Source organism: Pieris rapae, chromosome 22 (assembly GCF_905147795.1).
Source record: "Pieris rapae chromosome 22, ilPieRapa1.1, whole genome shotgun sequence".
NCBI classification, from domain to species: Eukaryota; Metazoa; Arthropoda; class Insecta; order Lepidoptera; family Pieridae; genus Pieris; species Pieris rapae.
In genome coordinates this window covers 625,642-1,173,483 of record NC_059530.1, presented here as the reverse complement: position 1 = coordinate 1,173,483, position 547,842 = coordinate 625,642, and the positions used below count along the sequence as shown (strand labels likewise).

Here is a 547,842-nt window from a genome sequence, read left to right as displayed (position 1 = left end):
ACCATTAAACTCTGAGTCCGAGTTTGTTACTTATGGTCAATTATTCTTTACGGCTGTGAATCTTGGACAATTAAAAAAGATACCCGCCGGCGCTTAGAAGCATTTGAGATGTGGTGTTATACTCGCATTATATTCGCATGCTGCGTATAAGCTGGATCCAGTACGTCTCTAACGAGAATGTTCAAAAACGTCATCGCATTTGCGAGCGCACTGGCATTGAAAATGTCCATGTGCGGCGGTTTCACTAAACATTACGTGAGCCTCGGTTTGTCCCTGTTCTATATAAAAAATATATTAACATTTTTGTATGGCTAACAAATACATAAATAAACAGATTTCGTATTAACTATCCTTGGCGAAAATACACATACAAACACTTGTTGAGCTACCATACAGAAAAAAAAGACAGAAAAAGCGATACGATTAACGCGGTCATACAATTTTTTGATTCCATTTTTATATTACGATTTTTCAGTTTCGGCCATTACCTCTTCATCAGGGCAAAATTCTGTTTAGCGAGCATTCTCTTGAGGTTTGTGAAAATCAATCAATTTGAACAGTCTTAGAAGTGAAATCCAATATCATTTATTCATATTGGTAATATAGTGTACACTTATGAACGTCAAGAAAAAAATATATACGAAATACTTCTAATTTTATATTTACTGCCAGTCCTCAAATCAAGGGCATAGAACGAAGGAGAAGAACTGGCAATCTCCGCCACTCCTTAAATCGCCAAGTTTTTTTTGTTTTACACAACAGCTGCAACAATTACACCATGTTCCACATGACATTTCAAGTAATTTATAATAATAAAATAAATTATAAACAAATAATTGTCCTTTATCAGCAGGAGGCAATGCGTTGTAGGAGTACGCACTTAGGTACATTCTCGTGGGAACAATAAGCAAGTACATAGTCGAAATAACTAACATCACCGCATACACAAATTCAAGTATCGTGTTGTAAGTAGTAGAGCTTTCGCATATACAAATATTCGGTTAAGAAATATCCAACTTATTCCCTTTGATATCTTCACTCTTCGGTTATCCAAAATTATTTTGTCGACTAACTAAAAATCATATTAATTCAATAGCGCCATCTATGTGTATGGCAATAACGAACGCTATCAGTCGAGTTTCGATAGTAGTGTTGATGATACAGTAACTAGTGCAGTAGGGAACGTTGAAGGGCCGTAATACGTAAACTTCTCATAAAACTAGGCTCTACACGAGATGAAAAGAATAACAGAATCTCCTTTACTACTAAATAGATCGATATACAGCCATTTTATGAAAACCTTTACTATTTGTTGGCAGCGGGAGGTAGATAATTCTATAGTATTGTAGTGTATTTATTACAGAAATAAATACATCATCCTTACAGACTATGCTGATACGATAATTTATTCGTAATATGTATATGCACACTAGCAGATTAAAAACCTGATGCGCGCGTATTTGGGGTTTTAGAGAAACTTTCTTTCAAAAAAGAGTTCAAAGACGGAGCACTAATTACACTTTCCGGAAGCCTATTCCAGTCGTCCACTACTCGGTTTTGGAGAATTTGGAGAAGAATTTTTCTTGTTGTGTCTACTGATAGTTCTTTGAAAATGAAGACGTATAATATAATATACTACATACGATAATGTGTATTTTCTCTTAAAATAAAGAGTTTCTCATTTCCTGGAACATTATGATAGCCAGTGAGGATTTTATAGGTTTCAATGAGATTTCCTCTGAACCGCCTACTTAAATCAATAAGATCAGTGTTTAGAGATGCTCATTATAAGATTTGTTCCTGAAGGCTCTGCCTATTTTCGTCGCTTTTCTTTGAACCCTTTGAAGCAAACTAATCATTTATGAAATAAGGATCCCAAATGCTGTAGACATATTCTAATAGTTGTCTAATGTAACATTTAATTAATTTTCTTCCTAATTAGAGCATGGAATTAGTCTTTTTTACAATATTAATGATCTGACATTCTCATTTCAAGTCATAACTTACCTATAGTAACACCCAAGTCGTTCGGCGTGCATGATATCGAGAAAAATAAAATATAAATCCAAGATACATATTATATTATTAACCGAGATTTAAAAATGAAGAGCATGCTCGTAAATTTCAACGTAATAGTTATACACACTATTACAACCTTAGAAAGTTAATTGTCTTAAAAATAAATTCGATCTGATTAGAAAATCACTAATTCATAACTACATCGGATATTAATTGATTTTTTTTTAAGTTTTTTCAATAATAACTCAAGTATCACTTTGGGTAGCTACCATCATATTAATTTTTTTAGATTTCCTTTAAAATTCAACTAACAAAAATATGTCATGACAGGCTAAAGTTCTGGCATATTATATAGGTCGTGGATCAAACGCAACTAGGGGATAGATGGAGCCATCAACTGCAAAAAATATTCTACGGTTTATTTTGCGATTTTATAAGAAAATTTACTTTTTTTTACAATTTCTTATTAAAATTCGAAAAAATCTCCATCATGTATCTTGTTTAGAATATCCACTAGATTAATATTGATGACAGCTTGCGTTAGACATGCTATTTGAGCGCGAGAAATGACGGCCCGTGGAAAATCTTTTACAATTTCTGCGAGGCGGTCATGAATAATAATAATAATAATAATCTTTATTTCTTCTCTCACATATACATACAAGGTTATAATGATTAAAACTAAGATGATAACATATGAAAGTGTATGTGAGAGACTGGTCTCTGTAACAGGAGACCTGAGTGACAGATAGCCAGCCTCTCCACTACCGGACCGGAACACGTACAATAGGTCATTGTATATACATTGTATATATACAATAGAAGAAAAAAGTAAACGCTAAAAGAAAAACACTGCAAACAGAGATGTAAAATTAAATTTGGTGTGTGTGTGCGCATGCGTTTGTGTGTGACTCTATGTGTATGTGTGTGCGTGTGTGTGTGTATGTGTGGGTGATTTGGTGTTTTACAGAGTAACAGTTAATAAATCTTCTGTTTCATCATAACTCTCTCGTAAAACGTTACGATGCGTTACACGGGCGGGAGGGGGTCCTTCTTACAACACGTTACGTAACATTATTTCTTTTTTTATATAAAAAATGGGTGCATGGTGGAGTCCTCCCCGCGGGGCACCCTGGAAACTCCCCTTGATATGACAGGTACGAGGCTAACATCCACCACAACGGCATAAGCCGTTTTTGCGATTACGGCCGGCACACGCCGATGAACTAGTTGAGGAAGTGCCGGTGTCAAGATGTCCACCCAGACATAATAATGGGTACTACGGGAGGGTCCACAAGCCCTCACTTGCTCCGATGGTAAGTGACTGACCCTATTGGTGTTGGACTCGTGGGGGCAGAGGTTTAGACCGCCGGGTGTTAAAACGGGTGCGCAAACCGCCTTTTTCAAGGCGTCAAGGGTCGTGGCAGAGCGGCACAAACTTATTCCTTCTGTATACGCCGGCGTCAACGTAGAACCTAACAATTTCGGTAGGGAAGAAGCTGTTGGGTACAGCGGGCCGACACACATATCCATAAGGAGCGGGAAACACTCATCCTCCACAGCGAACACCCACGCTTATGATTTCGAATCACTTTTATCAATACCTTCATTCAAATCCTTAATGATGACAGAATCGAACACCGTGAAGCCAGTAATCATCATCTTTGTAGATGGTGTACCGGACGAAACCCCGCGTTATCGCAAAGTCAAGAACTTTGCGATTGAACACTTAAAAAAAAACAACCTGGACGCCCTGTTTATAGCGACTAATGCTCCTGGGCGGAGCGCATATAACCGAGTTGAGCGTCGCATGGCTCCCCTCAGCAAACGACTGGCAGGCGTCATTTTGCCTCATGAACATTTTGGTTCTCATCTCGACGACAAAGGAATGACTACGGATGATGATTTGGAAAAACGCATTTTTCAGCACGCTGGAGAAACACTTGCAGAAGTGTGGAGAGAAATGAAAATTGATAAATATGACGTTTCGGCGGAGTATAGACAGCCCGAAGATAGCATGCAGGATCCAGCAGAACCAAATCTGGCGTGGTATAGCGTTCACGTCCGTGAATCGCAATATTTCTTACAGGTTATAAAATGCGCAGATGAATCCTGCTGTTCACCACCGAAAAGTGCATTGAAATCTGTGTTTACGGATACTTTCATGCCGCCACCTTGCCCAATACTTCAAACCCCAAGCAAGCTCGTAGTACCCAGTTTGTTAGACAAAGGAAAATCCAAGTTTTCGCCACTTCTTGTAAGGTTGTCCGTTAATCTGTCACCTCCTCTAGAAGGGTTTAAGCAGATGCCTTACGATTTCTTTTGTCCATCTGTACAATCCGACCTAAAGAAAAAAGTATGTCCAACCTGTGGGATCTATTTCACATCTCACAGGAGTGTTCAAATGCACTGTCGTTACGTGCATGGCAAGACTGTCCAAGACCATTGTGAAACTAGAGTACGGCCACAGCGCCTTGCTGCCAGAAGGGCAAATGAGCTTCTCTGCATTGTGCGTCGTTATGAAACATCGTCTGAGGATGCTGACTGGCTCGACGAAGACGAAGTTGATGCAAGTGGCTTAACAATTCCAGAACCGTCTTCGTCTGCACTCCAGGTGCCAGTGATGAAAGAATCTGAGTGGCTAGCAAACCCGTGGACAGAGGAGCAGTAATTTCAATCGAATTGTTTTTATAGACCTACTTAGATACTTGGTTAATAGTTGATTATTTTTTAATTTTGTTAAGAATACGATTTTATTTCGAGTAAAATGTTTAATTTCAGTTGGGTTTCTGTTTATAATTGCATTGCCAAAGGTTAAAATAAATATGTTATTTTATTTGAAGAATTTATTGGTAAAAAAGCTAAAATACTTAGGAGAATGAAGGAGAAAAACAATTGTGTTTTGTAAAGCCAAAAATTTATAAAAAAATAAACAAAATACGCAGGTTTTGCGAATTAAAAATCTCTTGTTTTATTATAAGGCAATTAAAACTATACGAAGGATAAAAACTATAACAACTTTTTGCGACTTCAGGGTAAAAATGATGACTTGAGTGTTACGTAACCTTTAGAGAGGGGGGTGGGGGGGTACAGAAAAACGTTACGGAGCGTTACAGTGGGGGGAGGGGGGGTCAAAAATCTTCAAAAATTGCGTTACGTAATACTTGAACGCTCCCTTATATACGTTTATAAAATTGTTTAAGTTGTAGGATGTTTGTAGTCGCTTTATGGTCGCAATACATTTTGAACTTGTAAAAACAAAAAAAATAATTAAATTAATAAATGTATAAATTAACTTTTATTAATTTTACTTTAAGTTTTTACCTCTAAACTTCACTACAGTTAGTTTACAGGAAATCAATATCAGGTAAGTATGGGGTCTACCCAACACGGAAAAATGGCAAGGGGTCTACGACACAAAAAAGTTTGGGGAACTCTGCAGTATAGCGTCGAAAGATTGATGTCCAGTACAGAGCACCATTTAGAGAGGTTTGGAGGATTTTATCTTAATAATGCAAGACATAAATAAAATACAAAATTTTGACAAAAAATAATTTATTTTTGTACAACAGATCACATCAATATTTACAATACTTAAAAAACTTAGTATTAATATTTACATATTATTTTACATTCACGACTGTAATTAAGAAAAAAGTTCATTATATTTGATATCAATTGGTTCTAGAACTTTCTATAACTCAAAATTCAATTCCAGTCTTAATATAACAAATTTAATATATCGTGACAAAGTTTTTAGCTAAAATCCATCGAATTCTGTTCAGCCATTTTTAGTAGTCAGCAGCAGTGTTAGCCAAATAGTCTCGTCTTCCGATATTTGATGCTTGCTTGTTCTGCACGGCTTCCAACTTTGGACATTCTGAAAACAATTATTCAATTAATTCAGCCCAGTTGATGATCTACCCTCATTTTAGCAAAAATTAAAAAGAAGACGTAAAAAATATCTTCATAAATTATTCGTATGTATTTCTAAATCAGGTACGCGCGTATTTAGTTATCTTAGCTCAATATTTACTTCACAGTACATCTACCCTCACTTTTACAATATTTCAAAATGCTTTACAAAATATCTGCATTAAATATTTGCTTGAGGTCTTTTAACGCTTGTGTATAACAAGTAGTGGGGGGGTGGATAATTTTTTACAGCAACGCTTTATTTTGTCAAACTGCGGGTAGGACGGCAAAACACCGTTTTTAAGAATATAAACTTGAGAAAACAATCATCTAAATCCCATGTAAATAATTATAAGACAGTCTTGTTTGTATGTTCGCAATCAACTCTTACTCCTACTAAGTTTACACAGATTTAACTAAAGACAAGTTTTAGGTATAACAATATAACAATCAACAACCATTGCAATAAAATTACCTGTAATCCTGTGTCCCAATCCTCCACAGTAGGAACATCCCTGCCCATCCACTGCCGGTTCATCACCACCTATCATGTCCATCAGGAACGAAGGTACCTGGAGGAAATTATCTCACAATGTAGAATAATTTATGGTATTTTAAACATATCAAGAGCAAGTATCAGGTGAGGTGATCAGCCTCCTGTGCCTGACACGCCTTATTGGCCTCAGACTAGCCGGTTTTATCACGATGTCTTCTATCACCGTTTAAATGAAAGCTAAATGTACACATATATTGCCATAAGTGCACGAGAATCGAACCTAAGACATCAAGAAGGAGTCGCACGCTGACCCTAGTCCAAAATAAGGGGTACAAATATTTATAAAAAAATATAATTAATAATAAAAACGTTGTGTAAAAGAAAAAAAAAACTTGGCGATTAAAAAGAGTGGCGGAGAGTTTATTGCCAGTTCTTCTCTTCCGTTCTACGCCCTTGATTTGAGAACTGGCAGTCAATGTAAAATTAGAGGCATTCAATTAGTACATTATGTAACGTATATAAATGTTTTTTGATTTGATTTGAATAAAAAGAAAATTAAAAATAATCCCATTCTTTGTATCTTCTCTAACCTTCTGTCCAGCTTCCCTCAGCAAATGCGCGAGGTCTCTTAATACGCTGTCGTCTTGCTGCCGAGACAGAAGTGTGGAGGCCACGCCCGCCTGACCGGCTCGCCCACAACGCCCGATGCGATGGACGTAGTTCTCTATATCTTCTGGCATATCATAGTTTATCACGTGCTGAATGTTCTGGAAGTCTAGACCTGGAATGATATTACAATTAGATAAATCTAACGGCAAGAACCACATGGATGAGGAAAGCAAGAGATAGATCTTTGTGGAGAACACTTGGGGAGGCCTATGCTGAAAAGCAAGACAATCAAGAAACCGGTGTCTAATCTTATATATTTAAACCAGCAATTCTTGTATATATATATATATATATATATATATATATATATAATTGGAATCTCGGGATCGGCTCCAACGATTTTCATGAAATTTAGTATACGGGGGGTTTCGGGGGCGATAAATCGATCTAGCTAGGAATAAATGATAGAAAATAACAAAAAGGTGGTGTTTGAGTAGTCCCAATTTAAACTGAAAAATGAATCTTCCTGACATCTATCGGCGAATACTATTTTTTTAAATTGTTTTAACGAGACAACAACACTAAAGCTATTCCAGCATAGGATATATTCTATATTGTTCATATTTCATCATTTTATTAGTATGTAATTCGTACTTAAATATAATTTCCAAAAAACACAATTAAAAAAAAAAGAAATACCGAGCTAAGCTCGGCCATCCAGGTACGAGGAAATAATATGATGATGATGATATTTACATTTACCTTAGCTAAATTTCGTTAATAAGTATAAGTATTATATAAAGCAGAAAATGTAACTTATAAGATTGTTAATAAAGGCTATATTTATTTATTTATTTAACGGCAAGTACTGCTAGAGGTGAGAGCAAATTATTAACCATTTTCGATATCTTCCTTTTGTAACAGATAAGATAACGCAAAATCGCAATGGAAATTAGAATTGACATGGTAACCCTGCTTGGTCCCGCTACCCTAGCCTTTGAGAGAAAAGTAAGTTTTCCAAAAACTGTAGAACACCTAATACTACCATCGGACCCGACAGACATTTTGTGTCTTAATAAAATACTTATGACTTAAACTCTGAGATTCAAACCTAAAGAAAAAAAATCACAGAAAATCCTAAAAAGTTTTCATTGCAGAAAACTGAACAGTCTCCGGGACTGACTACTGAAATACTAACCCTTGCTAGCGACATCAGTAGCGACTAACACATCTTTCTCCCCTCTCCTGAAAGCCTCCACAGCACGTGACCTCTCTTCTTGGTCTTTCCCACCATGGATAGCTACCGCTTCAACACCTGAAAACCGTTGAATCTATTAACAATCTCCCCCAATATGAGCAGTATTAGCCTAGTCGTTCAGGGATTACCCCCCCCCCTGTGTAATACACCCAATACTTTTCTGCCCCCCCCTCGCCCTTAAAAAAAACCTTTGCAATCAAAACAAATCCTTTATCAAAAAATCCTGATATAGAAGATCTGGGTGTGAATGCTCATAAATTGTCTTTAAGTTTTCCAATTGTTTGATAAAAAATATAAATAAATCAGTGGCGCTGCTACCTTTTTAGGTCTAGGCCTCAGATTATATTTGTTTAATTCGAATCTAAAAGGCAAATACGTGATCAGCCTCCAATTCATGAGACCTGCCGTCGACTCTCTCTTTCTTAGGCAAGCCGATCACACGATGTTTTTTGTGTGTTATGTTATGTGTTCGAGCGAATGTCAGATGCGCTTTGATTTTCTTATTTGTTATATTCATCAAATTAAAAATATGTATATATAAAGTAAATAAGTCAGTTATAATTTCTTTAATACATTTGTATGTTGTCTATGAGTATTCGAGGATTCCCCTAAAAATTACATTTATGAACTATTCTCGAGGGCTTTTTTTACTGACAAGACAAAGACGAAGGGGGGGATTCCCCCCATCGTCTGTTTAAATTATTAACGGCTTCATATTCATCCGTTCTCCATGGCGAAATACCTAAGCATTCCCTTTTATCTTCAAAGACTAATAATACCTTTCAATAACAAATATTCGTGTATGGCATCCACATGCTGCTTCCTCTCCGCGAAGACCAGCACCGGTGGTGGCGTCTTCTGCAGACATTGGAGCAAGTGTACCGTACGAGCCTCAGCCTTCACCAGCTCCAGTTCCTGACGCACGTTGAGTGATGCCGCACCAGCTCGACCCACGTTTACCGTGACGGGTTTCACCAATGCTGATCTGATATATTCAAATTCAATGTAATGAAAGGAATCTAAATTCCGCGGGCAGGTGGAGTTCGACCTAGGCGTGACCTTCAACTTCTATACACAATTCTTTTCAACCCCAAAACTCTCTCTTATCTTCAAAATAAATTTAAATTCGGAGATCTAATATATATAAAATTCTTGTGTCACGGGGTTAGTAACTCCTCCGAAACGGCTCGACCGATTCTCATGAAATTTTGTGTGCGTATTGGGTAGGTGTGAGAATCGAACAACATCACGTGGTCCACCCCTAAATTTTTTATTTATATTTTAGACAAAATTTTTCGTTTTTATTTTTTTACGATACACCGTACAAAATACATGCAACCCTAAATTTTCACCCCTCTACAATCATCCCTTAAGTTTTTTTGTTAATTATAAAAATTTTTGGCACAAAAACATGGCAAAACAACGTTTGCCGGGTCAGCTAGTATATATATATAGCTAGTATTATATAGTATAGTTATTTTATAAGATTTGAAGACTTGTCGCACTTAATCGATATATATTAAGTTATTTGTTTTTCTATAAATGTAACGAATTGTAAATAAAATCATTTCTATGTTAAAGTTTAAAAACCAAGCAAGTGATCAGATTTCTAACACAAGATTACCTTGCAAAATTCTGAATTTTCCTCGGCATAGTCGCGCTGAACAATAAAGTTTGCCTCTGACCAGCGAAGTATGAGAATATCGTTCTTACGTCTTCTTCAAAACCCATATCGATCATTCGATCGGCTTCATCCATACAAAGGTACCGGCATACGTTGAGACGGACCTACAAGGACGCATAATACTTAATAACGGCGGACAAAGAGATACCTACGAATTGCGAAATATAATAATAATAAATAAATCAGTGGCGGTACCTCTTTTAGGTCCTGGCCTCAGATTTCTGAATCTGTTTCATGATCATTATTAAATCTAATAGGCAAGTAGGTGATCAGCTTCCAGTGCCTGACACACGTCGTCGACTTTTTGGGTCTAAGACATGTCGGTTTCCTCACGATGTTTTCTTTCACCGTTCGAGCAAATGTTAAATGCGCACATAAGAAAGTCCATTTGTGCACAGCCGGGATCGAACCTGCGACCTCAGGTATAAGAGTCGCACGCTGAAGCCACTAGGCCAACACTGCTCCACGATATATAATAGCTATGACAATAACAGCTGACAAAGTGTTGAAGCACGAAGTATTTATTTACGAAATACAATTTAATTTCAATTAACAAAAAAAATATACAGAGGATGCAAGTTATTAAATACAAATAATTTAAGTCGATAGTCTTCAATACATCAATATTACATTAGTAGATTTTACAGTAGTTACCTCATACAATAGGTAAAAAGCTACTTAACAATTCTACTACTCACCATTTTCTTATCTAACATATCCATAAGTCTTCCTGGAGTAGCCACCATGATGTGAACACCCCGCTGTACTGTCTCCATACATTCTGATACCGCCACACCTAAAATAGTGAAAACCTTGCAATATGTTTTATTGTCTTCTGTTATGGTGTATTTTACTAATTATAATAATCGTCCCAGATTATTAAAAAAAAATTCTAAAAATAATAATCAAATGAAATCACTAACATCCGCCATCTTGTGATTAAGATTCAAAGGTATTTTTAGTAATTCCTTCTATTAAACAAAATCAATTTACCTTTTACCCAATACAAAATAAACTAAAAATAAAAGTCTTATAAAAAATAATAAATATAAACTTGTTATATCAGACTATGCCATCAATGCCACATCTAGTAAAAAATCCAATCCGAACATGTTTTGCTTGGTTGACCGATCGAATTTATGTCTACCTACAAAACTAAAAATATCAATTATCAAACCATTACATAAAAAAGGAGCAAAAACACAAATGACTAATTATAGACCAATAACTTTAATTCCCATATTATCTAAAAATTTCGAAAAAGTAATGTATAATAAAATAGAGAATTTCTTTTTATTATACGATATTCTAAAAAAAGAACAATTTGGCTTCAGGAAAAATCGTTCCACTACCCTTGCGTGCTTTACCCTAGTTAAACAAATTACTGAATGCTTAAATCATAAAATGCTTATAGGTTGCATCTTTTTAGACATGACAAAGGCTTTTGACTTTGTATGCCATGAAAGACTTTTAAAAAAATTAGAATGCTACGGAATCAGAGGTAATGCCTATAACTGGGTGAAAAGTTACCTTGAAAATAGAATGCAATATGTGGAAATAACAAAGATTTGTAAACTAAAACAAAAAACCTATAGATCCAACTATAATAAAAATGAGTACGGAACACCTCAGGGCCGTATTTTGGCCCCACTACTTTTCTAACATACATAAATGACCTCCCAGATGCTATACACCAGAACTGTATACTATTTGCTGATGACACTACACTTATAATAAAAGGCAAAAACGACCAAGATTTAAAAAACAACTTAATTAAATCTCTAGACGACGCCATCAACTGGATGAATTCAAATAACCTACAAATAAACATGACCAAAACTAACATAATTCATTTTCAGACATACAACTCTAAAACACTAATAGACGTACAATATAAACACAATAAACTGGACATAATGAACGAGTGTGTATTTTTAGGTATAACGATAGATAAATTTTGTAATTGGAAATCACATATTGGAAAATTACAGAACAAAATAGACCGTTTTGTTTTTGTGTTAAAACGACTAAGGGAAACTGTTAACCATGCTGCGGAATTAGCTGCTTATCATGCATATATTGCATCTATAATTAGATATGGAATTATAATTTGGGGAAATTCAGTCGAAGTGAATAGGGTATTTAAGGCCCAAAAAAAATGTATTAGAGCAATTTGTGGAGCAAATTGCATTGATAGTTGCGTGCCTCTATTTAAGAGACTCAAAGTGTTATCTCTTCCATGTATTTATATATTAGAAATGTCCCTGTTCGTACACAGAAATATACATATTTTTAAATCGAATGTAGTAAGTAGTAGACATGGGGAGAAATTGGCTGTGCCAAAAATAAATTTAGAATTATTTCGGAAAAACGCCTTCTGTATGGCAATTAAAATTTACAATAGATTACCGAAAGAACTTAAAGATCTTCCGACAAGAATCTTTAAAAAGCGACTTAGTGCATTACTTTTAGAAAAAACGTACTACTCAATAAACGATTATTTGTGTGAGACATGGTAATTTATATAAATTTAATTATGTATGATAATTGACTTAATTGATATGAATCTGACTAATAATGTAAAATCTAAACTAAGATAAATTTGCGCGCCACTGTGTGGCAGAATATGCGAACGACTGACAATTGTACCACCTTGACATTTTGTACCATATTCGTGCAATGAATAAATTATTATTATTATTATTATTATTACATTTTTGTTGCTGTTTTGTTTTGTAATTTTATATACATACCTGTATTATTATTATTATATATATATATTATTATATTGCACATTTGTGCAATATAATAATAGGTGTAAAATACAGTAGGTGAATTATGTACGCAATTCCTATGAGAAATAAAGTTATTTTTAACCTTAATTTTTAAACAAACATTTTGAACATTTATTTGAACAAATGTTACATATAGTGATTTTAATATACCTAATAACTAACCTTAAAATTTAATAATTAAAATATATTATTAAAAGGAGTCTAAACAAAACAACGTGGGGATGCATTTTGATATTTTCCTCATGTATTAGTATATGTCGATACAATGTCTGGTACACATACCAAGGAATGTTCACATGAAACCCTTTTTCAAATTGCCCATAGAGCGCTGATGGAAATTCTATCCAAAGATTTACCTTTCTATTACGTTAGCTATTCAGCTTAGAATATTGTTTAGCGAAAATTCGTTAAAAAACCGAAAAAAAATTTAACTTACCACCAATAGCGAGACAACTCCGTATCTCCGGATGTCCGGCCATTTTTAAATGTTTGATAAAATGCAGTATAATATCGTGCGTCTGTTTCGCTAGTTCTCTAGACGGACAAATTATTAAGCCGTATGGCCCCTCATTTCTGAAACAATAATTCATAATTTATGTTATCTAATAAACTAAATGGTTGCAGCTCCTTAAAAACGTTGTGTAAACAAAAAAAACTTATCAATTAGACAGAGTGTTCTTCCGTTCTACGCCCTTGATTTGAGAACTGGCAGTAAGTGTAAAATTAGGAAAAATTGAGGAAAACCAAAATAAAAGTAAACTTAATAAGAAAAAGCGACCAGATAGATTGTGTAACTAAACCAGAAAGATTGTAAGAGACGAGAACAAGGAGATGAAGAAGACAAGGCTGATGAGCCTGGGCCTCCAGTGATCATTAATGAAGCTCTGGTAGCAGCTAAATTATTGGAAAAATACTTCCTTTATCACCAAGATGCATCAACATCGCAAGATATTAATTAAAATTTAAAATTAGCATTAAAAAAACAATGTTTTATGAACATAACTATGTACTAGTCTAATACTAGTCTAAAATAAACTTTTTCTTTTTCTAATTACGAGTTTTTTTTGTCTATTTAAGTAGAACTCTCTATAACCAATATATTAAATAAATTATTGTAGAAATAGCACAGTCCCTTCAGTGTCGTTACATAGAGTTTTTAACTGTAACCTCATATTGTATTAATGTAATGTAACTAACATTTTTAAAGAAAGATCTTTTTCCAAGATTCATTCTCAACAACAAGTTTTTGCCGCGCACCACCACTTTGTGGAACCAGCTGCCCACTAAAGTATTTCCGAACCAATTCGACTTAGGGTCCTTCAAGAAAAGAGCGTACCAATTATTAAAGGGCCGCCAACGCAGTCGCGAGCCCTCTGAAATTGAGTGTCCATGGGCGGCGGTGTCACTTAACATCAGATGAGCCTCTTGCCCGTTTGCCTATAAAATTAATTTGATCTATAAAAAAAAGACGGCCTTACAATATTAAATTTGTAAGCCTCGCGCTCTTAACACCATTTGTTATCCCGAATTTAGTATTTGTAATACTAACACACAAATGTCTTAATACTTTCATAGTATAGGGTACCAACTTAATTTAAATTAGAAAATTCTAAATCAGATTTCAAGAAACATCAAAATGGGCAGAATCAGATTTTTTGAAAAATTAAAATAGAAAAGTCCTATTTAGTCTGTATAGGCTTTATTTAACTAACCGTATGAAAGGCATCTGAACCTCTTGTTCTAAGCACATCGCGATCAAGGGTAGTGTGAAGACCAGAGTTTTTCCCGAACCAGTAAACGCAATACCAATCATATCCCGACCTTGCAGTACTGCTGGTATACCTTGCACTTGAATTGGTGTAGGATTCTTAATACCTTTGGCTTCCAAGCCTCGAATGATACCTGATAACACACGACAGAAATATAAGTTACATATTTCAGTAATTTAATATATTTTCTTTGGTTCAAGTAAAATATTTGACAACCAATATATGTTGATCATTTACATTACTGATTTACATTTTTAAATATGTACTAAAATACATTAATATCTGAACATAGTGGATATATTTTGTCGATTCAAAACCTTTATTTAAATACATTTACTCCAATATTTATGATGAAATGATTGTTTAATTGTTGTTGAATTAAATGTTTAACTGTTGCGAAATAACATTTTTCATAAATACAGTAAAAATTGCCCCAGTTGTTCTCGAGATATTTGTTAAATTGATACTACTCTCAACTTTGTTTTTATATTAAGATGGTTCAACGTATTTAACTGGTATATATGCGATTTGATTAAAATCCAATAAAAATACCTTTAGGAAACTTCATATGTTGAAACGTGCGTATGGGAGGCGGTACATCTTCACCTTCTACCAGGATACGGAGCTGTTGCCTCACCCTCTCGTGTCTGGATTCCGGTAAATTCAGGATACATCGTGGAGGCTTCCAGGATGTTTTGATTGGCTCCGAATATTGTATACCTGAATCATTTTTATTAGTTACACTTAGATAAAACGACTCATTTAAATGCTCTAAGTCTAATGGGTACTGCAGCATTAATCTGGTCCAGTCAATACATGGTTTTGGTGATAAAACCAACAGTTTTCCAGAATAATACCTTAAATTTTTACTTTTGACCCCCAATAATGGGGATTTTTAAAACTTTATTATTTTTTTTATTTGTAAAGGGGTTTCCAGGAATTTTTGTTATTTGACTAAAAAATTATAGTTAAATTGTTTATTCAGTAATATAAATAATATGGGTAAGATATGTTATTTATTTTGTTACAATGTCAGTGTCACAGCATGCTTTTGTCTCAGCCAATGGTTTCTCTTATAAAAAGAAAATCACACACAGTAAAATAGTGATATGAACCAACAACAACAGTGGGTACAAGATGCGAACAGAGCTGACATACCAGGATTATGGCAACTGGCAGAAACTATACAAGAGAGTATGTTAACTAAAAATATTTAATGCTTGTTTTCTGTTTTTTATACATAATTTGTTAATCTGTGTAATCTGTTTTGGCTTTGTGTATTGTATACGTATTTAGTATAATAAATATGTATTAAGTAAGCTGTTAGATTACTTATAATTAAATAAATAAATAAATAAAAAGACAACACAAAAATGAACCTAGTATTATTCTCAAAGACTGTTGGTAAAATGAGCCAACTATGTGAACCACAACCAGGATTACAAGCCTTTACTAACTTAACTCTGATTATACAAATTTTTATATGCATTATATAAATGAAGCTAAACCTACCTTTAGCTAATTCAGCAACACCCATCAAAGCTTTACTTTGAGCTACACTTTCTAATATATGAGCCTCCTCTTTGGCTTGCCTTTCTGCTGCAGACAAAGCACGGGCTTCCGCTAGTCTTTTCAATTCACTATGCTGGTCCAATAATGATACATTGTAGCGTCTTCCCCATTCTTCTTGGGAACCTTCAAATATAATAAATGTATTTAATATTGCCTTAATTAATGATGATAAATTATTTCCCTAGAAAACACCACTAATTCCCATTTCTTTTATTTGACTCTGAACACTCAAGTTGCAGTTTAGATTTAAGTTCTGATAGCATTTATGGTCGTTTTAGGTTTAGGATCCTGTAATAGAATAATTGCTAAAACGTTTATAATATTACCTTCATCGTCAGGATCATTATCACTCGAACTTTTGGTTTCTGCAGCGACCTCATTGGCGACTTGGCCAAGACGTCCCATTTTTAATAACTTTTGCTTCATTCTTTCCTTTACAGGAACATAGGGTTCGTAATTATCGACATCGTCTTCAGATCCTGATGAATTGTCATCGCGTCTATAGCGTTTAATAGGTGGTTTATCAGACATTTTTATGTATTAGAATAGTTATTTTAAGATAACCTTACGTTAATATAGCTAATATGCAGCAAGATAATTCGCTAAAGATGCAAATAACACTGTCACTCTATAATACCTACACTCTATATATATTAATTTTAAAGTAAATAAAAACCATATTTAATTTAACGTCTGAAACGTAGAGTATATATATTAAATCTTACAAAATACAATCGTCAATCACAAAACATTCATAAACAAGACCACAGAACAGTGTTGCCGTTCTACGAAATTAAAAGTCCCTAGTAAATAGTAATATGAAAAAATCCGCTAGGTATTGGTAAATATATTTTTAAAAATCCGCTAGAAGTCGCTAAATCGTATCGCACACGCTCAAGTCTATTCTTGAAGTCCGCGCCTCATAACTTGGGGTTTTAGAGGGGCCGATCATCCAACTTTGGCAAATATTTTCATTTTTCGCAAAAAAAAAACCAAAAACAAATTCAAAATATTTATTCAAAAAATCGCAACAAATGTTCTGGATAATAACATCTGAAACTTACGTATACTAACAATTACATAATTTATTACCTATATTTCAAAATCGAAACATATGTCAACCGGATATTCAGTATCACTGGAAGTGGAGGCTTCTCCAATGCCTACACCAGATTCTTTGGGCATTGGTTTTCCGACTTGATTAATTACTTCATCTGGCAGATCGTAACTCGAGCAATCTTTATTTTTTAGTTGGTTTCTAATGAGTAGAATGGAGTTTAGAGTTTGTTCTGAAATTCTATTTCTGAGTTTGATCTTCACAACATTCATGGTGCTAAAAACTCTTTCCATTTCTGCATTTGAGTGCGGAAGTGACGTGAGTATTATGATAGCTAAATCACATAAATCCTGAAATTAATTTATTCCTATAGCATTTTTGTATGCAGATACTTTTGCCCAAAACTAACAGGATCACCGTTTAAAGGAGACCAATCCACAAAGTGAATGGTCTGCCATTGCTAAAGTCTGGCTGACGAAAGTAGATACTGGATTTTTTTGCAAACTTTTTATATGACAACACTAAAGTGTTCCTACCATCGGATATTTACCCTACAAATTGGGGTATTTTAAGCAGAAAGTACTTAGGAACAATTAATTCCAAAAAGGCATTTTCAAAACAAACTTATTTTAAACATTTTATAAATTGAGTTTTTATAATTCGTACGTGTGCTAAACTTGTATTCATCGAAAATAAGTATCGTATGTACGTGTTGGGGATCATTTCAAGAGCAACACTAAGCCTTAAGTTGGTCTAATAAATAGCTTAATTAATTAGGTACACTATTTACTAGAGAAAAACTTGGCAAGATTATTTTAAAGAAATTAATTTTCGGCTGTTTTCCAAAAGATTTGGTAAAATCAGAATCAGTGTATGGTATCCCTATCTCAGACGCAACAAGATGGCGTGTTGTTGATGTTTCGTTGTGGTTGACTTGCGTATAGTTTTGTTGTGATATATCCGTGTTAATGCTATAAAAATGAATAAAACTAAAAAGAGTGAAGTGCGAAAACGATTGTTTTGTATGATTTCGAAATATGAAGAGAAAAAGCTTGTGAAACAAGCCGTATTGCGAGAAAAACAGGTTTGTTTACGTACAGGCCGCGTCACGTAAAACGAGCGCTGGAAGAAAGTGGATCGGGTAACTTTGCGCACGGGTATACTCGCGCACGCAAGTACTATACTGGGCCTATTGTTTTATTTTTTAACGATCTTTTTGCTCGCCGTTTTGTATATTGATTAATGCTAGGTACATTGATAAATATATGGAATAGAAAATAGAACTAAAACATGTTGAATTCAGTTTAAAATGTTTAATCTAGAATCTTTAAAAAAAATTAAAGTAAAGGTGAAACTCCTTCCATTAAATCGTCATGGGTGACGTGAAATCCAGATGAGGACATAGAACAATATACATCATAAATCATTTTTCTCACTTTTCTGTGAAAAACCATTTCGTAATTAAAATCTTTTGTGTGCGGTAGTACTTTGAGAACAAATGTAACGTGAACACAGCGCGGGAAGCAAAGGTTAACTGACGAACCAATAGCGCACCGGCAAGCAAGCGGCGCGTCACTCGCCCGCCGCGCGCCGCACCTCATGCCACCAAATAGATCGATAAATCATCTACTGCGCAGCTTGACCGCCAGCGCTCTTCTTACATGATGCCACCTATACTGTGACCTTAGAATAATAAGACATAGAAACCAAGTCCGCGCGTCAATTTTGAAGCACCTTAATTGGAGCCATAAATGGCTCCAAACGCCGGGCCGCTCCGTAGTGTTCAATGTCAACGCACGGCGAACGTGTCTCGCGAAAAAAAAATTATTATGACGATTTGTGCAGTTAAATTGTGTCACAACACATCTGAAAAACAAAAGAAATGTGATAACATCACTTTTCACAGGTAAGCTTTCAGTATTTCATAGTATCTTGTAGTTAATTAAGTCAAAATAGAACAAAACAGAAAAGTTTTAATTCAATGCACAGTGTTGCCCGATTGTTAAAATATTTTCCCATTTTAACTGACTTCATTGCTCCGACAAATTAATTTTAAAACAGTTGCTACTGTTACTTACTGTTGTTGTTGTTTAATGTAGGTGTTTGTGTGATTTAGCGATATCGTATACCTGAAATTGTATTACTTGAAAGTTGAGAAGTAAACGAACTTTATTTCCACACTTGTTAAAATTACAACTTATAGGAGTATTGCGTGTTGTTGTTCAAAGGATTCCCATCGACCCTGTTATTGCTGACAAGTGGGTGAAAAATATAAGGCTTAGTCGTGGAGAAGTATATTGGAAGCCAACCAAAAATACACGAATATGTTCAAAACATTTTAAGAATGAAGATAAGTACATAACACAGGGTGGATCGTGTAGGTTGCGTCGAAATGCTGTCCCTGTTAAGGTATAATTATCAAAGCATTATTTAGTACTTATTATGTGTATTTTGGGATTTTGTGACACAATGTTGATAAAAATAAATGAAGCAAATGATAATAAAATTACTTTTTTCAGGATTTACATATTTCATGCACAGGCACAGATGATCAATTGGATGAAGAAGATAATGTGGATGAGATTTCACCTGTTCATGGGCTATCGGTGAGTGTAATGGTTAATATAAACAACTTGACTGTCAAATGAGTCACATGTGACTCTTAGGAAAATAAATGTTTTTCCCCACGCCCATTAGCCACGCCAATTTTTGAGTCATAAAATAAAATATAAACAACTATTTTTATGAAATATATTTATTTAATACAGTGCTAGTGTGAATGCTATTTTACCTTACAGAAACGAAAAAGACGTTTGGTAGTTTTTTAGACAGTGAAGTTGTTAATAACTATTTAATTTTAGTAAACTGTCTATGTAGTAAACTTACTTACCTGACTTTTTTTAGGGTTTAAATGCTGCTGAAGACAAAACGGAAGGTGTTCGTGGAGCTTCAAATAGAAATTTAGTTACTGAAAGTTCATCGCAGCCTGTAAGTAATCGTTAATAATTCCAATCAAAAGTGTTGAATTTGGGTATTTAAAATTTAACTGTAGATTTTTAAATTGGTCATTTCCTTGTTGCACCCAGAATTTGTAAATATTGTGGCATGAACTTATAAGAACTTTTATTTTACAGAGTACGTCACGCGGGAATGTGAGGCGCCCATCAGACGACGAATTCGACTATATATTCGACACTCCTCGTAAGGCCCTCCTTCGAAAAAAGTTAAAGAAAAGCACATTACTTAATCTCAAACATAGAAAAGTTATAAAAACTTTAAAACAAAAGACCCGGCGTCTCCAAAAGAGGAATAAATCGCTCAAAGGAATTTTAAGTGAACTACAAAAAAAGAGATTCATTAGTAATGATGTGTCTAATTTATTGTCTGAAAATGTTTTTGCAGCCGATTTATTCAATAACATGGTAAAAAAAATTAAAAAAGATAAAAAGCGTCCTATGCCAAAATACACACCTGAGTTCAGAAAATTCTGTCTTACATTGCACTACCATAGTCCTCGAGCATATACATACGTTCGTAATACTTTTGATACGTGTCTTCCACACCCAAAAACGTTGTATAATTGGTATTGCAGCATCGATGGATCACCGGGTTTTACAAATGAATCCTTTAAACTTTTAAAATCAAAGTCCCAAAGCTCGGACAAAACGTTAATATGTGGACTGATTGCCGATGAAATGGCGATAAGACCTCAAAATATTAAAGGAGGTCTGGGAAATGTAGATGTTGGCACAGGCACAACAAGTGGTATAAAAGCCTCACAGGCTTATGTTTTTATGCTTGTTTGCCTGAATGAGCGTTGGAAAATCCCTTTGGGATATTTCCTAATTCACAGTTTGGAGGGAAAACATAAAAAAAATTTAATAAACATATGTTTAGCTAAATGCCATGATGCTGGAATTAAAGTTGTATCTCTTACCTTTGATGGTCACCCCACCAATATTTCAGCGATGGAATTGTTAGGTTGTCGGGTGAAAGATCCAAAAAATATGAAAACCACCTTTAAGCACCCTTCATCAGATCACGAAGTGGCGGTATTTCTAGATCCATGCCACATGATTAAGCTTATCCGTAATCACTGGGAAGACAAAAGCCAATTCCTCGATGAGCAAAAAAATGTTGTGGATTGGAACTACTTGGTACTTTTAAATGATTTGCAGGATACAGAAGGACTGAACATTGCGAACAAGCTAACACGAAGACATTTAGAATTTAGAAATACAATTATGAAAGTTAAACTGGCCATGCAACTTCTTAGCAGAAGTGTTTCTATCAGTCTAAAATTTTGCCGCGAAACCCTAAAACTGGACAAATTTGAAAAATCTGCGGGCACAGAAAATTTTATTATGCTTTTGAATGACCTATTTGATGTTTTTAATTCAAGAAGATTAACACAATACGGATTTTGTCGGCCATTGTCAAAAGATAATAAAGTAAATATATTCGATCTTCTTGAAAAAGCCAAAAAATATATCTTAAATTTAAGTATAAAAACTACTAGGAAGCGTACGTACCATGAAAATGAGGCTGCTATAAGAATAAAAGTTAAAAGTTTTGAGTCAGTCTTAAGTGTTCAAAGTAATAAAGGTTTTAAAGGAATGTTGATATGCATAGAAAGCCTAAAACACTTGTATAAAACTCTTGTTGAGGATACAAAAGAAATGGTCTATATTTCTACGTACCGTTTGAGCCAAGATCATTTGGAACTGTTCTTCGGCATGATAAGAATGAATGGAGGGCATAATGATAATCCAAATGTCCTTCAGTTCAAAGGTGCATACAGAAAACTATTATGCCACATGGAACTACAAGCAGTGGTAACAGGCAACTGTGTGCCATTAGAAGATATTTCTGTCCTGACTTGTTCTTCTGCAATAAAATGTATCAATCAAACCACTTTTTCTGAACGTTTTGACGATGACGAAGAACAGCCGTACCAAGAATCAGAAAGACACGCACCTGATGTAGACATTGCTTCTCTGATAGCTTCGACTGATGACCCAAACTACAAAAATTATGTCGTAGGCTACATTGCAGGGAATGTTGCGAGATACTTAATGAAAAAAATTAAGTGTAATTTTTGTATCGATAGCATGCTCACAAAAGAAAAATTGTGGTTTCACAAATTGGTCACTCTAAGGGACAACGGCGGTTTAATTTATGTATCAGAAGCTGTTTACTTAATCTGCGGCATAGCCGAAAATTATTTCCGGAAGTATATGGCGGAGACAAATAATTTAGATAAAACATCAGAGACAAAACTTGCTTTGACAATTATGGAAAAACTTGTTGGTAGGTCTGTTTTCCCTGATGCAGAGGAACATGTAAATGAGAAAAATCATGTTAACAATTTGTCAAGGCTCATTATTGAAAGATATTTGCGCATTCGTCTTTTTTACGAGTCGAAAAAAGACAATGTAATGAAAACAGCACTATCAAAGCGGCAATTACTCAGGAAACAAATACAGTTCACAGGTTTCTAAACTGATTATTTTTTTAATAATTATTTTTTTCTTTTTCTTAATATGAAGACTATTCGATTAGAAATAATTGTTGATTTGATTGGTTTACTTTAGTTACACAGTATACAAATTCATAATTGTATACAATAATTAAAATATATATATTTTTACGTGTTGTTGTTTTCTTTAATTCGTTTCTTAAAAATAAACATTCCCGTATTATAACAATATTACACATCCACACTTTACCACACATAGCTATTTATGCATTATTGCCAAAAACAAATGGTTATCAGTGGCCGAATCATTACCCCACTTTCGGGAAAACTGGACCTTCACTGGCAACATTACACAAGTGTATGTGTGCGTGTCGCCGAGCGTAAGCACGTAATCGGCCCGCCTGTGTGAACCGGTTTAGTGCGTCACTTTTGACAGAGCGCTTGTATGAAGACTATCTTTCTATGTCTAATTATTCTAAGACTGTGACTGATTTTTTTTGTTAGTACGGTCAAAATGTCTTGATATTTTTTTATTTTAAATAAGTACTTTACTAGTACGTTTAGTTACTTTATAAAATGTTATTGTTCTTTTACAGATAGTCTTGAGGATAATGCACGAACTGCTGAAGTAAAACAAGCAATTGAAAAAATCATAGATTTAGATCAAAAAGATATGATGAAATCGCAGAACCAGTACTTAGAAGAACTATCTTCACTCACCGGTAAGTTTTCACTCAACGTTAATCTTAGACTAGTTTTATAATACTTGTGTATTTTCTATTATTTCTTAGTTATGAGACTCACGATAATTGACATTTTATTTTATTCTTTTTACAGATGTAAGTGTTATTACATAGAAGAGAATTAAAAAAGAAGGTGCGGTGAACGAAGGGGTCTGGAGGACTCCAGGTAAAAAACGACCTCACCCTTTAAAAGTGTCGAACTTAGAATACTTACCGTAATTAGAATTATCAGAGCACCCCACTTTCCACGTGGTCTAGTCTTGTCTGTTGGCTTTTGAACGGCTCCGGCGCGAAGGAAGAGCAGCCCCCACCCGCTGTACCAAAGAACCTTCGCGCCGGAGCCGTTCAAAAGCCGAATTATTTTCTAGTTCGGTTAGGTTAGGTTGGTATATTAATATTTAATTTAAATAACTGTTCAAAAAACCAATTATTATATAGTACAATTAGGTTAAGTTAGTATATTAATATTTAATTTAAATAACTGTTCAAAAAATGAATTATTATCTAGTTCAGTTAGGTAAAGTTAGTATATTAATATTTAATTTAAATAATAATGGAAAGTGGAAGATTTTCATCGAATATTTAAATCGCGCTCTAAATTTGACTTTTTAAAAATCGATATTTTTTACATCCCTATTCATTTTTTAAACGCAATCGGCCATTTCGAATTTGGATTTTGCCAGAAGAGTGTGTTAGGTTAGTTGTGTTACAGTACGGATTAGCCGTTAAAAATCCGCTACTTTTTACATTTCTTTTGTTTTTGTGAATGTGCGTTATTTTATTTGCATTTTTTGAAACTTGGTGAACTATGCTTGGTAAACGACCGGCTTATGTGGATGACTTTGAGGACGATGGGTCCGGTTAATGTTAGGTATATATGTTTTGGTTTTTTTATTTTTTTATTGAAATAACTGTTTCTGGTGCTTGAAATTGGTTGGGGGTGATAAGTAGACCCTCCCCCCTCCCCCTCTGACCTCAAAATCGAGGTACTGAATTGTAAACTTTACCCCGGTAGGGTATGATATAGCTGCATGGAGAAATCGCTTTTTGCGTACCATTGCATCGAAACGTGCAGAAGGCAAGCCAATAATCTACTTAGATGAAATTTATGTTCACAATACCTATAAGCCTAAAAAATGTTGGCAAGGTCCATCAACAAGTGGAATAATTGAAAATATATCGTCAGGAAAACGATATATTATTGTGCATGCAGGATCAGAGAAAGGCCCTGTTCCAAACTCATTGTTGGTATTTAGCACCAAATCGAAAATGACCGACTACCACCATGACATGAATTCCACAAACTTCAACAAATGGCTTCAAGAAACGCTTATGCCCAATTTGAATGAACCAAGTGTAATTGTAATGGACAATGCATCATACCATTCTGTCATAATAAATAAAGCGCCCACATCTCAAAATCGAAAGTTAGAGATACAGAATTGGCTTACATTGAATGGTATTTCATTTGAAACATACAATTCAAAAGCAGAGTTGCTCTGCTTAGTAAAACCGAACACACCAGAACCTATTTATGAAGCTGATGAACTTTTAAGCCAAAACGGACATGAAGTGCTAAGACTTCCTCCATATCATTGTGACTTAAATGCTATAGAACTCATATGGAGTCTAGCAAAAAGAAATGTGGGAAGCAAAAATGTAAGCCAAACTCCAAAAGAGTTCGAGGATCTTATAAAACAATCTTTTGAGTGTATTACAGCAGATGATTGGAAAAAAATGACAGACCATGTCATTCATGTGGAAGACAAGTACAAAAGAAGAGACCATATAACTGAAAATAATCTGGAAAGCTTCATCATCAATTTAAGAGACAGCAGCGACTCCAGTGATTGTGACGATTCACTCCATGTTGAATTTTTAGATTCAGATTTTGATTATAGTGATTAAAAAACAGTATAAAAATATATGGTGTTGTTTTCTTTGATATATACTCACATAGATTTACAAATATTTAAAACTCATGATAATATTGATACTCATGATAGTGTTTGATAGCCTGTTTGTCCCTCTATATTCGCCACAATGGAGTGACGTGTGATAATAAAGAGTTAAAAAGTGATATAAGCTACTTTTAATCTCGTCATAACGCGGACAAAATTTTGCAATTTTGTCCACTAGTAAAATAAAAATAAAAAGTATCAAAGTGAGTTGTTCCAACTTTCCTTTTTACTTTAGGGCTGCCATACTGATATTTTTTAAATTTGCCGCGCTTTTTCAGTATCAACTTTCATTAGCCAGACTTTATAAGATATAATCAATTTTTTCTTCAGACATGCCTACTTCCTTCGCAAGGACTGTTATGGAAGTGTCTTTTGTTTGTTTTAAAGTTTCTTCTTCGCTCAAGAGTGTCATTTTTTGTAGGGCTTCATAGTTGGTTGGAAGTCGTTTTTGTAGTTCTTCTCTTAATTTCACATTAAAAGCAATACAGCGCGATCTTATCACAGCAATGTTCACAGTATGGGATTCTGGATGTTTTTGAACTTCCGACTCAAAAAGATATCCGAGGTAAGGCATAGGATTGAGGTGATCTTTTATTTTAAGGTTGATAAAATCTTTGTCTGTTGTTGCCGCTATTGGCAATATTATTCTTTGGCATACGGAACGCAGCAATGTCATTAAAGAACTTAACAGCTTTACGGGGTTGGCCTTTTTCGCTTTCAAATATTTTTATAGTTTGTTGTACTTCACCCAAAATGCTTTTTAAAAAGACCATGTAGAGACGATTTTGATCGTCAGAATACATAGAATATAGCATTTCTGCTGTATAACAACGGTCCTTGGTTGTAAAAAAAAATGTAATTTTAGCTCGTCCCATTGCGATAAAATTCTAACAATTGCCGGTTCAATCGAAAGCCACCGCGTGTCACAGGCCCTCAAAACTTTCAGAGGTGTTTCACCACAATTGATTAATTCAAAAACCTTCTTATACTCAAGTTGGCGCTTTGTTGAGTGTGAAAACCAGTTGTATGTTTCTCGAATCAAAAACTCTATGTTCCGTGGCAAAGTATTTTCTGAAGCGTGAGTTACAGCCGATTGTAAAGAATGGCAGACGCATGGTATCAATATGAGATGTGGAAGATTATACTGCGTTTTGAGAATAGTATAAACGCTGTTTCTCGAAGCCAATCAAATTTTGTAAGTCAAGGTCATGGTCGTCTAGACATTTTACCAGAGCCGCAACTATTCCAACAGCATCAGAACTTTCCAATGGTTGCAGGGCTAAAAACGCAGATACGACTTTGTTTTTATCTGAACTAAAATACCTTATGACAACTCCAAGGTATTTTGTGACACTCACGTCGGTTGACTCATCTAATAGCAAACTATATTTTTGACCACCTGTTCCTTTTTGAAATGAGGTGCCAAAATATCATTTATTATTTGTGTGCATTTAGTTCTATGCAATTTCACTTGTTGATTTCGAATCTTTGAAACATTTTTTACACACCTCAGTTAAATGGTCAATATGTCTTATTGAACTATGTTCAGCAATGTATAAAGCTAACGTACATTTAGCCCTTGCACAATGTTTAAAGTTTTTTACTGCTACCGGAGCAAAGGACAGTTGTTTATTTTGAGAAATTAATTCGCATTATTTTTTGTGTTTTTTTACAACCCACCACCCATACAACCCAAAACACATAGTAGAGAAACCATAAGACCAAACATACTAAACTAAGTAGAAAGAACAAGCTATGATTCGCAAATAAATCTCTCAAAGAACTAAATGTGCCCCCGGACCACCGGAATCAAATGATAAATACACCAACAATGAATTATATACACAAACAATCAACAAAATGTCTTCCAACACGGCTGGTCCCTGCGGAAGATCTAGACCATCACCCTCTAACAAGAATAAAAAACAAAAGAAATGAAAACAAGTTATACATAGCAACACTAAATACCTTACGAACCTTACGAACGCCAGAATCTTTATTAGAACTTGAAGAAGCATTAAAGGAACTAAAATGGGATTGTTAGAGGAGGCCTTTGCCAAGAGGCACACTGAATTAAAGCAGTTCAGGATAAGAGGCATTTATATTTTATTATAAGCAGAAACTGAACAGAGGGCAGTAGGTGGTTTCGATCCCCACTCGCTACTATAAAAGAAAGGCCTCAGTGTGCCACGCTAGCATTCGCTGCCCGGTCGTTGACTAGAAAGGTGGTTGGTTTCGAAGGCGCGTACCTTAAGTTCTGCATATAATGATCATCACTGACCTGATCTTACATTTTAATAAAAATCAAGAACACAGTGAAAGTTGACGAGCAGTGGCGTCAAATCCAAAATGGATTGTCACCATTGTAATCGGTAAGTTTTGTAATATTTGTAAATATTGTATGAACAAGCTCCCCGATCTAGGTCGGGTCGGATGATAGCCATGTCAGCCTAAATCTCCCTGTGGGATCTAATGTCTCTGTTTATTCGCAAGATGAATTTGATAAAATTGATACGGATTGTTCGTTATCATCTCAGACAAGTGAAGGAAGTCGTAAACGAACACGTTAGTTGCGTACAAAAATTAAGAAAAAGAAAGGTGGTGGTTTAAGCGGTGATTACTGTCAGTGTGAAAGATTGTGCAATGTGGAAGATGAGTCAATATTAAAAAAAAGGTTACTCCTAAACCTATAGCTCAATCCACGTTAATCTCTACACTCGCAAAATAATAATATTTCACATAATTCATCCTCCCCACCATCAACATCATCAACAACTTACAAGGAAAATTCAAATAACACCAAAGCTACAGTAATCAATACAAACTCCAATATAATTGGCCGTACTGAATATGTTCCTACTGATGTTTCCCCTTATTTAATACATGTTCAACGTATACAAAGTTCACCTGACGACAGGACCGTTCTCCATCCTATAACTTTTGGGATTTTTTTTAAATTGAATAAATTTGATAATATTATTCCGGGAAGTGTAAAGCGTATGGGAAGAAACAAGTGCGTAGTAGGCTTTTTCGATTATAAAGATTTAATTAACCAATAATTTTCTTAGCTGTAATCTTTTGGAAGCAAAAAAGATATAAGCCTTCATTTCAACTTTCAGCGTAACAAGAATGGCGCTAGTTAGCGGGGTCCCTGTTGGAAGTTCAACAAAATATATTCGTACCTATAGGCTGCGGTAAAATACTGAAAATAAGACGTTTGAATCGTAAGGCGAAAACTAATGACCCAGTTTCTTAGAAATCATCTGAAACAGTGGTAATAACATTTGACAGTCAAGTTCTACGAAAAAGGGTTTTTATGTGGTATAATGCGCTTCCAGTAGAATAATAAATATATCTAACCATCTAATGTTATAAATGTTGCCGTTATGATCATACCCAAATTCAATGTCGATCTAAGATTCCAATATGTTACAAGTGTGGAGGCCAATATGTTACAGGTGTGGAGGTCAACATGCCGGTACGGAATGTGACAGGCCTCATGAAGATCCTACGGTGTAATGTGTGAATTCGAAGGGTCACATTCAGCAATAGATAGAGTTTGTGAGAAATCAAAGTAAAAATGCTCAGAGCTGCATATCTTATGCCGAAGCCACTAAGTATTTTCCTTCTATTAAACCTTCATACGCAGATGCATTAAGTTCAACAATTACAAAAGTACCAAAACCCGCATATTCTTCCGCAGTTAAGTCTCGTTATAGTTCTACTAATCCCTCATATTAAAACATTAGTTGTAATAATTACTTTTTGACAAAGGAAAGATATAATCTACCTACATATTCGAAAAGACAGATAGCTGATTCGCTATCATATATATTGTTTATAACAGCCAAGAATTTGGCTAGAAAACCTGCTTTTAATAACCAGGTTTTAGTTAGTAAGACTTGACGATTGAGCAAGTATTAGATTCTAAGACTTTGGAAGGAATTCCAAATAATATTTATTTAAATTAGATAATAAGATAACAGAGCAACTCTTGCAATAATAAGGTTAGTATTAGTGGTAAAAGCCAGGCCCAAAAAAATTTGGATTGCATCAATATATACAAGGAATTAAAAATAAAGAGTTAGAAATCGAACTATTCTTGAATAGCCAAAAAAGAGACTAAATGGCCTAACAGAGCACTGGCTGAAAAAATGTGAAGTTTTGTTTAATTTTTGTTACCACAGGGTTGGTAGTGTGTTCTGCAGAAAATACAATTCATGGTGGCTCCTTAATATTAATTAATAAAAAACTCTAATGCTAAGATAGAAAGGATATTATCAGGCTCTCAGTAGAGCTAACAATTTGAATTTCCTGTGTGGAACTGGAGCAATTCATTGTTGTATTTCTGATATTGTCCTCCATCAGCTGTCTATAGTAATGTTGAAAATGTATTAGTGTGCGAATTCTGATGGGTAGGAATAGTTACGATTGCTAGTGATTGGTAACGCGAAAAATCCGCGTTATTTCAAAAAATGTAAGATCGCTTCCCGTAACATATGATGCAAATCTCGGGCTTGGATGACCGGCATTCGGTTCATTGACTGCACTAGTATTGAAAGCAACAACCAGGCAAGCAGGGTGAAATCATGCCTTTCCAGAGAGCCCCATCAATCGATCGGTTGCCTTAGAAAACCTGACAACTCATTTACAAAAACAGATATAGAAACTTGTGAACTACTACTGGCAACACACTTTCCGGGTTGTATGATTGCCAATGACCAAGCATGGCAACCATATTCAGAGAGAGCCATTGCCAACTCAGACTGGCATGTAGCTCACAATATAATCACTAAAGAAAAAGTAACGTGGGCAATCATCAACTCTTTCTTACCATTCAAAGCCGGCATCTTCCCAGGTCTACTAAGATAGAGTGGGAACGTAATAGTAGACTATCTTGTACCCTTGAAATGGAGGGAAGTAAATATCATATTCATTCCAACAACAAGTAGGGAGGACTATACCCAAGCGAAATCCTTCAGGCCAATATGTCTCACTTCCTTCTTCTTAAAAACGATGGAGAGGCTGGGAGACCTGGAGATACGCAGCCAGGTATCGCTATCCAAATTCCTACATCCGAATCAACATGCCTACAGCTCAGGCAAATCAACAGATTCATCGTCCACAACGTCGTGTCTCGCATTGGCAACTCTCTAAAGTTAATGCAGTCAACCCTTGGTGCATTTACATGCACAGTCTTCTAGGCCGAACTGGTCGCCCTTAAGGGAGCTAGCGACTGGGCTACTGCACATTCACGAAAACAGACAGATACACACACATACATCTTAAATTTCGAATCAATGGCCGCGCTTCAAGCGATCGGCCAAACAAACAACACACACAACATTGTGACAGACATACACAAAAACATCTCAAACAACAAACACATATACTTTAAGTTCAACTGGGTCAAAGGTTATCACGGTATTGCTGGCAATGAGGCGGCCAAATCAGCAGCAAACTCACATTTAAAATTCTTTTACACACAATGCCCTATGGCATATATTAAACAAAGAGCAAAACAAAAAACATATAGACTGTGGGAAGAACGATTCAACGATGAACCCACTGCTCAACATACTAAAAACCTTCTACATAACATACATAATATCAACACTTTCACAAAACAATACCCTATTACATTCCAAATCACACAGTTACTCACAGGGTATTCCTTCGCTAAAGACCATTTAAAACGTTTCCACATTACAGACAATGATACATGTCCATGCGACACAAACACCACACAAACATTACAACACCTTTTAGAGGAATGCCCTAAATTTCAAAATCTCAGACACACACACCTACAGAAAAACAGAAAATCCAAAGGCCCATACTCCCTCCTAAACAACAACCATAAGACAATAATCTCACTATTGGATATGGCAACAAAAATAATAAACGAATTGAAAGACTTTAACAACGATGCACCTTAAATAAGAAATTGTAAATATTTAATTCTCTATTTGTATTTTTATCTTTATTTTTTGTTATCCTCATTCTATTCTCAATATGTAAAGCAGCAATGCTATTAGTTTTAATATTTTTTTAAGAAGGCAACTGATGCACCTTGCATACCTTACTGTCAAACGTTATAATTAAGTTAAATGTAACTAGTTTTTAAGACGCAGACTCTGTGAAGTGGTTGAGGGAAAGAACTGTATCAAATAGCACAACCTACCCTCAACCACCAAACCTACAATTAATGTATAATTTATAAACTTCTTTAAATGAATAAACGGTACTACACTTAATCTTAAGATAGCTTAGCTTCCTCGGCCCCGGGGCGTAAGTCACCGGGGAGGTAGGCACACTAGCAATTAAAAAAAAAAACCCTTGGTGCATTTATTGACATCGAAGGCCTTTGACAAAACTACCTTCTCGAGTATAACCAGAGAACTAGGTAAATGTGGAGTACCATCAACTTTTATAGTATGAATAAACAACATGTTAAAACAACGAGCTATACAGTTCAAGATAATAATAAATGCATTTGCTGTGAATGTGATGGGGCAGACTTGTCACTTGACCCATATCGTTATGAGATGTCCCAAATTTAACACGCAGAGATCCAAAATGAACTTCCAATCAAACCATGGTATCATAACCATAAGGATGCCAATGAGCGAAAATACATAACCATAATAAATCGCCTGAGATTTGGACACTGCCAAACACCTGCCCATTTACATCGTATGAAGATAATAACAAATGCACTTACTGTGAAGCTAATGGGGCAACTTGACCCATATCGTTATGAGATGTCCCAAATTTAACATGCTGCTTTGGATACAGAGGAGGAGAATGAGTAGATCTCGAACACTTCGGATTCTTGACGTCAATGCCTGCACAGATAATGACATCCTTGGAATTCTGTACCCCGCCGCGTTCAAGATTTTTTAACAAACCAAAAACTATATAAGTGTTTTTTTAATTTTATAACCACTACTGTGGAACAAATTTAATGCAGTTGTGTTTTTATCTGTAAAATTATTTTTGTTTAATTTCTGTTTTTATTGTATGTTTGTATGCCTATGGACTTGTTTCCGGCGAATTAAAATGATTTAAAAAAAAATCATTTGGTTTACTACCAACTGAAGTCCGAAAAGTTATGACGAACCACCAAACTATTCAAATAAAAATAAATAACAGTACATTACACTATGTTCCAAGCTGTTTACCTGGGTCAACAAGTATCTTTCTCAAAGACAAGACACGAAGATAAGCTTAAAAGACGAGTCAACATAACCTGGAATAAATTATGGAGTAATAAAGAAACCCTAAAATCAAAATTATCTTTATAACTTAAGAAAAAAGTAATGGACTCGTGTTCACTACCTGGTCTTACACTTATTTTAAAATCTGTCACCAGGGGCAAGGATTATATTTCTGCCAGAACCCCTAAAAGGGGTTTAATAAGTTATGCATGATCCCAAATGTGGAGAAAATCTTAAAGTTTGTTTGACAATGAGTGTTAGCAACTGCAGTGACGAAATGTCTTTTTTAGTACTTAAAAGAGTTAAAAGTTACTTGCTCCCCACACTCCGTCAGCAAAAACTTGCAGCGCTTCTCGGTTCTTAACAAAGACTAATCGTTGTTCCATTTTATTTTATTTAAAGGTATTATTTCCAATTTCAGTAAAAATGCATCAGACAAATTATTTCACGCAAGTCATATAAGAAACCAGGGTAATTTACTTCTAAAATACCGCTGGAGTAAATTAAAAAAGAAATAGAATTAAAGACCTGACCATAAAATATTCAAACCAATTTCAGTAAAATAGCATCAGAAAAATTATTTCACGCAAGTCATGAAAAACCAGGGTAATTTACTTCTAAAAGACCGCTGGAGTAAATTAAAAAAAGAAATAGAATTAAAGACCTGACCATAAAATATTCAAACCAATTTCAGTAAAATAGCATCAGAAAAATTATTTCACGCAAGTCATGAAAAACCAGGGTGATTTACTTCTAAAAGAACGCTGAAGTAAATTAAAAAAAGAAATAGAATCAAAGACCTGACCATAAAATATTCAAACCAATTTCAATAAAAAAGCAACAGAAAAATTACTTCAGTCATATAAAAAACCAGGGTAATTTACTTCTAAAAGACCGTTTGAGTAAATTAAAAAAAGAAATAGAATCAAAGACCTGACCATAACATATTCAAACCAAAATCAATAAAAAAGTATCAGAAAAATTACTTCACACAAGTCATATTAAAAACCGGGGTAATTTACTTCTAAAATACCCCTGGAGTAAATTAAAAAAAGAAATAGAATTAAAGACCTGACCATAAAATATTTAAACCAAACAGAGTTGGATAGGAATTTTGAACACAATCCTAGCAAAGTGGACGACTGCTTATATACATCTGTTTCCCAGAAACAAAAGACTAAGAGAACAACACTTATAAAGATAGTTGGATTATTTACCAAAAAGATGGAGAAGCTACAAGACGAGAACTTACTCGAAGAGGCCTATGTCACATGACAACTTGATTACTGTTTTTTTAGATTATAATAACAATATAATTATTTTAAATTATCAAAGGATAAACACGTAGCTAATCTCATTATTCTTAATCGGCACATTTATTGCTAGTTTCATTTTATATAAATATAGATGAGAGTAACTAATTGTGGGCTAGTGCTTTAATATGGGCTACAAACAATTCTCGAAATCCTACAATCGAAAGACGACGATGTTCTATTTAATTCAACCTTCGTCTTCCAGAATTGATCGTAGCAGTCTAGGTCTTGTATCTCCTTATGACATAAGTCCTGTGCCAAAAATGTAAGAAACACATCTAATAGAGGTAAAAGCTTCGGTGGCCTCAGTTATAACTTCGGTTCCATATAAAAATGACCTTATTGAAACAAAAAACATGACAATTGAAAAAGAAAATATAAAAAAAATGGTGAAAGTTTTGCGGCTACGGTTCGCAAATTGCGATCAATTTGGGGTCACAATAATGCTCCAAAAGAGTCGACTGTAAAAAGATTAATGGATAAATTTACCGAAACTGGATCTGTTAGTGATGTAAAGACGCGCCTTCGACCAAGTCAATCGACCGAAAATGTCGCAACTGTACGTGATGATGTCGCTCAAACTCCATCCACCTCAATCCGACACCGAGCTCGAGCTTCGGGCAAATTGGTGTCTCCAAATCCAGTATGCAGCGAATTGACGAATGCTGATTTTTCCGATAAAATCATCTTCAGTGACGAGGCCCATTTCCATCTTGATGGCTTCGCCAATAGGCACAATTGTCGTATTTCACTTCACTTCATGTCCTATAACCCCTAGGTGGGGCAGAGGGCGTCCACAGCGACTCTCCATCCCGTTCGGTCAATTGTCGCATTTGGGGTAAGGAAAATCCTCGAATCCTCCATAGAAATGGAAATACATCCCTATATCAAAATAGAAACTTCAATAAGACTTACGTTGCAACGCTAAACGTTAGAACGTTAATGTCGGACAACAGACTACAAGAATTGGATGAAGCGATAACACCTATAAAATGGGATGTCATAGGAAAAACATATAGTATTTCCTGACATTGAAGTACTTAATAAGTTAAATTTTAACACAGATCATAGAATGGTAAGAGGAGTTATTCAAGACAGAAACAACAAATCAAGGAAACATATATAAACATATACACTTAACTATAAACAGAACAATAACATCCCCAATACCACAAAATATATTGAATGATCTAGAGACAACATTAAATGTATTAAAGATTCTCAAAGATTGCAAGAGAAGTATAATGTTTTAGATAACTCATAAATACAAGGACTGAAAGTTTATAAGAACAGTTTGACTGAAACATTGGCGAAAAAAGCGTTTTCATCTGCCTTTTTCGCCAACCTTTCAGTTCGACTACTCTTTATCCTCTTGTGTTCGAAGATTGATTGCCGAAGTGTTCACATTGCAGATTAACTTTCAGGACACTGCAAAAATTACGATAATGACAAGGAAGTTTTATTTATTTTACAATCGATTTTCATATTGTATTGTTATTGAGTCAACTATTTTATTCACCGATAAGAATTAAGAGTCTAATTGCGGAAACGGAGTCCCCACACATAATTCACCGATAAGAGTGATTTTTTTCTGTAAGTACCAAAAATTTCTGGTAATTTTATTTTATTTTTTAAATATCTGTTTTATTTAAAAATTGCGTTCTAGTTAGGGCACCCATCAATAGACCTATATATATATGGCAATGCAGGTTTTATGATAGATCTTTTTAAGATATGCAATTTTCAATGATAAAGCCTTAACAATGTGTACAGAAAAACTTCCTCAACAGAAACTTTATTTATGCAACACTTGGAAACATTTATATGATCTTCAAAAGAAATCGTCAAAGTGTACCATATGGCAATTGAAAGCTAACTATTTAACACCTGAGATAAACTCTTCCATGACTCACCTAAAACACCAGACCTTGACAAATACACAAGCAAACTTGCATATTGCCCACATGGAATACAAAGAAGCATGATAATTTAACTCTAAAAGACTGCTTCAGCATCACAAATATTAGATAAAGAACCAACAATGGGATGTTTTCAAAACGATCAAAAAAACCAAGATCAAAGTCGATTAAGAAGTAGCTGTCATCGTTTGCAGAAAAATCTGTATGCAAATGATTCATTGCATATAAATGCCGATGATTTGTATGAAGAAATTGTGTTGTGTCTGTTGAATGGAGACTCCATTCCAAAAATTAAATAAGGATGTGCTGAAAATTCTCGAATTTGTATTTTAAACAATTTGACAGCTGTTTGCCTCAACATCACAATATCATAACTATGCCAGTTAACGTGGCAAGCTGGGAAAGTTTCTAAATTAAGTTTTTATAAAAAATTACCTCAAAAATGAGCCAAGAAAGATTAACAAATTTATCAACCATATAAATAGAGGAGGCCTTATTAGACCATATAGACAGCTGTTTTGTTGTAATACACTAGACTATTTGATTGATGATGAGGATTTGCTGTTACCAAATAAGTTCTATTTTTTTAAGTGGTTACATTTCTTAATTTTGCTGTATCTTTCCTTATACCATTACTGAATCAATACAGTTGCATTTAAGAAAATAATCATACACTGAAAAATACAAAAAGGAATAAGAGGACAATCCTCAGTTCAAGGGATGGCTAGCATCTGTTTATGGCAATGACACTAAAGAATGTTAACATAAGCAACATCAGAATACATTTTGAATACACACACAAAACCAAGAAACATAAATCTGCACATAAGCCCTTGCCAATACAATAATATAAGGCCTTCTACCAAGGCAGAAGAATCACTTGCACTTTTCACCGTTCGGTTAGATAAATCCACTGACAAGTATTTTAAATCATCTTGGTATAGCAAGTTTTTTATTTTCATTTTGTAATAATAAACAAAGGTCCTAACAAAGTAGATAAAAAAATATGTTGTTAATTATGCTGAAGAACTGCATCTTTTTTCAGATGATAGGTTCAATTTAATTTGTGAAAGACATATCATATTTTTTTAACATAGTTTTTCCATCCAATAGTGAAGTTGAAGATCGAATTTTGGGCAAAAGTATAAAAACTATAAATCATTCTGTAAAAAGAGACTAATGCTTAAAATCAACAACAATCTAGGGAAATTGTACTTGAAGTATTTAAGTACAATTATTTTACTACCAAACCCAGTAACACCAAATGGATTGAAAAAGAAGCATAGTTTGTGAATTATTATGAGTTACCTACAGCCAGGAACAAAGAAGTTGGTTCTGTTGTTAGAACTCAACTATTTTATTTAAAAGGCGCCATCGGAATAATTTAGATCCTCAAGTCTTAGAAGAAACAATGCTTTTAAAAAACTAAAGTAGATAGAAGTATACAGCCATTACTGTAGACGATTTGTTAAGAACCATGGCAAAAAAGTATGCCCGTTTTTAAATACACTCGCATACTCCATAGGTTCAAGAAATACTATATTGAATGTTGAATTATATTATGTTTAAAAAACGTAGAGAAATATAAATGCAACTTATAAAAGTTAATAAGACCACACCTACACAAATAATTGTGATGAATAGAAATAATTCTAATTTCAATTTCTGATAGTCACAGGCCACAGACTAGTCCACATACACAGATTACAGTACTTGTACTAGTTACAACTTACAATATAACTCATTACTCTTGAAATCTCTCTAGTGTCTACAGACTTCTCACAGATAATATTTCATACGGGAATTATTATAATATAAGAAGAACTTGGAAGTCGCCCAAAGTAAAAATTTTATGCATTCAAAAATGTTGGAAATTTTATTAATGCATTATTTTTTGTGTAATTAAAACTGTCCTATTGGTAATGGTTGGATATGGTGTTTTATGTTAGTAATGTTTAACAGTAATCAAAAATAGTAGGTATTCTATAAAAACCCTAAACCCGACCAAAGCAAACTATTTTTTTATGAGCATGTCGCAGAAAAATTAAAAGTTTTTTTTTACTAAAGTTGAAACTCAGCTTGTTACTTGCACACGGCACCCGTGGAGGCACGAGGAGCATGGTCAGCAGAACGTCAATCGCCCCGCCAAAAGATGGGATTTCAGTTTTATAACATTATTATTAAATCTGACATCGATCAAGTGCTAAATGATGAATGAATGAATTGTAATTTCTTTATAAATATAGTTTTAAAAACAAATTTGCATTTTTTTGCATCCTTTGGCTGCATCCTACGTAATTAGCTTAGATACTTCAAACATTTATATATATTTATATAAATCTATATATATTCTGTTTGGTCAGAAGTATATAATTACAAACAATTAGTTATATACTTATGACCAAACAACACAATTGTGTGTTGCTCAGCATGTTTGGACGTCCTTAGACATCCTTAAATTTAATGTCCCTGTAGAATTAATAATTCTATTACAATTAATGAAATTCTAATACAAATAAATAATATATTTCAGAATTTATATTTAGTTTTTTATTTAATTTAGAAATTCTCTAACTAAACTAATTTAACTTTTTTAACCAATTTCTGTAAAGTTGCATATTATAGTTATCGTAGATCACTGTTCGGAAAATAAGGTAGTCTGAAAACTCAGTCTGTTAATGTGTAATCTTTTACTTTCATTCAAATTTCTAAACTTGGTCTGTGGCCCTTACCGGCTAGGAGTAAAAAAATGTTTGATCCAAATTTAGACAATTGACCAACGTCAAATCAAAATATAAATTTGTGACACGTAATTTCACATAATTAAATTTGTTTTTTGTGACCTCCAAATGTGAAAATTCGTGTAAAAGTTTTTATGTACCCATTAATAAAACCACGATAATATGTCTGAAAAAGGTTTTGGTGATCATATAAACAGGAGTGTTGTGAAAAACCCATTGTTATCGACGGCTGTTGTTGGGCTTTCGATTGAGGATTTGACGCACAATGCTGTGTTGTTGCCCGCTGTTCCAAGCCAGGAACTGATCACAAGACTAGGTATGTGCTATTTTTGTATCTAAAAATTGTTCAAACACAATTTCGATGACCTTTGCCAGCTTATGATCTCACACCATGATTGCGAATGTAGGCGTCATCCACTGACAGTCATCGTGAAAATTTGCTGCAGACGTGCAGCAATATTTGTTTTTCGTAGTTTTTTCTAGATCACAAACTTTTGTTATCTTTATTATAGTTCTTTTATGGTTCTGTAAATCGTTAATCAAGGTATAGTGAAGTTGGTGGCGCTTTTCTCTTATAAAATGCCTTCATTTTTGTATGGCAGTAATAAAATTCCATTCCGATGTGAAATGTTACCAGTCTTAAGTCAATATTATCAACATGAGTGTACCATTAGTACACTGAAGAAAGTAAGTTGTGAGACTGTATACTTAATGGCATATTATACCGAAGGTTTAAATTCAGTATAAGTAGTTTTCTTGTTTATTTATCTACTTTATAGTTTATATGGTATATTATCTTGTTGCATCTGAAATCTAACAAATGAAACTAATCTGTGAAATATATAAAATTTAGAGATGAGACTCTCTAATACATGTTTGAAGCTAACATTAGGAATTCAAACATAAAATAAATCACAACAAATTTATTTCAAAATAATTTATTTAAAACTTAAAAGCTAAATATGGCTGCATTTACACTAGCAATATAAAATTTTACCCGTATTAATAGAAACCCAGAACAATTATAATGTTTACAAATATAAATGTGTTTAGTTAAATAATTAATTTTGATGTTACTGTTTAACAATAATGATGATCAGATATTATAATTTTTAGCCATCTGTTATGCTTGTCTTGCTATATAATTGAGATAGCTTAATTCATGTTTAGTATATAAAGTTAAAATTATAAATGATAAAATAACTTACAGTTACAGGTAACTTAGACATATTAAATTTTGTACAATGAATTTGCACACTCGATATAAAATATACAGTAAGTTGTGATATAAGAGTCTCAACTATGCTGACATCCTCACTTCATCAGGGCTTATAGTATGTTTATAATTGAGCCTAAAGTGTCTAACGTACTTAATCTGTTTACATAAATTTTTAATACTAATACTATGTTTTATACAGAAGCAGTTAACAACTTCTACTTCTTGTTAGAAGCTGACATAATTTAATTTACGCTACTAATATAATTTTTCAGTTTATTGATAAATATGATGGATTTGACAGAAAAGTTGTACCACCCTTGTAACAATGGCTTACACTGGCTCCAACTCCACAAAATCAGTTTTTAGGAATATCTTGCATATATATTTAAAATAATGTATTTTATTCATATAATCAATATGCATATATCTGAAATCTTTTATACATCTTAACTAACATTTCTTGATGTGTAAGTAGGCAGATCCCTGATATCCTTTCTCCGTCTTACACACCAGTAAATAAGGAATATTGTGAGAGCTATAATTGCAATCAATAGAAATACACCTAGTACAATGGCTGCTATGGCAGCAGGTGGAAGGTAATCTGTAAACAGAAATTAATGTGTATTAGACCTATATGCTCGGTTCTTTATTTATTTAGCTTAGTCTTCGTCTAGGACAAATTAAATGTTCAAGATGTAGGTTAAGAAGCCTAAATTTGTAAATAACAGCTAATCTAAAATATTTGATATGTTGATAGCACTTTCACATTGCTGCAAAAAACAGAAAGAATCTTTTTATTCTCCATATTATGCATAAAAAAGGCTGTTCGAAATAGTTCCTTTTTCAACTTCTTAATTTAATACTGGGACAAAGTCAATTTACTCATTTCTTATTAACCAAAAAAATACAATTTATACTTTTTCTTTTTGAACTCTCATATCTAACTGTAAATATATATTCAGACTAAGCTGTTACTTAGTTCTATTTTTACTTACAAGAAATATCTATGGTATAGCTGCTAGTGTTGCCCAATGCATCAACCGCATTTATAATCACACGTGGTGAACAACAAGTTGCTCTGTATGTTGCTTGCAATTGCTCCCTAGAGCCAGCTATGAAGTTGCTGTCATAAAACACACCCACTGGGGATGATGTAACACGAAGCAGGCCTGAAAAGGTTTGAGAGTAATATGTAAACTATCATGATTTCTTTGGATGACGGGTACACCTTAAAATAAAACTTGAACAGTTATTAACCCAAATGTATTACATCTGATTGTTCATGTGATAGGCATATATTAACAGCAGATTCAAAGAATGATTTACATGCAAAGTTTTAATATTTATTGTGAGACATTGTGAGCCCTGTTGAGCGAGTCCCTAAGGGACTCTCAAACGACACTCAAATTTAAATCAAGTTTTAAGTCGTGCCATTTTTCCTGTATAAAGATATCATACTTCGAGTTAAATTTGCCAGTTCTGAACTTATAGTTCTACATTATTTCACATTTAAATATCATATATTATATTGTTCCTTGATAAGGAAAGATTTACTCTTGGGGATTCATATATAATCCTATAAGCCTGAATAACAAAAACACATACCAGCAGCAGGGTCTCTGGCAAGTACATTTGTAGTCCAGGTATAATCAGCACAGTCACTCCCTTGCCGGAGTATGCAGGAGCCTTGGAAATTGTGACTAACTTCTGGAGCATTTATATCATTGATAGTTTGACCCGAAGCCAGTATGTATACATACACTGATGAAGAAAGTTGCTCAGTGCCCGCTGTGAAAATATTTTGAAAGCTTACACATTCTATTGAACTGAATTATATTTTTCTTATTATTCTTGAATAAAATTGAGTTTTTATGAAATTTATATTTTAAAGAGAAAAGATAAATAACAAACTAACTAACTCACTACTGCAATGATTTCATAAATTCATTAGATATGTAATAGATGTTTGGTATTAGAATTATTGAAAAGAATTTAAGACTACTTTAGTTCTACGAAACTGATAAATAGATCCTTAAATATACAAATATTACACTGTTCTGACATCCCACTAAGTATATTGTTCGCCAGACTGACTCGGCGACGTAGACTTGCTATGTATACAGGCGATATTAAAGTCACTATTCCATTGCATTCATATATACAAAATTAATAAGTAGTCAATGAAAATAAAGCACAAATTTACGAATCACATAATATAAATGATTAGTTATGTTTAAATTTAAAACGCAAATCGTGATGTCTGGTCCATACCACTAGGGCAGCCTCCAGGATTTCCTTTCTGTTTTATTAAAAAAATGCTTACCATACGCCGTGAAGGTAATAAGATCCCGACCTGGTTGTGTATTGGCTGATATTAGCAAGTTGACTATCACCGTGAATGTTTCGCCCGCATTTATATCACGTCTGCAAAAGTAAGATTCGTAAGTCAAAGTGAGTGGTCCTGGCTGGTATGCGTCTAGGTTCCCGTCGGCAGGGGTTCGTAGAAAGCAGAGGTTCAGAGTGGAGTTTCAGCGCTAAGGTGTCAAAAACGTGTAGGATTTTCGCATATTTTCGGAATATGCTCAAAGTCTTGACTCCTTCTTCTCATCATCTTTCCTCTTATATTGCTTATAATAAAGAATAAATAACCAGTAGCGCGATAACCATTTCAGACTGTGCCTTAGAGTTCTGGGTCTGTTGTATAAGCATTTGTCAAAGTAGGTGATTAGCTTCTTGTGCTTAAAACACTACAAAACTGTCGCAGTATAGTAGTTTAAAAAATTTAGTTAAAAATCAGAGAGTTAATCAATTCTCTAGACAGTGAATTAAAGATCGATATTCAATCAAGTCACTAGCGTTTTGATTGAAATAAAGCAACGTCGAAAACGTTTAGGTTTCTGTCTGATCGAAAGTGTGTTGATTAATATAAAACAAGATGGCGGTTGCAACAGCTGATTAGATTGGATTGGATAAGATATTATAGAGTATTTACATCACAATTAAAGAGAAGATTCCTGCTTAAAACCAGAACTAATAAGTCAGCGCTAAGTATGACTTCGGTACTTAAGAAACAGCTCAAACTGACTCCCGTGAGTAATCAGTCAGTTCAGGCTGAACTAACTCTGAATCTCACTCTTGATGTTCCCATTAGGGACTGGGAGTACTTACGATGTCGGCTCAATCCCATTAAGCAGGAAAAGTTCTCCTTTAGCTTCGAAATTAAATCGGATCCTTTGCTCTCTGTAATTTGTAACTTCGAAGTAAAGCTGAAATTAAAAATTGTAATGCTGTTACAAAAGTCAAAAATCATTTATTCATGTAATAATGTGAACGTCAAAAAAGAAATGTTCTCAAATCACGGGCGTAGAACGGAAGAGAAAGAACTGGCAATAAACAATCCAAGTTTTTTGTTTTACACAATGTTTTCATGAATTCTATGTAAAATGATGCGTAATTTTCTCAACAGATGGCACTAAATACTGTTTGCATTCGTAAAATTAATTTTTGTTATTTGATAACTTATCCGATATTTTATTACTTATTTTGCTATTTGGAAGAAAAACCACCAATATTGGGCCAGCCGATCATGAGTTATAAGTGGTGTAACTAACGCCCGAACCCAATAATTACTTCACAATCTAAGATTTAAACCATTCTGAGATCAGACCGTGTCAATCGATCGATGTTCTATCAGCATCCCAATAACCAAACCCTACGAAGATAATCCATTTTTGGCGACGGATAGACTGCGATGTCGGAGCCTAGACCCCTGTATTTGCAGGCTTTAGCTTTTTCAGCCGTACCAGCCGGTTCGGTGTCGGTTCCATGTAGATGGGAAGGTGCCAGTGTGTCCAAACAGGTTGGTACCCAGCACCCGGCCCATCTTCTATATATGTACAGGGTGTCCCAAAAGTCGACGTCAAGTCAAAATTTTCTCATAGGTAATGCCACACCAGTTATCAGAAAAATTAAAAAAAAAAAAATTAAGTCATGTATTTTTGAAGTTATGGAAATTTAGATTATGTGGTAACCTTTAATAAATTTAAATTACCTGCAGTCTATCTCCAGGTGATCCGTAGAGTTTTGAACTTAGTCCAACTTGTACCGTTGTTAAGACCACGCCACTTTGATTTAATAACTGTAAAAATGGTTTACTTATAATTGTATTCTATAGTTTGGTAGTTTATGACCCGCTTGATGGTACTTATACGGTCTAATGGCGATCACACATATTCAGGATGTCTGTGTGTATGTTTAAACAAGTTAACTAAGGTATGTATATAGAAAACACTCAAACACACATTAAATAAAGATTAAAGAAGGGTAAAAAAGTTATAATGATTCAACCATATACATATTACATTTTTATCTTTAAATGCAAAGGATAAAGGGGGAGAAGGAGAAGAGGAAATAGAAGATATAGAAAGTGTTTTTTTGTTTAAAGAACAGGGAGCATGCAGATAGCAGGCTCACCTGATCGTGGACTCGTGAGTGCGTTGCCTTTTTAGAATTGCTGCGATCTATTCTTTTTGGAAGGAAGGAAGTGTTATCAGGGGTGAATGGTGAAATTTGGAAATATCTGGAGGAGGCTTTACCCGTGAACGGGTTTCCACCCTTGGTACTGATGGATGTTAAGATGTAAACGTGTAACAAGAAAACATGTTAATTATATATTAGTTACATTTGTAAAGTTTGGAAATAAACGGGCTTTATTATTATTTACATGTAATATCTATATATATGGAGCCCGAGAGAGTTACCCAAGAATTACCTTTATACAAAACGGCTTTATAAAAGTTAAATTTTTATTTATTTATTCATAAAAACATTGCTGCTATAAAGGTGACCCTAATTTGACAAGAGTGCGCAATAAGTGAATAAAATATACAGACGAAACAATAAAACACTGCGTCCTAATTCCAGTTTACTAATAAACCTTTAAAAAAAATGTTATCTTTACTTGTGCGTTTTTACTGTTTGTGATAAACAGGGGAGTCATCAGCCGTTAAACCACTTTTAATGTGAAGTACCGCACTTAATAACATTGATACATTAACTAAGAAATAAAATGTGTGTATAGACCTCAGACTCGTATTGAAATTGAAAAATGTGGCCGGACAAAAAGGTTTGCCATCTCTGACATGTCAAAAAATCATAGCTGTCAGAAATTCTACAGAATAAAAAGTCTGAGTATGTATGTGCACTTTACCGTGGACTTTTGTTGGGTTAAAAGAAAGAAGGATGGGTTGGATTCACTGATTTGATTTGATGACCTGATTAAGTGATATCGCAGTCGGTAAATAAAAGGTTTTTAAATTGGTAATTGTTTTTTGGTAATTGGTAATTGGTATGATTACCTGTGACATAGATCTGGCAATCGGTCTGTTCTGATAGATGACAGAATCAAGTTCCTCGGCTAGTTCTAAATCGTTTGGCGTCTCCGGAAAGACGATGGACGCTGATCTTCCCAGTCGAACCTCTGTCTGCTTGTGGATGGGCCCCGATAGTCTTGTGAACGGTTCTCCTGGAAATTACATAATGTTATTAATCTGTCAATAAGTCATAAATCATTTATTTCAATAAGGACTATTAAAAAGGCACTTTTGGAAGAAAATATACTTGGAACTGGAGCTTGGAGGAGCAGCTGCAAGGTTCAAACTACTTACCTTTTATGTCCCTTCCAAAGATTCTGACGTAGATATTAGAGCTGGATACGCTAGGTATACCTAATTCACCATATATATCTGTTTGTTTGTCCGTCTCCGCTATTGGTTGATAGCTGGAATCATTTTTAGAACAATATGACTAAATTAGAAAAACAATGCATAGAAATCGATATAGTAGTTTCGTTATTTGATAGAAAGAATACATACACAAGCAGCAACTGAGTATAATGGGGTTTTGGGCCAATTTTTATTGAAAGGACTTTTGTCAGGCATTGAAGGCTGATAGAAAAATGATCACGAATCAGATATAGAAAAGACTGAGGGTTGTAGATGCCCTTGTATAAATGTGGCTATTGTTCATGGATGGCGTATATTTAGTATGTTGCTTTTTCTGATCATCAGATCCAGGGGCTTAACACGTCATTACTCCACGAAAGGTATTGCCTTTTCAATACAAATAAATTGGACACTTTTAACGAATATGCCACGGGTTTAACCACGCCTTCATAACAGTTTGTGCCATGCCACATCTTAGCCTTTCCTAAATTCGTATAATTAAATGTTAGGTTTAGGAAATAACTGTTAATGAAAGAGTACCTTTCGAATCATATACATACACTACTTTATTTTAAGTGAAAATACACAATAAGGGTAGTTCTTTAAAACTAAGAGCACTTAACATAACACAAATTCCCTAAAGAACTTTCTCCCTAACCGGGTAGTGGCCGACTGGAATAGGCTTCCGGAAAGTGTAATCAGTACACCATCATTGAACTATTTTAAAAATAGATTAGATATTTTCCCCAAATCTCAAAATACGTGCGCATCAGCTTATTAAGCTGCTAGTGTGTTTAAATACATAATAATAATAATGCCAAATGATTTTAATAAATTTTTCGAATCCCAATCTTTCCTGCGTTTGGAAACAGTATCGAGATATATACTTACCTAAACGGCAGTTTTGCGAGTTCAGTTCCGTATTCGTCTATTACTAACGTGTCGCGGATGCTTGCTACTGGTCCAGTTATTTTGAGTTTTAGCATGTCTGTAATACAAAAATTTACAATCACACAATACACATATAGTCAGAGTCTCTTATGTATACGCGTTAGAAGTTATACTTTGTCTTAACAAGATGAAAATCTTTTCAACAAATTTTTTTACGTAGGAAAAACGGCAAACAATAGAAACAAATAAAAATGTTGACTATAGCTTCAGGGTGTTGGTATTTTGTGCCGGGTTGCGCGCGCATCGTAAAAATTTACTCTTTTAATTTGGTCGCGTTATGGAAATGAAGAAATGAATGAAATGAATTTTATTCTAAAATTATGGGACACATGACACGATATTAGTAGTACGATGAGAACAGTAGATATTTAAAGGAAGATAGAGGTGGAAGCTAAGCGGATAGAGACGTGTCTACATCTATCCTTAAACTATTTATCAAGAATGAAAAAGTAATGAAAGAAAGAAAGAACTTTATTAGACACAATATACAGGAATGTTTCGATAAAGTAGAGTGCACTGGCCCCCACACTAGGATTCCCTGTGTTGTGGGCAGCCAGACTCTTCCTTTTCACATCTAAACAGTATTGCTTAATTAATTCTACATAAAACATTTATATAGCTATACTATTTTATGTATTAGTATAGGACAGCTTAACAAGATATTGTTTGAGTTTTTTAGTAAGAGTATGTAATGTGATTTTTGTAATGTAAGTGATAATTTTGTAATAATTGATAATGAGATGGAAATTCAACGCTAAACCTGCATTATAAATGTATTGTCCCGGAAATAACGTTTTGTTAGTGTGCTGAGATAACCTTAGCCAGAGGTTAATGTTATAATAACGCATCGTATTTGTATATGTAAATATATGCCTGTCTATGAAATACGTAATGTACGTATATCGAGTGCTATTCTATTTGACATATCGTCACTGTAGAATGATAACCTCGTATGTCAAAAAACATTTACATAGTTTTTTAGTCTTGGGTCTGTTTCACAATGTCCCTATAAGTTCCAAATAAGCTATTTATTACTAATTGGTAGAATAAACAGTATTTTTGCGTTTCACGACTGTCAGATAGCCCTATTCATCATGAAACGAAAAGTATCTTATTCAGAACTTTTATATTTCGAATAATTTATGTGTTGCATAGCTATTTGGTGCGCTTTGTGAAACAGACCCTTAGACTCATATGTAAACTTGTATTATCAAGAAGTAAGGACTTACTTATGTTATTAAATTTCTTTTTACCATCCAAATCTTTGGACAGAAGCACACAACATTTTTACGAACATTGATTAAATAAAAAAAATTGTTTCCTGCAATGTTTGGTTCTATGGACATACGGGGTTATTATTTAGCAGCGGCGATATGGGAGTCAGTTCACATGTCTTTGAGTGACTCCTAGTACTGTTTTTATTAAGTTTATATTTAATCTCTGGAAACTCGAGTTGTGTTGACTGCCCTGACTTGTTGTCGCTTTTGCTATTTAAGATCACACAATACAAGGCAAACCCAATTATTCCAAATTCCTCTCCTCCTAAGACCAAGGGTATTTACGAAACCCGGTTATGTATCGTATACCTACAGATTACAACATAAATTACCAGCAAATCGATATATTTGTATTATTTTCATTTATATCCCAAACTTTTTGAGTAAATTCTTTAGGGATAAGGGTTAACGATTTTATTAAATCAGTCCAGAATCTTTGTTCTATATATATTAGTGTTTTTAATAAATATCCGTTAAATAATGATTTGACTATCAATTTGATTCATGAGTCTTATCAGTCATGACATTAGGTTCAAATGATACTCAGTTTTCTAATCGCGTTAACACGGAACACACGAGTGTTATAGTGCATCGCTTTCATGTAATTTAATAAATTATTGTATGTATAGGTAGTGTGGAGAGACTATGATTATGAAAGAAATCCAAGACAGAAGTCTAACGACCAGGTACTGAACCAAGTGCTAACTGCCGCCCATGGACGCCTTGAAAGCCGGAAATACTGAGCGATAAATCTCGACTCTGAATGTTGTATGATTTTGAATCTTCAATTTTAAGCTACGCATTAAGACTTGTCTCTGAATGTAAGCCTTTATTCTTGGCAAGACACTTTGAAAGCTATATTTTATATAATTTTTTGTAAACACACACGTTAAATGAAGAGATAGTATGCAATTGATCAATATAGAGATGTATTCTTAACTATGTAATTTAGACTTTTATAAACATAATAATCACGCTTGTATTGGAGTCTTTAATGTTATCATTGGGTATATAATGTGGCTTGGATAGGCGATTGTTTTTTCGAAGCACTGTTGTATTGCGTCAAAAGGAATAATAAAATTTGAGGGATGTGTCATCGTATTTTTTTGTGTGTTCGTAATGTTTCTACTGCTGCATCAGAACCGCTGTAAAGTTGTGTAAATAACCTTGTAATTCCGATTACATAATTAAATGACCCAGTTGAAGTGCGTCGCCATTTTGGGATGAAGTCGGCGTGAGATTAAAGGTTAATATTTTCTTTATTTAGCATGTTTGTGTTGTGTAATTGATATTGCATTTGGCGAGTAAGGGAGTGTTCAAGTATTATGTAAGGGGGCCGGGGGGTGGAGGGGGGGTTTCTCTTGTAAAAAGTTAAGATGCGGGGCGGGGGATTGAATTACGCGTTATTGTTAATGCACACAAAAGCGTTAAACGCGTTAAATGGGTCAAGAATCTCGAAGAGTTTCGTGACAATACTTGAACATTCCCTAACCCAGTGATTTTGACTCAATAGTTTCACTGTCTGGAATGGGATAACATTTCTAATGGTCACGCGTCAAAAAATTGACAGATGACAACGTTTAATGCCTTTTCAAATGGTTGAACCACAGATTAACTGTTTAACCCTATTACCATTAAGCATCACTAGATGGCGTTAAATGTATTATTGCATTTTGTAAATTACTTTTTTTCATAGAACATGGGGCAAACGGGCAGGAGGCTCACCTGATGTTAAGTGATACCGCCGCCGCCCATGGTCACTCTCGATGCTAGCTGGGCTCGCGAGTGCGTTGCCGGCCTTTTAAGAACTTGTACGCTGTTTTCTTGAAGGACCTTTTGGAGGACCTTTTTAGGCGTTAGCCATAGATCTCCAATTGCACCTCATGACACCTCTCTCGCTTCATCCACTTACATGTCTTTCATATTTTATTTACATGGAAATTTAATTTCGATTTTTCTTTTGCGACATCTGAGGCAAGGTTATATAAATCGAGGTCCCGGTGGAATGCGACAGCGACCCCGGAGCCTTAGTACCGCGGCTTTTTTTATTGATAAAGTTTGCCAACGCTCGGCACACTGGTACATTGGTAAAAACAAACACAAAATACAATTTTTCATGTGACAAGCACTTAGACATTCATTTAGAGCACATACAAATATCAATCGAAACAATTATTAAACAAAACAAACATTACAAAAAAGAAACAATTTCAAAAAACTAAACAAAAATCGATTTTAAAGTGTGATAAAGCAACTATGGATATCCAGACCTAGCTTGTTTATCAGAATGCTTAATCTGGATATCGGAGAGCTTTGACGAAAACGCGTTCCACGGAAAGGAGGGACAAATGGAATAATGGGATGCCTGGGGTATCGAGAGGGTGGGTACATGAATCTTAAATTTAGAAAGAAGGTTCGGACAATCAAACTTAATATGAATATCTTAGCTGCAAACGATATATCAATAAATTTTCTGCGATTCTCCAATGACAACATATTAAAGTGTGCCAGCCTGGTTTCGTACGTTGGCAACTTTTTTTTCGAGATGCCACTGGAAAAAAGCAGATGCCACAGTAACCTCTTTTGTAATCTCGCGAGACGTTGCATGTGCGTCGCATGTGTGAATTTGGTGAATGTGGGAATTTGTCTATGTGTTTTTAGTGGGTGTTGTTCACCCAGTCTCTGAATAGCAGAGATTTTGGTGTGGGTCGAGTCCCATATACCTCTGCAACTTTTTAGGGCAGGAGATGCGCAAATGCGAAATCCTCGAATATGAAAAAAAGGTTACATAAATCGTATCAAACATTTATAAACCCGAAGAGGCACTTGTCGCGTTTTTTACGATTGTTTTTTGCATTTGTTTTTATGTAATACCGGTTTAATTTGATACCTACAATATTGGTGTTGATTTAATGTGAAAATATTACGTCAAAGATTTTGAAAAGTTTTTCAAAATATTTAAATTTTTGATTGAATTGCCTTGATAATAACTTTCTGTCACATGCTGATTACACTGTGGCGAAAAGAGACAGCAACTTAACTGATACACAGAGTAATGAGAAGGCTTAAAACTTGAAGATCATTTCTATTGTATACTGATTTATATAATTAATATTAAATCTCAAAAGAGGTCATGTGATGTAGTGAAATAAATAAATAAATAAAATAAATAAATGTTCTATAATGAGGCAATAGTACGGCTTTATATATATTTCTTTATTTAATTTAAATCTGACAGCTAATATAATGTATATATCACAAAAAACTAACTAAAGATATAGCCAAAGATTATATATCACATAATATTTAAAAACAGGTTCAAATATTATCGAAAGGAAAAAAAATTATTGAATATCTTTAACTGAGTAATACATAATTCGGCTGTGTTAAGTGGTGTGAAATTGACGGTGTGTGTGGGGTGTGCTCATGATGCAGGTGATTAAGCGCTATGGATATTCTTAATACAAGGAGTATTAGAATACAAGCATATTCCGCAATACGTAGTATACGCGTCTTATATGTCGTGGATTTGTTATTATTGTCTGTTTGATTATCTTGACTTAATAATAAGCCAGTTCGCTACGAAGTTAAACACGTAATTATGATAATAAAGGTCAGTGAACCTATGTTCCGTTTTGTAAGCATCAATCACTGTCTTATGTTTAAAGTTGGTGGTACGCCATTTTGTATAGTCTGGCCTGGGTAAACAGTTTCTTTATATTTAAAGAGACATTTTTATATATAATTTTGGTTAACATTGCGGCAAAAGGCAGTTGTAATATGTGTATCCGACACATATTCTGTGTCTTATTATTTTATCTTATCTCATATCTTATCCAGAGCTTGATGTATCCAGTAGAGGGCTGATCAATTTAAAAAAAAATGTTTGATGCCTATCTGATCTGATAATAAGTTTAAAAAAAAATCTAGTAAAATCTAAAATTGGAAGTTAAACTTTCCTGTAACATTCATGTATACCATTATTGTCATGTATATTAAAAATGTAGATATCGCGTTATATGATGTGGTGAACCTTAATAAATTAATATACACATACAATTTGTTTTAAAAACCAAGTTAAATTTTGTATTATAGTGTAAATACCAAAGAACAGTGATCGATGGCTCAGTTAACACACAAATTAATACAAGATGATCTATCGCTGGTTATGAAAAAATCTTGACTTACCCTCAACAACGTCGACGTTAAAGTGCAATTGAGATTTTGCAGCTACCCGCAATCTGTAATCGCAGAGGTCACATTTGACACTTAGGTGCCAGAGGCCGACCATTGATTGGTCCTCTGATGGGTACACTGGTAGGACTGATAGCCTGGAATAGAAGACATAATTTTATGAAGACATGATTAGAGTGTATGAAATATCTTAATTATATAATAACTGGTTCGGCAAAGCTTGCTCTATACTGAATGTATTTAAGCTTGGCATTGACGTGGCAAAAAAATAGTCATATTATATTTATTAACATTATACATTCTTCCGTCGTTTAACTCGCAAAAAATAATTCTCATAATACTTACATGCTCTCGTCTGGCGCCAGCCTCGGAAAGACCAAGAAAACCTCTCTTGGTGATAATCCTTCTGATCTGGAGGCAGCTGAGAAGGCACGGATAGATGATGCGTTGTACAGGTCGATCTGTGGACCTGGAATTTTAAAACCGAATGAAGTGATGGCTGACAGCTGAAAGGCCATTTTTCTGTGAGACTGTAATGTAGAAGAAGGAAACGGCTTAACGGACTAGAAACTCCAGGTCATACAGGATCATTCAAATTTTGTCGGAGATACCCCATCAAGTTTAACTGACGAAGAGAGGAACTTAAATCAATATGCAAGTGTTACAGAGAGTAGGGCGCCCCCCTTTGACTCTGCGAGTCCTCTGAGCGTAGGATCAGCCTCCCCCCCCCTACCGATATTTATAGGCTACGTGAACAATTTCATGTTGAGTTTTGATTTGAAATTGTAGTATCTTTTATAAAAAAGGAGGGTCAGAGCAAACGTGTTGGCGAGTCTTTTAGAATGAAGCTGCACGTGGATACCTGCAACAAGAGAAGCTACAAGACCCTAAGATTATGTTAACAAAATAAATAATGTTGATTCTTTCATCAGCAAACGACACCAGAGCTAAAGCGACACCTGTGCCATGACATTCAAACAAATGGATAAAATGCAATGGTCCATTTATGGACATAATCACCGGCTTTTATGACTTGCCATATATGGCTTGGCCGTAACCCTGATATTTAACCTTCATACGTGTTTTGAGGTTATTAGAATCTAGATAGTTTAAAAGTAGTGTAAAAGGCAAGGATATTTGATATTGACTTTTGATTTATCTAATAAAATATCTAATTAATAAAAGATTTGCTGTTTTGAATAGAAATTAGATGTTATCAAATTGTAAACCAATTTTGAAAGTAATATTAATTTCTTTCCCCATCTAATGTTTACAAATAATATATACTTTATTTATAATACTTTGTTGAAATTAAAATAATTGTACAAATCTCATTCGAGCTACCACAACTAGACCATAGATTGTATGAACGTTTATTTATTTATTATTAAGTATTAAATAACGTGAGCGCAAGAACTGACACACTACATATTATATACTGATAATTATTTTACAGTAGAGATTTAAAGGAAGATAGAGAAGGAACTAAGTGGATTGGGACAGGAAGGGAATTCTGTAGCTTCACTGTAGATATTTCAAACACTAAGGATTCGCTAAAGAAAGAGTTATGACATTTACAATATACATATAATTACAATATATTATTATTATTATACATAGATCTAAATGGAACCCTCTCCCCCCCTTATTTTTATAGAACAGGGTGCAAACGCGCTACAGCCTCTCGAGTGCCGGCCTTTTAAGAATTGGTACCCTCTTTTCTTCAAGGACCTTTAATCGAATTAATAATGATTTATAGTTTTTATGAATGACGCAGAAAAATATAGGACCAGTCCCTAATTAAGAATTTCATGATATACCATACCGTCATTAGGTGGATAGAGTACTGCGTGCTCGATGGCACCTTCTAAGTATATCTTCAGTGATGTGACTCCATTTTCCACTGGTATGCCTAAAGATATAGATTCGCCCCCTCTTTTTCTCATCACAAGAGTCTGAAAAATTATTTGTTACGATATTACTCGTGTTTGATGCCGCGTTTATTTACAACAGCCTATGTTAGTATGTCTTCCATATGTTAAAATCTTTTTGACAGATATATGTCGTATTGACTTGATCATAGTTATTAATCAAGGAAATATTTATATTTGAATGGAAATAACTTAGATTTTTTATGAATCAAATCAAATCAATAATCATTTATTTATGTAGGTAACGCAATGTACACTTATGAACGTCAATAAAGAAATGTACATTGAATGCTTGTAATTTTACATTTACTGCCAGTTCTCAAATCAAAAGCGTAGAATGGATGAGAAGAACTGGCAATGAACCTTAGTATTACACACTTTTGTTTGACAAGTGGTTTTGGGAGTTTCTTTCAACTCGGTTTCTATGACAACAAGACTGGAATAAGTTATATTAGTAACTACTGTAGGTTGGGCAAACGGGTAGCAGGCTCATCTGAGTTAAGTGGTACCCTCCATGGACAATTCTAGAAGGATCACAATTGTAAATAGTCCAAGAATTGCTACGCTCTTGATGGACCCTACGTCCAATTGGTTCGGAAATACTTCACTAGGCAGCTGATGCATAATTGTGGAGTGCGAAGAAAACTGATTTAATAAAGGCTCCGTTGTGGAAGGAAGAGGACAGGTGGACTTTCGTATTCCTCGTCTGGTGATGAAACTACTAAAGAACTTACATCGAAATCGTCAAAGCTTGGGTATTTCTTGACTCTTCCCCTTCTAGGCTGTTCTTCTAGTGGATTCCACTGTTGGAGTTCTGCCAGCAGCGATGTATCTATGTCCTGGAATAAGTGGGGAAATTAATGTACAAATTGCAGTGTTGTTGGTGAATTGTTTCTGTGTTATTTATTGAGGTTAGGCTGAATCGGCCTTTTCCTGTTGGACCTGTTAGCCTTCTTATATACATTTTAATAAATAAAAATATATTTAATAATATAAGGAACTCAAAATATAGCAAAAATTTATAAATATAATAATATTTTGTTATTTATAAGTTCCTATGCTAAATTGGAAATTTTCACAGTACATACATAGGTGCTGTAATGTATAGACAAAAATACAGTAATGATAATTTAACAGGGTAGTGGTGGGCCAGTGGTTTCAGCGTGCTAGTCTCAATCCTGAGGTCTTTGGTTCGAACCCCGGCTGTGCAATGGACTGAAAAAGGTCTTGAAAAAGTCGTACCAGGCTCAAAAGGCTGCTTACCTACTTTATTAATTTGCGCCTTTAAAAACAAAACAGATAGACTAAAACCACTCACAGGTTTTGTATGTATTTTTTTTATTACCTAAATAAGGCTCTTTCTACAGGTAAAAGTATAGATACGAAAAGTAAAGATGGACAGACGTAATAGAATTAGCTGGTAAAAACTGCACAAATGTTGCTCAAAGAGAGAAAAAATTTAATTGAGGCTTTTACCCTAAATGGGAACAGGCAAATACGGGAACACGACCTGTGGATACGACCTCCAACTATCACTCTCTCAAAGGCCGGCAACGGACCCACTAAAAATGAGTATCTATAGGCCAAATAAATTCAGACACTTTCTTGCTGACGGCGACGATATGAGCTGCCGATTAAAGCGAGAATATTATGAAAAATAAATTGTTTATTTATAGATCATTAATTGACAATTCAAAACACGTGACCTTAAAAATCCGGTTTGTTGGGGTGATATCTTGAATGTATTTTTAAAGGAAGCACTACCCGTTGAACCACTTTGCGATAAAGCAACGACTTATAATATCCGAGAAAGGGACACGGATGTTAAGAATAAAAATATTTGTTAATAATTTATAAAATCTTTGAATAATCCATTATGGATACAAACGTAAAATGCTGTCTGCTACTACTATTGTAGTAAATTTTCTGCACCGTCATGTGTACTTTAATTAATTAATTATTTAATTAAGTAATTAATTATTTAATAACTTAATTAATTACTTTAATGTACTATTACTTGAAGCCTGCGAAGGGCTCAGGCGAATTCTGAGCTGGACGAGGCTAGCCTGGCTTAATAAGCCAATTAGTCTGGCCCAAATGGGGCACTAACACCAACAATTTAAGAGTTTCACAGCTAGAGATATGGCAATTTAAATAAGTGTGCACACTTACGGTAATAGGCAACGAATATGGCAGAAATTCTCCCTCGGTATGTGAAGATATGTTCTTCAGGTCTTGCAGGGCGGCTTCTGACTCTGGTGTTGGATAGTTTGGATCTGTCCATATAGTGTACACCTGTAGAAAAATTGGTACCTTAGATTTAAAAATATTGGAACAACCTTGGTACAAATACTTGGTGCTCAATGTATTTAAGGGAAAAACTGGCAATATCCGCCACTCTTTTTTACATACACAATTATTACTTTAAGTAAGTATGCCCCGAGTAACTAACTCGTTTTTATGATGGTTTTTTATGCATATTCAGTAAGTCTAAGAATCGGCTCCTATCTTTCTTTCAAACTTCTAAGTGATAAGAAGGATAATACCCCAAAAATGTTTGTTTTATTTTTTATTTATTTTTTGTTTTTATTTTTTATGGAAAAATACATACCACCATTAATTTTCATTTACTTTTAATTTAATTCTCTACGATCAACCCTTAGTTTTTGTTCTTAGACAAGAATTTATGGCTTGAACTCTGAAGTTTATATAGAGTAAACTCACATATATAAACAATAAGAGGTTATTATTATAAAATTGGGGCGTAACTAATAAATAAATCTGGCAAAAATATTCACATTCAAAATAACTTAAATAACCCAAGCGAAACAAAAAAGTCAGTGAATCAATGTGACGATCACCCTCATTAAAATGTATAAAATAATCTGGCTTGTATGTGTATCTATCAAATCAGTTTTTTTTAATGGAGGAAAACGGACAGGAGGCTTATCAGATGTTATGTTATACGCCCATGGGCACTCTCAAGTCCATTGTCTACAATTGGTACGCTCTTTTCTACATAATAATTGCATTCGCGTTGGAAGCTTAGTATTTATTTATATAAGCGTCTAAGTTGTAAGACGCAGATGTTCTTTATTGAACTCGGGAACTATAAGAAATGTTGATAATCGTACCTTTAGCCTTTTTTCAACTAAAGCCCTCAGAGCTAAGGGCAGACGTTGTGGGTCCCCTGGTGCCTTGTCAGTGACCAGGAATAATGCGCTATCATAGGGCACCAGTTTGGTAGCTGAGGCCAATGCTCTCATCGTGCCATCAATGGTTGAGTCAGTGTATACACCCTGGAATTATCAAAATTTTTTTTTTTTATGCAGCCAAGTTCACATTTCAAGGATCGTCATGCTCGTTTAAATGTCATTGCTTGTGGGCGGCGTCCATGCGTTGTCTCTCTCACTAAAATATGGCGAGGGGGCCGATGGCTGGCCATGCGTCATACTCGTGAACGGGTGCTATTTGTGGTGACTGGTCGTACTTAAATTCGTGAATGCGGTGATGTTAATTATTTCGACTATGTATTTGCATTGTTCCCACGAGAATGTTAGTGAGTGCTCCTATTTCACCATGCCTACCGATGATAGAGGACAAATATTCGTTTTTAATTTATTTTTTATTAACTATTTGTCAATTAACATACTATTGGTTGTTGTATTCGTTTAGTAGTTACATGTGAGTACTTTAGATTGAAATTCTGTCGCATAACTTCTTGTGCAGAAAAGGCAGATTTTTTTATTTATCTATATTTTCATTAGCACGTATACAGTGTGTAAATAGTGTGAATATACATAAACATGGAGTGATCATATACTGGTACATGGTCATCTATTTGGGCTTTTACTTTTGTAATAATTAATTTAGAAAAAAGTTTAATATTCTGACATGTGCACTTTGTACGCACGCATTTTTTTCTATATTTTAGTTTAGTCCACCACAATAACTTGTCTGACAGTCTCATTTTCCGGGGTTTGTGTGTGACCAATGGAGCAGAGTCGTTTATACCATTGACCTTCTGTTTTCACAAATATGTATAATATCAAAAGCGTCAGACGATACGCGAATTAGTCGAAATTAACACAATAAATAATTCATGAATTGTCAACGTTTTTGAATAAATTATAACCTTTTATTGTGTGTACAGGTTTTGGTATAAAATAGCGAATTTATAGCTCGATGACTTGTGGGTAAATAGTGGAAAATTTAACATATATATATAATGCTATTAATTTACGTTTCTATTAATAAGAACGATGAAGAACTTGTAAGATAATTAGAACATAACAAGTGTTTTGTTTTTATTATTACTATTATCATTATGTATTATCTAATATGAACAAATGACTAAAGTATATTTTTGAAGTTATACTTCTTTAGGCGTGTTAGAGAAAAATTATGAGAGTAATTTATTTACGATGCGCGCGCGCACCGCCACAAAAAGCGACAGCTAGAAGTTGGCTATATTCAATATTTTAGGTTTTTATGGTATTTACATAAGCTTTATTTACTTATCTAAATAATGCGTTATAGTAAAACTTTCTATGTTTTAAATTACTTTTTTCAACTGTTAGTGAAACTAAATTAAATGTTATCTTTAATTGAAATGAAATAGAGACGGGAGGAAATTTGGATTATCCTACCAAATCATTTTATGTGTATAATAATCATAAATCTATATGAAAGGAACAACTTATTTAAAAGCGTTTCCCAAAGCCTTTGCGAAGTTCTAGATATATACTTACTTGATACTTGCGCAGGAGTTTAGATAACGCATTACCGACGGCTTTGACCCCTGAAGTGGTGACTGATGGCTGAAGATTATGTCTGGAGCGCCAGTTGACACCTGTTGAAAGTTTTATTTTATGAAACGTATAATTTTCGAAGATACATAATGTCTCGAGCTCTATCATCAGAATAGCAAATTGGTACCAGATGAGTGTCCCAAATGTTAGGTCAAACATATGTTTGAAAATAAAATATAATACCAGTATGCGTGAAAAGAGAAGCTTTGAATTTTTTTTTTATAAACCAGATGTTAAGTGATATGCCCATGGGCACTCTCAATGCCAGAGGGCTCGTAAGTACGTTGTTGGCCTTTAAAACATTTTATGGCATATAAAACAAACATCATCAACAACATCTTATTAATGATTATTTATTGAGCAGCAACAATGCTTTAACTTATAAGTCGACAAGATAAGTTTTGTTAGAGGAAAAGAATTAAACGCGCGCGTCGCTTTGGCAGAGTAGTTAGCTGGATTTAGGTGTTGTATTGTTTAATGTCTTACTGTAATGCATACAGTGTAAATAATAAATGAGTATAACTGAAAAGCAAGTGATTTAATTATTTTTTTGATATAATAGATTTTAACTGTCCATATATGTTGTAGTTCGTAGTGTTTATCGGAATGTTTAATTTAATACAAAACACTGAGTTTTTACTAATTTAAACTATACCAAAGTATAAATTTTTAGTCTTAGCATAGTGGCCTCACGGGTGCACCAATGGTCTTTTGTCTATGTGCGCATTTAACATTCGCTCGAACGGTGAACGAAAGCATAGTGAGGCAACCGGCTTGCCTTTATAAAGAGAATAGGAGGCACAACTAGGATAAGAGAAGTCAAGAAAAGAATGGAAGCAGCTGGAAGAGGTGTCACAGGATATGCTGATCACCATAACTGGCACATCTTATGTATATTAGATTGAGTTAGGTTATATCAACGACGAGTGTTTATATTTATGGGTGTCAGCAAAAAAGGCTTAATAATAATAATAATAATTTAGGCAAATATCTCGCAAAACAAATGTATAGTAAAAGTGGTTGCCTGAAAGAAATCGCTCAAAAGCGATAAGGCCGACAGTTGCCCTCCTTTTCATTTAATAATGTTCAATATTTATATCGTATTGTTACGAAGTGTTAATAAATAAATAATAAATATATTAAGATCCTGTTTATATATTTAAAATGTATATAAATATTATCACTCGCTTTATAGACCAGTGTCGATAATTTTTGAAACCAAAAAAAATTACAGTAGGATGAAACCCATTAGAAATGCAGGGGAATATGATCAAAATGAAAGGAAAAATAAATTACGGTCGATCCGAGTTCGGGAAGTGGGAGGGGGGTGACTTTTAAGGGGGAAAAATTGTTTATCTTGATTTCCGGCGAAACTACCAGTCCTATGGAAAAAAGTTAAATGGCAAAGTTGTAGGTCATAAAAAGATCTACAACTTTGGTATTTACAATTTTTTCACATAACCTCAAAATTTAGGTGAAAAATTCAAAAAACCAAGTTTTTGGTTTTTTATTTATATCTTTTTTAAAAAGTTTTTTTTTTTACGAAATTTGGTGAAAACTTACCTTATTATGTCCCAAATATACTGTAATTTATTTGATTAAAAATATTTATTTTTTCGCCTCATTTTAACTTAATATCAAAAAAGCACCCTAATTTTCAATTGAAAATTCTGACGTCAAAATTTCAGCTTTTTTCAAAAAGTTTGGGGGCTTTTTGTTCGTTGAAATATCTACTTTCTGATGGTGTAAAAAAAATATACATTACTATAGGAAATATTATTAGAAAATGCAAAAAATTGAAAAAACCTCAAATTCGAAAATTTTCTTTTAATTATGTACAATTTTGAGGTATTTATTAAAATTTACACTTTAATTACTCAAAAAACGTAAGATTTCATGCTTCATTGATAAACGAAAAAATTGCAAATTAAAATATACTTCTTTAATTAACAAACAAATAAGTTAATAAAGTTAATATTTAATAAGACTTCTACAATATTTTGAAAAAGTTGTAGAATCTTCTGTAAATAATATTTGTAGATGCCTATTTATTGCTGTTTTAAGATAATTTATATACCTGAGTGACCTTCGGTGAATTTTAGCCCAGTGTAAGTTATTTCATTGAGAAGTGGGGATGGACCTAGGAGGGTCTGGGCCTTACTGCTACCTGCTATTTCGTAGCAGCTGTAAAAACCGTTAGCCAGTATTCGAGATACAGAGTAGTGTACAACATCGTTTTTAAAAATACACCTGCAGGCTGAGTTACTCTAAGTGATTTGTGAGAAATTTACTTTATTCAAAGAAAAATTCAAAATTCACCGAAGGTCACTCAGGTATATAAATTATCTTAAAACAGCAATAAATAGGCATCTACAAATATTATTTACAGAAGATTCTACAACTTTTTCAAAATATTGTAGAAGTCTTATTAAATATTAACTTTATTAACTTATTTGTTTGTTAATTAAAGAAGTATATTTTAATTTGCAATTTTTTCGTTTATCAATGAAGCATGAAATCTTACGTTTTTTGAGTAATTAAAGTGTAAATTTTAATAAATACCTCAAAATTGTACATAATTAAAAGAAAATTTTCGAATTTGAGGTTTTTTCATTTTTTTGCATTTTCTAATAATATTTCCTATAGTAATGTATATTTTTTTTACACCATCAGAAAGTAGATATTTCAACGAACAAAAAGCCCCCAAACTTTTTGAAAAAAGCTGAAATTTTGACGTCAGAATTTTCAATTGAAAATTAGGGTGCTTTTTTGATATTAAGTTAAAATGAGGCGAAAAAATAAATATTTTTAATCAAATAAATTACAGTATATTTGGGACATAATAAGGTAAGTTTTCACCAAATTTCGTAGAAAAAAAAAACTTTTTAAAAAAGATATAAATAAAAAACCAAAAACTTGGTTTTTTGAATTTTTCACCTAAATTTTGAGGTTATGTGAAAAAATTGTAAATACCAAAGTTGTAGATCTTTTTATGACCTACAACTTTGCCATTTAACTTTTTTCCATAGGACTGGTAGTTTCGCCGGAAATCAAGATAAACAATTTTTCCCCCTTAAAAGTCACCCCCCTCCCACTTCCCGAACTCGGATCGACCGTAATTTATTTTTCCTTTCATTTTGATCATATTCCCCTGCATTTCTAATGGGTTTCATCCTACTGTAATTTTTTTTCGTTTTTTACTATTTTTGAAGGCTTCGGCACTGGTCTATTAATATTAAATGTTCTACTATGAAACAGTATAAAGAAATATAATACCATTTCTTTTAGAACAATGATTTGTCGTGATGTAACAGTTTAAGAATTTCACGATTCCATTCTTTGTTCAATGTGAAGGTGAGCTGTGAAAAGTTTACTGAGGACATGTCTTAATATAAATATCTACTAACATTTGCGCGTAATAAATAAAAATAATATAAAATATGTTTATTATGGTGTATAAGATACAGGTATCACTTATTCCACGTCATTAAATTTGAATCTGTAGGCATCCCTACTCATCGGTAAAGACAGAGGGTGGAGGCCAAGATAAAAAGCCGGCATAAAAAAACTACTCTTAAAATAACAAATCATAAAACAACACTTATTTTAAACCAAAAATTGCAAATTAATTAAAAGTCGCCTGTATAGCACTAGTCTTAGGCCCTTTTATCAACTAGATAATCGTTAACTTTAGTTAGCCTTATTACACGGTTTTTCTTTAATATTATAAATTTATTAAAAGGCAGCCTCATCCTCAGGCATAAAGGAGCCTCTCGGATTTTAGAATCTAGGAATTTATTAAAGAAAAATATCTCTCATCTCTTTTCCCCCCAGAAAAAAGTCGTAGTTCTGTCGGATAGTTACCGCGGGTGAGATTCATCGGATGTCGGGGTTCTTCTTCCGTAACTGAGCGGTTTTGAGGCACTTCTATGTGGAACCGGCTGTCCAATAAAGTATTTCTGAACCAATTAGGTCTAGAAGGAGCGTACTCATTGCCTGTTTGTCCCATGTTATACAAAATAGCGAAGTCAGAGGCACTGCGGGGTAAGAGCTAAGTTTCAACAGTCGGCAGCAAGATGTGTTTAGAGCAGTAGTAGAAACAGTAGCTGAATGTATCTTTTTTGTGTTTTGTCTTTTTCTCATTTGCTGTCTTTGTGTTCCGGTAAATCATTTGATGGTGCACTTTTTACTTTTTTTATGTATCCTGTATCAGTTTAGTTTATTTTTTTTGTTCCTGTTAAGTTTTTTTTTGTTGTGTTTTTGTTTGTTGTATGTTTAATTTTTTTATATATTGTAATGCATCGAAGTGTTAATAAATAAATGGTGATACAGCAATAGCTAGCAGTGTTCATATTTTATTTATTCTATACTTCTGCGCCTGGGCAATATTTTTTTTATGTGGCATTTGCATGGAGAGTCACAGCTATACATTATCAAATCATAATACACGGTACTCTTGTAACGCACTTTTATACGCGATTTACGTATTTCGCGCGTTATATTTTTGTACTCTGTCATTTATAATGATTTCCACGCACGTATTTCGTTTATAACATAGTTTTTTTAAAGGTGAATAACTTGTGCATAACGCGTTAGGTAGAAGACAACAAACCTATAACGCGGAACCAATCTACCGTGTTATAGGTGAGTTGGATGTATTTGGAATTTATTGCAAACCCTTGACACTAACACCGAACTATGTAATATGTATTGTGACACCTGCCAACGGCCTTGAGTGGGTAAGAGATTGGCCAGAATTAGTTCCGCCCCATTTGATCAACGATGCGTGGCTGCGCGGTTTTAGACAATATTCTCTTTATTTATTAGTTATCTTACAGCTAACATACATATCAAAACACTTAGACGATATAAAAGCCAAAATAAAGTATATAGATAAACAATATATATGAAACAGTAAACAAGTAAAGAACATTACTAGAACATTTTCTTAAAATTTAAATTTAACTATCAAAACTACACATCTTATATCTTTAAACGAGCAATCCTTGTATATATATACATGTATGAAGACTTTTTGGTATTATAAATATATTTTATTTTTCAGGTATGTTCCCGTTTTCCTCACTAGCTATCGGCGAATGTAAGTAGTCATAAATCATTTATGTGGAAAAATCCTTTTAACCTTGAGGCGAAGTCTCTCCAATGAGAGACATATTAAAATCGGAAGAGTCAATACTCTTCCGATGCTTTTAATCATACTCGAAGCCTAATAGTTAGTGTGCTGGCGAGCAAAATTTCTATATGCACACATTTTTTAAGCAACTTCAATCGGCTGTAACGCGAAAACGCAGCGACGTAGAATCTTAATTGACTGGACCAAATCAATTCGTACTGCGGTAAAATGCAATCTACCTCGATGTGCAACTTGTGCAAATCATATACCTAAATGCTCACCAGCTCCCTAACATGCGTACATGCAACCAGAATCTAGAACATTGATTCTCAGCCTGTGTTCCGCGGCACTTTTGTGTGCCGCCAAATTTTGCGATCATATTATGTTAATATCATTAAATTATATCAATAAATTATAAGCTTGAAAAAAAATATTTTAATTATAAGCTTGAAATAATTCCCGTAATAAACTTTTAATTATTATTATTATAATTATTATTATTGAAGCAAATATTAGTTTATTCTGTATATTTAAAACTTTTGTCATAAACTATTTATCCAGTGTGTCTTTTTCTTTGTGTGCCGCCAAATTTTAAATCGTTTAATATGTGCCGTAACAAAAAAAAGGTTGAGAATCACTAAGTCTAGAAGATAAACTTTTATGGAAATAATATTCGTTATTACTACGAAACTCGTTAAACGTAAATTAATCAATAAAGCTTTTTATAAGTTTTATTTTGTTCCCGTTAATAAAATTGTTTGACTTGGCGATTAAAAAGAGTGGCGAAGAGTTTCTTGCCAGTTCTTCTTGCCCTTGACTTGCGAACTGGTTGTAATAGTAAATTAAGAATCAATTTAACATCTTTTCTGTTGACGTTCATAAGTGTACTGTACATAATCATAATAAAGTTATAATTATGATTTTAAAACTTGACTGGCCATTGCTGTAATGCACGTGTATATTATTCGCAATGTACACATGAAATGTAAACAATATTAAAAATGCGACTGTATTTTCTTTAAGTATTTATAATGTCTTAGCGGATAAAAGAATCTACTGGCGTTTGAACTCCTGGATAGGTCTCTTACTATCAAGTAGGTGAACAGGCGTTGTCTGACTTGTCGACGAATGGGTTAAAGGGACTTGAAAGTCGACGTTGAACACTTATAATCTGATTTTTAAATCCGTAGAATTCTGACAGCTGTCATTTTATGACATGGTCACAGATGTCAAACCTTTGTGGTCGAGCACATTTTTAATTTCAATACGAGACTGTACATCTGAGTCTATTCATACATATTTTTTTGTTTGTGAATGTATCTATTTTATTAAGTGTTTTGCTCCATATTAAAAGTGGTTTAACGGTGAGTGATAATTACGTCCCATTTCATCACAAACAGTAAAAAACGCACAAGTGATTAAGTAATTAAAGTTAATTCGATGTATTGTTCGTGATATTGAAATATTTGATATTTTTTTATTGGGTCACTTTTGTAAATTAAGATTTACCTTGTTGTAGGTAAAACATAAAAAATACGTAGCATATCATTTTTATTTATCATTTTTAATAGCATTTCATTTTTTATTGCCCTAAAATGGGTCAAATTTTTCCCGTTTTCAGTGGAGATTTTTTAGTAGCAACACTTATGAAATGTCAGAATTCTACTGAATGAAAAATCAGAGTATAGTAAGAATATATTGGATCTGATATAGGGGTGATAAATTATAATTTATTAAATTAAAATTATATATTTACTATCCGTAGGAACGTATACGTATAACCGTATCCGTAGAACGTACGAACGCAATGACTTGTTATTGATATAGAAACGGATTGAGATAAAAAAAAACATTGTATTACGCAGACAGATATATTTTCCCATTGTAATTGTTATGTAATATAATTGCCGTATAAATTATTGATTATAATTGTCGTATCGCTGATCGCTGGTTATGTGCTCATTAACAGTTGAAGTTGCGATTATGTAATGTAGTGTAGATTAAAGTGAATTAAAAACATTGATTGTACATTTAGCGTAGTAATTTTTAGATGTCTAATGGCAATGTAGGCATTCTGTTTGTACAGACGTTAGACACTGGAGATCATCAATCTATCTGTGTTGTTCGTGACTAAATATTCTTACATATAACCCGAATAACGGTTCTGTACGATAAATCGAAATTAATTAGTATTAAAATGTCTAATACATATATTTTGGACAGCAGTGTTGCCCTAATGGATTCAGTGTGCGACTCTCATCCCTCAGGTCGTTGGTTCGATCCTCGACTGTAAATATTTTTTCTGTGTGTGCATTTACCATTCGCTCGAACGGTGAAGGAAAACATCGTGAGGAAACCGGCTTGCCTTAGACCCAAAAAGTCGAGAGTAAGACAGAGGAGACTGATCACCTACTCGCCTATTATACTGACTGGATCATAAAACAGATTCAGAAATTTGAGGCCCATACCTAAGGAGGTTGTAACGCCACTGATTTATTTTACATATATTTTGGAAAGCAAAATTCTTAAATTGCAAGATATCTATCAAGACCAGCTCTACCATTATTAATATATGATGATAACACAATTTAATAGTCCCTCTTTCTGATTTTTTTAATAGTTTAGGTTTAGAAGAGTTTAAATGTTCGTTTCTTATCAATATATTCATATTAAGGTACTCTTCTGATCGTTGAAAACTTCGTCATGTACAGGTTATATCACATCGCTTGAGAAATATTCAAGTGTGCTAATATTTACCGAGGTTCTAGTCTATTGCTAACCAGTTAATAATTCTCGTCTACGTAATATATTGTTGTTCTGTTTGTCGCATTCCTCGTGTTAAGTTTATTCGAGCTGTGCTGTGCGGTTCCATCTGCAATATTTTCGATGAACTGATGCTGCTTCATTATAGGAAAATAGGAGCGTGTTCTAAGGCAGTTTTTGAGCACTACTGCAATGTGAAACCAGCTCCTACTGAAGTATTTCTGAACCAATTCGACCTTGGGTCTTTCAAGAAGAGAGCGTACTGATTCTTGAAAGGCGGACACTTGCGAGCCTTCTGGCAATGTAAGTGTCCATTGGTGGTGCAAGTGATAACTTGACATTAGTATCATTTTTTTCTCTTTTTTTTTAATGTAATGGGGAGACTCCCCCTATTACATTAAAAAAAGAGAAAAACGTAGTATGGTGTCCTATAGCCTAAAATTTTCAAATAGACTTTTGAATGCAATTTTTTTTACATATGGTATCGCGTACTTTGTAGATATTAATGTCTTTTTGTAAAACTTTAGTACATCACTTTGCTCTATTATCAATGCGTGCAGCGAAAGAAATTTAGGATTTTTTATTGGTGTGAAAACACTTTGGGTTACAGTATTGTAATTTTATATAGTTGACTAAAAATAAAATATAAAATTACGTTACTACGTTGATGAATTTTTTTTTTTTTGGGAGCTGCGAACCCACCCCTGACTTTTACTTATCAGGGACCTTGTTTTGCTATTATTATTTCTTTTCGTTGATGAAATTATGAATAGCCCATATTCAGTAAATGCCGTTGGTTTTTAATAGTGTAATAATTCAGTCAGTTCTGGAGGTATAGAGCCTATTCAATACAATCAAACAAACATTGTTTCCTCTTTATATTATTTGTGTAGATAGATATATAGATTATTATTCTTTATAACTCAATATGTCATATGGAACATGGTGTAATGTTTGCAGCTCCTTACAAACATTGCAAAACAAGAAACTTGGCAATTTAAAAGAGTGGCGGAGAGTTTATTGCCAGTTCTTCTCTTCCGTTCTACGCCCTCTATTTGAGAACTGGCAGTAAATGTAAAATTAGAATCATTTAAAGTATATTTTTAATAAATGATTTTTGATTTGATTTGATATATTATTGCCATTTACTTAAACGTGGATTTTGACTTAAGGGAGTCATCGCTCAATATAAGGATTCTAAATTTACTGTTATTAAATAGCGTTTTTAATAATTGCTTAAAATATATAAAAAACGTGATTTTACACTTACCGTTTTCGTCATATCCGACTATGACAATGTCTGTCAGATTGAGCCCGTCAGCTGTCAGATCGTTCCATACAGCCAGGGCACGTGACAGCGCAGCTGGTCGTAAAGGTACCAGGACACCAGCGGGTGGTCGGAGCCAAGTGTCTTCGAGCCACGACCGCAGGGTCGCAGCTTTGCTTAAGGCTTGGGCAGGTTTGGGTTTCTCGAATGTTCGGAGATCCGGGGTGTTGGAGTCGGCTGAAATTATAAATCGGTCAGTTTGCTACATAGGTTTAATGAGGAAGGAATGGTTAGGTTAATGGTTTTCCGGCAACGCACTCGCGAGCCCTCTGGCATTGAGGGTGTCCATGGGCGGCGGTATCACTTAACATCAGGTGAGCCTCCTGCCCGTTTGCCCCCTGTTCTATAAAAAAAAAAAAAAAAGGTGATAGCAATTATTTAACTAACTTAAATGACGTTGTGGTTTATGACATTTTCTTTTGAATTATTGTATGTAAAGGGAGGATAAAACTTGCTGAGTTTCTTGCCCGTTCTTCTCGGAACAAGACCTCCTGGTAGTCTTGCGAACGGATGGTGTAGTTTTGCTCTTACGCGAATTTTGTAAACGTTTTTGACATTCATAAGCATGCCTTAAGTGGCATCTAAACTGAATAAATAAATTTTGATTGATTGATTGATTTATTATAGATGTTTTTGTATGCGTTTCGGTGGAACCCTGGATGGTTTTGATTCACAAATCAGCCTGGCAGATGGCGCTGCCGCCGGATCTTTCGGTCGATTATTATTAAAAAATCCCTTTTAACTACAGTAATTCAACCCATTAAGAATTGATAGTTAAATATAAATTACTACCGGAAGTCTTTACATAAGTTAATTTGTATAAACCTTATTATATAGTTTTGGTTATTATATATAAATCGCTAGCAATGGAACAGGAAAAATATTAAGCACATTAAATGTTAATGATATGTGATTTTTTTTCATATTTAATGAATTATTTTTATTACAAACGTATGATTATGGAAAGCGAAGTTTTAATTTAATTTTAAAATTTAAGAGTTTTCTTTAAACGTAGAAATGTTAGCATAATGGCTTCAGCGTGACTCTCATCCGCTGTGGTCGTAGGTTCGATCCCTGCTGTGAACCAATGGGCTTTCTTTATGCGCATTTAACATTCGCTTGATCGGTAAACGAAAATATATTGAGAAAACCCTTAGACCCTAAAAGTCGACACGTATTAGGCACAGAAGATTGATCACCCACTTGCCTATTAGATTGACAAATGATCATGAAACAGAAATCTGAGGCCCAGACCTAAAAAGGTTATATCGCCACTGATATATATTCTTTAAACGTAGTACATCATCTCGGTAAATTACTGTTATTGAATTAAAGCAATGTTTAAACGTAATCAAAGTCTCAACCTACAAAGTTTGCTAATGGGAATGGTTATCAACGTCTCGTTAAGTATAGGAACGACAAAAGATGACAAATTATCCACTTTCCAACATCCACTATAATTCAAACGCACTTTCTAAAACATTAGCTCCAGTGTGCTGCCTTGGCGAGCCTTGATCGGGGGTTAGCTTGACAAATTAAATGTGAAATTAACCAATCATAGGATTGGAGATTTGAAGTAACATTGGTATATAGAGAGTTAAAGAGATGGATAATCAAGCTTCAGTCACTCATCAAATACGGTCGTCAAACGTGGTGTCTCGGGAAATGTGGTCGACTCATAAAATGAAGAAAGAGAGATTTTTGAACACTGCCAAATACTGCCCATAACAGAAAAGTGAATGTAAAATACTGGAACACCGTCGAGTGTTCCGTTTGATCGATCAACAGCATCACAAGTCTAACAAATGCGTACCTTCGTCGATATTGAGTCAGTTTGTCAGTCAGGTGACAGTTTGTTTATCGTCATTATCTCTTTTTTACCTTAATTATCTGTTTTTCTTTTACTTAGATTATCATTAAAACAATGGTCTATTACGTGAACAGGGTACTCACAGTTTTCCGTCTTTGGGCTTCGCTGTCCAGACACCACTTCATCGTCTAGTTCAGAAAGATTTGGAACGACGCCGTCTATTGTGTCAGGGGCTCGCGTCGTTATTTCTGGAGCATCCAACTAAAATGATTCATATAAGTCAAGCGTGATTGGTCCTAACATAGTGCAAATAGCTAACATAAATTATATAGTATACCAATTATACTAATTATGAGGCCAAAGATGAAATACGTAATATTTACTACAGGATGAACAAATTGATACTTTTAACTGATTTGGCTGCGTTGTGTGATGGTGTGAAATTGAGGATGTGTTTGTGGGATGTGCTCATGATTTAGGGCTATGGATGTTCTCCTTTTAAACAAGTCAAGGCCTAAATAGTGGTCTTTGTATGTCCGGGCACCTCAATACAGAACAAAGTTTTTTGCATAGTTAGTTTAGAAACAAAGCATAATACGTCTGCTAGCTATTGCACTTCAATGGGCGTTATTATTTTGTTACTATAATCTAGATCTATCAAACAACAATTGTTTATAACAACATACCTGCACATTGTGTGTATTAGAATAAATATCCTCTCTTATTTCGTAAACATTATTGTCTAATGACATTGTGAATGCTTCTGTTACAACATCTTGTACGGTCGTCTCATTATCACCGAAATCTTTTATTTCTATTCTTTCCTCATTATCATTGTCAGTTTCATCGCTGGGTGTATCTGTGATGGCTTCGGTTGTCTCTCGTAGAGTTCTCTCTGGTTCTATGTCTTTGTAGTCTGTGTCGCTGTCTTGACAGCTCGCGGAAATTATGAGTAGTGTGAGAAGGAACGTGTGCTTCATGGTTGCATAGTTTGATCTGTGGGGTAAATGATTTAGATGAGTGAACAAACCAGCTGATTTTCAGGCACAGAGCGATGGTAACTTGAATAAAAATGACAGACATATGTAAGGACATAGAGAAGATTTGTTTATTTTTTTATTTATAAAAACTAATGGTTGTCTGGAAGAGATCGCTCGAAAGCGATAAGGCCGCCAATTGCTCTCTGTTACAGCAACTGTTAATAAATAAATAAAACTAAAGTATTCTGCCTCTTTTCATCACAAGGAAGGCACAATTTGTCAGAATCTTTTTATGAAATGGCTTTTGATGGTATTTTTTTCATTTTTTATTTTTTTATTTCAATATAGCCGAATTTGTTTTAATGAATTAGAAGCATTTAATATGTATTTATTTAGTGACCGTTTTATTTTGAATTTGAATAGGGCGAAAGTTAGAAAAATAGGAAGTGAAATAAAAAAATTGTATTAACACAGTTTAAAAGTTTAAAGAAATTCAGATCAGACATTAACGCGTTGAAAGCTTGTGTTTACAAACTGGAAGATGGAGCAAAAAAACACTGTGGAATTTCGTCGCGTTTTCGGAGCACGTGCTATACAATTAAGGACTGGATTCCTTTGTATAAAAACTGATTTGGTGTTTATGTATTCGGTTCTGTATACGTTTATAAGAATTCTATTTCGTTTTTTTTTATTAAACGAGGTAGAAGGCTGGATGTTAAGTGCAATGGACTCGTTCAAGTGTCAAGACCGAGGGCTCGCGAGTGCGTTGCCGGTTTATGAGTTAGTACGTTATTTTCGGAAATTCTGAAGTTGGCAGCTGGTGCCACATAGTGGTGCGCGGCAAAAGACGCTCCATGTGTTGTACTTGAAACTTTTACAACACTAATTCCACCGTAGTACGTTCTATAGACTACAAGATTTTTAAAATGCTAAATTAATGCAAAAATCTTTATTTTAAGAAATTACATTTAGAGTTTGTTCTTTCAGTTGAAAATCAATTTTAACCTTTTATAATTAATAAAAAATGTACTCAAAACAAAAACTTAAAATGACTTAAATATACATAGACAAACAGAACTTTTCGTCTCTCTAAGAAACAAAATTAAATGAACATCTGTAAAAAATGAAATAGATAATTAATAATTTAATTTAAGAAATTTAATTATTTCTTTACAATTATATGAATGGTCTCCAATATATTTCCACGGAATCCAAATAACCTGCTGATAATGACGGAGCCATTAGGCCCTTTGGTGACGTAAGCTATATTGTATAAGATATACTATATCACTATGTAGCTATCCATTTGATTGAGTATTGAAATGTCATTTATATGAAAACTAAATAATTAAAAGCTTACAATTGTGTTTAACATGAAATGTTTTAATGTTATTAAAAAAAGGATTTTTATTCTTCTTTATTTTTATTTTCTTTTTCTCGTTTAATTTCTCTTTTGTCTCTTTTAAATTTACATTATGATTAGAGATGTTTGTTGTAATCGTTTCGATTGTATTTCTTTATTAAATACATATGTACAAATATGGTTTAAAAACGGATTAGTCCGAGCAAGAAAGAACGGAACACAACTTTAATGGACATACATAAAAAAAATAAAAGGCCGGCGACGCACTCGCGAGCCCTCTGCTATTAAGTGTCCATGGGTATCACTTAACATCAGGTAAGCATCCAGCCCGTTTGCCACTTGTTCTACAAAAAAACTAACTCACTCTTGTAGAGCTAAAACAGAAGATTGTCTCAATCAACTGGCTAAATTAGTACATAAAAGATACAAATACATAAAAGATGGTGAAAGATTAAAATGCTTATTACAAGTATTAAATATTATTATGTTAAATAATTTATATTACTCCATTGCGAATGCTATCTCTACATTTCGTTATATCTTACAGTGGGGCATGGGGCATATACTCCGCCCCATAAAGCGCTATTCTGTATCTGTTTCATAAGAAACTTTTACATAAGTCGAATCTTGCGCAAGTTGTTTTCGGGTCACAGCGATTTTTATTGGAAAACGACTTTGAAATCCCATAGCTACATTAATACCACATTTCTGTATGTTGTGTTACTTCCAAGGCCCGGAATTGTAGCTTCCAAGCCGGGAATCGAACCTACGTCACCTTATCAGTCCTTCCTGACAACGATAATTTATTGCACCCGGAAAGATGCGCGCGCGTCATTCCAACCTTGTATACGACATTTTTTATTGTCGTACATAATTAATGGTCCCTTAACTATAAATATATATTTGTTACTTCCTTATTTGGTGAAAAAAAGGACATTTAGTGGGTTCTTAATTTCAGTAGTCGTTGGATAAGGAGGCTCTGCAGGACATCTTCTGACAATGATGTACAGTTTGAGCCCATCTTCCTGATACTTCCTTTAGATGTAAAAATCTGAGCACTATTAAAGTACTCGGTCTCTTTTAATCACTAATAGAAAGAAACCAAAGAAATTGATATGGAAATGCTCTTTAGAATAGGTATAGGTAAAAAAAAACATTTATTGTGTGTACGTATTCTTTTCTTAGTTTCCTCACGATATCGACGAGTCCGTCTTACTAGCCATTAGGCACTGCTATCTGATGTCATATAAATAGTCATTTATCATATACATTAGCGTTCAAGTATTATTTAATATTTACAATATTAATTATATATCTAAATATTATTCTATTTTTTTTTTGTTTTACACTAAAAATGTTTGAAATGTTTACTTTCTTGTTATATAAAAAAAAGAACTATTTGTAAAGATTTGTAATTGGCCCACAATGTTATATATATATACATCTATTTATGTATTGTGCTGTGAATCTTCTGAATAAATAAATAAATAAACATTTTTTTAAATGTATGATAATGAAGATACACGGAGATATATTGCTTGTTTATGTCAATTGTTATAGATATTCGCATCGCGTATTGACAAGGTTAAATCTTTTGTTCCGGGAGTAACAAACTTGGGTTTTTCGTTTGTGAATAAAATGGCTACTTTGCGTATTATAATTGCGATACACCTGGATATTTGAAGCGAGATCTCTGAGGCTGTATGAGGTGTCCAAGGAAAGATATAGAAATCTGGCGAGTGCTTAAACCATACGGTTGAATTTTAATAGTGTGTAGCAATACGTTCTAGGCCTAGGATGGAAATTACAGTGGTCAGTAATTCAACATTCCTATTTCCTTGGGTATAATGCCTAGCGAACCCCGAGGGCCCATGTTAAGGGCGTGATGGGCTGAGATGTTTTTTGTGGGTGGGATCTCGCTACCCCTCTGAATAGCAGAGGGATTTGAGTGTAAACACAGTCCCTGCGTCAAGCTCGACATTCTTGATGCGGGCCTGCGTAAGTGCATTTTCACCTTATTAAAAAAAATAGAATGTAGGTGTTAGACGGCATAGCATGAGTTTGGTGGCGGCTGATGTTCAAATATATATTAAATGAAACACTTTATTTGAAGCTGGGTTTCGATTTGCTTCGTTTAAAATATGAGCTTATAACTAAATTAAAATTAGGGGTAGTGGTCGTGACGCTAACAAAAAATAACTTGGCTTATCTAAAGGTACATACATCTAAGTGATCACTTATGTTGATCGAGATTATCGGAAACGAGAATTTATGAGGGTGGGAAAAACTAAAGGGCTCATTTTGGCTTCAAGTGTGCGTTGATTGTTTCAATTGTGTTTACGCTTCAAATTATTGTTTACTAAAATATATATGTAACTTAATGTTAGGTAACAACTCACGGTATGTATTAAACGAATAAAGTATTTGAAACTGTACAAATATTGATTCAGCAATATGAATAGAAAATGTTAAGTTGAGATTTCTCAGGATTATATGATTGTGATGGCTTAATCCAGTTTGGTATCATAAAAAAATAAATTTTGTCTAAAAAATTTTTTTTGTGTGGAAAAGGCGTGTCGCATGTCCACTTAGGGGTTTGAAAGATAGATAGTAGCAGATTGCCATAAAACATTTCATTAGAATCGGTCGAGCCCTTTCGGAGGAGTGTGGGAACGAACATTGTGACACGAGAATTTTATATATATAGAGATTGATATACTTTTTAATATCGAAAGCACAATGATGTCCTGCAGTCTAACATACAGATAAAATTGGTTACATAGCTCCTAAAACTACATATATATATATTACGTTCAAGCGCTTCAAAAATAGGTGGATAATAAATTTATTTAATTATATTAATATACAATTACAAACTAAAAATATATCTAATAACTAGCCTTAAAATTAAAATAGGTGGATTATATTTGTATCACGATGAAAACATGTCCTAATAGCAAAGTTTAATTGCCATTCAACTATGTTGTATGTTGTACAAGCATGCTAAATAAGTACTGATTTACCTTGACCCACAATTATTGTCACCTAAGTATATTTTACTTGTATTACTAACGTTTAGAGGAGATATAAAGACTTTCTCGACGTGATATATAAAAGTGAATTAACGCAGGCTGGGCTCAAAGTCTCATGACTTAGTCTTCTTTTTTAACGGATTGAAACTGTGTATTATTGTAAACTTATAATTATTTAAACATAATTTTAAATTTAACCGACGCTTCGCGTGCTAAAGCGTGTGTGTCGTCACGGTGTCTGAAGAAAAAAGGTGTTAAATGTCAAAAAAGTATCACAGCTGTAGAAAATGTTGTATTATCTGTATTTATTTTCCATCGACTGAAAGATGTAGGGTTTCTGCAGAAATTGCTCACGGTGTCCTCCATTTTCGCGGATTGTTTGTATTGAGATTTTAATTTGGATTTTATTGGATCCCAGGTGTTTGATAAGGACGGCCAATTCGTGCCAATTCTTGACGATGTACGCCCTTGATTTGAGAACTGGCTTTTAATTTAGTCAAATATTTTTTTTGTTCGATATAAATGAATAAATACTTTGATTTGTGCAGTGATTTTCTTTCTCATTAAAAAAGTAAAACGTATGACGCTATCGTCGTACGCGCAAAGCGGAAATCGTCTACCAAAAAGGCGTATTCTGAACGGGTCTACTACTTCTTTATCCCGTATATTGGATCTTTTCTAGAATCCCCTTCAAATTCCTTCAACGCAACCACAAAAAATTGGTGTCTATGCTGAGGGCTGCGATGACTGTCTTTTAGGGCGTCCCGCAGGGTCGTTTGCTCCCTATTATATAAAAAAATAGGTTATATTGAGATCGTTACGGAAGGAATCTTTGTTTCTACTCTGGATGCATTTCTGGTCCTATAATTGATGGTTTCCTTGGGAAATGTCACTTCGGTTAAATGTCGATTAATCAATGGTTAAAGTTCGTGACTGCATACACCTGCATGAGAACAGGTTTTATTGTTTACTAAATATATTTAAATTTGCGGTCAAAACGTCAATTTGTATTACTTCCGCTTATTTATTAATTAATTATTGAAATTTGTATTTATTATTAGATCGACAAGCGACAAGAAGATTCTAGCTTAAATTGATATTTCTAATTAAAAACAAAAGACGTATACAATTCAATGCATTTTATATCAGATCCAAGTTATTGAAGTAGCGTAAAGTTTCTGGCCCATACCCCGCGTATTAGTGTTATGTGTATAATTATTACTTAAATATACCTAGTAGTTAATAATTAAGTTAATTACTTAAGATGTCATGTGGAACATGGTATAATGGTTGCTCCTTACAAACATTTTGTAAAATAAAAAACTAGGCTATTAACAAAGTGGTGGAGAGTTTATTGCCACTTCTTCTTTTCTATTCTATACCTTTGATTTGAGAACTGGCAGTAAATGTTAAATTAGAAACATTTAGCATTTAATATGTATTTCTTTTTGATGTTCATAGGTGTATATTGTGTGTAAATTATTTTGATTTGATTATACAATACAATAACTAAAATACTACTTTCGTGATTGTCCTACCTCCGTACTAGATTTAAATAACTATGTTACAGACGGTGTTGGTAACGCACAAAAAATATACAAAACCAAACATATCTTACTTAATTTATTTACTGTAATCTAATAATAATTTATTTACTGTAATTATTAGATTACAGTAAATAAATTATTATATATTACCTAAGCATATGCGGAATATTTGTTCGATTCGGACAGGTATTAAAAATATTCTATTAATAAAAACAATTTATACAATTTTCCGGTTTATATAAAGATGCCTGGAGTATGAACGCACAATTTTGGATTCCAAAACGCAGCCATTAACACAGGTTCTTATTAAAACAGTCCCATACGTGTTACATCAAACTGTTGGGTTTTTTACGATAGATAAAATACTAAGTAATGATTACTAAATTTTATGTAATTAAATGTTTATATATCCTTCATTGCCAAGCGATTAATTGTTATGTAAATATAAAGATTGCAATCATTTAAACGTTTCAAATAAATTACGCTTTGTATTTATAGTGATCAGTGTTCTAGTGGTTTTCAACAATGTGACTCTATCTTTCGAGTCGTAGGTTCGATTTCTGTGCGCATTAACTGCTCGGTATGCGTTAGAAACAAAAAGACACGATGTCAGGCACAGAAGGTTGATCACATTACTTGTCTATTAGAAATTATCTCGGAACAGATACAGAAATCTGTGCCTAAGATCTAAAAGGTTGGAGCGCTATTAGATTACATACCGTATTATATATATACGTTGGAAAAATATATATATATGTATATATACACATTTCTTTGGATATTTATATCAGGCGTTCCTTAGTAGCTAGATAGCCTAATTCTAAATGAAATTAATTTTAAGGGCTTTTTTTGGCATATTTGTAAATTTGAAAGTATAAAATACATCTTTAAAATGACTAACAAGACGATAGGCATTATTTCATTGGTTGAAGTAAAAGTCAAAATAACTTTATTCATATAGGTAAAAAAATCTTATTAACAGCAACAGAATAGCTGTTAAATTGATTTTAAATTTATATTTACTAACAGTTCGCAAGGCAAGGGCTGGTAAGACATATTCTGCCACTCTTTTCAATCGACAAGTTTTGAGTCATACAAATTGTTTGAACTGGAGCAAATCAGTCTCAAAGATTGGGATCATTTAAATTATCGTAAAATTTATATAAAGCTTTATTGATTAATAAATTTACCTGTAATAAAATTTTTGAATTTATTCAGTTTATATTTTGGAGCCTGGTTGGTATTAATACATTTTATAACGGGATTTTAATGCAGCTCTTCTAGACTCTAGATCACTCATATAATATCTGATACATATATACAATAACGTGTGCTGTTTGTAATTAAACTCTTCGGAAATGGCTCGACCGATTTTCGTGAAATGTTGTGTGCTATCGGTTAGGTCTATTTTCTTCTCCCATCCCTAAATGTTAAGGGTGTTCCACACCAACTTTTTTTGTTTTTTATGATACAGCAAAATACTACTTACAGCCCTTACCTACTACTTTAATTTACCCCTATTTTTATTATAGTAGATTTTTATTGATTACGTTTCCTATATATAGCGCTGTAGTTTGTACTTTCATATTTTGTTTAATATTCTAATCGCTAGAAATATACAATGTTTGTCGAGTCCAATTATATATAAAAAAATAGCTTTTCAAACTATATGCTGTTGTTGCGAACTGTATGTGTAATTTAAATTAGAAATAGATAATATAAATTAAAAAAATGTTTGATATACACAAACTCCAAAATGTCACAAAATTGGAAAAAAAATATATTTTCAAATTTAATTTTCATGCTTTTAATTAAGTTTTTTATATAGTGGTTTTTTGTTAATCCATACTTATTTGATTATTTAATGAAACTAATATTCCGTATATGAAGCTGGCTCTTGAAAGAACACAGGCTAACTTTTATGGCGTTTGCCTATGCATTTCATCCCCTATGGGATGAAAGTTTGTATGGAAGTTCGTTATCAGTATTCTAAAAAAAAACTTGTGCCGCAAGTGAGGACAAAGCCTCGGACAAAAGCTAGTTTAGTATATTTTTTATATAAGAGGCTTACAGTAGATTTTTGAAGAGAAATTATTCAATTTTACAGTCTATATATAAATATACAAAGCCTATGTATAAACTGTTGAAAATTATAGAAATGTTCATGTATTGGGGAAGTAAAATATATTTGTGCTAAACATACCACACTTGTATTTGTAAATTCTGTATTTGTTTGTCACAAAATCTACACTAAAGTTGTTCGTGTAACACATAAAAAATTCTCAAACTGACGACAAGTTTCGGAATCCAATTACACAACACATACACTACACAGTTACCGGTTTAATCGACACATGCGCACGCAACGGCATTCGCGCGTAGACTGTTCGTCGGCGCAAGCGCAGGTGATTTTTACAAGGATCAATGGTGGATGGTGTTATGCGTCTGTACGCGGCAGATAGTATTATTTTTAACATCGCGAATGTCGATTTTTTTATTAAATCGGATGACAGTTTTAAAAAGCATTAAAAAGAAACAAACGATGCAAGGTCTACTTGGACGTTTTTAATTATTAAACACCTCGATTAATTTATTGCAAACTGCCAATTTGTATATGGCGTTACTGTCAAGTGCTATTGTCATTATATGTCACAGAGCTCATAAATTCATTTATTTATTTCGTATTCCAACAGCCAACATAAATTATATACAAGAAACAACATAATAAACATATAGCCAAAGATGAAATTCATAATATGTAATAATGAAATACATAATATATATATTATGTATTTAGGACGCCCAAAATGGGCAGTCATTGCAGCTCATAGACACTATTTTTTAGTGGGTGCGTTGTCGGCCTTTAAGGGAAGAGTACGCTCGAATTTTGAATAGGTGGAAAAGGTTCAAATATTTACGAAAAAATCAATATAAATTATTAATTATAACTAATTTGGTTGATGTGTGAGGGTGTGTATCTGGCGTGTGGTCACGATGCAGGTTTCGCCTGTATCTTATATATCTTATCCATTATAAATATATTAATATTTTTTTTAATATAAGAACCCAATGTTTGACGATTAACGATTATTTAATAATTTCGTTCTGAATAGGTATATCAATACGAAAAAGAATACTTTTGACTTGTTGAATTTTTTTTTTCGTCTGAAGTTGACTTGTGGACTATGGGATATAATAAATGTATGAATGTACTCACGCCTTAGTCGTTATCAATTTTCCGTTCCGGATTTGTTATCGGGAAAGTCAGGGGATAGGCATTTTGATTTGGAAATCTTTGGGTGGAGCTGATAATGTGTTTGGTCATTTCCTTTATGAAGGCTTTTAACAATGTTTGTTAAGCGATTTTGGGTTTTTTTTAATTATTCCTGGTTTAGGTATGTTGTTTGGACATAAGCTACTACTAGCTTATAATAATAATAATAATAATAATAATAGCCTTTATTTCCAAAAAACTTTAAAATTTAGGGATGATAAAACGTCATTCAGTTAAGTTTTGGATTGTCCACTGTTGGACATAGGCCTCCTCCTTCCGGTTCCACTCGCGTCTATCGCGGGCCAGGCGCGGCATATTCATTTAACATATCTCTTATTTTTTTCAGTTATAATATTGTTATTCCTCTTTATCCCTGGTAGTGTTGGTATCTTTTCGACACTGGTTTTAATTCGATGTATAATATTATTATATTGTTCTTGGATATTCTTAGATATTTCAGTGTGTTGAACCGAAAAAATATTCTTAAGTGTTTCTTGTTCTAGTGGGTTCAGTCCTGATTGTCTGCCTTTAAATTGTTTTCTACTTTTAATTTTTGCTGAAATTTTCACTGTTGCCCGAACCATACGGTTGTCTGTTGGGTGGGTGGTATTAATTATATCTATATTTTCGACGGTATGATGATAGGGTCTTTTAATAATAAAAAAAGTCTATTTTTTTTGTTTTTCTAAACAAAAGTCAATAAGTCGTTTGCATCGCTCGCTTCTCTTACCGTGTCCCCATAAACCCATAACCAACTTTCCATCTGGAGTAGCTCGGCCTATTTGTGCGTTAAAATCTCCAAGTACAATTGTGTATGACAGAGAACCTCTAAATCTACAATATTTGATTTCAACACCATTTTAACCATAAATCCTACACCATTTCTTCCACTTTCTTTTCGGTGTATAAAAAGATGTAGTCTTCGTATTCAATAATGTGTGTTCCCTCTTTTCTAATATCAGAGAGGCCAAGAATATACCACTTTTTGTTTTGCACACCATGTTCTAATTCCTCTTGACGGCCGTTGCCTATGAGCGACCTTACATTCATTGTACAAATTCATGTGCCTTGAATATGGCGAGAGTGTTTTTCTATTTTTTGGGTGGAGGGTGGTGGTCTACTGCCCCCACGGGGACCAGCCGTATTGGGGAAGATTGTTCTTATTATTTTATTTGTTTTCTGGGTACCAACACATGGTTGCTATGATCTTTTATCAGAGGAAGTAGGTTTAGAAAGAGAGTTCGATCTGGCCCTCATCACGTCAAAAGCACTTGTTCGATTAGTTTTAGACGAAAGAAGTGCCTGTTGTTTTTTTGGTTGAGCCATATGTTCAGCTTGTGGAGAAGCTGATAATTCTCTCTTCCTTTTGTCTGTGTTAGAAACATTTTCCTTGACTATAAGTTGGTCGTATTTTAAATATGCAATCTTGCCATTCTTTAGTTCTTCTATTAATTTTAGTTTCAATAATTTTCTTTTTTTAACACTTCTTTGGAAAAGTCTTCAGAGATAAATCAGAGCTTATAATAGTTACTACTAATTATTAATTTAAAATGGCACTTGTAACTACCTTAGTGTACGTAATTCGTGTAATACTTTTATTTTGTAAACTGTTTGTAGTAATTGTCATATATTTAAGAACAATCGACTTTAACTTACACTGAATTGTATTTTGTGAAGTGTTAAATAAATACTTATTAGTTACGAAGTCAGAATAATTGTTACATGCCTCACACAAATCCATACTATAGGTTTGATAAAGTATTGAATTTGGCCTGTTATAGAAATATATCAACTCGATTCCTTATAACGAAGGTACCAAATTTAGTGTATTTTACAAATCAAAACATCAAAATTCGTTTATTCAGTTTAGATGCGTCTTAGGGCATGCTTATGAATGTCAAAAACGTTTACAAAATTCGCGAAAGAGCAAAACTACGCCATCCGTTCGCAAAACTACCAGGAGTCCTTGTTCTGAGAAGAACGGGCAAGAAACTCAGCAAAGAAATCCATGGATGCAGTTAATAATACATAATAATAATGAGCCTTTTTATTTCCTGTTTTACAATAGTTGGTAGTTGTTATATTATAGTAAATATATAAATATATGTATTAAAGTATATATATATATATATTATTTATTTATGAATTAACAGGAACCACGGTTTGGGTAAAGGCCTCGTTGAAAGATGCCCATTTACAGAATTTTGAGTTTAATTTAGACATTTTTTAGAACTTATTAATATTGTGTGTGTAACATATTTATCATAATTAAAAAGAGTGCCAATTCTTAAAATCCTGGCAACGATATTTATTGCGAGCGTTCTGCCAATTTCTATACATAAGCCTCTTGCCCCTTTGCCTCCTATTACATTAAAAAAACGAAGTTTTCGTGTGAAGCAAGCTAAATAAATCCGTTTGAATTCAGCGTTTTAGTGTTCTCACCGCGTTAGGCAAAATAATAAGCTTAAAACATTACGAGATGTTGGTTCTTGTTAGATATTTTGCCTTATGTAATTTAATACATGTTTTTTTTCCTTTACTCACAATGGTTGCCTGGAAGAAATCGCTCGAAAGCGATAAAACCGCCAGTTGCTTTTCATTAAATTATGTTCAATTTTTGTTTCTTTTATGTAATGTTAATAAATAAATAAATATTTGATTGCATTCGACCGTCCATTAAATTGATCGAAATTTGTATGCAGCGACCGCGTAGTAAGGGCAGACCGGTTCCCACTCGGTCACCGTTTACCCGCTAATGTATTATTATTGTGTTGTTGACAACGCGGTTTCTTGGTACGAAGCTTTGGACCCCTTTACGTGTTATATGCATTCCTTGTCGTTGCGTAGAGATGTGGGGCCTCTGCATCTTCTACCGCATTTACCACGTGTATTCAGAGTCGTTCGGATTGATAGTTGCTGCTAAGTTTCATCGTCAGACATCGAGGAGTATGAAATTCCATCCTTGATGTTCGTTGGCACTTTTTTTTAAGGTACCAATATTTGGAACCAGCTTCTCACTGAAGTGATTCCGAACTAATTTGAATGAGGGTCCTTCAAATAATAATAATAAGTCGAAGAAGTTCAAAGAAGAAGAAGAAAAAAGAGAGGAGAGAAGAAGAAGTGTGTACCAATTCTTAAAAGGCTTGCAAACCTTTTGGTAATGTGAGTGTCCATAGGCGGTATCACTTAACATCTGGTGAGCCGTTGACCTCTGTTATATAAGAAATTTCGTGGCAAGATGCTGACTTCTGTAAGACGAAGCTTAGCGCTAAGTACGATTTCCATATGTCAAAATAATTGAATTTCTATATACAATTTTGCGTTAGTTGATTGATCTCAATGGTTTTTCCTATAACATAATAACTACTACTTTATACGACGATGGACTGCTTTGTATTTAATGAGGTAAAAATGCGCTGGCGCAGACCCGCCATATATGTTCAGAAAGATGCGGGGACTGTGGAACTGTGTCTGTACTCTAAGTTCTCTGTTAGCGAGGGAGAGCGAGACCCTACCCACTAAGCACCTCAGGCCTATACGCCCTGACGATGGGTTCTCGGGGTTGACCAGGTCATTCAACCTCAATCAGGAACTGCGGTTTCGGGCTGCTCGAGAAGCGACGATGGACTGCTATTTCTAATATATATAGTATATATCGGCTTATTAAGAACTATGACTTCCGTATGGCACATACCTATCAAATACGTTTTTGAGCTAATATCCAAGACTCTTAATTTGAAATTCAACGACTTGCGTCTGAGCAGGATTTTTTTATATAGAAAAGGGGACAAACGGGCAGGAGGCTCACCTGATGTTAAGTGATACCGCCGCCCATGGACACTATCAATGCCAGGGAGCTCGCGCGTGCGTTGTCGGCCTTTTAAGAATTGGTACGCTCTTTTCTCGAAGGACCCTAAGTCGAATTTGTTCGGAAATACTTCAGTGGGCAGCTGATTCCACATTTTTTTATAAATTCCAAATACTCTAAAATCACGCCGTAAATACCAAATTACTGAGTACATAAATATGTTAAAACGTGTATTGAGAACGTTTAGTTTTGTGAGATTAAAAGTGAATTTAAATAATTACCTAACATTACCTAACCTTCCCTTGGAAGTAAATTGGAAAACATTTGTAATCGACCAGTCTCGATCGGCACGTACAGTTGCGTTATCTCTTGCGCACATTATTTATACAAATATTACATCAAATTAAAAATGTTAATTGTTTCTTTGTGTTGGTAGTAACGCGTGCTTATCTGGCAAATAAGCATGTGTGCAGGCGTTGTTGGTAACAATGGCGGCTGAATATTTTTGAATCTCTTTTCCTAATGTTGAGTCCTATTGTCTGAACGCACTTCTGGAAACTTCTGCCCTTTAATTCTAAACTAATTTCAGTGAAAAGTATGTCTGATACCTATATGTGGTGTGGCAGTGTGAATGTCTATGGGTGGAATTATTTAACAGCAGGTTTTTGCCCCCATTTCTATAACTTTTTTGGCCAATATCAACGTAATGGTTTCAGTGCTGTACAGGAATTGTAGTCTGTCCCACGTAGTTGAGAATTTGATATTATGAATCTATTGAATATAACGCTAATCTATATCTTGGTTGGATATTAACAAACCAAAGAAAGAATGCTCGATTGTTCTATACACTAATTGGTAAAAGACCTTAAGAAGTCAATTGGAGTGAGCGAAGAACGATGTAAAGGTCCACGCGTTCTCTGGTGAAGGCGGTTTTGAGTTTGCCTTTCGGGGCGGGCGGCTTTTAATTTGTCATTTTTACAGTCATTGGATTATTTGGATCCCTCAGAACATATCAGGGCATCTTCGGCTACTACGCCGAACAGTTATATACATACCCTTGGTCGTAATAACTTTATTAGCGGATTTCTGTACATCGCAGTCATTGTAGGTGTCGCTACAAATGTATTTACCATCAGGAGCTGTTCACACGTCTGTTACCTTACGATGTTTACGATACGAGCAGGTGTTAATTGCGCATAGAAAAATCCATTTGCAGCATGACCTCAGACTGTTACAACGTTGCTTTTAATTTTCTATAGACACATTTATGGCTATTAAATTCACATTGTGTAGAAGTGTATTTTATAGTAATATTAAATGGCCCCGCGAACTTCTTTTTAGTAAACCAACATGGAACATTTTGCTATGCTACCCCAGAGACTGTTCGGTTTTCCGGAAATGCAAGCTTAGTAGGTTTTTCTGTGATTTTTCTGTACATAAATCTCAAAGTTCAAGTTCTTAAATAACAAATTAAAAATGTCCTTATATAGCCTCCTGGTTGTTTGTTTTCATTATTATTTTTTAAATGTAGAAGTTTTTTCTTAATTTGTAGATCAGTATTAAATTTCATCCCGGTGTAATGATAACAAAATGTCCTATCATATTGTCCACCATAGGAATAAACGCAAAGCTATACGGACCTGCCAAGTAATTAGGCTCCGGAAATCTTTTTATGTAATCTCTCAAAAAGCAGTTATATTAAATACGGAAATGTTAACTTACATTTTCTATAAGATAATAAAAAACTGTTCTCTTGACTTAAGCCCATGTGCAACATTAAATGAATCAATCCTGGTACACTGTAAACTGTTACCAAATATTATATAATATATATAGTGATAATTAAGCTCGTTTATTTCGAATATTCACAATTATAGATACAGTTCAGTTTTATTTTATACATTATTTTTTTCTTGTTACTCGAACGCTAACTTAATTCAGTTGGCAATGATCGGAACCCCTCCACCCTACCAAATTTCTCTATCCATGGGTTTCTTTCTCCATTTGCTTCCCGTTAACCTTCAATACATCTTTATCCAATAAAATAAAAATAAAAAATGTTTACTGTGTCTCAAATTTTACATTAAATGCATGAGTTGAGACGTCTAAAGAATGTCTTGCCGGGGGGTGTTTCCCATTACATGAGCAAATGTTGAATGCGGGCTTGAACCTACGACCTCTGTGTTGTTTTTAATTAAGCCACTCGGCCAAAGCTGATCAAGGCTCTACACTGACACCGGCTTGTCTTAAAATACCGACAAGTTTTCATTACATCATATTACATAGCCAAAATCTAGAAGACCTTGGTGGCAAGGCAGACCAAGTGATTTTATCTAAGTTTAAAAATCGCGATACTGTTATATAAACATATATAATAAGTAATAAACAATAAATTATTATTTGTTTTGTTGCAACATATGATGTATGTATTATAAAGAAGTACTATATGTCAAAATTCGTATATAGTTCATTAAATCTGTATACACACACATACAGTGGTAGTCATATAATTAGAAACACTTCTTATGAATAAAGACAGTATAACTTCAACGTACAAATGTTGAAAAAAAATTATACACATTCCATTGAATGTGTATAATTTTTTTTCAACTTTTTAAGATAAGATAAGAAATCAAAATTAATAATCATTATTGTTGATTTAAAACTGATTTAAATGTAACGTAATATTTAAACTGCAATTGTGTGTGTAATATTTTTATTCTTATAAATGTTAAACATATTATTTTCCTATTTATTGTTTAATTTTGTACCAAAAAAGAATGCGGTATCTTACTTAATAAAAAAGTATCTTACATAATGTCAGGGACTGTTGGTAATGTTTCTAATTATACATTATATATATGTATGTATAATAATTATAAATTATGCTACTGGGTATATATGTCTTCGACAAAAATATTTTGTAAAGGACAGGTATGTTCCTTGTAGGCCTATAAATATCGGATCTCAAATACCTTGGCTAACACGTAGTAAAAAAAGTACGTGCGTACAAAGTACATTACATAAGTGAAACTTCTTTGTAAATTAATTATTACTAAGCTAAAAGTCCCAATAGATGATCATGTACCAGTAAATGATCACACCATGTATTTATATATCAATTTTCACACTGTATATGCTAATTATAATATAAATAAATAAAAAATCTCCGTGTACTGCGTTATGTCACAGAATTGTCATCTAAAGTTCTAATATGTAACTACTAAACGAATACATCAACCAACAGCGTGTTCCACTCTCTCTCAATCGCTCTCTCTCTGCCTTTTCTTCGACAAATGCTGCACATCTTCGTGATGTGCAGCTTCAGTTCATCCGTAAAAAAAATTAACCTTATGCACCTAAAGAAGTTTCTCTTTAAAAACAAAAAACATCCTTTTCAGGTTCTCAGAGTTTTGTGTCTATTTCGTGATCATTTATTTCTTATTGTAGGTGACACGACTTTTTGGGTCTAAGGCGATGACAGTTTTCTCACGATGTTTTCCTTAACCGTTCGAGCTAATGTTGCACCCTTAGAAAGGAAGTCCATTGGTGTTGGGATCGAACCTACGACCTCAAAGATGAGTCACGCGCTGGAGCCACTAGAGCAGCGCTACTCCAAAAAGTTTCAATATTGTACGGTAACCTTAATGATTCATGTTGTAGTTAATCTAATCACCGCTCCCATTTCCTTTGTTGTTAGTGGAAATGACTTTAAGTACCCTGAAATTGCGTAAAATTTTCCAAATATGGATATGTGGACAAAGCCTGTGTTGACTTTTGATAAATAAAAAATAGCTTTTATTCGTGCAAGTAATACTAAATTTTGCATTGAGCAGTGTTGGCAACTCATCTCTGAGGTCGTGGATTCGATCCCCAGCTGTGTAGCATGGACTTTATATGTGCGCATATAACATTCGCTCGAACGGTGTAGGAAAACATCGCGAGGAAAGCCACTTACTTGCCTTAGACCCAAAGAGTCGACGGTGTGCGTCAGGAAAAGGATGCTGATCACCTACTTATTACGCCTATTAGATTAACAAATGATCATAAAGCAGATACAGAAATCAGCCCAGACCTAAAAAGACGGTAGCGACACTGTTTTTTTTTTAATAATAAATTTACGTTGCTCATAGAAAAGTTCCTTTCCCTTGTCACTCATCTTCGTAACGCTTTTCCAACCTGTCCTGGGATTTATTTTCCTAGAGATCTGGTGGCCACTCCTTTTTCTGAACACTGGGTCAAGTATGAACAGTTTTGAACCATATGCCATCACAACGCGGGCAATAAACTATGTGTGTGTGAATGTGTATTGTTTTATAAAAGTCATTAAATCCTCCACTTGTGTGTAGCTCAAGATAAGCCTTCTGCGCCTTCCTGTCAATTAGAAGCTAAATTTCATCATTGGACGTCCGTTGTTTCACAATACCGCGTCATTTACGTTAGTTTTTGTCGCCCATACCATTTGGAACCAGCTACCCGCAGTTTGTCCGAATTTACTGAGGGTACTTTAAGAAAAGAGCGTACCGATTCTTAAAAGGCAGCAATTGCGAGTATTCTGGCTGTGTGAGTATCCATGGGCTGCGGTATCACTTAACATTAGGTGTGCCAAGGTAGAATGCGTTACCATGTAAAGAAAAGTTAATAAAGAGATAAAATACTTGTTAATTAGAAATGTGTAAATAGAGAATGTGCCTAATTGACATGTCCACTTCGTTAAGTAGATCTTACTTCAGGTCGTTATCTGTGATTGACTGTACTACTTTCTAGGACAGTCGTGTAGAAAATATATTTGTATACAATTCTGGTTAGGGGTCCAAACTCCTTTAACTTTACGGCTCATTGTAAATAATAATTATAGATATAACAGACAACACGTATTACTAACGAATCAAAAAGAATATGGAAGGAAAAAAAATAAGGTACATTTTAAATGTGTAATGTGTGTGTGTTGTGGTAGTAACTGGTCCTGGCTTAGCATTAGAGCAGACGTGTTCAACAGCGTTGGTGATTCTGCCAGAGACCACAATAGGATAGACCACAGAATAATAGAGGAATAGACCACAATATCTCACATGAAAAAAAAATATATAAAAAAAAGAATAGTAAAAATTAAATTATTATTTATTTATTATTAGTTTTAATTTAATTATTATGAGTTTTATAAATAAAACTAGTAACACACATGGATACAAGATACAAAATAACAGGCAAAGAAAAGATAAACAGTCAAAAAAAGTCCTTGGACAAGACCGGGCAGGGGATAGAAAACGAAAAACAAACTCATCGGAAACGTCTTGGCCGTTTTATGTATATTGTCGGTATGTCTTAGAATAGGTACTACAATTTTTTTTGTATAACTACACCTAGGTGATAAGGTTGGCCCATGCTAAATTTGGTTTTGATTTTTTTAAAGGACAATCTACGAATCGTAAACTACGTGTGCCTTCTATGTATGTATGTGTGTGAGTAAATGTGTAATGTTATATAAATAATAATAATAACAATAAAAAAACCTTTATTGCTGTATATGAGGTACATAAAAGTATGAAAAACTAAAAAAAACTTGCTTACTTACGGGTTTGTCTGTCTACGTTGTATTGGATAATAAATTAAACATAATTAAAACCTAACTAACCGCTTCGGATCGGAATCCGATGAAGTAATATACCAATGGCTGCAAATTTTGAGTTAAACAAAAGTGCAGGATTTAATTACTATTATATAACATTACACATTTACTCACATACATACATACACAAAAAAGCACACATAGTCGATTCGTAACACACGTATTTATTTATACCATAAAAGTAACGTTGGAGCTGTCAAAATTAATTTGTATTGACTTTAAAAGGTACATTGTAATTTTATTAACTATATTGAATGATTAATTTTAAATTATACCTTTACAATTTGAGTAATGCTATAGACATCCATACAAACAATACATGGATTTTAATAAAATAGGTTTTTATATTCCCATATCATCTAAGAAGAAATTTTGCGGATCAAGCAACATTGTTTTAAGTAGGGATAAATTAACAAACCGTTAATCTTTGTGAATTTTAATATTTTTAGTTTTCAGTCATTTTTAACTAGTTTGTTTGTATTTTTTGGACAAAGAATATTATTATGTAAAAGAGACATAAAGCTATTACTGGCGCCCATGGACACCTGCGACGCTAAGAGGTTTACTAGTATTTGAAGGTTCCATTCTTGAAAGCTTATGAGTCGTATCGCTTAATAGTAGTAGTTGCTCTATTTTCTCTGTTTTCTTCAGAAGTGTACACGATTTGTTTTGATTATAGCTTAGGACCATACGTTTATGTAAAGTAACTAGGCACTTGTTTTCTTAGTAATTACTATATTATCGTTGGTAAAGTTTGCTGTGGGATTTCTAGTTATGTCACTTTCCTTTGTGTACGCTTAATTTGAAAATGTTTGTTGCAAATTTGTAAAATTTCATTTTAAAAAGATAGTTAATTGAGTTGTAAAACGAATAGTGTGTTAGTGCTAAAAATAATATTTTTCCTTCGTAAATTAACATTGAACATTTTAATTTATATTATTATTTTTAATTTTCAGATAAACAATACGGGCCCCAAACAACACCCCTGGCGAACACCAACCTTCCATCAAACCCATCTGGCGACGCAAATTCAAATCAACTTGAAATAAACTTAGATACACGTAATGAATTCAAAGAAATTGGATTAGGTACTGAATCAAAAGCTACGCTGAAATCTGATGATGATTTCGACGTAAACGAATACTTCGCTAGACTACAAGGTACCAGATACGTAAGCGCTCCGTTAAATAGAAAAGAAGATCAGAATGCCAATCTGCCGGTAGAAGAAAATCTGGAAGAGATAAATTTAAATGAACCGGAAAAAGAGGAGCATAGTATAACAGCGGATATAGCGCAGAATTTCTCGCAGTTACCAACTGTTCTACCACAAGTTGCCAGTGCAGTATTTAGTTCATTTTCCAATATGTTGAATTTGAAGAGGGAAGTCGATCGACCACCTGCTTATCAAGATGGTTATGGTGGAATCAATGAAATTAACTACAACCAGTATAAGGAACAAGAAGTGCCCGTATCAAAGAGTGTTCCTCCGCCGCTGACAGAACCTCCTTTAAGTGGTAAGTTTTTTTATTATTTACAGGTGAAAGATTGTAGACGCGATACAATCTTTTTTAAACAGTAAACAGTTGAGATTTGGCTTCAGATTTCTACAACTGTTTCATTGTTTGTCAAGGAAACAGTCTAATACTCCTAAGTGTAAGCATTATAGGGGTGACCCTCCGTCTTTGAAATCTTATTTGGTGGTCAACAATAATTACTTACTTTCTTACACATATTACCCACACATTGTCTATTATTGATAACGAATTGCATTTTCGAGGATTTCTATAAAAATAATAGGTTGCATTTTGCTGACATGAGTAGGGGGGAGGGGTATAAATTTCACCAATTCTGCTTACGTATTTCTTAGACTCTAGACAGAATAAATAGGGCCTCATAAAATTGCTAACACCAGTTAAAATACATATTTCATATTTTTGGGTAAATGAATTAAAAATGTTTCAAGAGCAACAATTAAGTTGGTGTATAATGATGGATTCAGCCAGCTGCAACCAAAGTTCTCTTAATTAATTATTTCCATAACACTTGCGATTTTTCTCGCTTGATTCGGAAAACATTGATCGCACGTAAATATGCGGAAGAAATTTAATCTAGAAAATGAACTACAATTTAAGTTTATTATTTTTGTTGAAATATTGGAAATGGTCAAGTCATTAGTGGCGCAAACAAATCGCTAATATATTAATTTCAATAAACAATTAGAAATGTGTGGGATGACATTTCCTCTAGTAATTACATACGTAATGTATGTACAAAAACTATGTAACTCTTACGCCATTGACAATGTATGTCTTAATTTACGAAGTGAGGGACGAAAAAATCGTGTAGGCAATGACCTCACGTGACCCCTGGTTTTTGGTGGTACAATTATGGCCTCTGCACAGTGTATGGATTTTACAGTAATGCATTTATAACTTAGAATGTCGACTACAGATATCGTGTTTGTCGGTCGTAATAACGGGATGGATGATCATCATCCAGTGCAATCAAACAGTTGTTCGGTTGGTTAAGGTGTACTGCCATGTATAGATATTTATTAAAGTTAATTTCCTATAACCCCTAGGTGGGGCAGAGGGCGTCCACGGTGAGTCTCCATCGCGTTCGGTCTTGTACCTCGTATTTCAAGAGATATTTATTATATATAGTATTTTTTAATTTCTATATCCTCGGCAGAAAAACTTAAGTCATAGGCAAACCTAGGTTATTAAGTAATTCACGCATTTTTACGATGGGTTGGGCAGAGACATGGAACTCTCATGACATTCATCATTCATGCTTGTTCCATTTGGGTACTTTTAACTTGTCCCTTCTCTAGTACCTTCTGGATTTGGTCCAAGTATGTACGACCTACCCAACCCGACTAAAATAATTGTAATTAAAATACCACAATAGTAGGATTATTATAAAGTCTGACGATGATATGATAAATCTCCAATTATAATTAAACATCACAATGATATTGAACCACTGAGCTGTGACTATAAGCTGTGCTTGAGGCAGGTGTGCATGAATGAGTCAGTGTTGCAAACATGATAAGTGAAGTGCTCGCGATGATTCCTCAACCCATCTCTGCCATAAAAAATAATATTTGATGTATAACGGAGTATTTCTTAATGACGTTTTTTGCCTTTTGGTTTAAGATATCTTAATGCTGACAGTCGTTGAACCATAATATTTTATTTGTATTTGGAATAAAACTGAAATGGCGATGGGCGGGGCCTGAAAAAAGATGCACAGATAAAATGTGGATTTTAAATACACTATATAGAAAGGACCATGGAGAAGAAGTGGGTGCTAAAAAAAGGTGGATAGATGATGATATAGAAGCGTTAGTAGGAAGCGAAGGGAAAAAGAAAGCCATGGATAGAATTATTTGGAAAAAACTGGAGGGTGGATTCTGATCGTTTCATTTGAATTATTCATAATGTTTAATAAAAGGCGCATTATAGAGAACATTACTATACCTATATACAATATTTACGACTGAGATATCATTTACACTGATTTATCAAAATTTATATGTAGATTTTTACGCACAGGCCACTCATAGGCGTTTAATGTTTATTTCCAAATTACATTTTACTTATTCAACATGTATTACATATATATGCGAAAAGAGATTTATATAGGTTAGTAGGTAGTTATTATATAGATATTATTATATTTATTTTTAGACATAACTCGCTACATGACCCGCCTACTTCCACTTCAGTTTTTTTACGTGGTTTTAAGCATCAATTGCTTTGGTCTCTGATCTTTTATGTGTCCTATCTTGTCTACCTTTTTAATGTTTAGCATGCTCCTTTTCATGCCTTATAATATGACTGTATAAATAAAAATGAAATACTTTTATATTGGAACATAAGATCATCATGGTATCACTTATTCCGAGTCATTAAATTCGAACCAGTTGGCATCCCTACTCATCGGCAAAGAAGACAGAGGGTGTAGGCCGAGAGAAAAAGCCGGCGTAATAATATAAGCGAGGGTAATACAAAATTGCTTGACCATGAGACACCTCATATGTTCGTATCGTTACAATGACAATAATTACGCATTTGTATGAAAACGAATTACAGTCGTTACGATCATCGGAAATCGTTAAAACCGCTTCCATTGTTAGTAGGTTAGATGCGAAAGAATAATTTGTACGCTACCATCAGATGCTTAATAATAATAAGTACCTACCTGGATGACCGAACTTTGCTCGGTATATTTTTCAGTTTATAAATTGTGTTTATTGGAAATTATATTTAAGTACGAATTACATACTAATAAAATGATGAAATATGAATATGTAATATTTTTCGATCTTACCGACAGAATAAATTACATTTTCTAGAAATGATTCCTAGCTAGATCGATTTATCGTCCCCGAAAGCCCCCGTATACTAAATTTCATGAAAATCGTTGGAACCGATTTGTACCAATTGTATATATACAAGAATTGCTCGTTTTAAGATATAAGATATAGCCTTTTATTCAGATCGACTTAGATACACACATAAACATAGATTATATTAAACTAGATATTGGAAGGTTGAAAAAAATAGTATTTAATAATAATATTTGGATCTTGATTTCTGCAGATCTGTTTGCCAGTTGGCAAATGCCTTCTCATCTTTTTTCTGGTCTTCCTCTTTTTCTTATGCCTTCCCTAGGGCACCATCGTGTTAGTTCAGTAAGGTTTAAGGTTAAACAAGATGTTAGAAGTAAAAAAATAGTATTCTAATATTTTTGGATCTTGATTTCTGCAGATCTGTTTGCCAGTCGGCAAAGTTCTCCTACCTTCAGATACTAGGTGCAATAAAATACGTATATTATATGTGGCAATATATTTTCTTGGTCTCTTGTGCCTTTTTAGGCAAAGGTTTATGTTACTAGAATAACTTCGGGAAATACGGCACACCATAAACGTTTTAAGATATATATTTTTTTATTACCCAAATCTGTTGTTTCAATTTTATAGTACCTACTCGTCAATCATAAGTTTTAGGTTAGTAACTGTTAAACAAAATTATAATAAATGTTTTTATAACACAACAAATCTTACAACTTTAACCGTGATAATATTTATTTATAAAATATATATCCTTACATACTATGCCAATACCATAATGTTTAGAAAAACGAAATACATATAATTAAGTATAAAATATTAAAGACATTATATGCACAGTATCGGTACGTAGTTTAGGAGTCCATCGCGGACAAACATCGTGACAGGTGATTTATATATATTAAGATTGAAAACCTTCACGAATACCGGTAGGACAGACACAGCGCGTGCTTTGAATTCTCCAGTTCAAACCACAGTTTTTCTCACCTAATAACAGAATTCCAGAGAATTTTAGAAATTATTCAGATTCATAAATTGTATATTGTTACACGATTTTAATACGATTAGTGTACCAGTAGTGATATTTCCAAACCGACACGACTTAGGGGCCATCAAGAAAAGAAATTTCAGGGTCGCAACAGCATCCACTAGCCTCCGGCGTTGCAGGTGTCCATGAGCGGCGGTTATCACTATATATAAAGTGCCAGTTCGTTTGACTCCTGTGCAAAAAAATATCTCTTTTAAAGTATCTTGTTGAGACTTGTCAGAGAGACTGCCAAATCAAGTCAACATATAACCGTTGGATAGTAGATGTTTATGGCCATTATGTATATGGAGAATGATTCATGTGTTTCTTCTATGCACTCATTTTTATTGACAATTGGTTGCGCCACGTAAAGTCTTCGTATCTACTTTAGGTATTTGGTTTGATTCACGGCCTCCTACCTTAACTATTCCCATCCATTTGACCCAGTGATTTCGTTCTCTTTTTATTTTGATTTTTCTTTTCTATTGAATTAGTGTTAAGTTACTCTAATTACATAAAAATGGGTAAAAGAAATAAACGGTTCACAAATAGTATTTTTGGTATTAGTTTTTGTAGTCCATCAATGGACAAGGAAGACATCGTGAGGAACCGGCTTGCCTTAGACCCAAAAAGTCGACGGCGTGTGTCAGGCACAGGAGGCTAACCACCCACTTGCCTATTATGATATGAATGATCATGAAATAGATACAGAAATCTGAGGCCCGGATCTAAACTTGTAGCACCACTGGTACACAAAGTGTACCTCTGGGTGGTATTTGGATTGTCTGTCTATGATCTGACTTCGTACTTTCGCAACTACATGTCCTGCACACTGTGGCAAATGAGTACAAATTCTATTGTTATAGGCGATTAAGTATAATTTTTTAGTACATTACGATGTCATGTTTGTTTACGTTTTAAAATTAATACATTTACCACGGTAATTTTTTTATCCTTGAATTATTCGAATCAAGGATAAATTAAGGAGGAAAAGCGTTTTTATTTCGTCATACAACAGAACCAAAGTCCACGTCGGTCTATTACAATGCATATCTACCTAATTTTGCTTCTGAAAAGTTATATTTTCTGTATATTATAAAAACACGACAGTTCGTAGCAAAAGGATCTGTTTTTGTGCAATTAGAATCACACTTAATTTATACTGTCATGCTTTGAATGATATATACTTTTAACCACAGCTCTAATAAATATATTTAATTATAATTTTCTCATTTCAGGTTCATCAAATTATCGAATCACGACGAGGAAAAAAGTTTATGCTCAGATTCCTGGTTTGACCGGAGAAGCACCGACCTATAACGCAGCAGCTAACCCATCCTCACATTACTTTACAAATACAACCACTAACCAAATCCCAAATACTGATGTACAGAAAGACTTTGCGCAATCATCATATTATTTTACACCTGAAATGCGTGACCCGCTTCCAAAAACAGATCCTCCTCATGCAACACCAGCGAAAACAGAACCTATAGTATTACAGGAAGATAATAAAGCAATAACAAAACCAGTTCTGACAGAATCAACTTATAACTTCTTCACCCCTATACAAAATGTAGAATCCTCTAGAAATGAAGTAAGAACTGCAAATGAAACATTCCAAGCAAACACTACAGCGCCGATCATCCCACCTCCGCCAATGTTTTCTAATCGAAGAGATAGTCAAGGGTCAGTTGGAAGAACAGTATTGCCACCATCTGTTGCAAGAAGAATAGCAGGAAATCAACCATTAATTAAACCACAAGCATCGCCACTGATAACCTATGACAATATTTTTGTACCGACTTTTTCTGATCACAGTCAAGATGTATCTACGAATGCCCCTCCAATGTTTTATACTCCATCTAACGACAGCCATGCTGTCTCAAATCCGATACAAGCTGCACCGCAAGGACTACCGATTACTAAGGAAACACTTTCAAATGAAAATGTCCCATATTCTGAATCTGTGACAACTTTTCCAACCATTAGCCCACCTGTAACTGAGTTTTTTATTCCAAATAGTGAGCCGACCCAAGAAACAAAAATCGAGTCTAATCCTGTTCCAGAACAGTCTAAAGTAGATGCGCTTCAAAACTTTTCATCAAGCGCATTCATGCAAGTCTCTCCACAAGAATCACTAATTGAATCTAAGCAGGAACAAACTATATTACCTCCGAAGAAATCGTTTGATAGCGCAAACCCGCCTCCCCAATTTTTCGATCCAAGCTCAATCAATCAGCCGAACGTTTATAACGAGATATCTGTTTCTAAAGTTCACCATGGACCACCTAAACCTGTTCAAGAGCCGCCAAAAATGTCTGGTACTGTAAACTATAGGATGAGTAAGAAGCGACCGCAGTATTATTCTGGACCTATTGAAGGTGTTGGTAATATAAGCAACAATATTAAACCGACTCTGAATCCAGTACAATCGCAGTTCGATTCCTTACAAGGTCCTCTTTTTACGCCCAGTCAAGACTCTGATATATCAGAACATAAATCTGTAGCACCCGCAGTTCAAACAGATATATCAACATTTAGTTCACCAGCTTCGACTTATGGAGTTCCTACAGCTCAGCCATACCAACAAGACTTTAATACAGCTTTTGATTTAAGCAGACCAACAACAGAATATTACGAACAACCTCAAACTGAGACAAAAAGCTTTGGATTATTAGGTTCTTTAAAGTCTAAGCTTAGTTCCATAGACATTAATAAGATCCAAAATACAGTAACTACGTTTTTCGACCCAGCGTATAATGGTGAAGCAAAGGACGACCAACAAAGATTAGCTCCTTACCAATCTTCGCGGATGGATCATGCTCAGGATAGTTCCACTTTTGATATTTTTGTTGGGAGCTCGAATACGAATCAGCCAAATTTTAACTCAAATTATCCATCCGACTATAATATGCACCAATACAATCCTCAAGAACAATACTATGACAGCAGAGAACAGCAAACTTCAAATTATTCTTCATGGCCAACTTCTAATCCAGTCATTGAGAATAATTATGGTGGAATAAATTTGGATAACACTGTCGATACAAATTTAAGTTCTGCTAATTCTTACATTAATACTATTGACACACCTTTTGCATTGCCATCTTTACCTATAAGTATAATAGAAAAACCTAGTTCTCTTCAAGCGCCTATATTTTCTGAAGATACAAAGACGAGTAATGTATCTTCGGTAATAAGTGTATCTAATCCGCTAAGTTTCTTTAGCACACGCCTTGAAGTTACACCATCTGAAATTTTAGATGACGAAATTATCGAGAGCGTAACTAATGTCGTGCTTGGTCCCACTCCACAGCCTTGCGAGATCACTGCCCAAGAAAATAAAGGGATTGAATTTCCTTTTCAACGTAATGAAAACACATTCAAACTCTTTGATCCTCGTCCATTATTACCTTATGATAAACATGTTACACCTGAAAATACATTAACTGATATAGCTGACATACCATCTGCAAACAAACAACCAAGTAGTCCGAGTCTAGAAACAAAGTCCTCTATTGGCAACTTACCTCCAACAAGTGACTTCTCGTTTCTTGAACCAGTTGACAATGACACTTTCTTGAAATATTTTGAACCCGCACCTAACACTTCACATCTATTTGATTTCACAAACAAAAGTACAGACTTACCTGCTTCAAAAGAAAGTGAAATAAATTTAATTGAAACGAAAGTAGCTGAGATAGCTTTGCATGATTCTCATAAAAAGTCTATTGAAGACTTGGCGGAAAATGTGTCCGAATTAAATATATGTGAAACATGTCGAGAAGTGAATAAGCATGAAGAAAAAAGTGAAGTCGAAGATTTAACTTCGCAGCTTATAGAGAATATAACTGCGCCAATTCAACTATTAAACCCAGTAGGAGTGGGCTTAACAGTTGATGAACATGTACCAGAACAATCTTTAACAGAAAGTGCAACAGATCCACTTGATGACATTGCCCAGATTTCAGAAGATTTTATAGAAAATATACCGATTCATTCAGTAACAGAACTACTAGAAGATGTAACTCTTAATAAGAGTTTGCCGAATTGTGGATTTAACACCGCCGATATTAATGATATAATTGACACTACCACTCAGGTAGAACACAATTATAACTTACCAGGTGTAAGTGCTCTCGGTCTTTTCCAGAGTGAATTATCAGAAAATATACCGAGAAATGCCAGTGATGAAATAAAGGCTGGACTTAAAAACTCTCTCGACGAACTTGTACTTCCACCATTGCCAATTCTACCAACTGCCCCTGCCGATGATGATAGTAAATCAGATGAAAGTGGCTTAGATGTGCATTCTATAGAACAAGATGCTAACAAAGATTTTCCCATTTATGAAGAATTTGTTATAGAACCATCTGAGACTGATGATGATAAAATCGAGTTTATGGTGCGAGAAAAGAGTACAGAAGATCTCTTACCAGCCGTAGATACGTTTACAAATCGCGTGGCAAGATATAAAAAAATGGAAACCGTAAATGACGAATCACACGTTAATACGGCTACAATACCAACATCTATCAGTCCTTCGTTAACAATGGCTTCATACTTTGATACTGGGAATTATGCTGTTGAAACCTATTACAAAAATTCTTTAAACCTACGATCGGAGAACTTATCAACCAGGATTCCGCCCGGCTTCGAAAAGGAATTTAGCAAACGATTTCCGTCCGTAACATCTACTGGTTTTGTTGAAGATTATGCAACACACGTCCCAGATACGACAACACAGACACGTCTAACACCCACATTAACATTTACCCAAACTACCCAAAGCGATGTGACCAAGATTTCTGACTTCACAACAGCTTCACAAACAGTGTCTTCTATAGAAACTCAACATACGAAGCCTTTAGATGAACCTAAACTGGACACAGAGCGCTTACCTGCCTTCTCCAGTCTAACTGAACACCCTAAAGAAATAGAAGAATCCAATAAAACAGAAGCTAAGACATCTAACGAATTACCAGACCCTAAAAATTTCTTCTCATCCGACCCAGGCCCGTCTAACAAGGAGAACGATGAATATAACAGTTACAATCGCCTATCCAGCTATTTCGCGACCCCACCAAAAGCCGACAACCCAAAGTCTTTTTTTGAATTAAGTCAATCCCAAGATCACTATAGGCATGCCACACAAAGCGAAACGCACAATAATAATATGAAATTAATACACGACCTCGCGATGTATAGGGATGTAGCACCGATAGAAATAGTTAGGACGGTAAATTATTTTACAGTTGAATACGATAATCAGTCGATCGAATCTATAAGTGATCCGAATAAAAGTAAAGATATAGAAACAATGCCCACGGATATTGTAAAAAAATGTAAAAATTGCTCTAACTTTAACGTTGGTTGTGTGAAAAAGCTTCAATTAGAATATGCTAATTTGAAAATTAAGAAATATATGGATAATCAAGATCAAAAAGGGGAGATCATTATGGATTTGGGAAGTGAAACACATTCCCAGAATGTTACCGTTAATCTTATGGAACATTCTATGAAGGAAGATGATGACGGTATCGCTATATTAACTGAGGTATTACTTATTTTTTATTTATTTATATTAATAAATCACCATAAAGACATGTTATTGAATAAACCTCTCTTATACAAACATCTGGTATGTATACATATAACCATACCAGCCCTGTTTAGGGCGCAATAAATGCTTTTCAACTAATTATATTATGTTCATTAACGTTAGACTATCTAATAACTGACTGAGATCCAATGGATCCTTACAAACGTTGTGTAAAAGAAAAAACAGTTAAAAAGAGTGGCGGAGAGTTTATTGCCAGTTCTTCTGTTCCGTTCTACGCCCTTGATTTGAGAACTGGCAGTAAATGTAAAATTAGAATCATTTAATGTATATTTAGTTTCTTTTGGCGTTCATAAGTCTACATTGTATTACCTACATGAATAAATGATTTTTGATTTAATCAGCTCCAAAGGGCTGCTAGCTTTTGTTGCATAGTGTTGTAGCATAGGTGAGACGGGCCCCCACTAGCCCATGAATATAAAACAAAAATTTGTAGTAATATATGCATTTGTATGTATGGATGTATATATATTGAGAAAAATATGGGCACCACAAGAGTCGGGGGATATTGGCAATTTAATAATAATAAAAAAGGGCTGCTAGCAAATGCCTCAAAGTTTTTTTGGCCATAGATGTTGTTCGCTTCCGAAAGACAGAATCAAACTTTCGTTTCTCTCGAAAAAACTACTGATAATTAAATTAATTGCGCAGTACTAAATGTGTGGAAGTCTCGATTATTTAATTATGCAGGTTATCACATATATTTGAGCTCAAGAATCTAATTTGGGTACACAATATATATTTTGTTAATATATAGTAAAAAAAATTTACTTGAAACCTTAAACAATACTCAACTGATTGAGATACTAAAACAGTTTCTTAATTTAAAATATATTAAAGTAACTAAATTTTTATATAACTTTAAGTTTGTGAGAAATTCGTATACGTAATTATATTTCTTAAAGTAGAATTTTCTTAATTATCTATTTTGTGTTAACAGATGTTTCATTTAATTTTGTTTAGTCTGTGGAAAATACGCTAGTTTTGTTTTGTATATGTATGTGTTAGTCATTAAAATTTAAATACGAAGACAAAAGTGATTTTCAACTGAAAGAACAATCTCTAAATGTTGTTTCTTAAAATACATAATTTTGCGACATATTTCATTCATTATTTATGTAATTAATGAAAGGTTTTGCAAGTTTATATATTTGCAAACCTGATTTAATTCCAATAATATTTAATATTGCTGATTATCTTAAATGACAGATGAATGTTTTAGAACCGCCCAACGTCAGAGTACTCGCCAGTGAAGTATTACTGGTTCTATCGTGTTGATAATGATGGCCAATCAACATGGCGTGGATTTTCTGTCGCCGATTCAAGGGCTCTGGAGATCGCTTTTAATAGCTGTAAGTATTTAAGAGGTATAATATTTACTTCACAGACACTTTAAACGAAATTAAAAGAAGCTAACTTAAAAAAACTGCTTACAATGTACACATGTCACATGAAGTGAAACTTCTTGGTAAATTAATTATTACTAAGGTAAAAAAAGCCCCAATAGATCTTGTATGTAGCATATGATCTCTCCAGGTTTATCTATATTCACACTGTTTACACGCTGTATATGTGCTAATTATAATATAAATTAAAAAAATGCCTTTACTGTACATGAGACAGAATTATCATCTAAAGTTCTAATATGTAACTACCAAACGAATACATCAACCAAAAGCCTGTATTTTTTCACGATCTCCCTTTCTCACTCTTTCTCAATCGCTCTCTCTTTTCTTTGACAAAAACGCTGCTTATCTTCGTGACGTATCGTAAAAAAAATACCAATTTAAAGGTGACAGGTGTTTGACACATTATTGTTTTGAGTTTACAAACTCTAGATTGATAATCCACTTTTGACATTCCAGCTGACCTGAACGAAAACACGTTGGTGCCAACAGATGGTGGGAGGTACGACGTGAACATCATTGGCAGGATTCGGATGCCGGTCTACTGGTCTGAGAAACCTACCAATGTTAGGCGGTAAGCGAATTTATGCGATGGGGCAAAGGGGCAGATGGCTCACCGGATGTGGTGATACCGCAGCCCATATACTAAAGAAGAGGAGTGGGTAGAAATAAAGAAGAAAAATTAATTTGACGATTATTTAAATGATCATAATCTTTGGGATTGATTTCCTCCAGATCAAACTATTTGTATGACTCAAAACTTGGAGATTAAAAAGAGTGGCTCAGAGTTTCTTGCCAGTTCTTCTCTTCCGTTCTACGCTGTTTAACGTCTTTTCTGATGACGTTCATAAGTGTACTTGGTTACCTATAATCTATATGTATAAAGTTATTTTGAGTTTGAGTTTGGTAAACAAATTAGTGTTATATAATTATTTATTCAATAGGTTTGAATAAAAAATGATAATTTTAATATTATTAATGCAATGTGTGGTAATTTTCTTTATGGTGATGAAAAATGATACTTAAGATTGCATAAATTTGTTTGTTTCACAGATGTAGCTGGTTCTATTGTAACACAGATGGAAGGTATGTGCCGTACGCAGAGGCCGTGGCGGAGAAGTTGGAGGTGAGAAAATATATTTAAATAATTTTCTAAAGTTTTGAACTACCCTCACGCTATCTTCAAACGAGCCTAAAGGACGCCCAAGTCATCGCAGCCCATGGACACCCATTTATTGGGGGTGCGTTGCCGGCCTTTCAGGGAGGAGTGTAATCTTACTATTGAAGGTCGTATCTCCCGCTGGGAGTCGCTTCCACAGTTCACTAGTTCTCAAAAGGAAGTATCTTAATATCTGCTGTTTTTACTAATTACCAGGTGGAATACCAGCACGGTATTGCAACGGGCGAATGGCATAGACGCCTGATACTTCCCAATAACGAGTTGGTGGTGATGCATGGACCAGGGGTCATGGTCCATTTTCTCCAAAACTCTGTTGACAGCTTTAGCGGAAGTCCGGTAAGAGTACCAGAAAAAGTATTGGGGATTTCTTCTTTATGAATATTTCAGCTTAGAAATCTAAACAGATAATTAATCCTTAAAACTTCCTTCCTTCTTTCTTCTCTTTCTTCATGGTTCTGCCCTTGTTAACAATTTCCGGTCCTTGTATCTATACTAATATTATAAAGAGGAAAGGTTTGATTTTTTGTTTGTTTGTTTGTTTGTATGAATTGAATAGGCTCATAAACTACTGGACCGATTTTAAAAATTCTTTCACCATTCGAAAGCTACATTATCCACGAGTAATATAGGCTATTTTAATTTTGAACAAAAATAGGGTTCCGAAAGATATTAGGGTTTTTCGGACACAAGGTGTAAAAAATCAACCAAAAAAGTTACTTATTTTGCGTACCCTGCCTAAACTATTAAAGATAGAACCATAAAAATATGTTCTAAGTAATTGTAGATCTTATAAATATCTACAAAAAAGTCAGCGATACACTATACCTATCTATATCGAGTGAGGCACAATAACCATTATAAATAATATACATGACAAAACGACGTTTGCTAGGTCAGTTAGTATATGATAATCAGCAACTTTAATTTCACAAATGTGTCAAGAAAAACGCATTTTTAAGTGTGTATTTAGGTTATTCCTCTCATACCCGAGGTCGTAGGTTCGATTCCCGGCTATTCACCAATGGACTTTCTTTCTATGTGCGCATTTAACATTTGCTCGAACGTTGAAGGAAAACATCGTGAGGAAACCGACATGTCTTAGACCCAAAAAGTCGACATGTGTCAGGCACTGGAGGCTGATCACCTACTTGACTATTAGATTTAAAAATGATCATGAATCAGCTTCAGAAATCTGAGGCCAGGACCTAAAACGTTTCGTAGTCGATGGAAATGATCCTTCATAATTATAACCTTATCCTTTATCCATCTTCCTCCTTATCCTTGCAGCTATTCAACTTTGGCAAAACGGTGTATCGTAACCCACCAAAGATTGGCGTAACTGGTGATCAAACACAAAAAATAGATCACTTAGTGTTCTTAGTACATGGAGCTGGAGAATATAGGCATCAGAAGGAGAGACTTGTTAGTTATCCTTATGACTTTTGGGGGGGGTGAGAAAAACGAAGACGGAAGATTTTCCGTTGGATAGTGATTGGGCATCGTCATCTAAACTCTGATTTTTCATTCTGTATAATTCTGACATAACATAAGTGTTGCTATTAAAAAAATACTCCACCGAAAAATTTGATCCATTTGAGGGCAGTAAAAAAATGCTTCGTATTTTTTTCTAAACGTTTACTAACTCAAGTGACCTAATACAAAAATATTTCAATGTCATGAACAATATATCGAATTAACTTTAATTACGGGGATATATAATAATTGGGATTCTCTTCAAATGTTATACCTATATACAGGGCGTCCCAATGTAATGTATAGGGAAAGTACCTTAAATATCTAAATATTAATTTCCCTTTATTCCTTTCTTTTAAAATACTTAAGAGGTTTTGGACATTCTTTCGATTGACATCATAAAAGTAGGGGTGTTTTTTTACAATGACAGCAATAATATAAAGTTTGTAATAAAATTCCATCGGAAATCTTTCAGCAATCAATGACCCGGCCCCGCGTAGTGAAACGTGGTGCTGTGGAATCGGAGATAGAGGATACGGAACCGTCGAGAATAGATCATCTGCTGCTGTTGTGCCATGGGGTCGGATCAGCTTGTGACATGCGCATGAGACCGGTGGAGGCTGTCGGTAAGAACTTGGAATTCATTGGAACTTTTGGAACCAGACAGGCCTTAACAAATTCCACTTAGTGCCCTTCAAACGAGGCCGGCAACTCACTCGCGAGCCTTCTATGGTATCGCTTATCGTCAGGTAAGCAACCTGCCACTGCCTCGTGTTCTTTCAAAATTCTCCAGTTTGACTCCTTCCATCGTATGGTGTTTATCCTGTGATAGAAAGAGAGAAAAGTAGTTCTTCATTGATCTTTTAAATATATCGAAGCTCTTTCTTTTTCTCTTTTATCTTAATAATCGCTCGAACGGTGAAGGAAAACATCGTGAGGCCCTTGCCGAACCCTTGCAGAACCGGCTTGCCTTACGCCCAGAAAGTAGACGGTGGTCAGGCGTAGGAGGCTGATCACCTACATGCCTATTAGATTGACAAATGATCATGAAACAGATTTAGAAATGAGTCCCAGATCTAAAAATGGTTGTAATGCCACAGATTTTTATTTGTAATGTGGCACCTCATTGAGAGGTCATATTATTTTTATAGATCCTTTGAAAGATATACAAAAATTACTTCCAGTTTGTTTTTTAATGAACCGGGAGGATGCAATTGGGCAGAAGGTGCATCTGATGTTAAGTGATACCTCTGCCCATGGCACTCACATTGCCAGGAGGCTCGCAAATGCTTTGCCGGCTTTTTAAGAAGTAGTACGCTCTTTTCTTGAAAGAAATACTTTAGTGGGCAGCTGGTTCCACAAAGCGGTCCTCAAACTGCCTAAAAATGCTAATTTGTGGAACTGTATTTAAAAAAGTATACGACCTCCGACAGAATCTTCAAATTCTTCCACTGGTCATCTTCGCGACAATTTTTCCCCGATATCACTTTTATTAAATCTTTCCATATTTCTGGTAGGCGACCTCTCTTTTTTCTTCCCACTGATCCATTCCAATTATTCCTTCTTGACGAACTGTCATAACATTCGCCCATTTCTACTCCTTTTTTTTTCAATCAATTAATTGATCCATAGTCTTTGGCGTACACCCAATCTCAATTAGCGTATTTTTTCCAGTCGACGACTTTAGAAAAACAAGTATGCAGTTACTACAATCGCATTACAAGAACTCGTGCGACAGCGGATTGGTTGGACGGATGGAGGTAAGGATTTTAAGGAAGCGATTTAGACAATGCAATATTGTGAAGGAAGGTTGGTAAAAAGTCACACACATGCGTCCTGTGCCTGACACAGCGTGTGTCAGGCACAGGACGCATGCACGTATGCACGCGCATAGAGCGTACCAATTCTTAAAAGGCCAATACAATGTAGTATAATGTTGGCAACACTACTTTTTAAGAAGTTTTTTCTGTGTTGTTTACTGTTTTAAGTTGTTCTTATAAAAATTCCAGAAATATATTACTCTTAATTTATATTACAACAACCCGTTTGTAATTGATAGTCGTTGCAGTGATCTTTAGTTGAGAATAGAGTTCTTTTTGCAGTCCCAAGATATTTGCATCCTCCTCCAACAGCACATTTATTTTTAAGCTATTGCATAGATTTTATCGCAGACATTGAGCGCGGCGACCGAATCAAGAAATTCCGTAACGAAAATAACCTAACACACTATGACGTAATAAAGGTGCGCCCAATATGCATTAGAGCAGGACAGAACGCATACTGCGTGTCACATCTCTCTGACGAGATCGGTAATCGGCCGGTACGCGTTAGACACGAGACAGACTATATAGGCTTGTTAGTCTGAGTCTGGTAGATTTAATTAATGCCAAAGAAAAAAAATACTGCATAAATAAAAACTAAATAAATAATGTATAAGTTGATAAAAAATGCTTTATTGCGGCAGTCCCCGAGTGCCACACGTTTCTTTTATATTTTTTCTGTAGGTACTGCCGATTTCCTGGCACTCGAGCCTACATTCAGGCGAGACGGGCGTAGACAAACGTCTGGCTAACGTCACGTTGGACAGCATTCCTTGGTTGCGGAACTTCACGAACGATACGGTGTTGGATGTCTTGTTCTACACCAGCCCAGTGTTTGGACAGGTGAGTACTGGATAAAAATTTATTGAGACATTGTCAAAGTATTGGATTTTGACATTTCACCTGACAGACGTCCAAATAAATTTAAATAAAAAAAAATTTCATCGAAATCGATTCAGCCGTTTCGACTACTTGAAAGAGGGTGAACCCTTAATTTCTCGATCAACCCCTATTTTTAATAATAGTAGATAGTTATTTATTGGAAGTTTGAACGCACGATCGCAGGCATCATCTTGGCGAACTTTGTTTTAGTAACGCATTTTTGTAATAAATTTCAGACAATCATAGACACGGTCTGCAATGAGCTGAATCGAGTCTATGGTTTGTTCAAGAAACGGAACCCGGATTTCAGAGGAGGTGTCTCTCTGGGAGGTCATTCGTTGGGGAGCGTCATTTTGTACGACTTGTTGGGGCATCAGACACCCGAGGTATATTTATTTATTTTTATTTTTCACATTTAGGTACAAAAACAGAAAACAGATTAATTACATACATAAAATTATTACACACTAAACAACATTTAAAAATCTGACTTCCAGTTATATCTGTACACAGCATTTACACTAAATATCAACTAAACAACATACACATATCAAACCGAATGACAAAAAAATAAAAAATAAGAGAAAAAATATATCTATACATACACACACACACATGTTTATATACATATACGTAATAATCAGTAGAAATTTAAAAACTGTTATTTTTTCAGCTTAAAAACATCAATTTCATTTAAAACATTATAATTTATTAATAAAAACCAGTTTTATTGCATTTCCAAAGCAATGGCTCGTAGCATCCTTCAAAAACTGTCTTCCAGATAAGTTTGCGACAAGTTTTATTTTTAAAGGCCCGCAACGTAATTGCGAGCCTTTCGGAAGTGTCTTATGTGCACCTGTTCTTTGATACACAATTTGATAGGGTATTTTTCAAGGTGCAGATAATACACTTACGGCCAGAAGGAATCCCAGAAGTGCGTTGCAGGCCTTTTAACAATAAAACTTGTTGTAAGCTTATCTGGAAGGTTTTCACGTGCCATCTCTATACATTCGATTAAACGGTGAAGGAAAATATCGTGAAATGTCTGCCATGGCTTGGACCCAGAAAGTTCGGCGTGTGTCAGGCACAGGAGACTGATCCCTGAACCTACCTGGATAAAAACCTGAAACCCAGAACTGAAATGGTTAAGTAAACTTTTTCCAGGCTTTATCCCCAAATGGCTCAACGGAAAAGAAGTACGTCCAAAAGTGTGCCGGCACGGGACAGCCAATGTTCAAATACCCCAAGTTGGAGTTTTGTCCCGAAGCCATGTTCGCACTTGGTAGTCCTATTGGTAAGTAAAATCCCCAAAAAACTTGATTAAATTTAATTATTAAAATTTTTTTTTTCAATAAATTTTTAATTGTTTTTATTATTACTATGTTTGTTACGAAAATTGTAATTACTGTATAATGTGTTTGTTTTAAAAATAATTCGTTTTTTGTTTGATTTAAATGACTAAAATTTTATAACTTCTATACATAATTATATACAGACATACACAAAACGAAGACAATTATGGACATATAATATAAAATATATAAATATTTTTTAATTTAATAATTTACAATATTCTTAGTGACACACATGGAAATTAATTACTTAATTAATTTATAATCGTATTATATTTTTTTCTTAGCTATTTTCGAATGTGTCCGCGGCGTGGAAATGCTCGGAAAAGATTTTTGTCTACCCACATGTGGGAAGTTTTTTAATATCTTCCATCCCTACGACCCCATCGCTTACAGGTACGCTTTTCAACGTAGATATATTTTAAATACTTTCATACTTATATTAAATTAATGTTAAATTTTATGTATATATGATAAAATATGTCAGAGATATAATAAAGAAACACGTCATTGGTTTTAGTAAAATGGCAACACTACCCAATATCATAGACAATTAAATGTTATGATATAAAGTCCATTTCATACTTTTTAGAACTTTATGTAATATTGTAATCTCTATGATTCCGACTGAAGGACTCTGTATCCATGGTTATGAAATAAATTAAGAAAAAAAGAAATATCATAGACAATTTATAGGTTGTATGTGTTTTAGTGACTGATTGAAGGGCTTTAAAAAAAATTATCAAACCAAGTAATGGGATCGTTCGTAGGCGGATTTACTGCAATTTATATTGTATTTTTTTTTTATGTTGCATGCATATTTTTTTATAGAATTGAACCAATGATAAATCCAGAGTTGCGGCAGATAAAACCATACCTGATACCCCACCACAAGGGACGGAAACGGATGCACTTGGGTAAGTTCTCGTTGGGTTTGGGGCATTAATTTTATTTACGTTTTGTGTTAAGTTTTTATTTAAACCTGATATAGTGTAAATTTGAGAACTGTCTCAGTTTCATGATATTAGTTATTTTGGTTAAGGGGGCGTTCAAGTATTACGTCACGCATTTTTTGGAGAATCTTGACCACACACACACACACACACCATGTAACGCGCCGTAAAGTTTTTCTGTACCTCTCTATATCTCTATAGTAAAACTTATTAAACCTAAAAGGTTTAAGGTTATTAATCTGGTGTAAAGTATAGGAAAGTCGTAAATAATGTTAGCAATGACGCATAATTCAGTCCCCGCCCCAGATCGAATTTTTTTACTCCAACTAACTAACTAACTTGTTTTCTTTTCATATAGAACTAAAAGAAACAATGGCTCGTGTCGGAGCTGATATCAAACAGAAATTGGTGGAGTCAATAAAAAGCACTTGGTTTAGTATGTGGAAGACGGCTCCGCCTCCCACCGATCAGCTCGAGAAGGTGGTAGAAGAAGAGATGGAGAAGGAAGAAATGAACGATGAGTGTAAAGAGGACGTCACGCAGGATAAAGAAGTGAGTATTATTTTACTTTAGTTAGAACAGTGTTGACTTCAGCGTGCAACTGTCATTTGGGGTCGTGGGTTCGATCCCAGGCTATGCACTAATGAAAGAAAACATCGTGAGGAAACTGACTGAAAACAAAAAGTTGACGGTGTGTGTCAGGCTCAGGTGGCTGATTACCTATTTGCCTATTAGATGGTCAAGAAACAGATACCGAAATCTGAGGCCCAGACCTAAAAATGTAGAGCCACTGATTTATTTTTTTGCTGAAATATTTTAAATAATATGGAATAAACTATTAAGAAGAATATAAATAAATGGCGAATAATAATAATACTACACGCAGAAGTTAAGTAGGCACCTCGCTGTAATGACGTCATAGTACTAACTGCATAAAAAATTTAAGTCATTTTTAAGAGTATGGAGTTGCAAGGGGTGAGGGGAGTGTCTATTAATTATTTATAATATCAATTCTATTTTTATTTTATTTTAATACAAAAAAAATGTTTATAATATGAACGTTTGTCAATAGGAAGGGGGGGGGGGGGGTAAATGTCGGTATATGTAAGGTGTTAATTGGTTTTATATAAATGTAACGAAGTGTGAAGTAATACTTTCGTGGCATATTTTATATAATAGGAGGGCAAAAAGGGCATTCATCGCAGCCCATAGACACCCATTTTAGTGGGTGCGTTGTCGGCCTTTAAAGGAGGAGTACGTTCGAATTTTGAATTGTTGGAGGTCGTCGTAGTACTCTCAGGGACTACCGGCGGGTAGACACCCGCCGGTAGTCGCTTCCACAGTTCGCTAGTTCGCAAAAGAAAATGCCTTGTGAAACGGACTGTGGAACATTTCCAGCCATCAAGGTGATGTTGGTGAAATTTAGTATTCATACGGCTCCTACGATGCTAAAACGAGGCAGGAGGGAGGGAGGAGGGGCGAACATAATAACAGTCTAAATCAGCATAAAATGTGTTATTGGACATATATATATATATATATATATATATATATATATATATATATATATATATAGTACCTGGATGGCCGAGCTTTGCTCGGTATTTTAATTTGTTTTTGGAAATTATATATAAGTACTAATTACATACTAATAAAATGATGAAATATGAACAATATAGATTATATATGCTGGAATAGCTTTAGTGTTGTTGTGTCGTTAAGCAATTTAAAAAAAATAGTATTATTATTCGCCGATAGATGTCAGGAAGATTCATTTTTCAGTTTAAATTGGGACTACTCAAACACCACCTTTTTGTTATTTTCTCTCATTTATTCCTAGCTAGATCGATTTATCGCCCCCGAAACTCCCCGTATACTAAATTTCATGAAAATCGTTGGAGCCGATCCCAAGATTCCAATATACAAGAATATATATATATATATACAAGAATTGCTCGTTTAAAGATATAAGATATATATATATATATGTATTTATAAAATTATATGTTATAGGCGACACCAGAAATGCTTGGGCGTTTGAACAGCGGACGCCGCATCGACTATGTGCTGCAAGAAGCGCCCTTTGAAATGATTAACGAGTATCTCTTCGCCATGACCAGCCATGTTTGTTATTGGTGAGTGAACACCTGAACACCTCACAGGATACCATGACATTCATTCTAAACAATGGTGAAAACCGCATTAAATTTTGTGTAGTAGTTTTTGAGTAACAGTTATTTTTTTATTATTTAAATATACCTTTAATATATAAAGCAGCGTTAGAAACGTTTTTCTTTATCCTTTTGTTTAGGTAGTCTTCATTTTTATTTAGTCTATGATGCTCAATTTAAACAAGGCTTTTATTGGTAAGAGATTTTAAAATCGGTTTAGTAGATCGACAGATCCATATAACCTAACAAATATAAGCGTATGAAATATGTACTTTGTTTATATGTATATTTTATGTACAGTAAATTACATTCACAAAAGCAACTTGTTGTTAATTCATTTTTTACTGAATTTACAATATTCTTAATCTATATACTAATAATAAAAAAAAATATTCAAATTTACTTTTTTTAATGCATTTCTGTTCGCCTTATTTTTTTATATTAACTATTGTATAAGTTGGGAATGTCACTGGAATTCATGAGATTTTTTTTTCATAAATAATTGTTTATCTTAGTAATGTATGTTTGTCTTTCCAGGGAATCGGCAGATACGATCCTACTGATTCTCCGCGAGGTATACGCTTCTATGCGCGTCCAACCTGACTGTTGTGTGCCGCAAAATAACCTCACAGTGCAGCGTACACGAATCGTTACTACGGTCAGTATTACGCACGTACAAGCACGTACACGCACGTATACGTATTACGTATAACACACAAATAAAACAGTATATATTCTAGTATTGATACGGATTACGTTAAGTTTCTTAGTGTATTTAATAAGTCTTCCACAAAAAAAACTTGGTGATTAAAAAGAGTGGCGGAGAGTTTATTGCAAGTTCTTCTCTTCCGTTGTACGCCATTGATTTGGGAACTGGCAGTAAATGTAAAATTAGAAGTATTCAATGTATTTTTATTTTTTGACATTCGACTTTATCTTCGCGACAATTTTCCAATCTTTTACTCGCTGTCGCTTCTATTATAACTTCTCAAGTATCTTGCAGGCGTTCTCTCTTTCTTCTTTCCACTCATCATCATCCATCCTCCAACTCCATCACAAACGGGCAATTTGACCGACACATTTCTACATTTGGCATTCACATGATAGACACAGACATGATGGTCATTTGACAATTATAAATTACTTTTAATAGATTTAGATAGAGATAGATATAGAAAGACTAGATGTTTTTACGAATATTTTTTTATTTTTTTGCAGGATGGATTGATTGCCTCTTCATCGGGTAAGATTACTTATTTTAAACTTATTAATGATAAATTTATTTGTAACATATTTCAAAGGCGGCTAACACATTGTTAAAACGCCACGCGACGCGTGTTGCGTCGATACAAATTGTACTATTTGCTATGACTAGAATCACATTTTGATCATCCGACCATTCATAGCTCATATGGATTCGCACTCCAGTTAGATCCGATCAGAACATTCCAGATCGATGTGTTGTCGATGGTTTTTCGCATTGTCACATTCACACACATGACATCAGAAGAAAATACAGGAGTAGAAGTAGAAGCTGAACAGTCGCAGAATGAAAACATTCAAAACATTTTATGACAATTTTGATTAGACCAGATGTGTAATTTGCATCATCTTCTGCAAAATCTTCAATCGGGTGTCAAAACGTTGCGTGACGTTTTAATAATATGTTTCCGGCCTATTAGTTATTGTGTGATACCTATATTTTACATTTTTTTTAAATATTTTTTTTTATTAAATATGATTTTTTTGTTAAATAGGATTTTTTATGGGTTTTTTTAGTTATTTTTTTTGTTACATGGGATTTTTTTTTGTTAAATATGATATCTAGAGTAGAGAACAGTTTTTATTGATACTAGAACTCGGTTTAGCAGTTTTTAATTATTTTTTCCAGACTCACCATCGACAAGTAGAGGCAGCCCGTGTTGAAAATGAAGAAAAAAATAGTTAAATTATTGTAAATAAAAAAAATATATTTATTTATAGATATTGGTTTTTAGTTTTAAATTTTATTGCTATTCAGTGGCCTATCAAACGGATATTTGATATTTATTTATGGTCTGTGGTAGTTTTTCTATACGCTCAAAGTGTAAAATTATTCTTTTGTTATTTTTTTTAAAGTAGATAGAAATTGTTGAATTAAAAATGTGACGCGCATAAATATAATTTTTATTGTTTTCCCTTGAACTATTCATAAATTCGGTCAAATTCAGCATTCAAGTATTACTTACCGCAATTTTGTAAATACAGATTACAAGATGTCTTCTGTGCTACTCTATGGCGTAGAATGTTAGAGGACATAAAAACTAGAAGCGTTTGAGATCTGAGTTAGTAAAAGCTCCTTCAAGTACGATATATAAGACGTAGAAGGAAATCAACATCTTGGAAAAAATCTAAGGAAGTGGATTGGCCAAAGCGTCAAGTCATTTAGAAGTGTGCATCCAAAATTGGTAATCGATCGCCAACCTTTGCAAGGTGCTCCGGCGGCGTAAACAATCCCTACACACACACACACACCCCAAGTATTTACCGGACATACGTAAAAGTAACAATTTTATTATTGTTGTTTTAATCGCTTTGATATTATTAAAAACCTTAACGCGTATCTCACCCCCCCTTAACGGTTAGTAATGTTTTACAACAACCCTCTCCCCCTTAACCCCCCTTCTTCTTTTTTTCTTTTCTTCTCTTACCCTAACTGATTAGAATAATACTTGAACGCCGTATCAATATCATGAAAGCATTCGTTCTATTAAATTTTTACTGCGATTGAGATACAAGTTTAATTAACTATATAATTGGACTGGTTTCTTACATATTTATGCATTCCTTTGAAGTAAAAACTCGTTTGTAACCTAAATTATTTGTTAGTAACTTTTGTTGTGAACTATACTGCTTTATTATCTTTTTTTTTTGGTTTGATTTGTATATAGCGATATTTTGAAAGGACTTTAGAAAGAGACAGTGGGGGTCTTATCTCTCTCACACCTACTGTCTTATCTATGGCCAGCTAGGCCAATTAGTGCGACAAAGACAACATTACAACACTATCTCTTTCCAAAGTCCGATGAATATGTCTCTACGAGTTAAAGTTTATTATTTGTCTGTTACAAAAATGTATTAATTATTCTGTTAAACCTAGTTTAATGCAAATTATTGAAAAATAAAATTTATATTTTAATACTCGTTGTTTTATTCCATAATACGTTACAATCGCTTTAATACAAAAAATATTGAATTTGTGAGTAGCTCACTTCATAGCAAAATTTATCATAATCGATTAAGCCGTACGTGAAAGGCATTGGTACGAAAGCTTTTTATCTCAAAGTACTTAATATTTACAACCGCCTTTGCGCCTTTGGCCTATGCGAATCATCCCCGGGATCGTAGGTTTGATCCCTGCCTGTGCACGGACATTCTATGTGCACAATTAACGTCCCCTCGAACAAGGAAAACATCGTGAGGACTGGCTTGCCTTAGGCCCAAAAATTCGACGGCGTGTGTCCAAGAAATGATAACGAAACAGATACAGAAATCTGAGGCTCAGATTAAAAAAGGTTGTAGCGCCACTGTTTGTAAATTTAGTTTACGATCGTCGAGAAATACCAAAAGTTAGACATTTAATAAAAACGTTCCTTTTCCGACCATAATAATTGCCTGCATTAAACAATCGGCTATAATAATTATAGCCAGTTGTGAAGATGCTAACGGTACTACGTAAGTTTTAATTAGTAAAAGAATAGAAGAAAACAGATAATATGTTAAATGCCTAGGATAACTCGATAGCTTTTCTGCAATTCCTGCTGCAAACTGCATTTGTTCTGCAAGCTACACAAGCTTCAATATAAAAAAAAAATTTCGTATTAATTCGTTATAATTAACACAAAGACAATATAAATCACATACCATTTTATTAAAGTAAACGTAGGTTCATCAGGTCCATTCGAAGGAATCATTACTTCCATTAAAAAAGTCGTCTCCGATTGGGAAGTCTCCTGGAATCGCTATTCTTCTTTGTGGAATAAAAAAAGCCAAACTACAGTAGATTAATAGTAACATTGCAAGGATATAGCAGAAATTGGACGATAAATTTGTTATTATTTCGTGAGGATACACTAGTTGTTCAGGTTTTTCGGATATGATCATGGGTTTGTGATACTTCTGTTTCATCCTCATTTTCTTTAGTGGAACAGCTTGATATTTTGTTATAAAGTCACCATCGATGTCTACTTTGTACCAGGAGTGGCATTTTTCAAATTTTGAATTTCTATCCATTTACTACGAATTTATCATTGTTCAATACATGACAATGGCGAAGGAATTTTGACATTAAAGAAGTTTTCATCCGATTGATTTTCTAAAGAGATCTTATGAACGTTAGTAGATGTTGTGAGCTAATTTTGCGTATTTACGTCACATAGAAGAATAAACTTAAAAGTCACTACGACCAGCGTGTGTACAGAGCTGACGTTTCTTTTATAAAACAATTAAATACCAGATGGACGCTTTTATAATGTTTAAAGAATTTTATTTCTCATTACTAAAAAAACTTTCGATGAGAAACTTAATATGTATTATACGAACGAGATATACGACGCCATCAGCCGTCCCAATTTTTATCTATTTAACTAGCGACCCGCCCCGGCTTCGCACGGGTGCAATGCTGATACTAAATACACTACAGAAAATCTGTAAACGTTGTATATAAAAATGTGGGTTATCCATAACAGATGGACATATACCATCACGGACTTTTCTGTAGACCTTTTCAATGTGTACAATACTTAGTGCATTATTTTGATAAAACTCGTAGGGTTCAGCCTGCGTTTGCAATGTAAGCGGAAAAAATGTAATTATTTACGACATCACATTAGAAACCTCAAAAATAACAGTACTTCTCCACTATTAATTGGATTTTATTATACATATAAACCTTCCCCTTGAATCACTCTATCTATTAAAAAATCATCACCGCATCAAAATCCGTTGCGTAGTTTCAAAGATTTTAGCATACAAAGGGACATAGGGACAGAGAAAGCGACTTTGTTTTATAATATGTAGTGATGCCCTATTGCATTAGTTAAACGCGCTCATATTACGAATTTTAGACAGGAATTAATTAAATAATTGCAACACTCTCATACTTAATGGACTTTTTCCAAATAATTTGTACGCGGCTTCGGCAAGATAAGCAACTAGTTCGACAAGTATTGCGATTAGTTGTGTATTTGATTTTTTTAAATGATAAGCTACTATGGAGAGTTATTTATTATTTATTAAATTAAGAGACAGGTGCTATAAACATATAGTCTTTAAATCGTCATAAATTTGGTTTTTAATGTAGATAGTGTTTGTAAGTTAGAAATTAGGTTTTGCATGCTGCCCCGTATTTTAATAATTATTATAACAGTTAAACGGGTAATGGATGAAATCAGATACTATGGTGTGATTCTAGACAGCTGCTTTGGAACAAACACCTCATATACAAACTAAAAAATGCAGATGGTATATCGCCTACCTAACAAAAAACATTATGGCTATGTTAATTATAATACTTGTTAGCCGAAATCGGAATACCGAACGGCAATTTCTCAGTATGGAAACAGTTCAGACAACACTAAATTAACAATACATCTATCTTATTGAAGTCGAGAAAAAATTTAACATGCCCATTTGCAAGAGTGAACTTCTTATAGTGTTATTAATTCTGTTTCAACAAACAAAATTTGTCAACAATAGTTTGTGTATTGTTATTTATATTATCGATTGTTATTTATATTTATATTAACGCTGTTATCAGCAATATGAGTTCTTTGCTTACTTCGTTTGGACGGTGTAAGTTCTGTTGATGAGATCTCTATGGTTGAGACCAGAAAACTGTATATGGTGAACAACGAAATTGTAAGGAACTTGTTCTGAAGTAATTGTTGTGTAACTATTATATTTGTTGATTATCATAAATATGAAGAAATAAACAGTTGGGTTCCTCCGTAAAATTCTAGAATCCTATTTTAGGTAAGTATTACCTCAAATAGAATAAAGTGAGAAAATAGAAGGATTTTAAATAAAACAACATTTAATTATCAAATCTTGTTAACACCAACATAATATAGTTTTAAATCTAACAAATTAGAGAACCAAAACAATATTCCTATTGTTATTTCACAAGAAATATTTTATTTAAAAAATAAATGCTAAAAAATATTCTCGCAGTCAACCGGAATAGGAAATATGCGTTATTTTTTTCAGTTATTTTAACAAAACGTTAAATATGTGACAAAACTAAAAGTTGCTCGTACGGACGAATCAAACTATATTCCAATAAAATATTGAATCAGACGTATTTAATTTTAATCTCCGTGATATTAAATAAAACTACAAATATATTTTATTAATATGCAGTATGCACCGAAAATAGTCTAGCTATAATAATATATATTGGCAGCAAGTGTAGAAATGTATGATTCATTCATGGAAATTTAATAAATTAAGCTCATTGTACGTTTTTTATATTTAATACTGAAACAATCACGCATATTTCCCGAAAATTGAAGCAAGTCGTACTACAATCAATCCTGACTTGAGATCTGTGAAAGCCAAAAATATAGACCGATGATATAAGACTTGTAAAATAAAGAAAACTTCTTTCACTCCTGTCAAATTTAAAGGTAGAAAACGTTACCCATTATCTGAGGGATTTTAGTAAAAAAAATATTTTGGAAGGTTATGTAATAAGTATAAACTTGTTAATTATATTTTTCCTTACAGCTACTTACTTTAAATGCATGTTTTACTACCATAAAGGCTGTGCATTTATTCCAAGCGCTCAAAATCCTTTATAACACTACATTGTAAAGGGGGCCGAAAAGGAAAGGAAAAGGGAGGGAAGAAATTATTCCAGGAAAATCTTTTTATAAATATCGCCAAAAAATTAAAATAATGTTCTTTCCTACGGTTACACAAAAACAATTTTGTATTCTTCTATTAAATCAAATCCACCAATATATTGCCAATAATTCAAAATATAGCTTCGTTCAGATTGTGAGAGTAAATTCTTGCTTTCAACACTATGAACGAAGCAATTTTCATACTGAAAGTCCCAAATTTATCGCTAGTTTAAGAAATTTAGTAAAGCCAAGAAATCGAATTGGCTGTGTTCAATCGTTAATTATGTTAAAAGTGAGTACCGCTCTCATGACAGATCTATGACGGTCTGTCAATGTCATAACATATGTCAAGTCTACATTTTGACAATAAACGCATTCTCGATTTTCATGTTTTTTTTAAACGTGCCCCCTTTTCAAGTTAACAAAACAAAGTCAGATAAGTAATTTTTATTACAAAATTTTATATATTTGTGACAATCACTTAACTTTTACTCTTAAAGTAATGAGTGAAATGTAAACTCATGTACAATATAATATTAACTAATTTTCATACGTAAATTCTATTTAAAATATTTCTAAAACATTATATTTTAGATCTGTTTTATAATTTGAGACATTTCTAAGCAGTTCCTGTTTATTATATTTTTTTTATATAAAATTAAAAATGACATAAGCTTGAACCTGAAAAGTTTTACTTTGGAATAAGTAAACTTTACTCAAAAGTAAGGCAGAGGTCAGACGGTCAATCAGATCCTTAAGATCTCGTCAATTAATTGACATACACGGCAGAAAAAAAAACATATGTGCAATTCATACGTGGTAGAATTGAAACCTTCAAAAACAAAGTTTTTATAATTAATCATATATAAATCAAACATATTTTCACTATTTAAATGTATAAAACTTTTCTTTAAAAACAGTATATTTTAATGATACATTTTAATTTGGCAAAAACTAAAATGAAAAAGCGGCAGTAAAAAGAGGCTGTATAATGCGTCCTATCTCATTTCCTCACACGTTAAATCTTATGAATTTATCTCTTTTTACTGTCGCTTTTCCGTTGCAACCGGTTTGAAATCACAACGATTCTAAAGAAGTTTCACTTCAAAAAAATCTAGATTATTAGTGAACCATCAATATCTGTCAATATTTGTGTGCGTGTCTATTACAAAGTACGTAAAGTATTTATGTTTATGCTTAAAAAAAATTGGTAAAGTACTACTTTAATGAACTTACCTTAATATAGCAGTAAGGTAAGTTATTGTATTATGGCAACACAGACCTTATTATCAATATATGTATATTGATTCAATATACATATATTGATATACCGTGATATTGGATCGCGATATAAATTGACCGTCTGACGCCTGCCTAGGAATCAGACTTGTAATATATATACTATATTTATATATTTTTATTACAAGTCTTACTCAAATACTAAAGACGCGCTCGCGTAAGAAACAGAGGAATCCTGCATTGTCATACATTGCGAGGATTGGGCGTATTTGAGAAATTGCATGGACATTTTCGGGCAACTAGGTTGGCTTTGCAGCTTAGCAATTGCCTGAAAAAAAAAATATATTTATAAAATTAAAAAAGATTTTTTTAAATATAATAGCCTTCTGTGCCTGACAGATTTGACTTTTTCTGTCTAAGGGTATTACATTGTTTTCCTTCACCGTACGAGGGCTATATAGAACCAAAACATTTGGTGCACAGCCGTGATCGAACTTACGACCTCGATACGAGTCACACGTGAAACACTGGTAGAAATAATCAAGCAGGCAGATGACTATTTAAAAAAATATACACAAAAATCTGAAGCCCAGACCTAAAAGGCGTCAATAATTTTATTTTATATTATTTCTATATGTATATATTGTTTATTTTAATTATTAACATTTTCGTTTAGTGTATTTGGATGTCACGGCAAGAGGCCCACTGAAAATCATTGTTGCTATCATCAGCATCAGAGTTAGTTGGTGTAGTATAGGCCCATATATTTTTATATATGTGATGCAAATAAATGATTTTTTCTTTCAGTAATCAAACATGTGGAACCAACTTCCCACTCAAGAATAAAAAAATCCAAACCAATTCGAATTCGATTCTTCAAGAAAAAGGGGCTTTTAAAAGGCTGGCAACGCACTCACGATGTTTGGCATTGAGTGTCCATGGGCGGCCGTATCACTTAACATTGGGTGAGCAGTCTGCCCATTTGCCCTCGGTGCTATAAGAAAACAAGGTCCCCAAATTCATAACTTTGTATGTTCCTCTCCTCACCTGTAACAAAACACCGATCGGATGTCTCCCACAAATTGTGTTGCCATATTTATTAAGATACGCTGTGAATGATGCCGGATCCATTTTCTCTATTAGATCCATACCCTAGAATTAAAAATAAACTTAACTAACTTTTATTTTTATTGGAGATATTTTTACCGGCGCAACATTAACTGCACCAAATTGGATTTTAAATGGCTTTATACACACAACAAACATACACACACAGCACACATGTTTAAAACCCGAAATACATATCGGTGATAATGTGTCAAACACTTTATCATCTCTAATATATAAAATTCTTGTGTCACGGGGTTAGTAACCGAACTCCTCCGAAACGGCTCGACCGATTCTCATGAAATTTTGTGTGCGTATTGGGTAAGTCTGAGAATCGAACAGCATTTATTTTTCATCCCCAAAATTCCCTACCACCCCTAAATTTTTTTATTTATTTTTTAGACAAAATTTTTCGTTTTTATTTTTTTACGGTACACCATACAAAAATACATGCAACCCTAAATGTTCACTCCTCTACAATCATCCCTTATGTTTTTTTGTTAATTATAAACTTTAATTTTTTGGCACAAAAACATGGCAAAACGTTTGCCAGGTCAGCTAATTTATTATATCATTGTAATGTTTCCATTGTTCACACTTGTCATTGATGCATGCGTGTATTGTGTTTTTGTGTATTCTCTGTGTTTGTGTGTTTCGTTTTGAAATAAATTAAATCAATACCTGTTTATCGAGCCACTCAATACTCTGATATATATTTCCACGTGCGTTATCACGCCATGTATAACGAAACCGCGATCCCCAATGACAAAAATCCGAGGATATTACCACCAAGTTCTGGGGATCTGCGAGATATGGGGCTAAGATGGAACCGTATCTAAAAGACATCAACTATTTAAAAAACATATGTGCAATTCACACATGGTAAAAGTGAAACCTTTAAAAGCAAAGTTTTTATAATTAATCAAATATAAATTAATCATTTTCCACTAACTAAATGTGTGTGTTCTATAAAAACAGTATATTTTAATGATACATTTTAATTTATAAGTTTAATAAAAATCTTTAGTTTGGCAAAAACTAAAACAACGAAAGTTTGAAATTCGATCAAATAAAAAAGCGGCAGTAAAGAGAGGCTGTATAATGCCTCCTATCTCATTTTCTCCCACGTTAAATCATATGAATTAATGTTTCTGTCTCTTTTTACTGTCGCTTTTCCGTTGCATCCGGTTTGAAATCACAACGATTCTAAAGAAGTTTCACTTCAAAAAACGCTAATGTCATCAACATTGCTTATCTGTTAACGTTTATAGTGTACTTGGTCACCTATCGCCCGAACCCAATAATTAATCCACAATCTTAGATTGAAAAGAATCTGAGATCAGACCGTGACAGTCAATTGATCTACTATCTGCATCCCAATAACGAAACAAAAACAATATATTTTTGACGATGGATAGAATGCAATCTCTTCGCTCTTTACACTCATATTTGATAATCAATATAAACCAAATAAAGTAAATAAAACCGTACAAATAATATTTAAACATACATGCCTATGTTTAAAACATATCAAACAGCATTTTAATTATTTCAAAAACTGGTGTAAGTAAAGATCTTAAGATAGGATATTGGCACAGTTGAATTTTCATACAAAAGATATCCATATCAATAATAACCAATCGACAGATGGCTATTACATCCGTCGATTGGTTATTGGCAAATATTTATAAAAAGTGTTTTCTTTATTTGTATAAGCTATATTAATAAAATAAAATACTATAATGATAAAATACTCACTTCGCCTCTTTCTCTGGAGTAAGCGACCCCACTAAGATTGGTATAATTGTAAAACTGCTTTGGTACCTAGATAAGAAAAGTTTTTATATATTTTACGAAAAACTTTCTGTATATAATTTCAATCTGTTTTGTTTACTTTTTAATATATTTTTTTGTAACAAACACAAGGGTTATCACATGTGAAGGTGATATACGTGATTTTGTCGATAGACACTTTTGCGAGAGGGCTCACAAGTGCGTTGCCGGCTTTTTAGAAATTGGTACGCTCTAATATGTAAAACATATTAAGTATAAGTACTTCTGTGTTTTTAAATTAGTGTTGAAAATGGCACTAGAGAATTGACGCTAGTCGACAAAACACGATACAAAAATTTGTAAGCATCGAAAATTCAAAAAAAAAATTAAAAAATAGTCAAGATAGCATCATAAAAACATACAAACATACTCACTCCTCCATAACTTTAGCGATGTAAGGCAAATGCATTTCTATAGAATGCTCATCTTCATCAGTGGTCACATCCATTCTTTGAAACTGTCTTGTTGCTTCTAACTCGGCGTATACTAAAAAAAAAACAAAAAAAAAATACGAAAATTATTAATATTTGAATAAAAGAATTTTTTGATGACATAATATTTATAATATGAATATATATCTATAAATATAAAACAAAACTAGATTTTTTTATTTAAAAAAATATTTGTCAAATAAAATATGTAGGTACATATATATACCTAACGAACATTATAGACGTCTTGTACATGTATTACTGAATCCAGTATAACAGACAAATTTAGATATACAAATATAAAGAAAAATTATTTACACTTTAAAATGAAGTAAGAAATCCTTTAAAATATGCAAAACCTTTTATATTAATATTAAAAACTTTGTTTGCCGGACTTACTCTGCTTGTCTATGGTGAGATCATACAGCGGGGTAGCATATTTATCTAGAGATGAAAGCGCACAGCCACCAAGTCTGACATGATGCGAAGGACCCAGTATGAAGATACGTTTCCTAAAAATTATAAAAATAACAATAAAACTAGTTAAATCCTGTTTAACTAGTTTGTGAGTATTATATGTGTATATAGGTGAGTTATTATAAAACTCACAAAGTGTTTATATTTGTAAATATTTTGTGAGTTGTCAATGTCAGGTTGACATTTTGTAATTGTAATTCGAATTGTTTCGGAAACATCCCAACATCCTTAGTACTTAAGTAATGACATTTCTATTTAGTAGTACCTTCCTTAGTACTTAAGTATGAAAATCATCCTAACCACCTAGCTGTTCAACTCACCCTACCCGAGTGTATAAGCCGTCTCAAAAGACGAAGAACCCTGGAGCTCGGCAACATTGTCTGAGCTAATATTATTATGGTAGATATTCCTATTGAGGAATGTCTCCACCCGTCAGTCCTCCTACAACTTATCTGCTCATAGACTGATTGCACGATGCGCTCTTGGAAAAAAAAGTAATGACATTTATGTATAAACAATTAATATATACTCACACCACCACTGGGCTAATTTGTCTATAAGCAAATGCTGCGCAGGCGCCGCAATACGAGTAGCCGGCATGTCTGTAAAAATCAGTATCGTTTGGTCCTAAACTATATATATAATAAATTATATAAACAATGACTTCGTTTGCGTCGCTAAGACTCGAATCTCGTTTCAATTTAAAAACATTGTTTACATGACACTTGAAAATTATGATTGTCTAATGTCAAATGTCAAGACGTTTTTTGAAAAACAGATGTCATCAGTGCTAACTCTCGTCTCTCGATACTAATTTTTACCCTAATCAGGCTTCCTAGAAATGCCAACTTGGGGGTTTCTCCCCCAAATTTAGAAGGAATCCATGCGCGTTTTTAGGGAGTACTTAATTCAAGATATTTTAAAATTAAGACATTACCTACATACAATTTATATGAAGTCTTAACCAACCAAAAAATTAAACTAATTAAATATACATTTCTAGCATGGCTATAACTGAAATATCAAAAAAAATTAAGATCGACATAATAACTATTTTATACTAAACAAAAAAACAATAAATAGATGTTTCTTATGGAATATAAAATACAAGTATGTATCACTTATTCCACGTCATCATATTTGAATAGGTAGACAGGCAAAGAAGACAAAGGGTTTAGGAAAAAGCCGGCGAACAAAATCTCTCGGTACTCATATTTGAAATTACCTTTCAAATCTAGTGTACAGCCAACACTTTAGGGTTTTTAAATCGATATTTAAGAGTATATGAAGTTGGACCTGGGTTAAAGTGACCATTCATTCTTCATTCGACCATTGATTCAAAACGAGACATTGGTTTAATTTAGGTCAAAAAATAAGTAGTCAATGAAAAAAACACTTTTAAAGCTATTTATTTGGAAAGCATGGTCATGACCCCCCCTGGATCAGCCATTGTGACAGTCCGTCTGGTGACGTTACCCTAGGGGAAAACATTCTGCAGGAGTTGGCGTCACTGGCATAGATCTCTTGTTTCTCACTTGGCACTGATTATTAAGTTCCATACTTGGACTCTAAGGATGCTAGCAATCACTATACATTTAACTTACGGGGCAATAATAGCACGTGCTGGTCCATGGGTAAGATCAGCTTTTGACAGCCATAGATCTAACTGTCTCGATAATTCAGACCCTGAAAGAAAGTTTACATTGTGTATGAGATATTTTTGCAATTTGCTAAATTGGGCATGTATTATATGCATTTGTCTACAAATGTCCCAAAAACTAAGACAATAATTTAATACATACACACATCCTTTAGTTTTAAACAGTTTTATTCCAACTTAGCCATACTTCAAATTTTATTAAAGTCACTTCAGTTGTTTTTACGATATGGGTATCAAGAATTTTAGAATGTGTAATATAAATAGCCTAGGTAAAAGTTTTCCTCAGGTGTCAGGATTTAAAGTAATTTTTTAACTAAATAGATGTACTTTATCCTGACAGTTCAGACCTCTTTAGACTTAACATAGTAGATATAATTTTTATGCTTTTTGCAAAAGCTATGCCCTATTAAATGACAGTTATTACTTTATTAGTACAAAAGAAATAGAATAATGGGAATAACACAACAATCATTCAAAAAATGAAATAAATAGAATGCTGTAACAACCAGTCACCTACAATGTAATATTTAGAAATAATTTAAAAAAAATCAGCCAATATGATAAAAACTGAGTATATATAATTAAACAACTGAAAAAAATAAACACAATTTAATTTTCTCTAAACATTTAAGTATAAATAACATTAATCAGACTTCAACATAATGTCCACTTTTTCCGAAACATCTTGAAGTAACTTATCACAAAATTTAGGGAACTTTTTCTCAAATTCTGATTTTAAATTGTCAATATCAAACTTCTCTTTTTCAACCTCATCTAACATTGTTTCCGTAACTTCAAACTGCTTCAATTTGTCTATGTCTAGGCCAGAGTGTTTTTTTATTTCTTCCAAGCCATCAATCGCATCATTCACGGCATCTAGAAGTTGTTTATGACCAGTTTCCTTGTTGTAACCAAAATCTATGTTTTTGGTCTCAAGTTTGTCAAGATATGCCTGTTCTGAAGTTGCCAGATTATTTAGGATATCTGTGACCCCAGAACCTTCAATAGTTTCATGGAATCTTGAACAGTCTATAGTTTTTAAATCTAGAAGCCTGAAACAGACACAAAAGCATTAATTTCAGAGAAAGACAAGTTTATTACTTAAAAAAAACAAAAAATCAAGCTGAGTTGAAATCAGTGTTGATTATTTTTATTTTATTAATGATTTAGAAGCGCTTTTTTACATCCATGTCACATCGTTCTGGTAACAACCATTATTAAAGTTATGTACAAACTTAATTGTAATTCCTAGTTGCTTTTGAAGAATATATATAACAAAATAAATATTCACCCGTGTATATTTGTAACTTACCTCTTTTGTTCCACAGTAAATGATATATCTTTTAACCGCCTGTTGGTTTTCTCCAACTGTTCAACAGTTTTACTAAAGCGGTCAGCCAACTGCGTAATTTGAATATCAATATCGGTTTCTTCACGTTTTATTTTCATATCTACCAAGCAATCGGCTAATACATCACGTAGAGAATTTTGCATAATGCTTTCTATAGCTAAATCTTCTCCATCAATTTCAACAAAAACACTGGCATCATTAATTACAGTTCCACTCAAATTTTGACGTGTTTTTGGTTCCCTAACCGATAATTTTTTCGACGTAGATGGCATAACTGATTGCCGTCTTAAAGTTTTTTGTATTTTCGGTGGGCACATTACAGTTTTATCCATTATGAATTATTTTTCAAATTAGCCTAGTATAATACAATAACAAAAAAATATGAATCCAAATCGCGAAACAATACAAAATTCGTTGATCGTTATTGACAATTAACCGTTGTTTTAAACTGCTGTCATGACTACGCCGATGACCGCTTTGTCCCGTTTGAAAACCTCAAAGTTCAAACAAAACCGTAATAATATTATATAGTATGTTATGACTATTAACGTTATTTTTTGCTTTTTCGTTTGTTTTCAATGCAAGCAGTATATTAAATAATAAATTTAAATATTTTTTGAAAAATAGTGTTTCTGGACGAATGTGTCAAATCATCACAATTCATTGAACTTTTAACTCTATTTGACCTTAGTTATTATTTATATTTTTGATCAGATTTCACAAAAGATATTCTAGATTTATGAATGCGAGACATAAAAAATAGTATTTTCTTAGTATGTTATATAGTTCTTTTACATTTCACACTTTAATAGAATATGTAAATTTTACTAGTATGAGATAAAGTTACTGCTGTTATATATTTATTGTACTTTCTAAATAAAAACTACTACTAACTAAAACTTAAGAGTTCCTACACATTTTGTTCCAAACCTTTTGGTTTGATCCAGATAGGATTACAAATAAAAAGTTATAATCCTATCTGGATCTGGAACTGCTGTAATAATATATTTAAAAAGACCATACCATTTTCTGTATACCAGCTACCAGCATGTGAGGCATTACGACAGGACATCTTAAAAGAGATTGCCGTGAAAAGGACAACAAAAGGAACAAGAAAATACCACGAAAACACCAAAGTTAAAATCACAAATCACAAAAATACACAACTTGATAAGTGACCGGGAACATTGACAATTGACATATTACAATTTAAGTTTTTTTTTATTGTTCTTGGATTATTCCACAATCCTGTTTTGTTATGTGTATTTGTATAAAAAATAAATTTTGGACCCAACTAAATACGATTTAATGGAATTTCAAATATTTTAGCAATCCTTTTTTTTATTTTGAAGGTTTTATCTCTAAGGTCTTCTAACAGATTTTTCTCTGGTAGGTTTAAACTTTACTGTCACTGTCAGTATACATCTTTTTCTTTGATTTCACTTTCACAAAATCACAACAAATTAAAAAAAATATGGTTAGGTGTATTATTGCTACAAAATACAATTATAAAAATAATATAAATTAGCGATTAGTAGCAGAAAATTAGTTCAAACTAGTGTTATTTATACTTTATTTAAGTTAATTTCGAGAGTTTATTAAACTGGATCGAATATTTTTCAACTAACCTAACCGGTTTGTACACTCAAAATTTTTTAAATAAATTAAAATTCAGTGCACTTCCGTAATTTGAAAAAAACACACGTTTAAAAATGCTGTCTTTAATCTGTAAGTATTTTTTTTCTTTTTATGTAAACTAAAGTTACTATAAATTATTTAAAACAACCTAACTAAATTAACTATAATGTAAGTTTTACTTCAATTTATAGTGAAATACAAAAAAAAAAATATTGCGACATGTATACTAATTTTGTGTAATATGTTAAATATCAAAGTTTTTATAGGATGTTTAGGGTTAATGACCTTCATGTTTTTAAGTCTGATTTAAAATAACAATCAGAGTCCCATATTTTAAACATGAATTAAATTTTGTACTATATTTATTCATGATAAGTTCTGTTTCTAAATCTTATCATGAGGGCCAAACATGACTTCTATACATCAAATACAACCTTGTTTAGTGTGTATAATTTATTATAATTAAGGTGTTTGAATTGTATTTCAGTACTGTTCTCTAAATGAAAAACTAATAATCATTATATGTGATTTATAATTTTAAATGATTTACTAAATATACAAATATTATATACTATTATAACTAATTATAACTTTTCTTTATTTGTATTATAGGTCAGAATGCTAAAATTCTACCCAAGTTTATGTGCAATGTGAGATGTGCAAGTCAATCACATAAACCCAAAACTGCCATAATTATGTTAAACATGGGAGGACCTCAAACGGTAGACCAGGTGTGTTAAATATAAATTTTAAAAAAATTTGTTCAATTAACAATTTCAGTCACCATGTTGAAATCTCACAGGCCCATTGTGGGTCTCACAGTTGACTTTCAATTTATTCATACCTCTAATATAATTCTTATTAGCTAAATGTCATTCATGTAAAACTTGTATTCTTTTATTTTTCAAATTCAGTTTCATAGTGATCAACAGAGTTGTTTATGTAACAAGAGGTAGTTACTAAAACTTCAAATGCAACAATAGTTTTTTTTCTGCACCAACTGTATTATCCTCTAAAATTATTTCCTAAATGAAATTTAAAACTAAACTTGAGAGGCTAATTCCTTCTTCCTTTATGACACTTTATATTAGACTATAAATGTTTTGTTAGTTTACATGAGTACATACTATAAATTTGAATAGTTTGTTAGTGTATATAAACAAATAGTTTATAATTATGTAAATAAGTTATGTTATATATTTGCTATGTACTGCTGATTAATGCAAAGGTTTGTTATTTACTTCAATCAAACTACATTACAGGTTGGTGATTATCTTCATAGAATAATGACAGATCGTGATATGATACAATTGCCAGTTCAAAGTAAGTTAGGACCATGGATAGCTAGTCGAAGAACTGAGGAAGTTAAAAAGAAGTATCAGGAAATTGGTGGAGGATCACCAATTTATAGATGGACAGATTTACAAGGTATTTAATTTAATGAATAATTTAAAAGATTTTTGTTAATATACTAACAATTTGTTTGCTGTGATATTCTCACAAATACTGAGCTAATTTGAAGTATTTGAGCCAGAATTATTCAATTGCCGGAGACATCATAATTGTTTTTATTTGGAAGGCCAATGGTGTGTTTGGTGTGGTAATTGGTTGCAATTACTGCCATTACCTCGGGTGCACATGAATTTACTCACAGAAGCACCATTTACGCATATCTTGTGCACCCTGAATATTTTTGCTTTTGAGAGGGTTATATTTAGTTACATACTTGAGAATTCACAAGAATTGCATTATTTATAATTAGTTAAAATAAGGTTTAGGTTTAAAGTTTTTACTTTTTATGTATTTAGTGAAGTTTTCTATTGTATTAGTATTAAATTACTGTACAAATAGGAAATGAGAATAAAAAATATTTTTTTAAAAAATAAGCACTAAACAGAGGTCTTGCCTTTGAGGAAATTGACTGAGTACTTAGTATTTCTAAGTAAAATATTCTATAAATCCTAAATAACCTGATTGTATTATTGGTTATTCCAGGCAAATTGCTAACAGAAGCCTTGGATCAAATGTTACCTGAGTCCGCACCACACAAACACTACATAGCGTTTAGATATGTACCACCATTTACTGATGAAACACTGCAAATGATAGAGGCGTTAGTATTTTTAATATAATCATGTATTTTCTTTGTTGTATTTAAATTTTTCTGTGTTATGATTAATACAGATATTTGGGTTTTGAGAGTTCACACTCTGTTTGTTTTGTGATGTATTGTTGTCTTTATTAGTATTTTTTTTAATTCTAAATTAAGTTTTGTACTCTTGCATTTCTTCTGGTAGACACCCAAGACATGGTTTTTTGTTAGAATCATTTAAAAAGGTATAGTACAAAAGTTTCAGAAAAAAGGGATTCTGTATTAAATACTAGCTGACCTGGCAAACATAGTTTTGCCATTTAAATAATAAAAATAGGGTTGATGGGAGAGGGGGCTGAAAATTAGGGTTGTATGTATTTTTTAATGCATGCAAACATAAAAAAATAAAAAAAAATAAAAAAATAATAATTCAGGGGTGGACTACCCTTAACATTTAGGGGGATGAAAAATAGATGTCCGATTCTCAGACATACCCAATATGCACACAAAATTTCATGAGAATGGGTCAAACCGTTTCAAAGGAGTTTAACTACAAACACCGCGATACGAAAATTTTATATATGTATTACATTAACTGCTTACACCTGTATGTGAAATTTTACAAGATTATTTCTATTTCAGTGATGGTGTGCAAAGAGCTGTGATATTCTCACAATATCCACAGTACAGTTGTGCAACCACTGGGTCGAGTTTGAATGCAATCGCTGACTTCTATAAGGATAGGTGAGTTGCATATTAGAAATAATTGCAAAACTTTTTTAAAAATATGTAAATGTTACATTAGAGTACCTATGCCTACAGCATTTGGGATCCTTATTTCATTAAGGATATTAGTATGCTTGAAAGAGTTCAAAGAAAAGCCATGAAAATGATAAGATAACTCAGGAAATCTTATAATCAGACCTTACTGATTTAGAAAGTAGGCGGTTAAGAGGAAACCTCATTGAAACCTATAAAATCCTCACTGGCTACTATAATGTTCCAGGAATTGAGAAGCTCTTTATTTTAAGTGAAAAAGCACATTTGAAGTGTAGCTCTTTAAAACTTAACATTACACAAATTCCCTAAAGAAGTTTCTCCCTAACCGGGTAGTGGCCGACTGGAATAGGCTTCCGGAAAGTTTAATCAGTACACCATCATTGAACTCTTTTAAAAATAGATTAGATATTTTCTCCAAATCTCAAAATACGCGCGCTTCGGCTCATTAAGCTGCTAGTATGGTTAAGTACATAAATATAAATAAATAAAATAAAATCTTTATTCATGACAAAAATTCATATATTGATAGTATTACTGGGAATTTACTGTGTTGTGGGTAACTAGATAAATGAAATATTCAATTTAAAACTGTTTAAAAGAAGTCATTTAAGTGTGACAACTATGTCTTATAAGACATTAAGTATAAGTGAACGTGTTAGTGTGTGAATGGGTGTGAGTGCGCATGTATGTGTTTTAGTTTTTAGCACCTCCCATGCCAAGACATTTAGCCCTCTGGCTTTGTAAGTGTCCATGGGTGGTTGTATCACTTAACATCAGATGACCTGCTACCCCCTGTTCTATAAAAAAAGCTAAAACTAACGCTTTTTTAAAGCCATGTCTTATACACATTATTCTATATAAGGTTATTTTCATATTCATTTCAGGAAACAGCCAAATATAAAATTCAGTTTGATAGAACGGTGGGGAACAAATCAGCTCTTAGCCACAGTTTTCGCTGAACGAATCAAAGAGAAGTTGAAGCTATTCGATGGGAGTGTTAGAGATGATGTCATGATTATGTTCACTGCGCATAGTTTACCATTAAAGGTAAGACTATATATAACATATAAGCATGTACAAAATACACAGAGAGAGCAGTGTTGGCCTAGTGGCTTCAGTGTGCGACTCTCATACCTGAGGTCGTAGGTTCGATCCCCGGCTGTGCACTAATGTACTTTCTTTCTATGTGCGCATTTAACATTTACTCGAACGGTGAAGGAAAACTTCGTGAGGAAACCGACATGTCTTAGACCCAAAGAGTTGATGGCGTAGGCTGATCACCTACTTGCATATTAGATTTAAATATGATCATGAAACAGATTCAGAAATCTGAGGCCAAGACCTAAAGAGGTTGTAGCGCCACTGATTATTATTATTATATATCGAAGACATATCGTCACTACACGGTTATGCTCCAGACGTGTTCGACAGCAACAGTTAAATAAATCAGTGGCTCTACGTTTTAAATCAATTCAAAATTCGAGCGTACTCCTCAAAGGCCGGCAACGCACCCACTAAAATTCGTTGTCTATGGACTTTGATGACTGCCTTTTTGGGCGTCCCACAGGCTCGTTTGCTAATAGCCAAGTAGGTGATCAGCCTCCTATGCCTGACACACGCCAGCGACTTCTTGGGTCAATGGTTGTCACGATGTCTTCCTTCACCGCACGAGCAAGAGTTAAATGCGCACATAGAAAGAGGTGCATTGGTGCACAGCCAGTGATCGAACCTACGATCTCAGTGATTAGAGTCGCACTCGGAACACCGATCCAACCATAACGAATAGCTTTTTTATCGCCATAACTAGATGCTCCTCATCATCGTTAATGTTTGTATTATGACATAAAAATTAATATGACATTTGTATGCTATTTCATGTATCTAATTGTATCACTATCATAGCAAATAAATGATTTCATTTCAACACAATACTGTAAAAGGAATTTACAAATAATGACCTTTGAACCCTTTATAACTTCAGGCGGTATCCCGTGGTGACACATACCCTCATGAGATAGCAGCATCAGTTGCTGCCACCATGAGTAAACTCCAGGTGCCGAACCCTCACAGGCTTGTGTGGCAATCGAAGGTCGGGCCCTTGCCATGGCTTCAGCCGTACACTGATGATGCTATTAAGGTATTATTTTTGTATTACCATCATTAAACATCAAATTCACACACTGGATAATTAAATTGTCTTTTTTCTTTTACTTTCACAAATATTTTAACATCCATTTAAAATTGACATCTTATTTTAGCATACAACGAGCAGCAATCATTGTTTATATATATATAGTAAGAGGAGAAAACCTAATTTTTTGTATTCCCTATTTGGCTCAAAACCATATCATAAAATCGGTATATATGTCGCAGGAAAGTGGTTAAATCAGAGAGTTAATTGAATCTCTAGATAGTTGATGAAAGATCGGCATTCAATCAAGTCACTAGCATTTTCATATAAATAAAGCAGCGTCGAAAACGTTACGTATAGGAATCAGAGAATGTTTAAACATAAGTCTAGTTACAGGAATTGTCAAACCATTGTCTGTATTAAGTTTGACAGTTCACAGATAAGAAATGTGACGATAAATGTATAATATAATTAATGTGTTGTTTATAATTATACATTTAGAATAGATTTACACTGCTAAAGTTTAAATATTAATTATTAATTACTTCTATTTGACAAAAACAAATAAAACCCAATAGGTACATAAAATATTTTATGAACCCATATAAATCATATAAATGTATTTACCTAAAATATCTAAATAGAACAATAAACTAAAAATAAAATAGTCTTATTAAATATATATATAATATAATATAGTATAGCATAATATAATATAATGTATAAATATAAAAGTAATTAATATAAACCTGTTATATCAGGCTATGCCATCAATGCCACATCTAGTAATAAGTCCAATTCTAAACCTATGTTTTTGCTTGGTTGACCATTTCGAGTCTGTTGTGTCTACCTGCATTTTTGTTACTGTATTTGTTTTGTGAATTTTTGTATAGGTACCTTCTGTGCGTTCTAGTAATAATTATTTAGTCTTGTAATGTTTTTCTCAGTAAGCGAATTTTTTAATTCATATGAGAAATAAAGTTATTCTAACCGTATAAATTGTTGAGATGTTATAAATATTTTTATCGATAACTAGATTTGTAGTTGTAATACATGTTTATAATAGTGTTTTAATTTTTTCAGTCATACGCAAAGAAGGGAGTGAAACACATGATCCTTGTGCCAATAGCGTTTGTCAATGAACATATTGAGACATTACACGAGTTGGATATTGAGTACTGTGATGAAGTGGCTAAAGAGGTAGAGTTCTTTTATTTTATCTTTATTTTTAACTAGAATCTTGATTTTTGTATGAAGGACATTCACAGCTCAATATAAATTTCATAACATTAACTAAGCCATATATTAAAAGTAATGTGATGTTATCTGATGGTACTTCATAATATTTTTAAAATAATATTCAGAATCAAGACTTAGGAAACATGATTCCAATTCTAAAGGCCTTTTAGATTTTGACATACTTAGAGCTATGTCTATTATGTACACATAGTATACATTTATGTAATTATAAAGAGTTTATATAATATTAATTATAATTATTAAATATAATTTAATAAATAAATAAATATTTATATCACTATACGAAATATAATGTAAGAATGACTCTGGTATGTACATAGTATAAATATAGTTTACCAAATCAAATGTCAGAAAAAGTTGAGGTGTACCCTCACCACTTAGGGATATAAAATTAATTTACAACCTCTCAGTAGTACGCACCTACTGAATATAGACAAAAGTATATTAAAATCGGTCAAGCCGTTTTGGAAAGTTCGCATATAGACTAACACGAGATTTTTAAAAATATTTATATTATAAATATTTACAGGCTGGTGTTAAGCAAATAGAGAGGGCTGCAGCACCCAACGATCATCCCACATTCATAGCAGCTATGGCCGATGTTGTGGCCAAGCATTTAACATCTGGACCAAGTGTCTCCAGACAGTTTTTGTCCAGGTATATTTATGTTAAAAATAAATAAATAAATAAAAAATAAATAAATAAATGTTTGAAACCCAATATTTATGCTAATATATATCTCTATAGTCTAATCTATAATGTCAAATTTGTCTTTGATTAATGTTTGAATGATGTTTTAATTTTTAATATTTTTTATAATACTAACGGACTTGACTGATGGTGTCCTGTACAAGACTTAGAAAAATTAAAATAAAAACACCTCAATTTTTATTACATTAATAATTTCTTGTTGAAAGAAACAACAAAGATGCACACACACATTGGCACACACATTATTTAGACATACTAATAAACAAACATTAAAAAAACAAAGATTTTAACTTAGGATAAGATTACACACATTGGCTTATCATACTCAATATATAGTATGTAGTTAGTAAATTAATTCTCAATTGTAACAATATCATCATAATTGTAACAGGTTAAAAGATAACCTCATTTTTAAGTTAGTTAATGTATTGTATAAATAAATTGTTTAACTAATTATGAGAATTTCAGATATTAATATTTTAATAGGAATTCTTTCTTTAATTAGTTTATGAAGCTTGCTGTTTTTTTTTAAAAAATGCAATGCTGTTGTTTTTAAAATAGTAATTTTTTTTCAAAATGGAATGCATTATTTTGCTTTTTTTTTTCAGATGTCCACACTGCGTTAGTGCAAGATGTCAGTCATCTAAAGAGTTTTACAAAAAATTGTGCAATTATATTGAGTGCTCTAAAGAGATGTAAAAATTTTAAATTAAATTTAGGTTTTTTTAAATAGACAAATAAGTTTGTCTATTTATAAAAAAAATATGGATTCCATCGCGGAATATCTTGACTTGTTATGTTAATAAAATTCGATTTGTTTACAAAGGAAATAGATTAAAAGGTTTAATTATAAGACAATTACTCATAATATGGCATGGTCACCAGACTAAATAGTTGTTAATTAATGGTCACGTAACTAAGTTAAATATCATAGCAGTGTCGTCGACAATTTGAAGCTTACAAGGCTTAAAATGATATTTGTCCCACATTTGGGACCAGGCAATGAAAACTAAATAAACACATTGTACTGTATTTTCTTATAGTTTGTATATGACATTGTTGTAATGAAGCCATCACAATCTCAATGCATTTGAATTATATTTAGCGGAATTGTTTTCTAGGGTTTTAGGTTATTGTATATATTTGGTACATAATAAATGTTTTTGGTTATATTTGTTTTATTTTTAACTACACTACACTAAAAATATATATATAAATATATAATAAATATAGAAATATATATATGCATTCATATTTCTTAAATAAAAAAAAAATCAAATTAATTAAATAAAAAAAAACAATTGACTTTAACCTTTTCTATTTAAACAATAAAAAAATAATCATTTGGAGTCTGTAGAAGTTACAGTTTGGAAACATAAATTTAACATTCTCACACCCACCCCCGCAATCCCTGTTGGAAATAGAATTTCGTAAAATCCTATTTGAGATGATTTCTGCATGACAAATAAAAGATTACTACCATATTTAAAGTCTATAGAGGTTACAGTTTGGAAATAGAAATTTCACATTTTAACACCCACTACCGCAATCTTTTTCGGCGGTGGGTTGTTGTAAAATCCGCTCTTAAATCATTTCTGCATCACATATAGACGACTCTAGCTAAATTTGGAGTCTGTAGGAGCTACGCCTCTAAAAAAATAAAAATTTTCATTGTTAAACCACCCCCGCAACCTACTGTGGGGTGAGCTACCGTAAAATTCGTTCATAGACTATTTCTACATCTCTTACAGAAGATTCCTACCAAATTTGGAATTTATAGGAGCTATAGTTTAAAAACGGGAATTGTTCATTGTTAACGCCCCCGCAATCCCCTTGGGGGGATGAATTTTTTAAAATCCGTTTTTAGTTGACCTCTACATAACGAAAGTAATATTCCTACCAAGTTTCACATTTCAAAGTCCTATAGTTCCCGAGATTTCGTGATGAGTAACTATAGAAATTGGAATTCTTAGCTGAATGTACCTAAAAGAACATTATCCGTTTAGTAAACTCCGTTGCCATGGAAACAAAAGAATCAAGAGAAAACGCTTGCAATTAGCGGGATAAATGTTCATAAAAGTAAAACAGCAATAAAAAAATGAAGGAACGTTAGAATTCGAAAAATAAATAGCCATAATACTATCTAAGAAAAATTTCGCATCGAATAGTGGTAGTTTCATGTCGATAAGATCAGTGGTTTAGGCGTGAAAGAGCCTCAAACGAAGACCATTTTCATTATATATATATAGATAGGCCTTAGCAGGCAGATTTACTTTAATGTACGATTTAAATTTATTTATTGACAATATTTGTATTGTATCTCACTAGGGATTTTGTTGAAAAAAACGTATGCAATTGCCTTGGAAAGAATTTTGTCTTTATTACGAGTACACAAAAACTTATATATTAAGATTTGACTGACCCCATTATTTATAGGATATTGCCCTGTTAAGTAATTAATTATCTCGTCTTTGTTAAATTGCATTGAAACCATGTACGCTAGCAATAACTGTACCTAATATAGTCATAAAATGACCATGCATGCATCCATTATTAATAATTGTTAACATAATATTTGGTTCATTCCTTTTATACTAAAAAATAACGATAAAATTTATTTGCCTAGATGCACTCTACACTTAGATACAGTTGGCTTTTGACTAGTGTTCACTGGAACCTAATTTAAAAAAAGGTGGCCCTGAATTGTATATAGGTAAATTACTGATTTACAGTACCCATATCTTTACATCACTTTCTCCTTTTGAAATCCTGTACTATATAATTAAAAGATAATACATTAATTTACCCCTCCTAAAACATTAGCTAACCTTAGATTTTAAAAATAGATATTAAGGTTCTTTCACAATGAAGTCTTTAACTTTTGTTTACTCGAGATGTGAAACCAACATTAAGGCAAAATTATTAATTTTAAATCCTCGTATAATTGCAAATAAGGACAGGTAATCAAGGCCGTATTGATTACACATCTAAATATTCTATACACACGCTTGCTATTTATTGTGTAAATAGGTCATAGAACTGTTTTTGCATATGTTGTAAGACTTTATCAAGTGTCTCGTTGAAACGTCAAACGCCACTAGTATGTACTATATTATATGCATTATATATATATATTATATACCTACATATTAAAATGCACGATTCCCATTTGCAAGACCTTACGTATAATTTTAAGAAGGACTATTACAAGTTCTAAGACAAGGACAAGACTATGTAAACTTTAAAATATTTAAACAATATAATAAATTTATTTTTAATGATTTTTCTCTTTTATACGGTTAAACGGTCGCTTTCATATTTTAATTTAAATATCGCGCCATGACCTTTAAAAATAAAACATGGCAGTTTCAATTTCAATGGTGCACAAATGACAGATCACAGCTGAGACATAACGAACTGAAGTAAGCGACAAGCGCAATACGTCAATAAGTTCATTCCGTGTTCCAACTTCCATCATTTACTAATAAAATTAGTTAGACCGCAAAGCTTGGTATGTCAACACGTGTCGTAGGTTTAAAATGTAAACAATTCATGTGAAAATGTCGAAAATGACACTATATGTGTGTGTTTGTGTTGTTTTGTATATGAATAGTGTGGTTTCATATTCGTTTGTAAATGAATTGGAGACAGACCAACATCAACACAGACATTGTACACATGAACACCCCAAAGAAGACCAAGTAAGTGCTGTAATAATTAATTTGATTATAAACAATCTCTTTGATGCATTTAAGTCGAACATTTAGATGCGAATATTGATTTATATTTAAATATTTGACCGGCGGGCTTTTTGATATATCTATGACTCATCTCGACAAAGAAATTTATTTACATTTACAACTTTATATTCGCATCTCTTTGGAAAATAATATGGATTCTTTAAACATTTTTGAATATTGTATCAGGTAAAATATATGTGTATAGCTAACCTGAAATTAGTTTAAACATACATTTTTTTCTTAATTCAACACTGAAGTTAGTTCATAAAATTATATATATATAAATATATATATATATATATATATATATATATATGTATTATGTAAATATTTTTTTAACATTGCGTACGTTTATATTATTTTTTATTAGTTTTTTTATATCTCCGAGTTCCGACCTCAAAATGGGTTTGACCATCTCTCATTTGATCTCTTTTTCTCATCAGTTGTACATATAACTTATAACATTATTCTCTTTTTCTCGTTCTGATATCGCATAGCATTCCTCGTCTTGGTGTAACTAATTTAGTCCGTCGCTTTTTGAAGATAAAAACTATCTCAACTTTCATTGGGGATTTTTTTTGTTTTTAAATTGAAAAGTTTTGACCCGTTTACAAGCTGTGAGTTATTAGATTCATGTTTATGTCTAAATTACACATTTGTTTTGTTCATTGATTTACTTCTACTTGTTAACGTTTTTTAAATTATTAGTTTGTGTAAAAAGTTATGACGAGGATTTCAAGAAACGATATCCATTCGATGAATTAACAATATAAACAGATAAACCTATGACATTGCTCAGTTATTGATCGGAATATGCTAATAATATACTTAGTATAACTTATATTACTATAATTCACATATATTTAATAATTTTCATCATTTATTTCCTTTCTTATGTTTGAACTATATGTATTCCATATGGCCTATATGTATTAGTACAATTGCTTTTTTTTGTTAAACATTATGTTAGTTGTAGGAATACGAAATTTATAGTAAAACAGACGAATCAATGTCGTCCACTATTTCATGAGATGATCAATCACGATTCGATTCGCTTTTGTTTTCTTCAAAATTTACGTTAGAAAATAAAATAATTACAATGAACTATGTTTTATGATATGTAGAGTTATTTATTGTTCTATTGTATTTTATTAATGCATAAAAATATATTTCTTATCTACATTTATTATGTCTCTCTATTACGTCTGTGTTAATGTTTTCTCCTTCTCCTTAACTTCCTTGGGTGATTTACTGTGACTGAAACTTTTATTTCAGAATTTATGCAATATTTTTAATAAAATAACAGGGAGGGAAAATTTGGTAAACGAGTAATACAAAATGTTATTATTTATTTATAATCTTTAATACCTAATTTTCCTCCTGAATAGATCGCAATGACCTTAAAGATAGTTTTAGTTTTGATTATAATTCTACCAAATAATAAACAGTGGTAATAATTTTTTTTAACATTTGCTCGAACGGTGAAGGAAAACATCGTGAGGAAATTGACATGTCTTAGACCCAAAAAGTCGACGACGTGTATAATGTCGTCAAATGTTTCAAGTTTAATTTCGCCGGAGACTGTTTTTGATGTTAGGCATATTGACTAGTTCGTGGACGTAATAAAAATAAGCATTTATAAAGGTTGTAGCAGTGTGGGTTTTTTATCGTTCCATATTTTCTTTGTTGCCTGGAAGAAATGGCTTGTTAGCGATAAGGCCGCCGTTGTTGTAACTTGTGTAACCTGCTTTTTTGTTTTTTTATATGTGTGATTTTGTATATTATGGTAACTAAGTGTAAATAAATAAATATAGGTATGACGTGGCAGGACGCGACTAAATAAAGAAAATTCCAATGATTAATGAATTTCCATAAAAATGTTATCCTTATTTCAATGCTGTTTTGTTATGGATAGGTATATGTTAATTGCCCGCATTACGTCTTCGTGGCTTAGCAGGAATATAATTTAGTATGACATTCTGAAGCGAGACAAGAGTATGTATGTCAAAATTTTGTCTTCGGTCACGTTCGGACGTATGGGAGAATACAAACTATCATCCGTATTATCTCGACGTCCGTTTTCTTAGAGCGCGGCCACAAGTTGTGGTAACGGTGCATTGCGGCGCCGCACCGCAATTATTTCGAGCTATAGGGTGCCACACGGGCGTTACGGTGTGGCAATATATTTTACCCCTCCCCGCTTCGTCTATATAGGTATTTGTGTGTAGGATGACTTTAAGGATTATCCTGGCCAACAACCTTTTCCGAGAAAATAGAAATTCTGCTATCAGAATATATATATATATATATATTCTTAATTGAAGTAATGTTTCATCAAATTGTAGGTTTAAAAGAAGCCCGATAAATATTTTGCCGTCAAAGGCGCTTTGGGTCGCCATCTTAAGATGTGCTGAGTTTCGGTATTCGTGTTAAGAAAGTCATATGAGCATTTTAATTACATGACAATCGTTAGAAAGCGTTGCGATTCAAGAATAACACTAATTTCTAGTCTACCACATGGTACAGTGGGTTTTACACCACGAATTATGTTTAATATTTAGTCTCATAGAAAAAAGCAGTATTGGCCTAGTGGCTTTATCGTTCGACTCTCATACCTAAAGTCGTAGGTTTGTAGGTTGCATTCATGAGACGAAGACCTACTGTAGACTCAGTCCTAATGTCGACACAGGACCACCTACTTGCCTATTAGATTGACAAATGATCATGAAATAGATTCAGAAGTCTGAGACCAGAAAAAGGTTTGTTTAAAATAAGTGGGTAGCATTTATTTTAATGGGAACTTATATAAGAAGTCACGAAGGTTTACGTTTCTGTCAAAGAGTATTTGTTTAGGTTAAAATAACAAAGTAATTTACAATAAGCGATTTATTTCCAACACACAAGTATTAATCATAAGTGCTCATGAGCTGAGCATTAACATTGACATAACATTAATTACTAACTGATAAAATTAATGATTTGCTTTTTTTTAAAAAGAGTACCGAGAGTTTTTTACGCCGGCTTTTTTTCTCGGCCAACACCCTCTGTCTTCTTTGCCGATGAGTAGGGATGCCAACAGGCTCGAATTTAATGACGTGGAATAAGTGATACCATGATGATCTTATGTTCCGAAATAAACGTATTTTATTTTGATATTTAAACGAAACACACACGGAAACACACAAAATATTAATAACCAACGCTCTGTCCCGGCTTCGGTTGGACTTTTTGTAGATATTTAAGTATATGTACTTTAATATTGTGGAACTTTTTTTTTCAAGTTTTTTCAAAGCGCATGCGATGAAAGTATGAATTTTTTTACACCGTAACATTATTGTATAAAAAATCCATTTAAACAAAAATGCTAATTGAAGCATTTACTTGGTGTATTGCGATACTTATTCGTTGAGCGAGGAGAGCACCAGGTCTGGGTGACCTGTACCATCTTCCAGGCGCCAACTTAAATATTAAATTAGCGGCCGTGTACTAGAACCCCCCCCAATAGGTTCACTTCTAAAGCAACAAAATTAAATGACAAAAGTGTCTAGTGGTTATAATAACATAGTAATACTATATACTTAAGTCATATTTGCGTGTTAAAGAAAACTAATTACTTAAAAAGAAAACTAATTACTTAAAAAGTATTTATTTTTAACACGAGAAACATGAAACGATAAACAAGTATTGTTACTTAGACATCTTCACGTTTTTTATCTACTTAATTATTTACAGAAAAATAAAGATTATAAATTTACAAGTATTCAAATATATTATTAATATAAAATAAAATTTCAGAAAATGTAAAAAATCGAAACGAAATAACAGGTATGTAGAGGCCCAGAGGCACCATCCCCTCCACCTTTTGATGGGCTGAAATTTTCTCAAAATATTGTAGATGTCCTATTAAATTGGATGTAGACTGTTTCATATTATTTTGTGATTATTTTCTTACCATCGGAAACTAGAGATTTTAACAAACAGAAAGTACTTGAAATCTCTAGTTTTATGTGTATGTGACTTTTTTCCATAGAACTTTTAGTTTTGCTGGAAATCGACTTAAACTGTTTTTTACCCTAAAACTCACCCCCTTACGACCTTAGATCGCCCACAAATTATTTTTCCTTTCATTTTTATAATATTCTCCCCCTTTTACAATGGGTCTACCATTATTTTTTTGGTTTCAATTATAAACGATCGATTTAAATACGATTATATAATAACAATTAAAATAAATAAATAGATCCTGGTCTACTAGGCTACCATATTATTTACCCCTTTGGCCCTTATTTACACTTGGTAATACAATACATAAAAGAAATACTGTTATATTTTTTTTAACAAAGAAATGTTTTTTAAAAGCAATTGACTTTGTATCTAATGAATAAATTCTTTGCGATCATGTCATTAACATAACTATGATAAGAATGCGGTAGAGTTATATTATACATTAAACCTTTACGTATATATAAACCAGCTCTGTCTGACTTCATGATGATGAACCCAGCTATGTTGCGTATAGAATTAATTTATAACAGCACCTGGAGTATGTCGTATTGCAGCACAATTGAGGTGTTGAGTTGTTCAGATTGCAGCTGACTTCCATCATCGGTCGTTGATAAATAAGAAATTCCATCCATATCACCTCGACATCTGACGACAACTGAGCGATCTTTATGTCGCCACCACCATGTAGAACCAGTTGCCCTTTGAAGTATTTCTAATGACTTCTTACGCCGGCAATGCACGAGCCGGTTTTTATAAATAGTGCAATACAAACGGGGTAAGCGGGCAGGAGGCTTACCTGATGTTAAGTGATACCGCCGCCCATGGACACTCTCGATGCCAGAGGGCTCGCGAGTGCGTTGCCGGGCTTTTAAGAATTTGTACGCTCTTTTCTTGAAGGACCCTAAGTCGAATTGGTTCGGAAATACTTCAGTGTTATTGTGTTATTATTAATAAATATACTATAATTAGTATTCATATAAACATGGGGTGTTGCCCAAGGGAAATAAGTCTAATTAATCCGCCACATTTTGTATATCAAAAACTACTGTTTTGCTATTTATGAAATTTGTATTGTTTCTAAGTCAGAATAAATCTTTATAACCGGAAATATAATTGTATAAAACACGTTAAAATTGTGTAATTCAATTAATAGCTTCGTTAAGCAGATTAAATTTTTAATCTAAATAAATATACCGTGACGAAGCATTCATTAGATATTTGTTACGAGTTATTATAGCATTAGTAATAGATCTCTTTTACGGATAACGGATAGTTACGCGTCATTTGTATAACTTCACGTAGGTAACACTGGTGTACTTCCGATTTCCGAACCAATTCGACTTAGGCTCCTTCAAGAGACGAGACTACTAATTCTTAAAGGGCCGGCAACACAAATGTGAGAGTCCACGGGCGGCGGTACTTATCAGATGATTCTTTGCCCGTGTGATGTCCTGTTCTCTACAATCACTTAGAGAACTGTCTTAAAAGAAAGTCTGTCTGATGAAAGACCTGGATTGATGCGGAGAGTGGTGTGATCTCTGGTCCCAGGACTTACTGAATTGTTTTTAAGCTTCCAATACAGTGTCTACATAACTTTATTATCCATTTTCAATAACAATTTTTCAGTTTTTATTAACATAATTGCTTCATGTAGAAAAGTTAGTGAAATCTTTTAAATCGTCTGTATTATTCATTGATCCGTGAAAAACAAAAGCTGAACTTCCACGAGGATTTCCCTTCGTATTGTTTTGGATGAATCTATTTAATATTGAAGAGTAAACGGCACAGTTTATTAAAGTATAGGACATAAGAGTTCTTGGATTATCTAGGACAGTGATTCTTAACATATTTTTTGTTACGGCACATATTAAACGATTTAAAAATTGGCGGCACGCAAAGATAAAAACTATTTACTTACTACAACACACTCCATAAATAGTTTATGATAAAAGTTTTAAATATACAGAATTTACTAATATTTGCTTCAATAATAATAATAACAATAATCAAAAGTTTATTACGGGATTAATTATAAGCTAATAATTGAAATATTTATTTAATTGATATAATTTAATCATATTAACACAATTATAATAACTTATGTTCGCAAAATTTGGCGGCACACTTTTGAAATCTGGCGGCACACAAAAGTGCCGCGGAACATAGGTTGAGAATCACAGATCTAGGACCACAATCGTATTATGCAAGCTTCGAGGCCATTCGAAATGTCAAATAGAACTCGGTTCAAGTTTTATTGAGTTGAATTAACTATTAATCTTTAACAACAGCAACCAATCCATAATATAATCCTTCAAGAAAAGAGCGTACAAATTCTTAAAAGGCCGGCAACGCACTCGCGAGCCCTCTAGCATCAAGTGTCCATGGGCGGCTGTATCACTTAACATCAGGTGAGCCTCCTGCCCGTTTGCCCCCTGTTCTATAAAAAAAATCTGTTTTGCTTTGTATGGTCTTAATGTTCTTTTGTATTATATATGTGTTGCTGTTAAAGGCTGTATTGGCTATACAAATCATCAACTCATGCGCCGATTACAAAACACCTGCGCTCTTAACACGCATACTAATGTAGACGTAACTGCTCGTAACAGTGAAAGCTTTGAACCCATCCGAATGCTTAATTAACATAATTTTACGTAGACTAAAGTGGAGCATATCGTGCGTTCGAAGTTCACCAATGTTAGTCAAACTCAAAATTACTTTATTCATATAGGTAGATAGGTACACTTATGAATGACAGATAACAATTCGCAAGTCAATAGCGAATATCCGCCCCCTTTTTACTCGCCAAGTTTTGAGTCATATAAATTGTTTGGATTGGAGCACATCAATCCCAAGGATAAGGATCATTGAAATATTCGTCAAATGTATAAAAAGCTTTATTGATTAATATATTTTATTTATAACTAACTCCGTTGCATTGTTTTAAAGATTTAAGCATACAAAGGGACAGAGAAAGCGACTTTGTTTTATACTATGTAGTGATAATATAGATATAATTGAGGAAAGATTGGTATGTAAGTTTGTAACGAATTGGTTCAAAAAGCACTGGCCCGATTTTAAAAATTCATCCACAATTTGAATGCTAATTTATCACTTAATTACTAAAGGATAATTTTAATTGCAAGAAATATTAAGGATCCCTACAAAGGTCCTTACTTTGTAAAAAGCTATTACCCCATTTTCCACGTAAATATGAGTCAAATTTAAACCCTTAGCTGCTATCTAACGCCCAGTAGTTCTTTAGTATTTTTCCACTTTATGAAGTAATAAAATAGATCCAAATAATTATAACATATTATATAAACTTGGACTTGGAATTTAATTAATAATAAAACTAACAATTTGAACATGGAGTATAACAGATACACCATCTTTGGCTATATATTTAGTATAATTGGTTTTTGTTGTATATAATTTATGTTACGAAATAAATAAAAATTTTGTATAGATTATTAAATTTTCTTAGCAAAGTTTTGTATGATCACGTTTAATTGAATACCTTGACCGAATCGTTGGCTGATTCATCTCGGCATTGCAGACAATCGAGTATTTATTTATAAATACTCTATAAAATATACATTTTCGAATATTTATTATGTGTAGTTTATTTAGTTAAATTATTATGTATGTAAAAGATTTTCTATTGAATATCAACTCATCCATGACTTAATTAATTACTTCTTGTAAGTTAATTAGGTTAGAATTAAATTCCATGTTGTCTTAAATATAAAAAAGACCAGATATTAAAATATACAAATATTATTCCTATTTTTACAAAAATCATAAATGCTATAAGTATTTGCCTGCCCGGTTTCATATTTGGTAATGGGCTTAACAATTTAAAAAAAGCGTTGGTAAGCATCATGATATCTAACGCCCGAACCCCATAATTTATCCACAATCTCAGATTGAAACCAAACAGACCGTGACTGTCAATCGATCTCTTATCTGCATCTCAGTAACCAAACAGACAATCCATTTTTGGCGACGGATAGAATGCAATCTCAACGCTCTTTACACTCATATTAATTGATAATTAATATAAACCAACTGAAGTTAAGAACACCGTACAAATAATATTAAAATATGCATGTCTATGTTTAAAATATATCAAATAGCTTTTTAATTATTTTAAAAACTGATGTAAGTTAAAATCTTAAGCTAGAATATTGGCACAGTTGAACTGTCCGATGGATAGCTTGTATCGACAGATGGCTATTACAATCCGTCGATTGGTTATTGGCACACTTTTATCAATATTTGGATGAGATGGGTTATTTTATTGGGTTTGGGCGTAAACAGCACTAGGCGAATAAGGTTAAACTGGTTATTAAATATATATTTAAGTTTCAATAAATATTGCTAGCATGCTTGATATATTGCGTAAACAAAAAAAAATTTTGGTAAGCGTCTTGGTTATTTATTGAGCGAATTTAAATGGTAAATTATAAGTAAAACTAATATATAGATAATTTTTTTAATTCTCTTGTTTATGGTTCATAAAACTATAATTTAATTTGTTAGTATTTTTTTATTTCGCTTGGGTATATAAATTAATTCCAATCGTGTTCTATAGCGCTTGAATTACATAATGATAGTGAAAGTGCGGAACCGTACTGTTAGCTTAAGCTTTCGGATATAAATCTATTCCGTTGCCGAGCGAAATGACAGCTGTCATTATATTGATGAAGATGTCAAATGTCAATAGGACACAGGGTACATAATATTTTGTAAACATTTTTTAAGTCTGATTGATTATTTTGCATTATGCAATGGGCATATGTTTATTATGTTATTAATTTATTTTTAGTGAATCTATTTAAGATATAATCTATTTAATCTATTTAAGAATTTATTTTATAACATTGAGAGTGAACATTGAATTATAAAAATACGCGAATTTGTATTATAAATAATTATATTCAAAGCAAAAGACCTTAAGAAAACCTTCCGTGTTTATGCTATAATGGCTGACCGGAAGTATGCAATAGGAAGTTGTAAGAATTCTTAAATTGAAATTTTGCAAACACTTGTTTAAAGTCTCTTCACCTCCCAGACACGCTGTGATAGACTAGACTAGACTAGACACTAGAAGATAATTATGGCTTCACCGGAAATTAAAGTCTGGACTTCCGCAGTGTGCGTGTGTCATAAACATCTATAGTCTTTGGCACCTTCAATTTTATTGTTAAAATAAGATATTTTTATTGATCAATCTATAAATATATAACTACAGAAATAACTTTGGTAAATTTATCGAATCACGGGTCCACCTTAAAACAGCTCCAAATTTTCATCACTCGGCATTGGTGTACCATGTAATAATGTGGTGGCGCGTTCTCTTTAACCCCATAGAAATGAATAAAAACATCATCAAAGGTACAACTCATTAACTTTAACTTAACCTAACCTTTTTTTCTTTACAATTCTTTACGATTTGTATGGAATCCAAGTAAAAATAAAGAGGCGTATGGCATTGGATCCCTAATAAAAAAAATGATGTAAATTATATTGTCACAGTTCCTAGTGGTTCCCAGTTATATAAAGATTAGATAAAAGGCCAAAGGATTCAAAGGAAGGGAAAGATGATCAAGCAATACCATCCCTGAAAGTAGTGGACCTGATCTTCCCTAGCTGTAAAAGCGTATGGTCCTGTCTGTGAAGGATATTTGCTGTGTAAAGTATCTTCACAAACCAACAATGGGCGTGCAGAGGCGGACGCAACCGCCGCATCGTATGTTGGGAAGTGGATAAGGCGGTTACTGCATCCAGCATAAGGCGATTGCTGGTGGTGCCATGGGTATTTAGTGGGTAGGCACAATAGCGACTCCCACATAACCCTTCAGCACCAAGCAGTCGCGCCGCGGAATGGTATGCGCAATGCATTTCCCCTTACCACTTTGTGGAACCAGCTGCCCACTGAAGTATTTGCGAACCAATTCGACTTAGGGTCCTTCAAGAAAAGAGCGTACCATTATTAAAAGGCCGGCAACGCAATCGCGAGCGCTCTGGCATTGAGAGTGTCCATGGGCGGTGGTATCATTTCACTTAGGTGAGCCTCCTGCCCGTTTGCCCCCTGTTCTATAAAATAAACAGTAAAGAAGGATAGAAAAAAAATTGGGCCTGTTTTATGGTAGAGCCGTGATTCGACAAATTCACCATATGTTTATTATGTTGTTATATTTAAGCCGTGTAAGTAGCGGTGTTGGCCTACTGGCCCCAGCGTGCGACTCTCATACCTGAGGTAGTAGGTTCGATCCCCGGCTGTGCACCAATGGACTTTCTTTCTATGCGCATTTAATATTTGCTCGAACGGTGAAGGAAAACATCGCGAGGAAACCGATGTCTTAGACCCAAAAAGTCGACGACGTGTGTCAGGCACTGGAGGCTGATCATCTACTTGCCTATTAGATTTAAAAATGATCATGAAACAGATTCAGAAATCTGAGGCCAAGACCTAAAAGTGGTTATAGCGCTACTGATTTTTTTTTTATCACAGCCGCGTGCAGCGCGTACATATTTTGTTGTAGTATGAGTTCACACGGCCAATTAACGTTTTTTTTATAATTACCCGCTAATTGCTGTTCTATTGTCTGTGCTCTATTGCTATTGTAATTATTAAGTCTTGCTAACGCTCGGTAACTGTTACATTAGTACATAAAGAAAAATTCAATAAAAAAAAATTGGAAAATGGGTTAAAAAAAGCCTGGATTTGGTCTAAACGTAATGATAATTTTTTTTACTACCGTTACGTAGTTATGAGCTTCTTAAACGTATCATCTTTGCGCGATGTTTGTTATTTCCTGGTATAATTAAGTATTTCTTTATATATTTATAAGTGTTAAAATTATATATACGTTCTACACATATACACATCAATTATATATAACATAAGCCAGAAAATAGAAAAATTAAACAAGCAACCGCACAATAAAAAATCTAAAAACTAAATTGAAACTCAAACCTCATTAAGAGCATAAACAAAGTTACAGTAAGTTAAAAGTTTGTTGTCAAATATATCAATATTAAAATTTTATTAATCAAGTAAGAGCGAGCCTATATTGGACCATTAAAAGTAGCAAAGAGAGTGTAAAACAAAAGACGAAACACGACAAAAACGATGGCGATGACGATCTTTCGTTTATATTATCTCGGGTAAAAATAAGAGACTGATTTAACAAGGACATTAATTATTGTAATTTTAATGTGTATTTATGTGTACTAATGTGTATTGCAGTTTTTTCCTAAGCCCGTGTGACGTTTTTAATGCAGATACGCGTGTGTGCTTTTAAAGAGTAACAAAGCTCAGTGCTCGCTGAGTTTAGTGATTGCAGGGGCTATGACCTCCACTTTGGACTTTAGTTTGCTTACAGTAAAATATAAACAACTGAGTGTATTGTGCGTTTATAGGTCTTAACAATGCACCTTGTGGCGTACCTATGTATTGGCTTCTCTATAGTTGCCTTGAGGTTGTCTTTTTTTTATGTAATAGGAGGCAAACGAGACTCATCTGATGTTAAGTTAAGTGATACCGCCGCCCATGGACACTCACATTGCCAGAAGGCTCGCAATTGCGTTGCCGGTCTTTTCAGCTATTCAGGGGCCGTTCAAGTAATATGTAAGCAGATTTACTGAAATTTATCTCTCCCCCTCCCTCTTGTAAGCAAAAATAAGTAAAGCTCTCCAAAATAATAAAACATAACGTATTTATTTATTGTAGGAATCCACGAAAAAGCATTTCATCATTTATTTAAGCATAGACAACGTGTCGGTAATATGTGTAAGAAATAAATAATTACTGTTGACGTATTCACCACATAAGAAAATCAAAGTCGAAACCCCCCTCCCTTTACTGCTTACGTAATACTGACAGGCTCATAGAGACAGTCTTCTAGTATAAATTAAAATTCTTAATAAAATTCTTTACAAACCAGTTTGAACGTATTATATGCAAATAATCGAATTGCATCAACCTTAACTGGTTCGGTCAGTGACCTTTGTTGTGCATGATCACGAGTGAAAACTTTGCTGTCGTTAATTTTAAGATTTATTATTAAATTCGATATTATAGAACTGGCTTTATTAATTAATAATTTAATAATTTTATTTCCGAACCAATTCGACCTAGGGTCCTTCAAGAAAAGAGCGTACAAATTCTTAAAATGCCGGCAACGCACTCGCGAGCCCTCTAGCATCGAGTGTCCACGGGCGGTATCACTTAACATCAGGCGAGCATCCTGCCCGGTTGCCCCCTATTCTATAAAAAAAGGCAAGATTGTCTAACGAAATCGTTGAATGGCTTGGCACCGACGTCCAAAATGAGTATGTTAGGCGGTACGAAGAAAGAAGAAATTTGAAACACATTTAAAAAGGTATAAAGAACTGGGTATCGCAATACAACGATGGCTTTCAAAGTAAACACCGCCGCAGGGACCTAACCTTTTAAATTTGTTTTGATTCTCTTATTATCTCTAATGAATTAAAGAAAAGCTGTGTAAAAAGGCTTTTAAACAATTATCTAGTTGATAAAAGGGCCTGGGGCTAGTTGTAGGCTGGCTACTTCTAATTAATTTGCTATATTTGTTTTAAAATAATTGTTGCTTCATGATTTGCTTTTTAAAAGAGTACCGAGAGTTTTTACGCCGGCTTTTTCTCTCGGCCTACACCCTCTGTCTTCTTTGCCGATGAGTAGGGATGTCTACCAAATTTAATGTCGTGGAATAAGTGATACCTGTATCTTATATTCTAAAAGAAATATATTTTGTCTGTTTTTGATAATGACTATATTTGTCAAGAATGTTGTAAATTATAGTATATTTGTGTGTTAGTGAAAAAATGGGAAAATAAATTTTCTTATTACTTACTTAAGTATTTTTTTTTTTTCATATCTCATTTATTTATTTTTTCTTTGATGGATGGATTACGGTAGTGGAATTTACGTTAGCAAAACAAATTTGTAGAATATTCAGACTTAAATAAATTAAATGTCAATTAACTTTAAAGCATGCAAATACAGGGGTCTAGGTTTCGAATTTTATTTTGTCCCACTCGGTGTCGAGGACCCTTGGTCCGTGGGGTCCTAGCGCATTAAAGCTTTTTAGGGAATTATCAAAAAGGTTAGTCGATATCACAGGATAACGAAGAGCTGGCAGCTACCTCGGACAAAGAATTAGTCTAGCTATTCAAAGGGGGAACGCTGCCAGAACCTTGCCTATAGGAACTCCTTTTAAAAATATATTTTAGTTATTTAAGGTTAGTTATTATTTCTTGTTATATTAATTTATATTCACGTTTGCACATATATTTACACTTAAAAACTTAATTAAATTGCCTTATTGAAGAGAGGAATAAGAATAAAGAGAGAAATAGAAAGAGAAAAATAATAAACAGCTCAAATATAAGTTGTTTCTTTAAATTTATTCCTTTTGAAGTAGAGACTCATGGGCCGTGGGTTAATTTACAAAGAAGTTTTACTTCTAACATGTGTACTTTGTACGCACGCACTTTTTTATTTTTACTGTGTAAGTAAATAATATTGTATATTTGTGTGTTGGATATAAATGTGACATCACTGTTAAATGATAACCTCGTATCCCAAAAACATTTTTTTTATTATTATGACAGTTAAGGTGGCGTCCATAAATTACGTGAGGTGTTTAAGGGGGGGGAGGGGATCGAGTGAAATCTCATCTAATCTTACGTTGGAGAGAGGGGGGGTCTCGGCAAATATCACGCAATTTTTTTAAAAAGCACGAAGCAAATTTGTTTTTTTCTTTTTACAATAACAGTCCAACGCGTTTACGTAAGAAACTCACATTTTGAAAAATCTCACGTGAGATTGGGGGATGGGGGAGGGGGTTGAATAAAATCTCACGACATCTCACCAGGGGGGAGGGAGGGGCAGAAAATTAAAAAAAATACCTTACGTAATTTATGGACGCCCCCTAACTGGGGAATTAATTATAAGGATTTATTTATTTATTCCCTTATTTTTTTTTTCATTTCATTTTTACAGTAACTTAATACTAATACAAAAGAAAACTAAACTAAAAACATAATATAAAGATAAAAAGTAAAAACTTAATTAATTATAAATAATGCAATTCTTGTGAATTCAGCCAGTGTGCAACTAAATACATCTGTCTCACACGCAATATGTTATTAATAAATTAGTCATTTATCATTCAAAACTATGGCATAGACAAAAACACAATATTTTAACATTAACCATTTTATCGTGTCCTATAATGTTTGGTTCTCTGGACATACGAGGTAATTCTACAGTGACGATAAATACTATAGATTTATTCTATGAAGCATAAGTAGTTACAATGGCGCCGAAGTTATGACCTTGCGTCGCGGTCCAGATTGCCCAAGGCCGCATTGCCAAAGCGCTAAAAGAAATTATCAACAATACTGAGAAACTATGAAAGGTCAGTTTCTTCATACTATGTTTTATCAGGTTGATTGAAGAATTATGGTTTTGTTGCGTTAGAGACTTGGCAACATGTCCTTGATACTTATAAAGATGAGCTTCTTGAATGCTAGATTTATAGAAGGGGAGAGAAGGATCGATTTCTACTACGACTTGGAGCTCCATACCATTCGTGCAATCTTTAATTTTAAATGTAGGGAATCTCTGAGAGATAAATTCGAGGAAATTAATATACTTATCTTTCCATCGCAATACTTTTATGAAAATATTAGGTTATTAAGTTTACTACTGCAATAATATAAATAATAGTATAATATAAAAAATATCTGAAATTTTCCCGTACTAGACTATCTAAAGTAAGTAATTCTTTTTTGGAAAAATAAGTAGCACACTGTCTTATACTTATAACTAGTGACCCGCCCCAGCTTCGCACGGGTGCAATGCTGATGAAAAGCAGGGTTTTATTATGTATTGTTATTTCCGTCGCGTATATACGCGACATATACCATCACGGACTTGCATACAAAGGGATATAGGGACAGAGAAAGCGACTTTGTTTTATATTATGTTGTGATAAAGACTTAAGATCAATTGTGAATGAACATAATACTTCTGTATTTATATTATAGAATTTGTATTTAAGAATATTAGCGAGCGACGCCGGAACAGGCTAGTTAGCTAACAACCTAAATTGTTATCAGTTTGATTGACATTTAACAAATTAAAATTCATATTAATACCGGCATCAACTTCATCTCGTCAGGAATTTGAGATTGCAAAGTTATTAAACGCTTGAATTGGCTTGGATATATTAAAAATTCCTTTAAGATCGTCAATCATAATGGACTTAAAAATTTCATTCATCAAATTCAACGAAGAGCGATTCGAATCGTCGACGACCGGCTTGTAACCTTGGCGTTGCGTAGAGATGTGAGATCTCTCTGCATCTTCTACCGCATTTACCATGGAGAGTTCAGAGGAGTTGTTCGGACGAATACCTGCAGCTGAGTTTTATCATCGGACGTCAAGGCAAAATACAAAATACCATCCGTATCACCTTGACGTCTGTCGTTCCACAACCAAGCGATTCTTAAGGCGATTTCTGCCACGCACCACCACGATGTGGAACCAGCTGCCGACTGAAGTATTTCCGAACCAATTCGACTTAGGGTCCTTCAAGAAAAGAGCGTACCGATTCTTAAAAGGCAATGCGCTTGTGAGCCTTCTGGCAGTGCGAGTGGCCATGGGCGGCGGTGTCACTTAGGATCAGGTGAGCCACCTGCGTGATTACCCGTTCAAATTATTTTTTCTTAAGGGCAACCCAGCTTTATCTCTATCGCGATCTCTCTCAGAGTTTTAGGAACAAATACAATTAAATGAGGTTAGCTACAACCTTTAATACTTAATAATTATTTATTTATTCACGCTGAAATCATAAGTCCAAAAGTAAAATTGTGTTAGTTACAATGTTGTCCTAAATATTATAGGACCTGGATGACCGAGCTTTGCTCGGTATTTTTTTATTTATATAAATCGTGTTTTTTGTAAATTATATTTAAGTACGAATTAAATACTAATAAAATGATGAAATATGAATAATATTTTTCGATCTTACCGACAGAATAATAAAAAAAATTTGAACTGGTTTTTTTAAAGTTATTAATTTAAAGAAAAAGTCATGAGTGTCATAGAACACGAATAAAATGAAATTTTCTAGAAATGATTCCTAGCTAGATCGATTTATCGCCCCCAAAACCCCCCGTATACTAAATTTCATTAAAATCGTTGGAGCCGATTCCGAGATTCCAATTACATATATATATATATACAATAATTGCTCGTTTAAAGATATAAGATATGTATTAGTATATTTAAAGTATATTCAATCATAATTAAAAATGGCATACGAAGTCAAATGTAAGGACAATCCAGTCTCCCATTTATCCCAGAATACTTGATACTGCCAACAGTATACAACTCAAGAAGGTCTAAGTTGTATAATTATAGGGCAATACCGAAATGCCATGGCGTGGAAAGCGACGCTATCATGGCTACACCTGACTTCCCTGCGTCACCAAATCGCGGATTGCTATTAAGATTCACAGTCAGGAATGGACGTGGTAATTGCTGCACGGTTATTATATATTACCAGTGTCGCAAAAAGATGAAACGAAAAAAGAAAAAACTTGGGTTAAAAACTTACATCGGGTTGTATCAAACCGAAGTTTTTCTCTAACTCTATGAAGATTAAGTAAAATCATTTATCTGAGGATATACTAACATCTTTTGATCAATTGCGTTCAACGCGGCAACTGGTTGTTAAGTGATGGAGCAAAATAATAATAATTAATTTATTGATAATTTTATTTTAATTTAGTTTTGATTTTAATTTTTGTGTCGAGACGGAACTGAATGGCGACGTAGAGACGCCAGACGTAACCATGGCAACGTCCCTGGCCACGTTGTCATGGTTTTGACTATGTTTTCCTTTACAAGCGAGTGTTACATTTGCTGCCCTATTATTATGCAAGATATTTTTTTATTGATTATAAAAAAGATAAACCAAATCCAACCAGATTTAACGTGTTAAATTTATAAAAAACAAGAACCACTATCGATTTGCGAAGTCCGGAAATAATTGCGTTGCCAGGGTCAATGTCAGTTGTCGCCGTGACGCTCACTGCCTATTTGCCTTGGTCACGCACGGTATAAATCCCACTAGATGCGGGCTTCACACAAACATTTAAAATTTAACCGTAGCCGTACCGATAGCCAGTAGGCTCGCGAGTGCGTTGCCGGCTTTGATTCATTTAACAATTGCGCTAATTTTATATTTTTAATGAACAGACGGATTGTTAGTACATTTCCGGCCTTTTATTTCATTTATTTAACAATCGTGTTTTTATGAATATTTGTAAGAGTCAGAAGGCTCGCGAGTGCGTTGCCGTTATTATTCGTTCAGCAATTGTGCTTTTTAAATATTTTGTTTTAGAGGTGACAATTATGATTGTTCAAATATTATTAAAGTCATATTATATCTCCCTCGGTATATAATTAATACTAACAGACTCGGCCAAGTGTTGATGTGGCTAAGGTTTTTGTTATATTACATAGTAGTAAACTATTCAAGATAAACGGTAGGAGAACTTAATATGTGAAACGTAAGTACATTTAACACAGCGCCATCTGTTAGAATTGTATCAAATAATAAACAAATAATTTGCAATAAAATAAAATTGCGACTATAATTAAAGATCTAAGCTATCCTATCTCTACCTAAGTTGGACCAGACTGCTCACGGTGTGCCAATTTAATTTAAAATCGATTAAGTAGTTTAGGAGTCCATTGAGGACAAACATTGTGACACGAGATTTATATATATGTATCAAGATAATTATTACTTACTTTGTATTAAGTGATAGTCCCTGCTTTCGTTAAGCCACGAGGCTTACCGGTGTGTTGCCAGCCTTTGCATAAATTGCAAGCTCTTTCGTTGTATCGGAATTAGCTCATATATCATATATCACAATGTTTTTTTTTATAGAACAGGGGGCAAACGGACAGGAGGCTCACCTGATGTTAAGTGATACCGCCGCCCATGGACACTCAATGCCTGAGGGCTCGCGAGTGCGTTGCCAGCCTTTTAAGAATTGGTACGCTCTTTTTTTGAAGGACCCTAAGGCGAATTAGTTCGGAAATACCTCAGCGGGCAGCTGCTTTTATAAAGTGGTAGTAAGCGGCAAAAACTGCCTTGAAAAACGCGCAGTTGTGGAACAACGGACAGACATATTTGTACATTTGCATAAACATACAAATACGTGTTCCGTCAAACAATTTTCACGGTCTAATTAGATTTTCACACATGAATTGCGGCGTGTGGAAAATCGACGAAAATCTTTAAGGAAAATTAACATAATTTTACATTGTCTACGTATGTCTACGTTTTAAAATAAAAATAAATCAGTGGCGCTGCAACCTCTTTAGGTCTTGGCCTCAGATTTCTGAATCTGTTTCATGATCCTTTTTTTCATCTAATAGGCAAGTAGGTGATCAGCATCCAGTGCCTGACACACGTCATCGACTTTTTGGGTCTAAGACATGTCGGTTTCCTCACGATCTTTTCCTTCACCGTTCGAGCGAATGTTAAATGCGCACATAGAAAGTCCATTGGTGCACAGCCGGGGATCGAACCTACGACCTCAAGTATGAGAGTCGCACGCTGAAGCCACTAGGCCAACACTGCTCATGTCTACGTTTTACGCCCCCGGATTCTGATGTTCTGTTATAACTTTTGCACTAGCGAACAAAGATGTGTTAGAGGAGAGGTTTCCCAACTGTGTTAGAAGAGATTTGACCTGTAACTAATTTCTCTTAGTGGTTAGACCAGTGATGCACAACCTTCTTTTGTCAAGGCACATATTTAGTGATTTTAAAATTTGGCGGAACACAAAGAAAAAGCTAAAAAAAATATTTATTTACTACAACACACTACATAAATAGTTTATAACTAAGTTTTAATATACGAAATAAACTAATATATGCTTAATATTTAAACATTTAATAAATGGTTAATTACAAGCAAGCAAAAAAATTATTTGATATAATTTAATAATAATAACATTATATATCTGCATAATTTGGCGACACACAAAAGTGCCGCGGAACAGTGTTTGAGAATCACTTTTTTTTTTATAGAACAGGGGGCAAACGGGCAGGAGGCTCACCTGATGTTAAGTGATACCGCCGCCCATGGTCACTCTCAATGCCAGAGGGCTCGCGAGTGCGTTGCCGACCTTTTAAGAATTGGTACGCTCTTTTCTTGAAGGACCCTAAGTCGAATTGGTTCCGAAATACTTCACTGGGTTAGACGTTAAGAGATACCAGATCGTAATTGAGATACGTGGTCGTCCATGGGTTTCTTTCTCCATTCGCCTTCTGATGACGCTTCTGTATCTTCTATTTTGCATATTAACATTCATAGTTTGAAGCAACTTTTCACACATTACAGGAATTACATTTGTGAATGTGGGCGGATCTACGTTAGAACATTGGAATTTCGCATAAAACAAATATTTAGACGTAAAATGAATAAACTGTTATTTCTCTTAGCAATGTGTTAACATATAGGAGTGTTGTATAATTTGTAAAGACAGAATTGTGGGAATACTTTGGTATGTAAAGTACAAATTGTTTGAAATATAACTTCTGGATTTAAAGTATTCTTTTATTTAAGAAAAACGATGGATCCATTAATGTCTGTGTATCACTTCCGCATCTCACATATTCTCCAGATTTGGTCCCTGTTCTCAGACGTCAAGGAAATACTCGCTGGAATTAAATTTTGTGGTGATGAAGAGGTAATCGAAAATCTATCAAAATGTAATACAAAGTACACATGTCAGAAGTGAAACTTTGTTAATTAATTATTACTAAGGTAAAAACCCCAGTAGATGTACGAGTATATGATCACTCCATGTGATCGGATATATACAGGCAGACATGCCTGTATATATGTATATATTCACACTGTATATATATCATTAGCACGATAATTTAAATAAATAAAAAATCTGCGTTTACTGCACAAGACGTTAAGACTAAAGTTCTAATATGTAACTACTAAACGAATACATCAACCAATAGCGTGTTTTATTCCCGATCTCCCTTTCTCACTTTCTCTCAATCGCTCTCTCCCTTTTCTTCGACAAAAACGCTGCAAATTCGTGATGTTTCATTTTCAAAACATTACCCTCACACCCTCAAAGAAGTTTCATTTCAAAAATATAGGTAATGTATAAGTCGAAGAAATACCGTCACTCAATCAATCAATCAAAATATCTTTATTCATTTAGGTAAACATGTACACTTATGAACGTCAAGAAAAACAAATTAAATTAATCGTAAATTTACGTTTACAACCAGTTCGCAAGTCAAGGGCGTAGAGCGGGTAAGAAGAACTGGCAACAAACTTTCCGCCACTCTTTTTAATACATATTGTTTGAACTGGAGCAAATCAATCCCAAGGATTAGGATCATTTAAGTATTCCTCACATTTATAAAAGGCTTTATTTTTCACTTTTAACAAGGGCTTTGAATTTATTTAGTGACAGTTCTCTAACCTCTAAACTCCACGGATATGTGGAGCAGACGTGTTCGACAGCGCTGGTTATTTTGCCGGAGACCACAACAGTTAAATAAATCAGTGGCGTAAATAAATATATATCTATACTAATATTATAAAGAGGAAAGGTTTGATTTTTTGTTTGAAAAATAGGCATCCTTACTAAAATTACGATAACATTAACATTTGTTTATTATTTGATACATTTTTAAAAGATGGCGCTGAGTTAAAGGTAGTTTAGTTTAGGTCCGTGTCGTGGTACCAACGTTTCACATAAGTTCTCCTACGGTTTCCCTTGATTAATTTACTACTATGTAATATAACAAAAATCTTAGCCACAGCAACGCTTGGCCGAGTCTGCTAGTATATAATAAATCGTTTAGTAGTGAACTAAACGAATACATCAACCAATAGCGTGTATTTATTCTCGATCTCCCTTTCTCACTCCCACTCAATCGGTCCCTATCGCTCTCTCCCTTTTCTTAAACAAAACCTTTGTCTTTTTTAATATTTTCTTTATAGGGGGAAAAATCATGATTGTTCTAAAAATTTATTCAACTTAGTCATATTGTATCTCACCTCGGTCATTATTAATATAAGGTAGTATTAGTTAAATTTTTTTAAATATTATTTATTGCTTTTTCCTTGTTAATTTTAAACCTTTTTCTTGATATTATGTATTCCATCTTTGGCTATATCTTTAGTATAATTGTTTGTTTAAATATAATTTATCTTAGCTACGAAATAAATAAATAAATAGCAGATTTAAATTTCTACGATTTATTTGTCACAATATAATTTAACCGGAAATGAGTAAAATCGCTTTCTACATATAAATCTTTGACATTCGAACTTTAAACCATAGATAACTTTATGTTAAACATATTATGTAATAATATAAATATTTATTGAGAGAGATTGACTGATTCAACTGGTAGTTAAGAGCCCTAATGATATCATCGAGTTCCCAATCTCAATATTTTTCAAGAGGAGAGCTGATGATGCGCTCATGTACAGAAACTCACAATTTTTTAAAAGGTTCTTAGTAGTAATCCATAGAGATTTTTTCCTATTAATTTTCTTTATGCATTTACAATTGAAAGTGCCTTATAAAGAATATTTGTGAACATTTCTTAAAGATATATAAATGTTACATTAGACCACTATTGGAGTATGCCTACAGTACCCATCATAGTTATATATGTACCTGCACCAAAGACAATAATATTGAGTCATACAAATTGTTTGAACTGGAACAAATCAATCCCAGGCATCATTCGTCAAATTAAAAAGCTTTATTAATTGATTTACGGTTGACAAGAGCTCTGAAATTGATTTAATGATAATTCTCTTATTTGGGAGTGTGTTTTAAAATCAGTGGCGCTACAACCTCTTTAGGTATTGGCCTCAGATCTCTGAATCTGTTTCATGATCATTTTTAAATCTAATAGGCCAGTAGGTGATCAGCCTCCAGTGCCTGACACAAAGTCTAAGTTTATACATATTTACCTATATATTTATTTACTTAGACCTCTATTAAACGTAAAGCGGGGAAGAACTATACACTCTCTGTTACGATTTTAATTGATCAAGTTTTGTACAAGGAAAATGAAAAGTTCAACAACTGAGTTTAACCATTCACTTGATATATTAAAACAAATGTGTATATGTGTGTCTTATATTCCATCCTGTTCAATCCTAAAGAGCAGTGTTGGCCTAGTGCGACTCACATACCTGAGATCGTAGGTTCGCTCCCCGGCTGTGCACCAATGGACTTTCTTTATATGTGCGCATTAACATTCGAACGGTGAAGGAAAACATCGTTAGGAAATCGGCTTGCCTTGGACCAAAAAAGTCGACACGTGTCAGACACTGGAGGCTGATCACCTACTTGCCTATTAGATTGACAAATAATCATGGAACAGATAAAGATATCAGATGATCATAAAAAAGTTATTGCGCCACTCATTTTATATATAAGGAAAATCATAAAATGTTTCGTAAAATTATAAACTTAATCAGATTTTATTTCTTCTAACGAGACTTCATTCTTGGAATGAATTAAGGAAAATATATTTAGGAATTTCTAATTATTTAAAATACATCGCTAATATACAGCCAGTTTGGCCACTTTTTAACTAAATAGAACTACTAGCTGAGCTGACAAACGTTCTTTGTATGTTTTATATTTCTAGGAAACATTTTTTTACTCAAATAAAAATAACAGTAGATAGTACTGTAATGAAAAATATCGTAGACGAGTGAAAATTAAGGGTTGTATGTATTTTTATATGTTGTATCCACCATTTGACCCATGACCATTAACATTTAGGGGGATGAAAAATAGGTGTCTGATTCCCGGATTTGTGACAGATGTTGAACCGATTTGCACACAACATTTCACGAAAATCGGTCGAGCCATTTCGGAAGAGGGTATATATTAAAGTTTACCCCATCCATACATAATACTCAAACTACGGCATATTTTGCACTCGTCCATCTAAATGTACGACATTTTTTATTACAGTATATAGTTATTTCTATTTAACCAAAATCTTTTTTACTAGAAAAACTGTCCTTGATTATTTCCTAGTCAAGCAGTTGTGAATCACGTATGTTGAACACATCATGAGAAACCGGGTTTACATCTAAAAAACGTTGGTCAAACACAGATTTGATCTTCTACCTGCCTAGGTAGAATCTGTGTTAAGAAAAGTGATCAGGTACAGGTACTAAGATCTAGAAGGTTCGAGTGTGAACTTTGGATAGTAACGATACGATATTGTAGTAAAGACGGATGTATAACGGCATTATATAATACGCGTGAGAAGTGTGCAACCTTATTTCTTCAATTACATAATACAAGACAATACGAGAAACTTCGGGGCAATATAACAACTGATCCTGTATTTCTGCATCTTCTACATTTATTATGGGGAGTGCTCTGAAGGATTGTTCGAACAACCTGCGGCTGAATTCATCAGAAGACAAAATTCCATCCTTTCTAACACCTGGAGTTTCACACATCGCTTTTTAAGGCGCTTCTTTGTGAAACCAGCTGCCAATAGAGGTATTTTTTTTATAGAACAGGGGGCAAACGGGCAGGAGGCTCATCTGATGTTAAGTGATACCGCCCATGGACACTCCCAATGACAGTATGTATGTATTACATAATGTTAAAAAAAATTAATGTATGTTTAATTTTTTTTCCTTTTATGTAATTCAACGAAATGTTTATAAATAAATAAATGTGTCTTATGATGGAGCTACACTAAAAAATAAAGGAAATTGCTACACATTTCCTAAACAAATCCATGTTAAATTTGCCGGTGTGAAAATTCACACGAGTGTCAACTTGAACTTAATAACATTGTTTTTGTGCAATCTGTATGATTATTAAATTATGCTTTTTATTGTACCTTTCACTGATTACATATGTTTTAATTGCTTTGATAAGTTTTGTCTAAGTAACTAAAGGCCGGCATTTGCGAGCCTCTTGCAATGTGGCCATGGGCGTTAGTAGAAAGAGAATAGAGTAGAAAGAGTTAAAAACAATAAAATGTTTGTATCTTTGTATATATGCCAATAAGATGATAAAGGCTTATTAATATTTTAACTATTTGTCTTATATAGTTTTGCACTTCTTGCCAAATTTATTTCATAGTGGTGCCTGGAAGAGATTGCTTCAATGTAATAAGCCAGTTGCCCTCCATTTTATTTTAATATTTTGATTGGTTTGTATTTCTGTACTGCAACGAAATATTTGTAAAAAACTTGTCTGTGGTTTTTTTTATTGTTATAATTTATTAATATGTCAGTTTATTTATTCTGTAATAAAATCGTAATTTCCTCTTCACTGTCAGTGCCATTCGGTTGTGGAATGCAGCCGTGTAGACCTCGCTTAATATCTTTAAGAATCTTCTAAGATTGTACCGATAAACATTTGTTCTACGCTGTGCATATATTTTTGCATCTCTTAACTCTTCCTTTCTTGGCGAAACCTTTAAAATCTCCGCAGTCCCTATTCGCTTAGCTCCTTCTCTATCTTACTTTTTTTTTCCTTTTTTTTAAAATTTCTACTGTACATAACATTACCCGTCACATTCCTAACTTTCTTACTAACTGTATGATGTGCACTTTTTTTTTAGTGTTCTTTTTTTAAATATTGCTATTTTTACTGTTTACATAAGTTTTGATTCGTTCGCTTTGTCTATATGTCTTATGTATTTTTGCACTTTTTGCTTGTCTTATTTAATTTATTATTGTTTTCCTCACTGTCATTGCCTGGAAGAGATGGCTCGAAAGCTATATGGCCGCCAATTGCTCTTCTCATCATTTAATTATGTCACTTTTATTATATTTCTGCAACGAAGTGTTTATTAATAAATAATTTTAAGTTTTATGTGATAGTATCTATATATACATATAAAGAATGCTCTGAGTAAACAGTACAATCTCGCATCCTACATTCTTCGGTCACGTATCTCGGCGTGGCGATCAGTCCTTAGAAGGCCTTGTCGTCCAGGGGAAGGTGGAAGGCGCTAGACCGCGCGGCAGGTCACCTACACACTGAACTGATCAGATTAAGTCCACCGTAGGAGAAACACTGAATCAGTGCAGCAGGATGACCTCCAATAGGCAGCGGTGGCGGAGCGTCGTGAAGCGCATCACATCTGCGCCTTCTACTTCTACTACATAGCGATCATGACCGCTCTGGCAAGAGCGTACCGAATGAGAAGAAGAAGGACATTCTTTAACTTTTTTCCTGTTCTATGATTGTGATGTAAATTAGGTGTTACTGTATTATAATAATAATAAAACTTTAGTAATGGCAGAAATATATCTTCCATATTACCATATGGTTGTGACATTTATCTAAGGTTTGACCCCAGATTGGGATGTGTTGTGGGTAACTAGAATACGATTATTCCATAGTGTATGTTTAAAACAATTTGTTTAAAGAAAAAGTAATCTTAATGTAACATCTGATAAAACAGAAGTCGTAATATATAAAATCTTAATTATTATGCGCATATTTTGCTTTATTATGTATATATGCCAATAGGTAACTGTAAGTTTTATCCAAATCATTCCTGTAGTTTTTGAGGCATCTTGTTTGGTGGGGATATGTATAATGTGTAAATAATGTATACATACACTTATAATTGGTAAAGTATCGATAAATTTAACTGGTTAATAACACCCAAATATTATCCTTTATTGAAAGCTCTCGCTTCCTTTTTATAAGCGTCTCTTTTACTCTTCCCCATCTGCAAAACCCTTCTCACGAAGGGATCTTTTTTGAGTGCTTCTCGAACCATTGTCTCATCTATATTTACAACTGTTGCTGGCTTGATAGAACCTTGAATCACCTCCTATAACCAAACTATATCTTGTGTATAATGGTAATTTGCTAACTATTTATTAATATAATTTTAATGTTTCTAATACTATTCGTTATTACCTTAAGTCATCCATATATTAGTATTTCACTAATGTCTCTTTTCATCTCGGCACTAACAAAATTTGACGGAAAGAGACGAAATAATCTAGGAGTGCAATTAGTCAGAATTAGGTTTTATAAATTGTTATATAAACAGAGACACTACTACCGTATTAAAGAACTATTGTATATCTACATAATTGATAGGCACGAAGGTATCTTTACAGGACGGAGGCACGTAGATTTTTTGGTTCGTATTAATTGCGATGTTTTTCTTGCACTAGTGCTATAAAGTAACTCGACTTCGTGGTGATGGTCGTATAGCATTCAATAGTCAGGAAAGATTAAACTAAGAATCACGGAACATACCTGTTTGTGAGTAACGTTTTCGTTCTTCAGTTTATCCATTTCCTGTAACAGCGTATTGAAGTTTGTCCTCAACGTTTTCTTTTCTTCTTTCAACAAATTCATTATTCTACCAACCAAGAAGTTCTGCTTTTTCAACACTTCTTCTATTTCTGGACGTTGATAGATATTTAAATTCACTTCTTGACTAATTTTGTTGGTTTCCAATTCGCGAATATACTTTTTCTTAAATTCCTCATTGAAGTCTTTTCTATCTTTAAATCTGTCCATTTCTTTTATATCCCTCTTCTCTTCTTTATTTTTAACAAAAGCGTATTCTGGATTTATATTTGGTTTGAAATTAAATCTAACGGTTGTTAAATGTGATTGTTTTCGTTGCAGTACAAAGTTATCTAATTCGTGCTTTATTTCATCATTGTTGCGATTTCTTTGTATAAGAGGTGCTATTTCACTGTACTTATTTGTATTTATTATATTTGTTTTTAATTTTGGCTCAGAATTAATTGAATCTTTCGCTATGTAATTATTTATTTTGTCCAAAGTTATTGAAAATTCGTTGAATATTGTTTCATTAGACGATTTGAATTCAATTTTGACATCGTATATTTCCTTAAAGGCTGTGGAAAATTTTAAGATAAATGAGTATTTTCGTTTGTTGTTTTTATATTAATCTGTTTTAAATTAAAAGAACTTTTGAAATTTTGCTGCGTTTTAGATATTTTAAGAATATAAATAACGATATAATGAAACACTATGCTTCCAATAGTGTGTTTAAATCATTGGAATCATATGCATTTAAAATTGTTCCTTATATTGTTAGATAATTTTTTTGCAATAATTGCATTCTTTAGCTTCTCTCTCTTTCTGTCCAATTCTCTCCACACTTTGATAAAAAGAGACAGATGATTACTTTTTAGTTTATTGGAAGCTATAATTTAACTTTCATGCATCCTTTTATAACTCAAAAGTAAGTTAGTATTGTTATTTATTTAAAAATATTCTATCATCAATAGAGCATCTAAACATTAAAGCTTACACACACACTTTATGATTTTAATCCTTACTCTATTATGTATATGTAGCAGTGAGGGCTTTGCACCAATGGACTTTCTATGTGAGCACTTAATACTTGCTCTTACCGTGAAGGAAATCGGCATGGCTTAGTCCAATCGGTTGATCACCCACTAGCCGATTAATAAATGTTCACGAAACAGACTCAGATATCTTAGGTTTAGAAATAAAAGGTCGTATGGCGCTACAGTTTTTTATTCCCCCTTAACATTAATATTAACCTTGGCTTAGTGGATTCAGCGTGCGACTCTCATACCTGAGGTCGGAGGTTCGATCCCCGGCTGTGCACCAATGGAGTTTCTTTCTATGTGCGCATTTAACATTTGCTCGAACGGTGAAGGAACACATCGTGAGGAAACCGACATGTCTTAGACCCAAAAAGTCGACGACCTGAGTCAGGCACTGGAGGCTGATCACCTACTTGCCTATTAGATTTAAAAATGATCATGAAACAGATTCAGAAATCTGAAGCCAAGACCTAAAGAGGTTGTAGCGCCACTGATTTATTATTTATTAACCTTAATATTCCTACCTCATTAAGATGAAATACACCGTGTATAAAGATAAATGCACGATAAACAAGACAGTCATAATTTTAAATTACCGAAACACGGAAAATTCCGAACGTCTTACCATTTACGCAATGAAGGAAAATCAATAACATTTCCATTATTTATTTACGGCATTTCATATTTTCTCGTAAAATATTAGCTGAAAATAGATTTCAAATAGCCTATTGTTCGAATGGAGGTACGACTCTCGACTAGAAGTTTGTGGGAGGCTTTTCGTCAATTACAAAGAATTATTTTTGTTATATTTCTTTTGACAGTTCTATAAACAGATATTTAATCAACGAATAAGTGATGAATTTGAAAAACTGGTTAGATTTATGTGTATAGCTTTTTATTATGAAGTAACAGATCGTTTATTACCAATCTTTACAAATGTTAAAAAAATACAGTTAAAATTTGTTATTTAAACAGTTTTGATGTGAAACATCTATAGCCGCACGTAAAACCGATTTCTGGCGTGGCGACGCATGCTATATGATATACAGTCTAAATGCAGTAGTAAATTTCACATTAAAAATATTTAATGAAAATAATGTTTATTCAACAAATAGTCATCGTTATCTGGAAAAAAAATCGTAATATTTTATTTTATCATTATGACATATTTACCTTTACATACTTTTACTAAAAAACTCAAACAATATCTTGTTAAGCTGTCCTATACTGATACAGAAAACATTCTTATTGTACAAAAATAGTATAGATATAAATTTGTTAAGTAAAATTAATTATTTAAATAACGTTTAGATGTAAAAGGAAGAGACTGGCTGCCCACAACACAGGGAATCCTAGTGTGGGGGCCAGTGCACTCTACTTTATAGAAACATTAATGTATTTTGTGTCTAATAAAGTTCTTTCTTTCTTTCTTCTTTCTTTCTTTCACCTGGTTCCTATCACAGTCTGTTCTTTTCTGCATATTACTTTTACAAAATAATGTCGATGTTTCACATCTGCCAGGCGTCCCGTTACGGCTCACATTTTTTGTTACTGCCTTTAGTACCATGGGTTGGAACCCCTTTACGGATAAAGGCCTTATCCAGATATTTCCAAGTTTCTCCATTCACCCCCTGATAACACTTCCGCGATTAGATAGAAGTTAACGATTTCACTAATTAAAGCACGCTCTTCTTCTTCCCCTTGATACTTTCCAGATGTCCATCTTATATCTATGGATCTTGCTATATGCCCCGCCTATTGTCACTTCTGTTGTCTAATATAACCCTATAACTTTGATTTTTATAGGTTGTTATTACATCAATTTAAATGTGAACATAAATTACTTTGATTGCACTAGATGCAATATAATCAGCTTGATTGCTTTTGATTTATGATCTAGATTTTTCCTTGAATTAAGAATTAAAGATGGGGATCTTATGTCACTTTGACAATTAACTGTCGTGTCGTTGTAAATCTATTAGGCCCTTTTTAAATGAAACTTTTATTAGAAATTGTTGATCACTCAATGGTAGAATTAGGCAAAACTCCAGATGGAGGCGTGATCAATTATTTTAGTAGTAGGCTAGATGAGTAAGGGTATGTAGTATTCTGACGCTTAGTTACTTAATAAATCTAACATTTAAGGGATGTAGCATATAAGTCGTATGTAAGTACATTTTTTTTTGTTTGCATTTTTTTTTCTAAAATGTATTAAGTACTTGGCTTGCGATAATATATATCGTGTAAATTTGAAAATCATATATAAATATTCGTAATTTCCTCAACGAATGAGGATCGCAATACAGCGAGATACTGCTGTAAATTATATAAAGGTACGGCTGTCACAGGGACGAAACTTTTTATTATTTTCTAGACTTTAGTAAATATAATGAAATCAAGGTAAAAAAAACACTTTTATTGTATATATAACTAGTATGTTTCTTTATTTTGTATAATACCCACCCGTCCCATCAGTGGCCATGCAATATCAAATCTATATTTTTTTAATGGCCTTAATGTGTGCCAACTCGGCACAAGGTACTTCGCCAGTGTCGTGTAGATGGAGAAGGCTCCTAAATCCTATACTAGATGGCGCCAGCGGCCAATACAGTTTATTTGGAGTTGAGAATTAGACATATGACAGAAATCAGTCACCGTGAATACATTCATGATTGCTTAGTTATTATGTTATTGTAAATAAGAATTAATAATTTAAATAATAGACTTTAAATGTATTTTCTTAGTGATCAGGTAGGTTAGTGATTTAAGTTTAATAGTGTAATTAGTATATATAGTGTGTTTGTTACTTAAATAAAAAACTTGGTTTTCAAAGCAACGCATTTGTTTATTTATTAACAAACTTACAATTCCAAATAACATAAGGTATATTGTCGTATATATTGTTTATTAATGGAACAACACATGCATTTCTAAACGAAATACATACAAGGGTCTGGCGGGTGAGTGACCAAAGACAATACCGTGATTGGCGTTGGACATCGCTTGTCACCTGTCAACGCGATGGTTTGAAGGAGGGATGCATCGATACGCCTTTTTGTCGATACGATACCGATACCGATACTCTTATAGAAATATCGCCGATACCGATACCAACGCTTATTGAATTAAAATTAAATTAAGTTAAAATATATCACGTTTGGTTTTAAGTTTTTATTCAAAATTATAAACACTCACAGTCTTTGAATAGTATTAAATATTTAGTTATTAATTCAGAATTAAGAGTAATAATTAAATTAAAATAACTCGTAATATTTAAAATTAACATTGATAATATTTGTGTTATATTGTATTTTATTTAATTTGGTATAAAAAAAACGGTTGTCTGTAAAGTTGGTTTACTGACTGTAGTTGAATGTGACAACGTCATAAGATACTGATAGAATGGTTGCATTTTTCAAAAGAAAATTTTAATATTATTTGTTTGATATATATTTTGTATGGATATAGAGAAGGTCAATAGAAATCATAATTGAATTGATCAAGTTACATTTATTTATACGCATAAATACGCTTGCACTTCAAGCTTTAAATGGAACGCATCAGAGGTAACGCCGCGCCGCGAGGTAACGCTGCATGAGTCATGTTTTGTTCGTGCGTGCCACCGGCTCCATCGAATTATAAGACGTCACGTCAAAATATTACGCTTGATAGCACTTAAAAGCCAACTAAAGTGTCTAGCGAAATGGAATACGCAGGACAAAGCGGGTAAAAAGGCAATGAGTGTCCGTGTCTCTTTTGTAACGCAGTAGATCAAACAAGATGAGCGTTAACATTAATTTTTTAAGCGCGAAATTGGAAAAGTATCGTTGTATCTTCATCGTAAGTTCGATCCCCGGCTGTGCAGCGATGGACTTTCTTTCTATGTGCGTATTTAACATTTGCTCGAACGGTGAAGGAAAACATCGTGAGGAAACCGACATTTCTGAGACCCAAAGAGTCTACGACGTGTGTCAGGCACTGGAGGCTGATCTGATGCCTATTAGGTTTTAAAATGATCATTAAACCGAAATCTGAGGCCAAGACCTAAAAGAGGTTGCCACTGATTTATTTTCATTTATTATCGTTGTATCGTCAATTAAAATATCGCCGATACCGATTTATGGCAAGCCCAAAGTATCGCCGATGTATCGGTTTCCGTATCGGATTTTTTTGTGAAATACCTAAATTCCAAATTTAAAAATTCCTATAAAAAAGATTTTTTTAATAGGAAACTAGAGACTACAGATTGAAGACGGAAAGAGCTTGTATCTATGGTCAATGAATAAAAAAAACAGTTTATAATGAAAAAAATAATACACAATAGTATCTAATAAGGAAGCAACGACTTCCTTATTTTTGTATTAGTTTTTTATTGTTAACGTTTTATGATAATTGAGCTTTTCGAGCTTCATGACCCCTCGCGTTGCATACATGTGGGGTCTCTTTCTCTTCTTCCACATTTACCATGGAGACACGGTTCGTGTGTTACAAGTTCTTTTATTAAAGTACGTACAGAATTACTTTCGTATCACCTCGTCGTTCGTCGTTCCATGAGCGTTTCAATGAACATGCGTGATAGAGTGTATGGATAAATAGAATGGTTGTGCAGCGCTCCGTGGGCGTATTAGGAACTAAACGGAAAGCATCGTTTGATTACAATTCATATCTTAAACTATCCAAATTGTATATAATTGTCTGAGTCAGCTATTAATAAATCACATTGTATATTAGAGGCCGTTCAAGTATATAATGGTGATATAAGAAAATTACCTCCCCCCCAAACAAATAGTTCTTCTGTAGAATACTTGAACGGCCTCTAATATACAATATGATTTATTATTAGCTGACTCTTTTTCATGTTAACATTAATTATTTACCTTTTTACACATATTCACCACACATTGTGCTTGAAAACTAAATACAAAAAAATTAATACGTTTATGTACTATTATTTTTGAGAGTTTTGCGTACTTTTGCTAAAAAGGGAAGGGGATAAATGCGGTAAATCTGCTTACGATGAGATTATATTTTGTGCCTACCTTTTTTATATAACAGTGATACCTTCGGGTATGGGCACTCACAAGTTTCAGCCTTTTAAGAACTGATACTCTCTTTTCGTATCATGTTAATAACTATTTTATATTTGTTGCAGGTTATACGGGGTGTTCATATAGAGCCAGCCCATTTAGTAAAGAAACGAAGTATAGACCAACCATTAAGAATAAGTATAGTTTATGACCACTCTGTATATAGGTAAGTTATATAGTAATAAAATAAATATATACAATTCAAGCACAAATTCATAATAAATCCTAAGATTCATTGATAATTATAATAAATATTTATTATTCCTTTATATTAAGTATGTATTATATTAATCTTAGAATTTAGTATGAATTTGTTCTTTGTTATATTTTTTGTTTAAATAGGCAAACCTGTTCTTAATGATTATGTTTGTGTGTATTCCGTTTTTGGCTTTTGTGTATAATATAATTGTTTGTATATTGTTAAATGAGTAACTATAGGAATACTTTAATAAAATAAATAAATGTAAATGCCACTACCACTTTTTTCCGGGCTTCGGATTTCTGTATCTGTTTCATGATTGTCAGTCAAAAGGCAAGAAGTGATCAGCCTCTTGTGCCTGACACATACTGTTTGGGTCTTTTTGGTGTCCTCACGATGTTTTCCTTCACTGTTCGAGCGAATGTTAAATGCGCATAGATAAGTCGCTTGGTGCATAGCCTGGATCGAACCTATGACTTCCATGCACAGTCCACGCTGGAGCCACTAGACCAACACTGCTTATTTGAAAGTATATAACATAAAATTATTTAAACATCGATTTTTTTTAATTTCAGGTTAGAACAAGAGAAATTTGAAATGATAAATGTGAGTATTAATTTTAGTTTAAATGTTCGTAATTTATAGTTGATTATTCGTTAACACCCACTTAAAATGGGTGTCGATCCTGGCCCGTTTTGGGTGTCCCGTAATTTCGTCCCACCATAAAAAATGGTAGGAGGCTCACCTGAAGTTAAAGAGATGCACTCTCTCAAGAGCTTGTGCGTTGCCGGCCTTTTAAGAGTTAAAACTATCATTTCTTGAAAGACCCTAACCCCAGAACCCAAAAATAATACACAATCTCAGATTGTTTCATTAACATTAACATTAAAAAAATTGTGATTTGACGCGGCGCTATTCATTAATTAATTATTTTCAGAATACAATACTGCCAGATGCTGTGAAGTTCTGGGAACAAGCTTTAAAAGTGAGGAAAACCGGAGGACCAATTAGACTTAATAGGTAAGTGTGAAATTTCAATGGCTTAAGAGGATTCCTAAGTGATATAATACGTGATCAGTCTGACATGCCCTCGCTTTTTGTGTCAAACGCATACATAAACTAACGATATTTACTTTTTACGAGACTTAGTTCGGTAGCGGTTATTATTATTATATAACTAGGTATATATATATATTTGCCAGTGATAAGTTTATTGCCAGTTCTCTTCCGTCAACAGCTTGAAAATTGGAAATTTGAAAACTAAAATGTAGGGTAGTAAATATACATAGAATTAGAATCATTTAATGTATATATCTTTTTTTGACGTTCAATATATAGTGTATATTGTGCTACCTGTATGAATAAATGATTTTTGACTATGACTTTAAAGTTTCATTTTAATACATATTTGCTTATCTTTTATTCTTATAATGAAATAAAAAAATATTTATGATTAGATTAAACAAATGATTGCATCGCGGACGTAATAAAACAAATAATACGAAAATATTTATGTTTAATAAACATAGTATTTACACAACTTTTTTAATAATAAAACATATTTTTTTCTTATATTAACTTCCATGATTGTGTATAACACAAGTTCTTGTATACACCATCTCAGTACACAAAAGCGGTATTTCATATCCTATCATGCAATTGCAATTGGGACAGTAGTGGTTCTTGTACTTGCAGAAGTCGGTGAGGTAGATGCAGAAGACGACTGGTAGGCATCTGGAAGGAAATATTTTTATAAGTATATAAATTCTATAACAAAATAATACAAAATAATAACTTTTCAACATGAATGAGTGATAGAAGATAAAATACAGGACCCAAGTGGTCTCAATTGGTTTAAGATTTCTGTACATGTTAAAGAGAAGAGTTTGGGAGAGAATTATTTGAACAATTAAATAATATATAATGTATTTTATTAAGCAAAAGCGAACGTTTTAGTATGTAGAAGGTAGGTTAAATAAAAAATCTTGAAGGCGAAACGAAGTTCGCGGAAGCTAATCTAATAATTATAAAGGGGACTTATCATTTTAGGGCTGTCTCTTCTAAGCAACTATTTAAAGAAAAAAATGATATTAGCAATGGATTTGTTATCATTTGCAGTGCTATTGAATTGTTTATATAATCAATTTTTTCCGAATTCCCTTAATATTTCTACTACACTAAGTATATTTAAATAGAAAATTAAGGAACAAAAATTGGACATGTTCACCTTAATTATCATGTATATCCGAGTATATTGTAACTTATACATACAAAATACACGAGGTGTACTTATATATAAGTAAATTTCTTGGGGTTGTTAATTCTAACTGCCGGTTATACATTCTTCGATTAATGGCTTGCATTTCTGCCTACCGCTGGCTGGTGGCATCACGGCGTTGCCCCAATAGACCAATCAACACTTGCTACGTAACATCGTGAGGAAATGGATATCTAAATCCAAATCCTCACATGTGTCCGACAAATGGCTGATCTCTACTTGTCTATTAAATGAAAAACGGATTTTATCTGACGCCCCTATGAAGCTGTACCGCCACTGGATTATTGGTACTTACATAAAAAACACAATAGCAGCAATAACGTGCGTTAGAACTCCAGATTCTCTTATCACAATCGTGTAGACCCTCGTGCGACAGAAGGGGCACGTGATCAACTTCCTTGGAACACCCCCAGACAGCTGGTGGCCTCTGAACACTGAAAGAAATAGAGAAATTTATATCGTTAGATGTTTTATAAAAAAACGATTTCATTTAAAAAAAACAAAGCGTAATAAACATTACACTTGAAAGTGTGAGCACAATAACTTGTAAATAATCAAAAATCCGTAATTAAAATACAATTTTTGTGACGTGAAACCCAATGGCAGGTCCATTCCTTGACCTGCTAAAAAATATGTCTTGTACTCAGATTTCTGTATTTGATGTCTATGGAATTGTTATTTTAGTTAAAATAGAAATAACAATTTGTATAGGTTCAATAGTCACTAATGAATCTGTAATTTAGCCTGAAGTTTGAAAGTCTTTGTAACATGCCTTCTGATCTTCTTACATGCAACGAAAATCTCCTGGTCAATCAAAGGAACGCTTACATCTCTATGACTCCACAATAAGCTCCGGCGGAATCAAGATTTTTTCGCTTTGGCTACTTTGATTTCTTTGATCAAGGTTATGGAAAATTATTGGAGGGTAGAAGGATTTTTTTAGTAAAAAATATTGCGGGTATTCCCATATTGTGACTTTAGTAGCGAATATATTGGTTGTAAAACTTACCAGGCCTCACTGGCGCAGTATTTCTGTCCCTCTGTTCGTCAATCTCAGTATATGCTGGTGGTGGTTCTGGGATGTCCATTACTGGGAGTGGGGGGAGGGGAAACCCGTCGTCTGGTTGAGTGTTGTATTCCACTGGTGGGGTATATCCTGGAAAGTTGAAAGAAGATATCACTTAGCAAGAAGCAAAGGATCACTATTAAGAAGATTTCAATATGCCGGCAACGCACTCGCGAGCCCTCTGGCTTTGAGTGTCCATGGGCGGCTGTATCACTTAACTTTTTTTTTTTTTCTAGAACAGGGGGCAAACGGGCAGGAGGCTCACCTGATGTTATCGGTCATCAGGTGAGCCTCCTGCCCGTTTGGCCGTTTTAAAAAAAAAAGACATCTGGTGTCACTTCGTATCATTTGCTACGAAGCTGTGTATAAGTTCAATACTCGTCCACCAAAGACTAGCACCAGTACCACGATTATTTATATATTTATTTCGTAATCCAACTAATATAAATTATATACAACAAAAACCAATTATACTCAACATATAGGTAAAGATTGAAATACATAATAATTTTAGGAGTATATTGGTAGGGGAGCCCACGATGCTAAATGGGGATTTACTCGAGCGTCGTGGAGACCTATTGGGTTGCAAAGCTTAGATGATAAGAAGAAAAAAATGTTATATGATATATACCTTTTCATCGGTGGGGAAAGCGGCTATAGATGTTTAAATATGTAAAAAAAAACTGTTGCATGGACATACTCGAGCGCGTCAGATATTGATAGCATCAATGTCCTACGTATTTTTAATAATGTACGTATGTTAATCTGATCATTTGCATGATGGGGGTGGTTGTACGTAAGAGTTAAAAATGAAAAAAAAAAAAATTTAATCGAGCGCGTCAGGTTTTCTAAGGGGGTGTTAAGTGCACCAAAAAAAAAGCTCTCATTCAATAATCTGACGATTTCGAGCTGACGCAAACTCGCAGCCATTATTATAATGTGCAAAAAAAAATCGCCATTTTGAAATACTCGAGCGCGTCAGATTAAGATATATATGGTTCAGATTCATATTCTAAACGTACTGTCTCATAATCTGACGATTATCTAGAGGGATTTGCCTGATCTGACAAAAAAAATATTAGAAAAACGGTTCACCCTAAAGGCCATGCCTGCAATTCCATTCCTGGGCGCTTAAAATTGTACTTATGAGCTCGCTGAGTTCAAAGAAATAATATTTCTATGGGTTTGAGTTCTCCCAGCTCGAAAGTCTGATAGAAGTTTCATAGAACACTATTTTTGAAATTTTCAAACCCCAATAACTTTTGAATGGATCAAGCAATTTTCCCGCGGTTGACGGCGATCGACGCATTTTTTAAGCTCTAATTATTTAATTTCATCAAAAACGATAATCCGATATGAAATGTCGAAGTTATGTGATAGAAACACTTTTTTCGGTTTTCTTTCGTTCACGATATCTCTCGAACGAATCAACCGATTTTCACCAGTTTGGTGGCGATCGACGTCGTTTTTCAAGCTTAAAGATGGATTAGTTTTTTGAAGTTGATGGATAAAGCCGTTTAAAAGTTATTGCAAAAAAACACTTTCAAAAAAACAAATTGTTATTTTATTAGATTTTTCAAAATTTCTCAAAATCTATCGGTCCCCATCGGTTCAAATTCACATGAAATCTAATTTTGAGGAAAACGCGGAGAAGGAAATGTAGGCATCACGCAGCTGCACGCGTTTATCGCACGAACTTTATCGACGAAATTTTGTTATTTCGGCTTGCGGAAATCGTCAGATTATATATTTTTCAATATTCTTGAATTATTTCATTCAAAACAAAAAAAAATTAGCTACGCTCGAGAATGTCAAGATGACGTTTTTTTTTTACAACTTTGCTGCCCTCCCCTTTCTTTACGTCACTCTCAAATTGTCAGATTAGTGGAATATACACTTTTTAGGATGTAATCAACTCACACTACCTTAATCTGACGCGCTCGAGAATGTCTGATGATCAATTTTTTTTTACTAATCTGATCCTGTATCCTTCACGGGCGGCCTTATATATGGGCCTCATATTTGGTGGAGGTACTTAACCGGGTACAAGGTATCCCCCTGTATATTAATCTGCCGCGCTTGAGTAAATCCCGAAATCCCCTCTTGGGCTCCCCTACTATATATAATAGTTTAGGAGTTTAATTATACGTATATAAACGGTTGCGCCCTTCACTGGAATTACTTGAAAAAAAATGAGTTTGCAGGTCTCTGACGTACTTACTTGGACTCGAAGGTACAGGCGGTGCTGGCCGAGAGAAGACTGCATTTGATATGACAGATTTTGACACGTCTATCCGTCTATCTTCAAACTGGTCGTAGAAAATTGTTTCCTGTAAATGTGTTATTTATTAATTAATTATTTATCAACACAAATTTACATTCAGATAACTAATAACAGATAATTATCTATCTACTTCGCCGGTTAATTATCAGGCTATACCTGGAGATCGCATAGGAAAAAAAAATACTAAAAATAAAATGCCAAAAATGCAGAAATAATAAAACATGTAGAATTACACACACAATTGTACAATTACAAAAGCAAAATAAAAAAAGTCTATGTACGGTTCAGCGGGATGCTTTCAATGATAGAGGATTTTATTTCGACTCTATATTAACCACTCGCGTACAACAATAGAATATAAGCGAAATAATTAAATGATAATTGTAACGAATAAATGCAATAAAACAGTGCCTACGGCTATACTCTCGGGGCGTAACTTCGACGAAAACAAAGAAAAAATGTGTGGGCAAATGTACCTTGGCTTTGTACAGGTAATCTTAATTCATAGGAAAGTATATAAAAAATATTTATGTACGCTGCAGAGTCTGTAAATGAAAGCAGTACTACTATGGTTAACTTGTATGTATTTACTTATATAAAATATAATAAGAGTGTCCATGGGCGGCGGTATCATTTAACATCAGGTGAGCCTCCTGCCCGTTTGCCCCCTGTTCTATAAAAAAAAATAGTTTTGTGTTCGAACAGTAGCTCCCGAGTGTTCAATATTAAAAATAACCACGAATTTAAAAACGCGTTGTTTCTGCAATCTTTGCTAGAAAGTATAACATGGGATTGTCTTTTATTAACATAGATTTCACACATTTAAAGAAAACCCTTTTTTACCGGATTCAAACTATGTATTGTAAACGTGGTCACGGTGACTACGCATAATGTAAAGCACGCGAAACGTCGGATAAATTTAAAATTATGTTAAATAATTATAAGTTTACAATAATACATAGATTCAATCCGGTAAAAAAGTGTTTTCTTTATAACGTGGGAGTCAAGCAGGGTATGAAGCAGGCATAGGGACCTCCTGTACAGGCGTGATCTGCAATAGGCCGCATCTCAATTACTATCAGATGGGATAACGTCTACAATTCACGTTTTACTGCTACGCGCAATGCGATACTCTCGTATTTTTTTCGATATAACGGTGCGCGCCGTGTACTCTCGTACTTAATTTCCTCAGAATATTTTCAAAATAATAATATAAATCTGTATATTTTTTTCAAAAACTACTAAACAAGACAATTACCTCGACATAATTTTGATTAGGTTCCCGGCCATAGTTACTTGAATTTCCTGTCCATATGGAGCTATTCTGACTTGTAGGATGTGTCTGAAAGTAGTTATAATAATTAAATAATCGTCAAGATTAACAAATATAGTTTTCATTTTTGTTCTCTGAATTACAAAATGAAATTTAATCGGTGACATGTCTTAATTTAATTATAATTTATATGGTAATTGATTTTTAATATCGGCATTTGGAAATTTTACCCTCTAATTAACTCTTATGGAATTCCTTCAATATCTCTGTCGCATATGTAATCGACATTGAAGAGTAACACTTTGCGATGAATTTAGTTTCTGATCAACCTGACCCTCAAGTCAAATCTCTTTCCTCAAGCCAAAACTTAAAAACCTTATAACGTGACAGCTTCATGTCAAATATTATATACCTAGAAAAGATATTACGAAAAACTCTTTACTAAAACTTATTACTAACCTGTGGACTGTGATGTGTTCCTGGTATGTCAATGTAGACCGAATTGGGTAAGGACATCCGCCTTATCGGCGGTCTATCTGTAAATTGTATTACATATGGTCGATCCGTCTGTTCCATGTTAACCTGTTTCAAAAATGAATTTATATTAGAGTTGTTGTGAGTTGATCTGGGAGATTGTTAATCATAACACGATAGTTTTTAGATTCAGGCAAGCAGTTAGTTCATTTGTTCTGTTACAAACAGTTCAGTCTTTGGTGATTTATTGATATTTATAAGTAAAAAATACGAAATTTATTCATTCATTCAATTGAGTTCATTGCATGTATAAACTTTTATTGCAAAATCTCATTCAAATTTATTTAGTTTTATTACACTATATCTATTACGTTTACTAAGTTTAGATAAACTAACTGTATACTTCATTTTAATGTTTGATTTTGAAATCATATTTATTTTTGCAAATTATCGAATCTGTTGTTTGTGTTGGAATTTGTTTCCTTTAGTGTCACTTTCATGGAAATGTCATTATTAAATAATAGGAACAATATGGGACCTAAAACAGCTCCCCGAGGAGTCCTCCGAAATAGTTATTAATTATTAATTTTAGTTAGTAATTGATCTATTTTACATTACTTTCATGTACGATAATGAAATAGGTTTACATCCACAGTAAGAGTTAATCCTCTTATTTCCATATTTACTTGGAAAAGATTGGGAGGATTTACTGAGCTATCCTTCCCTGCCCTTTTATATAATTTATGTACATAAATATACTTTCCTTACTTCTTGGTATCAAACGAGATCAGACTATAAATTTATTTAAAAATCTTACTTAAACTTATATATATTAATTGTGACTCAATTAACCTTTGGGAAAGATTTTAAATTATTTGTTATACATATTATTATTTAATTTTTTGCTTAAGATTTTATTTTATTTAATCTTAGCTATAACCTTGAGTTTCTTTTTGTTAATTTATTATGCGTTTCTTGTACTTTGTAGGTAGGTTTTTCTTTTTTTATTGTTCCATATTAGGGTTGCCTGGAAGAAATCGCACTCGCGAGCCCTCTGGCATTGAGGTGAGCCTCTTCGTCTTTTTTTAAATAATCTAAATTATTCACTATAATACGGTTATTTTGATCCATATCAGATAACTTATCGTATTTAATTCAGTCACTTAAACCGTAAACAATGCGTTGGTTTTACGTGTAAACGATAAAATTTTTCATATTTGTTTAAGATAAGTTTAGCTATTATGTTATCTCGCTCACAAAATCTTTATTACAATTTGATAAGTTCTATTAAAAGAATATGATTATTCTGTCGACGCTGCGTTTTGTCTATTCACATTAACGAGTCCCACATAACCCTCTACCCACTGAAGTATTTCCCTATCAATTCGGCTTAGGGTCCTTCAAGTAAGAGTACTAATTCATGAAAGGCCGGCAACGTACTTGCGAGTTTTAGTTTTTTTCATCATATAAGCCTCCTGCCCGTTTGCCTCCTATTACATAAAAGCCACAACAGATATTCATGTACTAGTATATGATCACACCATGTATATCTATATTCACACTGTTTACACGTGCTCATGATAATATAAATAAATAAAAAATCTACGTTCACTGCACAAGACTTTATGCGACAGAATTGTCATCTAAACTTCTAATACGTAACTACTAAACGAATACATCAACCAATATCGTGTTATTTTTATTGATATCCCTTTCTCACTCTCTGAATCCGTCTAAATCGCTCTCTCCCTTTTCTTCGACAAAAAACGCTGCACATGTTTCGTGACGTTTCATCATTACCCGTTTAGTTTAGTTAGTTGGCTGAGACACATATATACATATATAACCTAGGACACTTGCCGCTAACTTAAGTTATACTTACTTTTATATTTCTAAACATAGTATTGTATTTTATTAACATAGCTTTTACACATTTACAGAAAACCCTTTTTTACCGGATTGAAGCTATGTATTATTGTTAACTTATAATTATTTAACATAATTTTAAATTTATCCAACGTTTCGCGTCGATACTAACTCCGGGGAAATAATACAGATAATAATACAACATTTTCTACAGCTGTGACACCTTTTTGACATTAACACCTTTTGTCTTCAGTCACCGTGACCACGCACGCTGTAAAGCACGCTAAACGTCGGATATATTAAAATTATAAGTTTACAATAATACATAGCTTCAATCCGGTAAAAAAGGGTAAAGAAAACTATTTAAATTTCTAAACATGTCGAAGTATTAAACATAAGCAACTGTGCCTGAAATCTATTCTGCTTCAAAACTAGAATCCTTTAAAAAGTGTTAACATCTAACTAACTAACATATAACTTCAGATTTCTATAAGAAAAATCGCATCACAATTGTTTAGTAGTTTCGCCACAAACACATATCAAACTTAATACTGCGCTTGCTTCTGTCCTCTTAGTATCCATGATTTACGAAAATTCCTCACGCATTCCTCAGCTCGTCGACTTCTACCCTCTTCTGTATATAAAGCAATTGGACAGATAGGATTTTTGCCAACAAACAGCTGTCAACCGAAATCCATGTTGACATGCTAAATTAAGACACGTATTCTCATTTTTGACGTTTGACGTTTATAATTATGACATTACTAGAATTTCTTTCCATTGTTAAGTTCTGGTGATATTCATATTGCGCTCTTTGGTCTGAGATTTGGCTTCAGTTTTCTTCAGCTAAATAACCAGTCTTCTGTGCCTGATCCAGGCTTCGACACGTGTTATTTCTTACGATGATTTCCCAAAATCCTACTAGGCGATTATTATGTATAGAAATTGAACTAATACTTACATTTTTAAACACCGTGTTATTGTCACCTCATCGCAGTACTGGTTCGACAACAATGGCTTATCAGTGATAACGCTATCGCTGGAATCTGATAGAGGTACAATTAATGACGCAATTCTCAGCATCTATGGTCTTTGGTCAATGTTCGAGTTTTTTTTAAAGTTATATATTATAATAAAAAATACCGGTGGCGAGTCATGTAACCTCGTAGTAATTTTACATATATATTTTAGTTAATAGAAGCATAAACCATATTTTAACAGTCATCTTAAAATTGTAGCCAAAATGAGCCCTTTAGTTTTACCCACACTGTTAGATTGTAACGTTACATTTTCTTTTCCGAAAATGTACAATAACGCCCGAACTCAATAATTAATCCACAATCTCAGATTGAAAGCAATCTGAGATCAGACCGTGACTGTCAATCCCAATTTGGCATCAAAACATGTATCCCAATAACCAAACCCTACAAAGACAATCCATTTTTGGCGAAGGATAGAATGCAATCTCTTCGCTCTTTACACTCATATTGGATTTCATGATCATTCGTCAATATAATAGGCAATTAGGTGAGCAATCCCTGTGTCTGCCACAAACTTTTTGGGTCTAAGGCATGCCTTTCTAACGGTGATTTCTTCACCGTACGAGAGTGTTAAATGCGCACAGAAAGTCCATTGCCGCACAGCCGAGGATCGAACCTACGACCTCTGGGATGAGACACGGTTCTGTCAATTATTAGTATTTATGATGTATTCTATACATTCTTATTGATAACATTGGAAATGCACTTTTAATGTGACTATTATTTCAGAAAATGCCCAACGCGTCAAGTGTTCATCAGAAACGGTCGATCACATTGTATCGACTCGTGCAGCGCTGAAACTATGTGTGGGGAGGTTCGGGTGCCCGAAGAACATTTAAATGTAAGTATTGAAGCCAATAACGACGGCAGGTGGACACAAAAAACTGGTGCAGCCAAGGCACACGATCCAATATACTCCAAGAGAGGCGGGCCTTTTTCTTGATGGACAGACAAATGCCTTAAAGGCTTTTCACTTGGTATTCCTGTAACTACTGTTACTGTAAGTAAAGCTATACATTTCGGTTATTCTGGCTTTCTTAGTTTTATAAGCGAGTCGATTTCCTAAACCATCTGAGTTACTCCCCGATAGTATAGCCAGACGCATTCATTTGTTACATACCAATTAACATTTCTTTATTTCGCTTATATTCTATTGTACGCGAGTGGTTATTATAGAGTAAAAATAAAATCCTATATTATTTAAAACACCCCGAAGACCTAGGAAACGAACACATGCTATGAATGTCGTATAATATATGTTTGTATTTTTGTATAGAACAATATAGTCATATTGTTTTTAAGTTTGGTAACTGTTTACTTAAGTTTGAATCAATCCTGGTACAGCGTTGCATACGGGCCTAAGCCAAGTGAACACAGATTTTAAGGGTTGTATAAAAAAAGGACCAGAAACCAATGCATCATTTTTCAATTTATACTTTACCTACCCACATTTTAGCATCTTAAATCGCTTTCGTATTCCTCATTAACTTAATTAATCATTCCTACGTACGTGCATATCTCGTTATCACTAAACCAATAATTAATATTAATATTACTGTAATTAATTCTGACGCTTCGGTGGACAAGTCTTGCTTTTGTTACACCCCACTCGCGACGGGTGTTTATGCCCCCTTCGGGTGGTAGTTCACACCTTACCAATAAAGGCCGAAACGAGACGGCCTATTTTGCTCTTGATAGCGGCTGCAGCACGCGAGGAGACACCCCTGTCAGACACGTAGCTGAATTTGCGTAGGTGTTGATGTCTGGGGCCACCCTTGACTTGGTCCTAGTGTGAACGATGGCAACGGGCAGCACCGTTCGATGGGTAGAGAATTTGTGATCATTGTTACACCGTAGCAAATATTATTAGTATATTTTTGTAGTGAAAACTTCTTTAGCGGTGTTGTACACTTTTTTTGGATGATCTGATCGAAAATTCGTAAGACGGATGGAGAGTAGTTAGCGCGGTGTATTTAATGTAATAGATATCAATTGTCATGTTTGTGTACTAGGGCAATAAATAAATATTGAATTTGACCCCATAAATGATATTTCTTTTATACTGATAATTAAAGCAATTCGTTCAAAATTATAACCCTAACCATTTTAAAATAATAAAAATGCACAAAGTTGATTTTCAAGAGTTCACTTCTGCCGGCACTCCCGGTGTGCAACCTGTCATTTTTTTCTCAGTTGTTAAATTTCTCAGGACAAAATAAATTATAAATATTACTCAATAGAATCTATTAATTTTCATCACTCTCAGTCCCCGGCCGTTTCGTCAACGCGACCCTACCACTTGTCGCTATGACTCCAGCCGATTTCGGATAATTTGAATTGTCATATTGATCGAATTCCGTCCTCTCTTTCTCTGTGGTCAACGTGTTGGTACGTAACACAACCTCCTGTACTGAATCTGCATTCTGTATGAATCTACTCCGCACGAAATTCTTGTCTGTTTTCCTGTTGTCTTTGGATACGATGGCTGGCGTTCTATCTATGGTGAACGTGTATGGATTTTGTCTATGAGTCTTGGGTATTGGTTTTTCATTTGAATTTTGATCGTTTAAATTGGAACCCGTTATTTTGTCTTTGCTTTTTCGGTAGCTCTCTTGATTTGGTCTGTACTTTTTAGGTTTTGTCCATTCATTTGCTGTAAGAAATTGAGTTTAATGTATATGCTAGTCAGAAGAGGTTTTAAACATTTGCGAGAAAAACTACTAATAAATGTTCTTTTCTTACTAGGGTTGCCTGGAAGAGATCGCTTGCTAGCGATAAGACCGCCCGTTGCATCCCTTGTAATTTTTATGTATTGTAATAATAAAAAGTCTTTATTCCTTTTAAGTAGATACATCTTTCTTTTCATAGTGTAAGATTTGGGAACCCTTTTAAGTAAAAATACCTGTGTTAGAGTTCCCAGCGCTATTGTGTTATTTGTGTTTCTTTCTAGCAACGAAGTGTGAATAAATAAATAAATGTAGGAATGTAATCATAGATATTTTACCTGAAATATCCTTATTATCACTATTCTCTTGGGAGACATTAATTTCCTTGTTTGTAGCTTTAATGACGAAATCCACTAATTTGTCGGCCAAAGACTCTGGAACAATCTTCTGCGCTATCCTCTTTATATCTTCTACGTTCGCTGTTAGTAGAACTAGGCTGTTTATTTGTAGTAGTAATATGCTACCACCTAAAATTAAATCAGTCTAATTAGTCAAATTCTTATGTATTAGAATTACAAATAGACATAGACATATTATTTATTACAAACAACACACACACACAAAATAACAATAATTAAAGATAAAAAAATAGATAAAAGAATGACAGATACAGAACTCTAAAGCCCAGAAATACAAAGTATGTAGTTTTTTTCACGTTAAATTCAGTTATAAAAGGTAAGAATTAAAAGAGAAAAGTCTAAATAATATTACCAATAAAGTGGAACCAATTGAAATACATTGCACGAAGTGAAAATTACAAAGCGAAATTCAATTTCGTTTTATTGTTAAAATAAATTGGACTAACCCAAAACTATAACGGAACTCATATTCATAATTAAATTCATATTCTCTATGCCTAGAAGATTTAATTATGAACGCGTGGACATTTAATAGAGTCACTAAAGTTTGGTTTTAGTTGAACAATGTTGCCCTAGTGACTTTAGCGTAAGCAGGGGTTAATGCGTTTAAAAGAAGGGATGATGATGAAGCAAGACCATCACTGCAAGTACTATACCCGATCTTCCCTAGCTATTTGTAAAAGCGTAAGGCCCTGTCTAGGATAATTGCTATGTCAAGTATCTTCACAAACCAACAATGAGCGTGGAGAGGCGGACGCAATCGCCGCACCGTATTTCGGGAAGCGGATAAGGCTCTGCTGTTACTGCATCCCATCCGCTTAGGCGATTGTTGGTGGCGCCTTGGGGTTTTAGTGGGTATGCACAATAGCGAGTCCCACATAACCCTCCAGCACCAAGTAGTCGCGCCGCGGTATGCTAATGCATTTCCCCTAGTATAAAAGTGGCTTTATCGTGTGATCCCTGAGGTCCTGGATCGAATCCCCAGCTTTCTATGTGAATTTAACATTCCCACGAATGCTGAAGGAAAACATCGTGAGATAACCGGCTTGTTTTAGACCCAACAAGACGATGGTACGTCAGGCGCGGATGATCACCTACCTATTAGATTGACAATTATCATGAATACAGAAATCTAAGCCGAGACCTCTTCAGTGCTAGCGATTTATTTTTTCAATAAATTATTTAAGACTCATTGTATAAAATATGGCTTTAAAAAGCGTTAAGTGAAATGAACATTGTAAATATTAATTGATTTGTCAAAAAATATTGAATTAAACGTCAGTCACGTGACACACGTCGACTATGACGTAACATGCTTGTAAACAATGTCATCGCCTGTGCAAGGAGTTAAATTTCGACCGAGAGTGATTTTAATTTTTATGTTATGATTACATTTATGTTATTATATTATATGGTAATACAGAGTTGTCCTATTACATAAAAAGAGGTTTAATATTTTTGAATACTTATCTATGATATATATCGTGTTCTTTCCAGCCATGCCACGTTTGCAATAGTACGGGACATCTCTGCCGGGAATTACCGCGATATCGTGACGAGGTGACGACTACTGAATTTAGTGATAACGCACTAGACAGTGTTGAGATGGAAACGGCAGGTAAATTCAACGGCATTTATCATGGGGAGTGCTCTGTAGAAGTCTATTATCAATTCAATTCAAAATAATTTATTCATGTAGGTAACTTAATAAACCTAAAGAAGTTTTACTTCAAAAAACTTATTTCTGATAATTCCGACACTCGTTAAAAAAGGCATTTTGTTAATGGAACTCAGCTCTTACGAAATATATATAAACACTTACAGAGAACACACAACATACAGAAAAACTGTACATAACATTTAAACATAGCAATGATAAAAGAGAAAATAACTTATAATTTAAAATAAAAGGCAAAACTATATTAAATTTTAAGTGTAAATAAATATTATATATTTCTACTTTGCAATTGTTATTATTAGCGACGGCTTTTAACTATATATTTTAGGGCTAAGCGTTTGACTTCGTAAGAGTTGGACAATCATAGCGCCTTGGCAAAATCAACTGGGTGCTGATGTAATTTATTTTATTATTATTTTTCTACTATTTTTATTATTTATATATTTATGTATAATTTTTTATTTTACATATTTTTGTAATTTTTTTTAACAAACGTATTATTTTATATTTATTTCAAACACTGTTTTATTGTTTTTTTTACTTTTTATTGTATAATATTCTACGTTTTTGATATTTATTACATGTACACTAACAATACAATAATAGACCTGTATAGTAATTTTATTTTGGGAGTACATCATCTTCACATATAATTATTTAACGAAATTATACAAATTGTAAATTATATTTTAAAAGGGTGGGGTTTCTTGACCATTCTTCTCCACGCGAGCTTTTGGAAGGGGCAACTAGAATCATCTTTACATTTTAACGTTCAATAGTGGTATTATAAGTGGTCTAATTGGAATAAATGATTTGATCTGTCTTTTCAGCTCCACAAGAAGAGTCAATAGGTATAGAAAACACAGATTTCGTGTTATATGTAAGTGCAGTCGAAACTGAGAGGTGTAGGCGTGGCCTGACCGTCGCCTACGCATCGCATTGTCAGCAGGAGTCAGCACTGGACAGGTAACATAAAAAAAAAAAATAATATTAAGTATTTCCGAACCAATTCGACTTAGGGTCCTTCAAGACAAAGGCCGGTAACACACTCGCGAACCCCCTGGCATTGAGAGTGTATGGGCGGCGGTATCACTTAACATCAGATGAGCCTCCTGCCCGATTGCCCCCTTTTTTATAAAAATATAGCAACACTTTCTGGCAAACTGACATGCGTACATGAGCTCTCGTAAGTGTTGTTATAGTTATATATTAAGGTGTTGCATAGCTATTTGGTACTTTATCCATACATTGTGAAACAGGCCCTTAGTGTACATAATTGTCTACAAAACAAGACATTTTATTTGCAGACCAGTGGCTGGTCACGCCAATTTCTGCCCCGGCGAGCTGTCAACCCGCTACAGGGACTTACCACACGTGCTGTCAACTGTCAAACACGAAATGCTACACGCGCTGGGATTTAGCGTGTCCCTATTCGGGTTTTACAGGTAAGTTAAATTTTTTCTTTAATAATATAATATTTATTTATTACGTAATCCTACAGCATCCTATATTATATACAACAAAAATTAATTGTATTAAACATATACAGTCTTACTTATAGATTTTTGCACATCGTATAAGCCTGTTATAAGAAAAATGTTACTAATAATTTCTTAATTGACATCAAGACACCGGCTTGACAAAAGGTATGTCAGGCACAGGAGGCTGATCACCTTCTTGCCAATTAGATTGACTAATAATAATGACACAGATATCTGAGGCCTAGAACTAAAGTTGTAACGCCACTGATTTTTTTAAATAATAACTTTACTTCGCGTGTTTCAGAGATGAAAATGGCGATCCTCTCACACCAAGACGTGTAGACACAGGAAATCCACCATTAGATGAGCAGTAAGTATCGAATTCGAGTGCGTACGTTTGTATAATTGATAATTTAGTTAGTTGTTACACAACTGAGCGTTTTTGCCGTGCACCACTATTATGTGGAACTATCTGCCCACTGAAGTATTTCTGAACCAATTCGATTTAGGGTTCTTCAAGAAAAGAGGGTAGTTATTCCAAAGATAATAAATTCCAAACTAAGTTAGTTGTAAGTTGTAGTAAGTTAATGTCAGCAAGCACAACGCCATCTATCCATAGATAGATAGATATAGAGAAAACTTAAACCAGAGTTCCCCAAACTTTTTTGTGTCGTAGACCCCTTGCCATGTTTTTCCGTGTTGGGTAGACCCCATACTTACCTGATATTGATTTTCTGTTGATATTGTTTTTTATAACTGTAATGAAGTTTAGAGGTAAAAACTTAAAGTAAAAACACATGTTAATTTATACATTTATTAATTGAATTTCTTTTGTTTTTACAAGTTCAAAATGTATTGCGACCACAAAGCGAATACCAACATTCTACAACTTATACAATTTTATAAACATATATAATATTTTTTTTTACTTCATAGGTACTTTTTAAAAATAATGTATATGTTTTGATATTATAAGATAGTATGATGTAAGTAAATAGGTAAATAGGTACTATCTGTGTATGTGTTGACCCCCATTCTCATTTCATGGACCCCCAATTTTTTTTTCGCTGTCGTAGAACCTTGCCGGTTGTCATAGACCCCTAGGAGTCGATATAAACCAGTTTGGGAATCACTGATCTCGGAAATAAATTCTTACGCGGTTTCTATTTTCAGGCTCCAAATCCATAAATGGTCAGACCGGGTAGTTAAGAACATAACCAGGCCAAGATGGATGATCAGAGGTGGTTATATGGAGAGGACCCTTCATATGATCGTTACTCCTAGAGTTGTTAAGGAGGTAAGTTGCGGTGATTTATAAAACAATTTAATTAATTGGATTAAGAAATGCCTTTTTCAAATAAACACAATACATATCTTTATTTATCTCGGTAAACAAGTACACTTATGAACGTTAAAAAATTAAATTAATTGTAAATTTACATTTACTACCAGTTTGCAAGGGCATAGTTTTATCGTGTTTTCGTATAACGTGATTTTGATTGGCCATATAACGCGTTATTTACTCCTTATAACGCGATTACTCAAGTTATATTACTTTAGTGTCAAATATATAATTTGTCAAGTACATAATTTAGATTGTGTTGTATTATGGCGTAAATTGGCGGGAAATCTAAACTTTTGTTAGACGACAAAATGAACTGGCGCTGTCGGCGCGGTACGAAAACGCCAAAGAAGACTAAGGAAGAATTAGCCCAATGCTTTTTTCAGTGGTTCCATCGAATGCGACGATATGAAGAGAGGAACGGAGATTAGTTTTAAAAACAATAAAAATATTAGCAACTTTCTATATTAAGTCGTGTTGACAGATACATATCTTGTCAATATTTTCTACGCTAAATTATAATATAATACTTCAGGTCCGTGAACACTTCAACTGCTCAATACTAGAGGGTGCTGAGTTAGAAGATCAAGGTGGAGATGGAACTGCGCTCACACATTGGGAGAAAAGAGTTTTTGAGGTACGTCTGTTGTCTTATTTGAATTATCACAAGCCACAAGCTGCCCCCACAAACTTCGTTTCGCACTAATATTGTTATTTAGCCTACCTTACATACTAAAATATGAAACATAACTATGCCTTATTTATAAGAGAATATTCGCTTTTTCAGAATAAAGCTAAATTACTAAATATAAGAAATTCTTAAAATTTTTCTCTCCATAAAATCTTCATTGAATTTCAAAAAAAATACTCAAATTGAACCATCTTTGACCTTTATAAATGATCTGTTACAATTTATTACAATTTATTTTATTTTCGAAAAAATTTCAGTCTAAATAAATAATATATTACTATCACATCAAACTGATGACATTTTATCAACGTACAATTTTGACGTCCAGCAAAAATAGTTACATACTTACGTGGACATTTTGCGTTTATTCACAGAACGAAGCCATGACCGGTACGCACACGCAAAACAGCGTGTTCAGTAGAATCACATTCGCCATGATGGAAGATACAGGCTGGTACAGGGCCGACTACTCCCTCTCTTCCCCCCTTCATTGGGGAAAGAACTTGGGTTGTGGCTTCGCAACGACCTCCTGCAAACAGTGGCTCAATACGCAAAGGTTAAGGTACTATTATGTTATGGGAATGCATGCCATCTAGTGGTTAAAAAATATATGCGACGCCATCTATGTTTAAGTGGCTAAAACTATTTAATACGGAAGGGGTTTTATAAATATGTATATCCTATAATAGAATAAATATATTTTATTTTTCATACTGGTTTAATAGGCAAAGGTGAAGGTACTATTATGGGAATGCATGCCTTCTAGTGGTTAAAAAATATATGCGGCGCCATCTATGTTTAAGTGGCTAAAACTATTAAATACAGAATAGGTTTTCTAAATATATACTATAATAGAATAAAGATATGTTCTTCGTGAGTTCATTCTGGTTTAATGGGCAAAGGTGAAGGTACTGATATATTATAGTAATGTGCGCCGTCTATATATAAAATAATAAGCTGCGCCATCTATAATCAAGTGACATAAATATTAATAACGAATTCTGGATTTATAGAGTTATCAGTTATTTATAAATATTTTCTCCACGACTTCATACTATATACAAACCGCAAAATAAAGATACTAATAATTTATTCGTTTGCACGCCATCTAGTGGTCGTATATTTTATTTTAATTCACTCGTTGAATATTCTGTCTCTTTCATTTTATTACAAGCTTAACTAGAATAAAAAGGACAGAATATGCTTCATGTGATGTATGTACATACTAATAAATAACTTGTAAATATTACAAAGCAGCGTGGAAAATTCTACTGAGTAAGTATGTAGATATAAAATACTATATAAACGTGTTTTAATTATTACGTATTTTAATTATTTTTAATTTCTTACAAGCGACAATAATGAGACGGAAATCATGTAAGTTTTATTAAATCATAAAGATTTTCTAGTACTATCTATTGTACTGAATAGCTAGTGTAGAGATAATTAAAGAAAATTACAAATATTATTTCGCCACAAAACATACAAACGTCCGCACAGCACGACGTCTAAAGACAATGTGATTAAGTCGCCAACAGCTCATCAATTTTTTATCTCCTACCCTCTTATTTAAAAAAAAAAATTTTAGGCGGAGAAACCCGGCGCCATTTTGTGAGCGAATCAAGGGCGAACCCTTACGAACGGAATGCTCACCGCGTCGGAATGCTGTGGTACTCTGCAATTTAGTCAGGCACGACAATATACTTCCCAGGCAGTACCAGGTAAGCATGTGTTTATTTATTTTGTAAGTAATTTTACAGAAACATATATACAAAAGGAAACACTTACACAATACACAGAGCTAAAACAAATTTATTTTAATAAAATATACGCATAAGTAAATTAACTATATTAAGAGATTTTTTTTTATAAAATTTAACTAAAAATATTTTAATTTATTTAAAAAATGTTGAATAACGAATTCTTTTATATATCTTTACATTAATTTTTTTTGAATCAGAATACGTTATACAAACAAGGTTTTTACATAATGTCACCAGTATTATGCTGAAATTGTATTTATTAAATCTATAACATTTATTGTTTCAAACATCGACAAATATTTGTTTATAAAATTGCGATATTATTAATAATTATATATTTTCCAGCACTTCGATACTTTACCAAATGTGCCATCGGGTGACGAATCCCACTACGGAGGCTCTGTATCATTGGCAGACTACTGCCCATATCTCCAGGAGTTCACGTGGAAACACAAGAGCGTACTACTACGAGGCAGCCGATGTTCCTATGAGGAGAATACACCTAGTAAGTAATTAACCGGTAATAGTTATATACTCTGATTTATCATTCCATAGAATTCTGACATTTCTACGTGTTACTACTAACGCCCGAACCCAATCATTAATCCACAATTTCAGATAAAAAACAGTCTGAGATTGTAGATTGTCAGACCGTGACAGTCGATCGATCTTCTATCTGCATCCTAATAACAAAACCCTACGAAGACAATCCATTTTTGACGATGGATAGAATGTAATCTCTTCGCTCTTTATTCTCATATTTGATAATCAATATAAACCAAATAAAGCGTATAAATATGTCTATGTTTAAAACATATCAAACAGCTTTTTAATTATTTTAAAAACTGGTGTAAGTTAAAATCTTAAGATAGGATATTGGCACAGTTGAACTGTCATTTTCATACAATGGTCTATCCACTTACACTGATCCGATCTACCATGGATAGCTTGTATCGACAAATGGATATAACAATCCGCCGATTGGTTATTGGCACACTTTTATTAATATTTGGATTAAAATATCTATCTCTGATGGTCAAAAATCGATTGAGATATGTTATTGGGTTTGGGCATTAATAAGCTCTCCACTTAAAAAGGGACAAATTTTACCCATTTGAGGGCAATCAAAAATAAAATGCTATGTATTTTTTATGTTTTGCCTACGCAAATATAAATCTAAATATTGTCTATGCTTGAACGAAATGTAGTTTCGATGATTCCTATAAAGAATTAATACTATTATTTTTGAGAGCTTTGCTGACTTTTCCTCACAAGAGAACGGGGTGGGGATGATTCAGCAAATCTGCAAAATAAAATAAATTTAAAAAGTATTCGATAGTGGTGTATTTATAATTATTTATTATTACTATGATATTGAATATATTTCCTGATATGTATACACTTTATTTTTTACAGAGACTGATGTAAATTTCGCGTTAGAAAACTACGGAACCCACTCCAAGTGTTTTGATCACAGCGATCGGGTGTGGGAGCAGAAATCTTGTAGACAGGTATATATATAGGCATATTACATATATATCTATTTCTATTTTCCCGAAAGCCTGACATAGCTCTCTCCCTCCTTCCACTTTCATAATGCAGGTCGGTTATGGGTACTTTAAACAATACATGTACAAAAAGTGAAAAAAGTGAAAATGAACCAAAAAGTTATTAATACAAAATAAAAAAAAATTGTTTGGCATATTGGCGATTATCCAAGTTTAGATCTTCCGAATACTAGACTTTCACACACAAATTATTAACAATAAATGTACTTTGTACCTTAATTTAAGTAATTAATAATAATAATATTTCAGATTAGAGAATGGCAACACTGGGGCTCCGGTTGCTATAAATATAAGTGTGATAGTGGTCGACTACATATTATAGTGAGTATCTTTTATTATAATCTGTTAATTTCATTAAATAATGCCAATATTAATAGATCTTCAAATTAATAGACTATTTAATAGTCTGTAGTAATATAAAATTTATTTTTAAAGTAGGAGCAATGGTGTTAGTGTCAGCCGTAATTGTCAATTTAATTTAACATCAAAGCCAAATTTGTTCAAAACTGTTCTGTAATTAATTTCATTTAATATGTTTATTGAATTTGCCTGCATGAATTTCAAATTCAAAAAACCATTCATATCATGAGCCGATACCAGCGCCATTCCGACATGTATATTATATAATATATTATAGTTTAGTTAGCCGTGGGAGTAATTATCAAGTTAATACATAATCCATGTATAGACTGTAAGACGAGGCAGTTATGCCCACGAATATAATTCTTCTTATTTTTTTTATTATGTGTAGAAGTATTATGACATGACAGAGTTGTCAAGTTAAAAAAACATATGTGCAATTCACACATGGTAGAAGTGAAACCTTCAAAAACATTTTTTTTATTATTAATCATATATAAATTAATCATTTTCCATTATCTAAATGTGTGCGTTCTTTTAAAACAGTATATTTTAATGATAAATTTTAATTTATAAGTTTAATATAAATTTTTAATTTGGGAAAAACTAAAACATCGAAAGTTTGAAATTCGATCAAATGAAAAAGCGGCAGTAAAGAGAGGCTGTATAATGCCTGCTATCTCATTTTCTCCCATGTTAAATCATATGATGAATTGATGTTTCTGTCTCTCTTTACCGCTGCATCCGGTTTGAAATCACGACGATTCGAAAGAAGTTTATCTATCTCATTTTCTCCCACGTTAAATCATATGAATTAATGTTTCTGTCTCTTTTTACTGTCGCTTTTTCGTTGCATCCGGTTTGAAATCACAACGATTCTAAAGAAGTTTAACTTCAAAAAGTTTAACATAGCAGCGACCTTTGTAAAGCACTTTTAAAATCCTTATTTTTTTAAGGTTGGCAACTACACTTATACCTGTTACTTTGCGGGACAAGTGTTGCAAGTGCGAATAATTCAAAAAGGCTGGCTTCATAAAGGCGGCGTCGTTTGTCCGCCTTGCAGGGAAATGTGTGGAGATGAGTTTGCTGTAAGTTTTTATGTTAATTACATGCACAGAAAAGCAGATGATCGTAATAATGTAAATTGAAATATTTGTTCTAAATGAATTATATTATTGACGTTTATGTCTGATTTCAGCGGTTGATAGAGTTGATTTGATAATATGTGTTTATGTCACTTTTTTTAATTTTTATGAGGTAGCAAAAACAAAAGCCTGCCATCGGCCTACAAATCAGCCACTAGGTTCAAAGTTTAATATTTTCTTGCTCCAAATTACTGACCATGCCACGCCCATTTTGGTTAAGTGTATCTATAAAATTAATACTTAAAAGTAATTCTTTATAATTTCAGTCACGCAATGAATACTGCAAAGGCGGTGAAGAGGCGCCACCACCGAATCTTTACCCCAACGACGTCCTCGCTTGCAACGCGCCCAAAGTGTACAGCGACATCATCATTCTATTTTCATCAATTCTGAGTATATTTTACTAGTGCCACGAGCACATCTGACAAGTTTGATGGTTGTATATTCGAGAGACTTTGTTAAAACGTTTTTTCACGTGTATTTCAATTCAAATTCTTAAAAGGCCGGCAACGCACTCGCGAACCCTCTAGCATCGAGAGTGTCCATGGGCGGCGGTATCACTTAACATCAGGTGAGCCTCCTGCTCGTTTTCCCCCTATAAAAAAAATTAATATGTGTGCAATTTTTAGCATCGGTATTAATTAGAAAACAAATGGTCTAAGGGTTTGCATGGGAAGAACTGTTTTTTTTTCCACCTTCCTTTTAGATTGGAAAAATAAATTATCCAAAGTTACCTGCTAGAACAGGGGCTAAGGGGCAGGAGCCTCATCTGATGATAAGTGCTACCGCAGCCCTAACATTGCCAGAGAGCATTTTAAGATTTGGTACAGTTTTTTCTTGAAGGACCCTAAGTCGAAGGGGTTCTAAAGTACTTAAGTGGTGGTACTTAGTGTCCAATATTAACTGTGGATTTTTTTTCTACTGCAATCTTGTAAATAAATAACATGACATTTTTAGACATTTAATACCCATATTGATAGTAATTTTTCAAGGCTAAGGCCTAGGCCTCCTGTTCTTCTATATCATCATCAAAAGAAATACCGCTCTTCAATATTATTTAAATTATTGATATGTTTGTTTATTATCTGTGGTGCTTATTGCTTTAAATTATTTTATTGTCGGAATATATTGGTTGTGATAAGCCAGTACACTTTTACTTAAGCGGCTATTTTACTTATAAACGCCATTTAAGTCGATGTGAAGCCATAGAAGGCTGGAATGTTGGCGTGTATATAATTAACTAAATTAATAATAAATTTCTTTGTTGTAAAACACTTAAATCACCGGTTTAACATTAAAAAATCACCTCCACCGACCTTTTTTTGTATCTGACAATGAAGAATAATTTATTTATTATAATTACTTAGTTTTAAGTATATTTATGTATTAGTTTAAGTGAAAGTGACTTTATACTTGAAAATACCAACTGACACTTCATATGTCACATTTTTCTATGACGTTTGACATTGACTTTGACACATGAAAATGATACCGATGCGTCTTTGTTTTACGCGGGATTATCAAATAGTAACCGAACGGAAATTTTCATGAATTATTTTCATAATTCGACGTTTCGAGTGGCTCAAACCGCATTCTAATGGTCGAGTTATGTAAATAATATTGTGTAGAGATTTCGTTAAACCGTTTTAGTGCTAAGCATTTTTTGCAAGAAGAAAATGAGAAAAATTTATTTGAAGGTAAAACAATAATGTCAAATAAATCAATTTAAATGGATATACTTTTTGTGTTGTAAAGAAAAATGCTAACTGTGGTTGTGAATAAGAAAAAATATTTTTTTTATCAGTTTCACGATTTGTAGCACTAAAACGGTTACAGTTTTTTGAGCTAAACAGAACTGTATACTGAATGGATTATGCCCAAACCCAATAACCTATCTCTATCCATTTTTGACCTTCTGAGACAGATATCTTAACCCAAATATTTATAATAGTGTGCCAATAACCAATGGACGGATTGTAATAGCCATCTGTCGATACAAGCTATCCATGGTAAATCTGATCGGTGTAGGTGGATAGACCATTGTATGAAAATGACAGTTCAACTGTGCAAATATCCTATCTCAAGATTTTATCTTACCCCAGTTGCATACACCCCCCCCCCTCCATCCATCGCCAAAAATGGGTTGTCTTCGTAGGGTTTGGTTATTGGGATGCAGAAAGGAGATCGATCGACATACCACTGTCTGAAGATTGTAGATTAATTATTGGGTTCGGGCGTAAAAATATATGACTCTAAATCCCAGTGTTTCCCAACCTTTTTTGGGCTCTGATTAAATGATAGTAATAATACTTGGAAATCATTAACGAAACGTATAAAGTATTTAAAAGATATAGTGAAAAATTAAAATTACAATTTTTTTTTAAATACATAATACATTTTTGAATATCACAATCAAATTTCCCCCCTGTAGGCAGTGGGCCTCGTTGGGATACACTGATTTTAGTTAAAATAATGCCTTTTATAATATATGTTTATAACTTTAACTATTAAATCATGGTTTTGGCTATTTCAGTTGTAGTTAAAATATCCTTTGTACAAACTTGTAAATTCATAGAAACTTTTATAAATTACAATTAAATTATAATATTATTTTAAAGATTATATTATAATTGTGTTCCAACGAAATATTGGTATGAGGCATTAATTTAAGTGTGGATTGTAAATAATTTAGTAATGACTGTGTAAATTGTGTGGATGATTGAAAAAATATTTTACCTACCTAAAAATATTGTTTTATTTACCTTACGCTGTTTAATTCATTGAATTGTTACAATTTGAGGGTCAAACTGAACATTTGTTAGAGGACGCAATTTTATTTATGGAACATGTAGGGGGGGTCATTAACAAATATCTTTATTCATCTTGTTAAACAAGTACACTTAGGACGTAAAAAAATTTTAAATTAATTGTATATTTACATTTACTACCAGTTCACAAGTCAAAGGCGTAGAGCGGGCAAAAAGAACTGGCAAGTACAAGCTTAACGTCAAGTTTGTGGGGTTGGCGCCCTCGTTGCGGCCGCCATCTTGGAAAAAGGGGTTAAAACATATTTTTGGCTATATCTCCTAAAATATTGATCGTACAAAAAATTGGAAAGACACACTATATAGCAAATCGCTGTGCCTATAATTATGTTAATAAACTTTTCTCATTAATCAAAAATTCAAAAAATATTAAGTAAAAGAGTGAAAAAATTCCTATTTTGTTTAATAACTTTTTTCTTTAGATTTATCAAAAAACTATTTCAGAACAATTTTGTACAGGATTTCTATCTGAAGATAGATTTTTTTTAATTTCGTGAATTGGAAACGTACTTAACAAAGCGCTCCAAAGTTGGTCGGGTTCGACAATGCTCATAAGCCGGACAAAACAACATATTTCTTTTTACTTAAAATAAACGAGAGATAATAAAAGAAAGCTATTTCTCGTTTATTTTAAGAAAAAAGAATTACATTAAAAAATGTTCAATAAAACAAGCTTGTTATTTAACTTTTTAAATAAAACATATAAAATTGCGGACATTTGCATCCTAGAAGCTGTATTTAGGTCTTAAGTCAGACCGGGAGTCGTTCTATTTTTTGTTTATCTAAAGTAGTTTTCGATGTTTTATGATGAATATGATTTACGTGTTAATGCCGTACGATGCTTCAAATAAATCAATGTTAATTCCAAAAACTAATTAGCTAAATAAGCTTATAAATTAATTTCACACTCTACCTATAAATTGTGTTAGTGCGTGAACAACCTACTGTTTTAGTATCATGATAATGAAGGCATTGGTTTGTTTCTGTTTTATAATTGCAATCGCCATATGTACTGAGTATAATTGTGATTACTCCTTTGGTAAATATGAACATATACTAATACTACCTGTACTGTATAAATGGACTTTTAAATATTTTTTTAAAGACATATTGTCATCGCGAACACCTTGCTCTATCAATGGCATCGTGATACACCTATATCACGTACGCTGCGGAATATACATACAATACCTATTTTTATTGGTATATTTTTGCATATTATTATTATTTAAACGTATAATGTATACTTCTATAAAATATTTTAACAAAGTAGTTTTAGCCTATTTAATACAAACAACCTCTCGCAAATATAAGTGTAGATTTAGATGAAGGGGTTGTATCCTACTGTCAGTTACGTTACGTTACGTTACTGCAAGCTACGTCAAGAACGCCTAAAGGAAATATTTTTGGCAGCTTCGGTTCCATGCTCGGATAAAACATGTTGAATATCAAAAATTCTACAATCTACGAGAGCATATTTCTATTATTTCAAGTTGACACCTTAAACATTTTTTTTATGATTATTGATTGATTATTAGTTAAGTACGTAAAATCACGTTCATCAACGGTTTTGAAGTCTCTATCAGCTGGAAGAGTTAACACAATGAACTATATTTTATCTGGCCGGCAATGCACTCGCGATCCCTCTGGCATTGAGAGTGTCCATGGGGGGCGGTATCAGTTATTTAAAAAACACTATTAGCTGCAAGACATGCTCAAACAGACATGATATGATAACTGATATATATTATATTATACAGGTGATCCATCGTGGAATTACTCGAAAATATTTTATGATGAAACTCACACAATCACTTCTGGTTTAGTGCATCTTAATGTTACGTTACCCGTAAGTTTACTAATTAATTCACAATACTTTATTACATACAAGTCGAAAAGGACGATAGAAGAAAAATTGGAGCTATTTTAAGGTAAGTGATTGATGTGTAGATGCTTCCAATGGGAAGTCCACATGACAGCATCACAGAAAAAAATCGCTAATCATAACTTTAGGGCTGATTGCAAATTACCGCAGACAATTTTTTTTAAAGTGTAGCCGTGATACGACAAATTTAGCTACTAGGAGGTACTCTACCTCTAGTAATGTATCATTTATGAAGACATACGATCGTTCACATAGTTTATTTTTATACGTATCTAGACAGATATTTCGTATATTTTGGAAAGATAAAATAAATTTCATCAGTTCCCTTGAAGAAAATATTGCTAAGAAACCCGCATGTCTTAGACAAAAATCGTCGATGTCTTGTGTTGGAGGCACTTTGTAAACACATTTAAAAAACTACTTAATTATTGTAAGGGTAGTTGATTATAGTATATAACAGTTAATATATACAATAATTTATTTCATTAAATATTAACATGACCCGAAGTTTGATGCTTCTTAACATTCGTGGTCAAAGAGGCCACATCAGGGAATAACTCTAAAGGCTCACTCTCTCATCAATGAGAAAACAGAAGCGTTATTTCGTATAATATAAATCACTACTTGATAGATTTATCGCATAACCCAACATATATTTTTTTTCTAGCAAGATACAAACGAAATGATTAGCTTCGTTTGCGTCAATATCACGGGAGCTGATTTGAACACAACGCAGGTGGCCTTTGCGAGTCTCTTTCATCTGGTATCAGTTGATTTACATACTCCATACGATACGGATGTCGCCGTGCATATTATAGCATTAGAACATGGCTATTAAAAACAACTTATTATTTATTTTTTATTCCTTCCATACCTTAGCTAGTTTACATTTTTTAAATTTAGTGTTAAACAATCATAATGCAAATACCTTATTTATTTTGCATTGAATTATCAATCATCAAATAAACAAGGAACTCATTTTTATTGAATTATTTGGCGGCATAGTTTTTTTCAAGTTTCGATACTTGGGGAAATCAAAATGTATTATATACTACATCAGACAAAGTTCATTTTCCAGGAAGTAGCGAGTAGGAGGGGGAGGGTTATCACTAACCACTAACTAGGTTAACCATTTCCATGCGCCGGAAACAGTTGAGATTGACAGCTGGGGGCTGTTCTCCCTCCTCGTTTACGGATTTAAATAATACCAGGGGTAGAACAGACTAGAAACACATGCATTGAGGTTGACTGAATCGATGTTGTTATACATGCAGATCTAACTTAACCAAGATCTAGTTTACATATAGATAAATATTAATGTAATAGTTAACAAGTAGTAAATATTACATCGATTGCAAAATATAGCTAAGTTTGCAAAAAATCCAAATCAAAATTCACGTCAACTAGAAAGAAACGGATTGAATCTGTCAGTGTAATTTCTAGGGATATGAAACAATATGTTTTTTTTGTTAATTAAGTACTTTTACCTTGGCAACTGTGACGAAAATGTGCATAATATTACATCTATAGTGTCAGTGTGTATGAAGTTAGCGGAGCACGAAATTAGAGCTGGCAGCACACACAATACTTCTTTAGTTTCTGATAGTTTTTAGTAAGAGTTCTAGACTTTAAAGACCAGAAAATATGTAGAAAAAAATCATAAAATGCCCTGCCAGCTTCCCAATCACAGCAGAGTATTACTTAACGATTTGATAACGTTTGAATAGTCACTGCGTTTTTATTTTATTAAGTACTAACAGCAAACGTCGTTTTGTCATGTATATTATTTATAATGGTTATTGTGCCTCACTCGACATAGATAGGTATAGTGTATCGCTGACTTTTTTGTAGATATTTATAAGATCTACAATTACTTAGAACATATTTTTATGGTTCTATCTTTAATAGTTTAGGCAGGGTACGCAAAATAAGTAACTTTTTTGGTTGATTTTTTACACCTTGTGTCCGAAAAACCCTAACATCTTACAGAACCCTATTTTTGTTCAATTTTAAATATAGCCTATATTACTCGTGGATAATGTAGCTTTCGAATGGTGAAAGAATTTTTAAAATCGGTCCAGTAGTTTATGAGCCTATTAATTACAATCAAACAAACAAACAAAGTTTTCCTCTTTATAATATTAGTGTAGAAAAATATTTTTTTTACTTTTTGTAAAATTTTGTGAAAATTATTTTCTGGATTTAATAGTCCAGAACTGTTTCTTAAAACTATCAGTAACTATAGAACTACTGTGTGCTGCCAGAACTCTATTTTTTTCTGCTCTCTTCATCCTCTCTCTCTCCTCTGCTAACTTCACAGAGGCTGTAGTGCAAGGGATTAAAAAACTACATTGTATACAAACATTTTATTACGTGTTTTATTATAATACTTCAGTAAATATATATTTATTAGTCAAACAATAATACCTGGTTCTAAAAAAAAAATAACATTCCAGTTGGAAATTGAAAAATTCAAATTTCTTGAAATAAATAAATTTTCCTGCAGAGATGAATTCATCACCATTGTTTAATCAATCAGAACCATTGGTTATTTGGGTGTCTCAAAACAGGTAGTTTAAACTGAAGATATTAATAATTCATAGCATCTATTTAATTCATAACTCATTTACAATGGGAATTTCTATATTTTCCAAAAAGAATAATGAATGGTCATCAAGCGACACATTCATTAAGTCTTCATGGTCTGTTTCATCTGAATTAAGATCTATACATAAAGGACTTCTTCTTTCCGTAACTTTGATTGCATTTTCAGATAAATTATCAATTTTTATACTTTTTTCTAGATTTAATTCATTGATTATAGGTTTAATTTCATTTTTTGATTTGTCATCAAAATCATTTTTCATTACCTTGTCATTTTCACTAACTTCATTATTTTCTTTTAATTCATTTATATTTATACTAAGTTCATTTTTTCTTATACTGTCACAGACATTTGCAGATTTATGCTTTCTATTTTTAATATAACCTAACAAAGTTTCTAAGTTTTTAGATTTATTAACAAATTTTCCATTGTTTTTGTTATCTTTACGGACACTTGTATTGTTTTCCTCAATGAAATTTTCCTTCGTAATGTTCATTTCAATTTTTTTGACTTTCTGGTTATCTTCCCTACTTGGTTTTTCTTTCTTGACTTTATATTCTACTGATATTGGATCTGGAATCAAGTAAAAGTTATTTAGCATAATAAGTTGTTGACAAATTTGTATATTTTTGAAGTATCTCCAACTCCATATACTAATGCAATTGATTAGGAATGAGCAAGATAGACATCAAACAAGTAAGAGAAGAAGAAGAGTGGTGTACCTGTCTAAAAATCTCAACAATAGGGCAGTACTGTGATATTATCGCTTAATGAATTGTATTAGATTTGAGTCAATGGACAGTTGCTTGACTTTGTTATACTTAATCCTACAAAATACCTTCAGAATATCCAGGTGGTGGATCTTCCCACCAAACTGGGCTGGGACATGTCAGTATTTCAAGAAAATCATCATCATCCATTTCTTGTGTCCCATCTACAAGAGTTATTAATTCAAATACAGATTTTTCATTGTCGCTGGGAGGGGTGCTCACTACTTTAAAACTTGCTTGTGGGACATCTGAAATTTAACTTATATTATAAATGTATACATTCTATTTCAAATGCAAATATTCTATTTTGTGAGATGCTACCTTTCTTCTTCTGGATGTATCTTAACTAAATTTTGTGGCTGAAAGATTAGATCAGCAACAGAGTATATGTTTTAAAGATGGATGAAATTGCTTTAAGACAAGTTCTATACACACAAGTTAGTCATAGCATGAGAAATTAAATCCAACACAGTTATTCACTTCAAACTAGTACCTAGGATTAGAGAATCCATCAAATAATGTTTCCAGATTAAGTATTAATGTTACTATATTTTTAGAATACTATATTTTTTTTTGCCATAATTGCCATATTATAGAAGCAAGGATTCCCTTCTTCTTTTTTTAAAGTAATGTACAAATTAACTAGTGATCTACCAAGATGTAAAGCAGTTTAGAATAATAATGCAAACCTCTCTTAGGGACATTCTGTTTTCGTTTATTACATTTTTTCATATCTGCTATAACTATTTGATTATGTTTTGGGTTTAGCTTCACCTTCTTAAGCTCAATTTTTCTCTTTACTTTATCTGGTTGAAGTTCTTTACATTGAACTTTATCCACAGATATTTTTCGTTTTCCATTTTTAAGTCTCAATGATTCATTTTCAGGAATCTTTACTTTTTTTTGGATTTTGTTTTGTTTCAACTGTGCCAATTTGCTTCTTGTCAAAACTGCTTCTGCTGGCATTGCTCTAGGTGTTTTACATTTGATTTTAAGAGACATCTTTTATCTGAAAAGTTTTAATATACATATATTTAATATAAACTGTATGGTAATAAAAAAACAAAAAAGATCCACGAATTAAAATAGCTTACCTTTAACCAATGATGTTGTTGCAAAGATTAGGCCAAGGCATATCTAGTTGCAAGGGAAATATATATCGAATCCCTTATACCTAGTTGAGACTTAACATGTTATGAAATGAATTATTTGTGAACTGTAGGAATATTAACACAGTATATGAAATCAATTTTCACTTCTTAGTTTTGAACTCTGTCAACAAAATTACAAACTTTTGATTAAATTACATTCTACTCCTTTGGCCTCTTTTATATTTAATGAATATGTATATTATAAAGTTAAGATGTAATCGAAATTCGAAGAGATGAATATTTCGACATTGGATCAGTAGATGGCGTTGTCGAATGTCTGTGTGTACAATAACATTAATAAACTTAATGCCTTTGTAATTTTGATTTTTGATGTATATACCAACAGTCATAAATGAAACAAACTCCTCTAGTCATATCAAGCTTAAGTTAAGAGATTCATAGAATGTTCTAAATCAGAGGCAGGACCTGCAGCAGCGCCATATTGATAAACGCTTCCTACTAGTGCATACAGTACTTCATTTGTAATCCTTTTATAGAAAATAATCGTAAAACGAATAGCATATTTGTGAGATATTTCATATATTATTCATATTTTTGACTTTTTGCTTAGTCGGTGAATAAACATATTATATATAAATCTATAGAATAACTGAAATGAGAATACATCTTGATTAATCGTATTCTGTGCAAAAGCGTAAAACAGATTATAGAGATATTTTTATATAGTAAACAGCAGCGTCCTAAATTTACCGTGTTCGCCTGTGTGTGTTGTATCCAGGTCATTAAAAAAAAGCAAAAGCGAACGACGTTTTCATAATTATCATGATTTTTAAAATTAGCCGTAGGCAAATCTTTGGCGACCTGTATTTGAGAATTGAGATGGCATATCATATTAATCCAACACAATAATCCATTATCTAAGGAAATAAACAGATTCGTTCGGTATTTCATACTGATTAAACTAAATTGATGTTCATTCTCCATTCCAACCACAAGGCTGCATAAAACGAGTAATTCTTTCCAAGGCAATTGCATACGTTTTTTCAACAAAATCCCTGGTGTCGTGTAATGTACTAAAGTAAAACTGGTTGCTAAGGCCTATTATAATATAAATGAATACTTAAACGATCATAGTGCTTGGATATGAATTGCTTCATTATAAATAGGTAACGCGACTGAATCTCTCGGCTGCATTTTCAGACTATGGGGCGATCGTCGACATCTATGACTTTTTTAAATGTAAAGTGGGAACAAATCGTGATTCATGTTATCTATCAAATTCAGAATTCAGTATAATTAGTATTATTACTATTTTCTTTTGTAGCCAAGTCCACATTTCAAGGATCGTCATGCTCACTTAAATGTCATTGCATGTGGCGGCGTCCATGCGTCGGATTGTCTTTCTCCCTAAAATTTGGCGAGGGGGCCGATGACTGGCCATGCGTCATACTCGTGACCGGTGCTACTTGTGGTGACTGGTCGTACTTGAATTCGTGTATGCGGTGATATTAGTTGTTTATACTACGCATTTGCGAGTTGTTCTTACGAATATATATGTAGGTGCTCCTAATTCACCATGCCTCTTGCTAATAGAGGACAAATCTTTGTTTTTAATTTATTATATTATTCTTTATTACTCAAGATGTCATATAGAACATGGTGTAATGGTTGCAGCTCCTTACAAACATTATGTAAAGAAAACTTGGCGATTAAAAAGAGTGGCGACGAGTTTACTGCCAGTTCTTCTCTTCCGTTATATGCCCTTGATTTGAGAACTGGCAGTAAATGTAATATTAGAATAATTTAATGAATATTTCTTTTTTTTGACGTTCATAAGTGTACATTACGTTACCTATATCCATAAATGATTTTTGTTGTTGTTATTTGATAATAGTTTTAAATATAACATATAACAAAATCCAAAATGATACAAAATATTATTATTCCTTATCAAGTGCTTAACCATGAATATGTAAATATAGTAAAATATATACTACACGTTTCATTCTTTTATCAATTAAAACTTTTTTTTTAATTTCAATGATTTTAATTTCTTTTTGAATTTAAATATTTTTTTCATCGACTAGGTATTAAACGAATTGACTCACAACCGACCAACCTTGGAACTAACGAATACAAGCAAGATGGCGGATTTCATCCGCTTTTAGATATTGTTTATTTAAAATGGCGTTGTTAAACTGACGCCATTTATATGGCATGACAGAACATATATAATGTTTAGACTTTAGTATATGTTGCTAGTTCACACAATTCAATATGTTACTTGAGTTTTAGTAAGAAATTTTAAAAAACGGTTCATGTCAGAGATAAAAGAGAGAAAAGGTATCCTTCCTGTTGATAAATTGATTAGGTGATACTTTAGTTAGACTAGTGCAAGGTAAGCAACGGGTAGTAACACAACAATTAATGAGTCTGTTAATCAAGTTTTATATTATATTTGGCGAATATGCCGCGAACGAACGCGTACAAAATCTAAAGCCGGGTCCACATTTGTATCATGTTGACGTATCACGATCAGTCGTATCGTATCAACTATTTGTATCATAAATTTGGACGCTCATTTTGTCCATGTCGTATCTTTAAGGCGTATCTTGTAAAAAACACGTCCATACTTAGCAAATGCTGTATCATGTCGGTGTATCGGCTTTTGCTTTACAAATATAGACGCTCACTTTTCTTTCGATGTATCATTTCCTGATACGCGTGTCTTTCAGTAAACCTTTCCCTTCTCGTACGGTTCAGTCATGTCTTCCTTCTCAAACGGTTTAGCCATGTCAGCAATTGCTGACAATTTGGCGGTGACTTGCGCCTGTTTTATTATCATTAATAGTATTTTACAACTTGATAAGTTTTATAAAACTTTCGTTTTCCCAGCTCATCTTGTTCCTTTTTCACTGCGACTAACAACTACTATACTTCGTTCAACAATGTTTATGAAATTGCATTCACATTCAAACTTGTTCGATACGACATGATATGATGATCATCATCATATCATGTCGTCATCATCATGATCATACTTTGATGATCACGAAATAACCGACAATGGATGGTTCGCCGTGTATCAAGTATCGTATCGCGATACAGTATCGTGATACAGTATCAAAATACGTCCACACCACCGATCGTGATACGCGTATCGGATACGAGGTGTATCAAGATACGCGGTTAGTGCGGATCGGGCCGTATCAGACACGGCGTGTATCATTAACGAGTATCATTTTCACGCAACGGAGATACGATACACCGAAATGTTACAAATGTGGACCCGGATTAAGATGGTGCATTTTTGTTCGTGCGCCGCCCGCGCGCAGTTCGCTCGCAAGCACGCGGGCTGCGCGCTAGCGGCTCTCGTCTTCCTTCCGCTCACGCCAGTAAACGGAACTATGAGCGAGAAATGAGTGTGCGCAGAGTGCGCGCCGCACTCACGCTTTATACGAACCTTGCATGTGTTGCACAAAACGTGCAGTTTGCTAACTCCTCGGGACCTGCGCATTCGCGGCTTATTCGCTAGATATGGACGCTCCCTAAAAGATACTATTCAATTACTTAAATTATGTTTGATACAACTCAGAAACCAGACGCAAACTGTCAAAAACAACACATTTTTGATATGACGAGCAGACACTTAAAATGTTTGAATACCATGAATATGATAATATTATATTATTACCAAAAATGGTATGAGATATGCGGAAAAGATAAATTTATTGTATTGTTAATATATCATGATTTCCAAATCGGCCACGGCATTCCTCGCTATAAATAATATTGACTGTTTCTATGTCTGCATCCGTTAATACTGTTTTATGACCCATAGACATTGTACGTTGCCACAGATGATCCTGAAACAAGTAACCACACCTTATTATAAAACAATTGACACTATTAAAAGTCACGATCTTTGTTTGACCTCAGATACACTCCTCTGTTAATTTTTTTACAGGTCATTTGATATTTCTATGTGACACACGTCATTGATATCTTATACCTCGCACGACCTTTATGATTATTTCTCCAGGATTTTCCATTCAATTTGTCATCATATTACAGAACAAAGTAAGTGCAACTGTACAGATTCGCTTACAATAAAACAATCGTTATTTAAACAATGGGAATAATACAATTCGGGAATAAGTTCGATTTCCATTTTTTTATATAGAATAAACGGGCAGGAGGCTCATCTGACATTGACAATTCATTTATTTATTTATTTATTTTTGATTTTCATTTTTATTGACAAAACCATTCAGTTTCCTGGAGTATGAGAGAAACAACTGAAACAATTTGTTTTTCTACCTATATTAGGTGAGCTGAAAAATTCGTAAGCCATCAAAGAATAATCTTTTTTTATAGAATTTTAATATACAATATAGTTGCTGCCTTTGAGAGCTAAACCACGAGTATGACCGCTATGGTCATACAATTTTTGGGTACCATTATTAGTGCGATCTGTCAGCTGTCCCGCTGGACACAGAATTCTCTTAAGGTCTAGCAAGGACAAGCAAGCAAACAACCCTTCTATCATCGTAGAACCTACCTGTATCGGCTGCACAGTAGTAGCACCTAATTCACATGTATTACACATATAATTAGCTGGTGCGTGTGTAACACTATCAAACCCGTAAGGTATATGTGCCAACCAGGACGCCTCGGGGGCTTTCTCAAGATAATGCTCTTTACCTTGAAAATAAAAATTTAATTAACCTTATACGACTAAGTTAACTGCGACGAATATAATCATCACAACTATAATTACAACAATACCCATTTCTACTTTATTCCAATTAATAGTAACATAGTTATCTCGATCATAACGATTTGAGGTCATATGTATACCAAGAATCCTCATCAAATTGTTAATAGTATGGCCCTTATGACCCGGTACACCCTTCACGATAGAAGATAATTTTAGTGTCTGAAATCAAACAAATATTATGAACAATAAAATCGAGTAGCTATAGAAATAGATTGAAAATGATGCAATAGCTAACAATGTCAAGATCTCTTCGATTTTGTATGAGCCAAGACTGTACATTTGGCTCACTCCGTCTTTCTTAGTTGTATATGTGTCGCAGTCGTATTGTATAATCCGCCGTATTACATTACGGCTAGCTGTTTTCAAAAACAGAGCCGTTTTGTAATGCGGCGTTTTAACCATTAGCCGTATTGAATGCAGCTACGCTTTGGCGCTTTGGAGCGCCATATGTATTGCAAAGCGATAGTTTGGAAAAGTTAAATTGTAGTACTTAATTATTTCAAGATGACTTTCTGTGATTTATTATATTTAAGAAAAAATGTTTAAAACCAAATACTTTAATTTGTGTTTAAGTGAATAATAATTGTTGAAAAGAATATCGTAAAAATAAATGTTAGCTGTATATGATTATTAAAATTTTATGTTCGGAAAAGTTTATTTGTAGTAATGTACCTAATTATTTCAAGATAACTGTGCCCTGTGATTTAGATAACTTAATGTTTATGATAAACTGTTTAAAAGTCGAAAGAAGAAATCTGTGTAAGCTTTTTATGATTATTAAAATTCATTTACGCTTTAAGCATGTTTGGTTTTGTAAGTATGGTCACCCTAAAATTAAAGTATTAGTACAATGCGGCTAAACGTGGGCCGCTTTATCGAAGAACGTATCGCACTGACAATACGGCTAATGGTTAAAACGCCGCATTACAAAACGGCTCTGTTTTTTTAAAACAGCTAGCCGTAATGTAATACGGCGGATTATACAATACGACTGCGACATATGCGTGGCGATTTCCTAAATGGTTGGAGTTACGTCCCGAGAGTATGGCCAGACGTAGGCACTCTCTTCAACTGTTACATAGAAATTAACATTTCATTATTTCGCTAATATTCTATTATTGTACGCGAGTAAAGTTTTATTTTTAAATATATCAATGAGGTGTACTAAAATTACGCGCACAAATACAAATACTGTCAGTGATTATTTCAAATACGCGTACTTCACTCTGTACTTTATCTCTTGTCTTCACTATTCGCACTTTCTATCTTCGATGTGCATCTTGGAATCGCAATTGAAACTAATTTAACGGATCCCGCTTATATATCCTTGGGAATAGTCTAGAACGATGTTCGAGTACACTTTGATCTATTTCGCACAATTCTAAGAACGCTATTAGAATGTTTAGTTTAGCCTGGACAACGTTCCTATATCTCCTCTCTTTCACGCATCATTCTGCCCTTGTCTTACACATAGAAAGCTCACTCTAGAATATTACTTCTACCTTACGGTATTTGTGGAGAAATCGAGAAACATTTCAGTCAACCCATCTTAACAATATGTTATTTTTCATAGTATCAAATGTGTTAATGAGCTTTATCCGAAAAATGCTTTAAATGGGTTAAATAACTTGTAATTTGTAAAAAAACTACTAAATAAACATTACTTTCTTGATATTATATGAATGATATCATACATAAGTCACGTGACACAAAATGGTCAACAATTAATCGATTCCATGCTAACGTAGAATGAATATAATTATTCTGTTCTTCTAAATAATATGTCTATCTGACTAATCATAATACTGTATAAGAGTTTCGTGTCGGTGACTCTTTCTGATCGAATAAACCTTATATTTGTGTCAAAAAAATATAATTAACTAAATAAAAACTAAATAATGACTTCAAAAGGAAATTACCCGGTTTCCCTCTTGAAATCCAAACAATGGAATATCTTGCCCATGTTTGCTGAACCATACAACATTTTTAGGTGACAGATCATCATCATAACTTATTTCTTGGAATACGACACATGTTGACAGTTCTATGGAGGCCATAGAGAATGATAGAACATTGTGATCAAGTGTGCCACCTAGAAAAAAAAAAGAAAAATAATAATAAGAAGCTTGCTATAACGACCGAACCTAATAATCAATCCACAATCTCGAATTCTTTTCTATCTTAGATCAGATAGAAAACAATCCATTTTTGGCGACGGATAGAATGCAATCTCTTCGCTCTTTACACTCATATTTGATAATCAAAATAAACCAAATAAAGTAAGTAAATAAAATCATACAAATAATATTAAAATACACATGTCTATTTTAAAAACATATTAAATAGCTTTTTATTTATTATAAAAACTGGTGTAAGTTAAAATCTTAAGATATTGGCACGCAAAAATTGCATGCAAGAAATGACATGTAAATGAAAAAAGTACTTAAAAACGGTGCATTAATTAATGATTTAAAATATATAATACTTACGTAAATCCTCCTCTATTCCATACATAACGATACCCAGCGGCCACACTTTGTCTTTATAATAATTCAGATTCTCTTCTGTCAATTTTGATATAACACCGCTTCGTCTTTTAGGCGTTTTTGATTCACCACATTCTTCATAGTAATGTGAATTTATATAATTACGATCTATTGTCGACATAAGAGATTGTCTGTTTGATTCCTAAATAAAAGACGAACATATGCGTCAACAAAAACTTAGTAGTCTGTAAATCAGTGGCGCTACCACCTCTTTTAGGTCTTGGCCTCAGATTTCTGAATCTATTTCATGATTATATTTAAATCTATTAGGAAAGTAGGTGATCAGTCTCCAGTGCCAACACGTCGTCGACTTTTCGGGTCTAAGACATGTCGACTTCCTCACGATGTTTTCCTTCACCGTTCGAGCAAATGTTAAATGCGCACATAGAAAGAAACTCCATTGGTGCACAGCCCGGGATCGAACCTACGACCTCAGGTATGAGAGTCGCACGCTGATGAGACTAGGCCAACACTGCTGTTAGTAGTCTTTGCTTTAAACCAAAGTTAGATTTTAACCAAAATATTTAACTAGGTAGGTAGGTGGACTCAAATTCGGTCCGTTTTGCGTAATTTTTTTAACTATGTTTACGCCTAAGTTGCGTGGGCGGCTTTCTTCTTGGCTAACTTCATGGAATTACCATTATAATATATGTTAAAATGTTTCGGGGCTTCTTAGAGTCTCACATATTATTTTTGCTTAAATTCTGGTTTTGTAAGGAAACAAAATTTTGGTTACGGGGTATTATTAGCCCTGATGGACAGGGTATAACAAATAATATTAACATATTTTCAAACAAAATAATGTGTTTTAAATTTAAACTTTGACTGTAATAATAAAAAAAAAATCACCTCAAATTCGTTCGTTCGTCTAACAAGATCGTAGCTATTCACTGGCGATACTGAAAACAAGTCAAGTCAAAGTATGTACCATTAGTTACAGATACCGTCAAACTCCTTTAACAAATGTCCTTATCTACGCAGAAGCGATTTTTAAGTATCAAGGGCAGGGGGGCGGGGGGGCGGTAGAGTGACATGTCGATTGCGTGATTGGTTAAATCAGTTGACGTTTGTCCCGCGCTGCGATACGTTGCGCAAACTCCCCACTCCATTGCTAAATACTCAAGAAGTTTGCCAGTATCTGTATAACCAACGAAAGCATATCCAAGCCTCAAGCATGGGACAGATATGTTTGTGCGGTTTTTATTGTTTAGTTTCAGGCAATACGATCGGCCCATTGTGCAAAAGATTACCTATAAGTTTGTTATTTATTGAAATCCATCAGTATAATAGTAAATAATATAAATATAAACAATTATTTTTTGACTTAAAAGGGTTCCAAATCTTACACATTGTAAGCATAACTACCTACTATTCTATATGTTACAAAAAGTTCAACAATAAAAATGTACCTAGGTACTTGTATTTTTTAAGCAAGCAAGCAAAACTGTGAATTAGGTATTAGATAGATACTCCACAAAGCTAATAAGTACCTACTTTTTATTCCGATTATTAATTTGGAAACTTACCAGAATTCTCAATACTGGCTCGTATCATATCAATAACCAATCTGGCAATATCTTTTTGATTTATACATTTATATCCGATCGGCAAGTACTGGAAAGATAGAAGTCTTAACATAATTCTTTTGGTTGATAAAATAATAGTGTTTTAGTGAGATATTTAAGTATCTATCTTATTTAGGGTTAGAAGGACGTAAGAATTTCGTAATTTCAAAACTTAAATCAAGTACATATTAAATGGATAAAAATAAATTTTCTGTGTTAATGTAGCATTGCTTTTTGGCAAAATACTTACTACAACATCTTTAGAAAAATCATATTCTGGGGATGAGCAGGTTTTAAGCTTATCTGGGTTACTTATATACAATATCTTCTCATTTGTCATGTTATAAGACGGTGTCATGAAGAATTTCAAACAGATTTCCTCTTGCAATTTTGATAATGTCGACATAATTTCATCTTGCGAGTGGAGGTCTTAAATCATTAATATGAGCTTAAACTAGTTATTCGCTTAGTCATGGGGCATTTGTAATACCCGCTGTTGAGTTTTATCAAGGACTAGGGAATACTTAACACTACCCATATCATCTCGACACCCGCCGTTCCACACTGAGCGTTTTGTAAGGGCGTGACCTAACAGGGCGTGCATGGTTCACGGCAGCAACATGCGGCATCCGTAGGACACGAAATCGAATTCTCATGTGAATTAGGGATGCTTCATGATGATGTTGCAAGCAAAAACATCGATGTTGCTATACGAAAAATATCGGTTTAACGGAATCGAAAATCAATGTTAGCTTACGGCCTCGTCACAATCAGTGCATCTTACGAAAAAATTCAAGTCTTCTATGAACGCATCCACGAATCTGGTTTATTAATATTCTAAACACGTATTCATTCAATGTCGAACTGTTCTGAACCAGTCGTTCACTATGTTCGTTCTTCGTAATCTCGCTCGCTCTTACTCTCTCACGCATCCTCACTACTCTTTATCAACAAATAAATAGCTTAAAAGGTTCTTCTCTAGCAAAATTACATTCAGTCATTCGATAAAAAATATCGTAATATGTAATAATTTGTTTCTTACTAAATTTCGAACCGTTTCACTGTAAGTATTTAATTTCTTTGTCAATTATTAATGCAAAATCATTTTTCGGTAAATATCAACTATGTTGGGCTTTCGAATATGACATTGAAGTCAATATCGATGTTTTTCTAATTTAGATCATACCTAATGCAAATTCATCTGCACACAATAAAGCGCAGCATGTAGCCGAGTTGACCTACAGGCAGGGATGTTAGACTGCCACTCAGAAATCCTTGTACCGAGCTGGCTGAAAGCTGGTATTGAAAACGAAAAACTGGTACGCCTGTGCTCCGCTGCGGCGCTGCCAACGCTGGTATATAAACCACGCCGGAACTGACACTGCTACACGTTCCGGCTGAGCTAAGCTCGCCAAACAGCCCGTGCTGAGCTGTAAAGGCCAACAGCGAGATTCCTTTAAAAAAAAAATAAAAAAAAAAAACACTGCTACACACTGACACTTCGATCGTCTAGTCGTCTTAGCTCCAAAATATGATTTACAACCTCAAAAAAAACTTTTCCGCAGAAAAAAGTAACGATTCATGGTATGGCCAGTCTTGGTACATGGTACTAAATGGGCTAAAAACTAGTATGTTTACCAAGAAGTTGGTACGTCTGACATCCCTGCCTACAGGAGATGCCCGCTGCTGATACGCTTTGGTTACGTGCATACGTTAGGTTGACGGCGCGGCGAAGCGAACCTATAGGCTACTAATTTTATAATATTAAAAAATTAGAGGAATTCTAACCTTCTGGCAATATGTCTGTGGGCGGCACTTAACATCAGGTGTCAGCCTGCTGCCCATTTGCCTCGTTAATAAAAAAAATCGTCGTCACTCACCATAATCTTTATTATTTATATTATAATGGATAATTCCATTCCGCCATAGTCCATTACACATTTGAATCAATAGTAGTACCAGAAACATTACAGTATATTGAGTAATGTAACACAATTGCAAGTAACTTTTATTGATATTTTTATGTTGTTTTATCGATTTATAAGACTTTAAAATTTGCATTATTATTAAGTATTGTAGTTTTGTATATTTGTTCGTTAAAAATGTATGTGAATTGCTACAAAACTACACTTTATAATTATTTATTAAATAAATCTCTCCCAGGCTACATATAAAAATAAATATAGCAAAACAAAACAGCAGTTAATTTGTTTATTAGAAACAGATTTTGACTTACACCATACAACGTCTTACTGAGCTGTTTCATATTCCCGATTTTGATATAAACTATGCTCAAAATAGTACATATACTTACACGTACTGAAAATTTTATATGGAGTACGCAAGTCTCGACCTATTCCATATTATCTCCAAATATATTATCCCAAAAATCAATTAAAAATAATATCGGCCAAATTTTGATAGGCAATTTGGTAGATATATATTCACCAAGTTATACATAAAAAAAAGATTAGCTCACTAATCCTGCAGCCGGATCTTAGACCACGTGCAATGCATTATGGTTGCGACATATAAATGTCCCGCATCGTCTTCGATTTTACAAACGACTCCAACCCAACCGAACCCTGCATGTGTTGGTATAATTTTCATTCATCAGTGTACATTTTAAAATTGCACTTTAAACTGGATGCGAATCATTAACAAATATGATAAAGAATAAAGGCCCTAAGTGCGAGCCTTGTGGTAGACCCATAAAGGTATAGACTGGCCATTACAAACATACCGTCGTATTTTTACCAGTTGTGGCCTATTTTTTAAGTAACTTCAAGTCTCATCACCTAAACAATAACCCATGAATGCCCATGGAAAAGTTCAGATACTGTAGAATTGTAGATCAAAAGATCTACAATAAAAAATGTGGTAGATAAGGTCAATAGCCTTACTAGTGTCGGTGTAGGTATGTTGCATAGAATTCAGTCCTCATGTCCTCAGCCCATCGTAGATGAAAGAGACTCATTATTTAATTTCGCCAATGACCCACAGAACTCCAAAATTACCGTCGGTCACAGTATACAAACATTTCAAAATGGCGCTGCTATCAGTAAATCCGCGAGTGGCAAAGCGACTTAGAAGTCTCAAGACAATCAATATCAAATTATCATAAGATCAATCACGGGGCACCGTCTTCTTAATAAATATCTATTTGTTCTTATCACGATAGGCAATAAATAACACAGTGTGTAAAGATGGAAATGTGGCACTAACTGCAATAAATTTTTATATAAATAGAACTAAATGTATAAAATACTGAACAAAGAACTATTCGCATCAATATAGATATTAATAATAAATCAGTAAACTTTCGATGGTTTCCGTCAGATGCTTGCCCAAATAATTCCTGACCTGAAGAGTATTTGTTGTGTTAGTTGAGAGTAAATAAAACAATTCAGACGCAACACATACGTATCTATAAATACACTAGTCTCGTGGCTTTTTGTATAAATACACAACTTAAGTATATATATATTACTAGTAATAAAATAGAAAAACTATAATTCAGCCTCTATTGTTTGTCCTTAAGACAGAGTTGACTTAATATTTTTATTTTAAAAACAATCTGCTATTTTATGATTGTATGAAATCTTTGAGGCAGAGTGCTCTTAATATTAATTTTAAACACAGCCATGTTATGTTCATATAAAATGCCTTTAAGGCCTAAGTTAGTAGTAAGTAAGTTCTCTTAAAATTACTTTTAAAATCAGTCTTCGATAACTTAATACTAATACAATCTTCTTTCTTCTGTCTTGACGTACAAATGAAACACACAATTTATTCCATATGTCAATGTTGCTTACACTAATATGACAATACAATATGAATAGACTTACACAATACCTCATACTTGTGTATGCCTTTACATAAATTTGGGCTCCAGTTCACTAACTTTTTAACAGCTTTACAATTTTTAAACAATGGTTTAAATGTCAAATTAAACTCTTGTTACATATTCAACTGGAATATACTCCATATATAAATATGCTTAAATATATATATTAAGCATTTTCACTATAGCAATAATGTTTTTCAAAACCCAATTGTAATATTCTTCTTCTTTATACCCTTAGGGTATGATTCAGGGACGAAAGCCTTAAGCTTTATAATGACGATTTTAAAGATGTATATTTTAAACGATTGTTAAAAAGAATAAGGTTAAAATGCCTGTGAACATAAGCCAGTAGATTTTTTAATGAAATTAAACAGATGAACTCTTGCAGTAAAAGTATTGGTTCAAAAGTTAAAATCTTAGTACTAACAAGTTAATTGGCAAGGTAATGTTCTCTATAAAGTTGGCTTTATCATAGTTTTCCCTAGACCTAAATATTGTGTAAGCTTGAGTTGTGAAATCACACTACACTTCACAATAAAATAAGTGCATACAAGAATAACCGAGATCAACAGAGACCACTTTTATAGATGCATTACTCTTGACAATATAGACCTGTCAACTGTCACGTGGATGACAGCTAACGTTACTAAGTGATAATTACATATAAACAAAGTTGAACCTACATAAACTTTGTGAAAGGGAGGAAATAATTGGCCCATATCCCTGAGCATTATCATATAACTCAAATAGAGGAGCAGCAACTAATTTATAGTTCTTGGGTACAGCAAATAATGCCCTATCCTGTAACTGCACTAAAAAGAGACGTTTATGTTCTTTAGGTTTAGTTATGTGGGGTGGAATGTAGGGATACTGTGGTGGTTCAAAGTTTGGACGCCACCAGTTTCCTGAAAATTAAAGTAATCATTTAGGCAGAGATTCAAAAATGGTCTGTTTTTGTTCTTGGTATCTTACACTAACAATTCTGAACCTTGTCTTAACATAACAACATATAATTCATATATAAGTACAGACTTAAATCTTTTGAAAACTTAAAAACAATTAAAATATTTATAAAGCTTCTTAATAATATAATATTCTTAATTGCTCTCTAAATAGTTATTATAGATTACAGTAAAGGCTAAAATGATTTATATATTACATTACAGACCACTGCAAAAAAAGAAATAACCATAAAATATTGGTTATAACAATCATTTTCTTAATTGTGACTGTGAACAAGTGAGACTGTGAGTTCTTTCAGTCAGCTATTTAAAACCAAAGATACATGCATCTGTGTAATTTTATTCCAAGAACTACCTTATTTTATATTCACCCACCTTTACTTTATGCTTTACCCCATTTTATTGTACTGATATTTGAAGAAACTTAAAAAACATACCAATTGTGTCTTCAATAAGCCAATCCTGTTTAACTCCATCTTGTCTTCCAAGAGTCTCCGTAAGCAATCTCTTTAGTCCTTCAATTTCATCCTGCAATTATAACATTGTATTTGTTTTACTGCTTACAATCACAAAAAATATTAAATAGAGATCAACAAAATTATTTTAAATAATGGTAAAATGTATATGTAATATTAATAATAATATATTTAATAATAAACTAGATGTGCATTAATTTGTAGAGATATTTAGAAAGTTGTATGTAGGTACTGCAAGTGTCATTTTAACCTGGCAAAACCAGTATATAAAAATAACAAAAATTACACCTACAAATTTATACTCACTTCTCCAGGATTAAGTTCACCACCTGGTAGCTTGAAGAAAGCAGTCCCAAGTTGCAGTAACAACACATGTGGTAAACCATGTTCATGTACTAATAGTACTCCTTCCACAGACCTGCATTTCATGAGTTATATTGATTAGCCATATCATGAAGTAGCCAAACATTAACTCATATATTGTTAAACTTTGGATGGTTCAAAAAAATTTTAATATTTGTGGTTTCGCCACAACAAATATACAAGTTAATTTAAAAATCTAGAAAATATTAGATTTGTTAGATAGGCACAAAAAAGTAAAAAAATAACATAGTCGAATAAACCTGATATTATTGGCCCTGGTTGATTCTGATTATATGTTTGAATTTAATTTAAATATACCAAAAAAATCTAACCTTCTCATGCCGATTTTGGTGAATTCTTCACGCATCCTCTGGAACCTAGCCGGTACCGACGCATCTTTTTCAAACAGCGGTTCTTTCGTGCCGAATGTGTAATTTGTTAGCGGATATAAGTTAATCGATCTGTTTAGTGTTAAGCTTGCGGCATTCTGGCTATTTTGATGCTGAATTCCTGGCCGAACCGGCCATTGGGGCTTGGCTTGAACCGCTGCCATTTTAAAGTTTAAACTTATTAAAGGTGAATTTCAACTATAAAACTATTTCTCGAGCTTTCTGGCTTGCGTTACGATTATACAGAAGAAAGACACGGCAGATTAAACCATAAAATAAAATAATTAATAGGAATTCGCAAACGCGTTCACAATAATTATCAAGCACAAGTCAGTAATGAAAAATGACAGTGACAGCACAGAAGTCATAGATTGATTAAAAAGCGCAGATGTTTAAATTCTAATGCTGATACATAGTTGTACACACTCAGCGAGATACCCCGAGACAGGCCAAGCGCGAGAGTGTACAATAGAGTTCTCGTCTCGTCTCGCTTCCTCGCAGTTGTTCTCGCCTCTTTCAGTCGCCTGACGGTTTTTTGCACACGAGTCAAAGGGTATCGCGAGTAAAACAAGTGTGACCTGTACACACCCATTCAATCACTTGCTCGATGACTGTGGTCGTAGGCCGTAGTCTAATTACCTAATTCTGTTAAGGTACAAAGTAATCATTATCATTTTTTATGGTAAACGTGAAGAAAATTATAATAACTTAATGCAGATAGCGCTACACACTCGGCGAGAGCCTCTCGCCGAGTGTGTATAGCCGGCATAGGGAGCTGGTGCGCATTTAGGTATGTAAAAAAATAAAAAACATATGTGCAATTCACACATGGTAGAAGTGAAACCTTCAAAAACATTTTTTTTATTATTAATCATATATAAATTAATCATTTTCCATTATCTAAATGTGTGTGTTCTTTTAAAACAGTATATTTTAATGATAAATTTTAATTTATAAGTTTAATATAAATTTTTAATTTGGGAAAAACTAAAACATCGAAAGTTTGAAATTCGATCAAATGAAAAAGCGGCAGTAAAGAGAGGCTGTATAATGCCTGCTATCTCATTTTCTCCCACGTTAAATCATATGATGAATTGATGTTTCTGTCTCTCTTTACCGCTGCATCCGGTTTGAAATCACGACGATTCGAAAGAAGTTTATCTATCTCATTTTCTCCCACGTTAAATCATATGAATTAATGTTTCTGTCTCTTTTTACTGTCGCTTTTTCGTTGCATCCGGTTTGAAATCACAACGATTCTAAAGAAGTTTCACTTCAAAAGAAACGTGTGGCACTCGGGGACTGCCGCGATAAAGCTATTGCATAGCATTTTTTATCAACATATGCAATTATTTATTTATGTAGTATTTTTTTTCTTTGACATTAATTTAATCTACCAGACTCAGACTAACAAACCTATTATCCTTTATTATGTCATAGTGTGTAAGGTTATTTTCGTTACGGAATTTCTTGATTCGGTCGCCGCGCTCAATGCCTGCGATAAAATCTATGCAATAGCTTAAAAGCTCTACTAAGTAGCTTGCACACGATTATCACTGCGTCTATTCGATTCATCATCAATCCGTGGATACGAAAAAGCATTTGGCAGACGTTTTGCTCACTGATTTTTGAAGTTTTCGAGGAATTGGGAATTTCCTATTATTGGGTATTGAAAAATTTAAATGGCTGGATTGATTCAACGAGTTTCTTTAGACGTTAGAGCTACAGTAGAACTCCAATTATCCGAACTCCGACTATCCGAATCGCCGATTATCCGAATCAGAAAAAATTAAAAAAAAAAGACGGCAAAACAGTTTATTTATATTTAAAACAAGTGAAAATTTCATGTTTCTTTCATGTCAATTTAATAAAAAATAGTGCAATATCAAAACGTAGCTTTTATTCTCTCCAATGGCAACTTTTTTTTTTAAATCCGATTATCCGAATATTTGATTATCCGAATGGGTCTCGGTCCCCATTAATTCGGTTAATTGGAGTTCTACTGTACCTCCCTTTCCCATATTCATTGCAAATAAAAAAAAAATTCCAGTTAATTAAAAGGACTTTGAAGAAATTACTCCGAAAATACTCCGTCCTTCTGTCCATAATTTTCAACGAAAGGAAGTTTAGTACTGACTGATGATTAGACTTACTAAGACTTAGACTGATCAGTGATCACTGAAATCTGAAATCAGAATTCCCAAGAGCCGGGCTACTGATTGACATAACCCCCGCGCCCCTCGGATTTGACGCGTTACAATTTAGATGTCTGACATATAAAATAAACGTCATAACATGAAGTGAATTCTTATTAAGTTTACTTTCTGAGTTGTTTTTATTGGTTCCTAGATTTGTAATTTGTAGAAAATGTCTCATCAACTAGAACTACTGACCGAGAATCCTTCACAATGGACAACGGTATCATTAATTACGCCAGAAATACAGAAAAAGGAAATCAAACCTTTTGTGTTGTGTAAGTTCTTTCGTAATTAAATTACCTTTATTTCATATAACACCAAGTTCATTATTTAAATGAGTACGTAGCAATTGGTATATAATTCAACTTTCATTATTGTGATTTTCTCATATGACCTTTGTCTTACAGTGGCTCTAAAGGAGTTGGAGGGAAATCCAGATAGCAGAATGAGGAATCTTATGAATGCAGATAAATTTTCAGCAGTTAGATCAGTGGTACGGCATGTATCTAGACTAAGATCTGCTCACAGAGAGCCTTGGGTTGCAGAAGATGTACAGCTATTTTTAGAAAGCCTTAAGTAAGTAATATCTAATCTATTTATTCAGTAAAATATGTAAAATTCCATGTCAAGTTGAACTTGACTTTTATAAGTTTATGGTAGTCTAATGCACAGCTTACACTCAGCCCTGACAATAGGCAGCATTAGTATGTATGCAATTCACAGGTAAAAAATATATATCATTAGGCCGCCAGTTGCTTTTCATTAAATTATGTTTAATTTTTTTTCCTTTATGTAATGCAAGGAAGTGTTAATAAATAAATAAAAAAGTAGAAGAGCTAGTGTGAATACACTGGGTCACTGGCAAAATATAAAAAAATAATTTTATGCTGTATTTATGTGAAACATTGTTAATCCTATATAAATTATTCTAAAAACTATTTATCTTTCAGATTCAACACTGAGTGTGTTAGTGAATTAACAACTTTATTATGTACAGATAAAATATATACAAATTTACAAAGACATTTGAGGATCAAACCAGGTATTGAAAGTTTGCAGTGGAAGATTGATGTATCAATGAGGTACATATTTTATTTGTTATATAGATATAAAAATATGTCTGTGTTTAACGCAATTGAGTTATTTATTAGTATGTATTGTAATGATGCTGAATCTTACTCTACAAATATTTATCAAAAATATGTTATACTTTCTCATCAAATGTGTATGCACATAAAATATTACACTAAAGTAATGTTAATAGAATTATAGGTAGTTTTTGGTTGATCAAAATCTTATCCCACTGGGAATTATACTGAGCCACTATTAAAAAAAATTATACAGTAACAATTATTCTTATTTTAACTATTATGGTAGTACTACTATTTTTATAAACACTGCACCTATTTAAAATTTATGTTTTATGTATAATTAAAAAATTTCAGCCAAAACAACATTCGCCATGAAAATCCAACTCCAGAAAGAAGAAAAGAGATCCTTTTTAGAGATACCCAAGTTATACTAACATTATGTCTAACAGATGGAAAGAAATATATTTACCGATTAACGTTAAGTAAGTTTCACGAATTGAGATATTTGATAGCAAGTGCATTGAAGAGTATGATTGTTTTAGAGAAACGTAAATGTATGAGGAGAGACTGATAGCATTTGATAAGAAAATGTTTTTGAAACTGTTGATTTTACGTTTATAAAAGACTATTGTTGTCTGAACAGTAAATCTGCTTAAAGTGGATTAGATTGTTTGATTATATTATTTTATTAATATTGTTAAACTAATAAAAATTTATTGTTTTGCTTTATATGGAGCTGTTTAGTTAATAGGCTAGGCTGTTAATTGTACGGCTTATTAAGCTAGTTAGCTGCGACATATATATGGTATAATAAAAAAAACGAGTGTGCTTATGACCACACGACTGAAGTGAAACTTCTTTTGCTCCATCTGTATGTATATATATATGTGTACAATATATACATGTATGTACATATACATATATTAATTTTCTACAAATATTCATAAATTGGTAAATTACTTAATATTTTTGCATAGATCTTTTACTTTTATTCATTATTGGATACATCAGTAATTACTGTGGTTGATTGTAAAACCGAGACATTAGACTTATGGTATGAGAAATAAGATACATATAGTTTCGAATTAAAATTAGAGACTTCTTCTCGATTGCTCCTACACTGTGATACAGACAATAGGCCTGCAGTGTGCTTAGATATACGGAACGTATTTGGCTATGAGAGGAAGAGAGAAAGAAAATGTGCATGCGCACTGCTGTCTCTTTCTTATATCCCCCACTCAACTTCCGTTCGCCTTGCCCGATCACACTTTTCGTAACGCTTACGTCACGCGTTCGCCAGCTTACTCCCCAAGTCAAGCGTTCGTTCAAGATCTTTCACTTCAATAATATTATTATTATTGTAAACACATGGTAAATTTCTTGTGATATCTAATATCTTAAATTTGTTATAACTTACCTGACCCATGGGATCATGTCATCAGACCTAGGTCACAAATTATTGTAATGTTTTTTTGACCTTCAAAAGGTCACAAAGTCTTGGCTATTTAAGAATCACTAAAATTTTATACACTAAGGGTCTGTTTCACAATGTACGTATAAGTTCTACGTAAGTTCCAAATAAGCTATTTATTACTTATTGGTAGGATAAACTAGTGTTTGTTGCGTTTCATGACTGTCAGATATCGTTATTCGTTATGAAACTCAAAGTGTCTTATTCGGAACTTCCAAATAATTTATGTGTTGCATAGATTTTTTGGTACTTTATCCATACATTGTGAAACAGGCCCTAAAACCACTATTGATTCTGTTTATGTTATATGTACTGTTTATAGATTTAATTTGAAAGTAATAGACAGTAGTATTTGATAAAACATTCCAAGGTTCTTTAAAGTTAAAAAAAAGCTTTCAAAATATGTGTATCCATCCGTCACATAATTTCAATGTTAAATATCTCTTCCTTTATGCAATTTTTACTAAACAAAACCTTTCAGTGTTGCCTTTTGTTAATTGTATCAACAAAACAACATTGAAAATAACTTTGATGTAAAATGTATTGTTCATATAAATGTTTCCTGATAATTTTGTTAGTTATTTGAAATACAAATTCAAATTGTTTAATAAGAATTATTATTAATTTCAATATTTATATGGACAAATTGAATAAAGAATCTCTTTCAGATAATGATGATTAAAGAGTGGTTGTTAATAGCATTAATACAATAAAAAAAAATAAACATTACAATTATGGTAGCAAATTAATTCCTCATTCCAATATATTATTTATAAACTGTTTATCAATACTTTCAAGCGACCAATCAACATTTTTATTGTAGCTTTGCAAATCGGTATTTTATGAAAACGCCACAATATGGTCCGGCGGTCAAATCAGATTTAGGATATAGAGTTTATGATTCTCTTGAAATGAGGACATTAGTGAGTGATGCTTTTTTTTAAAATATGAGGGTATTATTAATAGGTTTTACATTATGTAATGTAATTTAAAGTAAAAATTCTTTTATCTGAATCAGTGTTCACAACCTGAAGCCAGGCACCTATCGTACCAGGGACGAAAAATTATCGTACGTGGATAAAAATTATCGTACAAGTCAGGAAAATGGATAAAATACTTTTAAAAATCATACGAAACGTGACAATAATATGTTGTAAATGATTTATTCATAGTTTAAATCTTGTAAACTTGTTTTTTTAATTGAAAAAATAATAGTTCAAATTAAATATTCGACGTTTGGCAAGACCTGAGCTGGGAGTGGACGAGGGCACTTCGAGTGTGATGGACGTGCCTACATTTCGAATTTATAATTCGAATTGATTAACAGTAACAACCAATGAAAGGATTGCGCCATGAAGCAACAGCATATGATCCTAGTAAAACATTGAGCCAATATATGGCTATACTAAAAACTGTAATTATTATTGGGCTATCTGTGTCATTATTAAACTTTTCATGAGCACGGAAATTATCGTACAATCTGCGTACGATAGCCGCGTACCATCGTACATCGTACGTAGCTTTGAAATTATCGTACATGTACGATAATTATCGTACGGTTGTGAACACTGCATCTGATTGCAAATACTAGTGTGTATGATAGATTTATTTGCAGCTTGCACCATTTCTTTCAGTGTTACTATTAATTATAACAAATTATTGTCAATTACCAAATTTTAAATCATGTAATCTATATTTTAAATTATATAGACGAATTACTTTTTTATGTATTTAAATCAAAATTTTGAATGTAGTTAAAATTAATTCGTAAACGGAAGAATTATATAATGTACTAAAGCCAAAGACAATTTAATAAAAAATGAATACATTTCATAATGATTACAAAGTTTTTAGTGTTGTTAGTGGTAAGAGACAAGAGAAAAACAAGTTGTCATAGAAGATTTTATTTTTATATAAAATTATTGTTCCTTTATCTACCATCATTTCTGAAACAATAAAAGTCCATTGTTATTAATTTTTTTAATTTAAAACCTTAAATATATTATTAATAAATACATACAAATTTTCTAAATTCAATGCCAGGTAGCGAACGCAGAAGCTGTTTTGTATTATATTTAACATAGAAAAAATTATGATTTGAATCACTAAACACCATTTCTTACTCCGAGATTTAATATAGACGAACGTACGAATAAAGACCTAGTAAACATATTAAAATTGCGTGTCAAGTCATATAAGCCTCAAAAATTTACTTGGAAAATAAATAACCTTTTCACGGTAATATTACGTTACCGGAAACTTCGAAGGACCAAAAAAGAATCAAGAGGTCATCTTGTCTATGAACAGTGCCAGACATTGTCTTATATATAATAATTGGAAGTCTTTACTTTATAGAACAGGGGGCAAACCGGCAGGAGGCTCACCCGATGTTAAGTGATACATATAGATAATATATTATATGATATTTATATTATATGATTCCTATATTATATGTATCATATAAATATAGGAACTACTGGTTCGAATCGAAATTGTTTGTACTGGATTTATCGAAAAAGGATTCACGTCGAACGATTTTTTTTTCTTTTAAAGGATATAGCTCAACCGATGTTAAGTGATACCGCCGCCCCTAGACACTCAATATCAGAGGACTCATGAGTGCGTTGCCGCCCCTTTAAGAATTGGAACGCTATTTTCTTGAAGAACCCTAAGTCGATTCGGTTCAGAAATACTTCTGAAGCAGCTGGTTCAATGAAATGCAAAAACTGCCTTAAAAAATGTTCAAACCTGGAACGACGGAAGTCGAGGTGATACAGGTGTATCTGTTAAAGGTGCTTTTATCCTAAGTGTACTTATAAAAGCGACGCAATTATTATATTATTAACTAGATGAACTGGCAAACGTCGTTTTGCCATGTTTATCATTTATGGTTATTGTGCCTCACTCGACATAGATAAGTATAGTGTGTCGTGTCGTCGTTTTGTAGATATTTATAAGATCTACAATTACTTAGAACATTCTATGGTTCTATTTTTAATAGTTTAGGCAGGGTACGCAAAATAAGTAACTTTTTTGGTTGATTTTTTACACCTTGTGTCCGAAAAACCCTAATAACTTACCCCTATTTTTGTTCAAAATTAAATAAAGCATATATTACTCGTGGCTAGTGTAGCTTTCGAATGGTGAAAAAATTTTTTTAATCGGTCCAGTAGTTTATGAGCCTATTCATTACAATCAAACAAACAAAGTTATCCTCTTCATAATATTAGTGTAGATTATGACGACTTAGAGAGAACTTTGTAAATCTAAGTCATAGAAAATGTTGGAACCGGAATAATTTTTAATGTACTTGTTACTGTAATAACAGTACCTTATGCTTAGCGGCATGATGCGCTCGCAGCGATGCCTGTTGAGTGAAAGCCTCTCCACACACGCATTTATAGGGACGTTCGCCTGTGTGTACACGGCTATGGACCTTCAGGCCGGATTTGCGCTGAAAAGTGATGTTGTGTGTGATTTTTCCCTCGACATTGTATGTAATAAAAATGAAAAACACTTATTTGAGGAACTGATTTGTGTGTGGTCGATGTTTATTAATGAAATCATGAAAAAAGTCGTGGATATGCCGCAGCCAACTAGTTTAAATAGCCATTTATGATATTATTTGCAATTAACATCCTAGCCTTTTAACTAAACGGCGTCATTTAACTAGCGGCCAAAGCTAAATGGCTCCGACAGATACACAACAGATGTTTTAAGAAAGTTTTATAATTTCTTGCAAAGTAAAAAATTCAACTCTGATGCGGCTGTCAAAAGCGCCTTCAAAGATTTTATTATTGAAGGAATCAGAACTAACTATAAGATGACAAAAGAGCATAGAGATTAATGAAATACATAAAATATTATTTTGTTACTTCCTTACAAAACGTCAATTTCAAATGTAAGGATCTAATATAATCTGTGCTCACTTTTAGTGTCTATGACCAACAACATTTTACGGGAAGTACTTACAGTAAAAACCTTACAACAAACACCGCACTGATATTCTGTACTGCTCTCGCTAACCGGATGTGCTCTTCTAACATGTAGTCTGAGAGCTTCCGGCCCACTATACACTTTACTACATTGATCACAATGTGAGGTTTTAGGCAAATTATGAATACTTGTCTCATGATGATCCAACCTTGCTTTTGTAAGGAATTTTTCGGCACATAGCTTGCAGTCATATCTAGAAGAAAATAAGAGATAGAAACACACATTTCTGTGTTTACTTAACATACATTTTGCCTCGAGCCCAGGACCTGCCATATAATATGCCATGTTAATCATACTTGTTCTAGAAAGCAAACATCCAGGGCCGGATTTAGAGGTCTGGACGCCTCGGGCCAACAAAAGAATGAAGACCCCTGATTATTATCCAAATAAAATATACAATTTTCTTCAGTCTAGTTTTTTAATCAATCTTAGTATATATATTTCTTGTGTGCGTGTGTATGTGACTGAACTCCTAAACGACTGGACCAATTTTGATGAAATTTTTTGTGTGTGTTCGTGGAGATTCGAGAATGGTTTAGATTCACAATTTTGTCCGCTGGACAATGTTTTTTTTAATTAATTAGTAGTTGTTGATTTTGGAATGTTTTACATTGGATCCGACAGACAGCGCTACCATCGCACTGTCAAATTTTAAATAATATTCGAATTTTAATTTTAGTCTGTCCCGAAATTTAAAAAAAGTTTTGTTATCATTGTGTTATATCGTGTGTGACCATGTGCTGGATCGTTAGATATTGTCATAACATTTGAATAATAATTTTCATCAAAATGGCTTATTAAAAATTGAAATTTTGAAATTAAAGACGTGTAGACAGGACAACGTCTGTCGGATCCGCTAGTAATATATAAAAGTTGTTTATTAGTCGAAATAAAAAAAAATATTGGAAACGGATTCTATTGTAGAGGTCCCGGGGCTCCTCTTTCCGGCCCTGCTGACATATTATCTTAGTATATAACTATATAGGGTTCGAATGTCCGACCTAACATAGAGAGTTTGATTTTAATATATTTACAAACACATAAAAACTTACTTATAATGTGATGGATCCGTGTGCTTCTTACTTCTTTTAAAATGTTGTTTTAAAGCCTCCTGTAAAATGGTAAGTAGAAAAAAATAGTAATGTAAAAATGACGGTACCCACTAAAGACCGAACTAATCAGTTAAGTAACTGTTAGATGTAGAATTAGTAATTATTATTAATACAAGTTGTTTGCGCTAAATCGGCGTCAGTCACTTTTCATACAGTTTTTACTTTTCACACACTTTAAACATTTCATATAACTTATAATTTCACACACTAAACATTCACACAGTTTTACTTTTCACACACTTTAAAATTTTCATATAGCTTATAATTTTACACGCTAAACATTCACATAGTTTATACATTTCACACACTTAAAAAAATAACTTTTTTTTAAAGTTCTTTATATACTTTTTGTACATGTGTGTGTATTACTTACCATAGATGTAAATTTAATATCACATTCGACGCAGTAAAAATCTTTATCAATATGAACGGAGCGAATATGTTTTTCTAATAATGACTTGAAAATAAACGTTCGTTTGCACGTATCACACGAGAATCGTTTTTTAACGTCGTGCCGGCTGTAAATAATACATGTATTAAGTAAAAACTGGGTTTATTGATTTCATCACCCTAAGTCTGTAAGTTTCAGCAGCAATGTTATTTTTTTATGTTACAGGAGGCAGACGAGCAGGAGGCTCACCTGATGTTAAGTGATACCGCCGCCCATGGACACTCGCACTGCCAGAAGGCTCACAAGCGCATTGCCTTTTAAGAATCGGTACGCTCTTTTCTTGAAGGACCCTAAGTCGAATTGGTTCGGATATACTTCAGTCGGCAGCTGGTTCCACATTGTGGTGGTGCGTGGCAGAAATTGTCTTAAGAATCGCTAATATCCGTAACGCTGATGTCGCAACCTTCTAACCGCCAAAATACATATAAATATATGCACATATCTTATATCTTTAAACGAGCAATTCTTGTATGTATATATATATATATATATATAATTGGAATTTCGGGACCGGCTCCAACGATTTTCATGAAATTTAGTATACTGGGGGTTTCGCGGGCGATAAATCGATTATCGATTCGCTAGGAATAAATAATAGAAAATAACAAAAAGGTGGTGTTTGAGTAGTCCCAATTTAAACTGAAAAATGTATCTTCCAGAATAATAATACTGTTTTTTGTTTAAATTGCTTTAACGACACAACAACACGAAAGCAATTCAGCATATATATTCTATACTGTTCATATTTCATCATTCTATTAGTATCTAAACTTAAACATAATTTCCAAAAAAACACAATTTATAAAAAAATAAAAATACCGAGCAAAGCTTCGGCCATCCAGGTACTATCTATAATCTATATCATATGTAAACGGCCGTATTTTAATTAAAAGGGGGTCTCTATGGTACGTACGTAGTGTGCACGCGCAACGTCTCCTTGCTCTTAAAACCCCTCCCACACTCGTGACACGTATGACTGTCACTATCTGAATGCGTTCTTGCGTGACGTTGGATCACTGTACGTTTACTAAAAAAACATATACTTAGGGCCTGTTTCACAATGTCCGGATAAGTTCCAAATAAGCTATTTGTAACTTATTGGTAGGATAAATAGTATTTTGGCGTTTCACGACTGTCAGATAGCGCTATTTGTCATGAAATTCGAAGTATCTTATTTGGAACTTTTATCTTTCGAATAATTTATGTGTTGCATAGCTATTTGGCACTTTATCCATACATTGTGAAACAGGCCCTTAATGTGTTAACAAATGATATATATGTGTCGCATCCAACTGGCTTTAACGGCTAATTAAGTCAACTATCTACTTCGCTGTGACATATCTATTTCTCTAATGTACTCATATCTTAAAAACTGCTACACCGATTTTCATGAAATTTGGAGTAAAACATTCATTTTCTAAATTTGTAACAATAACGCAACGATCAACATCTTGTTTCCAAGTCGGTTAAAACTAGGTTTATCTTCGAAGAATCTTTGGTCCTGTGCAACGACAACGTTTGTTGTATTCGCTTCAATGAACTTTATTAAATCGTCCAATTCATAAAGTGCGTGCATGATGAACGAAAGACGGTGCTTACTGAACTCACAACCCGGTTCCAAGAGACCGATGAAGAGAAGAAGAGAGAGATGGTGAGATGGAGTTGTCAAGGACCTCGAAACAATAGGATCACTGGAGGAGTGTCTAGACATGGGAAGGATAGATGGCGAAGTATACTTGAGTGTACAAGAGGTTATATGTTGTTGATGATGATGATGAAAATAAGGTTTAGGCAGGGTTACTGACTTGGTTGTAAAATCACACTCGTTACACTTATATGCCGGTATGTCTTCTGTGTGATCTAACATATAGTGCTCCAATATGTGTTGACGAGACAGACGGACGATCCCACATATTTTGCATTTGTATCTGTAATATATGATTAAAATATACTATACAGTTTAGACATTAAAACTTCAAAAAGTACTGAGAAACTGAATAGAGAGAAAAAAGTTTTGATACCATATAACAATCTTAGCCAAGCAATTACATCACTGTTTGTTCAAAAAATAACCATAAGTGCGGGTAGGTGTTGAAACTTTTGTACATACCCTATATAATAATTTTTTTGAATTTGCAACTGAGATGTTACACTGTTTCGCGGAATTAAAAATATATCTATCAGGCAAGGGAAAAATCTTGTCAATGTCAAATCAAATCAATCAAAAATCATTTATTCATGTAGGTAATACAATGTACACTTATGAACGTAAAAAAATATTTTCTGCCAATTCTTAAATCAAGAACGTAGAACGGAAGAGAATAAACTCTCCGCCACTCTTTTTAATCGCCAAGCTTTTTCTTTTACACAAGGAGCTGCAACCATTACACCATGTTCCACATGACATCTTAAGTAATTAATAATAATAAAATAAATTAAAAACAAAGATTTGTCCTCTATCGTTTATAAGTACCAGAACATTAGAAAATAAACAATGCAATATCGAAACTACAACCCGAGGCACGCTCTCATATGCCAAAAAAACGTATTTGACAAACATAAGTAATACTTAGTGTTAAATACAGACTTACTTAGTTGTATGTGATTTCATATGCCCCCTTAAGGAGACCGCACTCGGACAATATTGAGTACAAATATTACATTTGAAAGAGCCATTTTTCTGAAATACAAATATTTATTGTTCTAAGAAAAAATATATTTGAGCTATCCATTAATAATTTTATCAGAGCTAACCTAGGTAGCATTACGCACTCGTGAGCCCTCTAGCATCGAGAGTGACCATGGGCGGCGGTATCACTTAACATCAGGTGAGCCTCCTGCCCGTTTGCCCCCTGTTCTATAAAAAAAAATAGGTGGACGCTTCTTGATCGACACCAAGAAGCGTTTTGGTCACAGCTCTCCGATATCCAGATTAAGCATTCTGATAAACACGGAAAAATCCGATAAAACGGTCTGGATATCCTTAGTTGCTCCCCTCACACTTTAAAATCGATTTTTGTTTAGTTTTTTGTAATGTTTATTTTGTTTAATAATTGTTTTGATTGATATTTGTTTGTGCTCTAAATGAATGTCACGTTTGCCTCTAAGTGCTTGTCACATTAAAAATTGTATTTTGTGTTTGTTTTTACCAATGTATCAGTATGCCGAGCGTTGGCCAACTTTATCAATAAAAAAATTAAAAAAAAAAGTATGAAGAGCTGACCGCAATCCTCCAGTAGTGGAAAGAAGAAGTAGAACAAAGAAATGTTGTTGTATTCTAGATCTATGAAAAGCATGTTTTAACATGGGCAATTCGTCGGAACTCGAAAACATGATATTATTTTTCTGCCACAAAACTACGTCAAATCTTGTGTAAAGGGAATCTTTAAGATATTGAAGTTCTACAAATAAATCTCTTATCTGATATTATAGAACGTACTGCATTTTTAATGTTTGTTTGTATTTTTAACAATTTATAATAATCAAACTAAAAATTCCTGGACTGATAAAAAATACTTTTATTACCTACTTCAATGATTAAATTCACTTACGCTGCGAATTTAAATATATATATATATATATTATAGGTCTCTAAACCTGTGGCCATAGGTCAGGTCAGAATATGATAAATGCAATTTCATTACATCACAGAACAAGCAATGAAATTATTAAGAAATCTGAAGGCACTATTAAAATATGAAACATTCGATATATAAATGTCATACTGAGCAAAAATGTACTTATGTATGACCACAGATATATATTCGTTGTAACGTAAAATCTGTATAATGATTAGAAATGAATTTAAGAATGTGTGTGTTTGTGTGTATAAGTAAAGAAGTAAGACACTATAAAAACTAAGTAAACTTTAATGATAAGAAAAATATATCTACAATAATGTATATTTTAATTCAATATAATTGATAAATATAAAAATATCTTACCGGCGAATGTTTCTCCAAATGCGTACTCAACACATCTTCGAAATTAAAGTATTTGACGCATAATTCGCATTTGTATGGCGCACCTTTGTATTTATCAGTCTGTCTGTTTTTTTCCATTTCTTGTTGGACCTGATAAAATTTAGTTGTTTTTTATCCTAGAATACTCAAAATCTACGCTACTAGGCTATCTATCCTAAGCTACTCTTTGGATTCGAGACATGGCATCCTCACAATGTTTTTTTGTTTTTTTTTTTATATGGCAACACGCTGTTTTTCTTCACCGTATACGTCACGGATAGTTTCGTACATATTTGGTGGGCAAGTTGTCGTAGGCTGACATATAGTTGTCGCAAATATTAAATTAGATTTAACTTAGTCCTAACCGTCCTACGACAACTGTCGTGTTGTTGGTGAGATATTCCGATGCGTTACAAGGGAAATGAATTACGTGTTATTGGATAGTTTAAAAGCGATTAATTTTTTTTAAATAAAGGAATTTTGAATTTCCGGTACCACACAATTGTGATTAATTGTAATGGTATGTTATGTATAGTTATATAAAACACTCACTTGCTCCTTAGTCAATTTAATCACTGTATACTCATCGGTCTCCCGAACCATTCTAGATGAGAATCCCGCGGGTATTGCATCAACTACACTTTTCCTACTATTTTTACAGGATTTTTTGTCCTTTGTTTCCTTAAATATATAACACATTAAATAATGCTCGTAAAACAGAACCATATGGCTATGCGGTGACATTGTTTTAAATAATTCAAATAACTAATAAAATAAATTAATCTCAGTATTAGGTTAAAGAAAATAAAAATTTACCTTTACATCAATGGGGTCTTTATCGTTCAAATCTTTAAAATTTATGGAATTTTGGAAAACAACTATCTCCTCTTTAACACTTGGTGAGACATCATTATTTGTAAAATCCTAAAATAAACATTTTTACCATAAACATGGTAGATATTAAATCCACATATAATATTTTATTAAAAATATATCTAAAGATTGAGGGTACTTGATACAAGCATAAAAAAACATAATGAAAATACTAAATTAATTTTTAGCTGCAAGACCCTGACTCTTATATAATTACAATGAAAACAGTTTACAACAACATCATTTAGAACAACATATGGGTTTATAAATTAGGTCCTTACAACCACATAATATGTAACATTCCCTTCGATATTGTTATAACAGATTTTGACTATATTCCCAATGATGACTGAACTTATGCTTATATGGAAAATTAGTCTTTATCCTAAATCCAATTTTTTACTATTAAGCTGTGTCATTGAGTTGATGTTAGAACATACATATACATATGTAAACACTTACCTCATCATCGAAATAAGTCATTGTAAAATCTTCATCGTTTTCATCTTTGATTGCTGAAGAATCTCCAATGTAATCATATTTAATTTGCGATGTAGATAAATTGTATACATGTTCAACACTACGCAGATTATTCTAAATAAATAAATAATATTAAATCTGTGTTTTTAAATCAACTTATTTATAGAACAATGTTATTACAGACAATTTTTGGGCTTGATTTAATAAATACAATGAACATAATATACCACCTAGGGAAATTGATAGTTAAATCAAATAATGTAACAATATTTGTAATTTATTTAATTTACCTCAACCTTAAAACATTGTAAATTTTGTGGTGCTAGTTTGCATTTTACAATGCTTCAAAAAATATTTTATTTTAGATATTAAATCCACATAAAATTAGTTGATTATAAATTAAACTAAAGATGGAGGGTACTTGATACAAGCATAAAAAACATAAAATAACATTTAAGTCAATGTTTAACTCAAGAGCCTGATGCTTATATAATTATAATCAAAACAGTTTATGACAACATCATTCAGAACAAATTCTATGTATAAGGTACTTAACAACCACATAATATGTAGTACCTTTGAGGTTCATAAAACAGATTTTGACTGTATTCCTAAAGGCTGAAATGACTGAAATTATGCCTATGTGGGTCATTAATATTTATCCTAAATCCATAATTTAATTATTAAAGTGTGATATAAAATAGATGTGAGAAATATCTTAAATATACATATATAAACACTCACCTCATCATCAAAATAAGACATTGTAAAATCTTTACTGGTTTCATCTTTAATTGCTGATGAATCTCCAATGTAATCATATTTAATTTGTGATGTGGATAAATTGTATACATGTTCAACACTAGGCAGATTATTCTAAAAATATAAATAACATAATGTGTTTTTAAATCAACTTATTTATAAAACAATGTTATGTTTAAGATACAACCTTCTTGAAATGAGCTTAATTTAATTAATACAACAAATAGCATCTCTAGGAAAATTGGTAATGAAATCAAATTAATGTATCAAAATATTTACAATTTATTTTAACTTACCTCAACTATAGAACATTTTAAATATTCTTGTGCTACTTGGCATTGCTTCAAAAAATTGCTGATTTTTCGCAGCATGTGATAGCAAAGAAAGCAGATACATAATTTTATTTCTTCAGTCTATAAGAAAGCATTAAATTAAAAACTGAAAAATATGTCAACAAACAATCAAATGTTTTACCAAAACACTAAACACAGGCTAATCACCTGTGTGCCTGTAAATAAACATACCAGCTCCTTGCTTGTATCTTAACAAGGTAGTTGTAATCTGCTGTACACGAGCAGTTGCTTGTTTAGAAAACCTACTTAACTTGGAGTAACCCAATGTAACCTTACAATATATTATAGACCTAGAATACTATAGACCCCTTCTTGAAATCTTGAAACCTATTAACTTTATGATATAAAGATACTAACAGAAAGGGCATGATTACCCTTATATGTAAGAGTTATTTACCGTTAACAACAAAGTTCTAAAAAGATTTTCGTCTTCTTTGTGCACAGGTTTTAGGCACTCGCTTCTTTGCAGACATGTTTGACAAAGACCTGTAGCTTGCTCCATAATACTTTTTAGGGGTAGAAATCTATCATATACTACTATATTTGTAGTATGTAACCTAGTAAGTTCATAATTGCAGGCAGTACAAATATAACCGCTTAATTAGAAAACATTATACCCAATTGTTTATTTACATTATAATCAAAACTAACGCCTTCCGTATGACTGACGCACAGTGACAGTGACAACTACTATATACACTTCACAGAATCTTAAATATTTAATCATCACAGAATACCAAACCCATGACTTATGTTTTAAGAAGTTCAAAATATATCCTATTTGTATTTTTTTTCAAATTGTAACTTATTTAATTTTGAGTTTTGAAGTTTTATTTATTTCGATGTAAGTTTTAAAAGGTTCATTTTCAGTCCATATTAACAGAGTTTTGTTTTCTTACTTATTATTTCTTAAACATTAGTCAACTGTCATTCATATTAAAATTCAAAACGGAAGAAAAGTAAACAAACAATAAATATTAATTTTTAGTTTATACGTTGGAGGGGACCGTTGTAGCTATTACTTACAATGCTACGTTTTATTAAGATTTATTTATTGATTAAATTTTAACATAAAGTAATTTTTAAACCTGAGAGACATCGAACTTGAAACAGCTGATTCTAATAATTGTTACTTTTCAGTTTTGGTAAATCTGATATTAATTAGATAAAACTATGAGTGACCCACCAGTATTCATAGATGTTTCCACTGGTATTTATGATACATTAGATACAAATAATGAAATAAAAATTAAGGAAGAAGTTAATGTTTCCAGGTGACTGTTATTTCTTTAGTTACAAACAGGAGAACTTGTTTTCTAGTAGTAAAGTATAAGAAACTACAACAATATTATATCTAAACATGTGGAGTAGTCTTGTGAACTATGAAATTGAATCTCTTATGGTAATTAATTCATTGGTAGTTACCATTAACATGTTATAATGTACTTCATTTAGTGATGAGTGTTACTATTTTTATAAAAAATAATCTTTGAAATATTATTTTCAGTCCTAAACCTGAGATTGATGACTTACTAACAGTCAAGAGTAATAAATTTAAATGTCCAGAATGTAACTATTTGTCTAGAAAACAGGAATTAGTAGACAGACATATATTGAAGGTGCATAGAGGAGAAAATCCATTTCAGTGTTTCATGTGTGATTATACAACATCTAATAAAGGTACAGGTTTTGTCAAGTTTGTCTTATTGTGTTAACACTGTGATTAAAAGAGAGATGAGTCATTTAATAGTTATTTATTTTTTATGAAAATAGAAATAATGTACCTACATATGTGATTCAATTTACTTCCAATAATTCAAAAAGCTGTTCATGTTTAAGTTAAGTTATTTAAAAATTTGCTTTTCTATTTACATAATAGATCTTTAAACAGAAAGTATAGGTAATTGTAGAATAAATTAAACAAATAATTTAAGTGATTTTTTTATTAATACTTTGATTTAAGTGATTAATATATTTATATTATTACTGAAAACTAATAACAACAATAATAAACATAGATTACTCATTCTATTAGTAGTTGTAACATTTAAGATTTATTTAAAAGTTTAATTTCATTTTTCAGGAAATTTTGCAGAACATATCCGCAGACATGAAGGCAAAAAGCCCTTTAAATGCTCATACTGTCCCCACAGAAATGTCTCCAAGAAAAACCTAAAGAAACATGAATTAATACATCGTCCAGACAATCCTTTAAAATGCCCTCATTGTGACTACATTTCCAAACATCAAAGAGAATTCGGATCACACTCTAGAAAATTCCATTCCACGCAAAATGGAGTTTTGACATGTGTCAAATGTCAAACAACGTTTGACGACCAGGACAGCTTGACAGATCACGTCAAATCGCAACTGACATGTGAGAAGTGTACATTTGTGGCGTGCGATGCGGGTGTTTTAGAAAAGCATTTGATTAACCATAGACAGAAGAGGATTGAGAAAAAGAAAAGTTTATGGACTTGTAGTATCTGTAGTTGGTCATCATGTAAACATCCTAAAATATTGTTGCATCTTATACATCATCCTAATCAAGAAGTGAATGGTATTGATATTAGTATTCTGCAGAAACATGGTATTATGTAATATCCGAAAAACTGAATACAAGACATTATTAAATGCCCATGCAACTTCTCCAATACAAAAATTGTGAATTGTGTTCTGGGGTACTCGATTGACTCGGATGTTAAATGAATTCTGCGCCTTCTTAAGATCTCATGTCATTTTCACACGTGTATATTATGTAACATATTTTCATAAGAATCTGATCGACCTTATTGTAACGTGTATAATAAGAGCAAAAATAAAATATGATAAATATAAAGTCTACTATTTCAATTTTGTCCTAGACAGTCCTAGTGTAATGGGTTACCAGCCCCTTTTTAGGGCTTTACGAAAGTTTTGTACAATATTATATCAGTATAATAATTATATATTATTATTATATTAACATATTATTACATATTATAATTCGAACAATATACAGGTGTCTCAAAAGTCGACGTCAAGTTGAAATTTTATTATAATTAATATTCTTAAATTCTTCAAAGTAATTAATATGCACTAATAAATAGGTAATTAAATTAATAATCTTGCATATAACATATTCAATTATCCATGGCCGGGTATTCTTTCGTGAGGCTCCATAATATGGCTGTATCTGTGGACAATTATATACAAAATTAGCACTATAGGTTGTCATGTGTAAGTTGGCGTGTGGCAGAAAAAGGTACTAATTTTGACAGTTGTGTTGACAGTTCTAACAGCTTGGTAGCCTCACGTGTGTCGGTGCTAATAATTTGTGTTTTAAAGTGTAAAAATCATTACGAAACATGCCAAAAGTAGTGCGGAGTGCAGCTAGAGAAATTATTCTAGCTGTAAAACGTTTTTGTGAAGAGGAGAAACGTAACAATGGGCCGATTATTCCATTTCAACAAGTGAATGCTCGAACAGCGGCTTTGACAGGTAAAGTATTGCCAGTTAAAAGTGATATTTATATCCCCAAATTTAGGGAAAAATAATAATTGCTTTTGAAAGTAAATGTGATTGATGGATAACTTAAAATATTTTTTGTTTTATTTAAGGTGTTTCTGAAAGAACCGTGAACCGTATAGTTTCAGAGGGAAAAATCATGGAAAGTAATTTTACAGCGAGAACTGAAGTCCCTAATCAAGCAGCTCAAGGACCTTCCACATCCACAGCTTGTGATGACAATTCCACACCAGAGAACACTACTTCCGAGGCTAAGACGATAAAACTAGTCACTCCAGGTAAAAGTAGAAAAAGAAAATTAACTGTTTCTGATTTGGATGACTTTGATCTTTGTGTTATTAGACGCAAAATCCAATCTTATTATTTAAATAATTCCGTCCCTACTCTCAGAAAATTACATTGTGATCTAAAGGCAGACATCAATTTCAAGGGTAGTATAGAATCTCTCAGAAAAATACTACACAAGTTGGGATTTAGTTATAAAAAGAATAAATCCAAAAGGATGGTTCTCATGGAGCGATATGATGTTGTTGCCTGGCGATCAAGATTTTTACGAGAAATAGACAATAATAGAAGGAGTGACAATCCGAGGCCAATCGTTTATTTGGACGAGACTTATTTACACCCTGGCTATAAAGTTAAAAAATGTTGGCAGTCTGAGGAAACTGAAGGTGTCCTTACAGAAGTCTCAGAAGGTCAGAGATGGATCATAGTGAATGCCGGAAGTGAGAAAGGTTTTATCCCCAATAGTCTTTTGTGTTTCAAATCTAAGACCAAAAGTGGAGATTATCACGACGAGATGAATGGAGATAACTTCAGTAAATGGCTACAAGAAAAGCTTATCCCAAACTTAGAGCCCAATTCATTAATAGTGATGGACAATGCGTCATATCACTGTATTAAAATAAATAAACGCGTGACAATGAACAGTAAGAAACAAGAGATGCAAGATTTCATAAAAAAAAACAATCTTTCATACTTGGAAACCATGAAAACAGCAGAATTGTATGAAATTATAAAAACAATCAATCAGGAGAATGTCTACTTAATTGATGAAATATTAAAGAAACATGGTCATAAGGCTGTAAGACTTCCGCCTTATCATTGTGACTTTAATGCAATAGAATTCATTTGGAGTTCGTTCAAAAGAATATTTGCAGACACAAATGTTACTGGCCTCTCTGAAAACATGGAACAGAGAATCCATAGTGCATTTTCCAAAATAACTGCTGAAGAATGGCAGAAACACTGTAATCACGTTATAAATGTTGAAAATAATTATCGTATGACAGACAACCGCCTTGAAACAGTAATGGAACCATTTTTAATTGATTTGAATAGCAGCGACTCAGATTCTTCTGACACAGATGACTCTGAAGAATTCATGGAAGGAATAATGCCTCTAACAGACCATAATTACTATAAAAAATAATTTTTTGTTATTGAGTTTTTTATTTACCTTTAATGTAATATCTAAGAATATCCATCAATCCAAACTAAACAAAAAAAGTGGCAACACAGAGGGTTGTAGGAGGCGCCGCCACTGGAACGCCAACTTATACTTGACAGTCTATACAAGCTTTGGTCTGGGCTTAAAATTTCTGATTGTCCTTGATTATTGTGTATTGACCCATAGATGATTAGCCTACTGTAATACGCTGTTGAGTCAAGTTGTTCGTTTCCTCACGATATGTGCGTATATAACATCTCACGTTCTCAAGTTAGACCTTGTTTTCTATAATAAGGGGGCAAACGAGCCTGCGGGAAGCCCAAAAAGGCAGTCGTCGCAGCCCATAGACACCAATTTTTAGTGGGTGCCGGCCTTTTAAGGAGGAGTACGCTCGAATGTCGCGAAGACGAGCATAAAATATCTTAAAATGGAGCTAAGTCATGACTGTACATACACGACTGTAACCTTACAAACATCATAATTCAGAGGAATCGGCAAATAAATGTGTTTATTTAGAATTTATATTTTTTCCTTGCTCATATATAAGGGGAATCTCAGCAAGGTTGTTCTCAAAATAGATCTTTACATTGCGATTTTGTAGCGTGTAATTTACTGCAAGTGTGCAATTTTAACACTACGTGTTTAAAACAAAAGCTTGGCTTTTGTCACTAGGTGGCGTTATTACAGTTATTAATTAATAATATTATCCTAATTATAAACTTATTACTACTTAGGGCCAGTTACGTAGCTACCTTGGGTGGCACCCGGTGTTGGTGGTGTCACCCCAACGAAAGTTAAGTTAAGAAAAGCAATATACTTTATATGATTAAGGACATGGATCATTAATAGAGCGCGAGTATGGGACGGAGAATCCCCTACGACAGCGTCAGGCTCTTTTGTGGGAATCCCCGAATTCTACATAGAGCTAGGCTAGTGCTAGTGGAGGAATCCCTGAAAAACAAAATTTTTATGCTAGCGATTTTTTTGTATTACTCTCTTGGAAGTCAAGTTGCCTGAGAAAATTTCAAGACTCGTGGCAGAGACGTATTGGACGTGTGAGACGTTGTTCCGTTCTGGAACCATATTGGTTTAGTTATGGCCAGGAAAGTTTTGAAGTTCAGGCACCAAGAAGTCGTCTAACATTTTCACATATAAAAAAAAATTTAAAACTTTTTTTGAGACACTTGTTATATAAAATGCTGTACCATGTGTGACAAGATATCAAACGTTGTCTAAAAGTTTATTAAGAGACTGACAGTCCCATTATTTATAGTGATTTTTATTTTTAGTTTAAAGCATAGTAACTTAGCCAGTCTCAAATGCAGGAGGCTGCATAAAAGACAGATAAATGTACATACTTATAGTCGCCCGCCAGCCATCCATAGTACCCCATTGATGATGTTACTTCACTGAATCGTGCGTATTGAATATATCTGAAAGTTCGGTGTTAAACTTATTTTTCTTTTATTTATTTTCCATATTTCCTATTTTTACAGTAACATAATACTAATACAATAGAAAACTAATCTAAAAACATAATTTAAACAACACGTAAACACATAAAACCTAAACCATTTTATAACTAATTATAAATAATGAAATTCTTGTGAATTCCGCCAGTGTGCAACTAAATACATTTGTCTCACACGCAATAATATTTAGGGTGCGCAAGACAAGCTCATCTGATGTTGGTGATATCGCCGCCCATGGACACTCAATGCCAGAGAGCTCGCGAGTGCGTTGCCGGCTTTTAAATTCATGGTATGTGAAATAGAATTAAATGACATACTTGTTAGATGCACAGTAAGACCAACTGAGTGGCGAACTCTTCACCAGTTCCCCTTCATCTGGTGGTGGACTGAATTCTGGAAAAAAACATCCCTATTTTATTTATGAAAAATAATTGTAGTTGAAAAAGTAAAATTTAATCAAATCTAGAAATGTGGTAATTGGTCAGAAATTAATTTCAGTACCATATACATAACAACTTTAAAAGTAGAAGTTATTTCTCATACTCATCTCATCTCTCACTTAAAACTTGCAAGCAGTCTAGTCCTAGTGTATGTGCGCATTTAAATTCACTCGAATGGAAAGGAAAACATCGCGAGGATAACGGTGTGCCTTACATCTTGCAGCGACTTGATTGAATATCGATCTTAAATTAACTGTCTAGAAATTCAATTAACTCCCTGATTTACCTACTGTACTGCGACATAATATAAGCTGTAAGATTACTTATAATTAAATAAATAAGACAAAAAGTTGTAGCGCCACAAATCTTTTTTTTCATAGATCTCGTGAAGAACGACTCGTCTGATATGAGACCTCACCTTCCCAATGTTTGCAATAGTACAAATCACCCGCACAGTGGTTCACAAATGTGTAGAACTTAAAATACAATCCATGGCCGCGGTTGACAGCGACACACACAGGATCATATGTGTTTGGACAGGAAAGGGGGCATAGGTGATAGTCAAAAGCTGTCTCAATGTCGTAGAGCGTGCTCCATGTTGTCTCTGGGTGGGCTCGCAAATCTGCAAAAATACTAAATGAAAGAGGGCAACATAAGGAGGGGAATGGGTGGATTTATCGATTTCGAGTGATTAGGTACTTTCAACTTCTACAAGAACAGAATAAAATAAACAAAAAGAATAGAACAAAACAAAACTATTAAAATATCTATAGACTATAAAAATAATAATGACAAATGAATCACGAAAATTTCTAAATTATGTTAGGGTTACGATGTGCACAGATTATGCTTGCATAAATTGGAATTCGTGCTGGGATAGGGCCTTAATGAACACAAATAGTGAAACTTTTATTACATCGTCTCAAACTTTTTGGTCTGTGTGGCGCATGTCGCGTGACGGTCGGCCGCGGAGTAGGGATAAAGTGAAAGGTGCTCGACATAGCAGCCAAGGCCTACTATTATTCATTTGTGCCAGTGCTCCACGCTATTTTAATATGTTTATATAAACTAAATAATTGTTAAGTATTATGTATGTCGTACTCTCTAAGACACAGAATTCAATAAAAATATTAGTTGGAGACTTAGTCTATCTTTTATTAGTCCCATTATCATTCCAATTTTCCAAGTATAAAATTAAGATTGATAAAGCGATTTCATACCCTTAATGGAATATTATTCCAAAAATTTTTAGTTAAATGTCTATAATGTGAAAAAAAAATCACTTTACCGTGGTTTCATAAATCCACACAACATTTTTATTACTCACGTTTAAAAGCCTTTCGGGTTTGGGTGGTATTAGATTTAAACTTGCTGGTTGAGTTTTGTTCTGATTTTTTAACTATTGGGGCGGATATGACACTACTTCTACGTGTCTTTAAAAACTCATTACATGACCCAGATACAACGATGGCGTATTCTAAAACATGATTATAGCTAATATTAAAGTCTCATATGGAGAAGTATAAGTAGTAATACTAACTGATTACTAACTGGGTTTCGTAGTACCTATGGGCTATGTGCGACGGCGAAGGCCTAGGTTATTTGCGATACCAAGGGCAAGAACCAGTCTGTTGCACAGTTCCCCATTATACGGCGTTATGCCTACTGAACGCTGTCTCTGACAGTAATGACATATTTGTATGTTCGTAGACTGAATTCACAGTAGCGATATTGTGTACATTATTATGTGTTTAATTATTATATGTACTTTATTATATTTTATTAAATGTTTCTCGACAGTATTGGCAGTCTGTAAGGATAATGTATATATTTGTGTAATAAATAAATAAATATGTGGTTTTCATAATAAGCTAGAACAAATGCTGTATTCAGTTTAAACAGACTTTTTTTATTAGATTTTTTTTTCTTAATTTTTTATAAAAAAAATTGTTGTTTATCATTAAGTTATTCAAACACCTAAAGATAGGTTTACCGCGTTGCTTTTTGTAAGTTTGCAGGATAAACCTTCAAAGTATTAGCATTAGTTCATCATACCATGCTCAGGATTATCACACATATTGGTCATATACAAAAAGCACGTGTTTTCAAAATCCTTGTAATCCATCTTTTCGTGAAAGAATCGCACCGCACACACATTACTTGAATTTCTTTTACATATATCGTCAACTTTAGAACACACTGCACGTACTTTTTCAAATTTTAAATGTTCACTCATCAAATTGTCCGCTATTGTGTATGCTGATACGTATATTAGTAATGTTAAATGTCTCAACATTGTAACTTAAAGCAAGGTTTAAATTACACAAAAAATATGAACAAACAATAAAACTGATAAAGTTAATTGGATTTGTTTATTAAAACTTTAACATCAATTCTAAGAAAGCGTTATATGTCGGCATATAATAGGCATTTCAAATATATTTAGCAAGCATTTAATTATAATAAAAAAAAAGAAAGAAAAAGTGTTTATTCATTTTAAGTAGGTACATTTTCTTTACTAGCTGTAAGATTTGGAAACCCTTTTAAGTAAAAAATACCTGTGTCAGGGTTCCCAACTCTTCTATAAACAACCTTAATTCTAAATAACTCAAAATAATTACATTATTTCAACTTATTTAATTTATTTTTCAACTGTTATTAACACGCCTGAGTGCATGAGTATGTGTGTGTGAGTCAGTGAGTGAATGAATAAAGTGTGTAATTACATATTATATTTAATAATTATAAGCCTTTACTTATCCACATATTATTGATATACATTTTACAAAATTAGATCTTTATATGTATAATTCTACTGTACGTGTATGTCTCTGAACTCCTTAAACGGCTGGACCGATTTGAGCGAATTTCTTATGCGTTTGGTGGGAGCAAATGTTACTTAAGGAAATTAGTAAAAGCCAGGTTAAGTTAACAATTATTAAAATAAACTGTCGTTCTATGCTGGAGTTAGGGAACGCAAACCGATCTTAAGAGATTGCATTAGTGGCAGTTAAACCACGTCGTTTAGTTAAATTGAACGCCTAATTAAGCTAGTTGGCGACATTGGGTTATCGTAGAGGGGTGAAAATGTTGTATCATAAAAAAATAAAAACAAAAAATTTCCTCAAAAATATTTTTAAAAAAATCTTGAGGTGGACGCCCTCGCTTAGGGGTATGCAAAATAGATAGTAAGCGATTCTCAGACCTACTGAAATGCATATAAAATTTGATAAAAATCGGTCAAGCCGTTTCGGAGGAGTATGATAAAATTGTGACACGAGAATTTTATATACAAGATTTTATTCTCACTACGTCCATGAAATTGTTTAACTAAAAAATGTATATTTCGATTAAGTACTAAATGAAGAACTCGTGTTATCGAAAACAATTAATTTTTAGCGATTAGACATTTATTTTATTACAGTTAATTGAAAAACGTAGCCTTGAAATTAATTTGAAATAAAAACATAATTAATTTTCGAATATTATTATTGTTACGTTATTATCTAATATTTAAGAATATAACTCTACCTTCTCCACAACTGTCTACATTTCATGGCATATGAAATAATGTCATCAATGTTTTGCGAAGGTGATTTTGCCCATATTGTTGCCGAGCCGTAGAATTGGCCATTTTCTGTCAAACACACATTGGATTATCAGCGGTTAACAACATAGCCAGAACATTTCTTGTACACATAACCAATTGTTAGTAAAATAGGACTATATTTTATAATAGGGGGGCAAAGGCAGTCATCGCAGCCCATAGACACCATTTTTAGTGGGTGCGTTGCCGGTCTTTAAGGAAGTACGCTCGAATTTTGAATTGTTGGAGGTAGTATCTCTCAGGGAAGACCCCCGCCGGTAGTCGATTCCACAGTTCGCTAGTTCGCAAAAGAAAATGCCTTGTGAAACGGACTGTGGAAGATTTCCAGTCATCATGTTGGTGAAATTTAGTATTCAGAAAATCTATTAACTAGGCCGTCGCCGCCATTTTCCGTCTTACGCCTTTTAGGACAAAGCAACCGAAACAGGGGTACTGTCGACGCACTATGATTCGAACCCAATTCGAAACCAGATTGCCTTGGGATTAACTCGGACACTATATAATTTAAATAAAACCTCTTTATTATATATATTTTTTTATTTAAAATACACGATTGTTCATAAGTCTCATAGCTTCCCTGTACCCTGAATCGACAGCGCCGTGCACAGTTGAGAAGTGATGAGAATCTGTGGCCTCTCCAGCGAACAAAACGCGAGGAACTCCGTGCGTATCGACTAATGGCTCCGCGAGAAATCTTCGATCGTTCGCGTTTTGTGTCGTCAGACGATTGTCATAGGAATAACTACCACGTGTAAAAGGGTTAGAGTGCCAGGTGGATCTGAAAGTTAGAATTTCTAAATTACGGGATATAAACGCTATAAATTATCACGATAAAATATCCAATATTGTTACGAAGACGGATCAACTGCAATGGTTCTAGATTTTTCCACAACCGTCTCGAAGCTAGACTGATCGCTCTAGAACGCCGACAAGGACCGAGCGATGTGCTAAAGAGACAAAGAGGGCGTTCTAGAATTGTGCAACCGCTACTCAGTAGCGATCCTGCCTAGAGAGTTCTCGAACACCGTTTAAGATTATTCCCTTTATTGTATAAGCGTGCCGAAACGCGGCCGATTAATTCAGTTTCGAATGCGATATCAAGAAAAGGAAAAAAAACGAAAAGAAAAATTGCGAATAAAGTGAACACAGTGACAGTATTATCTTTTGTGTGTAATAAGTGAATTTTTGCGAGTAATTTCCGGTTAATTAGTGTTTTCAAAATCCTTATTGATTTATTTTGAAATGAGTTTATTTATGAAGAGATTCTACGGCATTATCTATCCGATCCCCTAGCTCGTAACAATAAGCAATTGTTTATTCATTTTGTCGATACATTTTTACATTAAAACGCACCTTATCATTCCAGTCGGCTCCGGTATATCATAACATTTTCCCATGAACTTTCGCAAAAGCTCCATGCACTTTCGCTTCAAAATGTCCTCTGGCATTTGTTCCAACTGATTATAGGAACAATTTTAAATTAATAAAAAAAAATGTTCGGGTATTGTCATATTTAATTAGTTATATTAATATTGAAATTTTAAAATAATGTTCAATAATTATTGTAAATTTTGAATCACGTACGATAATTACATTTTTTAACTGCCTTTTCAACTCAAAATTTTACCTCCCAGCGAAATGGGTTGTAACAGAAAACCTTTACATTTTAATAATTAGTGAAACAATAATATGATAATTGAAAAGATAAATACCAATTTTCCCATTTCCCCACTAGTCCACAAAGATAACGTATTTGAGGATCCCCTGGGCCTGCTCGCCCCAAAAACCTTTGTCATCCAATAATCCTCTATTGGTAGTTTTATTTTATCCTCAGCTTTCCACATGAAACCGTAGTATGTCTCCTGTCCTCGCCACCAAGCTTTGTCAAATTTAAAAATTATTTTGTCAACCGCACCTATAGATGTCTTCTCGATAGCTTCTATTTTTTTCCACGGCAACCCCGGCTTAAATAATGTAGTATATCTGAAATATCGAACCAATTCAATATCAAAAGTAGCTAATAATAACTAACAATACTCTAAATAACATAATACATAAAAATATACCTAATAACTAACTTTAAAATTAATTAATTAAAAAATATTATTAAAATGAGTCCCTTTAGGCAAGGTTCCGAAGATACTGGCAGCGTTCCCCCTTTGAATAGCTAGACTAATTCTTTGTGCGAGGTAGCTGCCAGCTCTTCGTTCTCCTGTGATGTCGACTAAGCTTTTTGATAATTCCCTAAAAAGCCTAAACGCGCTAGGACCCCACGGACCAAGGGTCTCGACACCGAATGGGACAAAATCATATTCAGTAGTCTCAAGTAAATTATATACTTAAATCCTCGCCCGCTCCCTAGCGATTAGGAGTTGTTACCCAGTGCTTCAGATTAGCAAGAAAACGTGTCAGCGGACTGCCTGCTGTCTGCGCAAACATTTGTCCATATTATGTGAGCGGTGATTATCTGCCGTATCCTTCCCGCAAACTATAACTTTATTCTAGAAGCTACAGTTCAGCTTACCGATCTTTCAAAACCCCTAAAGAGACCGTAACAATAACGTGACGGGATGTGTATGTGCTGCCATCTGCACAAATAACTCTTACATCAGCCCCATCTTCTGGCCATATTATTTGCGTCACCTCCGTGTTCAGTTTTATATCTAGGTTTGGTAAGCCCGATCCATTGTTGTATGTATTCTGGAATATATATAAATAACGCTAATTCCCGTAGTGGTAGGCAAATATGTTGAATCTCCATTTGCTACGGTCCTGACATACCCCAATCGCTTCATACACTTTCATACATTCACCATGCTTGCTCGTCTGATATGGGTATCCTGGACCTACCTCATATTATTATTAATGAAACCTTTAAATTACAAACACAAATGTACGTTCTCCAAAGAAGTTTCAGCAAACAAAAGGGATACGTAGTGACATATCCCGTGATTTATACTTTAAACACGACATTTCCATTTGAAACCTTTTTCATAATAAATAATATGAACTTACTAGCATCAGCTCGAACAATGTCTTGTACCCGTATCTGTGCCAACTCATGTGTTGGTGGCCTTTCAAATCCTCGTACTCACTCAGAGCATTTACCTCGTTCCAATCATTTGAAGCCTCGTGGACGCTAATATACGCGTTCATTAGCCCTACAAACTCTGGTAGGAAACCTGTGTCTTTAATCAAATAAGGGTACTTTGCTTTTACGTAGAGCAGTAACCTGAAACGGAATAAATGTAAGGATACCCATTAAAACCCCAGGCGCCACGAACAATCGCCTTATGCGGAAGGCGACAACAGCAGAGCCTCTTCAAGCCCATTGTTGGTTTGTGAAGATACTTGCTATGTCAAGACCGGGCTATATGCTTTTACAAATAGCTAGGGATGTACGGATGCAGTACTTGCAGCGATGGGGGGATCCCTTCTTTGGATGATTGGATGGATGATACATGGCGCTGTGTTTATGATTTGTTTATTTATTACTGCATTTTTATTCTTTAGATATAATTTTTTTTATTATTTCGTTTTGTTTTATTTTATTTTTGTTAGTGTAGTAGTTTTTTTCCCTTTGTTATATTGCTTAAGTTCTAATGTAATTGATGTGTATGTGTGTGTTAAATTTGTGATGTCATATTTTCTTGTATTTTTTAGGGATACACATTGTTTTATAAATAAATAATTGAGACATATACATACCTTCTTGTAATAAATTCTCCCAAGCCACCAACAAAATTTATATGCTTTTGACCAACCATTACAAAGCAAAAATTGACGAGGTCGTTCAATAATAATTCATCGTCAGTCTCCGTCCCGTCAGATCGGTACACCTTGAAAGTGGGATCTTGGGGTATAATTGTAATGTTGTGTTGCATAGCGGTTCTGTAGGTGCTACTGTTGCGTATACCATGGATCCTGAAAACATCTATCACTTGGAAAATCATCTTACAAAACAATCCTCTTTATAATATTAGTATAGATTACCTATTTATTCAAAACTAATAACATAATACATAAAAATATACCTAATAGCTAACCTTGAAATTTAATAATTAAAAAATATTGTTAAAAGAAACTTCCCTTTAGGCAAGGTTTCAAGGTTAAGAATTGGATTAAAATGGAAATTTGTTTAAATGTATATAAAATATATAATGTAAAATTTATCTGAATAAAGGCTATTATTATTATTATTATATGTTTTATTATTTTAATGCATTAAAGTGAATTGATAAATGTAAATTAAGAATATTGTGGCATATAAACTATCAAAGTAATATAAAAACGTTTAGATTTGTATTAATTTTATGCACCATTTAGAAGTCACCTTCAAATATGTTTCTACAGTTTACCCATTGTTTGTACGTATCGAAGTTAACGGCGAAGTAAGTGAATTTAAAAATCAATCAATCAATACACAATAACTTTTATAAATATATTATATTACCTTCGTTATAAAAATTTATTAATTTTCAATTTTTCTTATAAGATATAAAACTCTAGCTTTGAAGTGAAACTTCTTTAGAATCGTTGTGATTTCAAACCGGATGCAACGGAAAAAGAGACTGAGAAGAGACAGATTTATATGTTTCTCTTTTTACTGTCGCTGTTTCATTTCATCGAATTTCAAACTTTCATTATTTTAGTTTTACACTAAATTTAATGATATTTAACGAATTTTTCAAAGAAAAGTAAAATCTCACGTTTTGATAGCGAAAAAAGTATAATTTACATATTATTATTTAAAAAATTGAAATTGAAATTTCAAATTCAAAATCATTAATTAGTGTTGGTAACATAATGTACACTTATGAACGTCAAAAAAAGAAATTTAATAAACATATTTAAATCCTTCTAATTTTACAGTTACTGCCAGTTCTCAAATCAAGGGTGTAGAACGGAAGAAAAGAACTGGCAATAAATTGTCCGCCACTCTTTTTTTGAAGGTTTCACTTCTACCACGTGTGAATTGCACTCGTATTTTTCTTTTATTATCAAGACAATACATTGGCTCGTTAATTACCATTCAGCACCAACTTCAACAACGCCATCACCAAAGGGCACAGTCCGAACTCGACCACCGATCCTGTCCATGGCTTCGAGGGCAAGAACTTTCTTCCCAGCTTTTGCCAATGTAGTCGCTGCAGAGACGCCGGCGCCTCCCAACCCAACTACTATGATGTCGTATGTATGTATCGAAGATATCTATTAAAGAAAAAAATACTTATTATGTACGTAATATTAAAAAAAAACTTTAAATCATATAGTCCTGCATGCCTCTTGCCCACGGAATGAATATTTCCCTAAGAGTGTTTCATTAGCGTCAGACTTATATGTCTGACTAATACTTTACGTATTTATAAGACAATACAGAAAGCCAAAACAGATTACACAATTAAACAATATATATATATAAAAAACTAAAGTAAACTGAAATTTCACATTTACAACAACAAGTAATACTTAGAATTTAAAACTACTAATTAAACAAAATCAGAGTTTTTTTTTTAGAATGGAATCTCGCTGTTGGCCTTAAGGGCCTTTACAGTTCAGCACGGGCTGTTTGGCGAGCTTAGCTCAGCCGGAACAAAATCAGAATCTTCCCGGTTCTTCAAGTACTTCTTGACATCTTTTGTTTTCCCCTCAAGTTGTTTTCCTTGAGAGACAAATTGCGTACACTATTTCATTGCAAGTACGTTGTCAATATAGAAATTGGTGCTTATAATATCTTGCAGGGATAATGTTGAATTGTTTCGGAGATACTTCAGTGGGTAGCTGGATCCCCATTGTGGTGATAGTGACAAGAAGTGCCTTAAATATCAATTGGGTGTGTCGAAGGAATATGGGTGCCATTTTGTATTCTGCCCCGAAGATTACTGATGGAACATTGTGTGAATCTAACGTATCGTATGATACTAATATCGAATCGAATCTTTCATTGCATCTTCTTTTGGTGCCGCTCCATGACTGGAGGTCAGCCGTCAGACCATTCATTTGGCAGCAACTCTTCCGCAGTCGTCATACCCTCAATGATTTCTTTTCCTTCTACCAACACGCTATTTACCCTGTATTTTACCCATTATAATTAACTGAAGGAAGTGTAGCGATCATGGCGCAACACGTGGCACAAGTACGCAACTTTCATTTTTTGATAAGGGGGCGAACGAGCCTGCGGGACACCCAAAAAGGACAGTCATCGCAGCCTATAGACACTCATTTTTAGTGGGTGCGTTGCCGGCCTTTCAGGGAGGAGTTTTGTTTGATGTGCTGCATAAGTTTTTTCGAGATTCCAACTCGATTAAGATCTTTCTCGTTAAGTGACGTAGATACTAGTCATAGAATAGATAGTCTATATCAATCATGTGACGAAAACACCACATCTCAAATGCTTCTAGGTGCCTGCGGATATCTTCTTTTATTGTCCAAGCATCAGAGCCTTACAGAGTACAGACCAACTTGATAATTCTCATAGCTTCCCATTACCAGTCGACAGTTTCATGTGGTCTGTGGCCTCTCTCGCAAACAAAACGAGTGTATCCAGTACTTCATCCAGATTGAGTATTTGGGTTTTGTATTGTGAAGCGATTTACATAGAAATAACTACTATGGGTGAAGGAGTTTGAGTACCAGGTAGACCTGAAAAATAAAAATAAAAATTCTTCTTATCGGGCAAAATTGTAAATTTACATTTGCTTTTCTCAAATCAAAGACGAGAACAACGAGAACACTGTTTTATAATTGTCAAGTCATGTTTCATAAAATGTGTGAAAATCATCATACCATGTACCATGACGACGATGAAGCAATTAATATAAAGCTAAATTAGATAAAAATTCTTGTCAATTTGCATTACAATGAGTACTTTGAAAAATGCTCATTTATTTGTTTTCTCTCACTCTTCTTTGATTTTTAAAATACCACTTTTCTTTTGGATTTTTTATTTGAACTATTACATTTGAATTAGTTGTTTTAATGAGATCTTATTTATCGAAATTGATAAGAGATACTGCTGTGATCGGGAAGCTGAAAAAACAATATTTTCTGGACTTAAAAGAAGAACTATTATGGGTACTGCCAGAACTTTATTTTTTGTGCTCTAATTTCGGCTCGGTTTCGGTTCTCTGACAATTATGAATAAAAACAACCGAACTACTATCTAGTGTGCAAATATAATTATAATAATATAGCCTTTTATTCGGATGAACTTTTTGGGTACACATAAACATAGATTACATTAAACTAATTATTAGAAAGTTAAGATAAGCCCTAATTAAACATTGACAAATGTGCCTTGTCCTGTCCATCTGTCCCCTATTGTACCAACATTATTTGTCTTAGGGATGGTTTCAGTATATTAGAAACTACAAGGAACTACCACCGGCCCGCTGTAAGATGTGATCCGGCCTGTGAGACGTTTTGAAAAATCCCAATTAAAAAAATATTACAATAGATATTTTTTTAGATTATAACACTAAGATTTCTGAAATACCTAGTAAAAGACGAATCCGCGGCTTAGAATATTCGCATGATGGGTTTGTGCATTTGTACTCATAAATGCGAAAAAAGAAGTCGTACAAGACTGACAGACGATAATTTGGAAAATTCTATGTATCAGTGGAATTAATCCAAGTATGGATGGATTAGTTTCCAAAATTGAAGCTGAAGTGTCTCATTGATTTCTGTGTATTTAACTTTCGTAGTTTCTAGCAATTGCAAATTTAATGATTTAATTATAATGTACCTACCACTTTTTTACATTTAATTTTAATAAATTATATAATTCAACAATAACATTGTCGTATTATTTCATGTCTAATATCTATCGCAAAATTATTATCACTATTTTAACATATAAGTTTCGCCAATGAGTCATGTACTCGATGCTAGAGTTTTTGTCTAATATATTTAAGGGGTCAGGCGCTGTATGCTGAAATACAGGTTCACACCTAGTTCAGCGTCAGATAAACCTGACTAATTTTGTTTATATAACTAGCGCAATTAGAAATTAGTTTTTCCTGTGAAACAAACTTGAAATAAATTATTATTATTATTGGAAATGCACTAAGTACTTTTAAACGCGACCCGAAAACGTATTTGTACGCCAAAGTTACGCCCTCAACATGTCAAAGATTGCTCAAACCTTACTTAGTCTTGTGGGTTTAGGTGAACAACCAAGGCAGGCCAAATAAGTTTAAGTTAATAAAACGCCACACTAAGGATTTTTCCAATAAAATTGTAGCACATTAAATTTATCATTATACGCTATCGATATCATGAAAAACATTTTTTTCGGTCCGTTGACGCTACAACCCCACTCACATTGCAAAAATTAAAAAAAAGAATACAAACTGAATGTCAGTTCACTGTAATGCCACACAAACAACACCAATAAAATTTAAAAAATTAAACACACCTTAATCTCTAAACTTTATTAAATTTTAATTATTTTATATTTTAATTACCGAGAGTAATTACTCTCGGTAATTAAATGCTATCATAGTTATTGTTAATTAACAATAACTATGATAGCATTATGATAAATTATGCTAAACGCAAAGACAAATCGTGTCGCGTGTCTCTGACTTGGATATACGAGGCATATTCAAAAAATAAGGACCATTCGCTTATATTTCAGAATCGAGTCATAACACGTTTAAACTTGTAAATATCTGTACGAGCATTACTTGTGCAGTTATTTCAGGTGTTGTTTTGATCCAGTAGTAATTTTGCTAGTTGTGCGTACAGTAGACAATGTCCGCGATATTCGTTTTTCCCGCCAGCTGTGAAGTTCGCGCTGTAATAAGATTTTTTGTGTGCAAAAGGATCTTCAGCTGCTGAAATTCATCGTGGATGTCCTTCATCAATCCAGAAACAAAACAGCGATCAATGCAATGCAAACTTAACAACAAGCGTCGAGGCAGAATACGAAATTCCACCCGTATCGTCTCGACGTCCGCTGCTAAACTGCGCGTTTTTCTAGGCCGGCAACGCACTCGCGAGCTCTCTGGCATTGATAGTGTCTATGGGCGGTATCACTTAACATCAGGTGAGCCTTCTGCCCGTTTGCCCCCAGTTCTATAAAAAAAATGGTCCATCGATCGTCAGTGAGTCTTTCTAAATGCTCTGTCCATCTCCATTTAAACTTTAGGGCATAATTTACTTTCTTCATTGTGGCGGCGTCCATGCATCGGGTTGTCTCTCTCCGTAAAATAGAAAGAAATAAAAATATGGTGAGAGGGCCGATGGCTGGCCATGCGTCATACTCGTGAACGGGTGCTACTTGTGGTGACTGGTCGTACTTGAATTCGTGTATGCTGTGATATTAGTTGTTTATACTACGTATTTTCGTGTTGTACTCACGAGTATGTTAGTGCGTGCTCCTGCTAATAGTGGACAAATCTTTGTTTTTCATTTATTTTATTATTCTTTATTACTCAAGATGTCATTTATTTATTTATTTATTCAATTATATAAATATGGAACATGGTGTAATTCTTGCAGCTCCTAACAAACATTGCGTAAAAGAAAAAACTTGGCGATTAAAAAGAGTGGCGGAGAGTTTATTGCCAGTTCTTCTCTTCATTTCTACGCCCTTGATTTGAGAACTGGCAGTAAATGTAAAATTAGACTCATTTAATGTATATTTCTTTTATAAGTTATAAGTGTAATGTTACGTATATGAATAAATGATTTTTGATTGATTGACATACACCACTATTAATGAACCATGAACCAAAATTCTATGGAAATTATAATTCTATAAAGAATCTTATTAAATATTTTATTTCGATTTGTTCTAAACGAAACGATATAAAAATTAGAATTTGTTGAAAAACGTTACATTGGAATTAATGTTTAATAAAAAAATACTACATTTCATCTCATATAAAATAATGTGCTCAATGTTTTTCGAAGGTGATTGCGTGACTTTGGTCCTACGTTTCCCGTCTTATGTCTTTTACGAACTACCTCCGAAATACTGGCGATGCAAACTATCATTTGTCAGACCTATCCCAGCCAGTAATGCAGGATAACGTTATTAAAGAAGAGAACAGTAGAATTGATAAATACTTTATATTTGTACACTGGTATACAATTAACAAGTATATGACTATCTGTAATAGCTCCCGAAACAAAGAATGTCCCGCCGAATTTTAAAACTCGACAGGCCCTCGCCTTGCTTGGTTGTTTATTCTCTTAACCAATCAACGCCCGATATTTTCCCGCCTCACTACTCGAGAAAAAACCACCGAAGGTCTAGTCAATTGAACTATTATTTACAAAATCACTTTAAATATTATCACACTGTATCTATTTTAAGTACTATATAATAATTTAAGATAATAATAATAAAAATTATCTATTTATTAAATTACCTGAATTATAACAAACTTATATTTATTGTAAAAAACACCGGATATAGTTGTATAAAGTATCACAGACCAAGCCGTTTCTATGATTGGCTAACGTCTCCGCAGGAATATTGAGGATTGTAAGGCATACAATAGAAGTGTTACTTATATTCTAATTATTAAATGCAATAAGTATATATAAACTATTTCAATATAAACTAACGATAAATATAAATATTAATTATTAAATATAGCAACGTATTCATTATACAATTTTAGAAACCCTAACACATTCAAACCCGATTCGAAACCATGGCTAACTTGGGGCTAACTCGGACTCTTGTATTATTTAAATAAAAACTCTTTAATACATATTTCTTACTATTACAATTTACTATTGTTTATAAGTCTCATAGCTTCCCTGTGCCCTGAATCGACAGCGCCGTGCACGGTTGAGAAGTGATGAGAATCTGTGGCCTCTCCAGCGAACAAAACGCGGGGAACTCCGACTGTATCTAGTAAAGGCTGGGCAAGCAATCTTCGATTATTCGCGTTTTGTGTCAGACGATTGTCATAGGAATAACTACCACGGGTGAAGGGGTTTAAGTTCCATGTGGATCTGAAAAGTTAGAATTTCTATATTGGAGAATATAAACACTAAAAAATGGTTGTCGCATTAAATCATTTGCGTGTTGTTCCCACGAGTTATCCTGCTGATAGAGGATAAATCTTTGTTTTTAATTTATTTTATTATTCTTTATTAATCAACATGTCATATGGAACATGGTGGAATGGTTTCAGCTCCTAACAAACGTAAAGGAAAAAACTTGCGATTAAAAAGGGTGGCAGAGAGGTTCTTCTCTTCCATTCTACGCCCTTGATTTGAGAACTGGCAGTAAATGTAAAATGTATTGGAGCAGTTGTCCGAAAGGACATTTTGTCGACACATTTTAACATTTAACACACACCATTTAAGACACACCTTATCATTCCAGTTGGCTCCGGTATATCATAACATTTTCCCATGAATTTTCGCAAAAGTTCCATGCATTTTCGCTTTAGAATGTCCTCTGGCATTTTTTCTAACTGGATTACAAGAAACATATTTAAACATTTGTTTTATTTCGTTTCTTTGGAAGTAATAATATAGAAACATTTTACACTTAAAGACACTTAAAAAAAATAACTGCTTATTCAACTATTATCTCTAAAATTTTTGATTACTATAAAAAAAGTCCTTATGTATTTAACTCCCAGTATCTTCGGAACCTTGCCTAAAGGGACTCCTTATAATAATATATTTTAGTTATTACATTTTAAGGTGAGTTATTTGTTTATTATTATTTTAATTTAGCTATTGAGTAATATTAAAAAGTATAACCTCTTGAAATTGTAATATTAAATGATTGGCAATAAATACATTGACTTTAGTACTCCGACGGAAGTAATGGGTTGTTACAGAAGATCTATCGATATTAATAATAAGTGAAATTATATTATCATTAAAAAGATAATTACCAATATCCCCACTTCCCCACTAGCCCACAAAGATAACGTATTTGTGGATCCCATGGGCTTGCTCGCTCCAAAAATCTTTGTCATCCAATAATCCTCTTTTGGTAGTTTTGCTATATCCTCAGCTTTCCACATGAAACCGTGATATGTCTCCAGTCCTTGCCACCATGCCTTGTCAAATTTGAAAATTATTTTGGTAGCCGTGCCTATAGATGTCTTCTCTATGGCATCCACTTTCTCCCGCGGCAACCCCGGCTTGAATAATGTATTATATCTAAAATGGCGTAGTAATTAAAAAAACAGAAATTGCTAATAATTATGTCTGAAAAATTCTGTATTAGCCTTATGTTAGGAAGTTGGAAGCCCACAAACCAGTGCTTCAGATGAATAAGAAAAGGTGTCCTCGTAGAGTGCATTTGTGTCTGCGCAACACTTAACCAAATTATGAGACCGGGGATTAGCTGCCGTGTCAAAGCTGCAGGAAGACCTTGGACCTTCCCGTGAAACTATGACTTTATTCTAGAAGCTATAGTTCAGCTTACCGTTCTTTCAAAACCCCTAAAGAGACCGTAACAATAACGTGACGGGATGTGTATGTGCTGCCATCTGCACAAACGACTCTTACATCAGCGCCATATTTTGGCCATATTATTTGCGACACCTCCGTGTTCATTTTTATATCTAGGTGTGGTAAGCCCGGTCCGTTGTTGTATGTATTCTGGAATTTATTTTAGATAACTCTGTGTAAATACTCACAAGAATAGCAAAATCGTGGAAGAGTTTTTGGGCGCTAGAAGAAGTCATGAAAAAGAAGAAGACGAGCATGGTAAACTCTTCAATACTTGTATACCACCTGTATATTACTTGTATACATTAACAACTATCTATCTATCGTCTATATTAACATATGGATCTCACACGAGGGCACCTGCTACAGGTGAGTCAAAGTTCGATGGAACGATGTATGATATGGAATATGTACATTACCTAAAGAAGTTTCAGCAAAACAAAGGAAGAGGATGCGTAGTGTAGTTTATTTTTTTTTACTAGTAATTTTTTATTTTGTTTTGTTTAATATTAGATCTCTTCGTGTATGTCATGTTTGCCTATAAGTGCTTATCACATTTAAAATTGTATTTTGTTTATTTAATTTCATTTGTAAATTTTTTTCGCGCTGTAATAGTGTGCGAAGCGTTGGCAAGCTTTTTATCAATAAATGAATAAATAGCGACAAATCCTCATTTGAAACCCATTTTCATAATTAATAATAAATACTTACTAGCATCAGCTCGAGCATCGTCTTGTACCCATATCTATGCCAACTCATGTGTTGGTGGCCTTTTAAATCCTCGTACTCACTGTGAACATTGACCTCATTCCAATCATTTGAAGCCTCGTGGACGCTTATATACGCGTTCATTAGCCCTACAAACTCTTGTAGGAAACCTTTGTCTTTAATCAAATCAGGGTACTTTGCTTTTACGTAGAGCAGTAACCTGAAACGGGATAAATGTAAGGATACCAGCTTGTGTGGGGAAAGCTCCCTATTTGAGATTGGAACGTCTTTAAATTGAACAAAAGTTTCCTGCTTACAAAACTCGTATTCGTGCATTGTTTCATGTTCCTCACATCAATACTAATTATGCTAAAAACTCAGTTTTGTATCGCGATGCCCGGACATACAATGAACACTATTTAGGCCTTCACTTGTTTAGGTTATCGCGGAATGTGGTAAAAAAGTGTATTAAGAATATCCATAGCGAAAAATCACCCACATCATGAGCACACCCCACATTCACACCATCACGTTCATACCCACACTTTTACACCATCACACAACACAACCAATTTTGGCTTAGTTATATAAATTAAATCACAATTAGTTAAATGTATTAAATACTTTTTGTTTGTTTGTTCCCTTTTTTAAATCTTTTTCTTTTAAAATGTATCATGTATTCCACCTGTGGCTATATTCTCAGTGTATTTCTTTATAATTATATATAATTTATGTTAGCTGTAGGAGTACTAAATAAATAAATAAAAGTAATTAGGCACCCGATCTGGAAATATATAGCTTATACGTGGGTAACACTGAAAATGTTTAGAACTCACTAGTTAGAAATAATGAAACCTTTTTTGAATTAAACATATTAGAACTCTTTGGTAACCTAAATGCAGATACGGGCAAGCCTAGACATTGGTACTTAGGCGTCGGGAAGCTTTGTACCAGATGGATTTAGCATATTTTAACCGACGACCAGAAATACCTCTACTACGGACTGGTGTCGCCAAATGTTAGATAAGTTCAACGGCGGTGACTCAAATCTCAAATGCTGTATTAGACATCGTCACAGATGATGAAGGGTGGATATTTTGCTACAACACCGAAACCAAATGAAAATCAGCTCAGTGGATGTTTCCGTTAGAGGATCGGCCAAATAAGGAAAGAAAGGAAGAAGTCAAAGAAAAAAGATGTTTGCTAGAAGGTGGAAGGAGAGTTACTGGAGACTGGTATCTCTGTTTTCCTGTTGTTGCCTCTCGAAGCAGAATCCACCTTCACCACGACAATGCTTCAGCGCACTCCGCAAAACGGACTGTCGGACGTGTTTCGAGATAACCAGTCATCCGCCAAACAGATCTGGCGCCCTGTGGTTTTCATTTATTCATATACGTAACACATTGTACACTTATGAACGTCAAACAAGAAATGAACATTAAATGCTTCGAATTTTACATTCACTGCCAGTCCTTAAATCAAGGGCGTAGAACGGAAGAGAAGAACTGAAGAACACTCTTTTCAATCGGCAAGTTTTTTGATAATGTATGTGCAACCAGGGCACCATTTTCACATGGCATTCTAGACATAGACTAGACCAGTGATTCACAACCTATGTTCCGCGGCACTTTTGTGAGCCGCCAGATTTCAAAAGTGAGCCGCCAAATTTTGGGAACATAAAATTATTTGATTAAATTATATCAATTAAAAAAAATATTTTAATTATTAGCTTGTAATTAATCCCGTAATAAACTTTTAATTATTATTATTAATGAAGCAAATATTAGTTTATTCTGTATATTTAACACTTTTGTCATAAACTATTTATGGAGTGTTTTGTAGTAAATAGATTTTATCTTTTTCTTTGTGTGCCGCCAAATTTTAAATCGTTTAATATGTGCCGTAACATAAAAAAGGTTGAGAATCACTGGACTAGACAAATAAATCAACTTATTAAGACATACCTACACTGTGTAATCAATGAAAATACCTGTTTGTGATAAATTCTCCCATGCCACCATCAAAATGTATACGTTTTTGTCCAACTATTGCAAAACAAAAATTCACCAGGTCATTCAATAATAAGTCATCATCTGTCTCTGTCCCGTCGGATCGATACACCTTGAAAGTGGGATCTTGGGGTATAATTGCAATGTTGTGTTGCATAGCAGTTCTGTAGGGGCTGCTGTTAGCTGTGCCATGGATCCTGAAAGCACCCATCACATGGATCTGGGACAATCTTACGAAATAATTATTTATTCATTTACACTTTTAAGCGGGAATCTATGTCGAGCTTTGAGTCACTTCACTTACTTTCAATAAATATTTTATTTTTATTTAATTAAGATAACTGTTTTATGCTTCAAATGTGAAGTTAGATTTTATCCTACAATATGTGCATCACTTTACCCTTGATTGAACCTATCAAAGGCAAACCAAACCATTGCAAAAATATCTAAATTCTGTTGAAGTTCAAGTTTAAAATCGTAAAACAAAGAACATAAAGTTATACACACCCATGAACCAAATCACTGACAACAAGTTTTATATAGGTACACTAGCTGACCTGGCAAACGCCGTTTTGCCATGTATATCATTCATAATAAAAAATAGGGCTTGATTGTAGAGGGGTGAAAATTAGAGGTTGTATGGATTTTTTAATGCTGTATCATAAAAAAATAAAAAATAATTATCTAAAATTGAAAAACAAATTAGGGGGATGAAATATAGAGGTTGTCCGATTCTCAGACCTACCCAATATGCACACAAAATTTCATGAGAAATGGGAATACAATTTCGGACGAATTTAACCACAAACACCGCGACACGTGAATCTTATATATAAGATATTTTAAATGTATTAAAACATTAAGATTTTAAACTCTAGTTTTTTTAGTTTCAAGATATTGTTGCTCGTAAATTACCATTCAGCACCAACTTCAACAACGCCATCACCAAAGGGCACAGTCCGAACTCGACCACCGATCCTGTCCATGGCTTCGAGGGCAAGAACTTTCTTCCCAGCTTTTGCCAATGTAGTCGCTGCTGAGACGCCGGCGCATCCCAGACCTACTACTATGATGTCGTATGTATGCATTGAAGATATCTATCGAGGAAAAATTCTTTATTTTTTACGCAACATTCAAATATTGAATCTTGGTCCTATGTGGGGCTCGGAATAAATTTTCCTTTGCGTTTTTCATTAGAATTTCGGTTATCAGACTTATAATGTTTAAAATGTTTTCTTTCATCGTAAAAATTGCGTACACAGAAAAAATATTTCATTGCAAGCGCGTTGTTGATCTTTTAGGGATTGTAAAACTCAAATTTATCAAACAAGTCTAGTTTGAGCGTCAGAACTCCTAAAAAATTACCAGCTAATTATATATTAATTTTAATTTAAAAAATGCAGAAGTGCAAATCATACAGTTCGTATTTCGCCTAACTAAATCCGTCCTTAATTCTCTTACTCCTTTTTTTTATTTAAGGAAGAAAAATTGAGGATCTTTTTGAATGTTGTTATTAATATATAATTGGCTGGTATTTTTTTAAGAGTTCTGACGCCTTCACTAGCTTTGTTTGATAAATTTGAGTTTTTCAACGTAACATGAAGAATTTCGTCAAATTTAAGAGTTACGTTTAAGATTAACTTTGGTATTTTGCAAGTATTTTTGAAGTTAAATTTTTTTTTGAGAGTTTCCGATTCCTAGTAAAAACCAGTACTTTATTTTAAAGTTTGGCCTCACGTGAACTGGGTTTATTATTTTAATTTAAAAGTGGTCAAACTAATTGCAGTCTCTGTACTTAATCGAATTCTGTATTTGTACCTACTCAATAAATAATACGGAATAAAAAATACTAGAACCGTTAAACACAGTTAAAGGAAAGGAAAAGGGCGAAAATTGCCGCAGTCTCACAATCTATGGAGTCTTACGGAGGGAATTAAAAAAAATTGTATTTGCGTTCCCTAATTGCCATAACTTCAAATTAAATCTGATAAAAGCCCAGAGGCTGATTGCTGATGGATTAAAATTTATAAAAAAAAATTCACACTTCGTTGCATTTATACAAAAACAAATAATACATAAAAATTATAAGGGATGTAATGACCTTATCGCTAATAAGCGATCTCTTATGTGCAACCCTAGTTAGTGCAAACTAAAGAAAGAAATATGATAGGTAAATTGCAAGAAGTGCGTAACCATACTTAAAAAAATCTAAAATAATACAAACAAAATAATATTAAAAAAAAACAAAAAGGCTAATATAGCCTTTCTCCACATATTGATTCCTATAGAAATATTCTCGAAATTGCAATTCCTAAAATTAGCACGTTCAAAGATTTGCTTAACATTTCATAAATAACGTACATTGGAATATACTGAAATATAGAATGTACTGGAATTTCAATAATAAAAAATTCTTGACGCTACATTTAACACCTCTCTTAAACCTCTTGAACGGTTGCACTAAATATTAATATTATAAATAGCACTTACATGTGACGCGAAAGAAAGACAAATATTCCGAATTTATTGTATTGTAATCAGTTTTATACATTTCTGTAAATTAAATTCGTTATTTTATTGGAGTTAAATATAGATAATGGAGTGGTGTAAGCAGTGGCGGATTTGTCGTAAGGCCCAGGAGCCCGGGCCTAGAGCCCTAATCTCCGCTAACTGAAACCATCACCGTGTATCTAGTTCGTTCCGATGGCCATGATGATTTAATATTTGCAGGAGTGACTTCTCTCATTACACGAGAAATTATGATGTTGGCTGGGCAACAGAATTTCATAATAAATACAATGAAATTTCCTCGTTTTTTTTTTTTTAAATTTAACCGTACATTTTTTTTAAATAACAGAATGTTTAATGGATCGACCTTTTTGGGTACGCTTCATACTTGGCTCAGGTTACATTCGTTTCACAAGTAGGTGATCAGCCTATGACATATTTAGATTTTGGTGTGTCATGCCAGTTTTCTCACGATGCAAACATAGATAGGAGGTTGGTACAGTTGTACAGTTGACCAACACTCCTCTTGCTAAATTACAAAATAAAAATAGAAAAAACAGAACTTGTGAAAATTATACTTAGTAATTTTATAATAAAATTTTTAAACTCGTTGGCGAATTTATTAGGTTCCGAATTTTTATGACCTTAAGACTTTCCTTTATTATCACTATTTTAATTACATCGAAAATTAATACAACATTACTTAATATGTAAATTCGTTACTTACAAAACAAAACAAGATAAGTATAATAGTTACAATAAATTGGTAATCCTATATTCCAGCATATTTTTGTTGTAAATTTCTTCAATCGTAATTAGTGTTAGCTTTAATAATATTTTTAAATAAACGTGGGAATTAGACCACATTTTTTAATACATATATTAAATAATTTAGGGCCTGTTTCACAATGTATGGATAAAGTGTCAAATAGCTATGCAACACATAAATTATTCGAAAGATAAAAGTTCCAAATAAGATATGTACTTCGAATTTCATGACGTATAGCGCTATCTGACAGTCGTGAAACGCAAAAATACTATTTACCCTACCAATAAGTAATAAATAGCTTATTTGGAACTTATCCGGACATTGTGAAACATGCCCTTAATCTTAAAAAAATTCTCGTGTCGCGGTGTTTGTGGTTAAACTCCTCCGAAACGGCTTGACCAATTCTCTTGAAATTTTGTACGCATATTGGGTATGTCTGACAATCGGACAACATCTATTTTTCATCTCCCTAATTGGTAAGGGTAGTCCACCCCTAAATATTTCTTTTAAGCAACAGCATTAACAATACATAAATATTATAAATTTTCAACCCTCTACGATCAACCCCTATTTTTTATTATAAATGATATACATGGCAAAACGACGTTTGCCAGGTCAGCTATTTAAAAATCTAAATATATTATGAAAATTTGTGGTGTTCTCACGAGTAGGTATGTAAGTGCGTGCTCCTATTTCACCATGCCTCCTGCTGATAGAGGATAAATCTTTGTTTTTAATTTATTTTATTAGTCTTTATTAAGATGTCATAAGGAACTTGGTGTAATGGTTGCAGCTCCTTATAAACATTGTGTAAAAGAAAAAATTGGCGATTAAAAAGAGTGGCGGAGAGTTTATTGCCAGTTCTTCTCTTTCGTCTATGCCCTTGATTTGAGAACTGGCAGTAAATGTAACATTAGAATCATTTAATGAATATTTCTTTTTTTGGCGTTCATCAGTGTACCTACTTATGTTACCTACGTGAAAAAATGACTTTTGAATTTGAATTAATCTGGAAGTTTATAATATGAGTTTTTAAACTTCAACTAAATATATTTACTACCTTTGGAACAAAATATTATTCTGAAAATGTTTTGAGTGTAACTTTAATTACCTTTGATAATTAAAATATATAACATATTCATTTGATACTGAACATATTATATATTTTAAAAAAGTGAAAAGATAATATAAGAATTGACTATAATAATAATTGTAATATGTTACAACGAGTACTATGGAAAAGTCTTCTTTTTGATTATGACATTTGGTGCGAATATGCGATGTTTAGATTATCCAACCACAGTGTTTTTTTAACCATGTTCTTCCAAATAAATTGTTATTAACTTTGTAACTTGATTGTAACGAAATAGTTGTACTGTTTGTCTTAAACAATCATGATTTACGAGATACATTACTATAAGAAGACAAGTAGGTGATTAAATGTATGCCTTACATCCGAGTTATGTAATCTAAGATTAGTTATGTTACATACATAATATATTTATATCATCGCTCATTTGAAGCCAATATGATCCTTTACCACACTCATAAATTGTAAAATTCTCCACCAATTCGATAACAATCACTTTGATTTACGAACTCTTCAATGAGTTTTTTGTTAACCCAGAGTCGCAACCCTACTACCCCATGTTATCTTAGTTATAAGCTCATGTTTTTAACAACCACCGAACTTAACTTAAGTTTTATTCGTGCCGGAGAAGATGCATGCGCGCGCGTTTCCGCAAAAAAGCCTTTGATGAAATTCTAAATAAAGTTCATAAAAGCCTCAGATAGCATCACATACTGGGCGGTGACATATAACCTACCGCGGTCATTTGATAGGGACTGAATTAGGCTCTAAAACGCTTGGTATCTAACTCTATGCCCTCTGGCATTGAGTGTCCATGGGCGGCGGTATTACTTTAACACCAGGTGAGCGTCCTGCCCGTTTCCCACATGTTCTATAAAAAAAGCTTTTTTGAACGATGTACTTTTCTGGAGTTTGGTGACCGGATAGGTCCGTATTGTCCTTTGGATATGTAATTTTTAAATGACCGGTACTGTGCGTGCATGGGTACCTCTTAACCGTTTGTTAAAAAGTTTCAAGCAATAGTCATTTATGTGATTAATTCGTTTCCTTCCCACGCAGACAACACATGTTTAATTATTTTAATTAATCGAAGTTTAATATACAGCGAAAATACAAACTAACGTAAACAAGAATTAATTAAAAATATATTAGTTTCGGCAATGTACGAATAAAAATAGAATAGATGTGTCGTAAAAAAAACTCGCAATAATTCTGAATAGTTTATTTTCGTATAAATAATAAAAACAATTATTAGAAAACATATTATTATAAACTTAGTTATTTTTACTGACAAGGACATTAGCACATAAAATGAAAAACTTAAGAATAAGAATACACAGACAAACGCACACATAGTCAACAATTCGTACAATACACGCATCTTATTTATAACCTTTAAGTTACAAAAGATGTAAGTTCATAATGTATATACTTTTGGTCACTAAGTAAAACATATAGTACAGAAAAAAAATGTTTTAGCCGCAGATTCAAATTTGCCGCAGCAGTGTTGCTCTATGTAAATAAAAAACGTGAATACAAATAATGAATCCTTGTTCGTTTTTACTATGAAAATACATTGAGAACAGTGTTTTTTAATCAGAGTCCACCGTGAAAATATGTATGACTGAAGTATTTCCGAACTAATTCGACTTAGGGTCCTTCAAGAAAAGAGCGTACCAATTCTTAAAAGGCCGGCAACGCACTCGCGAGCCCTCTGGCATTAAGAGTGTCCATGGGCGGCGGTATCACTTAACATTAGGTGAGCCTCCTGGCCGTTTGTCCCCTGTTCTATGAAAAAGGAGCAGGAGGCTCACCTGATGTTAAGGGATACCACCGCCTAGGGTACGCGAGTGCGTTGCCATAGTAAGGGGCATATCTAGATTTATCTACTAAAGTCGAAATTTCTGTATCAACAATGTAACGTCAGAAAATGCATCATTTCAGTATCGCTTGATAGTTTAAATTGTATTTATAGTAACAAGATTCATTCATTCGTTTTCTTAAGATTCGGAAGAATTGTTTCTTATGAAGTCAGACTAAGTATGTGCACTAGAAAATACTCTGGTTAAGGTTGAAAAGCATCTCAATGTTGAGAATAAAACACATAACACTTTTGAAGTTATACTTCTTTAGGCGCGCTATGAAAAATTGATGAGAGTGAAATTTTACGATGTGCGCGCACCGTGACACAAAATTAACAGAATGAAGTTAGTGGCGCATGTACGACCGCACGCCTCCTATGTTCACTGTGTATTTATATTTATAATATTTATTCACATGCATTGAGTTTGTACATTTAAAACACGTGTTTCTTCATTTTCTTTTCATTATACAAATGCGAATTTTATATGTGCGTCTGAATTATAATCAGAAGTGATTTAAATTTAATATTTAAATCAATACTAATTAATATTTGTAAAAAAAAACCTTAGTAAGTGCTTCAGTACAATTTAAATTAACTAGCCGTATGTATTATAGTTCATTTAATATAGTTCATACTACATATTTTTGAATTAATAACGTTAAATATATTATTAATTATTTAATAATAAAAAAAATTAATAAAACATCAATTTTAAAAATTGTAATAAAAAGTAAAATCGAAAGTCAAATTTAAATATTAACTTTTAATATTTATTATTAAATTGAATTAATAATTAATTTTCATACGCCAAAGAGGTATAACTTCTAACGCGTGTATAAGACAAACTCTTTTTATTGATAAATAAATACATTTTACAATTTACTATTGCCGATAATCCTCATCGCCTCCCTATACCCCGAGTCGACGGCTCCATGTGCGGCTGAAAAGTGTATGAGGTCTGTGGCCTCTCCGGCGAACAAAACCCTTGGAACTCCGAGAGTATCTCTTAGAGGTTCAGCGAGCAATGTTCGTGCATTCGGGTTTTGTATCGTCAGACGATTGTCATAGGAATAACTACCGCGGGTGAAGGGGTTAGAGTACCAGGTAGACCTGAAAAAGTAAGGTTTTTTTTATCGGTAATAGTAGTAAAGTATCTTCAGAACCTTGCCTGTAGGGACTCCTTTTAATAATTTAATTTATTACATTTTAAGGTTTTTTTTTGTATTAATTACATAAGCAATTGTATAGAATTAATGTCAATATCTGTATTATGTTAAACTGAATATAGTCTGTATTTACATGACTTAAGTTTGGCGATTAAAAAGAGTGGCGGAGAGTTTATTGCTTGATCTTCTCTTCCGTTCTACGCCCTTGATTTGAGAACTGGCAGTAAATGTAAAATTAGATTCATTTAATATTTATTTTTTTTGACGTTCATAAGTGTACATTATGTTACCTATATGAAAAAATGATTTGTGATTTGATTTGATTTATTGCTTTCGAATCGAATAGGTAGAACAGAGGAGAAACCGGCAAAAACTCCGCAACTGTATATAGTCGCTAATTTTTTTTATTACCATGATCTATAGGACATCTTTAAGCAATTAATATAAATAAAAAAGCCCATTTTGATACAAAGGTTGTCAATTAGCATTAAAAGGAAAAGCAATGTCTGACATTGTCGACTTCCTATGTACAAATGTATTAAATATTTTTTTTTTAGACCCGATACTATTTTGGTCCTTCGAACCGGTATGGGGTCCTTCGAACCGTTCAAGTATTGTGAGGCTACTATAGGGTCACTAATTCAGATGCCATTGCACAATCGACTTAAAATTCACTTTTTAAAATTTAACAATTAACATTTGAAAAAAATTCACAATAGACAACATTTTCTAGAACTTTCTAGAACTCACCTGATCATTCCAATAGGTTCTGGTATTTCACATGTTTTACCCATGAATTTCCTTAACAGCTCCATACATTTTCGTTTTACGGTGTCTTCTGGCAGTGTTTCCAGCTGCCATTGGAAAAGGATATTAAAGTCAGTTGTTTAGCAGTTAATATGTTCAACAATAGGTGTGGGACTAATTTCGGCAGTATATTGGATAGAAATGATGACTGAATTTGTTTCAAACGCAGTAAAGTTACACAATAATCAAGTATTTTATTTACAGTAAAAAAAGTACCATTTTGCCGACATCCCCACTCGTCCACATAGTCAACGCGTTCCTGGATCCCATAGGGTTGCTAGCAGCAAAAATTCTCGTGATCCAATAATCCTCTGTCGGTACTTCCTTCTTATCCTCAGTATTCCAGAAGAATCCAAAAAATGTACCTTGTTTTGGCCACCAGGGTCTGTCGAATTGGAATATTATTTTGTCCATAACGCCTATGGACGTATTCTCTATGGCTTCTATTTTTTCATGTGGCAATCCCGGATTGAATAAAATTTTGTATCTGAAAAATTTATACAATCAATGTTAATTCTCCATTGCATCCAGATCAAAACTTTGATTATTTTTCTTTTAAAAGCCACAACAAAAAATCACAGTTTTAAGATGCTGATTCTCAGAGGCAGTAAAATCTTTTGCAGTGAATTAAAACATGATGAAACCAAAATGCTAATGAATAAACAATATTCAGAAACTAGATAAATCGCATACAGTTATTTACCTACCGTTCTTTCAAAACCCCTAAAGAGACCGTAACAATAACGTGACGGGATGTGTATGTGCTGCCATCTGCACAAATAACTCTTACATCAGCGCCATCTTTTGGCCACATTATTTGCGTCACCTCCGTGTTCAGTTTTATATCTAGGTTTGGTAAGCCCGGTCCGTTGTTGTATGTATTCTGAAATTAAGTAATATAAATTTATAGGTATATTGGTAATTTTAATTAATCTTTACAGCTCCTTACAAACGTTGTGTAAAAGAAAAAACTTGGCGATTAAAAAGAGTGGCGGAGAGTTTATTGCCAGTTCTTCTCTTCCGTTTTACGCCCTTGATTTGAGAACTGGCAGTAAATGTAAAATTAGAAGCATTCAATTTCTTTTTTTACATGAATAAATAATTTTTTAATTTGAATTTGCTTTAAAACTAAAAGCAGAAACATTTTCTGTCATAAATATAAAAATTGTAAAGTAAAAACATTACCCTTCGACATGGCCCACCTCGAAGCAATCTTTAAATATGTTAAATTAAGAATGTATTTTTTGTTCTCTTTTTTGTAAATCCACCGTAATTGTCATAAATTTTATTATAACTACTCTGTAGAAAAATTAATTAGATAACTGAAATTATCTGTAACCTTCACGATATTTTCGTCTGTTTTTGACAATTCAAATGCTTTGGATTTTGTATACCGGACAGAAGAGCTGCTGAATTTAAGTATTGTTCAGTCTGTAGTAATTTTAAGTCTATATAACTCACCAGCATCAATTCAAAAAAGGTCTTATATCCATGCCTGTGCCAGCTCATGTGTTGGTGGCCTTCCAACTCCGTGTACCGACTCTGTGCACTGACGTCATTCCAGTCATTCGAAGACTCATGATTGTTTATATACAGATTCATAAGTTCCAGGAATTCCGTCAGGAAAGCTTGATCATTCATCAAATCGGGGTATTTGACTTTGACGTATTCCATTAATCTGAAACGTCAACGGGTTGTCAATTTGACGTATGTCTTATGTCACTCATTACTTTAAGCCATAGATGCAATAACTCCTTATTGATACCAATAATTTTTAATATATAAGAATTTAAGAGAAATAAAAGTAATGTTAGATTATGATAAAATTGTATTATATTAGACAAGTGACGTTTAAAAAAAAAGAGTGAAAAAACGTCATAGATTTGAGGTCGCTGCTATTAGTTAATTAATATATTTCACATTATCAATTCCCTGTCATTTCCGAAATTAGAAACCTACTATTGAAATGTTTGAAAGAAAACTATTCCGTATCGTTTGCATGGATTCCTGGTCACTGTGGAATATCTAAAAACGAAAAAGCCGACCGTATTGCCAATGAGGCAGTGGAGAGTGGAGATGTGGATATTTTTGGAAACTATGCGCATGACTTGATGGCTCTTTATGGGATTTATCTCCGGAATTCCTGGACTGAATGCTGGAATCAAGATCGTTCAAAAGGTCGCCATTATCGTGCTATTCAACCTTCTATACCCATTAAGCCCTGGTTTTGGAGACTGAGATTCGGTAAAAGAGAAACAACAATACTGTCTCGTATGCGTCTGGGACACGTCTGCACCCCAGCTCACCTTGCTAAGTTTAATATTATTGACCACCCTACGTGCTAATGTGGATATGCTGAAGCTGATTTGAATCACATCATTTTTATTTGTTCTCGGCGCGAACGGTCGGCTCATTTCCCTTCAAATTCCTTTCCCTTCATCCATATCCTGTTTACTTTCAACAATGGACCCACATATATATAAACTTTTAGCAGCTTTTATCTTAAGTAATGATATAAAAATTTAGATCCTATGAATGTGTATATATGTAAATATCTTTTCTTACACTCTTTTATATCTATCTCTATAAGAATTGATCTTTTATTTTATAGATTTTCCTTTCCTTAATTCCGTTCCATCCGATACGTTTATTTTTTTACCCGTTTTCCTGTTTTGACCCTGGGCCACAATGCACAAACCGTGCGGGCCATAATATATATAAAAAAAATTAATATATTGACAACATTACGTCATTATAGTTTGACATTGAATATCGTTAAATAAATGATAAAAACTACCACGCCGGTTCTCTTTCTGCACAGACTATTCTCTATTTTGTAAGATAATTATATTTAATGTAGCTGTACGGATCGCCCAGTTTCGGCTTCCTTAAATAATTGAGGATTTTATTGATTATTAACCATTCAACAACAATAATATATGTAAAAAAATAGAAACTACACGAAATAATTGTAAATGTTGATAAAAGTGCCTGCGTCTGGCAGTACAATCGGAGCGTTACTCGATTTAGTAAAAAGCCACGTTTATAAAACGAAGAAAACTTAGTGAGCATAATGTACAGCCTTGGCTCACACAGTATGTTACTACTCCTCTATTCAATTCGCAGCTATAACACACCTGCTAGTAATAAACTCTCCCAGTCCTCCAGTAAACTCCATTGGCGGTTTCCCCACCTTCTCAAAGGCAAAGTCCACTAAATTATTCAACAGTTCACTGTCAGCTGGCGTTCCATCTGATTTAAACACATTGAAGGTTATATCCTGTGGCACAACTGTAATGTTGTTCTCAAGGGCCGTAGAGTATATTCGGCTATTAACAGTACCGTGAATCCTGGAATTATATTGAAATAAACATAAATCATTAGTATGTAAGAAAACAAGTTAAAAAAATACGATGTTTTTCTTATAGACTATGGGGTTGTCCTAGGAATCTTTACTTCACGCCAGTTTTCTGTGAGACAGTGGTAATGTCCCAGTAGTGCCTGACCATTTGGCTGAAGCCGGCACTCCTACTAGTAAGGGGGTTGACAGACTGCATTGGTGATATGACACATCATAATTTCACCAGTTGGCGATGGGATCATCACATCCGGACGCCGGGAAAACAACTCCAGGTACAGCCATAAAAGGTAGACGTTATGCGATAGAATTGTCATCTAAAGTTCTAATATGATACTACTAAACGAATACATTAACCAAAACGTGTATTTTTTCTCAATCTCTCTCACTCTATCTCTCAATCTTTCTCACTATAGCTCTCTCCCGCCTCTCACTCCATGGCACTGTGCGTGATGCGACGTTCCCTCTATCTCACTCTCTCTCTCTCGATCTTTCTCAGTCTTATTTCTATAGGCAAAAGTGGTAAGAAAACTTGCCAGCTACTAATATTACCATTCAGCACCAACTTCTACAACACCGTCACCAAACGGCACAGTCCGAATCCTACCACCGACCCTATCCATGGCTTCGAGGGCCAGCACTTTCTTCCCAGCTTTCACAAGGGTGGTCGCTGCGGTGACGCCTGCGCAGCCGAGACCAACTACTATGACCTCGTATGAATGCATTGATGACCTGAAATTATCAGTTATATTACATGTCTCTGCTAATAATTCTTTTTTATAGAAAAGGGGGCAAAGGAGGCGGCAACTTATTAAGAATTGGTACGCTCTTTTCTTGAAGGACCCTGAGTCGAATTAGTTCAGAAATACTTCAGTGGGCAGCTGGTTCCACATAGTGGTGGTAGCAAAAACTGCCTTAGAAACGGCCAGTTGTGAAACAATGGTCGTCGAGATGATACGGGTGGAATTTCGTATTCTGCCTCGGCGTCCGATGATGAAACTCAGCTGCAGTTATTAATCCGAACAACTCCTCTGAACACTCTCCATGGTGACCGCTTGGGGGTCGATTCTTAACGGTACAATCATTTAGATAGCATTGTATTGTTAATATTAGTTAGAGAATGAAATTTCGATTTAAAAATTAAGTCTGCGATTCTTTAAAAATAAGTAAATTTATTTCTGGCCTCAGATTTCTGTATCTATTCCATGATCAATTGTTAATCTAATACGTGGGTAACACTGAAAATGTTTAGAACTGGCTAGTTAGAAAAATTACTAATTAAAACTTTTTGCGTGTGTCAGGCACAGGAGGCCGATCACCCACTTGCCTATTAGATTGATAAATGATCATGTTTGTGTATCTATTTGATACAGAAATCTGCGACCCAGTTCTAAACAAGGTTGAAGCGAGAATGATGTATTAATTTTGTATGGTGCAATTCACAAACTTCCGTTTGTCAAAATCCAATACTCTCTTGATGTACGGAGGTTCTATAAATCGATCATTTACACCACAACTAAAGCATAACTAATATTATTATATATTTCTTTCTTTAATTAAACAGTAATGTATACCACGCCATGTTGATAACAAACACTTTTCCCATTTTCAAAACGATAAACGTCTTGTAATGAAGTAACTGGTTTATATTAAATTCAATTTTGATATCGTATACAACTGCACGATAAAAAAACTTTATAACAATTACAGCTGTTTACTGCCGGATTTACCCGCTTTAATTTCACCTATAACTTATATATTTTTTATTTTATTTTTGAAGTTATACTCTTTTGGCGTGATGGAGAAAAATGATGAGAATGAATTTTTACAATGCACGCGCACACCTTCTTCTCTTTCGTTCTACACCCTTGATTTGAGAACTGGCAGTAAATGTAAAATAAGAAGCATTTAATGTATACTTCTTTATTCTATTGCGTTAATCTATAACAAAATATAGATTTTTACTTTTACTTGACTTTCTCCTTTTATACGTTCCAAATATTCTCAATGGCCACACTAAATACATATCTCTTTATGCTAAAATATAGGCCGACTATCTACAGCGAGCGTACGAATGAGACCAAATAAACACTGCGAACTACTTTATATCTTTTTTATATTTAGTTTTAACTTTCTTCTTAAGTGAGTAAATTTGTCGATATATTAATAAATAGGCTACAAATCTATTGAATCGATTATAAAAAATCACTTCTCGAATTCATAGAACCTTAGTCACATTGTCTATATCATCATATATATAGATCCAGCATTATGCAATATATTTAGATCCAGTCGTGTGTACACCAACAGTTCAAACTAACCTTAGTTTCCGGAAAGAGAACGTATTATAATTTTATTATACTATTAACAATAAAAAAAACATGTGAAATACACACGTGGTAGAAGTGAAACCTTCAAAAACAATTATATTTAATCATATGTAAATTAAACATTTTCCACTATCTAAATGTATTTTTATTTCTTTAAAAACAGTATATTTTAATGATAAATTTTAATTTATGAGTTTAATATAAATATTTAATTTGGCAAAAACTAAAATAACGAAAGTTTGAAATTCGATATAATGAAAAAGCTGCAGTAAAAAGAGGTTGTATAATGCCTTCTATCTCATTTTCTCCCACGTTAAATCTTATTAATTTATATTCCTGTCTCTTTTTACTGTCGCTTTTTCCGTTGCCATTGCATCCGGTTTGAAATCACGACGATTCTAAAGAAGTTTCACTTCAAAATTCTTGTTTTTAGTCTGTATTTCATATGTAATCTGTATAATATTCAACCTATATAATTATAAGGCTAAAAGCTCGATAAATGGGTTAAGGAACTATTTATCAACGATGACCATGTAATAACTCGCAGTTATCTGTTATAAAGGTATACAACATCTATCTGTTAATCAGTTACAATGTTTCCATTGCGGCTAGTACTTGTTTTATCAGTGGCCAATTATGGGTGAGTTTAAAGATTGTATTTAGCCGAATTAAATTTTCTAATCTATGGCTTTACCACAGATTATACTATAGTACCTGGATGGCCGAGCTTTCCTTTATTTATAAATTGTGTTTTTTGGAAATTATATTTAAGTTCGATTTACATACTAATAAAATGATGAAATATGAATAATATTTTTCGATCTTACCGAGAGAACAAAAAAAATATTGTTATTTTTCTTCCAATAAAAAAAGTAAGTTTATGTTTAAGTTGATAAAACACGTATAAAATGACATTTTTCTAGAAATGATTCCTAGCTAGATTAATTTATCGCCCCCATTACTAAATTTCATGAAAATCGTTGGAGCAGATTCCGAGATTTGAGAATTGTTCGTTTAAAGATATAAAATATTTTATAGTTCCCAAAAACGAGAGCTAAAGTTTCAGTTTTTACTTGAAAGACATTCGCGAACTTTACCCGGATATCATGCCAAATAACTTGATTAAAGAAGTGGACATAAATAATAGAACCACAAGTAACCTAAGGTTACGTATCGTTGGACGCGAAAAAATAGAACGCGTTTGAAGTCTAAGCACGATTGATACATTTATTTAATGTAAATTTTAAAATACGAGAATACAATTCACGAGAATAATAAACAACTATGAGTAACTCTTCCGAACTTCTGGTTCCTACTATAGTCGCACAATACTTTTGAAAAAATGCAAATATTTGCGTATAAAAGCTATTTTTGAAATGATACTGCCTATTTATATAGCACAAGGGGCAAACAGGGCAGGTGGCTCACCTAATGTGAGTGATAAAGCCGCCCATGGACACTCCCAGTGCCATAGAGCTCGCGACTCGCCGGTGGAAGAATAATTTTTAAGAATTGGTACGCTATATATGTATATTATATTGGTTTCTTAAAGGAACCTTTTTAGTACGTATACAGTCAAAGACAATGTGTCATTTAATTTTTTCCCACTTTTCATTGTCACCTGCTATTCTAGTGAAACTCTAGATCCATTACTTGCTTTTGGCAAATTCGTATTAAATATTCATAAACGAATAAGAATATAAGAAGCTTCTAGACGTTCCATACAGGTCATAAGGTGAGAAATGATAAGTACAACCCGCATTGATTATTATTAGTAAATACCGATAAGATGTTTATTTTGTATCAAAACAAGCAAAATTATATCGCATTCGCAAGGAAATTTACGTTCTAACGTCGATTTCAATTAATTTTAATGACTGACGTCGTCGTACTGTTATCGTGTAAATTAAGTAACACGCGGAGTTTTCTGGCAAATTTTTAATTAATATTTGATGAATTCTTTAAAATCAAACACGGTCTAACAATAAGGAGTTGTCGGTAACAATAACAAGAACATTTTTTTTACTGTTTATAATTAAAAAGTAAAAAACTTCTAGTTCCAAATTTAAAAACCTAATGTATATGAAAGCGCGAAAAAAGAGCGTGCTATGAAAATCGTGTGTAAACACCCGTTGCCAAAATCACAGCTTGAATCCTTCTAGGCATAGTTTCTATGATATTCTAGATACGACATGTGCTAACACATAACAATTTACTTATCTGTTACATTATTTTTTTAGTGCGGGCTATTTTATTTCAGTATACTTAGTAGTTTTTTTTTATAGTTACGTAAATGGGCATCACATTTAATTATCAAATCAATGTGTACAAAATATTGTAAAACCTATTTTAAAAGAGTTAGTATGGTGTTGACTACCTTTTGAAAGGGGCAAACAACAACAATTTTAATAAATAATTGCAAGAATCCACGTCTTAATTTTCACAATTACAGAGAGAAAATTAAATTCCATTTAATTAACTAAATTAGTTTTTTCGCAAAAGAGTTTTTTCACATGAGCTATTTCACTATTTAAAGAATAAAGTGTTATTGAGAATAATTTGAATTATAAGACTTTAAAGAGCGTTATAAAGAAAAATAATCATTGAGTAACAAAGTCGTAATTGCTTTTCTGACGATTACAATTGTTATAATTGACAGGAAATTATTATCTCATTGTCAATTTCGACTAATTCCGACAATAATCTATTACGGAGTCATTGTAACATGTACAAAATAACTTACGTTTTACAAAGATACAAATAAAGCTTACTTTGCATTATTTTTTGAAAACTTACACATAACAATACAATAAATATTACAAAGCAACTTGGATTATAAAATAATAAAATAAATCAAAGTATTTCTTCATACCACAAAGTAGAATTCATCAATGTCGGTTCAATCTTGAAACATTTTTAAGGCTTACTATAAAAAAAATATCTCTGACATCAGAATAATACTTCTAACAAGTTAATATTATTTTTATTTCATGAAATATTATATGGCAAGCAAGATTTCAGACTAAAGTTAATTTAATAGAGAAGTTTTGAACGCCTTTATATAAATTTAAACGTTTCTCTCAAAATTACCTAATACATATTTGTTATCTGTGGATAAGTAATGGATGACAATAAATGACAATCCTTATTCCTAAATGACATATTTTCAATAAATTTTTGATATGTTACTATATAAAATCCAATAAATAAATGTAATAAATCCTCTAAATAATTGATAAACTCGACAAAAACGATAATTATTGTTGTAATAAATAAAGCTTAAATAATTATATTATATTATACAGTGTGAGAAAAAACGTGCCAATATAATAAATAATTTGGACCGATACGGTTTGTGTATTATGAATATTTTTTAGTTATTTCTTGTAATACAATAATTTCAGATAACTCATTAAGTAAAACCATTTGTACTTACATATTTATATCAAAAGATTTTATCAGTTTACTAAGTTACCACTTTACCACTGTCAAACCATATGATATGTGATCAAATTCATGTATCTATTCAACTTAAACAACCCATCTGTTTTATGTAATAGATAATATGAATTTATTATAAATGTAGTGAATCGTACCTAATTAGAAGACTATGTAGAATTATTAGCCTCTTATCTTTAAGCGAAGTTACATATTCGAACCTAGATGGCGTGTTTGACAATTAATGTCCACAGATACAGGGACTATTATTTACTAGTATGTACTGTTAAGATTTTCAGAGAACATAACATTGAGATTTGAGATTCTAATATTAACCAATTCACAAACAGAGAGTGTACTATATTAATACAATTGGTTTTGGTTAATCAGATTAGGTTTGATCAGAATCAGATTTGAATTTAACATCTTTTATGACAAATATTTAAATTTGGTTTTATTTAATTTGGTTAGTGGAATAAATAACTTATTAAGTCATACTTCTGGCTTAGATATTAGCATAAAATAATTGAGGTCTAATCACAGGAATACTTGAATACAATAAGAAAAATTTGTTAAAATGTTTAATTACCTTGCTAATAACATTATTAGTAAACACTAATTATATTATTATTGTTGTTACATTATCTACACCTTATCTATATATACCTTTGCAGTAATTATATTTTCAGTTCATTTGTAGAAATATGAGTGTTTTTAGAAAGTGCTTTATTGTTAATGTTAGAAATTTTTTAAGAAAACTAACTTTTAATATATCTGTGAAATCATAGTATGTTTTGAAAAAAATAATGTTGTTATTTAATTCATATTGTAAAATCTCATATTGACACAAGAAAGCATCCAAGTATTAATAAAGTAAAATCACTATTTCAGCTCATGCATTCCCCAGCCATACGACTCAATAGTGGTGGGAATGGGCTCCGCTGGGGTCACGGCAGCCACAATACTGGCTAAAGCTGGCAAGCGAGTGCTGGGCTTAGAAGCAATGGATCGAATTGGTGGAAGAGTGAAGACAGTTCAATTTGCAGGCGGTATTATTGAAGAGGGGGCTGAATGGTAAATCAACTCTTTACCAGCTTTTAGTCTTCTAGTTTTAGATAGATATTTATAATAAAATAAATGTAATTGGTTATTTGATTTATTTTATGTTTTCTATGATTTTGCATGGTATTTACGACATTTATACGTAAATATAAATGTTAAAAAAACAAATGCCATATGCAGACCTATGGTTATTACATAATTTACATTACAATATTTTATTTTGTTTATTTGTTTTCTTAATGGGAAACTGATATTGGGATAAATAGTGAATTAAACATTAAACATAATCTCAATATCTGTAAAACCATTTACTCTCTAAGACAGTATAGTTGTTATCATATTGGGAATTGTTACCGAATATAGGCTATTATTTACCATTTACTTTTACAGGATTCATGGAACACAAAACAGCCGCGTATATGATTTAGCTATTCAGAATAATATTACAGTTGTACCTCAGGACTTTGATTTTCTTATTTTCCGCTCAGATGGAAACCAAACATTGATGCCAGTTTATTACGAACTTTTTAATTACTGCTTAGAGAAGTCGGAATATAGCACTAATATATCGTATGAGAGTACTGGTGATTATTTGACAGCTGAGTGAGTAATCAATTGTCTATGGTTTCGTTGTTAACATTAAAAATTGCATAATGCATGCTGTAAAGGTGCTGGCTTAACTCCAGAACCATTTTGGGGTTAGTAATGAAGAAGAATAAGATACTTATTACTTCACTACTGAAGAAGGATGTGGCTTCATTGCTAATGACACTAGACTCTTATCATCTATTGGTCTATTATAGGGAATTGTAATATAATAAAATAAAAATAGCCTTTATTTGAAAATACTATAACTACATCACAGTAAGTCCATTACTTTTAAGTTTTACACTAGTATTTGACCTCTAATGGAGTGAAGGCCTCCTCCAGCTTCTTCCACTTATCCCTTACTTGGAAGGGCCCAGTGGGAAGAAGAAAGAGGGGATGCCCATCGAAAACTTGGGAAGATGAAATACGGGATAAAAGTGGAAAATTATTGTTATTGTAATATAATAAAAGCCCCCAATGGTTGATCACAATAATATATTCCTAATTCTATATAAAATATATAATGATTTCAGAATAATATCCTATATAAAAAAGAACCACCCATACTTGGAACATGACAAGCAATTCATAGATGAATTTTTGGATGTCATGAATCTCTTCATAAATGCATATGAAGCGTCAAATGACTGGCATGACGTCACCACAAGGTCGACAGCTGAAGAACTTGGTGGACATTTGCACACGAGCTGGCATAAGTATGGATATAAAACCTTTTTTGAGTTAATGCTGGTAAGTGAAATTTAAGAGTCGTACAATGCCCTGTCTTGCCCAGTTTTTGTACTTATTTATGTAACATTAAGAGAAATTCTACTATTAATATGATGAACATACATATAATGTTCTTTATATATATAAATCTCCTGTCACGATGTTTGTCCGCGATGGACTCCTAAACTACTTAACCGATTTTAAATTTAATTGGCACACCGTGAGCAGTCTGATCCAACTTAAGAGATTATTTAGATATAGAGATTAATTATAGTCGCAATTTTATTTTATTGCAAATTATATGTTTATTATTTGATACAATTCTAACAGATGGTGCTGTGTTAAAAGTACTAACGTTTCACATAAGTTCTCCTACGTTTCCCTTGAATAGTGTACTTCTATGTATTATAACCAAAACCTTAGCTACAGCAATGCTTGTCCGAGTCTGCAAGTATATTATAAAATTACTAATTCAAAACAGGATGGTTTAATTATATTCATTTTCAGTAGTTTTAAGGTGATTGCATTTTTTTAGAACACATATAACAATGGACCAGGCCTACAAAATTTGGACATAAAGTTAAATACTGAAGTGACTAAAATCATATGGCCAAAAGACATAACCGGTGAGGTTACAGTTGTTTGTGCAGATGGACAAACATACACAGCAAACAATGTTATAGTAACCGTTTCATTAGGAGTGCTAAAAGAAAGGTAAAAATTTAAATAGTTTTCCTTGAAAATAGGATGTCCTACAAAATCTCAACTTTAGGGTAGAACGAAAAAGATGATAATTCCATGCCATTCATACCACTTATTTTTATGTTCACATTACTAGACCCACGCCCACGCCCCACAGGGGAGAAATTATTCAATTTTAAGGAGGACTATTCTTACAATTATTAAAATTATTAAGTATATAAATTTCACTTATTTATTATATGCTCTGAAATTTAATTAACTGTAAATTAATGAATAATTTCGTCCTAAAACCCAGCATTTAAGTGTCTTAAGTGAATAATTCAATTATTTATATAAATTGGTTGATTATGGGGCATAGGAAATATAAGATAGGCTATGTTATATTATATATATTATATTATTCTTTATATAGATTTAGATCCTCAATTTTCTTAACAATGTAGCAGGTTGTGAAAAAATAATTGGCTTAAACTGAGACAAAACCACTTTGGTCACGTGACTAAGTATGAGCCAATGCAAAGTGATTTTGTCTAAATCTACTGTATTATTCAATAAATAAAGTCATAAAGATTTTGACAATTACAGATACACCACTCTATTTTCACCAGAATTGCCAGACGACAAAATTACATCGATACAAAAAATGTCGATGGGTTTACTGAATAAGGTTATTTTGAATTTTCCTCACAAGTGGTGGGATCAAAATAAGATTTACGTTATGATCGAGGCTGATAAATCCAATGACCTATGGTTTACGAGACATGGGGATGCGACCACGCCCCTCGCTCTAGACACAGCCTTGACCATATGGTTGGCGGGTGAATCCGCTAAGACGGTTAGTGGCATATTGTTTTAGCGAATGACAGCTATTATTTATTATCTATGCTATGGTTTGATAATGTATATGTCATTAAACTGGGTTTACAAATCTTTAAATTTTATTAAAATACCCACATAGAATGTATGAATATACATACATACATATATGTATTCTATGTGGGTATTTTAATAAAATTTAAGCATTTATATGACGACACTTTTTAATTCACGTTTAATACATTGTCAAACGTAGTTATGTATAGATTGGTCGCTTGGCTTGGCTTTGTCGCTTCGGTACTTTCATGCTTTCGCATTTACACAAACACGCTTGTCCATCATTTTTATGTCTATGTATTCATGTATCAGCGATAATGTAATATGGGAACACGATGTCATTCATTTAATTAGAATGGCAACACCAAGCAATATCATAGACATCTTACAGACGATTGTCAATGTCAATGTGTCAGCAGTGATATAGATTAATAATAATAATAATATATTTATTTTATTTCTCACAAAAACATATACAGTACAATAATTGTCATTCTTCTTTGGAGCACTGCTATTGCTTAAGTGAGACTGATGCCTGTTAAAGGTTGTGCACCTGTGTTACAGATCATCAGGCCTCCACCACTTCGGATCGACAAAATGATTATATGTAAAGAATAGACAATTATATTAATTATAAGGAAACCACATGGTGTATGTGTATGTGTGTGTGTTTGTGTATGTGTGTGTTCTGAATAATTGACGTAAAAATATTGCACAATTATACTCCAAATAATTATTAACTAAAATTTACATAAAATTTGTGTCAAACTTTATGCTCAACTATTTAGTTATGATAAGCATTTTTTTGGTAACCTCATAGTTTAAGTCCAATAGCCAAAGTGTAACCGTCTTCTTGCACTCATTTTTTGTTAGGGGATAGATGGAGAGAGAAGTGTTGACCTTGTTATATAAGTAATCACCCAAAAGATTCAATTGTTTTCTTGTATCAGTCCTTTTGTGATGGTTATGTCGTGTTATATTATACCTCAAAAAGCGATCCCAGTATTTTTCAGAGATATAGACAAATAGTTATTGATCACGTTAAAATTATATTTAAATTTCTTAATAGAATAAATATTTACACAACCAAAAAAAAACACTATTAGCATTTCTTTATATCAGTAAACGAATAAAATTATTACTAACCAGTAATCACACCATGCCTGTATGAATATATATATAGTTATGTTTTAATATTTTTAAGCATCTTATATTCTTATGTAGCTTTTTTCTAATAATTTGATAACACAATCCATTTTAAATTAAAATTTTGTCTTTGATAATTTAATCTTATAAAACTTTTATTTGTGATCAGTACTGTTACACCCTGGGTAATTTTTAACGTCATTTAAATTTTTCTGTTGTCTTTTCTAATAATTATAGTTCTTTAACATTGTGCCTAAGGTGTGAACTTGATAACTATTTAAGCCAACATCATAACTATTCAAATCTTTCATTCATTTATTAAACCATTGCATGGCTTATTTCAGATACGACATTTTCCATCCTCCTCTACCCAAAGACAAAATCATAGCCATAGATAAAATTGCATTTGGGGTTGTCAATAAAATAATCCTTATCTTTGATGAAGCTTGGTGGCCCAATCGTTTGTATTTTCCATACATATGGTATACTAAAGATAAAGTAAATTTATCGGAAAGTGATCTGTGGTTGTCTCAAATACGTGGGGCGAGTACATCGTTAGCTTGCAAAAACTCGCTTACTCTATGGACAACTGGTTATGTTGGCAAAAAGGTTAGTATTTAAAGCTTTTAAGGTATTTCTTAGGGCTATGGACGCAGGTTTGACCTATGTGCGCAATTAATACTTGCTCATATGTCTGTGCCATGAAAAAACCTGGAATTGTATAGGAAAAACACATTCTGTATGGCAATGAAGATTTATAAAAATTTACCAAAAACAATCAACTAGAGATTTTAATAATTGATAATCTACTACTTTTGGGAAAAAAAATATTTTATTAAAGATTATTTGCGTGAAATATTAAAATTAATTTTACAACGTTATATTTAAATAATAAAAAATACGTTTATTATGGAACATAAGATAAACAGGTATCGCTTATTGCATGTCATTAAATTTGAACCTAAACCATGTTTGGATGGTGGAATGAATTTTTTTTTACTAAAATGATCTGAATGTATCTTCTATTCTGTGGGTCAGAATATGCTACTCTTAGATTGTACCACCATAACATTTTTGTTCCATATTCTTGCAAATATATTGTTTACACTGAAACTAACACCGACATTTCATGCATGATTGTTGAGTGTTTAAGATTTGTACTTAGCTGAAATTCCAGCACACGATATATTAATAAAATAAATAAATTTATGTTTACTACAGGCAGAGACATTGACAGATGAAATAGTTCAACAAAAATCTATAGAGTTATTAAGACGCTTCATGGGAAAGAACTACACTATACCAGAGCCTAATGGAATTTTGAGGTATACTATTATTTAAATAAATATTTGTTTTACTTCAGATCATATGTTAAAAGTCGGATAGACAATTTTTGTAAATAAATATATCTGTCGCGAAAGAAGTTAAATCATAGAGTTAGTTGAATCTCTAGACAGTTAGTTAAAGATCGATATATAATCAAGTCGCTAAAGTTCCGTCAGACAAGTGAGTGAACGAAACGTTTAATGAGTTTCATTCAACATTCATAACCATTTACAATAAAACAAAACACGGAATTTCCAAGCTCTCAGTTCTTCACGATTCCACCGAAATAACAATAACAAATGAAATAATCAAGAGAGAGAAACAGAAAACCACTCACACAACGTTTGTCACAAGAACGACTCTAAAAGTAATCAGCTGTTGTCGTGACCACCATCTTGTTTTACATTATTAATCAACACGCTGGCTTTCGGTCAGATAGATAGTTAAACTTTTTCGACGCAGTAAATTAATTCAACGTTTAAATTGGTTTTTAGACATATGACATTGACATTTGAAACTTATTGTTAACTGTGACTTGCGTATGTCAAAATGTTTAAAACGTCATCAGCATTAAGTCTGAATTATTAACATTTCAGATCGAAATGGTACTCCAACCCCTTTTTCCGTGGCAGTTACACCTACGACAACTTAGAGACCCCTAAATACCCTAAAGCTAGGGAGAATTTAGGAGCTCCACTATTAGACGCTAGTGGGACCCCGAGAGTGCTATTTGCAGGTGAAGCGACGAATCCCTTACATTATGGTACCGTCCATGGTGCAAGTGAGACTGGCTATAGGGAGGCAATGAGATTATTAAATGCCTAAAGATTGTTTCTTAAAATAAATTATATTCAAAATAAAATCGTGTTTTATTTTACCATACCTTTAACCTGAACATCATGCACATATTAGATTAGCGAATTGAAGACAATCTAAATATTGAAACCTAATATGCTGAAAAATCAGAGAGATACCGGGTTAAATTGGTTTTAAACTGGACAGGTCCTACCCATTTTCCTGCTCACTATAGCTGAATGTAAATGCTCCATGAAATTAAAGCTTTGAGAGCTACATAATTCAAATTTTAACAATCTATTTTGATTGGAATAAAACTGTTCTTTGAAACAGAATAATTACCCTTTTTTCGAATTATTATTGTTATTTTTAATAAACTTAAAACAGTTTAAAATGCATAAGTATCTCAGAGCTATATTGATTGATTATATAAGTCGAGACAGGCTGTTAGTTCATGTAAGTCTTGTTTCTGTTTTAACTACTTATCTGTGTCTAAAACATGTTCAAAGAGAAGAAAAGGAAATAAAAGAAAGATTAATTTTTTATTATGATAACAAGAAATTCTTTATATTTAATTACATATTTATATTCTATATATTTACAAATATAACTAGTATTTACATGTTTTCTTCATTACCACTTACATATATTTACTCATTGAGTTGATGGTTCTATAGGATAATCGCAGTATTACAGCAATGGTCACAGGACAGAATGTTTAGATTAAAGAATTTTAAAAGATGTGTTTTGCAATAACTATGATATATAATTAACTGGATGATTAACAAAACAAAAGAAAGCTTAACATATTACAACATACATTAATAGGATTTGAAGTAAAAGTAAAATGGGACAGAGAAGTTAGAATGTCTGGAAGCAATTCAAGTAAAATTTGCTTTAATGCCAGTTTATTCTTTCAACAATCAATAAAAACTCATAATATTAAAACATCAAGGGTAGATGTTTTAAAGAGCAGTTATTTGAAAACATTCAAGAAGGTATACTTTAAAATCAATTTAGTGACAGTTGTGAGAGTAGTTCAATCTATTGTTTGCAAGATCCTAGTTCTGCAGCAAATATGACTATAAACTCACTGGAGTACTATAAAAATTGTATGGTAATCAATTTTGGTGTGGTATCACCAAATGCTTTAAAGTGTATGGTAACCCTAAAAGTAAAAAATTGCTTGCATATTTACTAACTAATCTGATGGTGGTTGCCATGTAACAGCTTTCATTTTTCTATTAATCTCTGATAGTATGAGCTGACATCTGGCAATTTGAGCAGGCCTTAACTGTGGCGTAGGGTCCCTAGTACGTTCTGATTGTTGGGGCACACGCTTTGTAGCCCTACGTAAAGCCCTGCGACGTCTGGCCCTTGCCGTAGCTGGAATGTTTAAGTTTGGGTAATAAATATATTTTAATGTTAATATAATTAATTTCTGTAAAATATAACTATTCAGCCTTATTGTGTATTTGTGAATAAGACTATTACTTGATTATATATCAGCAATAACTACATTGTTAAAAACATGTTGCTAGATTCACTCACCAGATTCAGTTTTGTCCTTCTTATAATCATCATCATCAAGAGATCTTTTCTTTGGGGACTAAAATGTTAAAGGAATAAATGGATAATGATTTAAGGATCAAATAGACTAGAATCTTAAATATAATAATAGCTATATAATACTTTATTATCCTTTGATTACATGGGGGTACAATAAAAACAACTGCAACTCACTAGGTTGACTTGCTTCTGTTTTTTGTATTAATTTTATAATCTCTCACTTTTTAACATATTCACAGTTGCTATCAATTATTTGTATGCTACAAATAATATTAGAATGTTTTTAAATAGGTAGTGTCTTTTGTAGCCATGTCTGTTCCACACTGTTGGCATAAATACATTTTGCAACCCATTTGATCCATGAATGATACATATCTCTATTAGTTTAATTAATATATATTTTAAAACAAATAATAAAGGTTTGGCTTGGATTATCCTACATTTTAAGTTAATATAGCTCCACTACACTTGATAACATATAGCATTATATGTAACACTTTCTATATTTTAATAAAATTACCTTTCTTTTTTGCTTTTGATAATCTTGCGCGTCATAAAATTGTGGCTGAGCTCTTTTTACCCTACCAGTCCGCCTTCTAATATCGTCAACAGGCGGGAGCGTATCGGCTCCACGGCGTGATGCAAAGAATGTGTGGCCACATTTGCAAGATTTTGATGCCACAGCGACCTGAAGTATGTTGTACAGTTGTGTGATAAAACTGTTCTTCGCGTTCGTGACCTTAGTAAAATATAAATTAGATGTATGAAGATAAGTACCTGCATTTCACATTTGGGACAGCTCTTTGCTATCATCTTATTTTTACCCATTGTTGTTCCTGCATATTCTCAGTACCACAGAGTTTTAGTGAATTCGCGCAAATTACAAGTAATTTGCGAAGCCAATCCACATCTTTATTTACCTATAATATTTATTGTGTGAATAATAATATACAAAATTTATTAATACAAATAACAACAGCCGCAACTCAAGGCTAAACGCAAGACATTTGACAAATGTTTAGTGCTGACTGCTGCTATGTGTTAATCATCATGACAGAAGTCTAGTGATAAATGAGAACTAAGAAGAGTAGAATATCGAAAATTTAAAAATAAATTTGTTTAAAAATTTGTCGACAAGAATTATTGTCATCATGATCATTATGTATAGCACTTATTAAGAATTTTGTATCTAAATAGAAACAAAATATAGTTTTGTCTATGGTTGATTGCACAATAATTTTCCTAGTCTGTGTGGTGTTTTAATAAAGTTCCGGAACCGGAAAACTATAAGTTTAATTATTAATGATTTCAATTATATATTATGATTCAGAAATAAATTTAAAAAAACTAATAATTATAAGTAGTAATTAATTTATGTGAACTGATAAGTAAAACAATTAGCGGTGTAATAAAATGTACCTTCATTAAATATGACTGAACAATCATCAACTAAAGAAACAAATATGACAGAAACAAAAGATAAAACAGTTAAATTAGATATGCCACCGCCATCCACAACTATAGTGCTTAAAAGGTTTTACTAAAACTAAAATACTTTTATTTTATTTTGGTGTTCTCCATAGAAGTTCTTTTACAATAAATGGATAAAAAATGTACATTACATTTAATTTTATATGTTTCTCTTTTGTATCTACAACAGTAAAACTATTGAATCGGTGTACAAAAAAATTCGTTAAATACTAACAGTAGTATACCTACAATAAATGCATGAGCATTTATTGTAGGGATAGATTTTTTATTTCTATTAAGTTGGCTGAATAAGACAGGCTTTATAAAGCTAATAGCACCAATTTAATTCCCAGATTAAGAACAAAATTTAATTGTACTGCTTGCGAAAAGTCATATAAGGCTCAAGCTAAATTAAAATATCATATTCGTTCAAAACATTTTAATTTAAAGACACAAACAACAAATATAGATAAGAAAAATATAAATGATGTTTGGTTTGAGAAAGTTGTAAACACAGATTTTGTAGCAGAAATCAAGAAAGCATCATATACCAAGCTCATAATAAGGAGATCTGAATCCACCGGAGTGATTACAGATATAAAAGATGTTGTTGATGTATCAGAACAATATCCAACAAAATGTTTTGATGACAAAGCTGAATGCAATGAATGTCACCAAATTATTCCTAAGAAGGATTTCAAAAAGCATTTTAAATTAAAGCATAGTGGGTGTCAATTAAAGATAAAAATTAAGTAATTGTATATTTGTATTTTAATGATGTTTTATGGCTGTGAAACTATTGATCATGTTATTCTTATCACTAATATATGTAATAAATGATTCAGTATAACTGAAAAGGGTTTTTTTTATATATGACCTTTGTCACTGTGTTTGTAACAAAACTCCTCTAAAGCAGATTGACCAATTATTTTATGTATATTCAGTAGATATTTTTACACTAGGGCTTAAACTATTGTTATACTCCTAAGTGATAAGCTTGGCTCCCAATTAATTTATTCATTTTATTGGACATATTTTTTTCTATGTGGAATTTAAATATGGCTCTTAATTATCTTCCTTTTACCACCAACACCCTTATTAAATTTATTTTTTTACCCTGTTCTTGATGGCAATTTCTTAGTTCTTACCATCCAGGAAGTTGCAATGCAAGAAAAAGAGGGAACACTTGGTAACAGGGCCGGCATATATGGGGTATTAAAACTTCTAAACTAAGCTCCTGGAGTTGGCAGACATGATGGAAAACAACTTATCATAAATTTTCGAGTTTTCCAAAAAAATCTGGCTTCTATAACTTTCAAGTGAATGGGCAAAAAAAACAGCAAAATATGTTTTAGTGTGAATCATTTCCAACGAGTTTGATGAGTAATCGATACTACTACATCGATCACTACAGCCATCTACCGAAAACAAAATGTATTTATTTTCAACAACTCATCACCATTATCATTGGCGAGACGCATGTTTGAGCGTGCGGAGGCCTACGGCTTCTAGCACTTCCAGAATCTCGCCCCGCTCTACGTCAGGCCTCTCGACCACCGCCGAACCTTCCCGCGCGGAGGACTCTGATGCCTCATAAAGTCCCACACATAACTAATCCTAAACAAATGGGCTGGGACTCTCCCGCCGGCAGGTCCCTCACTGGGCTTCCCTCGGGTCAACCGGGGCTCTCACCCGTGTGTTATGACCGCGAGTCCGGTGCGCGCCTTACTGTCGTCGTGGGGGGGCTACCCAGCTCCACCGACACACAACAACGAGTGCAGCGAGAGCGAAGACGCTCCACAGCACCTACGAGGCCCAGGGCCGCTCCAGGCCCGCCACAACGACCACTCTGCCGCGAAACCGACACCCCCCGCAAGCCCACGGGCGTAACGAGAGCCCCGTAATATTTTATTTTTATTTTAATAATAGTAATGAAAGAGACATCTTTCATTACTATTATTAAAATAAAATAGCTAAATTGTTGACGTTTATTTAGGCTCCGATTTCTTACTCAACTAATAAAATTTGAGTAAAAAATTGCCGCCTAAATTGAGACGTGTTCTTTTTTTAGGTAAAGGGAAGAAAGTGTTCGGGCTTGAGTCTTCACATATTATTGAATTTATTTCTGCCATAATTACACTAATATCATTTTAAAATACATTTATTATCCTATGTTTACCCAACTTTATGATAATCTAAAAATTATTAATCGATATTTTTCGTACAATGATGTTGATATCGATTGACTGTTACATATGTATGTACATATATAATATGCTGACCATATATAGAAATGAACTTTCTGTGTTGCTTGGAACTCGGGCGTTGAGTAATTTAACCCCATGAGAGACTGTGATAGGGTAACGTGCTTAGATTATAGTTTTGACATTGAATTTTTATTGCGTTCTATTCCACTTTAGTTTATGAATCCATAAAAATGTAACGACTCTACAAAAAATGAAAAAAAGATTGTCGCTGCTATGTAAGTTATAAATTTAAAGTTATTAATATAATAATATTAGTAAACATGTCGGCTGGATATTTATCATTTCAAATACATATTTTTTAAACTTATATAATATAAGCTAAAATTATTTTTTGTCGGTCCTTAAAATTTATTCATTACAACAATACAAAAAATACCATTTTCACTTTATTTATTTTTACATTTAATTGTAACAGTACTTTAGAATATTAGATTTATTTATTACTAAAATATTTCAGGTTTAATATTAGTGTCAATAAATTGTTCTCAAAACAAAAAAAACATAGATGAATTTATCGATGATGTACTGGCGTCAGGAAAGTTCGCACAACTGGCTGATATTATAGCCGAAAAAACAATAGTTAAATTATGGAATATGAAAAACAATATTTTTTTTAGTACAAATAGTAAAAATCGAACAGACGAAACAGTTCGTCGTCATATCCATGCGGTTGATAATAATTCATTGCGGAATATATCGTTAAAATATAGACAATTAATCAATCATTTAAATGGAGGGAATCTTTTGCTCAAAGCAAGTTCCAAAGAATTCAAATATAACAGCAATGAGGTTAATACAACGCTCGAGGACGAAGATATCGTCACGAATTCTAATAGTTCTAAATTTGAATTGCCAAAATCTGAAGAAAAAATATTTAAACAAGAGTTGACAACTGACTTTACCACGATTGGATTGTCAATACAAGAACAGAGTGATTTTTTTAATATGAATAAACAAAGAGACTTGAATAGAAAAAATACCGGAAGAAAAGATGGGAACAAGATATTTGTATTTCAAGCGTCTTCTGATTACGATGAGTATCATGAAAAAGTGGACAAAATTTTAAGCAACGATCCTAATTAAAAATCTATGCCAGGAATTAGTTGTTATTAAACCTGTGTTTGATAGATCTAAGTATACCTAAATGCGTCGTAAGTTCGTTCGCTCAAGACATTTTGTGTTTATATTTAAAACCCTAAGCAGACAAATGGAACTATTGCAGCTATAGAGTTTTGACTATAATCAATTACTTACTCGTAATACTAATGATCCCTGATAACCCTGCATATTATGTTTTAGAAATATATAAATTAATCACCGGGGCCTGGAAACCTGACCTTAACGTTAAAAATCTGCGGATAACCCTGAATACCAAAGATAATTAAAGAAAAGTTACTTTAATTTGCCAATAACTACTTATTTTAATACTAGGCTAGTAAAACACCTGTCCCAAAATATCGTACCTAGACATACGAGTATAGTTACTTTTTATTCAATTATTTTATAAGAATGCTTGGAAACATGCTGGTCCTGCGCCTTAGGACAATCATAGAGCCTTTACAAATCAATTGGTTGCTGATCTAATTTTACATTATTTTATGTTAATCTTAACCAGTGTTTTATTGTTTTTTTTTTAAATTCATCTTTAATGTATAAGATTCTGTATACGGTATACAATACAATAATATACCTGTATAGTTATCGTCCATCTCTTATCCGCAAATGAATCCCGCCAATTTTCATCTTTGTAGAATCTTATAATGCATCTGTTATATTTTGCGATTTTATTTTTGTATTAAGATTTCGTTTCCTCTTTTCTCGTTAGCTCTTTGTGTCGTTTGATCTGGGTTGAAGGAACATTCCTTTTAAGATTCCTATATATCGACAGAATAATTCAATAATTCTACCTTTTACCTTATTCATCTAACGTGTTCGTATTTTTGCTGAAGAAATTGTTTACTGAGATACGCGTATTTGTCGACATATTTAATTTTCTTCCGTTCATACCTGCAGTATCTGAAAAATAAGACTCAGAGGGCTTTCTGAATCACGTTCTATTTTGTTATAAATATTGTCTATTAAACTTAACTCGACATAATGAACGAGTGTGTATTTATAGGTATAACGATAGATAAATTTTGTAGTTGGAAATCACATAATATTGAAAAATTACAGAACAAAATAGACAGTTTTGTTTTTGTGTTAAAACGACTAAGGGAGAATGTTAACTATGCTACGGTATTAGCTGCTTATCATGGATAATATGTTTCATCTATAATTAGATATCGAATTATAATTTGGTGAAATTCAGTCGAAGTGAATAGAGTATTTAAGGCTCAAAAGAAATGTATTAGAGCAGTTTGTGGAGCAAACTGTATTGATATTTACGTAGCGCGTACCTTTATTTAAGAAGCTCAAAATTTTATCTCTTCTATGTAATTTTTTTATAGAACAGGGGGCAAATGGGCAGGAGGCTCACCTGATGTTAAGTGATACCGCCGCCCATGGACACTCTCAATGCCAAAGGGGCTCGCGAGAATTAAGCTCCTTTTAAGAATTGCTACGCTCTTTTCTTGAAGGACCCTAAGTCGAATTGGTTCGGAAATACTTCAGTCGGCAGCTGGTTCCACAAAGTGGTGGTGCGCGGCAAAAACTGCCTAGAAAAACGCGCAGTCGTGGAACGGTGGACGTCGAGGTGATACGGATGGAATTTAGTATTCTGCCTCGATGTCCGATGATGAAACTCAGCTGCATGTATTAATCCGAACAACTCCTCTGAACACTCTCCATGGAAATGCGGTAGAAGATGCAGAGAGACCCCACATCTCTACGCAACGCCAAAGGATCAAGCGGCTCGGAGAAACAGAGAGTTTGGTCGTCAACGATTTTAGAAATAACCTTATTCTCGCACAGAATGATACATATTTTTAAGTCGAATATAGAAGTCGAAGTAAGAAGTAGACATGGGGAGAAATTGGCTGTGCCAAAAAACAATCTAGAACTGTTTCGGAAAAACACGTCCTTTTGCATGGCAATTAAAGTTTACAATAAATTACCAAAGAATTAAAAGATCTTCCGATTAGTCTTTAAAAAACTTTTGAAAAATATGCAGTATTCATAAGTGATTATTTTCGTGAGACATTGTAATTGATACAAATTTAATAAATATGTACGATACAGATAATATAATAATAATTAACTTTGATTAATAATGTAAAATGTAAGAATAAAGTCAAGATAAAAAAATACCACCCTAACATTTTGTACCATAATCTTGCAACAAATAAATTATTATTATTAAAAAAATATACATTCTAATATGATTTTATAATCTGCATATTTACTTCACAGTTCACACGTCTTCACTCTTCATAAAAGTGAAATTTGCTAACAAGGTTGGTACTTGGCAGGTACTTTATTATTTGTCAGGTTTTAATGCATGACTACCCTGGAATTTTGAATCTAACGTAAAAGATAAGTTCGAATTGTAATAAATTGGTTAGGATTTGAAATTTTGGTTAAAGTTACTGAAGTTACAATATTCTTACTTATCTTGTGTACTTATTTTTATAATGATACCAGCTTTGCGTCGACCAAAAGTTTTAACGTCGAGCAATTCTCCGATAAAGTTTATGATACTAACATTAAAGAATGGTAAAAAGTTAGTTGTCTCGTCGGATTCATTTCATAGCATAATGAATATAGAACACAAGTATAATTGTATGGTATGCAGAACAGAATTTGATTTCAACGATGAACAAAAAGCAAACCACAAGAAACTAGAGACTCACAAGCAAAAATTAATTTTATATCCGCATAAGGAAGATTTTGAAGAAAATTTAATACGTCAGGTCAGTCCAAACAAATCTAGCTCTGCCATCATTGTCTACATTCTTAAATTACTTTGTAAGGCATTAATTTAATCGACTATAGATAAATAAGAGATGTAAAGTTTACAATATAAACCTCAACAAGCCAATTGTTCTTTAATTGATTTTTATTTTCTAACTAAACAAGGTATAACAGAGACATAACAGACTAGATAAAGCCTTGTTTGTTGTAATGTATGGGTGTTTATATTTCAGCTGGATACTGAGACCTGTTACTGTACGATATGTGGCGTTTCTTTGTCAACACATTCACTGATGAGGCACCTGTCAGCTGGAGTTCACAAGTTGGAACTAATGAAAGCAAAGAATAGAGCATTTACCTACAAACCTTTAAATTAAGAGAAAAATATTTAAGTTTTGGTATAATTGTCTAACATGCACATTCGGTAGAAAATGTAGACTTACACTACTGTATAACTTTCAATAATTTTGTTGTTTAGATTTGTCTATTTAAAAAAGTATGTTTTGTATAAAAATTTAATACCTATACCTATCTCAAAAAGTTAAGTATTTTTCCCTATGTCAAAATATTGGATTAAACATACAAAACAACTAGTTGTTGGCTTTATACTTTGTCTTGTAAGTGATTTCAGGGAGACTGAAAATGTTATTCAATACTTAAGCTATATTTTTATATTATAGAAGGTGCTAAATAAAGTACTAAATCGTATTAAATTTGCCATTCAAATATCAAAATACTTTTGCTAGGGCATGTGTAAACTATTGTAGCCTTTATAAAGTGTGGACATACCAAGTTACTGGGACTGTTAGAGCATAATGTATACCTATGTGCATTTTTCATAGTAATTAATTTATCATTTCTTCTAGTATCCTTTAGATAAACATCCCCAAGTAAACCCTATGAAGTCATCTTTTAAACTCAAGTAGGATAATCAAATATAGAACATAACTAAAAATACTAACTACTAGGTATATATATAGACAAAACACTATGAGATAACAGCATGTATTGTTTTAAGTATTAAGAAACAAAGTCATTATTACTTAATTGACTAAATATTTAAATACTAGAAAGATTTTGTATATAAAATAAAAGCAAACAAGTATAAGGTATATCATCTTTATTTACGTTTCCTATGATTTCTAGTCTTTCTCTTTAACTTTTTCTTTGTGTTTGTTAGTTTAGCGATTTTCCGTTTATGCAGCCATACTGGGTATTGGCCGTTTTGATCTTTTAATGTTTTAGTGCTATAAACACGCTTTTCACCTTTCTCGTCTGCAACCTCAACCTTCTCTTCATCAGAACTCATTTCTACGTCCTCTTCCGGAGCTTCTGTTACTGCTTGCTTCTTTTGCGCTTCTTTTTTTAGTGCACCTGCATCTAGAAATATTACTTGATCGGATTCCATAACCTCCGCTGGGTTAATTTTTTCTTCTTCTTTTAGACCGAGCATTTTCTTTAATCTTGCTAACTCTTTAACTGCATAACGTTCGCGTTTAATTGCACGACATTTACGCTTCCATCTACTACGTAGAGATTTCGCCATTGTTTTAAAATGTTTTTATTTAGATTTTGTAAAATAACACATTCTCTGTCAACACCACGTTTTAGAAGAACTTTTCAGTTTTCTGTCAAGAGAAAAGTTTAATGTATTGTACTGTTATCAATTGTCAATAACCATGGTTTTGAACTGTCTAATGTCAAAGTAATATGTCAGGATTGTAATCTATACTCTTTAAGTCTTTACTCTTTAGTCTCTACTCTCTGCCTCTTGCAATTTTGCATTGAAATACTTTCGATGAAATCTGCATTTGTGTTTTGGGAAAAATAAATAATAATTGTATTTAAGTTGGAAACATTCCAATTATTGTTCCTACAATAAGTAATTTATAGGATCAGTGACCACCGCGCGCTTAGTCAGCGAATGCGATTCTCGTGTCTTTGTTAGTTAATTTTATTCGGTTGTGGGTACGAATAATATTATTTGTGTAGTGTTAATTTAAAATGGAGACAATGCAAGTGGATTCTGATATGCAACCGGATAAGGATGATAGTGGATGTATTCAGGACGGTATGTTTTTGAAAGCGTATACTTTTTATAAAAATCAATAATGTACATACCATCTTTTTAGTCTATTTTTGGCATGCATCGCTCAGGTAAAGGGAGGGAAACGGATGTGCAAGGGATTGTGCGCCGATATTAATTAAAATCGATACAGTTCTTGATATATGCCACCACATAATATGTTCAACTACATATTATTGCTGTGAAAGGTACAAGAGAAAGTTATCCATACATTAAGGTCCTTAACTGGAATATTATTGTCTCCCTTACTTGAAAACTAGACAATACATTATGAATTTTAATTGAAACAACATTTAAAACTGTTTTGAAACTTTAAAAGTATACCTGTTAATAGCTGTTTTTGTATTTAATAACTTTTTATGGATTCCCATAAGAAAATTATACCACAAGATAGCCTAAAACTGCCAACCTTACATGAATAGGTATAATCATTTTGTGGTTATCTAATTCCTCTGGTAATAAATTAAAGTATTAATATTTTCTAAATCCCATTTGTAATCCTTTATTTTTGCAATTGACTTTTCTATTCTCTGCTTTATATGTTTTGATTTAGGTAAGTATTTATGTTTGTTATAAGGTCAATGAGAAAGAAGTATAAATAATAATTTAGCTCAATCAACTATACCATGCCTGTATTACTTATATAAGTATTGCTTATATATTAAAAGTGTTGATTATTTGCCATGTCATCCAATTTCAATTAAACAAGGTAGGTAGGTAGGTGGACTCATTTTCCGCAATGAGACCCAAATTTGGTCTGTTTTGCATAATTCAATTAAAGAAAATGTAACATATACATCATACATGTTTACATGATTAAATTATTTAATGAAAATGATTATATTTTGAAAAACAAATTGTTTGCTTACCTACTTATAATATAAAAATAAATCTTATCATACAAAAATTATTACAGATATGTCACCCTTCAGGCAGATCAGTCTTCTTGATTTATCGGATGATGTTCTACTCTACATCCTACGACTCTGCTCGCCACGTGATTTAAAAGCTCTTGGATAGTAAGTATAAATTATGCATAAAACACCACTTACTTGGCATGTGACAACATTGATTCATGAAATAGTTACCTCCTTACCAGTCATCTACCGCCAGCCAGTTGCCTACCAATGCCAAAAAATAAAATAATGACTGAACTTTTGATTTCAATACCGATTTTGTGATTTTATTTTATTTCTAAAATTAATGATAGTATGGTTTCAATTGATATCATATAACTTTACTTATTTATACCCACATAAATACAGTTTTAAAGTAACGTAATTTAAATGATGCATTCCAATTAATATTTTAACAAATTATAATAATTTAATATGTGTGTAGGTATAACACATAAACTCAAAAACAACTACTACTTTTAGAATAAACACTTTTCTCAGTACATGTCCACGACTTGGAATCTTGGTGCAAGAGCGTTCACTGTGGAAGCGTGTGGATGCTCGTAATGAGGTCTTCAGCACTGCTAGGCTGGAGTGGTACCTGGCTCACATGCTGCATGAGGACACACAGGAATTGTTGATCAGTGGCCATGCTAGGGAATGTTCCGGGTGAGTGTAATATGTGATTAGACACTATAACAATTAACAATTCTTAAAACCAAAATGCTATATATAATAGAGAGCTATCTATGATTTTGTAAATAAATAGAAGCTGATTATTTAGCAAATAACTTTTGTTTTTTTAAACATAAAAATTTACTAGAAAATGCCTTCATAATTTATCTATTGCATTTGTTTAATCGAGAATTTTAAGCGCAGCGACCGTATCAAGAAATTCCGTAACGAAAATAAAAACCGTGTTTGCCGTATTTGCCGCACCTATATTACGTATGGGATGACCAATATATCGTAATATAGGTGCGGCAAATACGCGATAGAGCGGGACAGAACGCATACTGCGTATTCACATCTCTGACGAGATCGGTGACAGCGTAAACGCGGCCGGTGCAGCCGGTCCGCGTTAGAGTGAGACAGACTATATAGGTGTGTTAGTCTGAGTCTGGTAGAGTGGTTGATTGAATTAATATGAAAGAAAAAAAATACTGTATAACAAAAAAAATAAATAGGACTAATTGACTTTGACACATTGACATTTTACAACCTGTAAGATGTCTATGATATTGCATGGTGTTGCCATTCTAATAAAACAAATGACATCGTGTTCTTTTATAACATAATCTCTGACATATATATACCGTGGCGGGCTATTGTAAGACTATTTAAGATAAAACTAAAAAGGCCGGCAACGCACTCGCACTCGCTCTGGCATCGAGAGTGTCCATGGGCGGCGGTATCATTTAACATCAGGTGAGCGTCCTGCACTTTGCCCCCTGTTCTATAAAAAAAATTCCATCATACATTACATATGTGTAAGTAGCAGTTTTAGAAGCGCACTCCAGAATACCTATCTTACTTACTTGATTAATGTTGATAATTTACACATTATCTTTATAAATTGTAACTGTGTACCTTTGTAGAAGCTACATTATTGTAAGGTTTCATTAAAATCCATTATGTTTTTATGTAAAGTAATACTAAACATCTATCCATACTTACGAACTTTAGCGTTTATGATATTAGTAGGATTATAGTTTTTGTAAATTAATCTTTAATAAATAAATAAACAAATAATGATTTCAGATGCCTTGGCCTCGTTAACACAACTCGGGCGGATGCTGAAGAGGGGTTAAGTGGGCAGGCTGCTGATGAGAAGAAAAAGGAAGTGCCGTGTACAAGTGGTAAGTTGTTCTTCAAGTCTAAATAATCACTACATAGTATAAAACAAAGTCGCTTTCTCTGTCCCTATGTCACTTTGTATGCTTAAATCTTTGAAACTACACAACGGATTTTGATGCGGTTTTTAATAGATAGAGTGATTCAAGAGGAAGGTTTATATGTATAATAACATCCATTAAATAGTGGAGAAGTTCTGTTATTTTTGAGGTTTCTAATGTGATGTCGTAAATAATTAAATTTTTTCCGCTTACATTGCAAACGCAGGCTGAACCCTACGAGTTTTATCAAAATAATGTACTAAGTATTGTACACATTGAAAAGGTCTACAGAAAAGTCCGTGATGGTATATATCTATCTCTTATGGATAACCCACATTTTTATATACAACGTTCACAGATTTTCTGTAGTGTATTTTCTGTAGTATCAGCATTGCACCCGTGCGAAGCCGGGGCGGGTCGCTAGTTAAATATATAAAGAATGTGGGGTTTCTTTGTAGCACCATAACTGTTTTTTTTAGTATTGTCTTTTATTAACATAACTTTTACACATTTAAAGTCGATACCAACTCCGGGGAAATAAATACAGATAATACAACTTTTTCTACAGCTGTGATACTTTTTGACATTTAACACCTTTGTCTTCAGTCACCGTGACCACGCACGCTTTAGCACGCGATACGTCGGTTAAATTTAAAATTATGTTTAAATAATTATAAGTTTACAATAATACATAACTTCAATCCGTTAAAAAAAGTGAATTTTTTTTATAATTAAAAAATATTTTACAGGCAACACAATATCGGAGGACAACATATCAGTGGTACGTGAGATGCCTTACGATGTTCGCAGACATCATTCCCGTTATTATGTCAATCAGCGAGTGGTCTGTTTGCCACGGTAAGTATTTTGTTATACTGATGACCTACTTGCCTATTAGATTTAAAAAGTGATCATGAAACAGATTCAGAAATCTGAGGGCAAGACCTAAAGAGGTTGTAGTGACACTGATTGATTGATTTAAACAATTAATATCACTAAACTTCAATCGGTTTAATTTTAAATATATTATCACTTCATCGATAACGACATTATGGGCATCAAGTGAGATGTACAAGACATGAATAATTGTCGTACAGTATTTGATTTATATTCTGATTTTTAATTACGTAGAATTCTGACATTTTATAAGTGTTGCTACTAAAAAAGTTCACCGAAAGAGGTACAAATTTGACCCAATTGAGGGCAATAAAATAAAATGATATTTTGTTTGTTTTACCTACAAAAAGGGTAAACTTAATATTTACTTTCTCAAGTGAATATTAAGTTTATATAATATCACAATAATATATTGAATTAACTTTAATTGCTTTATTTTTTTCTTTAGCTGGCATCACTGCCTTTTAATATTAAAATTTTACTAAGCCTATAAAAAATGTGTTTAACCCCTTTTAAACTTAATAAAATGATATTTGATAAAAAAATTAAAGCATAAAATGATGTCTAAAATATAATAAAAAATACAACTTTTTAGAAGTTAATTTACACAAATTATATCTATCAATTATTAATTAGAAATTGTTATCAATTAGACCGCGCGACTATCCAGCTTGGAGTGACGATAGTGCTATGGGCCGTTCGGGGCCCCAGAGCTGCGTGGGCCCTCAATTCACGTTGACCCCACAAATAATGAGGCAACTGAGGCACCAGTGCAATATTACCATACTCTCGCTGGAGTACTGCAATGTTAATTGCAATGTTGTAAGTATTAATACTCTGTTTTTTTTAATTCCGTAGAATTCTAACATTTAATTGTGTTGCCACTGTGTACTAAAAACGTTTTCCACCATAAACAAATGCCATCTCTGACATGTCAGAAAAATGATAGCCGTCAGAATTCTACTATAAATATTTTTAAAACTAGCTGCCCACTGAAGTATTTCTGAACCAATTCCACTTAGGGTCCTTCAAAGGGCGTACCAATTCTTAAAAGACAATGGACTTTCGAGCCCTCTGCCGTGTCTAAGGACGGTATGACTTGACACCAGGAGAGCCTCCAAAAAACTAGAAAAATAAGCATCAGTTTTAGAACAAAAATTTAAATGCAGAGGATATGTGCGACGGCGAAGACCAAGGTTGTCAAGGATGCCAAGGGTCACAATCTGTTGAAAAGGGGATCTGTTGTAGTCGTTGCGCCTACAGAATGTTGTCTCTGACACTTTTTTTTCAAGAGCGCATCGTGCTGTCAGTCTTCCGACTGTCAGTATCGACATTATTGTATCTTATGTATTTAATATATATTTTATTTGGCTTAGGGCCTGTTTCACAATGTATGGATAAAGTGCCAATTAGCTATGCAACACATAAATTATTCGAAAAATGAAAGTTCCGAATAAGATACTTGGCATTTCATGACAAATAGCGCTATCTGACAGTCGTGAAACGCAAAAATACTGTTTATCCTACAAATAAGTAACAAATAGCTTATTTGGAACTTATCCGGACATTGTGAAACAAGCCCTAAGTATTGTAAGGATATCGTATGTATTTTTTATAATAAATTAACATTTCAGATAAATTTGAGCCAATTCCCCAAAACTCTGAAGAAGCTGTCTCTACGTGGGACGAAGTTCTTCAACCTGATAATTGACCGATCATTTTTGACCAAAATATGCAAGTGTTTGCCCGTACTCGAGGTGAGTTTGAGCTTTGGACAAAAGATTTGATGTGCCAGAATTTGGTTGTGGTAAGAAAGAAAGTCTTCTGTGGGTCAGGCAAAGAATCCACTGAGCGTTTTTGTTTGTACCATGTGTAATCAGCTGCCAGCTGAAATTTTCTGAACCAACTGGACTATGGTATTTTCCGAAGAATCGTATTGTTAAAGCGCCGTCAACGCACTCGCAAGCCCCTCAGGCATTGAGCGGTTTTGATACGTAACATGAGATGAACCTTCTGGGCCAGATATATTTCAGTATCTGTTTCATGATTTGTAAATTTAATAGGCAAGTAGGTGATCACCCTCCTGTGCCTGACACATGTAGACTTTTTGGGTCTCCTTCGTGGGTTTCCTTCTTTCGTGCGAATGCTAAATGTCATGGTTGACAGCCAGGGTCATGTGGGTTAATAAGATTTTTTTTCCAGCATTTGGACCTCTCAGAATGCGAGTGGTTGGAACCGTCATCTCTTCTCCCGTTGTCCAAACACCCAACGCTCACCCACCTGATCGCTCGCGAGTGTTACAAGTTGACGGAGTTCGTGGCGTATGCGTCGCTCACGTCCAGATATGGTTTTCGCACTTTGAAGGTACCCACCTTATTTTTTATTAATTTGGATATGCAGTGAAGTAGTTAAAACAGAGATTTTTTTTAAGTAGTAGATATTAATAAATTCTTAGTATAATTTGTTGCTTTTTTTTTAATTTTGCAGTTTTTAATTTTATTCTTTTGTTTTTCTTTTAAATGTAACTTTGTCTTTTAATGCTTGTTTTCTGTTTTTTATTTGATCTGTGTAATCTGTTTTGGCTTTGTGTATTGTATTTTTATTTTGTATAATAATATGTTTTAAGTAGCTGTTAGATTACTTATAATTAAATAAATAAATAAATAAAATAAATAGAGATTTAATTGAATGTCTAGAGAGTTAATTGAAGATCGATATTCAATCTTTTATATTAGATATGTTGTATTGTTATTACGTATGAAATTTGTGTTTTAATGTGCACTTTGATATCTTCTCTTTGGTTTGGGATACCATATTGAATTTTTTACAGTTATTTACTAGTAGATTTGTTTTTTTTTCAAAAACAGGAATACAGATTACCATTTTTTTTTAATTTGGATAACTTCTTACAAGATAAAAAACTACAACTCTGATGGGACAAACCGCCTTCAAAGATTTTATTGATTCCCGTCCGAATGTTTTTTTAGTAAAGGGATCAACGAACTACCTATATGTAGCAAAAGTGCATAGATAGATAGATAACGTACTTTGATTAATTAAATAAATTCTATTTAAAAAAATCTACTTTTTGTTCCTCCCATAGAATACGCCGATTCCATTACAGGTCCGCTATATATAATAACATGATAATTTTTTTATATAAATCTGTTTATAAAAATCCACCAGGTTTTGGACCTTAGAGGATCTCCGGTCGGCGATTCTGAAGTGGCTGCCCTTGGCTGGCTGCCGTACCTGGAAGAGTTGTGGCTTAGTGCTGCCCATTTCCCCAAGAAGATCCGCCATGCTCACTACTCAGATGATGAATATGTCCCCCATAAGCTGCTGGATAATTGGGAGTTGCAGGTTAGAATTTTTTGGGTTATCCACCCCTAATGGAGTATGGGACAAAGTTATTTAGATATATAGAGTAATGGTCGAGTGGAAAACTTCGTGAGTAAACCGGTAAGGCACGTGGTATGTCCAAAAGTGTGTGTATGTCAGGCACAGAAGGCTGATCTGACCAAGGTAGTCTTACCAGTTATTTCCGGGTCAAATGTGAGGATAATCTTTCATCAGTCTGCCAAATAGAAGCAGGAGTGCCCCAGGGGTCAGTGCTGGGTCCATTTCTTTATACAATCTTTACAGCCGGCATACCAGTTACAGACGATGTTGTGATTGCAATCTATGCAGACGACACTTCAGCAACACGGCTTCAGGCCTCTCAGTAATGACGGACACTGTGTATCGACTGAAAAGTCTTATGGAGGGAATAAAAAATATATTGAATTTGCGTTCCCTAATTGCCATGGCTAATTGCAGATGGATTAAAATAAAATAAAAACTAGTTGTTTGCATAGAGATAGATAAATCAGTCAATATATGATATTTTTGTGAATATAATGTAGAAATTATTATTGAGAGGCCGTAATAGTATATTTGAACGTACGTTATATTTACGTGCAAATTTATACCAAGTCCTACAAGAAACCAATTCTTAAAAGCCTGGCAACGCTCTTACTAGCCAGATAATGGGAAGGTATCACCATCAGGGTGCCTTCTGCCTGTTTACTTCCTATAAAAACAGCTTGAAGTAATTTCAAGTTGACTTTTAGTATAGTTTCTATTAGTTTAAGATTTTGCAAATTTTGTTTTTAGGAACCAGACTATTACCAAAAGAAATCGATCCCAGAACCCATTGAGACTGATGAGGAAGATTCTTCCTTCCAAGAGAATGTTGAACCTGAACCATCCACGTCGAGGGAGGGTCCTACATTGGGGTATGGTATCTCTATATTATAACATATTATATGTTTATTAAAAAACAAATATTTACTTTTATTTCATTTCAGACCCACTTTTGATGCCGAAGCAAATAAAAGAGCGAAAGATGTTGAAAAGAGAAAGTCATTACCGAAAGAGCCAGAGGAAGAGAAAAAGGATGACAATGATGATGACGATGGCCAGGACGGACCGAGTGATCCGAAAAGAACAAAACGTGACGCCACCATACACGTTCATATTGAAAGAATACGCATGCAAAGGCAGAATGAAAATCAAGAAGATAATCCTAATCCCGCGCCATCAGCAAATAACGTCATTGTTATCGGACCAAATGAAGAACCTCAACAGCCTTTATACTGCGTTTGCCCTGAACACAAATCTGTTGAAAAAACGGACAAATCTACGGAAACAGATATGTCTGCCTGTGACTGTCAGAAGAAGAAACCCGAAAAAGATAAGGAAAATAAAAAGCAGGATCCCAAAGACGAACCAAGCGGGAGTCAAGACGAAAGAAATGATAACGCTAGATATGTCCGGTTTAGGAGAAACCAAAATTCTGTAACTGTTAATTTCGCTGACGATTCAGAGATCACAGTTCGTCGTCTTCCTAGAAATGAGGAAGCGAACCAAGAAGAAAATCGTCCAGACGATAATGCAAACCAAGAAAATCCACAAAAACGTCGCAAGTTTTCTGATATTCTTCGCGCGTTTGCCGCTCATTTGGAGACGCACGAACTCCATGACTGCAAAAATCCTTCAAAGGAAAGTAAAGATGATGATAAAAAAGAAGGTGATAAAAAGGAAGATAACAAAAAACATGATACAAACGAACAAGGTTCAAAAGATAATAAAAAAGAAAAAGATGAAGCAAAACCAGCGGTCGATGATCCTCAACCGGGCCCATCAGGGGTTCAACCTAAACCTAAAGCGGAACCGGAAAAAGCTAAGCCAAAGAAAGAGCTAAACCCCGTATGCGCCCGAAACCCGAATCTAAGCCATCTAATGCAGAGCATCGACAACCAGCACATAAACATTCAGGTTGACATCAACCAAGAAAACGCCAACAATGAGCATAATCGTCCAGAGAACCCCAACCCCAACAGATTTGAGGCACACATTTTCCTCCCTCGAAACTCAGTTTCGGCGCGTAATCCCAACTTGAACATGCTCGTCCAAAACGCGAGCCCAGAAATTCCAGACCCGGGTCGCAATATGGAGAATCTCCCGTTTCCAGGCTTCGTTCACCCCATGCCGCCGTTCAGGGGAGAACCGCTTCGGGATTTCCAATACATTCTTGAACCTCGCCACCACGTCTTATACGTGAGTGTCGGCTCCCAGTTTAATACCTTCAGATTTCCTCGTGAATCCGTCGAGGGTGAGGGGAATTTAGACTTGCATATAGACTCCAGTTCGCTGGTCACAGACTTCTCTATTCGTCGATTCGGGCGCGCTGATGGGGAGAACGTGAACTTCATACATTTCGGGCCAAATGGTCCGGTTTTGATGGGCAACGGCGGGAATAATAATCGGCCGGATAGATCCAATCTTCGCGTTTTATCCGTAACCGGGTATAGGAATATTTCGGACCGCAGCCTGTTGCATTTGATCAGTGCGGCGCCGCATTTGAGGAGACTGGACTTTTCCGGAACCATGGTCACGGATTCTGGGGTTGAGAATTTCAGAAATCTCAGGCCAGATTGCGAAGTTATCTACAGTCGCTTTGAGGAGAAACCAAAGCCAAAATGAATCCATCTCCGATACAATATTATTTAGTATTAGAATTTTGTGGCACATAAAAGTCAATTGTCATATTTTGACAGTTCGAATTGGTTGATTTCGTTACTCAGTGCTTTTTGAAAAATTTAATCAGTATTAATGAAAAGTTAATCAGGAGATATTTTGGAGCGACGCCATTTTTTTTTGGATTATTAATGAAATGTGGTACAGATGAGTTACTGTAATATTCTAATGTTGTTAGCATTTAATTCCCCATAGACAACTTGGGTATAGGATAAAAATAGTGAACCATAAAATATTGGTTTTAATAATCTGTAGGAATATCGTTTTGTATGTAATGTATACAAGCATTTGCTGCCAGTTTAGCTTAAAGCAAAAATCAAATCATACAGCGTTTGATATAATATATACTGATATTGACAAATTGTTGGCAAATGCTGGTATTTTTCTATATTAAAGTGACGGTTTTCGGCCATTTTAATGTTACCAAAACCGCTCGGAAAACTTCGCGTTTTTATACTACAGTAGGACTGTTAACATTAATCCTTAGATGTGATATTTAGTTAAGATTTCCCCGCTTCAAGAAAACCCCGCCAAGATTTGGACCGCTTATGAGAAGTACAGTAACAGCCATTTAAATTTAAAAGCTTGCTAAGATTAGGTATTAAATAATGCTTACATTTGAGTAAAGTATGAAATGTTCAAATTTTCGGGGTTTTCGTTCGTAGGGGTCATTGAAGGGCATATTCCAAAGGTCAATAACCTTAGGTTAATGACATCGTATGGTTTCGTCACGTATAAAGCGATTAAAATATATTACCGCAAGACTTCTGATTGTAATAAAATTGTCTGATTTCTTATATCGTACACCCGGTTTCTATAAACAAAAACCAGGCGTTTGGTGGATGTCTTTAGTAAAATATTTTAATTTTTTAGTTCCTCAAAAAGAAATATCCCGCCATGAATTATTTTGTGTCTTGACCGAGATTATACCACGTGAAAGACTATTTAATATATTCATTGTAATAGGTGTTTTATTTGTGAACATTTTTACCCCGTTAGGAAAAACATCAAATTCAAGAAATATTCATTTGTTTCTCAAATTGAAAGAAAATTACATAACTACTCATTTGAAACCGAGTTCCAAGTTTTGGTTTGTCCTGTATGCGATTTTGCTTGGCCCAGGGAATATAGTCGTATCAATATTACGATTTTTTGTAATGATTCCATTTTCTTGTGTGAGTAATATTAGTAATAATCGTTGACTTTATTTTAATTTTCTAAAATAGATATCAATAACCACAAAGCTTTAGTTTGTAATTTTAGCAAATAATCATAAAAAGCTAATGAAAAATAAACCCTGTGCAAAGAGTGGTAATAGATTATTACGGTATAGAGATTCGTCTTTTAAGTACACACACTAAATACATAACAACAATGTTTAGATTGTCGAAAAATGCTTTGATTTGATATATATATTTACATATGTAAATTTACTTGGTACTAGTAACAATAGCATTACCTTTTTTTTACGACTAATCGCTGGGGCAAGCGGTTTTAGTATGAAAAATAATGCGTACGTAATTTAAAATTTGTATGTAAAATTTTGAAGTTATACTTATTTTGGCGCGTTTGGGTATGATGACTGTAAATATTTACGATGCGCGCGCATACCGTCAAAAACCGACACCCTGAAGTTAACTATTGTCAACATTTTATTTTTGGTAATTTTTTCTTAAAATTTAAAATATTATACCTACTAAAAAAATTAAAATTTTGAAACGACTTACCTTTGTTACGCCAAAGAAGTATAACTTCTAACGCGCTTCAAGTTGATATTGTAACTTGGGATACGAATTAGAACACGGATTTAGTTTATCAAAATCGGTTGAGTAGTTTTTGAGATATTTACGCATATCTAGGGGAGGATTTTTCTTAATTTTATTAGATTAAGATTTTCTTGAGTAGTCTCTGTTTATTAATGTTTACAAATTTAGCACCGTAGCACAAATAGTTGTAAGAAAATTGATGTCTACGTAATATTTATTAAAATCTAAAAGTATATTTTGTTGTAAATGAATCACTAATGCCAGAACAATTGTCTACCACTATGGATAACTAACAAACAAAAGTGATACAGAACGAGGTAAAGTTGGAAAATGAATTTGCAAGTTCTAAAATAGGCTGTATTTGTACCATGCTAGCTATAAATTGCGTTATGCGTATCGAACGTTTTTTTTATAGTACTAAGCTAAGGGAGCGTTTAACTGTTACGTCACGCGTTACATTAGGGGGGGGGGGCATGTAACGCGCCGTAACATTCTTTTGTACCAAATAGTTTTGTTATGTATGAAGTTAATTGCAGCAGTCAAGACTAGTGTGGCTTGAGACTGGATGATAATAGTTAGTTATTTCAAAACTAGATGGCGCTGCAAAGTATGTCACTAAAAGCCGTCAAGTCGCTGTCAAAAGTAGTTGTGGACAATTGTATGGCGTTTTTAGTTGGAAAATTAGTGTCATTTTTTAATTTTTAGTTTAATATTCTGTTAAAGGGTATGCTTCAATGTCGAGACTTAGTGCGTACAGTGATGTTATTTTCGACATACGGTATTCCATTTAAATGTAATTTCAAAAGACAGGTCTATGTATATAATTCATATGACATTTACATTTGCATGCCTATTTTTTATATGACTGATTGTGTACCACTTTGCAAATAAAAGATTTATTTATTAAAACGAATAGAAAGTCAATAAGAACGCGCGCGTCGATTGATCCCTTTCCTCCCTAGCGTAATTCCTAAGCACTAAGTCTAGTATCTGAATTGTACCCTATGGATATTTCATAATTTTTTTTACCCATAAGAAGGTTGCATTTACCATAAAAATCATATTTCTCAAATCTATTGAAGTATGATAGTGTCTATACAAAAGATCTTAGTTTTGTGCGTTAGTCGCAATACGTCAACAGCATGTTAAGTTATGTAGATAAACAATTCGCGAAAAGGACTACGTACAATAACTGAAAAGACAGAGCTTATTTTTAATGGCAGATTAATTTTGTTATTTCTTTTATTGAAGTCTTAAGCTTTCGCCTTGTATTTAATTGATTTGACAAATGACTTAGCTCGCCATTACAGATTCTACAGCAATAGTGTTTGCATAGACAATGCGACTCTAAAAACCTTCTTATGATCTCAATAATATAAATGAATCTTCAATTTTTTCCTATTTTTAGCTTTAACTGTGGTTATTTTTTACCAATAAAGTAATTATATGTGATTTTTTTTTTATTTCTTCAACAATATATAGCCCTTTTTAACCTAAATTTGAAATTTAATTGTCAAACTTGCTTTGACAGATGATTCCCTACGGATACCTAATAATACATAAAATCTAAAAAATATTTTATCAATCACAATAAGCTAGTATGTTTCAGGATATAATATCATGATTTAATAAAAAACTTATAAAGTTAATTTAAGCGTAAAGTTTTCTGGTGCTGTCATAGTCGACATTTTCGTTTGCAAAATTCGTTCAACATTGATAGGAGCTTCAATATATTGGTGTTTACAAAATTTGTTTTCTAAAAATAAATTAATACCTATAGCGATGTAAATTCTTGATACCCTATGCAAAAATATTACTATTGTAGTATACCTAAAACTTGACAGACTCACTGAATTTCTACATGTTGGCAAAGAACATCGCCAAACCTTTGTATTCGTCGACTGCAATGTTTCTAAACTTTTCCACTACTTAGAGAACTTTCCAGCAGGCTGAAATATGAATTCTGATAGTTTTAGAACATGTATAGTCGACAAGTGCAGTTTTCAGTATAACCCTTTTCCTAGTATAACCCTTTGATGAATATTCTAGACCGATTTTTTTAGGTGTGGGAAAAGGACGGAACCATACGCGAGAGGGAGGGAAGAACGGAATCTTCTCGAAGCTAGACTGAGTACTTAGAACGACGCACTCTAGGACGGAGCAATGTGCGGAAGAGAGAGAGTACGTCGTTCTAGAATTGAGCAATCGCTACTCAGTAGCAAGCCTGTCTAGACAATTCTCAAATATAATTCAAGCTTATTCCCAAGCGAGCCGAAACGCGACCTATTATTCAGTTTCGAATGCGATAAACACCGAAGAGATAAACTGCGAATAAAGTGAAGACAAGTGATAAAGTACTGTGTGAAGTCTGCATCTGCTGTGTAATTAGTGCATTTCTGCGAGTAATTTGTGTTTATAAATTCCACATTGATTTATCAATAAATAAACCCTTGAATAAATCTACGGCGTTTTCTATCCGATCCCCTAGCTCGTAATAATATGAATATTTACGGCATATGGATATTATGTCTATAGAATAGAGGCATAATCATGGCATAAAGGAAATAGAGACCTTTAAAAAAGATATATTCATAACAGCTTTAAATAACATAATTAAATTAATAATAGGTTTATATATATTGATTATCGAATCCAGTAAGTACAAGGTTACTACCACTGAGCCACGTAGGAATATCTAAGATTAGTACTGCCTTCGTTAAACTAATTGGCTGTTAAAAATAATCGAACAAAAATATATCAAATACAGTTTGTTAGAGAAAATGGAACTGAGAATACTGCTTTTTCATTTAGTGTTAGTTCACAGTGGATATCCACCGGTAATTATCTTTCAATACTTCTTACATAATGGTCCAAAATGGTTGATGATTTGCTTTTTCTTAAAAAGAGTAGGTACCGAGAGTTTTTTACGCCGGCTTTTTCTCTCGGCCTACGCCCTCTGTCTTCTTTGCCGATGAGTAGGGATGCCAACAGTCTCGAATTTAATGACGTGGAACAAGTGATACCATGATGATCTTATGTTCCAAAATAATTTAAAAAAATAAATAATTTTAGTTTAGGTATATGTTTATACACAAGTATATGTCGGTGATACGTCTCGATTATCATGTCCAAACTGATGATATGTCGTGTGTATAATAAAACATACACGTGATATCGCTTGGTTTATTTATGACGGAGAGTAGTGACAAGAAAGGAGGGGTAGAACCTAAATAATGGTGCAGGAAGATACGAGTATATTCGCGTGGAGAAGGGAAGGTAGAAATTGAAGGAAAAGGTAAGTTGTTCGAGCCCTAGGATCGTCATGGAATCGAATTCCAATTCACCACATTCAGGGGGTATGTGTTGAAAACGTGACGTTTAGTATCAGTGGTAGAGTTCCAATGCACTCTCGCCAAAATGAGTGGAGAAGAGAAGGCTGAAAGACTCGCTACCAGTCGCTCAAGTGGCAGAAACTGTTGATTAAGTACAGATCGTTATGTTACCACATCAATTACAGTCGGCACTAAACTATTCGATTATTTCGTTGAGTTGAAACATCAGTAATATCGCATTTACGATGGAGAGTGTTATGTTATTCAGCATAAACTTGACGCGTTAATAATAATAAAGTTTAATAAAATACCATAATAATTGAGATGGGTGATAGTTATTGATATTTCCATTACATGGATGCCTCTACATGGATCTTGACACGTTGGTTATTTATACCGTTAATCTGAATATACCAACACACAAAAAATGTCAATACAAACAAGAAATACACTAACTTGTTCCTTTTTGTGAAAATAGCCGAGTCAAATCTTGAATTACATTACGAACACAAAACCTGACACCAATTTAAATCTTTTGCATCTTGATTTCAATTATTTAACTAGGATTTTACATTATTTAGATTATGTTCTTGATAGATCACCTAAAAATTAGGTTATGTTAGGGTGTTTTATTGTAGGAGAGTTGTGGATAAGATTGAAAAATCATAAGCGAAAAACAAATTTTAACGTAGCAAAAAGAATTTTGTACAAGAATTTTATAGCTTATCTTTAAACTAAGCGTTATTCTGTTGCAAAAACCAATTTTGGAGTTCAGGCACCTCTCATTGAAATTTGCGATTACATGGAATTAAGCAATACTTATCCGTAGCTGTATAATTTCTGTAGTTGTCTGAATTTTAAAGAAAGCATTGTTAAAGTGCCTCTCTGTATACCTAATCCGCTGTTTTGCTAACAGGGGGCAAACGGGCAGGAGGCTCACCTGATGTTAAGTGATACCGCCGCCCATGGACACTCTCAATGCCAGAGGGCTCGTGAGTGTGTTGCCGGCCTTTTAAGAATTCCTTGTAACATGTTTGAAAGGATAAAAAATGTATATATATGTATTGCATTGTTCTTACAGTCCGGGGACGAAGTTATTCCAGGCAGTGTTCTGCTTCCAGCGACGAGGCGTGGTAGATATCTGGCGAACATCGTGAGAAGACAGGCTGTTGTATGTATTATACATTTGATTTTAGAAATTGAATTCAACATTTTATAGTCGTGTGACGAATGCCACTAGTGTATCGTTTTGTTAAATTATACCATCAGTAGAATGCTATATCGCTGAACATGTTATAAATCAGTTTATCGTCGTTGATTTTTATTGTATTAATTTTCTCTTTTATAATTGTAATGTTTATTTTTAAATATTGTGCACAATTATCATTGAATTAAGTACATGTAATTTTTGAAGTGACACTTTTATATCGGCGTTGAAAAAAAATTACCGTCATACTTTTTCGTTACGCGCCATCTTTTTCTTGTCCCTACCATGGTTGATTCAAAAAGATAAGCCATTAATAACAAAAATATATTATAACGATATCAATGATAGAAATAATTATATTACAATTAATGAAATTCTGTAATAATCTTAGTAGTAGTATTGTCAATTGAATTAAATGTATTATTTGTTTAACTTTATCTAATTTAAGTTTATTTAACCAATTTCTGTAAAGTTGCAATATAGTAGATAGAAGTCAAAGAAGTTTCACTTTTTAAGTGTGTACACTAATACACGCACACATTTTTTTATATCGTGTGCGTTACGTTAGTGTGCCTTATTAAAATAAATTAAAAATCTCCTAAACTATTCGATGGCTATCATTTATTCACGACAAAAACGTCCTTGAACTAGGCTTTGAATTGTTAAAATTGCCGTCAGACTGTTTGGAAGGCATATATGAAGTATGGTTTAAAATGACAAAATAATAAAATCAATGTAACCAATTATTAATTGATAAAAATTCATGCTCCTATTTCACCATGCCTCCTGCTGATAGAGGACAAATCTTTGTTTTTAATTATTCTTTATTACTCAATATGTCATATGGAACATGGTGTAGTGGTTGCAGCTCCTTACAAACATTGTGTAAAAAAAAACTTGGTGAATAAAAAGAGTGGCGGAGAATTTATTACCAGTTCATCTCTTCCGTTCTACGCCCTTGATATGAGAACTGGCAGTAAATGTAAAATTAGATATATTTAATTTTTTTTGACGTTCAGAAGTGTACATTATGTTACCTATATGAATAAATGAATTTTGACTTTGACTCACTCTATTTTTTGTTTTAAGTGATTGATATTTGCAGGATGGAACGGGTATTAAATTTAACAAGGATGCCGATAGAGTATGTATATTTAAAGTATTTAAACCATTTAAGTTGCGGATGTAGGCACCCCTATAATATGCTTTAAGCTTTTCTCTTAATTACAAATATATCTACCAGTACCACTAGAACTTTTTAGGTCTAGATTTCTGTATCGAATCGTGATAATTTTCTTAATAAGTAAAGATAATCAGACTTTTTGAAACTAATGATATTAGTATCCTCACGATATGTACGAGCGAATGTTAAACGTGCTCATAGAATGAAGTACTACTGATGCACGGCCGGGGATCGAACCTACGGCCTCGTAGATGTAAGTTGTGCGCTGAAGCCATACTGCTGATCAGGATGAAGGAACACATAGTGGGAATGGCTTTTCTTAGACCCAAAAAGTCGACACGTGTCAGGCACAGGAGGGTGATGACCAACTTGCCTATTAGATTGACCCACGCCATTGGTTTTTTTTTGTAATTTCTTGTACACACACTGTAAAACGATACCACATATTTTTATATAGGTAATAGGAGGCAAACGGGCAGGAGGCTTAACTGATGATAAGTGATACCGCCGCCCATGGACACTCACACGCTCGCAAATGAGTTGCCGGCGTTTCAAGCACTTGGTGCACTCTTTTATTGAAGGACAGACAGTGGGTGACGAATTGGTACGGTAAAACTTCAGTGGGCGGCTGGTTCCACATATTGGTGGTGCGCGGCAAAAACTGCCTTAGAAAACTATCATTTGTGAAACGACGGACTTAGAGATAATACCAATAGACATGAAAAATATACTATATGTATTTCATCATTGAATCTGCTGTTGTTGTCATAATTATATATCTCTAAGGCGATACAATCCTGCTTCAAATTGTTTTGAATTAATTAAGTTCTCAGTTCGTTTAATTTATAAGTTCATTCCACAGTTTTAACCTTCATTTATTTAGAAAATATTTGACAGCAAGAGGGTGCAAATAGAGTTAGTAAGGGAGATGAACTTTAGCAATTTACAGATCAACGCAGAGGCTAAAAAGAAGGTGGATGTTCTTTCCGAAGAACTGTTACCATACATAATAGCAGAACAGGAGAGACGTACAACTTTGTACAAGCGTATAATGACAGCAATACAAAATGGCGAAAAAGGTGTCACCATAGCCGAGATTCGAAATAAACCACCGTTAATTATAAGAAAAGGTAAAATACATACAGTACTAAACCAATTCGATAATGTCAAAACAATGTAATATAATATTAACGTAAGATAGGCAATATTGCTACTATTAACTATCAAACATAATCATTTGTTATATAAGTGAAACCTATTGTGGATACATCTTTGTTTATTTTATGTTTTATTTTTAACTTTATTTTTATTGTAAAGACTGTATTTGTTTTGTTTCCAAATAAATAAATAACATATAAAAATGTCGATAGTCTCGGTGATAGTATTTAGTAAGTGCAACGTTTTTGTTACAAAATAACGTTTATATACCGGGGATTTGTTAACGCCCCAACCCGAGGGCTAAGGTTCAAATCTAATGACTCGGAATAAGTAATACAATGTCTATATGTTCCATAATAAATGATTATTTTTAAATTATAATCCTGCAAAGGAATTAAGTTTATCCGTGTCCGTTTTTTTGCAAGACAGTTTATTAACAAAGTTAACGTATCTACTACAATATTATAACAATTTACAAGCCCTATTCGTCTTAGGGATTGTGGGGTACAATTTTAAAGTCTCTACGATAGAAAGAAAGAAACACAAAACAAGAAAACGTTTCAACGCGCCTTACTAAAAGAAATTTATGAATAAATAGTTTGTTTATAAATAATTGGTTATAAATAATTGGTTTAGCTAAAACTAATGTATTTAAAAGTCAATTTATAGAGGGAAGCATTTTCATCATCACGTGTTTAGCTTCTTCTTCTCAATCTCTTTTGGATGCCGCGCTTCTAAATGACATGGTGCTTTGACCAAACGTGATTAGCTAATGTTTATATATTCTCAGGAATGCTTTACCGATGCCCATCGAACCGAGCTCCCAAAGAGCCAGATGGATCTGGTATCCTCATGTGTGAAGACAGCATCGAGCCGAGTCAAGTTATGTATGACTCCTGTCTCAGTGCAGAGGACAAAGAGCTCTATGTTGCTGAGAATAATTACTTCTTTTGTAATCGTAAGTCAGATATTAATAACGTTTAACACGTTGGATGCTTAACAATGGATACATAGTAATAGCCGGAAACCAGAACTTTTTTGGCGAATTTTGAAAATATGTTTCTTATTATTTTTATTAATCGAGAGCTAGGGATGGCAATGGTTAAAAAAAATTAACGGGACGTTTGCACGGATCCGAGTGGTTGGCACCGCTACTCTGGTTCACTTGGATCCGAGAAAAGAGAACTTAATGCGTTATCTTAATAAAATATGAGCTCAAGTTGAAGGATTGTTACGAAACCTACAGTGTAACTAGCGTGCAACCAACCAGGCTCCAGAAGATAAACCACTCTATATGTATGGAAATTGTATTCGTTTTTACAACAAACTCCCAAGCGAAGTAAGAGAATTATCCGTAAATAAATTGATAACTCTTGTTTACATAAAATGACTAAATGATCCTGATTCAATGAGTGATTTTCTTCAGTTCAAACAATTTGTTTGATTCAGAACTTGACGATTAAAAAGAGTGGCGGAGAGTTTCTTGCCCGCTTCACGATTAGATATAGATTAAATTTAACATCTCTGATGACGTTCATAACTGTACCTATATAAATAAAATATGAGTTTATTCTGTAACTGTTGATTCTGTCAGTATCTATTTTAGAATCTTGTCAATCTAATAGGCAAGTAGGTAATCAGACTCCTGTCAAATCTGTGCTGTATCAACACACACGCCAAGTATGGGTCGAAGATCGGTTTCCTCACGTTTTCAGGCACATAGAAAATCCATTGGTGTAGCCGTGAATCGAACCCAGATAACAAAGCAACATTTGCCTATAATATTAAATATTTCTCCGCAGGTCACAAAATCGAAGGTCCTGACTTGCCGCGCAATGGTTCAACTGTTATAGGTTGTGCGCCGATAGAGAGGACGTCTCTCAACTACACAAACCTCAAGTGTGCCTTGGAGGACACTGACGATGTTGTTGTGCATTACAGATATTATCCTGATAGGGTAAATTATATCAGTATCTGTAATACGTAAAAAAATCACCATTGGTGCTCATCATTGGACTCATCATTTGTCAATCTAATAGGCAAATGTTATTAATCCTGTGCCTGGTACACGGCTTCGACTTTTTGGTTTCCCCACGATGTTTTCCTTCAGCCTTCGAGAGAAGAACGCACATAGAAGGTCAATTGGTGCACAGTCGGGAATCGCACCTACGATCTCTGAGATGAACGTCGCAAGCTGGTTCTTTTTTCTTTTTTTCATTTTTTGTTGGTTTCGAGGCAACAAAAATACATTTCATTTATTAAATTCTATAGATGTATCGTGCATTTTATATAATTCTTGAATAAAGTTCTCTTTAAATATGTGCACCACCAAAATCATCCTCTACATCTTGAACCCCCCTAAATTTGGGGGGAAATCACTGCTTTACCGTCAAAGCCTCCCGCCCATTTGCCCCTTGTGCCTATAATATTAGACATCGAAGTGACAATCGCTTTCAGATTGTAACTTTTTATTTTACGATTTTTTATTTAATTAGCCAATAGCTTTTCTATACACCAAAGAGTTGACATGAACTGGTTGAACATGGCTTACCCTATATATAAAACTTATAATTAGTGTTATTTCTGTGCGTATGAGTTTGTGTGCGCGTCGGAGTGTGAGTATATGTGTCTATTTGCTAAATATATTTTGTTTTTAATTTTTGTAAGAGGGTCCAGCACAGCGGATCAAACGGGCGTCTAAGAGAGGAGAACACTACAAACACACATTAAATATTGAGCACAAATTCTATTTGTGTGTGCGTTATGAGAAATGAAAAGTTCTCTCATTCTCCAGAAAACAGCTTATTAAGCTTTGAACACCTTTTAGAAGTAGTTTAGAAAAAATAATTAATCATTAATTTACTTCTGCAGACATACAAGTTTGTGACAGAACTGGATCCAGACCGGGAAGTCTGCGATCACTGGAACCCTTGTCAGATAGGCTACATTTACAGCCTACCTACTCCAGACCAGGCCTTACTAGCCAGTGAACTGTGGCGTGAGTAACTAAATCTGTATTTCATAAAAAAAATACTGCCGAAAATCTGAATCTGAATGTGGTTGTTAGTATCAAAACATAAAGAACAATCAAAAGGCGGGCAACGCACTTACGAGCCCTGAGCATCGAGTCCATGGGCGGTATCACTTAACATCAAGTGACCTTTCTGTTTGTCTGTTCTACAAAAAAAAATATTACGTCACATACATTATACAATAGGAAAGAAAACTGTCTCCAATCTGAGATGACAAGATTTCACAATAAGCAAAATTAAATAACATTATCGTTACAGATAATTATGGTAAGTTTTTTGAAGTTATTTTATTTAGTTAATTTAAATTACATCTGAACATTGGATACGAAATTTTATAGCCTAGCTATATTTTATAGCTTATAATTTTATATATTAATTAGTAAGAGTTCTTTTCGAATTATTAAAAAGATAAATTATAAGCGATATGACCGCCAGTTGTTTTTTATCAAGTTTCAATTTTATTGATTATTATTTAACCGTTTTTTACAGTTGAAAGTAAGTTTATCACATTGTATAATAGAGAATTATGAAAAAGACTTTTGTTCAAGGAGACAGCAGAGAGCATATACTGTGGCAAAGCTAACTTACTTGCGAACTAGTAATTGTAAATTTGGTATTTTCAATTGACGTTCATAAGTATACTTGGTAACCAATGAATTAAGTTATTTTGTGTTTTAGTTTGAGTACAATCTGCTTCTTTGTTCTCTTACAAGTAGTAGATCAGTTATCTGACACTCTACTTGTGCACCAACATTTGAAGGCACAACTTCATACTTACTTTTTTTTGTATGAGAATCATAAAGTATAGAATAAAATATTTTTAATTAATCAAACTATGTACTATTGCTATGTATGCACTTGACATCTTATAGGTAGTTCTGATCCCTTTACTAAAAAACATTTGGATGGGAATCAATAAAATCTTTGGAGGCGGTTTCGACTGCCTTATCAGAGTTACATTTGGAATTCCTAACCAACCAGGAGATATTTGAGATCAAAGTGTACGAGAAAACGTAAATCTCGAAGAAATATTATTGAGTGTGATTGACAAAATAGTTGACGTTTGTATCCCGCGCTGCGATATCTTTCTCTCTTTCACTCTCTTTTCTTCTATATTTTTACGTAAGTTATTATACCTACATGAATTAATGATTTAATTAAATAATTCCAGGACAAGATGGTATGTTTAGTTAATTATATGAATTAGACTTTATCGTTTTCCCTTATTTATACATCAATATATTATATTTTTTTTATACATCAGACAGAGATATAAACAGGCAGTATGCTCATCTGTTTTTTTTTTATAGAACCGGGGGCAAACGGGCAGGAGGCTCACCTGATGTTAAGTGATACCGCCGCCCATGGACACTCTCAATGCCAGAGGGCTCGCGAGTGCGTTGCCGACCTTTTATCGAACTTTGATCTGTTGTTAATTAATACCACCATCAGTAGACACACTTCTGGCAATGCCTGCCTTGCCGTCCTTTTTATAATTATTCCTCTCTTTTCTTGTAGAACCTTAAGTCGTCTTAAATGTTTGGAAATTTTATGGGCACACATGATGGCGGTGCGCGGCAACCTGCCAAAATAACGCTCACTTGTGGAATTACTGACGTCGAGTGGATACGGGTAGAATTTCGTATTCTGCGTCGACGTCAGATGATAAAACTATAAGGGCCTGTTTCACAATGTATGGATAAAGTGCCAAATAGCTATGCAACACATAAATTATTCGAAAGATAAAACTTCCAAATAAGATACTTCGAATTTCATGACGTATAGCGCTATCTGACAGTCGTGAAACGCAAAAATACTATTTATCATACCAATAAGTAACAAATAGCTTATTTGGAACTTATCCGGATATTGTGAAACAGGGCCTAAGTCTTTCTGTACGCAACGGGTGTGACCGGATAATAGATAACTGTTATTTTATAAGACAGGAGGCATAGGAGTAGGCGACTACTTAAGTGTTTACCGAGGCCCATGGACGACCGCGAGAAACTACAAACACTAGAAAGTTAAGGGAATAGTACGCTATTATTTTACCGGTATTAGTCATACCGGTTCAGAAATGCCTGAAATGGCAGCTGGTACCATGATGTGGTTGTCATACAAGAACACAACTATTTTGATGATTTTTTTTCTTATAAATGTTTTTAATTTCAGAATACGAAAGTAAGTTGAATAATTATTTATTTATTCATAAAAATACATACACTATATACGAAACAACAAAATTGATTATTAAATACATAGAAGCACAATATCGCAATTATCAGCAAAATTGTCCAAATTCAGTCTGAAAAACTGATCTAGAATTTCAGGCACCTCTCACGAATTCTTCGCGATTATAACAGTTTAAACAGTCCTAATCTGGAGCTCTATTTTTTTTATTTTTATCTGGAGCTGGAAATATTCAGTAGTGGGCAGATTAATTTTAAAGAAAGCCTTGTTAATTGCCTAGCTCATACCCAATCCGGAGTTTTGCTGGTATTTTTTTTATTTTATAACAGTAAATAAATGGGTTGGAAACTACGACCATGAGAGTAGCACGCTCTTATACATAATTAGCTATTAAACAGAAAAATAATTATAAAACAAAACTTGTTTATAAATATTAATATTAATTGTTATTTAATTATAGAAGACGGTATGTACTTAATAATAATTATAAATTCACCAGATCTGTTTGCTTTTACTTCTTTTAAAAAGCTTTGAACTTTACGCTAAGAAAATTCAGCCATCATTCTCTTTATTTGTTTTTATTTGGTTTAGTACTTAGCACAGACTATATATATTTTATATAGACGTTACTAGGTACTAACATAACTTCTGTTAGTCATTAGTGATTGTTCAAAATATTTGTAATTTGGAACAATCAAAATCGATTATTATTACATATAAATTAATAATTTTATTGTTTTTCTAGAAATTGTTCCGCGTAAGTATAACTAATTAGTCACTTCGATGTCAGCTCGAATAATTCAGAATTTCAGACGTTTTAATATTTAACACCCTTTTTCCTTGAAGGACCCTAAGATGAACTGTTACTCCTTTTCATCAGATAATTAGTTGTTTTTGTAAAGATTTATGGATAATAAAATGATATTTTCCTTAAAAAAAAACACCAAATGGAACTTAGTTGCGGCGCGAGATTTCGCTTCATGAGACATTCAAGTTATTATTCTGAAACCTATTAGCCTGGTTTCAAATCCTGTGTGGTGGTCCTCGCTGCAGATATGAACTATTTGATAACTCGATCATCTAGATCGGATCAGTTGGTTATAATAATAATTATTTGTTTTTAGCGATACCAGGTAACTTTATAATTTTTAAGTGTTATGTTAAATATATAAAATTAATATTCTGAATGTAATAACACAAGACCAACACATTGGTAAAACAATCTCTTTAAATATTATAAGCTCGTATGGTCACGTGACAATAATAATAATAATAATATTTATTTCTCACAATAACTGCACAAAACTTCATACATGATAAGTTACAACTATTTATTAATTTATGTAAATAATTGTCATTCTTCTTTTGAGGGATAGTTATTGTTTATGTGAGACTGATGCCTGCTAAAGGTTGTGCACCTGTGTTACAACTCATCAGTAATCATTGAATCATACATATTTGTCTACGACAGTGTTTCCTAACCTATTTTGTGCCAGTCTTAGCCTTTCTAAAATCCCTATCCCCCTCCCGCTATGTTACCCCCTTATGTAACATACATAGTTTATAATATATAAAATTTAATTGCTCACTTAAGAAATGTTTAAGATAAATATATTTGGTAATTGTTACGCAACACAGTAAGTAGATTTTAAAACATAATGAGAAACTGAAATTACAAATAATTATTTTAAAAGATAACACATATTCGAATTGGCCCACTGTGGGGCATGGGAAACACTGGTCTACGAACTTTATTCATGTCATACAATCTTTACTACGCCACGGAAGTAATTTAATAATAAAATATCTCACATTCACGAATGATTTTTTTTGTCTATTTTAATTACTAACATTCTTTGTTATTTTTATTTTATTTTATTATATTGTTTATGTTTTTAATTGTATTTTTTTTAATTCCTATTTTTAGCAAAAGCTTATGTTTACATATATTGTCGTACATATTAGATATCTTATATCTTTAAACGAGCAATTCTTGTATATATATACATATATATAATTGGAATCTCGGGATCGGCTCCAACGATTTTGATGAAATTTAGTATACGGAGGGTTTCGGTAGCGATAAATCGATCTAGCTAGGAATAAATGATAGAAAATTACAAAAAGGTGGTGTTTGAGAAGTCCCAATTCAAACTGAAAAACGTATCTTCCTGACATCTATCGGCGAATAATAGTACTATTTTTTTCGCAATAAATTGCTTTAACGACACAACAACACTAAAGCTATTCCAGCATATATATCTATATTGTTCATATTTCATCATTTTATTAGTATGTAATTCGTACTTATATATAATTTCCAAAAACACAATTTATAAAAAAATAAAAATACCGAGCAAAGCTCGGCCATCCAGGTGCTTAGATATAAAATTATCAGTAGACTTCATAGTATGTATGATGTTGTAGACTTAATAAATTAATAAATAAATGTCAATTAAAATGCAGAGGACAGCTTGGAAGAATTTGTGTCACCACTATGTACTGAATATTCAACAAGTCCACGAAAAGTCCTCATTCCCGAAGGATACGAATTCAAGGCGGTCAAGCGCAAGAGGCCTCATAGTAATCAATTGGTAAGGCCTTCCAATAAGACTATATTTAGTGGAATTGAATTGAAGTGGTGATGTCGTAAATAATTACATTTTTTCCGCTTACATTGCAAACGCAGGCTGAACCCTACGAGTTTTATCAAAATAATGTACTAAGTATTGTACACATTGAAAAGGTCTATAGAAAAGTCCGTGATGGTATATCTCTATCTCTACAACGTTCACAGATTTTCTGTAGTGTATTTAGTATCAGCATTGCACCCGTGCGAAGCCGGAGCGGGTCGCTAGTTATATATAAATCAAAATGATTGAATATCGATTTTTTATTAATTGCCTAGAGATTCAATTAGTTAGTTAAGTTATATTTCTACTTTGATTTAACTACTTTAATGCGATATTAGCATGTATGATGTGGTAAGCTTGATTAAATAAATAATTTGTAAAAATATTAAAAACCAATCTAGTCTTTAATATCCCAGTCTATGTGTATCTCGGAGGTTGTATAGTATTTGTATTGAGATAAAATATTTGCAGGAAGACCTAGACGACCTGTCATCGCCTACATATTCTCTCGAGTTGTCTCCAGACAACACGTTCGTGACAGTCACTCTCACCTTCTCGCCGTGGGCCAAGACCAAGGATTATGGAGAGTACTATGTACAGTTTGGCAGTGCACGTCGAAATAAAGAGAAATATGTGAAATTGGTTATTTTATGTAAGTCACTGAACAATTATATTAAAGCCAATAAATTCACGCCATTATGTAATTCCTCGTTTATCTGGAGCCGATCAGAAATTGTAGAAGTGATTTTTCAACTCGTAGCTGTGCCCGTTTGCCCCCTGTTCTGTAAAAAAAAAAATCAGGTTTACTTCAGTAGCGTGACGTACAATTTTGGAACTTATAAATTAATAAATGATCTCATAAATTGACCGAACTATGATTATGATACGATATATGATTCCGCCGCTTATATGTTATCATCTTAGTTTTTAATCATTGTAACCTTGTATGTATATGTGAGAGAAGAAATGAAGATTATTATTATTATTATTATTATTATAGACGTTCAGATTACCAGAGGGCTCGCAAGTGCTTTGCCAGTTTTAAGATATGGTACGCTCTTCTCATGAAGGACTTTAAGTCGAATTGGTTTGGAAACACTTCGGTGGGCAGCTAAATCTACTGGTAAAAGTTGATTTAAAAACGCTTAGCTGTGGAACGAATCTTTTAGGTTGTTCTCATGGTGACCCAGATTTCGCCACGAGTCCTAAACATGGGGGAGGGTTTTTGTCAATTGGTGAGATCATCCTAGGGGATTTCTGGCCGGAAATCAAATTAGTCTAGGGGTATGTTGCCAAAACCATCTGGCAACACTAATACGCGTATATGTTTGTGGTCCCAATTTTGCGACATCAAAGCTACTGAAGGGACCATATCGAAATGGGTACAACAAGCAATAATAATCTTAATTCCAGTGGGAAGTATGACGACGATCTCCTATCGCACCATTGAGCTCCTGCAGGGTCAGCGAGCGAACACGTCTAGTATTGCGTTCAAATGCAATAGGTGCCGCCTGCTTAATGTTATTGTACGAGCCAGTGATAGCAATATATATAACTTAGACAGTTCAAGATATCGCTTAAGAGAGTACCGAGATAAGTAAGTTTCTCTATCCTTCTAATTAATTTGCTATATCTTATCTTATATCATTAAACGAGCAATTCTTGTATATAATATATATGTATATAATTGGAATCTCGGAATTAGCTTCAACGATTTTAATGAAATTTAGTATACGGGGGGTTTCGGGGGCGATAAATCGATCTAGCTAGGAATCATTTCTAGAAAATGTAATTTTATTCGTGTTTTATCAAATTAAACATAGAATTGCTCGTTTAAAGATGTCAGTCAAATAAAAACTAAACTAAATTTGAATATAATTATCTTTTTTCGATAATTAATTATTTATTAGTATGTTATTCGTACTTAAATATAATTTCCAAAAAACACAATTTATAAAAAGAAAAAAATACCGAGCAAAGCTATTTAATGATATTCCGATGATTTAAGAGTGGTTGGGGTATTTAAGGGGTGAATTGTAACAAACAGTCATTGTCAAGTGAGTTTTAATGGACATTTTGTTTCAGGGAAGGCAAACCGTAAGTATTTGAAATACATCTCCAACATTTCGAGAGTCAAAAATTCATCGATTTGGCAACACAATGAAATAAAAAGGCTCTAAATCTACTGAATTACACGAGGTAGAATGTGGTGACGAATTCGTGCCTTATACAGTGGCAAGCGACGGCTCGGAGTGAAGTACCGTCTTGCGGAGCACACCAACACCAGGCTGATCACTAAATAAACAAACTGAGGCCGGATGGATTGTTTTATTTGTTTCAAATTTACGTCTTTCAGTAAGCAACTCCTAGAAATCGAAGTGGAGGGAATGAAGACACAAGATTTTGGTGATTATTTCGCAGTGATACAGAATGGCGAAGGGTTGGAAGAGAGGGTTAAAGTTCTAAGTGTGCTCAGTAAGTACAGAAAAAGAAAAGATAAGTCTAATATATTTATAAAATTGAGCAATTGTTGCGGCAGTACAGTGCCATGGATATTAGTTATTGCCAGTAACTAAAAATTAACCATTATAAGGGGAATAATTTGTTGTCAGCATACTTTAGTTTAATTTATTGAAATGTCTTAATAAGACAATGTACACGAAAATACACAGCTTAAATAAATGTGACACAAACTATGAACTGATATGATAAGTTTTGTTATCTTTACTCTTAATATAATGTCTTGATACCTAGCAATCAGAACCGTTCGATAATTAAAACATTGCCATTGTAATTTGCAAGTGATAACCACAAATACATTTAGTTTTAATTAGACGTAGTAAAATAATTTTTTGAATTACTTTACGTCGTTACTTCATATGCCGACGTCACATGTGCCTTTTTCATGTGCACATATGATTCGGTGTATTACAAGCAACGAATGACGCAGGATAACAGACCTCTTTTTATTGTGAAAATAAAGAAAAAACAAAAGCTCTATTTTTCTTTTCTTTTTATGTAAATACATAGACATAACATGTATTACAAATGAATGAATTTAATAATTTATTAGTTATGGAATTATGTTGATTTAAAGTGTGTTTGTGTTTTTTTAAATAATTAAAAAAAATTGTAATCTGGCTCATTGTTTTAAGTAAAGAAACGATAGGATATATTTATACACAATAATAGAAAATATTTACCTAATAAATAATTTCATAATTCCAGCTCCCGGTAAGTAATCTAAATATAATCTGTATAATGAATGAAATAAAAAATGAACCGTAAATTCCTTAGAAGATTTTAGTTGGCACCTGGTAGATGGTACCGGTGACCCCAGATCTGGGACCTCTCCAGGCCGCTGACTGATATCGAAATACAGTGACCGAACTATTTAAATTTCTCATATATTTATTTTTATTATTACCTTAACCTACTTAGGTTACGAAAATTGTAAATATTGTATATATTTGAATTTTATATTTATAAATAAACTACAATTTTATATTTAAAAAAAATAAAAATGTTGAACACGGCCGGGTCAATTCAAGTATTTTTATTATTACCTTAACCTACATAGGTTACGAAAATTGTAAATACTGTATATATTTTTATTATGTTTTTTAATAAACGTTTTTTAAAAAGTATATTTTTATGTGTTATAGAAGGCCGGGCTAATTCAATTATTTTTATTATTAATGCTCTGAGGAAGGTTTTATGGGGAGAAAAAGTTGAAAATTCAGTTTTTTCAATTACTTTTGGTTCTATTCCGGAACTACGAACAGTCTCCATATAATAATATAACTTAAGACATTCTTTTTCTCTTAGAAATCATTTTCGCAACCAAACATAACAAATTTATATTTTGCAATAATTTAATTTTAATTTTGTTTCATTTCAGAAAAGGGTAATTATGTTTTCTGTTTTAATTTCTTATCATATAAATTCTTTTATTTACAATTCTTTTCTTTAATTTCAGACACAGGTAACGATTTTTATTCTAAATAAATATCTACTGGCATACATTTGTATTTGTGTATTTCAACAACGTTCAAGGCTCGGAGAAAATTGTTTTAATTTAGAAATAACTAAAATGAAGAAATGTCTGGCCATGAATAACAACGTATTATTTATTTAAATAATTTTATACACAATGTATGTACGACAAATTTGGCGATATCTGCGCCCGCCTAGCATCTGTAGTTTCAGAACGTCGGTATAGCTGCTTCGGTCGGTAAAGTTGCATGTTAGATATTTCACTAAGAAAGATTATCTGACCGAATTAACGGCATATGAAACCTATTATCTGTTGTAAAAAATCTATCTTTTAGACAATATGAATCAATTATTATATGGTTAAGTCTATTATATTTAGAAAATAATAATAATTTAAGTAAAAAAATTTCGTATTCATAATAGCTACTTTTGTTTTACAGAAAACGGTAATGTTTTTTTGTTAATAATAAATTATATATAAGAGCTTATTTCTACTAAGTTAGATAAACGTAAAGGATAAAAAAGAACAGATTTGGAATCTATACATTTTCAGATAAGTTCCAAAGATGTTTTTCATACAAACTTTTTTTTTTTACTAATTTATTTACTAAATAATTATTATATACTATACTAATATCTATGTAAGTGGGTAAAAGTCATTTGACGCGCTGATTTTTTTGGCTTTGTAACCCTTATATTCAGAATAGTCTAAAGCTCAAACCCAATAATTGATCCGTGACCGTGACAGTAGATTGATCTCCTATCTGCATCCCAATAATAGAAACCCTACGAAGACAATCCATTTTTGTCGACGGATAGAAAGCAATCTCTTCGCTCATTAGACTCATTTGATAACAATCAATATAAACCAAAGTAACTAAATTAAACCGTATAAATCATATTAAAATATACATGTCTATGTTTAAAACGTCACAAATAGCTTTTAAATTATGTATTTTAAAAACTGGTGTAAGTTAAAATCCTAAGATAGGATATTGGCACACCTTTATCAATACATATTTGGATTAAGATGTCTATCCCAGATGGTCAAAAATGGATTGAGATAGGTTATTTGGTTTCAGCGTTAATCCAACGACTTTTGACATAGGAGAGTCATACTTAGCGCAGTCTCGACTTTGAATGAAACGTCATGCCAATTTACTGATCTATTTTTTAGCGATTAAAATCCAGCGCCTCAGTGCGTCGTTTGACGTTGGCGGCCATTTTGATCGCACAATGAATTACACGTGCGAAGAGTGTTCTGTCACGGATATTCTGTGCAATGGCGAGAGTGTGTTGTCTGCTGGAAGAGTATCTGTCATACACGTCACTAATATGATTAGCTTCAACTTTCCAAGGTAAGTTATGCTTGAACCAATGCGGCAAGTCAAGTCACCTGAAACTTAGAATGGTGGATTTTCTTATCTTAACATAATAACAAGACAGTTATTATGAACCTTTCGACCCTGAAAGAGGTCTATGGATAGACACGTATCATTATGTCTAGAAAAAGTGGTTTATGTAATTATTTATAAATATCTAAATAAAAAATAAATAAATTTTTCTACGCTGAACTTACCCTTTAGTTCTTTACTTTATTGATAGTGTAGGAGACAGCATTCAGTACAAAATTAATACTTTTAAATAATATTTACATTGTTCAATGTAAAAAAGAAAATAATTAACATACATTCGTAACTTATATATACAAGGCCAGCTTTCGAAAGAAGCTATATATACACTGTTTCAGGGCGCTGAAAGATAAGCTGTAATAAATTTCGTAAAGGACCTTTCCGGTCGCCAAACTCTGAAAGAGTAAATTGTTTCTTTCCCTTTTTGTCATCGTTTCTTAAAGTAGAGCAACATATATGGTGGAGTTTATGTATCCATTTTAAGGATATATAGATTATAGGTTTTTTTTTAAAGATCGATAATAATAATAATAATAATAATAATAGCCTTTATTTCCAAAAACTTTAAAATTAGGGGACAATAAAACGTCATTCACTTAAGTTTTGGTTTGTCCACCGTTGGACATAGGCCTCCTCCTTCCGGTTCCACTCGCGTCTGTCGCGGGCCAGGCGCGGCCAGGTAACCCCGGCGACTGCGATGATGTCATCTGCCCAGCGTCGGCGTGGGCGCCCCTGCGGCCGGCTCGTGCCGCGCGGGTACCAGTGCAGGACTCTCTCGCTCCATCTGTTGTCACTTGTTCTTGCTGTGTGCCCTGCCCAACGCCATTTCAGGCGGCACACCATTTTTGCCGCGTCTATTATTTTTGTTCTTTGTCGTATCGCTGTACTCTTTACCCTGTTTCTGAGACTTAAGCCTAACATGCTCCTTTCGGCTGATCGTTGAAATATTTGAATTTTCTTTATTAATTCAACTGTGATAGGCCATGATTGGCAGCCGTACAACAGTGTAGGTGTCACAACTGAGTCCATCACTTTTTTCTTCAGTGATAGACTCATTTGAGACTTAAAAATATGCTTGTGTGACCAATATGAATTCCAGGCTTTTTTTATTCTTCTCTCTACCTCCTCTATATAATGGCTTTTAAACGAAATATTTTGGCCAAGGTAGACATACTGGTCGACGTATTCTATATTTCTATTGTTGACGGTTATACTATATTTTATGCCATTTGTCATTATACATGTTTTTTCAGGGTTCATTTCCAGCCCACACTCTTTACTTATGTCTTCTAGGGTACGCAGCATGTATTGTAAGTCTTCATGCCTTTCAGTTATTAGAACAATGTCATCTGCGAACCGAAGATGGCTTAAATTTTCGCCATTGATATTTACTCCTAACCCTAACCAATCCAGCTTTCTGAAGATAAATTCCAGAAGTGCGATGAATAAGTTTGGCGACACGGGATCGCCCTGCCGAACACCCCTTTTCAGTGGAAACATCTTACCTTTCTTCTCCAACTTCACTGTGGCTTTACTTCTTTGGTATATCTTTTCTAATAAGTTAACATATTTATTTTGTATTCCTTGTTCTCGTAAAGCTAACCAGAGTTTGTTATGTAAGATTGTGTCAAAGGCTTTGGAGTAGTCCACATAGGCTATATATACTGTCTTTTTGTACTCCATGTATTTTTCAATGACTTGTCTAAGTGTGAATATATGATCTAGAGTTGAATATTTACTTCTAAAACCAGCTTGCTCTCTTGGTTGTTGGAACTCTAGCTCCATCTTCATTCTGGTAAGGATGATATTTGTAAAAAGTTTGTAAGTGGATTGCAATAAACTTATAGGTCGGTAGTTATTGATGTTCATTGGGTCTCCCTTTTTATATAGTAATGTTATTACAGATGTTTCCCACTGTTTAGGTATTTTTTCTTGTTTTAAAATGTCATTGAGTAGTTCCGTGAGAGGTGATGTTAGAGGTTCTACTATTGCTTTAAGTATATCATTAGTTATGTTATCATCTCCAGGGCTTTTTGCAGATTTAAGTTTCATAATGGCATGCCTGATTTCACTTTCCAGTAGCAAAGGGGTCTCTTCATTTTTATAACTTTCTAATATACCATTATTACTAATATCTAGTGGTTGATTTTGCAAACTGTACAGTTCTTTGTAGAAATTAGTGGCTATATTTAGTATATTATCTCTGTTTGTTATTGTAGCGTTTGTACGACTTTTTAGTGTTTGTACCCATTGTTTCGTATTATTTATGCGTTTGTTTCCTCGTTTAACTGACAGATTTTTATCTATTTCTTCTTCTAATATTTTGAGTTGATAATATTCTTTATTTCTTTTTATATTTTTTCTAATTTTTCCATACAGATGCTTAAGACGCTTCTTTTCACTTTCTGATTTGGTAGGTTTATTTTTTAGTTCAGTTCTTTCACTTATCATATCTCTTATTTTTTCAGTTATAATATAGTTATTTCTCTTTATCCCTGGTATTGTAGGTAACTTTTCGACACTGGTTTTAATTCGATGTATAATATTATTATATTGTTCTTGTATATTATTAGATTTTTCAATGTGTTGAACCGAAAAAATATTCTTAAGTGTTTCTTGTTCTAGTGGGTTCAGTCCTGATTGTCTGCCTTTAAATTGTTTTCTACTTTTAATTTTTGCTGAAATTTTCACTGTTGCCCGAACCATACGGTGGTCTGTTGGGTGGGTGGTATTAATTATATCTATATTTTCGACGGTATGATGATAGGGTCTTTTAATAATAAAAAAGTCTATTTCATTAGCGGTTCGAGTATCTGGTGATAACCATGTCCATTTATTTTTGGTGTTTTTCTTGAAATAAGAGTTCACAATAAACAGTTGTTTTTCTAAACAAAAGTCAATAAGTCGTTTGCCTCGCTCGCTTCTCTTACCGTGTCCCCATAAACCCATAACCAACTTTTCATCTGGAGTGGCTCGGCCTATTTGTGCGTTAAAATCTCCAAGCACAATTGTGTATGGCAGAGAATTTACTAGTGCATTATTTAAGCTATCATAAAAAATATCTATGTCTTCTTGGCTTGACTTCGCTGTGGGGGCATAGACTTGAATTATGTTAATCTTATAATTATTAAAGGACATTTCAAGTTTTGCTACTCTGTCTGATAGAACCTCGAAATCTACAATATTTGATTTCAACTCCTTTTTAACCATAAATCCTACACCATTTCTTCCACTTTTCTTTCCGGTGTATAAAAAGATGTAGTCTTCGTATTCAATAATGTGTGTTCCCTCTTTTCTTATATCAGAGAGACCAAGAATATCCCACTTTATGGTTTGCAGAGCATGTTCTAATTCCTCTTGACGGCCGTTGCCTACGAGCGACCTTACATTCATTGTACAAATTCGTGTGCCTTGAATAAGGCGAGAGTGTTTTTCTATTTTTTGGGTGGAGGGTGGTGGTCTACTGCCCCCACGGGGACCAGCCGTATTGGGGGAGATTGTTCTTATTATTTTATTTGTTTTCTGGGTACCAACACATGGTTGCTATGATCTTTTATCAGAGGAAGTAGGTTTAGAAAGAGAGTTCGATCTGGCCCTCATCATGTCAAAAGCATTTGTTCGATTAGTTTTAGACGAAAGAAGTGCCTGTTGTTTTTTTGGTTGAGCCATATGTTCAGTTTGTGGAGAAGCTGATAGTTCTCTCTTCCTTTTGTCTGTGTTAGAAACATTTTCCTTGACTATAAGTTGGTCGTATTTTAAATATGCAATCTTGCCATTCTTTAGTTCTTCTATTAATTTTAATTTCAATAATTTTCTTTTTTCTAACACTTCTTTGGAAAAGTCTTCAGAAATAAACAATTGCTTGAACTTTCTCTTATTTTTTAAGATTTCCTGTTTCTTCCAACTATTAACGAAGGATATTAAAATGGGCCTTGGTTTTCCTTCCTGTTTTGTCGGTTTTCCGATACGGTATATTTTATTTACCTCTGTTTTTTCGAGTGTTATATTTAAATCCGCCAGACATTGCCTTTGGACATTCTGCAGTAACTCGGTACTACTACATTCCTCCTCTTTCAAGTTAAAAATGACTAAATTGTTTTCCTTTTTTTCTCTTCTTAAATATTCGACTTCGTTTTCTAAGGTTGCGACTTTTAATTTTAGGTTTTCATTTTCTGCTAAGATAGGTTTTAATTTCTCATCAATTCTATTTATTATTTTGTTAGTTAACGATTCTTCCAATTTTGTATTTTGTTCCTTCATTTCAATTCTCATTTTCTCAAACAACATTTGAAATTGGTCTTCCATTGTTGTTTAGTGGTAAAAAAAATAAAAAAATAAAATAAAAGTAAACGTCGTTTCGTAGGTATGAAAGCGGCAGGATTCGATCCGGAAGCCTCAATGTGTACGATGTTCCCAACGACTCGTCGCAAGTGCCAATCGACTAATAACTTAGCTCGCAAATAAATCGTATATAACACATATGATATTGTGATTTATTTAAAACAGTGCTTAGGATTTTAGATTAAAGTACTTGATTTGCACAAGACACTCTTAAAAGTCACTTCACTACACTTCGTCAGTTTTTTGCAGCATTTGTAATTTTTAACCATAACCGAACGAGAAATATCCAACGCGGTATGGCGGATAGCAAATTGTTTGATCACGGCTAACTAATCACTATTTAATGCACTGTAATAATTGTTCACATTTGCTGTGTAAAAATGTTGCTTAAAATATCATAGTTCCCGTTTTTTTAACCTTTTTTACGCACCGATTCTATTTTAATTTTAAATAAATATACAGAGCTATTGTTAACTGTTCTGTTAAAGATCGATACATAATTTAAATAAGGTACTTCGCTCGATAGAAAACAAACAAAGCCAATTTTAGACACTTTGAATTTAAAAATGATTAAAAGTAATTCATTTAAAAAAAAATACAAATTTACGTAAATGATTTACATAACTAATTGTTACTGCGGGTTGCGCACCGCAGTGCTCCATCTCTCCATTGCGTACCGCAGTGCTCAGAGACTGACACAGCAGTGGGATAGGGCCTTAAGGCGCGTACAAACATCGCAAGGCGTTACGAATGGTTGCTCCTGCATGCTTCAATCTGTGCCTTTAAGTTTGGTACAACATTAGCTATACGCGCCTTGACGTTGTTCGGATATTCGGCTATCCGGCTTCAAGGTTGGCCGAATATTCGGTATACGGCACAATTTCTGTCCGCGTCATATCTACTATAAATGGCGGTTGAAAACCACTCGAAACCTCAAATTATAATTGTAATTTCCTCGACATCACAGGAGAACGAAGAGCTGGCAGCTACCTCGCACAAAGAATTAGTCTAGCTATTCAAAGGGGGAACGCTGCCAGTATCTGCGGAACCTTGCCTAAAGGGACTCCTTTTAATAATATAATTTAATAATTATTAATTTTAAGGTTAGTTATTAGGTATATTTTTATGTATTATGTTATTTGTTTTGAATAAAGTAACCTGAGAATTGTAGTATATGTATATTTCGTACATAATTTTTTTGATTATTTTCAGATTTGAAGACAACCACGCTTGCGTATACATGGGATTCTTTAAGAATAAGAACAAATTCATCAAAAAGATATTAGCTGTTATTGATAGTATGTATATTGTTTTTCTATGCGAATATATTTGTCGTTAAAAAGCTATTTTAAATTTCTTTGAAGTAATTGAAATAGATATCACAAATCGGAAAATTCGTATTGGAGCTAATAACTTCATCGACAGCAGGAAAAGACTGGCAGTCTTTTGCCACGTAAATACATCTAGAAGTATGCGTAACTATAGGAAAATACTAACATCATTTTAATAATAATATATAAAAAATAATAAATAAAAGTGTAATTATTATTACAAATGTTTAAATATAATAAATAATATTATTTATTTAATTCTTAACCTAAAAAGTACTTAATATTACATTATATTTCCGTTAAATAATTAGTAACATGTATCTTTTTGGAATTAACAATACATTGAGAAGGCAGCCTTTGAAATCTTTGAAATCTTTCTCAAACTCAATGAATGAATATCCTATCTCTTTCCCTCGGATCGTATTTACGCTGTGTAAATAAAAGATAGTTTGCTTTAGTTTTTAAATCAAAACAGTGCCATGCTTGATATGTTAATAATTAATATTTTTCTTTTTTAGATAATTGTAAGTATTTTTATGGCTTCTATAAATAATGTAACGCCTAAGCAAGACGAACTAATATTTATTTTTTCCTTAAAAAAATCAACACACAAAAATGTCTGCATATGGCTTTAATTTATTTCTTCCGAAATAAACAAATTTTATTTCCTTAAAAAAAGAATTTACTTACACTTAGATTTAAGTTATTAAGTTGTAATTACTAACATAGTTATGGAACCTTCTTTTCCAAAATAAACATTCATTATTTAATGTGAGTCGAAGGTTGGTCTTCTAGTAATAATCTACAATATGAAGCGCATGCGAAGCTTTACCCCTTAGAATCTGTAAGCCGCATAGTTGCCAAAAACTCTCTAACAAAGTGTTTTCGATCGCTGATTGTACATACATTTCTACTTATGTGTAAAAATTGTCAAAGTAGTATTTTACTAAATTACAAATACGAGGGAAATGTTTAATAAAAAATACGTTTAATTTATAATAGTTCGTATTAATTAAAACTTTAAATTTTAATTTCAGCGCCTGGTAATATTTTATATAATTCTTTATTGTGTCCTAAACGGTCAACTATTTATTTATTCCTAACATAGACTATATACAACTTTTTGACAAAAAACAATTATACTACTATACAACTATATACAAAAAGGTTCAAACATTTACGAAAGGTTCTCATTTCTCCCATATTAAATCTTATAAATTTGTGTTTGTCTCTTTATCGTTACATCGACTTTCAAATCACAACGATGCTAACGAAGTTTCCACTTCATAATAACTAAAAAGAAATAAGTAACTAAAACTAAATAGAAACTTAAACCTCATTAAGAGTGTAATAAAATTACGGTCAGTTGGAAAATAGTTGTAAAATATATGAATAAATAATTAATGTTAGAAATAAAGTTGTAAAAGCGAGGTAGCCCATTCACTGAATCATTAAACGTAGTAGATCATGTTGATGTCTCATGTCGTTATCTGTTCAAACACGGGATATCGGAGATTAAAAGGATTAAAAGGAGGTCTTATATAAGTAATTAGAGTCTAGAAGTTGTATTCCAGGTGTTGTAATACCAGAAGTGGTGAAATTGGCTACTCCAAAGATCGGTGAGCAGTTTCAGCAGCAGGTGCCGTTCACCTGCAGTGATTGTTCTGTTGAAAAGGTGAGTTCATTCGAATTCACACACTTTACTCATTCACTCACTGAATCACTCAATAACTCACACATTTGCAACCACACACTCATGCACTCAGGCGTGTTGATATGGATTGAAAAAGGATAAATAAAATAGGGTTTAATTGTTTATTTATATAATTAATTTGATTGCAGGTCTTCGTTAATGGTATACCGCTGGAGACGTCATTTAGGCGGAATTCTGTTGGGTCCATTGCAATATTTACGGTAAGTTCAATATGTTGTTCTTGGCCGGAAATGCACCGGCGATTTCTCTGACGTTGAAGGCGTCTATGGGTATCACTTAAAAGTAGCCCGTTAGCGGTTCTCATAATAAACATGTATAAATATTGATAATTTGCAAGACTTAGCATGGGCGTTTCGCTAATATATAAAAAGCTGTATTGATTCATTTACTTTTAACGAGAGCTTTGAATTTATTTAGTAATAATTCTCTAATTTCGCTGCGAGTTTATTGTAAAAACTAATACAATTTCCATATAAGGAGTGGTTTTTCTTTTGGGGCCAGGTCGTACGCTTAAATTAGTTTTATTGTTTTTTAATTTCATATATCACACATAATTACCAAACTAAAATCACTTATAGGCAGATTTTGGTCAATATCAAAATGTATTCCTCAATCCGTACGTCATTTAATTTATAATTGTTTAGTCAAGCCACATTTCATATATCTAATTGAAATATGGGGTACGGCATGTAAAAACATAATTGCTAACTTACAAACACTACAAAATAAATTAATAAAATCATTATTTAGATACAATTTTTTAACACCGACTAATAAAATCTACCAAGAAACCAAAATTATGACAATTAAACAACTGTATGTATATAACACCTGTATCTTGATAAAAAAAAATTTAAATAACTCTATCCATAGTTGCTTGTCGTTTAAAAAAATCAAACACACAACGACACGCAATACTCGTCGAGCGAGTTTGCTTATCTTACCGAAGCCGCGTACAAATTATTTGAAGAAATCTATTAGGTATGAGGGTGTGCAATTATTTAACCAATTACCATCTCAAATTCGCAATATTGGAGTGTTTGACAAATTCAAAAAGGCATTAAAGATGCATGTTAGAATGAACATAGCTGACTAAAATTGTTACGGCTAATGGCGACGTGTATCTCGCTCGTATATAATATATACATATTAATATTAAGTTTCTCATGTAAATAAAATAAAATAAATAAACATTTAATTTCCCAATATCCCCGACTCTTGAGGTGCGGTGCCTTATTTTATACACATTCCTTAAATTAATTCGAGTATTATTCTGGTGAATGTCACCATTTTTTTTGATCTTTCGTTCCATCCTTTAATTTGTTTGTTCAGGCGACTTCATCAGAAATAACGATAAGTATAACAGAATACACCCCAACGTATGAGGGAGTGTATCAAGCGGTCTTTGCGTCTGGCTCCGATGCTGTCACCAAAACCATTATGGAGATGCGGTAAGTAATAGAAACCGTATTTTTAGTCTATAATATAAAATCGAAAACTTTAGAGAGATATATTATGATATGAAGCCTATACGTGCTACTCGCATTAAACATTGCATTTTATTGTTCTTGTACCATTGTTCTGAGCTTTGACAAGCTTTGCTTCTCCGTTTTGTGATTTTAGTTAGACAATTTTGTTACATACCAACAATAAATTAAAAAATAAAAATAGGGGTTGATCTTACAGTAAATGAAGGATTGCATGCTGTACGACAAAAAAATAAAAACCCATTTTTTTCTTTAAAAATAAAATTTTTGGAATGATACACCCTTAACATTTAGTGGGATAAAAAATAGACGTTGTCCGATTCGCAGAGCTAACCGATATGCACACAAAATTTCACAAAAATCGGTTGAGCCATTTCGGAGGAGTTTAATTACACAAGAATTTTATATATTAGATAAATAAACCACTAGCTTTTAGCCAAAACCTGTATAACAGTGAGACAAGATACGATTCAGTTATTCGTAAATCTTTCTAAAAATCGCCTTTTTTAAAAAAAAAACATTATCGATTTCGGCATGAAACTTGATTTTGCGTGATGAGGGAAAGGTCGCACGTACTGCGTTCTCCAGCTCCATCTGGCATCTTGCTGATGATAAAAATAGCTTAATTTCTGTTTACCTTTCAGAGATGTAGCTGAAGTTACTCAAACTCAAGAAGAAACAACCGCTGGTAATTATACTTCTTACTAAATTCAAACGTTACTAAATTTTGTTATCGAGCTGTGTTGACCTAGAGGCTTCATGCAATTCTCATCTCTGAGGTGTCAGGTTCGATCCCCGGCTGTGCACCAATGGACTGTCTATGTGCGCATTCAATATTCGCTCGAACGGTGAAGGAAAACATCGTGAGGCTTGTCATCATGAAACATTTACAGAAATCTGAGGCCCAGACCTAAAATATAAACGAAACGCCAAATAGACGACTTAATTCTAAGAGAGAATGTGTGGGGGGGTGTAAGTGTGTATTCGTGTTTAACTGAAACTTGTGTGTTGGCGGCTTGATTTATAAATAGTGTTTTAATGATATAAATGTTTCTGTGTAAAAAAACAAGTTGTATCATAAATAAACAAACTTTCCTTACTTTAGCTGACAATAGGAAGGGGAGGGGGGGGGGGGGGGTAATACTTAATAGCCCCTATAATTGAGATATATAATTATAGTAAGTGGTGTGCCATTGTAGATGTTGCACAATTGATTAATAATATCTTAAATATTTAGAACCGATTTTAATGTATGTAGACATGATTTAAAATTAAGAATATCTTTTTATTTATTTTATTATTAATAAGTTTAATTATTAGGTACCACCATCGCAGTCTCCGAATCAGACGTGTCAGGTAATTTTTTACTTTTACGTATTCTTCTATGTAATTACTTGCTAGATAGTTCTGATACTCAAATAATTATTTATTTTTATTTTAGCACCTGAAAGCAGTAAGTTTTTCAATATTTATAAAAAAAATTTTTTTTCAATACGTCTGAAATCTCTTTCTCTCCAACTGTGTTTACGCTATGAGGAAACGAGACAAAATGTATACTTTGTTTTATTTTTATCTTAAAACTCAGTCCGACGCGTGGATATAAATATGGCGAAACGGAAATCGCCTGCTATTACACTTTTATATAATTAATTTATATTTCAGGTGTATCGGACACAGCCACTGAAGGTTAGTGTAAAACGATGCCAATAAGTCTTAATATAAATCTCCTGTCAATATGTTTGTCCGCGATGGACTCCTTAGCTACTGAACCGATATCAATCAAATTTGCATAGCGTCTGCAGTTTGATCTAACTTAGAAGATAGGATATCTTACATCTCAATTTGCTATATTTGTTTGTTTGATGATTTGCTATTTTAAAAGAGTAGTTTTTTTACGCCGGCTTTTTTACTCGGCCTACACCCTCTGTCTTTTTTTTCGTTCGAATTTAATGACGTGCAATAAGTGATAACTGTATTTATATTCGTAATATTTTAATGGTTTCACTTTAGTTAACGCAGCGATCATTTCATATTAGCTATCTATTTATTTAATTATTTTTAATATTTTTACGTATAATGCTTGGTGATATAATAATTAAATAAAAGCATTTGTAAAATGACATTTATTTTGACAGCTGGTGCGGCTGAAACTACGGAGCCTGCGGCGGCTGCTACGTAGAAACGTCAAAAGTTCATTGACTCCACGTAATGAAAGTATTATTAAATTGTGAATAAAGATTAAAGTAAAAAAATCGTATTTTAATTTATATATTAGTGAAACTCCTTTAATACAATTTTATAACAAGGTGAATATTATTAAGAATTCATTGTGATAAAAATAAAATCTGGATACATCTTGAATAAGCCGTATACAAAGAAACGATTCACTTCTTATAATAAGTACATCTTGCCCGCTCTACGCCCTTGACTTGCGAACTGGTAGTAAATGTATATTTACAATTAATTTAATTTTTTTGACGTTCATAAGTGTACTTGCTTGAATAAAAATACTATATGAACAAAGATCTTCTTGTTTTTTTATAAAAAAAAAACTTATATAACTATGTTATATCATACAGTAACTAAAATTATATACATTGTCTGGCTATATGTAAATCCGAAACAGAACCGTGGGTTTCAACTCTTCATATAACTTACATGATACTAAAAAAATATACAATAAATATATAATAGACTACTAGTATGAGAACGTTCGTGTGTAAGTATACATATATTGATATACAGTCAATTGTATATAAACTCAAGTTTTGCAGCATGCATGCATTTGTATATTTTTTTAAGCATAGCATCATAGTTTAAAAAGAAAAAGTATATAATGACTGTTGAATGGAAGCAGTCTGTGGTTCTACAAGAATCTGTATAAATACATAACAGTTATTAATTTTGCAATATTTTCCATAGACAAAATTAATAATTTATTTCGTAATATAGGTATATTTAAAGTAAAAAACAATTATATGTCGATAATAAGGAAATATAATAATTAAACTAAACTGTGAATGTTGTCTTTTTGTTCTTCCTATTTAATAATTAGTCGTTACCATAAAACAATGTGTTTTAGTTATAATTTCTAAAATAAAAAGTATTCCGAATTTAACCTCTCTAAAATTAGGTCTCTTAAGTACAGTTACAGCGGTGATGCTAACTCCTACAGAATGTTCCCGCTACGGCCAACTTAAAATACCCGTAAATAACGATTAAAAACCAATAAAGTTTGTGTTGTTTGGTTTGAGGGGTAATTTTAACAATGCATAAAAAATTTATACTACATAAATAGTATAGAAATCTTGAAGTTGTACCAAAAACAACGGTTAGGTTATCTAAATTGTGTATCTATCTAGGTACACAATTTTATAATAAAATAAAAATAGACTGATACCTTGCCTCACAATATTTCCACCAACACTCCCTACAAAATTGTAAATACTTAGAGGTCGTAACTATTAACAAATATATTTTACACAAAGGTATAAATAAAAACGACGATAAAAAAAATGACGATCGCCCGATTTTAAATATTGTGGATTCCGTCATCATAATTAAATAAACTATAATTGTGTATATCGAACAGAAGTAGTATAGTTTTTTTAATATTTCAGTTATAGCAACACTTGGAGATTGTATTTATTAAATTGGATTGAAGCTTAATATAAATTGTATAGAATAGTGCGTTATTTAACAAAATATTTCTTGTAAGTACCCCCTAAATAAATGAACCTACTAAAACTCCCCAGGACATATTGTATCTCCCTAAATTTGAGGAACCTTAAAGCTGGCATCACTGAGTTACGGGCCGGTTTATAGTAATGAATTATCGAGTACTTGCTAAATAGCTATATACCGTTATTTCGAAATAACCACTTGTGTATACTTTCATTGGCGAGCGATTTCAATCCAGACTTCAATATTGAAGTTTTGCACGAACCCAAGGTCAGCCATCAACGCTACAAATATTCAAGGAACTACATCGGACTTGCAGTCCAAACCTCTGTGATAGGGCCTTAAGTGCGAATTTTGCTGCTTTCTGATGTCATGTCTATGACTCAACAATCCAAAATATCGGCCAACCCCCACTCAGCTTGATGTGGTTTTCCATTTGAGATCCAGGATCACAGGGAATAAAATCAGGGAGCAAAACCTCACTCACGATAACTTTACAAGTCCTTATACTTATACTTTCGTGTAAATAAATATCTTCTTATATAATTATTATATTCGTAATGCTCCTAAGAAATCGTTTTATCATTTTTTACTAGATGTCATATTAGCTTATAAGTTTTAGTTAGACACAAAATTACCAATGGATCTAGAGGTGAACTTTCGCTTGAATTATTCAATAAGCTCTGGACGTGAATGATGCATTGTTTCTGAACAAAAACAAATGTTTAAGCTCGAGGTCGGGGTCACTACACTGATATTTGTAATCCAAAACTATCTTTGACAGTTAAATTTTTTTATATAGTCTGAAAAACTTACTAACTAACTAACTGTTAATTATTCTAAAATTGTTGTACAGTTTTCTAATTTAATTATTTATTGTCACCACATTATATACAAACTAAATTTACAGAACATGTTACATTTCCTATTCTAAATGACATGAGAATTGTTGGAAACATAAAATTAACAAAAATAAAAATATTACACGAGTTATGCAACCTATTATATATACATACTTATAATATTCGTTTAGCATATATATATGTACAATAGGATTCAGATTGAGGCCTTCCTAGAAGTCAGAGACCTGTGTCAGGGAAAAAAGGGATGAAAAGATGGATTAAGGAAAAATTTAACTTGGGATTTAACAATGCTCCTGTTTTGTTATAATTAAGTGTACCGAGCCAATGATTTACAGTTGCTTTACACCAGTTGAAATCACGTCCCAGTTAAGGTACTTCGCTAAGCGAAAGCTTCGAGACGATTTGAACCCTCCGGCTCATATAAGCACTTTAAATAAACCACGGAGGTAAAAAGACATCGTATTGAGATTTGAGTAAATTTTATTTTTTATAGAACACGGGGCAAACGGGCAGAAGGCTCACCTGATGTTAAGTGATACCGCCGCCCATGGACACACTCAATGCCAGAGAGCTCGCGAATGCGTTGCATTCTTTTAAGAATTGGTAAAAAATATACCAATTTTTATTTTAGGCACATTAATTCAAACTAAGAAAAACGTCTAAGACACGGGGACAGTGAATTTTTTTTAAGTAATCTGTTTTTAATACATTTATTTTAAATGTGAAATGTCTAAAAAGTAGGTTTTGTATTAATGTTGATTTATATTATAGTTTATAGTATAACCAACTTCAAAATGACAGACGAGTGTAGCAAATATCTAATTACAACAAAATGAGTAAATTTTGTAAGAAATATTTCAATTTGTGGTATAAAAACAAAATATCGCACTCAAATATACAAATAGTGACACAATTACAAGCAAATTCCATTAACACCACAAAAAATTAATTTAGATCGCCAAGTTCATTGATATTTGTTTACTTTCACATTTGTCGCACATCGTAAGAAGTAAAAACTTTTTGCTCAGTGCGCTTCATTATTTAATGGCGAAAGGACGCGTCTGCGTCGCTTAAAAGTGTAGCGGGTTTTAGTGACAGTTATGTGCAGTGCTCCAATTTTTATTAAATTTGTTTTTTAATAGTTACGGATTTACAACTAAGATTTATAAATGTCACAAGTAAGTTTATTTATATAAATTATTATCATTTGCTTTAATTCCAGACTTCCTTGCATTTAAATTAGTTACCCATAGACCAATTTAACAAAAAATGATTTTTATAAATCGTTAACTAATCGGCTAATAAAGTCGTAACTCGTAACTCGTAAATGTAATATTTTAACTGTTTCAGTTCATTTATAAATTTATAAAGGCTGTGTATTTTTGTTTTATTACACGATAATATCGTATATATAATACAATACTTGTATGACGAAATGTACGTATATAAATAATTATATTTAAGTTATTTAAATTAATGCGACAATGAGCATATTTATTTAAAATACCGTCCCCAATCCGGCTACAATAGAGAGAAGGGTTTGTGTGTCTGTTTTATTGAGGCAATTCAATCTCTCTTAACAAAAAAAGTCTTAGTATGCCTATCTTTAATAACGTTTCGCCAGGAATCTAACTTAGGACCAGTCGTTAGTCCTCGGGTGTTAAGGTACAACGTGGTGTTTTTTATATGATGAAAAGTAATATATAAATTAAAAAAAATACGTTTATTTTGATTTTTAGTTATAAGATCATCAAGATATCACTTTTTTTTCTTTTGGCTCTAACACGGTTTGTGCAAAGATATCACTTATTCTACGTCGTGTTTGTTACCATGGTTACGTTTAAAGTTGTACATGATAACGTAACCACTATAACAAATTGTAATTATTCTACATTTTCTAAGACCGTTACAATTTAATTAGTAAGAAAACATTTAATATTTTATTTTATTATTGTGTTTTTATTTTAACTTATCTCTTCTGTAAGTGGTGTATTAAGCGCAACCCCTGCGATAGTGCAAGTGAAAGTGAAAAATGTGCTAACCCATAAATGAACATGTGTTAGACACAGATCATTTGCTTGTCTATAAACACACATTCATACATCACACATTGAAATCGTTTTTTTTTAGTTTCTTAAGTTTATTTTTTTTATTAGTAATTTTTTGTTTTGTCAAATAGTTTTGTTTAATATTAGATCTCTTCGTGTATGTCATGTTTGCCTATAAGTGCTTGTCATATTAAAAATTGTATTTTGTGATTTTTTTAGCGTTGGAAAGCTTTTTTATCAATAAAAATTAAATAAAAGAAATGAGTCAGGATCTAAGGACTAGGACTTTAAGATTGGAGTTTTGGCGTTTTGGCTATTTTGGAGAAAAGCTATTATTTTTTCCTTCACCTAATCTTTCCTGTGATTCTTAAAAGATGAGCATATTGTCGGATTCGAACGAGTTGTTGAGTTTATTTATTTATTCCGTACAGCTAACTTTAATTATATATACAGGGCGTCCTAAGACTATGAAATATGCCTGAATTATCGTAGATGGGTATTTTGCAGAAAAAAGACTTTGTTTTATTTAGAAAAGTAAGTATGATGCATTCAATGATTTTCTAATAAATACTTGTCACGTATGGGAATCGAACCGACTGAAATTTGAAAAAAAAAATGATTAAAAACATATACAGAAATTGCCGAAGTCAAAAAAGTATTTATTTTTAATTAAGTTAAATAATAAATATGTATTTAATAGGCCGCCCATGGACACTCACATTGCCAAAAGTTTCGCAAGTGCGTTGCCGGCCTTTCCAGTATTGGTACGCTCTTTTCTTGAAAGAAGAAGTCGAATCGGTTCGGAAATACTTCAGTGGACAGCTGGTTCCACATAGCGGTGTAACAAGCTAATTCATATGACTGCATACAGTTATTCTTTTTAGTATATAGATGAGTTGAACATTACCCTCTGCAAGAGTTTCTTTTGTTTCCATACTAGGGTTGCCTGGAAGAAATCACTTGTTAGCGATAAGACCGCACGTTGCCTAATAACTAATATAACCTGATTTTTATATGTATGTTTTTGTATAAGGTAACAAAGTTACCTTAAAGTTACAAAGGTAAAGGATAAAAGTATAAATAAATAAATAAGGTTTTAGTGAATGGTATTATACGGTTATAAATGAAATAAATACATTAAAAAATTTATATTTTCATACATTAGCTAAGTTTAACAACTTCGATAGCAGTTCATGTTAAGTTTAAGTGGCACTTAAACGATGATAATTGTCGTCAATCATCTCGGAATCCGTTAGTTAACAAAATAAACTAAAAGTAGCATTTGAAACGGTTAAATGGTCGAGATAAAAGTAAGGAGTTGCATACACAAACAAGATTCTGAATGTTGAATGTAATAAAAAGTATTTACATTTTTGTGTTTTCAGTTATATACAATGATTTATTTTCATTACACAAAAAATTTGCGTGAAACACTATACTTAATTAACAATATTATATTTAAAAAATGTCATATATTATCACTACAAATTATAAGATATGACTTGTATATAAATATTGCTTATAATGTGTGTAACTTCCATGTAAAATTCCTTTTAAGACAAATTTGCACGCCATTCTGTGCCATATGCGAAGTTTAGATTGTAACGCCATAACATTTATGTATTATATTCTTGTAAATAAATTATTATTATGAAGCTAGACCACATGATACTTGAAAGAAATTGGATATTCTATCTAGAACTTTCGATTCTACAGATAATCCTGGTCAATATGGAATGAAAAAGCCATTAGTTATATTACATATGGAATATGAGAGACAGAGTAAGAGACAATTTCTTGAGAGAGACAAAAATAATTTACTAATACAAATAAACAACTGTTTCTTTAATGTTTTCTTCTTTGACTAATGCCCCCACTATATTGTAATCGGAGGTATTATGTGCGTATAGATATTATTAAAATAGCTTTTGTAAGCAGTATTATAAACTACTATTAATTTCTGTTAACAATTTGTATTTTATGAAAAGCAAATAGGGAAGGTTGAACATTATTTCTTTGAAGTTTGTCTCTGTTATATTTAATAAATTATGATAAATTTGTTCAGTGTTACCGTTGAACATGGGACAGTCTAATATCTTCTGTTAAGCTTATTGTTAAATCTCCTAGGAAATAAACACGCTTAGCAATAGTTCTAATTATATTGTTATAATTTGTTTTATCTTGGAAGTGTTGTGAATATGCATGTAATGGCGAATGTGGTAAATCACAGGTTTTTATTTTACTTTTTACTTATGTAAGTTGAATGATGTTGTGGTTTATGACATTTTCCTTTGAATTATTGTAATGTAGAGGGAGGGTAAAACTTGCTGAGTTTCTTGTCGGTCTTCTCAGAACAAGGCCTCCTGGTAGTTTTGCGATGGCGTAGTTTTGTTCTTTCGCGAATTACATTGACATTCATAAGCATGCCCAAAGACGCATCTAAACTGAATAAATGAATTATGATTTTGATTTTTTTTATTTGTGACGATGGTAATCCACCGTGACCCGTCAACGTCTGTGTGATCGTGTTAGTCTACTTTGGATCAATCCACATTTGGAAGGAATAACTTATTGCAGCTGTTTTGTATGCTAAATTCAAATAAATGTTAGAATGAACAGTTGACTAAAATTGTGACGGCTAATGGCGACGTGTATCTCGCCCGTATATATACCTACATATTAATATGTATTAAGTTTCTCATGTAAATAAAATATTTCTGTTTTTTGTAATGAGAAATAAAGTTCTTTAAACATAAACATAAATTCTACTTGGCATAAATTATAAATAGAACTAGACTGGAAAAATTTTGTATTTCATTGGAACATAATCTTCACCTGGCTAACCCTAGCCGTACTTCCGATATAATTAACAAATAATAATTAGCTTAGACCGAGTTCAATCAGTTCAACACAAGTGTTGCTAGACTTAGTTTAACAGTGTCAATGTTTTGTAGTTATGCAGATGTCGACGAAGTCAGCAATATTTATATGCGATATTCTTAATGGGCAGACAATTTATATCCTGAAGAATTATTATCATGTAAGAGGTCAAACTTTATAAATATATATAAAGATTAAAGGGTAACTTGATTATTTCGAAATCCTTAAATTAAGCATGTAAGGCAAAAGACAGATCTGGCCTTAGACGCACATCTTGGTTGAAGAATCTTAAAAATTGTCAACGCACCAAGTCAATGTTCACTAGCGCGGCAATCCCAAAATCATAAAGTTAAAATTGTAGTCCCTTAATCATTACCAAGGTCTAAAATCAGCAAAATTTTCAAATTCTCCGAAAACCAACAAGGATTTCACACTCTTTACAATTCTTCGCAATTTCAACGGATTAAATAATTTAAAAAAACCATACTTAAGCTCCTATCTCGAACCTAATCCGCTGTTTTGTTAGTAAGTTTGTTTGTGCTTAAAAATGTCAGTTATTATAATTATAATTTTTTAATTTGTTTTTGTATAATTGTTTTTGTGTAATGTTTACCTTAATTGTCATTCATTTACATATAATAGCTATATATACCGTAGATTATTATATAAGCTATACCGTAGTCGTAGTCGTAGTCGGTATGATGTATGATACTAATAAATAAATAAAGAACTCTGAAGTACTGTTAATGAACATTTATTTCGTATTGTATTTTTATTCGTGACACAATACAATACCGACGCATATAAATTGAGATTTACAATTATAATTACATTAACATACAGGTCAAGTTAAGTGCATACAGGAGTGGTCGAGTTTTGGATGGATTTAGTTCTTTATGTTTAATACGTAATAACACATGGAGTAGCAACAGAGGCGGTCAATGAGACAGTTCTAGATTGAAAACATTCACAAACATGTCATCAAGATAAACATTCTTTGAAAGTTGTTTGTAATCTTACGGCAAGGTTAATAAGATTAACCGCTTATATTAAAGTTAATTATTGGATTGTAAGCATTGTTTAGTGGTGGCTTCTTGGAATAAAACGTTCATCTCGGCCGAAATCATGTACCAATCTTATTGATTTGTGATACGTAGATGTGTCGCAGCCAACTAGATTCATTAGCCGTTCAATTAATAGTCTAGCCTTTTGATTAAACGGCGTCGTTTAACTAACGCCCTGAAAGATAAAGCCGAAAAGTTTGTAACAATATTTAATAAACTGACTAATTCTTAGGTAATTCGTGTGATAGAGTGACCATGTAGCAGAATTGGCAGGAAGATAACTTTTTTTTAAATAAAATTGCTTACGTCAGTCACAGTGTATTTCACATTATTATTGTCGATATACACTTCCACTGTACTTGTTATTTTTCATTAAATTTCGGAAAATACCAACAAAGTTGTGGTTCGGCCATATTTACAGTTTGAAATTTCGTTTTGAGTTTAAGAGCGGCGGAAAGTCGAATTAAATTTAAAATAACAGTCAACAGGATAGGTAAGTAATAAAACGTCATCGATCTAAGTACTACCTAGTTCTTTGATCAACTAGCTGTACATCTTTCAGGCCGCTAGTTAAACGGCGCTATTTAGTTAACAGGCTGATGATTGAACGCCTTATTAAGCTAGTTGGCTGCGACACATCCATCGGTGATTGATAGTACTAAAAGTAAATGTGAATTTTAGGGTCGGAAGTTCCTTAAACGCCCTGAAAAGACTTGTTTATTTACACTACATATGTATGATGAATAAAGCCTGATTACTGATTATATTATTTGGCCAACTGGGCAGTGTCAAGTAGTCTGTATAATATTAATACCTATGTTGGTATGATTTCTGCTTCCAGTACCTCTCCAATAACTGAAGATCGGTCAAAGGCAATGACTTCTTATTCAATGAACAGTTGTTTCATTTACCCCGTCAAGAGCTTTTAAGACATTTTGTATTTCACAGGAGAATATTTCTTTTATCTCATTCGAACTTATAGAAATTCATTTGATAATGCATTAGAGTTAAAGCGTAATGGTACTTGGTTTTCAGGGCTGTCACATAATTATTTAATAAATTTTACTTAGAATAACATGAGGCAAAAAGTAATGTTAAACCAAGATTATAGTTTCTTTTAAATACAAAATAAATAGTTATTAATTTATATTATTCTGTTTCAAATGCAAGAATTAAAAATAATACGTTGCAGCGGGTGGCGTTATTGTTGTTATTGATATCTTCCAGGCAACCTTTAAAAAAATATTTTTAAATCCAAGAAAGCGAAACTTATAAAACAGATGATGATAAATCTATAAAACAAACCATTCAAACTTACTAAAAGAATATGAATAAATATATGCTAATCACAAGAACGTCAATTTAATTAACAAACATTAATAAAATTTTGTAAAGGTAATATCGTTGTTATTGATTATGGTTCTATCAATCTATCTAAATATCTAAAGATTTTGGCAAAGGCCTAATCTAAATCCTGCCATTCCTTTCTGTGTAAAAAACGTATTTTTTACAATGTAATGTACTAAAATACTATAAACGAAAAAAATGTATTGTAAGCGTATTTTTTTTTTGTAAATATAAAAAATACGCTTCTAATTACGTAACGGACACAGTAGGGCTGTATAATTTGTGGATTTTTCCATACCTGTCAACATCACCTCTCAATTGGCACAGCCCTAACAGTACCATACATGTCAAATATCATTTCTTTAGCGCCTCATTTTGGGACAGATAATTGTTTAACTGTCCCAAAATACTGCGTTCTATAAATATATAACCCCTATTGTTTTTCATTATTCAATGTAAACTAGGCCTATTTTTTTGTACATATTTGTGTACTTACATGTTTTTTATCCTTATGATTTACGAGAATAATTGTAAAGAATTATATAGTATACCTAAAATTCAAATTAAAAATCGCTTATTAGTGTACTTACATATATTCTATATGTTAAATTTATTCTAAATTTTCACCATCGTCATTCGCCTTATATCTAATAAACACACAACAAACAAACAACATCTTAAAAGGGGACTTTAATCCATCGAAAGGGGGCTGTTTATGCCCGTTCGGGGCTTTTGATGTATGGTGTGATAAAAGTAAACGGAAAACGTTTTCGCCCACCATTTCATATCACACACGGCAAATTGTTTTTCTATGATTTTTAATGAATTACGTTTGCAGCGTAAGTAATATTCCATCTTTATATATCTGCCAAATTAATGATTTTTAAATATTCAGTCTTTACTGACAATAAGCCGATCTTTATTGCTGGAAAGTTAAGATTTATATTATGTAAAACATTAACGGGTTTAAGAATTTTACTACCGACAAAAGACATATAGGAAAATCTATAGTAACATAATATCCGGAAGAAAACACAGTATGTGGAGCGTGGAGATATCTTTAAACAAATGGTTCATGACGGTCTCATGCAGTTAGTACTAGAAACAAATCGAGGACGATTAGGTATATGATTGATACCCTATTGGTATCTAAAAGTATGTAAAATTAAATGAACGAAAATTTAAATTCTTTATTAAAAGTACAATAAATATGTGAGGAACATGTATACTAGCAATACCTTAATAGTAATTTTATTCTGGGAGTAGGTACATTGTCTTCACATATAATTATTTAACTAATGTGTATAAATATTGTAAATTCTATTTTAAAAGAGTAAGTGTGGAGTTTCTTGCCAATTCCTCACACGAAACTACCTTTTGGAAGGGCCAACTAGAATCATCTTTATTTAACGTTTAAAACTGCCATTTTAGGTGGTCTAGTAGGAATAAATGATTTGATATGTTATGTATCCAAAGCGATCGGGTTCAGAATTTAACACATCTTCCCAATTGTTTTTTAAATAAGGTATTTATCTTACAGGCAATGTTCCAATACGAGTACGAGAAACGTGCGTCGACGACACGGGAGATGCCCATTCGTTCGCACGAGTACTACGCGCGTCGGCCTTTGCCACCCCGCCCGGAATGCGACTCGTTGCCTGCTAAAACTAGTGTAAGATTTTATTATTTATACAAAGAAAGTCTTTCTATAACACAGGGCAAACGGGCAGGAGAGTCACCTAAGTAATACCGACCATGGACACTCAATTCCAGGTTGACGTGCCGATTAATTATTATTGGTACACTTTTGAAGGACCATAAGTCGAAATGGGTTTGGAAATGCTTCAGTGGGCAATTGGTACGTAGTGATGATAAAGGTCAATTTATGCCTTAAAGAACGCTCAGTAGTAGCTTCCAGGTAATAGATCCAGGTCCAGAAGGTCCAGGAAGGAACGTTTTATGATCATTTTTCAATCTTATCGGCTAGACGACCTGAGCAATGCAAGCAGGTTGCTTCCCACGTCTTTTTCCTTCATTCGAGTGAATGTTAATTTTGCACATAGAAAGTCCATTGGTGCACGGGGATCAACCTATGATATGGGGGGGGGTTTACAATGCGGGGCGAGGATTGAATTATGCGTTATTGTCAATATTATTTTCGACTTTCCGATATTTTCCACCACATAAATGGCGTGTTACTTCACAGCAAATAAAAAAATTGTCACATTGTCGTAACGAAACATTTTACTATTGAGTAGGTACAGAAAATGTACAACTATTTTACAAATTGGCTTTGTGTTATTCATTTATCCATCAAAATCAGCGATGGCATATTTTAAATCGGGAAATACAGTACAAAGCAAGACTTTCTCTAGCAAATTATATGTTTTACGACACAGGAAGCAATTTGCAAGTATGACAGGCTATTATGCACTACTGTTTTCCCACGCTTAGGAATTTTCAGTTAAATTAAATGGAATATGGGAAAATTGTGAGCGTTTTTCATGCTTTGAGAATTTTGAGGTTATAAGTACTACGAAGATTACTTTTATAATAAAAACTACAAACGACGAAAATTTATAACTATGTTCAAGTTGTATATTCTAGTATTTTTATATGTAGAACACGTGTTTCGTAAGGGTACAATTAAACAGTGTAAATAAATAAATATTATTTTGGTGTTTTTATTTAAATAAAATCTTTTAGATTAATTTAATATTTATCGTTAATGACTACTGCATTTAAGTTATTTTTTTTCCATACGCCAAAGAAGTATAACTTCTAACGCGTGTACATAAGTACACACACTAACTTTTTGGTTGTAATAATAACTTTAGGGGTTTGAACTCTGTAAGTGAATTCAGCAATAACCATTTAATGTATAACAATTTTGACATAAGTATCAAGAAATTAAGAGATAAAACAGGGTTTGCTGACCTTACATATAAAATAACACAACTAAAATGGAAATGGGCTGGACATACCATAAGAAGAGCAGATAAATGGAGTTCTATGAATGAAATGGCTGGAAAGACCAGGACGAAATTAATGTACAATAAAGAAAAATGGAAGACAATGGGGGTCCTTCCCCTTTGCCCGTAGGCACACTGAATCGGTTATTCTAGATAAAAGAAAACAATAGTTATTTATTTATTTATTTATTGAGTTTACGACATTATACATAACTCTAAGTCTAAAGATTAGAAAAATATACATCTAAAATGTACAAGAAAATAAAAAATACAATTAAAACATGTATAAGATAAGCACACAATAAAATTACCAGAAATTGTTGGTAAAGCATAAAAAAAATCATGAGCAATACAGCAAATTAGGTTCGAGAAAGGCACCCAACAATGCTTTCTCTAAAACCGATCAGCTCACTACCTTATAATGTATATACGAAGTTATAATATATTTTGTATTTCTGATATAAGGCTTTAAATAAACAAATAATAAAACAATTTCGAATGTATGACGTATCATTCCAGGTGCCTCTGAAAGTGTGGATCATCGCCGGCGCATCGTGTTTTGCTGTGTGCGCGATTCTTGTGCTTGCTACCGTCGTGATCACGCGGTGGGGGACCACCGAGACTTATACCACTAGAGAGATTTATGAAGCCCCCGTAAGTGGTATATTTCAGATTTTTAATAAATAGCAGTATTGGCCTAGTGGTGCAGTGTGCGACTCTCATCCTAGAGGTCGTAGGTTTGATCCCCGTATAATTTTATTTACTGCCAGTTATCAAGCATCACTCAATAACTCTCCGCTTCGTTTCACGCTATGTAGTAAGACACACAATAATGGGATATTAATTTCAGGAACCAATATATTTCCCCCGTCCACAATCAACGGAATCAACAGACGAAATACAATATCCTATATTGGAAAAACTATCGATATTCAAAAATATAGTTGGAAGAAATCCCGATCTGGCATCCAAACCACAAATCCACCCACTCCACGACACATCTCTACACCACGCAGAGAAAAAAATCGAGAAGAAAGACAAGCCAAAAGCAATACCAGAATTCAAACCAACACTACCGGACATATTCAACAACAAACACATACAACTCTCCGATGGGTACATAGACTTAACATACGAAGATTACTACAACGACGAAAATCTATACGACGATTACATGCAAAGTAATACAATGACCAGTTACTTGATTGAAAAAGTTCAAGAACTATACGAATGGATAAATTCTGATCCCACATTCGTTAAGAGAGAAAACAGTAATTTCGGTGAGATATTAAAAGCCCTAAATGACAGTTTGATTGAGGGCAATGTGACGATTGTGATGAAGAAGCTGAGAGATGTTTACTTCGGCGATAATTATACAGCGGTTAATAGTGGGAAACCGATTTTGAAGAACAGCACTAGCTTGCTCTCGTTCGGGATTTTGACTCTGGATGTCATGTTGTTGCATAACATACAGCTGATGGCTTGGGAGAATCAGGTGAGAATCTAGATTTAGATATATGTAGTATATTAGAGATATTGGAATTTCAGAATGGATTTTATTTATTTATTACAAAAATACATACTCTTAGGGATCAGAAGCGGTAAATAAAAAAAAACAAAGATTTTAATCAAACTAGAAAGTTTTATTCATTACAAAATGATAATAAATAATAATTAACACCACTTGGAGACTTAGCTCGGCCTGAATGGGTGGGTTTTCTGCGACTCGCGCAAGGGCGTCTCCTGTGAGATTCGAACCTCGGCTCGGGGCATCCAATCTGCTATTCCACCCCTTTTTTATAAACTCTCACTCGGTCCGGGTGAGGATTTCTATGTAAGAATACATTATCCTTACATACTATGCCAATACGATAATGTCGAGAAACATTAAATAAAATATATATGTACATATAATATTAAATACATAATAAACACAATATCGCTACTGTGAATTCACTCTGCGAACATACAAATAAGTCGATAGTGTTGGAGACAGCATTCAGTAGGCGTAACGTTCTGGATAATGGGGATCTGTGCAACAGACTGGTTCTTGCCCTTGGTATCACAAAATATAACCTAGGCCTTCGCCGTCGCACATATCACTCAGTTTTTGAAGTACACTTGGGTTGCACACTATACCTTTCGGACGCTTCGGACGGTCTTTTACAGTATTAAGACTTTCAGTACGTTGTAGACCATTGTAAGTCTCCTCTGGTTTACAATGTATTGTCGTGATAAGAATTGTAAATCGTTTATTTGCAAAGTGGTAAATTTAAATTGATTAATTATAAAAATTTCCACAATCAGCCATAAAAAAATAGGTATTATTATAGCCTCTTAATTTCCTTAATGAATATGATATTAAACAAGTATATCTTATGATTAATAAATACGTAATTTGTGTATGCACTAAAAAAAATACATAATTAATAATTTCAATGTAGGGTTATGATTTGATAAAGAATCAAATCAAAATTCATTTTTATGAAAATAGGCATGAAAATGTCATTAATTATCATGATGCTTTCCTGGATAAGTATCGCAATTCAGCGAGGAAATGCCAGAGTTAAAGGTAAACTGTCACAGGAACTTTTTAAATTTGTTTTCGCGTTAGGTTCATTTTCACGTGTAACAAAGAGTTTTAGATTTGCCGCCAATTCACAAAAACAAATGACAATATACCTACTACATAAGGTTACCAAACAGTTCGAAAATTGAAATTGAAAAAAGTTTTCATTAGCATTAATTCTAACTGGCCAGTTCTAAAAAATTTCAGTGTTACCCACGTTAGTTATTATATAGAACTTGACTGAGTTCATGGTTTTCAGGAAGAATCCAGAAACAAAATGCTCAAGGACCCAGATGTGTTCGCTTTTAACGCATTGTTCATGGAACCTAGTAAGGTCGAGGCAAAACGGAACGAAGTGCTACATTATTATGAAAATAGGTAAGTATTGCTTAACTGAAATACAATTATTAAGTCATTCTTATTTCTAGAGCTTTGGTCCAACCGTTTATAAATTATATTCGGTTAATATTAAACACTTCATTGAGTGTTGGCCAAGTGCTTTAAGCGTGCGACGCTCATCCCTGAGGTCGTAGGTTCGCTTTTCGATTCGAGCCTCTTTAAAATTGAGGATTATTGAGCCAAAATTCGACGACTTAGATCAAGCAATTTTGAAAAATAATAAAATTAAAAGTTATTGTAATTTATTAAAATTGTTTTTTTCTCTTCCGTATAACGAATGTTCTCTATAACAAAGAAAATTTCTTGATCGACGTTACACAGTAGTTTCAAAACATTTTTAGTTGGAATTAGTACTGAATTTGAAAAAAAACATCAAAGAACCACCCGTCCATTCCCTGTTACATTAAAAAAAATATTTTTAATCACTACATGTCAGTGAACTTGACATAAACATTTGACAATGTTGTTCTAGCAAACGTCAAAACGCACGTCAAGACTCCGATGATGAGAAGAATTTACTGGAAAACGTGTTGGAGATCGGAATGAGTACCGCTAGGGCTGCCATTCATTTGGGACGGGCGTATAAAAATACTAAGTAAGCGCAAAGTTTTTTTACACATTATTTATTTATTTCCAACACACAAAGTACATATAGTCATTATTAAAAATGAGTATGTAGATAATCACTAGAAAAATGCTGCCAGCCTTAAAGATACTCTGCCAACCAAACCAAATTTTTTCATTGTTATTACTATGTAGGAAAATTCTAAATACTATATAAATAGAATCATTTTTTTCAGAATGGTCTTAAACCAACTGTCAAACCGCGAGGCGGTCGATACAACCATTCAAAATCAAATGTCCCGCAATATCGACGCCAACACACACGCTCTTAACCATCTACAAACGTCATTTAATGACAGCTCCAGTGTTGCCAGCAGCTATTACACAGATTTGGACTGTGTTTGGCTTTTGTATTGTAAGAATTTAGTTGCTACGTCAAAATTGAATCCACCTTACGGGACTATGGCGAGGATTAATGGGTATGTTTTTTATATACTACGCATTTCTATATATACGATGAATGTATGTTTCTGAAATATTATAGAAATAACAATTAGAGTTTGTTTTTGTTAAGTCAAAATTCAATTTATTTTCGGATTCTGTCCTTGTCGCCCCAGAATTTTACGTCTCGATGTACCAGTAGCTTCTGCTCCTCTTACAGGGTGTCGAAGCCTCACAGTCCATTAAAACTGGGCCCGATCACATTTAGCAAAGTTTATCAAACTCGTAACATAGCCTTAAGTATTTAACCTTTTTTTTGACATACAGGAGTAATAATTATTCTTAAATGATCATTTCACCTTTCCTTGACTTTTTAGCACATTTATTTATTTATTTTTTTATTTTTTATTGCACGAATATGGTACAAAATGTCAAGGTGGTACAATTGTCAGTCGTTCGCATATTCTGCCACACACAGTGGCGCGCAAATTTATCTTAGTTTAGATTTTACATTATTAGTCAGATTCATATCAATTAAGTCAATTATCATACATAATTAAATTTGTATTGTCGATTTTTATCTAAAGATAGAGTAATCAGACTCCAAACAATCCAGATTTTAAAGCAATTCATATTTCAGGTTAGCCCTAAGAATGTTAGCAGGTGAATTGGTAGCAGACCGGGCGCTGGATACAATGCTGTACGAAGCGCTGACTGGCTGGACTGAGTTGAGGTGTACTGATATGTTTCCAAAGTATGCATTTATCCTTTTATAATATACCTAATATATAAAATTATGGGAGATGAACTCGAAAACTATAGATTATTATATTTTACTGATGTCTTGACGATCCTCGTTGTTCTAGTCCTAAGAAAGCGTATTGACCCGCGAACCACTGGCAAATCTATACTCCGTGTATTACGACTTTGGTCCTTCGAAAAAATTGTACCGGCCGACGACTACTCGCGAATATTCTGGGATTGTTGGGTCGTGATCTTACAAGATGATCCTCCTGCCCATTTTCATTCTAACAACATTGGAGGAAAGATGTTGTGCGCTTCCTCCAACCTTAAGAGAAGACTAGTTTTTTCTAGGTTTTTATGGAATATCACAGTTGGCTCAGCTTGGGCTATTAGCCGGAATTGGCATTTTACCACAATTAGCGCAAGGGCGTCACAAGAACCTCGGCATAGGAATTACTTCGTTAGCGCGTTTCAGAGTATGACGTCATTTTTGAAGAGGTCGCAATCTTGCCGTAATCCCGTAATATAATATTCTTTCTTCCTGTGAACAACTTGAAATTTTGGAATTGAAATCTTGCGCTAGTCTCAAAAGTTCGTCGGCGGATGTGATGCTGGTCTACTTCCGTACGTTTCATAACGCCTTCTTCCTTTAACCATTATACTCGTATAATTAATTAATCTACTTTTATCCTTCACGAGTGTTTTAATTTAAATTAAATCTGTATTTTTCAGATGCAGCAAATCTAATGCGGCTGGTGTCGTCTTAGATTCGATATTACAGCCATTGAGAAAAACTAAAAACTCTACGTAATATTTAATTAAGTTTCTGTACATATGGTCTCAAAGCATTTATAACAAAAGTAGCACCTAGAAAATAATAATAATTGAAATAAAATAAATATTTTTTTCAGAATTTATGGCCTGGTTGAACTTTGTTTATCTCAGACCATATACAATTTTGAGTAACATTGTTTCAACGTTAAAAACTGTTACATTTGTAGACTCTAACTCATTAAAAACCGAATAATTCTAATTCATGTCAATTTAAATACTTTTTTCTTTCAATATGTCAATTATTTCAATTGTTTATGCTGCGACATAACTTCGTAAAGTGATTCTTTAATCTAAGTTATTGGTAAGAATTAATTCAATAAAAAGGGTTGGTTGGCTAAGAATATCTAGAATAAGTTATGTTTAAGTTCCTAAGTTTAAGAAATAAATTTTATGTCAACCAAAAGTATGTAGCCCATAGAATATGCAACTTATAGATTGCTTTTTTTACAATTTACAAACAACTACGAGTGGACAGGTATTGCGATACTAATTGTTTTAATATATAACTACCTATTATGTAAAACGGTGCAATTTGGCATTGTTTGTACAGATAATAATATATTTAGACTTATTGTTGACAATGGATTAAAACGTCTTGATCTGTGTTCCATTAAAATACTTATTTGTCAAGAGAGCTCTATGACTTCTTTCTCTTTTTCTAAAAAAATCTCTCTCTTATATATTTTATATTATTATAGTTAGACGTAGCGCTAAGAATGACTAAGTAAGTATATTATTTTTTTAATAATTCTGACGTATGTCAAAATGGTAAAACTCTTCGTCGAGATACTTCAAAAACTTATAGAAGATACAGTTTTTTCGTTGTTTCTCAATCTCTTATGTCAAATACTTATTGACATATACTTAGGAGTTAGACTGAATATCACTCTAGTATTAACATAGTTTTTTCATAAATTCTGGGGCTATTTTAAAATACAACAAAGTATAGTTATAGTAGTGTTATAGATTTAAAGATCTTGTTGCGATTAAGGATAAATTATTTTATATAATACTAACTACAGACTTTTTGAATAAGTATAAAAAATCTTTTTTATAACATCTATGTATACGTAATTGTAAATAATATGAACTATTCTTGAATCCTTAATCACTGATTAAAATCTGTCCACCCATATATTGCATTACGGCTTAATCGAGAAAGATTCGATCGTCTTGGACATGGCGTTGTTGTTAATAAAATCGTTCATAGAATACATCTCACTTTTACCATTTTTAACAAATAAATGACTAGACTGATGTTTTGACAGATACTAAAATTATCGTCCCTTGGATTTGCAAGAAACACACATCGATGCGTAACCAACTAACGCTAAACGAATTTGTATGAGAATGACATTTGCTCATTTGTTTTGTCACGTGACTATTTTCACACAAACTTATAAGCGTTAGTGGAGCATGCCAGCCGAAAAGGAGTTTGTCTAAAGCCCCGTTTCTGAACATCTTTAATGTTAGTCTGTGGTTGACAAAATGTAGAAGTTTCTAGTTATTAATATTATATTTGTTGGACTGAATAAAACGAAAGTTTTTGCTTTGAGTGGCTTTTATTTGAGAACTTTTATAAAACAAATTTTAAAATTATTGCAAATGCAAAAGCGACCTGGCCTAAGTATTAACTATTTCTTATATTTTTTCTATAATCTTTCTATAATCTAATAAAAATCTAATAAAATATTCTATAATCATTTTTTATATTTTTTCAACAATCTCTAATGCAGGTGTGTAAATAATATTATGGACAGTTAAAAAGCAGTTTTATTATTTTTTTGCCAGTTCCCTCGCGGCTTTATCTATATATAAATTTAATTTATTCAGAAGCTTCTCAGATACTCCATTAATTTTATTTACAGTGTCATACAACTGCATTACAAAATTTTCATCCATTATTATAACGCTTTTTCTAGAAATATCTTGTAATTCATCAATAAATGCTTTTAAAGTATTAGCACTTCCGGACAAAAACCCAACATTAAATAGAAGATTGTCTCCGAAGACCTCTTGCGCATTCGACGCCGGCTTAAATTTATACAAAACAATATTTAATGTGTCGTTAATAGAGGATAACAATTTTAGTTTAAAATCCAACGTATTAAATGTTCGTAGACTGTTTGTAATGTTGTCTTCTGTTTCTATATATTCTGTGGTATTTCTGTTGTCTATGGTTTCGTTACCTATGTTCACTGTCTCCAAGATTTCACTTTCATTGACAGACCGTGTTTTTCGAAGCGTCGGACTAATTATTGACTGCTCTTTCAGTGAGTTTGTGAATTTATCTAAAACGTTTGTCAATTGTGATAAATTATCCGTTAAATTTCTCGTTAAGCGCAAATAAAATATTTTATTATTAACTAAATCTTCGTATTTTATGTTATTTGTTTCATTTTTTTTGAATAGTTTTTTTAGCCATCCGAAAACACGTCTATTTTCAAATTGTGGATCGAATATTTGGTGTCTCGCCGAGGCGCGAAAGTTCATTCCCTTCTTATATTCATTTATCGCATTTATTTCGTCTTCACTGAAATTGTTGCCAAAGAAATTCTGGTTAATACTTCGCTGGTTATAATTCCTATCATAAAAATTGTCATATCTTTGATATGCTAAAATCTCTGAGAGAAGACCTGTAAAATAAAATAACCTTCGAGTAAATTTAATTTACTTAAAACAACTGGAAAGGCTCATTATTTAATTAATAGATTTAAAAATATTTTTTTTATTTTTTTATTTCGCACATAGCGCAGGCTTAAAAATATTAAATATAAAAACAGTGTACACAGATAATATATCAAAAACTAGGTATAAGATTCTTTGACGTAGACGTGTGTCACAGCTTTTGAAATTAATACTACGACCATCCAATATAACGACGTTTTCATTCACCGTACGATCGCGCGTTGATTTCTCGTATTAATTATAAAAATGTTAATAAATATTAAAAAAATACTTACACATAAGCACTGGCAATATCATGTTTTATTTTAAACTAAGTACCTACTGATTTGAGTTTATAGTGCGTAATTTTTATGTTACATGATTGAAAACAAATTACTACACGGTTTTTTAATGAAATTTTAATTCATCATAATGTGTGAAGTTTTAGGAATTCTATAATTGACTTCACTTTTACAACTTTAATGAGGCGTTTTCTATGTCCCGAATAAAATTATAAGAATTTTTAATTATCGTCAAACTGTATCCTTATTCTTTACATATTGTAAATGAAGTTTCCCGACAACTACTGTCTGTATATAAACACGATAATCACACACGACCGCACAGATATAGGGTATAACAAAAAGGAAGGATTACGTTTAAAATTCCTTATGATTTTAAACTTTTATAACGATTATTGTTACAGAGGATGTTGGAATAAAATTCCTTAAATACACGAAATTTTCACTATGATTATTATTGGAGAATTAAATAAATTCAATATGAAGGTTTTTTCAAGTACCCGAAAATCAGGTATTAACATATTTAATCTTCTTTCTTCTTATTTTGGAAATAAATCGTATTACACAGTTTAGTGTCGACAAATTTTCATCCAATTTTTTTTCAACATACATGCTGTTGAGGCATCTTGACTATACCCCTTGCGAAATGCAGCATTGTAACATAAACTAAACTAGTAAGTTATGTTGCGAATAAATAGTACGCGTACTTATATTAAAGCAAAATACTGATTTAAAAATATTACGTGAGTTCAAAGTACACATATCAGAAGTGAAAATTAATTAATACTAAATGAAAGCCCCAACAGATGACCATGTACCATATGTATATATATATATATATATATATTTTGTTGTTTTTTTTTAAATATGTATATTCATATTGTATACGTGCTAATGTTAATAAAAAATAAAACTGCGTTTTCTGCACAAGACTTTATGCGACGGAATTGTCATCAAGTTCTTAAATGTAACTACTTAACGAATGCATCAACCAATAGCGTGCATTTTCTCGATCTCCCTTTCTCATTCTCTCTTCGTGACGCTAATATTATTATTATTGGGTTTCATCCGTAAAAAATTTACCCTCATGCGCCTTAGAAGTTTCACTTCGGAAATTTAACTTATGTAACTTTAGTTCATAGCAAATCTATGAGAGAAACTATGAGAATTTGTATAAATAAGGGAAGTAGCGAGTCAACCCCAACACAAGTGTCTCTTGACTACTTACGGGGCCTGTCTCATACTCATGTACTATCGTAAAATTTGAGAAACAATAAACATTTTTTTATAACTACTCTCAATGGCTTCATGGGCTTACACGGCTTATAAATTGTTATTCCTAAAGCTTTTTACGTACACTTCTTACTATTAAACACAATTAAATTATTTCACATAAAGTTAAATATAAAAAAATGATTTCACGTTTCTTAAACTTTGTAAGTAACGTAGACGGACTATGGTATAGACCAGGCATCAGCGTACAGCGTGTGAGATAGCGAATATTATAATCCAACTATTTACAAAGGAGACGAAGTGTGGCAACTACCTGACGTTGGAACCACCAAGCCGACCAAGGGCTCGGTGGTAAACAAATAAAACCCGATACGCAAATAGAGACAGAAAAACTGATACTCTGTTTTGCTCGCATTTAAGTATTTCACGTTAATGTCTTCTCTCTTTAGTTATTATTGTTATTTTAGAAGCTTATCTAGTTCTATACTCTATCTACGGTAAGTAAAGTGTCAATATCTTTTTACGTCACTTGAATCAGACCAAAAGACTATATTAAAACTTTTAATTCGATTCAAGATTTGACAATTTTGCAACAGTGTTGCAACGTTATGAAAAGTAATAAATAGTGACGTTGCGAAATTATTCGATACGGAATAGGAATATTTCCGGATCGATTCCTCTGGTTTATAGTAGTATATCTAAACAACTACTACTTTAATAGAATCTAAGTATATCAGGAAAATTAAATATTTCTGAACGGTTAATTAAGTTATGACGACTTCATTTTATTAAGTTCATTACTTTTTCAGTAATAAAATACAAAAATATTAACTTTTTATAAAATAATAGCGATTACTAACTAATAAATAATAATTGTGAATAATTGTGTATTTATTTAAATAAAAATCAATAATTTAGTCTTTAATTGGCACACCAATATTAAATAAACATAAATCGCGATTGCTTATAAATTTTTGTGTACATCAATCACTACACTATTAGATGTAGCATCATTTTTTTACAAAATGACAGTAACTTATGTCAAATGTGGAATCGAAATAAAGGTCGTGGTATAGGAAATAGTTAGAATCTATCTACAATGTTGTCAACGTCATCGTCTTAGTGAAAGTTTGAAGTGGATTGCGAAACATCAATGTTAGAACACTATGTTAGAATTTAGAAACAAGAAATCAGTAGCGGCTAGTATCGTTATGTTTCGTAAAAACAAAATATTTTAAAATGAGTAAACCAAAATCGAAAGTTAAAACTCTCAAAACACAAAATTTTCTAAGTTCTAAAGTACAGAAAGATGCCATCTATGAAATTTACCGTTCATGTCGCCTTTGTGGAGCTGGTACAGGTTACAAAATGCCTATCGTTCAAAATATTATTCCAATAGAAGATACAGAAGTTGAATTGAGAACAAAAATACAGGAATGTTTGCAGCTACAGGTAAATGAAGAATGTTTTAGAATATTATCGGCGTTTAATATTTTTAAATCAACGTTTCCGTTATGTTTTTGATGACCAAACAAAACTGTCTTAATTATTTTAATTGAATGAAACTGAGCATAAAAATTACTTTTATTTGTTTTATTAAATATTGATTCTTTAACGAATCTATATATATAGTATTGAGTCAATACATTATTTTCCAGGTACAAGAAAATGACAAAATGCCACCCCTTATTTGTGAATTGTGTGCTGACAAAATATGTGATTTCTATGATTTCCTGATAATGTGCAAACAGACAAACGAAAGAACCAGAATGAGATTGGGTTTACCTATGCCAGTGATAAGGAAAGAAGTGGTAAGAACTTATTTTGACCTATCTTTGTTGATAGCCTGAGCTTCAAGAAAAATGAAAATGTTATGCTATTAATATTATATTTAATGAAATTTTGATATCAATCATGGTTTACATTCATTGATTGTAAATTGTTCTTAAATTTTAGATAGATTTAAGGGAACCAAGTGTTGAAATAGATACAAAAGAAACAGGGAAGTGGTCAATAAAGAAAGCAAAAGAAGTGAAGGAAGTAAAAAAGGAGGTAGGCAACATTTATTAGATATTTAAAAAACATATTATTGTTTAAACCTTATTTATATGATGTATGTATATATACCTTTTTTGTTTGCAACAATATAAGTTAAACATGAAAAACAACCAGCACAATCTATTGTGATGAGTTATGTACTAAACCCCGTTATCTACGCTCAGTTTGAGGGCAAAGTTATGGGGCAATTTCAGAACATGGATAAAAAGCCATAGTCATAATAAGAAATTAAACATTTTGTTATGCCATGCTTTATAGTATACAAATAACACAGACTATAGCATAGAATTTTTACACTGTATGTATTAAATAGGTAAAATGAATGTATGTCATAGAAACCTATATTATAAAACATTTGGTAACATGAAAAAGGTTTTATAGACTAATTTATGTAAAACAACATCACTATTTGCCCCAAACTAAGTTTTAGATAACGAGGTCTAGCTATGACTTAACACTAACATTCCAATGCTTTATTATTTATGTCTGTATTATTTCAAAAATATCTTTGTAGGTATTTTTTACATGTATAATTGTATAGTTTTGAAAACAATATCAATTTGGACCTTACTTGGGTATTCACTAAAGAAGAATGCATCTTCAATTAGATACAAGGACACTGTCATTTACACATATATATTTTATTTTTATAGATATCTAGGCCAATATTAAGTAAAATTACTATAAGTGTATAACATAGAGCATTTATTCCAGATAAAAAAAGAATCTAGAGCAGAAAAAGAACTTCGTGATTTAATAGCATCAAATCCAGTTTTATCTGTGCCACAGCGCTCACGGTGTAGTAGGACTAGAGAAGATAGGAAGTCACCGGTGAGAATTTTAGTTTATATTATGTTTATAAGGTAGAGCATGGCTGGCAGACTCAAGAGTGCCCATTTAAACCCTAGCTGGTGGTTGGTATAAAGTACAGTTTTGATGTTTCAGAAAAGACTGCCATCGCCACCACAAAAAAAGAGCAATCTAAGGAGTGAGGTGAAATCAGAAAAGTTAGAAACAAAGGTCTGTTAGAGAATTACTTCAATCAGTTTTGTAAAGCACATGTAACTTTATGAATGCATGTTTACTTGTTGTTTTGTGTGGGTAAAAGTGTTATTAAAAATATGTTATACTAGGAACTTCTATAACTTGAACATCAGGGAAGTCCCAGAAATATTTGAGTTAAAAAGATACCTAGGTGGGTTTTCATTTATTCGCTAAATTTGTTTTGTCAGCAAACTGTTAATGTCAATAACTTATTTATCTTCAAAGTATGGATGTAATAAGTTTTAAATTATTCAGTTGTAAGGGCTTCAAAATAAAACTAATAGTGGGAAAAGTTTTCGATTTTTGCTGGTTTTTGGGGCTAGAAGGGATGAAAACATTTTTTTTTTTGAGTTGAACTTTTTTTAAGTAATCAAGATAGTAATAACGTTGATTTATTCATCAAAAACCGTTTTATTTTTTTCAGAAAGAATCACATCTCAGACCCGGACCAGCTAGTTCCAAATTAAAGAGGTTTAGAGAAATTGTTCCTAATGACATGCAGAGTAAAAAAATAAAGTAAGTTCTAAAAACATAATAGATATAACCAGGGATTAGTAAAAAAATCTAAAACATTATAATGAACACTAGCCTTCAGACAGCAAATTTTATCTCAACAAAAAGCAGGGGTAGTCTAACCAGCTATGGCTGATCAGTGTTCCGCATTTGGCTCATTTTAATTTTAACTATGTTTTGGGGCGTAATTATACTTGTTTTCTATTTCTTCTGTTATATGTGCTTGTGATTTCTATGTTTGTTTTTAATGAATAAATAGGCATATTGTGTTTGCCTTACAAGTACCGTCAAAATTCTAGCAAGAGTATATTGTACAGCCAGGAAAACAGAGTTTTTGGTTTGTACCTTTATAAAGGTTATAAAATATCTTTTTAGAATTGAAGAACCTCGTTCTAAACGCTTGTCAAGTGTCAAAGTCACTGAAATTTCGAAGACAATTGACATACAGAAGTGTGACGTTTGTAAGATGCAATTTCCAAAAGGAAAGTCGTTCAACAATCACTATAGGATACACAAAAAAGTTGTAACTCTGTAAGTGTTATATTTATAATAATAATAATATTTATTTTTAACAAAATGTATAGTAAGTCAATAAATTCAAATCATAAGTAAAGCTACATGCTTAGGTCAATTAATATTATTATGAAAATATAAATTGACATATTTTGTTAATAAGAATCCCTCTCGCAAATTGTGACAGTTAATATTTCAAAAATTGTATAAATTTACTGATTTTCTTGGCCTATTCAGAGAGTATGGCAAATTATTTAAAAATATAACTACTATTATGTTTAGTTTTTTTAATAAGAGATATTGCCGCACATAGAACCACAACAGCACCACTCAGCATTGTCAGACGGCTATGAAATGTGTTACCAGCCATTAAAATGCGGTTTTTGATTTAGTTATGGGTTGTATGTATGATTATCAGTCTTTAAGACTGGATTTTTTCATATTCTTTATTTGTGAGCCTAGTCTTTGACACCAAACTTGTAATTAATTGACATTTATCTGGTTCTACAATACCAAATTATGATGATGTCACATGTGTCAAATTGTGTTAATTTTTTAATTTAGCGCCCTCTATATTTCAGTGTTAGTAAACCACAAAGAGAAACTCAAGACACTAAAGAGGAAACAAATTTTGTTGGTAAGTCCTATCTATATTAAATGTTTAAATACAAACAAAACATTTGTCTATTTTATATACATAAACAAAATTGTATGTATATAAAATAGACAAATGAGTGGTCTTACTGCTAAGATCAGTTTCATAGTCTAAAGATACATCTCAGAATATACGTATTTCGTGATTTATATGGAAATTTATTTAAAAATATTTTTTGCTAAAATATATTGTAGTATTGTATTGGCCATTATAAAAAAAATATTAAATCCATTTTAAATCAAATAAAAAATGTATTATACATGTCCTAACCTTGGGTGTATTAAGATGAAATTTAGTTATGACTTCTGTATGTCAATGTCATTCTTGACAGACGTACGTCAGACGCCAGTGGTATTATTTTTATTATTCCTATAATTAATTTTCAGACTGTAATTTTATTTGTTAGTTTTGAGAAGAGATTGCTTGTTCGGTATGTCGGTGTGTCGGCCGCCGGTTGCTTTCTGATGTTATGTTATTTAAAATAATTTAAAAAAGTATTTATTCATTTTAAGTAGGTACATTTTCTTTTCAAAGTGTAAGATTTGGAAATCTGTTTAAGTAAATTATTATTTACCCTGTACCCTGTGTCAGGGTTCCCAGCTCATCCATAAACATACTTAATTCTTAAAATAATTAAACCTTATTTTATTTGTTTTTTCAACCCTTATCAACACACCCGAGTGCAAGAGTAAGTGTGTGGGTGCAAATGTGTGAGTGAGCGAATGAGTGAGTCAGTGAGTGAACGAGTAAAGTGTATATTTGATTGTATATGTACTAAAGTGATAATAAACAAAAAAAATTAGGTTCTTGTTATAATTTCAGGTAAATGTAGAAAATGCGGAAAACTTTTTGAAATACACAGGACATTTGTAAAACATCAAGCGGCGTGTAGAGGAGGTATGTTTTTAAAATTACCCGATTAAAACGTTTTATTATCATTCAAAGCATCAATTTCATGATTTGAGCCATTAAAGCTGCTCGCTAAAGTATTTCTAAATAGGCCGGCAACGCACTTGCGACTCTTCTGGCAATGTGTTTGCCTTTGATTTTTTTTCCAATTATTATATTTACTAGTAAATTCCATGTAGAAATTTAAAAAAAGTTTTGATATAATTTCAGGTAGAGTGAAAATAGCGTCTTCAGTAAGGAGAGAAATGAAGCCAGTACAAGTGCGCATGATTCGATGTGACTCTTTACTAAGTGAAGATGACAATGGACATTATGACGTCTCGGATGTGCGATGTGTGAGTATTTACACATTTCTGATTTTTTTTAGTAGCTGAGCATGAACACTCATTCTTTCAAGGCTCTCAAATGCGTTGTCGGCTTTTAAGGAGTCTCAACTATAATCAATTATAATGATATTTCTGTGCTTTTTGACGCAAATATATTTTTTTACTTCTACTGTGATTTCTTGTTTTTTATTTCAGACATATATAATATACATATATAACTGTGTTAATAACAGTATCGCATTTCCACTGAACCTATGCACACAGATCATTATAAAATGACCTTTCTTTTTAGTATGTCATATCTGCAGCATAGAATGGAAATATTAAATTAATATTTTTGTTACAGCCCTATGGTCTGGATCGATCATGTTTTTATCCTTACAACAAAAACAACTCTTTACTACTCTGCAACAGAATGGTGGATATAAAATTCCCCGAAATTCCAGATGCATTCGACATTAATGATGATATCGAAGAATTCTTGCATTGGGACTCAGATGATGAGAGCGATGATAATAGAAGAGAAGTGGAAAGTCTATCGAGGCTCGCTATAAAAGTGATATTCTCTGATAAATTCCTTGGGAAAATCCCAAAGAAGCGAAAGAAAGTAAAACCGTTCTATCAGGATTTCGGTTTAAATATTGATAGGATTATAAGTAACTTAAGCGAAACAAATGAATCTCAGAGTGCTTTTGATAACATCAAAGAAAACTGGAGTGATAATGTTTCAGACTCTATTTTGAGAAATGATAACGAAAGTGATACATTTAGTGTTATTGGAGATTTAAATGATGATACTTGTAGCTATACTGATACAGTAAATAAAGAAATTAATTATAATACTAACGATTGTGGTGAACCAAGTAAAACAAATGACACAATTGAGACGAACAAATTGGAAGATGAACGATCGTCAATTGGTATGTTAGAATTGAATAAAAAACATAATTTTGATATTACAGAAACTAATACAAATAATTTTACCGAAAACTGTAATCTCAGTCCCAAAATTACACCAAGTACAGATAATAATAGCGTCATAGAGATCCAAAAATGTAATAATATTGGCGTAGCAGAAAATCTAGCAGCATCTAGCAGTGATAAAATGAGTTTTGAACAGACTAATAATAATGTAGACAATCTTAATACGTTAAAATCCGAAATTGAACTACTTGAAATTCAAATAATTAATGATAACGACGAAGAAGATTGCGCTAATAGACGTACTGAAAATGTACAAAATGATGATGTTATTACACCAGATGCAATATCAAGTGAAATCGAACCTAATATCAGTGCTGAGATATTGAAAACATGTGAAAGTTTGGTGGAAAGTATTTGTAATGAAACAGTGCCTCATAATCAAGACTGTGAAATTGCGGTAGAAAATATTTCAATTGAAGAAAAAACAGACAGTGCTGATAAAATTAACGAAAACTGTGTTATAGGAAATATAAACAATGATAGTATAAATGTAAATACAGAGACTAGTGGTAGTAATACGGAAAATATAGATACTTCTAATACTAAAAATATCAATGTTAGTTTTCAAGCCATGGAAGACACATTGAAGGAAATTACGCCAAATACAAATATAACTAATGATTATAATAAAGATTCCATTAATGATATTATTGAACCTGAAACCTCCAGTCAAGATTCTTTAAGTTTACCTTATTTTAATATTAATGGAAAAGAAAACATTCAAAACGAAACGCAAAATACGACGGACTTAAATAAAATTGAAGATTCAACAAAAAGTGGCAATTTTGAAGCAAACTCAGACAAACAACCAGCCCTGGATGCAGATGATTTAGATATTTATAGTGAGCTACTAGAAAATAATATATTGGGTAATGAAATTGAATCAGCGCATAGAATGGGACATAAAAATAATAGTATTCACAAAATGAATTCAAACGATCTAGAAGACATAAGTGATGATGAAATGGATAATGAAAACTCTAATGTCATATTAGATGGTTTGTTGCCTGACAAATCTATGGATTTAGATAGCATATCAGACGGAGAGTTCAATTTAGAAGATTGATGTTTATCATTTTTATACAATTTTAAAATTGGTCTTACACGATTCGACGATTCATGGAAAATAAGAAAGGACCTTATTCCGTGGCAGTGTATTTGAGAATAAATTATATAAGCTTTTGACATTGAACATAATATAGTCTGTCTAAAAATATTAATGTATCGAAAATTATTTCCAGCCTGGAAGTCTGTTTTATAAACTGCTCGTGCTATATAAATTTGGTAATTAGATATATAGGAGTAACATATGTAAATAAATAAATAATTGTTATATTTTTAATGGCTTTTTATTTCATTTATTTCCTTCGTAGTGGCTATAAAACCACTTTCACATGTGTGAAAGTGAAACTTCTTTGTAAATTAATTATAACTAAGGTAAAAGCCCCAATAGATGATCATGAACTATTTGATCATTTTGTGTATTTGTATATCGATATTCACACTGTTTACACAGTGTATACGTGCTAAGGATAATGTAAATAAATAAAAAATCTGCGTTTATTGCAGAAGACGTTATGCGACAGAATTTCTAGTACACCGTTCCTAAAGATATCATATAGTATATCATAGTATCTTGTCTATAGGCTAGGTCTGCAAATTCGCCTCTGCCTATTGGACATAATCGAGATGAGAAACGAGAATGATATTTTACAATTATGTGTATTGTGTATGATATATTTTTTACAATTTCTTGTCTACAAGTGTTTTTATAATTTCGACTGAAATTTATCAAAAAGTCCACGAGAGTAAAGCCACTCAGATTTTTAAATCTTTTGAGTAACGATTTATATGATTAATATTAAAACTCGACGCTATAAAGATATTTTAATTGGATATGTTAAAAATGTGACAGCAGAACCTCCATAGATTTATTAAACTGCTTCCTGCCATCAAAGTCCAACGTATCCAACACTTTCTTTTTAAACTGTCTAATAAAACTTTCTGCTATTTTAAGCGGCTCCTTATTTTTATCTTCTTTCCAATCGATTAAGTCTTGCTTTATTTTCTCCCATTCGTTGACATTATCATTTTTAGGTAACTTTTCATTTGCCAAATTAATAATGTTTTGAAACGCTACAGTTTTATTAGCTAAATAATTGTCTTGACTATTATATATCGCTATTGGTTTATTTTTGTTTCTTATTAGAGCTTTGACAGCTATGAACATAGCTCTCGTCATGAAGGCATCCCATTTCTCTATATTGCCCAAATAGCTTTTGAGTTTATTTTCTAAATCGTAATTAAGAACGTTATCAAAGTCTGTATTTTTTATAGCCTCGGTTAGAGCGTCGGATGCCTGTTTCACTTTTCTGTCATCCGATAGTAAAATAATAACTATTATATCAGAAACAAAGTCACTAAACTCATCATTAAGGTGACATATATTAAACTGCTTACACGCATGTTTATTTTCTAGATCTCTTTCACGATCTACTTCTTTTTGGAATGCATTAACTGCATTAATCTCTGTTCTTAACGATTCCTTATTCATGTCTTTGTATAAATTATTAATAAGTCTTTGTAAAAGTTTATGAGATGTATCAATTGTATTAAGAATTATTTTCTGTTTTCCTAAATTAGTTCTTAGCGTGTGATTGTAAGTTTCTGACATGAATTTACCAAATTTTTCATTGAAAGTGTGTTTAAGTGAATTAATTTCGTTCTTAAGTTGATTATTAGCTGTTTTCGATTTAATGTCATTAAGTACTTTGAGTGTTTGTTTAAAAATATGTTGGATGAAATCGTTTATTTTTCTATCTTCTTTAACTTTACGTGCTTTGATCTCTTTACTTGTCTTAATATCTATTCCTCTTGTTGCTCCTTTTTTTGGTTTAGCATCAAGCTTTGGTGAAACATCGTCCAAATTTATTTTATCATGATCGAGACTGTCCATAGAGGCAGAATATTGTGTTTTTTTATTTCCTCTTTTCTTGTTTTTCTTTTTGCTATTTTTCTCCTTTTTATTTTGTTTAAGATATTCTTTCTTTTTATTAGATTGGATTTTATGCAACGTATTTATATTCGAAGATATGTTAACACTGTCTATAAATTTTTGTACTGCGATGTTATCGTGCCTTGTATCTTCTTCGCCAGTAGCGGCTAATTTATACGATTTGGGTTCATCAGTCCGAAGGAATCGTGAATGTGTTTTTTCTTTTTGTGTCCAAATAGGAAATTCTTGTAGCCAACCACGCCCTAAATCAATTTGACCGTCGATTTCAACAGTAATTGAAAGTATTGGACGATACATATCTGAAATTATGTACCCAAGTTCAACGACATACGTATTACATAATATTGTTAGTTTTTACCCAGGAACTTTAGTAGCCTTAACCTACATTCAGGAAATAGTAGATTAGTAGAAAGACTACTTGACTATTACATGCGTCATCACCAGTGCCTTTTTAATGATAATTCAGATTAGCCAAGCCAAACAATGTAGCCGAGATAAATACCGAACCCTTATTATAAGAGAAATATATAACATAAAAAGAGATCTTACATATTACCAGGAAATTTATAAATTTTATGAAAAACATATTCTTGTTTCAATTCAGTATTTTATGTGTAATAAAACTTCTTTTTACGATTCATGCGTTTTATAGAGCACTTTACACATGGTGTTGCTAGCAATTTTACAACAAAATACATAATAATACTGTCGAGATAAATGCATTGCCCAATTATCCTAAGCATATTTAGTATAATTATTGAAGTCTTTCCGAACCAATTCGTCTTGGGGCAGTGGCGTAGCTACATTGGGTGACACCCGGTGCGGAAGTTGGTGGTGTCACCCCATCGAGAGTAAAAAGCAATAAATTTGATATTATAAAGGACATGGATCATTTATTAAAAGATCCCAAGTATGGTATGGGGAATCCCCCACGACAGCGTCATGCTCTCTTGCGGGAATCCCCGAATTCTACATAGGTTTGTGCCAGTGTTAGTGGAGGATCCCTGAAAAAGATTTTTTTAAGCTAGCACAGTATTTTTTGTTTGTACATTGTTATTATAGTTGAGAGACCGTGTGTTTGTCACCCCAAAAAAGGTGACACCCGATGCGGACCGCCCCCATCGCCCCCCCCTTTGATACGCCACTGATGGTCCTGCAACTAACCAACCAATTCTTAAAAGCATTCGCCGGCGTTAACTTGCGAGCCTACTGGCAATGTGATTGGCCATGGACAGTATCACTTAGCATCTTGTGTGCCTCCTGCCCGTTTGGCCCCTGTTCTATATAATATACTAGCAGACTCGGCCAAGCGTTGCGATGGCTAAGGTTGCTGTTATTACATAGTAGTAAACTATTCAAGGGAAACGGTAGGAGAACTTATGTGAAAGGTAGATAGCTGTTTGTGTCTGTGAAACGTTGGTACTTTTAACACAGCGCCATCTGTTAGAATTTATCAAATAAGAAACATATAATTTGCAATAAAATAAAATTGCGACTATAATTATAGATCTAAGCTATCCTATCTCTTAAATTGGACCAGACTGCTCACGGTGTGCCAATTTAATTTAAAAAAAAATTGGATGCGATGGACTCCTAAACTAATTAGTTTAGGAGTCCATCGCGGACAAACATCGTGACAGGAGATTTATATATATTAATATCTGGATGACACAATATTTCGTGACATCTACAAACCATGCATAGCAGTTCAGCTAAATTTAAGGAATTTTGTCTCTATACTGCTGTCTACTTAATTTAATTGTATCAAATCAAATTTACGATTGCAAATATGTCACTAATATTATTTGATGCATATTGTTTAGGCTGCAAAACTACAGGACTGATTTAGTTAAGAGCTCTATGTTATCCCTGATGGACATAGGCTATAGAATATTTTCAGTTACATTCTGTATGAATTTACGATGGTGTAACCCAAGGTGTATACCAGAAATAAAAATTTCTCAATCGCATACACGGCGACAACTATTGATAATAGAGCAAATTTATGTACTACAGTTTTATAGAAGACATCAATACTGACATAGAAGTCCACAATATCATGTCTAACAAAAAGTCTTGTAATGTGACTGAATGCACGCAGAACCGCAGAGCACAGCTAGTCTAAATAAAACAACATTGTGTATAAATATATCTATTTAAAATAATTATTAAGAACAAAACCCCTCATATCAAAATCGTTGGAATCAAAACAGTATCTTGGTAGATTTTGACAATCATCTTGTCTATCAAAATCTTTGACATCTTGCAAATCGACTACCTGTACATCAATGCCATTGTACATGTTATTTGCGTCCAATTGATTGCCAGTGACCACTTGACTATCTAAAACATTGCCAGCGTCCAAAATACAATTGGCAGGCTCAAAATTTTCGCCCGCATCCAACATTTGACTGTCAATATCTAAGCCAGGGTTTTCTGCATTTGCAACATTATCAATATTGCCAGAATCTGGTTCATCTGTAGCGCTCTCAGGCGGGACATCCACAACATTATTTATAATACAAATATTATGTAGTACTGCTGTCGCTGTTATAATCGAGTGTATAACTGGCAACGATACTCTTAAAGTTAGGCCCAGTACCGGAAATCTTCGTTTCCACACTTCAAAAGTTCTGAAAAAGATACTGAACTTAAGTAGAATAATTCAATTTGGGATTCCAGTTGCAGCAATTACGGTCATCTAAAAAGTTAGGATCATATAAAAAATTAGGGTCAGGTAAAAAGATAGGGTAATCTGAAAAAGTAAGGGTAATCTAAAAAAGTTAGGGTCATCTAAAACCTTAGAATAATCTAAAAAAGTTATGGTCATCTAAAAAGTTAGGATAATCTTAAAAGTAAGGATAATCTAAAAAAAGTTAGGGTCATCTAAAAAGTTAGGATAATCTTAAAAGTAAGGATAATCTAAAAAAAAGTTAGGGTCATCTAAAAAGTTAGGACTTTAGGTCATCTAAAAATAGCTAGTTTCATATAAATAATGTAATGAAATATACATAGTGTATTTTAATGTACCCGCGTAAACGTAAATTACAGACTATGAACTAGTTCAAACTTTACACTGAGTAGAATATAGTGGAACCAGCTACCCACTTAAGTATTTCCGAACCAATTCGTCTTAGTATTTCAAGAAAAGAGCGTACCAATTCTTAAAAGCTACGCTAACTCAGGCATTGAGAAAGTTCATGGCGGCGGCATTACATCAGTTGAAAACCCTTGCCCATTTGCCCATATATATAGAAAATACTCAATGTTGACACTGCGTTTTGTTGTTTCCTGTTTTTTAAGACAGATAAAAAAAAATTGGACTGTTAAAAGCCAATTAACCATTACCTTTCAATTGCAGTCCGAGTTTTAGCATGAGAATCGTTGTAACGTCTCTCCGATTCTGTTGTTGGGTTTAAAATGGGTGTGAGTAGGTACCATCTGTTTTGAAAGTCATTGTCACCCAATAACCAACAGTCTTTATATTGTCCTGATTCGAATTCATCTGAAAAAAATAAATATTTTCCCAAAACTTGTCTCCATAAGCTGAAAATACTCAAATGATGCGTAGAAGTGGATGTTCGAGTCTTTCCAGAGCCTTTTAATTTAAAGGTCTAGGAAATGGATGGAAGAAGCAAAAAACACATTCAAATGTACATATTGTTTATTTATTTATTTACAAATACACTCCACTGTTAGGGCAACAGGAGATTTGAAATAGACAAACATGCACAAGAAGTGAAAAAACACAAACACATACTAAAAACTACAAAACATCAACTACTATGGCCACTAACAAATAATGGAACTTTTGACAGTTCACTACACAACTCAAGTTCAGGAGAAGGTTCCCATAAGGGGTCCATACTGCAGAACACGAAGTAATAGAAATAAGAATAACTTACATTACACTTAGGGTATAGTAAAAGTAACACCCATCTGATGTGTAATTTTTTTATTACGAAATTGTATTGTATAATTGCGCATTTTAGTATTATTGTTCAACACATTTCCATCTAATCCTATAAAGTGGGATGGAATCAATTTATTACTCTTTGAGCAATGACATTCTTGTTTTTGTTTCACTTTTAAGAATAGCTAACATACATACAGCTATTGTAGTTTGTTGGTACTTCAACACCCATGGCGTTGTACATAAACTATGATTTGACATACCATTAATAAACTATTATTAAAGTTATCCATGAAATTGGCAAAGATATGGTCTATTTTGTACCAGTTATTGGCAGATACGTAATGCAAGTTTATGCTTTCATTTATATTACCTATCTGGTTCTAATAAGTAGGATCCGTTTTATATTTCTAAAATACATGTGAGGGCATTTGATTTAATAAAAAATTAAGCACATTTACTTACCCTTTAATGGTGAATTATCAAAAACAGCAGTGTCATGGTAAGAGCCAGATTGCCAAGCTATATTCATTATCTTAAGATCAGCATCGCAGATTGCTTGGACATTTAATGAAAAGTGTCCTTGAGAATTTCGGAATTCTGGACCAATGTCATGACCTGTAACCAATTAAAGAAAGACCAATACAAAACACAGCCTTATAACATTTTAAATTAATTAATTATAATAAACAATAGATACATATTTATAACATGAATATTTAGGTTGTCAGCTATTGCTGCAAGATATTTCTAATAACCAAAAATACTTACGAGGAGAGTCTATCCTAACATGCATACAGTCAACAACACCAACTACTTTTGGGAATTTTGCTATTCTATGAAATTTTTCAATTCCATCCATATGCATGAAAACATATTTATCATACAACATTGCAATAGCTGATGATATATCTCTTACAATTCTGCAGGCAGTGGATTTAGCCACTCCCACATAGTCAGCAACCGTTGATAACATAGTTCCCATTGCATAGAATCTTAATGTTAATAATAATTGGTGGAATGGTGTTACACCATTATTTCTGTAAATTTATAAAGTTTTTTTTATGTCGTGTTGTCATCAACCATATATTATAAATAATACTTCTTATATATATGACTTTCTCACACCTTGCAGAAGTAACCCGAACATAGGGCATTATTTCAGCAAGCAAAGGCTCTAAAACCGTCTTCGATAATCTAAACGTGAAAGTAAATTCGGCATCCTCCAAAGTTTGCATGTAATTAACCCTTCGTAATTTCAAAGGCCTATTTTTATCTTCTTCATTTGTATGTAATTCACCATTTCGTTTCTCTGCATATACTGTTATACCGTCGCCGGCCTTAGTATTATCATCATCTGATTCTTCAGAAATATTTGCATCCTCGACGTCCATGATATCGGAACTATCACTATTACTACTATTATTCCAATCGGATAACATAGCTAGAACTTCTAAATCACTATCACTATCGCTAGTAAATAATTCTAAACTCATTTTTACTTTATAAACAATTATTTATTGAATTCATCAATTAGATGTTTTATTTATAAACAAATCATTTGCCGCCACAGGCCATAGAGCGCACATCACAAGTTCACAGACCGACCTACAAGTATAAATTTAAACTGTAGAAGAAAACACTATTTCCATTATAACATATTTTGTGAATATTATTTTACGAAACAAGACTTTCATATACTGTGTTTATTTTGTGTGTTATTTATGTACATGTGGACATTTATTGATTTATTAATATTATAACTGAAATAACATTTTACTTTACAGAATGCTCTGACGCTGCATCTCAGTATCCATAACCCTACGTAGACTTATATTCTTCTATAACAGCCATGAAAGGAAAACTACGACAGTTTATGATTTTATGATCTAGCAACTTGCTAACTATACATCATCTAGATTTGGATTGTCTATTGACAGTTAACTATCAAATTTTATTCGTTGTGAATTCGGATTTGAGCTGGAATTATTAGAAAATTACAATATTTAAATATCGGCGATTGCTAATTTAACGCTACAATTACACTTCTCGATAACCATTATAAATTTGTAGTTCTGGTACGTATAATTCTGAATTTGTGCTGTTTGTTTATGTATTTCTTTAGATTAACCTTAAAAGTAACGCTTTCTATCTAGATGAATTTGGTATTCATTATTCTTTTTTCGTCATCTTTTTACGTCATTCTAGTATATGTTTTTAAAACAACAGAAAGTCCGGAGATGTATATATACGATGCAAAAAAATATTGTGACTCCATTTGACGTTAATAACAAATATATACAAGATGATTTCAACATATAGGTAGTAAATTTTGACAACTTTACTGCGTAGTACTAGAATACAGGAATATTCGTAAAAATAAATAATACTACTCCATTAGATAAATATATTTTCCCATACAAATAATAATTATAGTATTGTAAAACTTACTATTCATTATATTTTTGATCTGGAAAATGTAGTTTTATGTCTTTATGATTTTTATTTAATTTTTGTTCAAAAAATGTAAGACTACTGATTGTTAATTTTAATTCCAAGAAACATAATTTTTTTGCTATGATTTTGACTACCCAGAAAATTAGGCCTAAAATGTTCGATAAATACATAATTTAATTGATAATAGAATAAAAGTTTTATTACAAATATTATATTATGTGAGTACCATATATAATCAAAGGCTTTATACGAGTTCTTGGCTACTTTAGGTATGTTTTTAAAAAATACAAGTTTCAGTAAGCACTTAGTTTCGTAGTAAATTAACTGATTAATTGCCTAGTTGGTAAAAATGTTTGCTTAGGTGAGAGTAAAATAAAATGAATTTATTATCTTGTAAATAATCAATGTAAAAAAAATGATAGATACATATCAGTCAGTTACATATTGTAACTAGCTTTCTTCTAATTCCCCCATCACGGAACTTCTCAGGCATTTAGTGATTTTTTGTTTATACATTCCCAGCCTACAGTTATCTTTCTATGATGACAGTAGAAAACTTTAATGTAAAAGAAAAATACTTTTGCCCCCATTTTTTCCTTACATATATCTTCCCACAGAATAAAAATGTATCGGGAGAATGTGGGAGATTGGGATGTTTTAAATATGTACTTTTTCATGAACCTTATATTCTATTTTATGAACTTTTGTGGAAAAAAAATCTATATTGTTTAGTGTTGCTTTAAGAACAGTTAAAAATACAAGAAAGAAATGTATAAACACTGGAAAATACTGAAATTATTTCTTTCTTGTCTGCCTCTTTAATTATTCCTTAGCATACTTGCCCAATTTCTACTTGGCAATATTCAAGGTGCTTAGTTGTCTTATCAATCTGTCAATAACTCCTTCATAAAGCAGTAAATATAATCATCTAAACCAGAGTACCCCAAGCTTTTTTGTGTTGTAGACCCCTTGAAATGTTTTTCTGTGTCGGGTAAGGGGTTACCTGATATTGATTTCCTGTAAATTTCTAACTGTAGTGAAGTTTTGTCTTAAAAACTTAAAGTAAAAACACATGTTAATTTATAAATTGAATTTTTTTTTTTGCTTTTACAAGTTTGAAATGTATTGTGACCACAAAGTGAATACCTATATATATATACCTACATCCTACAACTTACACAATTTTATAAACATTATAATATATGTATAATAAATTTTTTACTTCATAGATATTTTATAAATAATGTATATGTTTTGATATTATAAGATAGTATGATGTAAGTAAATAGTTACTATCAGTGTGTCCTGAGATCCACTATTGTAGACCCCCAAAGTTTTTTCCGCTGACGTAGACCCCTTGCAGGTTGTCATAGACCCCTAGGGGTCTATACAGACCAATTTCGGAATCACGGTATAAGTATCGTGTATTTGAATAAACTATACACAGCCAAACTAATTTAGGTTGTGTTCAGTTATACATATTTAACTAATATGAATATTTCTATCCATTAATTCTATTGGAAACCACATAAATTTTCTGGCAGTAATTGAGTTTATCTCAATCAGAAAAACAAGCCAAAAATTTTCCAAAACCATGTACTGATATTACTTAAAATGATTCTAAATGCAAAACACTGGTGAAGGAAAATGAGCAACGAAACTTCATATTAGTACATATTTCACAACTGCATATAAACATTATGCAATGTTGTTATTACTATGACTCACAACATGAGGTCATAGTTATTTTTATTTGTCCTTGAAACTTTCATTTATGTATTGGAGACACCTAAGACTATCTCAGAGAAAGTCACATGCCAGCTTTCTTGTGACAAGTTCATGTGGCATAGGAAAGTATAATAAATTAATTTGTTTTTGGTTTAAGTTCTTTATTTTTCTTGATCTCTTCCCTTCTTAATTTTTAACCTTACTTCTACTAATAGAACTACATATTTTCAATATTTGTGTTTTAATCTGTGAATTATTGATAGTGTATTTATGAAACTTATTACAGGTACAAAATGATAGCCGTCTAACAAAATTGTGGGGATAGTTGAATCATCCAGCTCTAACTATCACAATGTTTCAAAAGCAGACGTTTGGTAACACCACTTCCGGCTTCGGTGAGTTTTTTTATAAGCACTAGTTGTTTAGGAGGTTTGCCTCAGGACTCCTTTAAGTTATTTGATTTAACATTGACAACAAATGATAAAGCTCTTGAACAACAACATAATATCACAAAACATGAATTTATTCTGTGTAGTATCTTTAGTGATAGAAATATAACAAATATTTTAGACTTATGTCATGAAATGTATATCAACAATTTCTAAACAAATATATTAATATTGTTTAATCTAGATCAGTCAAATATTTATATTTGTTAATAAATCCTTTTACAAATATTATATATGCTTGTTGTGTGCATCACTTAATTCAAACACACATTCATAAGTTTGTGATCTTTAGAACTAATAATATGTACATACCGTAATTTGGATAGTTTAAATTTATTAAAATTCATTTATTTTTAAGAATATGGTACAAAAACATTAAGGTGGTATAATATTCTGCCATCAATAATAGTATAAACAAAATCGTTTACATAATTAAAAGGTAGGATTTTACATTATAATATAATCATATCATGGCCAATTCTCATATTTTATCACAACATAATCACATTATTAATATATTATGATTTACTAATTTTTTTTACAAAATTAGCTAATTTAGTCAAAATTTAAAATCTAGTATCTTTATCATTCTTATCTTTAAAGGTTTTTGATAAATGATTATAAACCTTATAGATGTAGCAATAATTATATTTTAATCATTATTACATAATTATTTGTATGATAGTCATGAGCAGCGCTCGGTGGCCGTATTTGGAACTAATCGTAAGCATGTACAATGTACATGCACCGTATGAACAAAGACTGAAATTGTCGTAAATATCTTGCAAATGTATTGAACACAGAGTATAATGCTACCTAAATATTTGACAGATTTGATTGACATGTATTAGCTAAATGCAATTGTGTTTTTAGCAATTTATATTACTAAGAAATGTATTGGCTCAATTCTAAGCACACAAGCTAAATAAAAATATTGTTTTAAAGATTTTTTTTTCGTTTATAACGCAAATTCATTTCTTACTTGCGCTTATAATATTCAATTGTATACAATATCATAGGGTCGTTCAACGCCGGAGCTAATACGTCATCACCGTTTGGTGGGTTCAAGCCGGCAACAGGCACCAGCGCCTTCGGGGCTGCTCCCGCTTTTGGCGCATCTCCCGCCAATACTTCTACTGCCGGAGGCGGTAAGTTTTTATGTATACATCTTTTTTTAGCATGAATCTAAATTTTTGTGTACAGAACATACTTGTTTATATTAATATTTATTTTGGCCTTTAGAATAGGACTAGGTGTTACTTTTAAAACGTAATATATTTATTTTATTCAAATGTATATTTATATTGGAGTGCGTATTTTAATATGTACACTCCTGTCAATACAACCTCATTGAAAATCCAGTCCTTACTTGTCTTGTTCAGTGAAACTATTGAGGGTTTTTTCTTTATATTTAGATTGATCGTTCTTTGTCAATATATTGTGTCTGTATGTGAATGGAAGATTATTGGCCGTTTATTCAGTATCCGGCACCAAGGTTGGCCGAATATTCAGTATCCGGCAGCAAGCTTGGCCGTTTATTCAGTATCCGGCACCAAGGTTGGCTGAATATTCAGTATCCGGCCCAAGATATATTCTTTATAAATAAATAGGCTTATTATTATTTTCACGCCCAGTATCTACTTGAGGTGCTGTAAAGAAATCGAACAAAACGTGCCCACTATGACTAGTAGAAACGCTAATTGACATTTTATACAGATTTGGTTTAATGTGTACAGGCCTCTTCGGTCAAACCAATACCTCCGGAGGCCTATTTGGAGGCGCCCCTGCTGCCAACCCCACTCCGGCGTTCGGCTCGACCGGTTTTGGATCCTTTGGTGCAAGTACAACCACTGGTGGTCTGTTTGGAGCCAACACTTCGTCTACTGGTCTTTTTGGGAACACTCAAAATAATACAGCGTTTGGTGCTAAACCAGCTGGTGAGTACCTCATCTTTTTCTATAAGAAAAAAAATATTTTCCCATAATTATGATGTATTATTATTAAAAGATATAGATAGAAGATTTGATTTTATATCGTACAACACGTTGGGAAACACTGGTCTAAAGTCAGAGATTGAAATAAATCATACATCATAAGAAAAGAGAACAACGAAGAAATAAGATTATATTTAGACATAGACATAAAATGTGTAACTAACAAAACACACACACAGAAACACACAAAATAACAATAATCAAAGAAAAGAAAATGAATGAGAGATAACATTTTTTTGGAGAACAAGCTTTAGTTTACGTGTGTAATGCCTGTGTGATGTGGCTGTAATTGGCTCTGGCAGAATTATGCTGAGCAGAGGGTTCCACAGCTCTGGTCAAGGTTTTTTTGCTCATGGTAGTGTGTCGTTACATAGTGGTGTAGTCACCGACGCGGTGGAATAGGGAAATAGCCAACAGCGAGATTCCATTCAAAAAAAAAAAAAAAAAAATGGAAATATGTTCGCCACAAGCTGGTATTGTATGTTTTATTCCCCAGGCTTTGGCTTTGGTAGTACTCCGACAGCGGGACCTTCAACTGGTGGCCTGTTTAGTTCTGGTGCATCAACAAGCGGTGGATTGTTCAGCCAGCCCACTAATACTCTGGGCGGTGGTGCAGCGTCAGGGGGACTGTTCTCTACTAACACTGGTGAGTGATATCAAAGTAAAAGAAACTATGATATTAAATAGGTACAAATTTGCATTATGATGTTTTTTTTTATTATAATTTATTGTTAGCATACAATTTTTTTGATTTCTGTGTGTTTGATTTGATTAAATTGCCTACCTAACTCTCATCACTGTTTTTTAAACTCTTTTTTTCTTTAAAAACTTCTTGCTAAAAATTGATCATTTTCGGTTCATTTATATGGGATGTAGGGATTGAATTTAATACAGTTAGTTGAGCCGATAAAAGTTTTATAATTTATTATTTTTTTTTACATTTTTTTTTTCTCGACATTATAGAATTTGCATAGTCTGTAAGGATATTGTATGTATTTCTGTGATAAATAAAAAGAAATTCCTAATTATTTTCTTATGTTTTTTTTATATTGTGTGTACATTGTGGATTTGGGCCACCTCTTAGGATAGGATTGTGTTTAAAAAAAAATGTATATTTTGAAATGGTGACTTGTCTTTTGAAACATGTATAGGTGCGTTTGGACAGCAGCAGCAAGCGGCTGGTACAGCCCACGTGAAGTATCACCCCGTGGTAGGCACAGATGTCGTCGTCAAGGGAGGAGCCTCGCAGACGGTTAACATACGACACCACTGCATCACATGCATGAAGGTATATGTTCAGATATCATAAAAAAACTAAGTGTCAAGGGTCACTCGGATGGAACGAAGTTCCTTTCGATGAATTTGTGAAGGAATTGTAATATTTTTTTATTATATTATAAATTAAATCGGTAGGCTCAATTTAAGTAATTAGAGTCCCTAAAATTATTGTTTTGTATTAATTTATTGTTTCATTTTGACAACATAGCTGAAGGAGACATCTATTGACACCTATGTACATTTTTTTACGAAAACCTTCCTTTCCATTATAGAGATATCGCGTCTAATTTTTTTCCGTCTAGCCCATTTTCGCAACGCGCGATAAGGAACTTCGTTCCAATATTGGAAAATTACAATGTCGTTGTTAGTATTTTTATTTAAATAATATAAAAAAATTACTTTATTTCTGTACAACAACAAGAAAAATCATTTATTCATATATGTAACACCATGTACACTTATGAACGTCAAAAAAAAGAATTGCATTATTGGCTTCTAATTTTACATTTACTGCCAGTTCTCAAGGGCGTAGAACGGAAGAGAAGAACTGGCAATAAACTCTCCGCCACTTTTTAATCGCCAATTTTTTTTTACTGTTCTGTACAACAATGTACTCGTCTTTCAACGCCTCCGAATTCTTGGACTTGCCTCCCAGCATCCCAAATTATTTAAATGTAATGGCTAATAAAACTCGAGGTGCAATCCTTTCAAGGTGATTATTTTAAAAGCAAAGTGTTTTTATAGCGTGAACGAATATCTATACAACGAATTTTAATTCAATTCCTGATTTGACATTAGCTACTGTCATTTTGTAAAATAATGATACCGCATATAAAAGTGTAGTGATGTACACAGAGTCTTCTAATAAGTACGCTGTAGACGAAATGGCAGCACAACATCGGATCACGGTTTTAAGACTGCGACCTGACCTGACCATTGCGAACTGAACCCTATCGAATTGATATGGGCGCAGGTAAAGGCATGTAGCTCAAAATAATAAAACCTTCAAATTGACAGATGTGTGAATTTATTTGAGGAAGGCATTCAAAAAATTACGGCTACCGAATGGTCTAAATGCGTTTCCCATGTTGTCAAAGAAGAGGAAAAGATGAGTAGGCTAGATATGATAGTAAATATCACAGACACATTAATAATAAATGTTACAGAAAGTGACAGTGACAGCGATAGCGATAACGGCGACGATTGATAAAATTATACATCTATTTGTTTTATTTCTTACGTCTCATGTCTCATTCTTCATGATTACTAATAATCCACAATTATTTTAGAAAACTCTCCAATGCTTAATAAAATTAATCGTCATAACTAAATTATCCGTTCATAAATTTTTAATTTCCTGATATACTTGGTTTCTATTAAAGTAGTAGTTGTTTAGATATACTACTATAAATTCCACGATTCCACTGGGAATCGATCCGGAAATATTCCGTTTCCGTCAATAATTTCGCAACGTCACTATTTCTTACTCGTCACAACGTTGCAACACTGAAATTGTCAAATCAGGAATCGAATTAAAAGTTCTAGTATAGATTATAAGTTTGACACAGATTTTAAATACCTAAATTAAGTTGCCATTATAAAAATAGATAACATTTGCATGCCTATTTATATGTGGCGGATTTAAGTAATTTGAGAAAGGATTAAAAAAATGTAAATGTTATCTTACAAGTAATGTCAGTGACAAAAATGGTTAAGAATTGGTTTTCAGTGACGACCAGGCCATAATATTTAATAAAATCAAAAAAATAATACTTTTTTTTAGGAGTACGACAGCAAATCCCTGGAAGAGTTGCGTCTGGAGGACTACACGGCGGGAAGAAAGGGCAGCTCGAGCGGTGTGTTTGGGTTTCAGCAGCCGGCCGATAATACGGTTAAACCGATTTTTAATTCCTGTAAGTGATTTTGAATATTATGAATAGTTTATGAATAATAATAAAGCAGCAATGTCGCCATTTTATTTCACATTCAGAGCTTTACTCCGATTTTTAATTCTGTAGAATTCTGACAGCTATCATTTTTTGACATGTCAGAGATTACAAACCCTTTTTGACTATGCCCATTTTTCAATTTCAATACGAGTCTATCTGAGTCTACATAAATTTTATTTTAACTGCAGTGCCCACATTAAAAGTATTTTAATGGCGAGTTATAATTACTTCCCTTTCATCAGAAACAGTAAAAAATGCACAATTAAAGATAACATTTATTTTAAAGGATTACTTAACTTAATTATAAAATTAAGTAAATTAAAGTTAATTCGATATATTGTTCGTGTTATTGAAATATTTGTTAATTTTTATTAAGTTAATATTAAGATTTACTTTTTTGTAGGTAAAACATACAAAATACATAGCATTTTATTTTATTGCCCTTGAAATGTGTCCCTTTTTCGGTGGAGAGCTTTTTTAGTCTACGGAATTTAAAATCAGAGTATACCGAACAATCCTCGGCTGTAGTATTCTTTTTGCTTTGGAGGAGACCATTGTGAGCTAACCGGCATGTCTTAGACAAAATTCTAGGAAGCCTGGCGGCGTCCATGCGTCGGGTTGTCTCTCTCCCTAAAATATAGCGAAGGGGCCGATGGCTGGCCATGCGTCATACTCGTAAACGGGTGCTACTTGTGGTGACTGGTCGTACTTGAATTCGTGTATGCGGTGATATTAGTTGTTTATACTACGTATTTGCGTGTTGTTCTCACGAGTATGTAAGTGCGTGCTCCTATTTCACCAGGCCTCCTGCTGATAGAGGACAAATCTTTGTTTTTAATTTATTTTATTATTCTTTATTACATGGAACATGGTGTAGTGGTTGCAGCTCCTTACAAACATTGTGTAAAAAAAACTTGGCGATTAAAAAGAGTGGCGGAGAGTTTATTGCCAGTTCTCCTCTTCCGTTCTACGGCCTTGATTTGAGAACTGGCAGTAAATGTAAAATTAGATTCATTTAATATTTCTTTTTTTTTGACGTTCATTATGTTACCTATATGAATAAATAAATTTTGACTTTTTTTGACTTCAAGGTAACAGTAGTGTGTATAGAAACACGAAAACTGAATTTGTATGAAAATGACAGTTCGTATTGACTTTTTTACGTACCACTTGCCTATTAACTATTGGTCTCATATGGGTCTGCTAGTTTTTTATGAGGAATTTTTTTGCAGCATTTGGCCAACCAGCTACTACCACGGCACCTTCACTCTTTGGAGGTGGAAGTTTGGGGACGACAAGTGCATTTGGACAGACGAGTGAGTTTATTTAATTGCGATATTAATTTTAATGATGAAGAGCATAATAGTACAATGGTACAATTTTTGGTACAACACATGCTCGCGGTGGCAGCACTTTGTATTATTGTTGTTATTCTGCGTTTATGTACCGACTTAAACATCACTCAGTTTTTTTTTATTTTGACATATAGGTACAGAAACAGAAAACAGATTGATTAGGTGCATATAGTTATTACACACTAAACAACATTTGAAAACTTGAAACCCAATTACATCTGTACACAGCATTTAACACTAAATATCAACCACACAACATACACATATTAAACTTAATGACAAAAAAAAAATTACATATAAAAAAAAAAATTAATTGAAATAAGTAATTTAGGTTGCAAGTTTTCAACGTGAATTATCTTCTTAAATTTACAAATACTATTGTGAAGTTATGTAAAAGCACCAATTTTTAAATGGACGGCAACGCACTCGTGAGCCTCCTTTGAGTGCCCATGGGCAGGATTTCACTTAAACTCAGGGGAGCCTCCTGCCCGTTTTATTAATTAAGCAGTATTATATTTTTAGTTATATATATATATATTTAGTTATAGACATTAGTATATCTAGTCCTTGATTCGAGGACTAGCAGTAAATTTGGAAAAAAAAATTTACTGACATTCATAAGCGTACATTTAATTTATTTAGGCTTTGATTGTTTATAGTCTAGCTGCCACCAATTTGCCAAGTTTTGCGTCTCAGGGCCACCTTTTTTACTCTTTTTAAATATTTATTATATTTTTTAGATACGTTCTCGTTTGGTAATACAGGCCAAAATACAACCACGACTGGCCTATTTGGTGCAAATAAATCGGCTTTCGGAGCCACACCCACCACTGGTAAGACTTGATTTTGTTTAACAAAAAAAACTTAAAAATACTATTTAAAATTAAAATAGAATGTGATAAGATATATATATATATATATATATTTTTTAATAACTTTACTATAAATATTTAATTCAAAAACATAAAAAAACATGTATAATAGAAAATAGGCTAAAAAATGGGACGGGAAGAAATTGCTTTGAATTTAAATTCAAAATAAATTTAATAGGAGGAAGGAAGTAGGAATATGTCAAGTGTCAATTTGACATTTACATAAATAATGGTGTCATGCCACAGATAATAAATCAATATTGAATTTTCATTTGAGAGTTTATTAAGTGTTATATATTCGTCGTGTATATTCTCCTATAAATGAGCGCTGTCAAATGTGTCAAACTTCATACAGAATGTTTTGACAGCTCTTGAAACAAAATTGATATTCAATTTTCTTAATGTATATTAAGTTATCTTCATTAATAGATATTTGATTATATAAAATTCAGGTACGGGTCTATTCGGCGCTACAACGACGCAAGCGCCGGCCTTCGGTACGACAACGTCTACCTTTGGTTTTGGGCCTACCACACAGAATCAGGTAATAATAAAAAAGTAGTGTATAATTGTTTTCTTAACACTAAATAACTGTCTTTCGTGCTCTTAGTTTTGAACTATTTTACGTGAATACAACGCGATTTCCTGTAATGTATAAGGTCTACAGCGCTATAGAGGGGGCCGGGGGGGATTATGTTATAGATTCTACATCTTAACATATATAAAACACGTGTCACGTTGTTTGTCCGCGATGGACTCATAAACTACCGAACCGATATCAATCACATTTGCATACCTTGTGCAGTTTGATCCAACTTAAGAGATAGGAAAGCTTACATCTCAATTTATACTCGCAATATTTGTTTATTATTTCATACAATTCTAACAGATGGTGCTATGTTAAAAGTACCAACGTTTCACATAAGTTCTCTTACCGTTTTCCTTGAATAGTTTACTACTATGTAATATAACAAAAACCTTAGCTACTGCAGCGCTTGGCTGAGTCTGCTAGTCTATATATATAAATAGTATATATAAATTGTACACAAAGACATAATTTGACATAATCTAACCTCACCTCTTTGACATAGTCTTAAGTTAAGACTAAATAAGTTATTCACTAAAAAGGATATTTAAAACAAGTGTCCAATAAAGAGACTCACAGAGGAAGATACTCTTCTTGTGTATTATTTATTTATTTATAGCCGAATTAAAAGTTAGAAAAAAAAGATAAAAATATATTTTGTTTTATGACATTATATATAAAATATACAAGAAAGAAACAATGAAAATCTCTTCCATAAATGTTTCTGGACCTTGCCGCGTTTAAAAAAAAACAAACGGGCGGAATGAGAATGAACTAATTTGAGCGTACGACCAACCAGGCTCCAGAAGATAAACCACTCCTTATATGGAAATTGTATTCGTTTTTACAACAAACTCCCAAGCGAAATTATAGAGAACTGTCACTAAATAAATTCAAAGCCCTTGTTAAAAGTAAATTAATTAATAAAGCCTTTTATAACTGTGACGAATACTTATATGATCCTTATCCTTGGGATTGATTTGCTCCAGTTGAAACAATTTGTATTAAAAACTTGGCGATTGAAAAGAGTGGCGGAAAGTTTCTTGCCAGTTCTTCTTGCCTGCTCTACGCCCTTGACTTGCGAACTGGTGGTAAATGTAAATTTACGATTAATTTAATTTGTTTTTCTTGACGTCTATTAGTGTACATGTTTACCTAAATGAATAAAGATATTTTGATTTGATTTGATTTGATTTGCCAGAAAGCTCGGGAATACGTAGCCGACCTTTCAAGGCAAATCGTTTAGCAGCTGTTGCGTTCTAGCTCTTCTAATTTACAAACAAAACTATATTAAAATATAATTACAGCAATCTGGCGGTCTGTTCGGAGCGAAGTCAACGACAGGAGCCTTTGGCAGTACAGCTACGAGCGGCTTCGGCTCGTTTGGCAGCGGAGGCCTATTTGGGGCGAAGACTCAGCAGACCACGGCACCCACTTTTGGCACTGGAACGCCCGGTAAGTTTATATGAGAGTAGATTCTGGATGGCAATAAAGATTTATAAATCTTTTCGTTATGTGTATTTAATTAAACTAAACGGCTGGATTGATTTTGATGAAATTTTTCTGTATTTTTTTTGGATCATAAATTACTATATGCACAAATCAACTTGGCTATGTGGAATGTTCTTTCGAGTGGCTAGCTGGACAATTACGACACGCTTTTGTATCTTTAAAAATTATTATCTATATGTATGATGTAGAATATATTACATAAAAACCTAATTTTTAATTTTTTTGAATCTCCTCTCTTAAAGGCCGGCAACGCACCCAATAAAAATGGGTGTCTATGGGCTGCGACGACTGCCTTTTCGCGCGTCCCGCAGGCTCGTTTGCCCCCTGATTATATAAAAAAATAGTGTTTTTGTGGTACTTTAAATTGTTGATATTTAAACATAGACATTTATTACTAACAAAACAAACAGAATCATACAAAATAACAATAATCTAATAGATAAAAAAGAATCAAAGAAAAGAATGAGAGAAAAATATTCTTGATTGTTTAATGTTTTCATTGAAGCATTTGGTGCGACATCTAGCGGTTTCGGAACAAACACATCGAGCTCATTGTTCGGTGGGGGAAGTACTTTTGGGAAGCCGGCTACCACGCAATCTACATTTGGATTCAACTCGCAACCTACCCTCGGTAAGGCATTTTTTATTATTTTTTATTTTAAAAACATTATAAATCACTAGCGGCCCGTTCCGGTTTCGCACGGGTGGACAATTTTTTTTGTTTATATTTATATATTCTTTAATATTGTGGAACATTTTTTTTGTTCTATTATTAATAGCAGTAATGTTATTGTAGTTTTGGTTTTAAATTTTTTTGGAAAATGAAAATGAAAATATTTTTCATTTTCATTTTCATTTTCATTTGGTAGGGATTTCTTATGTTTTGTTGTGTTCTTGTCTTCATGTTTAAACGTTGTGTAAAACAAAAATTTAGCGATTAAAAAGAGTGGCGGAGAGTTTATTGCCAGTTCTTGTCATGTCTTGCTGAGGTCCTAGATTCGAAGGTCGCTTGGTCTCAAATCTTTTTTCTTACTTATGTTCCATTCGTGTTTGTATTTCTACCTTTTGCATAGGCTTTCTTTTATGTTTTATAGAAGTTATACTATTTTGGTGCGTTAGGGAAAAATGATTTTACTCCGTCACAAAAAATCGACACCCAGAAGTTAGAAGAGTCGATATTTTAGTTTCTTCTACAAACGTAGAATAACATTTTTAAATGATTTTTTCCATACGCCAAAGAAGTATAACTTCTAACGCGTACTAATTAAACACACAGATTTTTTTAGTAAACGTTTGTAGTTGTAGGGAATCAAGCAAATGAAAAAATGTAGTGATAAATAAATAAATAAATAAAAAATAAATAAATAAAACACGCCCAACTCGTATGATATATCTCGTATAATACTACTTTATAATTGGAATACATTTTTCTTATAGTCTCTTGTTACATAAGGTAATATAGGTATATCTTATATATTGACACCATAAATATTTTTTTTTAGGTACAGGTCTAGGTACTGGCCTCGGTTCGTCGTTCCAGGCGAAGCCGAATGCATTTGGAACAACACTAGGTGGTGGCTCATCACTATTCCCACAGCAAAATAATACTTTCCAAACAGGTATTTATTATACAATTATTATTTAAAGAAAACACTTTTTTACCGGATTGAAGCTATGTATTATTTTATAATTATTATTGTTGTGGTCACGGTGACCACGCACGCTGTAAAGCACGCGAAACGTCGGATAAATTTAAAATTATGTTAAATTATTATAAGTTTAATAGTAAGTAGTAATAGTTTAATTATTTGCTATATTTGTTTTTAATATTGTAGAATTGTTTCGGCCAACACCTTCTGTCTTCTTTGCTGATGAGTAGGGATGCCAACAGGCTCAGGCAAGACAGGCAATTTAATGACGTGGAATAAGTGATTATGATGATGTCATCATCATCATAATCGTACCATGATGATCATTTGTTCCAAAATTAACAGTTTTTTTTTTTCATAGCTTCACTCCGGTAAAAACGGGTTTTCTTCAAATTTGTAAATCTTAATAAAAGACAATACTATATTATTTATTTATAATATGTTTATGGAAGTAACACTATAAAATGAAAATATGTTTCTTATAATTTACCATAGACAATAGACATCCCTACTCGGCAACGAATACATAAAAATATTTAATTTGTAAAACTGCCACACTATTTATGTTATTTTATATACATTTTGATTATTATATTTTAATCTACGTAAAGCGTCTACGGGAAAGCCCTCCCCATTGTCCTCCATTTTCTTTTATTGTACACCAATCTCAAAGTCAAAGTCATTTATCCCAATTAGACCACCTAAAATGGCACATTTGAACATTAAATAAAATATTAAAAAAGATAGTTTTGTGTGAACAAGAATGGGCAAGAAACTCCACACTTACTCTTAAAATAGGATTTACAATATTTGTATACATTAGTCAAATAGTCGTTTAAAGACCTAGAATAAAACTTATTCATGTTATCTCGTCCAGGTCTCTTTCCAACAATTTTCATGATCCATCGACCCACTTCTGTTTCTATTATGGGCTTTTGGTGTTCAGAGTTATAATTTTCATCCAGTTACTTACTCTAAAATGGAAAATTTCCATTTTAGTTGTATTGTTTTTAATGTAAATGCAAATGTTATATCTTTCAGGTCTCAACACAGGTTTGGGTGGAAGTCTCTTCAATAATAACTCCTCGTTGGGAGGAACCGGCCTCGGTTTGGGACAGAACAATGCCAATACTAGTTTGATGCCCGGGTAAGTCATTTTTATTAACCATAATACTAGTATCAATTCAATTCAAAAATCATTTATTCATGTAGGTAACATAATGTAAGAACTGGCAATAAACTCGTTTATGTATATACACTATAGTAGAGTTCATTTAGCACCTTGGTTGTATTTAGTTGAATTAAAAGAATAGTTAATATTAGTAGTTAATTATTTCATAGATTTTATTGCGGGCTTTGAGCGTGGAGACGGAATCAAGAAATTCCGTAACGAAAATAAAAAGCGCACCGCTTTAGTTCGCTCGCACCCTAACACTTGTTTTTTAACGTCAATCGAACATAAATCTTAGTTCAAGAGCTGTCAAACCCATTTTACTGTGAATTTTGACACATTTGAGGAGATAACGCGAAAATGTGATTAGATATACGATTTATTGAAATTGAAAAATGTGCACGGACAACAAATGTTTGTAATCTCTGTCAGAATTCTACGGAATGAAAAAGCTGGGTTCAGAATATTAACCAAATAGGTAGTGTTTTATCATCCGAGTCGCCAATTCCATTTACATATATTTAATACCTTCGACGACTACATAGTCGGAGAATTATCTAGAAAATATTTATTAAAAAAAATGAATGAAAGAGCCTAAGATGTGTTGGACACAAGAAACTTGAAAAAAAATGTTGAAAGACACATTGAGGGGCCAAATTATTAACATTGACAATATTAATAATAATAATATATTTATTTTATTTCTCACAAAAACATATACAATAATTGTCATTCTTCTATGGAGCAACTGCTATTGCTTAAGTGAGACTGATGCCTCTTAAAGGTTGTGCACCTGTGTTACAGGTCATCAGGCCTCCACCACTTCGGATCGACAAAATGATTATATGTTAAGAATAGACAATTATATTAATTATAAGGAAACCACATGGTGTATGTGTATGTGTGTGTGTCTGTGTATGTGTGTGTTCTGAATAATTGACGTAAAAATATTGCACAATTATACTCTAAATAATATTGTTTCCAGCGGTGGACTCGGTTCGTCCGTGGGCTCCAACGTGCACGAGCAAATACTGACGCTAGCGGCCCGACCCTACGGCGATTCGCCGCTCTTCAAAGATTTACTACCAGACACATGTAAGTAATATTATTTAGATGAAAACATCCTTCGGTTGTGTACTCTAAAACTACTGGACCGATTTTTGCATTAGTATTTGAGTAATCTAAAAAAATAGCCTTTATTTGACTATTAAACTAAGTCCATGTCAATATCCTTTTGCCCGACTTCGGATGTGGTAAAGATCTCCAAATTCTTCCACTTGTCTATTTCTCGCGACAATTATCCAATTCTGATATCCCTTTTTCTTAAAGAACAGGGGGCAAACGGGCCCCTGACGGTATTAAGTGATACCGCCGCCCATGGACACTCAATACCAGAGAGCTCTTGCCGGCAAAACTTTATTCCATTTTCCCAAGTTTCTGGTAGGCTTCCTCTGTTTCTTCCCATTGGGCCATTCCAATTTCTGTATGCCGTACAAACATAAAATACGTCGTACGTTTAAAAAGAGTGGCGGAAGTTATGTTTGTACGCCTTCTTATCACATATATGTTTAATTTTGAAAATATTTTGGAAATCTGACCTTGTTTTTTACTCGGATTTTTTGTTTTTAGAGATTTCTTAGATATTTTATTATAACACCAAAAACGTGTTAGGTATATTGGCAGGTGATCTTAAAAATAAGGGGTTTTTAGACAGGCGTGCCTGACTGCCTGACGAATCACTAACTGCAATTATTTCCTTTGATTTACATTGAACTAAATGTATGAAGAAAACCCTTAAAATGTTGGTAACACACTCCCGAGTATCATTTAATATGAAATGAGTCTCTAAAATAATGTGTTCTAAAAAAATAGATTGGCATATGACAGCGCTCAATACAATATTGTGACTGACTGATGTATATGGAAGGAGACTAACATTTTAAATATACATATTTATTTTTCACAAATAATTTACAGCAACAACAGCCGAGGACGCCTTAAAGCCGACCAATCCAGCGGCTGTTAAAGCGGTTTTGGACAGCAGTAACGCCGCTTACAGAGTCACTTCTCCCACTGGAGGCAGACTGAAAGTGGTTCCTAGGACTGTAACACAGGATAAGGTAAAGTTAATATCAGTGGAATCGTCAAATATCAATATCTAATATATAAAATTCTTGTGTCACGGGGTTAGTAACCGAACTCCTCCGAAACGGCTCGACCGATTCTCATGAAATTTTGTGTGCGTATTGGGTAGGTGTGAGAATCGAACAACAACTATTTTTCATCCCCCTAAATGTTAAGGGTGGTCCACCCCTACATTACATACTCTACAATCATCCCTTATGTTTTTTTTTGTTAATTATAAACTTTAATTTTTTGGCACAAAAACATGGCAAAACAACGTTTGCCGGGTCAGCAAATTTATATTTACTACAAAAGGCCCTAAATGGAGAAGGAGAAGGAAAACTAGTAGGAAAGTGCCGCCATCTCTTTTTGCTCGGCAATGTTTTTTCCGAATACTGGGACAAGTTATAAAATGTGTTTTTTTCTAGGGCAATTATTTTAAATATATTATTGATCAATGATCTTTGTGTTGGCGTAATTAAGTGTGGTGTTTCTTGCTAATTCTTACCCGCTCTACGCCTTTGACTTGCGAACTTGCTTTCTTCAAACTCAAAGTACACTTAGGAACATCAAAAACTGAAATGTATATGAAATGCTTGTAATTTTACATTTACTGCCAGTTCTCAAGGGCGTAGAACGGAAGAGAAGAACTGGCTATAACCCTCCGCCACTCTTTTTACTGTCTAGATATTACGGCTACTTTAATCTCATGTATTTTAAATTTCAAATTAGTCACCCGTAAGGGATTTGATAGAAACATGTGATTATTCTAGAAAACTGTGTAATTTAATGTTATTATTTTTATTCAAAAAACCCTTTTGTATGCTTGTATGCCATTTTTTTATTTATTTATTTATTATAGATTTGTAAATATATATTCATAATTATAATTCTTTTTTCAGAAATCTCTTTTCGATGGCCTGGAAGAGAGCGACGCGAGCCTAGAAGACAGGTTGACTCTGAAGCCTTCTAGGAAGAGATTGGTTCTGCGGCCCAACACCAACTTGGACAATAGTCTGAATAACAGGTAACGGGATTTGGGAGCTTCATTAATTTATTTAAAAAAAGCCTTTTATTTCTTACAGCAGAACAAGAAATTGGATTATTTAAGTTTACTTACATACTAGTGTTAGTTTTTCCTACTTGTATACTATTATTCTTCTGTAAAAACTCCTCTATAGGAGAAGGCCTCTTCCTCATAACCAGTCCTCTCTCGATTGGTCTACTTGGATCCAGTTGGGACCAGCTGTTTTTTTATTTCGTCTTCCAATAATCCAATAAATAAAATTATTAAAAAAAGGCTGATCGGTATTTCTGCTCATCTCTGCATCACCAGATCGTCTTCATCACTATCGTATCAAGTGTAATTTTCAAATGAAGATAGGATTATATATTTCAAAATGAAATTTGGACGCCATGTACAGTTTTTACCAATAGATTTTTATAAATATATATAATATATAAATAGAAGTTTCAGTTTATATATAATAATAAAGCGATTTAATCGGGTGTTTTTTTTCATTCTCTAGATCTCTAGGTGAACCTCAAGTAAACGGAACTAGTCAAGTGGACGGCTCCGTTGCAGCAGAGAGAGAAAGAGATGATTTCCCCAGTAAGAGTAAGGAGAGGTTGCGAGAGCAGAATAGTGGTATGTTTATTAAATTTATATTACGTTTATATGAATTTATTTATTTACAAGAAAATCTACACAGTAATAATAAAATAAATCGATAAATAGACAATTTAAATGTTTGGTTCCTTGTGGCAGTTTAGCTCAGGTCAGGTCAGGTCAGATCTTTTATAGAGAGGTCTAAAAGTGTACATTTTTTTTATTAATAATACTCTTCTCTCTTGCTACTTTTTTATCTCTCAAATTAAAAAAAAAACTAATAACTAATTTGTTATTTCAGATATAGAGCTCCGTACAGACAAACAAAATGGCTGGTAAGATTTTTTATATATATCGCATTATTTTTTACATAATAAAGTTAGTGTTAAGTATGTCTCGCATATTAGCATACTCTTTCGAAACGGCTTGACCGATTTTTATCGAAGGGTGTAGCAGGATAACTATAGCGAATCGGACCCCAATGACAACTTCTATTCAAATTCATGTTACAGCATCCATAGAATTCTGACAGCTATCATTTTTTGACATGTCAGAGATTACAAACCTTTTTGGCCGGGCATTTTTCAATCTCAATACGAGTCTGTTTCCATTTTATTAATTGCGCTGCTCCACATTAAAAGGGGTTAACGGCGAGTGATAATTCACATTTCATTATAAACATTAAAAAACCCACAAGTAAATTGTTTATTTTTATTTGTAAACTTATAAAATGTCAGAATTCTACTGTATTAAAATCAGGGTATAGTTTGTGATGTGCACAAAATAAATTAGGGTGGATAAAGTTGGAGGAGGCCATCTCCCGGACATCTTTGTTAAAATTGTATTTATATTTATTTTCTTTAATCTATGTAAATAGGATGTGGAAGGATAAAGGCTTATTATTATTATAGTTTGTGATAATAAAAATTAATATTTTTCATATTTCAGGCCATCGAGACATTCGTGGAATGAAGAGAAACCGATCGATAGTGAAACGCCTCGGTTATATCCAAATCTAGGTTAGTATATATATTTTTATGTATGAATTAAAAATGGTCACTGCTCACTGTAATCAAATATAATGAAATAATTGTTACAGATAAAGAAATGCCCGCTCTCGAATCTGAACGACGAGCGAGTTGGTGAGTTTTTTCTTGTATTATTTATCAGTTAGTTACCTAAAGTTGGATTGGTTCAAGAATACTTATTCCAACAGTTGGATAGATATGGAATAAGTGGGCTGATATTTTTTTTAATAGAAAAGTGCGTGCATACAAAGTACACAAGTCGGAAGTGAAACTTATTTTTAAATTAATTATTACTAAGGTACAATAGATGATTATGTACCAATATATGATCACTCCATGTATTTGTATATATATATTTCATTCGATTTCCGGACGTCAAATAGTAAACATCATACTTGTGCAGCTCCCGATAATATTGTGCTTTGAAAAATACTTACGCTCACTTGTTGTTGTTACAACATCACGAACTATAAATAAAGTGTTGTGAATGCGATAGAAGTGTTGATTTCACGTTATCCTGGACATCACACTGCATTTAGTGTTAAAAGTCGCCGGCTGGATTAATGAGGTTAGAAATATCTATGTTCATTGGTTAATTTGATTTTTGGCATTTGACATCTGCCAGCGGCACTATTGCCATACAAGCGGCTGGATACAAGCATTTTGGACCTAGTTATTGTGACATACTCTTTGATTATTCCTACATACGGTTTTGAGTGGAAACAATAATAATGAATTGCCGTAAATGTTTAAAAATTGCATCTGATGGGGACAGCATTAAATGTGTCTCCTGCCTAGGATGGTTGCATTTTTATTGTGCTGAAATGACGGAATTAGACTTCAAGAAAATTTTACCTATGAATAGAATGAAGTGGAAATGTTCGGCATGTAAGATAAAAAAGAAAGCTACTACTTCGACGACTTCACCTACACCTACTTCGGCTTCGCCCTTGAACGTGGACACGGAGGTCTTGGGAAGGGGAGGGAAGCAATCGGATCGTCAACAGATACCTGGTAATACTGGTTCATTACAGGATAGGGACGCCTTGGTATCAGCTATAAGTAATCAAGTACTTGAAGCAATTAAAACTGAACTGCCGCAGATGATATCCAGAATATTGAAAACAGAATTATCATCCATTAAAGATGACTTGTTGGATTTTCGCCAGTCTGTTGATTTCCTGAGCACAATGCATGATGAAATGAAGTCTGCGATAGACACTTTAGCCAAAGCTAATGCATTAATTTCTAGGGAAAATTTAGAACTCAAGTCCACTGTGTCAGAACTATCTGATCGCCTAAATAATTTGGAGCAACATATGCGCGAGAACAACTTGGAGATGCAAGGTGTACCTGAGCACCATAATGAAAATTTACCTAATCTTCTTAAACAATGTTCTCGTGTAATAGGTCATGATTTGAAGGAAGATGCAATAGTAAAGTGCACTAGAGTCGCTAAGTTGAATAAAGAAAGCAAGCTACCTCGTAGTATAATTGTCAAGTTTAGATGCGTGGAAGATCGTGATAGCTTTTACTCTGCTGTATATAGATATAATAAATCCAACTCTAGTGACAAATTAAATACATCTTTACTAGGAATCGCGGGTGATAAGAAACCAGTGTATGTGAGTGAACATTTGTCGCCTTTCAACAAATCTTTACATGCCGCGGCTCGTAAAAGGGCGAAAGAACTTGGATATAAATTTACATGGGTAAAAAGTGGACGTATATACGTTCGAAAAACTATTGATTCTAAGTATATATTGATTAAGAATAACAAAAGCCTTGCTCTTATAAGTTAATACTATCAATGCATATTCAAGTACCCATAACGGGTAAAAATAAATACTAATTAATAGCTAAAATGTCTCTCTCAATCTACTATCAGAACATAAGAGGTATGAAGAGCAAGACTGTTGATATTTATAATAGTGTATTGTGTAATAACTTTGATATAATATGTTTATGCGAGACTTGGCTAGATGCCGATGTATTTTCATCTGAACTGTTCTATGACAGATATTGTGTGGTACGTAGAGATCGTGATCCTGGATTTTGTCGACGGTATGGTAAGGATCATGGAGGTGGTGTACTAATTGCTTATTCTAAGAAACTCAAAATTTTGTTGAGAGATGACTGGCAGTCTGAGTGTGTTGAGGACTTGTGGGTACAAGTCACATTGAATGGCGATTTTACTATGAATCTATGTATTGCATATCTGCCTGGATATTTATCGTCAAATGCAGCTTGCGATTTTATTCAGAAATGTGGTCGCATAGTTGGTGACATGTCTGATCACAGGACTTGTATATTGGGTGATTTTAATCTTGGTAATGTTCTCTGGTCAACTGAAACTGGCTGTCCTCTGAACAATTGCTGTGAAAAGTCAAAAGCTTTGTGTGACCTATTCGATGTTACTATGTTGCGACAGCTAAATTTCAATAAAAACTATAAGGGTCGAATACTAGATCTAGTTATAACTGACTGTCCAGACTTATTTACAATTTTACCGACTTTACACATGAGTCGTCTAGATGAGAACCATCCGACATTTGAACTAATACTTCAAACCACTCCTTCTACATTGATTCAGCACACATTGCTTAAAAAACTATGTTTTCGTAAAACTGACTATGAAAGCTGCAGAAAGGATATATTGAAAATTGATTGGGCTGAATATTCATTTAATATGGGATGTGACGAATTTGTTCTGTTATTTTACAACAATATACATTCAATCATAGAAAAATATACTCCTAAGTCTAATGGTCCAAACAATAAATATCCGCAATGGTATTCCAAAAATTTAATTAAATTGCTTACATCTAAAAACAAAGCTCATATAAGATATAAGCGATTTGGTAACCCAAGGGACTATGACGAGTTCTCTATGCTCAGAACTAGAACTAAAGAAGTTATTAAGAGGTGCTTCAGAACATATATAGAACGAATTGAAGAGGATGTTAAACTCAACATAAAAGCTTTTTGGCGCTACACAAAATCTAAACGTATCACCAATAATATTCCTGGTCGAATGTGTTATCAAGACAAAGTTGGTACTACGGGTGAAGATATTGTAAACCTGTTTGCTAGTCATTTCTCATCAATTTACTCTTCTAATACCACAAATAATTACTTTCCTAGCTTTCCGTCATCAAACTTCTCTATTGGTAATTTACAGATAACTAGAGAGGAATTGTTAAAAAAGTTACAAAGTGTCGATCTCTCTAAGGGTGCTGGCTTTGACGGGATTCCACCTATTTTTGTTTGTTTTTGCGCTACTGCTCTTGTTACACCGTTATTGATTATATTTGAGAAATCTTTGCACGAGGGAGTATTTCCTAGCCTATGGAAGATAGCCAAAGTTACACCAGTGTATAAATCTGGAGACAAAGGTGATGTTTTGAATTATAGACCTATCTGTATTCTAGACTTATTTGCTAAGATATTCGAGGGTTTCATCTATACCCATATGTATAACCATCTCAAACATATATTGAGCCCACGACAGCATGGATTTGTTACTGGAAGGTCAACCAACTCTAATCTTTTATGCTATTCTACTTATTTATGTTCATCATTTAATGATAAAAAGCAGGTGGACGCTATATATACCGATTTTTCAAAAGCTTTTGATAGAGTGGACCATTTTGCATTGCTTGTGAAGGCTCAGCATGTGGGGATTCATGGGAACTTATATAGATGGTTAAGTTCTTACCTTTTGAACCGTACCCAACTGGTTGCTCTGAGTGGTTACGAATCTGTGCCTTTTTTAGCAACATCGGGCGTGCCCCAGGGATCGAAGCTGGGTCCTTTACTCTTTTTGTTATTTGTGAATGACTTGCTTAGCAAAATAAGCAGTGAATGTTTGGCATATGCAGATGACATTAAAGTCTTCAGACGTATATCCGATGAAAGAGATTGTGAGACCTTACAATTGGATATTAATACTATCTCTGCTTGGTGCGATGAAAACTTTATGGTTCTGAATATTGAGAAGTGCCGAGTTATAACGTTTACAAAAAGTAGGAACCCTATCCAGTATAAATATAATGTTAAGGGTATTCTAGTTGATAGAGTTGAGGTGATTCGTGACTTGGGAGTGCTATTTGACTCTGCTATGTCTTTTAGACCTCATTACAATGATATATGTAGTAGAGCTAACCGGATGCTATCGTTTATCCTTAGAACTGCTAAACCATTCAGGCGAGCCGACTCCTTGATTATCTTATACAGCTCTCTCGTGAGAACCATAGTTGAGTATTGTTCGGTGGTATGGACCCCGATATACCAAACTCATATAGATAGATTGGAGGCTATACAAAGGCGGTTTGTCAGAGCATTGTGCTATAAGTATGGTCTTAGGCGAAAAATAAACCAATATGACCAGCGTCTTGCCCACTTTCAAATGGTTAGTCTTGAAAGGAGGAGGTGGGTGAGCGACCTATGCACTTTGCATAAAATAGCAAATGGCTCATCTGACACCTGCCTTTTGGAGAGGCTGGAGATCAAGGTGCCGACGCGTTCTGTGCGCATCCAGGAATTATTTGTTATACCTATGACTGATAACAATGTTTCCCAGAATGCTCCGCTCGTAAGAATGTGCAAATATTATAATGCTGTGTGTGCTGAGGTTGATATTTTTCACAATAATATTTGTAAATTTAAAAAGATAGTTCATAGTAAATACTTGTAACCTTAATTACTAATTTAATTGATTAATGTATATGTATATACATGTGTGTGTGTGTTGTATATATATATTTTTTCCTTTATTTTTTATTTTTTTGTCATTCGGTTTGATATGTGTATGTTGTTTAGTTGATATTTAGTGTAAATGCTGTGTACAGATATAACTGGAAGTCAGATTTTTAAATGTTGTTTAGTATGTAATAATTTTATGTATGTAGTCAGTCTGTTTTCTGTTTTTGTACCTTAATGTGAAAATAAATAAATAAATAAATATATTCACACTGTTTACATACTGTATAAGTAAGGATAATATAAATAAGTAAAAATCTGCGTTTACTGCACAAGACGTTATGCGACATAATTTCCATCTAAAATTCTAAAAATACTAAACGAATTCATCAACCAATAGTGTGTGGGCCTGGGTATCCGGAAACTATATCCAGGATGATCCCTTCCCACGGTGAAAATAAATTTTGCGCTGGTTCGGCTGTCGCGTGTCAGTATAATTAAAAAAGGAATCCACAAACGATAAGACTATGACTAGCACTTACCATCAATGGTGTTGTGTCTCACTCCAAATCCGGGATCCTTCTATTATATATACGGAAATGCGGTACGGTTTTGCGGTATTCAGTGCGCACGCGATGGCGGTTGAATTGCAACTACTTTTCGCTATTATGACGGGACGCCACCTATCGTCTCCGGTTCGTGTGTCAAAGTCAAATTAAAGTGTCATCCTTCTTTGACCGACACCGATTTAGCGCGAACAAATAGCGTGGTCTCGATCTCTCTTTCTCATTCTCTTCAACATGAAGAAAGGCTGTAGAAATATTTTCGAATTTCGTTTTTTTTTATTTAATAGTAGTAGTTAACGGAATTGGTACGCTCTTTTCTTGAAGGAGCCTAAGTCGAAACGGTTCAGAAATACTTCAGATGGTTTCACATAGTGGTGGTGCGCGGCCAAGACTGCCAATGGGTGATCAAAAGTACCAATATTATATTGCGTACGCTGCGGAAACCATTGACAATAGAGTCTGGTCATGTTAGTACTAGTGCTGTTTGAGGACGTCCGCAAACCCATATCTTATAAAAATATCTAGCCGTGCGAATCCGGGATGGACTGTTAGTTATAATTAACATTTTTTACAAGTATTTAAATTATACAGGTTAACAACAAAACCGCTCCGAAAACCGCAAGCCTCCAACGCGGAATCACCTGAGAACTCAGTAAGAGAGTTAGGAGTTAAAGAGAGTTCCACTTCCACTGATAAGGAGAATATCGACACTTTCTATAGTAAGTATCTTTTTCTTTTGTAATTTTTTTTTGTCCTTTTTTAACTATAAACAATCTTACAGGCTTCATGTTATATTAACTAATGTGAAAATATGTAATACTTTTCGAATTATTGGCTTTGAGTTAAATTGAAAAAAATGCGTTGACTCAATTTATTTGGGTTGGTTTTTGTCCCTATTAATAAACATAATACAAAAAAGAGTGTGTGTACTTATGTACACGCGTTAGAAATTATAGTTCTTTGGCGTATGATAAATAATAATCGCAATTGTATTGAAGCACTCCTTTCTCAAATATGAATTAGTATTGATTTAAATATTCAATTTAAACCACTTCTGATTATAATTCAGACGCACATATAAAATTCGCATTTGTATAATGAAAAGAAAATGAAGAAACACGTGTTTTAAATGTACAAACTCAATGCATGTGGATAAATATTATAAATATAAATACACAGTGAACATAGGAGGCGTGCGTGCCAACATGCACCACTAACTTCATTCTGTTAATTTTGTGTCACGGTGCGCGCGCATCCTAAAATTTCACTCTCATCAATTTTTCATAACGCGCCTAAAGAAGTATAACTTCAGAAATGTCAACGTCTCAAATGATACATCAAGTGCATTGTTTTGAAATCTGTTATTTGTATTAAAAACTTGGCGATTGAAAAGAGTGGCGGATAGTTTCTTGCCATTTCTTCTTATCCGCTCTACGCCCTTGACTTGCGAACTGGTTGTAAATGTAAATTTACGATTAATTTAATTTGTTTTTCTTAACGTTCATAAGTGTAAAAGTTTACCTATATGAATAAAGATATTTTGATTTGATTTGACAATATACAAAGGAAATGTGTTATTTGGAGTAATCTCAAAAAGTAAATACATTTAAAAAAATACCGATTTTATGCAGTCACGTGACAGCTGAATCCACGATGACGTAGGAAATAATGTTTGTCTAATCCTGATACAATTCAAATTTGTATGTATGTGTGTGGTGTTTACTTGCTTGCTGTCATATAGGGTTTTATAAATCACATATAGGGTTTCATAAATCAATGTATGTGTATAGGTGACTCCCAGTGTCTTCAATTTTGTTCCCATCGCTTCGGCGGTCAAAGCCCTTGTTACACTTGTGAGAAGGTCGCTCATCAGATAAGAGGCGTTTATGGTTTATTTACTTGTTATTAGCTTATCAATTTGTAGTTTTAGCTTTAACAGTTGATTTTGAATGTGTCTAGATGTAGGTTAGCGTTCAAACACATAAAAGTTGCTATTTAGTTGATTTTTAGAATAATTTAGATTTTTGTATTCAATTATCTTTATGGGTTTTCAAGAAAAGAGCTACTAATTCTTAAAAAGTCGGCAACGCAAATGCGAGCATTCTTTACTTGATTTTTAGAATAATTTTGATTTTTGTACTGAATAATTTTATTAATTATAATCATCCACTTATGGTCTGAAAGTGCGTACTGTTCTTAAAAGCAACGCAGTTGCGAGTATTCTGTCAATGTGACTGTCCATGGGCGGTATCACTTGACATCATGTGACTATCCTTCCCGTTTGCCTCCTGTTATATAGATTCCGACTTTAAACAAATATTGTATTGTCAATCAATATAAAAATGTCCCAAACTCGTTGCGTCAACGTCTAGCAGACTTCCCAGTCCCAGCTGTGGCATCAAAAATGAGTAAATCATTAATTAGCAATAATTTTTATGTGATCCTTCGAGCCGGAATGTTTCATTATTATTTGACGATAATTAGACTATTTTTCTTTCTAGTAGATGAAAATGTGTCCACGCACGATGCGCCAGTCGAGGCACCGCCTCACCCTGCTGGTGTCAAACTCACCAGACCTGGCTATTACACAATTCCTTCGTTGGAAGAGATGATTAGTAAGTACATATTTTATTAATATGGATATCGAAGGAGGCGATTGGATAAATAAATATTTGGAAAAAACTTTAGAAGGCCCGGAAGCGGTTCCGATCAATGGTACAGAAGGAAGTTAGGATATTTTATATTCAACGATTGAAAATAAACGAACTTCATTATTATTATTATTATATTTAGTAACTGTTTACTTCAGCTCAGAATTGTTAGAATATTACTTTTTGCAGCATGATATAAATGTATTTCGACTATTGATACTTTGCTATTACGGACACTAAGTAGCCAAGAAAGATTTGCCTTTTAAAAAAGCGTTAAATGTTTTTATGTAAATCGAAATATCTCTGGGCTGATCAATTAGAAAAAATATTGTCAAGTACCTATCTGATACCTGATCCGCATTAAACACAATAATATCAGGTTAAATTTGCAATTGGACATGTAATATTTTTAATTTTTTAGTAACATACTGTAAAATGCTAACTAATTGAAAATTATTCATTTTACTTAAAAAAAATTAACTCGGCAGAAAATAGTCTTATTGTAAGTCGAATATTTATTTTTCAGAATACATCGGTCCTGATGGGAAATGCGTTGTACCACATTTGACGATCGGCAGAAAGAATTATGGAAATGTTTATTATGACTGTGAAATTGATGTCACCGACATGGATTTGGATGCTATAGGTATTTTTTTATTTAATACCATGCGCACGAGTCACGAGAATCAGTCTAACATTATTTCTTTAATATTGTGGAACATTTTGTTTTATCAGCAATAGTTTACCATTGCATGCGATGAAAGATATTTTTCAGGTATTTTCAAACTTGCAATTAAAAGATTATATTAATCAGTGATAATGTAGCATTTACATGGTGAAATAATTTCTAAAATCGGTCCAGTTCTTTTTGATATATTTCGTTACAAACATTTACACATCTTTCCTCTTTATAATATTAGTATAGATAAGTAAATTATCCACATAATATTTATAATCTTAAAATTCGCATATTTTCATTTCAAATTAAATTTTATTCAAACATCGACACTTGCACACAATCACAAAACTGGCCGTGCTCGTTCCGCGCGTATGTGTGCGTGCACGCACGTAAATTGCGTGCACCAGTGCTGATACAGTGCTTTCCAACTTATTGTTGGATACGCTTAATTTTATAATTATTTTGTAAATTAAATTGTAAGTTAATACTCTAAACATGAGATATAATTACCTTACATATCCTCGCCATTAAAAAAATATTACACTATGTTTTTTTTTAATGTACTTTTTTGTAATAACTTATTAGGCTTATGTCCGGCTAAATTGTAATGTTTATGTCTTTGTGCAAAGACAATTTATTTAAAAATCATATTATATACCTTAACATTCTGGACAGATTTTGCTGCGTTTGATGCGATAATTCTAGACTCATATTTGATATTAAAAACTAAAATGGTATTGCAGTACACTTCCTGAACAAGGAGGTGATAGTCTACCCGGAGGACAGCGAGAAGCCGCCTTTGGGCGAAGGTTTGAACCGACGTGCCATTGTCACGCTTGACCGTGTCTGGCCGAGGGACAAGACTGAGAAGCGTCCCGTCACTGAACCAGAGAGGTGAGTGTATATCTTATATCTTTAAACGAGCAATTCTTGTGTATATATATAATTGGAATCTCGGGATCGGCTCCAACGATTTTCATGAATTAGTATATAGGGGGTATCGGGGGCGATAAATCGATCTAGCTAAGAATAAATGATAGAAAATAACAAAAAGGTGGTGTTTGAGAAGTCCCAATTCAAACTGAAAAATGTATCTTCCTGACATCTATCGGCAAATAATAATAATATTTTTTTTCGCAATAAATTGCTTTAACGACACAACAACACTAAAGCTATTCCAGCATATATTATAATCTATATTGTTCATATTTCATCATTTTATTAGTATGTAATTCGTACTTATATATAATTTCCAAAAACACAATTTATAAAAAAATAAAAATACGGCCGGCCATCCAGGTACTGTTATTAATACTAATAATTTTTTATCTTTTATTTTAAATTTTCACTCTACTCTCCTGCCATAGTGTCCACGGACTTTATATATCTCGTTTTTTCAACAAACAAAAAATAAATACATTTCGCTGCTACTATTTGTGAAATAGTGTATTGAAAGTGTTACGCGTCGGGAATTATGCCCCGACTACATCGGTAATATTTTTATTAACAATATTCATGGGCGAGCCGAAACACAATTCCCCGCGAGGCCCGCTCTTTCTTTACATATATATACACATAGTAGAATAAACAATACTAATAATTTAGTTTTGTTTATTCTGCTATGCATCATCGTCATTTTATTCATATTCGAATATAGGAATATATGTATTCGAATGAGAATTCTCGTCAAGAACAGGTTTCTTGCTATGTGTGGAGCGACATTGTTTTAATTGGTTTATTACGTTTAAACTGCAATTTTGATGGTTTAATAGTGAAAATGTTATATTGTATAATCAAATTCAAAAATAATTTATTCATGTAGGTAACATAATGTACACTAATGATCGTCAAAAAAGAAATATAAATGCTTCTAATTTTACATTTACTGCCAGTTCTCAAATCAAGGGCGTAGAACGGAAGAGGAGAACTGCCAACTCTCCGCAACTCTTTTTTATTGCCAAGTTTTTCGTACACAATGTTTGTAATTGTAAGGAGCTGCAACCATTACACCATGTTCCATATGACTATTATATCACTGACCTTATTTAAGTTAATTATTTGACAAATGACAGTTGTCAAACTATTCACTTTTCTCTACAGGTTGTTAAAAATGGACTACGAAGGCAAGTTGCGGCGTGTATGCGATAAATATGACACCAAGTTCATTGAGTATCGCGCACAAACTGGTAGTTGGGTGTTTAGGGTGAGTTCACAACTTATCTGATGTAACGTACATATAACTACACTAATTAAAATATTACGTTTTTTGGTTAAAAACTTGGTTCTCCCAAAAATCCAAAAAAATTTTTTACGAATATTGTTTGTTAACTTTTTGTCTAACACAAATTGTTATGTATGTAAGGATTGATAGCAATGCCTTTATCAAGAACAAATATTTAAAAAAATGTTTTTTTACTTTACCTCATACATTTTATATTTTTGAATTAATTATGTTTCGTAAAATATACATTTCCCTTCCTTAAATAATCTGGTAGTTATCATTTAAAGAGTGCTCAGAAACTACGTTTTGATCCTTCGAGCCGGACTCAGTATTTTTTTAAATATTTATGCTGTAATGTTTAAGATTTTTGTTTATGCTAGATTGTGTAAATTAAATTCCTGAAAACGGTTTATACAAATAGGATGTTTATTGTGTCAGGTGGAACACTTCAGCAAGTATGGCATATCAGATTCGGACGAGGAAGAGGAACTTGCGCCCCAGGTGTTGAAACGACAACTCGTCAATCAGAGTTTGCAGAAAGCGGCTGCTACTGGTATGTATTAACTGCTATAGGGACCAAATAAATTACCAATACATTGTACGAGCCAAGGCCATTTTGCTCACTTAGGTTTTCTTAGTTTTGTAAGCGTGATGTTTCTCAGCTACAAACGTGAAGATTCATCTGAAATTTACTAAGTCATGGGAGTTACACCCCGAACGTATAGCCAGACGTAGGCACTCTCTTTGATTGTTTAATTATAATTTTATTATATCGCTCATAGTCTATTGTTATACGTAAGTGGTGAATATAAGGTAATCTACAAATCTTCTATTACATCCAACACCTGATGACCCAGGAACCGTATATACATAATATATAGAAAAAGGTTTAATTACAATTAAAAATTGTCCCTTGTGATTATGTATACGAGGGTAGTTGTAATTTGTGTATTATAACTACCCTCGCATAGTATTGTGTATTAGTAATTACATAAAAACTATTCTTTTTTTAAACTGTTCCATTCAAATCGTATAGTGTGCTATTCGCCTTCGAAAATTTTTTTAAATAATATAATTTTTTGCAGTTCTTCACTATTTTTATAAATTTACAATCTGTGTTTTTATTAAATTTCTTTCTAAAATCGATCGATTTTTTATCGTTAAGTATTTTGTTTTCAGTCACAAAACCGGTAGTGCCCGTAACATCAGCTCTTGGAGGCGTGGGAACAAATATAGGCCTGGGGTCAAACCTTACCCTTGGGTCAAATTTGGGTCTAGGCGGTTTGGGATTCAGTTCCTCTGTGGGCGATGAAGATATGTTCCTGCAGACCTCGCTCAATTTGATGAACGGCTCCAAAGGTTGGTATTTTGGGGTATGAGATTCATGTCCCTCATCAGTGTTAACAGAACTGATAACACTTTTACTTCCTCTATCTAATCTATCAGGATTAGACTGTGTTCGGATCTCGACTGTGCGCCATTACGTGTACGCAATTATCTACGTATACGCAGAATATAGATTATTATATTGATAATCGAACGAAATTAAAACGTGCAAACAACGTGCACGTACCGTATACCGTATACGTATTGTATACGTGGCCAACAATGTCGCTAAGCTCATAAAGTATTCTTGTGCAATATTAGTAAAATTCTACTAAGTATTACGCAGAATTTATTGCTTAAAGTCTATGTAATAGTGATTCAAATAAAAGAGATAAGCTGGTCACCAGGGAATCCATTTGCTCTTTTGTAATGACTGATTACTAAGAAAAATCGAAAGAATTTATATATATATATATATTTATAATTATATTCAAGATATATTTTTCTTCTTATAAACAAGAGTTTAAAAATTTTGAAGGTTTTGAAATGGATACGACGGAAGACAACGCAGATGCGACAAGTCTATACCAGGACAACAGAGGTGAGACTTCTATTGCTAAACCTATGTTTTTGCTTGGTTGACCGTTTCGAGTCTGTTGTGTCTACCTGCATTTTTGTTACTGTATTTGTTTTGTGAATTTTTGTATAGGTACCTTCTGTGCGTTCTAGTAATAATTATTTAGTCTTGTAATGTTTTTTCTCAGTAAGCGAATTTTTTTAATTCATATGAGAAATAAAGTTATTCTAACCGTAAAATATTTATTAATGTTGTTAGTTGTGTGGTTAATTTCGTGTATTTTTTATTTTATTTATAATTCATTGGGAGTAGTTAAAGAAAACATGAGACAACATTAGACCCAACAAGTCGACGATCCCTAAAGATACAAAATCTGGCCCAGCCTAAATTAAACGTACCAACTATTGACTAAAAAATAATCGTTGAACGATTAGATTCAGAGCTAGTTAATATTAATAATTTGCCCTCATGTTATCTTAACATATATGTTCCAGTATTCGGGATGAAGAGTCCTACATCAGAGTTGGCCCGTTTGGAGCATAGGCAGAGCCATAATGTTCAACTGATGAAAGCTTCTTTATATGCTGATGCTGGTGAGCATATTTAAGACTTGCAAAATATATATTATATTATTGAAGTTACACTTATTTTGTTTTTACGTTACGTTACGTTACGTATGGATTTACGTTATTAGAGCGTTGGAGAAAAATGATGAGAGTGAATTTTTACGAAAGGCGCGCATTCAAACACCAAATTCGACATTGTAAAGTTAGGTCTAGGTGGCTTGGAAATCGATAACTATGTTCAAGTTGTATATTCTAGTATTTATATATTAAGAACACGTGTTTCGTAATAGTACAATTAACAGTGTGAATAAATAAATATTATTTTGGTGTTTTATATACGACGGTGATAGTATTTATTTATTTATTTATATAAAATCTTTATAATTTTAATATTTATCATTAATGCATTTTAATTATTTTTCTATACGCCAGAGAATTATAACTTCTAACGCGTGTACATAAGTACACACACTCTTTTTTATTCTAAAGACGCATTCGCCTGATGATCACCTGCCTATTAGATTGACAAATGATCGTGTACTCAGAAATCTGAGGCCCAGACCTAAAAAGGTTGTGCCATTGATTTATTTTAAAATAATTTTCAGAAATGGAAGACGACGTGTCAATATCAACGGGCGATCAGATGGTGCCTCATGCCACTGCCTCCGTTATCTCTCTGCCACCGACGTCTGTATCCCACATGGAGATGGCTGAAGAAGCGCCGGAGGTTATTGAAGGTAAATAGCTAATTTCGAATAATATCTTTTAGGATTGTGTTTAGTGTTTAGAAAGGTTTTGAAAGGTTTGTATTTAGTGTTTAGAAAGGTTTGTATTTAAGTGTTAAGAAAGGTTTGTGTTTAGTGATTAGAAAGGTTTGTATTTAGTGTTTAAAAAGGTTTGTATTTAGTGTTAAGAAAGGTTTAGAAAAGTTGTATTTTTATTTTGTTCAAGATTTTCTGCCGATAGTTGGTTATATGGACGTTGCTAAGACGGACAGGAAAACGTTGTGCTACAGTCTGTGTGTTATTATATTATATTGTGCGCGTACAATTGAATGGGCAAGACTGAGTTCGCGAACAGCGAGTGTGCGCGTCGGCACGAGTCCAACACTTGTACGTGTTCGCGTACACAAGTGCGCTGTTGTACGCGAACTTTGCGCAAAAAAAATTATTGTTCTCTTGCCAAAACAAATAGTTGTGCTCTGTATATTATTAATAGGACCTGGATGGCCGAGCTTTGCTCGGTATTTTTATTTTTTTTAAATTGTGTTTTTTGGAAATTATATTTAAGTACGAATTACATACTAATAAAATGATGAAATATGAACAATATAGAATATATACTATGCTGGAATAGCTTTAGTGTTGTTGTCTCGTTAAAACAATTTAAAAAAATAGTATTATTATTCGCCGATAGATGTCAAGAAGATTCATTTTTCAGTTTAAATTGGGACTACTCAAACACCACCTTTTTGTTATTTTCTATCATTTATTCCTAGCTAGATCGATTTATCGCCCCCGAAACCCCCCGTATACTAAATTTCATCAAAATCGTTGAAGCCGATCCCGTGATTCCAATTATATATATATATATATATATACAAGAATTGCTCGTTTAAAGATATAAGATGATACTAATATAATATTTGAAATAAAAATTCTTATGAAATGTGTATTTCAGAACCCGTCGCACGGCCCCTAATCGTGAACCCACATACAGTGATACTGAAATATCATAGGAAAGTACCGCCTTTCAAGAAAACTATCGCTGGTAAGTGGTTTTTAAGAACGCTAGCCTTTATTATTTAAGAAGAAATAAATCATTTGCTAAAAATGCACATATGTGTATACATTTTTATGAGCACCACCGCTATATCTGGTCCCCAGCTGTAAGTATTTCCAAACCAATTCGAATTAGCGTCCTTTAAGAAAAAAGCGTAACAATTATTCTTAAAAGGCCGGCAACGCACTCGAGAGCCTCCTCGCATTGAGTGTCCATGGGTATGAGTTAACATCACGTGAACCTGGTGTACTATAAAAAAATAGCAGGAGCCACCTGGAATTAAAATCCATGGGCAGCTGTTAAAAGTTTCTATAAAAAAATGTTTTCTTCAGCAAGATTTTCGTCGTCGTATTTGCCAAGAGTAATTATTAAACATTTTTTTGTATTTTTCAGGTCGCCTGAACGCCGATTGTTTGGCGGACATGTCCGTGTGTCGCGCCCGGCACAGCCGCGTCTCCTTCGGCCCCAGCAACGCCCTGGTGTTCAGCACCACGCATGACGTCATTTCCGAGTTACCGCGCAGTGAGTCTATCTTTCAGTTCAATTATTTAACGTGAAAATAAAGTGTTATTGAGAATCTGTATATACGTGGTTGTTAATATGGAGTTAAATAACTATTACAACGTAACGTATTTACACTGGCTGAATTCACAAGAATTGCATTATTTATAACTAGCGATCCGCCCCGGCTTCGCACGGGTGCAATGCTGATACTAAATACACTACAGAAAATCTGTGAACGTTGTATATAAAAATGTGGGTTACCCATAAGAGATAGACATATACCATCACGGACTTTTCTGTAGACCTTTTCAATGTGTACAAAACTTAGTGCATTATTTTGATAGAACTCGTAGGGTTCAGCCTGCGTTTGCAATGTAAGCGAAAATATGTAATTATTTACGAGATCACATTAGAAACCTCAAAAATAACAGTACTTCTCCACTATTTAATGGATGTTATTATACATATAAACCTTCCTCTTGAATCACTATCTATTAAAAAAAAACCGCATCAAAATCCGTTGCGTAGTTTCAAAGATTTAAGCATACAAAGGGATATAGGGACAGAGAAAGCGACTTTGTTTTATACTATGTAGTGATTAGTCATAAAAAAATAGTTATACTTATAATTTAAAATTTGTAATAAATTTATAATATAATTTTTATACTTGTTTAATAATTTTATATTTAATGAATAAAACAACTATAGTTAGTATACAACATATATATGTTTATACTAACTATAGTTGTTTTATTATATTTAATAAATAACAATAAAACTGTGTCTGAGATAATGCGTTTTTTCAACATACAAATATTTCCAATTTATTCTTGGATTCTTTTTATTGACAGAATCGGACCTATGTGAGCTGGGCAGATATGTGTTGGGAAGGTCTGATGAGGACTGGAGCGAGGCTGTCATGGCCAGAGTTCAAATCGGACAGGCGGACAGTAAAGCCGTTTTGGTATGTATATAATGAAAAGAATTTATTTTTTGTGTACCAATAGACCTATTAGATTGATAAAATAATTAGGATTTAACGGGAGATAGCATCCAGTACATTAGAAATTTACAAAGTGTAATTTTAATGGACTATATATAGTATGTCCCAAAAAGTAACATAGTATTTAATTATGAATTAAAAAAAAAATTAAATGCGTAAAATGTAGCGAATGTTTTATTGTATATATGTACGGAGACGTAATATTATTCGCAAGTACGCGTACACTTTCACGTACTCTCTCATTTACACATCTATGCTATTTACCATATTTTATTTTTAAATTTTTTTAAGTAGTAGATATTAATAAATTCTTAGTATTATTTGTTGCTTTTTTTTAATTTTACAGTTTTTAGTTTTATTCTTATGTTTTTCTTTTAAATGACACTTTGTCTTTTAATGCTTGTTTTCTGTTTTTTATTTAATCTGTGTAATCTGTTTTGGCTTTGTGTATTGTATTTGTGTTTTGTATAATAATATGTGTTAAGTAGCTGTTGGATTACTTAATATTAAATAAATAAATACATCGGTAAATTATTAATTAATCGGTTAATTTATTAGTTCTCTTCGATTTTTATTTTATTGATTTCAACAGTCACTAGAGAAACCAATCTAAAAAAAGAGATTTTCATATTTCAATTGAATATTTTAGGACACACTACGTCGTCAGCTCCAAAGCCTCCTCGATTTCTCTGACCCCGAAGACGCGACGCGACCGTTCGCGCGACTAGTCGTGCAAGAGTCGCCGATTGGTCGCAAGCAGTTGCTCGAGAAGTTGCTGGAGGACGCCTGTAAGGAGGAGTATAGTGCGCGGGTGAGACATGTTTATTATTATTATTTTAAACTATAGTGTATTTCGCTATGCATATTAATTGTACGGGATTTAAATAATAGATGATTTTATTGTGTCTCTGTCCATACGCTCATGATGCAGGGTATCCTCACATGTAGAATGCCTAGCGAACCCCGAGGGCCCATCTTAAGGGCTGAGGTGTTTTTAGGTCTCGCTACCCCTCTGAATAGCAGAGGGGTTTCAGTGTAGATCCAGCCCCACAGTCCCCGCGTCAAGTTCGATATTCTTGATGCGGGCCTGCCTTAGTCCATTTCCACTTCATTAAAAAAAAAAGGGTATCCTCATATTTAAACCATTAAACATCACAGCCAAATTAGGTATTACTAATTTATTCAATAATTTTTATTGTTTGTTTCCCTTTTATTTTTATCCATCTTGTATATTTTTAGTGTTTTTTTATATATAGTTTTTGTTGGCCGTAGGATTACGAAAAAAACATACTCCATATACTAGCTACAATTACCTATTAACAAAAATATAATACATGCAAAACTTGTGACATTCCACGGAGTGTAAAAACATACTATAAATTACTTTGAACTTAATAGAAATGTGGCTATACGATTTGCGTGTAGCTAAAAAAAGTGTCTGTACTTATGTACACGCATTAGAAGTTATAATTCTTTGGCGTATGGAAAAAAATTACTAAAATGCAGTAGTGATAAAAATTAAGTTTAAATACATAAATAATTAGTAAATACTATAACCGTCGTATTTGAAATTGATTTAATAAAAACACCTAAATAATATTTATTAACACTGTTTAATTGTACTGTTATGAAACACGTGTTCTAAATAAAATACTAGAATATGTATATATGGGCGCCAATTAATATAAAATCATGTTAATAATATTTAGATTGATTTTTATATAACTTTAGAAACTTTCAAAGTAAATTCTAAACACATTATTCTGTGTAATAATTACCATGTTTATATTTGTAAATAACGCCATCTGTCGACGAACGTTGTTATTATTAATGGTCGTTTTGTTATTCTAAACACATTATTCTGTGTAATAATTACCATGTTTATATTTGTAAATAACGCCATCTGTCGACGAACTTTGTTATTATTAATGGTCGTTTTGTTATTAAAATAAATTGTAAAGTAAAGTAATTTGTGTAAAATAAATCATTTGGAATTATGTAAAATTCATTATAATATTAATGTTGATTTTTAAACTATATTTCGTAATTAATTGTACAGTAATTTTGATTACATGAATTTACAGTTGTTAAACGTTAAAATAAAAAACGACAGTTGGTTTGTATAAAAAAGATGGCAGCTCGCATTTTGAGTTAGTTATTGTGCTAAAATCGTGTGATAAATAAATCAAGTGATACTAGTTGTGTGTTTTCATTATAATGGAGTCTGGACGTGATAATTATGGCGGAACGCCGACAGCAGCGGTGGGATCACATCCCCAAGAGACTTCGGACTCTTCAAACGACACGACCTTCACTATGGAACAAGTGATGGGTCTCTTGACCTCCATTACGAAGACTGCCGCGACAAGCGCTGTGAAAGCAACACTATCAGCAGATGATGCAACCCTCCGACGGCACCATGACTTCTACCTACCTCCGTTTAACCCTGATGAGAGATCGCACGACATCAGGGACTGGTGCGCTAACGTAGACGAAACTATCACGAAGCTGATGGTCCCTCCACATGAAGCTCGAATGAAGGCCATTTTGCAGTTAAGAGGACGAGCCAAAACATGGGCTGACACCTGGTCTCTGCATTCAACCACCTGGGAGCAAGTGAAGGAGGAGCTGATCCATACGTTTGGCAACGAATTTCGGTACGCAGATGACGTGCAGAAATGGCGCAACTACACTTCCGAGCAAGCGAATTCCTACGCAGAGTACGCTACAACGGCATGGGCGCTTTTTAAGAGGATTCGTCCAGAAGCTACCGACGCCGAGGTAATGGTTGCGGTGATCACAGGTATTTACCCTGAGTTTTTTCGATCTGAGTAACTGAGAATTACCTCCGATTCACTAAATAAATTCTTATCAGTTCTTATAATATTTCGTAGGCGTAAAATCGAAAGTAGAGTAAATATAATGATATTACAAAGATCCCGTGTTATAGTATCTTCAAAAGATCAATTCGTTCGTTTCACTTTCTTAAACCGGGTCGTTTGTCGTTGTCGCGTTACCGGGACTGCAAAGTGAGAAATCCGTCTAAGCATAACGTTATTTCGTCATAATTCAGTAACAATAATACCGGTTTTCATGGCACAGTTTATTAAATGAGATTTCTGCCGTTGTGTGGGTCATCTAGAGTAAAATTGCTACTACCGTCAAAATGACGAATGTAACTCGCTAAATTAAACTATTAAGTATTGTTCATTTATTAAACTTACTACAACAAAATATGTAATTAATTGTTCAAAGAAAGGTATAAGACTTTTTAAAACTATTAAAATTGTCAATTAATTCGAGAAAGTCATAATAAGATATGAATTTTATGAATCGAGAAAAAGAACGGGACGAACCAACTTTGCGTTGATCTTTGCGTGTTGAATTCAAGTGCGGTTAGAGATATTAGCAGACCAAATTTAGAGATTAGGCAGAGCCCGATATTACAGATGCTTAGATATAGAATCTGGCTTTCACGGAATTCCCTAATCAGATGACACTATTAAAAAAAACAGCTTTTGTGTTTAATATTTACGTATGTCTTTCGGTAAATTTATGTATTTTTACTTTTCGTCATCGCTGAAAGTGAAAAGAGAATTTTATATCGGTCATTATAAACATTCTCTAATATTTTGCACATAGTGCAAAGTAAAATCCAAATCAAAGTTGTAAATATAAATTTGAACATTCAAATATTTGGAGACGTTAACTGCTCACAAAAAAAAAAAAATTAAATTTGATTTGAGTGGTTTAGTTACTAATTCTTTTTGGGAAAAGGGATTCTCTTCTTTAATATAAAATCCCAGATGCTCTTGTATCTGTCTTTTAATAAATTTGGGAAATGTATTAAAAAGAGGAGCTGTGTAAAAAGGCTTACTATAAAGTCAGCGATTGTCTAGTTGATGAAAGGGCCTAGGACTAGTGCTGGGCAAGCTACTTCTAATTAATTTGCTATGAGCGTTGTAGTATTGTTTGATGACTTATTTTATTTTAAAAATTACCGAGAGTTTTTTACGTCGGCTTTTTCTCTCGGCCTACACCCTGTCTTCTTTGCCAATGAGTAGGGATGCCTACGGGATCGAATTTGGTGACGTGGAAAAAGTGATACCTTGACGATCTTATGTTCCAAAATAAACGTGTTTTATTTTAATTTTATTCATAGTTGTCATGACAAATATCAACTTTGTATGAATACTCAATCCAAAACGCTTTCTCTTCAGCTCAGTTACATTCTACACATCAAAATGCAGTGATTTTTGTCTACCGTACGTTGCGTATTCGTTCTACCCACTATTCGTTGTTATTCTATTTTGTTGGGTTTGGCCCATTACTAAAAACTAAGTGTGCATTTTATATCAACCATCATAAGCGAAACATTCCATACGTTACAGATATGAGTAATTAAGATTTGAATTTAAGTTGTAAATGTAACTGTAAAAGTAATTGTAAAATTAAACCTTCTAATATTTTTGACGAACATCAGGTGCATGAATGTAATTTGATGTGAATAACTAATGTGATAATAGTGTGATGACAAAAAAATATATATCAAGTATTTTGTGATACCATTTTACTGTGGGTTTTAATTTTTAATATATCTTTTTTTAAAGAGAACGGGTATCGGTATATTCTGTCATTAGACTGCTTTTGAGAAGAACTGCTTTATAATTCTTAGTCTAGATGTCAGCAGGCCGTGGCGGTTTACATGTTGTGGTTGGTTGAGTAACCAATTGGAGCAATTCTTTGAACGCCATGAGTTTATACTTCAGTCGAATTGACCGTATCGGCGGAAGATTTGTCGGAGAGTTTTATGTGAGGAGGCCTCGACCTCTTCTACTGACGTTTTTGGATCTAGGTAATTGCATTGAATTACTGAATAACTAATCTAATTAAAGGTAATAATTATTTTATGTATATGCATTGACATGTTTATGAAAAAATAAAAATGTGTTTTACCTATCCAATATCCTTCCTAAAACGCTGGCTGGCCACCATGCGTATCCTTGATCCTGGTCTTGTTGGCTGAACCCAGGATGGGTGATGCCTTGTGTGGGCTAGATCTCTAAATGAGTGATGCCTTGTGTGTGGGCTAGATCTCTAAATGAGTGATGCCTTGTGTGTGGGCTAGATCTCGTAATGAGTGATGCCTTGTGTGTGGGCTAGATCTCGTGATGAGTGATGCCTTATGTGTTGGCTAGATCTCGTGATGAGTGATGCCTTATATGTTGGCTAGATCTCGTGATGAGTGATGCCTTATATGTTGGCTAGATCTCGTGATGAGTGATGCCTTATATGTTGGCTAGATCTCGTGATGAGTGATGCCTTATGTGTTGGCTAGATCTCGTGATGAGTGATGCCTTATGTGTTGGCTAGATCTCGTGATGAGCGATGCCTTATGTGTTGGCTAGATCTCGTGATGAGCGATGCCTTATGTGTTGGCTAGATCTCGTGATAAGCGATGCCTTATGTGTTGGCTAGATGTAATGAGTAATGCCTTTATGTGTTGGCTAATTGTAATGATAATTGCCTTGTTTAAATTTGTTACAACCTAAAACAGCGCAAGGGACGCGCTGGAGTCAGTATGGCCGTATGGGCGCCAATTAATATAAAATCATGTTAATAATATTTAGATTGATTTTTATATAACTTTAGAAACTTTCAAAGTAAATTCTAAACACATTATTCTGTGTAATAATTACCATGTTTATATTTGTAAATAACGCCATCTGTCGACGAACGTTGTTATTATTAATGGTCGTTTTGTTATTCTAAACACATTATTCTGTGTAATAATTACCATGTTTATATTTGTAAATAACGCCATCTGTCGACGAACTTTGTTATTATTAATGGTCGTTTTGTTATTAAAATAAATTGTAAAGTAAAGTAATTTGTGTAAAATAAATCATTTGGAATTATGTAAAATTCATTATAATATTAATGTTGATTTTTAAACTATATTTCGTAATTAATTGTACAGTAATTTTGATTACATGAATTTACAGTTGTTAAACGTTAAAATAAAAAACGACAGTTGGTTTGTATAAAAAAGATGGCAGCTCGCATTTTGAGTTAGTTATTGTGCTAAAATCGTGTGATAAATAAATCAAGTGATACTAGTTGTGTGTTTTCATTATAATGGAGTCTGGACGTGATAATTATGGCGGAACGCCGACATATACAACTTGAACATAGTCATCGATTTCCATACCACCTAGACCTAACTTTACAATGTCGAATTCAGGTGTCACTCTCATCATTTTTCTCCATCGTGCCAAAAGAAGTATAACTTGAAAAACAAAAACTAAATAGACTTAATTTTGTCAACAGTTTGGCGTGTCAAGTTCATACAGCGTACAAGTTTGGAAACTGTGTGAGGCTCTCTGGGGTGAAGATCTTCTCAATGATGGTAAGTGTATGCTGGTAAGAGCGTCATGGATATTGCTAGCAAATAAAAATTAACCATTATACATATACATATATTATTAATGAATTTGCAGTCATGCAGGCAAACTTCACTTAACACCTCTTTAAATTCTTAGTTTTATTTGTTGTTTCAAATGTTATGTAATTTCAGTTTTCTTTAGTATTTTTAATGTATCTCTGTCTGTTACTTGCTTGTTTTCTGTTTCTTATATATTGTTTATCTATGTAATCTGTTTTGACTTTATGTATTGTCTTAGTGTTTTGTCTTATTATATGTATACGTATAAGCTGTAAGATTACTTGTAAATAAATAAATAAATATTTATTAGTTAAATTGTTCACTAAAGATATTTAAACTATAAATTATACTACATAGAATTTGAATTTGATGGCGAAATTGTGGTTGTTCGAAACCCGACTATGAATTTTAAATATAAGCCCATATCTTAATATATATAAATCTCGTGTCACAATGTTTGTCCTCAATGGACTCCTAAACCACTTAACCGATTATAATAAAATTCGCACACCATGTGCAGTTCGATCCAACTTGAGAGATAGGATAGGTAAGATCTTTAATTATAGTCGCAATTTTATTTTATTGCAAATTATTTGTTTATTATTTGATACAATTCTAACAGATGGCACTGTGTTAAAAGTACTAACGTTTCACATAAGTTCTCCTACCGTTTCCCTTGATTAATTTACTACTATGTAATATAACAAAAACCTTAGCCACAGCAACGCTTGGCCGAGTCTGCTAGTATATATACATGAAATTGTCGTTTTGTCGCACTGGCAACTTTCACCTCAAATATCTCCTCTTTAGTAAGGTCCAAATTAAATCTAACATGAATTTTAACACAACAATATTTCTGGCCTCAAGAAAGTTTTATGCTTTTTATCTCTGATGGAAATTCTGTTTATGTTTTGTAACAGGTGTACCTGGAACGGACGAGCAATCTATTGTCAGCCGTCATGAGGATCTTTTGAAGTGGTTGAAAAATGCAGTCGCCGAAATCACTGATGATGAACTATCGCAGCCAGTAGACGTTGACCCTGAAGATGGTGAGAACGATATATGTTTTTTAATACAGTTGCTTAAAAAGTGGCATATTGCAGGGAGGTATAGCGTTCGGAAAGTGGGCTATTACACACTCGTGCTTTTTCTTTGCCATTCCCGCACTCGTGCGTTTTCTTTGCCAACTGTCAAAACAATGTGTATTAAAAAGAAAAAACAAACCACGAAGGTTTTATTAAAAAGATTCTATTATAATAATTGGATTCAATAAGTTCGGTTAGGTTTCTTTTTATTTCATATCAATTAAAAAATATCAAAAAGAATTTTATAATATATGCAAATACGTATTTTTAAAAAGTTTACTAATAATTGGATTCAATAAGTTAGGTTAGGTTTATTTTATTTTATATCAATAAAAAAAATATTAAAAAGAAAAAACTAACCATGAAGTTTTTACTAAAAAAAATCACAGAAGTTTTTATGATTCATGCAAATATTTTAAAAAGAAGCTACTATTTGTTTCAATATCAGATTTAATGATTGGACTCAATGAGTTATATTTGGTTTTCTTTCAATAAAAATAGTCTACTGAAGAATTGGCTGTATGGGCCAAGTTCCCTTTGCCTACCCAGAATGGGTGAAGAAAAGAAAAAACAAGCTTTGCTCATATTCTTTGCGGTTGGCGCCATTTTCCAAAGATGTTCTTTCGAGTTGAGTTATTTTGTTGCACAAAATGAGTAATTTCGACGATATTTTATTTGAATGAATACCACCCGAACGCAGTATTATTGCATAAAATGCTTCGGAGAACAATTTATCGGAAACATATAAGTCGCTACATATCTACGTGCAACGAATTTATTCCGTAGAGAGAATAGAAAAAAGCAAATAGTTTAATTAAATTGCTTAATTTTTTCGCAACTGTATTAAAAATAGTCGTTCATTACACGTGCGGAACCGTCATTGCAACTTGTTCCGACTGTCAACCCTCACCTTCGGCTGCGCCTCGGCTCGGGTAGACATTCGTCGGAACTCGTTGCAATGACAGGCTTTCCGCACTTGTAATGAAATATACTATTTTAAAACTTTTTTGATAATATAGTAACTTCTTTGACTCAAAGGCGTTACGGGTCGAGTTGGCATTTCACAGTTTTGCGTGTGTGTTCAACCGGTCTGGACGTATACAGTCACGTAGTTTTATCAGTCATGGATACAATTAATAAAAAAAACAGTTATTTTGATTTCTGCACTTTATCATAACAATCAAAAACGCCATGCCAGCTGGAAAGGAAAATTGTTCATGCATCCTATAACTTTGGTGCGTTTGTTGAGTGGTGTATGAAAAATTAAAACACAATTTCATTCAAAATTCAAATTCAAATCATTTATTTGCTAGAATTAGTCTTACCATAAGTTACATAAATTACAAAAATCCGCCACATATGAATAAGCATGCAAATGTCATCTTATATTTTATTTATTTGATCTATTGAATAACAAGACCAGTTATCAAATCCAACATTTAGAAAAACACATTTAGAAGAATGACAGCGCAGAGTTAGTTAGACACCATGGTCGTCAACATCAACAACAGAGTGTTTTCATTAGGGGGCGTCCATAAATTACGTGATTTTTGATGTCGTGATTTGATTTTTTTTAATTTTCTGCCCCTCCCTCCCCCCTGATGAGATTTCGTGAGATTTTATTCAATCTCACGTGAGATTTTATTCAATCTCACGTGAGATTTTATTCAATCTCACGTGAGATTTTTCAAAATGTGAGTTTCTTACGTAAACGCGTTGGATTGTTATTGTAAAAAGAGAAAAACAAATTTGCTTCGTGCTTTTAAAAAAAATTGCGTGATATTTGCCGAGACCCCCCCTCTCTCCAACGTAAGATTAGATGAGATTTGACTCGACCCCCTTCCCCCCTTAAACACCTCACGTAATTTATGGACGCCCCCTTATTCCCACCGAGCAGGTTTCGTAAGTCCCAAATAGCAGGCCTTTTCTGAACTTCTCTTATGAGTTGCTCTGTATCAATTGCCGCCATGATTGTACATAAAACGCGTACGCACACAACAACAACAAATTGCGCGGGGCGCGTACGCACCGTACTCGCGTACCGGCGACACGCTGCAGAATGAAAGGAGCTTTAGATATAGCCTTTAATCCCTTTTGTCCCATAACTTGTAGTATTATGTTAACCTCTTGTATATATTATTATATATCTGTGATTGATGTAAACTTTGTGTGTTGTCTTTTTTTGTGAAGTCATTTTTGTTTTGGGTAACTCTGCTTAGATTTCATTCAATCCATCAAATCTATCCTCACCGTGATAATGCTTAGAACGTGACATTGGCGGAATTGTGATTGACACAGAAGTCGCCATTAAAAATAAAATGAATGAATGAATGAATCCCTTTTGTCAATTTGTTGTCAGTACCTTCCTCTAGATGGCGCTGATTTGTATAACAAGTGTAGTTTTGATTAATAAGTTATTTAAAATGGGATAAAAATATTTATTTCTCATTTCGGTGGGGTTGGGTTGTCGTTATCGTATAACTTCTATTTTCCTGAATACTTTTTTACGTTTTTATAAGAGAAAGTTACGTATATGTTCCTTTATATATTATAAATATATAAAATTCATTTATAATGTGATTTTTAGAAAAAGATGGTCACAGCGCCCGAGTCTGGACGCTATTATTGGGCGGTAGAATCCTGGAAGCCTGCAAGCTTTGCCGGGAAAATCGTGATTTTAATATGGCAATACTGATCTCTCAGGCTTATGGTGAGTTAAAGCAATTTGTTTTATTACCTTTCTTCACTTACTTATTATATATACTCGTAATTCGATAATTTCTGGAAAGAAATAAAAATATTGACAAACTTCAGATATTAAATATAATAGAATCCTCGGACAAAGAATTAGTCTAGCTATTCAAAGGGGGAACGCTGCCAGTATCTTCGGAACCTTGCCTAAAGGGACTACTTTTAATAATATTTTTTAATTAATTTTAAGGTTAGTTATTAGGTATATTTTTATGTATTATGTTAGTTGTTTTAAAGATTTTTCTAAGTTTTAAGAAAACTTAGCACGCCATTATGTGTGGCTGAAAAAAAAATTATCAATTCTCTTTTGTTTATAGACATAGACATAAAAATTATTCTCTAAAATAATTAATTTTATAGGTGACCCATACTTCAAGACTCTGTTATCGCGTCAGCTGAACATCTGGAAGGAATGTGGCGCTGATTCCCTCATCTCGAGCCACAAAAGGGCGATACTGTCTCTGCTCGCGGGGCGAAGCCCTACCGCGGAACTTGAAGCTTTGGACTGGTTGAGGGTGCTCAATGTTTGTGCTAGGTAAGGCAACTTTATATCCGACTTTTAAAAAGGAGGTTTTTTTGTATGTGATTTTTTGGTATTGGAAAATATATCAAGTGTTTTAGGATTTCTTTAGTTAGAATTGTATTGTTTATTAGAACCTAAATATAACATTCAAAGTTTGATCGCTGTTTATTTTTAAATTTGTTTTTATTTTTATTATTTATAATTATTTCTATTATAACTTTGTAGGTTAAGAAAATTGTAAATTCTGTATACTTGATTGTTAATTAAATAAATCTTCTTACATTCAAATATATTATTAATAATTTCTTTTTTACATAGTAACAATAAAAATAATTAAAAGATAATAAAAATGTTTGGTCCCTGTAGCAGGGTGGGTACCTTTAACGCTGGCATTTACATATATCTGGGAAACTATGTCTCCTTCAGCTTTGGGAACATAGTAAGATTCATCAAAATTGTTTCAGTAGTTTTTGAGTTATGGGTCCATATATTTCTGTATTGGATTTTAAATTGCCTTTTGTTTGTTTATTATTTTATTTAGTATCTTTTGTTAAAATATTGTTAATATATACAAAAGTATATCCAATACTTGAATTGGATTATAAGGAAATTACAAACAAAGATGAGTTTCAAAGTGGACAGATGGTTTTCACTCTCTTGTTAAAAAAGAGATAGAGAAAAACTCTTATTTTAAGGAATCTCAAAATTATATGTTTTATAAATTCGTAATCTTTCAGATATCTCTGCCCTCAAATACCAACACTAGAGCAGATAGTGCGTACGTACGAAGAACTGTGCAGCCGGGAGTCGAACGTGGATCTCACCACTGTGCCAGAGGAGAGTGTCAACATGCGTCTGCCGACACCCGATTATCAGCAGGAGTACATGGTTTCCATTGACTCGGTAAATACTGACGAACATACAAAAAAATATATATTTTGTTAAATCACTACATAGTATAAAACAAAGTCGCTTTCTCTGTCCCTATGTCCCTTTGTATGCTTAAATCTTTGAAACTACGCAACGGATTTTGATGCGGTTTTTTTTAATAGATAGTGATTCAAGAGGAAGGTTTATATGTATAATAACATCCATTAAATAGTGGAGAAGTACTGTTATTTTTGAGGTTTCTAATGTGATGTCGTAAATAATTACATTTTTTTCGCTTATATTGTAAACGCAGGCTGAACCCTACGAGTTTTATCTAAATAATGACACATTGAAAAGGTCTACAGAAAAGTCCGTGATGGTATATATCTATCTCTTATGGATAACCCACATTTTTATATACAACGTTCACAGATTTTCTGTATTGTATTTAGTATCAGCATTGCACCCGTGCGAAGCCGGGGCGGATCGCTAGTATATATATAATTTACGCAATAATATTTTACGCGTACTACTACTACTTAATTATTATATTAAATAGTTTAAAATGACACACTTAATGTAATGTTTTTTGAGACAAATAAAGTAATTTTTAAAGATATATACATAATATAAAACTCTGTTGGTATCTGTTGTCCACAAGTTACAGTACGAAATAAATAAACATTTGATTCATAAAATTTTTGTATGGCACATATTTTGGAAAATGTTAGTTTTTATTTTTATTATTTGAACTTACCACTAGTACCAAATTTTGGTTTGACATTGCATTATTGTATATATGTAGGATTATTTACGTTTTTTATTATATACTAGCTGACCCGGCAAACGTTGTTTTGCCATGTTTTTGTGCCAAAAAATTAAAGTTTATAATTAACAAAAAAAACATAAGGATGATTGTAGAGTAGATATGTAATGTAGGGGTGGACCACCCTTAACATTTAGGGGGATGAAAAATAGATGTTGTTCGATTCTCAGACCTACCCAATACGCACACAAAATTTCATGAGAATCTGTCGAGCCGTTTCGGAGGAGTTCGGTTACTAACACCGTGACACAAGAATTTTATATATAAGATTTATAATATTACATATTGTAATATAATTAATGAAGTCTTGTTTAAACATTTATCGAATTGTATTTCAGAATGGCACATCGCGTCGAATCCTGGACCTTCGTTACGAGTTGATACGCGCGCGTGCGTTCAACACACGGCCGTGTTTCCAACCCGCTGCGTACACGCCTCATCCCATTGACTACAGTCTGAGGTAAGACATACCGATATGTTGTGGTCTTTTGTTTTTTTAAGAGAAAAAATTCTCTTTTTACGAAATTGCTCAAATATAATCGTCATCGTACCAATTCTTAAAAGGTCGGCAACGCATTCGCGAGCCCTCTGGCATTGAGTGTCCATGGGCGGTGGTATCACTTAACATTAGGTGAGCCTCCTGCCCGTTTGACCCCGGTTCTATAAAAAAAAAATCGTTGTATCAGTAATTAAAATATCGCCGATATATTTATATCCGTATCGGATATATCCTAGTCTAAATAATCTTGCCTTTAAAAAAACAAACTTTGTTTACGTATATTTAACTAATTTCTAGATAGATACTGATTGGTATGTGATTGGCGATGTTTTACTCGCAGCCAGAAATCTCGCAAAGAATTGTCAGGTCATATTGAAGAAACCTTAATCCAATTCTTGATCATTTCATTTTGGTTGGATCATCTCGGGTATTGAGATAATTTGTGATGTTTATTTTCTTGTTAAAAATAGTTTAAAATCAACATTTAATTTTTTGTTGCAACGGCAACGGGCATAGAATACCTATTTCGATCGAACATAAGATCATCTAGGTATCACTTATTCCACGTCAATCAATTCGAACTTGTAGGCATCCCTACTCATTGGCAAAGACAGAGGGTGTAGGCCGAGAGAAAAATCCGGCGTAAAAAACTCTCGGTACTCTTTTAAAAAAGCAAATCATCAAACAATATTTAAAACAAATATATCAAATTAATTAGAGGCAGCCTGTCCAGCACTAGTCCCAGGCCCTTTTATCAACTAGATAATCAATAACTTTATAGTAAGCCTTTTTACACAGCTTTTCTTTAATACAATTCTTAAATTTATTAAAATGCAGAGATAAAAGAGCCTCTGGGATTTTATTAAAGAAGACTATCCCTTTTCCCAAAAAAGATTTACTAACTTTACATAGTCTAGTACGGGGAAATTGCGGCCTGCAAGTGTTACATATGTGATATTTTCCAGCTTTCTCCTGGGTTGTTGGTTCGGCAAACCGACAATTAGATCGATCGTGGGATTGGCGGAACAGCTGGAGGGATATGGCGAATGGCATTTAGCCGTCCAGGTGCTTTTCTACCATCCAGATGATAAAATGTATGTGATAATGTATTTATTATAGGGTTAAGTTATTTTTATTATATTAACAGTAATCTTTCGTTATACATTAATATTTTCTATACTCGTGATTTTTAATTCCGTGGAATTCTGACAGATATCATTTTTTGACATGTCAGAGATTATAAACTTTTTTGGCCGGGCACATTTTGCAATTTCAATACGAGTCTGAACATCTGACTTTAAACATATATTTTATTTGTTAGTGAATGTAACTATTTTATTAAGTGCTCCACATTAAATGTGGTTTAACTGTGAGTGGTAATTGAGTTTATAGAGTTATAATAGTTTACATTACATTCAGTAAGAAACGGACAAGTTAGAATAACATCTTTTTTTAAATGTTTACTAAATTCATATACTGCGATGCCCGCTAAGATAACATAAAGTTTAAAGAAAACACTTTTTTACGGATTATAGTTATGTATTATTGTATTTAAACTTATAATTATTAAGACATAATTTTAAATTTAAACCGAAGTTTCGCGTGCTTTACAGCGTGCGTGGTCACGGTGACACAATACATAACTACAATAATACATAACTATAATCCGTAAAAAAGTGTTTTCTTTAAATGTGTAAAAGTTATGTTAATTAAATAACATAAAGTTATAAAATTAAATAATTTCCCTCAAATGGGTCAAATTCCTATCCTATATATTATCTTTCTTTGAGAACTGTATTAGTAGCAACACTTATGAAATGTCAGAATTCTACAGAATTAAAAATCATATTATATTACCCTTGGTGGTGATGTAGCTGATTTCGCATCCGTCAAATATATTTAAAATAAATAACAAACAAAATTGGTAACTATGAATTTACCGAAAAGATAAATATATAATAAATTATTAAGAAACATCTCGATAATAATTCTAAGCTAAAAACTACATTAACGATTCGTTTAGGAGATACAAAGCTACATACATTCATAATACTAATGTAAGCCTTGTGTTTGGTGTTTTGTATTTTTTATTTACAATTTATGTGTAATTAGTTTTTTAAGTCTGATAAAAAGAAATTGATAATAAAAATGCTTTATATTCTAGCCGTGCTCATCTTATCGAAGAGCTAATAGGCCGCCACGCACCAGCGGAGGCTGATTCCTCAGTGAAGGCTCGTCTTGAGTTTGTGGAGAAGTTGGGAGTTCCACAGAAGTGTTTGCTGCTTGCTAGGGCTCATAGGGCGAAATACGAGGTTTGTTAACTGTAATCTCTATAAATATTTATTTAATGTATATAAACATGACTACCTATATGTAGATGATATAACCATCAAGTTTTTAATAATTAATTTAATGTTTAAACGATTAAAAAATAATATATGAAGAGTTAAGCATATGGGCATCCAACGTGCACGCACGCATACGCACGGAATACAAGACAGCTATGTTTACATTTTTGCAAACCACCGCGATTTTCTAATGATAAATTTTTTTTTTCCCTTCACGTTCATCTGCAATCGGCTATCAGCCATAATCAGATATTCTCTGAGGTTAATTTGGGTTGGGTGCGATTCCTTTGAAGGGCACCGTTTGTGTTGTAGAAACTAGATTTTAGATTAGTTTCTCTGGTCTAGGTCTAGTATTTGCCATCTTTTTAGGCGAGTCACGTCATCTCCTGGACTTAATATAATGTAACATAAGAGAAAAACTCTACTAGACTCATACACGCATGTATAGTCTATCTCACTCTAACGCGTATTAAGTCAAGTAAGTAGTTTAGCGTTTACGTAAAGTAAGTAGTTATCTCGTCAGAGAGATGTGAATACGCAGTATGCGTTCTGTCCCACTCTGACGCACCTGCGCTACGTCACCAGTCACGCCACACCCATGTGAGATGCAGCTTGCATTCTGTCCCGCGCGAACGTGTATTGGCCGCACCTATATGACGTCATCGTGTGTTAGGTTTATTTTCGTTACGGAATTTCTTGATTCAGCGCGCACAAAGCCCGTGAAAAATGCTATGTGAAATCTGTAGCCCAGATCTCACAACAAGGAAGGACATTTTAGTATAGAGCCTACTTTATCGATTATTCCAGTGTTGGAAAAGAATTCATTTAAAAAAAATATTTCCAGCACCGTCCCCAATTAGAAGCAGAATGCCTGGTCGGCGCAGGGGCGTGGAACGCGGCGCATTCTGTACTCGTTGAACAATTGCTGCCCGAAGTTGTATTATCCGGTAAGTTTTTAACAAAATACTTTGTAACATTCATTAACATATAACGGATAATTCAAATATGTAATGTTGAGAGTTAAACTCAACTATCTTTCAGAATTCCGACAGCTTAACCAGCTGCCCACTGAAGTGTTTCCGAACCAATTGGACATAGGGTCAATAAATCCTTCAAGAATAATATCCATATCCATCGTTGCTCCCCTCACACTTTAAAATCGAGTTTTGTTTAGTTTTTTGTAATGTTTGTTTTGTTTAAGAATTGTTTCGATTGATATTTGTATGTGCTCTAAATGAATGTCATGTTTGCCTCTAAGTACGGCGCAGTCACATTGCCACAGGGTTCGCACGTACGTGTACGCTCAAGTAGTGGTACACTGATACATTGGTAAAAACAAACACAAAATACAATTTTTAATGTGACAACACAGAAAGAAGAGTGTACCACTACTTGAGCGTACACGTACGTGCGAACCCTGTGGCAATGTGACTGCGCCATATTACCACCTGTCACATATTATGCATAAATATATATATAATAGATATACTCTATGCCTTCGGCCTGTAAGGTCCCGCTGTTATCATTAGAATATTAAGAAATTTCCAAGATGACATTTTTAACATTTCAATAACTTTTTTTTAGTATATTTCAGTTTGTTTTTGCTATTTTTTAGATAATGTAAAAAGCGTCCAGCCGATAATTGAGAAGTTGAGCGAAGCCGCGCGTCGCAACGAGGTCAGCGGATGGGAAAGTGGAGGAGAGGCTCTGTACCATTACATCTATGTTTGTGACGAGGTATTTAAATATCACTATTATAAAAAGGAAATTTGTTTCAAAAACTACAGAATTGATTTTGAAAATTATTTCATCATTAGAATCCTACATTTAACTTCTGATGAACATAGACTATAGAATATGTTCCAAAAGCTTAGGGCGCTGTATGAAATAACGTAAAACCCTATGTGAAAAATACGAATAAAATTGCTAAATCGCGTACGATGCGGAAATCATTGACAAAAGAGCAAAGTGATGTACTACACTACAGAAGACATCAATATGTAGTGTCTATGACTTCATATTTCTAACAAAAAGGTTTTTTTAAGTCAAATTACATTATTTTTTATGTTGTTGTGAGGTAACTAGTAACATAGTAGTTTTTTTAATTAAAAATTAAATACAACATAAATAAAAATTAATGTATTATATAATTTATTTTAATTTTAGACTACACCTTGCTCTTATTATTAAATTATTATAAAAAAGACAAGAGAAAAACAATTTTTTTTTTAATTTTATGTATTAATTATTTTGATAGATACGAGGGCTGGTGTCGGCCGCGGAAGGGCAAGAGGCGGAAGATAGGTCGAGTGTCGCGTGTCGGTTGGAGGCCCTTACCCCGCGATTGGCCGCCGCTTGCAGGGCGCTTACCCTATTCAGGAGCAAGTGAGTTTTTCTTTTTATTTTTGTCGATTAATAAAGGAGTGTTTTAACAATTTGTCTTTGCCACAGATTTGGGTATGTATGTATGTTTTCTAAATTAACGAATCAGCCTTCTGCGCCTGACTCATGTCCTTTGTGGCTATGGTTAATATATTTCATTTTATTTAGCACTAGCTGAACTGGCAAACGTTTTGTTTATCATTTATGGTTATTGTGCTTCACTCGACATAGATAGGTATAGTGTGTCGCGGACTTTTTTGTAGATATTTATAAGATCTACAATTACTTAGAACATTTTGTGGTTCTATCTTTAATAGTTTAGGCAGGGTACGCAAAATAAGTAACTTTTTCGATTGATTTTTTTACACCTATTGTCCGAAAAACCCTAATATCTTACGGAACCCTATTTTGTTTAAAATTAAATATAGCCAATATTACTCGTGGGTAATGTAGCTTTCGAATTGTGAAAGAATTTTTAAAATCGGTCCAGTAGTTTTTGAGCCTATTCATTACAATCAAACAAACAAAGTTTTCCTCGTTATAATATTAGTGTAGATTTATTTTCCCTTCGTAGCATTGCCTGGCAGAGATCGCTTGTTAGCGGTACTGCTGTTAGTTGCCTCCTTAATTTATGTTATCTTATACCAAATGTGTGATTCAAGTGATATTGAGAGTAGTGAAAAGTTTCTTGCCAGTTTTTCTTGTCCGCTATACACCCTTGTCTTGCGAACTGGTAGTAAATTTATAAGTAAACTTATTTTTTGACGTTCATAAGTGTACTTACCTATATGAATGAAGATATTTTGAGTTTGAATAAATAATCCTTTTAATATAATAGATCACCACGAGCGTTGGCCGCTCGGGCGGAGATGGGGGCGAGGTTGGTGCAACTGGCCCTGGCCGGGGGACAGGTGTCCGCGCACCTGGCCGCCTTGCTGCAGGACTTGGACTTGCCGCCAGATTGCGCTGCGCATGCGCAGTATAAGGTATTTACAAGATATTATAGACATTTTTCAAGAGATATACTTGTCGGCGGTAGGTAGTTGGTACATTTTATTTTTATTTTTATAAAGGAGGTTAAAATGCACAAATGCAGGCCTGCAGTCGCTATCGCGGGGACTGTGGGGATGGTTAACTCTTATCATTGTATAAGTTAACAATAAGAGTTAACTCTTATCAGTGTCCATGGGCGGCGGTATCACTTAACATCAGGTGAGCCTCCTGCCCGTTTGCCCCCTGTTCTATAAAAAAAAATCCCTCCACTAATCAGAGGGGTGAAACCCGATCCACTAAAAGATCCTCCTGAACCCTCCATATCGCCTGCAGTGCCAGACCCATCCATTCTGAATGAATGACGTCTGGCACCACATTGAAGTTGGTACAAATGAGACGGCGTTAACGAGCGCATTACGCGCGTACGTGACGTCATTGCCCCACTACGTTTTCAGTAGATTGTCCCTGATTGGTGGGCTTTGATGAACAAACTGTATACTTAAAGCTGGTTAATTTAAATTTTAAAATAATATGAAAATGTTAAAAATATTGATCGGGAGTAATTTACTGCGAATGCCAATTTTAATTACCTATAAATATTAATTAGATCGAACATTTCGGCTTCAATCATATTTATCTGTCTGTCTCGTTCGCACTTACAGGCCTCACGAAGAGGTTTAGTGATGGGCGTAAGAATTGTGGAGGTATTTGCTAAATTATGTTAAGTATTGGGAATTATTTTTCTCTGTCTGTAAATAAGGTTTTTCTTTTTCAAAAACACGTTAGAAATAATTTCTTCGTTGTGCGTATTGCGATACGAAACAAAATATTATCTTTATAGAAAAACAACAAGCAATCAGTATAGTATGCGCATGCGCAGGTAGCTAAGTATCGTAAGCGTGCACTTATTGACACTCAGTGACATTAATTGTTCGACAACTCAGTTTAATATACGCCAAATATAGACATATACCATCACGGACTTTTCTGTAGACCTTTTCAATGTGTACAATACTTAGTACATTATTTTGATAAAACTCGTAGGGTTCAGCCTGCGTTTGCAATGTAAGCGGAAAAAATGCTATATACGACATCACATTAGAAACCTCAAAAATAACAGTACTTCTCCACTATTTAATGGATGTTATTATACAAATAAACCTTTCTTTTGAATCACTCTATCTATTTAAAAAAAGCGCATCAAAATCCGTTGCGTAGTTTCAAAGATTTAAGCATACAAAGGGACATAGGGACAGAGAAAGCGACTTTGTTTTATACTATGTAGTGATTTAAGCCGTTCCCTGCTCCGATAAAGTATTATATTTAGAAGATTTTAAATGATAATTCCATTACAGATTACGTCAGATCTATCAGACCAAGCTTCGGAATTCTGTTTGGAATCAACACAGAGCTCCCCCCTCTCTTCTCATAGAAAAGGTGAACGTAGCTAGAAAAAAAATTGCATGTAAAAAAATTCCTGTGTTATTGTCATATTTTTTTTTATGTTAAATTTTTCCTAACATTTGGTAGGAAATAATCATTGTAAAAATGCGTTCAAATGAATTTTATGATTTTTCTGATAAACAATCGTTAGAATAACGATTCGTCATTAGTCAATAACGATGCGTATAAAAAATATTGGGTTTGATCGTTCCTTTTAACGCATTTATGTAGATTGTAATAGGTTTTTATAATTAAATAGAAATAATTGTACATATATCATTTAAGATTCAAGTTGAATGTTTTTTTCTTATCACTAAATGAGAAAAACATTAGTTAACTAATTGAGGTTTATAGTATGTTTACAAAGGATGTTTAAGGATTTAAAATGATTTCTTTTAATGTCTTTAATGTTCTTCAGTATGTTTTGATAACTATTATCCTGTTGGGATTATTATAATTCAGGCACTATGGCGATACAAATTAGCAAAAATATTCATGATTCTAAATAAACATTTATATTCAAGTGAAATAAGAAGATAAATAAAAATATTGATATATACTTAAAGGAGTTAAATTTCATTTAAATTGTCCATTTATATATTAAATCTCTTGAAAACACTATTATAAGACTAGTCTGTTCTTGATCATTTCTTTTTAAACTTTCCCTATTAATTTAAACTATGTTACTTTCATCATCTATGCAGAGACTAATAATAGTGTCGACTACAGTGCATCATACGAGGATTTTCTTCTAACACTTCACAGGGAAGGGATTTTGTTCTGGCTGCGGCAAGGTTATTATAAAATTTTTAGTTTTGTAGCCTTGAAACATTCACCTAGTATTTGTATAGAGCTTAAAGCTCAATATGGCATTCAAGTCTTAGGAAACAAATTTATAGGAAATAATTGTATGCAGAAGTGCGTTTGTTTTATATCTATAAGGTATAATTACTTGCCCTGTATCAGGGCAGACACATTTCTGCAAGTTTCACTGTTTTGTTTGTAATCAAAATTAACGTTAGTTTAGACCCGCTTTTTGTAATTAAAAAATGGTATTTAGCAACGGATTTATATATTGTAATGCGCAAGTTTTCTAATTAGAGTTATGATACTTTGTTATATTAAGGATAATTTTTGATTTGTAATAAATATTTTCGGAATATTTCAGTTTTTACCTTTAACAACACCTAGATTAGTCACTCACGTAATTTATGGACGCCCCCCTATTCTTTTTTACTGAATATATATTAGCCAAACAATTTTAAATAATATAGACTTTATTAATAAATTTAGATTATACATGAATAAAATACATTTTTCTATTTACAATACACATTATAATAGTATAACTACCATACACAACTACTTACTACTACAACAACTGAAAACTTGCAAGTGCTGATTTTGAATATTCTTTCAAGTTACTTTACCGTTAACTTATTTTAGTAGATTTAACTTTTGTACTTGCTTTTGACTTAACTTTTTTCCTCGGTTTATTTACAGTTCTTACTGCCATAGCTTTCTTTATTGCTTCTTTTATGTCTCTTTCTATAGGTTTATAGTAATTTTTATTAGGTTTCTTTTTATGAATATCTCCTTCTTTAATGAGATGTGCTAGTGGATTCACTGTAACCAATTGTACTCCATCTGATAATTTTACAACTTTCTTCTCTGGAGTTTTTTGCTTTGGTTCTGTTTGAACAATATCTTCAAGTTTTATAATCTTGTAAAAGGGTGCTTCCGCTTGTAATGTTCCTATTCTAAATGATTTGATTGCTTCTGGCATATCTGGGATGCTGAATTTCTGTTGCAAAGGCTGAAACTCTTCAGTAGATAACATTATTTCTTCTGCCACTTCTGGAATGTTAGTTTTCTCTTCACCAACATAATCCTCATTGGATTGATTATCATCATTATCTGGGTAAATAAACTCTTCACAATAAGCATGGTCAGCTTCCAGAGTCAAGACATCTGCTTGCTTATAAACTCGCTCTCCATAGTTCAAAGTTGCATGTTGTGTTTCACCTTCTACAATTTTTATAGTAACAGTTGGTATTTCCTCGGCAGTACCAACAAATTTTTGAGGCAGTTTAAGACCTTCAAATGTCAGGGGTGCATAGTTACACTTTTTAAGAACAATATTCATTTTTTTTCTTTCTGTAGTCAGCTTCATCGTCACTGAACTTTTAATTCTTACCTTCTCGGTCTGATCAGGTTTAAAGGTTTCAAAGAAGTTTTGAACAGATAAGTTTTTGTTAGATTTAATCATATGCAATGTTGCCGGTGGTGATTGAGCCGGATCAACTTTTTTCAGGGTTTTCATGAAATCATGATTTGGTTGAATTGGACTTTCTGTGGCAACTGTCTTCTTTCTCTCTTTAATTTTTTGTAATGTCTCTATCAACTTTGAGTTTTTATGGTATTCTTTTAAATGTTTTTTAAGAGTCTTTTCAGATTTAAATGATTGATCACACTTTATACAATGTATTGGTTGTATTTTTACATGCAGATTCATGTGATGTCTAAAATTTTGTAAAGTGAAACAATTCTTGTTACACAGTTTGCACATAAACTTGTGTTTCTTCCGCCTTCTCAAAGATTTTTTCTTCTTGCTAATTTTTAATAATGGAGCATCGGAATCTGAATCTGAATTTGACTGTATTTCTTGTAATGTAATTATTTTTCGTCTACCGTTTAAAGTCTTTTTCTTAATTTTAGCTTGAATTGGTTCATTTGTTTCATCTTTCAAATTTTCATAATAAATGCTCTGAGGAATAAATGGGTTCTCAGACTTTTTCTCAACAAAATACACATTGAACTTCTCATCAAATTCTACAAATCCCACATTTTTATGCTCTTTTCGTACATGTAAAGTAAATTTTTTACGAATTCTAAACTGAGTGTTACAAATTTTACATGTATAGGGTGATAATTCTTTATGACTTGAGAAGAAATGACCAAATAAAAGTTTAGGATGGTTAAAAACACGGTCACAATGAACACACAGATATTTATAGAGATGTAAATTGTGTTGATGAACTTTTCTAACATGATTTGTAAGTGTAACATCTCCCACAAATTGCCTATCACATAATTTGCAGCGTGTTAAAGTTACAGTCTCCTGGTGGGCTTGACTCTTGTGATTAGCTAGTTCTTGAACAGTCTCAAAATCAAGACTGCAGTCCACACATTTAATCAAGAAACAAGTTTTTTTATGCTCTCTTAAAGCTTTAAAGGTAAAAAGTTTATTGCATTTTAAACAATATGAATGATTCTTTTTTTTTGACGTATGCATATTTATATGTTTGATGAGGCGTGTTTTTCTAACATACACTTTACAGCATAAATCGCATGTATACGATTTACATGAGCTTCTCTTAAGGTGGTCAATATAGCTGTGCATGCTTTGGCATTTAGTTTTACAAATACAAATATAATTTTTTGGTAATGTTCCAAAAAATGACTTGACATTCATATTTAGCAGAGAAGATAAAAGAGAAAATCCATGATTAATCATAACACCCTCACTGTTTTCATGTTCTTCGTATTCATGTTGAGAAATATCAAAATCATAAGCAAAACACTTATTGCATTGGGAACAAAATATTGAATGCTTTGGGCGATACTTGTGTTTATTTTCATGGGCCATTTTTGTTTCAAGATTAGGAAAGAGTCGGTAACAGTGGACACACCACTTTAAATGCAGCAAATGTTCGTTACGAACGTGGAGCATGAATTCTTCAACGTCTGAGAAGATTTTCAAACAGAAGGTACAATAACATTTAGACTGCTCACCTTTGAAATGAACTTCTCTCAAATGAGTCTGCAAATCAGAAGCATCTAGAAATTCAGCAGAACACATATCACACACTGTATCAGCGTCAGTTGTATATTGCAATTCATTATAGTCTAAATAAGATATTTCCATTGATGATTTGTTATCATCTGAATCCGGAAACTCTACTTTACTTTTCTCATCATCCTCCTCGACCTCCATAATTAAGTTTGTCTTAATAAAACTTTAAATTTATGAATTTATTTTTAATTTTAACAACAAGGTACTTACATAGAATATTAGAGAAAATATTAACGAATTTACTGATTTACTAACAATATTCTTTTTTTTTTCTTTTTTTTAATGGCTTTAATTTAACAATATTCTTAAAATATAGTTTTCCTGTTTCTAACCACACTCCACAGCTTATTTCATAGCCATGTCTTTTTTTTTAAATTTTATGACCTGATAACCTAGACCTTTAAGTCATAACTTATTTGGAAAATGTTCAGTACTTTGGAGCATAGCCATGTCGCATGAGCTTAAATCACAGAGGCAAGAAATCCCTTTTTTTATAATATTATACTAACATCTAAAAGCCAAAAGCATTCAATGATTCATATTTTTAATCTTTAATCCTCTTCTAAATCTAGTCTATGAAATAAAAATCTATTGTCTATTACCGATGACCTATCAAATCATGAATCGAATTTTTTTATCATGTCACCACAAAGCTGTCACCAAATGCCCGTACAATTTTTATAGGCGGTTCTTGCTGCCATGCACAAAATCAAGACTTTCAGGTAATATTCAGTACTTTTAATTCTGTAATTCGTATTAATATTTAAAAAACAAGTCTTTGTTCACTTCTCGGGTAAATGCAACATCATTCTAACCTCAACGTACAACATTTCTTATATTTTTTTTTTATTATTTTTCTTTTATTTGTTTTACTGTACAACATCTGTTTAAAATATCGTTATATTTACGGTTGCTTAGTTAATCATCAAAAATACAATGTCTCGGACCGACTTAATAATATAGGTTTAGGGTTATATGAAACCAAACAAGATTGCGTATTTGTGACGTATTGTTTATCTATTTCTTACATTAGTGACATCTCAGATGTAAAATGTAAATACTGGATAAATATAAAACTATTACTATAAAGCGTAGTAATATATTCGTGTAGAAGAAACTTTAATATTCTTATTAACGACGAACAATAATTAATACTAAAGATTATTAGATAGTTTAAAATTAAGGTTGTTTTAATTCAACTTCATATTTTATAAAAGAAATTAATTCGACAATTAACTATGCTTCCCATGTCAGGAATTTTAAGAAATATGAAATATGCATAAAACTTTCTTTAATGTGTCCTCTTATTAACCTACCTATTTATAAAGCTTTGCTGCTTAATATTGTGTTTATATAAACATGTTTATAATTGGCTTCCAACATAATTCATAAGTGAGTCAGATTTTTTTATGTTTGGACCATGTATGTACATAATATGCTGTGTAGCATAATAGAAATAATTTTGTTATCCACCCTGTATTATAATAATCTTTATTTAGATACACTACTTTAAAAAAAATATATTTTTAAATATACATATATATGATAAATAGTAATTCTAATATTTTAAATAATGATTTATAATTGATTTAATTTCCAATACAAATTAAATAATTATATTAAGTGTCCATGGGTGGATGCTGACCTTCAAAAAACCTGTAGGTGTTTCACAATTTAAATACAAAAAAGTATAATTACTGTAAAGGTACATCTTGAATATTTGAGTCTAGTTTATTGGAACACTTATTGCTTGAGGATCCCTGGACACAATAACATCGTTTAAACCAACATCGCAGTTAAATTGACTAAAATCCTAGGTATATGCTGCCCTGCTGAATCCCTTTGCATTAGGTACTAAGGTAAGGTAAGGTAGGTGGGCTCAGTTTCCGCAACTAGACTCGAAATTGGTCCGTTTTGCGTAAAGCCCTGGCTACTTAAGCCAGCCCAGCTCCTTCCAGAAGCACAGAAGTCTCCTGGGCACTTCACAGGCTTCTCGGAGCGACCTCACTGTTCCGAGGATTTCTTTACGTTGTTTAGCCACAGCCTCGCATTCCAGGACTACGTGGGTGACTGATTCCTCTGCACTGAAACAGCCTCTGCACAAGGGGCTGTCTGTCGCGCCTAGGACAAATAGATGTTTATTAAGGAGACAATGGCCCGTTATTGTCCCTATCATTGTTTTGAGATCGGTTCTGTTTAGGTTTAGAAGTCGCTTAGTTAGTTGTGGGTTCACCGCTGGCAGAGCCATTTTGGACTGCCTGCAGTCTGAACTATGCGACCATCGTTGATTCTGGATTTCGACGGATTTCCGGATAATCCACGTTCGAACTAGCGAGAAGGGCAAGGGAAGGAGCGGATACGGGCCATCCGGCGTCATTCCGGAGCCTCTTCTCGCAAGTTCGTCGGCAGCATCATTGCCGAGAGAGCCACTGTGTCCTTTTATCCACTGCAAGGTAACCCTATTGGTTAGTGTTAAAGCCTCCAGTGCTTCATGACACTCCAGTAGGTACTTAATGAGAGAGTCATCAACTGTTATGACTATTGGTTTTTACGACCAAATATGAGTAGTACTTTCATTATAAGAGATTTAGACTATTTTAAGAACTACCTACACATTTTAATTGGCCTGCGTTATTTCAAAATACTAATTTGCTAAAAGTGTTTGCCTATTAATTTGTTGATTAAAACTATTTCAATATTGATATGGTAACCTCTGCATGTTATTGATTATATTTGTATTAAAACATTAGATTGTAATGAAATAGCAAAAGATATGTTATTATATTTAATACATGTAATGACATAAAGCACAAATCATAATTATTACAACCTGCTTCGTCTACTCATGGCAAGACTATATATTTTGGAAATCTATAGCCTATAAATGATTCTGTATAATTATTTCATTCTAACAGTGAAAGAATGTATTATAATAAATAAAAAAATAATTTCCTTTACCTTATATATAAAATCTCGTGTCATGATATTAGTTAGCATACTCCTCCGAAACGGCTTGGCTGATTGTATCAAATTTTATATGCAGATTCAGTAGGTCGGAGAATCGGCAGCTATCTGTTTTGCATACCCCTAAGCGATATGGGGCGTCTACCTCAAGAATTTTTTTAATATTTGGGACGAAATTTTTTGTTTTTATTTTTTTATGATACAACATATAAAAATACATACAACCCTTAATTTCCACCCTCTACAATTAAACCCTATTTTTTATTTGATACTAAGGACTTTGAGGTGTGTCTAGTAAAATTGGGTAGCGTAGCAAAATGTTTCATGTTGGTGTGTACTAAAAGCCAGACTAGGCATTAAGGAGAAACTTAGTTCGCGGGAGCAGCTAGTAATTTGTATATTGTAGCTTTACTACTTGCATTTTTCAGACTAGGGGTCTGGCCTGGTACTAATAAGTTAAATATTGTAATTATTATTTTGTTTTATTTACATAATAAATCTTGACTACCCTCACTATGGAGTTCCCGTGTTATAGGTAGATAACAAATAGTGGTACATGGAATATTTTTAAAATAGTTTTTTTGCGAAAAAGTAGGTTTAGTGTTACAACTAATGATCAATCACAAGTCTTAGTGCACTAAGTATTTATGTATGGATGTGTGTTTTCAAATACAAATTATTATTAATTTACTTAACGAAGTATTTACATGATTGTTTATGTATGACACATGAAACTAAATCTTTTATAATAAAAACAAGACCCATTTCTGTTATCTTCATCGTCATCATCAATACGTAGAATTATAAATAATATTTAATAATGTTTATTATTAAACATTGAAATCTCGACGATGAATGTAAGATTTAGACAGATTTATTTTACTAAAATACACTCGCTTTGTGTATTTTATCACCAGCAAATGTTTAAACTGATTTTGTACTAAATTCAATCTTTTCTTTACAGATCTTGATATGCGGTGATAGTTCAAATCAGTCAAAATTACAACAACTTTCTCGGCACAGCGCTACATCTATCCGTACGGGCACACCATCTGACTTAAATCTTGGCTATCCAAGATACGTCTTTTCTTCCAATTCCATAGGGTTTTTGGCATTATAAATCATGACTGATGTAGAAGAAATCAGAAGAGGGGTATCCGAATTGACGGTACTTTCATTTAGAAAAGTCGACGATGTGAAGCGACTAGCGAATCACTTCCGTAAAGTCATCCATGATCCTAAGACGCAGGAAAACAAAGTTGTTCTGCGTTATCTTAAAAATCTCGATGACACACACAGAAAGATATTCTTGACGACTCGTGAAGGCGTTGAAGTTGAGTATATCTTCACTACGGAAAAGAAGAGCAGTCTTCAAAGGCAGAGATTCAACAGCTTGCCAGTCAGCGAAGTTCCTGAGTTATTGAAAGCTGAATTGAGCGTTGAAAATGCCAAGCCAGTCCATATTTGTGCTGACTGTAACATTGAAATTGAAGTTAATGATGAAGAACCATTAATGGAGTCGCTTCAACGCCACTTTAACTTGGAAGTGCATCAGCCTAAACTCAAAAGAGAGAGTATTGATGTCGCTGAGCCAGTGATCCTGCCAAATATGTCTAGGCGGCTGTCTGCTCTTGAGTGCGAAACCCCAACGCAAAACATCGATAGTTTAATGAAATTGGTTAAACCTTCTGAAAGGTTGGATAAAATGTTCTCAGGAAAGCTTGAAGCGTCCTTGGTCAGACTTCTTCCTGACAATTCTGAAGCTAGTATTGATGCTGCTGTGAAATTTTACCAAGGTATCTATGACAAGTTGTGTCAGGAGATAAATATGACTGACTTCTCCGGACAGACAAGTTCCGTTGCGCCTATAATTATGAGTATCAAGGATAATGTTAACCAAAATTTCTCATCTGATGCAAATAAATCGTTTGAGAATGATGAAACCGAAGTGCCTGAAAGAACATTTAAGAACCAAGCTAAGAAGTACCGTTACTACGGGCCTATAGAGAATCTTATAGTGAAATTACTTAATAATCACAAATTACTTACATTAGTTGACGACCGTACAGGGAAACTTGCATTTTTTTGTATGGCTTGTGAGTATTATACATTGAGATTTAGGTATGACAGTGTTTTAAATCATATATTTAGCGACACCCATATTCACAACTTGACATGCATCCTACAAGGTGACAAACACATACCTTTTTGTGTGCAAGAATCAACCATTGAAAACATGAAGGACATAAATAGAAAATTCTTGAATGAACACAGCGTACATCAAGATAGAAACGGATTTTATTGCAGCCTCTGCAAGACTTCAATTGATTCTAATGAAATTGTCTTACACATTTTAGATGAGACTCATCTTGGGAAACTTTCTGATAAAATATACAGGAGGAATGCCAATTCTGAGGCAGGGCAGGATGAGTGGGGTCCAAAAAGTCTTGATTGGTCTAAATTCCTAGCCAGTGTTGGCAAACCATTACATAATCGAGACCATGTGGTAATAGAGAACTTTATTAAGCCATCGGGAAAGGTCTCCAACTACTGTTCCTGTTGTGAAATGCTACTTAAAGGTCCTCGGCAGGTGCTTTTCAATCATATACGCCAAAAGAAACATTTGAGAAATGCAGCACCCCACAAACTAGCTATGCTTTACAAAAATCACTGCCGGCCTGCAGAATACTATGCCAGTTTTGGAAATTTCTTTGTCTGCACCATTTGTCCTGTTTATGTGGCTTTACCATCATTCTCTGCCATTGTTGAACACTTTGATAGCTCTATGCATATTGAAACAATTTCAAAGCTCATTCGCTCTGCTTTATACCCAGAGGAAGACTTAAAACTTCTGGAATCCAACGAGATATACAACAACAAGTGTGCAATCTGTGATCAATCATTCCCTGATACATCTGATGCTGTGAAACATATACTATCTGACATAAACCACCAATCAGCCATTGCCGAGAACAGAGTCAAATCAAATAAAGGTGATATAATAAGTGTTTACATGAATGGTAATTACATATTGCATACTGAAGGATCCCAGTTTGTCTGCACCGTTTGTGGAACTAATTCGAATTCTATCCGTTCTCTACTTAACCATCTGGTGTACGCTGAGCACTTCCAGCAGAAATTAAATTCAGAGAATGTGTTCAGATTTTATTTGGAATTAAAGCATAATATCAATATGTTGTCCCGTAACAAGTATGTGTATAATGTGTTTGGAATCTTGAAGTGCGGTGTCTGTGCTTGTGTTATTGATGAAGGAGAGAATGCCAAGCGCCATGTGGCCTCGCCACGGCATAAGGAGAATATGGAGGCCAGCTGTGTTAGTTTGGAAACGTCTGCAATTGAATGAGTAAGTTGAGAATTTTCTTTTTAGATAGATAGAGAGTTCTGAAAACTAGGGTGTGGCCTCTCTACTTAACTGCTAAAATTTATTCGGAGCACATTTTTAGAAATTCTGAAGTTCATATATTTTCTAACCTTATATAAAAAGCATACAAATACTTGAATATATTTTTTTGGTTGTATTATTTGTTGATTTTTAAAAACTATAATGAAGTACATAATTTGAAATTTATTGATTACCTGCATAAATCTTAAGATCATTTCAGTTAATATTATGTTTTTTTTCAATATTATATTTTACAGACAAATCAACAGATTCTAACATTTGTATACTAAATGCAGTTCTCCTTTGTTTCAGATATGTATGTATGTTATGTACAACTGTACCCGATGAATCATACACCATTTTATACATTGGTGGATATTATGTTTTACACAAATGAAGATTTTAATAATGAAATAATAATTTTATAATTTATCTATGGCCTTTTATTTTAACATACTATATACTCATATCTTGTATAAATTAATAATCTAAAAAATAACTGCGGTTGTAATGATTTTGTACTATGATTTATTACTTTGTACTGATCAAAGTCGAAAACATTAGCAAGTACACCAATCCCACCAGTAATTATAAGAAAACCGTATTTTGGAGAAATAATATTTAAAAACTAGGAACACGAGTAGTGTTATCTAGTTTCATTTTACAACAGCACAATTGAAACAGGTGTTTAGATACGCAAAACCAATTATGAACTTGACAAATCGATATGAATTTCACTACTACAAAAATAAAACATATTAAATATAATCTGGGGATTACTGTAGGTTATTATCTAAAATTACATGGTTTTTTTCTGAAAAAAATTCGCCCTTAAAATTAGAATATTGGCCCTGTAAATAAAAAAAACATTTAAAATTATGATTCGTGCCATCTATTGACCTTCTTAAACTAGGTTGTATATGCGTTTTCAAAGATTAAATTACTATTTGTAAGTGTTTGTGCTATACGTATAACCATAACAGTAGATGGCGTTTTTCTTGATTTAAATATTTAACTCGAGAGCCTTTGTTAAATGATTTTTTGACTGCAAGAATAGATGTAGCTGTCAAATTACTGAGGTGAATTACTTTTTTTAATTTCTTAATCTCTCCGACACTATTCATGCGGTACTTTATTTTATTAACATACAAATCAATTTCAGAAAGCTTCCAGTTGCAATCTGATGCTTCTTAATATTTCGGATAACTAACTAATCGTTCAAATGTAGAAAAAGTCTATCCAGATTACAACAGAAACTCGGAAAAAAAAGGCGAAAAAACCATTAGTTGCATTAATACTTGGTGAAATAGAAACAGCAAAGTTATATTTTTAATTTAGTTCCAACAATGTAAATATGTTTTTTTATAATTAAAATATTAGATCCTTAAGCATGAACAATTTGTACTCTGTGTTCATATACTTAGAATATTTATATAAGTATTTATCGCAAACATAGCCTTTTTAAGGCAGTTTATGCCGCACACCTCATCAATTTCCGAACCAATTCGACTTAGGTTTATTCAAGAAAACAGCGTACGAATTCATTACAGGCCGGCAGCGCAATCGCGAGCACTCATTGAGAGTGTCCGTTGGCACTTAACATCAGATGAAGTCCAGTTCTATAAGAAAATGACAAAAGCGACTGTTCATTGTTTTTTTAGATAACTCCTCTTGGGAAGGGCCCTTTGATAAAGTTTGCTAGAGGTCTCGCGCTAGCTTAATCCGATACTGGTTATGATCAGCGGCCAGCGCATCTCTAGAATTAAAATAATGCAATACTTATATCTACCGTATACTTAATATAACTGATTTTTTAATTACTTTAATTTGAGCTAAAGTTAAACAGGCTTTTCTTGGGTAGGAATGTTTTTTTTAGCTTTACGCAGAGCGTAGGTATAGCCACAGACAAAGGTAAGGAAACAAAACAATAAAGAAAAATAAATTTTACATCAAACGAACATTACATCGGATAAGGGATAGGAGTGTTCTTCAATAGGCCAAATGACAGATGGGATTGTGGCCAAAGGTCTGCAGCTCGGTGTAAAAAAAAATATAGTCCTTGGCGTGATGGTAACTACGATTGCGCTACCACTAATTGAAAAAACTCAAGTCCGTCTTCGTCAAATATTGATTGGATTGCACGTAAGATCAATGTTCATTATGGAATCTCTTTGATGCCCAGACGCGTAACCACTGACGCTTAAACCCAATAATATATCCACAAGGAAAATTTAAGATAGCATATTGGCACAGTTGAACTGTCATTTTCATACAAATATGGTGTGTCCATGGATAGCTTGTATCGACAGATGGCTATTACAATCCGTCAATTGGTTAATGGCACCCTTTTTACAAGATTTGGATTAAGATGTCTATCTCAGATGGTACAAATGGATTGAGATAGGTTATTGAGTTCGGGCGTGAGTCACTTGTGTAAAAATAATTTATAAATAAAGCAAATTAATATTACCAGACACTTAGATTAAGTAGCTATCACGAAAGTATATTTTGTTTGGGCGATATAAACGTCCTGCTTCCGCCCAATCGGAAGCGCAATGTGATTGGCCAGAATGTTGACCAATCAGATGGCTTAATTTAAAAAATCGAATTTACGATTTAAATTAAGATTTCATTTAAGTTAGGTCAGTTTCGTTTTTATGATTACAGATTGAGCGGCTTTTTATAACATTAAAGTTAAATAAATAAAATACACGCGCACGTTAAAAATACATCAACACATTTGTTCTGCATAAGTTTTACCTGCCGCTTTAAAACATTTTAGCAAAAACCTTATCTATGCAGATAAACTACTTGTTACTAGACAGTAGATACATTTATTTGTCTATAATCTCAAGTAGACTTTAAAAAACTTCAAGTGGAACGTCTAAAAATATATGGACGCTTACGACGTTATAAAACGAAGATAAAATGAAAGAAACTCCGCCCATTCGTGTAACCAATCAGAATAAGGGCACACAGATTCATCTGTAGTATTTGTTTAGAGGCCGACCTCTTTTGTCGTTTCCCGCGTATTATCCTGTCATTTCGTGACATTTGTTTTTTTATTAGCTGCCAGTGTTAGTGTAATTGTTTTATATGGTAAAGAAAAAGAAAGATATTATCGTGCGATACTTTATATAGTGATGTGATATTTCTATATCGTGATTTTTTGTGATAAAATAATAAATATTTATTATAGGTAAGGATTTCAAGCAATAAAATTATGTTCAATTATTATTTAGACAGACTTTTGCTTCTTATTCATTCCTATTTTAAGGCAAGTCTATACTATTTATTACAAATTTATTAACAGAATTACAAATTGTTTTAAATAAATAATATTATAAATAACAATGCCTATATAGGCTTTTTATTGATTTTTATACCAATTATAATTATCCATTGGCGCTGCGACCTCTTTTGACCTCGGGCTAAATTTGTTTCTTTAATATTGTTTATCCTTACTAAAATAAAACGTTAAAGACGGTCAAACGTCATAAAAGTCAAAAGTCAAATCATTTATTCCAATTAGACCATCTAAAATGGCACTTTTAAACGTTAATTTAAATAAAAAGATGTTAATTACCCATTTCAAAGGGTTCGTGTGGAGAAGAATGAGCAAGAAACTCCACATTTAGTCTTTTAAAATACAATTTACAAGATTTGTATACATAAGTTAAATAATTATACGTACTTGAAGACAATGTACCTACTCCCATAAATATCGAAACCGCAGAATATTATACATTTAAATGTCATAAAAAACAATAAAACACTGTGCGCGATAAACATAAAATAATGCGTTTGTAGTATTATAAAACAAAAAATTAAAAAGATATGTAAAACTAGATCAGCAACCAATTGATTTTGTCAAGGCTCTCTGATTAAGGAGAATGACCAACACATGTTTACAAGCTTTCTTGAATAGGTGTCATAACACCCCCTTGCCTCCTATTTCGTCTAAGTCCTGGTTATAGTAACCCGCATAAAACCGACCTATTCTGGACGCTCTAAACTGGCAACCCCACTAGGGCACAGTGGGCTAATCTCCTGCTTGGCTGAAAAACAATCATGACCGAGTCAGAAACCGAACCGATCTTTGACTCAAGACCGAACGATGGAGACTCACTGTGGACGCCCTGTGCCCCATCTAGGGGTGATAATACAATTCAAGTACTTGATAGGGTATATCGGAACCCCACCCTGCTTCTTCCATGTCTGATATTGATGTTTTAACAAAAACAGTCAATCGAATTTCAGTTTTGACACAAGCATAATATAAACAGACAAATGTGCCAGGCATATGTGTTTTATAGGCTTATCATATGTTTATTGCGTTGCCGGATCCGATGTTACGAGATTTAACTTGTAAATAAGTTTTAAAAATTCACTAAAACGTGTTTAATTAATCTAACGTAGAATATTCTTAAGCTACGTTTGCAAATTCAAATTTAAAATAAATTTTCATGTGGGTAACAGAATGTGCACTTATGTACGTCAAAAATACCTATCTACATCACCGAATACATAAAAATATATCTAATAACTAACCTTAAAATTTAATTATTAAAAAATATTATTAAAAGGAGTCCCTTTAGGCAAGGTTCCGAAGATACTAGCAGCGTTCCCCCTTTGAATAGCTAGACTAATTCTTTGTGCGAGGTAGCTGCCAGCTCTTCGTTCTCCTGTGATGTCGACTAACCTTTTTGATAATTCCTTAAAAATCTTTAATGCGCTAGGACCCCACGGACCAAGGGTCTCGACACCAAATGAAAATACCTATTAAATGCTTCTAGTTTTACATTTACTGTCAGTTGATAAGAGAACCAAAGTCTAGTGCGACTGGTGTATTATTACATATGTACACGATAGAATAAATTTTTATTGGTTTTCATTTGTCTTCTTCGTTTTCTTTTGTCATTGCGAGGAAGCCATTCTTACTTCGTCCATTCATCTTTATCTGGTTTCATAATGTGTCCTCTCCATCTACATTTCCATTTCAATATTTTCATAATGGCGTGTAAATTTGTGGCCCATAACACTACCTACATCATTACATTTTTTTAAAATATGATAACATTAACTTAACATCAGATGAGCCTCCTGCCCGTTTGCCCCTGTTCTGTAAAAAAATTGTACATTATATACTATATTATATACATAGAAATTTTACAATCTTCCAACTTATCGTAACTTTTATTATGATCTTAATGAGGCTTAAGTTTCAATTTAGTTTTTTTGTCGTTGCTTGTTTAACTTTTTCCATTGCTAGGTTGCTTATGTTCTAATGTAATTGATGTTTATCTGTAATATTTGTGATTTCATATGTTCTTGTAGTTATTGTATGCATTCACGTTGTTTTAGAACTTATAAATTAATATCAAATACTTTTTCGTCAGTAATTCACAATGAGGTTTCAGAATTTGATAATGAAATAAAATACGTTTATTTTTACTTATTCCACGTCATTAAATTTGAACCTGTAGGCATCCCTACTCATCGTCAGAGAAGACAGAGGGTGTAGGCCGAGAGAAAAAGCCGGCGTAAAAAACTCTCGGTACTCTTTTAAAAAAGCAAATCATCAAACAATACTACAATATTTAAAACATAGAGATAAATGGGATTCAATATACAATTAAAAATCTGGCATTGGTGAAAACTTCCATAACGGAAAACTTGGTGTAAAAGATCTTCTGTTACAGAAATGTCGAGTTACGGCAGCACCACTCCCCCAGACGAAGGCTTCGATAGATATGAGCCTCCATTTTACTGTCAACAAACCCATCAAGGTATGATATGTTGGACGTCGAAGAATACGAAATCCACAATTGTGTATTTGAGAGTATTTAGGCAGTTTTGACCAGCATTATGAAGAACCAGTTCTGAAGTATTTCTGAAACTACTCGAGTTACGCCCAAACCCAATAACCCATTTTTATCCATTTTTGATGGATTCAATCCATCTGAGATAGACATCTTAATCCAAATATTGATAAATGTGAGCAACCCTTCGACGGATTGTATAGCCATCTGTCGATACAAGTTTTCCATTGTATGAAAATGTCAGTTTAACTGTGCCAATATCCTATTCTAAAATTTTGACTTACATCAGTTTTTAAAAATTATTTATAGCTATTTGATATGTTTTAAACATAGACATGTATATTTTAATATTTATAAAGTTTATATTGATTATGAAATATGAGTGTAAAGAGCGAAGAGATTGCATTTTATCCGTTGCCAAAAATGGATTGTCTTCGCAGGGTTTGGTTTTTGGGATACTGATAGGAGATCTATCGTCACGGTCTGATCTCATATTGTTGTTGTTGTCAATCTGAGATTTTGGATTAATTATTGGGTTCGGGTGTTATTGGCCTTCAAGGAAGAGCGTTTAAATGATTTATAGGCAATGCACTTGTGAAGCTTCTGGCATTGACAGTAGGTACCCGGTGATAGCGGTATGGGCGCTATCTCTTAATATTAGGAGCCTCCTGTCCACTTGCCCCCTGTTCTATGAATATATATAAATTTAATTCTCCTGTACGTATGTATGACATTCAACCTGTTAAAGGGCTGGACCGACTTGAATGATTTTTTTTGTATGCGTTTGGGTAGTTTAGATTCATAATAATCAGCCTGACAGATGGCGCTCGATATGTAGGTTATGTATCTTACAGCAAAAAACAGCTGGTATATATGTCGCAGCCAAGTAGCTTAATTAGCCGTTCAATTAACAGCCTAGCCGTTTAACTTTCGGCCTGAAAGATATTCAGCCAGTTGATGAAACAGACTTAAATCGATGACGGTGATGAATTCCTTGCCTATGCTATTAATTTCTATATAGTTCTACTTTCTGCCACCTACACCAAACCGTCAATATAGCGTCGGTAAACATCACATTTGATAATTTCCAGTTTTGTGAAAAATAGTATAAAAGAGTTTAGTGACACTAAAATTTAGTAAAAACACTATATTATTTTAAATATATTAAATAAATAATTTTTTTTATCAGATATTTCGGCTTTTTAATTTATGTCACATGATTAAAGGCCTAAGCATTACCCAGCCAGTTTAATAAATACAAACGCTACGGCTGAATAACTCTCAGGCCGTTAGTTAAACGGCTAGGCTGTTAATTGAACGGCTAATTAAGCAATTTGGCTGCGACATATATATAAATCTTCTTTGCATGTGTTGGTAATTAATTATCATTTTTTTACATTGGTTTTTGGTTTTCAAATCGTATACAGTACACGACGATGTCTGTCCTTTACATAATACAATAAGACAATTTCATTGCATTAGTTATTATTATTCATAGTTATTTAAGCTGTATTGGAAGTGTCAATAAAGTTGGTATAATTTTAGGTAGTCCGATGGATGGCGGCATCTACTGGCCCAATTCGGGTGAAGTTCACGAGTTCGATTCCCAAGATATGTATCACGACACGAATTTTATAAGCAGAAGTTATGGTGAGTATTATAAAATAAAATTTACGTTTTTTACATAAATTTATGTTTTGAGTGTTCACACCTGGAAACAACACAAACAGCTCCAAGTAGAGGTGGACAAGTATTTTTAGCATATGAGTTTGCATTAATGCCAGGTTAAAAGGGCTATTCTGGCTTCTATAAGTTGAGGCTGTAGTCCCCCTCCTTATCGTCAACGATCGGTGTAGAGATATGGGGTCTCTCTGCATCTACTACCACATTTACCATGGAGAGTATCAGAGGAGTTCGGTGTAATACCTTCACAGTTCATTATCGGACGTCAAGACAATACAAAATGCCATTCATATCACCTCGACGTCCGGCGAGCCTTCTGGTAATGTGAGTGTCCATGGGCGGCGGTATTAACATCAGATGAGACCTTTGCCCGTTTGCCTCTTATGAAAAACACAATTATTCATTTATAAATTCTCTTGTTACAGGCTATGACGAAATGCAAGTATCGAACGAGTCGTATGAAGGATTCCATCATAATATAATACATCATAATTTTTCACAAAATGCAGGTAAAATACTAAATATTTAAAATTAATAATATTTATTACAGAAGTATGGAATATAACACGATCCCTCTATAACAGACTGTATGGCGTCTATCCTATCGTTTAATGTACCTACCCAACAATATTTGTCTAAGGGATGATGGGGTACAATAAATTGGAAACGAGCCGGGACTTACAGTTGGCCTAAAGGGTGGTATGCAACCCAAGTGTACTCCAAGATCTGGGTTTTTTAGTACCTATCACATATATCCCATGTGTGATACCAAGGGCAAGAACCTGTCATTCAGAACCCCGTTAAAAACATATTTATATGTGTGTACATAATGTGTTACATATTATATATTTTAATTTATTGTTTCTCGACATTATTGTACTGGTATAGTCTGTGGGATAATGCTAGTATGTATGTAGAGAAATTAAATAAATATTTCGTTTTAGGAATGGACTGCGACATGCAATCTCTGCCACGGTACGACCGCGCGCAGCCATCGTTCGTCCGAGTTGTCAAACGGAGAACCACAGCTAATAAAAAGGAAAGACGACGAACACAGAGTATAAACACAGCGTTCACAGACTTGAGGGAGTGTATACCCAATGTGCCGCCGGATACGAAACTGTCAAAGGTGATTTATAATTTACATAATCGGATTTTGAGACGAGGCTTTGCCAAATGTCATTCGTTGTCAAAATGTTATAGTATTTTGACAGTAGTGACAGCCAAGTCTCGACTCTGAATCTTACCCATAGATTTGTTTTTTTTTATAAACTAATGTTGAAAATTGGTAAGTTATGGTCATATGTAAATATTTTTGTATTGTATTGATATTCTTTAAGTCTTTTTTAAATTCTTAAAGCACAGAACAAGAAAAAAATACACTTAATTACGTATTAAGTCCGAAATACGTAATTTTTTCAATAAAAAAAATTTGAGGTTTTTTATTAACAAGGCACGTTTTTTATATAAAACTTGACATTAAAAAAATAAATGTTAGTCTATGTATTGTCTATAGAAAGAAAGACGTCGTACTCAAAACATAAACACAGCATTTACTGACCTAAGGGGCCGTATACCTAATGTCCCGCCCGATACAAAACTGTCCAAGGTATGATTTTAATCTATTTTTAAAACTTCCTCTAGATATTTTTTTTTAATTCTAGAATAGATATTACAAATACCATAGATAAAAAAACATGCGCCTGTGTCAGATTTAAATTTGGAATTCCGTAGGACTCTTTACATAATATACAAAGAAATAAAGCAATTACATCAAGGGGAGGTACGTTAAATATCGTCGATTGGATATCTTCTAGAATCAAGACTTTATTTTATTTCGAAAAGTAAGTGTTGCTGCATTCAGTGATTTCCTAAATATAACATGATCGTCTAGGAATCGAACCGACTCTAGTGTGAAATAAACCTTTTTTTTGACGTCAATGAAGAGAATGGACAAAAAACACGTGTGTGTTCTTATGTACACGCGTTAGAAGATATTTTTTGGCGTAAAAAAATATTTCTTTTTTCAAAAAATGTATTTTACATTTGTAGAAAAAAGGACACTAACAATAGAAAAAAGGTATTAAATACATTTAAAGTATAGCGAATTATCGAGTTAGATAAAGATTATTTAAATATCATAAAATAACTATAATGTTGACTTAAATATGTCGGTTTTCTGCGGTGCACGCGCGCATGGTATAAATTAACTTTATATTCTCTAGTGCGCCAAAATAAGTACTTATTACTTACAAAAATTACTGTAACTTGACTCAATCATTTTACATTGTTCTTTTAAAATACTATATAACTTAAAAACTATTAGTTGTTATCAATTCTCTTGATTAACATCAAAAAGGTGTTCTTTCTCATTTGAGTCTCTTCTATTACCAGACGATACGCGTAATTTTTAGAAATTTAATAAATACAGTAATACTTACTTTAAAAACTAAATAAAGGCTTTCTACAAAATATCCAGTCTACGATATTTACTTTCTTTGATGTCCCATAGTATTGAGACACTCTGTATACAGTCGTCAACTCGTCGATAATTTGAAACTCAAATGCTCAATTTTTTAAACTACCAAGAGTTTTTTTTTATGGAATCTCGCTGTTGGCCTTAAGGGCCTTTACAGCTCAGCACGGGCTGTTTGGGCGAGCTTAGCTCAGCCTGAATGGGTGGGGTTTCCCGCGACTCGCGCAAGGGCGTCTCCTGTGAGACTCGAACCTCGGCTTGGGCCGTCGCGGGGGGGTCAATCGCCTGAAGGGCAGGACGGAAGCTCACTGGAGTGAGAGAAGTGCGACGTAAAGGTCCTCGCCTTCCCCGGTGAAGGCAGTTTTTAACCCTACTCTGTTTATTGCTATTATTATTGGCCGCGCGGGCGGCTTTTAATTTATCGTTTGCTACTGTGATTGGATCATCCGGATCCGTTAATATGTGTCGGGGCCTCCTGCGAGCCTTTTTAGTCGGGAAGGGTACCAAGAGGCGAAAGTACCGAGCGCTTAAATACTCACGAGGGGGAGGGGGGAATCAAGTAAATAGGAGATTGATGAAATTCGCTATTCATTTCTTCTATACGTATTAACAATGATTTATTTCGAAATGAAATGTGCAATCTCCTTTTGAGTGAGCGATTTCATTCTATCATTGCCCAATTAAAAAAATATCAACGATTTACCGATTGTTTAACGTGAGAACATCATAACAAAACATCGATAAAATTATCGCTCGCTCATGGAGTGGAAGAGATAGATGCTTGCGCATCATGAGCGTAACGTAAACAATTGACAGGTATAAAACACTTGAAATTATAGAGAATAGGGAAGGCCGGATTTCGAATGTAACAATTTGGCATACAACTATTCGATTAACATATTACCAATTAGGGTTAATATTTAATAAAAGGCACCAAAAATACTGAAATTATCGCGAGTCCACTGTGTTTTATAATAGCAAAGCTATGGAATCACAAGGAATGGATAGTTATAGATAATAGTCAAACAATATTAAACGTATTTGCATACGGGAATGAAAGGCAAAAGACGTCTGATGGCAGAAATAAATACATAAAAATAACATACATAAATATTGTAAAATTATCAACAAAGTTTTTAATAAATGTGACGATTATTTAAAATTCCCTAATCTTTGGGATTGATTTGCTCCGGTGCTCCATGTTCTCATGTGTTGCTTCTAAACTAAGAATTATAATAATTTGTATGACTCAAAACTTGGCGATTTATAAGAAAGGCGGAGAGTTTCTTGCGAGTTCTTCTTGGCCGCTCTACGCCCTTGACTTGCGAGTTGCGAACTGGTAGTAAATGTTAATTTAGAATCAATATAACATCATTTCTGTTGTCGTTCATAAGTGTACTTGGTTACCTGTATGAATAAAGTTTTTTTTGAGTTTTATACAAGAAGTATGTGAAGAGGTGAAGTTTGTAGGGTTGAATCTCTGGAAGTATTGAAGCGATTTTGTACATTCATTTACCAAGAGAGAGCCGCATTATTTGAGTGTCATAGTCTATTTACGATAAGAATGTGTCGTGGCAGTCGGAAAAGTCGGAATCTATATGGTATTTATGCGTTTCATACGAACACTGCCTTAATATACGATATAGTACCTACTAGAGAAATGAGTTTTAGCTTAATAAAATAAAGGAAAATAAAAGTAACATCGCTACATGTCTATTTTATAGTTTTTATTATTAAGATTCATTTACTTACGGATACGATGCAAATACTGAAACATTTCGAATTTATATAATAAAACTGTATCTCCATTTTGCTTTGACGTGATAGTAACTGCGCTCATAAACAGAAAAATATAAACTAAGGGTAAGAATAAGAGATGAATTTAAACTACTCAACTGTGGAATTGATTAAACTTTGAAATTCACATTTATATGTAGTCGTGATTTGAAGATTTTATCAGCCCTGTAGGCAGTGATAAAAAAAATATATTTTAGTAAAATAAAATACGTCGTCATCCGCTTTAAGAATAATAGTGCTAGTATAAATTATAAACATAATATTTTATTTGTATTAATCATTCATTGTATTAATTTATATATAAAATAGCAAAAAGGTTAGCATCAACCTGGGACAAAGAATTTGTCAATTCAAAGGGGGAACACTGCCAGTATCTTTGAAACCTTGCCTAAAGGGACTCCTTTTAATTATATATTTTATTAATTAAATTATATTTATTCGAATAAACGCAAAATACTGCAAAATAAAAATCCGTCAACGTTATTTTCAAAACATAAAAAATTTACCCAAAAAAACATTGATATTGATTATTAATGTTCCTTAAATACTAGATACAGATCTATAATACAGATTATGTAGAGGTGACCACGACCACAACTCCCATTCAAAGGAAAAGAAAAAAAATACATGTTTTTTTTTCTTGCTTCACTTAAATATTTATTTTTTATATAAAATTATATTTAGATAATCATGTATAATATAGTTTGAAATGTTGTTTATAAGTCATCATATCAATAAAATATACGATATTTACAATTTTAAATAATAAAAATAAGTTTTCCTTGCTAAACAAATAAATATAGAAGATTAAACTTCTTAAATTTAATTTTATTAATTGTTAAATCCTTAGAATTATATATTTGGTATTTTAATAAAAAACTTTGATCACAAAACTGTCCGCGCCTTGTAATTTCATTTAAATTCTAACAGTAGTTATAAGTTGACAATTGACAGAAATAAAAATACAGATAACTGAAATGTTCCACAGATAAAAACACTTCGACTGGCGACATCGTACATCTCTTACTTATTGAAGGTGTTGGAGAGTGACGGCGAACCGGCGGGCGGCTTCAGAGCCGAGTTGCATCACAATCCACCACGTAGACGGACAAATGAACATGGACAGGTAATATTTAAAATGTTATATATCAAACATTTGGCCATATTAGATTGTCGATTAAAATGAAATTAAATACAGTATTTATTTATTTTAAAAAGATTTACCAACACAAAAAATACTTACATCTAGGAATTTACCAATTCTTAAACGGCCTGCAACGCACTCGCGAGCCCTCTGGCATTGAGAATGTAATCGCGCGGTATCACTTAACATCAGGTGAGCCTCCTGCCCGTTTGCCCCCTGTTCTATAAAAAAGCTAGAGACAATAAAACTAATTTATACTTCCAAAAGGGAACTCTTGCCTTGTTATGCCTTCTATTGAAAATGGCAAGATCTTCCAATATTTAGTCAACATTGAATGTATAGTAGAAAAGATGATCCTAGATTTGTCATCTATGTCTTTCTATGTATGGTTCTTTATATATGTACGATTAACAAACCATATACATAAATTAGGTATTACTTATTTAAATGTATTTAATATTTTTATTTATTTTTCCTTTCGTAAATATTGAAGCTTTTTGTATAGAGGGCGTCCCAAAGTTATGGGACACGAAGGAAAAGAACCTTAAATATCGTAGATAGGGTATTTTATTGAAATAAGACTTGTTTTTTAAAGTTAGTAATTCTGCATTCAAAGATTTTCTAAAAATTATTACTTTTATGGTGCCAATTGAAAGAATTGCCTAAACTAATAACTCTTAAATAAAATAGTATTTTAAAAGACTTTATGTTATTTTCAAACTAACTTTTAAATATGTTATTTTTAAACTAACTTTAAAAAAAGAAAGTATTTCAGTAAAATACCCTATTTACGATATGTATAGTAAATTCCTTTATATCCCATAAATTTGGGACATGATTTTGATTGGATTGGTATATGTATTCCATCTTTGTTTAATTAATCTTTAATTTTATTTTATTTAATCTTCTTATTAATCTCCATTAGTTTCGGCCTCGCACGCCTAACCGTTTTCAATATTCACTAGAGTACACAGACTAAAACACTTGTACGGCGACACTGAGTGCATTCCCTTGAGAAAGTCTCAAGTGGGATTTTTAGGATTCAATTACCTAATTGGTGCTGATAACGTGTATGCACTTGAAATTATTTATATAGATAATACGGTTAATGTTTCGTAGTAAAATTTTATATTAATCTATGTGTATCCCTAATAAATACAAGAAAATATGACATCACAAATTTAACACACACGTACACATCAATTACATAAGATTTAAGTATTATATCAAAGGTACGAAAGAAACGACCACAAAAAAGAAGGTTTCTTTTTTTTTCACCTATTAAATACTTGGAAAGTGTACGCTTTTTAAACAAAAATAGTGTGTCACCTTAGTTAAATGCGCACATAGAAAGTCTTTTGTTGCCGGGAGTCGAATTAACGTCAGAGATGACAGCATTTTGGAGCCACTAGGCCAACACTGCCTCTCTTATTATCAATATAAATTCTTATAATACATTTTCGTTGAATGTGAAAGTTTGCTACGTATTTCCTAATTTGTGGGCGTCGGGCCATGTGGTGTTATTAGATTAGCGGCGTAATAAAAGGGATCTGGTTTCTGTTATTTTTAACTGAGCTGCTGGGGCTGTGATGAGTTTGAATCTTGGAGAAAAATATATTAATAAATTTTAAAAAATTGCTGAAAATGTTGTTAATAATTTTTTTTTGCTACTGACAATTTTACAGTACCTAATGTGATTTTCAGTTTAAGTTATTGATTTCGTAATTACACTTAAAATATAAAATAAAATACGTTTATTTTGGAACATAAGATAGACAGGTATCACTTATTCCACGCCATTAAATTTAAACCTGTAGGCATCCCTACTTATCGGTAGGGATGCATCAATAAAAAGCAATAAAACGAAGATATGGCCAAAGGGGTCGTTCAAGTATTATTTTTGAGAAGGGGGGGGGGCTATAAATTGTAGTTAATGTACTTACGTAAAGACATAAGGCGATCGTAAAATTATAAGTTTTTCAAAAGAATCAATGAAAACTTTGTAAAAATTATATAGGCAATTAAGAGTGTTAAATTGTTCAAGAAAAGAGCGTACCAATTTATAAAAGGCCGGCAATGCACTCGCGAGCCCTCTGGCAGTGAGAGTGTCCATGGGCGGCGGTATCACTTAACATCAGGTGACCCTCCTGCCCGTTTACCTCCTGTTCTATAAAAAAAAATATTATATATACCGCAATATATGTAGTTGTAGTACGATGATATTATTTAATTTAACAGAACAATAATAAAAAAGGCGCTCCAAATGATAACAATCAAAATTATACACTTTCAACGTAAGAATCACTCAAAACGAGACAATTAGATTTGAACAAGGAATTGAAAAATTAGAGTAGAACTTAATTTTTTACAACTAATACTCGATTAAGAAATGTTAATTAACCGGTTTTGTATGGATTAATTATTAATAATAATAGCCTTCAAGATACATTTACAGTTAAAAACGATTTTATTTCAATCTTCTTTTGGTATATATGTGTGCCCTTTTTGGCAAAGGTTTCATCCAGATCCCACCATTCATCTGCGTTGTGCCACCTGCTCCTTCTTTTATTGGGTCTATCTACCTTCTAAACTGTCTTACTCTTTTTTGTTTGCTGTTGGGCACCAGTTTAGTAGTTTTTTGCTCCATTTTTCTGTTAATAAAGCTCTAATAATAATATCATTTAATTAATTAAACCAAAACAAAAATGTAAGTGAATTGCTTCTAATTTATAATTTACTGCCAGTTCTGAATTCAAGGGCGTAGAACGGAAGAGAAGTGGCAATAAATTCGCCGTCACACACACATACACAACGTTTGTACAGCAGCAATCATTACACCATGTTCCACATCACATCTTAAGTAATTAATTATAATAAAATAAATGAAAAACATAGATTTGTCCATTATCAGCAGGAGGCATGGTGTAATAGGAGCACACACTTACAATCTCGTGGGAACAATACGCATATACGTAGTTGAAAAATCAAATATCACCATATACACGAATTAAACTAGCTATATTAGTAAGAAATCAAATCGCATTTTTTTGTCGAAACGCCTTGTATCTAGGTCAAGTACCTGTTCAATTTGTTTATGGTCCCGACACGTGCTCGCCCTTCCTGTTTATAACCTGTGTCTGGTTTACTGTCTCTGGTTTACGTCAAAGTCAGTAACTTTTTTATCGTTTCACCGGATACTGGTAATAATTATATTTAGCACTGAAGGACTTATTCAAGGAGATTATTATTTATTTTCTAGCGGACCCGACAGACGATCTCCTATCTTAACTATGAATATTGATTTTGCATTGGTATAATTAATTAAAAAAATATTTCAGAAACAAAGTTATTTTTCTAATGCTTACATTATTCTTTGTTTGTTTTTCTGGGAATATATATATATATATATATATAATTCAATAAAACTATTGTATTCTTCTTTATAACATTGTGTATGTTTGTATATCCAAACTTACCAAATTTTACAAAGTTTTTCACGCGCTGTTTCTTTGTATCAACGTGGTGAAAAAATTTTGTGTATTTATTGATTGGCTATCATAAATGATATAGAACAAAAAACAATTATACTAAAAATATAGCCAAAGATGCAACTTCGAAACATTTACGAAAATTAGCTAAGAAAAAAAATAAAATTACGCAATACACTTAGCCAGGTAATACCTATTCGACTATTATAATATATGGTACTAGGGATGGCGATTCTTTACGAAAAAGATCGATTTTTAAATCGATTCGAATCGTAGTCTAATGAATCGATTCACGAAAAAATCGAGGCCTACAAAATCGATTCTTAAAAAATCGATCTTTTTTTCAAGTTTGCGTTTACAATGTAAATTTGTATCAATTTTACTAAAAACAAGATTAATATTGCAATTAACGATATCTTATCAATAAAATCAGGGAATTCAAAAATAACAATTATTTTTATTACCGTATCAAACTATAAGATCAACTATAAAAAAAAATAAGTATTTATATACTGAATGTTTTTATTGATTGCAAAAAAGTAAAAAATAAGGTAAGAGTTAAAAGTTTAAATATTAAGCATTGGGAATTATAACTGGTAAATAAATGTGAATCGATTAATTAAGATACGAATTGCTTTAAAAATTGATATTTTTCGGAAAGAATCGCCATCCCTAGCCTGGCGATTACTTGATTAAAATAAAATTAGAGTAAAAGCGATAGTTTATTTTTAAAATGATAATGGGAGCTTTACTATTTTTTCTGTAAACAAGATGAATAATTTGATGCTTTGACGTTAAATAGATAATTGGACATAAAGTAATCGTGAATGAAGTATGAACACTTCCATCAATAAGAATTCCACCTTATTACTTATTAGTTATTTCAATGCTGATTATTCCTGTGTAAAAGTAAATTTAAATGATAATCACAACTAACAGAACAAACTGAAAATAATAGCGTCAAAGTAAAAAATAAGAAGCGCTTTACTTATTTACTTACCTACTCTCAATTAGTTTTTATTTCGCAACAAACACTACATGAAAATCTGATGAAAATCAATCATGAAAATACTCATATTACGCTAATAACAGTATTCATTAAACGACAACAACAAATGAATAATGCAATATCAATCGTCACGGATTATAAATACATAAAGTCAAAGACTACAAACGTAACTTTTTTATTAAAGAGAGGCGAGTAAAGGATACTAAACATACAGCCATCTCGCGAGTTTATGAGTAGTTAACTCTTTAACCGGCAGCACTCTTATAATTCAGGCACATTCAACTAAATGCAAATAATTGTATGGTTTATACCAAAACAGAAAAAATCGAATGTCGATTTTCAAGGGTGATATATCGATTCAGTGAATCGACACAGTACTTCATATCGATTTAAAAAATCGATATTTTCTGCTCGAAAAATCGATTCTTCGATTAATCGATCTCAGATCGCCATCCCTATATGGTACTACTGATATTCTTAATACTCCTTTTGCATATTCCGCGATGGCTTTAGAGACTTAAATCATTATCAACTATTACATCAGAGGCCAAAATCATTAAGCATTTTAAATCTGATTTAATTATTTTCATTAAATGTGTCATTTAGTTTCAAGTGCCCTTAAAATAATGACGAACATTCATTGATTAACATATGGCGGTGGTACTTGACGAATAGCGGTTATCTGTGGCGGATATATTATAATGAAATGCATCAGTCTGTGCGGATTGATCGTGGGATCGCACTTTCTTATGTTGCTTGGGGGCTTACGCGTGACCCCAATAATTAATCTACAATCTCAGCTTGAAAACAATCTGAGATCAAGCCGTGACAGTCGATCGATCTCGATCTGCATCGCAATAACCAAACCCTACGTAGACAATTTTGGGCGACGGATAGAATGCAATCTCTTCGCTCTTTACACTCATATTAAAAACTGGTGTAAGTTGAAATCTTAAGATAGGATGTTAAGATTTCAACTTACATGATGATGACTGTGCCAATGCACAATTGAACTGTCATTTTCATACAAAGGTATATCCACATCCGACCTACCATGGAAAGCTTGTATCGACAGATGGCTTTTACAATCCGTTGATTTTTTTATTGGTACACTTTTATCAGTATTTGAGGGTAAGATGTCTATCACAGATGGCCAAAAATGGATTGAGATCGAGTTTTCAAGAAATCGAGTTCTTCTTGCCTAGGGAAAGTTCGACGAAGGCCAAGGTTGTTTGCGATACCAGAATCTGTTGCACAGATTACATATACGTTGCTATTGTATGCTGTCTGCGACACTATCGATGTCTTTATATGTTCGCAGAGGGAATTCTCTGTAGCGATATTGCGTACCTTATGTATTTTATTTATTGTATAATATTTATTTACATACAATTCAAAACAAATAACATAATACATAAAAATATATCTATTTATACAAAGAATTAGTCTAGCTATTCAAAGGGGGAACGCTGCCAGTATCTTCGGAACCTTGCCTAAAGGGGCTCCTTTTAATAATATTTTTTAATAATTAAATTTTAAGGTTAGTTATTAGATATATTTTTATGTATTTTATATTATATATTTTTTGACATTATCGTATTTTGTGTTTATAAATAAATAATTGTTGATAATCTATCGTCATAAAGCTCGTTGTGATAAATGAAATATGTCGTTTCGTTCACCTACAAAAACCTACACAAATTGTTATTTTTAATTATGTATGATTTTATTATATTAAACATTCATACTTTCATGAACCCGTAAACGCTTCTCTAGACAAGATGGCGTCGCAGTCCGTATGACGTTTCATGCTTGTAAACAAACTGCAAAAGTCAAGTTTTTACGTAATTTATAAATTTATTTATGTAATCGTGTATTGTCACGGACTTCCAAAAAAGAAATGTTATTTTTTAAACTAATGAGAAACAAGTTATCTCTAAACACTTTTAAAGATATGTTTCATACAGATTTCTAACACATTTTTGTAAAGACTATTAGACCGAATCTAAAAAAAAATATCCAATATTTATTGAAGTATTTGCTTCCAGAACTCAGACAAGAAAGGCAAAGGTAGGACGGGATGGCCGCAGCATGTTTGGGCCTTGGAGCTGAAGAGCGAGCAGAATCTTCAAAGCTGAATATTGAAGAACTTTTAGAGGCCTTTATCAGGAATTAAAAAAAAACATACGATATTTCCAATTTTGTGTGTTTTATTCGTGTCCGAAATTAGTGGGTTTTTCTTCAAATTTCTCGAAAAGATTTTTAAATTAAATCATTTATTTTGTAACGAGATCTATTTCGGAGGTAACTAAACTATTACTAATGTACTAGTATGGACCTATTACGTTCGTATTCGTATCTCTGGTCACAAACTCGTCTTGAACGCTGTCAAATGCGTAACTTCAGTCTTCATACAGGTATGACACCTCTTGTAGGTAGTTAGATTTAAGTTTGAGATATAGGCCTTACTGAGATCGGTGTCATCAAAAAAGATCTGGTGTTTAGACACCCAAACATATAAACGAATTTTTCTTTTTCATTATTAACTTATCAATTGTGAAAAAGACAATTTGATGTTATAAAACATTTTGAATCTGTTTTGGACTCGAATATTCCTTATTTAAAAAAATATAACTGCCTTATTTTTACTAGTCATCTCTTTTTATCACAGCGTTAATACGATTTGACCTATAGAGACGAAATTTTTAAAAAGTGCAAACTTTTTTTTTAACAAAAATATGTTAGGATGCGAGTCATTTCGCAGTCCTTAAATCTTAACGAGCCAATGTATATGTCTATACTGTTATGTCTAATAAATGTATATATAAAAATAATTGTAATCTATTTATAAGAAAATTTTAAGAATATTGTGTATATAAAAATATAATCAGTAAAACCCGCTTGATATGATTAATTAAAAAAAACCTATTTCCGGCAAAAAAAAAAATTTTTGTTAGATCGTTTTAAACGGGTTTTGTTGGTAGTCAATTTAGCGTTTAATTTGTAAATATAAGATATTCCATAAATAAAAATAAAAGATACAATTTATACCATTGTTTTACTTCTTTGTCACTAAATTTTTTTTCTATTAAAAAGTTCGATTCCCTCCAAAACAATGAAGATGAAGCTTTTTTGGCATACAAGGCCTTGCTTTAAAATAAATTATATGAGATATTCTCTATTCACGTACGACAAAAAAAATGTTTAATATCTATATACTACGCTCATACTGCTGAAGACGTCTGGCTATATAGTAAGTAAAGGCGATTTAGGTAATCGCCACGCTTATAAAACTAAAAAAGCTTTAAGAAAGAGTGAGATAAATCAACAGCCTTGGTTCGTACATAAATAATACAACTTGCTCTAAAATAAATAATATTGCAACAGGAGTCACCTATATTTGATTGGATATGGTAACATGACCAAACGTAGGTTGAATTAAAACCAATATTGTCACAACACAAACATTTATACTTGAAAATAAATACGAATAACGATTAAGTATCGCCATACAGCGAGAAAATGCTGCCAGCGTTGATTAGTTTTAATTATTTTTATTACTATTATGAGATTAAGAATATTGTAAATACTGTATATTTGATTGTTATGTTAAGGTTTTAATAAAATAAAAATAAATTAGTGGCGCTAAAACCTCGTTAGGTATTGGCTTCAGATTTCTGAATTTGTTTCACGATCATTTTTAAATCTAATAGGTAAGTAGGTGATCAGCCTCCAGTGCCTGAAAAACATCGTCGACTTTTTGGGTCTAAGACATTTCCTCACGATGTTTTCCTTCACCGTTCGAGCAAATGTTAAATACGCACATAGAAAGAAAGTCTATTGCACAGCCCGGGATCGAACCTACGACCTCAAGTATAAGAGTCGCACGCTGAAGCCACTAGGCCAACACTTCTGCGCACATATCCCATAGGTACTAAGAAACCCAGTTGTTGGAACACAGTTGGGTTGCACTCTACACCGCTCAAGATTTTCAGTGCGTAGTAGGCCAACTGTAAGTCCCGTCTGGCTTCCAATTTATTGTACCGCACCAATCCTAAGATAAATAATATTGGGTACATTATTGGATAGTAGGGATAGACGCCATACAGTCAGACAGTCAGATACAGAGGTATCGTGTAAAGTTATTCTGTATACGCTCCAACATAAGGCAGTATTAAACTTCTTGCGGAGCCCAAACAGACGAGTTACACTCTGACGGGAGCGTTATACAAGCATGAGATGGCTTTAATGTTAGTATTCTCAATACTTGCGTATGATTTCTTGCATATTTCCACTATATGATCTCGGAAATTTAGCTGGGCATGCACTCGCACTCCTATAATCTAACGTTTCCCGCTTGAGTATCACTATCTATATCTCCTTAATGACTCATCTTTTGTCTAAGGGAGTATATCCCCAATCTCAGATTGTTTTCAATCTGAGAGCAGACCGTGACAGTGGATCGATCTCCTATCTATGTCCCTATAACCAAACCCTACGAATGCAATCCATTTTTGGCGACGGATAGAATGCAAACTCTTCGCTCTTCATAATCAATATACATCAAATACAGTAAATAAAACCGTACAAATAAAATTTAAAATATACATGTCCATGTTTGAAACATATGAAAAAACTTTTGAATAATTTTAAAAACTGGTGTAAGTTAAAATCTAAGATATTGGCACAGTTGAACTGTCATTTTCATACAAAGGTTTATCCACATTCACCGATCCGACCATCTGTCGATTGTTTATTGGCACACTTTTGTCAATATTTGGATTAAGATTTCTATCTGAGATGGTTAATGAAGAGTAAAAAATATAAAATACTTTATATAATTAATCGTACAATTACTTACTATGTAGGAATTATTACTCATTGTTAATAATGTATATGTGATACCCAACACACAAATGATAATAAAGTATATAGTATATACTATAAAAAGTTTTAATATAATTTTACATATATTTGCATAAGGTTCTGGTATTAATCAGCGATTGATTTGCCAGACATCAAAGCCCAATGTATCTCATTTGTGTAAAACAAATTAAATGTATATTTTTGTACGTTTAGGGTGACTATGTTTGAACTTTCAAGTGTACTACCGGTCACCCCTGATTCTATTCTCGAATAAGTATCGCAATAGAGAGAGGAAATGCATTATTAAAGGTACACAAAGGCACAAACTTTTAAAATTTGTTTTATATAAATTTTAATTATGAGTATTACTATGTAAGTTAAGAATATTGTAAATATGTTATGCTATTGCATAGATTTTATCGCGAGCTTTGAGCGCGGTGACCGAATCACGAAATGCCGTAACGAAAAAACCTAACACACGATGACGAAATATAGGTGCGGCCAATACGCGTTAGAGCGGGACATAACGCATACTGCATATTCACATCTCTCTGACGAGATCGGTGACATAGTCTGATAGAGTGGTAGATTAATTTAATATAAGTTGATAAAAAATGCTATGCAATAGCTTTACCGCGGCAGTCCCCAAGTGCCCCACGTTTTTTTTGTGTGTTGTATTCATGTCAAGCCCAATTAAGTTGTCCAAATCGCAGAGAAAATCCACTGAATTGTAAAACGATGCGGGCCCTATGTGCAGAAACACATGGCCACGGCGGAAACTCAATAAATCTTCAAATACACAACAAAGGTTAAAAATAGTTACACTGAAATTTTATTAACAGGTAAAAAGTTGTTTATAATAAGTTAAGAATTTTAAATTCAGTAGAGTCTTAAAGCAGTGTTCGCTGAACTTAAACCCTGAAGTCTTTTGACTTCTTTTCTATCTATCTATATAAATGCGGATTTAACGATGTGTCTTTACTAACGCACAAATCCAATAATCTCAATCCATTTTTGACCGTCTGAGATAGACATCGTATTCCAAATATTGATAAAAAATTGCCAATAAACAATCGATGCATTGTAATAGACATCTATCGATACAAGGTACCTATCCATGGTTGTCGGATCGGTGTATGTGGATAGACCTTTGTATGAAAATGATAGTCCAACTGTGCCAATATCCTATCTTAAGATTTTAACTTACACCAGTATTTAAAATAATTAAAAAGCTATTTGATATGTTTCAAACACAGACATGTTTATTTTAATATTATTTGTTCGGTTTTATTTACTTTATTTGGTTTATATTGATTATCAAATATGAGTGTAAAGAGCGAAGAGATTGCATTCTATCCGTCGCCAAAAATGGATTGTCTTCGTAGGGTTTGGACAATCTGAGATTGTGGATTAATTATTGGGTTCAGGGTGGAATTATATCTTGAAACATTACGATCGAGCCTAACATAAGACTAAGAAGGAATTTAAGTCTTACCTAGTTTACTAAAAGAATACAAAATATAATTGAAAATATATATTGTGTTAAATACTGAAATTAATATTTTTTAATTTAAATTTTCATTTCATCATAGAAACAATGATTAAAAGTTTTAAAAGGCAAATTAACCATAAATTTGTAATTAATTTAAACATAATAAGACGCGGTTGTCGTTATATTTGCACAGATGCAATATAAAATAAAATCTTTTGTTTATGGTGTATAAAAGGCGGGAATGCAGTTATGTTTTTTAAGTTTTATCATGTCTACCATCGGTTTGTTGTTTTTGGTAAGTGCTGTTTTTTCACTCTTTATTATAATATAATATTTAGAATTAATAACATTTGCAAATATTATTATATGATAGTGAAAGTTTCTGGAAAACATTCAGTTGGACGGGATACACTTTTAATAAAATATGTGGCTACTTCGTTGCTGACTATCGAAAATTCAAAAAAACATTTTAATGACTGAACAATGTATATCGGCAATATTTTTGCAACAGAATAAGGCTCATTTTTTTTTCTTGCAACTAACATGAACAGAAACTAACATAAACGAACATAGTCGCTATTCGAACGAATTGTGGCAAACTTCACGTAACATGAAAAAGAACGCGTAAGGCCGTAGGCGTTAAGGGAGACAGCAATAATACTGAGAAATATGTTTTGCATTATTTTCGACTACAAAAATAACCAGCCATACGGCTGGGACACTAAACATTAATCGGTTCATTAGTACCAAGAGTCTTAGATTTGCCGCCAATTCACAAAAACAAATGGCAAATGAATGCAAAATACACATTAAGTTACCAAAGAGTTCTAAAATTGAAATTCAAATAAGTTTTCATAGGCAATGTTTCAAACTGGCCAGTTATAAACATTTTCAGTCTAACCCACCCCCACGTATATGATTAGTTCTATAAACTAAGAAATTTTCTGTGGCTCGGCTTAAAATATGTGTACATTTATTAAATATTGTTGTAACCAAAAATAATTGAATTGAATTAAACAGGATCCTAAATGAAACTTTATCGTGATTTCCTTAACTCTTCATCAAGGTTATAATTCAAACCCAAATCGATATGTTTACATTTATCTTGCTAGGTAGGTATTAACCTAATTTCTCGAAACTGATAAAAAAGTCCCGTAAATACGACCATATTTTATTTATTAAAGGCCCAAATATTAGGTCATTACATATGAAATTGGCGTTTTGTACGGGCAAAAGGTATTTTTTTATTGTAATAGAAAATATTTGATCAAAGTATGTACCATTGCTATATATGCAATTTGCCATCTTGTAAATAGTTGATTGGTCAAACCATTGGGACAGGAATCAGGAAAACCTTTGAAGGCGGTTTCGACTGCCCCATCTGAGTTGAATTTTTTTACCTTGCAAGAATCTGTTGGTCTAGCGTTGTAGTGAAGCAGCCACTGCTGCTTGTCCATCGCCGGGCCACTGCCTAAAGCGACGAAAAAACACAGAACACGAAAATGACTTCTAAAAACATACGTCTGTAACATCGCTCTCTCCGGTAGCGAAAGATGGACTCTTACGAGGAGAAAAACGAAATCGGGAGAGGTATGATCATTGTACATCTGCGACACGACAACTTATTTAAGACCATCTTGGAGGGGAAGATAGAAGGCAAGAGAGAACGAGGAAGACGGAGGACTGCTTACATAGGCCAGATCAAGGAAAAAGCTGAGGTCGTGATATACCAGGAGGTCAAAACACTGACGCAGAAGAGCACACAGCAAGAGTGGTGGTTAATCCACAGACTCTAAATGAAAAGTTGTTAACTATTTTGTTATTTTCAGATTTTCGCTGCGGGAACAGCCTTCGTTATACCCGGAAAATGTAAGTTTAAGAATTTTCTAGTACATATATGTTGAACAGTTAATCAAATTATGGATAAAACTATATTTCCTTTTTTTAGTTCCTGATCCTGGTTCCCGAAGATGTTCCCCATGCAACCAGCCAAACCAACCAGGCCCAAGCGTCTACATAATCATTAACTCCGAAGATATCGGCAGAGCATCAGCTCTTCCTTATTTCAGACTTTTGGGCAATGGTTTCTATAGTGGCAATAACAATGGACCTAATCCACCAGTAGTGCCAGGTGTATTATGCCAACCTATTAATAACGGAGGTACTTCTACTGGCAGTACCTCAGATGCTGGATCTAACACCGGCACTACGTCTGGAAACAATGGATCGACTGGCTATGCTAATTCATATGGACAAGCTAACAGTGTTGCCACGAATAACAACGGAGGTACTTCTACTGGCAGTACATCAGATGCTGGCTCTAACACCGGCACTACGTCTGGAAACAATGGATCGACTGGCTATGCTAATTCATATGGACAAGCTAACAGTGTTGCCACGAATAAAAATGGAGGTACTTCTACTGGCAGTACGTCAAATGCTGGCTCTAACACCGGCACTACGTCTGGAAAGAATGGATCGACTGGCTATGCTAATTCATATGGACAAGCTAACAGTGTTGCCACGAATAACAACGGAGGTACTTCTACTGGCAGTACATCAGATGCTGGCTCTAACACCGGCACTACGTCTGGAAACAATGGATCGACTGGCTATGCTAATTCATATGGACAAGCTAACAGTGTTGCCACGAATAAAAATGGAGGTACTTCTTCTGGCAGTACGTCAAATGCTGGCTCTAACACCGGCACTACGTCTGGAAACAATGGATCGACTGGCTATGCTAATTCATATGGACAAGCTAACAGTGTTGCCACGAATAACAACGGAGGTACTTCTACTGGCAGTACATCAGATGCTGGCTCTAACACCGGCACTACGTCTGGAAACAATGGATCGACTGGCTATGCTAATTCATATGGACAAGCTAACAGTGTTGCCACGAATAAAAATGGAGGTACTTCTACTGGCAGTACGTCAAATGCTGGCTCTAACACCGGCACTACGTCTGGAAAGAATGGATCGACTGGCTATGCTAATTCATATGGACAAGCTAACAGTGTTGCCACGAATAAAAATGGAGGTACTTCTACTGGCAGTACGTCAAATGCTGGCTCTAACACCGGCACTACGTCTGGAAACAATGGATCGACTGGCTATGCTAATTCATATGGACAAGCTATCAGTGTTGCCACGAATAACAACGGAGGCACTTCTACTGGCAGTACATCAGATGCTGGCTCTAACACCGGAACTACGTCTGGAAACAATGGATCGACTGGCTATGCTAATTCATATGGACAAGCTAACAGTGTTGCAATGAATAAAAATGGTGGTACTTCTACTGGTAGTACGTCAAATGCTGGCTCTAACACCGGCACTACGTCTGGAAACAATGGATCGACTAGCTATGCTTATTCATATGGACAAGCTAACAGTGTTGCCACGAATAACAACGGAGGCACTTCTACTGGCAGTACATCAGATGCTGGCTCTAACACCGGCACTACGTCTGGAAACAATGGATCGACTGGCTATGCTAATTCATATGGACAAGCTAACAGTGTTGCAACGAATAAAAATGGAGGTACTTCTACTGGCAGTACATCAGATGCTGGCTCTAACACCGGCACTACGTCTGGAAACAATGGATCGACTGGCTATGCTAATTCATATGGACAAGCTAACAGTGTTGCCACGAATAAAAATGGAGATACTTCTACTGGCAGTACGTCAAATGCTGGCTCTAACACCGGCACTACGTCTGGAAACAATGGATCGACTGGCTATGCTAATTCATATGGACAAGCTAACAGTGTTGCCACGAAGAACAACGGAGGTACTTCTACTGGCAATACGTCAAATGCTGGCTCTAACACCGGCACTACGTCTGGAAACAATGGATCGACTGGCTATGCTAATTCATATGGACAAGCTAACAGTGTTGCAACGAATAAAAATGGAGGTACTTCTACTGGTAGTACGTCAAATGCTGGCTCTAACACCGGCACTACGTCTGGAAACAATGGATCGACTGGCTATGCTTATTCATATGGACAAGCTAACAGTGTTGCCACGAATAACAACGGAGGCACTTCTACTGGCAGTACATCAGATGCTAGCTCTAACACCGGCACTACGTCTGGAAACAATGGATCGACTGGCTATGCTAATTCATATGGACAAGCTAACAGTGTTGCAACGAATAAAAATGGAGGTACTTCTACTGGCAGTACATCAGATGCTGGCTCTAACACCGGCACTACGTCTGGAAACAATGGATCGACTGGCTATGCTAATTCATATGGACAAGCTTACAGTGTTGCCACGAATAAAAATGGAGATACTTCTACTGGCAGTACGTCAAATGCTGGCTCTAACACCGGCACTACGTCTGGAAACAATGGATCGACTGGCTATGCTAATTCATATGGACAAGCTAACAGTGTTGCCACGAATAAAAACGGAGATACTTCTATTGGCAGTACGTCAAATGCTGGCTCTAACACCGGCACTACGTCTGGAAACAATGGATCGACTGGCTATGCTAATTCATATGGACAAGCTAACAGTGTTGCCACGAATAAAAATGGAGGTACTTCTACTGGCAGTACATCAGATGCTGGCTCTAACACCGGCACTACGTCTGAAAACAATGGATCGAATGGCTATGCTAATTCATATGGACAAGCTAACAGTGTTGCCACGAATAACAACGGAGGCACTTCTACTGGCAGTACATCAGATGCTGGCTCTAACACCGGCACTACGTCTGGAAACAATGGATCGACTGGCTATGCTAATTCATATGGACAAGCTAACAGTGTTGCCACGAATAAAAATGGAGATACTTCTACTGGCAGTACGTCAAATGCTGGCTCTAACACCGGCACTACGTCTGGAAACAATGGATCGACTGGCTATGCTAATTCATATGGACAAGCTAACAGTGTTGCCACGAATAAAAACGGAGATACTTCTACTGGCAGTACGTCAAATGCTGGCTCTAACACCGGCACTACGTCTGGAAACAATGGATCGACTGGCTATGCTAATTCATATGGACAAGCTAACAGTGTTGCCACGAATAAAAATGGAGATACTTCTACTGGCAGTACGTCAAATGCTGGCTCTAACACCGGCACTACGTCTGGAAACAATGGATCGACTGGCTATGCTAATTCATATGGACAAGCTAACAGTGTTGCCACGAATAAAAATGGAGGTACTTCTACTGGCAGTACGTCAGATGCTGGCTCTAACACTGGCACTACATCTGGATCTAATTTTAATAATAACAATGACTTTACAAATAATGGGAATAAAGGCGATTTTAATAATGGACACTACACTTACTATGATGAAGCTAACAATGCCCAAAGTGCATCAGATAGTTTAAATAATGAGACAAATGAACAATTTTATTCAAAAAATCAAAATGGTGTCGTCCAATACAATTCACAGTCAGCGGACAGTAAGGCAGCAACTTCTTCTAACTCCAATACTTATCAAGCTGGCCAGACTAGCGACGGTAGTTCCTTCTATAATTATTCAAACAGCGACAGTTCAAGTAATAGCTATAGTCATTCAAATGGCTATAATTACTCTTATCAACAGTAGGTCAATTGTCAACATGACAATTCAAAAGCGGTAGCTGTCGAAATTTATTATATTTATATAATTTAAAACAATCATAAAAATTTAACACGTATATAAATATAAATTATATAAATTATATTTGGCTAGTTTGTCAAAATTTATGTTAAAATTTAGGATATAATAAAGAATTAAATTGCTTCTATTGTTTTTTTTTACACCAAATAGTTAATAGTAGTGGCTTGGAAGCAGTGTCAGCCGAAGATCCCCAGCTGTGCATCAACTTTCTTCTGTATGCACATTTAATATCGGCTTAAACGCTGAAGGAAATCATCGTGAGGAAACCGGCTTGCCTTAGACCCTTGTCAGGATTACGCTGATGACCTACTTGCCTAGTAGATTGCCAAGTGATCGTGTTCATTTATAGTAGTCAAGTAGTTGCTTAGGTGTGTTACTTTATCTCTGATATCGTAGATTCAAACAAGATCCACGAATAAATTGCAAAGTTCCTCTCAGGTGAAAGTACCTCTCAAATCATCCTCAAATACCACAGAATATCGATTAAAAACTCCTTCATCGTTATACTCGGTTTGAGAGGTAATTTCAAATATGTATTAAAAATATATTCATGTTCAATAATAATTGTAGTTATGTGCATTTACACATATACATATAATATAATGCTAGATCATTTGATATATTATCTTCTTTTAATTTCGTTTTTATTCACTTCCTTTCCTTTCTGAGGATATATTTTTCATCTTTTTCCTCATTTTATTTAAGAGAGCCAACGCAGTTTAGTTAGCCGTTGAATAGTCAAGCCTCTTAATTAAACAGTGCAGTTTAACTAGTGGCCTGAAAGATTAAGCCAGTTGATCAAACAGTGAGGTAGATATCTGAATCGATGATGTTAATTTCTTGCCTAGCCTGTTAAAATTAAGTTCCACTTTCAAAATATAAACCAAATAAAGTAAATAAAACCGTAAAAATAATATTATTTCTAGGGTTTTATTTAATTATTTAATTATATTATATAAATATAATAGTTTTTAATTAATTTTAAATTAATTATATAATTAAATATAATTATATAATTCATTTAAAAACTAGTATAAGATAAAGTCATAAGTGGCACAGTTAAACTGTCATTTACATACAAAGGACTATCCACATACGCCGATCCGACCAACCATAGATACGTTGTATCGACAGATTGCTATTACATCCGTCGATTGTTTATTGGCACACTTTTATCAATATTTGGATTAAGATGTCTATCTCAGATGGTCAAAAGTGGATTTAAATAGGTCATTGGGTTTGAGCGTAACACGGCACTAGGAATCCTAGTAAATAAACATCTTTTTTGGGTATAATAAAGTTCTTTCTCTTTCTTTTTATATGTGGTCCGAGACGCCCTTGCACTAGGTGCAAGAAACGCTCTTCTTGCGCTAGTCGAGGGAAAACGCCCATTCATGCCGAGCTCCGCTCCTCAAAACAAGCTGAGCTCTAAAGTCTCATAAGGTTACACGCTATACCGAAATAAAAAAAAAAACTGTACCTTTAGCCGTGTATAGTGAAGTATATACATATATATTATCATATATGTTAATACTGCTTAGTACAATAATATTAAAACATGTAACCGTTTTATACTTAAGATATTATTAAGCCAACCAGTGAACCAGATACATCTATTTATTTCTTTCCAACACCCATCCATACATGGCGACCCTGCCAGCGTATATTAAATAAATTGTATTTTAATTTGATTTTATAATTTTGTATTAAAAATTTGACAAGATTTACGTTCGGAAATTACGTGGAGTTTTGGTGAGAAAAAAAGTTTTATATTAACAGACGTCAAAGTTCTTAGAATTTTATATTTCATTTATTTAGACAATAAAGCATGTCTGCTTTTGTGTTTGTTAAATATTCTCCGGACTATAATCGAAGTCCAGATTTTTAAATTTCAATTAAATAGAAATCTGAGAGAGAGAGAGTGAGAGTCACTTGGAGTGCAACGCAATGGTGTGGGCCCCATATGAGGCTAAATACAGTCTCATGTTAGAGCGAGGACAAAATAAATTCACTCGCTACCTCTACAATACAGTCGTATGGAGTGCATCCCTTGTATCCGCTTATGTACCCGACCCTGTTTGCTCTGGGTGTGGTGGGATACGACCAGCTACGCCTCAGAAGAGAGCTAGCTGTGTCAGTGTTTTTATTTAAGATACTTATGGGCCGGCTGCATAATCCGGATATAATAGAGAGACTGGGTCTACGGGTACCAAGTAGAAACCCGAGGCTTACGTCAACTCTTGGATGTACCGCGCACACATTCCAACTTGGTTAGCAAAGCGCCAGTTGCAAACGCGAGCAATACAAATAATTAACAAAATTTCTATTGAGGTAGACCTATTTGTTTGTACACTGGCTGAGTTTACAAGAGTTGCTTGCTTAGTATAATTGTTTAATGTTTTTAATGTAGGATAATTGTACTCACTCACATGTATTGACTTGCCAAAGTCAAAATATGTAATTCCTTAAACAAAGCAATTAACAATTAGGATATACGGTGCAAGTGTGGATGCTGAAATCGGGTAGGCAATGTCGTACATACCAGAGCCAAATCTAGGACTAGGAATCTAGGATAAACGTACATGGATTACCATCCTACGTACCCGTAGGATGGACAAGTAAAATGTACCAATAACAGAGGAGCATAGTGAATGTCATGGAAGTGGATGAAGCGAGAATGGTATGTCAGGACCGTAGCAAGAGGAAATTCGTCTCTACCTAGCCCTTCAGAGAAAAGGCCTGATGAAGTATAAACTTTGACAACAATTTATCTATTTGTCAATAGTCTACGAAAATTCGTCATTTTGTAGTTTGTAGATCAAATTGAGTACAAATTAATAATAAACACATTATCAATGCAAATATTTATTGTGAACATTAAAAATACACAATTTAAAACGTGTCTTTAGCGAAACCAAATGACTTGGCAAAGCTAGTGTCACCATTTGCGCCTGCGACGGCACCAGCTACACTTTCTGAAATGATAATTCTATATTATAATTTTATATTGATACAAAACGTATGGTTATAAGCGACGTTTCGTTTTGACGTTCGCTTGTGATAAACAAATTTGCAGAACCAAAAATCGTATTCAAAAACGCTGTCAATCTCCATCGAGTTGGGCTAGGATCTTATCTGCTGTGATTGGTGATATTGTAATATAACTTAAAAGAATTATCACGAAAGTATTTTTCCCCAATGTTCCTAAATCTTTAGCTTTATAATAATCCATCAAAATTTGTCTACGGAATACTGAGTTCTTTGAAATCACGGGAATTGAAGGATATTTAATTATGGTCCTATACGATGAAGACAAACATCGTGAGGAAAGCGTCATGTCTAAAAAATGTCTATGTGGAGTAAAAAATGTTCCAACAAGTAATATACACAATCAGCGTTGGCCTTTTTTATAGGACAGGGGGCAAACGAGCAGGAGGTTCACTTGATGGCACAACAGTCTCAAGATCTTGCGTGCCGTCTTTTTAGAAGGTTCGCTTGGAAATGGAATTCGGTGGAAATCATACATCCAGAAGTATATGTGTCAGAAGTCGTACATGTGTCAGAAGGCTAATCCTGTCTGTCTATAAAAGAAAAATTATCAAAAACGAAAGTAATCTGTCATGGGGTTGTAGCGCGATTAGCTGATTTAAAAATAAGGAAATGTCTCTAGTAACAGTTAAAAAATAGTTTACATAAGCATTAAATACAAATGGTATTCGAATATTATACTTTGTTTACATAAAAAAATTACCTACAGATTTTGGCTTCGATGGTTTGTAACCTGGAAATGAATATTAAAATACATTACATGTATAATCCCAGATATTAATAAACACTTGCAAAGAAATAGTGGTGATTAAATTTTTGTGGGCGAGTTATATATACCATAAGTTTATTAACAATTATAAATAACTTAATTATTATGACATTTGCACGTCTAAATACCTAATTGTGCAGTTTTTTTATTAATCTGAATGTACCCCTTTCTTTGCAAATAAACGACTTCTTATTATTAAAGATCGATTCTGACAAACCTAATCACACTAATATTATTATTAGTTCTTAACAAATATAACAGAATAAAACTACTAATCCACGGATTGATATATTTGTTACTAGGCTGATCAGATAAAAAAACGTTGTTAGCGCTTAATTAGTGCAAAATATTGTAGTAAAAAAGTAATTGTAAAATTTATGTCGACGGCTTTGTCAGGCAGAGGAGCCTGATCAACTACTTGTCTGTCAGACAAATGATCATGAAACAGATTCAGAAATCTGGGAAAAAAAGGTTGTGGCACCACTGGTTGTTAATGTTAAAAGTGTCAGTGACACTAGGCTCGATTGTCCATAACAGCGGGCTGTGTGAGGCCAAATTCTATCCTTTACTATCTCTGCTTATTTATTTAGAAAAACCTTACCTAAATTATAGTAGGTACACAATTTCTAATCTTAAAGCCAAAAGAGAATGCGTGTCGGACATGTTTGTATTAGTATATTTTAATTAAATTCAAATCCCTTACCATGAGGCTTCGGCGGATCATCACAGTCATCTGAAAGTTGCAAACATTTATTTACTTAACAACAATATTACTAATAACAAGATTAATGCAATTCCTACCGAATGTTCCTCAGAACCAACTTCCAATACTCCTAAACACCAATTAAGAACCCATTCTGTTAAACCCTCGGTTTGAGAGGTAATTACAAATATGAATAAAAAAAATTCTATGAAATAGTTGTCATTTCGATCTTGGATTATCATATTCGATATTTCAGTTAAAACCACGCATAAGTTTCTATTTGGTTTAGTTCTTTTAGTTGAGATCCTGTGTTACGTAAGAATTTTTTTTTGTATAAAGTACTCGCTAAAATCCCCCTAAATAAATTTACCTTCTAAAAACCCCAAATATATCTTGTTTCTTTTATGACTTACCATCACCTTTTGGAGTAGTAGGTTTTGGTGTAGTGGTGCAATCATCTGAAATCATTCATCATATTAAAACATTCTATATTTTTATGTAACGAGGCAAACGGGCAGAAGGCTCATCATCTTCCTTTTTATTTAATTCCCTAATATTTGATGCATTTCCCAACCAATTCAACTTAGGGTCCTTCAAGAAAAGAGGCTACCTCTAGAGGAATTCTTATAAGAATATTATTTTCCAAATTCCTTCCCCCAAAACCAACCTGAATTCAGGCAACTCTCGATCGAATTCTTCGCGATTTTACCGGATTGAACGCATCTTATCCGGAGCTGGATATATTCGGGAGTGGGCTGGTTTAGAGAAAGCATTGTTGGGTGCTCATCGAACCTAACTCACTGTTTTGCTGATGATTATTATATGCTGTTATTGTGTGCTTATTTTATCTTATACATGTTTTTATTGTTTTTTTGTAACACTTATGTTTACTTTAATTTTCATACATTTTAGATGGAACATTTTGTAAAATAATCAGTAGATTTAGTACTATGTATATCGTAAATATAATAAATAAATTAATTAACAATGAGCGGTATCGTTTAAAATCAGATGATGAGCGTTCTGCCCTATTGTCTCCTATTACATAAAATAATTACTGACAGATCTTGATCAGAAGTTGAGCATCAGCTACATCCATTTAAAAAATACCTACCGCCTGTAGTCTGTGTTACGGTTGTGGGTTTTGTCACAGGAACTGTTGTGTCGCAGTCATCTGAAAGCATAAAGGGTACAGGATTAAATAATCTAAAAGTAAATTTTCGTGTTTACGTTCGAGATGATGGTAACGGATAATAATATACACTACTTGATTTTCTTGTCAACGTAGTTAAACTTACTGTTAAACATAGATAGATAGTAGACCGTTAAAAATCACATTAATACCGATAAATTATAGAGGGCATTAAAGATGCAAATAGTCTAGAAGACTGAAGATAAATAAAACTGTCTATGGCGATGTACAATTCTCATATGTAGTTAACATACAAAATATTAACTTTACATAGTGTGATTCTTAAGGAAGAACTAGATATACATATAACTTATTATGGTTTTATATGAAATTAAAAAATTACAATTGTAAAGGTCATAAAAATTCTTGCGGAAATAGACGAAAAAAACGCGAGCTGTGGTCGTAACTTGATTCCGTTTAAAAAAGGAAATACTCCAAGCGTACAATTTTCTGCATAGTAATAATAAAAAATAAATTTAAAAAGTTTGATCCCTGTGGCAGTATACCTTTAACGCTGGCAGCATTTCTTCGCTCAACGAATAATATTGTATGTATTACATATATTATAAATAGTGCAATATATCACCAGCTCTAGGATCACTAGGTACTATCTACCAGGCGCCAACTTAAATCTTTAAATAGCTGTGCACGTGAAGCCTATGGCTAAGTCTCTACTCCAAATGGAACAAAATCGAAGTTGAAGAAAAGACTCTTATATTTGTGTCGTCTATTCCTTTCCGTCTGCTCTGTGGCCGCCACGGCGTTTTTGCTTGTACGAGTGAGATGCTAACGTGTCCACACAAGTAACATATAAGTATATAATGGATTTCCGATTTAGCAGTTCCTGAGATTAACTAACTCACAAAGATTTTAACTATAACAATACTTCTCTTTAAAACAATGTCTGTTTATATGTGAGGGCAATTGCGACTTTATGTAAATTTGATAGATAACGTTTTTTTGTAGACAGTTTAGACAGTTTAGAAATTTAAAATAATCAAGTCAGCTAATTAAATAATTAAGGACAACGTACCATCTGATGTAGTCGGTTTTGTCGTCGCTGGAACTGTTGTGTTGCAGTCATCTAGAAGAATTAGAATTTAGAGTTAAATGTAAAACGAAAGCTCGTTCTGTTTTATTATCAATGTGTAACATTATCTATTTATTGAGCGCTGAATATTTTGTATTTCATAAAGAAATAAAAAATATTCAGCGCTCAATAATCTGCATCAATAGCATCCTCACTTTCACAACAACATACAAACCACAAAATGACTTATACAATTTGTATTTAACAGCTTTCATTCAAATTTAGGTACGGTTTGAAACGTTTTGTAAATATTATGTACCTACTCATCTTTAGCTATATGTTTAGTATAATTGTTATATATAATTTAAGTTAGCTGTAGATTACGAAATAAATAAACGTTTCATTAACATTCAAAATACATACTCGTAAAATCATCATTATAGTATACATACTCATAATTAAAAATCGATTATATTGACAATACAACTTTGTATATGAATAGCAATATACTATGAAAATATATGATGGCGTATTTGATATATGGAAACCATAGACTAAGATACTAATGGCTTAAGAGGACTAAGAATTGGCACGAACCATGACTTCTGTCAAAATTCATATTTATTTTTGACGTACAGTATTGCTCACGTAATTAGATTTGCTGATTTTGCATCATTTTTTTGCAAAAATTCAATAAAATACTTGTGTATTTATTTTGTGTCTTATTTGTATAATTTCTGTAATGAAATAAAGTATACTTTTCAACTCACCGTCAGGTTTCTTCGTTGTTATTGGTTTGGGTGTGGTAGGTGTAGTTTTATCTGTAATTATTATTTATTTGAAAAACACAGTATAATAGAACCAATTCGACTTAGGGTCCTTCAAGAAAAGAGCGTACAAATTCTTAAAAGGCCGGCAACGCACTCGCAAGCCCTCTGGCATCGAGAGTGTCCATGGGCGGCGGTATTTTTTTTTTTTACTTTTTTTTACTATGGGCGGCGGTATCACTTAACATCAGGTGAGCATCCTGCCCATTTGTTATATTAAAAAAAAAATCGCGGCAATTCAACGAAATGTGATAAATAAATAAAAGAAATAATAAATAAAAGAAATAATAAAATAAAAGGGATAAAACTATGTTTATTTTGGAATATAAGATACAGGTATCACTTATTCCACGTCAATAAATTTGAATGGGCATCCCTACTCATCGGCAAAGAAGACTAAATTATTTTCGGTAATTATTTATTTTTTAAATAGTAGAACCTCGGCCAACACAGGAGAGTTGGCTCATCTGATGTAAAGTGAAACCGCCGCCCATGGACACTCAATTCTAGAGGGCTTGCGAGCGCGTTGCCGGCCTTTTAAGAACTGGTAAGCTCTTTTCTTGAAGTCCTAAGTCGAATTGGTTAGGAATCTTTATTCTAGTGGGAGAGCTGGCTATTTTAATATTTCTTACTTGCTATTTCTACTTGTTCTTGCTGTACAGTATGTTAATAGAAATAAATACTCACCATCACATTTTGGAGGCGGAGTGCAATCCGCTGAAACAGAAAACATTAATCATATTAAACAAGTTCCTATATGTTATACATATTCAGCTTGCCATTCTTGTAGCGACCTGTATTCACTTTGATTAGTGATTAGTGCAGGTGTATAGTGCAAGTAGTGTCCAATTATTGTTTAGTGACTCTGTTTAGTAAATTCAGTTGTCATATAGTTTGGCAGGCACGCTGCGAGTGATGGGGAAGGGAGGGCGCGCGTGACGTCACTACTCGCAGTTCACTTGCAAAAAATTAAACAGGCTGATAACAACTTTACTATGCAGACAACTAATCACCTGCACTAATCAGTCACCGTCCACATTTGTTTTATACTAATCACTAATCACCTGCGCTAATCACTTGCACTAGCACTAATTTAAGTGTATACAGGCCTTAAGACATGGTGTGTCTGACACATTTACGAGTGATTAAAACTACGTTTATAAACAGTATTAAAATATGAATACATAAAAACACTTACGTAAAAGGGGGAGTAGCTTATCTGTAAAAAAGAAAATTGCATTATATACTGGCATTAGCGCCATCTGTGTTTTAATATGGCAATTAATTTGCCGTATGTTTACAAATTAACACAGATCACGAGGCAATTCACCAACGAGATGGTATCAAGTAAAAGTTTCATTTCATCAAAACTATAAACTGTTAGAAGAGAGGCGTTGGCAACAGAGAGTTGGTGGTGGAAAGAGAGAGTCCACTTTAGATGCTTCCTTGCTGATCACTACGCTCACAAATGAGCTAATTAAAGAGAGACATTACTCTGTAGGTAGGTTAAGTGATGGTGATAAATAAAATTGTAATAGGAAACCAGAATTGAATACTTTTGCAAAAAATTAATCTAAGGAGCGTGTCTGTACAACTTGCCTTCTGAGAAATATAAAAAAAAATACGCCTGCGAAGTTTTCTGTTAGACTCGAATACAGTCGCATAAGACAGTCGACTGATATTTTACTTTTTATATTTTTAATATGTTCCTTGTTTGTATGTATGTTTTTAATGTGTATTAACCTATATATAATTTCGTATACTTAGTCAATGTGTCAAAACAATTATAGTTAAACCCAAACTAAATATACCTAACGTCAAATAGATAGCACTTATGAACATCAACAGAAAAGATGTTAAATTAATTCTAAATTTACATTTACCAGCTCGCAAGTCAAGGGCGTAGAGAGGAAAGGAAGAACTGGCGAGAAACTGTCCGCCACACTTTTTCATACAAATTGTTTGAATAGGAGCAAATCAATCGCAAGAATTGGGATCATTTAGATAATCGTCAAGGAAGCACTAGATAGATTGCGAATGTATTGTAATGGCGAAGTGTAATTGAGGAGGCTAAGGCCCACAAGGGGCTGTATAACCATTGATGATGATAAATTTTCTTTAGTTTTCATTACTTTAAAGATACATACCGAGGGTCGGAGCTGAGTAAACAGTAGCAATAATCTGAAATATAACAATTATTTATTAATCTAAACCCATATATAGTTTCATAATACAGTTAAATCAAACTACTATAAATTAGACTTGCAACGAAGAGTATATTCGGCAGTATACCGAATACCAAATATTTATATTATATTCTATTTTTTTTTGTTTTTCTCTAGATTAAGGTTCTATAGATAAATATATATATTTTTAATATAGGTAACTTCTGGTTATGCACTTCTTGCACTCATCATTTTTTTTTCTTACTAGGGTTGCCTGGAAGAGATCGCTTGTTAGCGATAAGGCCGCCCGTTGCATTCCTTGTAATTTTTATGTATTGTGTTATTTGTGTTTCTTTGCAACGAAGTTTGAATAAATAAAAATAAATAAATAAATATTTGGCGAGGCCCCGGACCGAATAGCCGAATCTTAGGCAAAAGGCTGGATTTTAGCGCCAAAAACTTGTATGAACGAGATTGAATCGCGCTCCTGTGTTTTGTTCTAATGTACCCATCGCCCGCGCGCCCTTTAATGAATGATTATAAAATAAATGAGTACCTTACCCATTTACATTTTGATTACCTACTACAATAATTCAAAGAATCCTCAGTTATTCCAATTCAAAAGATTATTATGTACCTGTGTTATGTACCAATGACTACTTAAATGATTATAACAGAAATGAAAATATAAATATATACGTAAATTTAATTTTTCATTTTACCCATTATTTCTCTATAACAATATATTATTTTAGTATTCGGTATTCGGCCAAATATAATAAAAGCAGTGTCGAATGCCGAATAGTAACCTAATAGTCATTGCAAGTCCACTATAAATATTTTTTAAATAACACGGCGCTTGAAATTTTTCACTAGTCGTTGTTTGCGATTTGATATCACGCAACTTTTTAGGTCTGGGCTTCAGATTTCTGTTTCATGAACATTCTTATGTAAGTCACCTACTTAGTTATCTCTTTATAACACACAACTCGTTTGCTTATCTTTCCAAAGCCCTAGACGAATTAAGAGGTCTATAGTATGAGGGTGTGCAAATATATAAAAAAAGAGTGTATGTACTTATGTACACGCGTTAGAAGTTATACTTCTTTGGTGTATGGAAAAAAATAACTGAATTGCAGTAGTTATTAACGATAAATATTAAACTTAATCAAAAAGATTTTATTTAAATAAATAAATTATTAGTAAATACTATCACCGTCGTATATGAAATTGATTTAAAAACACCAAAATAATATTTATTTATTCACACTTTTTAATTGTACTGTTACGAAACACGTATTCAAAATTTAAAAATACTAGAACTTGGTTATAGTTATAGATTTCCATGCCACCTAGACCCAACTATACGATGTCGAATTTAGGGGTCGGTGTGCGCGCGCATCGTAAAAATTCACTCACATAATTTTTCTCCATCGCGATCGGATCCGAAACATCTTTTTTTAAAATTAAATGAACACATCTATAGATATTTTTAAACATTCATATTTACTTAAACAAAATTTGGAAATAAATAAATAACGTGTTCTTATGCTTCATTAAAAAAATAAATTACTTACAGCGAAAAAACACAGCAGTGCAGTCCTCATGATGGCAGCTTGGTTAATATGTTTTTGAAAAATTGCACTTTTATATAATTTAACAAGCTGTGCAAATATTTATTTTGGGGTGCGTTTAATGTCATGTTAAAGGGCGACGACGCGACGACTTTTACTGGCTGGAAAAGTACCAGCAATAATTTATTTAATGGTACGTGTAACAATCAGAAGTTTTGTATACTGTTGGTGTGTGGCTAAAGAAAACTGCCTGTCGATTCTGTAACTCACTCTACAAATTTTCACAACGGATTCCGCTCTCATATCACTCCTAGACTTTCTGTTGTGAGGGAAAACGTGCGGAAACCGTTTTAAACCCAAAAAGTATGTATATGTATGTATCAGGCATAGGAGGCTGATCTACTTGCCTATTAGATTGATAAAGGATCATTCTTGCCCATTCTTCTCCACACGAAACTACCATTTGGAATTATCTTTTTGTGCCTTCCAAATCAAACCAAAAAGTTATCAGTTAAATCAACGAAAGAATTGAGAGAACTACATCGCAGTGCGTCACTTGCAATGTATTCATCATCATCATCATTCGTAAAATGGTAAGATTCGCGAAACATTTTATGGTATCTAAAATCAGTTAATCACGGAGAAAACAGAAACTCTAATTAATGTCCCACGATTGCTACTTAAACATCAGTGGTGTTACGTTTTTATGACTGGACCTCAGATTTCATGAATCATGAATGTTTTATGATTAAATAATTTACTAATACATATTTATATTTTATATTCATGGGCTAGTCGGGGCCCGTCTCACCACTGCTACGCTCTTGTTGCAGTGAGTGACATATCTCACTACCCTACTGCAGGAATCTTCAAGTTGCGATCTGAAGTTTTTTAACATTTTCGGTAAATGCTCGGTTGTTACCTATATATCGATTTGTTGCGCGATGTCGCACGTTACATTAAAAAAAAGTGATATTTTTTCACTAAGTATGTTCGCCGTAGAAGTCATTTCAGTATGCATGTATGACAAGATGACAACTTGCCTTTTAGTCTATCACTAATGGTAAAACTAAAGGCCAAAGAAAGAACGTCCTTCCAACTGATTAGCTTCAGAGAATGGCAGTAGATAATAATTAGACTTAGGAAAGAAAAGACCACACCAATTCTTAAAATACCGGCAACACACTCGCAAGCCTTGGCACTGAGTGTCCATGGTATTTCTTATCATCATGTGAGCTTTCTGCCTCGTGTTCTATAAAAAAAGCAGCTGACAGACAGCTGATCACCTATTTGCCTATTAAATAATCATGAAACCGATGTAGAAATGTTTCAAACATATTCAATACTAGTGGACCTAACAGACGCTGTCCTGTCTTTACTATGAATATTGATTTCAAGTTAATATAATTAACTAAAAAAATATTTCAGTTGGAAACAAAATGTTTATTGTGCCTCACTCGACATAGATAGGTATAGTGTGTCCCGGACTTTTTTGTAGATATTTATAAGATCTACAATTACTTGGAACATTTTATGGTTCTATCTTTAATAGTTTAGGCAGGCATGTATGGTACGCAAAATAAGTACTTTTTTTGGTTGATTTTTTACACCTTGTGTCCGAAAAACCCTAATATCTTACGGAACCCTATTTTAGTTCAAAATTAAATATAGCCTATATTACTTGTGGATAATGTAGCTTTCGAATGGTGAAAGAATTTTTAAAATCGGTCTAGTAGTTTAGGAGCCTATTCATTACAATCAAACAAACAAACAAAAAAGTTTTCCTCTTTATAATATTAGTGTAGATATCTGAACAAGCCAATTTCATTTTTTGAATACAATTTTTTTGGCAATAGTTTTTTCTTTATGCCAGTTTCAAGTAAATGGTAGGTAAACTAAACGCGAGAAAGAATTAACAAAGACATCAAAGGAAACAAAGGGATAAACTAGTTAAATACAAAATATTTACAAAAACATTAAATCTTTATATTATTATTGATTATAAAAACAAGCTAATACTATAAAGGATAGAGCAAAAGGCAGGAGAAATATTTGGAAACGCAACATATATAATTGGTACGTTTGAAGTACTCATCCGTCTCTTTTTATTACAGTGTAAAAACAATTTGACAGAAAGAAACGAAAAGTGACTAGCGTAGTAGTCTTGATCTGAAAAAAACAAAGCGCCTATATTTAAATTAGGCGGCAATTCCTTTTTGTCTATGGTCCTAATTTAAATCCAAAATTCACAATCGAAATATAAAACCTTACACGAAAATAAAAATGACGCATACAATCGCAAAATGTTATGCTAATTTGCATAATAATAAGTCAAATACATTTGTGTAAATATTTCACTTTATATACGTAAAGCATTTTTTATATATTTGTCGACATTAAAAATGTCGAAAAATACTTAATACCGGTGAAATAATTTACTGGTTTATTTGTACCTTTACGTTTTTCTGTTTACGGTTTATTTCTAAAAAAGTGAATGTAGTTTTTAGAAATATTTGATTTCCCATTAAGAACATAGATAAATGAGAAAATATACTATATAAAATATAGATACATTGAACGAAGGGTACTTCAAGAAAAGAGTTCATTTGTGAGTCCTCTAGCAATGTGAGTGTCTATGACCCCTGTTATATAAAAAACTACATGACACTTAATAATTAATTTTGTAATAGTGAAAATGAAAAACAGCAAAAATACAGAAGACTTATTAGATAAAAATATATAATTATTTTTGTTAAATATTATCACATTTTTAACACGACTTTGACATATTATGTCAAGTCTAGTCTCTGTGTTACCTTAGAGTTTATACGTTAGGTAATCAGAACTTTAAGCAATTGAGTTGATAAATAACACCATATCTTTTTTTTATGGACAAAATGGCGCTACCTTTTAGGTCGGGGCTTTAGTTTTCTCTATTGAGTAACAATTTCTAATAGTAGGTAAATTATTTGTTAAAACCTTACTTTTATACCGTGTTACGTATGGCGTTCGTAATACTTGTTAAATAAACAGCTGTTGTAGCTAGAGTAAATCGATAAAAAATATTTTTATATCCAACACAAAATATATTTTATTTTCTCTAGATTAAGGTTCTATAGATTTATATAAATATATTTTGTTTTTTAGATAACTTCTGGTTATGCACTTCTTGCACTCATCATTTTTTTATTTATTGTTTTCTTTTCTTACTAGGGTTGCCTGGAAGAGATCGCTTGTTAGCGATAAGGCCGCCCGTTGCATCCCTTGTAATTTATATATATTGTGTTATTTGTGTTTCTTTCTAGCAACGAAGTGTGAATAAATAAAATAAATAAATAAAATAAAATACATATTTTAAAAGTATCGCATGTGATCGAGTGTATCGCAAACACGTATTACAGTGTTTCATTTCATACTGCTTAATTCAGGTTTTCGTAAGCACCACGCAATCTAATAGTGACTCTGTTAGTTATTACCCTGTGATAAGATATATACCTAGTATATATATGAGTTATGAGTACACTTATTACGAGGGATATAATAATATAATTGATGAAATAATTTTTGAAATCGTTTTTTTATATTTTATTCCTTATTAACATACAAATAATATAGACAGAATTCACAAAATGTTTTTTACCATCTCTAATTAGAGAGAATAAGCCGACGACAAAGGGGCATTAAATTACGTAATCTATATTTTAAAGTTAGCTACCATTCATTTTGTTGTATAGACTCTAAATAAGAATAATCTAAGAAATAATTTAAATCACAAACTATATTTTATCCTAGATTTAAAAAAACCATTATCATTATCCCGAAGCCCAACATTGACCGCTAATTTCATTATGGCGCTTCTAAACGGGCCATGTTTTGCTGCAATTGATGGCTGCACTATTGGCAATTAATTGTCCGGCCATCACAAAAATGTTTTAATGCAGATGATGGCCGAGCAATCTATGGCCGGGCCATGTGTTGCAATATGTCAGCAATAGTATGGCCCATGATGCAGACTCCTAAACGGGCCACACATACCGGCAACAATGGCTGATGAAATCACACTTGTCGCAGCAGCTTATATTAATTTTAAAAGACCAGAAAAAGAAGAGATTGAGGATTCGACCTGACTTAAATAGGCGTGAAACTGTAGACAATTTGAGTCTAGCAGTAATAAGCCTTGATAATAAATTATTCAAGAACTTGGCTAGAATTTCAAAAGGCGACTTTGACTTTCTCTTAAACAAAATTGGACCAAAAATAAAAAGAAATGATACAAACATGAGAACAGCAATACCTGTTTCATCGCCATCACGAGATTTGCGATAACTCTACGGTTTTTGGCAACAGGAGATTCATTTAAAAGTTTTATGTACATGTTCCGAGTGTTAGATTTCAACTTTTATTCCAGAGGTGTGGACAGCTATTATAGAAGGATTAAAATAATACATCAAGGTAAGTTAACATAGGTTTATTAAATATGTTACTCATAGGTAGTAACTATTATGTACTTTTTAAATTTAATAATAATAGGTATCTAGTAGCAGCATATTCGTTTTTATTTTCGTCAGCATCGCGTATAATATTTTGAGCCTTTTAGTACGTGGTTTTGGAGTAGTATCGACGGCTTCCAAAGTGTCGGTTGTTTCTGATTCTACGACTTCACGTGGGTCAGCACTGATGTCAGTGTGTGTAGTTTCAGTCGCCTGTGAATGCATAAAATTGTTAGTATATCTTTAAGCCTTTCAGATGCCGTCAGGAGTAACAGAATACAAGTTGCAAAAGATTTCGAGGGAAGAAGTTCAATTTATCAATCGATATGATACATACGTAATACAGAGATATGTACATTTATAATGACTAAAATACTTTATTAAAGATACTTACGTTAGAAGTTTTCATTTTCACTATGTAATCCTATATTCGTGGTATTTTGAGTAAAGAGAAACGATATCGCATCTTAAGCAAACCACTTTACAGTTTTACCGCCAGCACTACCACTTTTCTTCTTTTTCTCCTCATTATTTGCGTAAGTTCTTAGGCTTCTGAATTTTTTGTAAGCCTCGTTACATGTTATGCCAAACTTTTCAGCGATTTCATTCCATGCATCTTTTTTAGCATTTCTATCTTTGTATGTGCCGGTTTTTATATCCCACAACTCGGGGTGCAAATGTATTTCTTTAATAAAATCAGTAATTGTCTTGTTAGACCAGTAACAATTTTTACGTAGTTGTCAAAATGCAGCTGATCGCAAAACACAGAATATAGCAACAGGCACACTTCACTCATAGCAAACTTCATGTCGCGTAGAAAAGGATACACTATGCCATAACAAAGAGAGTGACTGAAACAACAATAGAACTGGCTGTGCAATATTGCAGTTGAATTCGATAGCCTAGCGATCGTTCGGCAACCCATCGGAGCAATATCGGCCATAAGTGGCTACACAAAACATGTTTGGCTATATGGCCGGGACATTACTGCAATATTGCATAGTGTGGCTGACATTGTTTGCAATGTTGCCGGGCTATGTGTTGCAGCCATCAATTGCAGCAAAAGATGGCCCGTTTAGAAGCGCCATTAGACATCTCAATCATCAAGATGGCGGCGTGTCATAATATTTACAAAAGGGCGGGAACGTGTGCACAGATAATAAATAATTTGATAAACAGAGGGTGTATATCGAATTACCATAGATTATGCGAAATTAATGATCCAAATAATCGTGCCGCTAAAATAATTATGTGAAATGAAGTTTAGGGGAAGCAATTTCTTAATTACTAGGGCTTGGTTAATGCTGCTATTTTCAATCCTAATAATAATAATAATAGCCTTTATTTCCAAAAAAACTTTAAAGTTTAGGAATGTTTTATCATTTAGTATGTTTTGGTCTGTCCACCGTTGAACATAGGCCTCCTCCATCCGGTTCCACTCGCGTCTGTCGCTAGCCAGGCGCGGCCAGGTAACCCCGGCGACTGCGATGGTGTCATCTGCATCTGCAAATTAAATGTCTAGACGCCATCTAGATCAACTAGATGAATTCAAATCTACAAATAAACATGACCAAAACTAACATAATCCATTTTCAGACATAAAACTAAAACACAAGTAGACTCTAGACATACAATATAAAAGCAATTTACTAAACATAATCAACGAGTGTGAAAGCACATATTGAAAAATACAGAACAATATAAACAGCATCGTTTATGTGTTAAGGACGTTTAAGAGAAACATAAAATGTACTTTTTATAAAAAACTTTAAATTTTTGTAACATTTATTTTTACCAAAAAATATCTTTTATTTTAGATAGCTTGTATTAATACTGTAGATAAACTTCAATAAATAAATAAATACCCATCACCAAAGTTGCTCTGAAAATGGTCAAGGATTTACTTAAAGATTACGATAAATTCGTATTAATTTATAGCCTAAATAATTTAAATATATATCGATATAAAAACAGACGGAATTACATCAAATTGTTTACTTAAATATTATCCATAACCGCTATATATACTAAAACCCTACGGTTAATCGGTCTGTGTAACCTAAGTATGATACATGCTAATGTATTCTCTGTATTCTGTTCTGACAAATCTTAGTTTTTAATTTTATTATTATTATTAATTACTTAAGATGTCATGTGGAACATGTTGTAATCGTCGCAACTCATTACGTTGTATAAAACAAAAAACTTGGCGATTAAAAATCGAGGCGAAGATTTAATCGACAGTTCTTCTCGTCCAGTCCACGCCATAGACTGCTGTAAATGTAAAACTAGATTCAATTAATATGTATTACATTTTGACGTTTATAAGTGTACAGTGTGTTTTACCTTATATATAGCTGCTTGGTCGCTCTATAGTAAAAAAAGATTCAGAATCGAGACTTAGTGCTAATTCTGACTCCCAAATGTCAAAAACGAATTGGATTCTGACAACCGACTGTAACTAACTGTAAAAATAGTTAAATGCGACTTGATACATTGGCGTTACGTAGAGATGTGGGATCACTCTGCATCTTCTACCGCATTTACCATGGAACTTGCAAGCCATTTGGCAGTGCGAGTGTCCATGGGCTGCGGCGTCACTTGGCATCAAGGAGCCTACTGCCCGTCTGCCTCCTGTAACATAAAAAAACAAATGTCATTATTTCCCACTAATAATATTAAGCGAACATTGCCATGTGCAAAATTAGTTTTAGCTGATTAACATATAACCAAACATTCTAATTTTAATATTGTCACAGATGTTCTTTTGTCTATATTATATAAAATAGGCCTAGCTGGGAAATAATTAGTTACTTCGACAGCATGAAGCTGATTGGTTTAGTGATTTTGGGGGTAAGTTTTTTATTCAAATAAATTATTTATTTTTTAGTAGTTTAATAAAAACGTGTCTATTAGTTTTACTCAGTACTATTATAGTACTTAGGTTTGTATTGTTATTACGAAACATGCCCTTGTCAATATAGTTGTAAAAACAGCCACAGATTTTCGTTATGCAGTGCATTAAACCATTATACATCAGTGGTCGTATAAGTGTAACGTATATCAAAAATTGACAACCCTTTAACAAATGTCAAATTTGGCGCGAAGTCGATGAAATTTTAGCTACGTCAGCTAAAATCAAGTTTAACCCAGATTTTTGTTGTTTCATGTCAAAATATAAAACCGTGGAGTGTTTTATACAAAATTTCTAAGATCTAAATGGTATCTCACAGTCAACATGCATTTAACATACCCATAGATTATTAAGTTTTTAAGTATACCATAGATTATAAAGCTGAGTTTAAAAAGTTGATTTTTTTTTAATTCATTCGAATCGAAAAAAATATTTTTGTTTGGATAGGTTATATGTGCCATATATAGTCTCGGCATATGCCATATGGCTGTGGTCCTGCCAACTCACTATAGGCGGAGAATACTACTAATTTTTTATTTGTGCCCACTGCTCAGACCACAGGTGTCCCACATGGCTTATCTGAAGCGTCAGAAAAGAGAATTTACCGTATTTTATATCAGTATTGAAAATATTATATAATAACAATGACACGTAGTCCACAATATGAAATATTATACAGCTAGATGTGTAACTTATTGATGCTTAAGAATTAAATTAGTTCGTGTAACTGCCACGACGATTCTATTCCACTTTTATAAGGGCCTTAATTAAAATACGCTATTTTTATACCGCTAATCTGTTTACGCTGTGAACAAGTATAGCTTCAGTTTATATAATTTATGTAAAACTTTATTTTAACAAGTGTTTTGTTTTACAGTGCCTTATCTCTGCGCAGGCGTACCCAAGTAAGTATATTTATATTGCCAAACACTATTTAGGCGTGCCACACTACGGATCTTGGTTTTTCATATGCGCATGGTTTTTTATGTCTATAGTGTTGCATGTTTAGAAATACGTAATGGCTTCAAATACAAAATCTCTGAAGGCCTAGGGCGAAGCGGTTTCGATAAAGAAACTGTGTGAAGTGCGTGACATGCGAGTATCTATAACGAGTCATACTAATACAGATCCGACAACTTGAATGTTACAATAAAAGAATACGTATTATAAATACGAATAATTGTGGTATTTCATAGTTGAGAAACTAATTCGTAAAGTACTTTAAAAAATTTGCAGAAATGAAAATCATATTAATGTTACAAGGAAAATAAATGTTTTATATTACCATATTAACATCCACCCATATAATAATGTGTTTTATTAACCTAACTTTTACACATTTAAAGAAAAACATTTGTTAACGGATTGAAGTTATGTATTATTGTAAACTTATAATTACAATAATACATAACTTCAATCCGTTAAAAAAGTGTTTTTCTTTAAATCCACCCATATGCCAAATTATTTTTACTACACATACACAATTAAGATTATAAATAAAAAAAACATTGTTCTAGCTTTGGGGCCTGTCGGTCTCGCCGCTGGCGTAGCAACAGAGGTGTCCCTCGGAGCTGGCATAGCAACAGAGGTGGCCGGTTCTGGAGCTGCAACTGCAGCAGTTGGCGCATCCCTTGCTACAGGTGCAACTCTAGGAAATGGAATAACTGGTACCGGACTTGCTAACGGAATTGTGGGCCATGGAATCTCTGTTGATGTGTTCATCAGCACATTGCAAACAGCTTTTGGGTCGGTGAAAACTAGTGACAGTGCCGTTTGTGTTGGATTGACTGCAGCATTCCAAGTAGCGCTAGAAACTTGCAGGGGCAAAGAAGCATTTATCAATGATGCCTTCCTCACAGCGTTCAAGACGGCCTTAGCCGCGAAAAAGGCGAAAGAAGAATTAGTTTTCCATCACTTTATCGGCGCTTTTAGAACTGCTGTCGAAGTCGCGAAGGTCAAGGAATGCCTGATCTCTGAAGCGTTCTTGACTTCTTTCAAATTAGCATTGCAAGCAGAGAAGACTGTTTCGGGTGTCGGTTTTCTAGATGCGTTTAATTCTGGTTTCTGGCCTGGTGGTATTTTCCAAGGAAGCCCCGTTGATAAGGGATTTTCGGTGGACGTTTTCGTGAAAACTATGGTTTCCATCTTTGGGGCTAAAGATGGTCTCATAACTGATGTTTTAATCCAGAAGTCACTTACAACGTTTGGTCAATGTAAAGGTCTACCGTCTACATTTGTGCCAGCTTGGAAAAAGGCGTTTGATTCATGTATAGGCGTAGGAAGTTCAGTTTCTTTGGACGTTTTTGTATCTGCTTTTAAGAAGTCCTCCGGTTGGAAATCAGTGCCTATTGAATGCTTAAAGGCAATAAAATCTCCAGAAAATGTTGGTGCGTTCCCAGATGGAGGAGTAGACAAACTTAAATCAGCTTTTCCAGCACTGGATGGATTAAAACCTAATCTTTCCACACCCGGTGACGATGCTGATTCTCCTGATGCTGAACCAGCTGGTCCGGGTTCTAATCCTAATTCACCAAATAGTCCTGAAAGCACTCCGGACCTTGGTGATTCTTCACCAACAAACCCCGAGTCTCCTGATTCAGCATTGCCCAGTGACGATGGTTCACTGTCAAATACTCCAGCATCTGGTGATGATGGTTCACCATCTAATAGTCCGAAACCTGGTGATGACACTGTAACTGATGCTAAATCGGAAGCCGGTAGCGCTGCTCTAGCTGGAAAATCTGGAGCTGTTGCTAAATCAGGAGCAGGCAGTGCTGCAAAAGCTGGAAAAGATGGAGCTGTGGCTAAATCGGGAGCAAACAGTGTTGCACAAGCTGGAAAAGATGGAGCTGTTGCTAAATCGGAAGCAGGTAGTGCTGCTCAAGCTGGAAAAGATGGAGCTGTTGCTAAATCAGTAGCAGGTAGTACTGCACAAGCCGGAAAAGATGGAGCTGTTGCAAAATCAGTAGCAGGTAGTGCTGCACAAGCTGGAAAAGATGGAGCTGTTGCAAAATCGGTAGCAGGTAGTGCTGCAAAAACTGGTAAAGATGGAGCTGTTGCTAAAACAGGAGCAACCAGTGCTGCACAAGCTGGAAAAGATGGATCTGTCGCTAAATCAGAAGCAGGTAGTGCTGCTCAAGCTGGAAAAGATGGAGCTGTTGCTAAATCAGTTGCAGGTAGTGCTGCAAAAGCTGGAAAAGGTGGAGCTGCTGCTACATCAGTGGCAGGTAGTGCGGCAACGGTTGGAAAAGATGGAAGCACCGCTGTAGCTGCCAGTGCCGCGTCTGCAGTGTCTGATGGTTCTGGTGGTACGGCTGCTGCAACAGCAACCAGCGTGGCAGCTTCTGGAAAAAATGGTTCCGCAGGCGGAGATAGCACGCCAGAGCCTTGTGGTGACTCAACACCCGGGAATTCTGGTCCAGGTGGCGTAGTCGGTGGACTTGTAGCACAGAAGAAAGCTGGGATTGCGTTAGGCGTAAACTTAGCAACAAGTCTCACCGGCTAATCCTTTTATTAAATATATGAATTATTTGACTGATTGTTTTTTATTTAATGCCCTTCCATGTAATGAATAATTTGGTATGTATCAATTCAACATTAACTTTACGCATCACACTCTAATGTACAAAAAAATAACAGAGCAACAAAAACACATTTAATAATCAATTATTAAAATATTTTTATTATTAATATATTTATTAATTATATTAAATATTATTATTAAGATTGTTGACAATCTGTTTAGGAAATAAACTTTTGTTATGATACATAATTTGACACTATAGTCTATAACATAATAAAACCTTGATTTGCCATATAACTTACAGTAATGCATTTTATTTACAAGGAATTATTTTAAAGGATATACTGTTGTCTCGTGCTAATTGTAATAAGTTACGTATGTGGAGGCATCTTACAAAAACATATGCAGTTTAAGAAATATAAATGTGTTCAGTATTAACGTTAATTTGAACCAATTTGTAAGTGAGCCAAAAAACTTAATTTAAAACGACAGTTACTTACCGCCACTTTGTTCTATTTTCAAATGTGTAAATGTCAAATTGGGCGCGCAATAAATCGATTAGTGGCCTTTTGTATACCAAATTGGAGGCACGTGATTGCCACATTAGTTTTTGCCCCTGTATAATTATTTACAAAAAGTCCACGGGACTTAATAAAAACTTCCTCTGTTATAAGATATGTGCCGACTTACAATTTTACACTCAACACTTCGAAATAGTTTAAATGAAATTTACTTACTACGAAATACATTATCTTTCACTTGAATTAAATAATCACATACTTCTTCCTTGTACTTGTGTTCCTTCCTGATGTACCTTATCACTTTGTAATAATACAATAAATTAATTAATGATAATATTGTTCAATATTTTGAAAATCAAATCGTTTAGGTATACATCGTGCAATAAAGTGAGAATTTTTAGAAATATTTCATTTTTTAAATAAAGAAAGAACAAGAAAATCATCATTAACTAATATTTTGATTTCACAGCACCGAAGATTTTGTTTTATTCAGACCACTGTCCATGCAATGGTATAGATTCGTAGCCGAGAAGCTAAACTATAGTGTGCCTACTTTCCCGTTTCCTAGAAAGGCACTTAAGCTTGACTTCTTCCGTTCAGGGCTACCAAAGCAGCTGACAATGCTAGTACATTTTCAAAGTTAAACTTCTGTAGGCGCATGAGGGTAAATATGTTACGGATGAAATGTCACGAAGATATGCAGCGATTTGTCGAAGAAAAGGTAGAGAGCTATAGAGACTGATTGAGAGAGATTGTGAAAGGGAGATCGAGAAAAAATACAAAAATAAAGGCAATTCTGTCACATAACTTTGATTTTTTAATTTATATATTTATTATTTATTTATTATCATTAACACATAATATACAGTGTGAATATAGATATACAAATACATGGATTGATCATATACTGGTACATGATCATCTACTGGGGTTTTAACCTTAGTCATAATTAATTTTAAGATATTATATAGATTATAACAATAATAAAGCAAGTTCCATCCGTCCTTGATTCTTGTATTCTTATAATTTTTAATTTTATTCATCAGGTGGCGCTTATTTAAATAATTATAACTATTGATTCATTTTGGACTTTAGACTTTTCATTATCATTAAATTTATTGGTCATTAAATACTTTATAATAAAAATTATCTAACGGCCGTAAAACTTTAAATTTATAATTTATAGATAAAGGAATGGTAAAAAACTTCATCAAAACGTCAAAATCCTTGACATTCATAACAAAATCAAAACATTCTCAAATTCGTGGTAAAATTAAAAATATTGTCACCCAGAAAAATGAGTTCCCTCTCTCAAAAATCTCCTTGTATTTTTTGTAATATTGTAAACAAGTTGGAAGATACCGAGATTTTATATGAAGATGACTTGGTTTGTGTGTTTCGAGATATTAAACCCGCCAGCAAATTTCTATTTTGACTATTCCTAAGCGGCACATTGAAGATGCCAGAGCATTAACTCCTAACGATATTGAATTGGGTAAGCAGCACAATATTCGAAAAAAGCTTCAACCTCATGTTAAAACTGCTTTCTGAATAGTAAATCGATTCAACCATAAGACAGACCAAGTATAGCTACTGGATATTTTTATTTTAAAATCAAGAATGAATTAACTTCTTTTCTGAATTTGGTTATCGAAATGAAATTTAACCTTGCGGTTTAACAAAACATGTCATAGTATAACAGTCTATTTAAATTTTTACATACCATCTTGATGCTCATTCATGTTAGTACAAATAACCCCAAATTGCATACAACCCGTATGCAAATTGTTATTTATGCCTTTACCTTTAATTGTCTTATCATACATTTTACAGTGCAAAAAATGCTAACTGTAGCTAAACAAATGCTCACTCAAAATAACTATTCCATTGATGATGCCAGATTTGGTTACCACTGGCCCCCATTTAGAAGTGTAAAACATTTACATCTACACACAATAGCTCCAGAAAGTGAAATGGGATTCCTAGCTCGGATGATATTTAAAAAGGACTCATATTGGTTTGTGTCTGTAAGTATGAATGTACAATTCTTGAAACTTTCTACCTCAATTTTAATAATGTTATAGTTGAAAAAATCATATATATGTTTATTTTCAGCCTGACTATGTTGCTTCAAGACTCTGATAAGCTGACAGCTCAATATGTGTACCAATTTAGTATAATTTTTCTTGGTGGTGTGTATATAAGTGGATGTCCTAGTTTGCAATACAGTTGAACACATAAGTGATTAACTGGAGTATTATGTTAATTTTTTGTAACTTGCAAATACTATTTTGCATAACAATAAGTTGACTCACATAGGCCAAACACAGTATAGCAGGAAGCAATATCACATAAAAATATGTCATTAGAATGAATGTGTGGATGGTTAATGTCAATGATGAATTACTCTTAAAATGCTATTACTTATCTTATTATAAAGACTAAAGCCCATTTCATGGATTAGTAAAATAAAAATAGCACTACATATACTAATATTAGGTGGATCAAAACCTGTGATAGGTTTGCTATAAATATTGGTACTTTCTCACTAAGTAATAACAAAAGAATTTATTTCAAATACAAAGTACATTTATCACCCTATTATCAATGTATTATTGTACATTCCTTGGTCCTTTGGGTAAAAGCCTCCTTCAATTCTCCTCATATTGCTGTCCTGCCTTCCGCTGTTGCCTGGTCTATCCACCTACATACTAGGTTCAATTGTAGTATATTTTTGTTAATAAGATTACTGTGGTATTAGGTAATTTTAAATGGTGATATATAGAATATGCATTTTTAGGTACTAGGAAAAAATGATTGATTAAATATGTTTCTATTAGCTAAACAAATTTAAATGAGTTATTAAAGATTACACAACTTATTTTTTTTATATGTGAAATGTTCTGAATAACATTCTTTGGAACACCAAAGAATGTAATAAATCCTAAAACTACACATACCATAACAATGGTATGTGTAGTTTTAGGATTTATTACTTCTTGTAACATTATATATTCCCATTGTGTGGTTCCTATTATTTTAATAGTTATGTTAGCTATTGTTTAATAAAGTGTTATTGTGTTACCTACATTATTATTTACTGACATTTCTATCATTATACATATAATGCAGCTATCATTCCAACATACTTTTTTCATAATGAGATGTAATAATTTAAGTATGGCATTTCTACAGAAGTGTCACAATCAATCAATTCAATCCCATTAAAGAACTTGTGTTCATGGTTATATATATATCTTAATATATATATTTCTTGTGTGCGTGTGTATGTGACTGAACTCCTCCTAAACGACTGGACCGATTTAGACGAAATTTTTTGTGTGTGTTCAAGGGGATCTGGGAATGGTTTAGATTCACAATTTTGTCCGCTGGACAATGTTTTTTTAATTAATTTTCAATTTATTAGTTACACTATTGCTGTCTTCCGCGCGGCACCCGTGGGTGGCGCCGGGAGCCCCGTTACGCCCGTGGGCTTGCGGGGGGTATCAGTTTCGCGCCCCGCTCAAGGGCGGGGTGGTCGTTGTGGCGGGCCTGGAGCGGCCCTGGGTCTTTTAGTTGCTATGTAGCGTGTTGGCTGCAATGTTGTTGTGTGTCAGCGGGGTGGAGAATGCGTAGGGACTTCTTCAGTCATCAGAGTCCTCCGCGCGCACTAGCTCGCGCGGGAAGGATCGGCGGTGGTCGGGAGGCCTGGTGTGGAGCGGGGCGAGATTCTGGAGGTGCTGGAAGCCGGAGGCGTCCGCACGCTCGAACATGCGTCTCGCCAGCGCGCTGATAAAGTCATCCAGGCTCTCCTGTTTGAGGTCTCGTTGAATGGTGGAATTCCTTACGTAGCGCGGCGCGTCGACTATACGCCGCAGTGTGGTACTCTGCACGGCCCGCAACCGACGTCGGTGCGTCTCGGCCGCAAGCGCATACCACGCGGGCGCCGCGTACGTAAGGTGCGGTCTGAGGTATTGCTTGTAGAGCGCCAGCTTGCGCTTTATAGGCAGCGATGACTGCAGCACAGGGCGTAGTTTCACGGCAACCGCCTTTGCGCGGCCCGTGGCTGCAGCGATGTGGTGGCGCATTGTGAGGCCTCGGTCCAATGTGACGCCTAGGTAGGTTGCTTTGGGGCGCCACTGGATCTCGACCCCTTGTAGCTGGAGCGGTGGCGGGAGATGTCGCCGGCCAAAGACTATAGCCTGGGTCTTGGCGGCATTTGCGGTCAGGCGCCGCTCAGCCAACCAGGCGGGAAGGGCATCCAGCGACCTCTGCAGCTTGACGCCTGCGTAGCGCGCGTTGAATGCCGTTGCGATGTAGGCGGTGTCGTCCGCAAACAATGACACCGCACACCCCGCTGCGACTGGAACATCATCGGTATAAATAGAGTAGAGGCTCGGTGACAAGCAGCTGCCCTGGGGGACACCCGCGGTGATCGGCCGGCAGCTCGACTTCACCCCCTCGACGGAGACGTGGAACCGCCGGTCGAGAAGGAAGGAGCGGATGATTGCCACCACGCGCCGCGGGATGTCGGAAGCTAGGAGCCTCTGCACAAGTCCCGCGTGCCAGACCCGGTCAAAGGCTTTCTCCATGTCGAGAAATACTGCAGCCGCCGCCTCTTTCTTATTAAGAGCGGCGGTGATGTCGTGCAGCACTCTCGACAGCTGGAGGGTGGTGGAATGTTCACTTCGGAATCCAAACTGTTCGGGCCTCGGAGTAAAGTGTCGCCTGATTGTCGGCAGCAACATGGCCTCGAACAGCTTGGATTGCGTGGCGAGTAATGAGATAGGGCGATAACTCGCCGGGTCGAAGACGCTTTTGCCCTTCTTGGGCAACATGATAACTTTTGCCTCCTTCCAGGCTTCGGGGAAGTGTGCGGTCCGGAGGATCGCATTGAAGAGACGCATAAGCGTCACCACCGCACGGTGGGGCAGGTGACGCAGTGCTGCGTTTGTGATACCGTCTGGGCCGGGGGCCTTCCTGAGCTTGAGCCGCGCTGCTTGTTTCTTGACGGCGCTCGGCGAGAAGAACAGCACCTCTTCGTCTGCCGGTGGAGGGGCGCCCAGCTGCTCGGCGACGGCGGTCTCGACCTCTAGCGCCCGGGCTGGGTCCTCCGCAGGGTTAGGGGAGAACTGGTGTTGAAGGTGGTCCGCGAACAGCTCGGCGCGGCCCTCGGCGTCGTAGCGCAGTGTGCCGTCCGGGTGTCGCAAGGGGCGGATGGGGTCGGCTGTGCCACTGAGGCGCCTGCAAAGGCGGTGCAGCCGTACCCAATCCGTGCTGGCCTCATCAAGGCCGCGGTCCCACGACTCGGAGGCGTGGTTGTTAAGTGCAGCCTTGACCCGATCGGCGAAGGCGTGCAGTTCTGCACGCATGCGCGGACAGCGGGTCTGTTGCCAGCGTCGACGTAGGGCGCGTTTGCGGCGGATGAGCGCCAGCAAACGGGGCGGCAACTGTTTGTACGTGGCTGGTAGAGGACGCTCGGTGGTAGCTGCGTCCAATGCACTCTGTAACAGTGTGGTAAAGGATGCAGCAAGTTCGTTAATAGCCGCTGGGGTGACGGGTGGGCGCGGCTGGGGTGCGTCATTTAGGGCTCGCTCGAAGACCCTCCAGTCAATGCACTTCCGGCGAAGCGGTGTATGAAGCATCATGTTCGGTGAGGAGTTCACCAGAGTGACAACCACGGGAAGGTGATCGGACCGGAACTCGTCGACGATCACATCCTGCGTCATCTGGCACAACAGTCCCTGGTGGACCACGATGTCAATGGTGTCCTCTCTGTGGCTGGCTTGATCGGGGTAGTGTGTCGGCACGTCTGGGCCGGACACTGAAAAGTCCAGCGTCTCGGCGTCGTGCAGCAGGCGCCTACCCCTCGGGTTTGAAGTTCTCGAGTTCCACGCCGGGTGCTTCGCGTTCCAATCCCCAGCTATGACGCAGGGATGGGCGGCAGCAAGGAGCTCTTGGAGATCTGTTGTGGTGTACCGATTGTTGGGTGGCGCGTAGACCGCGAAGAATCCAGTGGGGCGATCTGCGAGTTGTAGCTCCACGCCGAGGGCATCGCATTCGGTTACCGCCACATCTGGCAGCAATCTGTGTGGTATCCGGCGTCTCACCATGACCGCCAGGCCACGGTAGGCGTAACCACGGGCGTCGACACGGTGCTGGCGGTAGACTTCGTAACCCGGCATGCGGAGTCTAGCTGTGGCGGCTAGGTGCGTCTCGCTGACTAGGGCGATGTCGATGTCCTGTGAGCTAAGTACATGTTTTAGATATGTGACCTTACCCGCGAGGCCACGCGCATTCCAGTGTAGGAGCCGGAGGCCCCCCATCATCGTCGACTGCGACCTCGGGTTGGGCCCTTGAAGGCCGATGCCGCTCTCCTGAAGAGCGCGGCTGGGTTGTCCCCGGCTTGTACAGCCTGGAGGATATTGGCGATCGCCGACAGCGCCTCCTCCATTTGTGGCCGGCGCGCGCGGGACCTGGTGCGCGAGCGCGAAGATGGTGCTGTGCGAGGTGGTGCAGTGGCAGCGCGTTCATGGGCTGGTGTGGGTGTATTGGCTGCGGTGGCAGCGCGGTTGGCGACGTCGGTGGTGACTGCATGGAGCGCGGCAGCGCGGCTTGCCTCCTGAGCGGCAAGCGAGGGTGGAGCACGACCTCGTCTGCGGCCACCACGTCTTGTGCGGTGCCGCACGGTGATGAAGTCGTCCGCTTCGCCTGTAGGGGCGACGCCAGACGTCGAGGGAGCGGCCGCTGATGTCGCACCCGTGGTCTGCTGAGAAGTTTCTTTTTGTGGTTGCTCGTGGCGTTGGCGCAAGGAGCGAGAGGGCGCAGTTCGGGCAAATGTGCCCGCGCGCCGGTTTTGTTCCTCCTCCTTGCGGACCGGGCAAGACGAATGACAGGCGGGGTGTGGGCCCCCGCAGTTGGCGCAAGTCGCCGGCACGTCCCTCGGTCTCGTGCAGTCCGCCGCGGGATGCTCCCCTGCGCATCGAACGCACGCCATTCGTCGATGACAATTAACCGAAGAGTGCCTAAACGATTGGCAACGATGACACTGTGCAGGGCCCTGCTTCCCGCGCCAGGCTTCAATCGTTACTCCTGTCATGTACAGCAGCTCGGTTATGCTGTAAATGGCAGGGGTGATGTCAGGTGTTCGCCGCAGGACGGCGAGAAAAATGCACCCTGGTCGACCTTTTCTGGCACGAATTGGGCGTATGTACTCAGGCTCGTATCCAAGGGCTCGTAGCGCCTGGGCCAGTTCCTCGGGGTCGGTGGTGACTGGTATTCCCCGGATCGCCACCTTGAGGTCCTGCTCCGCTGGAAGAGAGTATGAGAACCAAGAGACCCGGCGGTCCTCCTTCTCCAGGTCTGTGAGGTAGCGCTGGACCACCCGGTACTCGTCAGCTGTTTCGGGAGATATACGGTAGCCCTTACCGTATGCCCTGGTGTTGGCGGAACGTCCAAGCAGTTGGCTGATCCTCCCCAAATGATGTACATAATTGGGGAGGAACTCGATCACAATGGGCGGATATGATGGCTTCTTCGGGGCCACAGGGGCCCTGGGGGGCTGTGCGTGGACCGTAGGTGCGGTCACCATCGCTGCGTATGAGGAGGGCGCCACCAGCGCAGGGGCGGCGTCGTCGTCAGCAGGAGCAACGGGAGCAGCAGGTCCAGGTGAGGCACCGGTGGCACCAGGGGGTGCGTTGGCGTTCCCCGCCCTGCCAGCCAAAGGGGCGGCGGGTGGCGGAACAGTTATAGGTGGCGGCTGGACTGGAGGTCCCAGGTCAAGGCGGCGACCTGGCGCCAGCCGAGGGTCCCCAGTGGAACCTGGAGTAGCTGCTGTGGGTGCCACCGCACATGGGCGCTTTGCCACAGACTCACCTTCCGAGCCGGGGTCAACGGCTGAAAACGGGCGGCGTACAGGGGTGGCAGGGGTGCGCGCTGGGAAGCGACACTCGTCGCGGATCAGCGCCAACTCCCGCTGCTCGGCTTCGGTGAGCGGCGACTCTAATATGCCGCTGTTGCGTAGCGCTTCTTCACGCGATTTTGCGTACCGGGCCATAGCGCGCAGCATCCCGCGCGACGCGAACGAGCATGCGGCTGACTGAGCCAAAAAGATCAAGTCTGACTCGAATGCCGTCCGCGGCGAAGACGCGGCACTAGTACCCGGGTCGCGATCGAGCATTCGCAACAGCTCGTCAATACCAGAACACTCACTATTTGTTACGGACGCGCGGCGTTGGCACACGGCCCGCGTCTCGGTGACATGCGGCGATGTCTCGGAATGTACAAATGACGTCACAGTAGACACAATTTGTTGCGGGGCCCGCGGGGCGGGCGGGTCGGATTGTATGACGCTATCGGTGGCGCGAGGCGATGACTCAACGCTCAGGAATGCGGTCTCGGCCGGCGTAACGTCGGTGGCACGCCGCGATATCGCCGCTCCGTTTGATGACGTCACGGCCGACGTAGTGACGGAAACTTGCGGGGTGCGGTGAGGGAGGGCTATGCGTACCGTTTTCTTAATCCTAGCCGCTGGAGTTAGGTCACGTTTTTGATGCGACGGATGACGGTCCCTGGGGACTTCTAGGGATCGGCTGCGGCTCGTCTGCTGCGAAGCTGGCTCCGCAAAGCTGTACAAGCTTGACGCAGCTTGCTGCTTCGCTGCGGGCGAGCTGTGCGCTGTGTCGCGCACTTGGAATGATGGTCCGGTTGTGGCGGCGGCTGCCTCAGCATCCGCAGGTGGCCTCGCTCGACTGGCATAGGAGCGTGGGCGCTGCGGGCGGGGCGGCTGCTTATCATCGCCGATCTGCGGAGTGCGCTTCATGTTATAAAAATAAAAATAACTTAACTGAAGCCAGGAGGCTGTCACGCACGACCCGAAACTACCGGTACATTGCGCGCTCCACCGCTTTTCCCGAATCCCAAAGGGTTACAGGATAGGCGGCGAGCGGGCGTCACCAAATAGTAGCTTCAGCTGGTTTGTGACTGCACCTCAGGGCAACTATTACGTGCTTTTCAACAAAAACCGGGATAGTTAATAAAAATAAAATCGGGTCCGAATGCGCGCAATCGACACGTGCGTTGCGTTAGACAGCCGGACGGCGACAATTTATTAGTTGTTGTTGATTTTGGAATGTTTTACATTGGATCCGACAGACGGCGCTACCATCGCAGTGTCAAATTTTAAATAATATTCGAATTTTAATTTTGGTCTGTCCCGAAATTTAAAAAAAGTTTTGTTATCATTGTGTTATATCGTGTGTGACCATGTGCTGGATCGTTAGATATTGTCATAACATTTGTATAATAATTTTCATCAAAATGGCTTATTAAAAATTGAAATTTTGAAATTAAAGACGTGTAGACAGGACAACGTCTGTCGGATCCGCTAGTATATTTATAATAATAAATAAAACATTGCAGAATGTGGTACATTCTGATGCACTTATTCAATATATAAATAAATAGATTATAAAATATTTAACCTAGTCAACTGTCATAATAATAACAGTTAAGAAATTTACAATTGTTTTTAATGCATTGTGGTGATTATGTGAAATGTTGGCAAAACAGTTGTGCCAGTGGGAGTTAAAGCCAGTTTCAAGTGTGCGCGCGACTGGTGGCGTAGCTAATATTGCTAGTTATGGAAAATTGCTTTCCGATTATAAACTTAAAGGAGGACAAGTGGACTACGATCAAATAATAACAAGCAATTACTAAATTAATCGAATTCTATATCCAAGAGCCGTCGGGTACGAAATATTGGCCTTGGATTTTTTCCATGTGTTGACACACATTAATCTAGTCGTCCGTAGTTATGGTACTAAACGCTGCTTCTGTTATTGAAGATATTTCAGTTGTACTTTAGAACAATCTCTCGGCCAGCACTTTTCATGACTTTTGGCATGATGACTACAAAATTTGATCAATAGACAAATAGGAATAAAAACACAAAGCACTCAAAATGCTTACTTCACCTGTCACAACAACAACATGAGGGCCGGGATTGCGAATGAGTCGAGAATTGAGATTAGTTCAAATGTTGGCCGCGCGCAGACGTAACTAGCGCGCACTCTATCAAGTTTTTAATAATTATGGCTATATAAATTTTACACTGTCCAGTGTCCAAATACTGAGTTTGTAAAGAATTGGTGTACATGTTACATGAGGCCTAATGCCCATAATAGCCCTAATACATTTATTCCAAGTAAGAAAATCTTCATTTAACTTTTATACATATATATATATATGCAGGTAGGGGGCCGGCTTTTACGAATTCGCTGTTTTCTTGACCTAGGGCCCTAAGACGTATTGGTTCGAACTTCGAAAATACTTTAGTGGGCAGCTGTTTCCATAGTGCGCAAAAATTCCCTTAAAAACGCTCAGTTGTGGAACGGCGGACATCGAGGTGATAAGGTGGTATTAGGTATTATGAAGACTCGCAAACAAGTGGAATGTCGAGATGACGAGTATTGATGGAGAATGGAAACATTTTGCTTTTTATCACGTCTACGAGGCTTGGTAGCGCGAACTCAATTTCACAATTCAAATTGAATCGTGTCTCTTGACTATTGACATTTGAGTACTTCCAAGTTCATTTCATAACTTAACTCCCATATGACAATAGTCAATAGTGCTTTCTGAAATACCCGAAACTGGATTTTTGAAGATTGAACATCGAACTTAGTTTTAAAATATAATTACAAGAGGTTTTACCAAATATTATTGGTTTAACAAACATCCATACCGAGATCCTAAAATGTCAAAACTAGCTGAAATAAGGTTTCTTTACGAGACTAAAGTAAACAAAATAGATCCACATCCAATTTTCGATTCTCGAGATTTGTCTAAAGTAACAAGTGATATTTATTTATACCGGGTCTTAGAACACTGCCAGAATAATGTTCAACAAGCCGCCGATATGCTGTACAACATAATGGAATGGAGAAAAACCAATAATGTTAATGATATATGTGAAGCTAATGTTGACTTAGATATTCTGAAAGATGGCTTATACTTCACTCGTGGACGGGATATAGACAGCTGTTTACTTTTTATTATGAATTCCAAAGCTTATATTAAAAATCAAAAGGACCTTGAAGCAGTGAAAAAAGTTTTTATATATTGGCTTGAACGCCTTGAAAGAAAAGAGGGTGGGAAGAAAGTGACATTATTCTTTGATATGGATGGATGTGGCATAAATAATATGAATTTAAACTTATTTAGCTACATGATTAATGTTCTTAAATGTTACTATCCAAATTTTATTAACTATGTAATAATTTTCCAAATGCCGTGGGTATTATCTGCAGGCTTTGGAATTGTTAAAAAAATGTTGCCAGCACCTGCTATTGAGAGATTAAGAGTAATAAACAAGGATAATTTAAAAGATTTGATTGCTCCTGAACAAGCTTTAGTAAGCTGGGGTGGAAAGGATAACTATAAATTTGAATTTGTGCCTGAACATCGAAAAATTGGTCCAGTTATAGTTGACAATGATGATAATTATTCTCTTGGGGAAATGTTAAGATTAAAACCGCCAAAAGTATTGCTATTTGAAACTATAAATCACAAAATTTCATCTCAGTTAATTATAACAAATATGGAGGAGGGTATTACTGCATTTAAAATACGTACTACAGCCCCAGAAAGATACACAGTCCGTCCAAACCAAGGCATTTTACCTAAACATATTTCTAAGAGTATAGATATTGTAGTTCTACCAGGGTTTCACTTAGGTTCGGTAGAAAAAGATAGATTTTTAATATTATCAGTTAATGTGCCAAAATTGGATATGCCACAAACAGAATTGAGACAAATATGGAAAAGTGCTGGAAATAGCATTGATGAATACAGGCTTACTTGTGCTGTTAAAGAACAAAATGTGAATGTTAAAAATGTTGAAACAAATTCATTTAATGAAATTAATAGAAGCATGGAGAATAAGTATAAGACAATTCAAAACAATCTTAACTCATTTAATAAATATCAAATTGTTATTATGATTATAATGTCAGTTTCAATATTTATTAATATTATTATTTGGATGAATATTGGCAGAAAATGTACTAGACTGTAGGAAAGTTATTCATCAAAGAAATATGTTTTAAAAATGTAAATTATTATTATACCAAATCACCAAGTGATGTATTCTGTGATAGGCAATTATGAATTGGTTTTAAATTTGATTATCTGTAATATTATAAGAAAAATATAATATTTTGAATCAAATTCTGAGGTGAAATAATATCATAAAAAACTATGTTTCCTACCACTGAGACAATGTGATAGTATACTTATTTAATAAGAAATTGGGCATTTATTAGGTAACTTGTCTATAGGTAATGGCTAAGCTATTTTTGTGTAAAAACAGCTGGTACAGGGTAGTTTTATAAATATATTTTTATATTTTACTTGTTTTTTCTTAATGATGTATAATCTCACTATTTCACTGTAATTGAGGTTTATTATTCTAAATTATTTTTTATTATTTTTGGTTTCAAACATCAAATATTATGTTACAAAGAGGACAATCAGATACTCAAATGTTAGGCCAAGGCTACACGGGCGGTTCTCCCGCCGCGGAAAACCGCTTCTGAACCGCACTGGACACAATTTAATATGAAGTTGTATGCTGCATACTGCTACGCTTCTGCGAAATAGGACAGGAAGTGGTTGCTCATTGGCCTGATTTATTCAACCCACACATTGCGATTTACTTTATTTTTTAATAATTCTATTAATATGAGAGATGCAAGCGCAGTTATCATTGGCTGATCCATGTTGAAATGAACAAAAGGCAGCGATAAACCGCGTCCCGTGTAATTTGATGGTCTGCGACAGCTTAGTCGAGCGGTTTCCCGCGGCGGGAGAACCGCCCGTGTAGACTGCCGTTATAGAAAGGATATACACCATGCTTGATGCAACTTCCTTACAGTCAAGTAGCCCACAATATCACAACACACAACTCCTAGGGGGCTTTTTGTATCAAAGTACTCGCTTGGTCCGCCAATCATTCGGGAATATTCAATGTAAATAGCCATTATGTACCTAGTAAAATTAACAATGCAACGACTACGCCTTGAAAATGTCCACTGAGATTGGATTGTCGGGCTCACAATTTTATTATAAGCCCGACAATCCATTAACAACGATGAGCACAATCGTGAGGCAGGTGTATGATTGGATATTTGTTTCTAGACAAACGTGTACTGCAGTGGATATGGATTTTAGTCAATTGCGTATGAATATTGTTATGTAAAGATACACTACATCTAATGCGCAACGTCGCAAGTCAATTTAAACAAGATAAATATTAGGGCGAGGGTCGTAGGTTTGAAGGCACACTATGCTGATAACAAATGCCTTTGAACCGATGCAATTGTGTTAATAGAGTTTTATAGCAGGGAGACAAGCCTTTTTCTTTTATAAAACGTGGTTTAAACGGGCACGGGCTGTAGACTCACTTGATGGTAAGTGATACCGCGTATGGTCACTTACAATGCCAAAAGGGAAAAATCTCTGAAGTGCTTTGCCGGTCTCTCAAGAATTGATACGCTCTTTTCTTGAAGTACCCTAAGACGAATTGAAACTCAGCTGCAGATATTAATTCGAACACTCTCCATGGAAAATGCGCTACTTAGTATATGCAGAGACCTCACATGTCGCCAAGGTATTAAGCCGCTCGGGAAGTGACTTGTTGAATCCGACAAACGAAAGGAACTGGAACTGGGGAGCTCCAACACAGAGGTGAGAACAGTACTCTAAGTTGGAACCTGCTCCTTGATGCCGCGATCAGCGAGAAAGATGGAAATTTGATTGCATAATTTCTCGGGAAGCCTCGAGGGGAGTATTCTGTGCAACACCAGATCGAAGGCTTTTGCTATGTCCAAACTTTCCGTGTTTACAATTAATAAGTAGGCACTAGCCAGTCAGTTTATTAGATGTTAATAACAAACGCTACGGCTGATTATCTTTCTGGCCGCCAGTTAAACGGCTAGGCTATTAATTGAACGGCTAATTAAGCTAGTTTGATGCGACATTGCGATCAATTGGCCACTATAATAAATTAATGCAATATGGTTTTAGCATGCAACACTAATGATTTTCGCAAAATATTGTGCCAATGGACTTTGTATCCGGCTAATAAATAAATTAAAAAAATAGCAAAATATTACTGACAATTTCTATATTCATAATTTAAAACCTAAAATAATAGTAACTATAATTGTTATTTTGTCAACATTCAACAATGTCAGCTGATCGTAATGTCATTCTGGTGTCAAAACATTTATCATTTTTGATATTTCGTATCGCACACCTAGATTGCTCCGTATCTACTTTTTGTAATTTTATTGATTTTAATTTAACATATCCTGTGAGTTAACTACGTTAGGGATTGGGTAATAAGAGTTTTAAGCTATAACTATGCCTGTTGCCGAAGTGCGGAGTTTATTTCAAACAAGATTAACTGAAAATCCGGATCACGGATTTCATCCATTAGACTTTGACCGCACAAAAGATGAAAAATATATACGTAGAGTCCTCAAACATTGTTCTGAAGATCCTAAACAAGCTGCCGACATGCTTTGGGATATATTAACTTGGCGTAAAACTGTTGGAGCCAGTGATATAAATGAGTCTAATATCAAAATGGATTATGTAGAAGAAGGTATAGTTCTATAATATTTTTTATTAAATGTAGTGTTTGCAATGGTTTACTTTGCTTATTAATAATGTCTTACATATTATATATAGGTCAAATTTTAGTTTTTTCAACTTTATTTAACAGTCACATATTCCTGAGTTTGACAATCTTTGTGTATATTTGGCCACTGTTTAAAGAAAACTACATAACTTACACTTACATGTCAATTAAATAAAATTTTAAAGAGTTTGTGTACAAAATGTTAAAAAAATTGATATTTTTTAATTCATAGTTAAAATTACAACAAAAAAAATCAATTGCATTTATATGGTATATTATAGAATAAAAATTAGAATTTATAAATAAATAACATTATCTTAATCCTTAAACAAATAATTGTGGGTTACAAGGGAAGAAAAATGTTAAGTAACTAAAATTCTATTTGTTTTTTTGTAGGTATAATATTTCCACATAGTAGAGATGTTGATGGGTGTCTCTTACTGATAATTAAATCCAAAAAACATGTTAAGGGTACAAAGGATTTTGAAGAAATAAAAAAAATAATTATATACTGGTTTGATCGTATGGAAAGAGAGGAACATGGAAATAAAATATCATTATTCTTTGATATGGATGGGTGTGGTCTTAGCAATATGGACATGGAACTTATACAATATTTAATATCACTTTTCAAGCATTACTATCCCAATTTCTTAAACTACATAATTATTTTTCAAATGCCATGGGTTTTATCAGCTGCATTTAAGATTGTCAAATCGCTTCTGCCGGCACAAGCAATCGAAAAATTAAAAAATGTTAACAAGGACTCATTAAAAAATTTTGTCCTTCCTGACCAGGCTTTAACTTGCTGGGGCGGAACAGACAATTATGTCTATGAATTTACACCAGAAAATCGTGTTACCCCAGAACATACACCTAAAAAGGTCACATTTGCACAGCAAAATGATATAAAACCGTCAGGTGATATGCTTAAGATACAGCCGAGTAATTTGATTGTATTTAAACAGGAAAATGATGATATAAATGGGCAATTTACAATCACAAACAATGATCCCTCTGTTATATCTTTTAAGATTCGCACAACATCTCCTGAAAAATTCAGAGTACGACCAAGTTCAGGTGTTTTAGCTGTTGGAGCATCCCAAACAGTCATGATTGTGGTTCAATCAGGGTTCCAATTGAAAAACGTGTCCAAAGATATGTTTCTTGTTATGTGTATGCAAGTACCGAAAACTGATCTATCACAGAAAGAGTTGAGTGAAATTTGGCAGAATAATTCTGGAAACAAAGTAGATGAATACCGTCTGAAATGTCAATTCCCTGTTAAAGAGGTTAAGAATGGGAATGTTATAGATAAAGCTGACAAATATGATTCAGTTACAAATGCTTTAAATAATCTGCAAATAAACTATGAGATTTTACACAAACAAGTTGAGAGAATGAAGATGTTTCAGTTTTTGACATTGTTATTATCCATTGTTGCTGTTGTATTGGGATACCTGGTGTATATGAATACTTATGAAGATAGGTACTGTGAACAAATTTAAATATTGCTAAGAATATATTTCAGTTGATAAATTGGTCTAAATAGTTTGCCCAGAAACATCACAAATTTAATATATTACTGATGTGGGGTAGTACATAATTATTATATTTTATTAATATTAACAATTTTGTATGAAAATACAGACAGGTGTCAGTACTAAAACATTTTTACCTGTAGATAAACACAACACTATTGATTATTCTCTGCGGTTAAGTTTTGGCTATTGTGTATATAATAATAGTTCTTTGCAAGATCAATAGAAAGGAATTGAATAAAAAAATATTTAAGTAAATAGAATATAGATTTATAAGGCAATAAATAAATAAGCTTGATTTTTCGAAAGACTCAAAAACTACCTGTAATTTTGTAATTATTCAATCATTTTTGTTAAGATATAAATATAATATTTAGGAATTGTCATATATATACTTTTTTAAATTTGTGTAGTTCTAAACAATCACTTCAACGCTGTAAAACTCTTTTAATCGCCAGTTTAAGATAAGATACTTAACATAATCTATTGGTAAATCATGAAAATTAATTTTTGTGTGAGTTCGAATTCGAATTAAGATTAAACCGTAAAACTTAAACCAATACTTGTAACTAACCTAAAATGGAGGTTAAAATTCAGTGTCGAGACTCGAAGCAAAGTATGACTTGTAATTTGTATATCAACTCCAACACAATTTTGCCATCATTTTTCTGAATCATCTAAGTTCAATTACGTCAACGATTTGATATAATATGTTCTTTCGTCTTAGGTTTATAGTTTATGCTGAGCGTGTATCTGTCAAATGAGATTAATTAAGAATAATCCTAAGAGCGTCTAACGTGCGTATTTTTTTAAGCTATGTAGTGAAGTGTCACTTTAATCGGGTTTACTGTATAAATTAATTTTGTTTATGGCAATACGTTTTTTAATGTGATAAAAAAATGCTATGTAAAAAAGTCATCGCAGCCCATGTGCACCCATTTGGGTGCGTTGCTGACCCAGGGACGACCCCAATGTTCGATTCCACAGCATGAGAATACTGTGAAAAATTTGTTTATTAGAAGAATTTAGTATTTTTTAGATATTCTCTAAGCATTTTGAATGTTTTAGGTTGTAGAATGTATGAGTTGTTCATAATTGTAATTTATTATTTTTAGCGTTCTCACTTTACTGAGGGGGAAACAAATTTTGATGCATTTAAGTATGAACGGATAGTGGAAATTAATGTAGGCAAATTAAAAAAAATTACTTAATTACGCGAATGTTACATTTTAAATAAAATTTAACGATTTGTAGCGAGTTTAATTATCAATTATGCAATTATTGCTTCATGTGGCACAGCGTTGCGTGTAGTTTAATCAAGGTAACGTTTTGAAATCAATTAAGTACTTGTAATAACGCGTTCTAATACTGTATTTTTCTTTACAAAATCACAGGCACCAAAGAGGCCTAGAGTACAAATCTATTTTAGTTTTGTTATAACTGTAGTAAATAATAAATATATCTTATTTATTAATAAATGTACTTTAATTTCTATTTTTTTAATGTTGGTAGTATAAGTTTATACGGTATTTGTTACCATGGCAACGTAACACCATACACCCAGGGAGTACTGTTTCCGCCAGATGCATTGTTTTTATATTAAAATCACATCGGAACCATAGTAATTTACGCTTGTGGTAAAAGACACGAACTGCTGACAACTAACCAACATCAAATGGGTCGTTCTAGTATTACGTAAGCAGATTTACTGCAATCCCCCCCCCCCCCCCCTCTTATCAGCAAAAAGCAAAGCTGTCAAAATAATAGTACATATAATATTTTTTATAAGAATCATCGAAAATGCATATCGTTTTCAAGCATAGACAACGTGTGAGTACTATGTAAAAAAGTAAATAATTCACGTCGACGTAATGACCAAATACGAATCACAAGAAGCTTAAATTTAATTGTGTTGTCTTTATTAAGTTTCTATAATAAAATAATATGCTTGTAAACTTAACTTTGTTTTAATGGAATCATAATGTACGTTATAATCTTAGAGTATTAAGCCAGAATTTTTTATAATTTGCCTTTTTATTAGTTCGGTCTCTTCCACGCCTATGGCTTCCAAAATTCTTTTATTTTCTTTATCTATTAAAGATTTTTTGGTTAACTCATCAAGTATTTCTTTTAAACTAGCAACTTTCTTTTTTAAATATCGTGTTTTCGACTGAAGTCTTTTAATTTGTTTGTTTTTTTGAACTAATATTCTTCTTAATTTACGTTTTCGTGGTGTTTCTTGGTCCAATTTATAACAAGAAACATTAGTACTTGTAGTAGGTGAAACATGATTTGTTGATAACTCAGAGCGAAAAGTTGATGAGTGGGGTGGTGAACTAGCCGAGGTTTCAGTCTCAAATCTCATTTTTTTCGCTGGTTGGCAATCGGTTGGTTTTTCGAAGTCAGCCTACAAAATAACATATAAAATAACATTACTACAGTCCGTGAGGCGTAAGTTGAGCTTTGTATCTATGTGACTGCACACGGATAGTGTAGAATTGCAGTCGACTAGTAGTCTATCTATTTGCTTCGTATGTTGACAGAATAAATTTCTGAAAACCGTTATATTTTAAGGTATACATTGAAGTAAAGAATAGGTATACATTGGTGTTGGAAAAGCAATTAATCGTTTTTTAGTTACTCCAGTGGATGTTCAAAACTATATGGAAAACATAATACGTTATTACAGATCCCTACATGTTTGCATCGAAACTAGATATAACTTACATTTGGTAATTTAAAAGTAGGTGTTGCTGATTCCTTTAATTTTCTTTTGTTGTTAGCCAGCAACAAGAAACATGACGTATCAAAATGATCGGAGCAAACTTTACTTGTACGTTTGGGTAGCCATGTTCTGTGATTTTCACAAGCTTTTATCCATTGTTGTCGACGGATAGGGTCTTTTGGAAATCTATAATAAAAATAAAACTGTTTTATTTCAAACTAAAAAAATGTATCCATAATTACAGTATATTTTTCATTCGTTCAATAATTTATCGATAAAAAAATAGTATGTGTCCCCTCTCTAAAATGACGTAAACCGGCGTTGGTGTGGCTAACTACCAACTTAGAAAAATAACCATTATTAGGATAAATTCATGTGATAAATTTTTATAATTTTTCACGTCCTTTCTTCATTAATTAAAGACATTAGTATAATAAGAAAATTTGAAGTGTCGGGTAAACCTTTAAAGTACTTGTGAGCGAATCCACGAACAGGACAACTAATAATCAATAGTAAAGCATATTTACTTAAGTCATTGAACAATATGATCGCTATGTAAGTACCATCTGTTAGTAAAAAAATTATGCAAATAAAAAAATTAAGCCACAAAAAACGTCATAGTGCGGAACTTTGCAATAAACTGGCAACATTGACTCGGCATTACTCGGCAATGAATATTTATTTGATTTTCACGTATTCTTATAATATACGATAATATTACTTAAGAAAATACTTACAGATGAAATGTCACGTTGTCTTTTTGTACACTCGATGTGTCAGACCTTTTTTTACAGCCGAATACACTGCATCCAGTCATTTTTGTCGGAGCTCTTTACACTAACAAGCGTCGTACCGGAATGGCGCGGAAGGGTCGAGAAACAGTTTTATATAACGGGTATGTCCAGCGGGTTCGTACTTTGACAGAGGGGGACGCGCGTAAAGGCGACTCCTTTCTGGCTTAATACTCTAAGGTTATAATTGATCAATATTTTCGCACGCTAAATTAGCCTTAAGAAGCTTGGTTTACCAACTCAGCAGTGCGAAACTTCACTAACTATAAATTTATAATATGGCCCCACATAGAGTATTGTTTTACCTCCCCAGTTCCAGCTCCTCAAATTGTCGACGATTTCATTCCTAAGTGGAAGGAGCTGGTACGATAGACAGTCATTGTCTAGCAGCTGAATCCTAGCCGATGTAGAGCGTTCAGAGGTATACGGCTACGGATTGGACAGATGATTGCTCAGTTTGCTCACAATATACGGAGATAAAGGTGGCTGATAATGAGAGTATTTAAAAAATATTTAATCATCCATCACTGTGTACTCAAAAAACGTGTTAAAGCATTTTTCAGTTATTTAAAAGATGAATCCGGAAATGTTTATATACCTACTTTCGTTTGACTGTCAAAATAAAAGAAGATTACCGATCAAAGCACATATTAATCAAGGCAGTTCTGTCTTTACAATTTCACAATAGCAGCAGGCTCGTCAAAAGAACATTTTTGCTTATGTTTGGACAGAAGATAAATTTCATTTACCATCGTTTAAATTTCTTCATCGTTTTCTGCTTCTTCTATATTAAAAGAGAATACTTAAGTCCTATTTCAGTACGAGAAGAATGTCCAGTAAAATATTGGAAGCAAGCCGTTAAATGTATTATAAAACTTTTTAACTTTTTACTTTTACTTAATTTTTGAAACTATACCCCTAAATTAGATATGTTTTTTTATTATATCAAAGAGAGGGTTATATAAGAGAAACATTTTATATTTTAAAGTACATATTAAGTTATAACTTTACATATAAAGTAAAAGGAAAACTACACGCGATAAGAAATAGAGAATGAGAGAAACATCACATATAAATTTAGTTCTTTATTATTTTTTCAAATACCACAGATGAAACAACACTTCCAACTTTCCCACCAAATTTAAATTGGGGCGTCGGTATGACACATTTCAATTTCAATTTCTCACTAAATTGATTTATTAATTCCGATTCAGTCCAATTGCATGATGTTATTACAAACAAACCTGAAAAAATAAAGTATCAAACATACCGGTTTAATAAAACGTATGTTTAATATTATTTCACATTTGTGTTGCTTTAAAGAAAAAAAACAAAAAAAAGTGATAGTTTTTTCATGAGATATGCAAAATAAAAATAAATAACATTGTAGCAGCTAGATTCTAGTTATTCAAGAACCTTACCATTATCATTTAACATGTCAACAACTTGTTGTATATATTTTGGTCTATATTCTTTTACATTTGGATTCAAACATATTGCATCATAAGTTCCTTTATCATGTACTACTCCAAATTTACCAAGTGATGCTGCATCATCATTGATTATGTCAAAAACCTAAAGTAAACAACGTTATTATTATCATTAAAAGATATTACATAAGAACTTTGTTTTCTACTATATAACCTTAATATTAGAGAAAAAATTATGTGAGAATATAAAAAAAATTTGAATATCATGAAGGACATTTATATACCAGGAATGGAGTGGCATATTTCAACATACATTCCTTGTTTAAGTATGGATAAGGTGCAGATTTGAGACTTCAGGTTAACTCTGATGCCTACATCTAAAACCTAATACATTGTTGATTTCATCATAGCATATGTATAGCAGAGCAGCATTGGCCAGTGTCATAAACATGTGACTGTTATAGCTGAAGTCATAGCTTCAATCCCTGACTGTGCACAAATGGACTTTGATTCTATGTGCACATATAACATTAACAGTGAAGGAAGAAAAGTTCACAGGATGTGTTGATTATTCTTTATTTATATCTATAGCAGCAACTCCGATATATTAGTAAGAGAGAAAAAAGTAGAGCCAAATAACACAAAGGAAAATTACCTTAAATTTCAGCATTGCATATTCTTTATTAACTTTCTCTGCCAGAGCTATAGCTTCCTCACAGTAATCTACACCTAGCAAGTTTGAAAAGCCCTCATCAGCTAATGCTGATAATGTAAACCCATTTCCACAACCTGTAATTTGAATAGATTAATAATAATAAAAGTTTTATAATACTTTTCAATTACAACATAATTAGTATATAATACTATGGTTTTAATTAAAAATATAAACTTAAGACCCAAGTGTTCATACACATCTTTTACGGATTAGTACCAATTTAGTGTCATTTATGATTGACAGAAAACATGAATACAGGGAAAATGAATAAAGTAGACAAGAACAGCCAAAGAATATTTACCTAAATCAATAATAGGTGAGTCCTTTTCCAAACCACAGCCACATATCCACTTAATGATCCGCAAAGCACTGTCTTCTCCAAACCAGACATCACCAATGTCTCCACTCTGTTCATAGTTATCTAGCTCCTTTACATATGTGTCTTGCCAGTAGGTTTGTGAACCCAGTTCAGAGGAATTTAGTTCATCTTCCATCTGCTATCTGTAAGAAGGTTATTAAATTAATAGAATATGTCATTTATTGTTTTTTTTTTGGTTTATATACAATATTTAGTTATATATAAAATTGGTATATTTTTAGCGGCTTGCAAAATATAAAATTAAGGCATTTAATTCGCCTCAGAGGTTACTGGAATTGGTGTGATATACTTAAAAATAACATTACGTTTTTTCAGGGAACCTTATATGTTTTATTACTTATGAGATAAGGCACAGAAGTCGATTTATTTTATACTCAGGTTACAATTATTCTTAATATTACTATACATTAATATTGATTTAAGTAATTTTGGAACAGTACAATCCCGGCATAAACAAACTTCAAATCTAAATTGATTATTGGACCACAACTGACAACTAAACAGCAGCTGAGTGCCGAGTGATGACAATAACGGTTTGACATTTACACCGGATTAATATATACTACATACAGTATATACTACACTACACAATAACATTTTAGCCTACGGTATTCCTTTAACGTTTCTTGACTCTTTAGTTTTTTTACAGTAGCAAGACAGTTAGATAACTGTCTATTTACGGTACTTCGAAGTTTAAACTGAAGTAAACGTCAAAAACAAAAAAATTCTCAATTCAATTCGTTCGCTATAATTCCGCACAGTGTTTTTACAAAAATTAAGTTTTCATTATTATATAATATCGAACATTTATGTAGTGTGGACGAATGCGTTCGCGGAATTTTTAAATAATTATTGTAAAAATAATGTAAGATATTACGCGGCCTAGATAGCAGAAATTTTTGAATCCAATTATCGAGTTTTATCACGCAATGAATAAATTAAGAAATCTAATCACCTATTTATCTTGATAAATAATTATTAGAGTGCGATCGGTGCTAGATTTACCTGTGATATTCATTTTAAAGTGTTGGAAGCAGGCTTCGGTATTTGGTAAGTAGTGATATGTTGTAATTTGTAAACAAATACATTGCTTACATAATTTATGTAACTTTCTATCAATTACCGCCGAATAACTTGTTTGTATATGAGCGAGGAATCAAGATGCAACGGTATTCACCTAAATCGTAATGGTTACACTGTGAATATAAATATTGTTAATTTTAATAGCTGTCATTTAATGTGTTAGCAACCAAATTAAATTTTATTATGATATAATTTAAATCACCACTAACTTTTTGAGTTTATTACTAGCTAAAAATAAAAACATATGCAGCCCTTACAGCAGTATTATTGGAATGTTAATTTATTCATAAGTCATAACATTTAAGTTCTTAACACTATCAAAAGCTTCATAATCTGTCATCTTCTGTCATTCGTCATTTTACAACTTTCTTAGTTGTAAAATGTTATAATATTTTTTTATTAGTTAATATATATTTTCCATTAGGCAAGGGACAACAACATTGATTATCATACATTAATTAACTTTGTTTATGAAGCACTTTGACATTTTACAGTGCACTCACTTCAAAAAATAATTATTGACCATTAAAAACAAACAATAGAATTATATTTTATTTATCAACACTTATACAAAAACACACAAATAGAATTAAGTACATATAACTTATTAATAAAATTATTTACTAATAAGTAGAATAATTGTATTTTAGATTCATCATTTATTTGGTTTTCCATAATAAGATCACCGTGAAGATATTTCTTATGCTATAATCTATGAAAACATGTCATACTAAATACACTATTCAATATGTTTTATGTTAATCTGTCTCCAATAACAATTATCTATTTGAAAACATACTAAGTGTAAAATTATTGTAAAATCTATTGATTACCTTTTGTTTATATACCTTTTGTCTGCTTGTTATGTCTTGTTGATATCTATTTAAACCTTGCTGTTATTTAAGAATTAATGATGAACATTTTTTATTAAATATCATATTGAGAGGGCACCCTCAAAGGTATTTAAATAAAAATTCTACTATTATGAAATACGAGCTGACCCAGCGAACTTCGATCCACCTAACAGTTCAGTAATATTGTGTTAACTTTAGTTGAACTTAATTGGTAATAAAATTAAAACAACTCTAGCACCATATTCCGATACTGCATGTTAAGGCACTTTCATATATATATATAGATATACAATATTGTATGATGACGTAAACCATCAAGATCAAAGCCTAGTAATATATCGTTCACCACAAGATCGTAATTTCTTGAACTACCAGAAATTCGTATGATGCGTAGTTTTGTGTACAGATGGCACCACATGCTGTTTGCATTCATAAAATTAATTTATTTATTGTTATTCATAACTTATCCGATATTTTCTTACTTATTCTGCTATATAGGAGCGGAGAAGAATCCACCAAAAAAGAAATAACTAACATCTGTCCAGTCGATCTTGATACTAGTCAAGATCTAGATACTAGACAAATTATAAATAATGAGGAATTGAATCTGGATGATACAACTGTATTTCTTGGAATCACCATGGATTCAAAACTTCAGTGGTCCCCTCAATCCCCTCAACGCATTGGCGAAGAGACTTCGTTGTGCAGCTTACGCGGTTAAAAAATTCGCTTACACACTGATGTCGATACAAACTTGTTAATTTTAGTTACTTTCACAGCTTAATGACTTATGGCTTATTATTATGGGGTCATGCTGCTTATGTCGAATCTATTTTCATCCTACAGAAGAGGTCTATTCGGGGAATCTATAATTTAAAATGTAGGGAATCTCGGAGAGATAAATTAAAGGAAATCTTTTCCTCGCAATATATTTATGAAAATATTATGTATGTTTACAATAATAGTGATAAGTTTACTGGAATATAACATACACACAATACTCGGAACAAACGCAGGCTGCAATTTCCCCGTACTAGACTATCTAAAGTTAGTAATTCTTTTTTGGGAAAAGGGATACTCTTCTTTAATAAAATCCCGGAGGCTCTTTTATCTCTGCCTTTTAATAAATTTATGAAATGTATTAAAGAAAAGGACTGTTCATAAAAGGGACTGGGACTATTGCTGGGCAGGCTACTTCCAATTAATTTGCTATATTTGTTTTAAAATAAGTATTGTTTGATGATTTGCTTTTTTAAAAGAGTACCGATAGTTTTTTATGCCGGCTTTTTCTCTCGGCCTACACCCTCTGTCTACAGGTTCAAATTTAATGACGTGGAATAAGTGATACCTGAATAAGTGATCTTATGTAAAATAACCGTATTTTATTGTATTTTTATTTGATTCAGCTTGTGTTCTATACGTTGCCCTTGCTTAGATGAATGATATGGTTATTTTTTAAATGTAACTAACAATCCTGAAATGTAATTCTCAATACATAAAATAATAAATAAAAATAAAATAAAAAAGCCTTTTAATTCTTACAGCTTATAGAACAAGAAGTTGGATTAAGTTAGTTTACTTACATACTAGTGTTAGTTTTGTTAGTAATTAAATTTGTATCCTAAATTTAGTTGTGTTTTTCCTTAGCCGTACTTTTAAACTATTATTCTGCACTCTGTAAGAATTCATCTGTAGGTGAAGGCCTCAAAACATAACTAAGCACGTTATTTGTACCGATTTTACCTTTTATTTATACTCTCAATCACCACACATGTTACAGAGAGGACAGTCAGATACTTATAAAACAGTAGAAAGGATATACAATTAAGAAACATGAGACCTTAAGAAGGCAAAGTCAGCGATGTCGCAGCACAGTTCCCAAGAGGACTCTTTGTATTGAAGCAGTCACAAGTGTCTGCCAAGCGAATATACACTGGAAATACATAATTATGAAGGATTAAAAAAACATATTAAGAAATACCTAAAGCAGTAGGGTTTCTTAAAAAGTTATTCAATGCATGTGTTTGTTAAGTGCATGAAAACACAAATGAATAGAAACGAGAACAATAATTTGCGAATTATACTAATAGACAAGTCCTTGACTATGCTATTTCTGTATCAACTAAATAGCTTGATTGACACAATAACATACACAACATCACATATATTATGAGACACACACAGAGATAAACAATATAATAAACAAAATATTTTTTTTAAGGAACTACCTAAGTTTTTAGTATAATGCATCTGTGTTGTAAATGGCCCTGGCTCAGCATTATGATGTGGAGCAGACAACGCTGGTCATTCTGATAGAGAGAGAGAGATAATAATAGTAGAAAAAATAATATAGACATTGGCAACATTACGAACAAAACATACAGAGAGAAACATACAAAATAACAATAATCAAAGGAAAAAAATAATAATAATGACAGATATTTGTTTTTTTAAAGAACTTTAACATAAAGTACCATGTGGAACCAGCTGCCCACGAAGAAAGTGCGTACCAATTCTTGAAAAGGCCGGCGACGCACTTACAGACAGACAGACATAACATTTATAACAAACAAGGCACACACACATAACCACACAAAATAAAAATAATAAAAAAATTAAAAACAGATATAAAAAAAAATTATGAGCCTTCTGTCAATGTAAGTGTCCATGGGCGGTCACTTAATACTTGAACATCGAGGTATTTGTCGACACTATTCGGTTCTCTCCTGGCAATATTGGCCAATGGGCTAAACAATTAAAAAACATTATTGAGGTCCTATCTGATACCTAACCCGGGCGTTTTTTTATATATATTTTTATTTCTTGTATTATTTATGTTTAATTGCCATATATTTTCGAAAAAATAGCTTGTATATACTATATATACTGTATACGTAGATATAGCATTATGTATGTGGTGAAGTTAAATAAAAATCTTTGCTGAATCATATGCAATAATAATTTTATTCCATTTAGATAACAGATTCATTTTATTTAGTAATTACAACTTTTTAAGTAATTTTAGTGGCAACCACAAATAAAAATGAAATAATAAAACTCCAAGGGTTATCTGTGCCGGCGGGGCTATAGACAAAAATACGCTAGGTAGTCTGGTATACCTCTCTCTATTTCTTTGATCTGATTCACCTTCTAAATGGTCTTTCCCTTTTGCTTTTATTGTATTTTGGGGAGTAGTTTAATAAATAAAAGAGTGGTGGAGATTTTTTTCCAGTTCTTCTCTTCCGTTCTACGCCCTTGATTTGAGAACTGGCAGTAAATGTAAAATTAGAAGCATTTAATATCTGTTTTTTTTACGTTCATAAGTATACATTGTGTTACCTAAATAAACGATTTTAACTAAACAAATAATATTAAATATGCTTTTGATATCCTTACTTGGTTCAAAATTTTCTTATAAATTAAATGTATCATTAATCTTTGATCATGATAATGTTATCAATTTGCAGATAACGATAACATTTTGTTAATGAATGAAGTGCGGTATTGTGTCTCTTTACAAACTTTAAATATATTTAAACTTTACGTGAACATTACCCACACATTCTATGCTTGAAAAGGAAATGCATTTCAAGGGTTCCTATAAAAAATGAATACCTTTATGTACTAGTCAGTTTTTCCTTGGCGCCAAAAACTACAAAAAACAATAAACAAAAAACTATCTAAAAACAAATGACGACGACGATTGAAATTTTAAAATTTATATTCGAATTTAGAATTGTGCGCCAATCCATAGATTAAAGTTGTAAATGCTATTTTGCAATAACATAGATAAATATTATTCTTGGAATACATTTCTATGTGAATAGCCGGTTGAATAATAAGTAAACATAAATTATGCACCATCCCGTTCTAGATAAGGAGAGACCGGATCGATTGACTCCTACACGTGACCTTTTATTTTTATATCGTTAACATTCAGTTTCAATCGTATGCGTCAATAACCCTAGGTGTTTATCAATAAAGGGTATAAAGGCACTGCATTCCTGATGGACTATATTAGAAAATTATTGAGAAAATCTGTAAGTCAGTTTCTTTTGAAATAAAGACTATAAAAAACATTATGGACTAAAATAACTTGAATAAAAAAAGACTGATCTTATTCGAGTCTTGCTTTTGCGTTTGTTACATACTACGTGAGGAGGTGTTTAAACCGCCTAAAAAACTCCCTACCATAGTCCAATTGATGGAGTTGGAGTCACTTCGAAAAAGCTAAACATATTTTTGGTGCGAAAGCGCATCCTCTTCCCGTCAAACAAGGCCACGTCCAAACGGATCCGGATGAGACAATAGACAGACACAAACAGATTAAAAGCCGTTCGGGAGGCATAGCAAAATCAGATTAGGATAAAAAGTCCACCTTCGTTCCAGTGAGCTTCCGTCCTGCCCTTCAGGCGATTGACCACCTTGTGACCGCCCAAGCGGAGTCAGGGGCTCGGATTACCCTTGCCCTAGTTGGGAATAAAGGCCAGGCTACGCTCCCTACGCCCGAGTTGAGGCCCTTAAGGCTAAGTGCTTCTAAAATACGGATCGTCTGCTCTTGGATCTTCTTAGGTTACTCATATTGCATGTACCTATGAACTTGGTATTTTGACAGTATCAAGTTTATTTATCCTTGAAGCAGTCATGACTGTAAAAAGGCATCCCAAATTGTTCAAAAGAAACATCAAACAGTAATTGAAACATGCTGATATACCGAGGGATCCAACTCGACTGTGGCTGCATGTTGCACCACGATGTATTCAAACAAACAAACAAAAATCATTTATTCATATAGGTAACATAATGTACACTTATGAACGTCAAAAAATAAGAAATATTCATTCAATGATTCTAATTTTACAATAAAAATTTACACCATGGCTATGAAACTATTAAATCATCTTCTTCTTAAACTACTAAATCATCTGCCGTGTAATGCTTACAAGGGTGTGGTGATTACATTTTTAAACTTAAAGTGCCTTTATAGCGTGGGCGTGTGTTTGGACCATCAATACACCATAGACCATTGACCAAGTTTAACAACGATTATAAATAGATTAACTTATTATTATGACATTTTGTTGATGTTCTTATTATATATGACATTTGCATGCCTATTTTGATCGATCTAAATGTACCACTTTCTTCTTTGCAAATGACTTATTTATTTATTTAAGAATTTACTACCAGTTCAGTAAATGTAAATTTACAATTATTTTAATTTTTTTGACGTTCATATTAGTGTACTTGTTTACCTATATAAATAAAGGACAGGGACAGTTAGGGACAGTTCAATTTAATTACCCGCCCTTACAATTCTTAAATTATCCATTATTTTTTAAAATTTCTACATTATTTCTGCTAATTAGGAATCATTGCGGAACGTATAAACATTTATAGCACTATAAAAGTTAAATTAACCAAGGATTTCTACGCGTATAAAGTTTATTTTGCGTTAAGCTTTGTTGAACGATATTTCTTACGATTAAATTTGAAATATCTGATCGACATCTGGGAATCACAACAAAAACTCTTTAAAAGTCTCATATTCTGAATCTGTCTTGATCATTTATTCTTTAGCAATTTGGTGATTTACATACTTAAAATTAAAGGGGTCACAGACCCCTGAATGGGGCAGGTTCTCTTCGCCTCAAACTCTGAATATCTATTAATTAGGCTTAGTAGAATAGAAATTTATTGTAGGAAAACCTGTTTCCCATTGTAACTTCTATATCAAGAATAAATAAATAAAGTGTTTATTTATTTTATGTACATTTGCATTCTTATGCAGATTTGGGAACCCTTCCAAGTAAAAAATACCTCTATCAGGGTTCTGAGAAATTCCATAACAAACGTAATTGTAAATTACTTAAAATAATTACCTCTTTTATTTTTTTTATTTTTCATCTGTTATCACCACGCCTGAGTGCATGAGTGTGTGAGTGAGTCAGTGAGTGAATGAATGAAATTAATGATGGTAATACTAAAATATCACTATAGACTCTGGGAATAAAATGCAGTCATGAAACGATCGATTGGATTTACAGCGTTGGTTACATCTGCGTTTTTCGAAGAAGAAATTATTTAGTGTTTACGAAAACATTTTTATAGCAATAAAATTATCATTTTTGACTCATAACCAATTTTGCGATGTATTCTTGATCATGCATTGTCTTCAGAAGACGAGGAAAGATAATTCCCTGAAAAAGATGAATGTTATTTCTTAATAAGCTTACTTTCATTAGTTTTGTAAACAATTTAAAAAATAAAAATAATAAATTATCGCTTAACCTACGAACATAAGTTTCACATAAGTTTTTTTTATTACCGGAAAGTTGATTTTAGAAATGCCTGCCATAGATAATAAATGTTTGTTTAGATCATAACTTTAGTAATAGCGTGTTGGTAATTAATTTTTAATTATGTAAAAATATACCCTAAGTGTGTTCATTTAATTAATATAGCCACACCCGCTTAAATTTTACCTTCAAACGTAATGAACATAGCGTTTTAATAGCATAATAGTTCATTGTCGAACTTAATAATTTCCCGTATTTATCATCGCTATGACCACCTCTAGGTTACCATAAATAATAAATGAAATTCCCGGCGCGTGACTATTTACGCGATAATCTTAAAAGAGTGAATTTTATTACGAAAAATAATGTTATACATTGGAACAGATAGAAATACTATTTAAATTGATATGGTCGTAACACAATTTTTTTTAAACAAACTTTTAAACATGTAGAACGGAATAATTATTTTCTATTTAGCCGCAACTCAAGTACTTTCAATGTAATTTGTCACAACCCCTTAATACATACTTATCATAGTAGTACAATTAGACAGATTATATATAAAAATCCGCATAAACAGCCATATATAAATAGGCATGCAAATGTCATATTATTTTTTTATAATGTCATATAATACAAACATTTACGTAATGTCATAAAAGTTATGTAGAATTGGTGTCAAACTTATGATCTAGATACTAGCTATAAAGGCCTTGCCTTTAAAAGTTTAATCACCTTCCCCTTGAAAGAATTGCACGTCAATGATACTTCTAGGAAGGTGATTAAATAGTTTAATAGTCATGGCGTAACAATGTTTTGCATCGTGATGCAGCATGCCATACAGCCGTGTTAGATCCCTCGGTATACAGGCTAGTTTCTTTGAATGATTTGAATAATTTTGGATGCTTTTTTATATATAAGTTGGTACTGTCAATATATCGGGTTAGTAAAAAGAAGTTCTTAGTAAGAAGAAGGAAGAAGGAAAAAGCTTACGAGAGGTCCAACGTCCATAATAGCCCTATTTTGCGTAATGAAAACTTTATTTACGCATTTATTAATATAATTCTTATTATATTAAAATGTATATGTATAGTCTGTGATCTGTATACTTCTAAAAGTACAGTAAACGATTATCAACACATACCTAGTCTGTGTAAAAAAAGAGCTGGCCATTTTTCGTAAAAAAAAAACACTGATAAAAACCAAGGTTAATAATTTGATCTTGGAAAACAAGGTTTTTAATCCTTCAATAAATTTTTATGATAAATACCAACAACGTCCGCTGATAAAAAGATAGCGACGGTACTTTTACTCTACTGACCCTATTTCAATTGTTTATCTATATCGTAATATTTGAATTACGAACGATTGTATAAAAACTTTTAGGTTAGTGCACAGACTATACGAATTAAGACGACATGCTCGAGATTGTAGTCTAGGCCGTGGTGTTGCCATTTTAATAAAAATAAAATGCTCCCTTAATACACCGTCTCTAAAATGGATATACTCTGGAATTAAAAAGTAATTATTATTAACACATTGAAACAAGAGTCAGAGCCTATATTTGAAGGTACCTTAAGGGGTACAATTCACTGGATTTTCTGTCATATCTTTCTTCTCTTTACTTCCAGCATTCCTGCGCATCATGAGAAACTTGAACAAAATTGAATCCTGAGATACACAATGCTATATTGAAGAAATGCCACGCCTCAAATATGGATCCATACTCCGCGTGTTTGTTATTTTGGGTCTACTCTGCATCTGGCTACAGATAATGCTGTCCGCGTCTAGTGTGTCTATGGACAAAGATGGCGGTGAGTTATATCTTTGTATTTCTATATTCTAGGATAAAAATCAATATGTATTTTATCATATCGGTAAATGGTAGGAATATCTTTGTCAGAAAAGATCTTTGGTTGTACCCAAATCAAAAGAGGAGAGAAGAACTCGTAAGAACTCCACTCCTGTTTTAAAAAAATTGTATTAGGAAATTGCAACCATACTTCGCTCGACATATTGACATGTCAGAATAATAAAGTAACAAAAGAACTTAGACTTAAATTGTGTTAGGAATCGCAAAAGTTAAAACGACGAATTGAGAACCGGTTTTTCCGGTTTTAAGACGGTAAAAAATATCGCGAGGTAGATTAAAAATAAATAACATTACGGTGACGATTAAACCTCGTATAATGGTCTTAAAAACAAGTTATTGTATATATTATATATATACATATTATTATTATTATATCTAAAAGCGATAATTAAAGTAATTATGATAATATTAACTGCTGATTATGTGGTAATTTTGGCTACGTATTGTGCTTGATCGAATTCGAAATGGAGGGAGTATATTAATTAGTATTTTCGATGAATTTGAAACTCTTGTAAATATAGGACAATATAGTTTTGATAGCTGTCAAATTGAGATAATTTGACGTTTTGTCCTTCTTGAAAAGAGCGTACAAATTCTTAAAATGCCGGCAACGCACTCGCAAGCCCTCTGGCATTGAGAGCGGTATCACTTAACATCAGATGAGCCTCCTGCCCGTTTGCCCCCTGTTCTATAAAAAAAATCCATTGTGCGTAAAGCGTAACGAAACGTTATGTAAAGATGTGCCATAGCAAAAAGCCTTATATTTATAAAGGTTGTTGTTTCCCTTACTCGTAACGACCAATTAGGAGTCTGAACTCGTGCGCAGGTACAGTCTGTCTGTGTGTCTGTACAGTCAGTGATAAATTGACAATTATTGTGGCTTTTTAAGTTTTGTTTTACTACTTTTTTTACAGATATACCATTGGACATAGCCACTAACCAAACTAACATAATTGAGTTATACACAGGTTATTTTTTAGTTCTATTTATATATGTTGCAAATGGGGCTTTATTTGTTTTGTGTTGTTCTATGTTGGCCTGGTGGCTTCACGGCTCACATCAGAGGTCGTAAGTTCGAACCCTATCTGTGCACCAATGGAATTACTGTCTATGTGCACATTAAACTTTTGTTCGTATAAAGGAAAATATCGTAAGGAAACTGGCTTGTATCAGACCCAAAAAGTGGGCGTGTGTCAAGCACAGATCACCTACTTGCTAATTAGATTGACAATGATAATGATGATGAAGCAACAGATAGAAAAATCTGAGGCCCAGGCCTAAAAAGTTTTTATGTTTCTATAAGTAATTTTATTGTATTTTTTCTGTTTGATAATAATCCTCCAATCAGCGATACATCTAATACGTTGACATGTGAGTCATACTCAGCGTTGAGTATCGTCTACGAATCTTACGATAACTCTTTAGATTTGTTTTTAAATTTGTCCGTTATTGCTTTAGGCAGGAGGGTAATATTTACGGATGAAACGTCACGAAGATGTGCAGCGTTTTTTTAAATAAAAAAAATAAAATACGTTTATTTTGGAACATAAGATCATCTAGGTATCACTTATTCCACGTCAATCAATTCGAACCTGTAAGGTCCCTAGGTCGAATTGGTTCGGAAATACTTTGGTGGGCAGGCACGGCAAAGAAGAAAACGTTCTATTTTGACGTATAATTTAAAAAAAAAATAAGTTTGATTGACTTTTAAGTGATTTTTGAGAAAGTACGAGCGCTAAGTACGACTCCCGCCAACCATTTTGACGTGATTCTTGTCTCGAAACTAACTCGTACAATGTTACTTACATCTAAATCATTCTAATAACTTAATAAATTAAATCTTAATTCCAGAAGAGCTGATGAACTACAATGACACATCAGAACAGGTCTTGGCGTTGGTACCACCAGAGCTTCACAAATATTTAACTGTGCACCATAAGAATATTAGTGGTAAGTAACAATTTCTTAGACATTATTAAAAAATTGCAGCAGATCTTTTTCCTAATCAGACAAAACAATATATTACTGCTTTCTGAACCTGTCTGTCTTCCATCTGTTTGTCTTTTCTTCAGTAAATTGTTTCCAACTTCGGTAAGTTGTTGATTTACTAAATTTATTAAAAAACGTGTTTAAATAAGTTTAATCGCGCGTAGCCTATATTAATTTTATCGTTTCAGTTAATGCCACAGACCGTACAGCACCAAAGAATACGTCAGACATACGAAGAGCCATAGAAATGATAAATGAAGCACAGACTATATACAATGAAGATATCTATGGCCCAGTGCAGAATGACACCATAATTATTGCTATACAGGTAATGAATATCTTAATAAAAATCCTTCTTTGACTCTGGATTCAAAAGTCGTCTGTACTTGGTACACAATTTAATTTTCAATTAAAAGCTATAATTACTACAGTTTCGTGCCATAGAATTTCATATCTCCATGGAACGTTCTTCTAGAATCTATAGAGTGTAATCTAGTGGATTAACAAAACTCGTTCAGAAAATAAAGTCACCATTTACGAGATAGGACACAGTTATTGCTCAGTTTTTCTTAGTTTTATAAGTAAAAATATATCGTACGTCGAAAGATTACGTCCTTAATGTAAGGCTACCTCTAGCATTTTGATAACAATAAAACACAATTCTTGTGTTATGATTGGTTTGGAGGAAAATATATTCTGTATTCACTTAAACTTCCTAACCCATAAACCTTCAGTTCATACAAAGTTGGCCCGAAATGTTTTTGTACTAAAATTATGTTTCTTCCGTGTAAAATATATAAAATACTAGCAGACTCGGCCAAGCGTTGCTGTGGTTTTTGTTATATTACATAGAAGTAAACTATTCAAGGGAAACGGTAGGAGAACTTATGTGAAAGGTAGAAGCTTATGTGAAACGTTGGTACTTTTAACACAGCGCCATCTGTTAGAACTGTATCAAATAATAAACAAATATTTGCAATAAAATAATATTGCTGGTATAAATTGAGATCTAAGCTATCCATCCTATCTTTTAAGTTAGATCAAACGCAGACGCTGTGCAAATTTGATTGATATCAGTTAAGTCGTTTAGGAGTCCATCGCGGACAAACATCGTGACAGGAGATTTATATACACATATTAAGATTAAGATAAGGTTAGTTTTTCGCACGTTTTACAACCATTAGCCGTCCGTCCAGCTAAATATTGGTTGTTTATTTATTTCACTCATTTAATAAAACAGGTATTTTATTGTGAAAACTGACAAATATGCAACATTAAACATAAATTACTTATGCTTTTTTTAATTTATCCAAAAAATTTCGGTTTTGACATTTTCCTTCTTGCCAATATCAAATCTTTTCCTTTTAAACCCGCAACATTTATCTTAGCCGGATACAGTGTTGTCTCCTTGGGTATCGTTATTTTCTTTTCTTTCTTTTTCTTCTTCTCTTTTTTCTCCTTTTTCTGTGGTAGCTCACGTCTTTCCATCCATATAAATTGCTCATTCTCTGGTATTGCTGAGTCGAATCGGAATTTTCTTGGAACCTAAAAAATACAAATTGGTATTTTTAGTTTTAGAAATTCGATATCAATAACTTTAACTTTTTTTAAATTAACGTCATAAGTTTCATCTTCAACTGTCGAATTAATAAAAAAAGGCCTAAACCTAATGTACCATATAGGAATAGTGTTATGCAAGGTACATGCCTTGGTTCAGTTTTTTTTATTATGTATATTGATGTTACCAACCACATACTCCCTGCAATATTCCACTTGAGGCTTGTATATTGGTATGTGTACTTTTGGTCGGTCCATTTTGATTCTCGCTATCAATACTTTTGGGAAGTCGGGTTTTTGATACCTAATATAAAATACAACAATTTATTACGCTCTATAAAAAGTAAGCTTTATCTACGTATATAAAGAAAATAATATCCTTGCAAACTGTGAGGGTGTCAGTTCAAAGTCTTATTCACACGCAATTTTTTTGAATTAGAAAATGACAATGCTCACGAGCGCGTTGCTGGCCTTTTAAGATTGACCATTAAATGCTTTTACACCTTGTGTTCTGATAAAATCTACTAGAGTTTTGTCAGTATTCAGAAATTCACTTCGTTAGGATTAGCTGAATTTAATGTTTTTAAACAATTAAATTTTAGAACTTCGTAATTTATATACCCTTTAAAATTGTACACGACTTACCAAACTAAATCCCAGTGATCCAAATATATGGGTTCAGGCATAATTATTTTCATCCAACGAAGTATGTCACATCTGTAAGATTAATAACATTCAATTAACATTAACATATTAATTCTTTGATATTTTATATATTATATTTTATAGTAATTTTGTAGTAGCCTTTTTGGAGTAGGCAGAGATCTCCACTTGTGCTATCCGGCATGCCCGTCGTTTATTGGTACAATTTTAGATTAGATGAAGAGAAGATGTTGTACGTCCTGGATGTGAAGGCTGTCCGAGAAGGCTGCCTCAATTTGCAATTTCATTATTCTTTCTTACCTGCCTGGATTAGCATAGGTTCGGAGTGTATTTACTAGCAGGTTGAGTGGGCTGTTGACTAAGGCGGCAAATTTTACTGAGGGTTGCAAATTTTCATACATTTTTGCTTTATAGAAATATAACTTATTTAGCATGATTTGCTTTTCTTTAAATAAATAAATATAAATCAGTGGCGCTATAACCTCTTTAGGTCTTGGCCTCAGATTTCTGAATCTGTTTCATGAGCATTTTAAAATCTAATTAGCATAGGTGATCAGCCTCCAGTGCCTGACACACGTCGACGACTTTTCGGTTCTAAGACATGTCGGTTTCCTCACGATATTTTCCTTCACCGTTCGAGCAAATGTTAAATGCGCACATAGAAAGTCCATTGGTGCAGAGCCGGTCGAACCTACGACCTCAGGTATGAGAGTCGAACGCTGAAGCCACTAGGCCAACACTTTTCTCTTTTCTTTACTCATAATTATACTATATCTATTTATAAGAAAATATCACAAAATAAACTAGATCATTCCCGTAGTTCACAATCATACGAATAAAGGAAAATTCGGGGCTGCAAAGGTGTAGGCGACACTGCATACGTTATCCAAAGAATTTATTTACCTTGACCAGTTTACCCTGATTCCCCAACTGGGTCCAGTCCTTGACTTAAACCAGGTGCAGTGTGTCAGTGGCTTTCGTATAGGAAGTCCAACACTTCTTATGAATCTTATAAAATCCGTACTAAAAAGTTTTCGTATTGCTTTTGTGATTATCTAAAATTGATGACGTAAATAAAATAGCGTCTCTCATTAAGTCACTTTTGCGCGCACCGCCTTTACCCTATTCAATTTCTAAACTGATACAACTTTAATGCCACTAGGAATAGTTTATTGAAAGTACAATTCTAATTCCTATTAACAAGAATGTCCAATACGTTTATTTCTATAATTAAAAAAGACTGTTAATATAGCAAAAGCAAGACGTATATTCTTCAAAAACAGCAAATCTACTGTGTTACAGTAAGATTAAGAATTGTGACTTGTCTGACTCCCGTATGTCAAAAATGTTTTAGATTTTGATATATGGGAGTTATAGTTCTCGCTAACTCTCGTTTCTCTTTTCTTTGCTCGTTGAATCACACCCTATTGGCCTATTTTACTTGCGTCTCGTTCTGCTACATTGTGTTAACTGTTTATGAAAATAACAGGACTCTTCTGCCAGAAGTTCCGTTATAATTAAAAATGCAATTTTTTAAAATGAAGTAAAACAATAAATTATTTAAAACCATTTAGTGTGTACAAAGTAAATTTCAGTTCACTCAAAAACAATTGTTAAAATAAAATTTCAAAATTTTACCAATTTTTAAAAAGCCATGGGCGGCGGAGACTTATGCATCAGGTTAAAAAAAGGGTAATGGTGGAGAAAAACCATCGTGCGAAGGAAAGCCTTCGACTATAGGTAGCGGTTTAACATCTGATGTGAATCAATCAGACAAATCTATAAAAACCTTTTTTAATCAAAATCTTGACTTATACCTGTATGTGATCAAATCTTCTGACATTAATCTCTGGCAATCGAGAGGGGTCTTCAAACATTAATAAACGCATGCCATCAATTCGATTCTTCACAAAACATTCCTGCAAGAGAACTGTATTTTAAATGCCGCGTTGGCCCCTAAGACCTCCCATTCTCAGCCCAAAGAAGAAGTTAGGAATCTTAGACCCAAATGTGCAGACTCAGTTTCTGCACTTGCATGCCCATTTGGTCCATCTTTCGTAAACTCCTGGCTAATTAAGCCAGCAGGTCCACCACACTGCTACTTAGACCCAAACAACCACATTTGTTTGGTATAGAAAGTTTCTTACCTATTTGTCAAAGAAAAGCAAATTTGTTTTTGCATCACCTGAATACCTTATACTCTGGGTACCCCATAAACTCGATCCATTCTCCCACCACATCCACCGACCACCCAAAAGGTGATGGTAGTGGTATTTTATCCAACACAGCTGCAGTTAGTTCGTACAAGCTTGGTGGGGATTTTAAACATGGCAGGATTCTCCTAAAATTGAAATCATGCAACAGATGACTAGACAATGTAATTAATTAATTAATAATGTTATCTCTCCAGATCTGCATCTCTCTCTTCTTTCCACCGCCCTACTACTATGAATAAAATTACCTTTTCTTAGCATAAGGTTCTTGTTTAGGAAAACACCCACATTCGGTGCATGTTGTTTTATCGGGCGTGACATAAATCGGTACCCGTGGGGGGATCACCACTGACGGTACCCGTCTGGGGATTTTATTCTTTTTCGGCTTTTTATGGTGTGTCTGGAATAACAATGATTTAATAATTGATAGCATTTAATATTTATAAACTGAATTCTAAAATTCGCAAACGAGGCCAATGAGAAAATAAATTTAATTATTCTTATTTATATTGGTTTTGATACTTATCTCATTTTTTTTCTTTGATTATTGTTATTTTTTGTGGTTAGGTGTGTGTGTTTTGTGTGTATATCTGTCTGTCTGTAAAATTATCAGCAAGGATATATTATTATCAACCTACATATTGGTAATAATACATAAATAGAAATGGATAAATAGACAATTAAAAAAATTGCTTTTACACATTTAAAGAAAACACTTTTTAACGGATTCAGGTTAAACTTTCCAATATGACCCGTCGATTTTTGAGGTTTTTTTGATGGGAGATGGAAGAGGGGATGGAGAAATACCCCCTGTGTCATTCCCAACCTGCGGAAACCCATAGTTACGGAGATATTCATGTTTAAAATTTTAAGGCTAGAATGGTAACAATTTAGAAATGTGTCCCTGAATTTGATAATACTGATTATGTAAGTGTCTCTTTACCTTTAATGGAACACCTCCAAGTTATTTTTTCTGCCGGAGTTCCGTCTAAATATTAATAAAGATTATTTAAACCTGTATAATGTATAGAAATTTGTAAATAAATCGTACATTTTCCATTGCTTATTTTTTTTATTTTCAATTTATCCCTAATGGGAAAGGCAAAGGACTTTAGCCATACAGATTCCATTAGTTATTAGAGACGTGACATTTTGCATCAAAATCGTTTTTTTAATTTGTCGATAGTTTTTTTAGAATAAAAACTTGAATTTTATTCAAATATAATATAATAATATGATATAAATATTAGTTTTTTATATGTTTATTGATGATTTCAGAAACAGTTCTTAGAAAAAAGAAATTCATATACTAACCTAACCTAACCGAACTAGATAATAATTCGGTTTTTGAACGGCTCCGGCGCTACGGAAAACGCAGCCCCTCCACCCTTGCGTACCAAAGCACAGGCATTTCATGCCTGTGCTTTGGTACGGCGGGTGGGGGCTGCTCTTCCTCCGCGCCTCCGATTATTTATATACACTGTAGGGGTAGGGCAGACAAGACCACGTGGATAGTGGGGTGCTTTGATTCGGTGTTGGGTACTTTTAGGTTATTAAATAAAATGTTATTAAAAAAAATATTCATGTACTAACCTAACCTAACCGAACTAGATAATAATTCGGTTTTTGAACGGCTCCTATTATTTATATACACTCTAGGGGTAGGACAGACAAGACCACTAATAGTGGGGTGCTTTGATTCGGTGTTGGGTACTTTTAGGTTATTAAATAAAATGTTATTACAAAAAATATTCATGTACTAACCTAACCTAACCGAACTAGATAATAATTAAGTTTTTTGATTACAAATAATTAATTTGATCATAAGTTACAAATAATCTATGATCCATATTGGAAAGTTTAGTAGTATCGATACGTCAAATTTTTCGAACCCTTCACTAATCGATACGTGAAATGGTTGATGTTTGACATCAGTTATTTGTCAAATTCATTGTGTTATGGCGTGTTATGGAATGATATTGGTCCATTTGTATGGAAAGTATAAATAAATATATCTCATGAACCGTAAGTTTCCGCAACTTAATACTTTACAAAACGCTTTCTTATGGTGAATACTATCTACAAAAAAAATTTGAGCATTCAAATCGACGGGTCATATTGGAAAGTTTAGCCCGGATTCAAGCTGTGCAATATTGTAAACTTATAATTATTTAACATAATTTTAAACCGTCTACTTGACCACGCACGCTGTAACGCACGCGAAACGTCGGATAAATTGTAAAAAAATTTATAAACTTTAGGCAGTGTACCGATAGTGCTAGCATTTTCTCGCTGTATTGCGATACTTATTTGTTGAGCGTGGAAATCATCAGCTATGGTATCACCTGTACCACCACTCCACTTTCAATCTTTACTTAGCGCCTACACTTGAGCCCCACGACTCAAGAGTCTCTACTCCAAAGGGAATAAAATAAAATATGAAAATTAAATTACTTACTGCCTCCTCAACCATTTCTCAAAATTAAAATTATCTAATCTAGCTAAAAAATAATAAATTGTCCAAATGTGACATTTACTAGACGTCAATTGCTGTATTTATAAAAAAGAAAAAGGTTTTAATGACAATTTTAGTTGATACATAGATGGCGCTTTATCGGATAGAATATATGAAAACAGAATAAACACTACTTATATAGAGCTTGATATATATATATATATATATATATATATATATATATATATATACAAGTTACAAGCTACCATTTCTAATATACATGACAATTATGGTAAGCACAAATATTACAAAGAATTAAATAAGAATAAAAATACTTCCAATATTAGATATAACTTATCAGATACCGAATATATCCCTTCCTCGATATATTTAAGTAGTATTTATTCTGCTATATTCGAGAAGCATGCTTTTTGAAGACGGAATTTTGAACCTTGTGGTTCGAAGGACCAAAACGTACGGTTCCTGTGTCATGGGGGTGATTTAAATAACTCTATCTTACAACAACAGAATATAATGTTAATTGCTATGTTACGAATTAATGTAACAGTTGAAGAGAGCGACTGCATCAGGATGTACTCTTGGGGCGTAGTTCCGACGATTTAGGAAATCGCGACGCTTATAAAACTAAGAAAGAGATTGAGCAAAATGTTCAGCCTTGGTACAGGAATGAATAAGATCCAGTCTTAACATTCTCTGAGAGGTTTCTGTTCTTTGACAAATCAAATCAAAATTGATTTATTCAATTTAGATGCGTCTTAGGGCATGCTTATGAATGTCAAAAACACGCAAAACTACCAGGAGGCCTTGTTCCGAGAAGAACGGACAAGAAACTCAGCAAGTTTTACCCTCCCTCTACATAACAATAATTCAAAGGAAAATGTCATAAACTACAACGTCATTAATGTTACATAAGTAAAAAATAAAATAAAAACCTGTTCTGTGCTTTACCACATTCACCATTACATACATATTCACAACACTTCAAAGATAACAAAACAAATTATAACAATATAAATAGAACTATTGCTAAGCGTCTTTATCTTCTAGGTAATCATTAACCTTTACACATTAAGGTTTTTTAACAACAACATTTGACAGTATACAATACAGTGACACTTTTGAAGAAATCGCGCCGAATTCGGGGATGTTAATAAAATCAATATTTTTCAGGTACACACTCGTCTGACTTATCTACGGCATTTGATAGTGTCGCTTGCGCAGGCGAAAGACATAGATAGAACGCTACTGGTGTTTTCACATGACTATTATGATGAAGAGATTAATAGTTTAGTTAGGAGCATAGATTTTACCAAGGTTAGTGCACTTAATTATAATATAAAATAACAACCACATTCACGAGTAGCAAATAAGAATTTAATTTTTCTCCTTCCGCTTGGAATCTACTTATAATTAATTAAGTTTAAAAAAAAAGAAGTAATAGTCCGGCCATTTAACACAATTAACGTATGGAAACTATTAATTTCAGGTAATGCAAATATTTTACCCGTATTCAATACAGACGCATCCAAATGAGTTTCCCGGGATGGACCCAAACGATTGTCCTAGGGACGCCAAATTAGAAGAGTGAGTATAATTAACGCTCCCGAACAAGAAGTAAAAAAGGGGTGTGACTAGACAGGGCTGGGTGGTGTACGCGTATACGTTTATGTAACGTACACGTTACAAGGACCATTAAATACTTATGAAAATATATTATAGAAAGGATATATTTATATTCCAATGACAGAGAACTTAAGAAGACGCCAGACCATACAACTTTCTCTTTGAGTTCCCCGCAAAATCCATGTTTATATACATGTATAGATAATTATGTAGCAATAAAGATTAGCAATTAATACAGCAAGGTTTGTTAAATGATACATAGTCAAAATGGTAGTTATTGCAAATCTCGATACGCAACGAAACAACTTCAAAATGGCGGCTTTCTCGTCCGTGAAACGTCCGACCTTGTTCCCCGGGGCAAGTGATAGTCTTCATTTACTCAAAAGTTAGGTCTCGTAATCTAGTCTGTTGTAACATGTTTTCAGAGCTTTAAAACTAAAATGCAATAATGCGTTGCACCCCGATCTGCATGGTCACTATCGTGAGGCGAAGTACACGCAAACAAAACATCACTGGTGGTGGAAATCCAACAGGATATTCAACCAGCTGCAGTCCACTGCTGGTCATACTGGTAAGCCAATATCTTTCATCGGGCCATCCTTGTTCTTTTAAATGACACTTTTTTTGCTTTGGTCACGTGACACGATACATTGTTTAGTTTAAGTTAGTGCTCGACACACGCCGTCGACTTTTGTACACTGTAACTATGTCTCTCCTATGTCAAAGGTCCATTTTACTTTATATTTACTATATACGATTTCTTTTTTTTAATCTTACTCCTTGCACAAGTTTCTTTTAGTGCCTTAAAATAAACTCAGACTAAAAACAAACTGAAACATATAAATATAAAATATTTCTTATAAGGCTCCAGGCAGGCTCCAACTTAAATCATTTTGCCTCTTCACTTGAACCTCAGAGTGCAAGTCTCTACTCCAAAAGAAGGAAGACTATATATTATCATATTTAAAAAAAAGTATTTTTCCAGGCATGGTAGTCTTTCTAGAAGAAGACCATTATGTAGCCGAAGATTTTATCCATATGCTCCATTTACTGCGTGCAACAGCTGATAAAACTTGCCCACAGTGTGAAATACTCTGCCTCGGCACGTATTTGAAGACATACCAGTATCATAGTAACACAGATAAGGTAGGTTTTTGACAATTGACGTTTGACAGTTGACAGTTTGTTACACATTTTTGACACTACACAACGCCTGTATGTTTTATGTTTGTTAATGACTATTTCGAAAGTTATTAAAATATATGTTCTGGATTTCTTTTTCACGCCTTTATGTTCGCTTTTGTAGTTGTTTTGTGATATACACCGCGTCACACAAACGACGACGTTTTAATTTATTTGCAACTCTACAATATATAAATACACAGCATTAATTTCATTTGCATAATTATTATAGTTTTCAATTGTATTAATTGGATTTAAGTATTTTTATTGTATCCAAATTTACAAATATTGTGCCTGAAGATGGGAACATATTAATCTTGCCACAGAGAAAGAAGAATTTTAACCTAAATTACATTCAACAAGTGCGGGCTATTAACGAAGAGAGAAGAAAGAGACTTCAGGAGACACAATGGAACTACCAAGTTTATCCAAATCTGTATTCTACTTCGCAAAAGGTAGCTGGGTCGACAAACTAACACGAAGGCCGTTTTGACATTTCGTTGATAAAAGTCAATTTTTTTTAATATGCTTCAAAAGTCGCAAAAGGGCCTTCAGATATCGCTAATAATTTCAAAAGCTTGGCAAATTATTAAACTGTTTAGTTATGGTTTGAATGTAACGGTTTTCATCGTAGTTAAGTTTTTGAAATTACCACAGCTGTAAGCATGCTTACGAATACGTTTTGCATTGAAATAGATAATCTGTAGAATAATGGGATTGGTGGCAATTTGAAAATATAATTAAGAATGTTTTGATGTGACAGCTTCTTACTAAAACGGCTTTTATTGAACGAGAATAAATTTAATTTGTTTTGACAGGAAATAGTTTGTACGGTAACAGAGCCGAGGATTAGGGTTGCAAATTACCTCTTTTGTTGTTGGCAATACTGTAATAATAATTTGACAGTGATTTGATAATAGAAATTTATGTGAATGGTTCTCTTTCCGTCCATACACTTCCCACAAAAATGTAGATTAACACCTTCCCTTATAACCAACCATAAGTGACTATAGCCAGTAAATGAGGGTAGAACGGATGTAAATTGATCTACCCACACAGCATATAACATAAAACAGTAACATATTATCGAAAATAACCTAACGTAATGACACTAGTTAAAGTACTGTTATTAATTGTTGTACCCTTACGAGGGGGTGTTTTGTCCCAATGGTGCCTGCCCTCTTGTGTCGGGGGAAGTTTCGGCGCTCTGCTAATATCGGGCTGTATGGGCAATTAACTAAATTTATAGCAAGAAATTGAGGGTAGGCCTTAAGACAGTGTTGCCAGATGGTCTTGGCGACATACCCCTAGACTAATTTGATTTCGCATCTGAAATCCCCTAGGATGCCCGCACCAGTTAAGAAACCCCTAAATCTAGGGGAAATCCCCTGATCTGGCAACACTGCCGTAGGATATAAATTGAAATACCCACACAGTTTAACAATTACAGATGAACAAATATAACGTAGCGTACTAATCAAATATATTTTTAACTTTGGTTAAAAATATATTTGGAGAGGTAAACAATGAACAATACTGATTCTCAACACTATACATTTCTATGGCGTCGTTTTGCTTCGCGTATTGCACACGCACAGCGCCATCTGTTGATTAGTAAATAGAAACTGTGAATAGACAACAGATATTATAAGTGTCAATTCCAGAATTGTTCAATTGATGACACTAAATTAATTGTGTTTAGCCGTATATGAAAGATATTTTGATTTTAAAATTAGCTTCAGTTGAAATTCTGTATGTGGTAGGGAAAGAGTTGTCATATTGCCACGATTTACGTATTAATATTTTGTTTAGAATTGATCTTTAAATGACACTTAGCAAGATTGTTTCAATATTACTTTGAAATTTGTATTTTTAATGATAAGTTAATGTAAAGTTATAAATTAGCATGCAAGCATCCGTTTGATTATTTTACAAATTACACTAAGTATCATTATATTTATTAGTATGCTATGTATATATATACTGAAACATATGTATAAAAATCACTGCGATGACGTCTAACCTTAAAATGTATTTTGCGTTACCGATATAATTATACAATTTCTGCCTTCGCCACTTTGATCCCGCCCGCCCGAAAAAAAAAACATCAGGGCTAAAAATACTGTCACCGGGGTTCCTTCGAATTTCGCTCTGTCAAGGAGTTTCCGTCCTGCCCTTCAGGCGATTCACCACTCACGAAAGCCCAAACTTAGGGCCGAGTTTCTGTAGTCAGGCTACTGGTTTAGACTCTTCAAGTATCCACTATCCTTAGGTCGGAGGAAGAACAGCCTACCTCCACAGAGTTATATGGTCAGACTCAAAACTTCTTGTAAGCTCTTTGATATAATGGTACTTAGTCTAACTATGAAGCTATTAGCACGTTTGCTTGTTACGCTTAGTTTTAATACTGTTTTAAGCTGTATTGAGCTGTATAATGCTTTAGCTTGATTTTTGCACCAATTTGTATGAACTGTAAATAAAATATTTTTGTATAGTATTAGAGTTAAATAGCTATATCGTTTTTTTTAATTTATTTAATAAAGAAAAACGTAGAGAAAATATTAGATCATAAACTAGTCTTCACGCTTAGTATAATTAGCTTATGTCAAAGGTATTTTGACATGGATACTTATTCTTACTACCAACTCTAAATAGCACTAGTTTAAGCGATATACTTGAAAATAATGTTGAATTTATTTTTCATTATATATATATAATACCTAACCAGTTATTGACATAACGATTTGGGTTCCGACTTACGACGTATCCATGGTCGTTCAGTTAAAAAAAAATTATGACAAATATTTAACGCTAGTCACATCGTAAAATAGTCGTACGAAAAATTTAATATTCTCAGTGTCACCGTCAGGGACGCTGTTACATTTATCATACAATTGTTTAACGTAGACCTATGTTACACTTTATATAAAAAAATGCATGGTAGTACTGATTTGTCAACACAATTTAACATCGTTTTCAAGTTCATCTACTAGTTATTCCTAGACCGCCATTTAAAGTTTGACGTATTTCCCGCCATTTTGCGTTCGACGTTTATCCCGCCATTTCGCTCTTTTGACGTTTCATTGTTTTACAGGTCGAAATAACTCCCTGGCACTCAAGTATGCATAATATGGGAATGGTTTTCAACAAAACAGTGTGGAATAATATAATGGAGTTAGAACAACAGTTCTGTGCGTATGACGATTACAATTGGGATTATTCTCTGCTTCATTTATCACAAAACCGGCCTGGCCGGGAGAAATTCAAGGTTATTTTATGTAAGGGACCGAGAGTGTTTCATATTGGGGAATGGTGAGTGAACGTATTATCTATGAATAATTAATTAATTTATAAATTAATTATTAGCCTAAAATGGTTAACCATTTTAGACTAAATATATGTCAGTCAAGTTAATTATGGATTAAGTTTATGTAGCATTGTATTCAAAAATAGACCCAGTTTTTATAAGCAACTTTAAATATACCTAGTATCTGGTCTGTATCCCTTTACACTAGATACTAGGTATACTAGGTGCGTAATTGTGTTGGCGTCATGGAATTGAGATTTAACTCGGTTCATATTTAATTGTTTGCGTTTTTAAATACACCCATTATATTTTTATCTCATTATTTTAGGTACCTGTCCTTTTTTGGTAAATCCTGAACCCGCCATTCCTGCCCTGCACTGATGTTTCTTTAATATTATTTTTTTATTTATTTTCTTTTATATAAATAAACATGTGTCATGGTCATGTCAAACGTTATTTTCCAGTGGGATACACCATAAGAAATCGAACTGCAACGCTTCCACAGTTATAAGCAAAGTACAGAAATTGTTACAAAACGCAAAGAAATATATGTTCCCGTCGAGAATTATCGCTACAATTACGGCAGGGGGCGCCAAACATAACAAAAAACTCACCAAGGGGAATGGTGGGTGGGGGGATATACGGTAAGTCAAATTTCAGCCAAAATTTGATAAATTGCTGTCTGTTAAAAATATAAAAAAATCTGCGAAGACTTATTAGTATTTTTATAAATAAAAGAATAATTGGTCCCTCAAGAAAAGAGCGTACTAAATCTTTAAAGGCCGGCAGCGCACCCGCGAGCCCTCTGGCATTGAGAGTGTCCATGGGCGGCGGTATATCTTAACATCAGGTGAGCCTCCTGCCCGTTTGCCCCCTGTTCTATAAATAAATATTCGTTCAGGAAAGCACCAACTCATCAGTTGAAAAACATCTTTTTCCTTTTGTATTTATTTATCTAATGTTATTTCTAAATTTCAGTGACCAAGAACTTTGCACAAATATGACAAAAATTGGGCGACAATTCAGAAAATACATCTACTACGCATAATTCGGCTATTACTGAAAAACACATATTTATAATTGGTACAGGTATTTCATATGTAATTTTTATATAATTTGAATGATTTATAAATAGTATTTTAACTGTTTAAATAATTTTGCCTTAATTTTTCTAAGGTTTTTAGCTATAAATTTTAATTAACAGCGAGAATCAAAATCTGTTATAACATAGGCAAAAGAAACTTCTTCGTCCGTTTAAAATTACGTCAATGTATTTAATATGATTACTGTCAGTTTCCATCTACAATAGTATATTTCATGACAAGCGCGGAAAGCCTGTCATTGCAAAGAATTCTGACAAATGACAGTTGACAGTCGGAACAAGTTGCTATATATTGAATAACTATTTTTAATACAGTTGCGAAATAATAAGGCAATTTAATAAAATAATAAAAACACAATAAACACAACGCAACTAATAATTTATTTCTTATAAAATTTATAATTCACATATAGATTGAAATTGGTACAGTTTTTGATACTAACTGGAGAAGTTTTAGGTTGCATATATGTATAGGTAGTTTTCCAATTAAAGCACTAGAGCGCATTATGCGGCACAATGCTCGACAGAAAATTGACTAGTGTTTTTTCAAAATTATCGTTAGTAATATTATTTATTGGTGAAAAATTTATATGGCTTCGTTACGTTTCGTCGTAGATTTTGGAAATAATCAAAGTTATTTCAAACTGCTAAAAATATAAATATAATGGCTCAAATGCTCGGAACATTCGATAAATCATCGTCATCACTATCATTTGGATAAGATGATTCAATTAAATAATTTATTTAGAAATCATTTTAAAAAAATCCAACACTGTACTTAGCGCACTACATGAAAACTAATTCACGTTCCAATTAAGCTTCAACATAATTCGGCATTGTGCGCCACTGAGTCGCATTATGCTCTGTAATTGGAAAACTACCACTCTGTTTGAGACAAACTATTATTCATTTCGTGTATTGTGTGTAATATATAATATAACAAAGCAAATAACATTTTTGGAAAATGGCGCTAACTGTAAAAGAATATAAGCAAAGTTTTTTTGTTTTCTTCACCCTTTCTGGGTAAGCAAACAGAACTATACATATATATAACTATATAACTAAGTCTTTTTATCGATTTAAAATTTAATGAGATGAAACCTAACCTAACTCATTGAATTAAATCTTATATTGAAACAAATTAGTAGTTTCTTTTTAGAAATACATAGTTCCATGAATCATAAAAACTTCTATGAATATATTTAATAATAACTTCGTGGTTGGTTTTACTTTTTAATAGACTTTATTTTGAAAGTTGGAAAAGAAAACGCACGAGTGTGAAATAGCATTCATTTCAAACGCTATACGTCTCTGCAATACGCCATTTTTTGAGTAACTGTATTAAAAATATCTTTATTCTAACATCCCCAAAACGTCATATTTTTGCACAGACCTCTAAACTTGTTAAAAACCAAGAGTGCACTAACTTTCGCACCCTATTTTGAAAAAGCTCTGAATATTTTTGTATGAACTCAGGAATTGCAGTATGTATTCGTCCTAATAGTTATTCGTAAAAATAATAGAAATTATATTATTATATAATTTCTGAAAGCTTTTCTATTCTAAATCTTCCACTTGCCGCCATTTTTGCAATCCTTCCCCGCTGTATCCATGTAATCCCTCCCCCCATGTAACGCGCCGTAACCTTTTTCTGTACCTAATACTAAAACGTTCCGATACCATACAACGTTGTGAAGTATCGGGAAGTCGAAAATAAATAATAACAATAACGCATAATTCAATTCCCGCCCCGCATCGTAACGCATTTCCCCAAACCCCAACATTAGTCACATAGAACTTTTTAACATTGGTACTGTTAGATGAATTCTTCGACTGAATTTTTAATTTTATTTAAATTTTTTTGAAATGAATATTTTGAAAAGCTGACAGAAATCGGTGAATCTAGAAACAAATATGTATTAAGCATTATGTTTGATGTTGATTTTATGCATTGTAAATACCACTAAGACATAGACAATTCAGAGATGCAGCTGTCAATGGTA

The 547,842-nt window shown here is 33.5% G+C and overlaps 44 protein-coding genes, 4 long non-coding RNA genes, 1 other non-coding gene and 1 pseudogene across 76 annotated transcripts; 24 read left to right on the top strand and 26 right to left on the bottom strand.

The window, feature by feature from the left end:
* Positions 1-5,582: 5,582 nt before the first annotated feature.
* On the bottom strand, positions 5,583-16,930 carry LOC110995997 (ATP-dependent RNA helicase abstrakt). The gene is made up of 12 exons (XM_045633262.1): positions 16,444-16,930; positions 16,058-16,240; positions 15,098-15,265; positions 14,489-14,678; positions 13,213-13,349; positions 10,680-10,777; positions 9,922-10,085; positions 9,077-9,282; positions 8,238-8,354; positions 7,021-7,211; positions 6,410-6,506; positions 5,583-5,899 (listed from the first exon to the last, which is right to left on the bottom strand). Exons 1-12 carry the CDS (start codon positions 16,646-16,648, stop codon positions 5,811-5,813), a joined length of 1,845 nt encoding a protein of 614 aa, XP_045489218.1. The 5' UTR covers positions 16,649-16,930; the 3' UTR covers positions 5,583-5,810.
* Positions 16,931-18,503: 1,573 nt separating this feature from the next.
* Positions 18,504-22,830, top strand: LOC123690175 (THAP domain-containing protein 2-like). The gene is made up of 6 exons (XM_045633263.1): positions 18,504-19,080; positions 19,403-19,583; positions 19,694-19,780; positions 20,079-20,162; positions 20,309-20,594; positions 22,382-22,830. The coding sequence occupies exons 1-6, from the start codon at positions 18,926-18,928 to the stop codon at positions 22,426-22,428; spliced, it is 840 nt and encodes a 279-aa protein (XP_045489219.1). The 5' UTR covers positions 18,504-18,925; the 3' UTR covers positions 22,429-22,830.
* A 1,559-nt stretch (positions 22,831-24,389) lies between these two features.
* On the top strand, positions 24,390-25,321 carry LOC110996008 (the record flags this gene model as incomplete). The annotated part of the gene is made up of 1 exon (XM_022263489.2): positions 24,390-25,321. A coding segment is annotated over one exon (915 nt), but the record flags the coding sequence as incomplete, so codon positions are not given.
* A 29-nt stretch (positions 25,322-25,350) lies between these two features.
* LOC123690179 (zinc finger protein 862-like) lies at positions 25,351-26,784 on the bottom strand (the record flags this gene model as incomplete). Its single annotated transcript, XM_045633285.1, has 2 exons — positions 25,351-26,501; positions 26,536-26,784. Coding segments are annotated over 2 exons (633 nt in total), but the record flags the coding sequence as incomplete, so codon positions are not given.
* An 11,808-nt stretch (positions 26,785-38,592) lies between these two features.
* LOC110995995 lies at positions 38,593-114,747 on the top strand. 2 transcript variants are annotated; one of them, XM_045633143.1, is made up of 20 exons: positions 39,014-39,237; positions 63,722-63,757; positions 90,280-90,837; positions 95,946-100,267; positions 101,553-101,682; positions 102,196-102,310; positions 102,790-102,862; positions 103,112-103,252; positions 104,865-105,015; positions 106,064-106,149; positions 106,894-107,052; positions 107,328-107,477; positions 108,256-108,385; positions 108,731-108,839; positions 109,275-109,360; positions 109,755-109,948; positions 111,410-111,531; positions 112,105-112,225; positions 112,786-112,810; positions 113,459-114,747. In XM_045633143.1, the coding sequence occupies exons 2-20, from the start codon at positions 63,724-63,726 to the stop codon at positions 113,491-113,493; spliced, it is 6,741 nt and encodes a 2,246-aa protein (XP_045489099.1). In that variant the 5' UTR covers positions 39,014-39,237; positions 63,722-63,723; the 3' UTR covers positions 113,494-114,747. The 2 variants fall into 2 exon arrangements, with proteins under 2 accessions (XP_022119166.2, XP_045489099.1); XM_022263474.2 differs by lacking the exons at positions 39,014-39,237; positions 63,722-63,757 and adding an exon at positions 38,593-38,866.
* On the bottom strand, positions 39,491-78,987 carry LOC110995996. The gene is made up of 20 exons (XM_022263475.2): positions 78,816-78,987; positions 70,377-70,686; positions 69,834-69,951; positions 67,824-68,057; positions 58,597-58,697; positions 56,980-57,144; positions 56,018-56,140; positions 54,580-54,684; positions 53,740-53,869; positions 52,260-52,383; positions 51,909-52,051; positions 46,384-46,480; positions 45,436-45,548; positions 45,127-45,293; positions 43,821-43,907; positions 42,938-43,035; positions 42,093-42,193; positions 41,375-41,557; positions 40,765-40,938; positions 39,491-40,370 (listed from the first exon to the last, which is right to left on the bottom strand). The coding sequence occupies exons 2-20, from the start codon at positions 70,668-70,670 to the stop codon at positions 40,216-40,218; spliced, it is 2,712 nt and encodes a 903-aa protein (XP_022119167.2). The 5' UTR covers positions 70,671-70,686; positions 78,816-78,987; the 3' UTR covers positions 39,491-40,215.
* A 2,892-nt stretch (positions 114,748-117,639) lies between the features above and the next one.
* LOC110996001 (protein MEMO1) lies at positions 117,640-127,746 on the bottom strand. Its single transcript, XM_022263480.2, has 9 exons — positions 127,573-127,746; positions 125,143-125,224; positions 124,072-124,140; positions 123,461-123,573; positions 123,005-123,116; positions 122,556-122,621; positions 121,479-121,632; positions 120,738-120,842; positions 117,640-120,018 (listed from the first exon to the last, which is right to left on the bottom strand). Exons 1-9 carry the CDS (start codon positions 127,619-127,621, stop codon positions 119,881-119,883), a joined length of 888 nt encoding a protein of 295 aa, XP_022119172.1. The 5' UTR covers positions 127,622-127,746; the 3' UTR covers positions 117,640-119,880.
* On the bottom strand, positions 125,793-127,022 carry LOC110996002. The gene is made up of 2 exons (XM_022263481.2): positions 126,511-127,022; positions 125,793-126,250 (listed from the first exon to the last, which is right to left on the bottom strand). The coding sequence occupies exons 1-2, from the start codon at positions 126,879-126,881 to the stop codon at positions 125,842-125,844; spliced, it is 780 nt and encodes a 259-aa protein (XP_022119173.2). The 5' UTR covers positions 126,882-127,022; the 3' UTR covers positions 125,793-125,841.
* Positions 127,747-128,011: 265 nt separating the features above from the next.
* Positions 128,012-136,333, top strand: LOC110996000 (ferrochelatase, mitochondrial). The gene is made up of 10 exons (XM_022263479.2): positions 128,012-128,277; positions 128,800-128,918; positions 129,450-129,615; positions 130,183-130,300; positions 130,922-131,023; positions 131,944-132,106; positions 133,041-133,196; positions 134,274-134,390; positions 134,980-135,107; positions 135,770-136,333. The coding sequence occupies exons 1-10, from the start codon at positions 128,262-128,264 to the stop codon at positions 135,858-135,860; spliced, it is 1,176 nt and encodes a 391-aa protein (XP_022119171.2). The 5' UTR covers positions 128,012-128,261; the 3' UTR covers positions 135,861-136,333.
* A 2,304-nt stretch (positions 136,334-138,637) lies between these two features.
* LOC110998854 (leishmanolysin-like peptidase) lies at positions 138,638-197,787 on the top strand. 3 transcript variants are annotated; one of them, XM_045633079.1, is made up of 20 exons: positions 138,638-138,862; positions 171,521-171,621; positions 172,230-172,260; positions 172,592-172,674; positions 182,665-182,776; positions 186,518-186,638; positions 187,529-187,664; positions 188,006-188,143; positions 188,484-188,549; positions 189,353-189,476; positions 190,057-190,158; positions 190,587-190,774; positions 191,470-191,487; positions 191,566-191,589; positions 191,801-191,933; positions 192,321-192,480; positions 193,392-193,486; positions 193,793-193,864; positions 194,860-194,991; positions 195,315-197,787. In XM_045633079.1, exons 1-20 carry the CDS (start codon positions 138,722-138,724, stop codon positions 195,453-195,455), a joined length of 2,118 nt encoding a protein of 705 aa, XP_045489035.1. In that variant the 5' UTR covers positions 138,638-138,721; the 3' UTR covers positions 195,456-197,787. The 3 variants fall into 3 exon arrangements, with proteins under 3 accessions (XP_045489035.1, XP_045489037.1, XP_045489036.1); XM_045633081.1 differs by lacking the exons at positions 191,470-191,487; positions 191,566-191,589 and having other exon boundaries at positions 138,639-138,862; positions 190,587-190,768; XM_045633080.1 differs by lacking the exons at positions 191,470-191,487; positions 191,566-191,589 and having other exon boundaries at positions 138,639-138,862.
* On the bottom strand, positions 164,671-167,109 carry LOC110998851. 2 transcript variants are annotated; one of them, XR_006750944.1, is made up of 3 exons: positions 166,893-166,986; positions 165,293-165,906; positions 164,671-164,855 (listed from the first exon to the last, which is right to left on the bottom strand). XR_006750944.1 is itself a non-coding variant. In XM_045633082.1 (3 exons), the coding sequence occupies exons 1-3, from the start codon at positions 167,028-167,030 to the stop codon at positions 164,691-164,693; spliced, it is 816 nt and encodes a 271-aa protein (XP_045489038.1). In that variant the 5' UTR covers positions 167,031-167,109; the 3' UTR covers positions 164,671-164,690. The 2 variants fall into 2 exon arrangements, 1 of the variants encoding a protein (XP_045489038.1); XM_045633082.1 differs by lacking the exon at positions 166,893-166,986 and adding an exon at positions 166,994-167,109.
* LOC110998856 lies at positions 173,180-181,944 on the bottom strand. The gene is made up of 7 exons (XM_022267652.2): positions 181,857-181,944; positions 179,015-179,137; positions 178,541-178,624; positions 177,220-177,328; positions 174,942-175,088; positions 174,228-174,366; positions 173,180-173,388 (listed from the first exon to the last, which is right to left on the bottom strand). Exons 2-7 carry the CDS (start codon positions 179,129-179,131, stop codon positions 173,229-173,231), a joined length of 756 nt encoding a protein of 251 aa, XP_022123344.2. The 5' UTR covers positions 179,132-179,137; positions 181,857-181,944; the 3' UTR covers positions 173,180-173,228.
* Positions 184,163-185,458, bottom strand: LOC110998858. Its single transcript, XM_045633083.1, has 3 exons — positions 185,373-185,458; positions 184,940-185,128; positions 184,163-184,588 (listed from the first exon to the last, which is right to left on the bottom strand). The coding sequence occupies exons 1-3, from the start codon at positions 185,398-185,400 to the stop codon at positions 184,182-184,184; spliced, it is 624 nt and encodes a 207-aa protein (XP_045489039.1). The 5' UTR covers positions 185,401-185,458; the 3' UTR covers positions 184,163-184,181.
* Positions 197,788-198,799: 1,012 nt separating the features above from the next.
* Positions 198,800-200,641, top strand: LOC123690178 (annotated as a pseudogene).
* A 1,534-nt stretch (positions 200,642-202,175) lies between these two features.
* On the bottom strand, positions 202,176-204,766 carry LOC110998855. Its single transcript, XM_022267651.2, has 4 exons — positions 204,228-204,766; positions 203,823-204,142; positions 203,202-203,381; positions 202,176-202,936 (listed from the first exon to the last, which is right to left on the bottom strand). The coding sequence occupies exons 2-4, from the start codon at positions 204,133-204,135 to the stop codon at positions 202,374-202,376; spliced, it is 1,056 nt and encodes a 351-aa protein (XP_022123343.2). The 5' UTR covers positions 204,136-204,142; positions 204,228-204,766; the 3' UTR covers positions 202,176-202,373.
* Positions 204,767-207,950: 3,184 nt separating this feature from the next.
* LOC110998863 (astacin-like metalloprotease toxin 1) lies at positions 207,951-214,947 on the bottom strand. The gene is made up of 9 exons (XM_022267661.2): positions 214,925-214,947; positions 213,387-213,565; positions 213,098-213,185; positions 212,421-212,470; positions 211,515-211,713; positions 210,945-211,117; positions 209,034-209,184; positions 208,807-208,949; positions 207,951-208,111 (listed from the first exon to the last, which is right to left on the bottom strand). The coding sequence occupies exons 2-9, from the start codon at positions 213,540-213,542 to the stop codon at positions 207,974-207,976; spliced, it is 1,098 nt and encodes a 365-aa protein (XP_022123353.2). The 5' UTR covers positions 213,543-213,565; positions 214,925-214,947; the 3' UTR covers positions 207,951-207,973.
* A 1,977-nt stretch (positions 214,948-216,924) lies between these two features.
* Positions 216,925-219,525, bottom strand: LOC110998860 (cleavage and polyadenylation specificity factor subunit 5). Its single transcript, XM_022267656.2, has 4 exons — positions 219,117-219,525; positions 218,728-218,839; positions 218,383-218,473; positions 216,925-217,888 (listed from the first exon to the last, which is right to left on the bottom strand). The coding sequence occupies exons 1-4, from the start codon at positions 219,335-219,337 to the stop codon at positions 217,641-217,643; spliced, it is 672 nt and encodes a 223-aa protein (XP_022123348.1). The 5' UTR covers positions 219,338-219,525; the 3' UTR covers positions 216,925-217,640.
* Positions 219,526-221,465: 1,940 nt separating this feature from the next.
* Positions 221,466-223,404, top strand: LOC110998861. The gene is made up of 4 exons (XM_022267658.2): positions 221,466-221,646; positions 221,779-221,947; positions 222,322-222,453; positions 222,817-223,404. The coding sequence occupies exons 1-4, from the start codon at positions 221,541-221,543 to the stop codon at positions 223,031-223,033; spliced, it is 624 nt and encodes a 207-aa protein (XP_022123350.1). The 5' UTR covers positions 221,466-221,540; the 3' UTR covers positions 223,034-223,404.
* Positions 223,405-225,823: 2,419 nt separating this feature from the next.
* On the bottom strand, positions 225,824-236,582 carry LOC110998862 (zinc finger protein 431). Its single transcript, XM_045633181.1, has 15 exons — positions 236,320-236,582; positions 235,866-235,982; positions 235,552-235,683; positions 234,790-234,921; positions 234,271-234,378; positions 234,007-234,135; positions 233,437-233,565; positions 232,084-232,172; positions 231,298-231,420; positions 230,406-230,519; positions 229,415-229,559; positions 228,982-229,040; positions 227,906-228,122; positions 227,265-227,387; positions 225,824-225,879 (listed from the first exon to the last, which is right to left on the bottom strand). The coding sequence occupies exons 1-15, from the start codon at positions 236,422-236,424 to the stop codon at positions 225,874-225,876; spliced, it is 1,728 nt and encodes a 575-aa protein (XP_045489137.1). The 5' UTR covers positions 236,425-236,582; the 3' UTR covers positions 225,824-225,873.
* A 293-nt stretch (positions 236,583-236,875) lies between these two features.
* LOC110998859 (RE1-silencing transcription factor B) lies at positions 236,876-238,761 on the top strand. Of its 3 annotated transcripts, XM_045633265.1 has the most exons (4): positions 236,876-237,067; positions 237,197-237,324; positions 237,430-237,602; positions 238,006-238,761. In XM_045633265.1, the coding sequence occupies exons 2-4, from the start codon at positions 237,305-237,307 to the stop codon at positions 238,521-238,523; spliced, it is 711 nt and encodes a 236-aa protein (XP_045489221.1). In that variant the 5' UTR covers positions 236,876-237,067; positions 237,197-237,304; the 3' UTR covers positions 238,524-238,761. The 3 variants fall into 3 exon arrangements, with proteins under 3 accessions (XP_045489221.1, XP_022123346.2, XP_022123347.2); XM_022267654.2 differs by lacking the exon at positions 237,197-237,324 and having other exon boundaries at positions 236,876-237,196; XM_022267655.2 differs by lacking the exon at positions 236,876-237,067 and having other exon boundaries at positions 237,188-237,324.
* Positions 238,762-239,013: 252 nt separating this feature from the next.
* Positions 239,014-245,033, bottom strand: LOC110998852. Its single transcript, XM_045633026.1, has 6 exons — positions 244,847-245,033; positions 244,119-244,268; positions 243,210-243,413; positions 242,669-242,744; positions 242,238-242,312; positions 239,014-239,097 (listed from the first exon to the last, which is right to left on the bottom strand). The coding sequence occupies exons 1-6, from the start codon at positions 245,025-245,027 to the stop codon at positions 239,049-239,051; spliced, it is 735 nt and encodes a 244-aa protein (XP_045488982.1). The 5' UTR covers positions 245,028-245,033; the 3' UTR covers positions 239,014-239,048.
* LOC123690137 lies at positions 239,342-240,378 on the top strand. Its single transcript, XR_006750938.1, has 2 exons — positions 239,342-239,402; positions 239,522-240,378. It is a non-coding gene; the product is annotated as an uncharacterized LOC123690137 (long non-coding RNA).
* A 1,905-nt stretch (positions 245,034-246,938) lies between the features above and the next one.
* LOC110998853 (spermine oxidase-like) lies at positions 246,939-251,680 on the bottom strand. The gene is made up of 7 exons (XM_022267646.2): positions 251,428-251,680; positions 250,107-250,322; positions 249,414-249,630; positions 248,923-249,098; positions 248,111-248,381; positions 247,752-247,855; positions 246,939-247,176 (listed from the first exon to the last, which is right to left on the bottom strand). The coding sequence occupies exons 1-7, from the start codon at positions 251,496-251,498 to the stop codon at positions 246,939-246,941; spliced, it is 1,293 nt and encodes a 430-aa protein (XP_022123338.2). The 5' UTR covers positions 251,499-251,680.
* Positions 251,681-256,791: 5,111 nt separating this feature from the next.
* On the bottom strand, positions 256,792-262,660 carry LOC110998864 (spermine oxidase-like). Its single transcript, XM_022267663.2, has 7 exons — positions 262,472-262,660; positions 261,538-261,753; positions 259,551-259,767; positions 258,814-258,989; positions 258,275-258,545; positions 257,739-257,842; positions 256,792-257,375 (listed from the first exon to the last, which is right to left on the bottom strand). The coding sequence occupies exons 1-7, from the start codon at positions 262,642-262,644 to the stop codon at positions 257,141-257,143; spliced, it is 1,392 nt and encodes a 463-aa protein (XP_022123355.2). The 5' UTR covers positions 262,645-262,660; the 3' UTR covers positions 256,792-257,140.
* A 5,963-nt stretch (positions 262,661-268,623) lies between these two features.
* Positions 268,624-279,061, bottom strand: LOC111000779 (protein anon-37Cs-like). 3 transcript variants are annotated; one of them, XM_022270349.2, is made up of 8 exons: positions 278,885-279,061; positions 273,671-273,850; positions 272,898-273,110; positions 271,222-271,438; positions 270,468-270,643; positions 269,977-270,247; positions 269,704-269,807; positions 268,624-268,897 (listed from the first exon to the last, which is right to left on the bottom strand). In XM_022270349.2, coding segments are annotated over exons 1-8 (1,401 nt in total). In that variant the 5' UTR covers positions 278,887-279,061; the 3' UTR covers positions 268,624-268,659. The 3 variants fall into 3 exon arrangements, with proteins under 3 accessions (XP_022126041.2, XP_045488981.1, XP_022126040.2); XM_045633025.1 differs by lacking the exon at positions 278,885-279,061 and adding an exon at positions 278,321-278,352; XM_022270348.2 differs by lacking the exon at positions 278,885-279,061 and adding an exon at positions 274,693-274,715.
* LOC111000778 (spermine oxidase) lies at positions 275,956-286,174 on the top strand. 4 transcript variants are annotated; one of them, XM_045633022.1, is made up of 8 exons: positions 275,956-276,088; positions 279,778-279,960; positions 280,339-280,551; positions 281,070-281,286; positions 281,801-281,979; positions 284,331-284,595; positions 285,208-285,311; positions 285,909-286,174. In XM_045633022.1, the coding sequence occupies exons 1-8, from the start codon at positions 276,042-276,044 to the stop codon at positions 286,135-286,137; spliced, it is 1,437 nt and encodes a 478-aa protein (XP_045488978.1). In that variant the 5' UTR covers positions 275,956-276,041; the 3' UTR covers positions 286,138-286,174. The 4 variants fall into 4 exon arrangements, with proteins under 4 accessions (XP_045488978.1, XP_022126037.2, XP_045488980.1 ...); XM_022270345.2 differs by lacking the exon at positions 284,331-284,595 and adding an exon at positions 282,553-282,802; XM_045633023.1 differs by lacking the exon at positions 275,956-276,088 and adding an exon at positions 278,770-278,799.
* A 502-nt stretch (positions 286,175-286,676) lies between these two features.
* On the bottom strand, positions 286,677-288,709 carry LOC111000785 (UPF0547 protein C16orf87 homolog). Of its 2 annotated transcripts, none has more exons than XM_022270359.2 (4): positions 288,501-288,709; positions 288,197-288,415; positions 287,659-287,716; positions 286,677-287,493 (listed from the first exon to the last, which is right to left on the bottom strand). In XM_022270359.2, the coding sequence occupies exons 1-4, from the start codon at positions 288,516-288,518 to the stop codon at positions 287,309-287,311; spliced, it is 480 nt and encodes a 159-aa protein (XP_022126051.2). In that variant the 5' UTR covers positions 288,519-288,709; the 3' UTR covers positions 286,677-287,308. The 2 variants fall into 2 exon arrangements, with proteins under 2 accessions (XP_022126051.2, XP_022126052.1); XM_022270360.2 differs by having other exon boundaries at positions 286,680-287,493; positions 288,197-288,364; positions 288,454-288,706.
* A 2,863-nt stretch (positions 288,710-291,572) lies between these two features.
* Positions 291,573-292,512, top strand: LOC111000780. Its single transcript, XR_006750962.1, has 2 exons — positions 291,573-291,628; positions 291,871-292,512. It is a non-coding gene; the product is annotated as an uncharacterized LOC111000780 (long non-coding RNA).
* Positions 292,513-296,368: 3,856 nt separating this feature from the next.
* LOC111000783 (protein LLP homolog) lies at positions 296,369-296,904 on the bottom strand. Its single transcript, XM_022270357.1, has one exon. The coding sequence runs from the start codon at positions 296,809-296,811 to the stop codon at positions 296,386-296,388; it is 426 nt and encodes a 141-aa protein (XP_022126049.1). The 5' UTR covers positions 296,812-296,904; the 3' UTR covers positions 296,369-296,385.
* A 103-nt stretch (positions 296,905-297,007) lies between these two features.
* On the top strand, positions 297,008-310,338 carry LOC111000776. The gene is made up of 11 exons (XM_022270341.2): positions 297,008-297,336; positions 298,268-298,370; positions 298,749-298,916; positions 300,009-300,106; positions 300,892-301,000; positions 301,693-301,861; positions 302,674-302,796; positions 303,242-303,403; positions 304,226-304,402; positions 305,195-305,316; positions 305,389-310,338. Exons 1-11 carry the CDS (start codon positions 297,270-297,272, stop codon positions 307,064-307,066), a joined length of 2,976 nt encoding a protein of 991 aa, XP_022126033.2. The 5' UTR covers positions 297,008-297,269; the 3' UTR covers positions 307,067-310,338.
* Positions 310,339-311,666: 1,328 nt separating this feature from the next.
* Positions 311,667-340,127, top strand: LOC111000771. 2 transcript variants are annotated; one of them, XM_045633242.1, is made up of 29 exons: positions 311,667-311,723; positions 313,300-313,389; positions 314,531-314,569; positions 315,558-315,738; positions 316,557-316,724; positions 317,569-317,723; positions 318,638-318,764; positions 319,057-319,065; positions 323,455-323,582; positions 324,093-324,273; positions 325,035-325,218; positions 325,707-325,718; positions 325,978-326,096; positions 326,850-326,855; positions 327,523-327,528; positions 327,601-327,606; positions 328,058-328,063; positions 328,795-328,975; positions 334,583-334,668; positions 335,220-335,225; positions 335,739-335,744; positions 336,276-336,376; positions 336,544-336,615; positions 337,748-337,866; positions 338,547-338,590; positions 339,223-339,258; positions 339,344-339,355; positions 339,565-339,588; positions 340,038-340,127. In XM_045633242.1, exons 1-29 carry the CDS (start codon positions 311,667-311,669, stop codon positions 340,079-340,081), a joined length of 2,205 nt encoding a protein of 734 aa, XP_045489198.1. In that variant the 3' UTR covers positions 340,082-340,127. The 2 variants fall into 2 exon arrangements, with proteins under 2 accessions (XP_045489198.1, XP_045489197.1); XM_045633241.1 differs by lacking the exons at positions 311,667-311,723; positions 313,300-313,389; positions 314,531-314,569; ... (3 more) ...; positions 318,638-318,764; positions 319,057-319,065 and adding exons at positions 321,735-321,745; positions 322,113-322,121.
* A 3,369-nt stretch (positions 340,128-343,496) lies between these two features.
* LOC111000786 lies at positions 343,497-359,860 on the top strand. The gene is made up of 9 exons (XM_022270362.2): positions 343,497-343,624; positions 351,326-351,457; positions 353,277-353,411; positions 353,608-354,252; positions 355,586-355,704; positions 356,198-356,320; positions 356,526-356,768; positions 357,371-357,484; positions 358,207-359,860. Exons 1-9 carry the CDS (start codon positions 343,616-343,618, stop codon positions 358,283-358,285), a joined length of 1,599 nt encoding a protein of 532 aa, XP_022126054.2. The 5' UTR covers positions 343,497-343,615; the 3' UTR covers positions 358,286-359,860.
* Positions 359,861-363,625: 3,765 nt separating this feature from the next.
* On the top strand, positions 363,626-370,854 carry LOC111000782. Of its 3 annotated transcripts, XM_022270354.2 has the most exons (11): positions 363,627-363,962; positions 364,169-364,321; positions 364,467-364,562; positions 365,283-365,399; positions 365,514-365,588; positions 366,037-366,128; positions 366,501-366,656; positions 367,220-367,275; positions 368,116-368,190; positions 368,413-368,537; positions 368,875-370,854. In XM_022270354.2, the coding sequence occupies exons 1-11, from the start codon at positions 363,750-363,752 to the stop codon at positions 370,576-370,578; spliced, it is 2,862 nt and encodes a 953-aa protein (XP_022126046.2). In that variant the 5' UTR covers positions 363,627-363,749; the 3' UTR covers positions 370,579-370,854. The 3 variants fall into 3 exon arrangements, with proteins under 3 accessions (XP_022126048.2, XP_022126046.2, XP_022126047.2); XM_022270355.2 differs by lacking the exon at positions 365,514-365,588; XM_022270356.2 differs by lacking the exons at positions 364,467-364,562; positions 365,283-365,399; positions 365,514-365,588 and having other exon boundaries at positions 363,626-363,962.
* A 533-nt stretch (positions 370,855-371,387) lies between these two features.
* LOC123690163 lies at positions 371,388-373,195 on the bottom strand. 2 transcript variants are annotated; one of them, XM_045633172.1, is made up of 2 exons: positions 373,078-373,195; positions 371,388-372,827 (listed from the first exon to the last, which is right to left on the bottom strand). In XM_045633172.1, the coding sequence occupies exons 1-2, from the start codon at positions 373,112-373,114 to the stop codon at positions 371,413-371,415; spliced, it is 1,452 nt and encodes a 483-aa protein (XP_045489128.1). In that variant the 5' UTR covers positions 373,115-373,195; the 3' UTR covers positions 371,388-371,412. The 2 variants fall into 2 exon arrangements, with proteins under 2 accessions (XP_045489128.1, XP_045489129.1); XM_045633173.1 differs by lacking the exon at positions 373,078-373,195 and adding an exon at positions 372,914-373,062.
* Positions 373,196-374,664: 1,469 nt separating this feature from the next.
* LOC111000772 (putative nuclease HARBI1) lies at positions 374,665-378,319 on the bottom strand. 2 transcript variants are annotated; one of them, XM_022270336.2, is made up of 6 exons: positions 378,222-378,319; positions 377,570-378,049; positions 377,213-377,481; positions 376,907-377,059; positions 375,877-376,033; positions 374,665-375,161 (listed from the first exon to the last, which is right to left on the bottom strand). In XM_022270336.2, the coding sequence occupies exons 2-6, from the start codon at positions 377,935-377,937 to the stop codon at positions 374,681-374,683; spliced, it is 1,428 nt and encodes a 475-aa protein (XP_022126028.2). In that variant the 5' UTR covers positions 377,938-378,049; positions 378,222-378,319; the 3' UTR covers positions 374,665-374,680. The 2 variants fall into 2 exon arrangements, with proteins under 2 accessions (XP_022126028.2, XP_045489034.1); XM_045633078.1 differs by having other exon boundaries at positions 378,227-378,319.
* Positions 378,320-378,369: 50 nt separating this feature from the next.
* On the top strand, positions 378,370-436,105 carry LOC111000774 (nuclear pore complex protein Nup98-Nup96). Of its 2 annotated transcripts, none has more exons than XM_045633077.1 (48): positions 378,370-378,519; positions 380,913-381,021; positions 382,095-382,223; positions 382,812-383,012; positions 383,566-383,715; positions 384,221-384,357; positions 386,131-386,260; positions 387,529-387,612; positions 388,392-388,484; positions 388,976-389,067; positions 390,417-390,564; positions 391,127-391,252; positions 392,124-392,240; positions 393,312-393,417; positions 394,427-394,536; positions 395,419-395,561; positions 396,468-396,592; positions 397,095-397,213; positions 397,476-397,509; positions 398,123-398,193; positions 398,274-398,316; positions 404,061-404,188; positions 405,974-406,084; positions 406,647-406,766; positions 407,543-407,693; positions 408,900-409,002; positions 409,459-409,573; positions 410,200-410,379; positions 410,885-410,947; positions 411,418-411,516; positions 412,095-412,226; positions 413,170-413,259; positions 413,665-413,793; positions 414,627-414,739; positions 415,428-415,589; positions 421,109-421,187; positions 422,144-422,272; positions 424,896-425,018; positions 425,420-425,594; positions 426,320-426,485; positions 427,617-427,738; positions 428,743-428,871; positions 429,942-430,089; positions 430,970-431,072; positions 431,741-431,862; positions 432,383-432,510; positions 433,346-433,493; positions 434,856-436,105. In XM_045633077.1, exons 2-48 carry the CDS (start codon positions 380,979-380,981, stop codon positions 434,949-434,951), a joined length of 5,565 nt encoding a protein of 1,854 aa, XP_045489033.1. In that variant the 5' UTR covers positions 378,370-378,519; positions 380,913-380,978; the 3' UTR covers positions 434,952-436,105. The 2 variants fall into 2 exon arrangements, with proteins under 2 accessions (XP_045489033.1, XP_045489032.1); XM_045633076.1 differs by having other exon boundaries at positions 378,371-378,519; positions 405,971-406,084.
* On the bottom strand, positions 416,525-418,488 carry LOC123690143. The gene is made up of 2 exons (XR_006750943.1): positions 417,213-418,488; positions 416,525-417,149 (listed from the first exon to the last, which is right to left on the bottom strand). It is a non-coding gene; the product is annotated as an uncharacterized LOC123690143 (long non-coding RNA).
* A 97-nt stretch (positions 436,106-436,202) lies between the features above and the next one.
* LOC111000775 (zinc finger protein 62 homolog) lies at positions 436,203-439,254 on the bottom strand. The gene has a single exon (XM_022270340.2). It carries the CDS (start codon positions 438,938-438,940, stop codon positions 436,376-436,378), a length of 2,565 nt encoding a protein of 854 aa, XP_022126032.2. The 5' UTR covers positions 438,941-439,254; the 3' UTR covers positions 436,203-436,375.
* A 155-nt stretch (positions 439,255-439,409) lies between these two features.
* LOC111000773 lies at positions 439,410-445,598 on the top strand. The gene is made up of 3 exons (XM_022270337.2): positions 439,410-439,521; positions 442,728-445,127; positions 445,479-445,598. Exon 2 carries the CDS (start codon positions 442,887-442,889, stop codon positions 445,125-445,127), a length of 2,241 nt encoding a protein of 746 aa, XP_022126029.2. The 5' UTR covers positions 439,410-439,521; positions 442,728-442,886; the 3' UTR covers positions 445,479-445,598.
* Positions 445,599-448,152: 2,554 nt separating this feature from the next.
* Positions 448,153-465,002, top strand: LOC111000777 (protein Fer3). Of its 2 annotated transcripts, XM_022270342.2 has the most exons (8): positions 448,153-448,365; positions 450,869-450,955; positions 452,534-452,638; positions 453,097-453,180; positions 453,616-453,800; positions 454,188-454,280; positions 457,933-458,070; positions 464,634-465,002. In XM_022270342.2, exons 2-8 carry the CDS (start codon positions 450,871-450,873, stop codon positions 464,721-464,723), a joined length of 780 nt encoding a protein of 259 aa, XP_022126034.1. In that variant the 5' UTR covers positions 448,153-448,365; positions 450,869-450,870; the 3' UTR covers positions 464,724-465,002. The 2 variants fall into 2 exon arrangements, with proteins under 2 accessions (XP_022126034.1, XP_022126035.1); XM_022270343.2 differs by lacking the exon at positions 454,188-454,280.
* Positions 465,003-469,185: 4,183 nt separating this feature from the next.
* Positions 469,186-474,626, top strand: LOC123690174 (putative per-hexamer repeat protein 5). Its single transcript, XM_045633258.1, has 3 exons — positions 469,186-469,238; positions 470,773-470,812; positions 470,892-474,626. The coding sequence occupies exons 1-3, from the start codon at positions 469,212-469,214 to the stop codon at positions 474,521-474,523; spliced, it is 3,699 nt and encodes a 1,232-aa protein (XP_045489214.1). The 5' UTR covers positions 469,186-469,211; the 3' UTR covers positions 474,524-474,626.
* Positions 474,627-477,426: 2,800 nt separating this feature from the next.
* On the bottom strand, positions 477,427-485,939 carry LOC111002065 (salivary glue protein Sgs-3-like). 5 transcript variants are annotated; one of them, XM_022272164.2, is made up of 11 exons: positions 485,889-485,939; positions 484,294-484,327; positions 483,345-483,365; positions 482,834-482,863; positions 482,090-482,140; positions 481,323-481,373; positions 480,212-480,271; positions 479,511-479,555; positions 479,098-479,127; positions 478,329-478,358; positions 477,427-477,552 (listed from the first exon to the last, which is right to left on the bottom strand). In XM_022272164.2, exons 1-11 carry the CDS (start codon positions 485,916-485,918, stop codon positions 477,470-477,472), a joined length of 465 nt encoding a protein of 154 aa, XP_022127856.2. In that variant the 5' UTR covers positions 485,919-485,939; the 3' UTR covers positions 477,427-477,469. The 5 variants fall into 5 exon arrangements, with proteins under 5 accessions (XP_022127856.2, XP_022127857.2, XP_045488974.1 ...); XM_022272165.2 differs by having other exon boundaries at positions 478,333-478,358; positions 485,889-485,921; XM_045633018.1 differs by lacking the exon at positions 483,345-483,365 and having other exon boundaries at positions 485,889-485,924.
* A 7,225-nt stretch (positions 485,940-493,164) lies between these two features.
* LOC111002069 (uncharacterized transmembrane protein DDB_G0289901-like) lies at positions 493,165-496,824 on the top strand. The gene is made up of 3 exons (XM_022272170.2): positions 493,165-493,228; positions 494,167-494,194; positions 494,807-496,824. Exons 1-3 carry the CDS (start codon positions 493,199-493,201, stop codon positions 496,792-496,794), a joined length of 2,046 nt encoding a protein of 681 aa, XP_022127862.2. The 5' UTR covers positions 493,165-493,198; the 3' UTR covers positions 496,795-496,824.
* Positions 496,825-498,592: 1,768 nt separating this feature from the next.
* Positions 498,593-500,266, top strand: LOC111002063 (adenosine 5'-monophosphoramidase HINT3). The gene is given in 4 exon segments (XM_022272161.2): positions 498,593-498,757; positions 498,760-498,828; positions 499,167-499,360; positions 499,449-500,266. Coding segments are annotated over 4 exon segments (417 nt in total). The 5' UTR covers positions 498,593-498,630; the 3' UTR covers positions 499,476-500,266.
* Positions 500,267-507,621: 7,355 nt separating this feature from the next.
* LOC111002060 (motile sperm domain-containing protein 2) lies at positions 507,622-509,752 on the top strand. The gene has a single exon (XM_022272159.2). The coding sequence runs from the start codon at positions 508,090-508,092 to the stop codon at positions 509,407-509,409; it is 1,320 nt and encodes a 439-aa protein (XP_022127851.2). The 5' UTR covers positions 507,622-508,089; the 3' UTR covers positions 509,410-509,752.
* Positions 509,753-511,615: 1,863 nt separating this feature from the next.
* On the top strand, positions 511,616-515,538 carry LOC111002059 (motile sperm domain-containing protein 2). Its single transcript, XM_022272157.2, has 2 exons — positions 511,616-512,001; positions 512,434-515,538. Exons 1-2 carry the CDS (start codon positions 511,758-511,760, stop codon positions 513,543-513,545), a joined length of 1,356 nt encoding a protein of 451 aa, XP_022127849.2. The 5' UTR covers positions 511,616-511,757; the 3' UTR covers positions 513,546-515,538.
* A 93-nt stretch (positions 515,539-515,631) lies between these two features.
* Positions 515,632-517,946, bottom strand: LOC111002056. Its single transcript, XR_006750947.1, has 3 exons — positions 517,041-517,946; positions 516,306-516,489; positions 515,632-515,985 (listed from the first exon to the last, which is right to left on the bottom strand). It is a non-coding gene; the product is annotated as an uncharacterized LOC111002056 (transcript).
* A 220-nt stretch (positions 517,947-518,166) lies between these two features.
* On the bottom strand, positions 518,167-520,114 carry LOC111002062 (EEF1A lysine methyltransferase 2). Its single transcript, XM_022272160.2, has 5 exons — positions 519,924-520,114; positions 519,541-519,740; positions 519,180-519,313; positions 518,516-518,669; positions 518,167-518,338 (listed from the first exon to the last, which is right to left on the bottom strand). The coding sequence occupies exons 2-5, from the start codon at positions 519,731-519,733 to the stop codon at positions 518,172-518,174; spliced, it is 648 nt and encodes a 215-aa protein (XP_022127852.2). The 5' UTR covers positions 519,734-519,740; positions 519,924-520,114; the 3' UTR covers positions 518,167-518,171.
* A 141-nt stretch (positions 520,115-520,255) lies between these two features.
* On the top strand, positions 520,256-546,925 carry LOC111002058 (alpha-1,6-mannosyl-glycoprotein 2-beta-N-acetylglucosaminyltransferase). Of its 5 annotated transcripts, none has more exons than XM_022272152.2 (13): positions 520,256-520,668; positions 529,486-529,668; positions 530,642-530,695; positions 531,579-531,677; positions 531,905-532,044; positions 539,796-539,939; positions 540,112-540,209; positions 540,674-540,819; positions 541,234-541,394; positions 541,757-541,885; positions 544,525-544,742; positions 545,202-545,381; positions 545,716-546,925. In XM_022272152.2, exons 2-13 carry the CDS (start codon positions 529,554-529,556, stop codon positions 545,783-545,785), a joined length of 1,554 nt encoding a protein of 517 aa, XP_022127844.1. In that variant the 5' UTR covers positions 520,256-520,668; positions 529,486-529,553; the 3' UTR covers positions 545,786-546,925. The 5 variants fall into 5 exon arrangements, with proteins under 5 accessions (XP_022127844.1, XP_022127847.1, XP_022127848.1 ...); XM_022272153.2 differs by lacking the exon at positions 520,256-520,668 and adding an exon at positions 529,262-529,375; XM_022272155.2 differs by lacking the exon at positions 530,642-530,695.
* LOC111000821 lies at positions 536,881-537,184 on the bottom strand. The gene is made up of 2 exons (XR_002600449.2): positions 537,093-537,184; positions 536,881-536,975 (listed from the first exon to the last, which is right to left on the bottom strand). It is a non-coding gene; the product is annotated as an uncharacterized LOC111000821 (long non-coding RNA).
* Positions 546,926-547,842: the final 917 nt, after the last annotated feature.

Bases quoted from the DNA above. Each gene is read 5' to 3' on its own strand.
- LOC110995997 (XM_045633262.1), bottom strand. From the start codon at position 16,648: ATGTCTGATAAACCACCTATTAAACGCTATAGACGCGATGACAATTCA. The intron at 16,241-16,443 runs GTAATATTATAA...TTATATTTGAAG, and splicing joins TAATGATCCTGACGATGAAG to GTTCCCAAGAAGAATGGGGA. The intron at 15,266-16,057 runs GTAGGTTTAGCT...AAAATGATTCAG, and splicing joins TGTTGCTGAATTAGCTAAAG to GTATACAATATTCGGAGCCA.
- LOC123690175 (XM_045633263.1), top strand. From the start codon at position 18,926: ATGGCTCCAAACGCCGGGCCGCTCCGTAGTGTTCAATGTCAACGCACG. The intron at 19,081-19,402 runs GTAAGCTTTCAG...TGTTGTTCAAAG, and splicing joins GATAACATCACTTTTCACAG to GATTCCCATCGACCCTGTTA. The intron at 19,781-20,078 runs GTGAGTGTAATG...GACTTTTTTTAG, and splicing joins CACCTGTTCATGGGCTATCG to GGTTTAAATGCTGCTGAAGA.
- LOC110995995 (XM_022263474.2), top strand. From the start codon at position 38,713: ATGTCTGAAAAAGGTTTTGGTGATCATATAAACAGGAGTGTTGTGAAA. The intron at 90,838-95,945 runs GTAAGTTTTTTT...TTCTCATTTCAG, and splicing joins GACAGAACCTCCTTTAAGTG to GTTCATCAAATTATCGAATC. The intron at 103,253-104,864 runs GTAAGAGTACCA...GAAATCTTTCAG, and splicing joins ACAGCTTTAGCGGAAGTCCG to CAATCAATGACCCGGCCCCG.
- LOC110995996 (XM_022263475.2), bottom strand. From the start codon at position 70,670: ATGAAGCACACGTTCCTTCTCACACTACTCATAATTTCCGCGAGCTGT. The intron at 69,952-70,376 runs GTATGTTGTTAT...GAATCATTTTAG, and splicing joins CTAATACACACAATGTGCAG to TTGGATGCTCCAGAAATAAC. The intron at 43,036-43,820 runs GTAATTTAAATT...TTTTAATTTCAG, and splicing joins CACCTGGAGATAGACTGCAG to CTTTACTTCGAAGTTACAAA.
- LOC110996002 (XM_022263481.2), bottom strand. From the start codon at position 126,881: ATGGATAAAACTGTAATGTGCCCACCGAAAATACAAAAAACTTTAAGA. The intron at 126,251-126,510 runs GTAAGTTACAAA...TGTCTGTTTCAG, and splicing joins TTTACTGTGGAACAAAAGAG to GCTTCTAGATTTAAAAACTA.
- LOC110996001 (XM_022263480.2), bottom strand. From the start codon at position 127,621: ATGTCCTGTCGTAATGCCTCACATGCTGGTAGCTGGTATACAGAAAAT. The intron at 123,574-124,071 runs GTGAGTATATAT...TATAATTTTTAG, and splicing joins CAAATTAGCCCAGTGGTGGT to GAAACGTATCTTCATACTGG. The intron at 122,622-123,004 runs GTGAGTATGTTT...TTTCTTATCTAG, and splicing joins ATCGCTAAAGTTATGGAGGA to GTACCAAAGCAGTTTTACAA.
- LOC110996000 (XM_022263479.2), top strand. The intron at 132,107-133,040 runs GTAAGACTATAT...TTATAACTTCAG, and splicing joins CGCATAGTTTACCATTAAAG to GCGGTATCCCGTGGTGACAC. The intron at 135,108-135,769 runs GTATATTTATGT...TTTTTTTTTCAG, and splicing joins TCCAGACAGTTTTTGTCCAG to ATGTCCACACTGCGTTAGTG.
- LOC110998854 (XM_045633079.1), top strand. From the start codon at position 138,722: ATGTCGAAAATGACACTATATGTGTGTGTTTGTGTTGTTTTGTATATG. The intron at 186,639-187,528 runs GTAAATTCAACG...CTGTCTTTTCAG, and splicing joins TGTTGAGATGGAAACGGCAG to CTCCACAAGAAGAGTCAATA. The intron at 192,481-193,391 runs GTAAGTAATTAA...TATTTTTTACAG, and splicing joins CTATGAGGAGAATACACCTA to AGACTGATGTAAATTTCGCG.
- LOC110998851 (XM_045633082.1), bottom strand. From the start codon at position 167,030: ATGGAAATGTTATTGATTTTCCTTCATTGCGTAAATG. The intron at 165,907-166,993 runs GTAAGACGTTCG...AATTTTCCACAG, and splicing joins TTTCCTTCATTGCGTAAATG to CCTTTAAGGAAATATACGAT. The intron at 164,856-165,292 runs GTATGTTCCGTG...GTTTGGTTATAG, and splicing joins AAAACGTTACTCACAAACAG to GAGGTGATTCAAGGTTCTAT.
- LOC110998856 (XM_022267652.2), bottom strand. From the start codon at position 179,131: ATGGAACAGACGGATCGACCATATGTAATACAATTTACAGATAGACCG. The intron at 178,625-179,014 runs GTTAGTAATAAG...AACTACTTTCAG, and splicing joins GAACACATCACAGTCCACAG to ACACATCCTACAAGTCAGAA. The intron at 173,389-174,227 runs GTAAGTACCAAT...ATTTCCTTCCAG, and splicing joins GCTGCTATTGTGTTTTTTAT to ATGCCTACCAGTCGTCTTCT.
- LOC110998858 (XM_045633083.1), bottom strand. From the start codon at position 185,400: ATGTATTTCAATTGGTTCCACTTTATTG. The intron at 185,129-185,372 runs GTAATATTATTT...ATTTAATTTTAG, and splicing joins CAATTGGTTCCACTTTATTG to GTGGTAGCATATTACTACTA. The intron at 184,589-184,939 runs GTAAAATATCTA...AATTTCTTACAG, and splicing joins TGATAATAAGGATATTTCAG to CAAATGAATGGACAAAACCT.
- LOC110998855 (XM_022267651.2), bottom strand. From the start codon at position 204,135: ATGTCTCTTAAAATCAAATGTAAAACACCTAGAGCAATGCCAGCAGAA. The intron at 203,382-203,822 runs GTTTGCATTATT...GTTAAATTTCAG, and splicing joins ACAGAATGTCCCTAAGAGAG to ATGTCCCACAAGCAAGTTTT. The intron at 202,937-203,201 runs GTATTTTGTAGG...ACTTGATTCCAG, and splicing joins ACCACCTGGATATTCTGAAG to ATCCAATATCAGTAGAATAT.
- LOC110998863 (XM_022267661.2), bottom strand. From the start codon at position 213,542: ATGTCGACATTATCAAAATTGCAAGAGGAAATCTGTTTGAAATTCTTC. The intron at 211,118-211,514 runs GTAAGTATTATA...TTTTTTTTCTAG, and splicing joins TGGAATAGAGGAGGATTTAC to GTGGCACACTTGATCACAAT. The intron at 209,185-210,944 runs GTAATTTCCTTT...GTTTGATTTCAG, and splicing joins GATTTCAAGAGGGAAACCGG to ACACTAAAATTATCTTCTAT.
- LOC110998860 (XM_022267656.2), bottom strand. From the start codon at position 219,337: ATGGCAGCGGTTCAAGCCAAGCCCCAATGGCCGGTTCGGCCAGGAATT. The intron at 218,840-219,116 runs GTTAGATTTTTT...CATGAAATGCAG, and splicing joins ACCAAAATCGGCATGAGAAG to GTCTGTGGAAGGAGTACTAT. The intron at 218,474-218,727 runs GTGAGTATAAAT...TTATAATTGCAG, and splicing joins GTGAACTTAATCCTGGAGAA to GATGAAATTGAAGGACTAAA.
- LOC110998861 (XM_022267658.2), top strand. From the start codon at position 221,541: ATGTCTCATCAACTAGAACTACTGACCGAGAATCCTTCACAATGGACA. The intron at 221,647-221,778 runs GTAAGTTCTTTC...TTTGTCTTACAG, and splicing joins AATCAAACCTTTTGTGTTGT to TGGCTCTAAAGGAGTTGGAG. The intron at 221,948-222,321 runs GTAAGTAATATC...TTTATCTTTCAG, and splicing joins CTATTTTTAGAAAGCCTTAA to ATTCAACACTGAGTGTGTTA.
- LOC110998862 (XM_045633181.1), bottom strand. From the start codon at position 236,424: ATGGAGCAAGCTACAGGTCTTTGTCAAACATGTCTGCAAAGAAGCGAG. The intron at 234,922-235,551 runs GTGAGTGTTTAT...TTATTTATTTAG, and splicing joins TGTCTTATTTTGATGATGAG to AATAATCTGCGTAGTGTTGA. The intron at 234,136-234,270 runs GTAAATTTTTAT...TATATATTTAAG, and splicing joins AAGACCCCATTGATGTAAAG to GAAACAAAGGACAAAAAATC.
- LOC110998859 (XM_022267654.2), top strand. From the start codon at position 237,096: ATGAGTGACCCACCAGTATTCATAGATGTTTCCACTGGTATTTATGAT. The intron at 237,197-237,429 runs GTGACTGTTATT...TATTATTTTCAG, and splicing joins GAAGAAGTTAATGTTTCCAG to TCCTAAACCTGAGATTGATG. The intron at 237,603-238,005 runs GTACAGGTTTTG...TTCATTTTTCAG, and splicing joins TTATACAACATCTAATAAAG to GAAATTTTGCAGAACATATC.
- LOC110998852 (XM_045633026.1), bottom strand. From the start codon at position 245,027: ATGAGTGAACATTTAAAATTTGAAAAAGTACGTGCAGTGTGTTCTAAA. The intron at 243,414-244,118 runs GTGAGTAATAAA...GTATTTTTGCAG, and splicing joins AACCCGAAAGGCTTTTAAAC to ATTTGCGAGCCCACCCAGAG. The intron at 242,313-242,668 runs GTATGTCATTTA...CCGAACTTTCAG, and splicing joins TCTTACTGTGCATCTAACAA to ATATATTCAATACGCACGAT.
- LOC110998853 (XM_022267646.2), bottom strand. From the start codon at position 251,498: ATGGACAGGATCGGTGGTCGAGTTCGGACTGTGCCCTTTGGTGATGGC. The intron at 249,099-249,413 runs GTAAGTTCATAT...TATATATTCCAG, and splicing joins CATTGTTCGAGCTGATGCTA to AATACATACAACAATGGATC. The intron at 247,856-248,110 runs GTATTTATCTTT...TCCTATAATCAG, and splicing joins GTGGGGAAATGGGAAAATTG to TTGGAACAAATGCCAGAGGA.
- LOC110998864 (XM_022267663.2), bottom strand. From the start codon at position 262,644: ATGCATACATACGACATCATAGTAGTAGGTCTGGGATGCGCCGGCGTC. The intron at 259,768-261,537 runs GTATTTTCATTG...ATCCCGTTTCAG, and splicing joins GGAGAATTTATCACAAACAG to GTTACTGCTCTACGTAAAAG. The intron at 258,990-259,550 runs GTAAGTATTTAT...AATAAATTCCAG, and splicing joins CGATGCTCGAGCTGATGCTA to AATACATACAACAACGGACC.
- LOC111000778 (XM_045633022.1), top strand. From the start codon at position 276,042: ATGTTTCCATTGCGGCTAGTACTTGTTTTATCAGTGGCCAATTATGG. The intron at 280,552-281,069 runs GTGAGTAATCAA...TAATGATTTCAG, and splicing joins GGTGATTATTTGACAGCTGA to AATAATATCCTATATAAAAA. The intron at 285,312-285,908 runs GTATACTATTAT...TTAACATTTCAG, and splicing joins GAGCCTAATGGAATTTTGAG to ATCGAAATGGTACTCCAACC.
- LOC111000779 (XM_045633025.1), bottom strand. The intron at 270,644-271,221 runs GTGAGTTATATA...ACTTAATTTCAG, and splicing joins CCTTTTTTGAATTGATGCTG to AATACATACAACAACGGACC. The intron at 270,248-270,467 runs GTAGGTAAATAA...TAAATTTTTCAG, and splicing joins TTAGGGGTTTTGAAAGAACG to ATACAAAATTTTATTCAATC.
- LOC111000785 (XM_022270359.2), bottom strand. The intron at 287,717-288,196 runs GTAATTTTATTA...TTAACATTTTAG, and splicing joins ATCAAAAGCAAAAAAGAAAG to TCCCCAAAGAAAAGATCTCT. The intron at 287,494-287,658 runs GTGAGTGAATCT...TAAACATTCCAG, and splicing joins GAAGGACAAAACTGAATCTG to CTACGGCAAGGGCCAGACGT.
- LOC111000783 (XM_022270357.1), bottom strand. From the start codon at position 296,811: ATGGCGAAATCTCTACGTAGTAGATGGAAGCGTAAATGTCGTGCAATT.
- LOC111000776 (XM_022270341.2), top strand. From the start codon at position 297,270: ATGGAGACAATGCAAGTGGATTCTGATATGCAACCGGATAAGGATGAT. The intron at 298,371-298,748 runs GTAAGTATAAAT...CACTTTTCTCAG, and splicing joins GATTTAAAAGCTCTTGGATA to TACATGTCCACGACTTGGAA. The intron at 301,001-301,692 runs GTAAGTATTTTG...GTTATCAATTAG, and splicing joins CGAGTGGTCTGTTTGCCACG to ACCGCGCGACTATCCAGCTT.
- LOC111000771 (XM_045633242.1), top strand. From the start codon at position 311,667: ATGGAACTGAGAATACTGCTTTTTCATTTAGTGTTAGTTCACAGTGGA. The intron at 336,377-336,543 runs GTGAGTTCATTC...ATTTGATTGCAG, and splicing joins GTGATTGTTCTGTTGAAAAG to GTCTTCGTTAATGGTATACC. The intron at 337,867-338,546 runs GTAAGTAATAGA...TTTACCTTTCAG, and splicing joins AAAACCATTATGGAGATGCG to AGATGTAGCTGAAGTTACTC.
- LOC111000786 (XM_022270362.2), top strand. The intron at 351,458-353,276 runs GTAAGATTTTAT...GTATCATTCCAG, and splicing joins CGTTGCCTGCTAAAACTAGT to GTGCCTCTGAAAGTGTGGAT. The intron at 355,705-356,197 runs GTAAGTATTGCT...ATGTTGTTCTAG, and splicing joins CTACATTATTATGAAAATAG to CAAACGTCAAAACGCACGTC.
- LOC111000782 (XM_022270354.2), top strand. From the start codon at position 363,750: ATGAGTAAACCAAAATCGAAAGTTAAAACTCTCAAAACACAAAATTTT. The intron at 364,563-365,282 runs GTAGGCAACATT...CATTTATTCCAG, and splicing joins TGAAGGAAGTAAAAAAGGAG to ATAAAAAAAGAATCTAGAGC. The intron at 365,589-366,036 runs GTCTGTTAGAGA...TATTTTTTTCAG, and splicing joins CAGAAAAGTTAGAAACAAAG to AAAGAATCACATCTCAGACC.
- LOC123690163 (XM_045633172.1), bottom strand. From the start codon at position 373,114: ATGTTTTTCATAAAATTTATAAATTTCCTGGTAATAT. The intron at 372,828-373,077 runs GTAAGATCTCTT...ACATAATTTCAG, and splicing joins TATAAATTTCCTGGTAATAT to ATATGTATCGTCCAATACTT.
- LOC111000772 (XM_022270336.2), bottom strand. From the start codon at position 377,937: ATGAGTTTAGAATTATTTACTAGCGATAGTGATAGTGATTTAGAAGTT. The intron at 377,482-377,569 runs GTGTGAGAAAGT...ATAAATTTACAG, and splicing joins GTTCGGGTTACTTCTGCAAG to AAATAATGGTGTAACACCAT. The intron at 377,060-377,212 runs GTAAGTATTTTT...AATTGGTTACAG, and splicing joins TGTTAGGATAGACTCTCCTC to GTCATGACATTGGTCCAGAA.
- LOC111000774 (XM_045633076.1), top strand. From the start codon at position 380,979: ATGTTTCAAAAGCAGACGTTTGGTAACACCACTTCCGGCTTCG. The intron at 425,595-426,319 runs GTAAGGCAACTT...GTAATCTTTCAG, and splicing joins GTGCTCAATGTTTGTGCTAG to ATATCTCTGCCCTCAAATAC. The intron at 431,863-432,382 runs GTATTTAAATAT...TTATTTTGATAG, and splicing joins ACATCTATGTTTGTGACGAG to ATACGAGGGCTGGTGTCGGC.
- LOC111000775 (XM_022270340.2), bottom strand. From the start codon at position 438,940: ATGGAGGTCGAGGAGGATGATGAGAAAAGTAAAGTAGAGTTTCCGGAT.
- LOC111000773 (XM_022270337.2), top strand. From the start codon at position 442,887: ATGACTGATGTAGAAGAAATCAGAAGAGGGGTATCCGAATTGACGGTA.
- LOC111000777 (XM_022270342.2), top strand. From the start codon at position 450,871: ATGTCGAGTTACGGCAGCACCACTCCCCCAGACGAAGGCTTCGATAGA. The intron at 452,639-453,096 runs GTGAGTATTATA...CTCTTGTTACAG, and splicing joins TTTTATAAGCAGAAGTTATG to GCTATGACGAAATGCAAGTA. The intron at 454,281-457,932 runs GTATGATTTTAA...AATGTTCCACAG, and splicing joins CCGATACAAAACTGTCCAAG to ATAAAAACACTTCGACTGGC.
- LOC123690174 (XM_045633258.1), top strand. From the start codon at position 469,212: ATGTCTACCATCGGTTTGTTGTTTTTG. The intron at 469,239-470,772 runs GTAAGTGCTGTT...TGTTATTTTCAG, and splicing joins CCATCGGTTTGTTGTTTTTG to ATTTTCGCTGCGGGAACAGC. The intron at 470,813-470,891 runs GTAAGTTTAAGA...TCCTTTTTTTAG, and splicing joins CTTCGTTATACCCGGAAAAT to TTCCTGATCCTGGTTCCCGA.
- LOC111002065 (XM_022272164.2), bottom strand. From the start codon at position 485,918: ATGAGGACTGCACTGCTGTGTTTTTTCGCT. The intron at 482,864-483,344 runs GTAAGTGTTTTT...TTTCTGTTTCAG, and splicing joins TAAGCTACTCCCCCTTTTAC to CGGATTGCACTCCGCCTCCA. The intron at 478,359-479,097 runs GTAAGGGATTTG...ATTCATTTCCAG, and splicing joins TGATCCGCCGAAGCCTCATG to GTTACAAACCATCGAAGCCA.
- LOC111002069 (XM_022272170.2), top strand. From the start codon at position 493,199: ATGAAGCTGATTGGTTTAGTGATTTTGGGG. The intron at 493,229-494,166 runs GTAAGTTTTTTA...TTTGTTTTACAG, and splicing joins TTGGTTTAGTGATTTTGGGG to TGCCTTATCTCTGCGCAGGC. The intron at 494,195-494,806 runs GTAAGTATATTT...ACATTGTTCTAG, and splicing joins CTCTGCGCAGGCGTACCCAA to CTTTGGGGCCTGTCGGTCTC.
- LOC111002060 (XM_022272159.2), top strand. From the start codon at position 508,090: ATGTCAAAACTAGCTGAAATAAGGTTTCTTTACGAGACTAAAGTAAAC.
- LOC111002059 (XM_022272157.2), top strand. From the start codon at position 511,758: ATGCCTGTTGCCGAAGTGCGGAGTTTATTTCAAACAAGATTAACTGAA. The intron at 512,002-512,433 runs GTATAGTTCTAT...GTTTTTTTGTAG, and splicing joins AATGGATTATGTAGAAGAAG to GTATAATATTTCCACATAGT.
- LOC111002062 (XM_022272160.2), bottom strand. From the start codon at position 519,733: ATGGAAGATGAACTAAATTCCTCTGAACTGGGTTCACAAACCTACTGG. The intron at 519,314-519,540 runs GTAAATATTCTT...TTCAAATTACAG, and splicing joins CTCACCTATTATTGATTTAG to GTTGTGGAAATGGGTTTACA. The intron at 518,670-519,179 runs GTAATTTTCCTT...TGTTTACTTTAG, and splicing joins ATGCAATGCTGAAATTTAAG to GTTTTTGACATAATCAATGA.
- LOC111002058 (XM_022272152.2), top strand. From the start codon at position 529,554: ATGCCACGCCTCAAATATGGATCCATACTCCGCGTGTTTGTTATTTTG. The intron at 540,820-541,233 runs GTAAGCCAATAT...GTATTTTTCCAG, and splicing joins GTCCACTGCTGGTCATACTG to GCATGGTAGTCTTTCTAGAA. The intron at 541,886-544,524 runs GTAGCTGGGTCG...ATTGTTTTACAG, and splicing joins TGTATTCTACTTCGCAAAAG to GTCGAAATAACTCCCTGGCA.